Source organism: Rattus norvegicus, chromosome 3 (genome assembly GCF_036323735.1).
Source record: "Rattus norvegicus strain BN/NHsdMcwi chromosome 3, GRCr8, whole genome shotgun sequence".
NCBI lineage: Eukaryota > Metazoa > Chordata > Mammalia > Rodentia > Muridae > Rattus > Rattus norvegicus.
Genome location: NC_086021.1, coordinates 110,862,663 through 111,407,699, shown reverse-complemented (window position 1 = coordinate 111,407,699; position 545,037 = coordinate 110,862,663). Strand labels below are relative to the sequence as shown.

General features: G+C 44.3%; 5 protein-coding genes, 1 long non-coding RNA gene and 1 other non-coding gene across 27 annotated transcripts; 3 read left to right on the top strand and 4 right to left on the bottom strand.

The window, feature by feature from the left end:
- The first annotated feature begins 84,884 nt into the window (after positions 1-84,884).
- Positions 84,885-155,837, top strand: Hipk3 (homeodomain interacting protein kinase 3). 8 transcript variants are annotated; one of them, XM_008762072.4, is made up of 17 exons: positions 84,887-85,148; positions 107,580-108,678; positions 136,181-136,304; positions 141,501-141,620; positions 142,543-142,629; positions 143,295-143,479; positions 144,605-144,761; positions 145,276-145,399; positions 147,441-147,562; positions 147,784-147,908; positions 148,001-148,162; positions 148,311-148,373; positions 148,656-148,946; positions 149,207-149,347; positions 150,910-151,145; positions 151,433-151,560; positions 151,973-155,837. In XM_008762072.4, exons 1-17 carry the CDS (start codon positions 85,127-85,129, stop codon positions 152,447-152,449), a joined length of 3,663 nt encoding a protein of 1,220 aa, XP_008760294.2. In that variant the 5' UTR covers positions 84,887-85,126; the 3' UTR covers positions 152,450-155,837. The 8 variants fall into 8 exon arrangements, with proteins under 8 accessions (XP_063140718.1, XP_008760294.2, XP_063140717.1 ...); XM_063284647.1 differs by lacking the exon at positions 148,311-148,373 and having other exon boundaries at positions 84,889-85,148; XM_063284646.1 differs by lacking the exon at positions 148,311-148,373 and having other exon boundaries at positions 84,889-85,148; positions 147,781-147,908.
- A 14,554-nt stretch (positions 155,838-170,391) lies between these two features.
- On the top strand, positions 170,392-446,222 carry D430041D05Rikl (RIKEN cDNA D430041D05 gene like). 5 transcript variants are annotated; one of them, XM_008762075.3, is made up of 21 exons: positions 170,392-171,159; positions 323,795-326,338; positions 326,737-327,348; positions 329,644-329,759; positions 333,735-333,954; positions 334,738-334,871; positions 342,111-342,273; positions 344,325-344,384; positions 349,595-349,746; positions 353,028-353,199; positions 362,649-362,812; positions 369,982-370,166; positions 376,850-376,974; positions 380,891-381,072; positions 384,467-384,684; positions 391,834-391,963; positions 422,420-422,770; positions 432,381-432,478; positions 434,121-434,269; positions 436,293-436,444; positions 440,252-446,222. In XM_008762075.3, the coding sequence occupies exons 1-21, from the start codon at positions 170,925-170,927 to the stop codon at positions 440,531-440,533; spliced, it is 6,444 nt and encodes a 2,147-aa protein (XP_008760297.2). In that variant the 5' UTR covers positions 170,392-170,924; the 3' UTR covers positions 440,534-446,222. The 5 variants fall into 5 exon arrangements, with proteins under 5 accessions (XP_008760297.2, XP_017447671.1, XP_038962384.1 ...); XM_017592182.3 differs by having other exon boundaries at positions 170,402-171,159; positions 323,795-324,139; XM_039106456.2 differs by having other exon boundaries at positions 170,404-171,159; positions 323,795-324,139; positions 376,847-376,974.
- A 19,966-nt stretch (positions 446,223-466,188) lies between these two features.
- On the bottom strand, positions 466,189-473,212 carry C3h11orf91 (similar to human chromosome 11 open reading frame 91). Of its 6 annotated transcripts, none has more exons than XM_039105443.2 (4): positions 470,386-472,968; positions 469,944-470,056; positions 467,613-468,925; positions 466,189-466,444 (listed from the first exon to the last, which is right to left on the bottom strand). In XM_039105443.2, exons 3-4 carry the CDS (start codon positions 468,109-468,111, stop codon positions 466,359-466,361), a joined length of 585 nt encoding a protein of 194 aa, XP_038961371.1. In that variant the 5' UTR covers positions 468,112-468,925; positions 469,944-470,056; positions 470,386-472,968; the 3' UTR covers positions 466,189-466,358. The 6 variants fall into 6 exon arrangements, with proteins under 6 accessions (XP_038961371.1, XP_038961373.1, XP_038961369.1 ...); XM_039105445.2 differs by having other exon boundaries at positions 467,613-468,755; XM_039105441.2 differs by adding an exon at positions 472,977-473,212 and having other exon boundaries at positions 467,613-472,844.
- A 1,998-nt stretch (positions 473,213-475,210) lies between these two features.
- Cd59b (CD59b molecule) lies at positions 475,211-493,692 on the bottom strand. Of its 3 annotated transcripts, XM_039104371.2 has the most exons (5): positions 493,537-493,692; positions 485,467-485,542; positions 478,704-478,805; positions 476,969-477,084; positions 475,211-476,690 (listed from the first exon to the last, which is right to left on the bottom strand). In XM_039104371.2, the coding sequence occupies exons 2-5, from the start codon at positions 485,522-485,524 to the stop codon at positions 476,631-476,633; spliced, it is 336 nt and encodes a 111-aa protein (XP_038960299.1). In that variant the 5' UTR covers positions 485,525-485,542; positions 493,537-493,692; the 3' UTR covers positions 475,211-476,630. The 3 variants fall into 3 exon arrangements, with proteins under 3 accessions (XP_038960299.1, XP_038960298.1, NP_037057.1); XM_039104370.2 differs by lacking the exons at positions 476,969-477,084; positions 493,537-493,692 and adding an exon at positions 492,287-492,475; NM_012925.2 differs by lacking the exon at positions 476,969-477,084 and having other exon boundaries at positions 475,419-476,690; positions 493,537-493,603.
- A 9,528-nt stretch (positions 493,693-503,220) lies between these two features.
- Positions 503,221-535,515, bottom strand: Fbxo3 (F-box protein 3). 3 transcript variants are annotated; one of them, NM_001109606.1, is made up of 11 exons: positions 535,355-535,480; positions 532,876-532,965; positions 529,994-530,157; positions 521,983-522,097; positions 518,790-518,994; positions 517,691-517,736; positions 515,440-515,524; positions 514,552-514,674; positions 512,327-512,442; positions 510,420-510,610; positions 503,221-505,583 (listed from the first exon to the last, which is right to left on the bottom strand). In NM_001109606.1, the coding sequence occupies exons 1-11, from the start codon at positions 535,456-535,458 to the stop codon at positions 505,380-505,382; spliced, it is 1,443 nt and encodes a 480-aa protein (NP_001103076.1). In that variant the 5' UTR covers positions 535,459-535,480; the 3' UTR covers positions 503,221-505,379. The 3 variants fall into 3 exon arrangements, with proteins under 3 accessions (NP_001103076.1, XP_006234719.1, XP_006234718.1); XM_006234657.5 differs by lacking the exon at positions 503,221-505,583 and adding an exon at positions 507,915-509,386 and having other exon boundaries at positions 535,355-535,515; XM_006234656.5 differs by lacking the exon at positions 503,221-505,583 and adding an exon at positions 507,915-508,982 and having other exon boundaries at positions 535,355-535,515.
- Positions 524,273-524,411, bottom strand: LOC120102093 (small Cajal body-specific RNA 21). Its single transcript, XR_005503115.1, has one exon. It is a non-coding gene; the product is annotated as a small Cajal body-specific RNA 21 (non-coding RNA).
- Positions 535,023-538,198, top strand: LOC108350426 (uncharacterized). Its single transcript, XR_001837188.3, has 3 exons — positions 535,023-535,536; positions 536,346-536,470; positions 537,848-538,198. It is a non-coding gene; the product is annotated as an uncharacterized LOC108350426 (long non-coding RNA).
- Positions 538,199-545,037: the final 6,839 nt, after the last annotated feature.

Here is a 545,037-nt window from a genome sequence, read left to right as displayed (position 1 = left end):
GGTGTAGCCTTATTGGAGTGGGTGTGGCTTCGTTGGAGTGGGTGTGGCTTCGTTGGAGGAAGTGTGTCATTGGGAGTAAGCTTTGAGCTCTCAGACTCCCAAGCCTGGCAGTGTATCAGTCTTTCTGCTGCCTGCTGATCCAGATGCAGAACCCTCAGCTCCCTCTCCAGCACCATGTCTGCCCACACTGTTATGCTTCCTGCCATGATGATAATGGACTGAATCTCTGAAACTGTAGACCAGCCCCAACGAAGTGTTTTCCATTACAAGTGTTATGGTGGTCATGGTGTCTCTTCACAGGAGCAGAAACCCTAGCTAAGACCCAAGTGAATTTGTCCTTTGTTCCCTCTGAGGGCTGGAGCATGTTTATCTCCTGCCCAGGACACCAGAAATCCAGTCCCTTGTGCCTTTAGATTCCGAGATCTAAACCAGTGATAATAATGTCCAGAGATCTCAGGTTCTGACATGCAGCTGTGCACTGTAGCATCGATTTCTTCTGTTTGAAGTTCTCAGAGTTGAGCTTAGTAACATCATCAGCATTGCAGGGCCTCTCCTCTATAGCGGAACTCCTCAGTCACCAGAGTTTAGGGAGCCAAATCTGCAATAAATCCTCTAATATATTCATATTAATACCTGTTGGTGGCCAGTGAGGTGGATCAGCAGGTTGAGGTGCCTGCCACCAAGCCTGATGACCTATCTTTGACCCCGTTGTTTTGATAAAATACCTCAAAAACAAAACAAAACAAACAAACAGGGTTTAGTTTGGCTATCGGTTCAGGGGTGCAGAGCATCCCGGTGCAGAAGCAGGAACTTGGGACAGCCAGTAACATCGCATGCACGTTCAGGAAACAGAGTGAGAAGTGCTTGGGCTCAGCTATTAGCTTTCTATGTTTTATCAAGTCTATGTTCTGAGCCCAGGGAATGATGACTCTCACTTTCAGGTTGAGTGTCACCACCACCTCAATTAACCTAATCAAGACAATTCTTCACTGACATAGCCAGACACCAACATAGTCTAGATAGTCCCTCACTGACATTCCCAGAGGCCTGCCTCCTGAGCGGTTGTAGATCCTGTCCAGTTGATAGTATTAACTATCTCCATCAGGAGCATGAGAAGAGTGAAGCTTTGATGGCACCGGATGTGGAACAAATGCCTACAATCCATGTGCTTGGGAGGCTGAGGCAGAGGAAACATAACATAGAACTTTGATGGGGATATAGGATCTATCTTGACGAGGCTCCCATTGGTCAAACGTTGCCCAATTCGAGCATCAAAAATAAGCAGTGATCAGAACATATCATAAAGAAAAATCTACAAGGGCTGGAGAGATGGTTCAGAGCTTGAGAGCACTGACTGCTCTTCCAGAGGTAAGAGTTCAATTCCTAGTAACCACACGGTGGCTCACAACCATCTGTAATGGGATCTGATGCCCTCTTCTGGTGTGTCTGAAGACAGCTACAGTGTAGTCATATAAATAAAATATCTTCAAAAAAAAAAAAAAAGAATCTACAAATCCATGCTACAGCATACAAAAAAAAAAAAGTAAAAGAAATAATTTTTATAGCCACTAGAGTAGTAATTGAAGCCAGTTAGTGGTGGTACATACTTTTGATCCCAGCACTGGGGAGGCAGAGACCAGCTAAACAGTGAATTTGAGGACAGCCTAGTTTACAAAGGGAGTTCCAGGCCAGCCAGGGTTACACAGGGAAACACTGTTTTCAAAAAACCAAAACAAACAAAATGAAACGAAGAAGAAACAACAACAACAGAGAGGAAAACTTTAACTGAGTACAGCATTCATCAACCTCTGCTTGACTGTGGACGTAAAATACTCAGCTGCCTCCAGCTCCTGCTGCTATGACTTCCAGGATATACTTTAACCTCGAATTGTAAATCAACAGAGCCCCTCTACTCACTGCCTGACCCTACCTGCCCTTGGGGGTTGGTGAAGTGGGTCAAAGTTAATGACAGAGGTTCCAGGAGCAGGTGAGCAACACTGCAGCAAGCACAACTGAACACTGCTGCAAGCTCCTTTAATACCCTCCAGCCCCATTGGTCCCAAGAAAAGGTCACTCCTAAACAGCAGTTCCTGATTGGCTGGCTTTGTCTACGTCACCAATCCTGGACTCTCAGTCAGACCTGAATTAGGTCCTCCTGCATGAGATGCTTTTGCAGCTGCAGGGCCCCGGGCATTTTCATAGAGGTTGCCCCACCACTTCTGCTACAATCTAGCTCTTTTTTTTTTTTTCTTTTTTCTTTTTTTCGGAGCTGGGGACCGAACCCAGGGCCTTGCGCTTGCTAGACAAGTGCTCTACCACTGAGCTAAATCCCCAACCCCTACAATCTAGCTCTTAAGTTGCTATCCGCCAATCCTCTTGCCTCTGCTTTGCCAGTGCGGATCTAAAGGCTCATACCATCTTGCCTACTTCATGACTGATTTATTAAAAGGTTCTCAAGGTTCATCCATGTTCAACATGTGCCAAAATTCTTAGTAGTCTCCTTAACTGAGAACCGTGCCTCACATTTTTGTATGTTTCATATAAACTCAAGTGGACCTTCACAGGAGGGGATTCTGCTGTGTGTGTGTGTGTGTGTGTGTGTGTGTGTGTGTGTGTGTGTGTGTGTGTGTGTGTGTGCATGGGTCAGTTTTTTCTTTTTTCTTTTAATGTCCAGTCTCACTATGTAGCCCAGACTGTCCTCGCAGACTGGAAATCCCCCTGTATCAACCTCCTGTGTGCTGGAGTACCAGCTTGTGCCACCGCTCTGACTGACCTCTGTCCCATTTCTTCGTCCATTCTTCTGTTTATTAACATTTGGTTCTCTCTTGTAGCTACTGGAAATCATTTAAGGTGAACATACGTGTACACATGGTTCTCTAGTCCCTGTCGTCAGTGGTTTGGAATCTATACCCAGGAGAGGACATGGGGAGTCACGTGATAAACTCTCCTTTTATTTTCGTGAAGAATTTCCATGCTGTTTCTCATAAAGGCTGCACAATCTTCAGCTTCCAACAACGGTAAAAAAAAAAAAGGACTTAAAAGTGTTCATATCTTTTTTTTTTCTTTTTTTCGGAGCTAGGGACCGAACCCAGGGCCTTGCGCTTGCTAGGCAAGTGCTCTACCGCTGAGCTAAATCCCCAACCCCGAGTGTTCATATCCTTAACAGTACTTGTGTGTGTGTGTGTGTGTGTGTGTGTGTGTCTATGAAGGAGGCAGGGGTTGCAGGGATGATTGCATCTAGATCCGTGGACAAGCTGGGAAAGTTTATTATTTTGTTTAAGTAATTATTTTTTGGCTTGTTTTATTTTATTTTATTTTTTTAAATCTTATTTTGTTTATTTTATTTACTTATATGCCAAATGTGGTCCCCCTTCCCGGTACTCCCACCAAGAGTTCTTTACCCCATCACCCCTTCCCTTTGCCTCTGAGAGGGTGCTCCCTCACCTACCCACCCCCTTCACCCCTACCTGACCCCCTGCACCCCCCTTCCCTGTGGCGTCTCTACAGGGTTAGGCACTTCCTCTCCTACTAAGGTCAGACAGGGCAGTCCTCTGCTACATATGTGCCAGAGCCATGGACCAGCCCATGGATGCTATTTGCTTGGTGCCTTAGTCTCTTAGAGCTCCCGAGAGTCTGGTTAGTTGATTCTGTTGGTCTTCTTATGGGGTTGACGTCCTCTTTAGTTCCTTCAATACGTCCCCCAACTTCTCCATAACGGTCTCTGATTTCAGGCCAGTGATTGGCTGTAAGTATTTGCATCTGTCTCATACAGCTGCTGATAGAGCCTCTCAGTTGACAACCCTGTGAGGTTCCTGTATGCAAGTACAACATGGCATCAACAATAGTGTCAGGGTTTGGAGCCCATCCATGGAATGGACCCCAAATTAGGCTGGTCACAGGATGCCCTTTCCTTCAATCTCTTCTCAAATATACAAGTCTGAAGTTTGTAAAAAAAAAATCATATGTAATTTTTTCATAACAAAATCTTAAGTTATGGAGATAAACTAAGCAAACAATAAAATTATAAACTCTAATTTTAAAATAGGCATAATTTTAACATAAACCAAAATTGCTTAAAGACATCAGCAGAAAAATACAAGGTTCCAATTATGTGTAATATGTTGGTTATAAAATTTTGAGGTAATTTTTAGTTGCTTCATTTTAAAAGAAAACCCCTGAAGTTTATATTTATAGCAAAAACACTGATAATTTCATAACTTGGACTTTAATATATATGCTTACTTTTTTATTTAAAACATTTAAAGTATATCATAGTCTTTCATATAAAAACTATGAAAATAACTCTTTTTTATGCCTCTATACATTTATTAAAATAAGTGTGATGACATAACTATAACCCTGTGCTGCATAAGTATCAATATGTAAATTCTGTCTTCCTGTAATCATCTACCAATAACGCTTTTTTCCCCCATCTTTATTAAATTGGGTATTTCTTATTTACATTTCAAATATTATTCCCTTTCCAGGTTTCCAGGCCACCATCCCCCTAACCCCTCCCCCTTCCCTTCTATATGGGTGTTCCTCTCCCCATCCTCCCCCCATTGCCACCCTCCCCCCAACAATCATGTTCACTGGGGGTTCAGTCTTGGCAGGACCCAGGGCTTCCCCTTCCACTGGTGCTCTTACTAGGATATTCATTACTACCTATGAGGTCAGAGTCCAGGGTCAGTCCATGTATAGTCTTTGGGTAGTGACTTAGTCCCTGGTTGTTTTATTTTATTTTTTGTTTTTTTGAGACAGGGTTTCTTTGTGTTTCCCTCTAGCCCTAGTCTCTCCCAGAACTCAATTTGTAGACAAGGCTGGCCTTGAACTCACAGAGATCGACCTGGCTCTACCTTCCAAGTATTGGGATTAAACATGTGCGCCACCATGCCCAAAAAGAAACTGTGTTTTATTAAACTGTGTGTGGTAAAACAGGCCTATAATTCCAGCACTTGGGAGGCAGAGGTAGGTAGATCTTTGTGAGTTCAAGTTCAGCCTGTCTACATTGTGAGTTCTGGGACAGTCAGGGCTATGTAGAAAGACCCTGTCTGAAAAAAAAAACATAATAAAAAGTAGTAACAAAATAAGTAATAAAAAGTGGGTTGGGGGGGGGTTGCTGTTTTTTGTTTTGTTTTTTCTTTTTTTTCGGAGCTGGGGACCGAACTCAGGGCCTTGCACTTGCTAGGCAAGCGCTCTACCACTGAGCTAAATCCCCAACCATTGTTTTGTTTTTTTGATAGAGAGTTTTACTCAGCCTGGCTTGTCCTGAGTTTGCTGTTAGGAATGGCCTTGAACTCCTGATCCTTCTGCCTCAATACAGAGGTACATGTGTGCAGCCTGTGTGTGGTTATGTGTGAGTGTATTTATGCATGTAAAAGCATGAGGTTGACTTCAGTTGCTTCCCACCATATATATTAAGGCAGGGTCTCTTCATGAATCTGGACACCCCCACTCCTGATTAGGCTGGCTAGCCAGTTTTCCCCAAGGGTTCCCTGTCACTGTCTCTCAAATGCTGAAATTGGGGGTTGGGGATTTAGCTCAGTGGTAGAGCGCTTGCCTAGGAAGCGCAAGGCCCTGGGTTCAGTCCCCAGCTCCGGAAAAAAAAGAACCAAAAAAAAAAAAAAAATGCTGAAATTGTAGGCTGTCTTCCACACCCACCCATCTTTAACCTGGCTGCTCAGAGTCTAAAACCCATTCCTCATACCTCCCAGTCCCTTAGTATTTTATTTTTCAGACGGGGTCTTTATTTGCTCAGGCTGGCTTTGAACTTTTTGTCGTCCAGTAAGGCCTCAATTTTCAATCGACATTTCAGCCTTCCAAGTAGTGGGGATTATAGACCTGTGTCACGAAGCTGAATTCTTTTTCATTTTCAAACAGGGACTCACCAAAAGCTCAGGGTGGCCTGGAACTTACTATGTATCCCAGGGTTCCTCAGAATCCCGAGTGCTAGGATTCCATGTGTGAGCCATTATTTTTATTTTAAATTTATGTGCACTTCCTATGTTTGGACATATAAGTGTAGTACACAAAGTGGCCAGAAGAGGGCAGTATATCTCCTGGAACTGAAATGACAGGCATTTGTGAAGTCACCTGGTGTGAGTGCTGGGAACCAAAACATGAGCTTTCTTCAAGAGCAGTGTGTGTGTGTGTGTGTGTGTGTAAAATATATATGTGTATACACACATATAATTTGATACAATCTCATTTGTCTATGTTTACTTTTGTTACTCATGATTTTGGTATCATATCCCAAAATTACCAAATTCAAAATCCTGAAGAGTCCCCTCCCTCCCTCCCTCCCTTCTTCCCTCCCTCCCTCCCTCCTTCCCTCCCTCTCTCCCTTCCCTTTTGAGACAGGGTCTCTCTGTGTAGCTGTCATGCAACTCACTATGTAGGCTGGCCTCAAACATACAAAGATCTGCCTGCCTGTGCCTTCTGAGAGCAGGGATTAAATGTTTGCACCATTGGGCTTGGTCATAGTCTTTTCTTGTTTGGGTTTCTGATTTAACTTTATAGAGAATGTTATCTTGCTTGATAATATAAAGGCTAAGTATTTGTCTATTTTCTCTGTAAATATAACTGAAGAAATATGTGACAAGTATGTTCTTACACATCTGATAAATGTGGAAAAAGCAAAAAAAGAATTAGCTTTCAAGGTTGTCAGTAAGCACTGATATGTAAAAGTCAGCTGGATTAAAAAAAACCTAGCACTATTAACAGGGAGAAAGTAATTCCTTAGGGCCAGCAAGAGGGCTGAACGGATGAAGGTGCCTTACGAGCCTGATTCTTCAAGTTCAATCCCTAGTAGGTCGTCCTCTAACTTCCACATAAGCATGTGGCACACTCAACACCCCCTGATAAGGATTACAATAATAATTAGTAAATAAACAGAAAATCTTTAATAAGCTATTAAATAAAAAACATAAATTCCCAAACTGAAGTTGTGATAGAAGGACTCTTTGATGACCGTCCCAGATGCTCTCATTTTGCCAAGTCCCTCCAGAAGAGAACAAAACCACACAAAAGAAAGTCTCACGTAACAGGAGCGTTCAAAAGCAGACGGTAGAATGAAGTGCGAGGTCCTCGGGTGGACTGAACTAACGCCCCGTGGAGCTGGAGCGGACTGAGCGCTCAGCACACATCAGTGCTGTCTGAGGGATCGTGTTTACCGGCTGCACCTGTCAGCGCCCAGCATGCGCGTAGTCCTTGTTTAAGGCTTCCAGTTGGAGCTGGCAGTTGTTGTAGGGATTAAATTATTTAAAGCTTTCAGCTGGCTAGTGTAGGCAAGCTGTAGCTTAGAAAACACTTAATCTATTTTCTAAAATCTGTTCCTAAGTTTTCTTTGCTTCGGCTGGAAGGCCTCATGCGCCGCCCACCTGCCACATTCTGGAATCTTTTAAATTTATCCAAGAGAAAAAAGAGACCTTTAAGGAATGTCTATATTTTTAAATTCGAGGCACTTATTTTTCTTTTGAGCAAAATCTATTTCTAATACATAAATCACAATTTGCTAAGCATCTATAAAAAGGGGGTGCTGCTTAAATTCATTTCGTAAGAAAATTACATTTTTTTTTGTCTTATTTCCACAGGGGACCCTCTCTTAAGTTTTGGCTTTTGATTAGAGTTAGAAGGCCTTTTGGCAAGCAGTGTGGATCCTTTCAAAGAAGAGCATCTTCGAAAAGGCACTTCTACTTTATCAAGTAATCTGGAAGCACATTAATATATTCCACTTCACCTTAGAAAGCAAGAACTGCTTAATAAACCTTGCTGTGCCTTCCAGTGACCTCACAGCGAATTGGATGAGGCTCCTGGAGAAGCCTGATCCAGAGGACTTATTAGGCAAATCTTCTTACATGTAATTAACCATTACCCAGAGGCCCAGTGCGCTGTTTTCACTGATGGAAACTACACGCAGGGTGGCTCTCTTGCTGCTAGAAGCAATTCCTCTCGCATCCCACCCCTCATCTCTTTGCATGTGTTAGATATAAGGCCGGTTAAGCTATCTACAGGGTAGCTGCTTCTGACCTCACTCACCGACTGACCCCTCCGTGTATGTGTCTCTCCAAAGACAAGACGAAAGCAGTTTACCAAGTTTTTGGATATGAAGTAGAATATTGTGTCCCTGTATTCTCATTTTCCTAGAACTCGTGTATAGAGTTTTAGAGAGAAACATAATGCCATAACATACATCAGAAATATTGAGGTTAGATCCTAGCCCTTTTCTATTGAAAGGAACAAGAGCTGATATTTGAGAAGCTAACAAAATTAGCCATCTTCTTCCTTTTTCTCAAGACATTTTACTTATTGTTAATTAACTAGTGAGCTTTCTGAGACAAGCTCCTCACTATACAGTCCTGTAGTTCTGGAACTTGATATTCAAACCAAGCTGGCCTTGAACTCAGAAAGACATTCTTGCCTTTGCCACCCAGGTGCTGGGATTAAAGGCTCATGCCACCATGCCCAGCAGTGATTGTCAGCTTTTTTGTTGTTTTGTTTTGAAGACAGTGTTTCTCTGTATTGCCTTGGTTGGCCTGGAACTCACTCTGCAAACAGGCTAGCCTGAAACTCACAGAGATGCCCCTGCCTCTGCCTCCCGAGTGCTGCGGTTAAAGGCTTATGTACCACCTGATTGTGATTTTTATTTAACTCTATCCCAACCTGGCACAAGGCCATCATTTCTCCAGTTTGATTGCTAGGGAGATGGTTCAGAATTTTTGGGCACTCACTGGATGCTCTTCCAGAGGTCCTGGGTTTGTCTAATAGCACAAGGTGGGTCACACTGTCTTTAACTCCTTTAACTCCCAATGTCCTCTTCTGGTCTCTGTGGGCACTGCGTACAGACATATGTGGAGGCAAAATACCCATACACACAAAATAATTTAAGTCATTAAAAAATTGTTAAACTCTGTGTAGGCTTAGATTTTTTTCTAACCCTACTTTATTTAGGGTTCTTAAATGCTTCAACCTCCCTTCTAGCCCACTGACCAGAGGGAGGGGAAGAAGAAAGTTTATAGGAAACAGGAGTTGTAGACCTGTTTAGAAGTAGTTCTTTGGGGGCAATTCACCATTGTTAGGATACCAGCAGTCCAATTCAATAACAAACATCAAACATAAATCAGTAGTGGTGGCTTGATCCAGTAGAAACCACAAGGCTCTGCCCAATCGACAGGAGTCCATGGAAGCAGCCAGAATCCGCTAGAATACAAAAAGAAGTTCTTTAGTGCATTTCTCTCTACAAAGTGAAGAGCAGCGAAGACCATCAAAGCATCGTCACAATGCAAGAGCATCCTTTCACTGTTCATAGAGTTCTGTTTATATTCTTTCCAAATATCACAAACCCTCTCAAGCTTCTGCTCCAGCAAAACATCGCATGCCCCCACAGGCTTCAGTAAAACATCCTCTCCCCAGACAGTTTCCAGAAAAACATCATGTGACACCATTGAGTTTCCAAAGATACCAGACATTTCCAGTTCACTCTTAGGGTGATAGAGAAGCATCAGTAGATTGGGAGCATCACTGCTGTTCAAGAGGACCTAGATTCAATCTCCAGCACCCACAGGGCATCTCAAAACCATCCATAATTTCAATTTCAGGGGATCTGACACCCTCTTCTGACCTCTGATGGCACCAGATAGGCATGTGGTGCCCAGACATAATAAATGAAATCAAAACACTCATGCACAAAACATGAAATTAAGTTAAACTTTAAAATGTTTAGCTCTACATGTTGATTGGTTGTGGTTTTCTGTCATGGCCTCTGCTTGTTACTTGATGAAAGTTAAGAAGTTTCATCTCCTTATATGTGAGTAGTTAGGGGTTGTTCTGGTTGAGTAAGATGGTAATTGTGTGTTTCCCTTCCAAGACGTCACTATACCTGGGTAGTTGTCTAGTTTTCTGGTCTCTTGTTCAGCAGGTCTTAAGTCCAATTAGAGTCCTGTTTGATTACAGCCAAAACATGAATGCCACCCACTTCTGCATCTTTAGGATTATCATGCTGTGCTGGTCATTATTGTGCTCATAGGTGTCATAGTGGGTTAGGATGTTCATGGCTTCTCTCCCTTGCAAGCCTACAAGGCCCTTCCTGGTGCCATGAAAGCTGGCCCTCGGGGACAAGGCATTCAGGTCAGTTCCAGCTCAGGGCCTCTGGGCCCTGTGTCTGAGGCACACCGTGTTCTCAGCAGTGGGACTTACCTTCTACCTTTGGAGGGCAACCAAAAAAAAAAAAAAAATCCCAGGAGGCCTCAACCTTACACAAAGAAGGGTAGGTGATTCAGGAGAGCAGGGGAAATGGTCTTCCCCAGGGGAGAGCTCACCAACTGGTTACTCAATATCAAATGGAAACACACACACACAAGGAATGCTATACAGACCGAGCAGCTTGTACTTCCATATTTAGGAATACATACATCTCCAGATATGCATTTAACAGTAATTAATGAAAAAGAGTGTGGTGGTTTTGAAAAGAGCAATATATGGATATATGATACGGTTTGGAGGGAGAAAGGAAAAGGGGAAATGTTCTAATTATGCTATAATCTCCAAGAATAAAATAGATGACTTAACAGACTGGTTATCAATGATCCCAGAACTATCCCAGCAAAGCTGGGATACCCAGCTCCATTCTCACTTTGGGGCCCCTCCCTCAGAGTCACTTTCTAGCACTGAGCTGGCTCCTGAGGGATCAACACACACTTTTCTGTCCCTCACAGCTGTCACCCGCCTGCTCTATTTCCTGAGGCTCCTCCTCCACCTCATCCTACCCAAGTCTGGTTATGGTCTGGTTCAGTCTGCCTAAATGACCCCCCACCCTTCCTTTCTGTCACTGAAAATAAACAAGAAGGCTATTTCCATACCAAGGAAGCAGAGTGCCAGGAGGAATCTACAGTCCAGACATCTCCACTCTCACAAAGACATCCTTTGTCTGGGGTCAGTTTACCTTCATGTGCCTGGCTTCTCCTTAGAATCTATGAGGAATCAAACCAGTATGGGCAGATGTGGTGGCACAAGCCTGTAATATCAGTACTAGGGAGTCGAGAGTTCAAGGCCATCCTTTGGCTACATAGTGAGTCTCAAAAATGACATCAGCACAGCAAAACTCAAATGGAAACTTCTGGTTTCTTTAGAAGATCAGTTTTGTGGAATGGTGTTTTGCTGGAGCAAACTCGTGAAAGAGAATTTTCCTGAAGCCGAGACAAGTGAAAAGATGTTTCCATAAGGCAGACATGGGAAGGAACGTTTCGACAAAGCACACACAACTGAGAGAATGTTTTGCTAAAGCAAGCACGTGATCAGATGTGTGATGAAGGTTTACTCGCTAACGACACACATGTATTGGTTCACCTTACCCTGCGTAGTTGAGCTCCATTTGTTGGGACTCCATAGAGAGAAATGTACCAAAAAAAACCTTTTGGCGATGTGCTGGTGGCTTCTTGCCTCTTCTGCCAACTTGGCAGATTGGCAGAGTGATGTCAGCTGAGACAGATTCACGTGCTGATGTAAGACCCATGGTGGGGCAAGACCCGTGGAGGACACGTGATGTTTGGAGAGAGTATGAATAGGACTCAACAGACTGTGAGAGAGGCTTGCTCATAGAGCCAGCTGTGCAACAAACACTTCTTGCTCTCCTGTCTTCACTAATCATCGATTCGTCCAGAGGCACAGCTGAGAACTTCTCCTGGCGTTCCTGGTCTTCCTCATTCCTCCGGCTGATTAGTGCTGATTCGGCTGAGGTCTGGCCGTTCCTGCTGGGTCGTGCCGCCGCCGCTGCTATCCCGACTCTACCAAACTGGACTGCTGATGTATTCGTGAAGTGTTTGCAAGTGAACCTAGCTGCCACTGCTGACCTGTGAACTGAACTTTTGGCTTCCTGACAATGCAGATGGGATTTGCTCCAAAGAACCATTTCTAAACAGGCCCATTTCCCCAATATCATAATAACCCTTGTTTTTCAGTACCTCTGGTGGGTGGTGGGCTAGAAGGGAGGTTAAAGTGTTTAAGAGCCATCATTAAAAGTAGGCTTTGCGGGGTTGTGGATTTAGCTCAGTGGTAGAGCGCTTACCTAGGAATCGCAAGGCCCTGGGTTCGGTCTCCAGCTCCGAAAAAAAGAACCAAAAAAAAAAAAAAAAAAAAAAAAAAGAAGTAGGCTTTGAAAAATTAGAGCTTACATAACGGTTATCTACCTTTTCTTCAAGTGTGTGTCCTCTTTAGCAAGTGCTTCTGTCCCTTAGATGGGTGTCACCTGCACACACACAGTTGAAGTGTGAAACTGTGAAAGGACGGAACAACCACCAGGGTGTTGAACGGTGTCCAAAGGAGTTACGGAAGATGGTGAGATGGCTCGGTAAAGGCTCTTGCAAGACTGATGATTGAAAAAGTTCTGAGTTTGAGCCCCAGAACTCCCATAAAGATAGAATAGACTCCACATAATTGTCCTCTGATGGCTGAAAGCATGCTGTAGCACCGGTGCCCACGAACACATTAATAATAAAATAACGTGAAAAAATAAAGTATGCAGCCAATAATCCTGGTACTTGGGAGGCTGAGACAGGAGGACTGAGGCCATCTTGAACTCCTTGTTGTGAGGCTCTGTCTCAAAAGCAAAAAGTAAAGTGCTAGCCTACTATGCAGGGGGTCCAGTGTTGGATCACAGCACTGATAAACTTGACTGATGCACACAGGCCTGTAATCACAGTGTGCCAGAGCTGGGGATCAGGACTTCAGGGTTATTCTTGGCTTCAACTTAGTTCCTGGCCAATCTGGGCCACTAAGATCCTGACTCAAAACCACAAAACATTAGATATTTGGCGAAGATGTGGTGTGATCCAATACTTGGGAGGTGAAGGTAGGAAGTCCAGTGTTCAAGGTTACCTTCAGCTATGTTGAGAATTCTGGGCTAGCCTGGGCTACCCAAGACCCTATATCAAAACAAAACAAAATAACAGCAAACAAAGATATACAGCCTTCACTTAGCTACTACCTGCCACACTCATTTAGAGTGACCAGGCCAACTGAGTTTTTTCTTTTCTGACTTGGAGCTTCTCTTGGAAGTTTATCAAGATCCGTCAGACAAGCATACTGGTACACATCTGCTAATCCCAGCAGTTGGGAGGCAAAAGCAAGAGAATTGTAAGTTCAAAGTCAGCCTGGTCAACATAGTGAGTGAGGTACAAAAAAAAAAAAAAAAAAATTAACCAGTCGTCTATAAATTTCATGTCTGCTTTTAAAAGTATTAGCTACAGTCAGCTGGGCAGTGATGGCACACACATTTGATCCCAGACTCAGGAGGCAAAGGCAGGTGATTCTCTGAGTTTGAGTCCAGCCTGGCCTATAGAGTAAATTCCAGGAGAGATCCTGTCTCAAAGTATGTTGGGAAAAAGGTAGAATTCATGTGCAAGGTCCCACAACTGACCTACTAAACCATAGAAATCAAAAGCTCAAATGGAGTCCTTTTGACGATAGGTTGTGTGTGTGTGTGTGTGTGTGTGTGTGTGTGTGTGTGTGTGTGAGAGAGAGAGAGAGAGAGAGAGAGAGAGAGAGAGAGAGAGAGAGATCAAATTTTCTGTGTAGCCCTTGCTGTCCTGGAACTCTCTCTGTAGACCAGGTTGGTCCTGAGCTCACAGAGATCCTGCTTGCCTCTGCCACCCAAATGTTGGGATTAAAGATGTGGGCCACTACCACCTGACCCAAACTTATATACTATGGCCAACATCTAAACTCTGACCCAGGCAAGGGTGGGAGATCTCTTTCCTGTAGACTGTTTTGAACCATCTGACATACTAACTCCAAGCTGTTGGATTTTGTGTCTTGGATTTCTTTTATTTTTCCACATCTGTATTTCATTAACAAGGCTCTTATTTTATTTAATTTTTTTTCTTACAACAAACACAGTGAATCCTTAGAATGCTGTCTCTGGTAATTTCTTTGGATCCAACAGAGAAATTAGACCAAGCCTCTTACTTCCTAGGGCTGTAACAGAGATTAAATCAGTTAGGATTAGTAATGGCATTTAGCACGGTATCTGACACATAAAAACACAAAAATATTAAACAGACGAAAAGTTATTTTGTTGTTGCTTTTTAAGACAGAGTCTCACTGTGTAGTCCTGGCTTTCTTGGAAATCATTCTATAGACCAGGCTGGCCTGGAATTCAGAGATCTGACTGCCTCTGCCTCTGCCTCTGCCTCTGCCTCTGCCTCTGCCTCTGCCTCTGCCTCTGCCTCTGCCTCTGCCTCTGCCTCTGCCTCTGCCTCTGCCTCTGCCTCTCTGCCTCTGCCTCTCTGCCTCTCTGCCTCTGCCTCTCTGCCTCTGCCTCTCTGCCTCTGCCTCTCTGCCTCTGCCTCTCTGCCTCTGCCTCTCTGCCTCTGCCTCTCTGCCTCTGCCTCTGCCTCTGCCTCTGCCTCTGCCTCTGCCTCTGCCTCTGCCTCTGCCTCTGCCTCTGCCTCCTCTGCCTCTGCCTCCTCTGCCAGAATTAAAGGCATCCACCACCACCTTCAGGAGAAAAGTTAATTTTAAAACAGGTAACTGATCCACATATATCTTCCTAGTTAGTATTGAAAGATTATTATTAGGGGCTGGTGAGATGGGTTAGTGGGTAAGGACTCTTGCTTGCCAAGCTTGAGCACTTGAGTTCAATCCCAGGAACCCACATGATAAAAAGAGAAAACTTACTCCTTTAAACTGTCCTCTGACCTCAGTGTGGGTCCAATGACATACACACACACAGACACACAGACACATAGACACACATACACACAGACCCCCTCCCACATAGACACACATACACATACACAAACATACACACACATACACAGACAGACACACATACACAGACATACATAGACAGATACATATACACATAGACGCCCCCCAGACACACACACAGAGACACATATGCATAAACCCACATACATATACACACATAGATACGGACACACAGACACACATAGACATACACGCACAGACACATACACACATACACATACACATACACACATTCGGGGTTGGGGATTTGGCTCAGTGGTAGAGCACTTGCCTAGGAAGCGCAAGGTCCTGGGTTCGGTCCCCAGCTCCGGAAAAAAAAAAAAAAGATAGCACATACACACATTCAAACATACAGAGACACACACTAAATAAATAAATTGAAATAAACAAAAAATTTTAATTGAGACTTGACCTAGTGGCATATGCCTATAACCTAATCCCAGTATTTTGAAGGTAGGGGCAGGAGAATTGGGAACTCTAGAGCAGTTTTAATTAAATATCAAATTCAGAAGGCCAACCTGGACTGAATGGGTCTCTGTCTCAAAAACAACAAACAATGAAATAATCATAAAATAAAAATAATAAACTAGGGCTGGAGAGAAGACTCAGTGGTTAAGAGCACTGACTGCTCTTCCAAAGGTCCTGAGTTCAAATCCCAGCAACCACATGGTGGTTTACAACCATCTGTAATGAGATCTGATGCCCTTTTCTGGTGTGTCTGAAGACAGAGACAGTGTACTCACATATATAAAATAAATAAATCTTATAATAATAATAATAATAATAATAATAATAATAATAATAAACTAAACCAACAACCACCTCCAAAACATGATAATTTGGAGCAGTGAAAACTATTTTCATGAGGGCTAGCAAGAATTTCAGGATGAAATGTATTGATTTATAGCTATTTTGCTTAATATTTAAGGTTTCAGTTTCAAATTTCAATCAATAAAGACATTATTTCTCCTTTGGATATATAATTACAATACTGAATATTTTGAAATTTAGAGAGGAAGGTCTTATTTATACAAGATGGAAATATCTTTCACATAGAATAAAAATGTAATCATTTTAGTTGAGCTGAACTTATGTGTGGTGCAGGCCTGTAACAAACTGCATAGAAGACTGAACCGTGACCATCCCAATTCAAGGTCTGCCTGAGCTACAGAGTGAGTTCAAGGACAGTCTGGGCAAGTTGGCAAGACCCTGTCTCAGGCTAAAAAGTAAGAAGAGGGTTGGAGACCTACTTCTGTGTAGGCCCAGGTTTTGAGAAGGAGAAAACAGGGTGGGTTTAAGAGAGTGTGAAACATTAAAGTAATTTAAAAAGAAACAAACCCAGAAATCCATGCTGCTTAGCTTCTGTCGAATTGACCCAGGCTAAAGTCTTCTGGGAAGAGGGAACCTCAGCTGAGAAAATCTCTCCGTTGAATTGGTCTGTAGGCAAGCCTGCAAGGACTGATGGGGGAGGGCCTGGCGCTTTGTGGCCTCCCCCTTGGCAGGCGGTCCTGGGTGGTATTAAAATGCAAACTGAGTGAGCGATTAGGGGCAAGCTAGTAGGCAGCATTGTCCTAGCCTCTGCTCGCCCCTGCCTTCAGATTCCAGCCTTGAGGTCTTGCCCTGACTTCCCTCTTCCCTTCCTGAGGGACTATAAACTATAATAATAATAATAATAATAATAATAATAATAATAATAATAACAACAACAACAACAACAACAATAATAATAATAGCCCTTTCTTTCCCAAGTTGCTTTGGTCATGGTGTCTACCATAGCATTAGAAAGTAAACTAGATCCTGAGAGACACAGCCAGAATACGGCAAATACATAGGTGAATGCCAGCAGCAAACCACTGAACTGAGAACGGGACCCCCGTTGAAGGAATCAGAGAAAGGACTGGAAGAGCTTGAAGGGGCTCAAGACCCCATATGTACAACAATGCCAAGCAACCAGAGCTTCCAGGGACTAAGCCACTACCTAAAGACTATACATGGACTGACCCTGGACTCTGACCTCATAGGTAGCAATGAATAGCCTAGTAAGAGCACCAGTGGAAGGGGAAGCCCTTGGTCCTGCTAAGACTGAACCCCCAGTGAACGTGATCATTGTGGGGAGGGCAGTAATGGGGGGAGGATGAGGAGGGGAACACCCATAGAGAAAGGGAGGGGTTAGGGGGATGTTGACCTGGAAACCGGGAAAGGGAATAACAATTGAAATGTAAATAAGAAATACCCGTTAACGGGGCTGGGGATTTAGCTCAAGTGGTAGAGCGCTTACCTAGGAAGCGCAAGGCCCTGGGTTCGGTCCCCAGCTCCGAAAAAAAAAGAACCAAAAAAAAAAAAAAAAAAAAAAAAAAAAGAAATACCTGTTAATAAAGATGGAGGGAAAAAAAGAAAAGAAAGTAAAGTAGAACAATACGTTTAGTTGTTTTTCAAGACAGAATTTTGTTATGTAACCCAGACTGGCTCAAACTCATGGTTTTCTTGAAATGGTGCCTTGAGAGCTGGAATTATAGGTATGTACCAACATATACCTGGTTATTTTATACTTCTTTTTTTTTTGGTTCTTTTTTTAGGAGCTGGGGACCAAACCCAGGGCCTTGTGCTTCCTAGGTAAGCGCTCTACCACTGAGCTAAATCCCCAGCCCCCTATTTTATACTTCTTAATACACTTGTTTTAAACTAATAAGACTTAATATTCTAAAAAGTATTTAGTTTCAGACATACCAAAGCAGACCTCACCTCTAAGTTCTTCCAGCCTCCCTCAGTCCCTACCTGGCATACCCTGCCCCCAACCCTGTGGGCTGGGCTGCCTTCCCCTAGAGGCTCTTCTCTATATAATCCAGACATTTTGGTTTCCCTGAGCTTTCCTCTCTCTTTTTCTCCCTTCTCTCCCTCTCCCTGTGCTTATGCGCCCCTCCCCCCCATCCCTTTCCTTTCTTCCTTCCCATGTTGATCATGTTGATCTCCCTGATCTCCTTCCTTGGGGCCAGGGAACTTGCCCACTCCAGAGCAGCTTCCCCAATAAACTTGTGTGTGTGTGTGTGTGTGTGTATACACACACATATATCTGACTTGAATTGGCTTATTCACCATAGAGAGCTAACTCACCAAAAGGAAATGGTTTTAAAAATTGTAGGGATGGGGTTGGGGATTTAGTTCAGTGGTAGAGTGCTTGCCTAGCAAGCACAAGGCCCTGGGTTCGGTCCCCAGCTCCGAAAAAAGGAAAAGAAAAAAAAATTGTAGGGATGGAGAGATGGCTCAGTGGTTAAGAGCACTGACCGTTCTTCCAGAGGTCCTGAGTTCAATTCAGGACTACATGGTGGCTCATAGCCATCTGCAATGGGAGCTGATGCCCTCTTCTAGTGTGTCTGACAGCCACAGTGTACTCGTATAAATAAAATTGAAAGAGTGTATCCCTAAACGGGGAGCCGCGTCTCTCGCTCCGATCGTAGGGTGGGGTGCCCCCAGGAATCATGAGGAGCCATTCTTTTTTTTTTTTTTTTATTAACTTGAGTATTTCTTATATACATTTCGAGTGTTATTCCCTTTCCCGGTATCCGGGCAAACATCCCCCTCCCCCCTCCCCTTCCTTATGGGTGTTCCCCTCCCCATCCTCCCCCCATTGCCGCCCTCCCCCCACCAGTCTAGTTCTCTGGGGGTTCAGTCTTAGCAGGACCCAGGGCTTCCCCTTCCACTGGTGCTCTTACTAGGATATTCATTGCTACCTATGAGGTCAGAGTCCAGGGTCAGTCCATGTATAGTCTTTAGGTAGTGGCTTAGTCCCTGGAAGCTCTGGTTGCTTGACATTGTTGTACTTTTGGGGTCTCGAGCCCCTTCGAGCTCTTCCAGTTCTTTCTCTGATTCCATCAACGGGGGTCCTATTCTCAGTTCAGTGGTTTGCTGCTGGTATTCGCCTCTGTATTTGCTGTATTCTGGCTGTGTCTCTCAGGAGCGATCTACATCCGGCTCCTGTCGGCCTGCACTTCTTTGCTTCATCCATCTTGTCTAATTGGGTGGCTGTATATGTATGGGCCACATGTGGGGCAGGCTCTGAATGGGTGTTCCTTCAGTCTCTGTTTTAATCTTTGCCTCTCTCTTCCCTGCCAAGGGTATTCTTGTTCCCCTTTTAAAGAAGGAGTGAAGCATTCACGTTTTGATCATCCGTCTTGAGTTTCATTTGTTCTAGGCATCTAGGGTAATTCAAGCATTTGGGCTAATAGCCACTTATCAATGAGTGCATACCATGTATGTCTTTCTGTGATTGGGTTACCTCACTCAGGATGATGTTTTCCAGTTCCAACCATTTGCCTACGAATTTCACAAAGTCATTGTTTTTGATAGCTGAGTAATATTCCATTGTGTAGATGTACTACATTTTCTGTATCCATTCCTCTGTTGAAGGGCATCTGGGTTCTTTCCAGCTTCTGGCTATTATAAATAAGGCTGCTATGAACATAGTGGAGCACGTGTCTTTTTTATATGTTGGGGCATCTTTTGGGTATATGCCCAAGAGAGGTATAGCTGGGTCCTCAGGTAGTACAATGTCCAATTTTCTGAGGAACCTCCAGACTGATTTCCAGAATGGTTTTACCAGTCTGCAATCCCACCAACAGTGGAGGAGTGGTCCTCTTTACGAGGAGCCATTCTTGATGTAACAGCAAGAGGTAGCTTTATTAACGAGATCCCGGGTCTTAGCGGGATCCCGGGTCGACACGTATCTCACACAGGAGACAGAGGAATCGACCCCGAGCTTCCAAACTCGGGGGTTTATATAGGGGAGGTAAGGGGCATTCGAGAGGTTACACATGATTGGTCAGTTCAAATGGTGCACAGTTACTTTCGGTGCGAAATTACATCAGCAAGGAGTACGTGCTCTCCAGCAGCTCGGCAGGCAGGTAGGGTGGCTCATCTCACTCAGGAAGGGGAGGGGGTAGCTACGGATGGTCAGTGTCCTTGGGGCTGATAGCTGGTTTGGCAAGTCCTATCTCTGGCTCTCCCTCAGGCATGTCCCGCCCTGCACATCTGGACTCTGACAATGAGCAACCTTTATGAAACTCTAGTTCTGCACATTCGGGCTCTGACAATGAGTAACCTTTATGAAACTCTAGTTCTACAAAATAGATTTAATAAAATTGTAGATTTACTTTATATGCACGAGTGTGTTTTGCCTATATGTATGTATGTGTGCCTGGTGCCTACAGAGGCCAGAAGAGAACATTAGACCCCCTGGAACTAGAGTTACAGACAGTTGTGAGGCACCCTGTGGGAACTGGGAATTTAACCTAGATCCTCTATGCCAGCAGCCAGTGCTTGCTGACTGATGGCTAACTCTCCAGCCCCATAAATAATATAATATAATATAATATAATATAATATAATATAATATAATATATATTTATATATGTGTGTGCATGTGTGTATGTGTGTGTGTGTGTAAGAGCTGAGCAGCTATAGCTATAATATGGTGAAAGAAAGAAAGAAAATGTATGCATATATATGCCTTTTGGACAATTCTATTAAATGAGTCACACTTAAAATATAGTACAAGAAATGCTGGTTCAGGAGTGAGAGCTGAGACAGGCAAATCCTTGGAGCCCTGGGCAATACAATACCCTGACTCAAAAACAAACAAACAGCAACAAGAAAAATTACAGTATATATATAGTCTAAGCAGCTGTATTTCCCTCTCCATGACTCATCAAGCCCCAGAGGAAATTTTCTGTAGGTGCCTTGTAACTTTTTTGGCCATCATTTGGGTAGCAGAAAGTCCCCAGAACACGTGTTTCCAATAATAGTCTCATTTCTGTAGTCACATTGTTCAGTTCAGCGAATAAGCCCACATATGAATTGGCACTTGCCTCTAGCTTAGCTCTGCCTAGACCCTGCCGAAGCTCAGGCCTTTCTCTTCTGCTGCCTACCATCTGATGCCGAAGCAATTCTGACTCCTCGGGAGAAGCAGAGGGAGGGAAAAGGTCTTATTTGATTGACAATCAGGCAGCCCGAAGAGCCTCAGGCTCTTACTCTCTATCCCTTCTTTTTTATTTTTTAAAAAAATATATATCATGTTTACAGATCTTTTGCCTGCGTGTGTGCACCCCAGAACCCAGAAGACAGCTTTAGAGCTCCTGGAACTGAGTTAACATGCATGTACTGGAAGTCAAACTTGGATCCTCTGGAGAAGCAGCTAGTGCTCTTAACAAAGGAGCCATCTCCCAGGGACCTCCTCCTCCTCCCGTGGCTTCTCAGAGATAGCCCAGCTAGGAGCTTCCGGGTGCTATGGCTGATGTGCTCATCCCCAGCAGGCTACTCATATTCCTAGCCTTCATCAGGTGTCCTGTGACGAATTAGTTACTCTTCTTACTGTGGCCGAATTCCTGCCAAGAAGCATCGTTAGAGGGGAAAGGTTTGCTTCGGCTCACAGCCCTGGGGACAGAGTTCATCGCCCTGGGAAGGCAAGGCAGCAGGAGCCTGATGTAACTGTCTGCATGTGCAGTCAGGCCACGGAAATGAGTGCTGATGCTTTCTGCCACTGATTCAGCCTATTGGACGGTGCTGCCCATGTTCAGGATGTATCTCCTATCCTTGGTTGAACCGCTTTGGAAACGTTGTCATAGTCACAGTAAGTATGTGTGGTACATGTATACTGGAGTGTATTCTCCACATTTCTCCTTGTTTCTCCTCCTTCCTTCCTCTCCTTTGTTGCCGGAGACAGTTTTACGTCTGCTTTAATGTCATATATACATGCGTTATTCTAGGTATCCACATAAAATCTAGAAACCAGACCATTGAAATGGCTTAGTGATAAAGATATTTGTTCCAAACCTAATGACCTGAGTCCAGTCATCAGGACCACGTGGTAGAGAGAACTGACTCTTGCTCTCTTGCTAGTGGTCCTCTGACCTGTACATGTTCACTGTGGTACTTGAACCATGGTAGGCACACCCAAATACACACACACACACACACACACACACACACACACACAGAGAGAGAGAGAGAGAGAGAGAGAGAGAGAGAGAGAGAGAGAGAGAGAGAGAGAGTTTAAAAACAAAGAATGATATGATATTTGTCTTTCTGGGACTGGTTTAATTCACTTAATAGAATTGTCTCCAGTTGCATCCATTCCCATACAATGACAAAAGGTCGTCAATAAGGCTGAAAACAATCCTGTTGTGTAAGTAGACCATTGTGTATGTATCTAGTCCTCTGCTGCTAAAGCAACTGAGGAGTGTTATACAGGCAGAGGCCCTGTCTTCACAGCCTCTTAAGTATCAGTTGGTACAGATGTGGGTTGTTGATTCTGCTCTAATGAATGGTGGACAGATGGTGCTGGAGGATGATCTTCCTGCTGAGCTCAGATTCAGATCCTCAAACTCCAGGCCGTTCTCAGTTGGTGGACTCGGTATGTTCTTGGGCATGGAGTACCCAGCGTTCTTTTCCTAAGCAATTCACTGAGCCCAGCGTTCCACTGCTTGCACTTTCTGACTGGTTAACATCTGGCCCTCTTGCTCTCCACAACTGCCTTCCAGGGTTCTCTCTCTTTGGAGAACAGATTAAATCAGGTTCCTGGTTTGTGGTTATTCTTCAAGCCCCCATGCAATGTATCTCGATTTTACACAATAATTTTTGTCTCAGGGTAGTATATAACCATTGCTCTCCAAGTCACATAGACTGACAACAAAATAGGATTCCTTTCCTATGCCAACTCACCTGCAGGAGAAACAAACAGACAAAACAAACCCACACCTGGACTGGAGGCTTGTCCTGTAGGGAAGCTCACCCATCTTTCCAACTAAGGCTGGCTTACCTTTCAGATGATGTTCTCCCTACACCAGGTGTGTGTGTGTGTGTGTGTGTGTGTGTGTGTGTGTGTGTGAATCTCTGGAGATGTGATCAGCAGACTTACTTTTTTTTTCAGTCTCTTCAAGTCTGTCCTTTTCTCCAGATTTTCGGGTGTCCTGACAGCACCTTTGTGAAATTCTAAATCTCCTCCTGCTGCTCATCTTTGGAAGAGAGTATGTTTCCCTGTATTCTGACTCTTCTCCGTCCCTTAGTCACACAGAAGTGGTTTGTAGTCTGAACCCTGAAAGGCAGGGAGAGGAATTGGGAGGAGTAGAGGAAGGGGAAACTAATGAGGATATATTATGTGAGAAAAGAAATCTATTTCAATACAAGGAAAAATAATAAATAAGTAAACCCTTTCTTTTGTAAGTTGCCGAGGTCGTGATTTTTTTTTTGTTTGTTTTGTTTTGTTTTTGTTTTTTTAAAGACTTTTTTTGGTTTAAGCTGAGGGAAAAACACCGCAGCAGTACAAAGAAAACCCTCAAGTATGACTGAGTCTTCTCTGCAGACAAATCCCCTCTTCAGCCCACTTTAGTGTCCAGTCTTTTATAACCACAAAATCCATTAAGACGTCTGCATTAGTGATTATTTAATTGCTGCTATAAAACACCACAACCAAGGCTACTTACAGAAGAGAGAGTTTGTTTTTATTTATTTTCTTTTACTGAAGTAGATTTTGTTTTCCTCACATAATATATCATCATTACTGAAGGCTGGAGCGATGACTCGGCAGTAAAACGTGCTGGCTGTTCTTCCAAAGGTCCCGAGTTCAGTTCCTAGCACCCACATGGCAGGTCACAACCATCTATAACTGAGGTCCCGTGAGATCCAATGCCCTCTTCCAGCGTGCGGATACACATAGAGACAAAGCATAACTAAACACATAACTAAATAAACCTTGGAAAAGTATAGTTTCCCTCCCCCCTATTCCTCCCTTCTACTTCCCCTTGCATCTGGATCCTACCCCTTTCTGTCTCTCATTAGAGAAAAACAGGCTTCTAAGGAATAATATAATAATATAATATACAAAAAAAAAAACCTAACACACAAGAACTGGACCAGAAAGAAAAGAGCACAAGAGGGGCGAAAGAGACAGAGCCTTACTGGTCCTCACACTCAGGAAGCCCTAAATACTAATCTGAAAGCTGTAAATAAAATAAAGTAAAAGTAAATATTAAGAAGAAAAAATTAAAAAAGAAAAAGAAAAGCCCTGACAGGATATTATGAGACAAGGAGCCTCCACAGATGCCATTTATTCCGATTTTATGTTTGTTTGTTTGGCCATCTACTGCTAGGCATGCAGCTTGCCTTTAAGAGTAGTTTGTTTCCCCAGTGAGATGCCCTTGGAGAAAACGAAGACTTCATTTGCAAGAGGTTGTCAGTTGGAGATTACTTCTCAGTTGGGAATGGGCGTGTGTCCACTTCTGCTTTCGGCTACAGGACTCTGTCTGGTGCTCACCAGTGCAGGACCTGTGCATGACACCTCAGTCTCTCTGAGTGGACGTGCGTAGGAACGGGAGGGATAAATTATTTCACTGCCCATGAGTGAGCCAGTTCAACCCAGAATAGATTAAATGCTGGTTTATTGGGAAACTGATCTCTGGTGAGTTCACTGTCCCCAAGGACTGAGGCAGAGAGAAGAGGAGGAGGAGAAGGAAGAAGAAGAGAAAGAGGAAGAAGGAGGAGGAGGAAGGGGAAGAGAGGAAGAGAAGAGAGGAAAAGAGAGGGAGGAAAGAAGGGAGGGATGGAGGAAGAGAGAGAGAGAGAGAGAGAGAGAGAGAGAGAGAGAGAGAGAGAGAGAGAGAATGAATCTGGATTATATAGGGAAGAGCCCTCCGGGGGAAGGGCAGCCCAGTCCCTAGGCTGGAAAATTCAGGGTTGAGGGCAGGGACTGAGGGATGCTGGGAGAACCTGGATGCTAGGTCTGCTTTGGTATGTATGATGTGCACCTCAATCCTTTGTCCCTGGGTCTGAAGCCAAACAAGGATCATGAAGTACATGATCACACGGACGTAGAGGGCTCTGGCTCTTATACTCTTTCTGCTGCTGCTTCTGCAGGATTCCCTGAGCCTTGAGGTGCGACATCAGTTCAGGGCTGAGTGTTCTAAGGTCTCTCATTCTCTGAATAATGTCTGGCTGTGAGTCTCTGCATTTGTTCCCATCTGCTACAGGAGGAAGCTTCTCTGATGTCCACTGAGCAGGGCACTCACCTATGAGTGTAGGAGAATGTCATTAGGAATCATTTATTGTCCTTTTTTGTAGAACAGTAGTATTTGCTTTTACCCTAGCTCCCTGGGTTATCTACTCTCAGGTTCTTGGTCACCCAAAGTGCCAGGTACGGGTTCCATCTCAAGGACTGGGCCCTAGGTCAAACCAGATGTTAGTTGGTTGGTTGCTCCCTCGAGCTTTGTGCCACTAGTGCACTAGCAGACCTTGCAGCCAGAATTCCACTGAAGAGATCAAGGGTTTGTGGCTGGCTGAGCATTTACACTTCTCCTTTGGTAGCATTCCTGTGCCAAAGATGTAAGCATGTAGGGCGAAGGCTCTATCTGGATTCCAGTTCAACTTCTCCATGTTCTGTGAGTTGGGTAAATGTTTGGCAATGGGCCTTGCCACCGGTTTGCAGAGAATAACCTATCGTCTTAGCAACAGCTTGAATTTTTGGGGGGTTTCCATAGGACCTCTTTGGCCAACAACTCAATTAGCTGTAACCCATTCTCCATGATGAACATGGTGACAGATGTCTAGTTGGGTCTCTGTCTCCACCTTGTTCAGCAATTTCATTTAGATTGCTTTATTAGGTTTCCATGCCACCCCTTAAATAACCCTTAATTTAGCTGTCTCTTCCCACATTGTTCCCCCATCACCCTCTTCCCTCCCCCTCTCCGATTGGTTCTTCCAGTCCAGCTCCCTCCCATCAATCTATAACTAGCTATTCTATCCTCCCTTTTTTCTTTCTGATTAGAAGAATTTTTTTTTCTTTTTTCTTTTTTCAGAGCTGGGGACCGAACCCAGGGCCTTACGCTTGCTAGGCAAGCGCTCTACCACTGAGCTAAATCCCCAACCCTGATTAGAAGAATTTTTAAATTTACATTTCAAATGTTATCCCCTTTCCCGGTTTCCCATCCATAAACCACTATCCCACTCCCCTTCCCCTTCTATTCCCCTTTCTAAGGGAGATCTATTCCTCCCACCACACACTCCTTCCACCCATCCCTTTGCTTTATGTCTAACTTCTGTGGTTCTATGGATTGTAGCTTGGTTGTCATTGACTTAACAGCTAAAGTTTATATATAAGTAAGTACTATATTTGTCTTTCGGAGTCTGGGTTTCCTCTCTCAGAATGATTTTTTTTTCTAGTTCCGTACATCTGCCTGTGAATTTCATGATGTCATTTTTTAAACAGCTGAGCCATACTCCATTGTGTAAATATACCATACTTTCTGTATCCGTTCTTCTGTTGAGAGACATCTAGTGTGTTTCCAATTTCTGTCTATTATGAATAGAGCAGCACAAAATGGTTGAGAAAGTGTCTCTGGGGTAGAATGAAGCATCCTTTGGGTAGATGCCCAAGAGTGGTCTAGCTGCATCTTGAGGTAGATCGATTCCCATCTTCCTAAGAAGCTGCCATACTGATTTTCATAGTGACTACACGTTTACTCTCCCAACAGCAATGGATGAGTGTTCCCCCTTACTGCACATCCTGGCCAGCAAGAGCTGTCACTTGTTTTATTGATCTTGGCCATTCAGATGGGAGTAAGATGAGATCTCTAAGTATTTCCCTGATGGCTAAAGATACTGAACACTTCTTTGAGTGTTTCTTAGCCACTTGAGGCTCTTTTTTTGAGAATTCTCTGTTTAGATCTGTACATTTTTTTCTTTTTGAGACAGGGTTTTTTTGTGTAACAGTGGTCTAGCAGTCCTGAATTTCATTTTGTAGGCCAGGCTGGCCTTGCCTGCCTCTCTCTCCTGAATTCTGGAATTAAAGGTATGTGCCAACATAACCTGGCCATTTTACTTCATTTTTTAATTGGATTATTTGCTTTTGTTTGTTTGTGTGTTTGTTTGTTTGTTTATTTATTTTTACACTCCAGAGTTTATTCCCCTCTTGGTCCAACCCCCAACTGTTCCACATACCATACCTCCTCCCTACCCCTATTTGTTTTCTTGATACCTAGAGTTTTTGAATTCTTTATATATTTTGGATATTTGCTCTCTGATGTGCACTTGGTAGAAATCTTTTCCCATTCTGTAGGCTACCACTTTGTATGAAAGGCAGTGTCGGGGTTGGGGATTTAGCTTAGGGGTTGGGGATTTAGCTCAGTGGTAGAGCGCTAAGCGCAAGGCCCTGGGTTCGGTCCCCAGCTCCGAAAAAAAAAAGAACCCCCCCCCAAAAAAAAAGAAAAAGAAAAAAAAAAAGAAAGGCAGTGTCTTTTGTCATGTAGAAGCTTTTCAGTTTCATGAGGTCTCATTTATTTATTTATTTTTTATTATGTTTATTTTTTATTTTTTATTGGTTATTTATTTACCTTTCTTTTTAAAAAATTTTATTAGATATATTTCTTTATATATTAGATATATTTATTTATTTACATTTATATTTATTTATTAGATATATTTCTACTTACATTTCAAACGTTATTCCCCTTCCCGGTTTCCTGTCCATAAGCCCCCATCCCCTCCTCTCCCCCTCCCCCATACGGGTATTCCCCCTATACATCCCTCTTATTGCCTCTCCCCCATATTCTCCTGCACTGGGGGTCCAACCCTGGCAGGACCAAGGGTTTCCCCTTCCACTGGTGCCCTTACTAGGCTATTCTCTGTTACATATGTAGTTGGAGCCCAGGGTCAGTCCATGTATAGACTTTTGGTAGTGGTTTAGTCCCTGGGAGCTCTGGTTGGTTGGCACTGTTGTTTTTATGGGGTTGCAAGCTCCTTCACCTCTTTCAATACTTCCTCTAATTCCTCTCAATAAGGTCCTATTCTCAGTTTGATGGTTTGCTGCTAGCATTGGAGGTCTCATTTACTAATTGTTGATCTTGGTACCTAGGGTAATGTGGCAGTTCTACTCAGAAAGTCTTTTCCTGTGCCAATGAATACGAGGTTATTTCCAAATTTTTCTTTTATAGGAATCAGTGTATCTGGTTTTATTTTGAGGTCTTTGATCCATTTGGAATTCAGTTTTGTGCAGGGTGATACATATGGATCTATCTATTTGAATTCTTCTACATGCAACTCTCCAGTTTGACCAGCACAAATTGTTAAAGATGCTATCTTTTTCCCCAGTGTGCATTTCTGGCTTCTTTATAAAAAATCAGGTGTCCCCAAGTATGTGGATTTAAGTCTGGGCCTTCAATTTGATTCCATTGACCAACCTGTCTGTTTTGTGCCAATACCACACTGTTTTATTAGCTCTGTAGTAACAGCTTGATTCATCCTGCAGTTCTTTTTTTTTTTTTTTCAAAGTTGTTTTAGCTACCCTGGTGTGTGGTGTGTGTGTGTGTGTGTGTGTGTGTGTGTGTGTGTGTGTGTGTGTCCCAATATGAAACTGAAAATTGTCCTTTCAAGATCTGTGAAGAAGGGGTTGGGGATTTAGCTCAGTGGTAGAGCACTTGCCTAGCAAGTGCAAGGCCCTGGGTTCGGGCCTCAGCTCCGAAAAAAAGAGAAAAAAGAAAAAAAAAAAAGATCTGTGAAGAATTGTGTTGGACTTTTTATGGGGATTGCATTTAATTTATAGATTGCATTCTTAAGGCTGGTCATTTTTACTATATTAATTATACCGATCCGTGAGCATGGAAGATCTTCTCATATCATCACCTTCAATTTCTTTTTTTTTTTTTCGGAGCTGGGGACCGAACCCAGGGCCTTGCGCTTGCTAGGCAAGCGCTCTACCGCTGAGCTAAATCCCCAACCCCTTCAATTTCTTTTTTTAGTGTCTTTTTATTATGTAAGTTTTTTTTTTTTTTTACTGATAGCTTATATTATTTGAGACTGCGATGATAAGTGTCGTCTACTGGGTTTTTTTTTTCCCTTAGTTTGCCATTTGTATCATTTGTATATAGGAGGGCTACTGATTTTCGTGAGTTAATTTTATATCCAGCTGCTTTGCTGAAAGTGTGTATCAGCTGTGAGAGTTACCTGGTAAAATTTTTAGGGCTACTTATGTATTCTATCATATTATCTATAAATAATGATGCTATGACTCCTCCTTTTAAATTGTTGCTGCTTGATTTCCTTTTCTGTTGTCTTTTTGTTCTAGCTAAGACTTCAAGTACTGTAGTGAATAGCTATGGAAAATGTGGACAGCCTTGTCTTGTTCTTGATTTTCATGGAGTTGCTTTGAATTTTTCTTCATTTAAGTTGATGTTGGCTATGAACTTGCTGTAAGCTGTTCATTATGTTGAGGTGTGCCCCTTGTACTTCCCACACCTCTAGGACATCTGAAGGGGTGTTGGATGTTGTCCAAGATCTTTTCTGCATATAATGAGATGATCATGTGATTTTTGATATAGGGTGGAATACATTTTTCTATTTATGTATGTTTAACCATCCTTGCATCTCTGAGGAGAAGCCTTACTTGATCATGGTTGATGATCTTTTTGATGTGATCTTGGATTCAGTTTGCAAGTATTTTATTGAGAATTTCTTTCTCTTTCCTCCTTTCTTTCTTTCTTTCTTTCTTTCTTTCTTTCTTTCTTTCTTTCTTTCTTTCTTTCTTTCTTTCTTTTGTATATGAGTACACTGTAGCTGTCTTCAGACACACCAGAAGAGGGCATTGGATTCCATTACAGATGGTTGTGAGCCACCATGTGGTTGCTGGGATTTGAACTCAGGACCTCTGGAAGAGCAGTCGGTGCTCTTAACCACTGAGCCATCTCTCTTCATCATGCTCATAAGGGAAATTGGTCTGTAATTCTCACTGGGCAGTGACGGCACACACCTTTAGTTCTCTTTCTTTGTTGGGTCTTTATGTGGTTTGGCTATCAGGGTAACTGTGGCCTCATAGAATCAATTCAGCGATGCCCTATCTGTTTCTATTTTGTGGAATAATTTTGGAGTATTGGCATTAGCTCTTCTTTGAAAGTCTGGTATTCTGTGCCAAAGTCACCTTGGTTAGAGGTCAGAAGAGGGAATTGAATACCCTGTAGCCAGAGTGGTGCTGAGAACCAAACTTGGATTCTCTGAAAGAAGATCCAGTACCCTTAACCTCTCTCTCTCTCTCTTTTTTAAAGATTTATTTATTTTATTTATGTGAGTACACTGTCTCTGTCTTCAGACACACCAGATCAGGGCATCAGATCCCATTACAGATGGTTGTGAGCCACCATGTGGTTGCTGGGAATTGAACTCATGACCTCTGGAAGAGCAGTCAGTGCTCTTAACCACTGAGCCATCTCTCCAGCCCACCCTTAACCTCTCTTAACCTGGAGCTATCTCTCCAGGTCTTTTGATTGATTGATTGATTGATTGATTGATTGAGATAAGGTCTCTTGTAGCCCAGGCTGGACTTGAGCTCTGTATGTAGTCAAAGGAGACTTTAAACTTCTGATTTTCTGCATCTACTCCCTAAGTTCTGGGATAATATACATGCATCATCTTACCCTATTTCCACCATGCTGAGATGTACTTTATGGATGTGCTTTACGACCTGAGCTACATCCTCAGCCTCACATGATTATTTTAAAAGCAAAATTATAAATCAGGAAGAAGAGTTAATAAAATTATGTAAGTTTCCTTTTTTCTTTTTAAAAATTTATTTATTTAGTGTGTATGTGTGAGTCTCTCTCTCTCTCTGTATGTATGTGTTTGTGTGTGTGTGTGTGTGTGTGTGTATTCATACAAGCCACAGTGTGAGTGTGAAGATCAGTAGATAAGTTTTACGGCCTTGGTTCTCTCCTATTTTGTTTTTGTTTTGTTTTGTTTTTTTGTTGATGTTTTAATTTCTAAAACTCTTTTTTTCTTCTTCTTTTTTTTCAGAGCTGGGGACCAAACCCAGGGCCTTGTGCTTGCTAGGCAAGCGCTCTACCACTGAGCTAAATCCCCAACCCAATTTCTAAAACTCTTACCGGCGTATGTGTATGCATGCATGTGCACAAATGATGGTAGAGGCATAGTGCCATGGTGTGCATGTAGAGGTCAGAAGGCGGCTTGAGGCTGAGTTTCTCCTACTGTTTCTACTCCTGTGCTATGTGTTCAAGCTTTCTCACATCTTACTGTAGTGCTGGGATCACAGATGTGTACTCCACATTTGGACTTATATGCAGATTCAGGGTTTGAACTTTGGTCATCAGAACTACATGGCAATAGTTTTTACCAGTCAAGAATAAAGTATGTTTTCTACTTGAAAAAGGTCTTTTCCTTTAAATCATCGTATGGCTTGGTTCTTGAGTTTTTTATGTGTTTGCTATATACAGTATATTATCTCAATTTTCTACTGCTTATTTCAACTTTGTGGTCTCTACTAAGCCAATCTCTATGTTTGATTCAGTTTATTTAAAGCCCATTTAGTATGACTTTAATCCTGAAAGTCCAAAAATGAAAGGAGAGTTAAAAAAAGACAAGAAAAAAAGAAAGAGGGGTTGGGGATTTAGCTCAGTGGTAGAGTGCTTGCCTAGCAAGCGCAAGGCCCTGGGTTCGGTCCTTAGCTCTGGAAAGGAAGGAAGGAAGGAAGGAAGGAAGAAAGAAAGAAAGAAAGAAAGAAAGAAAGGAAGGAAGGAAGGAAGGAAGGGGGAAGGAAGGAAAGGAAAGAAGGAAGGGAGGAAGGAAGGGGGAAGGAAGGAAAGGAAAGAAGGAAGGGAGGAAGGAAAGGAAAGAAGGAAGGGAGGAAGGAAGGAAGGAAGGAAGGAAGGAAGGAAGGAAGGAAGGAAGAAACCTGTTGTGTGTTGATGCCCAGGTCATAGCCGGTGATCACGGCCTTGTGGTTGTGGCTGACACATGGTCCAGGAAGCATAAAATCCATCCCCTTCCCCTGGTCAGGTGTAGGTTTTGTTTTCTTCTTTTTTCCTCTGAAGCCAAGGAGATAAGGGGGAGCATCTATAGTGTTACATAGCCCAGTGACAGTCTTATCCTGACCTTAGGGTAAACTCAATGCTCCTCTTTATTCAGTCCAAGAAGGAAAATCCACTTGAAGAGACACTGGACTCTAGAGGAAAGCGTTGCGGGGAAAGGAGGCTGATGGGTTCCATCATACATCACATAATAAAATTTAATAAAGCCCCCGCTCAGCAGTTCTGATGTCCCCTTGAGTTCATCCTGGGACACCAGCTACCCTAAAGCTTGTCTTCTGAGCTCCCTCTGGGAGCTGCCCGCTCACAAGCAGCTTTACAGAGCCTAGGAGCTTCTTTCCAATTCCTAAATCTATTTTCCTCTTACAAAACATTTCTGTTTTCTCTTGGATTCTTCAATTTGGCATCTTAACCCCTGTAATAGAAAGTAAAAAATGAAATGCAAAAAGTATCTTCCTGGGCTAGAGTTCTGCTCAGCAATGAAGTACACACACTCTTAACACTCACGAGGCCCTGGCTCCAATCCCCAGCACCCGACAAGCAAACAAACAAATGGGAATTTCCTTTGGTTGAAAAGATTCTTTTTCAGTCACTTGAGCCATCCTAAAGTGAAGGTTCTGGTGTATGTAGCTGAGAGCCTTAGGGATTACAAACCCCAGGATATTAGCTATAGGGATGGGTACATAGCTCAGCTGCAAAGTGCTGACCTGTCTGTCTGACGTTCTGTGATTGATTAGCTTCCTAACTCTGGGGTGTGGGCAGGGAAGCTTAACGTAGTGGTGCACACTGGAGGCCAACCTTGTGACACAGTAATACACTGTCTTAAAAAACAAAACCATGGGGGGTTGGGGATTTAGCTCAGCGGTAGAGCGCTTGCCTAGCGAGCGAGGGAGCGCAAGGCCCTGGGTTCGGTCCCCAGCTCTGAAAAAAAAAAAAAAAAACAAAAACAAAAACAAAAAAAACAACAACAACAACAAAAAAAAACCAAAACCATGGGCTGGAGAGATGGCTCAGGGGTTAAGAATGCTGGCTGCTCTTCCAGAGGTCCTGAGTTCAATTCCCAGTAAGTACATGGTGGCTCACAACCATCTATAATGGAATCTGATGCCCTTTCCTGTGTCTTTCTGAAGACAGTGACAATGTATTCATATATACTGGGTTAAAAAAAAAACCAAAAAACAAACCCAAAACCCAAACTATTGCATGTGTGTATGTTTGTAGAGGGGTGGAAAGGGGCTGGAGAGATGTCGGCAGGTGAGAGCACTGGCTGTTCCTCCAGTGGAGGGGATCAGTTCCAGCACCCATTCAGCAGCTCACTATGTCTGTAGCTCCAGTTCTTTCTAGGGGGTCTGATGCCCTCCAAGGATGCTGCACACACAGGGTGCACTTATAAACATATAGGCACATGCTCATACACATAAAAATAAATAAATCTTAAAGGAAACAAGCTTGGCTGGGGTTATTTGAGCCTATAACCCTATCACTTGGGAGGCAGAAGGAAGTGTTGTACCAGGAAGCATTCAAGAACCCCAAAAGACCCCCAAGGAGTTGACTCAGACATAATCACATTAGAGTCTCTTTATTACAAGTTCGAGCTTAGACTCTCTGTCAACCATGACATAGCAGGAGGGGAAGGTGGAGCAGCCCCAGGCACTCATCAGGATGAGGTTTTATAGGGAATGGCAAGCAAGCAAGGGGGGGTTAAGGATGGATGCTTTGAAGTAAAACCATGAACAATCGCAAACAGAAACAATCAGACTAATCTTTGATTGGCTGTTGTTAGGAAGTAGATAGGGTTTAACTCTGGGGTATGGGCCAAGGACAAGCCATGGGGTCCTTCCTAGTACTTGAGTTCAGTTGCAGGTCAAATTCTTAGGCTCTTTTTCTTTTAGGATGAAGACCAATCCTATGATGGAGTAGGTTTGGCCTCTCAGAAGCAGAATGATTGATGCAAGTTCAGGGCCAGCCTGGTCTACACAACAACTTCTAGACCAGCCAGAGCTACATAGTAAAAACCTGTTTCAAAACAGTTGAAGCAGGGCAGCCATCTTCCAGTTAACTTGCCAAAATGACCAATACAAAGAGAAAGAGGAGAGACTCTCTAGGTCTTCTAGGAAACATGGAGTTGTTCCTTTGTCCACACACATGTGAATCTACAAGAAGGGTGATGTTGTAGACATCAAGGAAATGGGCACTGTTCAGAAAGGAATGCCCCATAAGTGTTATCACGCAAAACCAGAAGAGTCTACAGTGTCACCCGGCATGCCGCGGGCATCATTGTAAAGTTAAGGGCAAGATTCTGGCCAAGAGGATCAATGTGCGGATTGAGCACATCAAGCACTCGAAGAGCAGAGACAGCTTCCTGAAGCGGGTGAAGGAGAACGATCAGAAGAAAAAGGAAGCCAAAGAGAAGGGCACCTGGGTTCAGCTGAAGTGCCAGCCTGTGCCTCCCAGAGAAGCCCACTTTGTGAGGACTAACGGAAAGGAGCCTGAGCTGCTGGAGCCCATTCCATACGGACTCATGGCCTTATGGACAAAAAGGAAATAAAGGACCTGACTGGGAAAAAAAAAGTCAAAGCAAAGCAAAACCAAAGACCTAGAATAAAACCCAATGAGGACTCATTAATCATTCTTTCAAATCTATTTCCCTTCTTCCTTTTAATAATTTGTTTTCTTTTATGTGCATTGGTGTTTTGCCTGCATGTATGTCTGTGTGGGAGTGTTGAATTCCTTGAAACTGGAATTGCAGACAGTCATAACCTGCCATCTAGGTCTTCTGGAAGAGCAGCCAGTTTTCTTAACCACTGAGCCATTTTTCCAGCCCCCCATTTCCCTTCTTAAGGTAGATAGATTTGTAACACATAGGGTGTGTCCATATGACTAAATTATGGCCAATACAGTGGGAGCAGGGGTGGTTAGCACAACTTTAAAGTTACTTGCTTAGAGCCAGACCTGGTGGTTCACACCTATAGTCCCAGCACTTGGGAGATTGAGACAGGGACCCTCCTGCAAGCTTGAGGCCAGCCTGAGCTACACAGTGAATCAGGCCAACTTGGTCTAGAATGAGAGTCTGTTTCAAAACAGGAACAAAACAAAGTCATTTGATTAAAAGGAAGGAAGCAGCAAGTTGATTTCTTCCTTTTCCTACTCCACTGGAGCAGAAAATTAGACCCAAGAGCAATACAACTTGGATTAGTCGGCAAGAGCAACACCCTCATAGCACCTTGCTATTCCTAGTGTGAGCCATGCCTCAGTTTCACCAGTGTCACCTACCCGTCTGTAAGGCAGAATCCTAAGCCCCTTTCTAGACATGCTAAATCCAAGTCTGCAGTCTAGTTAGATGTCCATGTGATTTGCGTTGATACTAACATTTAAGAACCTCAGAGCCTTTGGTGGGCGGAATCCTGAATGTGAACAGCTGAACTACCTATACCTGCCTACCTTTGATTCCTTCCAATTGGCTTTTAATTTTGGTAAAATACACATAACAATAAAACTCCTGATGAGCTGGGGCGGAGCTCAGGAGCAAAGCATGTATGAGACCCTAGGTTCAATCTCTGGAAACACACACACACGCACACACACACACACACACACACACACACACTACACCATACACACACATACGCACACACCACATACACACACATACACATACACACACCACACACACACACACATACACACACACACCACACACACACACCACACCACACACATATACACACACACCACACACCACACATACACACACACCACACACACACACCACACCACACACACACACACCACATATACACACACATACACACACACCATACACACATACACACACACCACACATACATACATACCACACACACACACCACCACACACACATAACACACACACCATACACATACACCACACACACATACCATACACACACACACCACACATGTACACACACACACCACACCACACACACACCCCACACACATACACACACATACCACACACACACACCCCACACACCACACACACACCACACACATGCACATACACATAGACACACACATGCACACACACACACCACACAAATACAGATACACACACTCATTCTTAACTGTTGCGGGTTGTATTTGTGTGTGTGTCTGTGTCTTACTGGAGTTCAGTAAGCCTTGCATATGCTAAGTGCACACTCTCTCAGTCCAACGGCAACCACATGTAACAATAGTTCAGCAGTATTAAGGTCACATGCATTGTTGTGAAACCCTCACCACCAACTGTCTCCAGGGTTCTTTTCATTTTATAAAAGTGACTCTTGAAACTCTAGACCCATCAAACAGCAACTGCCATGCTTGTTACCCACCCGTCCCCAGACCCTGGCAGCCTCCATTCTACTTTGGGGCAGTTAGGAAAAAGAAAGAAATCTCTAAATTACCCGCTGCTGCTCAGATCTGCAAAAGAGTTATTTCCTCAGCTGCTGGATGCTGACAGCTGACAGTCTTAGTCCAGGCCTCTAGAACAAGCAGCGTTCAATCAGGGTCTTTCTAGGGTCAACAAGTTCACATTCAAAAGATGTGTGTGTGTGGTGTGTGTGAGTGTGTGTGTGTGTATGTGTGTGTAGTATGTGTGGTGTGTGTGTGTGGTGTGTGGTGTGTGTGTAGTATGTGTGGTGTGTGTGGAGTGTGTGCGTAGTATGTGTGGTGTGTGTGGTGTGTGTGAGTGTGTGTGTGTGGTGTGTGGTGTGTGGTGTATGTGTATGTGTGGTGTGTGTGGTGTGTGTGTGCAATCCCATGTCCCTAAGTTGGGGTAACTCTAGAGCAGTGCTTCTCAACCTCCTAACACTGCAACTCTTTAATACAGTTCCTCATGTTGTGGTGACCCCAACCATAAATACTTTCATTGTAATTTTGCTACTGTTATGAATTGTAATGCAAATATCTGATATGTAGGATGGTATCAGGTGACCCCTGTGAAAGGGTTGTTTGACCTCCAAAAAGGTCATGACCCACAGATTGAGAACTGGTACCTTAAAGCCTCACTTCTTAAACTATGTGATTCTGAGGGGGTTGCAAAAAATATTGGTCAGTAAGATGTTTCTGAATGCACACATAGCCATCAAAAATTAACTCAATACCAAGTGTGGGATTCCCACAGTGTTCTTGTCAGCCTCTTCTGTGTTACATGGATGCTTTCATGCCAGCCTTCATGTAAAAGTTCAGCCAGTAAGCCAGTGATGGGCACCCAAAACACTCCTACTTGGATTCGACACTATTGTGTGTTATGCATTGCAATGCTTTTTACTGTACCCACAAATTCTTCTGCTTGTTTAGAAATGCATGGCTTAACTTTGGAAACCAAGCATTTTAAATACTTTCTTATCATGGTTCCTCAGCATGTTTGTATCAGTTGAATATATATATACATATATATATTCATATATAATATATATGTGTGTGTGTTTTGTTGTATTAGAATATTTGATTTAATAAATAGCTGACAAGTTTCATTTAAAAAAATTAAATGAGCCAGGGGGTGGTGGGGAACATCTTTAATTCCAGCACTCTGGAGGAAGAGGCAGATAGATCTCTCAGTTTCAGGCCAGCCTGGTCTATGGAGTGAGTTACAGGACAGCTAAAGCTACACAGAGAAACCCTATCTCAAACAAAACAAAACAAAACAAAACAAAACAAAACAAAACAAAACAAAAAACCAAAACAAAACTATGATGTGATAACACCAAGCTTATCTTTCTCTTCTTCTTCTTCTTCTTCTTCTTCTTCTTCTTCTTCTTCTTCTTCTTCTTCTTCTTCTTCTTCTTCTTCTTCTTCTTCTTCTATTATTATTATTATTATCATCATCATTATAGATTCATTTTGTATTCTATGTGTCTGATTCTTTTGCCTGACTGGCACACACGTGTGCTATATGTGTGCCTGGTGTCTGTAGAGGTCAGAAGAGGGCATAGGCTCCCTTGGAATTGGAGTTATAGGTGTTTTTGAGCTGCCATGTGGGTGTAGGGAACTGAACCTGAGTCTACTGCAGGAGCAAGTGTCCTTACCTACTGTGCCAGCTCTCCATCCTGTCTCTTTCACTCTTTAACAGTCTCCAATGGGACTTAGTCGTAGTGCTGCTTAGCAAGCACAAGCCCTGAGTTCTATCCTCAGGACCACTACAACCAAAACCAGTGTCCAAGAGAGATGTGGTAGCTCATGTCTGTTATTTCAGCATTTGGGAAGTTAAGGCAGAAGGGTTACTACCGGTTGGAGGCTATCCTGGGATACATAATGAATTCTAGGTCACTCTAGTCTAAAGAAAAAGATCCTGTCTACAAAACAAATGAAAGCTTCCCTAATCTCTCCCTCCCTCTCTCTCTCTTTCTCTCTACACATACAGACACACAGACACACAGACACATACACACATTTAGACATACAAACATCTCAGTGTCCATTGTAAAGCAGAAATCTTATTAAAATTTATTTGAACAAAGCCTAGTGTAATGGTACTCAGAGGATTGAGGCAAAAGGATCACAGGTTAGAGACCAGCCTAGGCTAAATAATGAGATCTTTTCTCTGTCTCTGTCTCTGAATCTCTGTCTTTCTCCCTGTTCCTATCTATCTATCTATCTATCTATCTATCTATCTATCTATCTATCATCCATCTGTATATCTATCTTACACTTTTTTTCTTCCATAGGTTATACTTTCGTTTTGGTGCCTAAAAACTCATCAGCAGCCAGACATGGTAGCCCATGCCTTTAATCCCAGCACTTGGGAGGTAGAGGCAGAGGCAGGTGAAATCTCTGTGAGTTTGAGGCTACCCCAATCTTTGTAGTGAGTTCAGGCCAGTTTGGGAAAAACGAGAGAGCCTGTCTCAAAACCAAGCAAGCAAAATCCCCCAAATAGAGAAAAACCCCTGGGAGCTGGAGCTATGAATGTATAGCTCAATTGGTAGAATGCTTGTCTACCACAAACGAAGCCCTGGGTTGGCTCCCCAGCACCACATAAACTGGGTATGGTTCATACTTGTAATCCCAATACTTGGGAGACAGAGGCAGAAGGTTCAAGGTTATCTTCAATTACACAACAAACTCAAGACCAGCCTGGGCTACATGAAATCCTGTCTCAAAAACAAAACAGATTCCCAGCACCCACATGATAGATCCCAATAGTCTGTAACTTCAGTTCTAAGAGATCTAATATCCTCTTCTGACCTTTTCGGGCACCAAGCACACATGTAGTGCACATACATGCATGCAGGTAAAACACTCACGAACATAACATAAATAAATAAATTGAGTAAATTTTAAAAGGGAGGGAGTGGAGAGAAAGTTCATCAGGTAAATGTGCTTGCCACACAAACCTGGTGACACATGTTTAATCTCTAGAAAACACACAAAGATGAAAGACAAACGGCCTCTACAGTTTCCGGTCGCCTCCCACTGTGCTTGTGAGTGTGTGTGTGTGTGTGTGTGTGTGTGTGTGGGTGTAGGTGTGTGTAGGTGTATGTGAGTGTGTATGGGTGTGTGTGTGGGTGTGTGCGTATGGGTGGGTATGGGTGTGGGGTGTGGGTGTACATGTAGCCCCTACTGTGCTTCTCTCTTCCCTCAAGCAAGCTGCTGTTCCGGGAATTTAAAGTACGCTGTTATTCCCCAGTTCTTTGGGGTGGAGGGTGGAGAAGAGAATCTCAGTCCTGGTAGTCTGTTAGCTTCATGTTTCTGAGCCTGGAGTTGGCTGACCTCTTAGCCACCATACTCCTCAAAACAGGTAGTGGAGAGTGAAGTGAGAGGGGAAACAAGGCATGGCTTCTGGAAACCTTGCTTTTTATAAATAGCAAACGATTAAAACATCTTAATTTCACAACAGATGCAGGGGCATCATGGAATACAGTGTGGACTATTCAGAAACATCTACAATAAAGCCTTGGTTTAGATCCCTAGCTCTTGAATGACCAATGGAAATATGCATATTTTCCTTTGACTTGAATTGAAAGCTGAAGTAGCATTTAGTAGCATTTAGCATTTCTCCAGGGCAGTGGTTCTCAACCTAACACTGATATTAAATGATATTAAAGGGTTCTCAACCCTTTAATACAGCTCCTCATGTGGTGGTGGTCTCCAACCATAAAATTATTTTTATTGCTACTTCATAATTAATTTTGCTCCTGTTATGAATTGTAATGTAAATGTCTGTGATTTCCAATGATCTTGGGCTGCCCCTGCGAAAGAGTCATTCAGCACCAAGGGGGTCGAGTCGAGAACCACTGCCATAGGCTATGACTTAAGATCATAACTAAAATATTACTGAAGAGACTTTAAAAGTCACTAACAAATAGAAAGGCATCGCTGTTCACAGATTGGGAAATTATATATTACTCATATGTCAATACCACTCAAAGCAGCACACTGATTCAACACAGCCACTGGGAAATCCCACTAGCATTTTTTTTTTAAAAAAACCAGAAATAGAATTTGGAGCTGGAGAGATGGCTCAGCAGTTAAGAGCATTTGCTACTCTTCTGGAGAATCCAGCCTTGGTTCCCACCACATGACAACACCTGCAAGTCCAGCAATAGGGAATCGAATACCCTTGACTGGCTTCCATAGGCAGGCAAACAAGTGGCATTCATTCACAGTCATATACATAACATATATAAACATAACTCTTTTTCCTTCTTTCCTTCTCTCTTTCTTTCTCTCTCTCTTTCTTTCTTTCTTTCTTTCTCTCTCTCTCTCTTTCTTTCTTTCTTTCTTCCGTTCTTTCATTCTTTCGTTCTTTCTTTCTCTGTGTGTGTTTAGGTTCATCTGTGTAGCTTTGGCTGTCCTTGAACTCACTCTGTAGACCAGGCTGGTCTTAAACTCAAAATCCATGTGCCCCTGCCCCTGCCTTCCCAGTGCTGAGATTAAAAACATGTGCCACCGTTGTCTGGCACAATAAATATTTTAAATTAAAAAACTTCAGGGTTAGTGTCAGGTGGAAGTGATGACACATTTAATTCCAACACTGGGAAGACAGAGGCAGGTGGATGTCTGTGAGTTTGAAGCCAGCTTGGTCTATAGAGAGTTCCAGGATAATAGTCAGAGCGACAAAAAAACCCAAAACCAAGGGGGTTGGGGATTTAGCTCAGTGGTAGAGCGCTTGCCTAGCAAGTGCAAGGCCCTGGGTTCGATCCCCAGCTCCGAAAAAAAAAAAAAAAAAGAAAGGAAAAAAAAAAGAAAAGAAAAAAAACCCCAAAACCAAATAGGTGTGTGTGTGTATTTATGTATTTATGTATGCATGCATGTATGCATGTATGTATATAGTATTTTTCATGCAATGTGCATCCTTCATTAAGACCTATGTAATGCATGGGCCAGCAAGATGGCAGAGGGCAAGGAGATTACCATCAAGCCCAATGACTTGAGCTCAGTTTGTCTGACACACATGGTAGAAGAAAAAAAACTGACTCCTGAAAGTTGTCCTCTGTTAAAATATAAGCTCTGTGAAGGCAGAGGAGTTTTTGTTTGTTTGTTTTCTGTTTTTTTAAACTCCATGGTTAGCATTTGCTGGAACTAGGAATATTCCAGAAGGTGTATTCCAGAGCCATTTCGCTATACTAGTTAAATCTAGCTCAGACCCCTGGGAGGACAAGCAAAGCTAGGGCAAACGCAATAAGCATGGGCTGCCTACGCTAATTCTTCTTGGTCTCCAGGGGCCTAGTCATTCTGTTCCTGTGCTGGTGGCCTCCTGAAATTCTTGTTGAATTCAGCTGATCTTCCTGGGAAAGGGGGGGGGGCATGGGATAAAGTGAATAGGCAGCATTAAGTCATAAATACTTTAATTTTTCCTACTGCAAAGATGTTCTGGCACCACAGTTCCATAAAGAGATCTGAAGATGCTGGAAATGAAGCGTTATTGTCTCTCCCTCTCCCAGAAATCAGGCCACGGCTCCCCTATTGCAGGTCTCTCTCTGGGACAGTGAATTGATAAGAAAGTATGCTGAACTATATGTAACCTTGTAGCACACACACACACACACACACACACACACACCCCACATATACCACACACCATACACCACACACACACCACACAAACACACACCACACACACATACACACACCACACATACCACACAAACACACACCACACACACACCACACAAACACACACCACACACACACACACACACACACACACACACACACTACACACACCACACACACACGCACTTTGAGATAAGGTCTAGCTTTGCTCTACCTGGAACTCAGTATGTAGACTAGGCTGACCTCAGACCTGTGACCCTATTGCCACCCAACTAGTGTATATGGGTGTATGCCACCGTGACAGGCTGAAAAGCTATTTTAAAATCAACTCTCAGTTCAGATATCAAAAAGTTCATATGAAAATATTCACCATGCCTAGCAAAAAGTAAGTTCTAGGTTAGGCTAAAATGTAAGTGCAGCATCAAGTCCAAGTAGGATAGAAAAATGAACTACGTAGCTTTGCATAAAACCTCTATGGGCAGAGTTTCATTAAAACTGTATTAAGGGGCGGTTGGGGATTTAGCTCAGTGGTAGAGCGTTTGCCTAGAAAGCACAAGGCCCCGGGTTTGGTCCTCAGCTCCAAAAAAAAGAAAGAAAGAAAAAAAAACTGTATTAAGGGTCCTATTTGTGTAATATGATACCTTTGATTTATCTCTGCTTTTTCAGTGGGTGGTGGGTTGTTATGACTGAAACAGGGTCTCCTGACCTGAAGTTGCTGTGTAGTCAAGGATGATCCTGACCTGGTGACTCTCCTGCGTCCAGCTCCAGAGTGCTGGGATTAAAGAAGGCATGGGTCACCATGTGATGGCTACATTTGGATGTCAACTTTGTCTGGAATGAACTACAACCCAGAAATGGAGGACACACCTTCAAGAGATTTGTTTGTTTGTTTGAAGTGTGTGAATCTACTTCTAATTCTGACCTTTGGGGTAGGAAGACACACACCTTTGATCCGGATCTTAAGGCTGGAAGAAACATATCTTTGATCCAGATCTTGAAGTAGAAAGATATACCCTTACTCTGGGCCATACATTCTGCTGAAAGTTTATGTAAGACATAAAAGGAGGATGCTTTTGCTCTTTGCCTGATTGCCCTCACCTTGCTAGCAGATCCATTCCTTCACTGGCATTAGAGCCTACTTCTTTGGGATTCTAGCATCTACTGAAGACGAGCCAAGACATCCAGCCTTGTGGACTGAGCAACTACTGGATTCTTAGACTTTCTGTCCACAGCCAGCCATTGTTGGATTAGCTGAACTTAACCTCTAAGTCATTCTAATAAATCCCCAGATATAGACATAGACGTAGACAGATAGATTCATTCTATAAATTCTGTGAACCCTGACTAATACACAGCATTCCAGGCCTACTCTTCCTTTTCCTGTGAAAAGATCCAACCTTTAACACTATAAACTCTTGCAAACCTTTCTGCAATTTGGCATTAGATATTAAGAGTTATAAAATGTTCATAGCTTTTGACCCAGCAATCCCGGCTCTTGGCAACACATTCTAAGAGGAACATTGTGAACACACAAGCCTGCAGCCTTAGTTTTAACAGCGCCGTGTTAAAAACAGCCTAGATAAACAGCAAGAATAGCAAGAGGGACAAGTAAATACAGATTATTTTGCAACTGCTAAAATTTATAATTAGGCAAACTATGTGGTAACTTGGAAAATAACTCCCAAGATAATGTTACTTGAGGTGACTGGGAGACACATGTATACATGCCTCAGGATTCAACTATTTTTAATTTGCACTTTCAAAATGAGGAGACAAAAGGGAGACACAAGGGAAAATAGAAACTGTGTTTGGACAGTGAGATTGTGGAGGTTTGGGGATTTTTTGTTTTTTTGTTTTTTAATTTGCTGTTTTACTATTACTGTTTGTGGTTTTTTTTTTAATTTTTTTTTAAATGTGGGGTTCTGGAAATTCAACTCTGTTTTTGAGAGTTTAGAGGGTTTGGAAGAATAATTCCCTCCTAGGTTAAAACGAGAGTTGAGGTGCTTAGAGGTAAACGGCTAAAATCATCGTGGTCACTGTGATTTACATGAGCACTTGCTGTTTCTAAGCGTTAAGTTAAAGAGTATTTTGTTTCTATTAGAAAGCCTTATCTTTCTCATCTATCTCTTTGGCCCACTTCTTGGGCTATCTCAGGAGCTCTTTTTTGTCACCTTTGATGCCCAACATGACATTTTCCGCAGACCCTGATCCCAAGCCTTGTTCTTTTCTTATGTTGAGATCGTCCTGCTGTGATGCCCACACAAGCCTTGTCATTGACATCTTTCTGCTTCCACTTCCCTGGTGTTAGGTTGCAGACTGTGCCTCCATCCAACTCCGGCCAGATTTATGCCTAGATGGGCTTGAGGGACTATAGAATGGGCTCTGGGAAGGTGGTTCTAGAGCCTACTTAGTGTTCACTAAGTAGGGAGTCAGACACCTCACAGAACAGGACGACCAGATAAAAACATCCAGTGGAAATGGACATGACAGTCAAGCTCTTTGTCAAGACAGCTGATGGGATCTAAATGAACCAATAATAACCTCCTTGTTCGTTTGTTTTTTAATAATATTTTTACTACATTTGATCTATCTGTTTGCTTATGTGTCTGTCTGTTGTGTATGGAAGCATGTGGAGGCCAGAGGACAACTTGTGGAAGTCTGTACTCTCTCTCTCATGGGCCCCAGGGATTATTGAACTCAGATCTCAGACTTGCTGGCAAGCGTCTTTGCCTGCCAAGCTATCCTGTGGGCCTTCATTGGATGGTTTTAGGGCTATGCTGAATGTCCTTGTTTGTAGAAATATATACGTAAGCATTGGAGTGCCTGGTAATAGGACATTATGCTAGCATCTTACTGCTGAGTACGTGTGTGTGTGTGTGTGTGTGTGTGTGTGTGTGTGATATGCACATGTGTGATGTGTGCTTGAATGTGAGAAGGCCAGAGACCCTCATGTGTCCTGCTCTATTACTGTTTTATTTTCTGGGAACAAGATCTCTCATGGGCCTGGAACTGGTCTGACAGCAGCTCGGTGATCCTCCGTCTCCAACCTCACATCACTAGGGTGACAGTGTGCTGGGGATTCCAGTGTAGGTCCTTTGTTTGTACAACAAACTCCCACCCTCCCTAAGCCATCTCTGTAGCCCCAACATCTTACTCTTTAATGATTTTTGGAGGAGAAACTGTACTATATTTACACATTTCCCAGAAGTTTTTAGTTGTTTTTTTTTTAAAGGGAAAGCAAATTATATTTATGTACGTGTGTATATGTATATATACATATATACATTAGACAGAATGAACTGTGAAGACACACACTAGGCTTCTCACAGTGTGCATTTCTGGAAAGACAATGACAACGCAGTTATAGGGCAAGGAGACCGCTTGAAATGTTATTTTACAAAGTTTGCACTGTCACAGGAAAGATGCGCCTCTAAAGAGAAAGGCTCTAACTTGATACAACTGAGTATCTTTGGTCTTTGTCTATGGTGCTGGGGATTGGACTGGCATTGCTCAGCATGGTTTGGTGGCTTCACGTGACTAGCGTTGTTAAGAGAATGAAAACAGAACAGAAAATCTGGGGTTGGGTGATCAGTGCAGGCCCATCTGGAGCCACAGCCACTGATGCAACAACCCCAGCTTGTTTGCTTTGTGGACAGCACAGGGCTGACCTATCTCAGTAGGCAGTCTCTAAAGCTCTCCAGTTTCCAGCTGTAAACGGCCAGGAGGAGGAAGGTGCAGTTGGTAGTGTTTGCACACACTAGTCAACTGTTCGTAAACATTTGTATTTGCACACACTGTGAATATTGCAACTCTGACCAGAGGAAGACTTTGCCATCTCTCTGAACCTTACTGACTCAGGCTTTGCCATGCCCATAGTCTGAGGCACTGGGTTCTTGGAACGGCCATGCCCATGTCCGGATTCCATCTGTCCCTCTACACAGTCTCCCAAGGCTTCCTTAGCTCCCCACACCAACTTGGAATCTTACGCGTGCTAAACATTTATTTATCACCGAGTTACACCCCCACTAAATGACAGTGCCTCAAGGAACTGTTAGTCATAAACTGTACTCCTAAACTATACTTCTGATGGTCTGGGGCAATCAGACTAATGTCTTGTTTGTTTGTTTTATAGTTCTGGTTTTAGGGTTCAAACGTATGCCCTTAACAATGATCTACACTTTAGCCTTAGATTTACAGTTCAGAAAAATTAATTAATGAATTATTTTGGAGACAAGGTCTCCCTATGTATCCCTGTCTAGCCTGGAATTCTCTGTGCAGATCTGGCTGACCTTGAACTCATAGAGATCTCTTGCTTCTGCCTCCCATGGGTTGGCATTAATTATATGGAACACGAACTACAACTAACTAAAACCTTTTTTTTAAATTTTGAGAATCACAATTTGTGTGTGTGTGTGTGTGTGTGTGTGTGTGTGTGTGTGTGTGTGTGTGTGTGTAAGTCAGTAGATTATTTAGGGGAATCAGTTCCCTTCCTATGGGTCCTGGGGAATGAACTGGGCTCTTTAGATCTGTGGCAAGCACTCTTTCTGGCGAGTCAAGATTTAACTTTAAAGATCATTTATATATTGGCTCCTACCGTGAATGGCTTCTGTCTCTTTAGCCTGTTTTGAAGAAGTCAGCCAAAATTCTCACAGCTAAATTTAGTTTTGAATTTGTTTTGTATTTGTGTATATTGTCCAACATTTCCTTCCCTGGTGTTTGGGAAATGTTATGTTATTGAGTCACCAGACCTGTATCCCTATAAACAGAGAGAAGAAACACCATGATCAAATATTTACAGAAGAAACAATGAGTACACAGATGGGGAGGGTTTCTGTTGCAAATACTGAGTTCAAGTGTTAGAATAAAAGCCTGAACTTTCTGTATGGTGTTGGGAATTGAACCTAGAGCCTTTTGTGTGCTAGGTAAATGCTCTGCCACTGGAGTGTGGACACTTTGTCCAAAAGTTTGAGATTTTCTTGGAACTCTGAGTGAATGTTCAAGAATTTATTAATTCAGTCAATTTTACACTTATTCTAGGCTGTAATTAATTGCTTTGATTATCCTCAACAGGTACAAATGTAGAGAAGAAACAGGGCTGGGATAGTTCAGTGAATAAAGTGCTCACTTCAAACACTTGAAGACCTGAGTTTAATCCCCAGCCTCCAAGAAAAAATAAGGCTCAGTGGCAGCTTCAGTAATCCTAGCGATAGGGAAGGACAGACAGGCTGACCTGCTGGTATAGCTCAAATGGTGAGTTCCAGGCTCAGTGAGAGATCCTATCTCAAAGTGAGAGAGAGGGGATGGATTGGGAGTTTGGAGTGGTGGTACACACTTTTTTTTTAATTTAATTTTTTTTTTTTACAGTCCAGTCTTTACCCCCTCCCAGTCTCCCTCCCATAGTTCCTCATTCCATTCTTCCTCCTCTCTATCTCCATGAGGATGTCCCCACCCCCAACCCTTGCCAGGCCTCCCTACTCCCTGGGGCCTCAAGTCTCTCCAGGGTTAGGTGCATCTCTCACTGAGGCAAGACCCGGCAGTCCTCTGCTGGTGTATGTGTCAGGGGCCTCTTACCAGCTAGTGTATGCTGCCTGGTTGTACACACTTTTAATCCCAGCAGTTGGGAGGCAGAGGCAAGTGACCAATGTTGGTTTGAGGCCAGTTGCAGTACAGCCTTGACAAAGCCACATAATGAGCCCTGTCTTAGATAGATAGATGGTAGATACATAGATAGATACATACATACATACATACATACATACATGATACTACTAATATACATACATGCATACAAAGATGATAGATACATAGATAGAGCATACACACATAGATGATAGATGGGTAATAGATAGATGATAAATAATTATGTATATAAATGCACATATACATAGATGATAGTTAATAGACATATGTACGCATAGATGATTGATTGATACATACATATATACATACATACATACATGGTAGATTATGGCAATAGATAGATAGATAGATAGATAGATAGATAGATAGATAGCTAATACATATATAAAATAAAGCAAAGTGAATAAAGTTGAAGAAGATACCCCAACATCAACCTCTGGCCTCAAGCATGTGGTAAACACACACACACACACACACACACACACACACACACACACACACACACACACGAGAAAGGAAAAATAGGAAGAAATAATTTAAAAACTAATCAGAATTATATAATTACCTTTTTTAAAATGTAAGTTTTAAGACTTGAGAACAGTATGTAGGCAGGGCCACTTAAGGCTTCTGAGTGACATTTACTGGCATTTGTTATGCAGTGTCTTAAAGTCACACTGTAACTACATTTTAGGTATGCTCCATGCTAGTGAGAATGCTGTCATACACAGCCGTCTCAGGAACTGATTTCTGGCCTCCCTTCCCCTCTCTCTGCCACCTGAGACCACATACCACTCAACATTAATAAATACAGTAATATAGCAGGGCATTATGGTACAGTGCCATACACCCAGTGCTCAGGAGGCTGAGTGAGAACACCACAGGTTTGAGGCTAATCTAGGCTAAAGTCCAAAGCCTTATTAAAGAAAAGGTGAAACAAAACAAAACAAAAAACCAAATATAGTCATGCATTTATACATTTATGAATAAGCTACCGCCTTCAACATGCTTAATTTAAAAAAAGAACTCACATTTGGAAGATAGTTTTCTTTTTCTTTATTTTTTTAAGCAACCTGTGTAATTAGGTTTTTGGGCTTCCTTTGCATGCCCAAAGTACCTAATATACTCACAAAAAAATCGAGGGACTTGTTGACTCAAAAAAAAAAAAAAAGGCCTTACTCTAATATGTGTCCTTAGAGACCCATTCCCCACTTCTAATTCCCTATGGTTTGTATAAAAATAGACCAAGACTAAACTGTGTTACAGAAACAAACTCAAACTTCTGGAAATACTGGATCGTGCCTTTTTTTACCCTTTTACTGATAACTATTGAAAAACTGTGTGTGTATGTGTGTACACGCGCGCGCGTGTACACACACACACACACACACACACACACACGGAAGGTAGTTCACCTTAAGTTCTTGTTAAAATTATAATTAAAGAATCAGGTTAGGCATGTGCTGTTATAGTGTTATACACTTCCTACTTCATGCCCTCCCAGATTTCTCTGAGACAGAGTTCAGGTAGGTCAGGTTGGCCTAAAACTCAGTGTAGCCAAGATGACCTTGGGTTTCTGATCTTCTTTCCTCTGAGTGCTGTTATCACTAGAATGTGTCCATGCTCCATGTTTATGTAGTGCTAGGAATCTAATCCAGGTGGGAAGACCTGACCTAAGTGTGGGTGGCATCATTTCCCAGGCTGGAGAAATGCAAGCTGAGAACTGGCTGTCACCCTCCCTGCTGCCTGTCAGACCTACACAAGCTCATGCTGCCTGACTTCCCTACATGACTGTGCTCTTTAATTGTGACCCAGATTAAACTCTTCCTCCTCTTCCTTTTCTTCCTCTTCCTCCTCCTCCTCCTCCTTTTTTTTTTTTTTCCAGACAGGGCTTCTCTGTGTAGCCCTGGCCATCCTGGAACTCATTCTGTAGACCAGGCTAGCCTTGAACTCACAGAGACCCACCTGCCTCTATCTCCCTGGCACTGGAATTAAAGGCATGTGCCACCATCTCCCTGCTAAAAATCTTCCTTCTTTTAAATTGCTTTTTGTCAGATACTTTTGTCCCAACAATGAGGAAAATAACCAATATAATTTATTACTGAAAAAAAAAAACTGTTCAGTGCTCTGAATACTCAAAACCAGAAACATGGGGCTTGGTAAAGTCCTTGCCAAACCAGCATGCGTTAGAACTCTAGCACTCCCACAGAAAGACAGGTATGGCCACATATGCTTATAGTCCTACCCTGGGGAGGTAAACTAGGGAGATCCTGGGACTTACCAGCTAGCCATCCTAGCCTAATCAGCCACGGGTTCTAGTCAGAGACCCTGCCAGAAAACAAAATGAAACAGAAAAAAAAAAAACAAACCCTCACAAGGTAGACAGCTCCTAGTCTCTAGCCTCATGTACACAAGCACATACATATACTTGCACTCATACACACATGCACACATTCACACACAAAACCAAGAATGTTACATTGTTCTTAGGAAATTCTTATCTGAATCATAGCTCTGGTAAATTATTTTACTTCCAGTGGATCATGGGAGTAGCAATGACTTCTATCCGGTCCCTAGGAATGAGATGGGAAAAAGAAAAACGAAGGCAAAAATTAGATCTGTTAAGATGTGCTTATGGCCTAGAAGTGTATCGTTAATTTTGTACAACATGTTCTGAAGGGAAAGGAACAGCTTCCTAAATTTGAACTTGAAGTTGACATAGAGAGAAGCAACCTGACACCTCTGTTGCAACCATCCTATTTGCAACAGCCAGAAAACAAACTCAAATAAAACTTATCTTGGAGGTTTTGTTAAGGTGCGGCTGAGTGGATGATGTCACTTTTCCTTTCTGGAGCTTTGAAAGCTCTGTGAGGCCAGGTTCCAGATATGGACTTTACTCACAGCGCACGTGACCAGCATCTCTCACAGGATGCCGCCCGTCTCTGAACACTTAGTTTCTGATAAGCCTGAAAGTTTCTATTTTAAGTGGCCGCTTGACAAATGTTTACTCAGTGTGTTTAAATATCACTGATTTTTTTGTATTCTGCATATATATAAACGATATATCAAACATTTGACTGACTGTTGAATTCAAAGCCAACAACACATGCTAAAGTGATTTTGGCAAGCGTCTTCAACATTTTTAAAGACAGTAGTGAACATTTTACAGTAAGTGCTGCTTCTGGCATACCAGGCCACCGGGAAAAGGGCTGTGCTAATCAGATGGCTTGGCCTTATTGCTTTTTTGATAAAAAAAAAAAAAAAAAAAAAAAAAAAACCAAACCGTGGAGTGCTTTAGATAATATTTTTGTCAAGAGAGATGCTAGCGTAGTGGCAGGTTGGAAAGAACCGTTTGATAAATGAGCGTTCGGAGTTGCTTACAAGCAATATCCTTTAAATGAGGTGACAAAAAGAAATTAATGTGGGATTCTCACTGTGTAAGTTGCAGAGCTTGCAAAGATCTCAACAAGAAGACAGTAGAAACAGTGGGATAAATAAATATCCTAGTTAGGATATTGATGATGGCAACATTTTTTACTGATTTATTTATTTTTGTTTTACATAGATTAGTGCTTTGCCTGCATGTCTGTCTGTGAGAAGGCATCAGATCCCCTGGAACTAAAGTTACAGACAGTTATGAGTTGCCATGTGAGTGCTGGGAATTGATCCCAGGTTCTTTGGAAGAGCAGTCACTTCTCTTAACCACTGAGCCATCTCTTCAACCCCATATGGCAACTCTTATAAAAAAGAGAACATTTAACTGGGGCTGGCTTACAGTTTCAGAGGTTTAGTCCATTATTGTCACAATAGGAATCATGGTGGTGTTTAGAAAGCATGGTGCTAGAGACAGAGCTGAGAGTTCTACATCTTGATCTGAGAAGGTAGCAAGGACAGACTATGTGTCACCCTGGCCATAGTTTGAGCATAGGAGACCTGAAAGTCTGCCCCCACAGTGACACACTTCCTCCAATAAGACCACACCTACTCCAAAAAGGCCACACCTCCTAGTAGTACCACTCCCCATTGGCCAAATACATGAGTCTGTGGGGTCCTTACCTATTTAAACTACAATTAATTAAAATTTAAAAAAGTACATTACTGAATTTATATGTTTGAGATCAGTGTATTATAAAGATGATTATTTATGTGTGTGTTTGCAGTACGTGTGAAGCATAGTGGGATGTGTAAATGGGGGTGCAGACCCATCTTAAAGGCCAGAGGAGGATGTTGAGTGTCCTACTCCATCACCTTTCACCATATCCTACTGAGTCAAGACCTTTTACTGGATCTCGAGTTAGACTGACATCTAGCAAGCCCTTGAGATAATCTTTTCTCAGTTCTACACAGTTACAGGGGTTGTGTTCACGTTCACCTTTTCCGTGTGTACCTAGACTTTGAATTCAGAATGAAATGAGGACATGAACACTCCTAAATTATGGCTTGGAAAGTTTTATTGTAGAAATGAGGGAGTCAACAACCAGAGGCATCTGGAAGGGTCCTGCATGAATCGAGCTATGGGAGGGAAGTGGGTGGGATGGGAGGAGGGAGAGAGACAGAAGAGAGGGAGAAGGGTAAGGGAGGGCAAGAGAGAAGCTATGGAGCAAGAGGTCAAGAGCAATACAGGAGACCAAGAGAGATTCAGGAGCAGAGCAAGTTAGGAGCCAAGTGGGCACAGTAGCCAAAATGGCTGAGTTATATGGGAAGAGAAATTGAAAGCCCACCCCTTGTTGGAGAAGTTTAGGGTAGAAGGCTGGATGAGAAGTGCTGGGAGGAGCCACAGGTACCGAGTGAGTTTGACCTGGGTTTCTTTAGGACATTCAGGTCCTCGTGCTCATGCCGAAAGCACACTTACTCACAGAACCATCTTCCCAGCACTAATCAGCAATTACAGTGTTGATGTGCATATGGGAATTCCTCCGTGTAGCCCTTAAACTCTCTGGCCATCCTTAAACTTACTTTGTAGACCAGGCTGGCCTCGAACTCGAGAAAACCTGCCCTTGCCTCTCTGGAATTAAAAGCATGAGCTCCCATGCCTGGCTCATACATGTGTTCTTGCCCTTTGGCAAGCAACACTCCTATAGAAGTACAACGATTTAGCAGGCGTAAAAATCTACGAATGATGAAGGGCAGAGTCAGAGAAGTCAGGAACAGGGTTAGGCGGGGAGTAGCTCAGTTGGTAGAGTGCCTACTTGACATGGCAGAGGCCCTGAGTTCAATCCCCATGCATAGAACCAGGGGTAATGGTCTACGGTTTTAATCTTGGCACTGAAGAAGGTGAAGCAGGAGAATCAAAAATTCAAGGCCGGGCTGGACAGGTGGCTCAGTGGTTAACAGCACTGACTGCCCTTCCAGAGGTCGTGAGTTCAATTCCCAGCAACCACATGATGGCTCACAACCATCTGGAGTCCGATGTACTCTTCTGCTGTGTCTGAAGACAGCTACAGTGTACTCATAAAAAAATAAATAAATATTTAAAAAAATTCAAGGCCATCCTTGGCTATATAGGAAAGCCTGTTTGTGCTTTGGAGACATAAGATCCTGTCTCCAAAACACAACAAATCTTTGAATTTCTAAGTTTAAACTATACCTTCAAGTGTCTGAAAAGACGGTTACTCTTCCAGAGGACCCTTATGGCTGCTCACAACCATCTGTGATTCCAGTTCTAGGAGACCTTGTATTCTCTTCTGTCCTCCTTGGGCATTTTCATATACAGGGTATACTAACATATACCTAAACATATACTGGCAAAAAATTAAATCTTTAAAAAAAAACCTCAAATAAGAAGCCTATACCTTATAATTCTAATGTATATTGTTTGAAAATTTTTGTGTGATGGATATAGTAACAGCATACAACCGAGCCAAAGGATAACAGTCAATTGCAACCAGAAGAAGATACAAGACAAATGTTGGATCCTATTTCCTGGTTACACTATTCTATACTCATCCAAACAACTTCCCGGCTCCTGGATTGACTGGATAATGCTATAAATGTAGCTTTCTGCATTGCTTGCATAAAGCAGGACTTGATGCAAGGACTTGACAAACTATTCCTCCTGCATTTATATTTAGGGAGTATCTCAGTTGACTTAGGCACACTCCCAATCCCGCTCCCAAGGACCGATGGCAAGAAAGGATACCTAGGGTCCAAAAGGAAGGGAAAAAATAAAAACAGCAACAAAAGTGACAAAATCTCCCTCACATCTCAGTTTCCCGGAGGAGGATGAATGTGGGTTGGTGACTCAGGTTCTGACAGGGGTCCAGGGTTTTTCCAACTTCTAGCTTTGATCAGAGCATCGGCGCTGCGGAGATCGTCTCTCTGCTGCCCTGCAGCCCAAGCCGACCTTGAACTTCAGGTTCTCCTGTCTTCATCTCCTAAGGGCTGGGATTGCAGGGATAACACACCATACCTGGCTTCAAATTATTTACTTATTTTTTTTAACACCCATAATGTTTTCCCCCAGAATTAATGATCAGCATGTATCCCAGGTTGGCTTCAAACTCATACTCCTCTAGCCTCAGCCTCTAAGATACCAGGATTCTGGGGGCATGCGGCTCACCACTCCCTTTTATATCCTTTCAATACATATATTAAAGGTTTTCAGGAAGTTTCCCGGGCAGCCCTTCTGTAACAACTTCTGCTCTTCCTCCTCCTCTTCCTCTTTTTTTTTTTTCTCTTTTTTCCGAGACTACTCTAAAGTAACCTGGAATTGACTATGTAGATAGATCTCAAGCTGGCTTCAAAATTAGAGATCTGCTTGCTGTATTAAAGATGGCATGGCCTCCATTCCTGAGTCTCTTCCCTTGTGTGTGTGTGTGTGTGTGTGTGTGTGTGTGTGTGTGTGTGTGTGTGTGTGTATTCGCAGACCTAAGAGACCAGAAGAAGGCATTGGATCCCCCTGGAACTGTAGTTATAGGCTATTTTGAGCAGCTTGATATGGATGCTGGAAACCAAATTTCAGTTCTCTGGAACTGCAGCAAACAGTCTTCACCATAGAGCGTTGTGTTTGTTTATTTGTTTCCTATTTTGCCAAGAAAAAGCCAAACATAGCCATTGTCCTGTAACAAGAGTTTTAAAAACCTGTTTGTTTGTTTTGAAACAGGGGCTCACTCTGAAGCTCAGGCTGTCCTGGATCTTATTATGTAGCCCAAGGGAGGCCTTGGACTTGCAGCAGCCCTTGGCTATCTTTATAAAGTAGTGGCTGGGAAGGAACACAACCCCCAGGAGCTTTTCTGGATTGTGCCCTAACCTGCCCTGCCTACGCCTGTGCACACAGTTTCAGTAGTCACAACCTTCTTTACAAAAGGCTCGTTTTCAAAAGCAGGACAACTGTGATGTCTTTGGAATTTATAAACATCTAACCTAGGATTTCCTCTGGTAGATCATCTGTTTCCTCGTTTTAGAAGATGAAACGGCATCAGGGTATGTTTTTAAATGTTAGATTTGCTTTGCAAATACAGGAAAAGCAACATGTTCTCATTTGCTTAGATTGGTATTCACATAATTTGAGATACCAGCTCCAGATGGGCACTGGGGGAACAATGCAAAAGAGCAGACTGTGTGTGTGCCCTCTCTTGTAGATGCCCATGAATACAGAAACACAGCCATTCATTGTATGTGTGCACTGAAATGTTATATCCTATAAATGTGAAATTATTAATATGTATCAATTGAAAATTAAAAGAATACTCATGTTTTTAAAAAGAACAAGTGGGGGGTTGGGGATTTAGCTCAGTGGTAGAGCGCTTGCCTAGGAAGCGCAAGGCCCTGGGTTCGGTCCCCAGCTCCGAAAAAAAAGAACAACAACAACAACAAAAAAAAAAAAAAAAAAAAAAAAGAACAAGTGGGTTTCATGGTACACACTTGTAATTCTAACATTCAGGATATCAGGAAGACTCTCTTGAACACTAGGCCACCTTGGTCTACATAATGAGTGGAAGGCCAGACTGAGCTACAAAGTGAGACCTGGTCTTAATAAAGCAAACAAATAAAAAGAAAGAGAGAGAGAGAGAGAGAGAGAGAGAGAGATTTTAAAAAAAGGAAAATTCAGAGATGAGGTAATAATAAAAAAACAAACAAAAAACCACAATGGTTCTGGTATAGTGATACAAGCCTATAATGCCTGCGCTAGGGAGGCAGAGCGAAGAGGACTGAGAGTTCGAGACTAGCCTAGGATAGAAAGCAAGGTTTTGTCTCCAAAACAAAAGCAGGATGGCGGAGGGGCTCACGAGGCCCTGCCTCTAGCTGAGGAGCTGCTGGCAGCTGATGGCCCCTCAGGGAGGGAGAGTTATTTTTGTTTGTGGGCCTGGCCCCATGGTTCAGTGGATTGCCTTACACTCCTGTGGGGACAGGCGGCACTCATAGGAAAGGCTTGTAAAAAGAGGACATAAGGTGGGGAGAGGGATGTACTGGGGGAGCTGGGGCAGTTGGAGGGTTGGTAGGGGTGGATACGATCAAAATTGTGTACACTATGAAATTCTCAAATAACAAATAAGAAGCATTACATAATATATGCATATATTTAAATTAAAGACAATAGAAATGCAAATGAGCAGGTTATATATGTATACACGCTCATGGATACCTATGTATATACATATGTGAATAATATGATGAAGAGTTTAGTAGGTTATATGTAAGTCTTTGGTGGGGAGGGACATACTCTTGCTAAATAGTTCAGGCTGTCCGGGAACACATTGTTTAGCCAAGGCTATCCTCAAACTCACAATCCTCCTCCCTCAGCTTTCTAAATGTTGGGATCGACAGGAATGTGCCATCATACTGGGCTCAATCGTTCTTTAAATATTTGTTACAACAGAGAGACACTGAACCATAGTGGGCATGTCTAATGCTGCTTAGCTTAACACCTACTTGATCAATTATTTCCTTAACTCATTAAGGACAGTCAGTTTGGTAGCTCTGTAACACCACCACTGATAGACTGAGGCAAGAGAAGCTTAACAGCTTAAGGCCAGTCTGGGCTACAGTGTGAGATACTGTTTCAAAATGAAACAAAGCAAAAGGAAAGAAAAAGAAAGAAGGAAAAGAAAGAGGGTAGCTTTTTATTATTTAAATCATAGTTAGAATTCATTAATTAGTACATTCTTATTACAACAAGGTCTTTCAGCCTAGTGGTGGTGACACAACCTTTAATCCCAGCACTTGGGAGGCAGACACAGGAGGATCTCTGTGAGTTCAAGGTCAATATGGTCTACAAAGAGAGTTCCAGGACAGCCAGGACTACACAGAGAAACTCTGTCTTGAAAAACCAAAGCCAACCAACTAAACACTACCCACCCCCCAAAATAAACTCAACAAACAAAAATCCCCAGTCTTTCCTAGAATAATGTTTGTTTTAAATTTTGTTTTGCGCTCCCCCCGCCCCTCTCTGATTTTTGGCTTTTGTTTTTCTTTTTTTTTCTTTTTTTTTTTTTTTTTATTAACTCGAGTATTTCTTATATACATTTCGAGTGTTATTCCCTTTCCTGGTTTCCGGGCAAACATCCCCCTCCCCCCTCCCCTTCCTTATGGGTGTTCCCCTCCCAACCCTCCCCCCATTGCCGCCCTCCCCCCATAGACTAGTTCACTGGGGGTTCAGTCTTAGCAGGACCCAGGGCTTCCCCTTCCACTGGTGCTCTTACTAGGATATTCATTGCTACCTATGGGGTCAGAGTCCAGGGTCAGTCCATGTATAGTCTTTAGGTAGTGGCTTAGTCCCTGGAAGCTCTGGTTGCTTGGCATTGTTGTACTTTTGGGGTCTCGAGCCCCTTCAAGCTCTTCCAGTTCTTTCTCTGATTCCTTCAATAGGGGACCTATTCTCAGTTCAGTGGTTTGCTGCTGGCATTCGCCTCTGTATTTGCTGTATTCTGGCTGTGTCTCTCAGGAGAGATCTACATCCGGCTCCTGTCGGTCTGCACTTCTTTGCTTCATCCATCTTGTCTAATTGGGTGGCTGTATATGTATGGGCCACATGTGGGGCAGGCTCTGAATGGGTGTTCCTTCAGTCTCTGTTTTAATCTTTGCCTCTCCCTTCCCTGCCAAGGGTATTCTTTTTCCTCATTTAAAGAAGGAGTGAAGCATTCACATTTTGATCATCCGTCTTGAGTTTCGTTTGTTCTAGGGATCTAGGGTAATTCAAGCATTTGGGCTAATAGCCACTTATCAATGAGTGCATACCATGTATGTCTTTCTGTGATTGGGTTAGCTCACTCAGGATGATATTTTCCAGTTCCAACCATTTGCCTACGAATTTCATAAACTCGTTGTTTTTGATAGCTGAGTAATATTCCATTGTGTAGATGTACCACATTTTCTGTATCCATTCCTCTGTTGAAGGGCATCTGGGTTCTTTCCAGTTTCTGGCTATTATAAATAAGGCTGCGATGAACATAGTGGAGCACGTGTCTCTTTTATATGTTGAGGCATCTTTTGGGTATATGCCCAAGAGAGGTATAGCTGGATCCTCAGGCAGTTCAATGTCCAATTTTCTGAGGAACCTCCAGACTGATTTCCAGAATGGTTTTACCAGTCTGCAATCCCACCAACAATGGAGGAGTGTTCCTCTTTCTCCACATCCTCGCCAGCATCTGCTGTCACCTGAGTTTTTGATCTTAGCCATTCTCACTGGTGTGAGGTGAAATCTCAGGGTTGTTTTGATTTGCATTTCCCTTATGACTAAAGATGTTGAACATTTCTTTAGGTGTTTCTCAGCCATTCGGCATTCCTCAGCTGTGAATTCTTTGTTTAGCTCTGAACCCCATTTTTTAATAGGGTTATTTGTTTCCCTGCGGTCTAACTTCTTGAGTTCTTTGTATATTTTGGATATAAGGCTTCTATCTGTTGTAGGATTGGTAAAGATCTTTTCCCAATCTGTTGGTTGCCATTTTGTCCTAACCACAGTGTCCTTTGCCTTACAGAAGCTTTGCAGTTTTATGAGATCCCATTTGTCGATTCTTGATCTTAGAGCATAAGCCATTGGTGTTTTGTTCAGGAAATTTTTTCCAGTGCCCATGTGTTCCAGATGCTTCCCTAGTTTTTCTTCTATTAGTTTGAGTGTGTCTGGTTTGATGTGGAGGTCCTTGATCCACTTGGACTTAAGCTTTGTACAGGGTGATAAGCATGGATCGATCTGCATTCTTCTACATGTTGCCCTCCAGTTGAACCAGCACCATTTGCTGAAAATGCTATCTTTTTTCCATTGGATGGTTTTGGCTCCTTTGTCAAAAATCAAGTGACCATAGGTGTGTGGGTTCATTTCTGGGTCTTCAATTCTATTCCATTGGTCTATCTGTCTGTCTCTGTACCAATACCATGCAGTTTTTATCACTATTGCTCTGTAATACTGCTTGAGTTCAGGGATAGTGATTCCCCCTGAAGTCCTTTTATTGTTGAGGATAGCTTTAGCTATCCTGGGTTTTTTGTTATTCCAGATGAATTTGCAAATTGTTCTGTCTAACTCTTTGAAGAATTGGATTGGTATTTTGATGGGGATTGCATTGAATCTGTAGATTGCTTTTGGTAAAATGGCCATTTTTACTATATTGATCCTGCCAATCCATGAGCATGGGAGATCTTTCCATCTTCTGAGGTCTTCTTCAATTTCTTTCCTCAGTGTCTTGAAGTTCTTATTGTACAGATCTTTTACTTGCTTGGTTAAAGTCACACCGAGGTACTTTATATTATTTGGGTCTATTATGAAGGGTGTCGTTTCCCTAATTTCTTTCTCGGCTTGTTTCTCTTTTGTATAGAGGAAGGCAACTGATTTATTTGAGTTAATTTTATACCCAGCCACTTTGCTGAAGTTGTTTATCAGCTTTAGTAGTCCTCTGGTGGAACTTTTGGGATCACTTAAATATACTATCATGTCATCTGCAAATAGTGATATTTTGACTTCTTCTTTTCTGATCTGTATCCCCTTGATCTCCTTTTGTTGTCTGATTGCTCTGGCTAGAACTTCAAGAACTATATTGAATAAGTAGGGAGAGAGTAGGCAGCCTTGTCTAGTCCCTGATTTTAGTGGGATTGCTTCAAGTTTCTCTCCATTTAGTTTAATGTTAGCAACTGGTTTGCTGTATATGGCTTTTACTATGTTTAGGTATGGGCCTTGAATTCCTATTCTTTCCAGGACTTTTATCATGAAGGGGTGTTGAATTTTGTCAAATGCTTTCTCAGCATCTAATGAAATGATCATGTGGTTCTGTTCTTTCAGTTTGTTTATATAATGGATCACGTTGATGGTTTTCCGTATATTAAACCATCCCTGCAAGCCTGGGATGAAGCCTACTTGATCATGGTGGATGATTGTTTTGATGTGCTCTTGAATTCGGTTTGCCAGAATTTTATTGAGTATTTTTGCGTCGATATTCATAAGGGAAATTGGTCTGAAGTTCTCTTTCTTTGTTGTGTCTTTGTGTGGTTTAGGTATAAGAGTAATTGTGGCTTCGTAGAAGGAATTCGGTAGGGCTCCATTTGTTTCAATTTTGTGGAATAGTTTGGATAATATTGGTATGAGGTCTTCTATGAAGGTTTGATAGAATTCTGCACTAAACCCGTCTGGACCTGGGCTCTTTTTGGTTGGGAGACCTTTAATGACTGCTTCTATTTCCTTAGGATTATGGGGTTGTTTAACTGGTTTATCTGTTCCTGATTTAACTTCGATACCTGGTATCTGTCTAGGAAATTGTCCATTTCCTGAAGATTTTCAAATTTTGTTGAATATAGGTTTTTATAGTAAGATCTGATGATTTTTTGAATTTCCTCTGAATCTGTAGTTATGTCTCCCTTTTCATTTCTGATTTTGTTAATTTGGACACACTCTCTGTGTCCTCTCGTTAGTCTGGCTAAGGGTTTATCTATCTTGTTGATTTTCTCAAAGAACCAACTTTTGGTTCTGTTGATTCTTTCTATGGTCCTTTTTGTTTCTACTTGGTTGATTTCAGCTCTGAGTTTGATTATTTCCTGCCTTCTACTCCTCCTGGGTGTATTTGCTTCTTTTTGTTCTAGAGCTTTTAGGTGTGCTGTCAAGCTGCTGACATATGCTCTTTCCTGTTTCTTTCTGCAGGCACTCAGCGCTATGAGTTTTCCTCTTAGCACAGCTTTCATTGTGTCCCATAAGTTTGAGTATGTTGTATCTTCATTTTCATTAAATTCTAAAAAGTTTTTAATTTCTTTCTTTATTTCTTCCTTGACCAGGTTATCATTGAGTAGAGCATTGTTCAATTTCCACGTATATGTGGGCATTCTTCCCTTATTGTTATTGAAGACCAGTTTTAGGCCGTGGTGGTCTGATAGCACGCATGGGATTATTTCTATCTTTCTGTACCTGTTGAGGCCCGTTTTTTGACCAATTATATGGTCAATTTTGGAGAAAGTACCATGAGGAGCTGAGAAGAAGGTATATCCTTTTGCTTTAGGATAGAATGTTCTATAAATATCCGTTAAGTCCATTTGGCTCATGACTTCTCTTAGTCTGTCGACATCACTGTTTAATTTCTGTTTCCATGATCTGTCCATTGATGAAAGTGGGGTGTTGAAATCTCCCACTATTATTGTGTGAGGTGCAATGTGTGTTTTGAGCTTTAGTAAGGTTTCTTTTACGTATGTAGGTGTCCTTGTATTTGGGGCATAGATATTTAGGATTGAGAGTTCATCTTGGTGGATTTTTCCTTTGATGACTATGAAGTGTCCTTCCTTATCTTTTTTGATGACTTTTAGTTGGAAATTGATTTTATTTGATATTAGAATGGCTACTCCAGCTTGCTTCTTCTGACCATTTGCTTGGAAAGTTGTTTTCCAGCCTTTCACTCTGAGGTAATGTCTGTCTTTGTCTCTGAGGTGTGTTTCCTGTAGGCAGCAGAATGCAGGGTCCTCATTGCGTATCCATTTGTTAATCTATGTCATTTTATTGGGGAGTTGAGGCCATTGATATTGAGAGATATTAAGGAATAGTGATTATTGTTTCCCTTTATATTCATATTTGGATGTGAGGTTATGTTTGTGTGCTTTCATTCTCTTTGTTTTGTTGCCAAGACGATTAGTTTCTTGCTTCTTCTAGGGTATAGCTTGCCTCCTTATGTTGGGCTTTACCATTTATTATCCTTTGTAGTGCTGGATTTGTGGAAAGATATTGTGTAAATTTGGTTTTGTCATGGAATATCTTGGTTTCTCCATCAATGTTAATTGAGAGTTTTGCTGGATACAGTAACCTGGGCTGGCATTTGTGTTCTCTTAGGGTCTGTATGACATCAGTCCAGGATCTTCTGGCCTTCATAGTTTCTGGCGAGAAGTCTGGTGTGATTCTGATAGGTCTCCCTTTATATGTTACTTGACCTTTTTCCCTTACTGCTTTTAATATTCTTTCTTTATTTTGTGCGTTTGGTGTTTTGACAATTATGTGACGGGAGGTGTTTCTTTTCTGGTCCAATCTATTTGGAGTTCTGTAGGCTTCTTGTATGTCTATGGGTATCTCTTTTTTTAGGTTAGGGAAGTTTTCTTCTATGATTTTGTTGAAGATATTTACTGGTCCTTTGAGCTGGGAGTCTTCACTCTCTTCTATACCTATTATCCTTAGGTTTGATCTTCTCATTGAGTCCTGGATTTCCTGTATGTTTTGGACCAGTAGCTTTTTCTGCTTTACATTATCTTTGACAGTTGAGTCAATGATTTCTATGGAATCTTCTGCTCCTGAGATTCTCTCTTCCATCTCTTGTATTCTGTTGGTGAAGCTTGTATCTACAGCTCCTTGTCTCTTCTTTTGGTTTTCTATATCCAGGGTTGTTTCCATGTGTTCTTTCTTGATTGCTTCTATTTCCATTTTTAATTCCTTCAACTGTTTGATTGTGTTTTCCTGGAATTCTTTCAGGGATTTTTGTGTCTCCTCTCTATGGGCTTCTACTTGTTTATTTATGTTTTCCTGGAATTCTTTCAGGGATTTTTGCGATTCTTTCAGGCATTTTTGCGATTCCTCTCTGTAGGCTTCTACTTGTTCTCTAAGGGAGTTCTTCATGTCTTTCTTGAAGTCCTCCAGCATCATGATCAAATATGATTTTGAAACTAGATCTTGCTTTTCTGGTGTGTTTGGATATTCCGTGTTTGCTTTGGTGGGAGAATTGGGCTCCGATGATGCCATGTAGTCTTGGTTTCTGTTGCTTGTGTTCCTGCGCTTGCCTCTTGCCATCAGATTATCTCTAGTGTTACTTTGTTCTGCTATTTCTGACAGTGGCTAGACTGTCCTATAAGCCTGTGTGTCAGGAGTGCTGTAGACCTGTTTTCCTCTCTTTCAGTCAGTTATGGGGACAGAGTGTTCTGCTTTCGGGCGTGTAGTTTTTCCTCTCTACAGGTCTTCAGCTGTTCCTGTGGGCCTGTGTCTTGAGTTCACCAGGCAGCTTTCTTGCAGCAGAAAGGCTTTTGTTTTTCAAGAAAGGGCTTCTTTGTGTAGCCCTGACTGTCCTGATACTCCTCGGTAAACCGGGATGGCCCAGCCTGCTTTTGCCTCCTCAGTACTGCTATGGCTAGAATTTTTGTTTAAGATGAATTACACATGAATTTAGTCTTTTTAGATCTTTATTACTTTTGTCATTGTTTCTGAAAAATTTTAAACAATTTGTTTTTAAATTTTTTAATTGAAAAAATTTAAGGGGTTGGGGATTTAGCTCAGTGGTAGAGCGCTTGCCTAGCAAGCGCAAGGCCCTGGGTTCGGTCCCCAGCTCTGAAAAAAAAAAAAAAAAAAGAAAACATTTAAATCTCTTAAGTTTATCATTTTTAACATCAAAGCAAAGAGACTAGGCTAGAGATCTAGCTCAAAAATCCTATCCTTCGTAGGAGTTTCCATTAGAATCTCTACAGTAATTACCAATTAACCAATTAATTGATTAGTTAGTTTTTCTGTTGTCTTCCTTCTTACTTTATTTATTTATTTATTTATTTATTTATTTATTTATTTATTTATTGAGAGAGAGAGTTAGTTTACCAGTTGTGGATACAGGGTACGCTAGTTAGCGTTTGTCAATTTTGGTCACCTGGGAAGAGGAAGCTTCACTTGATAAATCACCTCCAATGACTGGCCTGTGGGCATGTCTGTGGGGCATTTTATTGATTAATATTGGTGGGCCCAACTTACTGTAGACGGCATCTGCCCTGGGCAGGTGGTCCTGGGGTGTTGAAGTAAGCTGAGCCAGCCATGGAAAGCAGGCCAGGAAGCAACACCGTCCATGGCTCTACTTCAGTTCCTGCCTCCAGGTTCTTACCTTTAGTTCCTGCCCTGACTTGCCCTCAGTGATGTACTGTTACCTGGAAACGTATGGTGAAATAAACCCCTTCCTCCCCCAAGTTGCTTTGTTGTCGTGATTGTCACAGCAACAGAAAACACACCGCAACACTGGGTTGTGACTATCTTAAAACTTTATTCAAAGTCAAAGCGACAGAAAAGATCAGGAAGAAATAAATACGCTACGGAGAGTGATGATAGGCCACTGTGCTGAGGGTTCTCTTGGGGTCTAAAGGAAGGAGAGGCTTTGACCATATTGTTCAGGTAATGCTGAGCTACATCCTATGCCCTCTTTCCGTGCAGGCTGGTCTTGGCCACAGTCTGTAGCACAGGGAGACTTTGAACTTGCAATTCTACTGTCTCAGGCTCTGGAGTAGCTGGGATTACAGACCCGTTCCACCATGCTTGGCTGAGGCTAACATCTTTTATTGCATTTTGTCCATTTATTTTGTGTGTGTGTGTGCTGGGGGAAGGTAGTCAGAGAGCATGTGTGCGGATGTCAGAGGACAATTTAAGGAACTGGTTCTCTCCTTCTACTGCTGCATCCCCAGGATCTAACTCAGGCTCTCAGGGTTGGTGGAGGCAGCTTCACTTGCTAAGGCCTTGTGGTTCCAGGAAGCATTTGTGAACCCCAAAAGGAGGGGGCAGCCCTGAGTCTAGTTTCAGGCAAGCATTTATAGAGCAAGAAGGGGGTGTCTAGCCTGGCACACATCTGACTGGGGGCCATTATGGCCTTTAATATAATTGGCTGGTGTTGGCAGCCAAACCATAAATTTAACTTCTGTTTTCCTCGGGATAGGTGGTTGTTAGGAAGTGAAGTGTCAGGGGCAGGCTTGTAACTTGGAGGTGTTGATTTGTTGGGGGAATCACCTGGAAACTGGGGCTAGGTGCCAGTTTGTCAGTTAACTCAAGTTCAACCTTAGGTCATCAGGTTCTCTAAGTCGGAGTCTGAACCCAAAAGATCTGGGTCTCTCTGCCTGGCCTATGGCAAACGTTTTGTAAAAAATTATTTTATTTATTTGTAGTATGTATGTAAGCATGTTTGCCCGTATGTAATTATGTTCTAATGTTCATGCAGTGTCTGTAGAGGCCAGAGGGGTGTCTGCCCTCCTATAACTGGAGATGCAGACTATTGTGAGCCTCTATGTTGGTGCTTAGAACTGAACCCAGGTCCTCTACAAAAACAGAAAGTGCTCTTAATTGCTGAGCCATCACTCTATACTCAATATTTTGTTTATTTAGTAAAAAAAAAATTGTGTATGAGTGTTTTGCCTACATGTATGTATGTATGTATGTATGTATGTATGTATGTATGTATACTACGTACATGCCTGGTACCTGTGGAGGCAAGTAAAGGGCATTGGATTCCCCTTGAAAGGGAGTTACGGATGGCTGTGAGCTGCCATGTGGGTGCTGGAGATTGAACCCAGCAATAAGTGCTCTTAACCCCTGAGCCATTTTTCCAACACCCAACATTTTTAAACAGTATGTTTTTACACAGCTTAAGCTGCCCTTGAATTACTGCTACCTAGTTGAATATGGCCTTGAACTACTGATCTTTCTGCCTTTACCTCTTAAGTGCTAAAACAATAGGTGTGTACCATCATATCTGCTAAAACCTATTACTTTGTATGTTACTTAAAAAAAACAAAAATAGAGCTGGGCATGGTGGTGCACACATTTAAACCCCGACACTCTGGAGGTAGAGGCAGGCCAATCTCTGTGAGTTCCAGGACAGTCTGGTTTACAAAGTGACTCCAGGACAGCCAAGGCTGGTTACACTGAGGAACTCTGTCTCACTCCCCCCACCCACAAAAAAAATGAAAGAAAAGAAAAAAAATGTATTTCAAACAATAGTCTGTCGTGAAAGGAGAAACCTTTTGCTTTGTTTTGTTGTTAGTGTTGAGATGACAGTCTTACTCTGTAGCCCTGGCTGAAGTTGCCTTTTATCTCCCATGATTCTTTTCTCAGTCTGTCCTTGCTGGAATTATAGGTGTAAGTCACCAAGCCTGACAAATACTTTATTCTATTAAGTGTGAGCTGTACAAAGTGACTTCACTCAAAACATATAGTCTCAAAAGGGAAATGAGGCAAAAGCTAACTTTATGATGCAAAAATCTAATGAACTCTGCTTGTGGTGGTTTGAATGGGAATGGTTTCCACAGACTCAATACTTGGTACCCAATTGGTTGAACTATTTGGGAAAGATAAGGAGGTGTGGTCTTGGGAGGATGTACATTCCTGGGGGTGGGCTTTGAGGTTTCAAAAGCTCACATCCTCCAAGTGTCTGCTTTCTCTGTGTTTCAGATGTGGAAGAGCAACAAGCATGGTATCCAGGGACTGCTCCAGCACCATGCCTGCCTGCTGCCTCGGTCCCCATCTTGATGATCATGGACTTGTCCTCTGAAACTGTAAGCTCAATAAATTCCTCTGTAAGTTGTCCTGGTCATGTGTCTTAGCACAGCAATGTAGCTAAGACAGTAGCTGGGACTGGGTTAGCATACTTACTGCTGTGACAGCCCTAATTATGCTTGTTTTTGGAGGAATATGGAAGACTTTGGACCTTAGGGCTAGGAAAGAGGTCGAATAATGTAAGCTGAGACTTAATGGGCCATTCAAGTAGACGCTTGGAAGATGTAGACTGTGGAGGCCCAGCTCAAGAGGTTTCAGAAGAGAGTAACAATAACTGGTTTAGCGACCATTCTTATGGTATTTTAGCAAAAAAAAATGTAGTTGCTTTTTGCCTTTAGAGTTTTTGTCTTCTGGGCCACCAACCAGGCAGCACGCACCAGCTAACAAGAGTCCCCCAACACATATACAGCAGAGGGCTGCTGGGTTTGGACTCAAGAGACTGGAGGCCTCAGGGAGTGGGGAGGTCTAGTGGGGTAGGGGTGAGGGATAAAATCTGGACTATAAAAAAAATTAAATAAAAACATGTCTTAAGAATCTGTGTAAAGCTAAATTTAAGAATTTTACAAATTTCACTGGCAGAGATTTCAAAAACTGCCTAATATTGACTATGTCACACGGTTATTGGTGATCAGTTAAACAGAGAGAGCTACAGTGAAAATGAGCAAGCAGGGCAAAATGGAATCTAGAGTTTATAGTTTGAGGAGAAAAACAGCACCAGGAAATTTAATGTTGGAGTCATAGCTTATGCTTAAGGAGACAAAAATAAATGGAACAAAGAGAGCGGTGTTCTCGGGGAGATACTTCCTGGAAAACCCTACCCGGCAGTTCGTGAAAAGGCCTAAGACATTATCTGTTTCTAAAGGGAACAACAAAAGTTGGTTGGTGGCCCATGCCTTTAATCTTAGCCCTGGGGAAGCAGATGCAGTTGGATCTCTGAGTTTGAGGCCAGCCTGGTCTACATAGTAGGCCAGAGCTGACAATAGCATGGGATGGTGCATCTTTTACTGATATTTACTGCTACACTCACCCTCTAAAACTGTAAGTTCAATAAACTCTTCTATGAGTTGCCTTGGTCATGGTATCTTACCATCGAAATAGAAAAGTAACTGAGACATGACCCTACCCAGGAGATCAAGGTTGGCTGAAAGTGATAAGTCAGCTGAGTATACTCAGGAGACAGAGGCAGGCAGATCTCTGTGAAATGAAGCCAGGCTGCTCTACACAGTGAATTCTAGGCCAGCCAGAGTTACATCATACTGAGACCCTATCTCAAAAAGTGTGTGTGTGTGTGTGTGTGTGTGTGTGTGTGTGTGTGTGTGTGTGTGAATAGTTAGACAAATACAAATAATTTTAGAAAGATTCTATATCAGGGGAAACTATGTCAGAGTAGTGTGTGAGGACTTTCTGTACTTCATTCTCAATTTTTCCGAAAGTTTAAAGCTGTTCTAAAATCAAGTCTAATCTTAAAAATGCAAACAGAAAACAAAATTTGTGCTGCCGTACCTAAAATGCTTCTTCTACCCCCATTATTACCACCATGTCTCTCCCTAGTCCCCAGATGTGCCACTGGCTGCGTGTTCCCTGGAGCAGTTGTCAGTATTGGACTTCATTTCTTTATGTGTTTATGCTGCATCAGCCCCACTGGAACTGAAAGCACAGATGGGGTCTGCTCTGCTCATATGTCATTGAGAACATGAAGAATGGGTTCATTTATCTGTTGCTATGGAATGCATTACCCCCTAAACCTTCAGGATTAAAATAGCAAGCATTTCCTACTTCACCATTTCTCTGGATCAGGAATTCTGGAAGGCTGAGCTGCATGGGATGTGACTCAGAGTTGTATTGTGTGGGGGTGTGAGGTGCTGTGCGCATGTCCACCGAGGCCTGAAATCCGACATTGGATGGCTTCCTTAGCTGCTCTCCATCTTATTTACTGAGGCAGAGTCTCTCACTGAACCAAGCTCACTAATTTGGCTCTCTCTCTGTATCTACATTCTGTGTACTGGGGCTATCCATAGTTTCCAGACCTGCCTAGCTTTTATATGGGTGCTGGGGATTTGAACCCAGGCTTGCACAGTACTGTTCTCCCTCTCCTGTGACTCAGGGTTTTAGAGATTGTACTCAGTGTTGGTCAGAGCTTGCTCATCTGAAGGCTCAGCCTACATCAACTGCAGATCTCTGTCTCTCCTAAAGCTATGACCAGAGGCCTGGGTTCCTTGCTACTGAGTTTCTCCATAGGGCTGCTGCCCATATATTGGTTGGAAAGTGGTGAGACAGCAGTGGGAGAAGTGATAGATATTAATGTGACAACCATAGGAGTCCCACCCTCTCAATTTGCACACCATCTTCCCACTGACATTTTCTTATCAAAATACAAGTCATGAGCCAGACTGCAGTGACACACGCCTGTAATTCAAGCACCCAAAGCCTGAGGCAGCTAGAACCAGTCTGGACAAATAAATATACTCAAAATAAAGTAATAAAAGACACTGCAGATGCCCCGCTCAGATTAGTGGGCTGTTTTGTTTGCTTTATACAGAATCTCTCTATGTAGATACTTAGTTTGAGAGCATTTGAAATAAATAAAATGATCAATGATATTTGAGTTAGACTATGTAATGGCTATTCCTGTCAACTTGACTGTATCTGGAATGAACTACAATCCAGAAGTGGAGGGCAGACATGTGATCCAGATCTTGAGGCTGGAAGACACAAGTTTTTGACCTGGATCTTGGCATGGAGATCTTGAGGCACAGTGGCCATAAAAAGCTTAGGCCAAGGCAAGGTAACATAGGCCTTTAATCCCAGGACACTGAGGCAAGGAGATCTCCAAGTTCAAAGTCAGCCTGGGACAAAACAAGTCTCAGATCCAGGGGTGGTGGACTTAATCTGGGACTCACCTTCTGCTGGAGGCCTACTTAAGGATACTGGAAGGAGTAAGATTCGCTCTTCTTTGCCTGCTTGCACTTCCTTGCCAGCACATCTGTTGGAATCTACTTCTACAGAAGAGCAGCTGAAACAACTAGCCTTGTGGGACTGAGCAACTACTAGGTCCTTGGACTTCCCATCCACAGCTGACCAGTGTTGGGAGTTGGACTACAGACTGTCAGTCATATTAACAAATTCCCGGGATTGGGGATTTGGCTCAGTGGTAGAGCGCTTGCCTAGCAAGCGCAAGGCCCTGGGTTCGGTCCCCAGCTCAAAAAAAAAACAAACAAACAAACAAACAAACAAAAAAAAACAAAAAAAACAAAAAAACAAATTCCCTTACTACATAGAGACTACCCGTAAGTTCTGTGACTCCAGAGAACCCTGACTAATACAGACTATGTATTTTTGTATCTGTTTGTTTTTAGTTTGATGAGCTAGGAGCTCACTCTGTAGCTAAATTTAAGGAAACCGTCCTGACTTAGCTTCCCAAGTGCTAGCATTACGGGTGCAAATCACTAGTAGTCGCATGATAGTGATGTTAATGGCAGCCGACCCTACTCCTTTTTGTGCCAAGCACTTCACAGCCATTAACTCTTTTAATCATTAGAGCAACCCGTAGAGCAGGTATCGTTTAATAGATAAGGGGACTGAGCTGCCTAGACACTCAGATGTGGCAAGCAGTGAAGTGGATCTGCGGTACTGTGGTTGACACCAATTCTGAGTGGGAGGTTCCAAAAATCTATTCAGATCCTGCACTCCCATATAAAATCTAGGAGCACCTTGATCCAAGGCTGGGGTGGACGGAGACAGCAGATCCAGAGTCTATACCATCCCTGCAGGGGAATAAGACTCACATCAGTACTCACACCAGGACTCACATCAGGCGGCTCCTGTAACTCCAGCTCTAAAGGATCTGTTGTCGCCAGCCTCTGTGGGCTCAATCAGTTGTGTGTGTACACGCACACATACACAAGATAAGTAAAAAAAAAAAATTAAACTATGTAAAGCAGGGAGCAATTGAAAAACATCTATCTACCTCTGTCACCCACATGCACATGCATGGGTAAGCACCCCTGCACACACAGGATACACATCGCCCTCTCAAAACAAAAATGAATCAAAAGAAAACAAAATATAGTTGGCTGAGGAAAATATCTCAGATATAAAAATACTCATAAATATATGTGGTAGATTTTAAGTTGCTTCCAGTATTAGCTTACCTTTTTTCTTAGTTTTTGATAATAGGAGTATATTGTTGTGATGAAGATTGGCTAAGTGTTTCTGGGGCAAGAGAAAAGAATTTGTTACAGTATTGATCTTTTTACTGATTTTGTGTGTGTGTGTGTGTGTGTGTGTGTGTGTGTATGTGTGTGTGTGAGTGAAACAGACAGACAGATACACACACACAGAGGGAGAGAGGGGGGGTGGGAGGGGGGAGGGGAGCAGGAGGGGAGGGGGAGAGGGGGAGAGAGAGAGAGAGAGAGAAAGAGAGAGAGAGAGAGAGAGAGAATATGAATGTCAAATGTCACATGTGGCCCTTGAAGGCAAGAAGAGGACATTGATTCCCCTGGCCCCGAAGTTACACCCTAAGTGGGTTCTGGGTACTAAACCCAGGCCTTACTAATTATATATTCCAGACTGTAAACTGACTTGTTTCTTTTTACAACACTTATTTTTATGATATTTCATTGTACATGATGTATATGCATGTGCATGGTTGTATACACAGGTGCCGTGTGTGTGTGTGTGTGTGTGTGTGCGCGCGCGCGTGTGTATATGTGTGAGTGCGTGCGTGCGAGTGCGTGCACGAGTGCACACTTGCTGGAAGTGTCAGATCCGTCTGGAGGCGGAGTTACCAGGCTGTTGTTAGCAGCCTGTTATGTGGATAATGGGAATCAGAATCAGGTCCTTTGGAAGAGCAGAGCAGGTTCTTACTTACTGAGTCATTTCTCCAGCTATGACTTTGTTCAAAATCTGTATGATTTAAATTAGTTTTTTTTTCTCTTTTTTCTTTTTTTCGGAGCTGGGGACCGAACCCAGGGCCTTGCGCTTGCTAGGCAAGTGCTCTACCACTGAGCTAAATCCCCAACCCTTTAAATTAGTTTTTTTTAACAACTTTTTTTCTTTTAAAGACATGGTTTCTCTGTGTTGTCCGCTCTGCAGACTAGGTTGGCCTTGAACTCAGAGATCAGCCGGCCTCTCAAGTGCTGGGATTAAAGGCATGTGCCACCACCACTGACTGCCCAGCACAACTTTGATATTTTATGGACTGTGCTAGTTTTCTGTCAACTTGACACAAGCTACAGTCATTAGAGAGGAGGGAACTGTAGGAATGATCAGGCTGTAGGCAAGCTTGTAGGGCATTTTCTTCAACTAAGAAAATGTGATTGATGGGCACTGTGGGTGGTACCATCCCTGGGCAAGTGGTCCTGGGTTCTGTAAGAAAGCAGGCTGAGCAAACCATGAGGAGCAAGCCAGCAAGCAGCACCCCTCCATGACCTCTGCATCAGCTCCTGCTTCCAGGTTCCTGCCCTGTCTGAGAAACTGTCCTGACTTCCTTCAGTGATGAACAGTGATGTGGAAATGTAAGCCAAATAACTTCTTTTGTTCCAACTTGCTTTTGGTCTTAGTGTTTCATCACAGCAATAAGAACCCCAAGTAGGACACTGAATTTATGAGAAAATGAGTTTGTTGTGGTTCTCATTCTGAATGGAATTCCTTTATCTGAGAACAGACCAAAGCTGCCCTTCCCACTATAATTTTCAGTATGCCAATTAGAATGCAAGTCTCAGTGGTTGCTCCGGCCTGTACAGTATTCTCAGTAGGAAAACACATCATTTAACTTCTTGCTCCTGTGCTTGATTGCTTCCCCCATAATCACATGGGTTTTTCATTTTCCTTCCTTGTTTTTTTTTAATATTTGCAAATGTATACTTTTCCTATTAGGAAAGAATAATGTTTTGCTGCATTAATCCCCATAGCTGCTTTATGATTAATTAATGGTCCTTCTGCTTCCTTGAAGCTGTGAGCAGGTTGTCTGTGCCACACAGAACAAACTATGAAGACTGAAAATACCGAACAACATTTCCTATCTTAAACACATCGAGGATGAAGATGTAGTTAGGGCAATTGATAGAGTGCTTCTCTAGCGTGCAAGAAGTCCTGGGTTCGATTCCCCAGCATTACCTAAAACACAGCATGGTGATACATATCTATAATTCCAGAACTCAAGAGGTTGGGACAGGAGGTGAGAAGTTCAAAATCATCCTTGGCTATTTGTCGAGTGGATACCAGTCTGAGATACATAAGACCCTGCCTCTAACAAACAGCCCAGGGGCAGGAGTATGACTCACAGTAAAGACTTGCTTACTTTGTGAGGCCCTGTGTCAGCAGCAAAACAACAAAACAAAACAAGACAAACAAAACAAGACAAAACACCCAACCTCATTAATAACACTCACAGTGCTACATATAATTTAAACTCACAGGTGGTAAGCACTTGACATGAACAATTACACTTAGATTTACTGAAGGCAAACCAGGCATATTGGGGTCACTGTGGGTAGGGAAGACCAGTACTTGGTCCGAAGACATTACATATTGAATTGGACTATGAATTCAGAAGAACCAGTCAGGACTCTAAATGTTATGACTGGGGCATAACTCCAGGATAGATGTTAGGATTTTGTATTTATGGCATGGTAGTTCTCTTCTCAACAAAAGTTGAGACAAAAGCTACAGCCCTGTTACAGAATGGAATGCAGTAAATGTCAGAGGCAAGGACCATACTCATGAATGACTAATTCTTTCTGGGGAAGAGGAGCCAAGTGTTGTGGTTTTATCCCTATTATCCCAGCACATGTGGAGCAGAAGGATTGCTGGAGGTTCAAAGCCAGCCTGGACAATACACTGGGTTCCAGGTCAACCTGAGCTATGGGACTGTAGGGTGCCATGTCATGCTGCTTCAAAAAGAGCTGAGAGGGGGAAAGGGGGGGGGGGGGACGTGTGGCTGGGAATGTCAGAGAAAGGCATTTCTTTCTGTATCTCAGGCCTTTCTCTTTCTTCCCTCACCGTAGCTGTGAGTTTTTAGCTATACAACTTTGTGCTCCCGGCGAGGCGCGTGCTTCCAGCCACCGGCCCAGGAGTTCTTTTGGATCCAGCGAAAGAAAGACAGAAACACATTAGCTTATTTTTGAAATGCCTTGGCTACTCGAGGACTTGGCAGTTCTAAACCAACCACGTCGAGCATGCTTTTCTCTCCAGTACTCCTGGTTCAACACCTATGTCTACTTTAACTCTTCTGCCGTTACCTTCTGTGAGGCCCATTAGTCTTTGCTGCCCCAAACACTTCTGAGTAGCCCTTTCGGGTCCACTTTCACTTTACAACTACATTTCAGATGATCTTCCCTCTGCAGCTCTAAATCTGATCTGTCTCCACCATACCTCCCCCAGCACCCCTGGTGAGTCCCTATCTCCTCTCCCCTTCGTCCAAGCTGCACAACTCTAAGGGTACTGTCCAATCTCCATTTGCCCAGTCATTAGCCGCTGCTATCTTTACTGAGCAATCAAAAACCAATTGGGAACAAGGACCTTTATTGTTTGGACACAGATTCTCTGCTGAATCAAAGCATTAGAACCAGTTTCCAAAACCCCACCTCTGGAGCTGATCTCAAACAGGGCCGAGATTATGAATACTAAGAACCTGGACAGATTATCTTCCGTTACCTTTTTAAATAGTTATTTGTCCATTTTATGTGTTTATATGTGTGTTCACAGAGCTGGAAGAGTGTGTCAGGTGGGTCACGTGGAACTGGAGTTACAGATGGTTGTCAGCTACCATGGGGTGCTGGAATAGAACCTGGGTCCTGTGAAAGAGCCATCTCTCTGGCCTCTCCAATTGTCTTGAAGTGACACACTCCGGAACATTTAGTTTCAGTGAAATTCTACCTTGCTTCTATCATAGATCAAGTTTGCAAATGCTTAGCTCTATCAGAAGTAAGAAGTTGTTAAATTCAAAGGGAAATGGAGCTGTAGCTCAGCTGTAGTGAACCAGCCTAGCAGGCATGAGGCCCAGCAACACAGAAAAATTAGGAAGTGGCCAGATACAGTATCACACACCTTTAAGCCTACCACCTGGAAGGCAGGCCCAGGTGGATATCTTCAGCTGAAGGCCAGTCTTATCCACAGAGTGAGTTTCAGGACAGCCAGGGCTACACAAAGAAGTCCTGGGGGGAAAAAAAAGAAGCCTTTAGCTCAATCTCCAGCACTGCGTTAAACAACATAAAATCAGGCATGGCAACAGTATCTGTGATTCCAGTACTAGGGATGTGGAGCCAGGAGGATTAGAAGTTCAAGGTTGTCATCAGCTAGAGGCCAAGTCAGAGACCAGCCTGGACTATATGAGACTATCTCAAAAACAAAACAAACAAAAAGAAAGGGGTGGGGTAGAAAGGAAAATCTAACAGGGGAGATACTCAGGAGAGCTATCATTCCCTAAAGATGTGTAAGCACTTCCCGAAAGAGGAAAAGGTATTTTCTTCAACGATGCAGACACTGGTAAGATACCCCTGCTCCTCTGAACGACCCCTTATTCAATCTTTTTTAAGCAACCCTTCTGATGCTCACTGGGTCCCTCACGCCAGCAAAAAAAAGAACAACTGCATTGAATTAGAAAAGGGACCAGTTGGCAAGAAGGAGGGGGTGCGTGGGAAGGGATGAGAATGAGAAAGGGAGGCATAAACGAAACGCATTATATACATATATTAAAGTGCCATAATGAAACCCATTATTCTGTATAACTAATATATGCTAATAAGAACACATTTTAGAAAGAAGAATCCTGCTTTGGGGGCTATGACATGTGCCTCAAGACCTAGGGCTAGCTGAGCACGCTCCTGAGGGTGGATCTGCTCTCTTATTCCGCCATTTTCTTGGGAGGGTCAAGGATAAGAAAGGAAGTCTGTTTCAGCCCAGCTGCTGCTTAGGGGCGGGAACAGTTCATGCTGCAGCCATGTAGATTTGTATGTTAATTAAGACATTTTTTGACAGCTGGAAGGAGAGCAAAGTCTCTTGCAATGTGTCTTTTGTTTAGGTTATTCTGGCTATTTTAAAACACAAAACAAAACAATGTTTTAAGTAGTATACTTTTTATGCCAGGCACGATGGTGGATGGCTTGTAATCTCAGCTTTTGGGAGGTAGCAGCCAGAGGGTCAAGAATTTAAAGACATTCTCAGCTATGTAATGAGTGCAAGGCTAGCCTGGGCTACAAAAGCCTCTGGCCCAAAATAAGCAGATAGTATACCTTTTTCTTTTCTTTTTTTTTTTTTTTTCTCTTTTTTCTTTTTTTCAGAGCTGGGGACCGAACCCAGGGCCTTCCGCTTGCTAGGCAAGCGCTCTACCACTGAGCTAAATCCCCAACCCCAGTATACCTTTTTCTAAGACTAAACTTGGGTTTACTTAAAGATTGAGTATTTGACCAACGATCAAATTTCACTGCTAAAGACCTCTATAGCCGGGCGTAAATCGGAATGTTCCAGGGACACTTTGGTATTTACAGCAGATAATTTGGAGAGGTGATTTTAACCCCGAAGTAGGGATGAGATGAGATGTGCAAAGAATCTAAATAAATGGTGTTGCTACAAGAAAAAGAACAAGCTGTGGGTGCTGATGCACACCTCTAATCCTTTAGAGGCAGGAGGAACTTGGTGAATTTGAGGCCAGCCTGGTCTATATAGGGAGTTTCAGGACAGCGAGGACTACATAGTGAGGAAGGAAGGAGAGAGGGAAGGAAGGAGGGAGGGAGGAAGAAAGGAAACACAAGGGAAAAAAACAATCCAACCCTCATAAAATGTGTGTGTGTGTGTGTGTGTGTGTGTGTGTGTGTGTGTGTGTGTGATACAAACATGTGGAAGTCAGAAGACAGCCTTGTGGGAGTTGTTCCTTTCCATCCACCATGTGGATCCAGGTATCAAGGTTGTCAGGCTTGCAGAAGGCACTTTCACCCACTAAGGTCCTGTCCCTAAGGACACAGCTTTATGCAGCTCATTTACTGCAATTTCAGCTGCACTAGCACTGTGGACCTGCTCCCTGTCTCCTGTCCCGGAGAAGATCATGAATACAAGGATAGATTTGAACCTAAGGACTCTTCTAAGTGCCTGGCATTTTGCCATCCCCCAAAGAATCCATTAGCAGGCAGGATTTTGTTGCAGTTGTGACTCGTTGTCATTGTTACAAGGGCGTGCATGACTGAACTTGCCACTTCTCTTAGTGAGCACAGCTTGTCTTGGATGGCCCCAGTATACTTCCTCATATGTTACACTGTGGCACCTGAACTCCAAAGGAAAGGATGGGGCATTTGCTGCCTGGAGATGGGCTGTCAGTGTTGAATAGAGAGAGACTCTGGCTGCTTCCTTGGTCTAGATGTAAAGAGACAGAAGAAACTTGGGGATAAAGCAAGGAGTTCCTAATTTTGGAATACAGAAAATCATGATATATCGGCAGGATGTCTGAGGTAAGAGGGTGGGGCCTGTGTGGTCTTGGGTTGGTGATGAAGCTGATATGAGCACCTACTCTCATTCAACTGAATCTCTGTTCTCTCTTCCATGAACAAAGGCAGAGTAGCAGGCGTGGACCATGCATGATTTCATCGATTTTCACTCTTTGCGACAGGTTCTAGCTACGTAGTCCAGGATGGTCTCAGACTCAATCCTTCCATGTCAGTTTCTAGAATTATAGGCCTGTACTACCATAACCGGGGATAGTTTTGTGCACTGTTTTCAATGGCTGATTTCTGTGCCCAGAGATCTAGTTATATACTAGCACTTTTGTGATTATTGAACCATTTCCTGTATCTAGGTTGTGTAAAGGATGCTCCCCAATTATCTCTGATTGGATAATAAAGAGCCTATCAGACTATGACTGGGCAGAGGGGGCAGGACTTCCAATCCCATGGTAGGGTACCAGAGAGGGAGAGGGAGGAAGAGAAGTGGTGCTCAGGAGGAGCAGGTCAGAAGTGTCCTGAGGAGGGTCATCAAGGGATTTGCCACAAGGACAGACATGGAGCAGAGCAAGCCATTGCAAGACTCACACTGCAAGTGGCACAGGGCTTGTGGCTGGGAAGTACATAGCTTAGAGAGTTAGAATAGATGATTATCTGCCCAGTCATAATGCTTAAAGTTTGCTAATAAACTTAAGCCTTTGTGCAAATTATGTGGGAGGTAGAGCAAGAACAGATAAGGCTTTCATTCTTGAATGATTGCCTACATCTATCTATCTTATCATCTATCTGTCTATCTATCATCTATCTATTATCTATCTATCTATCTATCTGTCTGTCTGTCTGTCTGTCTATCTATCTATCTATCTATCTATCTATCTATCTATCTATCTATCTATCTATCCTATCCAGTGTCTTATGTAGTCCAAGCTGGCCTGTAACTCAGTTTCTGGGGATCTGAACTCAGGTCCTCATGCTTAGGAGGCAAACATTTTATCCATTAAGCCTACTTCCCAGCCCTAAACTTCACAGATACAGATCCTTCTTGTCTGTTTTAGAAGTTTTTTAAAACGTGTGTGTGTGTGTGTGTGTGTGTGTGTGTGTGTGTGTACACAAGTGCCACTGAGTACATGTAGAAGTTGGAGGACAGCTGCCCAGTGCTGGGGACTGTAGACTTGTGTCACCATCTGTTCTTTCTACTACTATTTGAGAGGACTCTAAGCTCTATTGTCCTTTTCCAGGGTCTTGTCTTACTCTTGGTTTTATTTTAAGGCTTCTCAGGGACATAGTCCTTTCTGAATTAGTCCTTCCAAAGGGAGATTATAATGTTCTTTATGAATATATATGTATTTGTCTATGTGTCTGGTGTATGTATGTGTGCACAGTTGTGTGGGTGCACTCACCTGTGTGGGTACCCATGAAGGATCAAAGTTAATATAAATATTAGATATATCTTCCTCAATTGCTCTCTACCTTATTACTTTAAAACCATCATTTATCTATTTGCATGTGTGTGTGGATATGCCATAGCACTCCTGTGGAGTCAGAGGACAACTGTCAGGAGTAGGTTCTCTCCTTTCTCCATGTGGGACTCAGGATCATATTCAGGTCTATCATCAGGTTTAGCAGCAAGCCCCTTTACTTACTAAACCATCTCACTGGCCCCACCTTGCTTTATGAGATAAAGTCTCTCCCTGAAATGAGTTGTTTTGAGTAGAGTTTTAGCAGACCACTAGCTCCCACCATCACAACATTAACAATGTCATGAAACCATCTGACACCTATAGCAGTGGTGGCACACACCACACCTATAATCCTAACACTCAGAGGCAAAGTCACAAGCATCAGTGCAAGTTCAAGATCAACCTGGTCCACTAGGCCAGCCAGGGCTACACTGAGAGACCCTGTCTCAAGGAGAGAAAGAAACCTGAATCTGTATAGCAGAGTTTTTCTGCTTGGTTTTGATACACTCACTTGCTGTCCCATAATACATTTGCAAATTCATTAATCTATGAATGCCTTTTTGTTTTGTGATTATAAAACTTCATGTATTTAAGTTCTGAGGTAGAGCATGTCATCTTTCAGGACAATCCAAGTCTATGTTTCTAGACCCTGGTCACTCTTAGCTCAGAACCACCCAACTAACCAACCAACCAACTAAACCACCAACCAACCCACCAACCAACCAAACAACCAACCAACCAATCAACTAACCACCTGGAAATACCCTTTGAAGTGATCTGTGCTTTGCTGCTTAATTAAGTTCTTTTGACTTTTGAGAGTTATAGAGCAGGATGAGGCTGGGGATGTGACTCAGTGATGGAGCTCTTGCCTAGTATGTACCAGCTCATGGAAACACAAGAAAAGCTAGGATGAGGCAGAGGCAGGAGAATCTCTGGTCTGGTTTGAGGCTATCCTGGTCTACATAGAGCTCTAGGACTAACCAGAGAGCCTGGCCTCAAAAACAGAGCAAAAAAACAACCAAAGGGAATGGAAAAGAAAGACTACAGAATGTCTGGACAGAGAACAATGGAGAAGCTACAGGCACTGGCAGGCTTTTCATCCAGTCAGCCAGTGATACAGGTGGCCAATGGATTCAATCAAAAGGAAAGGGAAGACATTGAGCAAAGCCTATGGGAAGAGCACGCTGAGGACTCTGAGGGTCCATTGCCCATGGAGATCTTTCCCACATGAAACTGCTAGTGTTTTCATTATTTTAGAGGAAGAAGTGTGTGTGTGTGTATGTGTGTGTGTGTGTGTGTATGTGTGTGTGTGTGTGTGTGTGTGTGTGTGTGTGTGTGTGTTAATTAGGGCTTTAGGAAACTTTTGGCAGAGAGTGATTATTAGGGTACATCTTTAAAAAAAATGATAACAGGCCAGCAAGATGGTTCATCTGGTGAAGGTGCTTGCTGCTAAGCCTGAGACCTGAGCTCATTCCCTGTATCTCATGTGTGGAAGTAGTGAACTGATCCCCACAAGTATCCTCTGATCTACACACACACACACACACACACACACACACACATGTGCACACACACGTGCACACACGCATACACACACGCACACACACGCACACACGCACACACACGCACACACACGTGCACACATGCACACACGTGCACACACGTGCACACACGCATACACACACGCACACACACGTGCACACACACGTGCACACACGCGTGCACACACGCGTGCACACACACGCATACACGCACACACACGTACACACGCACACACACGTACACACACACACGCACACACACACACACACGCACACACACACATGCATACACACGTGCACACACACTCACTTAAACCCAGAGCTCTCTGATTCTGATCATATTGTTAGCCACCCTGCCTTGAGGGATGCTAGCCTCACCTTCTTCATGCTGGGATTACAAGCAGGCATCCTGGCCTCCCCAGCATGTTTGTGGGTGATGAGATCCCAACTCTAGGCTCTCTGGGAGAGAGAGCTCCTACTTGATGAGTCATATAACCAGCTTCCTAATATCATACCACTTTCACCTTCATTAATGAATGAAACCGAGTTTTGTTTGTTTTGAGACAGTCTCACTACATAGCCCTGGATGGCCAGGGACTCCAGGTCCACCAACCTGTCTTCCAAATTCTGGAATTAAAGATGTGTGTCATTACCCCTGGATACTTGTTCTTCCTTCCTTCCTTCCTTCCTTCCTTCCTTCCTTCCTTCCTTCCTTCCTCTCTTCCTTTCTTTTTCTCTTTCTCTCTTTCTTTGTTTTGTCTGTTTTTCCAGATAGGGTTTCTCTGTGTAGCCCTGGCTGTCCTCTGTAGCATTCTCTTTGTTGAGCAAGCTGGCCTTGAACTCAGGGATTCTCCTGCTTCCTTCTGAGTGCTGAGATTAAAGGTGTGAACTATTACTGTACAGTCTGTTCCCCACCCCACCCCCTACCCTGTCCCCAGGCATGATTTCTTTGTGGAGCCCTGGTTGTCCTGGAACTTGTTGTGTAGACCAGGGTGGCCTTGAACTCGGAGATGATTTGCTTGTTTCTGCCTCCCAAGCACTGGGATTAAAGGTGAGTCACCACGCTCTGGCTTATTCTTGTTTTGATATGGCTTTCTATTAAGTTGCCCGTGATAGATAGTTTTGAACTTCGAACCTTTCTGTTTTAGTACCTGGGACTGTAAGCCTGTGCCATCATACCCAGCTTAACAAAATAAAACCAAACACATTTTTTTTATTTGTGTGTGTGTGTGTGTGTGTGTGTGTGTATATATATATATATATATATATATATATATATGTATGTATATATATATTTTTTTTTGGATGGGGTCACACTGGAGGTCAGAGGGCAACTGGTTCTCTCCTCCCCTCAAAGTGAATCCCAGTGCAGAACTCAGATGAACAGACCTATCAGCAATCTCTTTACCCTTTGAGCCGTTTTGCCTGCCGTGTTTGCTTTTTTAGTCTTTTTAATTATTATTATTATTATTATTTTTGGAAGAGAAGCAGAACTTTGGGCTGGGCTTTTGAGTTATTCAAATATGGGCTGGAACAGCTAGCTTCTAGATGGGTTTTTCTATCCCAGCCGCTCCTCCCTGAGGCCCAGATATACAAAGTTGATCTCCAGGAAGAAGGTAGATTATTTGCATTGGGAAGTCAGGACCTCCTCCCCGGAGAAATAAAGCCCCCAGATAAACTTTTCCTTCTTGGTGTATAGTTAGGGAGCTCATTGGTTTTTCTTGACCCTGTTCCCCCCCCCGCCCCCGTTCCCCCTACCTCTTCCTCCTACCTCCTTCCCTTGCCTCTCCCCCTCCTCCGCCTCTCCCCTTCTCCCCAGCCTCTCCCCCTTTCCCCCCACCCCCTTCTTTTCCCTCCCCTCACTTTCCCCTTTCTTACCCACCCCCCCAACATGGAAAAAAAAAGGACCGGAAAGAATACCTAGGATCTGAAGGGGAGAAAACAACAACCAGAAAACTCCTCAAAGCCCAACTTCCTTGAGGAAGATAGCTGTGCGTGGGTTGGTGACTCAGGCTGTGACAGAGTTCCAAGGTTTTTCTGGAAACTGCAGTGCTTTGAATAGAAGCATTAGCATGGTGAGCTAAGGCTGTTCGAGGCCATTTCTTGAAGCTGACACCTGTGTGCAGTTCAGTAGAGGTGGATACAAGGTCAGTGCAGGGAGGACTGGCCCCATCTGGACAGAGTCCCACCGGAGGTGGAGGCAGACCTAAGAGAAAGAAAGACCCAGGTCTGTGATTGCTTGCAGGCTAAGTTTGTGGACAGCTTGTTTCTGCTTACATAGAAAAATCTATTCTTTCATTTTATAAATATTTATTGCGTTCCTATTCTAGACTGTGGGGGATCAAACAACTGACACATGACAAAAAAAAGTTCCTTTTGGAAGAAGACAGAAAATGTACATGAGCCTATCTAAGATGGCTGGCCCTTGGGAGAGACAGAAAGATATTAAGATATGCTGGGCCTGCTGCAGGTCTGTGAATTGCAGCTACTGTAAGCATGGTAGTTACAGGCTGCTGAGAAAGGAAGCTCACAAGTTCAAGGCCTGTGTAAGTTACAGAGTGAGTTCAAGGTCGGCCTGGGCAGGTTAGCAAGACCTTGTCACAAACTAAAACATAAATAAAGGGGCTGGGGTATTGCTCAGTGGTGGAGCGGTGCTTTGCGATAGTTTCAGTGTCTGGGACTGGGGGGTGAGGGGTTGGGGGGGATTAAGAGTGGCTTGAAAAGGTGAGGGAGGACTTGGAATAGAGGAAGAAATGACCAGGAGGACGGGACAGGACTCAGGAGATAGCGAGTGTCTGGTTCTCCAGTCCTGTGGAGGGTCCTATGTTTAGGCCAGTGTGGCTTTGACTTTTTACTGTGATAGAGACTGGCTGCTGTTGGAATTAAAATATGAATAAGTAGAAAGAAAGACAAATGGATTCCACTGAGTATTCTTTCACCCAAAGATTGTCATGGCTTCTTTGAGCACACTTTCCCTTCCTAAATAAACCCTTCACTGGCTTCCTTTACCCGAGCCCACTGGACTCCGTGACCACACATCCACTCCATCTCTGCTTTCCCCTGCCTTGGTTTATCTTACTTTCATTCCAGACTTAGTTCCCCAAGGCTTTTCTTCTGTTTTCTTCCTTTCTTCCTTTTGCATATTTATTTTCTTCTGCCTTAAGTTTTTTCCTTTGTCCCTCTTTCCTCCTCCCTCCATTTCCCCCTTTCAACCTTTCCCTCTTTTCTTAAAAATAATTTTTTTTTTTTTTGGAAACAAGGTCTCCTGTAAGTCAGGCGATGGTGGCTCACACCTTTAATGTCAACACTCTGGAGGCAGAGGTGTGTGGATTTCTGTGAATTTGGGGCCAGCCTGGTCTACAGAGTGAGTTCTAGGACAGCCAGGGATACACAGAGAAACTTTGTCCTGAAAAAAACAAAAACAAAGGGCAAGATCTCATCCTGCCCAGGCCTAATTGTGTAGCTAAGAATCCACAGAAGACCATAAACTTCTGGTTCTCCTGCTTCTCCCTCCCCAGCACTGGAACTACAAGTGTCATCTTTGTGTCCTATTTTCTGCAGAGCTGGGATTGACCTCAGTGCTTTGGGCTGGATAAGTATCTGTCAACTGAGCTGTCCCCAGTCTCTGTCTCTCTCTGTCTGTGTTTGTTTCTGTCTCTGCCTCTCTCTCTCTCCCTTTTTGTGTCAGGTGTCCTTCTATACCACTCTCAGCCTTGCTTCTTTGAGGCAGGTCTCTTGACTCATCTGGAACTTGAATTTTTTGGGTAGGCTGGCATCCAGCAATCCTCTTGTCTCTGTGTCTCATTCCCCATGGCCCAGGTTGGGCTAATTCTGCCTGGCTTTTATGTGGGTAGTTGGATCTGAACCTCAGGTATTATTCTTGGACAGCAAGCCATCTCTCTAGCTTTCCACCCCTCTTAACATTTTAGTTTTGTTGTAAGGTTACCTTAATGCTTTTTTCCTTTTATGTGTGCCCCTGTGTGTGTACGTACTCCTGTATGCACTGAAGGCCCAAGGTTGAAGTTAGATGTTTTCCTTACTGGATTTGATTTTAGGACTCCCTGGACCTGGAAAACTTTTTGAGACAAGGGCTACATGAAATTGCTCAGGTGGACTCACTGTGTAGCCCAGACTTTTTTTTTTCTTTTAAAGATTTTATGTATATGAGTACACTGTCCCTATCTTCAGACACACCAGAAGAGGGCATCAGATTCTATTACAGATGGTTGTGAGCCACCATGTGGTTGCTGGGAATTGAACTCAGGACCTCTGGAAGAGCAGTCAATGCTCTTAACCGCTGACCCATCTCTCCAGCTTGCCTAGACTAAGTAGTTGAGATCACAGGCCTGTGCCTCTATCTCAGAAATAGCCTGTATTTAAAAATATTCGGAACTATGAGAGGATAATTAGTCTTTCCTCACTCAGTAGGAAGTCAGTCCTTTAAAAAAAGAGCAACAACAACAACAACAACAACAACAACAACAACAACACTTCATGGTTTTAATAGATTATCTGCATGTTCCAGTTCAGAATGGATTTGAGGGGGAAGAGATGAAGTGGATTAGGTTAGGACACAATAGGCTTACTGAGGAGGGGGGACTTATTTATTTAGCAAGCTTTACTTGGTAGTTTTAAGTTAGGTACTATATTTAGTCACTGGCAAGGCAAGGGTTAAAAGGTGACAGAAATCCTTCCTGGAATTCATAGGAAGGGGGGTGGGGTGAACTACTCAGCAGAAAGGGGAGGAACTCTCACCTCCAGTCTCTTCATAAATGTAGCAACCCACAAAACCTGAGGAAAGTCTTCCTTAGGAGGCTAGAGATATGTTTGCAAAAGCTGTGAAAAGTTAGTTGTAGTGGAAAGAGTTCTCTGAGAGAGTTCTCTATTAGTGTAGATTTTTTTAGCAGTAATTTTTGTTTTGTTTTTAGATTGCCTTAAAAGAAATCTAATATAAATGCTAAAGAAAAAAAAAAAGAATGGCTCAGACATTGGCCTCTTTCTGTAGGTAGACGCTATCTTGAGCCTCCCTCCTGTTCCCTCCATCTTCTCACTACTGGTATTGTAGGCATGCAACACCACGCCCCTCTCATGCATATGCCTCTCCTAAAAATCAGTCATTGGTTTTTCTACTTTAGTCTTCACGGAGTATCCTGTCTTGAAGAAAACACGCATCACTAGAAAAAGGCTTATCAGTGGCCTCGAGGGATACCCCTTTCTCTTTTAAAGACATTCTACACAGTCTTCTTCTAGTTTGAAAGGCAATAGGTAAAGGACTATGCAGCAAGTTGACCCCCCCCCCCCCTTTCGTCCCAGCTGTTGCAATAGAAACATATGTGTGGAGAAATATATCAGCAAACTCAGTCCTACTAGTAAAGATACAAAGAAAGCAAAGAACATTTCCATTGTAGAGACAAAGGTGCTTGCGTTGCTGAAATGTTAAACATTAGTTTAGAACAACAGGACCCAGACGAAACAGGTGGCACAATAGGTTTACTGAATGATGGGTTGCTTCAAAGATAGTTGCTTTCTGGAGCGATAGAGGGGTGGAGACTAAGGCTTTGCTCTATAACCTTGCTCACGTCATCAAAAACTTGTCTAAACCCTTGTCCTAGCATAAGAGTTTGGACTATGCATCAGTAAGATTCTTTCATCTCAAATTCCATGGTTCTATGGTTACGTGGGTGGAAATGGACCATTCTGTCGATTTCCTAGTTTCCAGGAGCGAAGAAACTAGCTTGGGTGTGGAACTAACTCGATGGAGAATTATCAACGTAGAGGTGGGCAGCTTCCCGGTGACTGTGGTGGTGCACTTGGAAAACTTCCAAGAGAGTCCTTCCCTCATTCTTTGACATGGTGTGACAAGTCTGCCGTTTTGGAATGAGGGAACGAGAAGGACCTATTTTAGGCTGAGACTATTCATTTGGCTATTTCTTTGTTTTTAGACTCCTAAGATGCCAAGACACAGATTTTAAAGGGGTGGGAAGGGGAATTAGGATGGGGTAACCTGGAAAGGCCTGTGGAATCCTGCTTCCGCATCTGAACCCCTTTTGGGTATTAGGATCATCCCTTAAATGTGTATTTTTGGCAGAGTGGGCCCGGAATCAGGCTCAGAACTGCAGAGGAGGGCTGACGGAAGCTGTTCCTGCTGGAGGGATGGCGTGAGAGCTCAGGGTTGGATCCGCGCGGGCCGCCTGGCGGGCTGTGAGCGTCAAGGGCGCGGCTGCGGGCGGACCCCGGGGAGGGGCTTCGCGGAGGCGCCGCGGCCCTACCCGAGCGGGGCCGCCGGGGCTCGGCGCGCAGAGCGGCCGAGCGGGCGGTGGCGCTGCGGAGGCGGCGGCCAAGGCCGGCGGGCGCGGAGGAGGGGCCCGAGATCGGAGCTGCCCGCCGCAGCTGCCCGGGTGACGACTGCCGGCAGCGCGGCGCCCTGAGGAGTCCCAGCCGCAGGCCCCTGGCATCGGGGCCTCGCAAGCAGCCATCGTCCTTGTCTCAACCCTGGGGCTGGGGAAATGGGCCCTCACCGCCGCGGGCCCTGCATCCCGCGCTGCCCGTAGGCCCCGGTGACCCTCCGGCTTGTCACTGCCCCTCTCCCCAGTCGAGCCGTCCCCACCTCAGGTCCCCGGGAAGGAAGATGAGGGAGACGGGCCCTGCGATCGGCAGCCAGAGAAGCAGCAGCAGCAGCGGTCGGGGGAGGGTGTTTCGCCGTTTCCTCTCAGCCGCCAGGACAAGATGGCAGCGGCCGCCGAGAGGGGCTGAGCCCCGGCTGGGTGGCGCCGCCTGCTGAAGCGCTTGGCTCCGGGTCCCCGCACGGCCCCCGCGACCCACCCTGGACATGCTCAGGGCTGCAGCCGCCCGAAGCGGGGAGAGCGCGGGCCTCTAGGAAGGTAAGGAAGCGGGGCAAGGGCGGGGAGCTCGGCGTCGTCGCAGGATCTCGGGGCCGGGGGAACCCTTGGAGCGCTCCCACTCCGTTTCCGCCCGGTTGTCCAGTGCGGCCGGCCCGGGCGGTTCCCGAAGGCCGGCGCCACACCAGGCCCGAGGCGGCCGGACGCGAGGACTGCGCGTGCTTTCCGCGCGCGCTTGGCGCAGCCTCCGGGAAGCCGCCCTGGCCGCGCTGGGCAGTCCGGGCCTTCCCACAAGCCAAGGTTGCGCAACGGCTCTTCCCAGCAACCGAAGTTTTGTTTGGTCCCACGGGGGGCCCCCTCTTTCAGCTCGGTGGCTCTAGGCCGTCACTACGGAGACCTCGTTCCTTTCATTGATGGGAGCGAACACCAACGTGCACACACGCCGCCGGAGCGCCCAGCCCCGTGGCTGTGCCGCGGAGGCTTGGTGGCCCTGTCACCGGCGTCGCGGGGCGGCGGGTTTGGAGGGTGTCAACTCTGGGGACGTGCGTGCGTGTGATTGTTGGGGAGGAGAAATGTGATCCGCGGCTTCGCGTCCCCAGCGGCGGCGGGAGGAAGGCGTGGCGGCCGCGCGGCGGGGCTGTTGCCGGCTTCTCTCGTTACGGCGGCGGCGGCCCTCTTCCCTTCGCGCTGGGGGAGATCAGCGGAAAGGACTCGGGACCAGAATGTCTGTTTTCCTGTCTGAGGGGAGACGGCTGTTGTAAAATGGTATGTGGATCTCGGGGGAAGCCTGTTGTTTCCCAGTTTTATCTGTGCTTGAGGGATTGCGCTGAAGGGTGTGTGCGTAAATTACCTTGGACCTGTTACAGAGTAGTCACAACATGTTCGGTCCTTGAACCGTGTTTTCACAACCTCTGGCTGGCCTGCTAGCGAATTTATTTTTCCACCTGTCAGTTCCCTGCTTATAAGGAGCTTCTATTAGCAGCAGCAGCAGCAGCCGCCGCCGCCCCCCCCCCCCCCAAGGTTTCAGATTATGGCCCAGTTTACAGGGAAAACTCATGGTTTTATGGTCAACTTTGTTTTGGTTGTCTCTGGTACAGGACTGGAAAAGTTAACTGGATCACCAGTCTTCGTTCTCTGTACCTCCGAGTTGTTTGGAGAGCTGCAGTTTTTTATTTTTCAGTTTTCTATTTTAGGTTTTTTTCTGTAAGCTATAGCCTCTCAAGTGGGGTACTTCAAACAATTTTACTTAATTTCTAGATTTTAATTGCTTGGTGCTTGAAAAATTTAAAGAAAATTTTTTTCCTTTCTGATCAGATTATGAAAACATTTCCAGGTTCTTCTTCTTCTTCTTTTTTTTTTTTTTTTGTTCTTGTTTACTAAGAAAAATAATCTTATGTTTATCCACATTTACTATTTCAGAAACTGGGCAAATCTCACCATATGTTTGATAAGTCTAGATTCTGCTTAGGTTTGCAAGTGCAGTGCTAATTTTATACAATGAGCAACGATAAGGTTTAAACAGGTCATGATTAAGCTTAGTATTTTAAGTAAACAAAATATGACTGACCTTTTAAAAATTGCTTTGTTGTATTAATTCCTCTGTCTTCATGACACTTAACAGTAATTGAAGTTTAACCAAACAACCCAAATTCTTAATTTTTAAATTAACAAGATATTTCCTGGTATATTTATGACTGCATTCATATAAAGGGCAGGGAGCTCTCATTTGTGAAATTTAGCGTTTAACCTGTGTCAGTTTATTTTTCTTAAATTATTTTGATTTTTAAAAATTTGTTATAGTATATATAGCATAGAGATATATCAGAAATGTCTGCTTTTCCAGCGTTTGGATATTTTATCGTACTTTAGGGAGAATTTATTTCTTAGGTCCTCCTTTCCACCCTCGGAAATATATTTGCAAAAAGAAAAAATATTTTTGAGGATGGATAAAAATATAGCATCCATGTTTTAAACAGGTAAGATGAGCTTGAAGTCTAGAACAGAACTGGCCATTAAATGTTTTAAATTTATATTTGGACATTGCTGACTACAGTAGTTAAACATACATATTAGGCAAGCAGATCATAACATGGTGAGACAGTCTTAGCATTTTGTCATAATGCCTTTTCCATTGAACTAGTCATTATCTTGTTTATAAACCAGCCGTTGGCTTCTGGGCATGGGGTTTTTAGAGTCTCATTAAAGTAGATGGTTTCTATGAGATAATTCTTGTAAATGTGCTTGAGAAGAAGCTGAAGATTATACTCTGTTAATTTTTTTGGATGATCTGTCATAGGATACCATAAAGTAGGGTTGCAAATTACAGAGGTCGATTGCTGTAGCAAGTATACCATTTGACACATAGATATTTGTTTAATGCCAGTGCTGAATGCTTGCTTTCCTGCAAGTTCAAAAAGCAGTAGCTGTTGAGTGACTTTCCTGATTGAATTTTTGTTTTTAAATATTTGCTGCTTGAATACTGAAGGCATATGGAAAAGAGGAAGAAGAAAATGTCAACCTCACAATGTGGAATTGTTAATCAAATGTAATTCATGCACATCCACTGAAATGGAATAATTGTTTGCATCTATGTTGCAGTGACTTATTCCATTAACTTTTGCAGTTAACTTTGTTTTTTTGAGGTGGAGGAGTTGGCTTCCTAGTACAGTTCTCATTGCAATGGTTCATCCAGTATGATAAGGTGGATGAGAATTGTCCTACTGGTGGTTGATTCAGAGGCATGGAAACATTGTTTCTCAATGCCTTAGGGATGTTCCCAAACTGGAATCGCTCTACTTTCCACAAGTGGTTACTTGTGTCTTATATTTATTAGAGCACACAGGCTAGTTTTGATATACCGTTATCATTGCCACCAAAGGAGGAATTCTCTTTGTAAAATTTGTGTGTTGCAGCTGTCCTGATTTCTTAATATCCAGAGTTCAGGTTTAGTGTTGCATGTTTAAATTGGAAGCCACTTCTGAAGAGGGACTTTTCTTGGTGTTTGTTTAGAGGTACTGCCCCTCCTCCACTTTAACTAGGGTATAGTATTTCTCTGGGAAAAGAGAACTTTCTTAGAACACTTCTCGAGGAAGGAATGTTTGCATGTGATGTAAATATATGATGAAAGGAATTATCTTAAATGTCCTTACTAGCTCTGGAGCCACCTGCCTAGAAGTTATAACCTTCCCTGGTACCTTTAAAGGGTTATAACTTGAAGAAGAATATGTATTTGGAGCAGAAGTTTTGAATCATGGTACGGTTTTTTTGCTTTTGTTTTAAAAAAAATTTTTTTTCTAGATGAGGTTTCTCTTTGTAGTCCTGGCTGTACTGGAACTTGTTCTGTAGATCAGACTAACTTTGAACTGAAGAGATCCTTCTGCCTCTGTCTCCTGTGTGTTGGGATTAAAGGCATATGCTACCACTTCGGCTTATTTTATTTAAAAAATTTAAAAAGATTTATTTATTTATTATATATAAGTACACTGTAGCTGTCTTCAGACACATCAGAAGAGGGCATCAGATTTCATTACAAATGGTTGTGAGCTACCATGTGGTTGCTGAGATTTGAACTCGGAACCTCTGGAAGAGCAGTCAGTGTTCTTAACCGCTGAACCATCTCTCCAGCCCATTTATTTAATTTTTACCGGAGTATTTTGTAGTCAACTTAAGGAAGCAGTTAATTTCTTTTGGTTGTCTTAGTCTACTTAAGAGTAGTTTGGGCGGGGTTGGGGATTTAGCTCAGTGGTAGAGCCCTTGCCTAGGAAGCGCAAGGCCCTGGGTTCGGTCCCCAGCTCCAAAAAAAGAACCAAAAAAAAAAAAAAAAAAAAAAAAAAGAGTAGTTTGGGCAAAAGCAACATTAGAGTGCTTTTTCTACAGCTCTATTGTAGTTCTTCTGGATGTTGTTAGTCATTCTGTAAGAGCTTGGAAGACTAGACACAGTAAGGAGGTGTATGTTTACATACACACACACACACACACACACACACACGTATATATACACATTATATATTATGTATAAGTGTTTGCCAAAGTAGGTGTTGAGTTCCTTAGTCTGGGGCCACCTCAGTTAATTCTTGATGTCATTAAACAAAGGCCACACAGTCGTCTGTATTCTGAGACACCAGGGTAGTTGCCGGAGACCTAAAAGCTACTCATGTGAAAGTGAAAAGAACCAGAAACATGCTGATAGTGTGCATAATGATATGATTAGGGTGTTGTTTGTCTTAGCAGATTTACTTTAGGTCTTCTGTAGTAGCTCAGGGTGGCTCATTTTCCTGCCTCTACTGCCCAAGTAATACCACCAGGTCTGACTGATTTAAAACAACAAAACCAAGAAAACCCAAAACAACAGTAACAAAACAACACAAATACAAAACAGTATAAAAGTTTATTACTTCTGGCATTACAGGTGTGTAGGCCCTTTAAAAAGTCTCAGATTACAGGTTTCTCTGAAATCAGAAGGGCAAAGGGCAATGAGTCCAACCTACAGGATTCTATTTTGTTTTAAAAGATCCTTAAATACTAAAGCCAAAGTACATATCACATTTTATAGACGTTGTGTTTTCCGACTGAATTAAAGCCTAGTTTTCTCATACCTGTCACACAATCCACTTCCCAAGGCAGACAGGCATGCATTTATTTATATCTGTCTGTTCTGGAGTGAAGCCCAAGATTGCACACATTCAGCGTGTTCTCTATAGCTTAGTTAGATCCCTAGTTTCATATAGAGGTATTTTGTTTTATTTATGTAGATTCTATTGTTTTATGTGCATAGATACATTGTCTGCATAGTTATCTGTACCACTTGTATGCCTGGTGTCACAGAGACTGGGAGAGGGCACTGAATCCTCTAGAACTGGAGTTGCAGATGGTTGGGAGCCACCATGTGGTTGCTAGGAACTGTATCTGGGACCTCTGGAAGAGCATCCACTGCTTTAGTTGCCGAGCCATCTCCAGCCTACCTTCTGTTTTTGTATTGGACTGGGTCTTACTGTAATAGCTCTGGCGTGCCTTGAACTCTAATCCTCTGGCTTCTGTCTCAGTGCCAGAATTACCAGTGTTAGCATACATTACCTCTTTTCAGAGTCAATCTAATCTAATTAATCAGTTCCCCTACCACCTAGCTCCTAGGTCTTTGAGACAGACTACTGTAGATCTCAAACTCTATTCTTCTCCCTCTATTTCCATCTCAACTCTATGCTCAGCCTAAGCATTTCAGTATTTCTCGACAAGGTCTCACTATGTAGCACTGGCTAGCCTGGAGCTCACTAATGATCAGGCTAGACTCTGCCTCCACCTGCCTCTGCCTCTACTGGACTAAGCATATCCTCTTTTAAATGGGTTGATTTCCATATTCATTTTTGCTTTGCATTTTCTTTACTCCTATCCGTAAATGGTTTGTCTGTACGTGTGTGTGCACGCACGCGTGTGTGCATGTGTGTGTGCATGTGTGCTTGTTCACATATACATGTATGGCCATGTGTTTGTCACAGAACATGCGGCAGTCAGAGGACAATTTTAAGAGGTTTGTTCTTTAACCACAAGATGCTGTGATCAAGTTCAGGTTCCTTTCCCTCATCCTTTAATAAACTAAAAGGAGATTTAGTATAGGGAAGAATAAGAAAGTATATTACTCAGTTGAGTTAAAACTTTTTTATTTGGACAAAGATTTAAGTTGTCAAAGATGAATTCTGTGGTTTTTTTTTTTTTTTTAATTAAAAGATTAATTTATGCGGGGCTGGGGATTTAGCTCAGTGGTAGAGCGCTTACCTAGGAAGCGCAAGACCCTGGGTTCGGTCCCCAGCTCTGAAAAAAAGAACAAAAAAAAAAAAAAAGATTCATTTATTTTTGGCCATTTGTAGTGGTGCACACATTTAATCCCAAATGCAAATCTGTGAGTTCAAGGTCAACCTGGTCTACATAGTGAGTTTAAGGACAGCCAGAGAGCTACATAGTGAGACCTTGTCTTGAAAAAAAATTAATTTTGTTTTATGTATATGAATCATTTGCTTGCATTTATGTAAGTGCACCACATGTGTACCTGGTGCCTGTGGAGGCTAAAAGATGGTGTTGGGTCCTCCTGAACTGTTTGTGGTGGTGGTAACCAAACAGTCTTCTGCAAGAATGACAGGCACTTTTAACCGCTGAGCCATCTCTCCAGCCCTGAAAACTGATTCTCTAGTGTAACTCTTGGTCACACTGAAAATAAAGGATTGCTGTGTTAAGTCACATGTATGTATTTTCTCCTCTACTTTATGTGGAGAACATTTTCTAGTTGAAATATTTGTTTATATTATGATGAGCATTACATTAAGATTAAGCTTAGGGATATAGCTCAGTTCATGAAGCCCTGGCTTGATCCCCAATAGCACATAAAATCCAAATATATTGGTCCAGGCTGATAATTCCAGCAGCATTCAAGGGGTATAGGCCAGAGGATCAGAAGTTCCATAGCATCCTCAGATACGTGTTGAGTTCAAAACTAGCCTGGGGTATGAAAAGAATACTTGTAGAGTATATGTCATTCAACCTTTCCTCTTTCTTTCTTTCTTTCTTTCTTTCTTTCTTTCTTTCTTTCTTTCTTTCTTCCCTCCCTCCCTCCCTCCCTCCCTCCCTCCCTCCCTCCCTCCCTCCTTTCTTTCTTTCTTTCTTTCTTTCTTTCTTTCTTTCTTTCTTTCTTTCTTTCTTTCTTTCACTAATTAATTGTTTTTCAAGGCAGAATTTCTCTGTGTAGCCCTAGCTGCCCTGGAACTAACTCACTCTGTAGACCAGGATGGTCTTGAACTTACAGAAATCCGCCTGCTTTCACCTCCTTAGTGCTGGGATTAGAGGCATGTACCACCACCGCCCAACTACTCTTATTATTTTAATGTAGTTTATTTTTATGTTACAGTTGATTACATTTGGATTACCAAGAAAATTATCTGAAGGTTTGATAGGAAATTTAAAACTTACCTATATTAAAAATGCTTATAACTTTTTTCTCTTTCTCCTCTCTTTCTTTCTTTTGGACAGTACATAGCTAAAGTTCAGACTAAGCTAAAATTCACTGTATAAACTAAGGCTATCTTTGAACTTAGGATAGTTTTCTTGCCTTGGCTCATTAGTACTGATATTTCAGGTATGGGCTACTACACCTGGATAACTTCAAATTCTTTAATACTTTCATACATAGTTGGATTTGTTTATAAATTTTTACAAAAAATAAGTTTTAAAATAAACAATAGCAAACTTTGAAACATATGCAGTAAATTACTTAATTACAAAATATTTTCCACTTTAGAGAACAACTCCATGAAGGCTGTAGAATATTTTTGTAGGCTTCTCTCATATACTGATTAATAGGACAGAGTCGTGTAAGGTTTGGTAAACTATACGGGTTTAGATACAGTTTAAGTAGTTAATAAGTTAGAGTGATAACATTGAAGGTTGGATATGGTTTTTAAGAGATTATTTCCAAAGTATAATTTAAAATAAGTCTGAGGGCTTTAAATGTGTAATTGATTGAGATTAAGTGGGGCATAATTACAAAATTGCAATGGAAATGACAGGTTATGCTGCTGTGGAGCCAGAAGCCACGCTGCTGTCTTCATCACTGCTTCCTTCCTGTCGGAGCCTGGCCTGACCTTCAGGTTCCTTTTCTCTTTCCGCTTGCTTGCTTGCTTGCTCGCTTCCTTTCTTCCTTTCTTTCCTTTCTTCTCCCCTCTGCCACCCTTTTGGAACAGAGTTTCTCTTTGTAGTCCTGACTGTTCTGGAACTTCTTATGTAGATCAGACTGGTCTAGAACTCACAATGATCCAGTTTGCTTATGCCTCCCGAGTGCTGAGATGATAGGTTTGTGACCCTGTGCTTGGCTTCAATACTTTATCTTTTTGTTTCTGAGACAGGAGTTTGTCTGTCTGTGTAGCCCTGCCTGTCCTGGAACTCACTCTGACTGGCCTCCAATTCAGAGACCCACCTGTCTGTCTTCAGAGTGTTGGGATTAAAAGTGTGCTCCACTATGCCCAGCTTTGTTAGTAGTCTTCTTTGAGAAATTGATACTTTCATTGAGACAGTGCCTCATCATTTGATTCTGGCTGATTTGGAGGAACTTACTGTTGAAGACTGGCTTAGAACTCTTGTCCCTCACTCCTACTCCCCATCCCCCACCCAAGTGCTGGCATTAGAGGTGTGTAGCAGTTCTGGCCATACCATGTGTTTTGATGATGTTTGTCACTGAACTTCCTTTATGTCCTCCCAGACCCATCTCCACTTTCCTGCTCCTGCCAGCTTCATGTCTTTTTTAAAAAAGTAGCCATCTGGGATTGGGGATTTAGCTCAGTGGTAGAGTGCTTGCCTAGCAAGTTCAAGGCCCTGGGTTCTGTCCCCAGCTCTGGAAAAAAAGAAACAAACAAAAAAAAGTAACCATCAAGTCTAATTTGTGCTGCCCATACACTCCTAAGTATAGGGCAGTATATTCTTTTTTTTTTTTTTTTTTTTTTTTCGGAGCTGGGGACCGAACCCAGGGCCTTGCGCTTGCTAGGCAAGCGCTCTACCACTGAGCTAAATCCCCAACCCCAGGGCAGTATATTCTTAAAACAGAATGAAATAATACATATTTTTGTGCCAATTCTAGTCAGTTTTGGAAGAGTTAGTGTAAGTATTTTTGTATTAAACTAGTTGTAAATATAAAATTAGATAATAATTGTTCTAAGTCCTACAGTAATTGGGTTAGTAATCTATCTAGTGTGCTTTAATTGATTTTTTTTTTTTTTTTTTGCAACTGGCTCATAGACTTAGGCTATAAGAAATGAAATGTTATTATAGCTGTCAAAACATTTTGCATGTTTGATTGTCTACAAAGATACTGTTCCCCATCTGGTATCATCCTTCTGCTTTAAAATAATTATAGCTAGGAAGAGTGCCCTGAATCTTTAAAACCAGTACTTGGGAGGCAGAGGGAGGAGAATCTCTGTGAGTTCAAGGCCAGCTAGGACTACATGGTGAGACCCTGACTTCAAAAATCAAAACTAAAAAGCAAACCATATTTTCTTATTTTGTGTGGCGTTTGGAGGAGAGTGTACCTAGTGGACCAGGGCCCGTGTGTGAAGAAGAGGACAGCTTGGTGGACTCCTCTCTTTACCTTTGTGTGCGTACTGAGGATTGAACTCAGGTTGTTTAAACCCGAAGAAACTTGTTTTTGGCCATTGTATTAGTAAAATTTGTGCAGTTGTACTTTTCAAAACATCATCACGATCATTACAGTTTTAACAAATGGGAAAAGCAGTCTAATAAGTTACACACATATACAGTAGATTGTTATCCTATTTAAAACAATAGGATGAAGGTTCAGGGAACATTGAGAAAAGAATGGAGAGAATCCCAGAGGCTGTTGTGGACACTACTTTTTGACATGCCATGATTTTCTGTCTGTCTTTCTTTCTTTATTGTTTCCTCCTCTTCTGGAACCCTGAGATAGGGTTTCCCTGTGTGGCTCTGGCCGTTGACTAGGCTGGCCTCAAATTCAGAGATCTGCTTGTCTTCGCCTCCTGAGTGCTGGGATTAAATTTTGTTCCTGTGTATGTGTGTGTGTCTACTACAAGTGTGTGGGGACCTGAAGGGCATCAGATGCTCTGAAGCCAGAGTTTCAAGCAATTGAGAGCTGTCTGAAGCAGGCCCTGGGAACTGTACTTAAACTGCCGAGCCATGCATCTCTCCAGCCCCATAGCTGTTGAATTCTTGAACTCACAGCCACTGTGATTACTTTCACATGGTTTGTACAGGATTGGGCCTGTCAATATCCTGTCATGGGAAGGAAAGGGACTCATGGGGCTTTACTGCTCCCTGAAGACTTATATGTGGTGAATGGTTGATTAGGAGAGACATGCTAATTAGTTGTGTGGTCACTGGTAAGATGCCTATGCTTGGGACAAGGTCTCACGCGCTCATATAAACAAGCCTAATGAAACCCAGTGGGTCACATACACACAGAAGGTAGGGGGAGAACTGCAGCAAGTTTGGGAAGAAGGTGATTGAGTGAGAATGAGGTGAATAAGAGAGGGTAAAGTTGTATGAATATGATTACAATGTGATATGTACATGTGTGAGAATGTCATGATGAGGACCAGGTATATAATCTAATAAGCTGAATGAAAGGTGCCCTGTGAAAGGACTAAATAGGTTTGTCAGGTTTTACATGTATTTTGATTAAATAAATTCACATTAAAACAACTAAGAAAATAGATTTTTGATTATTTCATAATTTTATAGTAATTGAATAACTTTTTTGCTACACTGATATTTAACCTCTTTCAAATATAAATGTTATATAGCTTTAATGGTTTCATAGTAAAATATTTGTGTGCATGTGCACACAAGCAGAGGCCAGAGGTTGATGTGAGGTGTTTTTCTGTTCTCTCTTAGTTTTGAGGTAGGGTTTTGTATTGAACATGGAACTCACTGATTGGCTAGGTTTTCTGGCTAGCCACACCGTTGCATCTTCTTACCTGCCTCCCAGAGTGAGAACATACACACAGACACACTCATGCACTCGCACACGCACACAGTCCTAAGCCTGGCCTTTTATGTGGATGTTGGGATCTAAACTGAAGTTTGGACTGCAGGCACTTAACCCACTGTCCTGAGCCATCTTCACAACTCTGGTTTGTTTGTTGTTTAATGAGTTGAACTTACAGCTCTTTGCATGCATGCATGCATCCATCCAGAGACAGGGTCCCTGTAGCCCCAAATTATTAAACTCACAGAGATCCACATGCCTCTGCCATCAGAGCTGAGGGTGGTGGAGGCAGAGGTAGAGGCAGAGGCATGGGCAGGGGCAGGGGCATGGGCAGGGGCATGGGCAGGGGCAGGGGCAGGGGCAGGGGCAGGGGCAGGGGCAGGGGCAGGGGCAGGGGCAGGGGCAGGGGCAGGGGCAGGGGCAGGGGCAGGGGCAGGGGGTTCTCTGCAAGTTTAAAACCAGTCCCAGTGGGGTTGGGGATTTTAGCTCAGTGGTAGAGCGCTTGCAAGACCCTGGGTTCGGTCCCCAGCTCCAAAAAATAGAAGAACAGTCCCAGTAAACTTGGCATTAATATACCAATTGTAGACGTCTGATTCTAGGTCATAATACTGTCTTAGTAGTGGTTTTAACCTAGTTTTTAAGGTTTGTGTCTGTGAATAAACTTTTCTTTCAAATTTATTTTTTAAATGTTTACTCTATTTTAATTTTAAAGGCAGGACTGCACTCCACCCCTGGTTGGCTTGTCAATACTGTAGTCCAGGTTGACCTCAATCATTTGACCAGTTCTTTTGTATCCGCTTCTTCAGTGCTGTTGTTGTATTATCTTGAAATCTTTTCCCCCTTATAAATTTGAGTACATTTTAATTTTAATATATTTTAAATATATGAACTATAGTAGATCATTTTGGTAGATATTAACAAAAGTAATCTGAAACTTCGAACTGAAGCTTTATGAACTGATTTTTTTGTTTTTCTTGAGACTGGGTCCCTCCATGTAGCCTTTTCTGTTCTGGGTCTGTCTTTGTAGACCAGGCTGGCCTCAAATTGCCGCCGCCTCTTGAGTGCTGGGTTTGAAGTGTGTGTCACTGTGTCCAGCTTTATGAGCTAAATTTTGAGTTTTTAATTTTAAAATTTAAATTTTTAAATTTTAAAAATTTAAATTTTTAAATTTAAAGAAAGTACTAGGTAAACCTTTCCTTCAGCCAACCAGTATTTCTACTTTTGATGTTTATCAGAAGCTTAAGAGAAATGTAGGAAATTACCTGTCTAGTGGGGTGACCCCCGTTTTAGACTGAGTTGGACTGGTAGGGTGAGTTCTAGCACCTTTGGAATGTCCAGCAGGTCATTTTCTGTTCCAAAAGTTGGAGTGTTTTGCTAAGTCAGGTCAGGCTTGTTATTTAACACTGAGATTGTGGATAGTCAACACATTCTCTAGATGCCTTCTTCACAATACTGCTGGAAAATACCCAAGACTTCAGTGTTTTCAGATACACTGTTTTGTAGGCACTTCAGATAATAGGCTTTGTTTGTGAAGCTTTACATGTGTGCTTCAGTTCTGTGCAAATGTCTGTGTAAAGTGGGTCAGTGTAACTTACTGGTTAAAGTAGTAGTCAAAAGAGCACAGGGAATGGTGCAGGTATTTTAAATTGGGGCAATTAATGATTGAAAGGTGAAAATGTCCTGCTGACACGAATGGCTCATTCTCTTATGTGTCTTGCCTTGTATTTCAGAGAAGACAGAGCAATGGAGCAGTGGCAAGCTGACCCAGCACTGCTTTGTCAGAGTGCTCCAGGCTCTCAGTCCCACTCCCAACTCTACTTCAGTGCCTTGTCCAGACTTGCTAAGAAAGACATGTCAGGCCTCATGTTATAGTCATGTAATCCTGGCTGCTTGGGAGGCAGAGGCAGGAGGATCACAAATTTAAGGCCTTGCTTTTGCTACAGAGCAGCAGATTCAAGGCTTGCTTGGATGATGCTGTTTCAAAGTAAAAAATAACATCCCAAGAATGTAACTTATTGTCTTGCCTAGCAGGTTTGAAACTTCAAATTCATTGTGAAAGAGAAGAAAGAAAAACAGGTCTTTTATATTGTAAAACATTTATTGGCTCAGATAATAACAACCTGCTTGTAGTCTACTGACTAGTCAAATAACACACTAGTCAAAAGCTCTAAAAACCTAAAATACTGTTCTTTCCTTTTTTTTTTTTTAAGATTTATTTATTATAAGTACACTGTAGCTGTCTTCAGACACACCAGAAGAGGGCATTAGATCTCATTACAGATGGTTGTGAGCCACCATGTGTAGCTGGAAATTGAATTCAGGACCTTTGGAAGAGCAGTCAGTGCTCTTAACCGCTGAGCCATCTCTCCAGCTCTTTTTATGTTCTTTACTTTTAAATAAAGAGATTATACCTACTACTTATGAATACTTTTTAAATTTAAAATAGGCCAGTAAGGCGGGCATGGTAGCACTTAGTGCAGCACCTAGTAGGCTGTCAGGTAGATTAGGAATTTGAGTCCAGCCTGGGCTGCATATTAGAGACTGATTCAGAAAGCAGAAATAGAACAGAGGCTGGCTAATGATCCCAGGGACTGGACCTGTAGTTTGGGGTTTTATGTGCTTTACAGTTCAGTCACAGTGAATGACCTGGACAGAAGGAATGCTTAGTTACAAGAATATTACAGAATTCCTGCCTCTTGAATCCTTAGATACTAACAACATTCATTCTTCCCCTTTAAGAGGGATGTAAAATATTTATGTTTTATTTTATGCATTTGTGTGTGTCTGAGTGTGTGTATGTGCACAGCATGTGTGCAGTGCCCATGGAGTCCTGAAGAGGTCATCAGATCTTCTGGAACTGGAGGTATTATGGTTGTGAGCGTCCATGTGGGTTCTAGGCACTGAACTGGGGTCTTCGGCAAGAGCAGTAGGTGCTCTTACTTGTCGAGCCATCTCTCCAGCTCCAGAACCATGTCATTTTGTATTAGGGATTCAGACATCTACTGGGATTGTCTCCTTGGTGTTCTGTACCCAGAGGATGAGGATGTTACGAGCTTTTTGTCTCTCGGTATATGTTACAGTAAATGATGCATGATCTGTAACATTGTCATTGATTTTAGTTCATTCTATTCATAATATGAACATTCCCCATTTTTACTTAACACTTGAAATTGGCATGCATTTTAAAACCAATTATATCTTAACTTTTAGGGATTTGTGTGTGTATGTGGTACACAAAAATGTGGTAATTTTCTCTCTAGAGTCGGGTATCATATGTAGGGCCTTGTATTTCCTAGGCAAGCACCCTAAGCACTGAGCTAAAGCTCTCCACTCTAAGAGCCATATTTGTATTGTATGCTTAGTACTTTATGATACTGTGATACTGTGATAAACTGATACTCAGTCACATGCCAGATTATTTCAGAATTCATTACTGTGTGCAGTAGTGGAGAGAACACTATTTTATCACTATTTTATCTGTTTTGGTAAATTTGCTGGTGAGCATCTGTCTAGGTAGGGGATGGACTGGAGAACTTCTGCACTGTGGACTGTGCTTGTCTTTGGTTTTGCTGTCTAAAGCGATTGTAGCCAGCATTTACAGATATACTTGCTCGCTTTAGATACCGTTCTGCTGGTTTTTGGCAACCTTGATGGCTACAGAATGGCATCTGACTATAGGGTTTTTGTTTTCCTGTTAGTGAGGTTGGAATTTTTTGTTTAATGCCTTTGGCTTGCATTTCCTTTTTGTGACTTACCTATTGTATATCATTGTCCATTTTTCTATTGAGTTTTGCCAACTACAGGATTTCATATAATCTAGCCTAGCCTGGATGGAACTAGATAGGTAGCCAAGGATGACCTTAACTCTATTTTTCTTTTACCTGGAAAGTTCCAGGGCTTATAAGCATGGACCACCACACTCCGATGAATAGTCTGCTTAGACAGTATATTCTTTCTCTCTTCAAATATGTATTTTTTGTATCTTTGGTTTCTCTTTTAAAGGTTGATGATTAATTTGTTAAAAATGTAGCATACACTTTAAACTGAAAGGGATAAAAATGTAAGTCTGTGTGGGCAATTATGTACACTCAAAGCATTTAGACATTTAGAAACTCAGATTTCTTTTGATTTTAGTCTTTGGAGTAGATAGGTGGGAATATGTAAAATTTGTATTAGACCTCTTAAAGGAAAGTCTGTGCTTTATTTGGAGAATAAGTTGAGTGAAATGTTATGAAAGACATATAACATTATAAAAGTCTCATGCTAAACCACAGACAGGTGTTCATTCTTGGAGTACAGTTTGGGGAATCATTAACCAGAGACAGCTCGACTGCCTTTCCTCCCCTTGTGAAGAATCTCATCTTATGTCTTAGAGGCCACCCCAAGCTACATGATGAGATTCTGTCTCAAACAGGGAAGACAGTGTTCCCTGTGTCCCTCAAAACCAAAAATCAAAATAGGACATGTTCTTTCTATCTCCTTAACTTCCTTTGGTTTTTAATTTTGTTTTCGTTTCCTTTTGATGGTGTGGGGTGAAGTGGATAACTACACTGAACTGAAATAGTTGGCCAGTTTTGTCTGTAGGAAACACAAGGTAGTTACAGTACAGCGGAGCAAGTAATATTTTATTTTAAATGTGAAAGTGTCTCCTATCAACCTTGCTGGGTATTATAGATGACCATGCACTCCTGATTGTTCCCTCCACTGCCCTAAATGCTGAGAGTGTGGGAATGTGCTATCCTACCAGGGTTGTTTTGTTTTGTTTTTGTACACAAAATTTTAAATTTAGAAATGAAAGCCAAATTAACAAGTCTTCAATTTCTTCTACAAATTATCTATTTTTTTAAAGATTTATTTATTTTATGTATATGAGTACACTGTTGCTATCTTCAGACACACCAGAAGAGGGCATCAGGTCTCATTACAGATGATCAGGAGCCACCATGTGATTGCTGGGATATGAACTCAGGACCTCTGGAAGAGCAGTCAGTGCTCTTAACCTCTAAGCCATCTCTCCAGCCCACAAATTATCTATTGATATCAGAAGTAACAGCAGTTTTTTTAGGTTTTATAGTCTCAATTCAAAGTTTAGGAACTTAAAACTCTTTGAAATGCTAGAACTTTTGTTTTTAAGATGTCTTGGCTAGCCAGGATTTTGCCCTGTAGGCCTTGCTTGCCTCCAATAATAGATCTGCTTGCTTCTTCTTCCTAAGTGCTGACACTAAAGGTGTTTGCCATGTGCCCAGCATTTAGTATTTTTGTAGAATTCATTGTGTGAGTGTGTGTGTGTGTGTGTGTGTGTGTGTGTGTGTGTGTGTGTGTGTGTGTGTGTGGTGGAAGTATGCTTGAAGTATGCTTGTGTGACGTGGGGGTCAGAAGATATCTGCTCTTTCCTTCCACGTGAGTCCTAGGGATTGAACCTAGGTCAACAGGTTTGGTGGGTATTGCCTTCACCCACTGAGCCATCTTGCTGGCTCTCAAATGATAAAACTGTTAAACTTATTTAACTCAGATAACTAGGCCAAACTTTCTTGCTTCATATTAGTGCGATGGTAGTAGAATTAGACTAATAAAACATTTGCTAGCCACTATGGTTGTAGATAAGACATTGATAGTCTCTAAAACTGACTAGATTCACTCACTAGGCTCCTGCCTGCCAGAGTAATCAATGAAAGCTGAGTCTCTCTGACAAGGGCAGTTGAGCTGTAAAGAAGGAAGTAAGACACAGGGTCTGGCTGAGTTGTTTGAACAGGCTGGAACAGATACTTTCCGACCCGACCCGTTGAGCTGCCTGCAGGCTGTGCAGTGTGCTCCAGGTTTCCAGTCTTGTGAGCTGTCTCTCATTGTGGGGTGGGCTTTGGTGATGCAGCTGTCTTTGATTCATTTCTATAAGTCAGGTTTCCAGTCTTGTGAGCTGTCTCTCATTGTGGGGTGGGCTTTGGTGATGCAGCTGTCTTTGATTCATTTCTATAAGTAACCCCTCACCTATACTCCTGTAAATAACCAAATAAAACTCATTGGTTGACCAAGTTGAACTTTGTTCGTATTTGTTCTTTGTTCTGTTGTGGGCACCCTGTTGTGGGGTGGGAGGGGGGGAGGGAGGGGAGTAGATGTGTGGATAGGGTCTCCTTGGGGATAAGTTTTGCCTCACAACATATATTTGCCTCATAAGGCAACTTTAATTGCATGTTTAAATGCTCTGTTCCAGCCTCTCTTCCTTTAAAGAGATAAGTTCATTTACCAGTGAACCCATAGCTACTTATTTTAATATTGGAAGAGTTGGTAGGTGACTTTTTTTGTTTTATTTTTGAGACAGGGTCTCTATTTTGCTCTGGTTGTCCTGGAATTTGCTATGTAGGCCAGGCTGGCCTTAAACTCACAGAGATCTGCCTGCTTCTGCTCCTGAGTGGAGTTGATAGGTTATTAAGATTAGAGATGCGGTCCTTTAATTCCAGCACCATGGAGGGCAGGGGTAGGTGGTTCTCTACCATTTCAAGCCACTATCACCACCGCCAACCACAAGAACAACTCCCCAATAGAAGCAACTCTGGTGTCCATCCATGGATAGAGGAATAAAATGTCATATATACATGCATGAGATACAAAGGAAGAAAGTCTGGTAACATGTTAAACATGGATAAATCAACATTATTCTAAGTCATAAAATGGCAAATGTGAGTCCGCCTAGAAGGTTTATTTTGAAGTCAGATTCAAAGTACAGAAAAATTATGGTGGTAGCCAGAGTCATGAGATGAGAGGATAGGGAATTATTGTTTTAATGGTCACAGTTTCAATGGCAAAAGAGGGCTAGTGTTAGGATGGAGGTGTAACAAAATATAACATTATGTATATATCTATATCTATCTATCTATATATCTAACATAATATAAATTTTATATATACATATAAAACTGTAGTTTTCAAGAAGGAAGACATTTTAAAAAGGATGATTTGGACAAGTGGAAAGAAACTGAATAAGGAGACTTTAAGAAACCATTGACTCATATTTGTCTTGTTACTTATTTTATCCCTTTAACCATAAGGCATAGATAAGTTTGACAGAAAATGTTCCAGAAATTTCATATAGCTAAGAAATTGAGTATATTAGCAGAGCATTTCTGCCTTGGTTCCTGCTTTGCTCAGTAGACCTCGTATTGTGTGTAAGAAGAAACCAGGAGAACATGTCTTACTAATGGTTCACAATGGCCAAATTCGTATCTAAGTTCATGTTGCTTATATTACTGGTTGCTTGTTACACAAGGTAAGGTTCAGGTAGGATTTCAGGTTAACTATAGGATTAGGGTAAAACCCGTAGTCTGCTACCACAAGTTTGTAAAGAACATAAATTAATTGCTCATTCTGTAGGTTGGAAAGTCCCAAGGTACAGCCAGATGCAGAATTTGCTGAAGGCTTGCTCTCCTCCAAAGACAGCACCTAGATGTAACTTCGTATGGTAGAGGGCACTCAAGTTACTTGGGTCCCCATTTATGAAAGGGAGCACTCACAGTCTAATAAACCCAAAGTCCCTTTTGTATTTTTGAGATAGGATCTCACTCTGTAGCACAGGCTGGTTTTGAACTCATACCAATCTCTGCCTCAGCCTTCCAGCTTCTAGGATTACACTTAGCAGGGAGGGAAGGTTTCAATGTACATTTTTGATAGGGTTTCTCTGTGTATCCAGGGTTGTCCAGGAACTAGTCTCTGCCCTCTCTGTCCCCCTCAATGCTGGGATTAAAGGCATGTGCCACTACATCTGGTTCAGTGTAAACATTTTGAGAGTCTGTAAACATAAATATTCAGAACAAAGTACCTGAGATGACAGCTGGATATGGTTGTGCACACTTGGGATTCTTCACTTGGTCCTAAGACAGGAGGATTGCTGTGAGTTTTAGGCTAGCCACAGATACCAACAAAAATAATTCTGAAGTGAGTAAGCCTGAGAAATAAAAGCTCAATGGCAGCTCCATCAGGAGCCTTTACTTTGCTCCTACATAACAGTTGAAGGCAGCCATCACTGTCAAAGAGGTAGTATTTCAAAACCTCATTCCTAAGTCTACTGATAAGAACAAATGGCAAAGACATGAAAAATATAGCTTCAGAGTACAGCCTAGTTTATATTACAATAAAAAATGAGGCATAGTATTGTTCAAAACCAATGTTTTGGATTCCATGGTATTTAGTAACTGTTGGGTATACAGCGACTTGTATTAAGCGATTTCATATTTGTCATTTCAGATCTATGGGTATGGATTATATAGGTGTTCTAAAAATTAGCAGTATCAGACTGGAGAGAGGGCTCAGTGGTTAAGAGCACTGACTCCTCTTCCAGAGGTCTTGAGTTCAATTCCCAGCAACCACATGGTGACTCACAACCATCTGTAATGGAATCTGATGCCCTCTTCTGGTGTGTCTGAGGACAGCTACTGTGAATTCACATAAATTAAATAAATAAATAAATAAATAAATAAAATCTTAAAAAAAATTAGGAGTATGATAGGAGAGAGTTAACATTGAGTTGGATTGGACAGCCTTACAAAAATGTATAATATCTGAGTTTGATATGTCTAGAAAGAGTTCTTGGTATTTAATCCTAGTACTAGGGAGGAGAGTCCCTTTGAGCTTTTGTTTTCTTGTTTTGATTTTTGAGTGTGTGTGCGTGCGTCTTTGTGTGTGTCTTTGTGTCTTTGGACAATTTTGTTGAGTTGGTTCTCTTCATATAGCTCCTGTAGGTTCTGGATACGGAATTCAGGTTGCTAGTTTTGAGCAGCAAATGCCATTATTCATTGGACTTGAATGATCATAAGAGCAAATTGGAAAGAGATCAGTATCATTAAGCCAGATATTATAAAGCATTCAGTAATCAGTTGTATTGGTTATAGCTCTCTCCAATATTTTTTCCAGCTTTGTTATTTTTAATATTATATATATTGTATACTGTAGAAATTATTTCTGAGATAAAAGCAGTTGATAGTTGTGATATGTTAAAATATGAGACAACACAATATACACAATACAGAGTTTAAAACTGTTGACTAAAGGTAATTTGTGTGTCTGTGATATGTGTGTGGTATATGTGCATGTATCTGCATGAGTATATGCTCATGTGAGTGTGTGCATATGTAAGTCAGAGGAGGATGTAAATGTTCTGAGGTATCACTCCTCTCCTTAACCCTTGTGGTTTTAGTTCAGTCGGCTGGCCAGCACGTCCTAGCCATTCTCTGAAGGCCCAGCTTTTTACAGGAGTGTTTGGATTGAACTCGGGTTCTCATGCTTGCATACAAGTGCTTTACTCAGTAAGCCATCTCTTTGGCCTACTAAAAATATTTTGAAGTTAATAGAACCATCCAAAATTTATTGAACATCAACTTTACATGCTAGACACTTTAATTCAGATCTCATCTGACAGACATGCGTATACTGACAGTTACAGTACAGTGATTGATTAAAGGAGATGGCTGGGGAGTTACTCTGAAATCTCAATGCCTAGCTCTTTTTGGAGGTCTGTGGTGAGAACATGAGCAAGAAGGTACTGCATTATTGGTCAGCTCTTAGAGTCTGCAGTATGCTCAAGGGTAGATGCAGAGAAGAGTATAAAAAGAACCTGTGGGACTTTTTGTGCAAGGAAAGAGCATGGACTAGTAAAGTAATGAATGTTTTGTCAAGTGACAATTTTGACTCGTGTTGTATGTTGTAATATGATAGACTGAGTTGGAGGTAGATTAAATAACTATGTAATTAATGTGTTTTGCACCGTGGTACTAAGGGTGTGTGTGTGTGTGTGTGTGTGTGTGTGTGTGTGTGTTAAGTTTGTGTATATGGATTAGCAGTTGTTGGATTTTATATTACATGAACTCTTAAGTTCATAAAAAATAAGGTGCTAGGGAGGAAGGCCTGCTGTGCAGTAACATGTTAATCCCCCTTATATCTGTGTTTCAGTGGCGTCAGATGCTATTTATAAAGCCATCGGACGCTTGATGGCTGTGGAGATGGAGTAAGAATAAAGTCCATAAAAATGTCATTTAATGTTTGGGAACTTAGGCAGGATGAAGGGAACTGGATGGAAAGACATCAGGTTGTCTTTGTAGTGTAATGAATGCCCTTTAAGATCAAAGGGCATTTGGCCAAGTAGAACATAGAATCAGAGCTGTTCATGAGAAAGGATGGTCCTTTTAAATTAATCCCTGTATGTAAATATGTACTTACCATGCATAGTTGTTTCTTCCCGGTTATAAACTGTGTTGGCTGGTTCATATGTGCATGAGGTGTATGTATGTTATCAGAGTGCATACGTAGAGTCCAGAGCAAGATGTCAGGTTTCTCCTACTAGTCTCTGCTTTGTTCCTTTGAGGCTAAATGTGGAGCTTCCATTTTTTAGTGGGAGTGGAAGCCAGCAGGCCCCAGCAATGCTGTGTCAGTTCTCAGTACTGGAGTTAGAGGGATGCTTCCAGGTTGCTGGGCGCTGAGCACTGGTCCTCATGCTTGGGCAGCAAGCGCGCCTCCTGCTGAACTGCCTCCCAGTTGCTGGTCATAAATTATATTCTGATGAGAGAATATTTTTGCTACATGTGTGCCACTTGTTTAGGGAGCTGTACTTTTCCTTCCACAGGGAAAATGGTTAGTACAGTTTCTGCTGCATGTCCTGGCCATTTAGATGTTCACTAAGTATTTCTCCAAATTACTGAAATACTGAAGAACTAACATGGAGTTACTGAAGATCTTAGCTCATCCCAGGGGAAAGAATCCTAATGGAATTTTAAAATTAACATTATTATTTTAACATATTATGAATTTGACCCTAAAAGTTTTCTTCCTACAGTTTAAGGTTGAGGGAAAAATTTGTTTTTTTGGTTAACATTTCCTTTCTTCTTTTGCAGGTATGGCCTCACAAGTCTTGGTCTACCCACCATATGTTTATCAAACTCAGTCAAGTGCCTTTTGTAGTGTGAAGAAACTGAAAGTAGAGCCCAGCGGTTGTGTTTTCCAGGAAAGAGCCTGCCCTCAGATCCATGTGAATGGTAGACACTTTGGAAATCCTCTTCCTTCCACGAAGGGTAGTGCTTTCCAGACAAAGATACCATTCTCTAAACCTCGAGGACACAGCTTTTCACTGCAGGCAGGGGCCATTGTTGTCAAAGACACTGCCGGTGCTACAAAGGTCATAGCAGCTCAGGCGCAGCAGGCTGGAGTGGAGGCACCTCGGGCCGTGGTGTGGAGAAACAGGCTACATTTCCTAGGAGGTCCCCAGCGATGCGGGTTAAAGCGCAAGAGTGAGGAGTTGGATAATCACAGCGGCGCGATGCAGATTGTCGATGAACTGTCCATACTTCCTGCAATGTTGCAAACCAACATGGGAAACCCAGTGACAGTTGTGACAGCGACCACAGGATCGAAACAGAACTGTACCAGTGGGGAAGGTGACTATCAGTTAGTGCAGCACGAAGTCTTGTGCTCTGTGAAAAACACATATGAAGTCCTGGATTTTCTTGGTCGTGGCACTTTCGGCCAGGTTGTTAAATGCTGGAAGAGAGGGACAAATGAAATTGTAGCCATTAAAATTTTGAAGAATCACCCTTCGTATGCACGTCAAGGGCAGATAGAAGTGAGCATCTTAGCAAGGCTCAGTACTGAGAACGCTGATGAGTATAACTTTGTGCGAGCCTATGAGTGCTTCCAGCACCGCAACCATACCTGCCTGGTCTTTGAGATGCTGGAGCAGAACCTGTATGACTTCCTGAAACAGAATAAATTCAGTCCCTTGCCCCTAAAGGTGATCCGGCCCGTTCTTCAGCAAGTGGCCACTGCACTGAAGAAATTAAAAAGTCTTGGTTTAATTCATGCTGACCTTAAACCAGAGAATATTATGTTGGTGGATCCTGTTCGACAGCCATACAGGGTTAAAGTGATAGACTTTGGATCGGCCAGTCATGTATCAAAGACTGTTTGCTCAACGTATCTACAATCTCGGTACTATAGGTAGGCAGCAAGTACTTATTTTGGCTACCTAACAAACGCTGAGTTTCTGCGAAGTGATATTTGATGTGTATGTGATGAGAGAGACTGCTTCTTCGGTTAAATAAGGAAATCAATAAGATCTATTTAGGTTTGAGGCTGTAAGAAGATGTGAAAAATCCAGGCATAAAGTTACTTTAAGGACAATAGAAATCTCACAGTTCCATGATCAAGATAGCTGGTTTTTGGTTTTTTGAGACAAGGTTGTGTATCTCTGGCTGTCCTGGAGCTCACTCTGTAGATCAGGCTGGCCTCAAACTTAAATCTGCCTGCTTCTGTCTCTCAGAGGGCCACCAGCACCTGGAGATACCTGGTTATTTTTATTATTAATGGAAGATAGGAAAGAATGATACACAAATTATATGAAACACAAGTCTTTTAAATGTTGGAAAGTGTTTTTGAAAGTAGTTTCTGTATATTTCTTGGAGCATTTCAGTGCTTCGGAGAAGTAATTTTTAAAGTTTTGTTTTTTACATTCATATATTTGTTTTTTTATATTTATTTATTTTACACTCATTTATTGTTCGTGTGTGTGTGTGTGTGTGTGTGTGTGTGTGTGTGTGTGTGTGTGTGTGTGTATACATGCCATGGTGGACATGTGCAAGTGTGAGGATAACTTGTGGGAGTCTGGTTTCTTCCCATGTGGGTCCCTGGGATTGAACCCAGGTCATCAGGCTTTGTGGCAAATGCCTTTACCTACTGAGGCATCTCTAGTCCTGGAGAAGTAATTTAATAAAGAAATAATCTTATATAACAACATTTAGAAACATTTGGAGTTCTGACCATTATTCTGATTAATGAAGTTAAGATTTACATGTATATACATAGTTGCAATGAATTTTTCAATGTATATGCTATGAGTAATGACATCTCAATGTTGGTGCTGTGTGTGGAAAAAATTGAAGACAGGAACAGTTTCTGTACAGCCACTAACAGAGGTTCCATTGTCAAGATTTAGTTTAATGCTAGTCTTAGTACTGTGTCTCAGTCGCTAGCTAATGCTTAGTAAAGTTCCTCTGAGAGCATGACAATGTCTTTGAGCTCATAGTTTGAATCTCCAATTCCTAAGCTGGGGAATATGTTGTTTGTATCTCAATGTGAATGCTGAGATGTTGTTGGTGTGGTCTAGAGTGCCGTGTTCTCCAGCACACTTGGGGAGGATACCAGAGCAGTACTAGCAGGAGAGTGTGTGTTCACAAGTCAGTAAATAGATGGGAATGAAGGTTGCTACAATAGGAGGGTTATAAACTTTGACCTAACAAGGTGGTACTGTTTTGGGGTATCACATCTGCCTTTGTATTATTTTTGATTTTCCTGATTAGTCTTCTGTATATATGCTGTAATACCTTGCACAGATAAGGAGAAGTAAGTCAGTTAGCTTCTACATAGAAACCAACTTTGTATGCCTAGCTCTTATTAGTAGGATATCAAAAGGAATCCATGCTCATGTAACTTAGTCATAATTAGGTTTATTGACATAAGCATTAGGAATTAGAAATGTAATCTGATTTATTGTTAGTATATTTTAGATTGTATTACGCCTAGTATTACAGTTGCTGAATACCATTTTAAAAACTGTTTAGATGTGGGATTTGGAGGTACACATCTTTAATCCATACTGGGGAGGCAGTAGCAGATGGGTCTCTGAGTTACAGGTCAGCCAAGGCTACACAATGAGACCCTGTTTCAAAACGCGCGTGCGTGGGCACGTGTGCGCGCGCGCGCGCACACACACACACACACACACACACACACACACACACAATGGCACAAGGATGAAGAATGACTTGCTGCTGCAGCAGGGTAGTAGCAGATCTTACCTATTTTCATATTTTTTTTTTCTTTTTTTCGGAGCTGGGGACTGAACCCAGGACCTTGCAGTTCCTATTTTCATATTTTTAGATTTACTTGGTTCTCTGACTTCTTTCTTTTTCTAGTTCATTGAAATGTAACTTTTTCCCTGTGGAAAAAAGACCTTGAAATGTTATTCGGTGCATAGAAAGACTAGTGCGTTCCCTACCCCGTCCTTTCTGTCACAGACTGTGGCCTCAGAGCGTTCAGTAGGCGGCCAGCACATTACATAAAGCCCAGCTCCAGCTGCTTGCGCGCGCCCTATATTTAGTTCACTGTTAGCTCGTTAGTAAGTGACTTCATTATATCTGGGTCCTGCACTATTTCCATGTCAGATTCTGTGCCATGTGATATCTAGCCTCCTTTTTATGACTGAAGTGCTTGTGAGGAGAGTATACAGAAACATTTAATACTTGAGAATGAATTTCTGTTGGTGTATTATATTTCAGAAGAGAATTATTTAAAAAGCAACCTAAAATGCTAATTGTTTTATGATCCTGTTTTCTAGCATTAGGCCTTGGCAAAAACATTGGCCCTTGTGTTGAGAATGGAAGAAAATTCTGAATAATTGCTAAGTATAGCTTCTATTCTGTTTGTTTATGAGTTCGGGTTAATAGTTACCTGGCTTTCAGAAGCTGTACAGAGCTAAGATTAGTCACAGGCTCTGTGTGTTTCGAGTTTTGTTTTTTCAAACAAAATGAAAGTTTGTATTCAATAAATAAAAGCTCCTGTTTATGTTCTGTGTGATTTTGCATTCATAAAGCACCGAGAATGGACAGTTGTATTTAATGGCAGTTATATTTAAGAGGTAGAATAGTTATTAAATTTTAAGATAGATTAGCAAAACTGCAGTGTAGTTCTTAATTAGGTGTTATCCTGAGTCTCGTATATTTTTTACATGAAAATGGTAGCTAGCTATTACTTCTTTATTTCAAAATTTGCACATCATTTTTGGAACACTGCTGCTTCTATCTTAGTTTATGACAGGGTTACTTAGAAAGTGGATTATACTTGACTTTTCTGTTTAAAAGATTCTATGTGATTAAATGGTAGTATAATAAATGTTTTAAGATGTGGATAATATAGGTATGTCCTAGTTTTTAAGGTAAAGGATTGATTTAGACGCAGACTCGTGTTACCCGTTTAAACTCTGCAACACAAATGTAGTAGGGATATCTTAAAATAGACGGGGTAGTGGCCAGAGATTGTGGACTACTATAGATGGTGAGGCTGTCTAGCTCCTGCAGTGATAGAAGCCAGAGTACATGCTAAGGGCATTGATTTGCTCAAGGTCAGCATGTTCTAAATTCAGCTGCCTGAGTGTGGTTTCTGTCAGGAACACGTAGGCTTTTGGATGTAGAGAGCTTTAGCAGAAGAAGGTGCTGTATTCATGAGGTGTGGTGGCTGTATTCAGGTCATGGCGCTCTTTTTTTTTTTTTTTTTAAATATAGAATTTTAGCCTGTGGGTTTCAGCTATTTCGGAGGCAGGAAAGTGGGCTATAAAGTAACCTGCTTAGCAGGAAATATATGGCTATACTACGACTTGGAGATTGCCATTGAAGTAATGCACGCTCCGTAAGAGTGAGGGTAGAACACAGTGAGACCACTCACCCAGCTGTGGTTCCAGCCTCAACCTGGGGTGGGGCAGGAGGCTCCTGGCTATTCCTGTGATAGTACAGAAAGGAGGAGTGATGGATGAATATGAGACAGCAGTTCTTCTTTAGCACACTCACATTCTGTTTCTCTTTGGACCCAGGAGTATCAAAGCTGTGACACTCCTGTAACAAAATTGTAACATAAAGGACCCCGCTGTGATTGATAGTTTGTGATTGATACTTTATATAGCCTGCCTGCCCGCCGGCCTGAGACAGAGTCTTACCGTGTAGGCTTAGGTACATTCTTTATAGACTAGTCTGGTGTTACAAACGTGTGACTGTCATGCCTCTGACTCACGAATGCTAGGTGTGTGCTGCCAAACCCAAGTTACTTCAGAATAGACTATTGTGCTTCTGCACCATTTCTTTTTTCTTTTCTTTTCTTTTTTTCGGAGCTGGGGACTGAACCCAGGGCCTTGCCTAGCAAGCGCTCTACCACTGAGCTAAATCTCCAACCCCTCATTTTTGTTTTCAAAGCATTTTTATCTATTCTAATTTGTTCTCACCTCTTTAGAGGTGTTTTCTCTTTAGAGGGTTAGGGAGTGGGGGGTTAAAGTCTTACTCTAAGTCTAAGACTTACTCTGTAGCCCTGGGCTGGTCTTGAGCTTAATTCATTTAAAGCATACAATTTTACGGCGTTGATTATAGTCATAGTTCTAAATTGATAAACCAATTTTAGAATGCTTATGTACCCTTCAAAGAACACACCTCTACCATTGTTCTCCAGCTTTCTCATCTTCCTGTCCATCCAGCCTCCTTCCAGGGTTCATCCATGTTACAGCATGTCTCAGTAGTAGCAAGTATCTGAGGTTACCAGTGAGAAGAAGAGAAGTTGTCAGAGATTAGAGCCTTTTCCTAAAATACTTAGTGCCTCTAACGTGGGGTGGACTGTGTTGGGTACATGGACTGGCACAAGACAGCCCAGCCTCATGTGCGGTATGGGGAAGGGAGAGCCTAACAGAAAGCATGTTTTCAATCTTTGATACTTTCTTCAATTGTAATTTTTTAAGTTTTAAATAAGTTTTAGATATATAAAATACTAACATTTTACATTCTTAGTTTTCCTACACTTTCTCTGTATACACACACACACACACACACACACACACACACACACACACACACACACACATTAATTTCAGATACAGAGCCCCTTTACCCCTAAATAATTCCGTGTAGATTTCTTAGATTCCAAGGATGTTTTTGGGCCATCAAGATGACTCAGTAGGTAGGTACTTGTCAGCTTTAGTTCAAAACCCTGAACTCAGGAAAAGCTGAAGAGACCAGACTCCTGAAAGATGTCATTCTGCCATCATATGCATGCCCACTAACAGATCATTTGCACACTGATAATAATAATAATAATAATAATAATAATAATAATAATAATAATAATAATGATAATAATAATTTACAGACATTCCTTATATAATGTTATAATTTTCAAAATGAGTTCACTTGAATATAGATTTCAATGAGCTTATTTTACTTATTTAAAAATTTAAGGGGTTGGGGATTTAGCTTGCTAGGCAAGCGCAAGGCCCTGGGTTTGGTCCCCAGCTTCGAAAAAAAGAAAAGAAAAAAAATTTAAATTTGTTCTCATGTCTGGGCATGCATATGTGGGATAGAGAGGATATACAGTCAGAGGACAACCTTCAGGAGCTAGTCATGCCTTCTGCTTAGGTGAGACAGGGCTTTTTTTAACGCTCTTGCTGCACTACCTACTCCAGGCCTGCTGGCCCCAGGGCTTCCCAGCCATTCTCTCAGCTCAGCCTCTCATCTTGTGCAAATCACTTCAGATTGCTCAGTAGAAGAAAACCCCTTTAAACTTGTGCCCAGCTTCTGTGTTATGAACTCAGCCTTCTTTAAATGCTTGCTTTCTGGAACAAGATGTTCTGGCTTGTCTTGTACTCAAGCCCCAAGGATTGTCTTTCTCTGTAGGCTCCCCACCGCCACGCCCCCAAGATGGTTTCTCTGTGTAGTCCTGGCTTACCTGGAATTAGCTCTGTAGACCAGGCTGGCCTCAAACTCACAGAAATCTGCCTCCTTCTGCCTCCCAATTGCTGGATTAAAGGCATACCTCCCCCCTTCTCTTTTTCTTCTATTTGAGAATGGTTATTTAGCAACTAAGATCCATATGCTGATGTAAGTGTATGTATTGTTGGTGAGAGTGTTGATGCTTTCTCAGAGCCTTCTCATGGTAAAACTAGAAGAGACATGGCATGTGGTGCCTACTATGCTCCACATTTCTAAAGGTTTGCACAGTAAAACTACGAATACATAACTGGTGTATCCGGTTCTGATGCCCCAAGTTTCATTCTGTTTTGTTTGCTTGTTTTGCGAGTCTCTCTATGTAACTCTGGCTCTCCTGGATGTCACTATGAATGCATAGAGATTCACTTGCCCCTGCCTCTGGAATGCTGGGATTAAAGGCATAAATTACTGTACCCATTGTCTTAGTCAGGGTTTCTAGTCCTGCACAAAACATGATGACCAAGAAGCAAGCTGGGGAGGAAAGGGTTTATTCAGCTTACACTTCCACATTGCTGTTCATCACCAAAAGAAGTCAGGACTGGAACTCAAGCAGGCCAGGAAGCAGGAGCTGATGCAGAGGCCATGGAGGGGTGTGACTGTCTAGCTCAGCTTGCTTTCGTTTTTTTAAAAAGTGGATATTCTATTTACATTTCAAATATCATTCCCTATCCCAGTTTCCTGTCCATAACCCTCCTACCCCATCCCTCTCCCCTTCTTCTCTGAGGATGGTCCCTCACCCATCACCCCCTCCACATTCCCCTACACTGGGGGGTCCAGCCTTGGCAGGACCAAGGACTTCTCCTCTCATTGGTGCCCAACAAGGCCATCGTTTGCTACAATTGCAGCTGGAGTCATGGGTCAGTCCATGTGTACTTTTTGGGTGGTTGTTTAGTCCCTGGGATCTCTGGTTGTTTGGTATTATTCTTATGGGGTTGCAAACCCCTTCAGCTCCTTCAATCCTTTCTCTAACTCCTCCATTGGGGACACCAGTCTCCGTTCACTGGTTGGCTGCTAGCATTTGTCATGCTCTGGCAGAGCCTCTAGGAGACAGCAGTATCAGGCTCCTGTCAGCATGCACTCCTTGGCATCAGCAATATTGTCTGGGTTTGGTGGCTGTATGGATATGGGCTGGATCCCTAGGTGGGGCAGGCTCTGAATGGCCATTCCTTCAGTCTGTGCTCCAAATTTTGTCTCCATATCCCCTCCTATGAATATTTTTTGTTCCCCTTTTAGGAAGGACTAAAGCATCCGTACTTTGGTCATCCTTCTTGAGCTTCGTATGGTCTATGGATCTTGGGTAATTCAAGCTTTTGGGCTGAAATACACTTATCAGAGAGTGCATACCATGTGTGTTTTTTGTGATTGGGTTACCTCACTCAGGATGATATTTTCTAGTTCTATCCATTTGCCTATGAATTTCATAAAATCATTGTTTTTAATAGCTGAGTAGTACTCCATTGTGTAGATGTACCACATTTTCTGTATCCATCCCTCTGTTGAAGACATCTGGGTTCTTTCCAGTTTCTGGCTATTATAAATAAGGCTGCTATGAACATAGTGGAGCCTTATTATATGTTGGAGCACATGTCCTTGTTGTATGTTGGAGCATCTTTTGGGTATATGCCCAGGAGTGATATAGCTGTACTAAGACTCCCAGCCCAGGGATGGTACCATTCACAAGGGGCCCTCCCCGCTTGATCACTAATTGAGAAAATGCCTTACAGCTGGATCTCATGGAGCCTCCCTTTCTCTGTGATAACTCCAGCTTGTGTCAAGTTGACACACAAAACCAGCCAGTACAACCCATCTTTGTTACTATTTAAAGCTTTAGAATTATAAGCAGACATATTTTTAAAAAAGTTTATATTAGGGATTTTCTACCCAGCTAATGGGGTAGCTATTTTGATAGCTTTACATCTTTATTTTTTAAACAGAGCTACTGGGGATTTCTTATTTAGATTTTTATTTATTTAACTTAATATGTACGAATGGTTTGCTTGCATGCATGTATATGTACTGGGTTACAGATGATTGTGTGTAACCATTTGGGTGATGGGAATTGAATCCGCTGTTTGCAAGAGCGAATGCTCTTAGCTACAGAGCCATCTCTCCAGCGCCTTTATGCTAATATTTTTTTTTTTTTTGGTTCTTTTTTTCGGAGCTGGGAACCGAACCCAGGGCCTTGGGCTTCCTAGGCAAGCGCTCTACCACTGAGCTAAATCCCCAACCCCTATGCTAATATTTTAATAACACTATTCACTTTTAAAATTTAGTTTTTTGAGACTTGTTTTTGCTATGTAGCTGAGGCTGGCCTTGAACTCTCAGTGATCCTCCTGCATTAGCACCCTAGTGCTATGATTACAAACTGTGCAACCATGTCCAGTACAGAAATTATGATTAATTTCTATTATTACTCATTACATACATTTGTTTATTGGGTCCATGCTGTGCCACAGTGTGAGTGTGGCGATCAGAGGACAACTAGTAGGAGCTTCTTCCGCCTTGTGCGTCTTGGGGATTGCCAGCCTTGGTACCAGGTGCTGTCCACTTTACCATCTCATGAGCCTCCCCAAAAGTATTTTATTTTGGGGACTATTCCTCATTTTCTTACCTGCTGTAAAAATAGATAGGCTTCATCCAACCTGCATAGAATTAAATCAGCCACATTGTTGTAACAGGCCTTTAGGGTATTTTCATCTTTCACGTCTCAAATGTGTTCTGTGGATAGCACCCCATTATCTCAATTCCTAGTAACCGCTGTGCCATGTCTCGTCCTGTCACTTGGACCCCCCTGAAAGCTCATCTGAGTAGCTGCTGTGAACATGGTGGTACAGCTGTCTCCTCAAGACTCATCCTTTAGTTACTGGGCTCATGTTATGATTCTAGTTTCAATTTTTTTCAACTATGTTTCTGTAACATTTCACAGTTTTTAATCAGTATATATCAACTTTTCCACAGCCCTGCTGGTTCTTTTTTCTTTTTAAATCTTTAACAACATTTTAAATATTATTTTAGTTTTGGGTGTTTAGCATGCACGCATGTCATGTGCCTGGTTTGTACTTGGTGCCAAGGAGGCCAGAAGAATGTTGAATTGCTCGGAGCTGGAGTTAGAGGTGGCTGTGAGCCAGTGTGTGGCTTCAGGGAATGGAACCTGGGCTCTCTGGGAGAGCAGGTCGTGCTCTTGTCTGCTGAGCCATTTCTCCAGCCCCCTTTCTTTTATTCTGATAGCTGTGAAGTGCTCTCTTACTATTTGATTGGGGTTGGACTCACTTCTCTAGGAGAGCATGTTTGTAAGCTTGTGGTCTCTTCGCTTCTAGGGGTCGTTCAGTGTTAAAATTTTCTCCTCTAATAAGCAGAAACTGAACATATTCTGAGTTCATTCATATAACACAAGTGTGTTTGCTCACCATAAGAATACTGGGGAGTGAGCAGATTCAGTATATATATTTTATTTTTTTCTAAGAATACTGAAGTGTTAGAATTTAGTACATTATTTGTATCTTGCTTACTTAAAGCCATCGAAAATATTTCAGACAGTATCCCTTTTAGTATTGTACCTAAGGGACTAAAAGCCATAGAAAGAAGGAGAATGAATTGGCCATGTCCTAAATAATGATCGGTTTGAATTAATACACATATTGAGTATTAGATTCTTTCCTTAGATGAAACAAAAAATAATATCCTCCCTATGTAGTCTTTCCCCTTACTGTATGTTCATGCTTCATTATTCACACTTAACTCTTGTCTGATGATTCTTGAATTATTTTATCTGATGGTTTTTTATATATGATTAAAAAAAGGGGGGGGGGTTTGGGGATTTAGCTCAGTGGTAGAGCAGGCCCTGGGTTCGGTCCCCAGCTCTGAAAAAAAGAAAAAAGAAAAAAGAAAAAAAAAAAGGTATTAGTAGCCAGAAGAAGGAGGAAGAGAAGGAAGAGGAATAAATAATAGAATTGGTGCAGAACCAGGACACTAGAAACTCTGAATTCTGGTTTCTGTCATTGACTTTTTAAATGAGGAGACTACTTAACCATACACTTCTATATGCATAGGTAAAGGGAACTATACCGCCCTTGCGTCTGTAGGTGTGGATTAGTGTATACAGCTTTAATGTCACAATGCTCAATGGCACTATTTAGGCATATGTCAAAAGCATTTTGTAAAGCTTTATCACAGTTGTTTAATTCTGCACATGGTAGCTATAAAATACAAAATAAATGTAATACCCTGTAAACTAGATTGATTAGTCAAGTTCTCTCAGGCTTGAAAGGCTGTATGCTAAAATTACGGGTACCTATTACAGTCACTCATAGGCTAAAAGACGACTTTTATGATGGCCTTTAATTCAAGTTAATACAAGCTTTGGATTTCAGAAGCTGTCAGTGTCTCCCATAGGCTGTCTTCAGCACTGTTGGAAAGCACATCTAGCTCACGGATGTGTGGTGGCAATGGACTGTCATGAGGACAAGGGTTAGGTGCCTGTCTCTCACACCTGAAAGCATATAATATGCCAATTTTTTTCTCTGTCTTCAGCATCTTTCCATGGCTGGAATTTAGTTCCCCAAATGTTATTAACAAGTGTGTTACCATGGAAGAGTGCCAGTTCTGTGCTGGTGAATAATTTAGGTGTCAGCTGGTGAGGTGCGATTGTATTACTGAGACAGACTCCAATATGTGCTAAACTTTGACATTAAATGGGGGGGGGGGAGTCTTTTGTGAAAGCCCTGACTTACAAAATTGTATATTTCTCTACAATTAAAAAGTTATTTCACTTAATATTTTTAAATTACAAAATGTCTTTTTAAAAGATTTTACTTAAAAAATTCTGTATTTCTGTCTGAGTATGTGCATATGAATGCAGGTGCTTACACAGAGCAAAGACATGAGATCAAGGAGCTAGCATTTATAGGTTGTGAGCTAGGAGTTGGGGACTGAACTCAGTCAGGTCTTCTGCAAGAGCAAGAGGCACTCTGAACTGCTAAAGAGTGCAGTATAATTTTTAAAAACTAGTAAGAATAGTAAATTAGGAACATTTTCTCCCTTTATATTGTAGTTTTATTTTATAATTTCATAGAACATGTTTATTCTTCATTTAAAACAATTCTATTATGGATAAAATTTTCAGATAATGTTAGGGAGCCTGCTTGTGTAAACCTGTGTCTCACAGGTATACTTTCTTATTTTTATGAGAGATTTTTAAGGTAGTGAGTATATGCATTTTGCTGAAAGATATACCCCCTCCTAAATATTATACTGTTTCAGTGTTTATAATCATAACATGAAAGTAGTATTTTGGGACTGGGGTTTAGTTCTCTTAGTTTGTAGAATGCAGGAAGCCTTGTTGTATGTGTTCCGTGCTATAATCTCAGCATCCAGGAAGGGGATGCAAGTGCATACTGAGCTCTGGGATGCACCAGACCCTTTGGTCTCCTCCCCTTCTCTTCCCTTCCTTGCCTACAAGTCTCTTTTGGAGCTGGAGTTGCAGATGATTGTGAACCACCCTGTGTGAACTCAGGTCCTCTGGAAGAGCAAGAAGTTCTTAACCCCTGAGCCATCTCTCCAGTCCCTCTCCAGCCACCTTTGATAGTGTACAAAATTATTTGTTTTAACAAAGTGTAGTTTTCTATTTTTTCTTTTGTTGTCCATGCTTGGGGCTTAAAATGTAAGACACTGTTGTCAAGTTTAGGGTTATAAAGGAATGTAACTATATTTTAGTAACGTATTAATACTGTGTTTTAATAATTTACTGTCTTAGTTCATGAGGAATTAAATATCCTGTTTTTAGACAAGGGTGGAATTTAAGTCATGAAACAGAAGCGTAGGATTGGTGTGGCTAAGTAAGCGCAGGAAATTGTGTTACTATATTAATCCACAAGCTTATGATTCTGGTTCTTTATTTACTGTGTCACCTGTAGCAAGTTACTTCCTTTCTAAGCCTCAGTTTACTCATCTTGAAAATGTTAATAGCGACTTCAAAGGTTGCTGTGAAGATGAATATAATGCAGGCCAGGCACTAATGTGTTGGGAACTGCGTGCATTTTATACATAGCTGCCACACACAGGGGGAGCTGGAGTTCGCAAGAATGGCAGTGATGTGACAGGGAGTCTCCCATGCTTATTTCTTGGTGGCTTACTTGTGACACATGTACTGCTGCAGTTCTTCAGAGCCAAGGCATTGGTGTGATGTAGTTGAAGCGTGTGACTATGACATTTACCTATCTCTCTCTTTGAGGCAGGGCCTTGTTAGCCTTGTCTGGCCTGGGAATCTTCATACGGCACAGACCGGGCTTGAGCTCAGTACATTTCCTCCAGAGCCGTGATCTCCTAAGTACTGGAATGCAGGTGTGCAGGGTCTCTCTATCCTGGATCAATGCATCCAAGGTTCTTTCCCCTTTTTATGTTTGTTTTTATGTGACTTGGTGTTTTGCCTGCATGTGTGTTTGTGCATCATGAGAAGATGTCAGATCCTCTGAAACTGGAGTTATAGACAGTTGTTTGCTGCAGTGTAGGTGCTGGCAATGAAACCTAGGTCCTTTTCAAGAAAAACAAGTGCTCTTAGCTACAGAGTCCTCCCCCTCTGCCCTTTCATCCTTTCTCTTTAACTGAAGCAGATTAATGTATAGTGCACTAACAGTAATGTGTATGTAGCCTGGTGAGTTTTATAATGTGAATGTGCCCATAGACTACACAGGTCATGCTTATTAATACAAGCTTCATATTCTTTCTGCTGTATGAAGCAACTTTTATCTGTGGGTTTTTTGTTTGTTTTTGTTGTTGTTGTTTGTTTGTTTTGTTTTTGAGACAGGATTTTCCTGTGTAGCACTGTAGACCAGGCTGGTCTTGAACTCAGAGATTTGCGTGCCTCTGCCTCTTGAATGCTGGGATTACAGATGTGTGCCACTATGTCCTGTATACTTGAACATTTTGTTTTGTTTTGTTTTTTGTTTTTCAAGATAGGGTTTCTCTGTGTAGGTCTGGCTATCTTGGACTGGCCTTAAACTCACAGAGATCCACCTGCCTCTGCCTCCCAAGTACTGGGATTAAAGGCATATGCCACCACCTCCTGACACTCTTGATTTTCTTCAAAACAATGTTTTTTTAAGTTTATTTTGATTGCCGATTTTATGTGTATTGTGTTTGACCTGCATGTGTGTACATGTGTCATGTGGAGGTCAGAGGAGGACGTTAGATCTCCTGGATCATAACTAGAGTTATGATAGATGTTTATGAGCCAGCAAATGAGTACTGAGAACTGAATCTGGGTCATATGCAGGAGCAACGAATGTTCTTAACCATTGACCCATCTCTCCAGCCCCTTGAATTTGTGCGTTTTTTTAAAAAATAGGTTGGAATTTCCTGGTGAAAGTCTATTGTTTTATCTGTTTTCTTAAATGCTTTAAAGTGCCTGTTTTATAATCTCAGTAGCTCGGTGACAGTAGGAAGCTTCTGTTGTTTTCTTCCCTCAGGATTCTGGCATTGAATTGTGTTTTCTACCTGGCTGAAAGTGTTGTGTGTTGGTGTTGGACTGTGGGCATGAAAAGTTCCTGAGTTGTGTTGTTTGTTTGGTGTGGTAGCCAGCAGTGTGTGATGCTGTGCAGTAGGTATGAGCTAGTTTAAATTCTCTGAAATGACAGGAACTGATAGTTGCCTCAGCCACCTTACTCACATTCAGGTGCATGGCAGAGATGCTGTTTCCGTCATTTTGGACATCTGTTGGACAGGGCTATCTGTTGGATTTAGCGGGATAGTGTTTCCCTGAGTGACTTTTGTTTTAGTATAGAAGGTGGGTAGTGGTGTGATTTCAAGGTCTGCTGGTCTTTTTGTTTATTTACTTTTTTTTTTTAAACCTCTTTGTGTTTTTGAAAAGCCTAGGCTTTTCCCTTCCCTAACAGTCTGAAGGGTAGTTTTTGTGTTTCCAGGTTAGTGAGAGAGAGTCGCAGGCTCTAGGCTACTGCTCTCTGTTGATCCTTTATGCCTTGCTATTAGTTAGCGACTGTTAGAACATGAGATGGGTTACTGCTCGAGTTAGATCAGTCTCCATCTTTAAGGTTGATTGTGGGATCCCAGCTGCTACAGTGAGGCAGGCCTGTAAACAGACTCCAAGGTGCCTGGATTCCAGGAACGTGACAGGTGCTGTTCTCACTTTACCAGAGCTTCCAGACCAGGTTGCCAGAGTCGGAGACATTAGAAAGATCCCAGTGGCAACACATCCTCTCCCGTTCCCTTATAGTGGACCTTAATTAGGTGTGCTTCTCCTCTTTCCTCGCCCCATGCCAGGCCTCAGAGGTGCACTGCCTTCCCTGGAATTCCCTCTTCTTCTTGACATCTAAGAATCAGGGACTGTCTGTCTGTTTATAGGTTTTTGCTGTGAAACTTTACCCCTTGCTCCCAGATCTCTAAAGAAGGGATCCCCAACTCTGCCTCATTGGCCTGAGCTCCTTAGAGCTCCTCTACCAAGTAGCTTGCTATATGTCTGCTCTCTGTTAGCATTCCTATTTCTTTAAATGTCTACAATGTTTCTATTGGTTTGTTTTTGACAGTCCTGCTATGTCATCCTCATTTTCCTGGGGTTCACTATGCTGATCAGGCTAACCTTGAACCCAGATCCTCTTGCCTTTGTTTCTTGAATGTTGCTGGGATTAAAGGTGAAACACCACCATGCCCACCAATAACTTTTCTAATTAAATTTCTTACCCAAAAGGATAGTTTACCATAGAGGGTCTTTTGAAGTCAAAACGCAACAATTATCTAAAGAAAATGTAGTTTCAATCCAATGATATTTTCTTTTTATACTGGGATTTGTTCTTCAAGTCTGTGTCTTGCCTGTTTTAAGTTACTTTCTGCAGACTTTTAAAATAGATTTTGTTTTTTAGAGTAGTTAGTTTCCTAACAAGCTATGTACGAGGCCGAGTTCCTATGTACTTGTGTCTTCACACATAGTTGACTTCAACACCCTGCCCTCATGCACTCTCCCACCTTCTCACATATACACCTCCTTTTCCTGGGACTTTATGTGCCACCAGTACAGATGATCCCGTGTACATATTACCACTCCAGTGTATACCCACCAGACTGTTTGTAGATTATCTAGCTGTATAATTGGGTCCTCTGATTTCCTTTATGCAGAGCATAATTTATAGTGGTGACAATTTTTTTTAGAGCAGTTATCTCAGGGAAGTAGTGATTTTAGTAGGAAATCATGTATGGTCAGTCATGTTTTAGAGGTTTGCTTTCATGTTTCCTTAAAACCCAGTAGTTTGGTTTAGGAGTTGCTTAATGTAGTTACCTATTTTGTAGGTTACTGAGTATCTGATTTAAAACATTGAAGTAGAATGTATTTTGGGGTGCATTGTATGAAATTGGCTATTTTACATTCACTGAGTGCTTCTTACATTTTATTTATTATCACTGTGTGTGCATGTGTTCTATGTGGGGTGTGCACATGTACCATGGTCAGGTGTGGTCAGAAGGCAGCCTTCAGAGCAGGTATTCCCCTCACTGCCTACTGGGCTTGCAAGTGCTTTTAGCAGCTGAGCCATGTGCTGGCCCAGTGAATATTTCTCAAAGGGAGCCTTAAGGACCTTCTAGTCTTTCTTCTTTAGAGACAAAACACACAGTTATGTTGTTTTAATTGTTTGTAGCGAGTTCACTTTATTCCTTGCCAGGTTTACACTTTATCCTAAGTTTCTGTTGTGCTACTGTTTTTCATAAATATGGAGCAGTAGTCACTCTAGTGCTCTTAGTTTTAGACATGGTTTTGGCTGAGGAAATTAATAACATGCCACTGGTACTTGCTTTGTTGCTATGGTCTGTGAAGGCAACTGTGTCCCTGCCATGCGTATGTGGTAAAGAGGACGGCCTTACCAACAGTTACCTATCTCTTCAATTCTGGGAGCTGATGCTATCTACAGGGATGCAGAGTTGTGGAGAGGGCTTGTATGACTGTGGTATACCATGGTAAAGTGGAAAGGAACCAGCCTCATGCAGAAAGGGGCACAGATGCCAGCAAGATGCTAGGAAGCGCCGCCTTGACCCTTTCATAACAAATAGTCTTCTGCAGGAACAGATCTGTCCTATGACACTAGTGAGCCCATGACCAGCACTAGTCTTTTCATAGGTGGTGGCTGGCTACCTTCCAGCTGGCCTTTTTACATTGGGAATTCTGTTTTCAGTGCAGGAACCTTAGGGTACAAGGTATATGTAACGCACGGCACCCCTCATTTGTAAATAAACTGAGGATAGTGGAATGTCTAACTTGCATAAGAGATAGTAAATAAAGACCCTATGTATATTTGTCTATTCATTTTTAGCGTGGTGTTTGAATCCAGGGCCTCACACATACCAACAAAGCCCATATACATACCACTGAGATACAGTCCTTTTTGTATCTTTTAGTTTTGAAACAGGATCTCTAAATTGTCTGCATTGTGCCTTAGAACTCACTTTGTTCAGACAGACCTTGAACTTGGGTTCCTCCTGCTTTAGCCACCCGAGTAGCTAATATTATTATTCTATGACATTGGGGCTGATTTTATCTATATGAATCATATATCTATGTATCTTTTTTTTTTCTTTTTTCTTTTTTTCAGAGCTGGGGACCGAACCCAGGGCCTTGCGCTCGCTAGGCAAGCGCTCTACCGCTGAGCTAAATCCCCAACCCCATATCTATGTATCTTATATGAGTCATGTATCTATATATCTATTTATCTGCCTGCCTGCCTGCCTGCCTGCCTGCCTGTCTGTCTGTCTGTCTGTCTATCTATCATCTATTATCTATCTTTTTGAGACAGGGTTTCTGTATAGTCTTAGCTGTTCTGGAACTCACTATGCCCCAATGCTTCTGTCTCTGCTGGGATAAAAGGAGTGAGTGTTCATGTATGCAGATTAGAGTATAACCCTTGCTTCTGCCATGTGGGTTCAGGGGATTGAACTCAGACTGTCAAGCTTGAGTGCAAGTATTTTTACCTGCTAAGCCTTCTTGCTGGCCCTAGGCATGGTTCCCTCTCTCCCCTTCCCTCCCTCCCTCTCCCCCCTCCTCTCTCTTTCCCCCAAAACAGTTTCACTACAAAGCTCTGACTGTATATTCAGTCTGGTCTTGGACTCACAGAGATCCACTTGCCTCTGCCTCCTAAGTGCTAGGATCAAAGTCATGTGCCACCACACTAGGCCCCCACTTTTTTTCTTGAGACAGAGTCTCATTGTGTAGCCCTGGCTTTGAATAACATTATTGTGCTATTGTTAATTTCTTGAAACACACACACACACACACACACACACACACACACACACACGACTTTGTTTTTACAAAGTATATACTAAACGATGCATTTGGAGTTAAAGGGCATATTACCTACAAGATGAATCTCAAGTTTCTCAAAAACAATATTTGTATGTATGTAAAAGTAACAGATGTATAGTACAAATAGGATAATGTGTTTGAGGAATTTGGTTCAGGGTAGTATCTGAATACTGTGTTGCCTTCTTATAGTATTTTTGTAAATTTAAACGCTTTTAAGATATTGTCTAATTATGTGTATGTGTCAGAGAAGGCCAGAGGAGTGCTGGATCCCCTAGTCTTGGATTTAGAGGTTCTCATGAGCTTCTGATGTGGGTGCTGGGAATGGAAGTCTATCCTCTGCAGGACCAGCGCATGCTCTGAACTACTGACCAAATGGAAAGTCTTTTGAGCCAGGCATTGTGGCTCATGCCTGCAGTTCCAGCACTTAGGCGTCTGAACGGGAGGAGTGCAATGAGTTCTCAAACTGGAGAAGAGAGGCAGAGTGGGGGGAAGGAAGAAAATGCTTCAAAATAGATTTAGACACAAGTGGTAAGTGGGGAGAGAGGGGCCCACTTTAAAAGAGGAAAGTTCAAAACTGGTCACACATACAATACATACACACACAACACGCACACACAACACGTACATACACACAACACATACACACACACACATACACACACAACACTTACACACACAACACATACACACATACACATACACACACACATACACACACATACACACACAACACACACACACACACACACACACACACACACACACACACAGAGGGTTGGCTGTTAGCAATGTTCCTGGTCTTTCTTGTGAGCTTGTGAGACTTCAAAAGTTACATACATATAGCTTTACAAATTTTAATACCTTTTTTGTTTGTTTGTTGAGACAAAGTCTCAATGTATAGCCCTTACTGTCCTAGAACTGACTGTATAGACCAGACTAGTCTAGAACTCAGAGATCCACATGCTTCTGCCCTCCAAGTGCTGGGGTTAAAGGGATTTGCCAATGTACCTGGCCTCATTTTAGCATTGTTAGTTGAAATTTATCTGTAAGAAAAGGAGTAAAAACAAAAAAGGACCATTGTCTCTGTATGTATGTTGTGTTTTGTTTGTCTCTGTATGGCATGTTTTGTGTTGAAATTCTCTCAGTCTTTAAGAGACTTAATTTAGACTGAGTTGAGAGGCTTCTTCCCCTACATGTTTCTTTCCTGTTTCTTTTTACTCTGCTGCAGTGAATGTAGGATCAAAGAGGTGCAACTTCTTGTAAAAGTCTCATAGTCTTCGTAATGGTGGGAATTATTTATCTTAATGTGCAGTGGCTAAAAGAATGGAACTCCACATCTGAGCTCCACTTGTACTTTAATGCTGCATGCACGGTCCTGCCAAGGAGTGGACTCTAGTGCCTGCTTCTTCATTTGTGTGACTACCAAGTAGCCAATACTTTCTAAATACTTAGCAGGGCTATAGGACACTTATAGCCTCACTCATAGTATTATATTAAGAGCATACTTTTGTTTGTTAGTGTGTGTGTGTCTCTCTGTCTCTCTGTCTCTGTCTGTCTGTCTGTCTGTGTGTGTGTGTGTGTGTGTGTGTGTGTGTGTGTGTGTGTGTGTATTTCCCAATTTGGCCTTGGTCCCCAGGTATGGAAGATAACCTTGACCTTCTGATTCTGTCTTCATCTCCTGAATGCTGGGATTACAGAGAGTACTACTATGCCTGCTTCTACAGTTTTGAGAATTAACCTAGGGCTTTGTTATGAAAGTATTAAATAGATTCTTAGCTCTAGTTATATGTTCTTTAAATAACGTATACAGAGTGAAAAGGAGGAAGGTGAAATGTTAAGAAAGGATTTGCTTGGAGGTGGGGCAGGTTAAAGAGGAAAATGGGATGAGCACGATCCAAGTAGAGTTTCTGTGTGTGTGTGTGTGTGTGTGTGTGTGTGTGTGTGTGTGTGTGTGTGTATGCATGTATGCACACACATGAAATTATAAAAAAATTAAAGAATTGATGATTGGCTTAGAAAGATAGAAATATTCTGTCAAATTCATAAAAGTGCTCTCACAAGTTTATTGAGTTACTTATAGGAAGGTGGGATGACTCCTGCGTCATTCTTAGTAAACTTATAGGGTGGGTGTGAGGCAGCTCTCAGGAGGCAGAGGCGGGTGTGTCTCTGTGAATTCCAGTCCCGCCTGCTCTACAGATTGACCCAGAGTTACGGTACCAGATACACAAAGAAATCTTGTCTCAAAAAAAACCCAAACCCAAACTAAACTAAACAAACTAACCTAAAAACAAAACAAAACAAAATAAAAACCCTAAAATAACCGCAACAAAAAAAGACAAAGAAAAACTTCTTTTACACATTAATATTTCTAAGGTTGCTATTACTATATTATGAAAAACTGGTTGAAATCTGAGGGAAGAGTGTGTTAGATATGCTGCCAGCCTTGGCCTAGAGGGAATGTTAAAAGGTACAACTAAAAACCTGATGTCAGCTGTGTCACTCAGTCCACGAGTACAGGGCAAGCTGCAGTCTCTCGTTAGTTACTGTAGCTACTCTTGTCTACATGATGTGAACAGACATGTCAGACCAGAGGAGACTATATCAAGATTCTCCTCATCCCCTTTTCTCTTTCTATATTCTTTTTCGTTTGCTTGTTGTAGAAAGTTACAGACTAATCATAAAAGACTGTAGTAGATAGTTCCTTAAATTATGGATCTATTGCTGCCTGCCTGCCTGCCTGCCTGCCTGCCTGCCTGCCTGCCTGCCTGCCTGCCTGCCTGCCTTTTCCACCCTGGAACTGAGGACCAAACCCAGAGCCTTGTGCTTGCTAAGCAAGCACTCTACCACTGAGCTAAATCCCCAACCATTATGGACCTATTTTCAGAAAAATATTTTTTTATTTCAGTTAATATTTTCATTTTCTAAAATGCAGTGAAAGTATATAAGAAGAGCCATTAAAAATGACTTCTGGGCCAATGCCTAGGGTTTTGTTAGTTGGCTTTTCTATTTTCCTGAGTCAGTTTCATAATTTGAGGTTGGTATGATGAGACAGAAGGTTAGCAACCAGTTTTTAGAATCTGAGCACTAGACTGGAGGGATTATTCTCTGCTGAGCAGCTTGCAACAGCCTGTGCCTCCAGCTCCAGGGGAGTGAGACCAACATCCCTAGCCTTCTCAGACACCTGCACACACATACACATCCCCACACATAGACATACACTTAATTAAAAACAAATACATCTTTAAAAAAATCTCAGCTCCACTCTTATTCTTGATAATTCTGGGCCCTGCATTTCTTATCTTCTGTTCTTAGCACACCACTTTAAAACTTGCCTCTGTTACTTTACTCCACCTTTACTGCTACACTCCCTGATCTGGACAGACATCTTGTTTGAATTGCATCAACAGCTTCTGTGTCAGCTTCTGTCCTCGTTTTCTGCCACATATGTCAAGATAGCAAGAGGGATGACACAAATCTGGGTTGGCTACAGTCAGTCCATCAGTTCTTTTATGTGAAGCATTTTGCTTACCTGAGTTACTGCAGTTTGTAGAACATTTTCTTTAAATGATTAATGCATTAACAGTTATTTCTGTGACCCATTGTTAACTAAATGGTTATTTGTTTTAAGTCCTAAGATGCTCAGCTGTCTTAAATGCAAGCTGGCTAAATGTCGGAGTTCCTTGCCTGCTACCTGTTGGGCTCATATATTTGATTCTTCCAAAAAAGTCCCTTAGTTTCATGAGCTATAAAAGCTTTGTTAAAATTCATTGCTTGGATACTGAGCGCCTGCTGTGTGCCAGGCGGTGTTCTTTAGGTGTTAACATCACAGCACTGGGACAAAACGTCCAAGTCTTGTGCCTTCATAGAATGCTGGTCTGTTGGAGCAAGCAGAAAAGAGACAATGAGCCAACATATAAATCAGTTGCTGGAAAGTGTTATAAAAGAACAACCGAGCAAGATTTAGACAGAAAGCCAAGTGCCACAGGGTGGTGGTACTTCCTCTTGGGAAGACTGTGAAAGGGTCTTTGTAGGAAAATGATCATTGAGCAGAAAGACAAATAAGAGAAGGGAATCAAGTCTTGCTTCTTGGAACAGTCTCCTAGGTATCCTTAAGTGTAATGGTTTGAGAATGTTTGAAGAGGTTTTTAGGACAATGTAATTGGCTCAGCATATGAGATTATGGCAGGAAATACTGGTGTAGCTGAGGTCTGGGGCTACTATAGGAATCATTCACTAAGATAGGACTCTCCTGGGGATTCTGGGTTAAGGAATGTTGTGGTCTGGCTGTGTCACCCCTCTTGCTGCTATCTTGACATATGTGGGAGAAAATGAGGACAGAAGCTGACACAGAAGCTGTTGATGCAATCCAAACAAGATGTCTGTCCGGATCAGGGAGTGTAGCAGTAAAGGTGGAGTAATGCGGTCAGTTCTGGATCTATTTTGATGCTAGGTAGTGAGATTTGCTAATAGATGTAGAAAGTGAAAGTGAAGGAGTATATTTGACTTTCTTGGCTTGGGGACTGAGAAACCAAAGATGGGGAAAGCTGGAGGGTGGGAATGGTTGGAGGAGATAAGAATCTTCAGTTTGTTCACTCTGAGGTGCCTAATGGATGTGAAATCAGGCTTCTGCCAGCATGCACTTCTTGGCATCTGCCATAGCGTTTGGGTTTAGTGGGTGTATATGGGATGGATCCCCAGGTGGGGTAGTCTCTGGATAACCTTTCCTTCAGACCTGCTCCATACTTTGTCTCCATATTTCCTCCTGTGAGTATTTTTGTTCCCCCTTCTAAGAAGGACTAAAGCATCCATACTTTGATCTTCCTTCTTCTTGAGCTTCATGTGGTCTGTGAATTGTATCTTGGGTATTCCAAGCTTTTATCCACTTATCAGTGAGTGCATACCATGTGTGTTCTTTTGTGATCGGGTTACCTCATTCAGGATGATATTTTCTAGTTCTATCCATGGTGTCTGTCTTTGTCACTAAGGTGTGTTTCCTGTATGCAGCAAAATGCTGGGTCCTGTTTACGTATCTAATCTATTAGTCTATGTCTTTTTATTGGGGAATTGAGTCCATTGCTGTTAAGAGATATTAGGGACCAGTGATTGTTGCTTCCTGTTATTTTTGTTGTTAGAAGTGGAATTATATTTGTATGGTTTTCTTCTTTTGGGTAAGTTGAAAGGAGATTACTTTCTTGCTTTTTCTAGGGTGTAGTTTCCCTCTTTGTGTTGGAGTTTTCATCTATTATCCTTTATATGGCTGGATTTGTGGAAAGGTATTGTGTAAATTTGACTTTGGTATAGAATATCTTGGTTTCTCCATCTATGGTAATTGAGAGTTTTGTTGGATACAGTAATCTGGGCTGGCATTTGTGTTCTCTTAGGGTCTGTATGACATCTCTCCAGGATCTTCTAGCTTTCATAGTCTCTGGTGAAATGTCTGGTGTAATTCTGATAGGTCTGCCTTTATATGTCACTTGACCTTTTTCCCTTACTGCTTTTAATATTCTTCTTTGTTTTGTGCGTTTGGTGTTTTAACTATTATGTGATGGGAGAATTTCTCTTCTGGTCCAATCTGTTTGGAGTTCTGTAGGGTTCTTGTGTGTTCATAGGCATCTCTTTCTTTAGGTTAGGGAAGTTTTCTTCTATACTTTTGTTAAAGATATTTACTGGCCCTTTAAGTCGGGAATCTTCACTCTCTTCTCTACCTATTATCCTTAGGTTTGATCTTTTCATCGTGTCCTGGATTTCCTGGATGTTTTGGGTAGAATCTTTTTGCATTTTGCATTTTCTTTGACTGTGTGTCAATGTTTTCTACGATATCTTCTGCCCCTGAGATTCTCTCTTCAATCTCTTGTATTCTGTTGGTGATGCTTGCGTCTATGACTCCTGATCTATTTTCTATGTTTTCTATCTCTAGAGTTGTCTCCCTTTGTGATTTCTTTATTGTTTCTATTTCCATTTTTTGATTCTGGATGGTTTTGTTCAATTTCTTCGCCTGTTTGGTTGTGTTTTCTTGTAATTCTTTAAGGGATTTTTGTGTTTCCTCTTTACTTGTGTTGTTCTGTATTTCTTTAAGGGAGTTATTTATGTTCTTCTTAAAGTCCTCTAACATCATGGAAATGTGATCTTAAATCAGAATCTTGCTTTCCTGGTATGTGGGGTTTTACAGTACTTGGTATGGTGGGAGAACTGGGTTCTGCTGATGCCAAGTGACCTTGGTTTCTGTTGCTTAGGTTCTTGCCTTTGCCTCTCACCATCTGGTTGTCTCTGGTGTTAGCTGGTCTTCCTGTCTCTAACAGTGGCTTGACCCTCCTGTAAACCTGTGTGTTAGCTCTCCTGGGAGACCAACTCTCTTCTGGCAGGATATAGGTATGGAGAGCTGTGGCACAGGTCAGCTTCCTGGCGCAGACGGAAATGGCAGGATCCTGTCCCAGATTGCTCCTCGGCTCCTGTGTCTTGCAGGCTCTGAGCTGGTCCCTTTAAGCAGAAGTGGTGGTCTTACCTGTGCTCTCAGGTGTGTCAGCACTCCTGGGAGACCAGCTCTCTCCCTGTGGGATCTGGGTACAGAGTTGTGGCCTTAATTTTTTTTTTTTTTCTAATCTTGTATAAGATGGTGTTGTATATCTTAGTTGTCTTTATCCCATCAAAACAGTCCTCACTTTTATGTTGAAGAAATCATTGCCTTGAGCTTGACCAGACCTCGGATTAATCTGAGGCCTAACACATCAGCATTACACTTACTTCATTAACACGAAGAAATGAAGATCAGATGTTTATAATAATCTGCTTGTAAAATCACCCTAGTGGGAGACATCTTGTAACCAGTTTTCCTCCTTGCTCTATTCCTCCCTTGCCCCCCAGGATCTCATGCTTGCTAGGAAAACCTTGTAGGGTTGATGAATAATATACCACAAATACAAATTCACAGCTTAATGGTCTTTCTACTGGTAACCCATGGCACCTGCCTATTGTAGGTATAATTGTTTCCAGAACTGAACGTTCTGAGTTCCTAAACCAAGACAGCCCTTTCCTTAACAGGGATGGGATTCTTATGCTTGTAATTTAACATTTTGACTTGAACAAGTAGGTAAAAATGGAACAAAAAACCCTGAGATGTTCCATTAATAGCCATCTTTTCTGAGTGACTCTTACTTCACTGCATTCTTATCCGAAGAATTCCGAGCACTCCCTTCCAGTACTCTATCAAGAGTCTGCCTGTCCATTCAGAGTTCTGTTCTCACTGAGGAAAATTTTCTTTCAATTTGCCAATTTTCAGTGTTAAGCTGTGTTTTATATCAGTGTTTCAAGTCTTTAGAAAGACAGAAAGTATTTGTAATGAACATCAGTAGACCTGACTAAAAGCACTAAAAACACACTGCAGAAAAAGAACCACCATTTTATAGAGATAGAATTTGTTACCATGTGACCTCAACTTTGTAGCTGTGGGGTTCAGATTGACTCCTAACTGTATGTAATTACTTTAAAGTGAGCCTTCAGGCACAGTTGGACTGTTCATAGAATACACTTATTTAATTTGTGCCTTGTCTATGTATAATGCACAAATGATATCTGTGTACACAGAAGGCTGTTGACACAAAAGTATATTTTCCAAGCTGTTGAAGGAATTGGAAACAATTTTAATCACTACAGTGACTGGTGTTCTTTTTAATGCATAAGCTTTAAAGTTTGAGTTTTTGAGACCGGGTCTCTGTAACTCAAAGTGACCTGGGACTCCCTATGTAGTCCATGCTGGGATTCAACTCATTACAGTCCTCTTGCTTAAGCCTCCCAAAAATGGATTACAGGTGGGAGCCACCTTGGTTGGCTTAGAGTTTATTTTTTATTAAAAGAGCAGCTAGTAGAAACCTTGTTTTTCTGTCAGGTTTGTCTAGACTGTAGGTGCTTTACCATGTTGCTTCCCCACTTTACATGTGATGATGATGTACATGGAAAATGTATGCTGTGGTGAATGATATCAAGGAAACAGAGCTTTCCAGACACCATAGGGCTGGTCCTCCAATGAGCTCACAGAGACAAGCATATGACCGGCAGAGTTCAGGCCAGACCAATTCCTTAGTTAGAGAAAGGAAAATGGACCTTGCAGAAGGTCCCATCCTCAGTCAAGAAGCTGTTTTGTTAACTGTCGTGGATGGAGGAGGAGAAATCTGCTTCTTCACTGGAGTGACACTGAGCATGCTGTCCACATTCCAGGGCAGGCCCTGGGTCCAGGAGGAGCAGACTCCATGCTTTGCTTTGCTTTCCCCTCTCTCCCTTCTGCCTTCTTTCCCTCCCTTCTTTCTAAGTTATTTATATAGATGTGATCTGGGAGGAGTTGGAGGTGGGAAAAGAATATGATCTAAATATATCATATCATCTAAATATATTGTATGAAAACTTTGAAAAACATTATTAATGGCTAAATAGAAATAATTTGGTCACATTAGTGTTGGACTTGGTGATTAAATTTACCATGTTTTGGGGCTGGGGATTTAGCTTAGTGGTAGAGCACTTACCTAGGAAGCACAAGGCCCTGGGTTCGGTCTCCAGCTCCGAAAAAAAGAACCAAAAAAAAAAAAATTTACCATGTTTTTATTATCATATTATTATACATTTCGTTGTGCTGCTCTTCATCAAAAGGAACACCATGTATTCTCGGGCTGTGGGAAGAAAAGGACAACCTGAGTCTGGAATGCTTTGTTATTCCAGAGCTCTGTGAAAGCAGGAGGCCATGGGGAATGAATGCCCTCCGAGGCAGAGCCAAGTGGCCAATTACAGCAGTGAGTTATAGCCTACTGAAAAAATAGGAATTTATGAATTTATATTCATAGAGGGAAATACATGACTTGGTTTAAAGGTTATTTATTCTTTTCAACAGAGTCTTTCCTACATAGCTCAGTCTAACCTCATTGTGTGGTCCTACCTCAGTTTTAAAAGAGAGTGTACTCTAATGTATAATAAGGAATAGGATACACTTTACAGAATAACTTAATTACAGTGGGAAAGGAAGAAGGTGACACCACTTTAGTCAGGAGATGAACATTAGTAATGAAATGTAGTGAAGCTGTTTGCCATCCATAAGCCCAATGAGAGAACAAATTCTCCTATCAGATGTATAAGACAAACTGGCTGTTGTGAGCCATCAGACAGATCCACACTAAGGGACATGTCTGCAAGTATCTGATTGGGTCCCTTTTACCAGAAAGGACATTATTAGTGCATATAATTTACATTGAGAGAAAGGGGGGGATTATGTGCATGTGTGGTGTACAGTGTACGATATATGCATGTATGCACTTAAGTACACATGTGCACTTGTGCCACAGAGCATGTGTGGAGCTTAGAGGGTGTTCCCCGGAGTTTCCTTCTCTTCCCACGTGGAGTCCAGGGACTAAAATCACTTGGCCTGTTTTCCTGCTGAGCTGTTTGATTCACCCAACATTGTTACCACAATTGGCCAATGTGCAATAGGTTCTGAGGCTTAGATGCTAGACATGTTCGTTGCTCAATTCCTGATGTTTGTGAATACTTTGTGCCTGCAGAGGGAAATATCTGTGTAGGGGAAAAAGAATATGGTAACATGACCAGTTATTCTTAAATCTTTTAGGGTAAAATATCCATTGTTCTGCCCCTGAAAGTTAAACACCCATACGCCCATAGACCTAGGATAACTTCGTGCATGATTCCTTTGCAGCTATACATCTGTGCATGGAGGCTCTCTTACAGTGTGCTGGTTCGCTTCAGAAAGTGGATGGAGGCTCTGCCACATTTACTCCTCTTAAGAGAGCTCCATGACATAGTAGCATAATTGATCTGAGAATGACCTTTTTCCAAATAACTGAAGTGTTATAAGTGCTAAGATAGATTTTAATTGTTCTATCTTACATCGTGCTTTTAAAAAAATTAACTTAAAAAACTTTATTTTTAAATGTATTGGTGTTTTGCCTGCATGTAAGTTTGTGTATCATGTGTGTGCCTGGTGCTTCTTGAGTCCAGAAGGAGGCATGAGGTCCCCTGGAACTAGAATTACAGACAGTTGTGACTGCCATGTGGGTGGGTGCCAGGAATTGAGCTATGGAAGAGCAGGCAGTATTCTTAACTACTGAGCCATCTATCCAGCCCATACTATACTTTTACCTTTCAAAACTGAATACCCTGCACCAGTCTCGACTAAGAACCCAGTTACGTGGCTGTTCATCACTGTCGTGTTCTAAAGGCCCACGGAGGTTCTAGACCTAGCTTCGGGAATTGTGTTTTCATTTGGTCTTAACTTTCACTGCCTGCTTTTTCAGTTCTTCTGATATCACAAATGTTTAGTTAGTGTTTTTTGTTTTGCTTTTGTCAGCTTTCTGTGGATTATTTCTAGTCTGCTATAGCTTGAAAAGCAAGGTGTATGTTGCTTTTTTTCAGGCTTGAGCAGAGATGTTGTCAAGGGAAAGGCTCGTGGGGAAGAGACCTCATTATGGAGCTATGTCCCTTCCCATTACCTAGGATTAGGATTGGGGTTTGACAAGTTCTCAGAGATCTAACTATAAGCATGATTTTTCTGTCATTTAGAACTTTCCTTAGAATTTCAAACAAAATTAGGTAATTTAATGTGAAAAGGAAACTGACTTTCTTCCTTTTCCCCCAGAGCTCCAGAGATTATATTGGGGTTGCCGTTTTGTGAAGCCATAGACATGTGGTCACTGGGATGCGTGATTGCAGAGTTATTCCTTGGATGGCCACTCTACCCGGGAGCCTTGGAGTATGACCAGGTAATAAAGTCACAGTGATTCTTCATACACAAAATGGGAAAAGCTCCATGAAGTGTCAAATCTTAGTATCTTCAGAAATTTAAATTCACTTAACATTAGATCTTAACCTAAAAGTTCTTTTCTAACACTCTAATAACTCACTTTCCTAGTGGTATGCTAAAACATGACCAAGGCAATTTGTAGGAAGAGGAGTTTATTTCAGGCTTACAGTTCCAGAAAGAGTCCATGATGGCAGGGCAGGGGAGGGCAGAGCAGAGCAGCAGGCAGCAAGTGGCTGGAGCTGCAGCCAGGATCTCACGTCTCAACCCACAAGCAGGAAGCAGAGAGCTAGTGCAAAACAGCAAGAGTCTTCTGACCTCCAAGTCCACCCCCGTTGACGCACTTCCTCCAGCCAAGGCACATACCTGCTTATTCTCCCCAAACATTCACCTACTGAAGATCAGGTGTTCCATGCCAGAAACTTTTAGGGGACATCTTATTCAAACTACCACAGATAAATTTTTATAAGCTAAGTTACAATCTACAGACTTGAAACCAGTTTTGGGAAGGAATCGTTACCCTACACATTGTATAATATTTGGATAATGTAGTATTTAATTTGTGTTTGTTTGAGGCAGGTTGTCAGCATGTGGTAGTTCAGTCTCACGTCAACCTTGTGATCCCTTTGTCTTAGGACATGTGTCACTTTGCCCAGGCCTGTTTATCATCTTTCCTTTTTTTTTGAGACAGGGTCTCTCTCTAGCCCTGACTGTCCTGGAATTCACTACACAGACCAGGTGGGATTAATCCACAGAGATCCGCCTGCTTACTCTCCTCCTAAGTGTTGGGGTTAAAGGCATACACTGCTATGCCTGGCCCGAATTCTGGTTTTTATTGTTGATTTTCTACATTGAAATAGATATGAGGAGGAGGGGAATAAAAAGAAAGAAACATTGAAAAGGAAAGAAAAGAAATGGATGTGAGGGGCTGAAATGATGGCTCAGTGTTTGAGACATGTTCTGCTCTTCTAGAGGACCTGAGGTTTGTTCTGACTCTCACATCAGGTGGTTCACATCTGCCTGTTATTCCAGCTACAGAGGATCCAACACCTACTTCTGCCCTCCATTGGCACCTGTACACACATGCATATTACACATAATTACACCTAATTCAAAATAAACCTTGAAGGCAGGATCTGAAGGCAGCTGATTCCTTTGGGTGACTTAGGTGTTTGAGGTGATTCAGTATATCATTATCAGGAGATGGTGTCATTGACATTAGTCTCGTCTTACAGTGGCTGTCTGCTAGTGAACCTGCTCTTCTAGGTCAGGTTTCTAAATCCTCTTTTCACCTCTTTTCTGTTCTGAAGTCCTCTATGTAACAATTTCTGTACATCTTCTCTTCAGGTATGTTTTTAGTCATCTTTGGACTTTGGTGCAGCTGCTAGACTATGCCTAGCTCTGAAGGACTGGGCAGTCTAACCAAAGTCCCATCATTCCAGGCTGCTGAGGCCCCTACCTGGACAGTCTCTAGAAACTTAGCTACACCTGTGGGTTGCTCTAAGGCACGTGTGATCCTGTGGAGCAGGACGCCATCTAGTGGCAATTTCAAGTTGATGTGCTGGTGCACTCTGGATTTGGACATTGTCTTGGGCAGCTCATGTTAGTCTTATCCCTCCTTTATGTGAAAAGAGAAAGATGAGATTCCCCACATCCAAATGGACAGAATTGTTAGGGCACAACGGTAACTTTAAAGACAAAAGCCTGACCCAAGCTTGTTTTTTCTAAATCCTGTAATTTTTTTTTTTTAAGACAGAGATGTAGGAGGAACCAAACCAAACTTGAAACAGGTATTACCTGGTTTAGATGAACAATATTTTCAGATACACATATCCGTATATGTGTATATGTGTGTTCTTCCAAAGGAACAGAAGAAAGTCTTTATCACAGGCATCAGTTATAGTTTTAATTCAGTTTTGAAGTTATTTTTAAAAATACACATATACAAATAAATTTACAAATAAATTCTGTGCATCTTTACTTTGTTCTTAATCTTAGAAAAAATTTTGCCCCTTTGAGATAGGATTTCACACTGTAGCACAGGATGGCCTGGAATTCACTAGGCGGCTCATGCTGTCCTCAAACTTTAGTACTCTTACAAACATTATCATCATCATCATCAACAACAACACTTGAACACTCTTACCCCAGCCTCCTGAGTGCTGGGTGGGACTATTTGGCAAAAGTGAACTGTTTTATAAATGCTGTGATTAATCTTCACAGATTGCATCCTTCTCCTTAGATTATGGTCACCTAACTCAGGATGTAGTCGGTCTCTAGTAAATGTACTTCCCCCTCCCATCTGTTCCCTCTTTCCAGGAATCAGTTGCCTCTGTATACTTTGCTACTCCAAATAAGGCTTTGCTTCTTTGAAACAGGGTCTCCCTCAGGTAGCTTAGAATGGCTTCAAGCTCTCTCTGAAACTGACGATGACCTTGAACTTCTGATTCTCCTGGTTCCATCTCAAAAGTGCTAAGATTATAGTTGTGTGCCATCATATCCAACTAAGAACTTTTTTATCTCCCTCACCCCCAGTGCCCAAGATTGAATGAAGTGTTCCATTCACTGCTGAGTTACAGCCTTACTTAGCCTTAGTGTATTGTCTTCATAATACATTATTACTATTTTTTACCTTAAACTGGCAGTGGGCAATAGTAGTATTTCTAATTAATACTCAGAGTCCCTAGCCTAGAAACTACTATTATAACACTTTATATTTCTTTCCTAACATCTCCGGGATAGTTACTGTGTCTGTTTTCAGATGAGTCTAGATTATAGAGAAGTGGCTGGGGAGATGGCTCAGTGGGGCTTGCAGCTCTTGTGCATGTGAGGTCTAGAGTTTGGATCCCCCAGATTCTTTGAAGTTGGGTAGGCATAATTCCAAATTCAGAAGCCAGGGACAAGAGCAGTATCTGCAGACTCTTGGTTCACTTGAGAGACCTTGCCTCGTGAATTAAGTGGAGAGTAATTGCTGAAAACATACAATTCTTTTTTTTTTTTTTTTTTTGGTTCTTTTTTTCGGAGCTGGGGACCGAACCCAGGGCCTTGCGCTTCCTAGGTAAGCACTCTACCACTGAGCTAAATCCCCAGCCCCTGAAAACCTACAATCCTTATCCATGGCTCATGACACATCTGGAAACATACATGAATGTGACTGTCTCCATACCACACGGGCTCCCATACACATTTAAACAAGTATGCTTGCAACACACCACACAGACACACACCTTAAAACATAAAACAAAAAACTAAACTAACCCAGGCAGTCCATATATCACTTTCACATGCTTAATGGGTAATGATACTCCCAAAGCAACCTGGAGAAAGGCTTAAAAGTTAAAGGGTACAAGCAGTCCTGCTTTGTATTGTTGCCCTTTTTGTAATGGCTACCTTCTGGGCTCCATTCTCCTGTTGGTGGTGTCAGTCTAGCGCCTGGAGAGGAGGGCTTTTCTCAGTCTGCATTAGCTTCTCCGGTACCCCAGCCAGCCCTGCTGTCCTGACCTAAGATTTGGGAAGATCCTCTCCAGGGAAGGAGCAACCCATGAAATGGTAGCATTTTATCTTTCAGGATTTTTATTGCGTAACTCCCACCCCACCCAGAGGCAGCTGAGGCTACTTCAGCCTTCCAAGTGCTGGGTGTAAACTACTGTGACTAGCAAAATAGTCCTTATTTTTTGTTCTGTTTTTGTTATTTATAAAGGCTTTAATAACAGAAGTTGTCTTTTTGTTTTTTTCTTTTGTTTGTTTGGGTTTTTTTGTTTTTGTTTGTTTGTTTGTTTGTTTGATTAAGGGTTTCTATATAGTCTTGGCTATCATGGGACTCACTCTATAGACCAGACTAGACTTGAACTCACAAAAATCTACCTGCCACTGCCTCCCAAGTGCTGGGATCAAAGGCGCGTACCACCATGGCCGGTTGAATGAACACAATTTAAGTAACAGGACAGGAGCCATTCGTATGAAAGTCAAATGAAGCCAGGTGTGGTGGCATATGTTTATAGCTCCAGTGCTCCAGGGGACCAAGGCAGGATGACCTCTGCATCTGAGGCCAGTCTGAGCTACCTAGCAACACTCTGAACACCTGCCTCCAACTGTACGCAGAAACAAAGTAAGATAGAAGGCTAGAAGATAATGGGAGTTTTCTTAGTCTGAGAGGAAGGGGTTAATAGAGAAAAGAAAGAGAAGATGAAGGAGAAGATGGGCTGCTTAGTAAAGCAGTATCTAAGATTAAACTAGAGAGAAGGAAGATGGAGGACTTTTTTGGATCCAAGTCACAGTTCCCCCTTTAAAGCCCATGCTTTTTTTTTTTTTTTTTTTTTTTTTCAATATTGACTAGTCATGGAGTGTGAGAACCACTATCTGATAATGTGTACCAGGCACTGTCATGGATGTTGGAAATTGCAGAGTCGAGTAAGAAGATGGAAAGAAAAAGTCTAGTATACCAGATGGTGAAAAGCATGATGGGAAAGATCTAGCTGGGAGAACGGGGTTTGCTGGGAAAGACAGAGTTAACTGTTGCTTACTGGCTTGGGAGGCATAATGACTGAGGTGATACTAGAGCCTAGATCTGAAGGAAGAGTGCTGTGTGACGCCTAGGACAGGCATTCCAGACGAATGCTGAGGTCCTGCAGCTAAGGGTTTGCGGTGTCCCTTGGGAGGATGCATCTGTATCGTGTCAGTTTCTCACATAGGTCCCCAAGGTACTGTCTGCACTTGCCCAGAATAACTCATCTAGTCTATTAATTCAAATCCCTCTCTCTCCTTCCTACTAAGTTGTCTGGGAACAGCTCAGTGGTAGAGCACTTAACCTGGCATGTATGAAGCCATAGGCTCAAACCTCCAGTATTGTCTTCCCTTACCCCCAAAGGTCATTTGATCTCTTATTTCTCCCTTAGTGAGTCTGTACTTCCAGGCTTTGAACATGTGGTTTCCTCTCTTGATTTACATAGAACCTTAATATTTTCATTAATAATTTACGTATAGTATGCATCAAGTGTTTCTCAGTGAACTCTGACTACATTTATTTTAGACTTAAAACACTGCAGATTCCTTATGTGAATTTATCGAGGGCATAGATGGTATCATGTAGTTTCTGATAAAATGTTTAATTAATGCCTGCAATACAAAATAATAAATTTGTTTTTAAATTATTTTTCAGATTCGATACATTTCTCAGACTCAAGGTTTACCAGGAGAACAATTGTTGAATGTGGGTACAAAATCCACAAGATTTTTTTGCAGAGAAACAGATATGTCTCATTCTGGTTGGAGGTTAAAGGTAATTGACTAAAAATATATTTATTAAATAGTTTTCTAAGATGCCTCTTAAGGATAATGCCTTCCATATCTTAAATGTTTATGGGCTGGAGAGATGGCTCAGTAGTTAAGAGCACTGGCTGCTTTTCCAGAGGTCCTGAGTTCAATTCCCAGCAACCCCATGGTGGTTCACAACCATCTGTAATTGGGTCTGATGCCTTCTTATGGTGTGCATGATGAACTCATATACATTAAATTAAAAAAAAAAACCTTTTAAAAGCAAATAACATTTTAGGTTATTTTACTTTTTGTGTGTGTTTTGCTTTCATGTGTGTATGTGTACCACATGTGTGCTTGGTTCCCTCAGAGGCCAAAAGAAGGTATCAGATATACTGGAGTTTATAGGTGCTCTTAGCTACCATGCAGATTCTGGGAAGCAGAACTTTATCCTCTGTAACAGCAAGTGTTCTTGACCACTGAGCTGTCTCTCCAGCCCCTCCACTTGCTTTCTTATACCACCTAGGACTGCATGCCCAGGTGTGGTACTGCCCCAGTGATCTGGGACCTCCCACAGTGGGGTGGGACCTCCTACATCAATCATTTGGCTTACAGACTTACTTATAGACCATCCAATAGAGATATTTTCTCAGCTGAAGCTCCCTCTTCAGATGCTAGCATGTATGAAGTTGACAAACTAACCAGCATAACAGGGATTCACTTGTAGCACAGGCTGGCCTCTAACTTGATCCTCCTATCTCAGCCTCCCGAGTACTGGGCTTACATGAGTGCACACTATTCCTGGCTTCATATTTATTTATTAATTTATTTGCATTATAAAATACATTTTTGCTTGTTACTCTTTTGAAACTACTAAATGTAGTGAGGCATAATGGACTGGAAATAGTGAGTAATAATGTTATTTTCTCTTTGATGTATATAATAAGACACTGGAAGAGCATGAAGCAGAGACAGGAATGAAGTCTAAAGAGGCCAGAAAGTACATATTCAACAGTCTGGACGATATAGTGCATGTGAGTACTGAAGTCACATGAAGTGTTTCAAACAGAATTAACTCAGCTTTTCAGACTTCCACAGACCAAGCTATATTCGGGCTAATTTATATCTTTGTCAAGTTTTTAATTTGCCTATGCTGTCATTTTCTTTTTCTTTTTTGGGTCTTTTCTTGTCTTGGTAGGAATAGGTCTGTGTTTAGTAAACATTTGGACTGGTGAGATGGTGTCATGGGAAAGAAGCATTGGCCGTGTAAGTCCTGGAACACAGAGGTGGAAGGAAAGCACCTATTCCATAAAGATGTCCACACGCACTCATGCACACAAATGTGCTCACTCAAAGGCAACACAACACACACTGACACAGATCCACACACATAGCAGTAGGTATATACACAGTCATTTACAGAATAGAGACACACACACACTCACACACTCACACACGCACTCACAGATACATATACAGACATGCACGCTCATTCACTTATGCAATAATTATTTTCTTTTAATTTCCCACTTTGAATCTTGTTTGTTACTTCAGAAGATTTGAAGATTTGTGAATTTCAGTTCTTTTTGTTTCAAATGACTGGTAGTTCACTGGTTTGTTTTTCAAAGATATGAAATTTTAAGAGGCCCTTCTTTCTATGGCTTATTTTACTTGATGGCTTCAAACTTTGCTGTTGTAGGTGAACACAGTGATGGACTTGGAAGGAAGTGATCTCTTGGCTGAGAAAGCTGATAGAAGAGAATTTGTTAGTCTGTTGAAGAAAATGTTGCTGATTGATGCAGATTTAAGAATTACTCCGATCGAGACTCTGAACCACCCATTCGTTAGTATGAAGCACCTACTAGATTTTCCTCACAGCAGCCAGTACGTCACTCTATAATCGTTCACAGTATCTACACTATATATTAACCAACTAATCTAACGAGACTGAGGTAGCAGGGTAGGATTAGAACACACATGGGAAGGCCAGCTCACCTCCCGACTCCCAAGTGCCACACTGAGAGCGAGCGACCGAGCAGGCAAGCGAGGAGTTCCTCTTGTCCTAGGTGTTCCTCCTAGAACAGTGAGTGCATGAGAGAGAACGGGAGACCCACCCTAAGTTCCATCTCCATTTCACTGTCCTGTCCCCGCTCCCCACCAAGTTCTGTCCTCTGTTGTCTGATTTCCTAAGGTATCTTTTGATTTCTTGTCTCCTTCCTTTGCTCCTTGGAATTCTAGAAGGAAAGGATGTAATGGGTTAGCAAGGAAGCAGGTCTGTTCACATTCTGTAGGCTCTGTCAGCTACCCTAAGCAAGACTTGTGATGTTTTGTCTCCCAGACCTGATCTTTCTGGGTTGGCAAAGATAATAGAATCATGCGACACCAGAGCAGAAGAAAAGGCTTGTTCTGGGGGACGAGTGACCAGCAAGAGGGGAGGGAAAGGGATGGGAATGGAGTGCAGTGAGTCGTTCATATATCTGAATGTCACAGCAAAGCCCACCACTTTAAACTTGATAAACGCTCCCTCACAACTTATAGCAACTTACTTACTATCTTAAAGTAGTAAAGAAAAATTATTATGTGAATGAATCAGTGTTCATTATTGTGAAATGTCCTTGTGTTAATACTTTTTATACAACCCAGGTGTGTCTCTCTTAAAAACTGCAGATGTTATATGGATTTCCATAAACAACAACATAATGGCATTCTTGGTGCCATTAATTTAGTGATTTGTGTACTAAAATTTAGGAAAAAACTATATAGGGAGGAGATTATTACATTATTGTATGCTAATCAAAAAGTATCTAATACTGCTTTGGCCTCTTAAATTTTTACCACCATAATATATTATATATTTGCTTTGATATTTTTCTTATAAAAATTGCTGTTAGAAAAGTATACAAAATGAAGTACAAATTGTAGAATTTATTCTTTTCCATACAATTTTAATCTAGTATACATTAATCATAAATATTTTAAATAATGTTACAATATTTTCTGATTTTCCAGTGTAAAGTCCTGTTTTCATATCATGGATATTTGTAAGTCTCCGAGTTCATGTGAAACAAACAACCACAGTAAAATGTCACTCTTACGACCAGTTGCATCCAATGGCACTGCTGCTCTAGCGGCAAACTTTACTAAAGTCGGAACATTAAGAAGTCAGGTGAGACTGCAGCTAATACTCATTGGTCCTTTGCTTTGCTTCACATTGGTCACATCAAGGGTGCTATGGCTGTTCTGTCGGATCTAAACCAAGCAGAATGAACCTTCTTATCCATTGTCTCAACCCTCTGCTCTGCTGTTAGGGCTACAACGCTTACAAAAATAGAGTTCAGTAAACCCAATTTAAGTTGATTAATCTGCTTTTTGTTTTATTTTCTGGGTTAATTTTTACTGCAGAATTGTGGTTTTTAGGAGTTATGTATGGGGTTAGAGAGATGGCTCAGGGGTTAAGAGCACTGGCTACTTTTCCAGAGGACTCAGGATCAATTTCTAGCACCCACACAGCGGCTCACACCCATCTATAACTCCAGTTCCAGAGGATCTCACTCCCTCACATAGACATACTGATAGGGAAGACACAATGTGCATGAAAAAGTGTGTGTGTGTGTGCATCTGTGGCATTCATAGCTGTCAGGAGGCTGCCCTGGATAATGTGAACCGCATCGTTGTTTCAGGCGTTGACCACATCTGCTCACTCGGTCGTGCACCATGGTATACCTCTGCAGGCGGGGACCGCACAGTTCGGTTGTGGTGATGCTTTTCATCAGACCCTGATTATCTGTCCCCCAGCTATTCAAGGTATGTTTTCCTTTAGGAGGTCATGCAGGCATTGTTTCATCATAAGTTCTCACTTTCAGCTCAGGCTGATGCTCCTCACCGTCCAGCTGCCTCTGCATCCAGAGTGCTGGGGTTAAAGTCACGCTCCACCACAGCCTGCTACAGGGTAGTTGTGGGTAAGGCCCCAAATGCCTGTGTCCAGTTCCGCCAGTGCTGTACACTTTTAGTGAAGTACTTGATGTTGATTTGGGTAACCTGGAAATGCACTTCTGATCTTGCTATTCACGATTCCACTTGAGGCTTAAACTTCCTTAGCATTTACAAAGGAAGATAGCCTGGGTAGGCGATGTCATGGCCATTCCTAGCTCGGATTTGTTGATTCAGATGGTTGAGAATTTTAGTTTTTAAAGTTTATTTTAACATCTCCCACACAAAGCCCCAAGAATTATATTGACTAATAGAAGCAGGTGGGTGTGAGACAGTTCTAGCAAGTTATTCTTTCGTGCCGCTTTCCTCTCAGAAAAGGTAGGTAGAGTCATGGCTACTTAAAGGTAGATAAATCCTGAGAAATGATGTTGCTAGGTGATAGGTTGATTGTGAAATCAGAGTGTACTCACTAAGATGTCATCATGTCACTAAGCAGTATGTTACACTCCAGTCCTGCACCCGTTGGATTGAACTCAGGGCATTGTGCATCAATGCTAGGCAAGTACTCGATCGCAGGGCTTCATCCATAGCTCCGGTAATACAGTAAGAGCACTGTGTTACTTACGCCTTAAGTAACAACTTTCTGGTAATAAGAATGCTTTCAGCACAAGTTGCTAGCATGCTTAGAAATACTGTTGTATTTGTTTTTGAGATGAGGTTTCTCTGTGTACCTGGCTGTCCTGGAACTCTCTCTGTAGAACCCCTGCCTCCTCTCCTGTGTGCTGGGACTGTAGGTGTGTGCCCCCACTGCTCTGCCCATGTTTTTAACCATAGGAATTTCAAGCAGACTCTGCTTAAGAAATAAAAACAAAAATAAAATTTCAAACATGAAAGTTAAAAGAATACTATGTCTTTCATCTTAGACTCAGTGCCTGCTAATATTTTACCATATTATGCTATCTGTACATGTATTATGAAAGTAAGTGGAATATTTATGACTTACTGCTTACGTATGCTTATAGTCTATGTTCTTAAGTCAGCTCTCTGGTTCTGACAGACGCTTGTTGTGTCAAGGCAGTGGCAGGCTCCCACCTGCACTGCAGTATATTTTATGCAGATGTGGAGCAGCAGTGCTTTTCAGAGTAAGAGACAGGAGGTAAATTTCAGTATGACAGGACAAAGTCTTTTTTTTTTTAAATTTGGTCTATAATTGTTAATGAATAACTTTGTGCATTTGTTAGTAAATATATTAACGGCTTAAACGTCTTTCCTAGACATGGTCTTAGCATCTCTAGAAACTCTTAAGTAGTGGTTCTTTTGTCTGTCTTTTGACTTGCTTTTGAATTTGGAGTCATTGCCTGGCTTTCCACAGCCACGTCCTACTGCCTCCACTGCACAGCGTTGTCATTTCACAGGGGTCCCACCACACGTAGCCAGCCCTTCCACAGCCTTTGTACCTAGCTTTTCAAATAAAGTAATTCTATCAATTATTTTTCTTAACTGCACTATAAAAATTTTGATCTTAACCAACTGTTGAATTTGATCAAAAAGGTGAAGGGAATAGAGAGGATACAGAGAAATGCTTGACACAGTTTTCTGGAAAGATGGGATATTTTGACATCAGTATTTGAAACAATATCACAAGATAGGAAATACTTATCTTTACTAATAGTTATTTTGTTAGTTATTCTTATGTAGAAACGGACATATTTATTTAAACCATTTATATATTTAAAATAATTTTATAAGTTATGCAAGATAATTTTTTTCTCCTATCGGATGTTCTTTTTTTTTTTTTTTTTTTTTTTCTTTTTTTCGGAGCTGGGGACCGAACCCAGGGCCTTGCGCTTCCTAGGTAAGCGCTCTACCACTGAGCTAAATCCCCAGCCCCCTATCGAATGTTCTTATTTCCTAGGTATTCCCGCAGCACATGGTAAGCCCACCAGTTATTCCATAAGGGTGGACAACACAGTTCCGCTTGTGACTCAGGCCCCAGCTGTACAGCCTCTGCAGATCCGACCAGGAGTCCTTTCACAGGTTGGTCACAATTGGTCTGTTTACATTTGTCCCCTCCTCCTTTAGCAAATACAGGTCACATGTCAGCTGGTACTTCTGGGAAGTAATGGAAGGATCTGGCAGAGAGTTGAGTTTTTCTTATAGGCCTTTAGTTTTTGTAGTTAAGTGTTAGTAACTGCTTTGAGTTTGGGATGTATAATTTGTAACTTGGCTTGGGCTATCTTTATCTTTTGATGCAGCAGACATGGTCTGGTCGAACACAGCAGATGCTAATACCTGCCTGGCAGCAGGTAACACCCATGGCTCCTGCTGCTGCAACACTAACTTCTGAAGGCATGGCTGGTTCACAGAGGCTTGGAGACTGGGGGTAAGTCCAAAACAGAAGGCCTTCTCTATTAAATATATGCAAAACAGAGCGCAGTAAAAAAGGAGATTCAACTTTCTAAACTTGCTCCATAGGAAAATGATTCCACACAGCAATCATTATAACTCCGTGATGCCGCCACCTCTTCTGACCAACCAGATAACATTGTCGGCCCCTCAGCCTATCAGCGTAGGCATCGCACATGTTGTCTGGCCTCAGCCTGCCACTACCAAGAAAAATAAGCTGTGCCAGAACAGGTTGGTATTCACTTTCTTCTGCATTTTGAAATTAGGTTTTAAATAAAACTTTGCATGTACACCAAAGGGTCACTCTGTTGTGTTCAAAAATGGCCTCTTTTGTAGCTCTGACTCAAACACTAAGCTGGCTCCCTTCTCAATTTCTCAGAGGTATTTTGGTAAAACTAATGGAGTGGGAGCCAGGAAGAGAGGAAATAAATGCTTTTCGTTGGTAAGACTGTCTTTATTGACCTTTTGAGTTATGATTTATTATCTTCCTGTAATATAGCAACTGTAGACATTCGGATATCGATGTACAACAGAAGTATGTAAATGCAAACTACAGCGACATTTTGGAGATAATATTTTATAATTCACAAACTCTTGATATATCAGTGTGTTAAATCCATGAACCAAGTAAAAGTTTGCATTGTTTGGTTTGACAAAATATTTTCAAGAAATATGATTTCTCTATTTTGACTATAGACATTACAAATTATTTCTTTGGTTGCAGGAGTAATTCATTGCAGAACACCAATGTCCCACATTCAGCATTTATTTCTCCAAAGATAATCAGTGGGAAAGAAGTTGAGGAAGTAAGTTGTGTAGAAACACAGGACAATCATACCTCAGAAGGAGAGGCAAGAACTTGCCATGAAGCGTCTGTCAGACAGGATTCTTCAGTTTCAGACAAACAGCGGCAAACCATCATCATTGCCGACTCCCCAAGTCCTGCCGTGAGTGTGATCACCATTAGCAGTGACACTGATGACGAAGAGACCTCACCCAGACCTTCACTCCGAGAGTAAGTGCCACATACACAGTTCTTACAGACAATGGTAGCATCTTCCCAAGTGCAGAAAGCCAACTTGTTGTGGCCTACTCTTTGTCTGTGTCCCCTGGAGTAGATCTAACTGTAGCCTTGTATCTGAATTGAGAAGCTGTGAGCTTGGGCTGTGAGGAGCTGACTTGAACTGTTAACTGCCTGTAAGCCCTGTAGGACTTGGCTGGCTTGAGAATGTCCTCTCACCAGACCCATGTTTCTTTCCGCTCCCTCATCACTAGGTGTAAAGGTAGTCTGGATTGTGAAGCTTGCCAAAGCACTTTGAATATTGATCGGATGTGTTCACTCAGCAGTCCCGACAGCACTCTGAGTACCAGCTCCTCAGGGCAGTCCAGCCCATCCCCTTGCAAAAGACCGAACAGGTAAAGGAATTTAATAGACGCTTGTCCTAAATGTCATGCCTGCTAAGAGCTGATCCCTTTGTCCTGTGTGAAGTAGGGTCTGCCATTTCCTGCAGCGATTGCTCGTTTGTACTCAGGTCTTGAACATCATCAGTGTGGTAAGCTTGGGCTTTAGCTATCGCCTTTTCCCGTTAAATAGCTCTGATGTGTGGTGGCACAGGCCTTTAATCACAGGATACGGGAGGCAGAGGCAGATGGTCTCTGAGATCAAAGCCTACCAGGGATACATAGTAAGACCCTATCTCACACAGACAAATTAAACTTTTATTTATAAAGTTAAAGTTCTAATACATTTTTCCGTGATGAAGTACTCAGTGGTCCACTACCTAGAGAGGCCACTCTGACTTGTATCTCTACCGCTGGTAACTGAACTGTCTGCCTCCTTTGGTCTTGCCTTGTGGGAACAATGCAGTGCCTGACGTGGTGTTTCCTAACCATCACGATGTGCTAACACGTTGAGAGATAAGCCACAACAATTTTTATGACATACATTTGATTTTATATTATAAAAACAGGTGACAATATTTAAAAAGGATTTTAAAGTCAGTTTTATACTGTCTTTTAGTCAGGACCTGTGCTTGGAGTATTTACTCTGCAGAGACATAAATTCTACTGCATCTTCCTATATATCACTTAGAAGTTGATACATGCACAAATTACACAGAACAGTCACATAAAAACACATACATAAAATGGTCCTAACCATGAATATATGCATGTTGGTGTAAAAGTAAAAAGAAAAGTATACCTATAAAGAGAGATGCCTCACATAGTTAAGCCTAGAATGAATGATTAAAACAGACAATAATATAGAAATCCCAGGGAGTAAGGGAGTCTCCTGAGGGCTGAGATGGTGGGAAGAGTGGGGTTCAGGACTTGGGGGTGACTGCAGGTTGGTCAGAAAGCCCTTTCAGGAGGGTACAGATCCTACCCTTCAGTCAGGTGTTTGTACATATCGTCTGAACATCTCGATTAGTGCTTTTGTTTGTCTGCTTTGTTTATGCATGTGCACTTGTCTGTGCACTTGTCTGTGCTTTTGCTCTGGAGGCTCAAGGCCATGGTCGTCTTCAGTTACTCTCCACCATACGTTTGCATCTCTCTCTGGACCTAGGATTCACTAACTGGCTAGGCTGTGGCCAGCAAAGCGCCAGGGCGCCTTCCGCCTCTGCCTCCCTAATGTTTGGGTTGCAGGTACACATTGCTGCTGGGCGCAGGGCCAGACTCCGGTTTTCATATTTGTACAGCAAGCATTTTCCCAGTTGAGATGACTTCCTAGCCCCTAGAACAGTACTCGCTGTTTTGAAGAATTAATAAAGAAGGACTTTGTGAACTATTATGATGGAGCAAATATGAAGGAAAGAAGAAATAGTTTATCAGTCTAAATAGAGTCTGGAAATTCTGTGGGAAAAAAATTGTCCAAGAACAAAATATATATAAAATGACTAGGCATCTCATTAGTGTGCTGAGACGACTAATTGACATTAGAATTAATTGTAGAAAAATATAAAAATGTTTTCTTATAGTATGTCAGATGATGAACAGGAAAGTGGGTGTGAGACTGTGGACGGCTCTCCAACGTCAGACTCCTCGGGGCATGACAGTCCATTTGCAGAGAGCAGTTTTGTGGAAGACACTCCTCAAAACCCAGAGCTGGGGACTTGTGCTGGCACAGAGGCCAAGCCAGCTCTTAGCACTGCTGTGGAGCCACCAGTGGGGACAGAGCGTGGCCTGAACGTCGATGCGCACATGGCCAACACAGGTAAACTGGTTTCTCTGGTCAGCCTTTAAAGGTCTGAATTTGGGGACACCAGAGACCAGGATTGTCCGAAGTCTTTGAACCTCCGTCTTGACCACATCTACTATACAGGGAAAGAACCTCTTCAAATATTATCTAATATTTAGAAGCCATGACCTTCTCTTTAAATTAACAATTACGGCTCTTCGATCATTATTGTGTAAAAATGTAAGCACATGTCTAATTTTCATTAGAGAAACAGAAACCACAACTCTGTAATTTTGTGTGTGTGTGGTGCTTATTGTTGCCAGATTCTACATGCCAGCCATTGACAAAAGGCCAGCCCGCCCCTGGAAAGCTGAACCAGCCCTCTGCCTCGGCTGCTCGTCAGCAAAAGCCCACATCAGCATTCCAGCAGCAGCATTTGAACCTGAGCCAGGTGTGTTCCTGCACGCGCTTGTGGCATTTGGGAGTTACACTTAGCGGTTTATTTTCTTTTACTTTAATATTTTAGTTTTTAATTTTGTGTATGTGTGTGGTATGTGTCAATTTTGAGCAGAGATAATGGGGAAAATTATATTATGGGATTGTTTTGGAATTTAACTAAATTATGTGTGAATGTTAGCTTTGCATAAATGCTATATAAATTGTAGGGATTAATAACTGGGATAATAGTGCTAGTTGGCAGTGACTATGGTAACAATTTGTAAGAAATAGGAAGATGTTAGTGTGCCTTCTTCTCCATAGTTAACGAGACTGAGAACCAGTGTGAGCCGCCAGTCACAGTCCCTCTGGTCTTTACTTTGATCTTACAAAATGTGCGGTTCAGTCATGTTTTTCTTTGTGATTAGGTTCAGCATTTCGGAACTGGGCATCAAGAATGGAATGGAAACTTGGGGCATCGAAGACAGCAAGCATATATTCCTACTAGTGTTACCAGTAATCCATTCACTCTTTCTCACGGAAGTCCCAACCACACAGCAGTGCATGCCCATCTGGCTGGAAGTGCGCACCTCGGAGGACAGCCCACTCTGCTTCCGTACCCGCCATCAACTGCCCTCAGTAGTGCTGCACCCGTGGCCCACCTCCTAGCCTCTCCGTGTACCTCAAGACCTATGTTACAGCATCCAACTTATAATATCTCCCATCCCAGTGGCATAGTTCACCAAGTCCCCGTGGGCATAAATCCCCGCCTGTTACCATCCCCGACCATTCATCAGACTCAGTACAAACCAATCTTCCCTCCACATTCTTACATTGCAGCATCGCCTGCATATACTGGATTTCCATTGAGTCCAACAAAACTCAGCCAGTATCCATATATGTGAAAACTCGAAAGCAGTTTATTGAGGAAGCTCAATGATACAAACGTTTGATTAAAAATAAAAACATGGTATTTAATAAATATTAGCCATGGCACAAGAAAATTATTTTTGAATCATGTAGACTTGGGTGCAATTTAAACAACTTTGAGCTTTAAAAAACTCACTTTTAATGTGTTTTGCACATTTGGTATAACTTGTCTTTGGTCATGTATCTTCTTATGTAGTAACTCTATAGACAGGTGACTTATGGGAGCAAAATTCCAGTTTTGCTCCTGCTATTTTTTATAAAATTGCCTTCTAACTAGTGCAAGACACGTCCACCTTTGGGAAGCCATTCTGTGTCTAGACTTAGAGCAACAGATGCACATGTGTCAGAATTCCAGCCTATGAGTGAAGTGTATCGTCTGTGTCTTCGTGTGTACATGTTGGGGCACTTAACCTAAGCAATTGAGCTATTGTTCTTTACATTGCATGTGTCTTTTGCATGGGCAAAATGTTGCCTAGACTTGGCTCTTAATGTTGTTGTAATAATCTCAGCTGCATTGTAAACCGTTCCCACACATAGTGCCTTAAATATTTGAGGTTGTTGAAGTTATTACCTATCTGTAAATGTTGGACTGCAGCACTTAAAATTCAGACCTACTCCTGAGTTCTCTTTCAGTAGAGTAATGTTCCTTTTGGTTTTGTGTGGTATGATTTCAGATAGTAGCTGCTTTTTCCTTATTAAGAGGGCAGCATGTTTGCTATAGCTGAATTCTGCTGCCTGATTTTTTTCAGAATGATCTAGCTTCAAGAAAAGCAAGCCGTTCGTAGTGCTTAAGAAAACTTGATTCAGTAACTAATGGATAGTTGATACCTGTCACACACAGCACAGCATTTTATATACTTTTAAGGGAAACTGCAATACAACCTAAGTTTATTTTGGGAGTGTTTGCTGTATAATTGGACTTGATAAAATGGTTAGAGGTGCAGTAGGCATGACTTGAGTAGATAATGAAAGAAAATGCAAATGCTCATCGACCCATGATGTGCTCTTTCTTGCTTGGGCAGACCATGCAGTATTTAACACATTAGTAGCAGAATATTTACTATTGAAGCTTGAAAAGATGTGAGTTCTTTGTGTGCAATTTTTCATTTATGCATGTGAGGAGGTTTTGGTTTTGGTTATTCTTAAGTATTTTTACATTGTAGTACTCGTTTTTGCTTGTTGGTGGTGTTTGCTTATTTAATACATTCCGTCAGGGACAGAAATTACATGCTTTTTCTCTTAGGAAGTGTGTATTGGGTTTTTCCCTCCCCCTCTCCCCTTGGTGGTGATGGTGGTGATGTTTAAATGAAGTTGCTTTTACAGCACCAAAGACTTAATCATCCATTTCTTATATAAAAGGTAGCTACATTTTGCATAGACCTCAAGTATATTGTAGTGTAGAGGTGGAATTTAAGGAAAGGTATTAAACCAAGGCTGTGTTTTAGCTTACAGGCAAGTAATAAATTGTATCATTTATCTTGAATGTATCATAGATAAGCTGCTATATAACGATTGCCACTTCAGATAGCTGTGAAATTAGGTGATTAACTAGTTGTTATTTAGCTTTCTAATTTCTGTATAAGTCTAATTACACAAGATAGAAGCTGGGGTTTTGATTTTTTTTTTTACTTTGCTTTTCTGTTTGGAGTGTCATTGTAACTACTGTATTGTAAATGATGGAAACAATTGCCTATGTTATTTTGGGGTGTGTTATTTGCATCAGTATTTTATCTATTAATGTTTGTGTTCATTACGGCATATACAAACTTGGATGTATCAATGTAACTTAATTTTTTTATTTTCATACTGGCATTGTAGACACATGAGAAAGCTGTATCTTGCAGGCTTGACTTAACTTTTTTTTTTTCCTTAAAAGTCTGGAATATAATCTTACAGCATTTACTGGAATAAACAGTACAAAACATTTGAGTGTAGAACTCCAAATGTTTTGGACTGACAGCATTTCCTTCCTAAGCACGTTGCATACCACAAGTACAGTTCTAGTATGCGCTGATGGTAAGCTAAGAGTGATAACATTTTTCTTTACTCCATGACACAAGCAGTGTTTTATTTAACAATCATCCATGACATAAACGTGCCTGAAGTTGATTTTAAAAATTACAGTATTAGATCATAAGATAAAAACCAGCAGCACATTTTTAGTCACTGAAAATGAAGGACTTGATTCCCCCACAGGTCTCAGTGTTTTTAGTAATTGATTCTATGCATTTTATATAAATAGAAATATATATAACACACGTTACAAAAAGGAGTGGACTGAGATTAACTTAAAGACGATTTACAGGCGACACGTCTGTGGAGTCAGTAAGTAACTGCTGCCCGCCACGGCCTCCTCATGCGAGCTAATGGCCTCACTTCTTGGAAAAGATTCAGTGCTGGCGATGGATGGATGTTTCAGAATCACCAAGTCCACAGATTGATTATGTCACAACAGGGAGAAAAGTGGCCTGTAAGCTGTGCTTACTGCCTAAGAAGATGCTCTTTCTTTCTGCTTTTAAGTTCATGAGTGGAGCAGCCTTGTTAAGTTGACTGTAGAGGGTGACAGTCAGCATTTTCATACCGCAGTAATGCTTTCTAAAGGCATGTCACTGTCGAGTGCACTGCTCTTAATTCACTGCAATCATGGGCTTTTTAATGTATTTCAAAACTTAAGACTTCAAGATCCCCCTGAAGTCTAATTTTAGCAAATTGGCAGAAGGATCTGGATTTTACCCCCTCTAAAACTATTTTAATAGTTTTATTTTAATGTTTTCTTAAATAAAACACTGCATGATTTCCAAGTTGCATATTTGTGTGCTAATTTTGCAAGTGAATTTTTAATCAGTTATTTTGATATTTAGGTTTTTTCCTTCAGGGTATTTAATATATTACTCTATTAGCAAATCTTTTCATTTTAATATCTCTACTGCTGATTTTAAACTTGGCTTGTGTTCTGTAAAAGTTAAATCATACACTGCAAGGTGTAGGAAGATTCATTTTAATGATCCCAATGACAGATTCGATGACTTAGTTTGAACTATTAACTGTTGAACAGTTTTACTCGCGTGGCTTCTGTCTTGGTTTGATTTGCTTTGACTTCTGTGCTACACTAGTTTGCCATGTAGCAGTTGCACTGTGCAATATTACAATAAGGACTGGGAAAACTTTTATGGATGTAATGTCTATTACAGTTTGCGATAGTATTTCTCTCTAGTTCTCAGTGATTTAAATGTGACCAAGCCTTCTGTACTTTGTCACAAAAAGCGGGTTTTCCAGGTGACTATTTTGGTGAGTGTCAAAATAAGAATTTATGGTGTATTACTGTTGATTCACTTTGAATTAAAATATATATATTGCAGCAAACAGCTTGCTGACTGTTTTTCCACTCCAGTATTTCTTGAGGGTAGAGGTGGGAAAGATTGGCATTACCCAGTTACGTCATCACTGGCACTTATTTGATGCACAGAGTTGGGATAAGAATTTTGTTAGGTGAGGAGGACACAGTACAACTTGTTTGTGCCCAAAGTCTGGCTGCCAGCCAGTATGCGTCCGAGATAGAGCCAGGCCACCCACAAGTCAGCTCCCCACCTTTCTTTTCAAACTGTCATCTGCCACACCTGAAACCACAGGATAGCCATGGCCCATTTTTCTTTAAAACATGATTTTTCTCAAATATTTTTGAGGGAAGTATTATGTGTGCTGTCCATGGGTGGAGAACAGGGAGGTCATGGGTGGTTTTTGAAAAGTACAGCATGAAATTCTGAAAGAATGTGGTTGCCCCAGGTCAGTTCGAGTTAACTTCTCAAATGGCATCTTATTCTCCAGTCCTTAACTCCAGACCCAGGTCTGCAGTTACGTGTGGGAAAGCACTCCTTAGAGCAGAACAGTGACTCGGGACCGTTGGTGCTGAGCCAAGACACACCGGTGAATACATATTTCTTTCTCTATAAGCCTTTAACTGAAGTATAAAGTAGATCAGTTGTTTCAGTCTTTGCTTCTTTCAATGTTTTGTTGGTGAGAGTCTCCCAGATTATACATAATTACATTTATACCCACAGCTCTGTAGAGTTTTTTTGTTTGCATATGCTGGTTTTGTTGATGGTCATTTGAATAAGTTTGCTCTTTTTAGGTATTTGGAGTATGGTGGATGGTATTGTCCATCTTTTGGAAAGCACACGCAGTATACACGGTGTATATATATATGCAGGTATAGAATTAGTAGATTGTAGGGGACATCCATACTTCACTTCTTTAGACACTACCACATGGTATTCCAAAATCCCGGAATTAATCTACACTTGAAGTATGTGAAGATTCTAGTTGTCTTCTAACCTTACACTTTTGCTTTAGTCATTGTGAGGTTGGGATCTTAACAAACAAACAGCAGCAATGACAAAAAAGCTGTCACTAAGACTCAAACCTGCCCTGAGATTTACATGAAATCTCGAGTTTGTAATTGCCTGAGAGGATCCTCAACTTCAGGGAATACCGAGGAGTACTGCACTATTTCAGTGGATCTAGGACTATAGAAATTGTTTCTGAAGGGGTAAAGGGTAACAACATGCAAATGTCTTGGAGTGAACACTTAAACCAGTATCCGCACACCATAAGTCCGCCATGAGCCGTTCAAAATAGTTAGGAAATTTCTATGTTCCTAGTGCTGAGTGTTTATCACTGACCAGAGCAGAAGGTCCATTGCCTTACTCCACCGTGGTAGGGAGACCAAGCAAGTCAGTGCCAACACCATGGCATAGGAGGTGCATAGAATGCTAGCCACACAAGGGAGAAAACAGCATAAATCCTTAGCTCCCACATGAGCTTTAATGTGAACAAAAAAGGGGAGGCGACCACTCTGATAGAGCTCAGTGTATGGGGGGGCATGCTAGAGACGGAATGCCACTGCGGGGGTGGACATGAGCCTTCCCAAAGAAAGGGGGTGCAGACTTAAGTCCAGACACTGAGAGGCTATGAAAGGACTTTAGGAGCTCAAATGCAACCCAATCTGTGTTTTTAAATTTAACTCTAGTTGACCCATGGAGAGTAGGCCTGGCTACAGACACAAAGACACTTGACAATGGTGTGAAGTCCACACAAGATTGGGAGGCGAGTAGCTGTCTTTGATTAAGAAGTTCGTATTAGGAATATAATGTATCCTTTCCCTTTCTGGATACATGGTCTCACTATGTAGCCAGTTTGACCTTGAACTCTGTAGCCCAGGCTGGCCTGGAACTCTAGGTCCTACTGCGGTGTACCATCACACCCAGCTGCCTTTTAGTTTAACACAGTATTTGGAAGAGAGAAAGTTTTAAATTTGGATAAAGCCCAAATTTATCACCATTCTTCCCCCCCCCCCCCCGTTTGCATTTTTACTTTGTGATCGTGAAGTTTTAAAAGTTTTCTTCTGTTTTCCCCCCATAATCTTAGCTTTTATTAAATCTCTGGTCCAGGTCACGGGTTTTTGTGCTGCTTATGATGACGGCATTGTTGTATCTAACTAAACCTATGGATTATATATGATAAGCATAGTTATATGAAATAAAAAAGTAATATATTTTCTATCATAGAAAATAGTACATGTTGTAACATGCCTGGAAAATTCAGAGAAACATTTTTTAAAAAAAGACAGTTTTAATAGTTACTATACATGCAGACAAAAAAATCTTTGTGTGTGTGTGTGTGTGTGTGTGTGTGTGTGTACATGTTGTTTGTATGCATGTGCACATGAGAACATAGGCCACAGTGCACATGTGGAAGTCAGAACAGTGTTGTGCAGTTGGTAGTCTCCTGTGTTTACACTGGCTCCGGGGACCAGACTTGGGTCATGCCAAGCGCCTTTTACCCAGTGAGCTATTTTGTTGGCCCAGTTTCTACTGTTTTCTACTTCAGACTTATAACAAGGTTTTTTTTTTTTTTTTGTACAATTTACAAACCTCCAATGTTTTAGTGCCCATACTCTCAATGTAAAGTGATCAGTTTTGTTCTAACCATTAGAGATGGAGAATACAAAGAGCTTGCTTCCTTTTTTTCCTTCAAAAAAAAGGATTTATTTTTACTTTTTGCATGTGTCCCACTGTTTTTGCATGCATGTATGTATGTGCACCATGTGCATGCTTGGTATCTGTAAAGGGTAGAAGAAGGTGCTGTGTCCCTTGGAACTACAGTTGCTGATGGCTGTGAGCTGCTATGTTGATACTGGGAAGAGCCCGGGTCCTTCACAAGACTCTTAACTGATGAGACATTTCTCCAGCCTTTCTTCTGTAAATACAATATTTTATTAAATTCTGAGCATTTGGAGGGTTTTAGAGACAGCTCTTCCAGAGGTTCTGAGTTCTATTCCCAGCACCATATAGTGGCTCACAACCATCTGTAGTGGGATCCGATGCCCTCTTCCATCATTCAGGCATAGGACAGACAGAGCACACGTGTACATAGATGAATACATCTTAGCTTTCTGAGCATTTCATATCATGCTTACCACTTACACGCTTTTTCTTATTTAGAATGTCGGTACCATTTAACCTGCAGATAGGAGACATTACCATGGCTCTCATCCCTTCTTTCATCCAGTCTTGTCTCACTGCCTGGAAACTCTGATTTGCCCCATTTTTATCTTGAAGATGTTATATCTTTGACATTTGCTTTGTGTCTGACTGTAGTAGGTGCTAAAATATTTGCTAACTAAAAAGTTTGGGGCTGCGGGATGGTTCAGTGGTTAAGGACATTGACTGCTCTTGCAGAGAGCCTGGGTTAGTTCCCAGCACCCACACAGCAGTAGTTCACAACTGTCTGCAACTCCAGCAACAGGGAAAACGAACGGACTTCCTTTTTCTTGCTTCTGAAGGCACCGCATTGCAGGAGGTACACAGGCACACATGCAAGCAAAACACTCATACACAGAGATTTTCTTAGGGGATTAAATTTAACAGTCATCTGTTGAATGAAATTTGGAGGCTTACACTAGATATAACTTATATTTTTAAATTATAATTTTGGTTTGGACTTCAGTTTATTTTGTTAAGTGAAAGAGTTAGGGGTCGGGGGGATGGCAGTGAGGGGTTGCAAACCCAGCAACAATGACTGAGCAGATGGGGATGATGGCTGGAGAAAGATGAAATCAGCAGATAGCATGGAGGCTCCACTCCAGGCCTGGCAGACCCAGTGAACAACGACTAATACTTTCCTCGTAAGGCAAATGTTGGCAACGAATTCAATAAAAATGTATACTATACACCAAGTTACATCAGGTCAGTTTAATAGTTGGTCATTATGAGCAATTTAATAGTTGGTCACTCTTTTCAATATAATGCAATGTTACAAACTGGCCAGCAGGGGGAGAAAGTGTTTGTTGAACGTATGTTCTGTAATCTCTAAAATAACGAAGCAGAACTATGGGCAGTATATTCATGTCCCAGGGACAATATGGTACAATGTGAGGGGGCTTTTACTTTTACAAATAGTTTTTAAAGTGACAGTGCTCCAAGTCTATTGAAGGAAGACGTCTATGTGCTCATCTACCCTTCTACTGCCATATGGGCTCGCAAGAGTCAGAAGTATATATAGATTGTTTTGTCTCCAAAAGGAAATAAAACCTAGGACTTGGCAGCTTTGGAAGGAGAAGTGAATCGTTTATTGAAGCCTAGATTATCTCTTTTTACCTCCCTAAGAAGAATGAAAAGGCTCAGAGACACTGTGTAGTTGATGACACAGAAAAAAGCAGTGTTATAGTTTTGTCCTTTAGACACGTCCTGACTATGTCTTCTATGTCCAGTAAATGTTTACTGGCCCACAGGGAAAGGGGGACAGTTTGCTAGAGGTGAATATAGAGAATACAGTAGCATACAGCAAGTACTTATATTTTCTAATTCCACCTTGGTTTTCATAGGATGGAATCAAAGGATGTTGGTTACATTTTGCCAAACTCTTGTATATGTGGCATAAGTCTAAATCTATCCATGATTTGACAAAAAAAAAAAAAAAAATCAGACCATGACTATTTCATTACTGGCTGGTTTAACCTAGCTGATTTATTAGATGTTTTTGATGAACAAGTATGGTTGGTGCATGAGTGTTTGTGCCCTGCCCCCCATGCACTGTAACGTGTTTTCCTGTCCAGCTATTAGTGAGACAAATTTGCATTAATGGTCTCCCCAACACCATTTTTCCCTCTCTCTCTCTCTCTCTCTCTCTCTCTCTCTCTCTCTCTCTCATCTTCAGTCTTCTGAGGACTGGAATTAGAGGCAGATGCCAGGTTCGTTTTTATTTAATTCTAGACAGTCAAGAAGGCAGCCTGTCAAGTGTTTGCCAACCCATCGGGCAAATGCTTCCGTAAGCCACTTGCCTGATATCATTGCACATGAAGAGAGGAGACACTTTACTTTATAGAAATCTAACAGAAGTAACCTCGAGCATGGAGATAATAGGATATGTGCCAGTTAGTGCAAAGTGGTGAGTGCAAGCCGTCCCTGCAAAGTTGTTATCAATAGAAGACAATTAAAGTTGTTTCCTGACCTGTATGAAGGTATTACAAAGGCCCCTATCATGGTTGAAATATTTACAGAAATGAGCTGAGGAAGGTGAAGCTTCTGTGGGGTAATGTAAAATATTGCCCTTTTGAAGAGTGGTTTGCCTTACCCCGCCTCGGTTGTGCAATACCTTGTCTATTCCTTGGCCAGTCGTTACGTTCTTGACTAAGGTGGGTGGGTCTCTTGGATTTCATACTTGAGTGTGTTGCTTATCTCCAGGATCATTTCCTCCGTAGGAAATCTGTCTTCGTGTTTCTCGACAGAATTCACTTGTTTATGTGGATGAATTCGTCCTTCCCAAGTCCCCCAGATTTATCTAATAATCCACACAGCGCATGTGGCAGCCTTCCCACCATCAGCTACTGGTTCTCTGAGTTCAGTTTCCTTTAGTCTAGTGTCTGCCTCTGCCTCTGTTGTCACTGCCCTTTGCAAGACAAGCCTCTCTCTCTCTCTCTCTCTCTCTCTCTCTGTGTGTGTGTGTGTGTGTGTGTGTGTGTGTGTGTGTGTGTGTGTAGAGTTATGTGTACATGTGGGCAGGTGTGTACAGGCCCTTGTAAAAACACAGACCAGAAGAGGATACAGGTGTTTGTCTGTCTGTCCGTCTCCACCTCAGCTTTTAGGTCAGGTTCCTTCTCATTGATCCTGAAACTCTTCTCCGTCTCCCACCCTACTCCCAGTGTTGGGATTGTAGGTGCACACAGCTTTTCCCAGCTGCCACATGGCTTCTGCGGAATTTCAATCCAGGTCCTCTGACTTTCACAGCAAGTGCTCTCCCCACTGAGACACCTCCCAAGCTCCTGAGTATCCAGATTGGTAGAATTTTCTGTAGCTTATTACTCTGGAACACTGAAAGGTTACCCAACCACACCCCCTTTGTCTGCTGGGACTGAATGACAGATGAGCAATGGCTACTCATGAGAGTCTTTGAAGAACATAGTGTGACTGTCCACTGTGTGGGAGGCATGAGTATTAGTGATTTGTAGACTGAAGGGTTAACAAAGGTTGTTTATGTAGCCATTGACACTATACTGTGACAACAAAAAATGAGTCCATATTACAGGCAAATTAGTGTTACTTAACTAAATGGTGCTAAATGAAATTCATGCACATGGTAACCACAGAATGTGAACACTGCCTGTGTCAACAATTGATTTTTAATGGTGTTTAATTGTGACTTTTGTAATTCAATTTAAGAAGAATGACTGTTTAACAAGTCGCTCACAAAATTCCTGGGAGTTTAGTAATCAGCTCTCACAGGCTGATACAAACCGCGTCCGGCCCACCTCTGCCTTCAGACTTTCCCGCTGATGTCCCTAAGTCAAGTTAAGAGGCTGGGGCCTGTGACGACCATTCCCAGAAAGGGTGCTGGAGCCAGACCCCTGGAGCCAAGGCTGATACTCTTTAAGCTCTCCTCATAACGTGCATTCAAATCACCGAAACAATTACAACAACCCCACGCCTTATTGTATAGCTCCTTGGTTTGACAGTTCAATAACTTTTCACTAAAATAAAATCATTTTTTGACTACACTGTGCCTGTTTCTCACTATTAGTTGGCTTTAAAAGTTGTGCTCTGGCAACAGATAACCCCCAGTGCTTCAGGAGCTGAGGATAAGTCTCATCTAGCAGTGCTGACTACAGCTATGTGCTGCAGTCTTGTTCATTTTTAGGGCCCTGGCTGAAGGACTTAGGAATATTGAACATGCTTCCCTCATGGAAAAGGGAAAAGGTACAGGGTTGGACCTTGACATGCTTAGTCCTTCCTTCATTCCTTTCCTCCCCCACCCTCCCTTTCTTCCTTCCCTCCCTCCCTGCACCTAACCCTCTCTTAGACCAGGTCCTACTGTGTAGTTCTGGCTCGCCTAGATCTCCCTGTATAGGACAAGTTGGTCTTGGAGATCTGCCTGCCTCTGCCAACAGAGTGCTGGGATTAAAGGCCTGCGCCTGGCTTTAACATTGTTCCTGGGAGTGGAAGTGTACACACTGGCTTCTGTGATGCACCATTAGCTAAAAACTAGGGACTTAAGTGGGGGAAGATGAGCATTGCATTTCAGGGCACAGTGATTTGGGGAACTCTATTGTCCTACATGGGGAGAGAAGAAACCACCCCGGTTTTGTCCTCACGAGGAGGCTGGAATAGCTTCTTAAAAGCTGGTGACGTCCAGGATCTTTATTGTAAAGGAGTTCTTTGGCTAAGCTAAATAAAGCGTGTGTCTTGTGTAACCCAAATGTGTGGTCCATCAAACAGCACGGGCATCGCGTAGTAGAGTTTGTTAGAAACAGATTCTGGGTGACCTCCCTATGACATTCCCATGCTCTACTGCTTAGACCCACCCAGCACACATCCCTACAAGGTGCCCTCTTCAGGGAAAGAACAGTTCTTTCTTCCTTGCTCTACTTTTCCTCTATTCTCAGATATATGGCTCCTTGACTCTCTCCTCTCTTCCTTTCCCCTCCACTTGGCATTAGTAAGTTGCCACTATTGCCAACACAGTTCCTCCCCTCCCCACCTTAACTTGGCTCAGACCTGAGGCTTTGTGTTATGTGACTGCTGTCCTGTCCCCTAATCTGCCTGTGTCTTCCTACCTCATTTTCTGCCTAAGTGATCTTTCTAGAATCTACTTTTCATCCATTTGGTGGCAGTGGAGATGGCAAGACATTTGGAGCAGGGGAAGGAGGTGATATACACATATGGTGTAGACCAAAGAGACCTCTGCCTATCAACATCAGCCTCAAGAAGAGTCCTGGCCAGGCTCTCCAAAGCTCAAAAATGTTGACATTCAGCCTTTGAGTTACTGTCCAACTCCGAGGAGGTCATTGGTTTCCTCAGTCAAACTTGTGGTTCCTTGTACAGAAGAGCTACATTAGCAGTTGTAGACTCAGACTTCTGCATCTTTGCATGGCGGAAATGCCCCCTCTCTTGCCCACATCTTGTCTGCTTGTCAAGCCTCAGCTCTGGTATCCTTTGTGAGCCTTGCCTAACACTGGAAGAAACCAAACTTCATGTCAGTTTACCTACAGCTCAGGTAATGCTTTATAATTTTATTCTGTATTCTGAGACCCCCAAGGGTACGGATTTTGTCTGACTTATCTTCATAACCTCATAGACTATCACATTAGACATATTAGGGACAATCGAGATTTGCTTCATCCATAGGGTAAAGACCAAAATGATGACTCGAGTGGCCATTTGAAGAAATGACAAACGTGATTGGGTTGCCGTACAAAAATCATCTATCGTTAGACAAGTGTCACTCTACAATGAAAAACGGTATTTAAGGTTTCTCCTGTGGCTTCTAAATGGATGTTGGATTCCTCTAGTTCCAGATGCTTGAACCTGATTTCCTTGTAAAGCAGACGTTTTGGCAAGTGAAAGGGAGAACTGGTTGTTTCCGGGGATGACAGTTATTGCTGATGTGCTAATATCCTTGTTAGGATGTGTCTGTATTCTATAATATACTTCTTAATGACCTTTCAAAAAAAGATAGTACTTTAAAATAAAAATTTAAGTACAAATTCTGTTCCCCTTTTATGTGCTCAAGGAAGAATAATGTGACAACATCTAAGATTTATTGAGCCTCTTGTGTCAGGTGTCCAGCTTTTCTAGAACAGCTTCATTAAGACATGATTTATGAGGCTGGGGGTGCAGCTCAAGGTAAAGCCCTCAGACGGAGTCTGTCGAGCCCCTGGGCTCAATCTCCACTGTATCTCTAGTGGGGTTAATATGACATATATTTTAATATACTTACAGAATGATGTAACCTGCACCACAATCTAGTTTCAGAATATTTCTATCACCCTAGAAAGAAACTTTGTGCTGTATTGCTACTTAGCATTTTTAATCTTAGATTTAAAAAAATCCAAGAATTTTTAATTCTTGCAAGGAATTTGCTTTTGGTATCTTTGCGCTTGTCTATTCATAGAAATGGAATCATGGACTACGTAGCCTCCGTAATTGGCTTCTTTCATTTGGCGCCATATCCCCGGGGTTCCTCGGTGTGGTAGCACATAACAGTATTCCCTGTTCTTCCTTACTGGGGAAGAATATTCTGCGGTACCAAACTTATTTATCTTTTCACCAATGATATATTCGAAGGCTGGTTTCACTTTGGATATAATGGAGTTATAAATATCTAAATGGAAACACTTGTTAGGGCATGGGTAGAAACCTTGACATCTTTGGTAGACCCTTGGCCATTTTGGGTGACTCTTGAGGCCTTAAAGGAGTACGGAAGTTATGGGATGGGATTATAGGATAAGAGTTAGGGGTCGATGGAGTCAAAGCTTGATGCTAGTTGTAAATCACTAACGTTTCCCACCAACAGTCCCTACCCCACAGACCTTGACAAAAAATAATAAAATTAAAAAGAATCAGGGAGCTAGAGATTAGCAAGCCTGACAGTGTCAATGGGGAGAAGGAGCTGACCATGTCCTTACTCTGACTAGAGAATCCCAGGGGCATCAGAAATACCAAGACAAGATGGGCCTTGATGGCTTAAAGGAAAGAATATGCTGCCTGCTCCCACTATAGGACTTAGAGGATAATTAGCTAGAATCTGGGGGAGCGAAAACGTTGTCAACCAGAAGTTTAATTCAAGTCAGCAAACATTAATTTGCTAAGCTTGGGGGAGGGGAGATCAGTGAGAATTTATTTAACCAAGATGGCCTCCTCTGGCCTCACCCTCCGTCAGTTCACTCTACGCAGTAGGCGGGGCGGGGCGGGGCGGGGCATGGCATGATCCTCTTTGCTTGGCTTTCTTTCATAGCTACCCACTGCCCTCCAGCATTGCTAACTCAACTGTTTCTTTCACCCTCCCAGGCAGTTCTTTCTACAAGGTGCCCACAATGCTACATCAGGCACTTTTCTCAGGGTTAGGACAGTGAGGTGTAGGAAGGGCTCCGGAAGGCACTTTCCCAGTTATATCTAGTTATATCAGGGGCATTAGAAGCCAGAGAAACCACATTTAAATTTTATTTAAAGTTTCTCCCATTAATGGAGGAAGCAGACAACCTAGGCCTCATAGCTTTGTGGTGGCTGGGTCTTAGGTCTCATGGTCTCTGTAGAAACTGTCATATTAAAAAGACATCCTTTCCATTTTAAACAAAGTCTTTATATTTTACTTCTATTTTATGCATGTGGATACTTTCCTGCATGAATGTGTGGGTACAATGTGTATGCTGCATTTCTCTGGGGACCAGAGGACAGCATCAGATCCCCTGGAACTGGAGTTACAGATGGTTGTAAACTGCTAGTGTGGGCGCTGGGACCCAAACCCAGGTCCTCTGCAAGAGCAGCAAGTGCTCTTAACTACTGGTTCATCTCTCCAGCCCTCCTTTCATTTCTTAAAAACGAGGACTCTCTGAGTTATTCGAAATATATCCTAAAGGGTACCACAGTTTTTAGGAGAGATTTTAGTTCACCATTACAGGGCAAATCCCTTGCCCACCTCTCCACCCTTCTCTCTGGCACTCTGCTCCTCATCACCTCCCAGCATCCTCTACCCACTAAGAGGAGCGCTGCGGTGAGGTGGGGTGGGGTTACAGTCTGCCCCCCTCAGGGTTGAGTTCAGTGAGGGAGGAGGGAAGGCCTAGCTCACTGCAGACACTAGAATTTAGAACTCAGTTGGCTGCAGAAAGAGAGAAAGAAAGAAAGAAAGAAAGAAAGAAAGAAAGAAAGAAAGAAGGAAGGAGGAGGAAGGAAGGAGGAAGGAGGAAGGAGGAAAGGAGGAGTAGCGTCTAGAATGGGAAGGCATGCTGGTGTGAAATAATTTGGGAGCATCAGCTGCATGTTGCAAAAAGAGGCCAGGGAGACGTGTGCCCCAGAATAATGGCAGAATATTCAGCCCAGGGATTGAAATCACTCCTGAGAGATGGGCTCCTCTGCCCACTTAATGAAAAGATTCTTGAAATGACACCTGCCCCTCTAAACAATAAACAACCCGAAGGAAGTCCCAAAGCCTCAAGTTAGAATATTAAAATAAATACAAGAGTTTATGGTTTAAGAGGGCTGCGATTATCATATAATATATAATAAGATTGATTGAGCACTTACTGTGTGTCAAGTGTACATCTAAATGATTGACATGTATCAACTCAGTCCTTAAAACAATCCCATGTGGGAGTTACTTGGATCACTTCGGCTTTATAAGTGGGGTTTACAGAAACATGATTTCCCTTAGTCACTAGCTAGTAGAGGGCAGATGTTAAATGTTAAATACACAAGAGTTGGTTTGTCTATTAGCCAAACAATGACTCGTCCGTCAGAAATGCCATGCTAACTCATATCTATACATCTTGCACCCTGGAACGGAGGCAGGAGAATTGCTACCAGTTGAGGCCACCCTAGGTTGTATGACACAGTGTATTCCAAGTCAGCCTGGGCTATGCTAAGACCTTATCTCATCGAACCCAGTCCCCTGTAAGTGTCATGACATTTTTGCTTCTCCAGAATCAGGCCTCTCCCTTACTGACTAAGGTCTGGAGCCCAGCGCCTCAGGCTCTTGGCATCTGCTCCACTGTGGTTGCCCTGCCCTGAAGCAGGGTATCCCCTTCCCTGAGACCCCACTGTGTTGTCCTCACTAGATACCTTCCCTTTCCCACCATGATGCTACAACCTTTTTGACTTTCTATCTGGTCCATTTGCTGCGCCTGAAAAACTTCTACTTTAGGTGTTCTTGCGTCTTTTTCCTATTGCAGGCAGACATAGCCCTGTTTCCATGGGGGCATGGGTGATCTGCTCATATCTCTGTTCCCATGGGATGGGTGATACTCACAGATCTTTATCACACCGTGTTCTAAAGTGGTCACTGTGCACCTTCTTTGCTTAGTGGACTTCGAGCTTCTTGAGGGATATGATAGTATCTGGTCTCAGGTCTGACCTGTTGGAGGACAGAGCCTTTCAACCTAACAGCCAGAGACTGAAAAGCAATCTGTGTCATGTCTAAGTCTGGCAAGAAAGAGCAAAGGGAGAGTCCCATTTACGAGGCAGAGTGAGTGTCTCCACCCGCTGGCAGGAGCTCTGCTTCCTCCTTGAACTGTCATGGAGAATGTGGTGTTGGCCGAGTCTGTGTCTCTTGTTTTATATGCTGCCCTCTCTCTATTCGGATCTTTTATTTCTTCTGCCTCTTTTGTCTTCATCCAACCTGTCTCACAGCTGGCTGCAGCTGTGCCTAGAAAGTTTGGAGCTCTCCCTTGTCATACCTTTCTCTGTGTCCTTAGCTCCTCTGAGAGCCATGTAGATTGGTGAGCCACCTTCCCTTTCTTCCCTTCTTTAAGGAAAAGCCCAGATGTATCCAGAACCTTCCACGAATAGGCCCGAATGCCCCTTCCTTCTTCTGTCCTATTTCTCCGTGTGTTGTTGTTGAATGAAACATGTTGTGTATGCCCAAGCCCTGCTCTCCTGCCTCCTCCTCATCCCTGCTGGGCACACTTGATCTCTGTATCTGTCTGCCAGACCTTGCCTAGATGTTGGGCCACCATCCCTGTCCCCACTTCCTCCCCAGGAATCAACACTTGCCATTCCTCCCCCGCCCCAACCTCCTCAAGACAAGGTTTCTCTGTGTAGCCTTGGCTGTCCTGGAACTCATTCTGTAGACCAGGCTGGCCTCAAATTCAGGGATCTGCCTGTCTCTGCTTCCTGAGTGCTGGGATTAAAGGTGTGCGCAACCACTGCCCGGACTTGTAGGTTCCTTAAAACAATCCCAAACAGTACAGTACATTTAACCAGAGAGCAAGGGTGATCACAAGCCCAGCAGGAAAGGATGAGTACCCCCATTCAAATGCTTTGGGGCCAGAAGTGCTGCACATTTCAGAGTTGTCTGGATCTGGGGTATTTGTGTATACTTCATTGGTTGAGTATGTCTGATCTGAAAATTTGAAGTCATTTAGTGCTCATGTCCCCAAGTCGTAATTATTACCTCATTCATTCAGTATGTGGAGATAAAGATCAAGGGACAACTCTCAGGAGTTGTTTTTCTCTTACATGTAGGTGGGTCCCAGGGATCAAACTTAGGTTATCAGTCAGGCTTGGTGGCAGGTGGCTTTGCTCCATGGACCATCCTACCAGCCCTGGGACTTTTTTTTTTTTTTTTTTTTTTTGGTGCTGATATGCAGAAAAGTTTTTCATATTTTTGAGCATTTCTGATTTTAAGAACCCGCACTACTGCATTTCAACAAATCCAAAATGCATGATAGGACATACCTGCTCTCTGAAGTTAGTGTGTAAAATGTATTTTCTGCAAAACGTGGTCTTACTGCTATCCTGGGGACACAGGTGAGGGAGAGTAAACTCTTCTCCAGAACCAAGGTCTGTCTCTCCGTCTCTGTCTGTCTGTCTGTCTGTCTGTCTGTCTGTCTGTCTCTCTCTCTCTCTCTCTCTGTGTGTGTGTGTGTGTGTGTGAGAGAGAGAGAGAGAGAGAGAGAGAGAGAGAGAGAGAGAGAGAGAGAAGAGAGAGAAGAGAGTGGGAGGGCTATATTCCATTTCTCAACATCCTCCAGTTTGCTGGGCCTGGAACACACCAGTCAGTCCAGCCCAGCCCCAGGGTTTCACCCTTATGGATCTCTTTAGATTGTTCCTCCAGCCTGCCTTGTCCCTTGACCTCCTTTTGGTCCTCTCCCGAATGTCACCTTCTCAGCGAAGCCTCTTTTCATCCTGTTTACTGCTGCTGCAATACCTCCATCCCCACTTTCCAGCATTTTACCTTACGGTTTCTCTGAGACTTTCTTTTTGCATTGTCTGGTAGTCAGTTTATTTACCTCACTGCGTATATGCCTACTGCCTGACATGGTAGCTGGCAAGCCATGGATGCTGGATGCTGGGCAAATAACTTACTGACTGAAGGGAGTTCGAAGCACCTACGAACTAGGTAGCGTGCTCAAGGGTACAGATGCAGAACAAGGGTAAGAGCAGAAGGGCAATTTAGCTGACTCTGTCCTTTCATTCCACTACGGATGGACTGAAGAGTCGGCTCTCCTATTTGGGCAAGACTTTTTGGAAATACCTGTAGTTGTCCCAAAGCTCAGTGCACTGCCTTTCTCATAGTACGGCTGTAACAACTGTTTACAATGTGTTTTATTTACTCCAGCGTTTCATTGCAAGCAGGCCACGCAGCATGCATTCTTTGGGGGTAGATCTGGCCGGCAGGAGTCTGCCAGTCCCTGAGTAGTAGTGAACAATCTGCACAAGGCTCTGCGCTCATCCTCAGAGGGCCTTTCCAAGATGCAGACCTAGCTTCCTCAGCACATTGACCCTGATATTGTCTAGTCCCTTCTGTGGTCAGAAGACTATTTCCCCGACCTTTCCTTTCCGAGATCTGGGGACCCTGGGCGGAGGGAAGTTTCCCTCAACGAGGACCTCGCTGGCGCAGGGCAGGGTTCAGGCCTGCGCGCGGGAGTGTGGGGCGCGCGGTGGTTTCGCGCGGGGATGCGCGCGCGCGCGCCTGCCTCGCCTCCCTAGCCCGCTCCGGTGCTACGTGCTTTCTTTGTCAATGAGGCGCCGCTCTGAGCTGCAGTAGCATTCGCGGCTGGAGCCGGAGTCCAGCGATCCAGTGAACCGACAGGGACAGAGACCCGGGCGCAGGGGCGGCGGCGGGCGGCACGCTGCACGAGCCAGGTCCGCGGGTCCCCACGTCTCGTAGCCTCGCGCTCGAGGTGCAGCATCCGGCCCCGGGGAGGGGACCAGGGCGCCGCCCGTCCCACCCTCGCCATACCGTGGGAACCCCCATGCAACCCCGGTACCCGCGCGCCTGAAACCCCGGCTCCGTTGAGCCCGCCTCCGACCGAGGCAGGACGAGCGAGCAGCTCGCACCTCCTGCCTCCCTCCGACTCCCGGGCCATGGCCCGAGATGCCCGGTGAGGAACGGTGCGCGGAGGGCTGGGCTCCCGGGCGCGGCGTGGAAAGAGGCAGCGGCCTGGATGTATGAACAGTCCCTATGGCTCTGCAGGAGGCGAAGCCCCAGGGCCCGAGCAAAGCTGGGCCGGCGGCGCGGGAGCCCAGGGATCGGCCCCGGGAGCCAGGGCTCTGCGGGGCGGGCGGGATCGCCGCGCGCTGCCAGGGCGTGAAGAGCTCCGGGGCCCGCGGCTCCGAGGATGTGCTGCCGCTGCGGCCGCTGCTGCTGGGACTCTTGCTGCTGGCTGCCCTCTCCGGGAACTGCCGGGCCGACTCGGGTAAGCGCTTGGCAGCGGTTCTGCGCCCGCGGCGGGGTCTGGAGCAGCTTAACCGTGTGGTGGTGGGTGGTGGGTGGTGGGCTCTACAGCACCGCTGGGCTTTTCTCTGCCCTTAGTAGTTGCAACAGCCGGCGAACTGTCAGAAATCTGTCTCTGGGAAGGCATCGTGGGCGGTGAAGAAAGAGGCATGTTCTTATCCTTTTTTTTTCCCCTGGACAAGTTGTAAATGCTTCCTGGTGGTCCCACGACCACGCTTCATTTAGCTAGACACGGCGTAGTTAGGATAGCATAAAAGGGACCTAGTGGGACGTGTTGGGATCTTTTGGGCTTCCCGTTGCTTGTACTCACTTTGTCTTAACTGCAAGGAATGACCTGAGAGTTTGAAGCAATTTCCGTGTCGAAATAGCGTTTCCCCCTTTGCTCACAACAGCCCCCCTCTTTCCTTTTGGGAATGAGGTACTTAAAATAACTGATTGCATTTTGCAAAAGGTTCAGGTATTGATCAAGTGTTCACCTATTCTTTGCAAGAGGCTTGTTGAAGAACAGTCGCACTTGGTGCTCAGATTACCAACGACCCTTCAGAAACAGAGTCCTGTAATTCCGCGGACAATTTAGTGGATCTGCTGTAACTATTTGGGCGGAATTATTTTACCGAAGTGCTTTGAAACCTACACTGCGCGGTCAGCCATGGTCTTTGAAATAAGAATCATTGCTATGACTCCCGTAAAGGGCAAGCTTCTGTGTTTGTGGTGGAATTCTAGGCTTTAGATACATTCAGCTTATCAAACACATTTTAGGTAACCGCTTTCTGTAGTGTTGCAGCTTTGAGTGAGAACCAAGGAGAACCGCCCCTCACCCGCACCCCTACGTGCCCAGGTGTGCCCTCTCTCCCTATCAGATTGAAGGTCCCAGTGTTGAAGGAGCTCATACCAGTTTTGAGTTGAGTGTTCTGGTTGGCTATATCTGTATAACTGTTTAATTTTCCTTTGATTCACTTAACAGTCGCTGACAAGAGTGGTCTGGGTGTTATGGAATTTCTGTTGTGATTCTTCCTAGTAGTTCCAAAGTTCAGTAAATGACCTCCTAGGGACTCCAATCCCCTGCTTTATGTATGTGGCACAATGCTGAGAGGGAAGTCATAAGGAAGTCCCTTGGTAACCACTGGCTCAGAATCACAGAGGTTTTGGTTAATATGCGTCCAATTCTTGATAGTTCTGTAAACCATTTGAGAGCTCTCCCCTCTTGGATGCTGCTCCTTTGAGTGCAGAGTCTGAAAACTGTTCAGCCATCTGTGACGTGTGAAATTTAGCCTCCCTGTATTGCCCCATTCAGCCCCCCGTCAGCCCATTTTCTTTGACGGGGTTGGGGATTTCTGATCTCCCTTCCAGCCTCTGTATTTGGCTCCTTCTCAGTCTCGGATTCTTTGCTTGGCTCATCGTCCAGTCAGCTAGAACCTTCCCTAGGGGACTTGTCACCTTCATCTTTTGGTCTTAGTCTGGGACACCCCTCCAACCTAAGCCTGGATAGACAATCAGAATGAAAGTGAATGCCATTGAGGTAGTTGTTCTCTGAGGCCCTTTATTTCTTCCCTTCTCGTTAGAGTTGGTTTCACTGTGCTTTTGGGGTACCTTCTCTACTGTTACCCTTGATGCTCAATTTTCCATGGGCAAGACCACCTGTGGCTCCACTGTCTGCCTCTGAGCTTTGCAGCATCCTGTGGCTTTACAGCAGATTCCATTCTCATGACTGGCTTATTGATGGCAGAGTGAACACTGGGCATCCAGTCTGACCTTACCACTTCTTTCATATGTTCTGGGTCTCATACAGGACATCTGGAGAAGTTGGTGGGAGAAAGCACTGTCAGGAGGGAAATGGGAGGGCGGGGGCACTCTTTCTGGGGACATTAGACTTTCCACCAGCCACCTTGTCTGGAGCTTGCTCTGATGAGCAGCTGCAGCTCTGTGCTGTTGTCTGCAGCGTGTGTCTGATGCAGAGTTATCTGAGAGGCAGAACCAGTGACCTGGCACATTCTGCTTGAAGTCCTGGCGGCCTCTAAGCCTGTCATTTGCATGAATATGCTCCTCGCTTTTAACAAGGCTAAATCAAACATCTGCCCTCGCTGGGAAAATGGACAGAAATGGGTTTGTTTCTAGAAAATACTGCACGAATTCCTAGCACCTTGGTTGCAGGGCCCTTGCAGTGTGTTCTAAGCTGGTTCCGCCACCACACTCCTTGTCCCTTTGCCTGAATCCCATATAGAGGGAAGTCTGCGGTCACCCTTAGTGCTCTCTTGAAGGCACGCTCTCCTGATTCTGTCCCTTGGAAGCCCTGCTCACAGGCTTCTGTCACTTCTGCTCTAGGAAAGAAGTTTCTGAAGGGCAATTCATTCTCTTCTGCCATCTGGGTTCCAGGCAACAATGTAGAGTGCAAATCTATCATCCTACCTCTCCTAACTACCTCCCAATCAGTTCACGTCTGCAAACGTTTAATGTGTCGGCCGTGTGCAGGCACAGCGTTCATCCCATTGCGGGCCTCTGCTCAATGTGACCTTGGCCTCAGTGACCCTCGTTTCTCTCTCCCATGTGAAACCGGTAATAAAAGCTCTACCGTTACTGGGTGGGTGCACTCATTAGGTGACTGCGGCAAAGTATAAAACAGGGCTTGACACGGTGCTGTTCACAGACTGCCACTGCTCTCACAAAAATGGCAGGAATTGCCTGCATATTTGTTTTGCCAGTCTGGGTGCTGTGGTGGGAGGATATGGAATCGAATATGGAGCCACCATTTTGCAGAAGTCTCTCCTGAGGAGGGACTTGAACTCTGCTACTATGTGAGCAGAGCTAGTAAAGTCAGACTGCAGTTCATTTTAAGGAGGGTTGGGGGTGGGACTCTGAGGGTGGGATGGTTGTCAGGGTTGATGGTGGCGTTCCAATCAAGGAAAAGTAAAGGATTCTTTGTACCTAGAACACAGGGTAGAGGAGGACCCAGCACCTGCTTTGCTCTGAGGTTCTCCTGCACTCTCCTCCCAGGGTGGCTTCTGCAGCCACTGTACTCATTCTCCACCAGCCGTGTTCCTGCAGTGATGCCCAGGATGGACTATGAACCTAGTAACAACTCAGCTTCTTCCCTTCTTTCCCTTCAACTTGGTGGATTCTGTTAGATTATTTCATCTAAGTAACTCACAGTAATTTGCGAGTGGCTGCTTTATGTGAAGAAGGGTCTGCTGATGTCAGGACTTCTCCAGTGTAGTCTACCACAAACGGAGATAACTTTACCCCGCATGTCAGAGCCCCACTGCACAGATCCTGCATTCTGTTCAATGCATTCATCTTCCCATTCACTTCATTCAGTCATTCAGTCTGTGTTTTGAAACCTCAGTACCCTGGGGCTATAGTAACAAATCCAAACAAGGTCCCATTTTTATGCTATTTGAAAGTAGTCCAGTGCATTCTGAAGTTTACAGAGGACAGGAATCACCTTAAAATTCTGTTAAAATTCAGGCTGTGATTCAGTTGGTCTGGGACAGCCCGAGATCATGTTGATGACTGTGGTCTACAGACCGCTGTTGAGTAGCAAGTCATAATAAATATGGTGAGTTCTGTGGAGGGAATAAGGCAGGGTGAGGGGGGGGGTGGCAGCTTTATACCCACGCTTATTGTACTGGACGGTGAGGGAAGGGGGGATGAGATGACAGGGGGCAGAGACTGCACAGAGCTATGGGGGGGCCCAAGTCGGGGGGGCATACATGGGAGGCTTGAGGGAGCTGGCAGGGAGGACAGTGCAGAACTGAGGGACCCGAGGAAACAGTGAGAAGTGAGGCTGAGGGAGCCATGCTGAGGATGAAGACGATGTGACAGTGGAAACAGGAAAGGGCTGCAGAGTGGAAGGGAGAGTGTGAACATGTTGTGAAGACAGAGCTGGCAGGATTATGTGGTGAAGTATCCGGGTGGGGGAGGAAGAGAAGGGGCAGCATGGCGTTGTCAGCTGCTGAGATGTTCGGGTTAGCCACGACCACTGGCTAACGCTTGGTTTGCAGATGTTTGGTGGTCTTGAGAGTAGTAGGGACAGACACCTTCAGTGGGTTCAAAATCTCTGGTGGGCTTAAGGGACACGGAGACAATTAAGATAGCGCCCTCACGCATCTACTCTCTCCTGTATCTGATACGTGGGTTTTCCATTATCCTCAGACTCCTGAGCTCTGGAATTACAGGTGTGTACACCACCACATGGGACTCATGAAACCTTTTTCCTATAAAGTTTAGTAGCAGAGCTAGGTTCATGTAGGGTTAAGATGGGAATTTAAGGCCAGGTATACAGGTCCATAACCTGTAATCCCAGTATGGGAGAGGCTAACACTGGAAGATCACCAGTCTGAGGCCAGCCTGTGATGCACAGTGAGATTCTATATAGCTAACTAAGCAGGACCCCCCCACCCCCATGCAAATGAAAACAAAAATGTGGATATAGTTACACACAATCACACTTGCTCATTCCTTTTAGCATTAAAGATAAGGAGAGTGTAACATTGGTGCCCACCCCACCTCAAATAGAAGTGGCCCAAACAAACCCAGTTCGTGTTTCGACTGCGCGTACCAGTTATTAGCACTCAAAGTCACTTGCAGGACAGCTCGGGTCTTCCCATTCTCCCACCCTAGCCCTTCAACAGGTAAAGGAGATCTTGGAAACTGGAGAACTATGCTTTAATATGGGTGAGGAACAGCAGTTCGCTCTCCACTCCTGCTCCACATCTCTTTGTAAAAACCACCATAGACACTCGATTCTCAAGTGCAGATGACAACTGGAGAAGCTCATAGCAGCTGACCTGGCCCAAGTCTTACGTCACTGGACAACGTCCTGGAAACATGCCCAGTGCGTGTACACACCCTGTTCATCTTCACCAACCTTCTCTCAATGAACAACAGCTCTACTCTTCTTTAAACAAAAGTGAATGGTTGGATTGACCCTAAAACATTCTCGTTGCTTGACAACATATGAGAGATGATCTCCAAACACACAGAGGGACACATTATTCAAGGTTATGGGATGGCTGCCATGGATGGTGACTCTTTGGGGATTTCAGGACCAAAGGAGCAGTCAGCACCTGGGTGTTGAGAGTTAGCATTACTGCAGCTGCAGGGAGGTGGTGTCCAGTTGCACTGTTGGACCGCATTTAGCAGGCACGTGGGGGGCATACCAGGCTCTCCCTGTGGGGGTTCAGGAGAGATCACACCAGCTTGGCCCTTGTCCTTTAAGCAGCTGGTGGGTGGAGTGGTGGGCCAGTGAAATGCCTTCATGAGTCAGGTCAGGAGGCAAGACAGACTGTCTCCCTCCTGTGAGACCTCAGAGACACCCGCGAGGGATTGGGACTGCAAAGGCCATCGTTCTGACTTCTCAATATCCTTGTTCTGCAAAGGTCACCGACTACTTCAGACTTTTGAAATGCTGCTCTGTACCAAGGGTGCGCACTGAGCAGCCACAAAGTTTTGTTTTCAGAGAGGGTAGCTTAGGTTGGCCCAAACTCTCCCTGTAGCTCAAGACTGAACTCTAAATACTCTGAATACCCTGAACCTCCTTAGTGCTGGGATTGCAGGCGCGCATCACCATGCCTTGTTTATGCGATGCTGGGAGCCAACCCAACCCCTTCTCCAAAACCTTTCCCCTGTTCCTCCAATCAAGTTTATGAAGACAGACTTTATGTCTGGTAACGTGACCCCTTTCAGATGCATTGCATGAGATGCTTTGACAGAAGTATACATCGGATCCACACCACAGTCCAGATAGAGAACATTTCTATTATCCCCCAAGAGTTTCCTCCTGCCCAACAAGGGTAAAAACACCAGTCTATCCTTCATACCTTGGTTTTTCTAGATGGCCACATGGATGGAATCACTAACATGTGTGTCCTACCGTGTGAAGCTTCTGTCACACTCTCAAGCATCATGCATGTCATTGCCTGCATCCCCCTCCTTTTTAAAGGCGGAATAGTATCCTAGCAACACAGTTTGCTCTCCATGTTGATAGGTATTTGGGTTGTTTCCAGGTTTTGACCAAGGAGGCTTTGTTTGGACAATTTTCTTCCCCTTGAGTGAATTAGGGTGGAATCCTGAGTCCAGTGTTGGGTATGTGTTTAACCTTGTAAAAAGCTGTCAGTCTTTTCCAAAGAGGCTGCACAATTTTGCATTCCAGCAGCAATGTGTGAGAGTCTTAGTCCCCTCATCACCCAAGGGGTACTTGGGACTGCCTGCTTCTTCCCCTTTAATAGTTGGTTAGTGTTGCCTCTTGTGGGCGTAGTTTACACTTCTCTGAGTATGAGTAATGCTATTGTTGTGTCTTTTTTCATGCTCCTCCTTCCCTGTCTGTTAAAATATTTTGTGAATTCAAACAATTGGACTGTTTGTTTTACTTATTGTTTGAATTTTCCTAGCCAGGCCTTTATCAGATATGTGCTTTGCAAATGAACTTTTTTCTTGTTTGTGGGATCCCATTTTTATCTTATTAATACTATTTTTCAAGAACAGACGTTTTAAATTGAATTAGCTTTATCAACCTTTAAATTTAAGGACTGTGACTTTGCACATGCATGCGTGTGTGTGTGTGTGTGTGTGTGTGTGTGTGTGTGTGTGTGTGTATTTCATGTTTTCAAGACTTTGGTAAACAGTACTTAAATGTTTATTAGCATATAGAAATGTGATTCAAGATTATTAGCTTTATTGGTCTGGAAAGCATGCTCAGTGGTTAACAGCACTGGCTGCTCTTGCAGAGAAACTAAGTTTAATTCTCGGCGTCCACATGGAGGCTCAGAACCACCTGTAACTCAAGTTCCAGGGTATCTGGCACCCTCTTTTGGTCTCTGTGAGAACCGTACACACATGGTGTGCAGATACATGTGCAAGCAAACATTCATACACATAAATAAATAAACTTCATTATAGAATTATTCCAAATTCACTCTAGTTTTAGTAGCATTTTGTAAAACTTTGAGGGGTTTTCTAAATGGAAAATCACTTTATCTGTGATTGAAGGCAATTTTGTTTCTTTTAAATCTGTGTGTTTTGAAATTTTTTCTTGCCTGATTACACAGACTAGAACTTCCAGCACATTGTTCAACAGGAACTGGGAGTGTGGATGTCCTTGTGTTGACCCATCTGGAGGACCACACTCAGTCTCTCCCTGTGACCTAGGATGCTGTGTATAGTTTCATTTTTGTCTTGCAGAGTTCCTTTATTTGGGTGAAGAAACTCTCCTCTTAGTTCAGTTTGCTGTGAAGTTTTACAAGGGCTTTTTACTTTCTCTGTCTATATTAACACGAAGACAAAACTTTTATTTGTTTGCTGTTAATCAGACAATGTAACTGAGTGTAGAAATTTGGGAGCTAAGATTTGCTTCTGGTATAAACTCCAGCTTAGTCACAATGTGAGTTCCTTCCAGGTCTAATTTTCTAGAAATACACACACACACACACACACACACACATACACACACACACACACACACACACACACACACACATTTATTTCTGGGACGTCTGCAAGAGAAGTGGGTGCCTAATCACCTCTCTATCCCTTCCAGTAGTTATAAAAGGAGTGCTAGGCTCTTGAGGGATATTAATCTGGTTTTTTTTGAAACAGAATCATATTCTGTAATTAAGGCTGTCCTCAAACTCACCATGTAGCCGAGGCTGGCCTTGAACTTACGGCAATCTTTTCTAGGCTTTAGAGTACTGGAAGTCAGGCATAAACTACCATACCCAGTTGTGTTTTATTCAATAAAGATTTTGGTGTGGTTTTAGTGTAAAGGTAATGCCAGTCTCTAAAATAGGGAAGTATTTTCCTCTCTGAATTATGGAAAGGTTTGAATAGTATTGATATTATTTTTCCCTCAAGATCTGTAGTCTTAGTCAGGCATGGTGACATATACCTTTATCCTAACACTTGGGGGGCAGACACAGGTTGATTTCTGTTAGAGGCCAGCCTGGTCTACATAGTGAGTTCCAGGCTAGCCAGAGTTACATAGTAAGACCTTACTTTAAACAAATAAAACAAACAAATGAACAAACAAACCAAAACCAAATAATAACTACAACAAAAATACAACACAACCTCCACCCCCCCCAAAGAAAAAAACAACCCCCCCAAAAAACCAAAAAAACAAAAACTAACCCCAAAACATCAGTGGCTTTTCAAAGGTGAAACTGATGATCACTGAAGTCTGAGTTAAGAAATATTGGGCACCTCTAGTGCCTGTCTCATCCTCTGGGCACATATCGAGTCTGCCCTCATCCTCAGGCACACCCATGGGTACTATAAACATCCAGGTTCCGGGAGAAACAACTGGAGTGCTGGAAATCAAGTTGGATGAGTTCAGGAGGCCGAAGCTACAGCATGACTGCTATTCACCAACTCAGCTTTTTTCCCTTTCAACCCCCTAACAGTAGAAAGGAGAGGAAAAAGCATAGAGAGGAAAGGAAAGAGATCCATGGATAAAGTCAGGGGTTGGAAAGGGGGCAACGTTTCCAATGTGAGACTGTTTCCTGCTGGTTAGGGGCATAGAGTTCCTTGGGGGCAAGTTTGATCTTCACCACCAGGATATCTAATTTCTCCTTTCTTCTTTGAGTACAGCTACTTAACAAACTGCAACCAACGACCCACCTCCCACCTCTCAGGGCATTAGCATTTATATACCCTCTGAAAAGTTCCCAGAATTCCAAACATAACACAGTTGTAGAGATTATATGTAGCTGGCGAAATCACACCTCTGCTAGAGCATGAGGCAAATCACAGTCAGCTGCTGTGGACAGTCTGAAGCAGCTCATATACCCCATGCCTGGAATTAAAATGAAAACATATTCTTATAGTAGTTCTGTTTGTTTTTTTTTTTAAGAACCCAAAATTCCAGAATTCTCACTGCATAATTCATCTTCAGGTCTTAATTTTCTTCTCTGTGAATAAAAGCCTTACACCCATCTTTTCTCGAAGGTCCCCTGGCTGTATGTTGACAAGTACCAAGCTCAGTCATGGGAATCCCAGTCAAATATTCTCATTGTGAAAAGGGAAGAATTTTCTATATTTCTGTCTTGGTTTCAACCTGAAGTCCATATAAACTCTGGCTTAGCCTCCTCATTTTCCTCCTCCTCCTCATTATATTTTTGTTATTATTATTATTATTATTATTATTATTATTATTATTATTATTATTATTATTTGAGATGGGGCTGGAGAGATGGTTCAGCAGCTAAGAGCACTTGTGGCTCATGTAAACACCAGTGCCCAAGTAGGTCAGCTCAGTTTCCTTTAACTCCAGGGGATCTGATGCCTTCTTCTGGATTCTGTAGGCACCTACACTCATATGCACATAACCACAGATACACATAGTTCCAAGACAAAAAAAGAAATCCTTTAAAATTATAATAGTAACATTTAGTTTATTAATTTCACACCAGTCTCAAGTTTATTCAGTTGAATGTGCCTCCTGAGTACTGGGATTGAAGGTCTGTGCCATCACTTCTTGCTAAACACTATGTTTAAACCAACTAATGCAGATATGTAAATGAACCCGGGTAGCTGGGCTGGCGAAGGCCAAGGTTACTGCAGTGCCAACCTTCTGTCCACTCAGGCAAGGAAGGCTTTGACCTCTGCGTCCTAAGCTTAAGGGGAATTTGATTGAGATTTATATATGCTCAATCTATTCTTAGCTGGAAAAACAAACACATAGCTTCTGATGTTACAAACACAAAATGGCTTTGGTGTTTAAGCACGCCATGTCCGAGGGCATATCTAACCTTACTCCTGGGAGTAGGGCCCACACGCCTGGAGCGGTGCACACCCCCAAGCTGCCCCTCCTCCACCCTGGGACTGAATACTGCTCCTGTCATTTGCCTCTTTATTTACCAAATGTCAACAGCAGACTCAGCAAGGCTGAAGAAAAATGGGGAGTCTGAAAGAAAATGTCGAAATGAATGGTTCGGATCATAAGCCCTTGTCAAAATGAGCAGAGCAAAAATATCTTGAAACCTACACACTTCATTATCAAATAAAGTCTTTGTTTTGAAAAGAATAGGAGGATCTGGATTAAGAGAGCTATTCTGAATTAAATGGATAAAAGTATATAAAAATCAGGACCATGGAGCCCGTCTTGGGCAGTTTCCTGAGACTGACTTATTATGGTGAATTTCATGTACACCCAACCTTCAATGGGATGGGGAATATTTCTTGCCTTTAGTCCAGCAATACCAATATCCCAAGTACTTTTCTATTCTGTCTTTTAAATTTTAAAGTGTGTGTGTGTGTGTGTGTGTGTGTGTGTGTGTGTGTGTGTATGTGTGTGTATGTGTGTGCAAGATACCTATGGAGGTGAGAAGAGGAGCTGGAGTTACAAGGGCTGGGAATTGAACCCAGGTCCTCTGCAAGAGCAGCAGGTGCTCTGAACCACCGAGCCATGCCTTTAGCCTCTCGTGATTTCCCTTTCATTTGGATCACATGACTCTACTTTTTCCTACAAGGGTAACATTCCACACAATTAGGCAGCAGACACCCAGCTGTTCAAGTTTTCAGTATCTTTTCTGTTTGAATCTCATATTGTATTTAGGAAGTACAATCCTTAGGAAATACTCATAATGTATTTAGGAAATCATTTGCTAAAGGTTTAGGATGGTCTGGGCTCCGCCTCCTACCCATCTCTGACTGGGGAACAGATTTTCTATCTAGCTCTAGAAATTAGCTCATGTGTGGGTTCCAGGCCCCAAGACAACTGCCTGGGACATGCTCAGAACAGGAGTGAGTTAAGACTGACGAGGGGGACTCTAATTAACTGACAGAGAGAATAGCTGACAGCTGTGAAGGTTTAGTTCACAGTCCTCACAGCCCTATAAAGTAAGTTCTGTTATTAACCCCCTGGCTTCAGATGCAGAAATCAAGGCCCAGAACAACTTAGTAGTGACTCTTCATTTCACACGGTCAAATGGCAGAGGCAGGATTTGAACCAGGGAAGTTTATTCCATTTCCTCACTGCTTTATTGCATGGTAGCCTGCAAAGTTCAGAGGCTGGGGGTATTGACTTCCTATGTTATGGATCTAGTCCATCCTCTCATAGTTTGCTCCAACTGCCTCTGCAAACTGGCTTTGCCTGAATTCTCGCATAACTTCTTGGTTCTATTGTAGGCCACCTGTGCTCAGGACTTCACCTGCTAGAGGTGCTGTCCATATCAAGAGGTGACAGTACATCCTTTTGAGTACCTACCTAGCCTGTGTCCTAGCTCCACACTCCTGACAGGGCGAATCTGTGGCTGCAGAATTAGGGGCATACACGTCATATGATCAGCAGAGGTGCACGGAACAAAGGCAGATTATTAGCATGACCCCTCCTTCAGCCAGGCAGGATTCATCTGAAAATGAGGTGTGTGGGGTAGGACAAATGCCCCCAGATTTACGTCTTCCCAAATAACAATAACAATCAAACTATTTATAATAACAGACTTATTGTGATAGGTCTATTGACAGTAATAGAAAGGTGTTATGATGGCAAATGCCTTTTCTCTCAGCACTTGGGAGGCAGAGTAGACAGAGCTCTAAGTATGAGTCCAGCCTGGTCTATATATCAAATTCCAGACCTGCCAGGGATTCAAAGTGAGACTCTGTTTTAAACAACAACACAAAACAAAAAATCACAGCCACACATCAACAAAAACAAACAAACAAATAAGCAGTACTAACCAGCTGGGTATAAATATTAGTATCATGCTGCTTTTGGGCCACTGCTGCCACAGTGAGCCAGGAAGTCATGTGTCCCATTGGTCCTACAGTGATGTAATGGTTCCAGCCCAGCAACATTTCTATCACAAATGGGTGACGTGTGCCCAGTTTATACAGGCGGTGTGTGAGGTCTCCAAGGATCTCAGAGTCTAGGCTTACTAATGGACCAATCATGTAGGTAGGCATATAATTATGCCAAAGAGAAAGAGATTTCCAGGTAGAGAGGGTGCCATGGTCTAAAATAGCTTGGAGTCTGTCATCTTAAATGTGTGATCATAGGCACACAGAGACACTTGACAAAATTGCATCTCCACTGATTGTGGTATCTCATTTGGGGCATACGATGAACCCTTTCACGGGTTTTCACACGATGGACCCCCCACCCCCCAATATTCTCAAATGAGCATTGGCTTTGTCTTATAGCATGGGAATGTGTGATTTCTCCTGAGTCCTGATGTTGTCTTGGGTGTTGTCACTAACAGGCTCCTTTTTCCTACCTTTCGGATCCAAGATGTGAAATGCATGTGGTGGCCCATTAGATATCTTTCAGCTGAACCTATTCGATTAGCCTCAATTGGAAGCTTTTATTTATGATCCTGAGGCCATCTCTCAGTTCATGTAATTATGCTAAAAGCCCAGACAGCCTCGTGACTACACTGTATGGAAGTGTGCCCCCCACTGTCGCAGACCTTGGGGCTCTTGTCTCTTGCACTCTGGGAGTTTGACAGGCAGCCCTGGCTTCCATGTGCTGTGTGCAATTCTTCCTAAACTCCTCACCGTCCGTGACTGTGTTACTACTCATCCTGGCCAGCTCCTGAGTGTACAGGCCACGGGGAGAGGAGGCGAGGAGTGCGTCTACAGTATGCGTGTACCACTTTCTTCACACATGCAACTCCAAGCGCCCTACTACTGGAAGGTCATTATCTGTATCTATAAAAATAGCATAATTAATTTATTCCCTTAATTTCCCTTGAGATACAGCAAGAGGAAGAAAAATCACAAGATTCTTCTTTTTATGATTTATTGAAGATTTGTCCTAGTTTGTGGACTTGTTGACTTTGGAGCAGGAGGACCAATGCCTGTGAAACACCTAGCACTGCCTTAGACTCCAGATCAAGAGTTTTGTGTCATTTAATCCCCACAACAATACCACCGGATGGCTCCTGGTTCACTGTGTTTGGAAGAAGCTGGAGTTGAGAGGACTTTAAAGAACATGGCTGGCCTAAGGGGTACATGACAGGACTGGAATCTGAAAGTAGATCTGTCTATCCAGAGGCAGAATAGGACAGGGTATTAATATAGTTTCTCCTACACCACACAGCCCCATTCAACATTGTATTGAGCTTTTAAACATAAAAAGGAGTTGAAAGAACTATACAGTGAACACCCATGTAGATGGTATGATTGACACCTAAAAACATTTGCCCTGGCATACCATCCAGCTATTAATTCTTTTCTTTTTCTGGAGTTTTAGGGACCAAATACAGGGTTCTGTGCACACCAGCTAAGAAATCTGTTACCCCAGTCACACTCTTCTGTTTCCATGTCTCTCTCTCTCTCTGTCTGTCTGTCTGTCTCTGTTTATCCACCTTTCTCAGCACATCATCTAAAGTAGCCCACATCAGGCACCTTTAGATCTTCCTGTTCCGCGTTCTGAGTGCTGGGATAGCAGATGTGCTCATTTGTGCCCACTTTACGTACTTAATTCACCAACCTAGCCACAGCTCACCTCTCATATCATGTTTATATATTCACAGTAAGTTTCACACATCAGTGTATTTTACTCCTAAACATTTCATTATGCATTCCATTGGCTGGGGATTAATATTTCCATGTATATCCTGTATGAGGTCTATCTCTATGTCTGTCTGTCTGTCTTTTGTGTGTGTGTGTGTGTGTGTGTACGTATGTAATTAATTTTTTAAAGAAAGCTTCACTATGTACCCAAGGCTGGTTCCAGTTCCTGATCCTCCTGCCTCAGCCTCCTGAGTACTGAGACTATAGATGTGTGCCCCCACCCAGACCTCCTCCTACAATCTTAAATAATGAAGGGTGTTGTTTTCATGGTGACTTTCCTTTTTTTTTTTTTTTTTTTTTTTAATTTTTATTTATTTGAGTACACACTAGCTGTCTTCAGATACACCAGAAGAGGGCAGACCATTACAGATGGTTGTGAGCCACCATGTGGTTGCTGGGAATTGAACTCAGGTCCTCTGGAAGAGCAGTCAGTGCTCTTAACCACTGAGCCATGTCTCCAGCCCGTGACTTTCCTTTTATGTGCCGACCAAGGCATTGTTTGTGGAGTCCCAGGCACATGCAGGTACTGGTCTCCTAGTCCCAGCACACACTGTGGATAAATCTACTCATGATCTACTCATGATCCCAGTCGGCTTCTCAGAGTTATGATTGCCAGTGGATGTGGGTACTCTGAAGGGGAAGACCATGGTGCTGAGGGAGCCTGGAGAAGGGGACGGCCCTCTGAGTGAGGATGATGGCTAGGGAAGGCTATCCCGAAGAAGTGACATTTGAACCAACATTGGAAGGGTGACAGTCAGAGAAGCAGCCAGGCACCTGACCAAAGGGAGAAAGGGGCACTGCTCTCAGTGGTCAGAAGAAGCATGCTTCATTCCTAAGAAGAGGAAAAGTTTGTGAGTTCAGACTCATCCTCCAGCAGGTGGGTTTGTGAACCAAACCTTTTCGTACCTCTTCCACCTGATCACATAGATGGATTCCACCCAGCTCCTTCAAGAGCGAACACCCTCTAACTCAAACTTCTCTCTACAGACAAGCTTACCATTGCTGCAAAGCCCTTGCATGCTCCTAACACCCTTTTCCATCTGCTCAAGAAGCCCTTTCCAGCCCTGTCTGCCGGGTTAGCATTTGCGTTTCCTCAAGGCCCCGAGTACAGTAGCCTTCTCTGCCACTTGCTCTGCTCCACGAGCTATTGGATGCCATGTGGTTTGCTAACCCACTGTGCCACCCTTTATGGCCCCTGGCTTGTCTCCTCAAACAGATTGAACTTCAACAAGCAGTAGTTCTCAAAAGACGACAGTCCTCTAAGTACATGGGCGGCCGGCAGCCCTCCCACAGCTGTGAGCCATCTGAATAGCTCTTGTCGTCAGAACTGAGGAGGGCACGCACGGCTGTAGCCGTGCCCATTCGTAATGGGGAGCCAAGTGAAGGAGACAACTTGCTCAGAGAAAGATGGGAGGAAACACAGTGAAATCAATCCAGCACTAAGGAAAACTGAGACACTTGACCTTCTGTACATCCCAGACCGTTCAGGAAAGGTGGTCAGGAAGTTGGGCTACCGTAACTGTTTGCAGATGGGAGAACTGTGGAGTCAGCTTAAGTTCTGGGCTGTGAGAGTGAGCAGAGGACTCCAGAGATGAGAGCTACAGTCAGGGCTGAGGCATCATAGCACGAGATCTTGCATGTACATAACGTACACGTGATAATGGGCGTGGTGGAGAAGGAAGAAGTGAATTTCCTGGTTTGTTCCCACCACACACATAAAAACCTGTTATATCTTTCCTATGCTTATGCTGCCAACACACACAGACACACACACACACACACACACCCCACATATATATTTATATATATATATTATAGTTCTGATGGTAGGATGGAGTGTATATGTGTTGGTAGCATAAACATAGGAGAGATATAACAGGTGATATATAATATGTCATATGATATATATGGGTGATATATATATATATGTATGTATATCTGCTTGGAAGAGTTTAATTTTTTTTGAGGAGACAGGACTTATATGGAACACACACGCACACACACACACACACACACACACAGTATAACTCTGATGATAGGATGAAGTGTAGGAGACTGACTGCAGTTCCCATTTATGTTTTCAAAAACTGAACACTTGTACCAACAAAATTGTGTGTGTGTGTGTGTGTGTGTGTGTGTGTGTGTGTGTGTGTAGTACTAGGGATTGAACCCAGTACCTATGCATGCAAGGCAAACGCTGGTCCAAAATGAGAAATCATTTAAAAAGTAAAAGTTCCCCACAATAGAACGTCAGCAACTCCAGAGTGTCTTGATCTAACTCCAAATTTGACCACAAGAGTTCAACATTGCTGCATGGAGACTGTTGGCTGAAGCTAAGTGGGAGAGTCTGCTAGGGCATCTGTCACAGCTCATTTGTCTTCCTGGCTAGCTGAGGGCTAGCCAGAGTATAGTAACACGCCTACTGTCCAAACCACAGCATAGAATTCAGCGTTTTCACTCACCAAGACAGAGTTCCTATCCCGGAAGTCTCACTTGCAAGCAATGATTCAGGAACCCAAGGTGGTTCTTTCACTTTATAGTTTTACCAGAGCGGGTGGTCCCAGGGATGCTGGCCTTGTCTGCACCCAGCAGATAGAAGAGAGAAGACGTGTGTGTGAGTGTGTGTGTGTGTGTGTGTGTGTGTGTAGGAGAGCGCACCATCTGCTCCCATTCTACATGTATCAGTCTTTTGCACCTTAGCCACTCACCTGTAAAGATGGAGAATGTAATTTGAGAGTTCTCCCAGAAATAACAGGGGCAGCCTGGTGATCTTCCAGTTAGCTATAGACACAACTCGGTTATTTCCTGTGCTGGGTGTCTTTAGGTATTTAGGGTGTGGCCTCCTGCAGCAGGTCTTGGAGTTACTGAAAGTGAGGTTCAGGTCACTCTAATGACAGCTCCTGCAGGCCAGGGACACAATTAGCTCTGTTTACTGCTCAACATGTACTGCCTACGGCTGTGTCTGGCACATAGTAGGTGTTCAATAAGTCTGTGTTGATTGAATAAGTGACCTTATACTTTCAGAGTGCTTAACTCTATGGAAGGTTGGGTCCTGTCTCACAGGATAGGTGCTTAGATTTGGACAGTGGTACAATTGTAATGGTTCGAAAGAAGGGGAAAGAAAGTGGATGTGGAAATCTTTTCCATTTCTTCTTCATGCCTACATTCAGTATTTTTCTAGTACTTCCACAGATAAATTGGTGAGAAAAAGTAACACATTTTCTTCTTGGCTGAATGTTAGAATGGAAAAAATTGTATTCAATCTTTTGTAGTTTCCCTAGACAAGTGGTTGCTATTTCAAGGCAAAATTTTTCTACCTGTATGCAGCAACCTTTGATTACATTGAACCCAGTTGCACTTCAACTGGGTCGATGATTGGCTGTGTTCAGGTTATCAGAAAAGTTACTGTTACTTCTCCAAGTCACCTCCAGGTCATTTAGCAGTGTTGCAGACACAGGGCAGGATCTTGAAGTCCGACCATTTCCTGGAGTTTGAATTGCTGCTTGCAGAACATTTTAAAGCTACGTTTTGTTCCTATTGTGATTCTCATTTATTTTAAGGGCAAATCTGAGACAAAGACTGGCTGTTTTGTAGTGGAATTTCCGCCTAATTGATTAAATAATAAAGACGACAAGAAGCCAATCATTGGGCGAGAAGAGGCGGGCCTTCTGGTCTGAGAGAGGAAGAGGGAAGGCAGGAGGAGGACACTTTTGGATGGCAGGACGAAGTTGGGCAAGCTGTAGGCTCAGGACTGATAGTTCTGGTGGCAGAATCCGCCCGTCCGTGACTGGAAGATTTCTAACATAGAATAGTTGGTGAATTTAGGATGATAGATTCTGCGCCCAGCGATTGTGTTATCTGTTGATTCTAAACTAAAGTTGTCTGGTGTTTTCCATTCCGCGGCGACTCGCTTTGGACGTGAAGATTGGGCAAGGACTGAGCTCCAGGGGAAAGGTAACACGCAGAGCGTGGGCTGGCAAGAGCACACCCACAGCTGCCTGTAGAGAGCTAACTTGGAGCTCTGGAGAGACCTTGGCAAGGGAAAGCATGCGGTCTCAGGCTAGGCAGCTGGCGATAGCGTGGCTTGGATTTTTAATTACACGTTGCAGTGTTGCCCTCCTTCCTTGTAGGAATACAAGTAACCCCTACCTTTTGCCTTGTTCTTCATGCTCCTGCGTCTTTGCCTGTTAGGATCAAACCGTTTGAAGTCCTCAACCAGAGCTGTTTACGGTGATCACATGGACTCTGCAAGTGGTACTTCTGACGAGGTTGGCTGATTTGGGGGAGGGCTTTGAATAATGGAGAAGTTTGACTCGAGTGGAATATTCTAGTTATATTAACTCAATGTAAGACTACAGCAGGCTGGAGAGATGGCTCAGCGGTTAAGAGCACTGACTGCTCTTCCAGAGGTTCCGAGTTCAAATCTCAGCAACCATATGGTGGCTCATAACCATCTGTAATGGGATCTGATGCCCTCTTCTGGTGTGTCTGAAGACAGCTACAGTGTACTTATATACATAAAATCAATAAATAATTAAAAAAAAGACTACAGCAGACCAGTCGGAAGGCAAGAGGGGTTGTGTTAAACTCCTCCCCTTCTCTCTTTAACTTACTTCCCACACCCTTATTTAGAGCACTGCTCTTTTGTTCTTTTAAAAGCTGCCAATGGGGACTGGAGAGATGACTCCCTGGTTAAAACCACTTGTTGCTTTACTAGAGAATCCAGGTTCAATTCCCAGCACCCACAAGACAGCTCATAAGCTGTCTGTTACTCAAACTCCAGGGATCCAGTGCTGCCTTCTGGACTCTGAGGGTGCCTGGCACGCACATGGTACACAGATATACACGCAGGCAAACCTGTACACATAAAGATTGAACAGATAAAAGTATCCAGTAATGAATTAATGTTTGCTCTAGGTGTCTCCCTCCACATTTTATCATCTTTCAAAATGAAACAAATATTCTAGCTTTGAAATAACAAGATAAACTTAATTGCTAATAATTGATTAAAAATTTGTCCTTGAACTCACAAAGATCTGCCATTCTCTGCTGGGATTAAATATGTGCACCCCCTTCCCTAACTCTTATTAATTAAAAAAGTGTTTCTATTATTGTAACCATTGCATGTATGTTTGAGTGCTGGTGTGGACATATGTGGTGTTTGTGTGGAGGTCAAGAGAGAACATTGCAGACTCAGTTTTCTCTCTAACTGGGTTTTGGGAATTGAACTCTAGTTCTCAGGTTTGCTCAGCAAATGTTTTACCCATTTAATCATCTTGACAGCCCAAGACAACCTTTTAGTCATAATAAAGGTGTGAGGGAAGGGTATGACGGCTCATGTCTATAATCCCCACCCTTGGGAGTTCATGGCTAAGATTGGCTGTACAGCGAGACACTGTTTTTAAAACATAAAACATAAAAAGTGTGAAAGGAGACGAATCACTCACGGACTGTATTACTATCTTGACCATACAGAATTCTTTTGGTTTGAGTACTAAAACGTCCAATTTGGAGGATGGATAATTGGTAGTAGTATCAGGGTCTGGAGGTGTGGGTAGCAGTGGTAAAGCATATTCTGAGTGTGAATGACAGTCTGGGCCTGATTCTAACTGAGGGAGAAAGAGCAGAAGGGTACACCAGATCCACAGTCTCTGTACATGAGCGTTATAGGTTATTATCAGTGTGGCAAGCTCTGTATAGGACACGGAAACTTAGGAATGTTTATAACAGTCTCTGTGGACATGCTCGGGGCAGCTGGGTGTATGATTGGTGGGCTTGTCCCTTAGAGCAGTTTGGATGAGGCTGAACTGACATGGTGATTGGCAGATGGCAAGAGTTGTCAAGGCACAAATTGGTAGGTGATGGATTGGAAGGCAAATGCAATAAACAAGAACAAATCCAAAGGAACCAAGTCTTTCCTGGTGTGTGAGCTCTACACTGTTTACTGTGTCGTGACCACTCATTCTCCATCCATAGCTGAATCGGAAAGAAAACCCATCCAGTGATTCCAACAACCTAATAACCACAAAAATGTAATCGTACATAGATGGAGATGCCACACTTTAAAAAAGTCACTTCTGTGTGTGACAAGCCACTAATAAAGGTTTAGTGGTCAGTTATGTTTCCTAATGGTGTTAAACCCATTCATCTACAGTTAATGCTTGTAAGTCTCTCTCTCTCTCTCTCTCTCTCTCTCTCTCTCTCTCTCTCTCTCTCTCTCTCTCTCTCAGTTTTACAAGTGTGGTCAAGTCATGGAAGAACTGTTAGAAAACTCAAACATCTTTACTTTTCCTGGATTCTATTCTCATTAACCTCTAGGGTTGCATTCCGTGAGTTTTTGATTTTCTGTTGGCTTTCTCTGTTCAGGTAAGATAAAATTCTTACATGCCATCAAGCGTCCCTGGTGGTGAGACCCTGGGAGGTGAGAGGGCCATCTGGTGAAATGGACATTATCTCCTACAAACAGCCATCTCCCACGGTGGAGCGTCATCCTGAGGACCTAGGCTTTCAATCCCCCTGGCTTTGCCCACCGCCCACCGGCCATCTGTTCTCTGCATCTTCCAGGCCTCCTTTTTGGCTTTGAGTCTTGCCTGATGAGATCTCTTCTGAGTCACCTGATCTCACCTTTGGTCTTTTAAGAAAAAATCTCTCCCCACACCTCGGAAAGGGCGCTAGGGTGTTTTGAATCAGAATGTCAGAGCTGAGGGAGGAAGGGTGTGGCCATATTGCGGGACATTTCTGCAGTATCCAGTTTGTACACTGTGGCTCATTCAGCCGCAGGCTCAGCCTTGCGACCAGCAGCGACAGAAAGCCAGTCATTGCAGGAAAGGAGATTAATCCATACATGGTAAAGGAAAACTGATTTTCCATTCCTCTCCAGTTAAGAATACCAGGCATGTTTGAGGAGGAACTTTAATCATCTCTTCTGAACTTCGTCTTTAGTAGAAGCACAGTGTTGAGGACAGTCTGCTAACCTGTGACCTTTTGGATGTGGCTTGTCTTTAAGGGTCATGAGTGAAGAAGCCAACCAATCAAATGTTTTCATGATGTGTTCAGTAAGACTGGTGCTAGATGAAGCTTCCAAAATAACACCGATAATGCCCTTAGAGCACACACAAAGACACGAGTTCGTGAAATTGCTGATTGGGTGTGGAAATGAGTGCTACAGAGACTGAGCCTTAAAGCACTTCATCTCCTGTGTGTGTGTGGAGGGGGGGTCATGTGTTCATATGTGTGTGTGTATATGTGTATGTGGTATGTGTGTGCATGTATGTTTTGTGTGTGTGGGTGTGTGTATATATATGTGGGGTATATTTGTGTGTATGTGTTGTGTGTGTATATGTGTATGGGGTATGTGTATGCATGTTGTGTGTTTGGGAGTATGTGTGTGCATGTGTGTATGTGTGTGTGGGATGTGTTCGAGTGTGTATGTGTGTATATGCATGTGAATGTGACCTTGCGTGTGTATATATGTGGTATGTGTGGTGTATGTGTGTGTGTGTGTTTTGAGACAGTATCTTACCATAAAGCCTTGGCTGGCCTGTAACCCACTATGTAGACCAACTCTTCTAACTCACAGAGATCCTCCTGCCTTTGCCTCTTGAATGCCGGTCTTAAAGCATGTGCTACTAGGCCTGGGCTCTTGATCTCTATTCCCTGTCAATTGGCATCTCTTTTGCTGTGTGTTACGATGGGAATGGACTGTTTGAATTCCTCATGCTAAGAACATGATTGAAGGAGCAACAGGTACACAGTGTCAATGATCTGGGACTCGGGCTTCCAATGGTGGCTGATCTCTCCCAGAACCAGAGTTGCTGGTCAGAGGAAGTGTGAGAGGACTGCATCAGCAACTGGATCTCTGAAGGAGAAGTGACATTTCCCCTCGGAAATATTGTCTTACAACACACAGTGGACATTGCGGGGTGAAATGATTAGGAGGCCATCCTTACTTAGATGGCTTTGGAACTAGAGACTCTCTCTACGAAACAGCTCTGGAGTATAAGTTAAAGGCTGAGGCAGTGTAGTTCTGTCTGATAGGCACACGCTGTCTCCTTTCGAACCTGCCATTCTGCACCACCAGAGTATGTGAGCATACTGGGGCCTCGGGGATCTCCTTGTTTCTGTCCCCTCTCCTTGTATCCTCAAAGATATAAATCATGTTTCTTTTCTTTTCTCTTTTCTTTTGAGACAGAGTCTTAACATGTTTTCCAGATTGTCCCCAAGGTTGGGAATTCCGTCTCTGCCTCTGGAGTGCTGGTATTACAGGCCTCTGCCTCTATGCCTGGCAATATTTTCATCTAATCTGCAATTACCAAGGATATGAGTTAACTCCATTTTGCTTTTGTCTCTTTCCCCATTGTGTTAAGACTCAAATGCATACACTGAAGAATTTGAAGAATTTTTATGGACTTCTTCTAAACGTACACTTTGAGAGAGTCAGTTGTACTTTGTTTTTGTTACACAGGCCCGAGTCACATGGTAAACACATCTAAATAAAATTTAGAGGCTGTTGGACATGGTCATGAACTTGCCCTTTGATGAATTATGAGTTTGTCCAGGGGACCAATCATTTTCCCTGCCCTTTGTGGCTGCTATATTTTTTCATGCCAGCAATATTGAAAATAATGTTATGTTTTCCAGTTACCTTTTATAGAATTCACATGAATTTGTGCCAGAAAACGAGATCTGAGATGGATGTTAGCAATTCCTTCACCTATGTACTCAATTTAAAAATTTCAATAAATTTCATATACCATTTGTCTCTTCCGCTGCCGTGTTTGAATGCGTCTGCTCTGGGCCAGGACCGTGCTCCCTTGATCTGAAATGTACTGCTGCCTTTGTTCAGCCTACTTCCTGGGGTAGACACTACCCACACCCAAGAGGCTCAAAGTCCTCATCTGCTCTGCAAGCATTTACTAATGCCAGTTGCCTGGTGTGGTTGTTAGGGTGTGGGTATGAATATCTGCGGTATGCTAGGTCAGGGGAATCTTAGTCAAAGAACGCTACCAGGCACTAAAGCCCAGATTGAATCCCTTAGAAGCAAACCTGCTAACCAGCCAACTAGCTAACCAACTAACTAGGAAGGTTGATATACAGCCAGCCAACCAAACAACTAACCAACTAACCCAGCAAACAACCAACTATCCAAACAACTAACCAATTAATTAGGCAAACAGCTAATCAACCAACTAACCAGACAAACAACAAACCAACCACATGACTAACCAACTAATGAGACAGCCAACTAACTTACCAACCAGCTAGCCAGGCAGATGTGCAAGTAGGTAACCAGCCAGTTAGCCAAGCACCTAACTAACTAAGCAAGCAGGCAGACAACCAACTAACCAACTAATCAAGTAAATACTGCTTAGGCAGAAAACAGTAGTTTAATACAGCTCCCCATTTTTCAGATAAGATATCGAGGCTCAGGGAAGAAGTAGTCAAATTAAAGAACCATTTGAATTTTATTTTTTCCCATTTCAGCCAAAGCCTCTTAGTTTCAAGTATGATTGATAAGATTTAAATTGCCCCATAAGTCATTGTCCTGTTTTGATTTTCATAATTTTCTAAGTACCCCAAACTAGGGCAGGGACAGAGAACACCATTAGCCCCGTTTTCTCGGAGGATAGCTTGAGACCCAGGGATTGGATGATGTGCCCACGGTCACTCATGCTGAGTGTCCCAGTGTCCTGTCTCCCAGGCATCACAGGGAGTCCCAAGGCCTGAGCAGAGAAGGAAAAGGAGAGAACAGATTATAATGGAAGGGGGAGGGGCACTGTGGTAATTTAAGACCTGACTCCTGCATTGTGAGTTTTCCAATGAGGTGACTTATTCTCCAGCACTAATTGGAGTGTGCAGGTAGGAAGTTGTTTTGAATATTGAGTATCTGGTTCTGTCTTCTTGCTCCCTCCCTTCCTCCCTCCCTCTTTCCTTCCCTCCCTGCTCCCTCCCTCCCCCTCCTTTCCTTTCTTTCTAGACAAGCTCTCTCTGTGCAGCTCTGGTTAGCCTAGAGCTCTGTGTAGACCAGGTGGCCTTAAACTCATAGAGGTTGATCTTCTGCCTTCCTCTGCCTCTTGAGCGCTGGGACCAAAGGCGTGCACAACCATACCCAGTTGCCTTTATTCTTTTACCTTCATTCAAAGCCTTTTCCCCCTGAGCATCTTTCCTTCTCTCTCCTTAATGCTGTCAGCATCTGATGCCATAGGCACCTGCCTTCATCTGCAGAGGATTGACACCGCTCTGTCTTCTCTCCATGATATGCCATTGTCTAACCAGTACTGGGTTTCATGAATGCTAATCTACACTTGCTCCTCCTCGTTTTTAGAAAGTTCTTGGCTTCTTTCTTTAATTTTTGCTCTCTTCTGAATCTTTCCACATCATATTTTCTATGATTATTTAGTAGTAGCTATATGATTATTTCTTTTACTGACTGTGTGTCCTTTGTGGATGTGCCTGTGTGTAGGCCAGAGGACAACTTTGGTTGTCTCCTTGAGTAAGGCTGCCCACCGCCTTTGGGGCTGGGTCTCTCATTGACCCACAGATCATCAGTGAAGACAGACCGGCCAGCAAGCCCCAGATCCTCCTGTCTTTGATTCCCAGTGCTGGGCTAACAAGCATGCTCCATGCCCAACATTTTGATGTGGGTTCTGGATCAAACTCAGGTTTTCACGCTTGTGAGGTAAGCAGTTACTGATTAGTTATCTCCATAGCCCCTTCCACATGTTTTTTTCAATGATATTTTTATACATCTTATAAGCTATTTAAATCCATATGTACTTAAATCAGGCTTCACATATGGTAGAACATACACTGTTTGTCTTTTCTTCTCCCTCCTTCTCATCCTCTTCCCTCCAAGAGTTTTCTTTCTACTTTTATGAAACATATTTTTAAATGCTGTATAAATATATATTTATAGAATATACATTTGCATCATAATATGTCAAATATCATATATAAAAGCCTGCAGTTGAGAGAATACACATGATATTTGTCTTTCTGAGTCTGGATTATTTTACTAAACATGATCTTCTGTTCCATCCATTGTTCTGCAAGTGATGCAGTTTCACTCTTTATGGGGAAATAAAAGTGCACTGTGTAGATGTAACACATTTCCGTCTCCACTCATCTGATGATGGACATCTAAGCTGATTCCGGATCTTGGCTGGGAACAGTGTAGCAGTGAACATGGATGAGTGACTTTCTCTGTGCTGCACTGACTTAGTGTCATTTGGGAATGCCCCTAGGAGATTTCTCTTAAGGACACTTCCAGCTAAATAATCTGCACTTACGTCACATCCAGCTGTTCCTCAGTCCCGAGGCCCGTTGTCTCTGCTAGGTAGTGCCACTGATGCTGATTCCTGTCTGCTAACCCAACTCTACCGAACTGGACTGCTGGTGTACTGTGAAGTGTTTTCCAGTGGATTGAGCTGCTGCCGCCTGCCAACCTGTGAACTGAACTGCCTATTTCCAGACAACACAGACAGGAGTTGTTCCAAAGAGCCTTTCTAAACAGGCCCACTTCCCCTGCCCCCATATCCTTTCTTTTCCACTACCTCTGATGGGTGGTGGGCTACAAGGGAGGTTAAAATGCATAAGAACTTCATTAAAAGTAGAATTTGGAAAAATTAAAGTTACAGTAGGTAAAAGTGCAAATTCGTGCAAGTGGAGGCCAAGGTTGATATTGCGACTCTTCCTTGATTGCCAATATCCTTTGAGGTGGAGACTCAGTTCAGACCAGAGATCGCCCACATAGCTAGTGTTTCTAGCCAGTTTGCTCTGAACATCCAGTCTCTGCCTTCTCAGGCTGGATTACAGGCGGATTACCATGCTCCCCTGGTGTTCATTTGGGCTCTGGGGATCTGAACTCAGTTCCTACTGCTTGCATAGCAAGTGCTCTAACTGCTGAGCCATCTTCTCAGCTCTCTCTGTTTCTTTTCCTACTCCCATCCCCTCCCCCAAGTAAATCACAAAGCAAATCACATCTTCCTCAGGGGGAAAGATGTTCTATTTGACTTAAGTGTAGCTCTTGCCATTTTTAGAGACAGTTTTCATTGGGCTTAACTTGCCTCTATTAAAAAACATGGTTTGCATCAAGGTTCAATCAGTGGTTTATCTTTGGAAACAGGAAGTCCTGGTCTTTGTCTCTTGTGTTCTCCAGTGGGAACAGGTCCTTCAGAGAGGCGGCCTCCTTCCAGGTAAGCACTGTAGAGTTCCACCTTCCCCCAGCGCCTCCCCACTGCGCCAGTCACCAGGTTCCCTCGGCATTGGCCTTGTTGGCTTTTCACTTGTGGCATGAAGTGAGTTTGCTCCGGATGCTGGGGTTCACTCCAGTCAATACCCCCACAACCATCATAACTGCTTTCTCAGAGGGCATCACATTGGCACTCTATTCACAACTTCTATCTTGGCACAAAGTCTTCTGGGTAGAACTTACATGAGAGGTGGTACTCATTTCTGGGACGCTGGGCAGCAAAGTAGGATGCCAGCCTCCTCCTTAAGCACGTGGATCAGGAGTATTTATCTCTCCTCATGTGCTGTGAGCCTGTAGGGTTTGGTCCTTTTGAAATCATCTTGATGGCAGTGTACTAGAAGAGGAACATTTTATACTTTGGTCAACACGCATGTTCCTGTGTGCATAACCCAGCACCCCCTTCTTTCTTACTCTTTACCTTTTCTTTTCTTTCCTTTCAAACTATTCACAACTAAATCAGTTTTATGACCTACTAATGGGTCACGATCCAAGCTTAGTGGAAAGCCCGTGTGTCTATAAATCTTTGGCGTTCTATGTTTAAATTCAGTTGTGCTGCACCTGCACTTCTCTGTGTATGAGGAGCTTCCTCTGCTTTCCAAGGGGCCCACGATGAGAACAGATTTCATAACCACTGATTTAGGAATGATATTTTAATGGGATTTTAATCTCCAAGTCCCTGCTCTCCAGGCATGGGACTGGTGGTAATGAGTGTGAATATGGGACTTTGTGTCAGGTCTCTGATGGATCCTGTATCATTTGTTGTCAAGTGAAGTTGATATTTGTAGATTCTTAGGGAGAGTGAAATGGATCTTTTAAATCTCTTGTACTCTCAAGGAGGTGAGAACCTTGGGATACCCATAAAAAGAAATTTCTGGGTGAAAGGCTTTTAATCAAAACGTTCGCTAAAGTCAGTTAAGTCTGGACAATTCTCAGAAAACACACACACACACACACACACACACACACACACACACACACACACACAAAATGTAAAGAAGAGAAAATGGTGGTCATGAACAAGAAATACCAAGACTGCAACGGAATGTTTATAATTATAATAAAAATAAAAATGGAAGTTATTCTAAAAGGTACAGCCATAGTGATGGCCCTGGAAACCATTTCATCTTTTCTCCCTCCCTCCCTCCCTCCCTCCCTCCCTCCCTCCCTCCCTCCCTCCTTCCTTCTTTCCTTTTTTTGGACACACACACACACACACACACACACACACACACACACACACACAAATCTGTATCTGTATCTATCCTTGGCAATGGAATCAGGGAAACAGTGCTAAGCAAAATATGTATGTCCCCCATGGTTCTTTAACACTGAAAAGTAGACAGAGGAAAACAAATAAAACCCCCCAACCTCAGCATCATTACAAAGAGAGTAACCTGGAGGATTCCCACAGCACAGACACAGAGACCAATGTCATAACATCCTAGTGCCAACATATATAACAGAAAACATTAAAGTTTGCAGAACCGAGGGCCACAGGATGGCTCAGTCCATAGAGCACTTAGCACAATGCCTGAAGACCTGGGTTTAGTCCCCAGGACCCCCATGGTGGAAGAGACAGACTCCCCACAAATTGTTCCCTAACTCCACATGCATGGAGCTCCTTCAAAATAAATGAATAACTATAAATATAAATTGTTGTTTTTCTTTTCAGAAGTGTGTGGGTAGGGGGTCCACAGAAAGAGTTCACAGAGGAACATTATGTTGAGCTACAAAACTGTTAAGCAGTTTCAAGGAAAAGGGAGCTCAAGTGAAACGTATGTAGTCAAGTAACAAAATATTTTAAGATGAGACATACCCTGGAACGTGTTCCTGTGTGTCTCTCTACAGGTGTGTGCGTAACAGTGGGGAGCCATTATCCCTATTTCAGATAAGGCATATGGTGTCAGCATGCTCACCAACTTAGCCTGCTGCAGGGAAGGTGATGGTTTCTAGCCGGGCGTTTGTTACCAGCTAAGTGTGTCCCTCCTTTGAATGATTCCAGCAGCTGGAGCAAAGAGAACTCAGTACTCCAACAGACAAATAATGAGAAATGGCCACTGAGGCGAGCCCTCCCTTCTCACTCCCGTAATGCGCAAACATTTCATTATTTATTTATTTATTTATTGTGGGCAGTGAATAGAATAAAGCCATGTTGGTCTTCCAAAACAGTCTTTCAGAGAAGGGGGTGGGGATGGGGTATTCCTGGATCCCAAGGCCTTGATGCACCTGCCCTTCTCCATTCTGCTGGGAACGGAGTGCTGCTCTCACTGCCTGGCTGGCTTTTGGGCTGGCTGGGAGGATAGGGGCTCCTGCCGCCTGCAATGTGTTCTTCCCACTTGCACTGGCCATATGGCGACAAAGTGTGCATATGCACAGGACAGTAGATGGCTTGACCCCTGGGCTTTCCATTTGGTGCTTCTTCTCCTGGGGTCTTTGGCCTAAATCGCATGACCTCATCCTCTTAACAGCTGAATCTAAGTGGGAAAGCTGGGCACACAGGTAGCCCCTTCCCGGATGCTGGCCATAATCTGGGCAGAGGAATAAAGTTCCCCAGGACAGGAGCCCCTGCAACTCAGGGCAGGTATTACATTTACTTTTGCCCCACACTCCTCTTTTGCATTCTCCTGCTCCATGCTGCCCCAAAGGGATTAGTTCCTATGGAGATTTTTCTCTAGATGGAATTAAAAAGGATGCGGCTCCTCCAAGAAAGCAGCTACTTTGTGGCTGTTTCTCTGCAATCTTTATTTTTGGATAACTCTTTTGTTAACCTCTGCTTTCAAAGCCCCAGGGGTCTGGTAAGAACTTGCCCTACAAGCCTTACTTAGATGGCTGGGCCCCCTGCTGCCTGCTGCTGGTGGAGGAATAATGCCTCCAGGGGCCAGCCTTAGACTCCTCAGGGACTAGACTTGTAGTTAGGTCCATTTCTGCCTTTGAGCTGCTGCTTCCACTGAATTGGTTCATCTTGAAGTTTGCTATCCTTTCCTTTGTATATCCGTCTAGAAAGATGTGGAGTTTACCCCCTCTTTAGAAAATGCCATTTCCTTAGGCTTCTCATCTTAATGCTACCTTTACAAACACATGGGGAATTCCAAGGAGGTTTAGGGAGGCCAAATGATTTGCACTGCACAAATGACCATGCAAAGTTAGTGCTGAATTGCTCTTCCAAAAAGTTCTGGAAAATTCAAACCGCAGAAAAGCCTCAAAGACATCTACAACCCACAGCCATATATGACTGAAGATACCTATGAGTGCAGTCCAACACGGAACTGTAAACTTACCTGAAATATTCTGACGTTATTTTTCAAGTGTGTTTTTGTGTATGATGTGTGTGCAGGTGCACGTATATTCTCGTGCATGTGGAGGCCAGAGGATACCTTTGGGTATTGTATCAAAGGTGCTGTCCACTTTGCTTTCTGGAAACAGAATCTCTCACTGTCCTGAAAAACTCCAAGTAGGCTAGACTGTCTGGTCAGCCAGGCTCAAGTCTCTGTCTCCCCGTGCTGGGGACTGCAGGTGTGCACTGCCACACCTGGCCAGTGCTGGGGACTTCAGGTGTGCACTGCCACACCTGGCCAGTGCTGAGGACTGCAGGTGTGCACTGCCACACCTGGCCAGTGCTGGGGACTGCAGTTGTGCTCTGCCACACCTGGCCAGTGCTGGGGACTTCAGGTGTGCACTGCCACACTTGGCCAGTGCTGGGGACTGCAGTTGTGCACTGCCACACCTGGCCAGTGCTGAGGACTGCAGGTGTGCACTGCCACACCTGGCCAGTGCTGGGGACTGCAGGTGTGCACTGCCACACCTGGCCAGTGCTGAGGACTGCAGGTGTGCACTGCCACACCTGGCCAGTGCTGGGGACTGCAGGTGTGCACTGCCACACCTGGCCAGTGTTGGGGCGGCAGGTTTGTGCCACCGCACACTGACTTTCTTTTTATGTGGGTTCTGGGGATTGAATTCAGGTTATCATGATTGCCAAGCCAGTCCCTTACCAATTCTGCTCTCCCCAACCAATCCCACCCCAATTGGATGGATTGCATGATTCTCCTGTGAACTTCTCGAACAATTGGTTGCAATGTCTAAAGGCTGGACATGCCTGCTCCAGCATTTTGCCCTGGTTCCCCATCTCCTTTCTGCCTTCCCTCTTCCTTTCACCTCCACCCCTAAATTCCTCTTGAGTTTGTACTCAGAGCTTTCAAGTTTTCTTTGGTCATTTTCCTATTCTGAATGACAGTGTCCTGAGGGTCATTTTCCAGCCTGAAATCATCAAGCCTGCCCCTTCAGTGTAATACCATGATCTCTTTAAGAGTTGTGGAAATAATAGCATTTCCAAGCTGAGTGTAGGGGCATAGACCCGTAATCCCAGCTTCTCGGGAGGCCTACATAGGAGAATTGAAAGTTTAAGGTCACTCTGAGTTGCAGAATCTGTAAGTTCAAGGTTAGCTTGGTCAACCTAGCAAGATGCTATCTCAAAATAAAGTGCAAAAGAGGCCTAGAGTCTGTGGTAGTCCTCTTGCATAGCAAGTATTAGGTTCTGGTTCAATTTTAGTACCATGAGAGGGGGAAAAAAAGCCATTTTTACTGTGTTATTTAATTATATAAAAACCATCAGCTTCTGCTTTTCTAAAAGAACAAGGCTGGGAATGTAGCTCAGTGGTAGAGGACTAGCCTAGAATGCACAAAATCTTGGGTTTGATTTCTAAAAAATAATAATTTATGTAGCTGAGAGGTTGGAAAGTGTATTTTATAATACCGTCTTTTCTAAAACACACAACAGCTGAGCTACCAAATCTGGAACTAGATGAGAAGTAATTTGATGTTATTTGTTGGAAGGGAAATAGTTTTACAGCACTTGGTGACACACACCTGTAATCCTAACCCTTGGGAGGTGGGGCAGAAGAGTCAGGAGTTCGAAGTAAGCTTCTGCTGCAATAGAGTTCAGGCTAGTCTGGGCTTCAGGAGCCCCTGCCTAATAAAAGGAAGAAGGGGAGTAAAGTTAATACCTTGGGGGTCCTATGAGCCCAAATGCTAGGATGGGGGTGTGGTTCAGGGGACATTGCCACCTGATAGTTTTAAGAACTTGGTACTAGGCCAAGCACTTGCCAGTGGTCACCCCCCATTGGCAAAACGGGATCCAGTGATTTCTAATGCTCCCAGATCTATATTTTATATGTATTTAAACTTTAGAGGTTCCCAAATGTCTAGGAGAGCTGTGTGCACACAGATGTCTGCGTGCACAAGTTTTTGCCAGCTCTGCACTGCAGCTCTCTTGCCCAAGGCAGTTCACCATTCTCTCGGAGAGGGCGCTGGCTGCCTCACTTCTGACACCATCTTTAATTTCTTTCAATTACAGTTTCACTTTGCTTATTGTGTATGTGTGTTAGTTGGGGATCACACACACTATGGTGTGTGTGGAGGCGAGAGGACAACTTTTCAGAAATGGAATCTACCTTGTGAGTCCCTAGGATTGAACTCAGGTTGTCTCGATTGACAGCTGCGGCCCATATCCACTGAGCCGCCTGGCCAGCCCCTCTGGCACCATCTTGAGATTAGACATCCCCCCCTTTAGCTGGTATAGAAAACGTCCTGGAGGGGAGAAGGAGGTGGCAGAGCATTTAGCTTGTGTTTTCCTTTGCTGCGAGGGTGTGTGAACATCGGAAAGAGCCTCAAAGCACTGTCTCCATCTTTGAGATAGCATTGTGTGGGTGGTGCTAGACTTTCTTAAGGTCCCAGGGTGCAAAGGGATGGGTTTGAAGTCTTTGTCGTCCTCAGATGTCAGAGAGTTGATGGATCATAATTGTTCTCTAAAGGGCCTTTTGGAGAAAGGGGAGTGGCTGACATTTACCAACCTGAAAGGCTTCATGAGTTCTCACTTTCCTTCTTGGTTTTCCTAAGGCAGCATTTCTTTTTGAAATATTTGTACTTCATGGCATATATATCAATGCGTTATATTTAATAAAAATATATATTTGAAGGGGTTGGGGATTTAGCTCAGTGGTAGAGCGCTTGCCTAGCAAGCACAAGGCCCTGGGTTCGGTCCCCAGCTCCGAAAAAAAGAAAAAAGAAAAAAAAATATATATATTTGAGATGGAATTTCACTATCTAGCTCTGACTGGCCTGGAACTCACTATGTAGACCAGGATGGCCTCAAACTCTCAGGCATCTACTTGCCTGAATGCTGGAATGTAAGGTACATGCCTGGTACAACAATATCTATTTTTTCATTGATTTTATTTATATGAACACACTGTAGTTATCTTTAGAAGCACCAGAAGAGGGCATCAGATCCCATTACAGATGGTTGTGAGCCACCATGTGGTTGCTGGGAATTGAACTCAGGACCTCTGGAGAGGCTAGTGCTCTTAAATGCTGAGCCACGTCTCCAGCCCCAATATGTATTCTGTTAATTCACTGACTTCATTGAGAGCAGATGATTCTGGACCTGGGAGGGGAGGGATTGTTCTGTGAGTGGAACGTTTATCTCACAAGCAAGATGGTCTGATTTGGTCCCCAGAACCCGTGTGTAAAAGCTGAGTTTGGTGGTGTGTGCTTGTAATCTCAGGGCTGGAGGGGCAGAGGCAGGATCCTTAGGACTCCCTGGCCAGCCTGCCCAGCCTATTTGGTGAAATTCAGGTCAGTGAGACAGCATGAATTCAGGTCAAAGAACGAAGTGGACAACTCCTCCAGAGGAGTTGTAACCCACCAGAGGTTCATGTCTCCACACACTCATGCTCACAGGCGAAACTCATCAGATGCAAGCATACAAACACAGGAGAGGGAGAGGGAGAGGGAGAGGGAGAGGGAGAGGGAGAGGGAGAGGGAGAGGGAGAGGGAGAGGGAGAGGGAGAGGGAGAGAGAGAGATTACAGTCACACACCCTCGATGGGCTATTTCCCAGACCCCAGCGAGAAGGTGAAAGAAAATCAATGAAGATCATTTGCTGAATCAAGGTCACTCTGCTTGCTGCTTCTTTCCTGTCCCCTCCCTGCTTTATCTTCTTCTTTGGGAAACTCCTTTTGGGTGACTTCATGTGATCAGTATCGTCTAACCTCCCCCCTTTCCCATTTAAAACAAAAAGTCCAAAGCTTGATTACCCGGTGTGTTCTCACACACACTCCGACCCCGCCCCATACTTTTATTTCCACGGTGGTTTTCTCTGAGTCCTCGGGGCATTTTGAGATGAGATTTGGGAGGAAAACTCAATGCAATATAAAGTTACCTTACCCCCATCAGTGGAAAGAATGCTTCAGACAGCCAGGAGGAAAACCCAAGGGAGTCTGGGCTGGTGGGGAGGAGCCTTACAAAGAGCATTTTTGTCTTCTCTGATGTGTCTCTGTGGCTAATGCTATCCCCTTCTTGCCTGCTTTGTTTTTCTTTAGTTCTGACCCTCTGCTGTGCTTTCCCTTCTGCCTCTCTTTCTATTTTGGTAGAACAGGGGAATGTTAGATTTGGAGTGTGGGGCATGAGAACCAGAAAGCAAACCCTCGTTGTTTTTGGAGAGAGAAGCTAGGCAGGTTAAATTGCTAGAAGAGACAGTGGCTTGACACCAAGAGGTTTCTCACAGCCTCGGAATTGCAAAGGGTGCAATTGTATCCTTGCTCAACCACGCAGGAGATGGGTATTCTTGGGCCACTCTGTATGGCTGCTCAATATTGCATTGATAACTAGGGACGCTCACAATCTTCTCATGGTACGAGGGCTAAATGAGATATCAATGTCATAATACTCCAAGGCAAATACCAAGGAAGTATCGAATTCAGATCCCTAGATACTATCACATCTCATTAGAGGCCATTCCTGGTTAGCTCTTATAACAAAGTTCTTGTCCAGGGCATGGCCAAGCGTCTTGGTTCTGACTCCCTCCCCCAACCCACCTCATGCTCTGCTTTCTAGTATTTTCCGTCTTCATGGCATCTGACTTTGAGGTTGGATTCTCAGTTATGACTACATCTCTCTCCTTGAAATGGAAACTGCACTGTAAATCAGACTTAAGTTCCCTGTGGGCCTGTGTGTGGCACACAGGTGTAGTTAATGGCTATGACTTGGTTCTGTCCTGGAAGCAGAGGTAGGAAGTGGGACTGTGGACAGGGCACAAGGGGCTTACTTGGAAGAGGGGACAGCAGGAGCGGGGGAATCTTTGGACGGGATCAAAGCCATCTAGAGGCCAGAAGGCAGATCTAGCGTCTTCCGGAAAACATCGCAAAGGAGAAGGTGAGAAATGAGGGAAAGTGACTGTATTTGGCTACAACAGGACGCTTTGTGAACTTCGAAAGGGACACTTTAGTGGAGGGGGCACAGGGCAGGGTGTAAGGGAGAGAGTGATAGGGACGTGGTGATGTCCTTAAATCCCGGCCCACAGGCTCTTTACTAAGGTGAATAGATATGATATAAGAAACACAAAGTTAATGCAGTGGATTGTTTTTAAAAAGAAAACAGATTTATTTATTTTATGTATATGAATATACTATCTTCATGCACACCAGAAGAGGGCACTAGATCCCATTACAGATGGTTGTGAGCCACCATGTGGTTGCTGGGAATTGAACTCAGGACCTCTGGGAGAGCAACCAGTGCTCTCAACTGCTGAGCCATCTCTTCAGCTCCTAATATAGTATTAGTATATAAGTAGCACCTTATAGTCTGAGATTATAATTGCACTTTATTGGTTTTAAAAGGCCGTTTCTTTTAGGAAATGATGGTGGTTCTCAGTCCTGGCCACTCATTAGGCTACTTTGGGAGCTTTTAGAAATAATGAGGTTCTTACTAGACAACTGAATCAGAATCTTAAGGTAGGCTTGCTACTGGCAGATGCCCACAGCTTTCTAGATGCCTTTCTTGTCTGGCTACATTGTGTACTTACCAGCTAATGTATGGAAGGATGTTTAAGACAGTGGAGCTGGGTCAGAGAAATGGCAGATGTAGGCCCAGAGGCCCAGAGTTTGATTTCCAGTACCACCTGTAACTCCAGCTTTAAGGGGAATCTCACACCTCTGACACCTGAGGGCACCTGCGTATACGTGCACATACTTCTCCCAAACACATAATTAAAAGTGATAAAAAGAGTTAAAAAGACAGTGCTGCTGAATTTGATTTACTGTTTTAAATGAGCATCCTTGTCAAAAATCACAAATTGGAAACACGATTAATCGCTCAACTTTGCTCCTTTGTTTTGTTCCCGGTCATTTTTCAGGTTTGATTTTCATCTTCTGACTTTATGAAATTCAAGTGGCAGGGATTGTTAGATGACAAAGGAGAGGCCCTTGCAACATTGTATTAGTTACTTTTCTGCTTGTTGAGACAAAGTAACGACATAAACAACTTAGAGGAGGAACCATTTATGTAGCTCATGGTTTTGGAGGATCCGGCCCCTGTTTGAGGGTGTGGTAGCAGGAACTTGTGGGAGAGAGAGAGCTGCTCACATCGCGGTGGTTAGGAAGGAGTCCGGTAAGGTACAGTTCCCAAGGACATGCTCCCATAGATCCAGTTCCTCTAACTAGCTCTACCTTTCCCTATCTCCCAAGGATACCATCACAGTGTGAATCCATCAAGAAGTTAGCTCAAAAAGCCTTTAATCTGGCCATCTCTGGACACACCCTTGAGGACACACCCAGAGTTGTCCCTTACTGTTCTCCTGGGCATTTCTTAATCCTTTTAGTTGACAATTAAGGTTAATTATCATTATGGCTTTTGAAAGTGTCAGTTCTCAGGGGTCATCTCAGCATTACTCAGGAGTGTTTACAAATTAAGGAGCACTATAAGGCTCCCCTGGGTTCTCAGGCCAAGTGTCATTGAGCACCAAGCTGGAGACTTGTATTCTGGATAGCCTCTATTTCCCAGAGCCTCTTTTTTTTTTTTTTTTTTTGTGGTCAGCTGTCTTCCAGTTCAGCTGACCACAGGATGTCTACTGCTTTCTGTTAGTGTTTGGTGCTTCTAGTTATTTTAATGTTTGAAGGTCACAGTAGGGAACTTTTGAAATGCAAAACACTTAATTTCAATTAGAGTTAAAGGTTTTTAAGCTTGTGTTACTGACAATAAAGGCCAATAAAATGGTGCCATTAAATGGGTTAATGTTGGCTTTTCTTACATGAATATCTTATATGAAGTATATAGGTAGAAAAACTATATGTTTAACCAATGCTATGTCCATTGGCTATTGGAAACATGTTTTCTTGAGTCATTGAATGAATAGCTTCTATGTATACAAATTGTAAGAAGAATTACACTCACTCTTCCTGAGACTTGTTTTGCAAACTAGTGTCCTGGCAAAATCTTGCTAATACAGGCATTGTCCGAATTATCAGAACTTTTTACAGACTTACTATAAGTAATGGCAGTGTGGGCTAGACTCTGTGTTCACCATTGGGAGGCAAGAAATGGTGAGTCTGTGCAGCTGTAGAGTTAGCACAGGAAGGCATGATGGGAGCATTGCTGAGCCTGATGTATTTGTGCTTATCCGGCTGTGTGCTTGAAGGAGTGCTGCTATTTCCAGGGCTGGTGGCATGGTATGCTGGTCATCCATGGTTAGTTAGAAGGGTGATAACTTCTCCATCTTCCAAGTGAGAGCAGCTGCCTCTCCAACTTGTAACTGTGACTTCTTAATTGGTTGAAATATAACACAAAGACTGACTGATTAAGGGTTAGTCCAACCTTGAACACCTAGTGACTCGTTACAAGGTCAACAGGGTGCTCAGTCTCTCTTTAAAACAAACAAACAAATAAACACAAAACAAAACAAAACAAAACACCCAAAAAACAAGGAAGCCGAGGTGCAGAGGAGCTGAATTAACTTGCCCAAGCTGGTGCATAGCAGTGCTGGGAAATTTGATTCTGGCTATAGCTCTCAGCAGTGTATCGATTCTACTACTAGGGGGATACACGAGCCTGGTGTGTTTGAAGGCTTTCCAAGAGGCAGGATGTGTTGATGCTTGCTTATAAGCCCAGTACTCGGGGCTGGAGAGATGGCTCTGAGAGTACTACTAGCTGCTCTTCCAGAGGACCTGGGTTCAATTCCCAGCACCCTTGTGGCGGCTCATAGCCATCTGTAACTCCAGTTCCATGGGATTTGGTGCCCTCTCTAGCCTGGCCTCCATGGTCACTGAGTGCACATGTCATGGCCAGACACACATGCAAGGAAAACTGTTTATGAAATCCCAGCACCTTGGGAGTCCATGGAAGAAGAATGATGAGTTCAGAGTCAGCCTGGGCTATTCAGTGAGACCTGGTCTTAATAACAGAAACACAAGAGGGAGTATGATAAAGTTAAGATTTCCCAGAGTCGATCTTCCTGGTTGCTGCCGCCGCGGAGAGCTAGTGGGCAGCACACCCCGAGTGAACTTGAGCCTCGGGACCACAGGTAAGACCAACTTTTCTGCTGCAAGAGACCTGCCTGGTGATCTCGGGACACACAGAGGCAGAATTCCTCTAGGACCGGGCACCTCCTGTGTTTACCGGGAGTCCCACACCCGCGGATCCCGGCCCACAGCAGCTCTCTGCTCCCAAACCCCGTGGGACAGAGACCTCACCACCTGGTCAGGTGGGCACTCCTGAGGCTGCAGAGCGGAAGAGACCACCAACACTGCCCACCCCTGCCCACATCCCTGGCCCAAGAGGAAACTGTATAAGGCCTCTGGGTTCCCATGGGGGAGGGCCCAGGAGCGGCAGGACCGCTGCGTCTGAGACACCTCCGGAACCTGAAGGAAACAGACCGGATAAACAGTTCTCTGCACCCAAATCCTGTGGGAGGGAGAGCTAAATCTTCAGAGAGGCAGACACGCCTGGGAAACCAGAAGAGACTGCACTCTGCACACACATCTTGGACGCCAGAGGAAAACACCAAACGCCATCTGGAACCCTGGTGCACTGAAGCTCCCGGAAATGACGGCGCAGATCTTCCTTGTTGCTGCCGCCACAGAGAGCTAGTGGGCAGCACACCCCGAGCGAACTTGAGCCTCGGGACCACAGGTAAGACCAACTTTTCTGCTGCAAGAGACCTGCCTGGTGAACTCAAGACACAGGCCCACAGGAACAGCTGAAGACCTGTAGAGAGGAAAAACTACACGCCCGAAAGCAGAACACTCTGTCCCCATAACAGGCTGAAAGAAAACAGGAAAACAGGTCTACAGCACTCCTGACACACAGGCTTATAGGACAGTCTAGCCACTGTCAGAAATAGCAGAACAAAGTAACACTAGAGATAATCTGATGGCGAGAGGCAAGCGCAGGAACCCAAGCAACAGAAACCAAGACTACATGGCACCATCGGAGCCCAATTCTCCCATCAAAACAAACATGGAATATCCAAACACACCAGAAAAGCAAGATCTAGTTTCAAAATCATATTTGATCATGATGCTGGAGGACTTCAAGAAAGACGTGAAGAACTCCCTTAGGGAAACACAGGAAAACATCAATAAACAAGTAGAAGCCTACAGAGAGGAATCGCAAAGATCCCTGAAAGAATTCCAGGAAAACATAAATAAACAAGTAGAAGCCCATAGAGAGGAGACACAAAAATCCCTGAAAGAATTCCAGGAAAACACAATCAAACAGTTGAAGGAATTAAAAATGGAAATAGAAGCAATCAAGAAAGAACACATGGAAACAACCCTGGATATAGAAAACCAAAAGAAGAGACAAGGAGCTGTAGATACAAGCTTCACCAACAGAATACAAGAGATGGAATAGAGAATCTCAGGAGCAGAAGATTCCATAGAAATCATCGACTCAACTGTCAAAGATAATGTAAAGCAGAAAAAGCTACTGGTCCAAAACATACAGGAAATCCAGGACTCAATGAGAAGATCAAACCTAAGGATAATATGTATAGAAGAGAGTGAAGACTCCCAGCTCAAAAGACCAGTAAATATCTTCAACAAAATCATAGAAGAAAACTTCCCTAACCTAAAAAAAGAGATACCCATAGGCATATAAGAAGCCTACAGAACTCCAAATAGATTGGACCAGAAAAGAAACACCTCCCGTCACATAATAGTCAAAACACCAAATGCACAAAATAAAGAAAGAATATTAAAAGCAGTAAGGGAAAAAGGTAAGTAACATATAAAGGCAGACCTATCAGAATCACACCAGACTTTTCGCCAGAAACTATGAAGGCCAGAAGATCCTGGACTGATGTCATACAGACACTAAGAGAACACAAATGCCAGCCCAGATTACTGTATCCTGCAAAACTCTCAATTAACATAGATGGAGAAACCAAGATATTCCATGACAAAACCAAATTTACACAATATCTTTCTACAAATCCAGCACTACAAAGGATAATAAATGGTAAAGCCCAACATAAGGAGGCAAGCTATACCCTAGAAGAAGCAAGAAACTAATCGTCTTGGCAACAAAACAAAGAGAAGAAAAGCACACAAACATAACCTCACATCCAAATATGAATATAACAGGAAGCAATAATCACTATTCCTTAATATCTCTCAACATCAATGGCCTCAACTCCCCAATAAAAAGACATAGATTAAGAAACTGGATACGCAACGAGGACCCTGCATTCTGCTGCCTACAGGAAACACACCTCAGAGACAAAGACAGACACTACCTCAGAGTGAAAGGCTGGAAAACAACTTTCCAAGCAAATGGTCGGAAGAAGCAAGCTGGAGTAGCCATTCTAATATCAGATAAAATCAATTTTCAACTAAAAGTCATCAAAAAAGATAAGGAAGGACACTTCATATTCATCAAAGGAAAAATCCACCAAGATGAACTCTCAATCCTAAATATCTATGCCCCAAATACAAGGGCACCTACATACGTAAAAGAAACCTTACTAAAGCTCAAAACACACATTGCACCTCACACAATAATAGTAGGAGATTTCAACACCCCACTCTCATCAATGGACAGATCATGGAAACAGAAATTAAACAGAGACGTAGACAGACTAAGAGAAGTCATGAGCCAAATGGACTTAACGGATATTTATAGAACATTCTATCCTAAAACAAAAGGATATACCTTCTTCTCAGCTCCTCATGGTACTTTCTCCAAAATTGACCATATAATTGGTCAAAAAACGGGCCTCAACAGGTACAGAAAGATAGAAATAATCCCATGCGTGCTATCGGACCACCACGGCCCAAAACTGGTCTTCAATAACAATAAGGGAAGAATGCCCACATATACGTGGATATTGAACAATGCTCTACTCAATGATAACCTGGTCAAGGAAGAAATAAAGAAAGAAATTAAAGACTTTTTAGAATTTAATGAAAATGAAGGTACAACATACCCAAACTTATGGGACACAATGAAAGCTGTGCTAAGAGGAAAACTCATAGCGCTGAGTGCCTGCAGAAAGAAACAGGAAAGAGCATATGTCAGCAGCTTGACAGCACATCTAAAAGCTCTAGAACATAAAGAAGCAAATACACCCAGGAGGAGTAGAAGGCAGGAAATAATCAAACTCAGAGCTGAAATCAACCAAGTAGAAACAAAAAGGACCATAGAAAGAATCAACAGAACCAAAAGTTGGTTCTTTGAGAAAATCAACAAGATAGATAAACCCTTAGCCAGACTAACGAGAGGACACAGAGAGTGTGTCCAAATTAACAAAATCAGAAATGAAAAGGGAGACATAACTACAGATTCAGAGGAAATTCAAAAAATCATCAGATCTTACTATAAAAACCTATATTCAACAAAACTTGAAAATCTGCAGGAAATGGACAATTTCCTAGACAGATACCAGGTATCGAAGTTAAATCAGGAACAGATAAACCAGTTAAACAACCCCATAACTCCTAAGGAAATAGAAGCAGTCATTAACGGTCTCCCAACCAAAAAGAGCCCAGGTCCAGACGGGTTTAGTGCAGAATTCTATCAGACCTTCATAGAAGACCTCATACCAATATTATCCAAACTATTCCACAAAATTGAAACAGATGGATCACTCCCGAATTCCTTCTGTGAAGCCACAATTACTCTTATACCTAAACCACACAAAGACCCAACAAAGAAAGAGAACTTCAGACCAATTTCCCTTATGAATATCGATGCAAAAATACTCAATAAAATTCTGGCAAACCGAATCCAAGAGCACATCAAAACAATCATCCACCATGATCAAGTAGGCTTCATCCCAGGCATGCAGGGATGGTTTAATATGCGGAAAACCATCAACGTGATCCATTATATAAACAAACTGAAAGAACAAAACCACATGATCATTTCATTAGATGCTGAGAAAGCATTTGACAAAATTCAACACCCCTTCATGATAAAAGTCCTGGAAAGAATAGGAATTCAAGGTCCATACCTAAACATAGTAAAAGCCATATACAGCAAACCAGTTGCTAACATTAAACTAAATGGAGAGAAACTTGAAGCAATCCCACTAAAATCAGGGACTAGAAAAGGCTGCCCACTCTCTCCCTACTTATTCAATATAGTTCTTGAAGTTCTAGCCAGAGCAATCAGACAACAAAAGGAGGTCAAGGGGATATAGATCGGAAAAGAAGAAGTCAAAATATCACTATTTGCAGATGATATGATAGTATATTTAAGTGATCCCAAAAGTTCCACCAGAGAACTACTAAAGCTGATAAACAACTTCAGCAAAGTGGCTGGGTATAAAATTAACTCAAATCAGTAGCCTTCCTCTACACAAAAGAGAAACAAGCCGAGAAAGAAATTAGGGAAGCGACACCCTTCATAATAGACCCAAATAATATAAAGTACCTCGGTGTGACTTTAACCAAGCAAGTAAAAGATCTGTACAATAAGAACTTCAAGACACTGAAGAAAGAAATTGAAGAAGACCTCAGAAAATGGAAAGATCTCCCATGCTCATGGATTGGCAGGATTAATATAGTAAAAATGGCCATTTTACCAAAAGCGATCTACAGATTCAATGCAATCCCCATCAAAATACCAATCCAATTCTTCAAAGAGTTAGACAGAACAATTTGCAAATTCATCTGGAATAACAAAAAACTCAGGATAGCTAAAACTATCCTCAACAATAAAAGGACTTCAGGGGGAATCACTATCCCTGAACTCAAGCAGTATTACAGAGCAATAGTGATAAAAACTGCCTGGTATTGGTACAGAGACAGACAGATAGACCAATGGAATAGAATTGAAGACCCAGAAATGAACCCACACACCTATGGGCACTTGATTTTTGACAAAGGAGCCAAAACCATCCAATGGAAAAAAGATAGCATTTTCAGCAAATGGTGCTGGTTCAACTGGAGGTCAGCATGTAGAAGAATGCAGATCGATCCATGCTTATCACCCTGTACAAAGCTTAAGTCCAAGTGGATCAAGGACCTCCACATCAAACCAGTTACACTCAAACTAATAGAAGAAAAAACTAGGGCAGCATCTCGAACACATGGGCACTGGAAAAAATTTCCTGAACAAAACACCAATGGCTTATGCTCTAAGATCAAGAATCGACAAATGGGATCTCATAAAACTGCAAAGCTTCTGTAAGGCAAAGGACACTGTGGTTAGGACAAAACGGCAACCAACAGATTGGGAAAAGATCTTTACCAATCCTACAACAGATAGAGGCCTTATATCCAAAATATACAAAGAACTCAAGAAGTTAGACCGCAGGGAGACAAATAACCCTATTAAAAATGGGGTTCAGAGTTAAACAAACAATTCACAGCTGAGGAATGCCGAATGGCTGAGAAACACCTAAAGAAATGTTCAACATCTTTAGTCATAAGGGAAATGCAAATCAAAACAATCCTGAGATTTCACCTCACACCAGTGAGAATGGCTAAGATCAAAAACTCAGGTGACAGCAGATGCTGGCGAGGATGCGGAGAAAGAGGAACACTCCTCCATTGTTGGTGGAATTGCAGACTGGTACAACCATTCTGGAAATCATTCTGGAGGTTCCTCAGAAAATTGGACATTGAACTGCCTGAGGATCCAGCTATATCTCTCTTGGGCATATACCCAAAAGAGGCCCCAACATATAAAAAAGACACGTGCTCCACTATGTTCATCGCAGCCTTATTTATAATAGCCAGAAGCTGGAAAGAACCCAGATGCCCTTCAACAGAGGAATGGATACAAAAAATGTGGTACATCTACACAATGGAATATTACTCAGCTATCAAAAACAACGAGTTTATGAAATTCGTAGGCAAATGGATAGAACTGGAAAATATCATCCTGAGTGAGCTAACCCAATCACAGAAAGACATACATGGTATGCACTCATTGATAAGTGGCTATTAGCCCAAATGCTTGAATTACCCTAGATGCCTAGAACAAATGAAACTCAAGACGGATGATCAAAATGTGAATGTTTCACGCCTTCTTTAAAAGGGGAACAAGAATACCCTTGGCAGGGAAGAGAGAGGCAAAGATTAAAACAGAGACTGAAGGAACACCCATTCAGAGCCTGCCCCACATGTGGCCCATACATATACAGCCACCCAATTAGACAAGATGGATGAAGCAAAGAAGTGCAGGCCGACAGGAGCCGGATGTAGATCGCTCCTGAGAGACACAGCCAGAATACAGCAAACACAGAGGCGAATGCTAGCAGCAAACCACTGAACTGAGAATAGAACCCCCGTTGAAGGAATCAGAGAAAGAACTGGAAGAGCTTGAAGGGGCTCAAGACCCCATATGTACAACAATGCCAAGCAACCAGAGCTTCCAGGGACTAAGCCACTACCCAAAGACTATACATGGACTGACCCTGGACTCTGACCTCATAGGTAGCAATGAATATCCTAGTAAGAGCACCAGTGGAAGGGGAAGCCCTGGGTCCTGCTAAGACTGAACCCCCAGTGAACTAGATTGTTGGGGGGAGGGCGGCAATGGGGGAGGATGGGGAGGGGAACACCCACAAGGAAGGGGAGGGGGGAGGGGATGTTTGCCTGGAAACCGGGAAAGGGAATAACACTCGAAATGTATATAAGAAATACTCAAGTTAATAAAAAAAAAAAAAAAAGATTTCCCAGAATCAACTCTGGGAATAGAAGCCTCTTAAGCATCCCATTAGAAAACATTTTCTTTTGAGATGGTTAAAAGAAATGTGAAGCAGCAGTTACCCACTTGCTGAAGAGAAACGCCCCGCCCCTGAATCCCACACAGCTTGGCAAGGAAGACACCATAATCTCTTAGCCCGTCCCAGAGCTTCCAAAGCTTATTGCAGCTCATAAGCCGTTTATCCATCTTTTAGGAGTGGTGAGATGGCTCGGCAGGTAAAGTGCTTGCTGCATAATTGTGAGGCCTGGAGTTCGAATCCCCTAGAGCCCACATAAGTGCTGAGTGGGAATGGTAGCTCAGTTACGTGTAACCACAGTGTGCAGAGATCCCCACGCTAGCTGGCAAACTGGCTTTCTAGCTCTGGGTTCAAGGGAGATCGAGGAAGATACCTGTTGTGAGCTCTGGCCTTCTTTCTCACACTTACACATTCAAACACACACACACACACACACACACACACACACACACACATACACACACACACCTCTTCTTTCTGTAGTTGTCTCTAAAACACGACTTTTGCTAGGTTTATAGTAAGAAGTGTGTCATGCATTCATGTAGAAAACATGCAAATTTAAACATTTCTGATTTTAAGTAAAAGATATGATATAATTTATGAATTTATCTTTACTTGTTTATCACTTAAATGATTATATCAACAGGCTGGGTCCTGTTTTAGGTCCTCGATATACATACTATGAAAACCTTAGTGTCTTTGGGGGTCCCTGCGGGCACGAACCCTGTGCCACCGAGGCTCCAATGCTGTGTTTCTCTGCCTGCCTTCTGTCTGTGCTGCTGCAGAGGGCGAGTGCTGTGCGCCGTGTTTCTGGTAGGGTCTTCCTATTCACAAACACAAATCTCCAGATCTGGATGCACATGGAAACAGAGACACTTTTAGATTTCCCGAAAGTGTCCTAGAAAACCGAGCCCTTGGCAAAGCCTCTGTGACGCCATCACTTCTTAATTCAGCAAATCGACCACTGAGTATTTTTATTAATTGCCACTTTGAATTAGCCACCAGTCTAGGAGTCTATTAAAATTGTAATTCCCAGCCATGCGGGCCATCACGGTGGGCTCTTCCTGAGGAGTTCTTAAGGGCCTTCGGAGTAAAAGATTAAACTACGTGCCATGTGGATCTAACACAGAATCACATTATTCTATGATATGGTGATTTAGGAAATGAATATTCTATGGATGATCAATAATCTTGTAAAAGAAGCTTGAGAACAATGACACACAGTATATCTCCCAGGCAGGGTGGCTCGTTTACCCTTCCTCTTATTGATGGATTTTATAGAGGACTTCTCTTTACCCTTACTATAAATATATGAGATAGAAGCCTTTCATATAAATTGCTGGTCTTATTTCTGGTTATTCCTGGAAGAGAGTTATTGGGTTGGGGGTGGGGTGGGGCACATTTTGAAGGCTTCAGATGCACCTATGAAGTCATCACCTGTGTTATACGAGCGACGCAGAGGACAGCCTATTTCTCCACACCTTGGTTGTGCTGGCTGTTGGTAAAATGCAAGCAGGGAGAAGCTCATAAGGCCCGCCTTTCCCTGAGGAGCTACAGGCAGGCAGTGTTTGCTGGAAGAGGCAGAGATCTTTCCTTCAGAGATGGAGCTGGCTCAAGTGTCTGTGGGCAGCATTGGTGAAATTCACCCAGTTACCAAAACACCAAACAAAACCAAACTAAAGCAGATGTTCAGAAAGAAAGGGGGCGGTTGGAAGGAGAAAGGGGTCAGGATGGGGAAGAGGTCAAAAGAAGGCAGTGTTATATATGTGAATGAGAGTGTCATAACAAAGCCCATTATTATGTGTAATTAATATATACTAAAAAAAGGACTGACCCCTTCCACCCAGAAAACAAAAGGCCTTTGTGGGTTTGACCACTGACATAATATTGTAATTTTGTTTTCACGTTCATTTCTTTGATTGCAAGCAGAGAAAATGAAGTTTTACTTTGTGTTTATTTATTAGGGCTGTGTGTGTGTGTGTGTGTGTGTGTGTGTGTGTGTGTGTGTGTGTGTGTGGGTGGTTTCTTTGCCTCCCCCGACCTGCATGCAGAAAGCAAGCGTTACCCAAGCCTGTAGCTAGAAAGGGAGCTCGTGTCCTGCTGAAGTGGAGGTAAGAATTGAATGTGAGCGTTCCCTTCAGATTTTGACCAACAATTTCTATGTGGGATACTGCAGAGGAAAGCCACATCCCCATCTGTCTTCTCTTCCTGGCTCACAACGTGTATGCTGGCATGGTCCTTTTGTCCCTCGAAGCTACAGGACAAGTCAAAGCCTGAGACAGGACCCTCATGCCCATGAATTTCTTTCTTTATACTGTTGCCATGGAAATGCGCCAAAGAGAAGCTGGCAAACACTGTGTCTGTCTTTAAAGACCCTTTTCAAGCTGCAGCCAGCCTCAGATCCCAGAGGCTGAGTGGCCACCCCTGAGTAGGTGCCTGGGAAGCCCTCCACTCGATGGTTCACTGCCTTCTCCTGCTGCAGGATGTCTTCTGGAATGCTGGCTGGTTATCAGTGGAGTCCCACGTGTCATACCTTCCTTGGGTTTGATTTCAGCTCTGGAGGACGGTCTGGAAATGAGATTTTAGATATCACGCTGTTAGACAGCTGCTCCCAATCTTCAAGTGCTCTTCTTTGGGATCCCAGAATTTCTGTAGCCCCACCCTGCCTTGATAAATCCTTTCCATGCAAGATAAATACTGGGTGGTGATTTGCTAATAGTCACTTTATGAAGAAGGAAATTGAAGGAGAGCAGCCGTTCCCAGCCACGAGTGGCCAGTAGATGTGGAGTGATTCTGGCTGTGTCTGCAGCTGGACGCCAGCTGGGTTATGAGACAACACAAATCCAGAGTGCTCTATTCAGGAAACCCGTTCATCTGCTCATTGTGGACACACTTGTGACTCTGTCAGGGACACCAGCGGTCACACACTCAGAGAGAGAATGCTGTGTGACGCCACTTCCGGAGAACTTCCTGCAATCTGCTGGAAGTGGTTCATGTCTGTTCTTCCCGGTGTGATAGAGATGACAACTTTAAAATGTGGCTGATATAGCTGAATAACACTTAAATCTGTTTAAATGACATTTTAATGTGCGTGTGTGTGTGTGTGTGTGTGTGTGTGTGTGTCTCACCCGTGAGACTATGGATGCGCGTGTGTCACAGGGCATGCCTGGGGATTAGAGGACAACTTTCTCTGGTGACTTCTCTCCTTCCACCGTCATGTGGGCTCCAGGGATCAAACTCAGGTAGTCAGGTCTATGCAGCCTTTACCCGCTGAACCATCTCACTCGCATTTTACGTTGTTTGCTTCAACTTAGTCACAAGTGGCTAGACGCTGTGTTGAACAGCTCCGGCAGGCTTTAAGACTACCTTGGTTGTTTTCATGTAATGGAGATGAAACCCGGATCCTCTTGCGTTCTAGACACGTCCTGTAGCACTGAGCTCCATCTCCAGCCTCCAGAGTTTGAAGAACGCTGTACTCACTACGTGATCTGCCCTCACCTCCAGCCACGCCCTCTGTCTGGACTACTGTTTTCACATCTAGCCTTCACACCGTCTGTTCCCCTGTGACTGTGTCTCACTTCAGGATTCCGTGCAGCAGCTCACTGGAGGGTTCCTCCTCTGACCAGCTGTGGAGAACTCCCTATTTTTTCTTTTCCTTTTGATTTTCCCTGTTGCAGTTTTACCCTCTGACTTAACCGTGGCTCTTACCATCTACAGGTTCTGTGTTGGCTGGGTTGAAAATATTTGGGAAAAAATATGTCTGTACTGAACATGTGTAGACTTTTTTTTGTCTTGACATAATATAGATATATTCCTATATAAAACAGGAAAAAAACTATGTGTTGGTTAGTTTTGCCAACTTGTCACAGTCTAGAATCACCCAAGAAGGGAGCCTCAGTTGAAGAACTGGCTAGATCAAATGTGCTCATGGGCATGTTTGTGGGGCACTGTCTTGACTGTTAATTGATATGGGAAAATCCAACCCATTGTGGGTGGCACCATTCCCTAGGTGGAGGGCTCCAAATTCCATAAGACAGGACGGGTCTAGGTGAGAGCAAGCAAGCATGGGTGCATTTGTTTTCTTTGCTTTTACTGTGGGGATGTTATGATTATTTGCTTTGAGTTTCTACTTGAGTTTTCTGTCGATGGAATCATAAGCTGAATTAAACCCTTTTTTCCCCCTTAGACATGCTTTTAAGTCAAGGTGTTTGGTTACAGCAACAGAAATGAAATGAGGACAAGCTATGTATTTTGCATTATCATTACATTGAATAAAAATATATAGTCTAGATCCAATTCAAAGTACATGGGATTACTAATTACCTAGATTATGTGCTAGTAGTATATTTTATATAAAAGGCTTTGGTATCTGTGTGAGGGAATCTGAAGCCAACCTCCCATAAATACCAGTGGACGACTGGACATTATTCGCTTGTGTTATCTGCTTGTGCCATAGATACATTAATGGCTATCACATCCGTTTTGGAGCCACGGAGTGTTTCTATTCTTGGTCTATTGTTTCTGGTATGCCTCCTCAACTTTATCAGCCTCATGAGGGTGGGGACTGCTTTGTTATGTCTCAGCTTCCCTAATAGGCATTCAGTATTATTTGTTGAATAATTGAGCAGACACAGCCTAATTGTGGCTTCATGCTCTGAGAGTCTTGTGAACTCTTCCTTTGTTCCCCTGGAGACACTATTCCGTTTCCCTCTGGGCTCTGTGGGTGGATGTGCTAGAGTGGAAGATAGACACGTCCTTGTTGTCTTGGGACGTGTAAGCAGCTTTGTGAACTCTGCCCCATCTGGGTCCAGGAGTGCTGTGCTGTGCTGTGCTGTGCTGTAACAGCTTTACTGGTTACCAATGTGTCCAAGTCCAGGGGCCACCCCACAGGACACTTTATGTGAATTGACTCATTTACAGATAGATGGCAAGGGACAACAAAAGTCTGAGACAGACTGCAGAGCAGTCCAAGGATCGGCAAGGGTGGGCGGAGCTTCCTCTGTGCACGCTCTATTTGCACTGCAGCTGAGGGATCCTAACACACACCTTGCTCATGAGTTTTTGTTTGAGGCTATGTAACTGAAAGGACTTAAGCAGTGAAGGCCATCCTATTTCTACAGATTACCAAGGGGGAAAAAACAGCCCAGGCTGGGATGGCCAGCTCCTTCCTACTTTCAGATGTGCCAACCCCAGCACACTCTGCACTCATTCTTGAGAATGGTATATGAGAAAGTAGGGGGAGTGGGTTGAACTGAGATCACGGGGAGATGTTCCTACACAGTCTATACACTATGCAGTGGCTGGAGGAGCCTATGGGGAGTTTGTATCTTTCAAAGTCACAAGCAGCTGGTGTAGGAGAAGCAGCCATTTGCAAATCCCAGGAAATAACTTCAAAGAGAATTTTCCACGGAAAATTCTACCACACTGGTGTGGTAGGGATGCCCTCTATCTTGGCTCACAGGAGTAAGAATGGCCAACCTAGAAAGCTGTGCGACTTCTATGTGGAGCGGCAAGCCTTATGAGAATCAACTCATGGGTTGGTGGACAGCAATCTAATTATAATTATACCTTGCAATTTTTACCAGCTTATGTCTGCACCTAGTACTCTGTGGTTTCTGCTTACGCTACAGAAATGTCAGTGGTCTTCAGAACACTCAAAGGGTGTTTATTCTCAGCCTCTGTTCTCTTATCTTTTCCTTAGCGTCAAGGTTATTATTTCTTGGATTTTCCTTCATTAGAGGATTGTCATGATGGTGCTACCTTTCCCCATCCTTTGTTAAGTATACAAATTAAAAATAACATGGTGAATGGCTGTAATTTTTCCAAAAGGAAGATTTCAAAGGGAACATAAGCTTCCATGTGATAGACAGTGGCACTGGGCTAATATGTGCAAGACATCAGATCTATTTCTTTATATAGGATGCTCGAGCATCTCAGCTGAATACATTTTACAGTTCCTCATCTGACACTATTTGTGAATAAATATTCCCCAGTGATTGTCATTGTTTTATGATTTCTCCAACAGGAAGAACATTCGCAAAGCTGCTTTTTGCATGTCAAACTGAAATGTTAAGAATCTGGACTTCTATCTCTGAAATCCCTTATTAATTTTAGTTGTGGAGGTGTTCTAAACAGATTTATGTAATAGCTACCTGGCTAGGGAGGTAGGGTGGAAGAGGGAGGAAAGGGGGAGGGGAATGGGGAAGGGAGAGGGGAAGAGGAAGAGAGGGGAGGGAGAGGGGGAGGGAGAGGGGGAGGGAGAGGGAGAGGGAGAGGGAGAGGGAGGGGGGAGGGGGAGGGAGAGGGAGAGGGAGAGGGAGAGGGAGAGGGAGGGGGAGGGGGAGGGAGAGGGAGAGGGAGAGGGAGAGGGAGAAGAAGATATCACTCTATAGGGAAAGCCCAAAAATGGACCCTGAAGTCAAGAGAAAGACTTGAGTCTTGATGGCTGGGTTTAGTAAATATTTCCAACTGAGTCTCTGGCTGCAACCCTGCAGGTGTGTTCCCGTAAACATTTGATAACTGTGCAATATTTCCTGAGTGTGTGGGGCAGGAGACAGTGTGACACATAGCTCTCCAAGCCCACATATTTCTCACTATTCCACAATAGTTAATGTGGAGATCCCATCTGGGATTTTTGACTAACCTTTGTTGGATGGAGCTCCGGGGAGACTGACAGAGGTCCCTGTGGCACTGCAGATCGCCTATTGATTTGCAGTCTCAGATGGAGCTAAAGCTAATAGATTATGTTTTAAATAATGGATAGTTAGCTCTTCAAGCAAATGAGGTGGATCTTCCCTCCTAGCAAAGTCCCTCTGGAGGCACGAGGAGAACATTTGGGGACGTCCATTAATCTCTGTGCTGATGTTATGAGCATAGCAACTCTGCCAACCTCTCCTCTCACACACTGGATGGATGAAGAGAGTGCTCGAACAGAAATATTGACTCAGTGGCTTAGAGAAAGTGCGATGCGAATTGACCTTGTGAGTGTGGCAACCACGGGGTGAGAGAACCAGGCCTGAGAGGAACATCTTACAGCGAGGGAGATGGTGTCCCATCACTGGGACTTGTAGACTTAATTCTATGTCTTGCTGCTTGCAGTGTGGGCCACAGACCAGCAGCCTAATCTCATCACCCTAGAGCATGACAGACAGGCGTAATCCTAGCCCCTAGACTTGAGGCTACAGAAATGCATCTTAAGAGATCTGCGCATGCTTTGTGTGCATGCTCGAGTTGAGAAGTACTCACTTGGTGGCTTCATTTCAAAGCATTTGCAGCACTTTGGTCAAGCATTCGTGCGTTATAGAGTAGGCGTGCAAGGCATTAACATACGTGCTGGTTCACAGTCACTCTGTGCTAGCTAGGGGCACATGTGACAAACAGCCATTGCCATGCGTATCCCTTCTGCGTGTCCTGCATTCCACAGCTTACTTGTGGGGACTGTTCTCTCCTTCCAAGTCATCTTCTCCTGGAGACTCTGCTAAGAAATTGCCTCACTTCCTTAGCTGGGTGTCATCTAGACATCTTTCTTCCTTCATGTAGATCACGTTTTTCTTTTTAAATTAGCTTTTCAATATGAGATGCCAATCTTGAGTTTTTGGTTAAGGTGGCCTTTCACCCTCCTCTGGGCCCTGGTCCTTTGGCCTGAATCTGCAAATGCATGTGGCTTGTCTTGAGGTGGTGGACTTTGCCAGGAAAAGCAAGAATAGCAAGAAATGTGTCTGAACATTTTATGTTAAATGTTATTTAAATATTATCACCTCACTTCCCCCTGCTTTTTCTTTCCTCCGTCCCTCCCAAGGTCACTCCCTTCAACTATTCTTCTCTGATTATTTTATTGTTACACACACTTACACACACACACGCACACACACGCACACACACACACACACATGCACACACACTCACCTCAAATGTGCTAACGTTATATAAATACTTTGGTAAGTTCATGTTTGTTGTTCGTGTGTTTATGGTTTCAGTGCTGCCCAGTCTGTAATGACCAAATGACCAACCAGTTAAAGATGATGACTCCTGGGAGAAGCTGTCCTTCTGCTCTACAGTCTACTACCCCAAATCCCAGATCCTGTCCAACTGCAGCCTTCTGGACTGCTTAGATTATCTGTGTCCATTACTTTGCGTCCTATATACCTGTATACAAAGTATTCATTATCTGTTCTCTGTGGCTAAAGTTAGTACCATTTCTCTCTCTCTCTCTCTCTCTCTCTCTCTCTCTCTCTCTCTCTCTCTCGTAAGCATACAAAGGAATGGATTTCATTGTGATATTTTCATACATATATCATTATAGTGTGTTCTTTTGTAAAGGTTAATTTGTGTCCGGGGACACATGCCTCATGCTGTACTAGTAGAGCCTTGGGGGTCAGTTCAGACCTTCTACTGTGTGAGTCCTGAGGATCAAACCCAGGGAGTCAGGTTTAGTGGCAAGCACCTCTCCCACTGAGCCGTCTCACCAGCCTTATACTGTGGGCATATTTTTTCTATCCTTCCCTCTGCTTTCCCCACTTGTCGGTCCTCTTCTTTCTCCTAAATAATTTCTCCAGCTTTCCTTTGATACCGTGTCTGGCTTGGTGTTTATTCCACTTAGAAATTCAGCTCTGCTCTGAGTACTAACAAGAGGGGCAAAGAGAACATCATCCTCCAAGAGGATGGTGACCCTTACTCAAGCTTTTCACAGTGAGGCTCCCCTCCCACCACAGAGTCACCGCTACAGAACAAACTGTTCTATGGAAGCCTGATGTCTTTGTGCTTCGAGTCAGGGATGGGCCTGCTAGACTCCTGTGAAAAGGTCTGGGGAAGCCTGAAGCCTTCCAGTGCAGAGGCCATGCATGGTCTCTAGTATGACTGTGTCTCAGGCACGGGGGCTGCGATTGGTAGGTGAATGAATGAGCGATCGAAACCTTCACTTTGAACTTCGACCCCATCCCTTACCTTAACCTCTTTATGTGCACCATGCAGGGCAGGATGTTAACTCGTGATGAAACCAGCTCAGGAAGGTTGAGTGTCAGGGGTGTGTGACCCCTATGCACACATGTGCATGTGTTTATTCCCAGCATGACTGAGCTCCACCTGTCTTTCCTATAGCTAGCCTCCTTGGTTCTTGGGAACTATGTAAACATTTTTAGCGGTTGAAGGTTTCCTGGTTTTGTAGGCCCATGCTTGTTGATTTGTTACCTGTGTTTGCACTAAGTTGAGTGCAGGCATTGAAGGTGTCTCACATCATGTTGGGGGAGCTTCCTGTCAGCATCAGTTAGCATCAGGGAGAACCACTTTGCTCCTCTGTTTTACCTTGCGCTACCTTCATAGAGGAACCTCTGAGCTGATGAGAGTTGAGGGAAAGGGGGAGGGGAAGGGAAAGGGGAAGGTGAGGGTTAGGAGAGGGTGAGGGGAAGATTGGGGGAGCGGGAAGGCCATGGGGGGGAGGGAGGGTCATGGGGGGAGGGGGAGGGGATCTGGAAAAGCATCTGTGGGATGAGCTAGTTTATGGAAGCCATCCAGGAACAGTTGCTTGAATGTGAAAAAGCAAGCATTGAACATGGAACACTTGAGTTTAGTTCTTATTTTACACCTCTTTGGCCAAACATAGAAGATAACACCTTCCCATTTCCATAATTCACAAGAAAGGCAGGGATTCTGTGTGATTTCACATCAGACATGGTGGACCTGTCGAGGGCTGTCACCATCACCGACATGCATCGATATGAGCTTCCTATTTTGGTGCACTGAGAAGTCCAAACGTCATTTCTGGGGGATTTTTACCCAAAACATAACAAGTTCAGTTCAATGATGAGAAAATATACAACAAATCTAAATCAAAATGCCTGGCTGGACAGTCACCTTCACAGATGGGAAGGGCACAAAAGACAAACTCAGAGAAACGGCCTTGGACCAGTAGAGAGTTGAGACATGTTTGACACGGGGCTCTGGACTGGATTCCTAATCAGGTACACTTAAGGCAGGCTGGCCACATTGGAGCAAGGCCCATGGAGGAGAAATTTAAACAGTGAACAATAATTTGTCAATGCTGTTTTCTTGGTTCGGGCAACTGTATCGTGGCCATGGGAGGCTGGAGGGAGCAAGAACAGAAGCTGAGCGAAGGCTATTGAGTTCCTTCTGTAGTGCTGCTTTTGTGACTTTCTGTAAGACGAAGATTATGTCAATAGAGAAAACTATGATACACGCGTGCTTTTATGAAGTTTTGTCTCACAGGAAGTAGAGGAGCTCCATTTGTTACAGATGAACTTCGTCATTGGAAAGGCCGATTTATTCTTGAGTCAGAGTAGTCAAGCTGTGTGTTGACTGATCAAGTTCCTGGCTGTGCACGGAGAGCAAGGAGTGTGGATCCTGGATTCGGAGGTGGCTGGGGCACAGCGGTTGGATCCCTGGAGGAGAAGCCTTAGGGTTAGGGTTCACTAGTATGGTTTGCAGAGCTGAGAGGGCTGTAAGTGTGGTTATCTCCTCAGGGAGCCTTTCTATGCTAGGAGTAGAGCGAGGAAGCTCATGGCACTATCCCTCATAGCATCCTTGAGGGGTGGGAGATATTTCCCCCTGTTCAGCATATATCTCAGAGAGACTCATTTGTCCAGGGGTCACCCAGGGGAAGTACAGCTCTGACCCTGGCAATGTTCAACTGGGTTAATGTGTCTTCCTTTCCCCAACATGGCAAAAACTTACCTTCCACTATGGAGGCCTCCAACACCAGCCCCTGAGTTATCATTTGACTAGAAACGAGAAATCAAGATTTCTAGTATTTTCTTAGCCCCTGTGATCTGTTAGTATAGAGTAGCATTTTATGCAAGCTCTTTGGAACTGTTAGTAGTTTCTATGATCAATTAGGTTCAGAAACAGAGTGTGGATGGAGGGTACTCCATGCCCAGGCTTAACATTTGATCACCACGGACAACACTGGACCCTATTTTGCCCAGGATTGCTGCTGTGTTTCCCTGGCTTAGCCATCCACCTGCACTCTGGAGTTCCTGCTTCCTCCCTTCTCCTCCTCCATAACCTCTCCCCATCTCCCAAGAAAAGCAAGTCACCCAGAGAGTGTTTCTGCAACCTCCCCCCTTTGTCTGCTCACTTGCCTGGCCCACTGCCTGTAGTTTTATTTCTTTTCCCCTTAACATGTATTACTGATTTAAAAAAAAACACATTAGAATGTCAATGCCACAAAAGTGAAGACTCTGGGTTTTGTCTGTTGTTATTTACTGTTCTAGCCCCGGATCCTCACAGATATGCCTGACACAAAACACTGATCCCCAAGTTTCTCCTAGTTTGCAGTGGGCTAGGGTTCACTATGAATCTCTGAGGAGTGGATGTTTTTGCAGCCTTCCGCCCACCCTCCCTCCTTTTCTTCCTTCCTCTTTTCCTTCCTTCCACCCATACAGCTATTTTTCATGAAATATTTCTGGGAGATGCTGACTAGAGTGTTATTTGCAGTAAGTTCCATTTGGGGCGAGGTAGGTGGAGCCAGCATTATATAATCCAAGTCTTTTCCCTTGACTAATAAAACATTCCAGCATAAAGGGAAAGTGTGCATCCAGCAGGCCAGAGCTCAGCCCGAGGCTGCTCTTTGATAACTTGTTAGGTAAGAGCTGGCCAGTTATTTCATTTTTTGAACTTAAAAAGTTCCCAAGCATAGAGTGAACTTTTTGAGGCCCCTTTGCCTAGAGCTATTGACACACACATACATATATATATGAATGATAAGTATCATATATATTATATATAATGTATATGTATATGAATATATAGAATATATCTATTAAATCATTTCTTGGTTGCCCTTTCCATTGGGGTATCAGCATAGTGCAAAATTCCTTATGGACCCTTATCATGTCATAGGACAAGACTTTCCTTGACTCTGTTGGAATCAGCTCTGAGAGGCAGGGTTTAGTTTTGTTTCTTTGGCCGTTATAAACCCAAATCCCTAGCACTGTGCTGCTTAACCGCTGGGTGGCCAATTGTCTGTCAAGTGAACTTTTGAAGCCATACAGGGAGCTCTTATTTGACTTGACCCTGTTCACTCTGCCTTGTAATCAGCATCAGTGTATTGTCCTTTAGGTCATTCCCCCAACAGGGGTTATCCGTGAGAAATATTATATTTACCCCATCCGGGTACAATGATAATTTCATAAAACTGCTGAGATTTTTTATGGAACTTAAGGGATCTTCTCCTTCTGTTTCTACTATTTAAAGCCCCAGACAATATGGACATTCCTGGAAAGGTGCTTCAGGGAGAGTGGCTAGATTACAAGACCCCACCGGGTATCTAAGTCCACAGCTGCTGCAGCTCATGGAAGGAACATGTGCCGTGCGCGTTCCCAGAAGAAAGTTTGCTGTGATGAACCGTCTGTCTGTGTGTTCTGTTGAATTTGGGAAGATGGAAGGAATGATGTCAGCCTACAGTTGGAATTGGGGTTTGATATCTCATTTTCTAGAAATGGTCCAAAGGAAAGCTATGCTATTTCTGGAAAAATTAAAGGTCACTTGGGAAAGACCGAGATTTTGATATTTCAGTCCGGGATAGCATGTCCTTACCCTTTAGATTTTCTAAGGGCTCCTCTTAGGTTTGCACAGTAAGAAGAATTGTATTGCACGTGGCTAATTAACTTCAAGTGCTAGTGTCTGGTTATTAGTGCCTTCATTTGCTCCAATTAAGTTCATCCAATTCAGAGGCCATCTGACTAGGGACAAGATGGACAGCTGCTCTAGAGAGAGAGGCAGAAACCCAAGAGTGGACGAGCAAATGGGGCTGTCACCAGACTCTGGCATCAGTTCCTTTTTTGATAGTTTTTCTTAGATGTCGCCATAGTTACAGTCTCTGTAGTGCCCACAGATACAGTGGAGGAAAAAAAAAAGTCAAACTTACAGTTGCAAATGCAGCCACCTGAATTATCCTAATTTTTGATGTTGCGTGTGTGGTATGTCATATTTACGTGTTCACGTGTGTGCAGGTGCATGTGCCCACCTGTGTGCCTGTGGAGGCCAGAGGTCAGCATGGGGGCTTTTCCTGAATCACAGGATCGTTGTTTTTGAGATACGGTTTCTTCATTGAACCTGGGGCTTGTAGGTTCAGTGAGGCTGCCTGAGACTCACAGGATCTCACTCCCGGGGATCCCAACTCAGGTTCTCACGCATGCACTGTAAGACTTCGCCCAGTGGACCGTCATTTCAGCCCTGACTTCACGGCTGAAACAGATGTTTCACTTCTGCCCATGGGATGGCTCTCAATTTTATTTTTAACTTTTTTTTTTGCTTTATAACGTTAAAAAAATCATGTGTATATTTACATGTGTTTCATGAGTGCAGGGCACATATATGTGTGTAGATTCACATGCATGTGTGTGTACATGCATGTGGAGGCCAGAAGACAGCCTTGCCTGTTGTCCCAGTGATGTGCACTTTGCTCGTTGGTCTGGTACTCACCACATGGTCAGGCTAACAGGACGGTTGCTGAATTCCAAGAATGCCTGTCTCTACCTCGGGTGCTGGAATTATGAGTGTGACCCCATATAAACTGTACGTCCAGGTTCGAAAAGATGGGTTCTGGGGATGGAGCTTGGGTCCTCATGCCTGTAAGGCAAGCACTTTACCATCTGACTTGTTACCCCAGTCTCTCTCTCCCCTTCTTTGAAGGCTGGTCTCATGTAGCCCAGGCTGACTTTCAGAGTTGCTGTACAACCAAAGACAGCTCCCACCGTGACAGAAAAAAAATCCTTCCTCTTACCTCACCTTCTGCTTGGTCTTCTGTGGATTAGACGGGCCCACCAGAGTCAGGCTTAGTCACATGTTAATCTCACCCAGGAACAACCTCACAGATGTAGCCAAAAGTAAATGTTTAAACATATCTGGGTACCCAGTGCCTTAATCAATTTGACACATAAAATTAACCATTAAAGTACTTTTGTTCTTTTGCTAATGGGAGGAAATACTGGCACAGAATGTTTAGGTATCTTGGACAAGGTATGTGTCAGTGATAGCAGAGACAAAAAACAAAACAAACAAATAAACAAAAACAAAGCCCAGATAGCCTGCTGCCCTGAACCTTCACTCTCAGCAGGAGTAGCAGCAAATAAGCTTTCAGGGGAGGATAGGCTGTGAGGAGAAGGAGGGAAGTGAAGGAGTCCTGCAGAGTATCAACACTTGTTAGAAGAAGATCTGGGGTTTGAACCTAGGTCTCCTGTTACCTGGCCCAGGCCCCAGGATCCTTCAATCCTCACATGAGGAGGTGTCCCCTGTAGTGGAGCTTTTGTCTATGAGGAGACAAATGGAGCTGGGGTGTGCACCTGAGCCCGAACAGCTTTCCTGTTACCTCACCTTCTCTACTTTAGAATTGTCTCTATAACACAGCCTACGCTCAAAATGCTCTTAGCCATGTGAGCCTGCTGGACAAGTATGCTAATTACTTTAATACCTTACCTTCGGACTTTTAGAGCACTCCTCCTATATATGCATTATCTTAAAACGGATTAGTTCAACAAAGTGGTTTTGCTCCGGGGTTTGTGGCCTTTCGTGGCCATGAATGGGATAAAAGGCTTTTACCTCCTCTTAGCTAAGATTAGAAAAGAAAAAAAAAAGAGTTATTCGAAGATGCCAGAAGAGGGAAGAGTGGTTATTCAAGCAGAGTGGTTGCTGGGAGGCAGTTCTGATGGAGACCAGAGGGTCCTGGTCCAGCAGGTGTTGCCATAGAAACTAGACATTGAAGTTGGACTGGGCTGTCGTTCCATCTCAGCTCTGCCACGTACCAAAGAGACACAGATCATTTTCCTGCAGCTTTCCTTATCTGCAGACTGGGAGTTGTACTTTGTACCTCCAGGATGGCTGGGAGAACGAGAAAGAGTGGTCCAGTTCATGGTCCAAATCATAGCTGTTATGAGTTCTTGACCCTCTGGTGAGGTTTCCAGGTACTAGCCCTGAGGTGAATGCTCTGAAAATTTTTTAGCTGCTCAGTCTTTCCCACCCATCTGTCTTTTGCACTCATAATGACCAGGCATGACTATGTATTAAGCTTCTTGTCCCTCCCACGAGGCCATCTGAGAAGTCATTTTGGGGCTCTGAGCCAGGTGTGGATGGAGAAGTGTGTATCCCTCACCCCGGCATGTGTGCTGCAGTCAGACAAAAGGCCCTCCTCCTTAGTTCTTGTTCGAAGTTTGAAGGAGTAGGAAGGGATTAGAGAGGGTAATATTTACATTTTATATAGATATGAAATCAGCAAATACATAAACACAAAAGGGGGGGGGCTAAGAAAAAAATCTAATAAAATCTGTCATAAGGAGTTTGGTGATGTGACCATTTCCTTGAAAAATTCATTTTAGTATTTACTTATCTGAAGAATTTCATCTGATTTGCATACAACATTAGATATTACACGAATCTCTTAATAATCACAGCTGCTTTCTCACCATCAACCTGAGATTTCCTTGGCCACACAAATTAGCCCATCACCTTGGAACTCTGTGTTCTCTCAAGTTCTCAGGACATAGTCAGAATGAAGGCAAATCCCTGACCAGAATAACACATGATAGTTCCTAGCCAAGTTCCTGACGGTCATTGTTTCCCTCTGAATGTAGAGGGAGGAACTGAAGCAAAGACCATGGAGAAAGCTGACTGGCTTACTCTCCAAGGCTTGCCCAGCTTGCCTTCTTAGACATTGTAGAACAACATACCCAGAATGGTACAGTGAGCTACAGTGAATACAGTGGTCTGGGTCCTCCCATATCAATTATTAATCAAGAAAATGCCCCATAGACATCCTATAGTGGGAGGGACAATTAGTCCAGAAGCTAATCAGATGCAGGCAATTCCTCAGCCAAGGTTCCTTCTTTCCAGGTGACCTGCACACCATCCATTCGTACAGCCTGTGCTATTTCTGGAGAGACTCTGAGAATGGGTAGTAGTCATTACCTCTGCAAAGAGGACTTGAGATAGGAAGGACCAGGAGAGGTCGACTACTCACTGTACATATCTTTGTATTTTTGGAGTGTTTTGCCATGTGTGTGCATTAATGTTCTAATTAATTCATTAAAAATGAGCTGTCCTTAATTTCAGCAGCTATTGATACTGCAATGAAGTGAGAGCATATACAGAATATGGACTAATTAAGCCTGACAAATAACACATTTCAACACACTGTATGCCACGCAGAAATTCCCAGTAACTTGGTGTGCCCCAGATAAGGCCATCTGGTACTTGAGTTTAAGGGGAAAGAGCTCCCCGTGCCCTGAATGCTCTCTGAGACCTGTGCTCCTGCTTATGCATGACTGTAGAGCTGTTTGGGCACTGTCTGCTCCCTCCTTGGCCTGTGAAATTCTGGAGATAAGTGTGAAGTCAATAGTTAAAACACAGGCACTCTTGATCCTGTAGGAGTAAGGCCTAGAGATGCAACCTGGTTCTTCCTCCAGTTGAGCAGGTGGCACAGCCAGGCCCCATGTCCAGGGACTTTTCAATTGGCAAGGGTCTGAAGGAAAAGGTTAGGGTAAGAAGAGACAATGGAGAGGAGCTGAGTCTGACGAGGAAAGCATACCTTGACAGCCTAATTTTATTCCCAAACCTCGGCTGTGGAGGTGGTCGCTTGAGCAGCAGAGCAGAGAGAGCAGCAGGTGGCAGTGAAGCAGAGACCTGGTTGAATCACAGCAGTTGTTTGGTGAAATTTCACAGTGCCTTTCAAGAATGAAATCCAATTTATATTTAGCATTTGATTTGAATCCAGAAGGAGCAGACAAGCTGGTGAGTACCAAGACAGTAAGAAAGACATTTTGTCATTTATTGAGCAAGTGAAGGGGAAGTCTGATTAGCTCATTCCTTTGTTTGTTCATTCATTTACTCCTCATTTATTGCCAAGGCCATGGGGGCCCATGAGAGAGGCAAAAATAATTAAGCAGAATGATTAGGAATACCTCAGGCTCAGAATCCTGGTTCTCTCCTCATTGTTGACGTGGGGGTGGTAGTACATTCTTATAGGATTAGTTGGTGAACCAGACGAAAAGTGCTTGGGAGAGTGCCTGACCCAGTCAAAACTCTAATATCAGCCTTCCAACTTAGACTAGCGCTTCTAGTTTGCCTTTTGGTTGCTGTGACAAACCCCGTGACCAAAAGAACAACCTGGGGAGAAAAGGGTTTTCGGCTTACAGGTTATACATACAGTTCATCGTCAAGGGAAGCCAAAGCAAAAATTCGAAGGCAGGAACCTAGAGGCAGGAACTGAAGTAGAGACCCTAGAGGGATGCTGCTTACACTTGTTCTACACAGTTTGGTCAGCTTGCTTTCTTCTATATCCCAGGGCCATCTGCCCTGGGCGATGCCTCCCACAGTGGGTAGGGCCCTCTTCTATCAATGATTCATTAAAAGTGCCCCCAAATCAGGCCAATCTGATAGAGGCAATTCCTCAGTCGAGGTCCCCTCTTCCTGGGTGATTTGTGTTACATTGACAAGAACTAACCAGCACATTCACTGACTATTTTTGGAACTCCTGCTTTATTCCAGGATTGTCAAAGATCCTGGGAACTGAAAAGATGGTGGGCATAGTTTCTTCATAAAGAAGCCATCCAGATCTGGGGAGATGACTCAGTCAGTAAAGTGCTTGTGATCCAAACAAGAAGACCTGAGTTCAGATCTCCAGAACCCACATAAACAGCAGGCTGTGAGGTTATACATCTGGAGGCTCCATTGCTTGAGAAGTGGAGGTTGAGACAGGTGGAGCTCTAGAGCTTGCTGTCTAGACAATCTAGCCAGTTTAGCAAGTTCCAGGTTCAATGAGAGACCTTGTCTCAAAAAACAAGGTAGGGAGTAATAGAGAAAGGCACCTAACATCAGACCTCTGGTTTCCACATATATGATTACGTATGCGCACACATAGCCACACACTTGTACAAACATGTACACTGACACACAGAAACATACTCACACACACGAACATCATCTGGTGATGGATACACTAAATCTTCATTTGTAACAGATTCCTCAATGCCTGGTGCCTTGAAGACATGACAGACATGACTTGTGACCGACAGCTTCTGGGGGTCAGGAACTCAGGATTCTCACAGACAAGCAGTCCTGTCATGACCTCTCATGAGTTTACAACAGAATGTTGGTGAGGACTGTAGGTGTCTGTGGGCTCTGCTGGAGCCAGAGGAAGCATTTACAAGCCAGCTCACTCACATGAGTGAGGAGTTGCTTCTCCACAGTGGTGTCCTCCTTGGTACTACTTGAGTGTCTTAACAATATGGTGACCAGATTATTCTCAGAATAAGTGCTCCAAGCAGCCTAAACAGAAACTACTGTCTTTTATGGCCTAACCTTGGAAGACACATACTTTTGGTAGTTTGAATACGCTTGACTCAGGGACTGGCACTATTAGGAGGTGTGGCCTTGTTGGAGGAAGTGTGTCACTGTGGGGTTGGGTTTTGGTGCCCTCCTCCTAGCTGTCTAGAAAACAGTCTTCTTCTGGCTGCCTTTATATCAAGATGTAGAACTCTCAGCTCCTCCTCCATCACCATGTCTGCCTGCTGCTATGCTTCTTGCCACGATGATAATGGACTGAACCTCTGAAACCAATCCCAATTAAACATTTTTCTTTATAAAAGTTGCTTTGGTTACGGTATCTCCTCATAGCAATGGAAACCCTAATTAAGACACCTTCATTTGGCTTTATTTGATTGGTCTCAAAGCTTAACTGATTAAATATGGAGAAGAAATGTTTAAGAACACTGGATCCTTGTGGGTGGAGAAATGGGTGAGTCAGGTTTCTCATCACCATGACAAACACCCCAGAGAGGCAACTTAAGATGAAAGATTTATTTTGACTCATGTTTTCACTATGTGGCTAATGGGCTCCAGTTCTTTTAGGCCCATGAAAAGGCAGAAACAGGAGGAAGGGCATGGCACAGGGAAGTTGTTCACCTCATGACAGCCAGGAAAAAAGAAATGTAACAGAAAGGACCCAGAGCTAATTATACACTTCAAGGTCTGCCCTGGAGATGCACTTCCTCCATCTGAACCCTACCATCTTTCATAGTTCCACTGCCTCCCAGAAGTCTGTTCAGACTTTGAATCTGTCACTGGATTAAACCAGAACAGAGCCCATATGGTTTAATTGCCTCTGAATGAACCCTCATAGACACAGAGTGTATGTACTCTTCTCCAGTAGGTTCTCAATCCAAACTAGTGGACAAGCAAGATAAACTATCACAATTATCTTGGCTCTGGCAACCAGGTCTAGGGAGGAAGATGTAAATGAAAAGCAGGTGCTTCCTGTGGAAGCTCAGTCCCAACAGGAGGTGGGGGGGGGAAACTCAGTTGATTATAAAGATGTTTGGCCTAATGTGTGAGGAAAGAAAGTATTTTAGGTAGCACTGCAGAGGGCAGGCAGCTTGGAGTCCATCTGTTGATGTGTACTACAAGGTCTGAAGGCAGGAGATGCTGACGAGATGCTGACTTTGGTGCTGACCTGCACATGTCAGAAGGAGGAGATGACGTTTTCACAGGCCGGGGAGCCACACTCTGCTCATAAATGAATGAAATGACTTCACAGTCTTTCAGGATTCACTCTCTGTAGTATTTGTGGTACTTGGGATACCTGGTATGGCTTGGATCCTCAATATCCTCCAGAGACCAGATATTAAAGGCTTGATCAATAGCTTGTGGTACAATGGAGACGAGACAGAAAATTTAGAGGGTGGGGCCTTGTGGAAGGAAGTTAGGTACTATAGACATGCCTTTGGAGGGAATGTTGGGATCCTGGCCACTTTCCCATCCCTGCCCTCTCTGCTTCCTGGCTACCATTAGGTAAACAGCACTTCTCCTTCTATATACTCCACAATGAGGTACCATGCCACCACAGGCCCAAAGTGAAAGGGTCAAGAGTCCATAGACTAAAACTTCATCAACAGCGAGCCAAAATGAATACAGTGATCATCTCAGGCATTTGTCACAGCTGATGCAGATGCCCATGCCTCAGTCCTTTCAATTTATGCATCACACATCTGTCCATTCAGCTGATCAATGTTCATCTGCATGCATGTGTGCACGTGTGCACGTGTGTGCATGTATACACATGCACACACATGCACACGCACACACATGCACACGCACACACATGCTTGCACAAACACAGGCACACGTGCATGCATGCACACGCACATTTTAGCATCTATTGCTTTACTTTTCCATCATAGCACTAATCATTATAATGTACTTTATCACTTGTGGTTTTCTCTAGATATGAACTCCAGGATGATAGGGGCTCTGCCTCTTTGACACATATTTAGGAGCTCAATAAACTTGAATAAGAGTGAAATAGATGGTAGAGCTGTACAGAAGATGCTGTGGGACCTATGGAGAAGAAGTGCCAAGTCTTCCTGGGGCAAAGCCTTTCTTCCTTGGAGAAAGCCTTTCAGAGTGCTTGCTGTATTAACTGAGCATGGTGGGCTGGTAAATTGGCGTTCAAGACAGCTATGTGGGCAAGGATGTAGACATGAGAGTCTGCCCACCGTTCTAGATGCCCCTGTCTGTCTGTCTGTCTGTCTGTCTGTCTGTGTCTCTCTTTGCTATAGCTGAAGCCAAGAGTTTAATCACAAGATAAAAAGAGCATCGTTGAACAGCTGCTTTTCTTTAATAATTTATATTTAAAGAACTGCATCTGAGGAAGCTTTCTTGGGAGGTATTTCTGAACATAGAAACTTTGCTGGCTGGTAGACGTTCCGTGTGCTGCAGCTGCTATAGCACGCTCAGAAACGCGACTCTTAGTGTCACAGGTTTTTTCCTTCCCACTATTGTGCTTCCCAGCAATGTGTTTATCTTTTGTTATATAGTTCTTTGCTACAAGGCTCTTCTCTGTGGGGTTGACATGAGATGTGGGTTTTGACACCTCTCTCTCGTGTGTTACAAGAATGTTCATGTGCATGCATGTGCATGTGTGTGGTGAGCATGATGCATATATGTACACAAGTATTTGGAGGTGAGAGTGTCCCACTCAGAGCTGCTATCCATCTCCTTTTAAGATAGGTTTCTCTTTGGCTCACCTGGTCTAGGCTACCCAGAAAGCCCTGGGAATCCTCTTGCCTCCCAGGTGCTAAGGTTCCAAGTGCATACCACCACCCTCAGCCTTTGTGGCATCTCTCTTCCCTTGCAGATGTAATTTTGATGTGGGGTTGTTACTAATGAGATCCTCAGCTTGGATATTTTTTTCACTGAGGATGTGCAGCAGGTCCGTGGTGAGGATGGCTTGAATCAGATGTTGTTTATCTTCTTGGACTCCAGGGCAGCCTGAGATCTTTCCAGCTTTTCCTGTGTTCTTCCTCTGTGCAGGAATGTTGGAACACACAAAAAGAAGTGCTTGCTTGACCCCTACTTGCACTTTTTCTGTGAATGTCAGGGGCCAGCTGCTCAGAGGAAAGATAAAACCTTCATAGATATCCAAGTCTTGAATGTATAAGATTTCTCCTCCACAGCGGCCATGGCTAGGTAATCTGAAATTATTAACATAACCTTTGAAACCATTTCAAAGGAAGGAACTTGCCCCAGCCGTTTTCTTCAATCGATGCTTTTCTTAGTAACCCAGTGGAGTTTTCTCTTTATGAGCCATCTTTGCTAATACTTAGCAATGTGTTGGCAAGGCCAAAAAAACAAACCGTTAGATTTTTACAGAGGCAGTTAAGTTTCAGTTCTGCTGAAAAAGAAAGATAGAAACTCAAACTTGACTTTAAATTTTAATAAAAAGTTAACCATTGGTACGATGTTGTTCACCTTTAATCCCATGGGATTTAACCCTTTAATACATGGGAGGTAATTTTTGAGCCCTAGGCCAACTAGGGCTACGTAATGAGACCCTGTTTTTGCTTTTTTGCTTTTGTTTTTGTTTTAAGTGTGGTTGTCCTTTGGTGGTGAGACTATGGGTATTTTTCTATTTAAAAAATTTTCCCTTAAAATAATAGTAATAGAGAAGATATATTGTTCTCTAGTGCAACATTTGAAGTAAGAGACTTTTAGGAAGGTTTGCTTTTCAGCTGGGTTGTTTGTGGCAGGAGACCGGCTGCTTGTTTGTTGAACGGATGCCGCATCTTCATTCCCCTTCTCTTTGGAGCACACCTTTGGTGTCGGTAGTGGTGGGCTGTGTGGTGATCTCAGGAAGCAGAGGGTGATGCCCCTTTACTACCTGAACCATGACTGGAGGAAACCAGAATGGCAAACATGGAGGCACAAAAGCGAGGCCACGTAGGTCAGGTTCGGCCTCCCACGGAGAGGTGTTTCCTTCCCCACACCTCTCAATGCTAGCGAGGAATCCTGAGTCCACCTCCCACCTGTCTCCCGAATGCTCTGCCGTGAGCAATCGTGTGGCTATCAAGCCCTCTTACAGCCTGCTTGCTGTCTGTCTGGTCATATGTTTCTAAGCTGATACTTTTAAAATAGAATCTTCTGGCTACCACAGCACAAAGGTCAAGTGCTTTGTAATGATGCTGTCTGTGCCTGGCCCGGGACAATCAGATGACTCCAAGCCATGTCAGATAAAATATTAGATTTGGGAGAAAGAGAAGGCATCCACTATTGGCAAAACGAGACAGGGCTGGGGGACTTGGGGGAGGACTAGGGGACTGGATGTTTGGTGAGGCTAAGGGGGATGGACTTAGGGGGTCAGCCTCCCACGTTTGAGCAGCCTACCTATTCTCTACTCCAGGTTCCAATGCCTGCAAAAAGCATATATTGGTAAAAAAAAGTGTGAAATAAGCTCTCTAACCAACCCACTAGCTAGACACCTGGATTTGTCTCCAACAAAGCTACCTGAGAAAGTTGCTTCTGCAGCTTAATTGTGTGAAGTGGCTTAATGGTGTGCCAGTAGCTTTTCCTCAGATGAAGGCTTTACAGATTCCTCAGTGAGCCTGGCAATACTCACACCTCACCGAACCCTTTATTAGGTTAGACCCACGATTACCTTAAAAATAAAGGACGACAAATCTAATAAAATTCTCCCCTTTTCCCCACTGGAGCTGGAGAGGTGACTCAGTGGTTTAGAGCACTGGCTGCCCTTCCAGAGGACATGGGTTTGATTCCCAGTACCCACATAGCAACTCAGAACTGTCTGTAACTGTGAGCCAGGCGATCCTGTGTCCTCTTCTGGATTCTTGGGTATCAGAAATATGCCTGCTGCAGTTATATACATGAAATACATAAAATACTATGCAGAAAATAATAAAAAATTAATTTAAAAATGAAGGGGGAAAACCCCTGTGATAGTGACTACTTGGCACGAATGAGCCAGAGCAAGCATTCCATACAGGTGCCACCAAGCTCTCCACTGAAGAACACTCAGGAGCACGCGCTCCACTATTCTGAAAGCAGAGAGCATGGCTCTTTGCTCTACCCCAATTCTGGAAAACGCTCCGGCTCTGTGTAGACCGAGCCACCCATCAGGCTCCTGCAGGCAGCTCTCCAGAGGTGCTGGGCAGATTGTAGCAACTACAGATTCTCAGAGGAAGTGCTTCTGCATCAGGAATGCAGAGCCACTGCCTTCTGGAGGAAGCAGAAATACCGCAGTGCCCCGGACCGTACAGTGAACAAGATTCTTTTTTTTTTTTTTTTATTAACTTGAGTATTTCTTATATACATTTCAAGTGTTATTCCCTTTCCCAGTTTCCGGACAAACATCCCCCTCCCCCCTCCCCTTCCTTATGGGTGTTCCCCTCCCAACCCTCCCCCCATTGCCGCCCTCCCCCCATAGTCTAGTTCACTGGGGATTCAGTCTTAGCAGGACCCAGGGCTTCCCCTTCCACTGGTGCTCTTACTAGGATATTCATTGCTACCTATGGGGTCAGAGTCCAGGGTCAGTCCATGTATAGTCTTTAGGTAGTGGCTTAGTCCCTGGAAGCTCTGGTTGCTTGACATTGTTGTACTTTTGGGGTCTCGAGCACCTTCAAGCTCTTCCAGTTCTTTCTCTGATTCCTTCAACGGGGGACCTATTCTCAGTTCAGTGGTTTGCTGCTGGCATTCGCCTCTGTGTTTGCTGTATTCTGGCTGTGTCTCTCAGGAGCGATCTACATCCGGCTCCTGTCGGTCTGCACTTCTTTGCTTCATCCATCTTGTCTAATTGGGTGGCTGTATATGTATGGGCCACATGTGGGGCAGGCTCTGAATGGGTGTTCCTTCAGTCTCTGTTTTAATCTTTGCCTCTCCCTTCCCTGCCAAGGGTATTCTTTTTCCTCATTTAAAGAAGGAGTGAAGCATTCACATTTTGATCATCCGTCTTGAGTTTCGTTTGTTCTAGGGATCTAGGGTAATTCAAGCATTTGGGCTAATAGCCACTTATCAATGAGTGCATACCATGTATGTCTTTCTGTGATTGGGTTAGCTCACTCAGGATGATATTTTCCAGTTCCAACCATTTGCCTACGAATTTCATAAACTCGTTGTTTTTGATAGCTGAGTAATATTCCATTGTGTAGATGTACCACATTTTCTGTATCCATTCCTCTGTTGAAGGGGATCTGGGTGAACAAGATTCTTAGTGAGTTCCTTAATGAGATTGGTGACATGGCTGTGGCTGCCATCTTACCTGGCCACTCCGACAATCAAATCCAGGGAATGCTTGATCTGGCTTCCAAACACTTCCTGTTTATCTCAAACGTCCATTACTCCTCACAGCCCACCCATACTATGCTCTTAAGCACTGAGCCATCTTTCTAGCTTGCCCATCTGCTACCTTGTGCAAGCCACTTCTGGTGGTAAACAGATGATGTGAGCTTAAAGCAGTTGTATGTGCACACGCACAAACATGTGTCTGTAGATAATTCTCCAGGTTCCCTTCCCTCCACACCTTTAAAACCCTCTCTATAAAAGCCTGCACCTTTTGGAGGATTCAGAGGACCCCATGGAGATCCATAGCCTTGAAGCACAGATGAGACTCACACACCAGTAGATTTTACAGGGTAGGAAATGGATATTGTCTCCAGGAAAGCATAAAAATGTTATGGCCTTGAGTCCCAACTATTTACAGGATGAAATATAAACAGCCAACCTGAACATATTTATAAGCACCTATACATCTATAAGTTACATTTTTATCTTCCTGAAGTTTCTCTAACATATGGCTATTTCCCCTGCACTATTTCTAGTTCTAGTACACATCATGTCAAATTTATCACCATAGAACGTGTCATTAAATTTTGCTCATTCTCCTGTTTGAGTTAATTTGTTTGTTTTGTAGCTGAGGGATTGTTCCGATCTTTTCTGGAAGACAGGAAGCAGAAGTGTCTCGTGGCCATTATTTCCTCCCACCCCATCCCATTTGTCAGCCATGTTCTAGCCAAAGTGGACCAAGCTTAGAATAAGTTCAGGACTTATTCCAACGTAGGGAACTGAAGCAAAAGTCCTGAAAAGACCCTCAGGAGCAAGGGTCTTCTTCCTCTTGGATGATAACCCTCCCAAACAGCCAGCTTCTACTTCCCTCCCATTCTTTCTAGCTCACTGGGGCTCTTCTGGAGTTCAGGAGCAAAATAGCTCTCATTTGATGACCATCTCCCATGACCCTGGTTCATGTTTGCTTGCTTTAAGTCTCTCAAGATCCCAGATGCAGGACTGACACCAAGAAGTCAGATTATCTGCTTTAGATCACATAGCTTCCATTTGGATCCTAGTCTGAATAATTTCAAAGATGTAAATTTTTTTCTATGCACTAAACTGTGCTCCAAGTCAAATGCCCTAAAAAAAAAAAATCCTCCGTTATAGAGTAAGCAACAACAACGAAGCCAAGTGCAAGGATCTCCTTATGTCACAGTTTTTTTTAAGACTTATTTATTTTAATTTTTTCCCTCCATTCGTGTCTGTGCACCACTTGTGTGCAGTGCCTGTCGAGGCCAGAAGAGGACATTGGATCTCCTGAGACTGGTGTTACAGATGGTTGTAAGCACCATGTGGGTACTGGGAATCAAACCCAGACCCTCTGGAAGAGCAGTCATTGCTCTTAACCCCTGAACCATCTCTTCAGCTCCCAGCATTACAGGATATAAAAATCAACTCACCAGTTTCTCAGTTCCCCTACACTGATGATCCCTTCTTTCTCCCTTTCTTCTCTACTCAGGAGGCAGGTGAAAGCTGAGGAAGAGGTAGGTTACATGTCTGCTTACCTCTGCTCGATCATACTCTTTTACAGTCCAAGATAGCCTAGGGAATGGTGCCATCCACAGTGGGTGGGGGAGCCTTCCAACCTGCATTAACATAAGAGTTTCTCGGGGACATGCCCATGGACAAATCTGATGTAGACAATTCCTCTTTGAGACTCTCTTTGAGCTGATTCTAAAGTGTGTTAAGTTGACACTAAAACTAATCATCACAGGTGGTTCTAATTTTTAATTCCTCTAAAAACCCTTGCTATTAGTGAGCTGGTTTTGCCTCTCTTTCTCTCCCTCCACAGTTCAGCCTATCAACCATTTCTTTAATGCAACACAATCTTTGCGTCTTGCCTATGCTACCACTACCCTGTGGATCCTTTGCTTTACCAGGACAGAAAGACTGGAGTAAACAGATGTAGATTGTGGGCCAATTGCTTCAACCAATCTCTTTAGTAAGTCAAGGTTTTCTTCTCATGCTTACGCTTCTTAGAGCCCATTATGATGACTGACCCATGACTAGAATGTACTCGCACCAAAGATTAGAAAGTAGTCTTTCCATGGGTCCCCATGTGACATATACGTATATTGTTTTTAAAAATGAGTCTGGTCATTTCCTGGGCGTGCATGCTATGAGTACCTCACACAGGATAGTATTGCTATTTCAAGGTAAAGTGGGGTCCTTGCAAATGTGCAGAATGGACAGAGCAACCGAGAAACTTAGGGCACCAGTGACTTACAGACAGCTGGGACAATGACGATCTCACGGAGTCAGGTTCCCTCTGGAAAGAACTCTGAAAAGATGGGAGTGGGAGAGGATTCCAAGTAGTTTTGGACAGTGTTTTAGTTTCTGCTTTTTTCACATCTTTGGATGTGCACTAAGGTCAGGGGATAGAGGATAATGCTTACTAAAGCAAGACCGGGGATTGAGTTATTACAAGTTTAAATATGAGAGAGCAGCATGGTGCAGCTCCCTAAATAAGCTCCCTAAATTGTACTAATTGGCACACAGCGCCTAAGCTCAGAGCTCTGTCTGCTCCCTCGTGCTTCAGGTTCTGCAAAAGTGCTGAGCTGATTCCTAGAATGCCACTAGCCTGGCTCTGTTTTGCTTAGTGAATCCTAGAGTCTGTGTGAATCATGTTTCTGGGTTCAAAGGCACAAATTGTCAGTGGGTGAGTGAAATCTGATTATATTATAAATATAATTGAAGATAGCCAAGGGAATTAAGTGCCAATTTGTATTCCTATCAAATCAGATAAAAATAGCTAAGAAATATCAATGCTTAGTCATTGTTGAGTGTCTGCAGTTTCTGTTTAGAGTAATGTTTCACTTTGGAAACTATTTTATTATGCAAAAGCTATTCAAGAATAAAACCAAAAAGTGAAACACATTACTAATTCACACAACATTCAGCTGATCTTTCCTAGCTGGCTAGTACCAGACCAAGTGCTGGAGGCAGTAGAAGTAAGAATAGTACATTCTTTATTCCTCTGTTGTCCTAGGTTTTCACCCCTCTGACACCAAACTGTTTACATTCTATTTGGGAAAACAAGTAATATCTAATAATAAAAGTTACATAATAATTCACAGCAAGAATAACTTCCCTTCCAGCAGAAACCCAAGGCCTACACACGAGCAGCCATTGTGCACATTCTCTGCCTGAGGAATAAAGAAGACAGGAGGTGACAAGCTCACGAAATGGATGGCAAATGACCCCGGTGTTTAAACTGAAGTTTATTGGGCCTGAGGAGTAGCTCAATGGCACAGAATCTGCCTAGCTATGCAAGGCCCTGAGTTTGATCCTTGGCACTGCAAAACAAAGCAGCAGGCAAGCAAACAAGCACCTTTTGCAATCTGCTGATAACTCTCTTTGTTTATACCCTACTTTCAATTTACAAGCACTTCTAAGGAACCCCACACCCAGCATTTCACGAGTAGCAAATCAAAAGGAAGCCATGAGATGGGGGAGAGGTCGCTATCAATACAAGCAGCCGCCTTTGTGAGACAAGGTAGACAATAAATAAATACAGACAGACATCCAGATCGTAATAGAGCTTGGCATTAATGGCTAGGTGACAGATGTGACAGAAAGCTGTAAAACTCCTGTGCCTGGGGTAGATCTAAACAGGCCCACCCAGCTCAGTGACCCTGAAGGATTCATTGCATTAGGGTGCATTATAGTAATTGATGTATTTCGTGTGAGTCTGATAGCCTTTGTTCATAGCGGTGACCCTGAGGCCTACAGAAAAGATTAAATTATGCTCAGTGAATGCTATTTAAGGGAGTACACGGATGTATTGTATTTTAAAAAGACATCCATGCTAATGTCTACTGCAGTGACATTGCCATAGAAGAAATGTGCTTTGAAAAGACAGAGAAATGAGGTGAAAAGGAATGGGTACCTTATAAAAGCCTGAGAACCACTGCGAAGCACGAGTGTAAGGCTCTTGGTTTATCAGAACACTGGTGCACCCACAGGACTCATTCACCAAGACAGTCCTCTTGCTTTCCCACCATAACAATGACTTCAAATGGTTCTGTCTAAAACAGAGCACATGACGATGATTTGAACTTAAATGAAGGGCTCAGTGCTTTCACTGAACTTCCTAGGCATTGGATAGTGAAATTATAAAAACTCTCCATCACTGCAGAAAATTCTTTTGAACATAATATTTAGAAAGTCAGGAGGGGAAAGGTACCTGTAGATTAGAGTATATCAGCAAGACTTCATGCAAGAATAAATAAAGTATAGGGATGAATATATACACATGTCTTTTGGCGTTTTTTGGGGTCTAGCTTATGGTGTGGTTTGGTTACAATTACAGAGAAATACCACCCTGTCGAGGTGAACTTTTTTGAATGTGTCTTCATAGTTTAGGAGCAGCTAAAAAAGCTAGTTGAAGTGTGATGCTTTAGAATTCACAGAAGTTTCTGGAAGAATCAGAGGTCACAAGGCTCCATGTTAGTGCCATGCTAAGCAACTGGCTTACTTCTCTACAGGGTTCTGTTTTTACTGAGGCTTCATTTTACTAGATATATGTTAGGAGTTTAGGGGGAATTTTAAACTAGGTCTTTCCAAGAAACATGATCAGAGGAAATTTATGTTTGAAATTACCCGAGTGGGAATTACCAGTTCAGCAGTGGATAGATCTGTGAGTGATGGTCAGGATAAAGGAGTCATTTCTCAGGAAAGGTGTGAGCTCAGTGAATTATGGGGCAAGTAAAGGTATTCAATTCCTGGCCAAGGGTCCCCTCTTTAGTTGGCTGTTAGGTTTCATGATGGATGTGAATTGAAAATGAAGAGAGGAGAAACTGAACTCAGTTTAATAGGTGACTTATAATTTGAGCAGGGAACAAAATGACTTCTTCAGTTTTACAAAACTCATATTGATGGCCTAATTTACGTTTGCCCAAGTGGGGCTGAGCTGTGCTGGAGGTGGGGGTTGTGAGACTATCATGGTGATCTGCGTGCACCTTTGGCTGCCTAGGTATTTCATGCATGCACATTACTGAGCGTGTAATTGCCATACTGAATGTACTGAACGTGGTAGAGCTCATGTAAGGAGGCTACTTTGCCACTCTTTTGTCCCCTCTTCTATTTGTTTGTGGTGTGCGTGAGTGTATGCGTGATTGCATATGTGTGGGCACACATGTGTATGCATACATGTGGAGACCTGGGGTTGATGTCAGGAATCATTCTTGGTTTCTCTTCCACAATCTCAAAATCCAGAGCTCCCTGACACCATTAATCCTGCTAGCCAGTTTGCTGTAGGGATGCCCTTTCTCTGCCTTTTGAGTCTGGGATTATAGGTGGTCTGCCACACCCACTTGACATTTGCTTGGGACCTGGGGATCTGAACTTAGGTCCTCATACTTGCACAGCAAGTACTTTAGCCACGGAGCCGTCTTTCCAGACCTCTTTGCTCTGTTTATGCTCTTCCTTTCAGCCCTTTAGGTTTTTTAGTAGTTTCAGGTAATAAACAAGTACATCTCTTTCCCAGGTTTGACATGGCAATTTAAGGAAATGTCAAAATCAGTTTAATTTATGCATCTGATCTAAAACCTCCTCTCTATCAGCTCCCTGTTGACCTGGAAACAGATCCAGGGAAAGAAATGTGTGTGGCAAACTCCACCACCACTTCTATTCTTAGCTGCTGTGGTGTGGGTGTTGGGAAGACGTAGGAGAGGAAGGTCATAGGTCAAGGATAAAGAATGGTCTTATCAGTCCTGAGAAGATGGGGTAAAATGGAAAGGTTCTGGCACCTGTTGAGTGGTTTTGTCTCATGGCTCTTACTATCTCTGAGGTCACAAAACAAGTGACTGTTAACATTTAATTACCCAAAACATCTGGGACTCTCCATGAAGGGAATACCTACCTAATTTAACAGGCATCTCAGCTATGAGCTACACTTCACACACACACACGGAGTCTGTGGCATTTTAGCCATCATGGCCATTGTCACAGGATCTACTGTTTCGAAAACAAAGAGATGCATCTAAGTTCTTTCTGTGCGTGAGCCATCCATGTTCATCAGGATATTTCTATAGCATTCATTCAATAAGCACGTCTGAGCTTACTGTGTTGATAGGAAAGAATATGGCCAGTGATGGCCAGTGAAAACTTCCTGGAGTCGATGGTGGCTTCAACCTTTGTTTGGAGAAAAGACCAGATGTGCCCACTCTCCCTGGACCTGGACAAAAGCTCCTGATGCCCTTTGGTTTGTATGTCTCAGGGGACAGGGGATTTTTTTCAGGGCTAATGGAGAAATCCAAACTCATGCCTTCATTTCTAGAGTGTAGGACTTGTGTCATTTTCTGGGTACCTGGAATCCTAGAATTGTCTCACCATGTCTGGCTTCAAGGCTTGTGTGGGCCTCATTTTCTCCTCCTTACAGAAGACTAAAGCATTAGTTTGTGTACTCAGCCCAGAGGGTGAGGAAAAAGTGGCTGGCTGAGAAGGGTGTTACCAAAAGGTTCTATATGAACAGACCCTTCCCATAATTCCTTGTGGCATATGACGGAGTTGGGAGTGAGAAGAGAAGGTAGGGTCAGCGGAGAGACAGAGCCAAGAGCCAGAGTGTCATTGCTGTATTAACACCTGACTCTCAGACTGTTATCAACATCAACCTAGAATAGAGCATACTTTAATCATTTGCATCGATCATAACTTTCATTTGTGGTATGTAGGCTGCTGTTTTCCCCCAGGTTCTGCAAGTCTTTGGAGTGGCACTAAGAACAAACACATTTATTCAAATGACTACATGGCTTCAGGTCATAGGGTATAGAAGCCAGCTCTAGATTAACTAGGAAGGAATCCAAGAATCATGCAGTTAGGAGTTCGGTGGAGAGCCATGTCAAGTTGCGCTATCCTGGAGGCTTACAGGGAGCCTGAGAATAACTTCTGGCTGGATGTTTGCTGCTTTGTTTTCATTGTCGGATGGTCGTGATAAGAGACTGAGCAACTGAAGAAAGACATCCAAGTAGATGGAAAGAATGCGTGGCTTCCGTCTACCCTTGTGAGCTTTCCACTGATGACAGCTTTAATCAAGGGACAGTGTCACCATACATGGAATGCCTCATGTCAGCGTGGGGTCTAGGCAATCACTGGGATGGTGTACCTCTGCCTCCCAGAAGAAGCCCTTTGTAGACTGAAGGGAGGCATAGCATACCAAGATATGAGGTTCGTCACGGCACCTTCATACACTTGTGTTGTAATTCGTTCTCATTTTTTCTCTTCCCCCTCAGCCCATCCCCCATCATTCTCCTCCCTCCAGCTGATTTTCTTTCTTTCTCCAGTCAGTCTCCTAGCTTTTTTGTTTGTCTGTTTTCCCCTAAGAGGGTCTCATGCAACCCAGGATGGCTTTGAACTTACCATGTATCCAGGATAACCTTGAACGTCTGATTCTCCTCTCTCTACCTCCAAAGTACTGGGGTCACAGATGTGTGCCCCCAAGCCTGTTTTTTTATAATTATTTCATATATTACATTCCATCACAGTTTCCCCTCTCTCTCTGCCTCCCATCTCCTTCCTCCCCATCCATGCCTTCTCCATTTCCCTTCAGAAAAGGGCAGACCTATCAGAGGCATCAACTAAAATTAGGCACCTTCCCAGGTATTAAGGTTGGACCAGGCAACCCCTTAGAAGGACCAGGGTCCCAAGGGCAGGCAAAGGAGTCAGGGACAGTTCTTGGTCTCTCTGCTAGGAGTCCCACAAAAGCACAAAGCTGCACAACTATAACATATATACCGAGGGCCTAGGTTAGATACATTCAGGCTCTCCGGCTGTCAGTTCAGTCTCAGTGAGCCCCTAAGAGCCCAGGTTAGTTGATTGTGTAGGTTTTCTTGTGGTGTCCTTGACCTCACTGGTTTCTATGATCCTCCCTCCCCCTCTTCAGTGAGTTTCCCTGAACTCCACCTAACGTTTGGCTGTGGGTCTCTGCATCTGTTTCTCTCAGTTGCTGGATGAAGCCTCTCTGATGACAACTGAGCTGGGCACCAATCTGTGAGGTTAGCAGAGTAGCAGTAGGAATCATTTCACTGACTCTTTTTTTTTTTGCCAGTCATGTTTGGTTCTATCTTAGTTCTCTGGGCCATCTGGCCTCTGGTTTCTGGTCCTCCAGGCAGTGTCAGGGGTGGGTTCCTTCTCATGCCATGGGTCTCAAGCTGGACCAATCATTGGGTGGCCACTCCCACAATTTCTGTGCCACTTTTGCCCCAGCACAACATGCTGGCAGGACAAACAGTAGGCCGAGGGTTTTGTGGCTGGGTTGGTCTTGTGCTGTCGAACCCACGTATGCCAGGGAAGCACTCAACCAATCGAGCTACATCCTAGCCTAGTCCCCTCTTCTCTCTTTATGTTATTTTTTCCCCTCTGTGATGTTAAGGCTCAAACACAGGACCTCTTGCATGTGAAGCAGGCACTCTCCCCATTGAGTTATGTCTTCAAAATTATAGAATTAAGCATTAAGACTGAGTCTAAGACAGAGACCTGGAGAAACAGTGGCCCTTAAAGTACCACTTTAAGGGAGGAACACAAGATAAGGATTTTAATAGCATATCTTTTTTTAAAAAAATAATTCTGGATCCCAGTTTTGATTGCAGTTGCCAGCTGATACGAGATGGGCTTTTTTAATGCATAAATGTGGGCATCTGGATGTTAGTGCAGGGGTGTCTCAACATTCCAGCAACTGAAATCATGAAGAAGGATGTCAGGCTTCACTGGTCCATTCACATACCACTCTTTTGCCTCTGTCGGGGCGGCGCTGTGACAGTATCACATTCATATGCATTTGGGTCTATTTACTTCACACGCACACGCACACACACTCACACTCACACACACACTCACTCACACACACACACTGACACACACTCTCACACACACTCACACACTCACACACATGCACACACTCACTCACACACACTCATGCACACACACACTCACGTGCACACACTCACACACACACACTCACGCACACACGTCACTTCCCCTTCAGGCAGTCCTTTATCATGGGTTTGTTTTGAGATGACGTGACAGGTCTTTCTGAAGTGAGCTGTGTGACAGCTACTCTGGGAATGATCACACATCTGACGCTCTTACTTGACAGATCTGCCCCCTAATGTCACGTCGCCTTTGGCTACTTCTTTGTGTGCTGTCTCACACAAGGCTTGTGTGTGATCCTCAGCGTAGGAGGGTTAGCCTAAACAACATCCTATTAGTAGCTCGACATAGTACTTCTTATTTGTCACGATCGTGCAAGGAGTTGAGGACCTGAAGCAGCAGTGTCCTGGAGGACATGAGAAACCGATTGTGATTCACGGCGTACCCCGCTTCACACGATCCATCGAACCTTTCCCTACTTTGGTTTGTAGAAAAGCCTCCATCCCACCCACTCCTTGTATCTTTTATCTCTCCCTCAGCAGCCCATAGCACATCCCTTATGCTCCTCACCTCACTCTCCACTCACCAGAGCAGTTCTTTTCAAAGAAAGTGATTAAAACATCTGACTCTCGCAGTCATGGCTGCCTTGGGTGGGGCATACACATGTTCTGAGCAGCAGGTACCCGACAGTCTCTGGTACTTGGAGAGGGGCCTCCACTCCGGCTTTTCATTGGTGACTTTTGGTGGGAGTCTGAGGCTGAGGTGAGGTGGGGAAGGGAAGCAGGTGAGCATGTGGTGTGCACCTGATTTTGAGGAGCTGGGTTGCTGCACAGCAATGCAGCCCAAGCTTGATGTCCCGATGATGGGTTGTGGATAGGAAACAGTTCTGTTTGACAGATATGATATGGGTATGTTCCTATAGATGGGGGGTGGGGTTAGTGGGTTCCTGGTATATCAGAGCCATCTGCTGGTTAAAAATGTCCGTGTGCTGGCACACCAACTGCTTGCTTGATTATGGGTATGTCCACTGGTTTGATAGACTTGACATATGAGTGTGAATATGTGTGTAAATTTGGCACCTGTTACACAACGCTGGTTACAGGAAGATTTATACATACAGAAGGGGCTGTCAGCTTTGGGAAAGGATAGCTAATTAACATGACTTCCCTTACCTCTTGTGCTTCTGCTGTATAAGAACACAAGCAAAAATCTCCTATAAGCATTTACATTTAGTGCTTTGCAAGGATGGGTCGAGGTGTGAGGAAAATGGGGTCCATGGTTCTTGCTGTGTGTGATAGTTAAAAATGAGTATTTACACGCAGAGAAAAATACTCTAGGAGGAGTAGACGCCAGGATGTCACATATAGTTGTCTTGGCACAGAAGCGTTATTGGACACTGATTTCTTCATTTTTTTATCTCTATTATTAATTTTTCTGCAGTGAAATTTCATACTTAAATATAAGAAGGAAAGCATTAAGCTCATGTGGAGGATCGGTTTATATACACAATTCTCTATTTCTAGAGGATAATCAGTTCTACCTCATGTTTCCATTAGAAATGCAGGCTTTTCATGCAAAAGTATAGGTCACCTTTTCAATAAAAGGAAAGTCGGTATTCAAAGAAATGGTTAGGCCAGCATAACAATGTCTATTATGTAACAAGGATCTATGGTAGGCCCAGCTCTTTCCACACATGCTCAGCACAGCACACTTATACACACCGCCACTTATACATGACTACAAAGAGCTTCACCCAAACGTTCGAAGCACTGAGGCAGGTGAGTGATAATCTGGAACTTGAGCAATTAAATTATTTGGCTCTGAAGCTTGGCCCCTCCCTCCGCACCAGCCTGCCCACTGTGGCACGCAGGCATCTGGGAGCACTGAATTTGTAGGTATGCTCTGGACGTTTAATCCTACCTCATGCCTGAACAGCCAAATGGCTTACACCTGTGCAGCCTCTGTTCCCAAAGGGCCTGAGTGTCACTGCTGTTAAATGAATTACATGGTAAGGATAATCTACCCAAATAGTAAAATCCACCAACATTTATTTATAGGGCATGCACCGTATGCCAGATGTGCTGTCTTTTGTGTGAACTCTGTAATTCATAACAGCCCTTGGAGGTAGATATCACTAAACCTCTCATTTTGCAGACATGTTTCTACTGAAGCATGTAGAAAATTCACTTGTCTAGGGTCACCCAGCTAGAGAGTCCTCCAGCTGGCTTTAGAGCCTAGGCCGAGCTAAGACTTTACTTAGCTGTCAGTCTAAAAGGCTGAAGAAAACCGGATTCCCTCTTACTGGTTCATGATGACTTAGCCTCTACCAAGCTGGATCCAAAACCATGGAGATTTTTCTAAAGACTGAATGGTGTGTGCTTAATTCCAGAGAATGCCTGGATCATTTAGCATGCTGCCAGTTCCTAGTTAAAAATCAGAAGGCTGTGTAGACAGTTTACCAATCAGCAGGGTATTTGGATAGCCGTCAGTAATATGTAGGAAAGGCGGTTTATGTCATATTACATACTTCTTTGGACACTTGCTTTCCTCCATGGGTTAGATTGGACTGTAAGGTGACTTTCCTGGCTACATGATCTTTGTCAGGGAAAGTGGTCTTCGCCAGTGTATGTTCATACATTGGCCTCCTAACTGCTCCTTGGAAGTCTCAGTAAAATCTTCTGTATATATCCCTGTGCAACATCAGTTTTGTACTGGGGCGAGCTTTCAATTTCCTGAGAAAAGAGTTGTTTTTTTTCTCAAATAATTATTATGACCAACCTATGTCTGTCTTTATCATCATGCTGTGCATATTTTCACTCTATTCGCCAGGAGACAGCGCTGGGCAGACAGTGCCTTCGGTGGTTAGAGAATTGAGCTCTCCGAGTATTAGACCAGTGTACTTGTGGCGTTCCTCATCCCTGTAACAAAATACTTGGAGGAAGCCACTCAAGGAAGGAAGTTGGCTCATGGCTTGAGTGGAAGGAAGGCATGGGGATGAACGCAGCTCTGGGTGCCACAGAGCGTGAGGCATCTAAGCACACTGCATCCGCAGTCAGGAAGCAGAGAGAGATGCGAGCAGGCACCCTGCTCTCTTGCTCTCTCTTTTCCTCTCTTGTCAGTCTGAGACCCCAGCCCATGGGATGATGCTGACAGTGTGGATCTAGCTGCTGGCCTTCCTCAGTTCAACCTCTCTGGACATAGCTAGAGGTGTGATTCTACGTACAGTCAAGTTGACCCTGAAGCTCAAACACCATTCCCAGTCCCTTCCTGTACTGACCTCCGGCAAGGTCCTTCTTCGTTTTGCAGTTTTCTTTCACATATAATGAAAGTCAATGTTACATTTGCTTGATTCTCAGACCCACGTTCTTTAAGCATTTTTTTAACATCTCCGAAAGCCAAATGTTCATCATGGTCTAATTAACACATCTTTTTCTTTTGAATGATGCCTTACGTTTATCTAAATGCAGTACCTCCCTCTTCGGGCTATTCTAAGGACTATGTGAGGTACCATATATAAAAACCACTTGGCACATGAGCGTCATGAAATGCCATTGCCTTCCCTTTTCACACCCAGTCCCCGGAACCACACTCACCCTTGCCGTTGACTCATGGTTTCGCTCTTAGCCATTCTCCCCTTTATAGTTAAACTTCATTTGTTTTGTTTTAGCCAGGGCAAGAAATTTGCAGAAAAAGAAGTGGATGGTATGCTCAAAAATATTAGTGATGGCTACCACCAAACCACCCAGAATCATACATAATAAAAATGCCAGCACTACTGAAAAGGAACAACCAAGTCCACACCATGTGTCTAAGTTGACCAGGAAGAGAAGTGACAAGCATCTGTCTTTAGGCTAAGCTAAGGGCTACCACAGAGGATTGACTTAGTTTAAATCAAGGATTATTTTTCTGGTTGATAATCATAGACCACAGAGAACTTGACCCTTTTTCTGGCTGGGTAAGTATGGCAAAGAAGATTGTCTCATGTTAGCTTATATTACTGTCTCTCGAATCTGGCCCAAACAGTGTCTTTTCTCTTTAAACAATTACTTTATTCTTCTTATTTAGTAGCTCAGTAGCTGCTGATAGGATCATGTCAACTCTACCAGTTGTTGTTTTGAAACAGGGTAGTGTGTTGCAGAGGACTTTGAACTTCTCCTGAGTGGGATTGCAGTCAAACCCACTAGGCTTGGTTTATTTGGTGCTGGGGATTGAACCCAAGGCCTCTGCATGTTAGGGAAGCCACCTCCCTAGTCCCTGCCCATTGTGATAAGTAGGAATTTTTGAAAAGTCTCCAGTTTGCTCCAGGGAAATGTTAGAACCATTTTCTCTCCATGGGCTGTATTTCTGGAGCTTTGTGCTAGTGCTATGTGGGAAGGGGCTGAATCAATAGAAAGGACAGAGACATCTAGACTCCATGGACTGTACTCTTCACTACTCTGACTCACAGCCATTCCTTCATTCATTCAACCAACCAACAAGCATTTATTGTCCACTGTGTGTCAGGTATCACGATGCGCCTCAAATATACAAAAAACAAGTTAGATTCTGTCTCCCTTCACATCCTTGTTAGTGATAAATCATAGCATGAATGCCGGCCGAGCGCTCTCTTTCTCTGTTTGTCCCTGTGTGTGCCTTTCTCTCCTTCTCCCTCTTCCCACACATCCCCCCTCTGTGTGCACCTGCACCATTTCTCTGAGTGCCATTCACCTCATGACATATGTTAGCATCCCCAGTCCCTGTCCCTGTTGTTTTTCTTTAACATTGTTTTCTACACTGCACTGCGTTCTTTTTCCAGATACACATCTGAGTAGATCATCTTCCTGCCTCAACTTTCTGATGACTTCTGACAGCTTTATGGCAAAGCCTGAACTTCTCACCAAGGCTTTTGAGTTTCTTTGGGTCCTCATAATTCCCCCTAATGTGGCGAGCTCAATGAATTCTGCTACATGGGATTTCTATGATGCTGTCAAGTTTCAGCCCAGCCTTCTTAATCCAGACTTTGCTCTGCGCTCTGCTCCCACAGCTTTGATTGAGCTCTATGAAACTTCTCGCAAATCTCAAACAGCCAATGTGGCTCTATGTGCTTCTGGGCCATGGACCTCTATCCCACATGGTCTCGTTTGAGACAGCTTTCTCCTCCTCCCCTTCAGCTCTCACCTGTCTTCTTCCCTCGGTCACTTCACATGGGAAGAGTTCTCTGGCAGCAAAACCTAGTGAGGAAGTCCTGCTGTTTGCTTCTATCCCTCATGAATGACTCAGGTATCACATTTCTTACAGAGTTTTCCAATCGCTCAGAGTCTCATCTCCTATAGAGATCTCCTAATGGGCAGGCGCTTGGCCTGATCCCGCATGGACTCTTCAGCAGCTGGCTCCTTGATGTCACACATAATGGGAGCTTGGCAGACGTCAATGCATGGATAGATCACAACTTCATAATCAATATGAGGCAACTAGGAACTCAGTATACTACTGTACACATATTCATTGAAAAATGATTAGCTATTTCTTCTTCTTCTATTGTTTTTTTTATCGATAACTTGATTGGCTGACTCCTGACAATCAATTCATACAAGAGTACTAGGTGATAAATCCAGGAAGTCTAGGCCATTAGAGGAAGAAGTAAGGGGTGGGCAGCCTCAAATTTATCGAGATGCCAGTGTCTTTTGTTTTATAATCAAGTGTGTTGTGACTCTTACTAATGAGACAGCTCAAATGTTTCTGTGGACAAGCACAAGAGAGTGACTGAGCATCAGAGGCAAAGCTTCAGTGTCAAAGAAGGAATAGGAGTGGTGTGTGCCCTGCTAGGCCAACCTCAGTTACAACAGGTTAGTGGATTAGTTTGGCATTTGTAGAGGCAGTACCTGGAGAAGAGGGGAGGGCAGCAGTGAGGAGCCCTGCCTGACGCTCCAGTAGTGTTTCCTGGATACACAACAGAGTCTCCAACATTGGATCTACCAAGTGGTGTAGCCCACACGTTTTGTCTTCATTGCTTTCGCTGTCTGGGCAGTGACAGAACCGGCTCTGGTTTCTAGATCATCTCGAATGAGATTAGCGTATAGATGTGTAACGTATAGATGTGTATGCAAACGCACACAGGCCACAGCAGTCCTGTGCTTACTCTCACCTTCCATTTACGTGAGGCAGGCTTTCTGTCATGTACTGCTGCATGCTCCAGGCAAGCTGGCTGTGGGCTTCCCACTGCCTGCCTTCTTGCTGGAGGAGTGCTGGGGTTACAGGAGCAGACAGCCTTACCCGGCTTTTACAAAGGTCCTCTGCCTCTCATGGAAGTGTTTTAACCACTGAGCCATCTTGCTAGCCGGAATGGAGGGAAAGTGTAATGGTGGCTTCTGCAGAGACGAGAGGCAGCCTGGAAGTCCGGTTGGCTTGTCTCATCCCATCCTGGGGTGCCGGTGAACTGGAGGATGGGAAACCTTGTAGTAAAACACAGAACACAACAAACAACGCCTTGAAACTCACGGGTTGGGCTCTCCAGTGTTGGGCATCGCTTGCAGCACTGCCATTCATTCCCTGTGTGTGTCTGCAGTCTTTCCCAGACAGCCACGTTTCCACACTGACAAAACATTTGATTCTCAGCGACATTGCTCCATCATTATAAATAGCAGGGGGCTTTAAATCACTTTTCTTAACTGCCAAAGCCTCCCCCTTCCCGACCCAGTGGAGCTATACAAGTTTGAGCAAAGCCATTTGGATCCTAAAACAGATCGATTGGCTCAGGTTACACTCTAGTACTCCAGGAACTGCTGATTGTAGCACACTGGGAACTTTCATGAAGGTGTGCGTTTTCTCATCTCCCTGCCTGGAGTTTCCATGGCACCAAGAGTTTATGTTTCAGGGATGATCCACAGTGGCTCCAGTCATCTTTAAGGGTGCCTCAAGGTTGTGAAAAGAAAAATCACCACAAGGGAATTAGCCTCCCTCGCTGTAGGTAATGATGGTAAAATGCTAAGCCCCAGTGAGGAACATTACAGAGTCGGTAGGCTTGCAGCCCTGTGGAGTGGGCCAGGGCAGACCTGTCTTGTCCATGCCTGGAACATGCTTTAAGACTGCCGCGGTCACAGGATCTGGAGTGATGCTGTGTCAGCATGAGTGCTCTCTAGCGTTCCGATCCCACATCGCTCTCTGTCTAATCATCCCCTTTCATGCTCTCCTTGGTGAGCGACGTTAGTTATTTATAAAATGTGGGTAGAAAACATCATGTATGCAGCGAGAAGATTAAATTTTGTGAGTGTTGATTAGCATTCTCAGCACTGCTTTAAAAATATATATTGTAATGAACCCTCCTCTGCTGAAATATGGCTTTCCATAATCAGAAGTCTGGCTTCGGTGCCACTGTAATTTCTGTAAGTGTTCTTTATTGTTCTCTGGTCCTGAGCAGAGTGAAGATAGTGAGCATGTTGTTTTTTAAAAAATGTAGAAACATCAACAAATAGTTTTTTCATTGTTAAGGTTTCTATTGTAAACGTGTGTGTGTGTGTGTGTGTGTGTGTGTGTGTGTGTGTGTGTGTTGGTGAGGGAGGGAAGGAGAGAGAGCAGCGGGAGGGAGAAAGGGAGAGGGAGAGGGGAAGGAGAGGGAGGGAGGGAGAGGGAGAGGGAGAGGGAGAGGGAGAGGGAGAGGGAGAGAGAGAGAGAGAGAGAGAGAGAGAGAGAGAGAGAGAGAGACCGAGATGGAGCGCCAGTGGCATCTGGAAGAGTCTAGGGCGGAAAGGGAAAGAAGTGAACGTGGCCAGCTGACTGGACATGGCCAGGGTTAGGGAATCACAGCAGGAGAGAATAGTGGAGATATAGAGACAGCAAGAGTTGGAGACTAGAGCGTAGTGAGAGTAAATAGCAAGATATAGAGTCAGTGATAGGAAACGAATAAGTGCTAAGAGAGAATAGTGAGAAAGGCCAGGTAGAATAAAGACGGTGACAGTGGGTTGGAGGGAGTGCAGGGTAGGGGTGGAGTGAGAAGGGCTAGGGTGCTAGCATAGACTCAGAAAGGTGTGGCAGGTACTTGTGATGCTAAGGGGGCCTGGAGGCCAGCATGAGGTTTGACACGATGATACCTGTCACAGGTAGCCATAGGGCCCTTTGCCAGAGAATAGGAAACACATAGTTTTTAAAATGTCTTCACAATGGTAGAAGTAGCAAGCACTGGAAGACGGTACCAGAGGGCTGTACTGGGTGTGGACAGGAGGGGGCTCTAAGGGGATAGATTTTGTTTTGTTTATAGAATCCTTATGAGATATGACTAGCGTATCATTAAATTTACCTGCTTAGAAGCTACAACTTAGTGTTCTTAAGTATACGCATAATCGTGCAACCATCGCCACTATATGATTTTAAAATATTATTGCCAGTCCCCAGATAAATCCCACTAATCTAACTTTTTCCCTGTGGTTTGCCTGTCCTGGACACACACACACACACACACACACACACACACACACACACACACGGAATCGCATTCACACAACATGTGGCCTTTCATCCGTGCACATTTTAGCAAGCACTCATGCTTCAGTTCACTGTTCCTGAGGCCCAGTCCATCACGGAGGGGTGTGACACATCTAGTCATCAAGTGGTTTGTGCTTGGAGTTTCCCTCACGTTTATGGGCTACAATAATTACACCAATTCTGTGAGTGTTCATGTTCAAATTGTCACATGCCTTCAGTTCTCTTACACACATCTCTAGGAGTGGAATCTCTCCTAGATATAGGGTGCTATCTCTGCATTTAGCCATTTTGGGGACAACCAGCCTAGGGTCAATGGCTGTACCTTGAGCAATGCATGAGGTGTGTCTTCTCTGCATCATCTTCAACGTTCATTGCTTCCTATCTATCCACCTTAGTAGGTGTGAAGCAATGCCTGGTTCTGGTGTTGATTTATCAAATGACTGATGATTCAGAACGCCGTTTCCTGTGCTTGTTACTTCTCTTTTCTTTGGAGAAATGTCTCTTCTGCGCCATGGACCATTCTCCTTTCTACTGCTGGGGACCGAACGCAGGCCGTGCCCATACTGAGGTCATGCTGCACTGCTGAACTGTACCTCCAGCTCCCTCTGCCCATCTTAAAATTAAGATTAGTTGGGACAGTATGGTGCAAGTTAATTCTGACTGTCCACTTGGTCGGTTGTGTCTATGAGGGCATTTCTGGAGATGACTGGATCATGGCGGCTCTGAGGTATGTGGCAGCCATTGGTGGTTCAGGATTTGGATAAGTTATCAAGCAGAGCTGGGACTTGGAAGGTGGTGCGAAGCCTAAGAAGTGGCTCAACGTGTGCTCTTGCTGTCCCAGGGCTCGACCAGGTCCACAGCAATGAATCCAGCAGACGCTGATTGAAGCCCTGCGGCAAAACACATCCTCCTCTCTTTCAAGTTATTCCCTCAGATATTTTGCCAAGGCCCTGGATGTCTGACCCAAGCTCTTTTTATATATGCCACTTCAGACACCAGCTCTTTGTCACATATACAGTTGGACCACATTTCCTCTTACTCTGTCCTTTGAAGAAAATCCTTAAATTTTTAATGAAGCTCAGTTTCCTATTTTTATTTTTGTTTGTGATTTTGGTGACTTGCCTGGGAAGCCACTGCCTACCCATCCTCCTGTAAGAAACCCTAATAAAACTCACTGGGTCATCAAACTCATTTTCAAAAAGCGATGAAGTTAGAAGAGGAAGAACAGGATTCAGGGAGGTAGCGGAGATGAGAGAGAGCAAGAGAGAGAGCAAGAGAGAGAGCAAGAGAGAGAGCAGTGAGGTGAATGGAATCAGATGTACTGAATGTATTAAAAATGTTATAATAAAACTCATTGCAATATGTAACATATACTAATAAAGAAAGAAGTGACAAGAACACATTTCTGGGGCTGGAGGGATGCTTCAAAGTTAAGAGGATCCCTGGGTAACAGCTCCCATGAGAGAGGGCTCCCAACCACTGGTAACTGTAGTTCCCAGAGATCTGGCACTCTCAACCATAGGCACAGACCCATCCACTCCCACACAAGTATACATAAAAACAACAAACAAGCAAGAGAGCAAACCAAAGCATTGCCTAATTCAGTCGCAAAAATTTAATTATACATTTACTCCTAAGATTTTTGTTGGTTTTAACTCTTACATTCAGATATAAGATACGCTTTGAGTTACCTTTCACATATGGTATGAAGTACGGCCCCAAGTTCCTTGTTGGAGCATGTGGGTGACATCCTTTGTGGAAGAGGTGATTATTTTCGTCATTGACTAGTCTTGGTGACCTTGCTGGTAATTAACTGGCCATAAACATAAGGCACTGGAGGTGGAGTTAAATCACTAAACAGTTGGGAACTAGGTAGAAAGATTTTGAAGATTTGGGAGAAATCAAGGATAACCCTTCAATGATCATCCTCGGGCTAGAAGGAGTCAGAGGCAAACAGGAAGTGCAAGATAAGCTACCAAGTCCTGTGGAGCCAGCCTGGAAGCTGAGGAAGTCCTCTGCAGGAGCACCTAACTTAATCTTGGAGGAGGCAATGACCAAGACGAGTCAGTTAAAAGGTGGCTCAGACATCAGGTGAGGGTTCACTGCTGGACCAACACTGCCAATGTACACTTCTACACGGACTGAGTGTAGCTGTCTTCTCAAAGCCCTTGCTACCTTATTCCTTAGTAAAGATGTGGTTCCTGTCCCTCAATGTGGCATTCAGAAGCTGTCTACCCATCGGACTTACCCCTTCCCTTTCCAGTCACGATGGACTCTTCTCCTTCCTTGTGTACACTCTATATCCGTCACCTCGGCTGCTTGCCTAACCCACCGATAGTGATCAGTCCTACTTTCTCAAATCCTCTTGTGAGGTCCTAACTAATATATGCACAGACACCCATATTATCCTGAATTGTACTTGCTTGCCAGCCTCTGTGATTCCCTGTCTCTCATTATGAGGCGTCCATCACAGCCAATCACAGATTTTAGTCATACACCTGTTTTTCTGAATTTCTCTTTGGTGAGAAACTGGAGGATGTGGATGCAAGGCTCACTCATCACTCAGCTCTGCAGCCCACACACTGTCTGTCACATATAACATTCGAAGAGCTCGCCTTGAAAAGGCAAGATTAGATAGAGCCCGACTTGACTCTTTGCCATGCTATTAACACTATGCTTGAGAAGGCCTTTCCTCTCATAGGCCCTCCAAATTCCTCACTTATAAAGGAGATAATGATAATACCCACTTTGAGATGAGTTGGACAATAACTGAAATCGCTCCAGTAAAACACTGTATAGAAACTGGCATACAGCAGGCGCTCCATAAACACCAGCCGGACCAAGTGTCTGCAACTTACTGACTGCTTCTCAGGTTATCCGGAGCCTCCTTCCTCCAGGTAACAACCTGTCATCCCTGCTGGAGAGAGAGAGAGGATGTAGACCCTCTAATCATTTGGTGCTGTGGACAGTTTTTGTTGTTAATTAAGCAAGGCTGAAGTATCTGGAAGATCCTGGAGACTATCTCAGGGCCCAGGAGCCTAGCAGAATACGCATGTTTGGACAGCATGATGCTGAACCTCTTGGCTGTGTGGTTTGCTGACGGTCCTAAGGAGCTGCGAACATTCAAAGGAACAGGCACTGAAAGGGCATATCCCTGTCTCCTGCAAAGATTTGTTGAGTAGGTCTAGTCAGAGTTATGTCTACCTGTTATCTGACACAACTTGCTGGGTGGCCCAGATGCACAGAAAGGGGCAAGTGTTTAACCCTTCTGGTTCTGTGACTCCTTGTATATAAAAACGTATTTATGTTTTTAGTTAGCATCGAGGAGCCTGTGTATGTATGGTCCACCTCTTAGCACTTACATAAACCTTAAATGGAAGTGCATAGCAGAGTAGGCTGAGGTAATTTTTTTTCTTTTTTGTTTTAAATATAGTTTGAAGAGAGGGAGATAGAGAGCTCTGTCAGTAAAGTGCTTGTTATGAAAACACAAGGGCCCGGGGTGGATCCCAGACCCATGTAAAATGCTGGCCAAAGATGTGTGCATGCATGATCTCTGCACTGGGGGTGGAGACAGGTGGATAGCTGAGGCGCCCTAGTCAGTCAGCCTGGCCTAGGTGAGCTCCAGGCTAGTGAAAGACACTGTCTCACAAAACAAGGCTCCTGAGTAAAGGAATCTGTGTTTATCATCTGATCTACACACTAAACACAGAAACACACACACACACACACACACACACACACGCACGCACACACACACACCACACTCATACACACACACATCCACACCACACCACATCACACATGCACACAACATACACACATCCAACCCCCCCATACATACTACTCACCACATACACACATACCACATACACACACCACATACCACATATATCCCCCCACACACATACCACTCACCACACAGATATCACACACACTCATCACACAAACACACACACACACATACAACTCAACACACCCACACTCACACACCACACATAACCACCTCACACACATACCACTCACCATACACAGGAACCACACACATACCATAGACTCATATACCACCCCCCCAATACCATATACCACATACAACTCACTACACACACAGCACATACTACTCACCACACAGATAACACACATGTACACACTACACCCCAAAACATATACAACTCAACCCACACATACACACTCACACACACACTCACACACCACACATACCCCCCCACATACCACTTACCACACACAGACACCACACATATACCTCCCACACCACACACACATATACCTCACACACACACACACACACACACACACACACACACCACATACAACCCCACACACATACTACTCACCACCCACACATAGATACCACACATCACATATACACCACACACAAATACATACCACTCACCACACACAGATATCATATACCACACATACACACCACTCACCACATACAGATACCAAACATTCACATACCACACACACATACACACTACACACACACACACACACACACACACACACACACACTTCTGAGTTTCCTCTCTCCACCCTCACTGTGACTTGTGCAGTCTGGGATGGGCCCCAGGCACATCTGACTTTTGAAAGCTGTCCAGGTGTGCTCAGGTATACCAGGAGCTTGCCTCTAGACTGTCCCCACAGGATAGACTAGAACCCCCACACAGCTGGTCCTGGTGGGCAGCCTGTGGGGGAGTGCCCTGTGACAGACACCCTGTGGGGAATGCCCTGTGACAGACACTTGGTGTCTGTGCTGGAATGGGAAACGTGCCACACTAGTCACTTTGAAGGGAAGGAGAATCTGCACTTCCTTGGAGGCTTAACTCTGCAACCATGGCCACGGCTAGTGAGCTCAGACGCTGGGCTGGTTATGGAATTGGGCATATAGATGAAGAGGGAGGGTCATCGCCATCAAGGTTCTTCTCTGTGTCTCATTGGGAGCTGCTGGAAAGTGGGGGAGGGATATCGAACTGAGAAGAACCTCAATTCTCTTAGTGAAGGGTAAAGTCCAGAGTGGCTATCTGAGAGGAGGAGTGGCTAGAATGCAGAACACTTAGAGACAGTCTCCTTCAAGCCCACCGGCCGATCATGTTACCTTTAACTCAAAACTCGTAGTGGCTTCTCATTGCACTGGGGTTGCCACCCAGACTCCGCTCGGTGACTTCCTGGCACCTACATGTTTTAGCTGGCTTCCCTCCAGTTGCCCTCGGGAGCTCACTGTCAGCTTAGGACTGCCCTCTTTAGACTCATTCTCCTCACTCTGTGTCTCACAGCTCCTGCTTATTAGTCAGATCTCAGCTCAGATGTCATTTTAATGGTTTCTTGCTAATACTTCCTGTAAAAAAGAGCTTCTCCCGGTGGCACAAGGAAACACATACTCTGGCTATCTTTGCTTTTTCTATAGAAGTGATGGCTCCATTAGCACCTCCCACTTGTTTACATAGATAGTCACTTGCTTATTCCTTGCCCAGCAAACTTCTCTTCTATGGGAATGCAGGCTGCATGAGAGCAGAGCTGTGAGTCTTATTTGGTTCTGTGTCTCTGGTGCCTAAAAAAGTGCTGGGTGTAGTGTTAAGGGCTCGATGAATGATGGACTGAATGAACGAACATGGACTCCAAACCTCAAGCCAGCTAACTAGGCTAGGGTTTAGAGAGCTAGGATGCTAGACAGCGTGCTTTTTATTTACTAGTTTGCTACCTTATTTATTTATTTTTAGGTTTTGCTTTTGAGACAGGGTCTCACTTTTGACAAGAATTCACTATGTAGACTATGCTAGCCTTGAACTCACGATGATTCTCCTGCCTCAGCCTTCCAAGTGTTGGGACTACAGATGTTAGATGACATATTAGGAACTATGCTAGCTGAGGATGACACGGGACCACCGACCAGGCCAATGACAGGAATCCCACAAGGCACAGGCAAGAAGCTTGTTGCTAAGTAGTAGTTAGACTGTAGCATGTAAGACAGCTAAGCCACCTCCTTCTCTGGAGGAGTCTCCTGACAGCCTCTGAGGCAGGACCTGAGCCCAAGGGGTGGACATGTGTCCACCGGAGAAGAATGCCACCCACCTACTTTTGGCACTCTGGGAAGTGAAGCCAGGCAGTCTGTTTCTGAAACATCAGAAAGAGCGACCGACCGTACCGTTAACAAGATGTAGAAATCCACTGAGGTATGACTCACAGAAATGTTCTCTCTGACCTTCTGCCCACTGGGATGGAACACAATAAATTTAAAGGTGTAGACATTTAATGGGAAGTTTTCAGAAAGGCACAGTGATGAATGACCAGCGGTGAGGTTTGGCTGTGTGGAATGATGGACAGCCAGACACACCCTCGTGTGCATGCACGTGCACCCCCTTCATTTGCATGTGGACTTTCTCCTCACTTTTTGAGTGCCTTAAAAGCATCATCTGCTGTTGAGAACCACCCAGGGGTCTGGATAATGGGTTTATCTAGTGTGGCTTCGGGTGGTTCTGCCAAAATTCATCCTACTTTCCTAGGATTATCATTTATGAGCTCCCTCTCTTTCTCCTGCAGAGCCCAGCACAATACCCAAACACAGTAGTGCTTACCAAATGGATACACACACAGTACACACTGCTGCAGGAAAATATTTAGGATTTCTCTAAAGTCATAGAACCAAGAGACAGCCCCAGGGCATAGGATACCTGCTCTCCTATATTGGGAGCTGGAGAGAGGGCTCAGTCAGTAAAACGAATGGCACACAAGCGAGAGGATCTGAAGTCAAGTTCCAGAGTCCATACTAAAAAGCTGGGTGTGGGGGTGCAAGCTCATATGCCAGTGTGAGGCACGGAGATGGTGATCTCTGGGCGATGGACCAGGCCAATAGGAGATTCTGTCTTAAAAAGCAGGATGGATATGGACTAAGGAACAATACCCGAGGAAGACCTTGGACCTCCAAACACACACACACACACACACACACACACACACACACACACACACACACACACACACGGGGAGCTGTGAGCTATAGGTAAGATGGGTGGGCTGTATTTATACAGAAGGTGGTAGTCCAATCTGGGGTGATGGTAGCTTATCATAAGAGGGGACAAGGTAGAAGTGTTCTCTAAGATTTAATCACCCATAGTAAAAATAGCCTGGGTCAGGGTTTCCCCCAGGGATGTGAAAATCATTGCTTAACCTGCAGATCCCATGACCTTGAACTCACTGGTGACAGTATTGATTGTCCCACCACCTTCAATTCTGCAGCAGCTGCCAGCAGCTTCCCTGCTAGCAGCTTTGGGGGTGAGGCTGGTTTCAGTCTCCCAGGCATAGCTGGCTGACTTTGCAGCCATGAGAATGGGCAAAGGTTTGTGCAGAGCCATGTCATGCAGTGGTGTTTGGTTTGGGGAAAAACCAGGCGAGGGGAAGAACGCAGCAACAGAAGGGTTCTCAGGCTCTGCAGGCTGCTAGAACCATGTGGAGCAGACCTGAGCTCAGCGCTCTTGCCTACAGAAGGCTGCATAGCAACAAGGGAGGAGTCCTCCAATCCTATCCTCTTAAAGAGCCGGCCACAGACAGCAGTGGCATTTCCTCATCTGATTTCTATGGCGTCCTTCTTCCAAAGGACAATGTATGGTTTTGTTTTATATGGACTTGAACTATTTCAGTTAATTCTATTTCAGTTAATGTTTAGTGCTTATAAGTCATACTTTCACAAACGTCGGAGACTTAGGCACATTGTTTCCTGAAGTCATTTGGCTAGTTAGTGACAGTACGGGGATTTGACCCCAAGGCTGGTGAAGACCTATGTGGACATTTATAAAACTGCATAGCCCCAGGTTTTTACCTTTTTACTAGCCATTGTGCCCGTGCCTGTCTTTTTTGCCTTTGTTTGGACAAAGAGGCAGGGCCAGGGGAATGGGAACAGATTTGCCAACTGGAGCTTGGCTAGCGGAGGTATAAACCTTCAGCTGCATGCACAGCGACCAGGAAGAAGGCTCTGAGGAGAGGCCAGAGGGTATTCAAGTGGCACACAGACCACCTGGAAGCCACCACCTGGCCTTTCCTCATCAGCAATTGGCCAGGGTTAGAAAGGAAAGCCCAGAATGTGGAATTTACAAAGAGCTTGTAGAAGAAGACGCTTGGGGGACATCCAGGCAGAGAGAAGCTGCGAAGGGTGGTCTGACTCTTCAATCAGAAAGCTGGGCAGCAATGGACAGGGGGTCTGGATTGCACAGATGACAAGCTGGCCCTTGATGTGGCTGAGCCAAAGAGAAAGGGTTAGAAGTGCCAGGAATGGAATATCGGCGAGAAATTTAAAAGTTGAATTTGAAAATCCAAAATGAAAGCAGCACTGGCAGAAAGAGAGTCTCAGTTGTGCTGGCATCGAGGGGAGTGAGCATGTGGTTTCCCCACCTTCCTCCCATGGTGAGAGCCATAGCCTTGGGTCTAGAGAGTGACTCAAGGTGTGTGTTCTTAGCAGGAGAGAAAATAGGGGCCAATGCTGACCACATTTTGATAAAAAACTGATTTCCAAAGAGGAGGAAAAGAATGGGGGTGGGGGATGGGGGGGTGGATGCAATTTTCAGGATCTAGCAGAGGGAGAAGAGAGGCTCAGAATGCATCCGTTAAAAGAGTCTCCGTTAGATTTCACCTCACACCAGTGAGAATGGCTAAGATCAAAAACTCAGGTGACAGCAGATGCTGGCGAGGATGTGGAGAAAGAGGAACACTCCTCCATTGTTGGTGGGATTGCAGACTGGTAAAACCATTCTGGAAATCAGTCTGGAGGTTCCTCAGAAAATTGGACATTGAACTGCCTGAGGATCCAGCCATACCTCTCTTGGGCATATACCCAAAAGATGCCTCAACATATAAAAGAGACACATGCTCCACTATGTTCATCGCAGCCTTATTTATAATAGCCAGAAACTGGAAAGAACCCAGATGCCCTTCAACAGAGGAATGGATACAGAAAATGTGGTACATCTACACAATGGAATATTACTCAGCTATCAAAAACAACGAGTTTATGAAATTCGTAGGCAAATGGTTGGAACTGGAAAATATCATCCTGAGTGAGCTAACCCACTCACAGAAAGACATACATGGTATGCACTCATTGATAAGTGGCTATTAGCCCAAATGCTTGAATTACCCTAGATCCCTAGAACAAAGGAAACTCAAGACGGATGATCAAAATGTGAATGCTTCACTCCTTCTTTAAATGAGGAAAAAGAATACCCTTGGCAGGGAAGGGAGAGGCAAAGATTAAAACAGAGACTGAAGTAACTCCCATTCAGAGCCTGCCCCACAGGTGGCCCATACATATACAGCCACCCTATTAGACAAGATGGATGAAGCAAAGAAGTGCAGACCGACAGGAGCCGGATGTAGATCGCTCCTGAGAGACACAGCCAGAATACAGCAAATACAGAGGCGAATGCCAGCAGCAAACCACTGAACTGAGAATAGGTCCCCCGTTGAAGGAATCAGAGAAAGAACTGGAAGAGCTTGAAGGTGCTCGAGACCCCAAAAGTACAACAATGTCAAGCAACCAGAGCTTCCAGGGACTAAGCCACTACCTAAAGACTATACATGGACTGACCCTGGACTCGGTCCCCATAGGTAGCAATGAATATCCTAGTAAGAGCACCAGTGGAAGGGGAAGCCCTGGGTCCTGCTAAGACTGAACCCCCAGTGAACTAGACTATGCGGGGAGGGTGGCAATGGGGGGAGGTTTGGGAGGGGAACACCCATAAGGAAGGGGAGGGGGGAGGGTGATGTTTGTCCGGAAACCGGGAAAGGGAATAACACTTGAAATGTATATAAGAAATACTCAAGTTAATAAAAAAAAAATTAGAAGCAAAAAAAATAAAATAATAAAAAAAAAAAAGAGTCTCCGTTAAAAGTGGCACGTGTTTAATAGGCAGGAGATTGTTCCAAAAAGCTGGGCTGCAAGAAACAGACTGTTGGCTTATTTTCCTAAATCAAGTTAAGCTTGGCTCCAGGCTACTTAACAGGGCTGGAGAGAGGTTTGTGTGAATGGCGTGTATGCATCTAGAATAGCTTTATTGATTTATACTTCACACAGAATACAACTCACCCATTTAAAGTGTGAGATCCATTGCCTTTTAGTGTATCTGCAGGGTGGGGAAGCCAGTCTCTGTCGCCCCTAACAGAGACGATACCCTTTATCAGCCTCTGTATCCCCTTCCTCTCTGTTCCCTGCCAGTCTCCTTCCCGTCTGTGTAGAGCTGCTTCTTCAGTTAGCCACTTTTACTCCACACACAGCTGCTTGCAGGGTTCATCATGTTGAACCATATTGTACATACAGCCTCACTCCTTGTTTCGTTTCCAGACAAGGCATCCCTGCATAGGCCTGATACAACTTAGACTTCTTAGAAGCCTCCTAATTCAACCTCCAGAGTGCTGGGATCACAGGCATACAACACCATGTCTGGCTTTCCCCCCATGCCTTCTTATGTTTGAGTAGTATTCCATTAAGGATGTGTGTCAGGGTTTTCTAGAGTTACAGAGCTTATGGAATGTCTTTATATATTAAGGGAATTTATTGTGATGACTGACAGTCTGCAGTTCAACCAACCCAACACTGGGCAGCTATGAATGGGAAGTCCAAGAATCCAGTAGTTGCCCAGTCCCACGAGGCTGGTTGTTTCAGCTACTCTTCTGTAGAAGTAGATTCCAACAGATGTGCTGGCAAGGAAGTGCAAGCAGGTGAAGAAGAGTGAGTCTTCCTTCTTCCAATGTCCTTATGTAGGCCTCCAGTAGAAGGTGTGGCCCAGATTAAAGGTGTGTACCACTGTGCCTGGATCTGGGACCTGCTTTGTCTCAGTCTGACCTTAAACCCAGAGATCTGCTTGCCTCATTCTCCTTGCCTGGGCCTAAGTTTTTCTTGGCCACTATGCCTCAAGATCTCCACGTCAAGATCCAGGTTAGAATCCTGTGTTTTCCAGTCTCAGGATTTGGATCACAGGTGTGCCTTCCGTTTCTGGATCGTAGTTCATTCCAGACGTAGTCAAGTTGACAACCAGGAATAGCCATCGCAATATGGCTTCCTGAGTTTAATCCATGCTATCAGTCATCTCTTTGGTGAGTCTATGAAAGCATCATTCCTGGGTAATGTGCTAACTCTGTGTTTGTGATGTCGTTTATTATCTCGGGTGTGTGGCAGAATGACAAGAGCGTTAGACATTTAGGGGAAGGGTCTCTTGTCCTCAGTCCACATGGACGGCCCATAATGCTCAGTGTCCAGGTATGTTCTGTTAGTCCCATGTCCTAGCAGCCTGGCCAGTCTCTGTGCTGAAACCGCCACTGTTTGTCGAGGCTGAGCTCCTTGTGTATTGCTTCATGGCAACAGTGTGCCCTGTCAGATGTCCGTCTCCCTCCTGGGTTGTCAAGGAAACAGAGATGACCCTTTGCTGCAGCGTAGGTCATCTGGTGCTGTGTCCACTTAATCTGCCATCCAGCACTCACTCTTCTGTCCATAGATCCACAACAGCTTATTTTTTGGTGTTTATTTGTATTTTTCTTTTAAAGTTTTACTTCACTGCTCTTCCAGAGGTCCTGAGTTCAAAGCCCAGCAACAACATGGTGGCTCACAAAGTGGATCTGTAATGGGATCCAATGTCCTCTTCTAGTTTGTCTGAAAGTTTTACTTCATTTTCACTAGCATACCTTAGTTCTACTTGATAGTGAACTGATATTCACACATATGCATAATTTATTCTAATTGTATCCATCCCCTTTACTACCCTGCCTTGTTCCCCTCCCTCTGTTCTCTTCATCTTTCCAACAGGTTCTCCTGTTTGCAAGAGGTTTTAATTTCTTTCTGACCTGATGGGCTGCTTACAGGATTATGGGCAACTCACCACTGGTGATCCTGGCCTCTCCCTCCCCCAGCAATTATTAACTGCCTATGGTCTATCAGGGAGTAAGGCCTTGTATTTTCCTTTCATTCTTCACATGTATGGTTCATGTGTGTATGCACATGTGAGAGTGGGCACATCAGGCACACGGAGACATGGGAAGGCCAGTGGTTGCCCTTGGGATGTCTTTCCTCCTCTTCCTCCTCTTCCTCCTCTTCCTCTTCCTCCTCTTCTTCTTCCTCTTCCTCCTCCTCTTCCTCCTTCTCCTCCTCACCACCACCATCATCACCATCACCATCAATCATCATCACCACCACCACCACCACCATCATCATCATCATCATCACCATCACCATCAATCATCATCATCATCACCACCACCACCATCATCATCATTATCATCATCATCAAGACAGAGTGTCTCAATCTGAAGCTTTGCCATTTCAGTTAGACTGACTGGTCAGCAAGCCTGCATGGCTGGCTCTAGTAGGTGATGTGCATAGGCAGAGTCTTCGGGAGATGAGGTAACAGCCAGAGTGGAATGGCGACCATGAGAGATGTAATAAGAGACATGTGGAGGCAGAGCGTGTCCACTGTAATGGGGTGTTCACTGCAGCAGGAGCAAGAGAGGTAGATGTGCCATGCGCTGGGCGCCTCCATCTCCTCTTGTCTTCCTGTCTGAGAGATTTGCTTAGCAATTTAGTGTTGGTCTTTTAAACTTAGAAGTGATATTTTTTGGTCAGATACTATCCATACGTTGAAGGTTACATCTGACTTCATTTTTGGTAGCTCTTAGCAAAGGTGAATTTCTATTTGTGTTTCTATAATTGTTTTATTATTATTATTATTATGTTTTATTTCTATTGTTTTTAACTTTGATCATTTAAGGGTAGTTGGTGCATTTCTTCTGTGAATTAGGATTAAGGAGCCTGGTAGGGGGATTGGAGTTTCTGTCACTATTACCCAACTTCCTACTCAGCACACTCAATACACTTTCTTTCCTTCTATACAGAAAACAAAGAACCTGGTAAGTATCAGCCTTTCTGGACTCCTCCCTCCTTTTTCCACCTTGATTCTGAACCTAATGCTGTAGCCTAACACTATTTGTTGGTATCTTCTGAGCCCTGATCATCTTTCAGATGAGTGTTGTCCTTGGCCACTGCCTTGCTATATTCTCAGTACTGGTACGTTTCTTTCCCTCCTTCCCCTTCCTTTAGCCACACAGGGTAGACTTCGTGCCTTCTCTTCAAAGGCAGTGTAGTGTGGTTATGAATAAGGACTCTGCGGATTCTAGAACCAGCCCTATCACTTAGTCAGAGCGACCCTGGACAGACACTTACACCTTTGCAGTGTAACCTGGCTTCTCCAATGCCAAGATGATGATGATGATGATGATGATGATGATGATGATGATGATGATGATGATGATGATGATGATGTCGTCTCTCCTGGAAGAGCTGTGGTGAAGTTGAGATGAGGGCTTTGTAGAGTGCTTGTCAGAGGCGAGCATCCCATAAACCACTGTAGTAGTAAGTGAACAAATGGACAAAGAAAACATAGTGTGTATATGCACAACCGGCTTCCTCTGTAAGGAGTGAGCATGTGCCATTGACAGGAGGATCAATGGAACTGGAGCTCATGTTAAACTAAGCCAGATTTAGAAAGGATCACGGGCTTTCTCACACATGCAGAATGTAGACAAAAGCCTTGCAAGTGGAAAGGGAGCGATCAGGGAAAAAGAAAAGGACCAGGAGGTGGAAGGAGGAGGGAGGGGGAGCAGAGGGTGCATTTGATCAAACTGTCATTATTCTTATATATAAAACAGTCACAATGAAACCCATCTTTCTGAACAACTAACATATACTAATAACATATTTAAAAAGGCCAGCTGCAGGTGTGCTTGTTGCTGGAGTCTTTTTTTGTGGTAAAGTTATGAATGGGGCTTTGGCGGCTCTGCCTTCCGGCTTTCAGACGTACTCCAGGGTTTATAACTGTATCATTCACTCTTTGCTTTGTAGCCTCACCTCACACTGATAATGGATTTCTCCCTGCAGCTTTAAAATAAGTAGATATGCATCACACCCCTCTGGCTGTAAAGAAGCCTCAGCCTCACACCCCAGTCACAGCCAATGTTTCACCCTCCTTTTGCTGCTTTGATTCTATGATAGGGTCTTGTCCCGTCTCACAGGTGGTTTGTTTTAACCCCTTTACTTGGATGTGACCCCTTTACTTTACTGGGGGAGATATGGCTTCTGTTTTGGTGCTACTCACAGCCTAGTGCCATAAATCACAGGACCCATGCTTTCCCGGGTGAGGAATTCTTGTCTTCAGACAAGCTATTGGACCAAGCAAGGGGCAAGTGAATGCTGTCATTTTGTCACCCTGCCCTGTGGGATCATGAAGTTCTCTGGCATCTGTGTCTTCTAAGCTTGGCTTTGGAGCCATACTTAGATTTGCTGTATTATTGTTTCAAGTTTTTTGGGTTTTATTTGGAGTGGGGAACTAGGGGGCTTTGGTTTAGCAAATTAGACTCAGAAGAGATTCCCTGTGGATGCGGATCGGTGATATAAACACTAATTACACAAATAAGTTCCATCTTAAACCGTACAGGCATTGGAAAGCCTGTTAAGCAGTCTTTGATGGGAGTCACCAAGAAAGCCTCTGGTTTGTCGTCTCAGGAAGGGCAAAGGATCATATGAGTCGGGTCCTATGTCTAGCAAGTCTTCTACATAATTTGAAGTCAAGGTCTTTCCAGATTTTTTTTTTTTAAAATGTCTGTGACTAGCAAAGTTAAGGAGCTGCCTACTAAACTCAGTTTCTGATGGCATTTGGATCTGTTGATTAGGAAAGGCAGAGCAGCTATGTCAACCTTCTCTGAGCCAAGACTTCCTTTAGTCCATCAGTTCTTAACAGTCTCATTTATGCGAACCACTACATTACCATCAAATGCTTTATGGACCCATGAAAGCAAGTGGCTTTGGCATTTTCAACGGGGCCTGTCCATGATGGATATCAAGCAGCGTTATGCGGATCTCCATAGTGATTGGTTCTTCACTCAGCCGTGGTAAATTTCACTTTGCCACTCTGCCTTGGTCTTTAGGAGGTCTGCTGCTGGAGAAAAGATAATATCTAATAACGAGAAGGTTACTCGTTCTGCTAGGTCTCAACCTTTAGAGCTCAGCTTTCAGAAACGGTGGTTGTGATTGAGAAGCTCAGTAAATCTCATTCCACTTCTCGGCTCCACTGTGGATCATCCAAAGAGCTTGTGGCTTATGTTGGACACTTTGAGGGAGTCAGGGCCTCCTGGGAAGGGGCAATGTACTGAACAAGAGGTCTGGTCCAATAGATGGAAGGCACTGGTAAGGAAATGAGCCCTGGAGGTAGGAGCCATAGTACAGCACTTTTACACACTTAGCACCTAGTACCCAGAGGCTTGAACATTTATTTACTGGATGAAAACTTGGAGAGCGGGCTGTTTAAGTAACACTGTAGAATTTCTGTTTTGGCAGCTATTTCTTTTCTCCAACTCTGCTCTCAGAAATGAGCTGAGCTTTGGTTTAAAAGCTTTATGGAGTCACTTGGGGATGCTCAAGAGAATAAGTGTTGAGTCTCATCCTCCTCATTTTGGGTTAAGTAGCCTGATGCAAACATCACTAACTCATGAGTTTCCCTGTTTACTGTCAGAATTGTGAACTCCCAAAAGGAATATGGCTTGGTGGGTGACAGACCAAGGCACGGTATGATGGTCCACATATACGTTAGGATCGAATGGGGAAATCTGATGACAAGCAGTTTGTCTTACATGCCGAGAAGACTTGAAATTGAGCCTTCTAAATAATCCTCCAAAATCTTTCTTTTCTTTTCCTCTCACTTCCTTTTCTTTCTTTCCCTTTTCCTTGGTTTCCCTTTGTCTCCTGACTTTCTTCGGCCATCCCTTGGAGAAAGAATGCCAGTCCAGTCCTTCAACTGGGTACTGAGGAGCTTAGATAACATCTTTCTATGAATGGGATCTTATGGGCTGTGTTCTTGACCAAGCCACGTAGTGTCTCAGGACCTTGACTTTCTCATTGGTGAAACAAAGACTTTGGCTTTTAGGAAATTTCTGGTTCTCATGTGGCTTGGTAAATGTGGACTTCCGTTCTGATCCCCTTGCACAGTTGTGAGTTTTTAATGTTTGTAACACACAAACTTGAACATGGTGCTAAGAAAATGAAGTAGACATATTACTATTATGTACCGTCTTCTGGCTTACTCCATGGAAAATTCTAGAATATAACACAACCCATTAAGGGTACACTTCCTAGAATTTTCTTGAAGAAAAGACAGTTTAGGATAGCAAAAAGATTGAACCTGATATTTTAGTTGTTAACAACTAACTTATCAAATACTGCATGTTTAATGGGAAAGAAGGACAAGATAGATGAAGCAGAAAATAATTTATAAATATTCTCTTCTTGATATGAATAGTTAGCATTTGAATACCCAGAGACTGGTTTAGGAGCCTGCGTTTATCTAGTCATCCCTTATAACATCAAAGCAAGGGAGATTCTGTCATTCTCCCAGTGGGATGTGTATGGACGTTGAGGAATGGAAAGGCAAATTGACTTGTCTAAGGTTTCTAGTCAGGACAGAGCAGATCTGGATTTCCAGCTCACCAAGTCACATGTGTGCTTCTAGAATAATCACTTTTACTTTTAAAAAGAACCTGCCTTGCGGTCTTACTATGCCATTCTCAGATTTATTTTTCTACACATGATCACAGTGGATCACGGCTCATGCCACACTGTTTGGATTTGAGTTGGGCCCTGAAGCCAATGGTCGGTCCTTCCTTCCTTCTTCCTTCCTTGCTTGGTTGCTTGCTTCCTCTCTTTTCTTCTCTAAATACTCATGCAACACCTCATAGTTTACATTTTCATATTAACGATGCTGTTAAATCCCCACAAGAACCCTGTTAGGTGAACTGTAAGTAATTTGAACGTGTACTGGCCAGCTGTGGTTAACTGATACTGGACATTATTACAGGTGGACTCTGAAATCTCTGACTTCATGGCTTACTTTGAGCTGCTGTAGCAAAGTGTCATAGCCTGGGTGGCTCCAACAGCAGGCACTTAGTTTGCACAATTCTGCAAGCTGTCAGGGAGTTGGCATGGTTGCTTTCTGGTAAGAGCTCTGTGTTGCTTTTCTCATTGCTGTAGTGAAATACCTGATAAAAACAACTAAAGGGGGAGGTGCATTTTGCGTCACAGTTTCATCAGAGTGACACGGGGTGGGGCTGGTGGTGGTGGTGGTGGTGGTGGTGGTGGTGGTGGTGGTGGTGGTGGTTTAAGTGGCCTAGCTGTGACAGTGGGATCACTGAGAGAAAGCAGAAAGACTTAGCCAGAACTAGAGTTAGGCATAAGCTTAACCAGCCACAAATGGTCCTTCCACCAGTGACCCACTTCAAGAGCCATGCCTTCTGTCTCAAGAGTTCTATAGCTTCTCAAGATGGCACCGCCACCACCCTTCCCCAGCTGGGACAAAGTGTTCAAGACCATGATCACACTGGGGTGGGGAAGCACATTTCATACTCAAAAGATTCTGGTCCTGACAATGGTCTGTGGAGTTATGTGAGTTTTCCCCAGTACATGGCAGGCAATGGCTTAGGGAAGGGGTACATCTCTTTCTTGCTTCTTCTAAAGTTGCTAATCCTATCATGAGGGCCCTACCCTGGGCACTATCTCACTCTAATTGTTTCCCGTGAGCTTTCTCCTAACACCATCACATTGTGAGGAGCACGACATAGGAGCTTTGAGGGATACCAACATGTTCCCTAACAACACACAAGGAGCATTATAGTAATGACATTTCATAGGCAGTAATGACAGTGATTATAATGAAGGTGACATCGTTTTGTTGTGTATAGTCATTCAGGACCCAGGCTAATGGAACTGCTGTCACTTTATCCTATAGTGCTCAGAGTGGCCCTTGATACCTGATGGCAAATGGGGGAAGGGAAGAGAGGCCGTGGGAGATTTTGTTAGGTGGGACCTGGAAATGGCGACTCTGTATTCTATGTTTCTGTGGAAATGGCAACTCTGTGTTCTAACTATGTTTCTGTGGAAATGGCAACTCTGTGTTCTAACTATGTTTCCACGGCCAGATTTTCCACAGCTGCTCCAAATAGAATGGAGCTCGTATGTTGTGCTCCTCCCCGTGTCTTAGGGGATAGAGCCAATGGGTAACAATTGAGCTCCTGGAAAATGTAGTCCATTTGGGTGTTCGGGGAGGGAGGAAAATGGATCTGGTGGTCACTGGTCAGATTCTGTTACAGTAGTTAAAAGTAACAAAACATCCAACATTATTGGTCATTGTTAGGTCAGTGACCTAGACAGTCGTCCACTATTACCTTCCCAGGAAGAGAAACTGCCCTGGAAATATGACTTGCCCTGGGTCTCAGCGACAGATGGAATCCGAAGCCGTTACTCTGGAGGCAGTCTTTCTAAGGGAGAGCAGGGTTCTTACATTTATCCATTAACATTTTTGTCACGAATGGTATAATACAGGACTTGGGAGGTTAGTCAGCTAAGAGTGTGGCACAGGGTGGGGAGGGAGAGGGCAGGTATAGTGAAGCGTGTCTGTAACCCCGGCCACTTAAGGGTCTGAGGTGAAAAAATCCCGTGAGTTGGATACCAACCTGAACAACACAGTGAGACTCTGACTTATTTAATTATTTTTACTATGGCTTCCCCCATTTATTCCTGGAGTACGTTAGTGGCAGCTGCCATTAGGAATGCTACCTGGGGACTCAGGTTCACCTTATCCTTGCCATTTAATGGCATGATTTTTCAAACTCTAACATGCCCATGAATCACCAGCATTTAATTTCATTAAAATGTGGACTGCATTTCCAGAATGGAGCCTGGGGTTCTGCATTTCTAAGGGGCCTGCACACTGTGCCCACAGTTGATGCCATGCTTTAAGTGGCAAGAACCTGGCACTGTGTGTCAAACAGAACCCACCAGCTCCTTCTCCGAGGGTTGGGCTTTTCATTTTACTCCTGCCATACCTCTTATTGTATTTCAGAGTAGCTAATGGAGTAAGTGCCTGTCCCCTCAGTTGGAATCTGAGATTGTGGGGGGCTGACACCATTTATTCTTAAAGCCTTGATGTCCGGCTCACCTTCTGACTCATCATTGTCACCAGATCTATGTGATCTGAATAGATGAGCAAGAACCAGAAGGGCCACCATCTTGAGACACTTGCTGTCCAGGGCAGGGCACATACAGGGTGTTATGTTTTCTGGCCGTCAACAGTGACAGTGTGCTTTCGATTCTTTGGGTCCTATGACAGCACAATATGTTATAAGACCAAACAGTAGTTTATAGGAAGGTGTAGGGATTATCTTAACTTGGCAGGGAGGGTGGGAGAAGGTATTTGACCTACACAACCCATAACATTCCAACTTGGAAAGGGGAGTAGCTGCACTTCCTGTTTGGTTGTTTCCATGTGTTACCAAGTTTAAAATCCGGAGGTAAACCTGCATCCCAAATAAAGCAAGCCATATCTGAGGTACACACTCTCACCAACAAATCCATTTATGTTCTCAACATAAAAAGTTCTGCTTTTCTTTTTCTTTTTTTATGTGGTGTGTGTGTGTGTGTGTGTGTGTGTGTGTGTGTGTGTGTTCATATATGTGGGTGCATGTGTGCCTTCCATTTTGTTTCAGGTAGGGACTCTTCTTGTTCTCCACTGTGTATAGCAGGCTAGTTTGCCCCGAGCTTCTCTAGGGTTCTCCTGTCTGGTCTCTCGTCTTGCAGAAGGATGGTGATGTGTGTTATCATGTCTGGCTTTACACTAGAACTCGGGTCCTCTTATTTGCACAACAAGCACTTTATCCACTGAGCCATCTCGCTAGCCCGTGTTCTTCTATAATAATCCAGTGTCTCTGGGGGCTATGGTTGTCTAAAAGGAGAACGACACTGCTCTGCCTTGTAAAAACATCTTTTACTTCAAGCAACTGACCCTTAGCTTGTCTTGATTCTGACCAGTGGCAAACCACCGTCAGAAATAAAACAACACAGCTGTCAAGCACTGAAGCAGAGGGATGATTCTTGTTGGAGTTTCCAGCACCTTAGAGGCAAGACCTATCAGACAGGGAAGTCCAGGGAAGGAGCCAGCACAGGCAAGGAGAAGGGAATATTCAGTGAGCCGTAGGACATTTTGTTAGGCCTCAGACTGTCTCAACAATCCCTGGAGGGATGGTGCAGCATGTGGACCTGACTTCTCAAATCCTTAGCCTATGTGAAAAGCTGAGCATGCTTGTGTGGACCTGTAGCTCCAGTTCTGTGGTAGACGGAGACAGGAGGATAACTTGCTGGCCATGAGCCTACCACTAAGTTCACAGAGATATCAACCTTGTCTCAAGGGAATAAAAAGATCAATTGACCAGGACATTCAATGTCCTCTTCTAGCCTGATCACATATGTAGGTGTACGTATAGGTGTGTGCGTGTGCGCACACACACACATGCACACACACACACACAATCTCTTGGAACTTGCTTCTGATGAGGGAGATGCACACCAACTTTTGTATGGTTTTAACAAGTTTAAGGTGTCTTTGATCCTTAGACTAAGGACTCTTAGAGTGAAGAATGGGGTGTAGGTAAGATGGCACTCGACTTAGCGAGCTTTCCTGTGTCTCTCTGCCTCTCCCTTCCCTGTCAAATCCATGTGATCATCACAGACTTAACCTGTTGCCAAGATGTCTGCTCAGAGGAAACCTCTTCACTTCTTTTCAAACACTGAGAGAAGCTCAGGGACAGTCAGTGATGTCAATAGGTCACCCACCTAGGCCACCGTGTTAGTTTTGCTTCCTTAGCAAAATAAGATTATTATCCCCAGGCTTGGGTGCCTGTCCCTGTCAAAGCCATTCTCCACACTCTGTTCACTATCCCACCAGCCTGCAGCACTGTGACCAGGTAAATACCACATTGTGTCAGTGGATAGTTCCCAGCACCAGTCAGAGTAGGTTTTCTGTTTTATTAACAGGAGTGTTAGGTGTAATGGGAGAGGGGAAGTCTGGCATCCTCCAGAGGACAGTTTTCTTCCGGGGTGATGTCATGCCTTGATCATGATTTCTAATGGAAAGGTAGCAAAGGCAGGGTCTTGCATGGCATGATTTGCATTTCTAGTTCCTGAAAATGAGGATAGAGACCTTAGAGACAGCCCCCTCCTCCAGGCCTTAGCTTGGCTCAGCACAGCCAGCCATAAACTCTTCATCTGAGCTCATCGGGGTCAATGGAAAACTTAACTGTGCACATTAATCCTAGGTTGAGACATTTCACACCTATTGACAGAGTCCATGGTCAGTTGCAAAGTATAGAACTGGTAAAACAGAGTTCAAGGATCATGACTGCTGCCTCCTGTGAAGGGTGCCTCCTGTGAAGCCTGCCTCCTGTGAAGGGTGCCTCCTGTGAAATCGAAAGAACACCATTTTGCCCATGAGTTAAATTATTACTGTTACATGGGATGGAGGGAAATTGGCCCTTTGCCTATTGAACACCTGCTTTCCCTCCTGAGAGCACTGTTTGTCTCCTTTTAGGGGAATTAGCTTTTCCCTCATGCTGCAGCCTGGTGGGCAGAGTGAAGCACCCTGACCTCTACCCATAGAAAAAGTTTGTAAAGCAAATGAAGCCAACACGACCCCACTTCCACGAAACATACATTCTGAACAGACGAGGGGACTGAAGAAGAGTGGAGAGACCACAAGAGCATCAGCATCTAGGGCCGGTGACACCAGATGTGGTGTGAATAAGAGAGGTCCCCACAGGCTCATAGATTTACATGCTTGGCCACCAGTGAACGGCTTTATTTGAGATGAGTAGGAGATGTGTCCTTGCTGTAGGAAGTTTGTCACTGAGGGTGGGCTTTGGATCTCAAGGGTAAACCTAAGCCGGGCCCGGAAGCTCTCTGTTCCTGCTGCCTGAGGATTGGGATAGAACTCTCAGCTACTCCACCATGCTCCCTGCTATGAAGAATGAGCTAAGCAAAGCTGATGCTGGCGATGCCTTTAATCCCAGCACTCAGGAGGCAGAGGCAGGTGGAGCTCTGAGTCTGAGGCCAGCCTGCTCTACAGAACAAGTATCAGGACAGCCAGGGCTATACATAGAAACCCCGTATGAGGCCAGGAGTGGGGGAAGAAGGAAGAAGAGGAGGAGGAGAAGGGGGTTCTAAATCTCTGAACCTGTAAGCAAGCCCTAATTAAATGCAGTTCTCAGAGGTGTCTCTGCTATAGTCCCGGTGCCTCTTCACAGCGACAGAACACAGCTAAGACACAGGGTCTCCGACGAGGGGGTCGACATATCGACATTTCCCAGGAACTTTAAGCTCTCCTCTGATGTTCCCAGCATGCTTTCAGTGTAGAGCCGTTGCTGAAGAGGCTGCTTCCAGTTAGTCTAGGGCACTCTTGGTTTCCATACCTAATTCTCCTCCTCCTGTTGGGTTTGGACTCCCTAAAATTCTTCCTTGAAGTGTTTGGATTGTTTTAACTAGTTAAAGGAGCCGGTTTTATACCTTGTAGCAAATGACCTGGCATCAAAAAGAAAATGTGTGGACCTGTTCTGCTCTGAACCCAGTGAGTAAGCTGCTTTCCCAGGGAAACCCAAACGAATGGATTTGGAGGCTTAAAGCCAACAGATATGTTTCCTTCCCTCATAGAAAAGCCAAGCCCACTCATGGAAGATAAGCCCATTATTCTACTGACACAAAGAGTGGGGACTTACATGATATTAGGAATTTGGGGCATAAGAATTCTTGGAGGGCTTAACATCCCCTTCTCTACCTCTGCCAGGGCTAAGTTGATCTGCAGTCAAATAGCTACTTCCAGGCAGCAGACACACGCAAGTCAGCCTTCCTCAGAGAAAGCTGCCAGCTGGAGGGCTTGCTTGGTGTTCCTGGAGTTTCCTCGTGGCACAGATTTCTTCTGTCAGCATCACAGGAGGGGAAATGGTATTTTAGAGAGAGAGCACGTGGTGAGTGGGTCAGTGAAAAAATTGGATTGTGTTGCAAATGTGGGGAGGGAGCTTTCACACTGGACTCTCCTCTCCTGGGTGCTGGTTTGAATTTCAGGCTCTAGGCAGAGGTGCAGGAGAGTTTCCTGCAGCTTCCTGTGTGCAGAGAGAGTGTAATCTGGTAGGCCATGCTGTGAATAATTTATCTGCATTTACAGTCACATCACTTTTCATCATGGTCAAATGTGAAACGGAGTGATGTCGATAGGGAAGAAGCACATTTCCTTGTTGAGTTGTTAAGTACTAAGACAGTAACGCTATACATTGCTGAAAAAAAATTCACACACACCAGGCCTTGGGAATTCTTGTTAAGTGTGTTAACCTTCTTCATAAGCTGCTCTCAGAGAACAGAAGTTAGGGTGGCAGTTGTCACCCAAAACTGTTGGTTGTCTCCACCTAAGCTACATAGGCCCTGAAGGCATTGACCTTCCTCCTGAGATCTGTGAGGCAGGGGGTGGGGGGTGGGAGTGGGGGTAGGGTGGGATCCCAGAGTCTCTCAGTTGAAATTAGCCAGAAGGGACATCTGAGCAGCTGAATGGGCAGGGCCAATACCATCTGCAAACATGCTTTCTAATACACTCCTCAGATTAACACCCACAGCACGACTCAGGACATTATGCCCAGGCATGCTCTTCCTCTCTCAGTGTGAATAGCTTCCAAATTGACCCCACTGCCAGCATCCCCAGAGTCAGCATCCCCACTGCCAGAATCTCTACTGTCAGGATCCCCACTGCCAGCATCTCCACTGTTAACATCCCCACTGCCAGCATCTCCACTGTTAGCATCTCCACTGTTAGCATCCCCACTGCTAGCATCTCCACAGTTAGCATCCCCACTGTCTGCATCCTCACTGTCAGCATCTCCACTGTCAACATCTCCACTGCTAGCATCTTCACTGCCAACATTCTCACTGTCAGCATTACCCCCCCCCATCAGCATCCCCACAGCCAGCATCTCTACTATCAGGATCCCCACTGTCAGCATCCCCACTGTCAGCATCCCCACTGTCAGCATCCTCACTGCCAGCATCCCCACTGACAGAATCCCCACTCTGTCAGTATTTCCATTGCCAGCATCCCCACAGCCAGCATTTCCACTGTCAACATTCTCACTGTCAACATTCCCCCCCCCCGACCCCATCAGCATCCCCACAACATGCATCTCCACTTTCATCATTCCCATTGCCAGCATCTTCACTCTCAGTATCCTAACTGTCAGCATCCTCACTGCCAGCATCCTCACTGTCAGCATCCTCACTCTCAGCATCCCCAGTGTTAATATCTTTCCTCACTGCCAGCATCCCCACTGGCAGGATTCCTACTGCCAGGGTCCTCACTATCAGTCAGTATCTCCACTGTCAGCATCCTCACTGCCAGCATCTCCACTGCCAGCATCTCCACTGCCAGCATCTCCACTGTCAACACCCTCACTGTCAGTATCCCTACTCTCATCATCTTCACTGCTAGTATCTCCAAAGTCAGTATCTCCCCTGCCAGCATCCTCACTGTCAGCATCCCCAATGTCAGCATCCCCACTTTCAGTATCCCCACTGCCAGCCTCTCTTCACTGCCAGCATCTCCAAAGTCAGTATCTCCCCTGCCAGCATCCCCACTGTCACCATCCCCACTGCCCATATCCTCAGTGTCAGCCTCTCCATTGTCAGTATCCCCACTACCGGCATTCCCACTGCCACTTATTTTGTCTTTTCAGGCCATGGTTATGATTTTCTGACAGTTCATCTAGTGGTACTGGTGAGCTCTGGTTTCAACTGAGAGACCCTGCCTCAACAAATACTGAGAAGATCAACCAAGGGAGATTTTCAATGTCAGCCTGGGACCTTCACGTGCATGAGCACACACACGCACTTGCACATTTGTGACCACACATGAAAGCATTCATAGACACAGCATGTATACCGCACATATGCAAGCAACCTATTCCAGTGGTTTTATGATAAATCTCAGAATATAATTGGGTGTCAGCAGGATAAGGGCCAATACACAGACCCAACCCTCTAAAAGTGACTTGGATGCCATATCCAAAACAAAACTTTGTTAATTAACAGGTGGAATGCCTCTGAATAAAACTAAAGTACTTCTAGGCTTCCTGTCACTTTCAAAGAAACTTATTTGGTTGGGTGCAGTGGTGCACACCTTTAATTCCAGCCTTCAAGAGGTAGAGGCAGGGGTCTCTGAGTGTGGGGCCAGCCTGGTGTGCATAGAGAGTTTTAGGCCAGACAGAGCTATATAATGAGATCTCGTAAAAAATTTTAAATAAAATAAATGAACTAGAATCATCTGCAGATTTAAGTAAAAAAAAAGACCCATAAAATTTCTTAAATAATCTCTATTTTGTTCTTTCTTAGTATTTGTAAGGGTAGATTATAATTAAAACTTATTAACATATTTCTTCCCTCCATATACTACAAAAACATAACATACACCACTGCACCCAGCCAAGTAAGTTTATTTGAAAATGACAGGAAAGTTATAAAGAAGAATGCAACATAAAAACTGTATTCCACCAGCATAAATACAGTTTATCTATTTAACCTTCCTTCAAAATTACCCATGAGGTGTGTGTTCAATAAATGTGTGCATACAAAATAAACACCTATTAGAAATTATGTCATTAAGGTAGCATCTGTTGTCCGACAGTGCCAAACCCTGATGTTCATTTGAGCAGAGAGCCAGACTGTCCTGGATTCAAATCCAGCTCTGCTATTTGCTGTGATCGTGATCGTGACAAGTCACATATGTCTGTGGGCCTCGTGCCCTCACTGTGCAACGCATGCCATCAGAGGCAACCTTCTGACACCCTTTGTGAAGATTAAATCCATACAAAGCGGGTTTAATGCAGTTCTTGGCTTCTGGAAAGTCCTCAGCCAGGATTGATTTTAACACAAATTCCCTATTAATGGGATTAGGAATGATGTCAAGGCATATTTGTAACATCTGGAGACCTCCCAGGGAGCTTCCCTGCACCCCTGGTCTCCACAGTCAGCCGCAGAGCTCAGACTCACTCTGACTCCCTTCTTTCTAGCTTTTCCTCTTTGTCTCACTGACAGAATGGTCAGTGACCCCCTTCTCTTATTAGATTATGATGTGTGATTTAGCTTACTTACATGCAGCCGGCTGGGCTCTTTTACACCCTTCTGAGGTACAGTAGAAGGGCCAGCTTAGATGGCTCAAGTAAAGAAGTGAGGTCCTTGGGCTGGAGACATGGCTTGCCGTTAAGGCTAGGCTCACAACCAAAAGTATAAGAAGTGAGGTCATATAACTGAGGTTCTTAATTCTTGTTCACCTGTCTGTCATCACTGCTGGCCTAGAGCATCCCTTTCACGTGTGGGATGCTTACATAGAAGCTTGCTTTCTTCCAAAGAGAAGGCTGAAGCTACCAGACCTTGACAGCCTGGCCTCAGGAGTCCTGAAACATCTCATCCAACATATTTCACAAGTCTGAGCTACACCAAGCCTGGCCCAAATTAAAAAGAAGGGAAAGAGAATATGTGTATACAAGGAGCAGAGAAACAGAGGCCAGCCATCTCTGGGAGTGCTCTAATGGTGAGAAAGTGCCCATTCTATTTTTTTCGAAGGAGTGAGGATTCTTTACACATGGTTATACTTCCCACCATTCCATACCTGAATCTCTTAGTGTGTGTGTGTGTGTGTGTGTGTGTGTGTGTGAGAGAGAGAGAGAGAGAGAGAGAGAGAGAGAGAGAGAGAGATGGAGGGAGAGAGAGGGGAGGGAGAGAGGAGGAGGGGGAGGAGAGGCCATCAGTTGATGGTGAATATCTTCACCAGTTGCTTCTCCACCTTTTATTTTTAGACAGTTTCTTATTGAACCTGGACCTCTCTGATTGGCTAGACTGCCTGGCAAGTCAAACCCAGGGATCTTCTTCTGTCTTGTCTTCTCCCCCTCCCCCGTGCTGGAATTTTTTGCATGTGTCACTGTGTGCAGCTTTCATGTGGATTCTGGGGATCTGAACCCAGGTCCTCATGCTTGCATAGCAAGCACTTTACCCACTGATCCTCTCTTAACTAATCAGAAAAGGTGGCAGTTGGGGAAAGTGTTCACCCTCACGACTCCCAAAAAGCCTGGTCAGGAGCTCAACAGGGGGTTGGCCTCGAAGGGGTAGCTTCAAGAGCTTCAGCATGTGCAGCCTTCTTGGAGCCACAGTCTTCTCAGATGCAAGTCAAAACTCCGCTGCACAGAGGCGGCTGCCCTCTCCAGCTAGCCTCTCGGTTGTTTTCTGCAGCTTATTTTAGCAAGGAAGCCTCTCTCTCCTCTAACTCAGGGGCTGAGCAGATTCAGCTCCTATCTGAGCATCTCCCTGCTTCTGAATCCCACTTTTCGGGTGAACTTGGATGAATCTCAAATAGCAGCTATTGTCCTGAGTAGCCTTTTTTCTATACATACTCACACCCGGACTCCTACATGTTTAGACTGATAAGTTATCTATTTGAGTGCTTCAGGGGAGGAATGTGTATCCCTGCATTAGAATGTAAAGTGGCTTGAAGACAGAGGCTGTGTCTGTCTCAGTCCTGTGGCTTAGCATAAGGCTGGTACACAGTAGGTGCTCAATGGGAAGTTGGTGAATGATTCAGAACGACGTAACACACAGATGAACTGTCCCAGGGACCAGGGTAAGCATTCCAAATCTCCATCTTGGGTTACACCATAAATTTTCTGTTTGTTTTTTGTTTTTTTGAGACAGGATTTCTCTGTGTAGCCCTGGCTGTCCTGGAACTTACTTTGTAGTCCAGGCTGGCCTCGAACTAAGAACTAAAAGATCCACCTGCCTCTGCCTCCCGAGTGCTGGAATTAAAGGAATGCATCAACACACCTGCTTTCACCATAAGATTTTGAACTAGGACATGGGATCCTGTTATCTCATCTTTGTGTCTGTTCAGTAGCTATGGCCCATCATTAAACCACATAAGCTTTATGGGTGGTGCTCGGATCTTGAGCTTTAAAATCATCCACTGATATGTGTGCACTTAGTAGACACTTACTGTGTGCTAGTTCTATAAAAGTTTACGTTTATGTGTGAGTGGGGAGAGGGCTTGGAGTCATCCTGTGAGGCTGGAGAGGTGGCTTAGTTGGTAAAAGGCTTGCTGCTCAAGCATGAGGACCTGAGTTCAAATTCCCAGCCTCTCCTCCCCCACCCCACCTTCTACCCCCAACTTCTGTCTCTCTCCTTTCACTGGAACCAGTATTATCTGCCTACTCATCCTTCCTGGGGTGCTGGGTTACGTCCTACCTCCCACTCAGCCCACAGGAAGCAGAAGTTAAGTGAATCTTACACACAAAGCCTTGGAATTTCTCACGAGGAGAGGTTTTAGTCTGGGTTTCTCAGGCTGAGAGGAAATAATATCATGCAGAGCCAAAGGAGATTTCCCAAGGGGAGTCTGGAATGTGCTTCTAGGGTGTTATGACTTTAAATCCAATGGCATTGCAATATCAACGTTGAGACTAAGCGAGGTAAAATATACACGCAGATACAGATGAAGGATGGATGGGTGGGTGGTTCGTATGTAAAAGGTGGAATGAGGGAACTGTAGTCAGGGGGAAGGATTTCAGACTGTTGGGAGAGCAAGGGCTTACAGAGAAGCTCAACTCTGACCTTGCATCTTGCATTTTGAGGGCTAGGTGTCTGGTTTTCATGACTTAATATGCACCTTGTTTTCCTTCTTGTTACATCAAGGTTTTGGAGTATGGGTGTGAGATTTATAGTATAAAATATGTGCTACAATCACACACACACACACACACACACACACACACACACACACACACACACACGACACACGACACAATGTCTGGCACATAGAGCTACTTAAAGCTATTCATCTCCTTATAAAGAAATAAAATTCTTTACCCTGTAATAAGGCAAGAAGACAAAACACACTTTTGAATTATTCTCCTTTTAAATTCAGCATAGTCTTTAGCCAAGTGTAGAAATTTATACAGAGATACTTCTGAGAACTGCATCCTCCACATTCTAAAAAAGACCCCAATCACACCCAGCCTGCTTACCGCTGTCCGTGGTGCTGAAACACGAACACTCCAGCTTCCCTGGTGCACAGAAAGGACCGGGGTCAGGGATGTCAGGGCAGAGTGAGCAGAAACTACTGGAAGAAATGATTTTCTTACAGAAATTTCTAGAGAGAAAAAAATAGAGCCTTTGCTTGTCATGCTTTTAAAATAGAGTCATTCTTTGCCCTTCGAAACCAGAAATCAAACAACTAGAAGTTCATTTTCAGATCTTCTGTTTTCCCAACTGGCTACTGATGTTTTCACAGAATGGAAGATTATATGTATCTCGATAATACAGCGTCTCTCCCTACCGCGTCTTTCCGTTCAGACATAGGCATCGAATAACCCGGTTGTAGTGTGGTTTTAACAGCAGTTAGCCTGCTTATGTTTTGGATCGTCTATCTTCCAAGGATGTGAGGAAGAATGTGAAGGTCCGTGTTGTCATGGAGATACGTTGTAGGAGAAAAGTGAAGATAAATAAATGTAAATACTTGGAGATACTAATAAACATTATGAAGAAAATAACCAGCAATTATCAGGAAAGAATATTACTTTTTTTCCCTTGGAAACTATATGCACATAAAATGTCATATATAATTAATAGCAACAACTGGCAACATCCGGCTAGTGCCATGTGCCAGGCACTGTTGTGGGTGTCTACCTACATTAACTTGTGCAACAATGCAGCTCTGAGGTGACTTTGTTACTACGGTCCCCATTTTGTAGGTGAGGCAGCTGAGGGGAAAACTGAATGCTGCTTAAGATCATGCTGTATTTCAGTGGTAGAGCACAGACTGGCTTCACCGGCCACTCCAGAACCCGAGGCAGCCAGAAGTGAGTGGAGGGAGAGGAAGGTGCATAGGAAGAAATAATAAAGGCTGCAGTCCCCAACCCCTGATGCAGACAGGGGATTGAGGAGCCTGGGGAAACTTTCAGGGTTCTTTGGTAACTTGGAATCTGCTTTTGCAGAGCTTAGACTTCTGGTCTTTTGAATCAATCTTCATTATTCCTCTTGCTGCACCAGCCGTACCATGGCTGGGCCTGATTCCTAATGAGATTCAGAACACCAGCCTCTGGACAGAGCCATATCCATCACTCAGAAGTCAGTTTTAATTGGAGATTTTTCTACCCCTCCCTCCAGCCTTCGAGAGGAATTTGAGGGATGGGAAAGAGGCTGTCGGTTGGTTTGTGGAGCATTTTGCACTGAAAGCTTTCTATGCTACTCTGGCTTATGTTTCTTTCATGTTTTCCAACTCGACCAATTGAGTATATTTGTTGAGGATGTTTGTCATGGAGCTTTAGTATTTTAATATTGATATTTTATTTTATTCAAAATATCAAACACAGAATAATAACAATGAGGATAGTGACATCTCTGATTCTATATAATAAAAAAACAAATGTTATTTACAGATATAACAAAGAGGGACTTAGCATTTATAATTTGGTCCTCCCCCTTGGTGTATAATGTAGCCCATTGTATCAGCTCGTCATTGCACTCTGCTAACAGTCAGATGGTTTCCTTTGAGGCTATTGTTAGTGTTGTTATTTATACCTCTTTGGTGACTGTGACAGTCACTTCTATTGGCATATGTAACTTTTCTAAGAATATTTTTAGAAGTGCATTGCTAGGGTCATTAAATGTGTGTGGTTGGCTTCAGTAGACGCTGTCAAATAGGTTTTGCCACGTGATCTATTTCTTCCTTTTATCCCCACAAAGGAATTTAACTCAGGATTCTGTTCAAAAAAGTAATTCAGAATCTGTTTACCAAAATATTGTTATAGTCTATAGCCTTGGCAGTGTTCCCACTATACAAAGTGAAGTCTGTGGGCTAGAGAGACCGATTTGCAAGAACACCTGCTACTCTTGCAGGGTACTGGGATTTGATCCCCAACACACATGGAGGGTCACATCTGCCTGTAATTATAGTTACTGGGGATCTGATGCTTTCTTCTGGCCTCCAATGATCCATGTACACACACAGGCACACAACCAAACCAACAAATAAACGTTAAAATGATGTGTGTGTTTGTAATTTTATCTTTTCTGGGAGTCCTTTCCCTAAGAACGCCTCTTGTCCAGCAAAAAGTTGTTTCACAACTTTAAATGTGGTGGTGGTTTGAAGCCTTCACTCCAGTAATGGCTTCCGTGCTGGTTTTGAGCTTTCCCAGACACTGCATTCTGTGCATGTAACCCTTCAATTATTCACTTGTTCTCACCGATCAGATATGCGAGAGGCAGAGTCTTGTAGGAACCACAGTTATTTAGCTCTAACCACGGCCTCTTCATTTCCCTTCAAAACTGCATGAGGAATTGTTATTTCAGAATCACCTTAGTCTCTTTACCCTCCTGATTTAACTTAGTATCTTCCACCTCTCCAGTCCCTTCCCGGTGGCCTCCTGAGGGCAGGGCAGTGTGAGCCATTGCCATCTCATTACTTCACATGTATGATTTCCCTTGATTGTCATAGCAAGCTCTCTGCAAAGTTGTCACCTAACTTGTAAATCCAGGATGAAAAGGAGTTATGTAACTTTCTGCAACTCCCATATCCTGTAGGTGGAGGGACTGAAAGAGTCATCCAGTGCCCTGAAGTCAGAGCTTCTTCCTTCCATCACAAATCACGAACTGTCACAGCAGTGCAACTTCCCCGCAGATACATCAAAGAGCAACACAGCTCGTGCTCCAAACCCTGCAACGGGCATCTTAACACAGGGATACTCAGTTCTCCTTAGCTCATTAGTTGGTTGTCAGGAAATCCTTCTGGGAAACCCTCTTCTCTGTGCTTTTAATTGGGTGTGGCTGAACCTCTGTATCTGCTGAATGGTCTTTCTTCCCTTCTCGTTACGTAGCTTGATAATTCTGTTGCCAGCAGACATGTTACATGATGTACCCTATGCTGATTTACAGTTGATTCTAAATCAGGGTGTGTGTGTGTGTGTGTGTGTGTGTGTGTGTGTGTGTGTGTGTGTGAGAGAGAGAGAGAGAGAGAGAGAGAGAGAGAGAGAGAGAGAGAGAGAGAGGAACTCCAGGCTATTTCCTGGTCCTGTTCTACTAATTTTTCTCCAATTATCACCCACGTCCCCCTGTCATTAAGTTGAAGCTTCACTTACTGTACCTGCTGCTTTTCATGTTAACATTTCAGGTCTGAGTAAAGAAGATAGAGAGGGTCCCATTCTCTGGACATCTGTGCTCTCTGGGAGGCTAATACAGCAACATTCCTAACAATTAGCGAGAAGGCACATTTTCCTTGCTTCTTCCCCCATGGGTACAGTTCTCCAATTGTTTCTTATGGACAGATTTTTGGCATCTGGGAAAATGATCTGAGGGGTACAAATTATTCCCCTGGAATAAGAATGGCTCATATTTATTGAGTACTTACCATGTGCTAAGAATTGTTCAGAGAGAATTACATGTCATAATTTCCACTTACCTTATTTATAATAATAGTAATAATAACTTATTGTTATATTTATTATTATTATTATTATTATTATTATTATTATTATTGTTGTTGTTGTTGTATGTGAATACAGGTCCCCAAGTAATGGTCATCTGTGGAGGTCAGAAGACAACTTTTGGAAGTCCATTCTCTCCTACCACTGTGGGCTCTGCCATGAACTTGGGTTTTCAGGCTTGTACAAATGCTCCTACCTGCTGAGACATCCTCCCAGCCCCACGTGACACGTTTTATGAACATAGCGTTCTTGTGAATTCTAAAACATTTCCATTTTACCAATGAAGAAATTGAGGTGTTGTAAAAATATAAAAAATAAAAAAAGTATGTTTGTCTTTTATCCACACTAGGTCCAGCACCGTGGTGCCCCAAGATATCTGCTAGATATCTTAAGTCTCAGTCAGCAAAGCCTCTCACCCGCTCTGCTCCATCCCACATAACACTGCCAAAGGCCTGTCTCTGAGCCTGGCAGCAATCTCTCTACCTACCTAGTTCACAAGGCAGGTTTCCATGCCAGAAACACACATCCCAACTCCATGGCAGCTCAGACCAGCCACTGCACACTTTCTTACACTTAAATCGCTACATGAAAGAACACACAACACAATAACCTTTGGCCCAATTGATAAGATATAATTGCCCACCTAAACATACAAAACCCAATACACATCCATCCCTTAAAAACATTCATAACAACCTGCAAATGTACATCATGGAATCTTAATGTCACCTGCCATATTGTCCTGCCATGGCTTCTCTCCCTCTCCCTCCTGTCTCTTCCTCATTTTCATTCAAGTCTCCTCCTCTTTCTTCAAACTTCTCTTCTGCCCATCCTTCCTTCTCATCCAATGACAGGCCTCCTTCTATCTTGTACCTGCCTTACCTGTGACATCATCCCACATTGAGGCAAGAATTTTAATAAAGTTTCTCTTGGCTATCAGCTTAGATGTGACACTCAGGCTATCTAGCCCAGCTTTCCCACTGTGATGCCCCGCCTAGTAGTGGGCACAGTGGTTGCTGACAGTTCCAGGAAGAGCTCTGTAGCTGCAGTTAGGGGAGTTTGGATGGACCCTGCTTTCCTCTTCATCATCTGGCCATGTAATTAATAGCAAGCAGTTCTTATTTCATTGCAAAATGGGGGCACGCTGAGTGCCTGTGGTGTTGAATGAGAGTGCTGGGTTGAAATGCTTTGTGGGCTGTGAGGCTGGCTGTGTCTAACGTTATGGGTGCTGTCTCTTGCATGGCTCGCCTTGAGACAGTCTCGGGCTAGATCTGGTTTGATGGATGAAGGGGCTTCCTATCGTTAGGAAGGTGTGGCACTCTGTACAGTGCATGGATCTCTGTTGCCATCGCTGCTACTTCCAGGCTCTAGGGACATTTAGATGAAAGCACATGGAAACTGGCATAAAATATATGCAGGGTCTCAGAGAGTAGGCTCGAGGCTCGGATCGTGATAGGAGCCCCCCGCTCCCATCCCATAAATCTGTTTTTAGACAACTGTGGTCAGAGTTTAGCTTGTCACAGCAGTTCCCACACCTTGAACCAGGGCCCATCAATGGTGCAGGTGAATATGGAGGTCACCAAACCTGGGGGTCTTCCAAGGTTTGGGAGGCCCTTGAAGGGAATGGGGGCCAATCCTGCCTAGTTTTCTCTATCAAACTCCTAAGCTGCTCGCTCCAGGGCTGTATCAAATTGTTGGTAGTCTAAGTGTGAAATAACAAGGTGGAGGGAAGAACACCGGAGTCAGATAGCAGCAGGTCACCAGCTGCTAGAGCAAGGCAGGGCCTCATGTTTGGAGCACTCATGGGGAGCACCACTGTGAGGGAATCGGAGCATCTCCAAGAGTGGAGAATGAGTTCCAGCTGCTTGAGAGTTTGAGAGGGTATTAATTAGGGTTGGGTGAGGACTATGATGTAATAGTTAAGATGAATTGATACAAGATGGGAAATTTGAAGGCCTTGGTTTGGTACTTTATGTTGAAAAACTGAACAATTAGAAGAAAGTATCTTCAATGAATGGTGCAGATCTAACTGGATGTCTGCATGTAGAAGAATACAAATAGATCCATATCTATCACCCTGCATAAATCTCAAATCCAAGTGAACCCAAGGCATCAACACAGAACTAAATACACTGAATCTGATAGAAGGAAAAGTGTGGAGTAGCCTTGAGTGCATTGGCACAGGAGAAGACTTCCTGAACAGAACACCAACAGCCCTGGCACTAAGATCAACAATTAATAAATGGGACCTCGTGAACCAAAAAGCTTCTTTAAGGCAAAGGACTCTGTCATTAGAACAACACGACAGCATATAGAACGGGGAAAGATATTCACCAACCTTACATCCAAAAGAAACTGATAGCCAACATATATAAAGAACTCAAGAAATTAGACCCAAACAAGCCAAAGAACTCAATTAAAAAATAGGGTACAGAACTAGAAAGAGAATTCTCCGCAGAGAAATCTTGAGTGCTGAGAAGCACATAAAGAAATGTTCCACCTCCTCAGTCATCAGGGAAATGCAAATCAAAACAACTCTGAGATTCCACCTCACACCAGTCAGGATGGCTAAGATCAAAAACTCAGGTGACAGTAGAGATGCTGGTGAGAATGTGAAGCAAAGGGAACATTCCTCCATCGATGGTGGGATTGCAAACTGGTACAAGCACTCTGGAAATCAATCTGGCAGTTTCTCAGGAAATTGGGACTAATTCCACCTCAAGACCCAGCTATACCACTCCTGGACAGCACTCAGTATACAGCACTCCTGGACATATACTCAAAAGATGCCTCACCACAAGGACACTTCTGGCTCAGCTGTGTTCACAGCAGCTTTATTTGTAATTCCAGAACCTGGAAACAACCTAGACGTCCCTCAACTGAAGAATGGATAAAGAAAATATAGTACATTTACACAATTGAATATTACTCAGCTGTTAAAAACAATGACATCATGACATTTGCAGGATGGAACTAGAAAAGATCATTCTGAACGAGGTAACCCAAACCCAGAAAGCAGACAAGCTATGTACTCGCTTGTAAGTGGACATCAGCCATACACTACAGGATAACCATGCTACAATCCACTGGAGCAAAGACGTTAAGGAACAAGTAGGGCCCAAGGGAGGATGCTTGAATCTCACTGAGAAAGGAAATAAAATAGACTTCTGGGGTGGAAGGAGGGAGGGAACAGGGTGGAAAAGGGGTGTTGAGGGGAAGCAGGGAGGATCAAGTATGGGGAAGATGGTTGGAGGAAAAGAAATAAACCAAAACGGGCTGCTGGAAACTTCCTGAAACGAGTAATAGAGCTACAGTTACATGGCCCTTTAAGAGAGGGATGCTGTCTGAGAAGAGGAAGGTCGCTATAGTGTGAGCACCAATAACTTAGACTAAGATGATTACAGAAGTCCCAGGCAGGATAATTCTCTGAGCCACTGTTATACACAGTCCACTACACACGAGTGTATTAGAACTTTTCTCCTCTTAGCCAATGGTTGTCTGGGAGTAGCAAAGTATTGTCCTTAAAGTCAGCTCAGTGATTATGTTGGTGAAGGCAGGTGTGTGTGTGTGTGTGTGTGTGTGTGTGTGTGTGTGTGTGTACAGTTTCTGGGGTACCTTGACAGTAGTTTGCCATCTGTATAACACAAATATTTATCTGTGAACTAGACAATACTCAGGTCTGTCTTCCCAGGTAGTTTTCAGTCTTTAGTCATGTGATACCGCAAACAGAGTGAGAATTCAGACTCTTAGTTTCTTTTCTTCACAAGCTAGAGCCTACTACAAATGGAATTGATTTTCCATTGTCAAAGAGTTTAGAGTTTAGCTGTAGGAATTTGGTCACTAAACTGTTGTGAGAATTGAAGAGCAGATTTGATGCTGGAGTTTCAGAAATAACTTTCAAAACCATCTTGCAAAGATAGTGTTAGCCCAGGTGCAGCTACGAAGCCGCTCTCATAGCAGGGGCTGTCAGGGTGTGCAGTTGTGACTCACAGAGTAAGGTGAATATGTTAAATCCTGCTTCTCTGTACTCCATTAGCACTGGAACAAAATCTTGCCTATATATCTATTGATAGAATTCAGTTTGTACACAAAACCTCTGTTTCTAGGCATCTTAGTAGCACTGGGTAGCTCTGGTTTGGTTTTCCAGTTTCTGCTAGAGGGAAATCCCACTGGGTAGTGAGTAAGCCCATTCCCATAATTCACTACAAGATACTACTGAGACTTTCCCATCAAGCACAGCGGCTGCATGGGTGGGGAGCCACCAGTGCTGGCTGCTGCACTTTCCCCTTAACGTTTAACTGCCCATTAGACTCCTAACCTCAGAGGGAGCGGAGGCAGGAAGAGGAGCAGAAGTAAATTGCTATACTTTGCTCTTTATAGATCAAAGAGGAAGGGTGAATATTAATGACTGCTGGTATAACACACTAAGCTTCAGGCTTGAGAGATTACACTCGAATGTCTACTCGGGGACATGATCCTTTCCACCTATGCCAGGCTTTGTGGAAAATGCCTTTCCTCGCAGCCCAGGTACAGCTGCCATCCCTCCCTTTGCTCCTTTACCACATCTACATTCAGCCTACTCCTCACCACCAATCAACCGTGTCGTGCCACAGAGCTACAGAAAAATCAGATGTATCCGTAGAGCACCCAGGACATCTCTTACGACTTCTTTAAACCTCTTTGGGGACTTCTTGCTGTCTAACTAAAAAGAGGAAGCATGACGTTGGGGACCTGGGGTCCCCCGTAGGCTAGCCTGTTTTCACCTGGGGTCCCCCGTAGGCTAGCCCGTTTTCACCTGGGGTCCTCCCATAGGCTAGCCCGTTTTCACCTGGGGTCCTCCCATAGGCTAGCCCGTTTTCACCTGGGGTCCTCCCGTAGGCTAGCCCGTTTTCTTGCTAGTGATCTTGGGCAAGTCATTTAACTGTGACTTCAACTTATTCTGTATAAAATGGGAGGACCGGGACACGTGGTCCCTATGTCTTCCTTCCAGTTCTTTGGTTTTGATGGCAAGTCCAAAATGCCACCCAAAAGAGGACGACTCGTGCTTTGAAGTAAGACCAATGGGTTCCTTGCTCTGCCACCTTACCACTCCACGATAGTTTCTACCTATTTGGTTTCTACGATGTTCTGGAACTCTCTGCACCCACTGCGTTGTATCTGTAAGACCTGTTGGCAGTTCAATCTTCCTCACAGGCTTTATGGACAGGTCTTACCCTTACCATTCTGGTTTTTGGAAGAAAGACAAACTTCGTATGATTGGCAAGTAGAAAAATCCTAAACCAATCATTGCTCTGCTTCAGTTTCTCCCACCCAAGGACTAACTAGACCCAACCCTGCTTAGCTTCTGAGATCAGGTGAGGCAATACTCATTTAGAATGCAGGTATCAACCCCGCCGTGGTTTCTATATATGCGTTTCACATCCAGAGAACTCCCTCATCTTCTCATTCCTTACTCTGTTCTATTTCGAGTGCTAATTGGACCACATTGAGTACCACTGGAGATGCTAAAGGAGTGCCAAGTCCACCCAGCTCCACGTTATCACAGAGATGAGCCATTGCCTTTGTTAGGCAGCAGAGAGGGCCATAGCTGGAGTAAAGGTTAATGTTGAGTTTCACAGAGAGGTGTAAAAAGGTCTGAAGGAGCAGTAAATGGCTTGTGGTGTTTATGCTGCCTCTCCTTGCTTGGCCTGCTCTCTCTATTCCCTCTGAGGCAGGATGTTTATGATTTAGAACCTTAGCTGATCTGCATAATCCATTAAAATGTCAGTTTTTTAATTGCAGAAACTATTCCTCCGAAGCACACACCTGCTGTTGGAGGAATTTATATCCAGGACACGGTGTGTTTTGTGTTTGGTGTGACTGTAGCCACCCCTGCCACCCTGTGCTACCTTCAGGAGTGTCTCTCTATTGACCTTGGAAACTGGGGTTCAGCAGAGCTGAATCCCCGGCAGGCTCTTTTGTACGTCCACCTAGCACCTTTAGAGACTCATTTCCATGCTTCAGCAATTGCCCTAGTGGGGCCATGTTTACGATGGGGAAGGAAGATTCTGCATGCAGCATCTGATGAGAGTGGATTGGAGAGAGTGAGCGACTGCTTACAGTAGCACAGTGTGATCACAGGCCCTGAGTCACAGATGCCATGAGAACTGGCAGGGTGCCACAAGGCAGGGCAGGCTTTCAGTTCTAGGTTCCTAGAACACTTTACCTTTGACACAGTCTGTCTTGGGGGTACTGAGATAGCCCCCAGGATTCTGGGAGGCTGAACCAGAAGGCGGAGGCTCCTGGAGCTATGGAGGCATCCCTAATGACAAAGGTTTAGAGAAGCTGGCTAAAAGTGGGTGCAGCGAGAGAAGAGGCAGGCTGGGGTGCTTAGGAGAGTATCCCGAGTGTAGAGACAGACAGGGAGGGAAGAAACTGGGAACACCATAGTGCTGTGGGAAAAGCACAGGCAGGGAGGAGTCATGTCGATGGCAAGCCAGCGAAGCAAACCACCAATGGAGGCTTTGCCTCTACTTACTCAGTGTTTCCTCTTTGGCCTCAGAAGCTAGCACGTCAATGGTCTGTTTATGTGGCTTCACTATAACAAGGTGTAGGATTTGAGTGAGGGTGGGCCAGTGAGATGCATCTCCATGACAACAGGCCACAGAGGCCTGCCGTCCACATCTGTACTCTCTCCAGCAAGCTATGAGCCTGGCTGTGTGGAGGCTCCTCCATCTGCCTTCTCCTCCTCTTCCTCTGCTTCCTCCTCTTCTTTTCCTCCTCCTTCCCCTCTCTCTTTGTTTTTAACACAGAGTCTCACTATGTACCCCCAAACTGGCCTTGAACCTACTTCAGCCTTTCAAGTGATGGGATTGCAGATTGTACCACTGTTCCGCTCCTGTGCGTTTGCTGTGATGCTTGCTGTGGCGTCTTTGATGTGATGTTAGGTGTGTTCCTGAAACGTGGTCTCTGTGGGGTATTTTTCAGCCTCCCGACAAAGCCCTTAAGCCAGGTGCTATCCCAGGTAAACTCTGTCCCAGTCATCCCTGCTCTGGCTTGTCAGCAGTGAGGCTCCGACTGATACACAGGTGTTCCTGGGGAATTAACAAGGGAACATACATCATAACTGTAGGCACTTGGTGCTCTAACACTGATTCGTTTCCAGAACGTAACCAGCTTTTCTATTAGAGACCACCAAGAAAGACCATGGGAATATTCCCTGTTGATCAGAGAATCGGCCACGTGATGCTATATCAAATGCTTGTGTGCAGATCTTAAGTGCAGAAACCCATGGTTGCCCAGATGAATCCAACTATGTTGTCATGTGTGCCACAAAAAATGCAAAACCTCAACTCTCAGGGTGGTGAAGTCTGTCCTCACATTGGCATTTGGGAAGCTCTAGGGTCCGTGGGTAGAAAGCTTTTTCACAGTTGACAAATGTCTTGTACCTGGCTTTCCAACCTGACCATAACAGGCACAAATGTCTCCCTCTTGAGCCTAGGTTGCTAACTGCTTGTCCCATAGCTTCAGTCTTAAAATAGGACCTTAAGAGTCTACTCTTTATAATGTCGCCATGAGGTTTGAATGCAGTTATAAATCTGTAAGGCTTAGGCTACCCTGCCAAACCATGGAGCTATTATTAACCCGAGATGATCTTTTATTTAAAGCTTGTTTTGTGTGAGTAACTTGCCTCAGGCTACTTCATAGCTACTTTCTCATTTCCTCCCGGGTGATTCTGAGGCGTAGGACAGGGGAGGAGAGACAGCTCGGTGGGTAAAGGCATTTGCTGGAACTGGATTGCTGGGAGCCACACAGTGGAAGGAGAGAACTGACTTTCGCAAATTGTTCTTTGACCTATGCATGTACATGAGGCACAGACAGGTAAACCGACTTGCCCGACATCACGCGTTACCTATGTAGGGAGCTGGGGTTCCAACCCGTGTTCTGTCCATTTCACAGGCTCTATTTCATAAACACTGATGTCAGGAGGGAAAAGAGCTCAGGGAAAATTGCACAAAGTGGAGAAATCTGAGCCTGTGAACTTCCATAAATGTCACATCCACGCCAGGCCTCTTCCTCTGGGGCCCTTTGGTTATGTGGTGTCATTGTCCTCAGGATACAGCACGTAGAGCAGATGATGCCCCTCGCGCAGCAGCTGCTCCACAGTGGTCAGGACCAACAGCTGAAGGCCGCCGGTCCACTTGAAACAAACCACGTCCATCATTTCCAGGAGAAAGCATCTTTTCTTATGTTATGGACCATTTGGGACTCTCCTGAACAAGTCCACTACAGTGTGGGAAATACTAAAAGTAGAACATGAATTTCAGTCGAATAGACAATTTTGTGGTAGAGAAGAGAGCCCTGTTGCAGAGGGACGGGAGGCATGGTTTGTAAATGTCTCAGCTTCCAATGGATGGTGTTCTCTGGAAGGAGTCTTGTAGCTAGCAACGGTCAGGCTAGCTCAGGGAGAGGCTCTCCTCGAAGGCTGAAGTATACAGTATGTATGTGCATGCGTGTACCACGGTGAGAGTGGCGATCAGAGGGCAACTTCCGGAAGTAAGCTTTCTCCTTCCACCTTGGCTTTGAGGCAGGGTCTGTTATCATGTCTGCCCTTCTGCTTTCAGTCCATAGGAAGCTCTGCTTCTGCTTCCTATGCTGCCACACCAGAGCTGGGATCACAGATCCACACCACCACATCCAGTTGGTTTTTTAAATTGGGTTCCAGGTATTGAGTTCAGTCGTCGGGCTTGCATAGCAAGTGCTTTGATCCTCGAGCCGCCTCATCAGCTCCATGCATCTCTTTTGAGACATCTGGACTGCTTAAAAACTGACAACCTTGAAAAACCCCAGAGGATGTCTTTTTGGAGATCAAGCATTAGATGGCCTTGGAGCAAACTAGAGGAAGAATAGACAAAGCTACAGGGAAGGTTTGCTCAGAAACCACTGGGAAAACCTGTCAGCGAAAGGAAGGACAGGTCACTCCCTAGCCGCAGACCCTGACCCCTGCCAGCCACAACTGCCCACATTGCTTTCTACTGAGTGGTATTAAGCGTATTTCAACAGTGTTTCTCCTTACTGTTCCCTGCCTCCACCGTTTCTGTCGAGACAGTTTTCTATAGCCCTGGCTAGTCTGGAAATTACTGTATACACTAGGCTGCCTTTGCACTCAGAGTTCTTTTTGCCAGTGCATCTGGTTGCCTCCACCCCTGTCCCTGTGTCCCCTGTTTCCTTTCTTCTTTCTTTTGTGGTACTGGGATTAAATCCAGAGCCTTGCACATGCCCAGCAAGTATAGCACTGCTTAACTCTTCCTTAGCCCTTTAAGATGGAGTCTACTTAAGTTGCCCAGGCTAGCCTTGGAGTCACCCTGTAGTCCAGGAAGGTCTTGAATTTTCAATCCTTTTGCCTTAGCCCCAGTGTTCTCATTTTCCATGCCAGATTTAGAGAGCTTCGGTGAAAATCCAAGCCCTATAAAATTCCTTTGTCATTTCAAAGCATTATCTCTCCTGACTTGCATATCCCTTTGCCTTCCTTGGAGGAGGCTCAGAGCAGTGTCTTCCCCTGAGCACTTCCCGGTGCCTTCATTTAATCGTGGTTTTATGAACTCTTCATATGCCATCCACACAATTTTGCAGCCTTAGAGCCATGCCCAGGAGACAGACACTGGCGATTTTTATCCCTGCAGACACTTTTGAAGGCTTTCCCATCTGAGATTTTTAGTGATTCGTGAAAAGCAGATGGGAGGTACGTTTGGGGGTTTGGCGGCCAGGGCGGCCATGCACGAGCTGCGTGGCTGGGATGTGGGACCTTTCTTGCTTGTTTATGCAGCCATCACTAAGATAGACTTTAAGGGACCAACCTTATTTTATTTGCTTTATTTCCATAATGCTTATGTAGTTCAAAGAAGGAAATATTTTATGAAAGGGTTTGCATAGATAGACTTTCTGGAAACATTAAATCCCTAATGAGCCACCGCTTCCCCCCCCCCCCCCCCAGCAGTATCCCCTGAGGAAACAGTTCACTTGACTCAGTCAGGATCGTCTCTATTGCAAGGCACAGAACCAGTCTGAAATTATTGAGACATAAAGGCAAGTGCATGTGTGCATGCACACACACATTTTCTTTCACTATTTTTTAAAAATTCATTTATTTATTGGCGTGTGTGTGCATGTGTGTGCATGTGTGTGTGCGTGTGTGTGTGTGTGTGTGTACAATGGGGTGGGGGGCACATACGTGCTATGGCTTATGTGTGGAGTCAGAGGAGTTGGTTTTCTCCTCCTGCCTGTATGTGAGTCTTGGGAGTCAAACCCAGGCTGTCAGGCTTGCCTGGCTAACCCTTTATCCGCTAAGCCACCTCATCAGTCCCTAATGGCTAATGTCATGGGTAACACAGAAGGAAGGGTTATCAAAAGATGTGGACTATGGATAGACCTTCAAATATGGAAGATACTAGATGCTGGAAGAAACCTTGGAGATCTCGTGGTGTAGGAACGACAGATATCTGTACATTCTTGCTGCTGCTCTGCACCTATCCTTGCAGACATTGCTAATCAATGCCAGCTCCCTTCCCTGCAGATTTGGAATCCTTAGTAACAGCTCAGGCAGCCAGCTCCAGGCAGTGGGAAGTGGCCTTTGAGGTGTGATCTCTGCGCAAGAAATAAAGGCTCGTGTGTGTGACAACCTTTCTTCCTGTACTTTCCTTACAGGGATGGGATATGCGAAACCATTGTACCCCAAACTTCTCGAAACGATGAGGGAAAGCTAACGTTGTCTGCCATTTTCTTCCTGATTACTCACAATCTTTCTGAAAATAGTCATTAATTTTAAAAAGCCCCATTTATGGAATTGGAGAGATGACTTAACAGTTAAGAGCACTGACTGATCATCTCAGGACTCAGGTTGATTCTTAGTACCTGCATGGTGCCTAACAACTGTCTGTGACTCCCTTATGGGACCTGATGCTCTCATCTGGTCCTATCAGGCACTGCATGAATGTGCACATACATATATTGACAAAACACCCATACACCTTAAACACACACACACACACACACACACACACACACACACACACACACACACACACACACATAGATGAAAGCAAATTTAAAGCATCATTTATTTTCTAGCCTCTATCTGAGCTAACCTTTAATTTCTCCTGCAGATAAAGAATCCTTTAACCCACAATATGGAACCAGCCATACTTGTCTTAAGTTCCCCAGAACTAGATGGGCTCACTTTGCAACTGTGTGCTCAAAAGCAGAGGGTGTTATTTTATTTCTTGAAAGTATGTTTTCTGCAGCTATATTTAGACTAGAGAAAGAGCCTTGAGTGCTCATCTCAAATTATATTCAAAGTGCCTAATTGCTGTTACGCTCAAATATGATACTGAGCGAGGTCGTATCTTCAATTCACATTTTCCCTTCTAGATTCGCAAATGACGCAGCTTCGAGGCACCTGCTCTGCCTGTACGGCCTGTACGGCGCTCGTGGCTGCAGCTGATGCGGCTGCAATGGCTAGTGGCAGGCTTTTTTCTCGATGACAGTGCTGGGGGCAACTCTCCATGTCACCTTTCCTGCTAGATGTGGTGTGTGTGTGTGTGTGTGTGTGTGTGTGTGTGTGTGTGTGTGTGTGTGTGTGTGTGTGTTTAATCCTGGGTATCAGGGAAGAGAAAGATCTCTTGGTTTAAGTCACAGCAGAATCAGAAGCCTTTTATAGATCATCCAATTTCCCTATTTTACGGCATAGGAGTCTTGGCAAGGCAAAAATCCTTTAAAAGGGGGACGAGGCACGACCCAGATCTCCTGGCCTCAGCGTCACATATGTTCACTATTTTTCTTAGGTTAACTTTATCTTTGAACTCACTAAGGTAGATAAGCTCGCTGCACAATTGACTTCATAGTGGAGACCACTTTGTATTACTCTGCCCTGTTAATTGCTTTTCAAGCAGGCCTGACTATGGCTTTGCCTGTGCGTTGTGGCTGGAAGCCCAGGATCTGTGACATTCTCTGACTTTTGGATTCACGGAATAAAGCCATTCTGTTGCTTTCGGCTTCCTCTGATCCATTGTTCAGCATTATTAAAGTGCTCTAGGGTTTCAATTAAAGTTATAAAATAATCTTTACCATGATTATTAAATTTCAGCCCCCCCCAACAGTTCTTTCGGAATTTAATTACTTCTTTTTGCAAGCGGAACTTTCTCTTGGGGAATCCAATCCTAAACAGACTGTGATTTAACAATGGCAACAGTGAGAGAAGTCTGTGTGAGAAAGAACCAGGTGAGCTCTCAGATTGCCAAAGAAAGACACATTCATCGCTACCATGAGAACAACTTAGCCAACAGATTCATCTTATTGAAATGAATTCAGGGTTAAATCAGTGTTTCAATCTGTTTGGTTTTTTCAAGAGAAAAAGTCTATTGTTGAGAAAGCATTGGGGTACAGGTGTTGATTTTTCTACATGACAGCAACATATGTTTGTCATTATTTTTATTTTGTGAGGAAGAGCCAGGACCTCAGGCTCAATTATATGCAGTTAAGAACCCAGCCAGTGTGTCACAAGAGGCATTCAGTTTCTCCTGGTAGTTGTAAGACGTCAACAAAGCATGCTAGCTACCATTTCACCGGTGAAACGGTTCTAACCATTATTTACTGTGAAAATAATAGTTAACAATTACTTCAGGGTAGGAGATAGAATTGTAGGTTATTTATCCCAAGGGTAATGGTTTGTTTTTAGCTTGAAGAAGCTGTGCATCTATAAAGCTACCGGTGTAAGAAATGGAAAACCAATAGCTATGTAAACCCTGTCCTCAGAAAAGCTGTCAGAGTTTTTCACTTGTGATATTTGACCTTGGTCAGTAGATGCTGCTCTTCTGGGGCCAGGCCTTCCTCACCTCTCCTAACCGCCTCTACTCCAACGATAAGAAGTGTGAGCTGTCTTTCTCAATGGTACTTTCCCATCCGATGTCAGGTCACCGTTACTACCACCCCGTGTGTGTGATATATGCACATGTGTGTGGTCAGGAGTGTAGGCATGTTAAGGGGCACATGTATAGGGTAGGGGACAACCTCAGGGTGTCATTCTCATCATTCACATTGAGACAATGTGTCTATTCTGACTGACCTTCGAGCTTCTGGGGTTTCTCCTGTCTCTGTCTCTATCTCGTTGTTGAGTGCTGGGGTTATAGATGAGCACAGCTCTATGTGGCTTCTTGGGATTAAAACTCAGGTTCTCACACTTGCACAAGTGTTACTCACTGAGCTATCTCCCTGGCCCAGTCATCTTTGGACAAAGCTACTTTATCACTAAGAGCTCGCTCAATAGGACCGACATACCCACACTGAAGATACTTAACCTATATAAACTGAATGTATTTGGAAATAAGTACTCACTTGGGACCACTAAAGTGTCATCGTTTCAGTGCCCTAAATATACGTATCCATCAACTCCAAAGATGCCTTCCCTCTCCTTTCCCTATCCTCTTATGGTGAGAGAATGTATTAGTTATCTTCCTGACGACACCATGGCCAAGGCAACTTATAGAGGGGCCATTATTCAGCTTATGGTTCCAGATACATAAGAGTCTGCCATGGTGGGAAAGGTGACAGCAAGCAGCAGGCAGGTCAGTTGAGAGTACATATCCTGAACTGCAGCAGGTAGCCGAGAGCCCAAGCTGGAAGTGGTTGAGGAGTCAAACTCCAGTAACTTACCTCCTCCAGCAGGACCCAGCTTCATAGACCTCCCCAGAAAGCAGTGTGTCAGTGGGCATATGGACATAACCATAGGTGTATGTGTTTACATGCACACGTGACAGTGGGCATATGGACATAACCATAGGTGTATGTGTTTACATGCACACATGTCAGTGGGCATATGGACATAACCATAGGTGTATGTGTTTACATGCACACATGTCAGTGGGCATATGGACATAACCATAGGTGTATGTGTTCACATGCACACATGACAGTGGGCATATGGACATAACCATAGGTGTATGTGTTCACATGCACACATGACAGTGGGCATATGGACATAACCATAGGTGTATGTGTTCACATGCACACGTGTCAGTGGGCATATGGACATAACCATAGGTGTATGTGTTTACATGCACACGCGACAGTGGGCATATGGACATAACCATAGGTGTATGTGTTCACATGCACACGCGACATTATAGATTTGTTTGTCTTAGTGGCAGGCAAGTGTGACTTTAAGGACTGGCGTTTGGGCTAGCAGTTAGAAACCTTGTGCTTCTAACAATGTGTTTTTTAAAAGCAACATTTTAAAGGAGGAGGCTTTCCAAATTCTCTAACGAATGTTAATTGTGGTGAGCTGAAGGTTTAGTTGATCTCCCCAGTGAGGCAGGACCTGGTGGAGCTTAGGAATGGGGCTCAGACTATTGGGGCTATAGCCTTTGGTAAACTCTCTCTCTCTCTCTCTCTCTCTCTCTCTCTCTCTCTCTCTCTCGTAATCCTCTTGTTGGGAGGGGGCATATATGTGTATTCATGGGTGTGTGTGTGATGGGCATGTCACAGAGGTCAGAGATCGTTGACTGGTCTCTTCCTTGATCATTCTTCACTTTATTATTGAACCCAGGGCTCTTAAGTCAGCTAGCCTGGCTAGCCAGCTGGCCTTAGAGGTCCCTGTCTCTGTCTCCTGATCACTAAGATTACAAACACACCACCACAGCCCCCTGGCACTCCTATGGGTGTTAAACATCCTAATTCGGGCACAGCAAGCACTTTATCCAGTGTGCCATCATGCTAGCCCCTAGATTTTTAATTTTTCTGTACCTGCAGATGAAAATCCAAATTAGCATCTTCCTGATAATGTTGCTAGGAAGTCTCGTGCAGTCACATCCGTGAGCCTTAGAGAGATGCTGAGCTGCAGGAAATAGCAAGTGTCAGTGTCAGCCAAGAGGTGGATGCTCTGCGGGTTTGGTGATAAATTCACATACGTGGGGATGCTCTGACGGCAGGCGCATCGTTCGAGAACACGGTGGTTAGGTAGACATCCTCTTCCAGACTCTACCAGCTGGTACACAGGCGGGGGTAGGTTTTACTATGGGAGAATAGTGTCAGTGATGGTTAAGCTGAGTCCTGAAAGGGATCCCAGTCTTCTCTCTGAGGCCAACCCCATCCCCCATTATACCAGACACTGTGAGACTCAGTTGCTTGTCATATTAGTCTGAAAGTCTGAAGAAAAGGGAAACCCCGAGGCCGATGTCGGTTGGAGTCTGTTACTTTTCACTACTATTTGTTAAGCCAAAGCACTAGGAGACAGAGGTGAACTTCCATCAATGAGTAAAGTTAATATCAGTAGATCTTATTAGTTTACCCCAAAGGAGACCTCTACTAACATGCCTACATTTCAAAAATTCAAAAGTAAACACTATAGTAATGTGCCCACATATACAACCCTTTGGAGCAAACAAACTATAAATAAAAATTATCATCTGTAAATGACATGTTTGCAGTTTTTAATTTTCCTTTTCAAAACTAGCCCATAAGCTAACAGGTACCCTTATGGCATTTTTCATACGTTCTTTGTCCTGGTTGTTCCTGTCCCATCTCTGCCCCCTCCGTTGTCTTTTGAGCTTTGATATTTTTAAGGTCTTGGGGGAGGGGTTGGGGATTTAGCTCAGTGGTACAGCACTCGGCTCTGGAGGTGGGGGTGGGAAACAAACTGTCACGCACAGAGGCGGTGATGATACACACCTTTAATCCCAGCACTCAGGAGGCTGAAGCAGGCCTGAGTTCCAGCTTCATCTACACAGTGAGTTCCAGAGCCTGGCTAAGATAGCACAGAGAAACCCTGTCTTGAAAAACTGAAAGGGGGGGGGGGGTTGGGGAGAAAACCCTTAAGGCTTTATTCACCTGAAGTAACATCTTCTTCTCCTTAGAGGTCATCAGTTCAATCACAACTCAGAGCTAATAAAGCTCGGCTGCAATTTCTTTAAAAAAAAAATGAGACTCTGAAATAACACATCTTGAAATACTGATAAGCATCTTAATAGAGTTAGATTTCTGTAGTAAAATGTAACTTAGTCATTGATGAACGTAGAAATTACGTGTGAATGCCAGAAATTTCAGCATTCAGAAAGGCATCACCTAATCATTTAGGAGGAACACAAGGTCAAAGCCTGACCTGTGTCAACGAAACGAAACCCAAGAAACCAAAAAATAAGATGAGGGTTACTGTTAATATCAGTAAAATTTTGCTTCTTTGGGCCCCAAGTAGACTATCCACCAACATCCACGTAGCATCTCCATCTGGAGAGGAAGGCACTCCAGCGTTTAGCTTGTCCTCTTCCCTCCAGGACTGTGCCCGACAGTGGCAGACCCATCAGTGTGATGGCGCCGACTCCTGGTGTTTGTTACAGCACGGTTCTCTTTGAGATGATGATGATGGGTGTGAGTTAACCCGAGGGCAGACTCTGTGAAACCCGCCCACCCGCAGTGGAATTTATCCACTGTACATGGCAAAGCACATGGTTTTCGGATCCACAATGCACCCAATCCACCCATCAGTTCAGTTTGCCTTCCTTCGTCCTCTTCCTTACCCCGGTGCCTGGTATCGCTCAAGGACAATGACTTTGACCCTGAAGTGGTCTAAGCTGGAATTCTCTCAAGGTGTTCTTCAGAGCATTGCTTCCCTGGGACACTTGCAGGCCTCAACCAAATGAAAAGAAGAGAGAGCAGAGTCGCACAGTCACGTCCTGGGGGCTTTGTTGGGTTAAGCCGTGCTTTTGTTTACCACAGACTTTCCCGAGCCTTGTGTGCTTGTGTGCTTTGTGGATCTCCCCTCGGAGATTTCCTAAAGTGTTTCGGATAGAGAAGCCTTTTTTTTCCTATCCAATGTACTCATTGTCAGTTGTAGAGGATGCCAAGTTGTCTGCATGGCTCAAATAAAGGACAGTTATTTTCTTTTCCAAACAACAAAATACTCAGAGATAGAAAATGAATGAGAAGTTCTTGCCCATCCTGTGCCAATGTAAGTGGATCGGGGTTGGAGTTCTACACAATGGCCTCTGGGAACATTAGGGGTCAGAGTGTGGTTTGGAATTATCTCTCCCTTAAGTACCCTGAAAAGCCTTGTGTTCTCTCTGTGTGTCTGTACAAGTGTGTCTGTGCATATGCCCGTGTGTATAACTGTGCTGGCTCCCAGCAACCTTACAAAAAATTTTGCTGTTCGAGAAGTTACATATTATTAACTAATTTGTTATTATTTGATACACATAATCACATGATTGGATGAGCATGCATAGACTTCAGTTTATAATTACAATCTACTATACCCCCAACTCCTCACCTTTGCTTGGGAAAGCGTGCAGTTGATGACTTTGCTAAGTAAGCTGTCTCCATATTCAGTTGCTTGCATGAGTAGATATGAGGACGTTAGGCTGAAGGACCTAATGCAGATGCATTACAGTCTCACTAGCCCTAAGAATGCAGGATAGGACTGCGGCTGGAGCCCAGAGTGCCCTGGGTTCAGTCCTCAGTATCTGTAAATGAGGTGATAGTGTAGGCCTGGAAACACTGCACTTGGGAGGTGGAGTCATAAGGGTCAGGATTGCAAGGCCTCTGCTCTGAAGAGAGTTTAAGGCCAGCCTGGGACATGCTGTGTCCAAAACAGGAAAAGAAGACTGTCAAATGAGTGACTTTCTCAGGGGCTCACTGGAAGAGAACAGGCAGAATCATGGTGAAAAAGGAGAAAGATTCTGAGTGGATCAGAAAAGTCAATGACAGGAGTCAGAGTGTAAAGTCATACCACTTTGTTCTAGGAAAGATATGTCCCCAAGCCTTTTAAGTAGACTTTTTTTGATGATAATAACTACGTTTTTGATGATAATATTTGGTGACTGTTAACCATACTCCAGGCTATGGTAATGGATTATTTAAGCCTTTTAGATAGTATGATCAGCCACACCTTGAAAAGGCGCACGCACCAGGGGGCGGGGTCTATACAGCTGGTATGAGGTAATTAGTTGGACTGGGAACTCCAAACCCCACCCCCTGAGCTGTGACACCGAACCATCTTCATCTGAGAAGCATACCTGCCTAATCGTCATGATGGAGACCTTCATGTCAGAGAACCCATTCGATACATAATAACATGTGATGATTAAAGTGGTTGGACGAGCTGAGAAGGGTGGGTGGTGCACATTTGGAATTTCGGCACTCGGGAGGCTGCAGCAGAGATTGTGAACTTAAGCAGCCTGTGCTCCCATTGATAACTTTGTCTCAAAAGCACAATGCTGTGGTTTGAATGTGATGTGTCCCCCATTGGCATGTGTGGCCGAACACTTGGTCTCTAGCTGGGGTGCTGTTGGGTGAGACTGTGAAGCCTCATTGGAGAAAGTGGATCCATGGGTCCCTGGTGCCCTGGGTACCCACTGCATCGAGACCACGGTGCTGACACCTCAGGAAAAGAGGCTTATTCACGGCACCGAGAGCTGATAACAAACTTAACATTATAACTGTTGGGATGGCTAACCCAATTGTAATCCTGTGGCTTTGGGGGAATAATCTGCAGCCCCCTTCAGCATGGAACAATGCTTTCCGTGTGTTGAAAGTGAAGCAAGCAGTGAGGAGAGTGTTGGAGTGCAGTGTGCTCACAGTCTAGAGAGTGAGCCTTTCCGAGAACAAAGTCAGAACGAAGGATCCCTCTGTCTGAGTCATGGCTGTCTCCCCATGGAATGATGAGGGCTATGGTGGGGGGAAGGGGAGGAGCAGGACCCTTTCCTTTCTTCTACCTGCCTATCTTCTAAGTTTTCTTTCATGGTCATTGACTTAGTTACCTTCCTCACCTCCATGACCAAAATACCTGGCAGAAGCCACTTCAGGAAAGGAAGATTTATTGGCCTCAAGTGTTACGTGTTCAGTAGTGCTGTGGGGTATGGGCAGCCATGGTTTAGAGCACATGATACCCCGGGGCACAGAGAACAAGTTGGAACTGAAAACAGGTATATCAAACAATCGGAACCCACTCCTGCTGGCCTCATTCTACTAACCAGGTCCCATCCCAAAGTGTCCTCAACTTCCCAAAACAGAGCCACCAGCAGGGACCAAGTGCTCAAACGCATGACCCTATGGGGCCATTCCCCATTTAAACCATGACAATCATACAAACCCATGGGATAAGTGAAATCATATTACTCTTCTAATGGGGGTGTCTGCAGGGAAGGTCCAGTTTTATTTTAAAAACGTTTCACAAATGATTTGAAAGCGATCAAGTTTTTTTTTTTTTTTTTTTTCTTTTTTCTTTTTTTCGGAGCTGGGGACTGAACCCAGGGCCTTGTGCTTGCTAGGCAAGCGCTCTACCACTGAGCTAAATCCCCAACCCCGCGATCAAGTTTTTAAAACAGGAAATAGCTGAGGAAGAGCTTTGGAAGTTAAAATGCTTCTGTTGATTCAGTAAACAGAGCCTTCCCTTTGGCTGGCGTCCCTTCAAGTGGCGGCAAGTGGCGGCAATCGGATTCTATTAACTGGTGCATCGTTCTAAAAAGGCCCAAGAGGAATCATCTTGGGCAGGGAGGTTCCAGGCAGTAAATGTTAGAACTTAGGTTCCTTGCAAGGGATTGCAGCGCGCGCCCGAGTGGGTGGCTTATATTAAAGTGTGTGCTGGATGTTCCAGAATAGTGATGGCTTCTATTCCATTTCTTCTGGCCTGCTGGGAATGAAGGCCCGACATGTCTTGGTGATTTAGAGCGCTTCTTGCTGAAGCAGCCCCATAGCAAGAAACAGCTTCAAACTTGGAAGAAAGGGGCAGCTACTGTGTGGGCTCCATCTGGTCAGGTCACTCTGGGAGGGTAGAGCATTCCCCAAACCCAGACATGCCGTTCATTCACTCTTTGTCGTGTAGTATTGAGAGCCCGGGGAGCTGGGGTCAGAGTGTGTGAGTTTCATGGGTGACAGTGTGACTCTGTGACCGCGGCCAGTCTACCACTTGGAGTCTTGGAGTCTTGGCTTGCAGTCCTGTAAGATGGCAGTGGCCATGTTTGTCAACTCCCTCAGAGGCACTGTGCTGATTTGCTTTGTCAACGCGACACAAACCTACACGTAGGCGAGTCTGTGGAGCACCATCTTGGTTAATGGTTGAGGTGGGAAGGAGCAGCTTAGTGAGGCAGTGTCATCCCTGGGCAGTGGTCCCTGGCTTTGTAAGTAGGCAGAGTGAGCATGAGCAACTGGCCAGTAAGCGACGCTCCTCCATGGCGTCTATGATGATGATGATGATGATGATGATGATGATGATGATGATGATGGTAGATAACAAAAGCAAACAAACCAGAATAGGACAAAACGAACAAATGAATAAATGGTGAAAAAAAGAGAGCCAACGAAAAAGTCCAAATAACATGTATCAACTATCAACATAGAGGTATGAACGTGTTCATACCAAGAAATCCCATAAAAACACAAAAAGCAGAAAACCATAATATAAGAAACAGATCTATAAGGTTTAAAAAGAAAAAGGGAAAGTCCAGACAAAGTATTACAAGCAAAAAAAAAAAAACCTGCAAAATACCACTGAGTTTGGTTTGTGATGGCCGTGCATTGCTGGGCATGGGTCCTGCCCCTCTGTGTGGTTTGTATTTGTACCCAGTGAGACTCCATGGGAGGAAATTAATTTTTCCTTTGTGAGTGGTTATCAACTCCAGTAGCTTCTGGGCTAGGCATGGGACTTTGTGTCCCTTCCACTCTCGGTGCAGCTGCTCCAGTGTCCTGCCCTGAGTTCCTGCTCTGGTCTCTCTCCACCAGTTGGCCAGCCAGACCCTACCTGTATCTTCACCTATAGCACACACCCAAGCCCAGCTTTATATAGGTCCTGGGGACTCCATCTTAGATGTGATGACCATTGTCACTTGTCAACTTAACTTTATCTGGAATGAACTACAGTCCAGAAATGGAGGGCACACCAATGACCAGATTTTGAGGCAGAAAGACGTGTCATTGATCCAAATCTTGAGGCTGGAAGACACAGCTTTGATCCAGATCTTGAGGTGGGATGGCTCATGCTCTTAATCTGGATCTGCACACACCTGTAATCCAGATCTTGAGGCACACCTTTAATTTTGGCTGCACCTTCTGCTGGAGGCCTACATGGAGGAAGGAAGGGTTTATACTTCACCTACTTGCACCTACTTTGCCAAATATACATATACATACACATACACATACACATACACATACACATATATATACACATACACATATACATATACATACACATACACATATACATATACATACTCATATACATATACATATATATCCATTCCTTAAGCTCCATAACTCTAGAGAGACTTGACTAATACATCAGATCTTTATGCTTGTGCAGCAAGCACTTCACTGACTAGGCTATCTCACCATTCCCAAGTCCTTGCATTTTGGTCTCTAGTTAGTAACGGGCTGTGTATCCAAACTTGGTGTTCTCTTAGCTCCTTTTTCCTAGGTTTTGCTATGTTAATAGACTGCTTCCCAAAACTTTTAGTTCAAGTCCACATTTAACTGTCATGAGGGTGGTCTTGCTTCACTGAGCACTGTTTTGAGCATGCTTATTTTAAAGTACATGTACACAAGTTGTCCATTAAGTAGGGCTTTGTGACCGCCCATTCTTGTTTCCTTGAGATAGAAAACTGACTCTGGCTTGTTTGTCAGTTGAGTGTTTTCGTCTTGCTTGCTTCCTTTCTCATGCCCAACCTCAGTCAGTCTCTCCCACCCTCCCTCATCCAGAACTCTAGGTCTTTAGCACTTGAGTTTCTCCTTTCGAACTCCCTAGAGTCTTAGTGCCTCTATAGAAAACATTGTCTAGGCAAAGGGAGTGGCTAGCCTGTCCCTGCAAGGGTGACCTCTGTTGCTGTTCAGAGAGCAGTTGAGGGTTTGTGCTAGAGACACTTGTTGGCAAATGGTAGCCCTTGTCATTCTACATTGAAAAAGGTCATGGAAGTGGTATGAGACCGAGAGGTCAGGCAGAGTGAACTAGGGAGTTGGTTCTGCAGGTAAAGTGCTTGAAGTGCAGCCATGAGGACCCGAGTTCAGATCTCCAGCACTCACATAAAACAAAAATCCAGGCACAGCAGCAAACCTCTGTACCCAGCACTGGGGAGGTGGGTGCAGACTAGCTGACTCCTGGAGCCCACTGGCCGGCCAATCAGCCAAATCAGTGAGCTCCATGTTCAATGACATATCCTACCTCAAACAATAGCTGGAGTGACCAAGGAAGACACTGAATGTTGACTTTTAGCCTCCACATGCGTGCACGAAAAAACACATACCCACAGTTCCATGTGGCATGTGAACTGTGAAAACACACACACACACACACACACACACACACACATACACATACACATATACATATATATACACATACACATACACATATACATATACATGCTATCTATAGGAGTTCACTGAGGAAAAACCACTAAGGTGGTATTTCTATACTGGCCCACTATTTTTCTTTCCCTTTAAGAATGGGATTCAGCATGAGAGGGCATCCCATCTCACTGCAGCATCTTAACTCATTTGCTGCTGCAGTACTGCTTCCTCTACTCTGCAAAACCCTCATTCTCTTCAAGTCCCAGAGGCTGATAGAGTTTTGTTTTGTTTTGTTTTGTTTTGTTTTGTTTTGTTTTGTTTTGGAGTTGAGGACTGGATCCAGGGCCTTGCGCTTGCTAGGCAAGCGCTCTACCACTGAGCTAAATCCCCAACCCCAACTGATAGACTTCTTATTTCACAGCTCCCTGTCTGTGGTATTCCAACTGGTGTGCTAACTTCTCTTTGTCCCATCTTGAAGTCAACCTGGTACCACCCTTCATGCTATCAAAGCAGTCGTGATATCCTGTTCTCTGTCTCATTTTCCTGCACTTCTGCCTTACCACACTGCCTTCCATCGCTCCTTACCTTCTACTTGGATTAGTTCCTTCCCTCATTCCTTCCCCTTCTCCCTCCCTCCTTCCCTCCTTCCATTCTTCCACTCTAAGATAGACTCTTGCTATGTCTTTCCTTAGCATTCCTAGTGAAGAGACTGCAGGCATGACTACTCCACCTGTCCCGGTATTGATTTTCTATTGCAATGTGACAAATAGCCCCAAACTTAATGGCTCAACACGAGTTGCTGTTATCTCATAGTCCCTATGGTCATGTGGCTAGAAAAGCCTCCCTGGGAAGCTCACTGGGATCTTCTGAACAGGGTTCTGGACTGTAATTATGATGCTGGCTGGCTACATGGACATCCAGAGGCATGACAGGGAAGAATCCACATGCAAACTCACTTGGGGTTATAGAGTTTTTTGTGTGACTGCCACACTGGGGGCTTGACTTCCTTAAGTCTGTCAGCAGAGGAGCCAGCCATTTGTGGTCCCTTATGACCTTCTGGAGGCCATATAGGTCTTTGCCACAAGGCCGCACACAATAAAGCTTCTCACGTCTGCTAGGGCAATGGCATCCTAGATAAGGTCATTGGATCCTCTCCTTGTCTCTTGTTTAGAAGTAAGTCACAGGTTCCTCTCAATCGCTAGGAGGGATGTCACAAAAGGAAGAACCACCAGTAGACCATGATGGCCACATCAGAGCTGGACAGACATATCACCTACAGTAGACTTTTTATCTCCCTGCCTTCCTTTGTGTGTGTCTTAAGCTTTCTACAATGTATCTCTAAATCTACCTCCCCCTTTTGTTTATTTATTTATATTTGAGGTAGTGTCTCATTTAGCTTTGACTTAGTATGTCTGTAGCCAAGCTTGGTCTCGAACCCCTGATATTTCCTCCTCCTGAGTCCTAGAATCATAGGTGTATCCCACTATACCCAGCTGTTTCCTCTTATTAATAAATCCCATTTAATTTCTCATTTTTACTATTAAAATGTTCTTCTGGGCTGGGGAAATGGTTCAGTGATTAAATGCTTGGCAAGTGTGAGTACCTGGGTTTGGATCCCTAGAACCTGTGTAAATGCCTAGTGGGGGCCTCAAGAGGTCCACAACTGTTAATTCCAGCTGCACAGGGTAGAGACAGGGTATCGCAGAGCAAGCTAGATAGCAAGACCAGCCATGTCAGTGAGCTCTGGGTTTCAGTAAGACCTGGATGATGAATAAGGTGGAAAGCCATTGAAGATAACTCCTGATATCAATGTAGGCCTTCCCATGCATGGGTGTACACTCATATAACACACACAGCACATACACATTCATGGACACACACACATACATCCACATGCATGGTTACACACAAAACACACACATATATGCAGACATACCATAAAAAGTAGAAAAAAGAACATTTCTGTTTGTATGTTTTCTAAGAAACAACTTTAATTAATACAGATTAATTTGTTAATTAGCAAAGACATTATCCTAAAAACTATAATAATCTTTTAGTGACATAAAAGGTACCCCCTTTTTTTGATTCCTTGATCCTGTCAAGAATCTAATACAGGCTATGGAGACCCACTCACCTCCTGGAAATGAAGAACACAACCCCATATGTGCTATGCCAGCGATTCTTGCTGCCCAGCTTCCCACTTCTCTTGGTGTTGGCGGTACTCACTTTAACATGCCCATGATTTGGGAATTTAGTTAGTGCTCAATGGAGACAGCTTATCTTTGCTTTATGATGCCCAGGCACTGGGTGGGAAGGCTTGCACGGCTGGAGAGATTTAAATTGCCGGGGGAAGAAGGATCTAGAGGCTGCTCATGTCAAGTGTGTATGCCCTCTGGGTGAGGTGCTTGATTTAGTCTAGAATATCGTCTGCTTGAGGCATGGGCTGTTCAGAGTGACTCTGGGTTCCAGGACAGAGGGAACTTCCCAGGGACTCAGCTGCAGCTGTGTGATCTTCTATGACGGAGCTTCCAAAGCCATGTGGCATTATTTTGCCACACTCTGGTTGGCAGAACAAACTCAGGTCCACTCAGATTCAAGGGGGAGGAGGAAACAACCTCCTACTCAGAGCCATAAAAGAAAAATTGCAGCCATTAAAAGGACTGCCACATGCACACACACAAAAGTGCTTAGGGAAAAGTGCTTTGGGAAACTGGAATCCCAAATTCTAAAGACTGGAGGGGTCACAAAGGAGTCTATTTCTGCTTCTCACCCTTGAGTCAACTTTCTTTGTGGCTGCCATCTTCTGTCCCGGCCTTTGCAGGTGTCTCCTAGCTGGCCTGCTGCCATCCACTCTTGCCAGTTTGTTCCTCAATCCAGAGACAGAATGTTTCTTCCAAAACATAATATTCCCTACTTCCCATCCCCCTCCACCAAACTGAAACCCACGCAACTCTGTGATCCAGTGAACACAGCGCCTGAAGTTCTATCTCATGCTATATCCACCCTCATTCTTCTGATAAAACGATTGGATACATTCTTGTATTATTTTTCATTTTCATTTTATTTTATGTGTATGGTGTATTGTCTGGGTGTATGTCTGTGCATTATGTGTGTCCACTGACAGAAGTCCCCCAGGACTGGGGTTAAAGATAGGTGTGAGCCACCATGTGGTTGCTGGGAGTTGAACTCAGGACCTCTGGAAGAGCAGCCAGTGCTCTTAACCACTGAGCCGTCTCTCCAGCCCCATCCCGCGTGTTCTTACTTCTGTTTTCTGTAAGGGTCCTTGGGTATACTTGTCCCTTTACATGGAACAGTTTGCATTCCCTTGTCCTTTGGGTCTTGACGCTTTCTCAGTGGTATTCTCCTCTGCTTCCTCGCTCAAACCCTCCTACTGCAGCCTCCTTAGGACTGTGCATCGACAGACTGCAGCAGCCTCATGTTTACAACTGTGAGGATGTCGACGTTACAGCCACACGGCTCAGGGACCAGTACAGTCCATGACGCCAGAGGCCATGTCTTCTTCCTCCAAGACATTGTTTACTCCAGAGTGTGGCATAAAGCAGTCATTTGCAGGGGGACAGAGAGGAGGAGGGAGAAGGGAAGAAATGGAGGAAGGAGGGAGGGATGACTCACTCTAAAGATGCACATGCGAGCACGTGGAGTAGCGATGAGCTCACTAACTTAAACTAGCGTGTTGTGCTTTCCACGGTTTTATTAATTAGAGGAGTCTCTCTTTTATTATTAAGCTATAATCTCTCTTCCCCTGGTACTGGTTCTGCTGTTAAAGTACACATCCAAAAGGTTTCCCACGGCTGGTCAGATGGCTTATTGGTAAAGGCGCTTACCGTGGAGCCTGGTGACTTGAGTTGGATCTGCAGGATACATGCACATGGAGTGGAGAACTGACTCCTGCGAGCTACCTACCCTCTGACCTCCACATGTGTGCTGTGCTGTGGACACCACACACATAAATAAATGTTTCAGAAAAGCTTTCCCATGTGTGTCAGAGCGATTCTGACCCCGTCAATGAGTCTCTTTAAATGTTTGTAACAGCCCTTACAACAGAGAAAGGCAAAAAAGAGTCTCCAAGGTCGTTGGCAGGTACAGACGCTTAGCCAACATGCCTCTTGAAGGCTGTGGTCATCCAGTCTTATATTAACTCAAGATCATATCTTCCTCCTCAGAGATAAGCTCTTGGTCCACAGCTTTTTGGCAACACTGATACTTCAGGGTGCTAGGCTTTGACACTCATAAAGCTCTGAGGGATCCCTCTTTACAAATGCTTTCCTCTATATAAGGTAAGATCTCCACCAAGATCCTAGAATGTATCCTTTATTTAAATGTGCATTTAGGGGACTTGAGAGATACCTAGGCAGTTAAAAAAAACACTTGCTGCTCTTGCAGAGAACCTGAGTTGAGTTCCCAACATGCCCATGTCAGCTCATAGCAACCTATAATTCCAGTTCTGGGGGATTTGATACCCTGTTCTTGATTCCTCGGGCACTGCATGCAGTGATGCCCATGAATACATTTAGGCAAAACATTCATATTTGTGTAAGATAAAACACTAAATCCTTTAAACTTAATTGATATATGAAAGCATAAAAGTTGTGCACGTTAACTGGATGCCACATCATGTTCTCATGCACAGATGCGTTGCATAATTTTAAAACTAGGTTGAACACATCTCTTAAATATTTATGGTGAAACAGACGAAGTTTCTAGCTTTTGTGAAATGTAGTGAATATTATCGTTAGCTCTGGCCAGTGGACTAGGCAGCAGTATACCAGAACATTCTGCTTCTATCTAACCTTAACTTAGTTCCACTGACCAACCTCTCCCCATCCCTCCCTACTCCTAATCTCCTGGCCTCTGGTAACCACTATTCTAGTCTCAACTTCTCTAGTCTGTACTTGCTTTTGTTTGCTTGTTTGTTTACTTATTGTGCTGCATGGCAGGGGATTCATGCATGGCTTAGTATGTGTGTGGAGGGCAGAGGGAAAATTTGGGGAGTTGGTTCTCTCATTCCATCACGTGGGTTCCAGGGATCAAACTAAGTTGTCAGGCTTGGTAGCAAGTATTTTAACCCACTGAGCCATTTTGGTGGTTCCCATTTGAATGAAAACGGCCTCCAGAAGTTCATATATTTGAATACTTGGTCCCTAGTTGGTGTAACTATTTGGGAAGGATTGGGAGATATGGCCTTGTTGGTAGAGGTGTGTTTGTTTGAGGCTTCACAAGTCCACACTATCCCTCCCTCCCCCCATTAGCTTTCCCTGTCCTGTGCTTGTGCATTAAGATCTAAGTTCTTATTTACTGTTCAAGCGCCATGCTGGCTTCCCTGCCTTGAAGTTCATACATTCTAATTAACCCTTTGAAACTGTAAGTCCCAAATGATCTTCTCTTCTGTAAGTTGCCGTGGTCATGGTGTCTCATCACCGCAGTAGAAAAGTACCTAAGACAGGCATCTTGCCGGCCCCATATCAGTTTCTTAATGTGATGCTCAAATGTCATCCTGGTGGAGCAGTACAAAGAGCCATGGCTGGATCCTAACTCAGCTTTAGAATTTAATTTAATGTTTTACTTTTGAATCACCATGCAAAACAATAGGCTCCCTTTGACACCTTCATACACACTAAGTTTGTCTACTCCTCTTCTCCGTGCTCCTCTCTCACCATCTCCCTGCTGTACCTCTCTGTCCCCAATATTCTCCTTCTGCCCACCATGTCACATGGTTTCTATTATCCTCCCACCTCTCTTACCTGAAGCCTTCTCTCCCCTCTCCTGGCCCCTTTCTAGTTTCATGGCCTCTATCCACCCCCATCCCACATATACAAGACATACACACATGTAGAAGATAGGGTCTGTGTAGGGGAGAGGACACATGGTATTTGTGTTACCTGTTGCCTGGGTTACATCTCTTAGATGATTTTCTAGTTCCTCGCGTTTTCCTGTACATTTCCTTTTCCTTTACAGTTAAATAATTATTATCTATTCTCTGTTAATGGACAGCTAAGCTGATCCAATGTCCTTGCTATTGTGAATAGAACAGTAACAGACATGGCTGGGCAGGTGTCTCAGTGATGAGACACAGAGGTCTTCTGTTGTATGCCCAGGAGTGCTGTGCGTGGGACGTTTGGTAGTTCCATTTTGTTTTCTTTTTGATAAGTTTCCATACTGATTTATATAGTGGCTTCCCCGATCTACACTTTCACCAACATCAGATAAGAGTTTCTACTTCCTTACAGCCTTATAGTTTTCTGAGTGACAGCTATTCCGCCTGTGGTGAGACAGACTCTCTAAGTAGTTTACACTTACCTGATGGTTGATGTTGGATGTTACAACAATTATTTGTTGGATACCTGCATTTCTTCTTCTGAGACTTTAGCTCATTGACCCATTTGTTGACCGGCCGCTTCATGCTTGTGGTGTTTAATTTTACAGTTCTTCATAGATTTGAAATGCACTATCCAATGTAACAGTCATGGATCTAGACTGAAGCCCGGCTGGCTCACGATCCTCTGTAAGCTGTCTGTCCACCTGGCTGATAATTCTCTTTGCTGTGTAGAGCTTTTCAATCTCATGTAATCATATTTACCAATTCTTGAACTATTTCCGGTGCTACTTGGAGTTCTGGGCAGGTAGTTCTTGCCTATGTCTAATTAACTTTTTGTTATTTTCCTGAGATTTACTACTACTACTACTACTACTACTACTACTACTACTACTACTTCTACTACTACTACTATTTGTTTTTTTTTTTCATGACAAGGTTTCACTTTTTTTAGCCTTGGCTATCCTGGAACTGACTCTGTAAACCAGGCTGGCCTTGAACTCACAAAGATCCACCTGCCTCTGCCTCCCAAGGGCTGGGATTAAAGGTGTGTGCCACTACCATCTGGCTATTTTCATTTTTTAAACCAATCTCTCTCTCTCTGTCTGTCTCTCTCTCTCTCTCTCTCTTGCGCACGCGCACGTGAACACACACAGACACAGACACAGACACAGACACAGACACAGACACACACACACACACACACACACACACACACACACGTATGTAACTACCCACAGAAGTCAGAAGAGAACATAAAAATATCTGTTGGAACTGGAGTTGCAGGCAGTTGTGGCCACCCAGTGTCGATGCTGAAGAACTGAACTTGGGTTCTCTGAAAGAGCATCATGTGCTCTTGATTAAGAAGCCATCCCTCCAGCCTCCTCACTCATTTCTTATGATGCAACCTATGGTGCTGTTCTCACTGAGGAGGAGGAAATGGGTAGCAGAGGGAGAATGGTTAGAAGGCTCGGAACTATGGGCTCTGTCCTTCTGTGTAATAGGCAACTGGCACATGGTCTATAACTTACAGATACATGTAATGTGTATGTGAATTTCCGTGTATGAAATACCTTTTGGGTTAAGAATGGCAAAATTTTTACTGCAGGCTGAGATTTTGTTTTGCTATCTTAAATTTCTCCAGGCTCATAATGAACTTCAGTCAGCTCCTCCTACACAGAAAGTAAATTATTTTTAAAGTGAGTTTCCCCACGATCACCTCTGCATAAGGAAGTTTTGAACACAGATAAGCCTGTATGTTTACTCCCAATGTGTCTTAATTTGCTAGTAATTTCAGCTAGGTGACATGTCTCTGAAACACTGTTCTCTGCAGTTCTTCACCCCGATCATCTTTTAAGAGGGTATCGGTATTGCTAATCGGTGAGGGCTTCTCCCTCAGCTTTATGTATGTCATTAGAGTCTTTTTGTTTAAGTTTCTACTTTCTGAAGTCAACAGTGCTTGAGAAATATCCAACACACATTGCCAGGGTTGAATACTGAAAAATCAGTTGAATTAAAATAGTCAACATTTGGAAACAGCAAGATGGCATAAAAAAAGATTGCCACCAAACCAGATGGCTCAAGTTTGATTCTCAGGACCCACATAGTAGGACAGAAATGATGCCCAAAATTTATCTTTTGATCTCTATGTGCCTGCATGCACACACTGTTGATTCAAGTCGTCAGGGTTGGTGTCACCTGCCTTCATCTGCTGAGACATGTCACTGGCCCGCAGAGTGATCTCCAGGGTATATTCCTTCAACATTAAATGTCTTAGCCAGAAGCCACACCTGTTGTTTTGTTTATAACTCATTACTGGGAACTCATCACACGGTGCCCAGCCAGTCATTGTGGTATTTTAAGAAGTGCATTCATGAAGCTTCATGATTTCATGTGCTCAGAAGGTATGGATAGTATTAATGAGTGTCACACGGGAGCCCAGCAGATGTCACCTCTTAAAACCATTCGTAGTTTATTCCCTTCCCCATTGGGAATTGTGTGGGAGAATAAAGACTCCACTGGGAAACCTGGATTCTAGTCAGAAGAAACAAATCCACTCGAGGACATCATTCTTCACTTTAGCCTGGGGTTTTCATCAGCCTCCTCTGGTTCTGGTTAGTGAACCCCATGTTTCCTCCTAGTAGCCGTTCCTCTCCGTTTGCAGCACGTCTGTGAGAGCACATCTTGCTAAAAGCAAATGCTGCCTGGCCCAAGCATCCTTCTTAGATACCAGCTATGTCTTTGAAACAAGACGAGTTTGTTTTGACTCTGGAATCTGACCAACGGCTGAATCTGTTTTAATAAGAGCACACATGGATCCTATCACCTGACAACCAAATCATTAAGAAAGACTTTAAAAACATAACTGTAAAATAACAAACCATAAAACTATCTTAGATATATGTTCTGTTCAACCATGTGCATCACAACAGGGTTAGATGCAAACACCCCACAGGCTCTGTGGGAGATAACATGGCTGGGGAGTGGGGAAGGTGAAAGCCATACCATGTGCCTTCTATGTGAGACTGCCTTCAAGAAGTCATGTGTGTTAACACTGAGGCACAATTTCCACTGAATACCATGAGGCAGGTCCCAAGAAGAGTGGGGACCGCAGTAGAGTGCTATGTAGACATAAGTGTCCTGAAGCCGTATGCCTCCCATTGTCCATCGAAGGTGGCTTTGCCTAGCTGAGGTCATAGGGAATGTGGGGTCCTGCAGGTAGAGGCCCAAGAGCTCTGATGTGGCTCTAAGGAGTCAGTCAGGCTTTTGAGGATGGCTTACTCAGAAGACATTGGGTTCCTTACAAAATGTAACAGTCCCATTGCGGATGCTGGGAAGGGTGGGTTTATACCTGGCAAACCCTTAAAATCACTTGAGGCCAATTTCTTATATCTGAATCTCAACTATGGGAAAAAGCCAAAAACAAGAACACAGGACCAGAGAGATGGCTCAGAAATTAGGAGAACTTGCTGCTCTTCCAAAGGACCAGTGTTCAATTCCTAGTACCCACATGGTGGCTAAGAACCATCTGTAACTCCAGTTCTAGGGAATCAGACACCTTCTTCTATGGGTACCAGATAGGCATGTGGTATGGACAGACACATGCAAGCAAAATACCCACATATATATAAGATAAAAATAAAATATTTTAAGATTTTTATTAATAAAAAAAGAAAACCACAAGAGCACAGAGTATCTAAAGGAAAGCTGTCCATGTGTTCTTATTTAGGGCGAAAGATGGCGTCTACCCTTCCTTTTCCAAGTTGCACAACAGGGAACTGGAAAGACCATTTCAGAAGACAATTACAGCTCAGCTTTTGTCATGGAAAGACGGTTACGCATTCGAAAAGCTTTCCTATCATAAGACTTTCTCCAGTCGTTACTTTTTTTGGTTGACAGATTACAGTCCCTGAGAAAAGCAACTGGAGATGCAGCCTAGCTCTGGGAGGGAGGACCCCTCATGCCGACTTCTTTTCACTCTTCCAGCAGAGGGCACCCCAAAGACTTCTCAACAGACGGACAAATGGAGACCTCTCAGCCTATGTTCCTCTCTGCATTTGACTCTGGCTTGTGTCCAGCTGACAGAAATATAACCACAGCTGGCTTGCTGTTACACAAAGCTAAGCCTTACCGTGTTCAGGACGTCCTCAGCAACATACTTGATCCTGTTAGATCTCTCTGAGCTCATCTTCTAAATAGGACAGGGCATTGTGAATGTTAATGAGGTAAAATCTAGAACACACACAGAAGTGTGGCTGGGAGGTAAGCAGCTGATAAAGGTTGATGTTGACAACTGATCTTGTATTTTGGTCAGCTTAGAGACAACCATCTTGGTAAATGTTGTCTTGGGTTTGGAAACTTCAAAAACTCTTTTGACCTTTCTTTGTCCCCTCTGTGGTCTGCAGCTCCTCGTACATTAAACAAGCAAGCCCGGCTGTAATCAGAGCTTTTTTGTTTCTCAATTTTCTGCACAGCCAGCCAGGCCCACCACCTCCGTGGGTTTATTTGCTCTCTGCACAGTAGCTGGGAGGCGTAGCTTGGCTGTGTCTGTTGTCCTTATGTATGCAACAGAGGCCAGAGACACAGGCCCAACTCTGGGTGGCTGAAGATGTATATCAACCAGACCTGAATTCCTAATAAATGCTTTCTATCAAAGGGCTCTAATGTTTTCACAAAGAGTGTAGAAATCAGTACAAGTATCATTCCTTTCATTTAAAACTCTTAAAGCACTAGAGTCCGAGGAGACTACTCAGTTGGTAGAGTCCTTGCCCCTGAAACAGAAGGAACTAATTGAGTTTGATCTCCAGAGGCCAGTAAAAAGCTAAGCACACTGGTCCATGCTTGTAATCCCAGCATGTGGGTACGTGGAGACAGGAGAATTGATCTCTGGGGCTCTCTAGCTAGTCAGCCCAGCTTACATGGCAAGTTCTAGGTCCTAGTGAGAGATCTTGTCTTAAAGAATTGTGGATGGCTCTTGAGAAACAAATGGCACCCAAGAGTGGTGTCTGGCCTCCACATGCACGACTATCCTTACACACCCACATGCATGGATACTCTTACACACACACACACACACACACACACAAACACACATGGACACACACATACACACAGGCATACACACACGCACACACACACGCATACACACACATACACACACATCCATCCACACACACCCATACACACACACATACATACACACACACCCATACACTCACATACATACACACACATACATACACACACATACACGCGTGCACACACACATACACACGCGCGCACCCATACACACACACACACACACACACACACACACACACACACGTGCACACATACACACCACGTGGGGGTGTGGCTGGGTAGTCAGAAGAGAAATATTAGCTAAGAACATTAGAACATTTAGCTACTTTTTGTACCATCAACCCAGAGGAGCCAGGAAGGGGTCATCATAGAGCAGGACATGTGCCATCTTCCATGCCCCCCTTTCCTGCTGTGTGTCAATCACTCAACCTGTCAATCTCTCCTCACCTCCTGGCTGTGTCAATCACTTTTACCTATCAATCCCTCCTCACCTTCCTGCTGGGCGTCAGACATTGTGCTGACAGTTCTGGTCTCAGCAGGTGCTTCTGGTGACACCAGGTCTTTTGAGAGGCGTCTCCTGTCATAGGTGGAATATGAATGATTTTTCTTTTGGAAATAACCTAATGTGAAAGAAATCCCTTCTGCTCCTTGACACAGCATGAACAAAGAACCAGGAATCCTTTTAAATCCAAGCGAAATACACTTTATCGAAGCCATTTATCCTTGAGATATTTCCTTGAATATATTTTTCTCATTCGTGAAGAACAGTCCTCCTTCGGTACTGTGCACCCTGGGTTCTTGGGTCATGTCTATTTTGGTATCATTTGCTAGCTGCAGGCAGTCACATCTTTCTGATTTTCATACTCTTAAGCCCAATAAGTAATAGAAAAACAATTTAAATACACAAATGTCTCCCATAATGTTGTTCAAAAATCCCTTCATCAACCAGGCGTGGTGGAACAGGCATTGCTCTCAGCCGTGGGAGGGAGAAGCAGGTGAATATCTGTGACTTACATAGTGAAACTCAGTGTCAAAATATTCCATCATCAAAGACTAATTTCTATAGCACGGCCCCGTGGGTTTCCTGCAACACCCTTGGACTAACTTAGTTCCTTGTTTAATCGCTTCACGGAGGTTCTGTGACGAGTGGAGAGATTGGGCCAGGCAGGGCCTGTCTTGCCTGCTCCTGGTCTCCAGGTCCTGGTCATTGCAGCTGCATCCTGATCCCCCGTCTCACGTGGATGCTTCCTTTCACAGGGGCAGACAATCTACAGACACATGTCACTCCGACCTCAGAGTCCTTTCCCCTTGGGAAATTGTTACCAATTTCACCAACATGGCCTTTCTTGGAAGTCAAGTCTTCCTCAGCAGCGGACAGAATCAAGAATGTGCTGGGACAGCCTCCTGACAACACAACCTTGACACAGCTATCCCAGACACCTCTGCCCAAGGCACACCGTAAGACCAGGGCTCATGTGGACTTCTCCTCATCCCTTTACCAAGGAAGTGGACATAGCGCCTCCCTGGATCTTGCCAAGGACCCCACTGAGACTCTGGTCCAAACAAGGCCTGAAGGGGGAAGAGAAGCAGCGGACATGTCAGGTTTGCCTCGCACCAGCATGCTCCCCCCATTACCTACAGCCCCATCAGCCACCTCGAGTGCTATCTCCCCATCACAGCCCTTGGTAGGGATGCCGTCCCTTTCGAAGCATCCGTTGAGGTCAGACAGCTTTCTATTTCTCCCTCCACCACCATCATCTTCATTGGTCCCCGATTCACTGCATTCCATCACCCCTCCTAAGCCTGTAGAACGTCCCACCAAAGTGCCTTTGTTTCCCCAAACGACACCAGCTGACTCCTCTTCAGGTCAGAGCCCAGTTCATGCCCTAAACCCATTTTTTCATAAAACAAACCTCTTCTCATCCAGAAATGCCCAGACTTTCATAGGTATCCCTCGTCTAGACTTTTCTACATCCTTAACAAAGCAGTACTCTAAGCTGTCCCCATCAGAGAATCCCCGCTTAGCAGCTTCCTCAACTCCTGGGGTTCTGAGCTCCATTGCAGAACTGGACCACCTGTCTCTCCCTTCCCTAGCCCCTGGAGGCCTTCCAGGTGGAACCTCCTCGTGGTCCATGTTGGAAGAGGCTTCGAGTCCTGTATCCACCCAGCCAGTCCACACAGCGGGGCCTGTCAGAGGGCACAGTGCAGTATCATTTCCCATTTATCTGCGCACAGCGGCAGCAAGCCATGAGGCCTGGGCCCCACGCTTCCAGACTGCAGAGTCAGTGATGACCAGCAGAGAGCTAGCCCCTGTTCCTCCTACAAATAGTTCTGCCAACTGGCCACATTTGTCAGAAGTGCCAGAGAATTCCAGAAAGCCCACACTCTCCCCAGAAAACAAACCTTCCTCTTTGGTACCTCCTCCTCCTCAGCCGCTCACTACACTCAGTCAAGGGCAAGTGGTCCATTCTGAGGCAGCTTCTGCATCACCACAGAAGGGGGCAGGTGCCCCTCCCTCCCCGCTTACTGTCCTCCAGCCCAGTAAGGATCAGGCCCATCCAGCCCCTGCACCAGAGGCACCCACGTCCCAGGAAGATGACCGTGACGAGTACCTTCCCGATGCAGCCACACACCTCCTCTCAAGCAAACTTCCTGATCTTCCCCCTACGATTTGGACATTTCCTCAGCAAAAGGAGGGCAAGACAGCAGCCATTTTCTGGACAAATGAAAAGGCAAACGGGACAGTTTCTCTGTGGGCTCTTCCAACTAAAGAGGCTCCTAGTCGTCGTGCAGTGAATGACTCCACCTCTGATTTTAACACAGGTCGTATGTCACCTCTCATCATGACAGCACTAAGAACAGACCTCTCTCCTCCAGGGTCATTTCCATCACCCATGCCCACCACACAGGCCCCTTCTCCCGGCGTTTCCAGCACCAAGCTGGGGACTCTCGCAGCTGTCACAAGCCGGTCAGAGTTGCCAGCTTCAGCTTCCAAACAGGTGACAGCACTTTCCTCCTCCACCGGTGTCCATGATTTCCCAACAATGGGAGGCACAAGAAAGCCAGCAGCCACAGATGTTTTCCAGGGCTTTCTTTCAGCAGAAACTGCACCGCTCGCCACACAGTCATCGATATCTGACTTGCAGCAGCAGACGAATCACGATGTAAACACTCATACAATTAACTCCACACACTGGGAACCTCATCCAGCTTCGGCGGCTCTTCCCAGTGGTACGACTTCAGCTGCCAATGCATTACAGCCTCAGAATTTCAAAGAGATTGCTGGACAGCTGGTGGCTGCAGACGGCTTTAACCTCCAGACTGCAGCCCTCAGTCCCCGTCCCAGTCAGCCTCCTCAACCGTCAGAAGAAGCTGCAGTCGAAAGCCACACAGACCTCCGGCTCGCAGGCAAGCATGCCGGAGACTTTGACCCAGAAATGGTTCATTACCACGCATCTACAAGCCAACATCCTATGTCACAGCTGCCCATCCGGCCAGCCCATCCTTTTTGGCCGACCTGGCCGAGTTTAGCTTCTGCAGCTAGCTTGCACCAAATGCTTTCAGACGGAACAGACACAGGACCACAAATTTCCAGTGACATCTATCTATCGCCAGGGGAAAGCGGCTCCCCACAATTCCAGAGTGTCCTGGAAGACCGCTCATCTACAGCCTCACCTTCCGTATCAACCGGTGCCTTTTCCAGGACCCCTTCCAAAGTGCTGCGAACCTCTCGGCGCCCCAAGAAATGGACAGGTGCAGCCACTAACACGGGTAGTTTGTTTCCTGGTACCCAGAAAACAGGTATGACTGCTTTTCCGGCCAGAGCATCTTCAAGCTCCACACAGATGCCCAGCTTTGCTTTGAAGCAGCCTGCCTCTCCCCTCGTTCAGTAGTGAGGTACAGCTCCAGACAGGCATGCCGCCGACCCACCCTGCCTACCTGATTTTTTTTTTTAAGTATTCGAAATGTTTGTCTTTGTTATCAGCAGTCATGGCTTTGCTGTGAGCGGCCTTCTCATTATGGCTAACTGACTTAACGGACCTAAAGCTGTTTCCCTGAGTTCTCTGCAAGCCCAGAGTGCAGAGACTTCTTACACTAGCAAGCTCATAAGTGACATTCCTTCAACATTCCTTTATCATCCAGACAGTGGCGTGTGCAGCCCGGTCCAATGACAAACTTTCCCTTTTCTCTCTTTGCAGTGGAAACCTCAGTGTCCTCCAAGGGAGAACTGTCAGCCACCGTAGCAGCAGCCGCCACCACCACACTGTTTCTGAGGAAATCAAGTCCAGCGCCACTGTCTGCAGCCCTTACTGCTAAGGGCACTGGCGGTGGCGGCAGCTTAGCCAAGAGCAGTCTGACCACTGCTCTAGCTAAAAATGTCACCAACAAGGCAGCACCAGGCCCAAAGGTGACAGCAGGGACAGTCCACACAGCCTTCCCATTCACACCAACCTACATGCTTGCCCGGACAGCACACAGCCTGAGCACTCACACAGCCATGCAAGGGGCCTCAGGCTCTGTGTCAGGCCTGTTGTCCACAACACACCTCCCCAAGAAGCCCCAAGCCATGCACACTGGCCTCCCTAATCCTACCAGGCCAGACACACCCAGAGCATCCACACCCCGCCCACTGACAATCACAGCCGCGCTGACGTCCCTTACAGCATCCGTAAAGGCCACTAGACTGCCTTCTTTGCAGACAGGAAACACAGATGCTGCTTTTCCGGCTGTGTCTACTGCAATGGTCACAACTGGCAGGATGGCATCCAACTTGGACTGTCAGATGTCCCACAAGTTCCTCGTGAAGACAGGTGAGAGGTCACTGTCTTATTGTTCTGAGGACAAAGGAGCAGTCCTGACACAGAGATGTGATAGAAAGAGTTCTCTTAGATCAGTGCGTGTCAATCAGGAGCGCTCTCGCCCTCCCTTTCCAAGAGGCATTTGGCCTTGTCTGGAGACAAGGTAGTTGTCACGCTTGGGGAGGGGAGTATTACTTGAAACTTGTAGGCACCTAGAATTATGTTTCATATTCCCCAATGCTCAGTCTGCACAGTAATGACCAGCTGCAGTTGGAGAAAACCTCAATTGCTGAAGTGCTTAACACGAGGACTGGAGTTAACCTCGTTGACTCTGTGTTTTTAAAAAGCCAAGCCTGATAGTTTATAACTCCAGAGCTGGGGAAAGGAGAAACAGGCAGATCCCTGGGATCACTGGCCAGTCAGTCTAGCCTACCTGATGAGCTGCAGAGAGACCCTGTCTGAAAAAACAAGGTGAGTAGTACCTGAGGAATAACCTGGAGTTGTCCTCTGGTCTCCACATACAAGGACATACATAGACACACAACTGAATACATACATGCATCTGCACTCAGATGAGTGTGTGTATGTGCATGCACACTCATGTGCACATATGCACACGCACACACACACACACACAAGGTGGGAAGACAGACACAGCCTAATCCATATGCCAAGGTTGAGAAACCTTGACTTTCAGGAAGTGTCAGAGAAGGGGAACATTGGATGACATGGATTCTAGCCCCAGGATTGGTTCTGACATCAGAAGTGCCCAGGAAACCTGCAAGTACTCCAGTGGGTCAGGGAATACCAGACCGCAGCGTGTTTTGTCTGTGAAGTACACCAGGGATGTCTGGCACGAATAAACAACGCAATTCACTTAACACAAAATCTTGGGACGTGCTGCACCCCTCAGAAAGGATTTCCTAATCAGCAGATGCCATGCTGACTGCTAACTCACACAGGAGGAAGCTAGGATTTCTTTTGATGTCAGGTGATTCCTTTGGGGCAGGTGACGCTGGAGCTATGAGCAAAGAGGGGTTGCTCTCTCCTTTGCCCCACTTCCCGGTTGCAGCAAGTCTAGCATTCATAGAGTGCTTCCAATAGTGTAGCAGTGTTTTCTATAAAAAGCATTAGACAAATTATTTGAAAGAGCACGCCAGTGTTGAGTGCTCATGTCCCGCCTTCCTCCTCGCCCCACAAAGAAAGGAAATTATATCTGGAGACATATCTTATTCTAAAATGGGAAATCATGAAACTAGGCACTGCAGAAAATACAGTATCTCTTTCTGTTTCTTGAAATTATGCCATCTGGGTTTTTATCTCCCACTCCCCTCTCCAGATCCTTACCTTCTCCCAGCCCCGCTCCATTCAGAAACACCCTCTCGCCTCCTCTCCCTTGCTCTGGCACTAACCACAGCTGACCATGGTGACCAGACACCAGTTCTTTCCACTCTTACTCCTGAATGTGCGTCCCCCCACTGCCACCTGCCTAGTGACTTCTGTCACCATCATTTACTTAAATTTCTGCAACCCTTTACACATCTGTCTTCATGCCTGTCTTCTTTAATCTATTTGCCAACCCGTAGTCAAAAGAATATTCTAGAATGCATGACTTTGTTTTAAATCCCTTATTTTCCCTCTCCCTTAGAACCAAACTAAACATGTACACTGACAAGATTGCCCCCCCATGCCTTTCCACTTGGCACTCCTGGATCTGGGAGTGCGTGTGGGGAGCGGTCAGCCTCCCCCCGCCCTTGCCTAGCTGACTGCTGTTGCCCTTTGGTACTCATTGGAAACATCAATGCCCATGGGAACCTTCCCTGACCCAGCCTTTTCCAAAAGCCCTGGCAGAACTCCGATGTCCTTCTAATAATATCTATTAAATTCTGTCCCTGATGCCATTTGCATCCTCACCTAAGAGGTAGACCTGTCCCTTCTGGATTCAGGGTTGATTAGAGCTGTAGAATCCAGCTCAGGGACCGTCTCTAAGTACATTGTCAATGGATGATGTTACAGAAATGCGTTTGCACGCTGACTCAGTGGGGACCAGGCATACAGAGACTGGTCCTCAAGGTCAGAGGCAGCATGGGTTAGAATGCCACCAGCATACCAACTCTTTGGCATTAGAACGCCATAAATGGCCTGGGCCTTAATTAGGGCCCACAGTCACTTTTCCCAGCCTGTCACCTGACTGGTGGACCTTTGCTCACTCAGCTGTACTCTGGATTTGATGGACATGAGGCTGAGGAGAGGGGAGTACTGCTTGTTTATTGTGCGGTTCATTCTTGCTTCTCTTTCGTCCCACAGTTTTCTTCCTAACTCAGAGGAGAATACAGAGCAGTGAGTCCTTGAAGCTTGGTGTAACCAAAGGGCTCACACAAGCATTGCGGAAGGCTTTCCACCAGAATGACGTCTCCGCTCACGTAAGCTGCTTGCATTTTAACTCCAACTCAGCTCACACAACTCTTAGGTCCAGAGTAGGAGTAGATGTTTTCCTCCTTTGTACATGCTACACCCACACGTGCCAAAAGAGGAATCTTGTCATTTTGGCTGGTAACATCTTGTGGCTGGAGGAATAGGTCATTTCAAGAGGAAAACCTGAGACTAATTACCTTCTATTACTTTTATACTTCAAAAAATTGTCCCATCGTCCCACTGTTAGAGGGAAATTTAGTATCTGTACAAGGTGCCCATCACTGTTTTGCTTTTGTTTTCTCTTTATCGTTAGCACAATTATAAATAGTATTTATTTCTGGACATGTCACAGGTATAATAAAGCCAGGTAGACATTGCATGCTTATAATCCCAGAACATGAAAGGCTGAGACGGGGGGATTGACCCAAATTTGTGGCTACCTTGGGCTACAGACTAAGATTCTGTCTCCAAAAACCTAACCCCGAAACCGTTACTACTACTACTAACAACAACAACAAAAGCCCAACTTACTCAGATCTGTAAGAAGAGTTCTGCTCGCTTGGTGTGCCAGCAGCAGACAGGGAAGTAAACATTTTTCCCTCCAAACACTTTCATGCCAAGTACTGCCTAATAACTGCTGGCTGGTTTCAATGGCACAGCCAAGTAATGGAGGCATTGTTTTTCAGTCTTTTGGGTTCATCCCAAGTAAATGCAACTGGCAGCCAGCGAGCTCCCTTTTGTACCACTTAAACATATCATCTGGCTTCCTCTTTTGATGGCCTGGGTGACAGCTGCATTCAGGCTAGGGGTCCCACCCCACCCATCACACAGAGGACCAGAGATGAAGTTCTGGCACATCCTCTATTGGTCATTGTCAGTCTCTCTTTTATGATTCTAAAAAAAGAAACTGAGCGGAAGAAGGAAGGGAGAGGAGGGAAAAGCACTCTTCACTGGGTGATCCCTCCCCCGGAGACAGCAACATTTTAAACTCAAAAGTTGAGCATGTAACGGCTCCCCTTCGTCTGCGTGGTATGGCTTCCACTGAACCGCAGCCATTTTCCAACAACCTCTGTAGCTCTGGCCTTTCCTGCACATGATCGTGGGCCACTGCAACAGCCACTACTCCTTAAAAATACCCGGTGCGCTTTGTCAACTTAGCACATTTCTTTTGATACTTTTGTAGTAGCACAATGCAGTCAACACAGTACAATTAATCGGTAAATCGAATCATTTGCCATGAATAAATGGTAATGGCTAAAGTGAGAAGAGTGGGTGCACACAGCCTCCTAAGCTCCAGTGAGCTGCCGCTGCCCGCACAAGACCAGGAGGCGGAGCTTGGCAGCCCCCCTGCTCAGTCACTGGTTGATTTTTTTGTTTGTTTTTAAAGGCTTAGAAACGTATTAAAAGCAAATGGTCCCTGCACCAAGGCTTGCACTTTGAAGTAATTAGAAGGGCTGGGCGTTCCCAGCCTGCTCTCTGGGTGGGTTGTTGTTCTTTGGGGCCACGTTCATGTTCCGACTTGAAGCTCCCTGGTTAGTCGTTTTTAGAAAAGATGGAGAACATACATTGGAAGGACCAAATTGCACCCGTTATGTAGCAAAATCAGTTTTCTTGGCTTCTTTGAAAAATTATTTGTGACCAGGGGCCTCGTGCACATTAGGGAAATGGTTTTCCCCTAGCCTGTCCCCCTAGTCCTACGGGAGATCCCTGATGCAGATGCAGGGATCGGGAAAGTATGCAGGGTTTAAAATAGCGTCACACAGAAATCCGGTTTCACACAGAAATCCACAGGAGATGGATGGCGGTGCTGTCATATCCACTGCCCGTGTATTTAAAGTGTCAGTGTAAAGCATGGTTTAGATGGTAGACTGTATGTGACCTGTGCCTTATGACAGTGAATAACAGACGGGAGACTGGAGATCCACTTAGAGGTAGAGCTCTTGTCTACCATGCACAGAGCGCCCCCTCAATTCATACACACTGTACATACAAATACACACACGAACGCCAACACATATGTGCACACACAAGTGTGACCCACTCATCCATAGAGGGAAATGAGGAGATTACCAAGCAGCACCCGCTCTGCCTCCATACATTTGTATGAATATGCATGTATATTTTTACGTGTATATAAATATATATACACAAAATATGTGCTCTTGGATAAACATGATTGAAAGAAGATATACCTTGCAGATGGTTAATACCTGAGGCAATCATCATTCTTTTTTCAAAAGTCTAATTTTATGACAAACATCACATTTAATATTTTAAAAAACAAACCCCACATTTAAAACTATAAACATACATCAACAAAGCAAAATGCAGTGAGAATAGTTTTTTTATTGGATATTTTAATTTACATTTCAAATGTTATTCCCTTTCCCGGTTTCCCGGCCATAAGCCCCCTATCCCATCCCCTTCCCCTCTCCAACCACCCCCCTATTCTAACCCCACGACATTCCCTTACACTGGGGGGGTCCAGCCTTGGCAGGACCAAGGGCTTCTCCTCTCATTGATGCCCAACAAGGCCATCCTCTGCTACATATGCAGCTGGAGCCCTGGGCCTATCCATGTGTGCTCTTTGAGTAGGGGTTTAGTCCCTGGGAGTTCTGGTTGGTTGGTATTGTTGTTCTTATGGGGTTACAAGCCCCTTCAACTCTTTTAATCCTTTCTCTAATTCCTCCAATGGGGACCCTGTTCTCAGTTCAATGGTTGGCTGCTAGCATCCGCCTCTGTATTTGTCATGCTCTGGCAGAGCCTCTCAGGAGACAGCTATATCAGGCTCCTGTCAGCATGTACTTCTTGGCTTCATGAATATTGTCTAGTTTTGGTGGCTGTATGTGTATGGACTGTATTCCCAGGTGGGGCAGGCTCTGAATGGCCAGTCCTTCGAGAATGAGCTCTAAAGCTTCAAAATCTGTCCACTTCGAGAGAGAGAGAGAGAGAGGGCTCAGACCATCGATGTCTCTTAAGATTCACCAGGGAGAGAGCCCTCTGATTCATCCCCACCTTGGCCTTGAACCAGTAGCTAAGGCAGGAATGGAGCAGAGTCTGAAGGCCTCCTCCCTGCTTCAAGGGGCAGACTCCACTTTAGTTACATTGTGGCCCATCCCCAGAAGGTGCCTTGTTTATCATCTCTGCCTTCTGCCTCCCAGGAGTGGGGAGATGTAACTTTTCCTACCAGCATTCTGTTCCTTTGTCATCCCTTCTGCCCGCTGTCCCCTCTCTGACATTTTGGTGATAGTGCTATTGGATCATATTCAAAACACTTAAGGACTCCAAAACCAGGTTCAGCTGTATCTCACCCGGGTCTGATATGATGTGGGGGTGGGGCGCTCTGCCGCTTCAACCCTAGGTAACTGCAGAGCATTTCTATGGCCACTTTGGTCCCAAATAAGTGATTCGGAGGCCTGGTGGGTTGTTTATCACTATGCTGGGCAGGTTCTGAGCTAGTCTAACCATCCCAGCCATGTGGTCCTTTACCTGTATCTGGCTTGCTCTGGTCCATGTGTCCTCAGGGCAAATCCTCCTGCTCCAACCACAGGATCTCCAGGCCTTCTCTCTTCCTTTCCTTCCTCTCTCTTCCTTCCTCCCCCTCCCTCTCCTCTTCTTCCTCTCCTTCCCCCTCCCCCTCCCCCTCTCTCCCCTGATCAGAAGTCCTGCCCTAATTTATTCTCCTGCCCAGCTATTGACTGTTCACCACATTATTAACCAATCGGAGGTGCTGGGAAACACTCTTTACATATAAATCAGTATCTGAATGCACAGTACAGAAAACCATCCCCCACCATGAGTTTTGTTCTCTCGTATTGTGATACTTTGGACCTCACATGTGCACCTTATGGGGTCGTTAGGGTAGTTGTTTGATGGGAACGTCTAGTCTCCCTAAGTAACAGCTGTGGCTCGGAGAACACAGAGAAGAACCTAAAATACTGTGGAAATAAACAATGAGTTCTGGGGGTCCATTTGTTTTGTAGGTGGACATTCTGGAATATTCTCATAATGTCACAGTTGGCTATTATGCTACCAAAGGGAGGCTGGTGTATTTGCCGGCTGTGGTGATGGACGTGCTGGGTGTGTATGGAGTCAGCAACGTCACGGCCGATCTGAAGCAGCACGCTCCCAACTTACAGTCTGTGGCAGTGCTTGCCTCCCCATGGAAGCCCCAGCCTGCAGGTGCCTTCCAGCTGAAGACAGGCAAGTCACTCAAAGGGAAGGGTCCCATCATTCCGGGACCAGACAAGCAGATCTCTGTTTAAAAGTCCCACTGCTGGCGGCTTCTCCACTTCTGCAGTCCTCACACCGTCAAACACGCCTGCTCACCAGATGTCCAAGTCTCCCGCCTAAAGGCTGCACGCCTGACTTTCTCAGATTCCTCCCCCCATAGAGGCTTTCCTTCCAGTCTACATGCTTATGCATCGCAGCACAGAATACCGTGTTTCCCCATTTCTTATCAGTGCCTACTTCTAAGAGTTTCGTGCCTGTAAAACCTACAGTCTGGAGATGACAGGTTTTGGTTGTTATTGATGTATTCCCCCAACAAAGGCTTTGACATCTTTCTCTCAATTTCCCTTGTGATTTCTGATTTGCAAAGTTTGTAAACCACAAGAGTGGAGAAGCCACTGCAGTGGGTGGGAACCAGCAGCTCAGTGATGGAGGACAATTGGCGGTCACCATCCACAGAAATAGATGACACTGTTTGTCATCTTTGAGCAGATGTCTGCATAGTCTCATGGGGTAAAGTCATGACATCCTTTGTGTTGGAGAGAGCGTTGGGTTCAGTCATGCTTTTAATTATTCTCTGCTATAAATCATCTTAAAGAGGCACGTTCAAAGTATAATTAAAGCTTGTCTGGTTTTTCTGTTTATTTGCTTAATTTCTGTAACCTAAAAATCATGTCGTTTTGTATATTGGCTGCTATTAAATCTGAGGAACTAAGACAGAGCATTGCCAAGTGCTGATCCTCGGTTCTTCTTCAGTGCTGCAGTTTGTAAGCCAGTCAGACAACATCCAGTCCTGCAGGTTTGCCCAGACAATGGAGCAGAGGCTGCAGAAGGCATTCCAGGATGCAGAGAGGAAGGTCCTCGGCACCAGGAGCAACCTGACAGTTCAGGTAGGGGGCAGGGGCATCGGGCTGCGAAGACAGACAGCCATAGTGCACATGTTGACCAGGAACGATATGGGTCCCCCCTTCTAAACTGTCATATGCATATGTAAGTTTGTACTTTGGGCAGGTGATATAGACAGTAGTGGCATTGGCGAGGGTGGCTGAAATCGGGCTGTGGCAGGTAGGATTCCATGTTACCATAATTCAGGGATTAATGTTTGCTTTTTATATGTAATGCTTCCTCCAGTCTTTCTATTGAGTTTATTATTAAAGAATTAAACCCGAGTATACTTTATAAGATGAATCAATGTGTGTGTGTGTGTGTGTGTGTGTGTGTGTGTGTGTGTGTGTGTGTGTGGCAAATGTGGAGTTCAGAGCACAGAGAATGAGACCAGAACCAAGATAAATAAGTTGCCCTTGGCCTTCAGCCTGTTTTGAACTGGTTATGGTTCAGCAGATGAAATGTAAGGAATAAAGCTTCCTTAGAAAAGACAAGAACAGGAGATTTGACCACTGCAACTAGATTTGAGATGCTCTCCAACATGTTGGAAGCCTTCAAAATGAATTGAATGAATTATGTTATCAATCCCATTTCACAATTGGCCTTCCAACACGTGGGCCTCAGGAATCAAGCTCAGACTGCCATGCCTAGAGGTAGGTAGCTCCATTTGCTGAGTCAACGTAGGGCCTGTGAATTGATTTTAAATCACCAATTCCATTGTGATTTTCTGTGATTAGCTGTTGTGTGATTTTCACTGGGCTAGTTCCAAATTTCAACACACACAAAAAAATGATCATGACATGCATACAAAAACACCCATGAAAGACTCACTCTCGGCCAGCTAATATGCTCAGTATTTTACAAATATTCTTCTGTGTAATAATCAGACATTCTCTGAGATGTCTTCTCCATTTCATTCAGGTGAGAAATGAGAGAGGGATTATGACACTCCCAGAAGTCACATACACCATGCTATACCAGCACTGACAGTGTAGAAAGGTGTCCCCGAGCCCTTGGCAAGTACACAAAACTTTCCCAGGGAAATCCAGCTCCCGGTACTCCTGGCTAACAGAGTGAACACCACCAAAAGCCTCTCTCAGACCTGTGTGTGTGTGTGTGTGTGTGTGTGTGTGTGTGAGAGAGAGAGAGAGAGAGAGAGAGAGAGAGAGAGAGAGAGAGAGAGACTAAGAACTCAGTAAGGACAGACACTACCTAATAATATTCATCCAGCGCCAAAATTCTCTAATTAATGCTACTGTTCTGTGTCTGTTTTGACTACTGAACTAAAACCTTTGCAATTAGACAAGGGGCTTTTGAATTTGACATTTAGCATAAGTGAATTATCAAGAAAGCCAATACAATGTAGAGAGCACATAATCTAATTTGCAGGAGCAGCTTTCCTTTTCTAGACTCAGGCGAAGTGGATTGGGGAGGGTATCATTAGCACTCGGTGGCTAGGATCTCGTTGTGACTCGGCTCTCATTAGTCTAAGATCTAACAATGTGCCACAGATTTAAGATTTATGCAAGCAGTGTGACTCAGCTCTTGTGGGAAATCTTTTTCTTCAGGGTTACATCTCTGGTCTTAGCAGGTATGTAAACCTAGGTGGTTCTTGGTGCAGAATGCACTTTAAGATATTTCTTGAGTGCCTGCTGTTTATTAGATACTGGGAGACCAGAACCAAGATAAATAAGTTGCCCTTGGCCTTCAGCCTGTTTTGAACAGGTTATGGTTCAGCAGATGAAATGTAAGGAACAAAGCTTCCTTAGAAAAGACTAGAACAGGTGATTTGACCATTGCAACCTGATTTGAGATGCTCCCCAACATGTTGGAAGCCTTCAAAATGAATTGAATGAATTATGTTATCAATCCCATTTCACAATTGGCCTTGGTCATTATGAGATAATGTCACTGGATTTAACACCCCTTTCTTGGTCCCTGTATCATCACAGATAACATCATATTCACCATCTTCCTGGGATCATGAAACTATGACTTCCAAATTGATGTTTTTGAAACACTTTTACATTTCATTATATTAAATAGACTTTGTATGGTACTTTGAATACTTTGTGAAATAAAAAGATGTAAATATCAGAGTCATTGGAAAAGCGACTTTAGAAAAAGCGTTAGGAGCTAGATTACAGTTGACTCCATGAGGGTTGTAACAGCATCAAGCTTATGAGACATAGGCAAACCTCCACTGAGGAGGTCACAGCTTATTGGCTGGAAGCACAACTGGATCCAGCTGCGTCAACATTGTCTTCAGGAAGTTCTCTGTTCATCTTTTGGCTTGACTTCCTCCAGCCCCCTCCTCCTTTAAGATTTATTTGTTTTTAGTCTACTGTATGTATGCTTTGCCAGCTGTATGTATGTGTACCACATGCAAACAGTGCCCATGGAGGCCAGACGACAGTCTCCAATCTTCTAGGACTTGGGTTACAGATGACTGTAAGATACCATGCAGGTGCTTGGGAAACAAACCCAGGTTACCTGGAAAACAGCAAATGCTCTCCACTACCGAGCTGTCTCTCCTACCCCTGCACACTTCTTACCTGTGCTGAGTGATCCTTGGTGCGTCCAGATTTATCTCACTCTTATGGCTTATGGTCTTATGAAACCGAAGAGCCTTTAAATTTTTATTTGCTTGTTTGTTTATTGGTGTCATTGCAGTCCAGACCCTGGGGCTGGCTCTCATTGGCCCACTGTGCCCACTTCTGGATTGATAACTGTGGCCGTGGAAATGAGATATCCTGGGCAACATGGTCTGGCACAGATGCCCGCTGTTGAAATGTGAGAAGGAAGAGCTGTACCCAAAGTACATGGACAAAGAGGAGAAGGGAGGTGACCTCCTAGGGACCGTGGTGCTACTGTCATAGAAGGAGAAAGATAGTAGCGCCAAGTGTCCTGTGGTCTAATGAGCTAATGAACCAGAATGAGTGAGCGAAGACGTGAGGCGAGAGGTTTCATAAAAAGGCATGGCTGGGTTTGCTACAGAAGATACGAAGGCATGAGAATGGAGCTGTGTTTATTGCTTGAAAATCTTACGCTTTAGAGATCCTAATATTTCTCAATGGGGATTATGGATTGAATCTGATACCTACCAAAATTCCATTCTGAGGCAGACAGGAGGATTGCTGTAAATGCAGGGCAGTGTTGCTTGCATAGCAAGCTCAAGACCAGCCAGGGTACATAGTCCTCTCTCAGAAAACGGAGAAGGGAGGGGCAGGGACTAGAGAGAATGCTTGCTGCTTTTACAGAAGACCTAAGTTCAGTTCCCTGTACTCACATCAGACAGCTCACAGTCACCTGCAACTCCAGCTCCAGGGTTCTGACACACTGTTCTGGCCTCTGTGGGCATCCTGGTACATGCATGTGTATGTACACACACACACACACACACACACACACACACACACACACACACACACACACACATCTTTTAAGAAAGATTTAAAAAAAACCAGTGATGGTTTTAAAGACAGAAACTGAGAAATCTCTCCTGAAGTTCAAATAGAGTCCCAAAAGACCTTGAACAACAAAAGCAGTCTTGACAAAGAATGAATTTTGTGTCACACTTTCTTGTTTCTAAAGTTTATTTTTAAAAAAGCCAACATAACCAAAACAGTGTGCTCTCAACTGTATGACAGACATCGAGACCAATGGCCAGAAAAGAAAAAAACCCACTTGTATAGAACGAAACGATTTTTACCAAGGGTGGACTATGAGGAGATTGGTAATCTTTTTAATAGTGGATATCCACATTACAGAGGAGGAAGTTGAAGCTATACCTAACATCAGCGACCACAATCTCTCAAAGTCTATCATCAAAGACATGCATGTAAGAACTAAAGCCAAAGGGACCAGAGTGTACAGGGAAGAACTCATAGGCCTGTGTGTGTTGGACACCCCCAGAAAAACCACAGAGCCAAGAGAAACAAACACATTGGATGCCCTCAAAAACAAGAACTTCGGGGTTGGGGATTTAGCTCAGTGGTAGAGCGCTTGCCTAGCATGCGCAAGGCCCTGGGTTCGGTCCCCAGCTCTGGAAAACAAAAACAAAAAACAACAACAACAACAACAAAACCAAGAACTTCAAAAGACACTAATAACAGAATGAGAGATACCACAGAATTGTGAGTCTTCTATCTGCTAAGTGACTAATATCTAGAACCAGAAACTTAAAGACACAGAAAGAACTGTCGTGTATCCATTAAAAAGACATGAATGGGGAAAGAGGCCTGGGATGGTGCTGTGTTTGCTTAGTGTACATAATGTCCTGGGTTTGAACTATGTCACCACAAGGAGAGAAGGGGGTGGGACAATAAAAAGGGTTTGACCCAACAATCATGACACACCATTTTAGATTTCTTAGGATGATCATTCTCTAAAACAAAGCAAAAACCCTAGAAGAGTATGAATTGTGAGGGCCTGGAGAAGTTAGGAACCTCGTGTATAGCCAGAGGGATGTGGGAGGGATAGCCACTGTGCAAAACAGGACCATGGTTCCTTAGCAACCTAAACATGCAGTTACAATGTTACCCAGCAGCTCCATGTCCATCTGCATATGAAAAGGAATTGAAAACATGAGCTAGGAACTAAAATAGGTGTCTCTATCCTGGTCACGGTGGCCAGAAGCCAAAAGCAAGCCGCCTACCTATCAATGGACGCATGAAAGCGAATGTAGTCTACACATACGGCAGAGTGCTGCTCAGCCTTCAGACAGGAAGGTCATTCGGGTGCCCACTGCAGCACAAGTGGCACTGAAGTCATCGTGCTAAGTGAAGTAAGCCAGTCACAGAAGCAAAAATATAGAATGGTTTCTTGTCTGCCAGATAACTAGAGTTGTAGAATAATCAGTAATCTAAGCTACAAGATCAACCTAGGACTAAAAGGATGGAGAAGCTGGGAGTTGTTTAATGGGTAACACTTGGGGGCAGAGAGAAAGTTCTGAAGATGGGTGTCCCTGATCATTGGCGAAAAAGGCAAATCTACTTAATGCTGATGAACTATGTTTTTAAAATGGCTAAAATATTAAACTCTGTGACATATATGCATATGAAAAACAACAAAAAGGCATGACTGACCTGATGGAATATAGGATGTATGCATGTATGTGTGTATATGACTGTAGATATATGTAGACATATATATATATGCATACATACATATTTGTATATTACCAGCTTTATGTGTTCCCTGTTGGTCTAGGGAGATTTAGTGCTATTGAAAGGTGATAAGAATTCAGAAATTTTCATAATAGAGGAAAAGATAAAGAGGTCTTATTAAGATTTGTTTTTATTATTTATTTGTGTGGTGAGTGCATGTGTGTGTGTGTGTGCATGTGGGTGCCCTAGGCAACCAGAAGAGGGCACTGGATTTCCGTTTGCTAGAGTTATAGGTGGTTGTGAGTCACCTGATCTGGGCGCTGAGGGCCAAACTCGGGTCCTCTGAATGAGCAGCGAGTTCCTTTAGCTCTTAACCACCAAGCCTTCTCTCTAGTCCCTAGTGAACTCTTTTGAATTGTCAGAAAGAGCTCTTTTCTGAGCACTTGGGGACAGAGGTCTGAAATGCATTCCAGAACTACTTTCTGGGAGGAGAGTAAGAGCTGAGCAGAAATGGTCACTGGGTTGCCCTCAATCAAGGGATTGTGGCTTTTGGTTGGAGAATTGAGAGACAGCTGCCTCATGTGGGCACAGTAGACGGCAAAAGTGGAGAAGCTATTCCGAGCAGCTTTCTCAACGTCGAGACTGGGCAGACCTTCAGAGATAATGACTCAGTAAGCCAGGAGGGAAGATGGTGCTCAGGGGGCCTTGAGAGTCCTATAGCCTCAGCTGAATGTGCAGGCAGGGGCAGTACGGTACCTGGGCCCTGGTGCCACAGAAGGGGCAGCCTGGCATCTGTGGTCTGACCTCCCTTCCTCTCTCCCATGCCCACTCAGCTCCCATTATCTAACACTATTAGACAAAAAAAAAAAAAAAAAAAAACATTGGATAGTCCTTAAGGGCTAGCCTACAGGATACCCTCAGTGACAAGAAGATCTGGAGAGAACGGGCACCCCACTGCACACAGCCCAGTTCACACCACACACGGAGCAGCACACACCGCACACACGGCCCAGCAAAAGCTCCCTGCCAGGCCCAGGGATTTTTCTCCTGCTCACGTTCTTCAAATGTTTGAGATATTTTTATCCATGCATTGACCCAGAAAACCTCATCTCCCCCCAGCAACTAAAAGATGTGGATGAGAAGAAACCCATACCGTCTTATAGAACTTTCCCCTCATAATCCACACCAATTAATGGGTCACGAAAGAAAGCAACTGCTCTACAAAGGATTTATTTTCTATTTCTGAATTCCTGTTACGCCCGTATTCAGTCTCCCTGCTCAAAACACCAGGTGCACATCCTTCTGAAGTGAAAGCTCCCAGAACATCTGACTGCTGGACTCTCGTTGGTATCTGTACTTTATCCTTCCAGAATTGTAAGTCATTTGAGACACTTTAGTGTAGAAAAGACACACTAGTAGTGAAAAGCTGGAAGTCAAGACTACTTGGGTTAAATCCTGACTGCTACTATCCTAGTTCGGGTTTTATGGTTGTGAAGAGACACTGTAACCAAGGCAACTCTTACAGAAGAAAACATTTAATCGGGGCTGGCTTACAGTTTCAGAGGTTTAGTCCATTACCACCACAGCAGGAAGCATAGCATTGTGCAGGACGACACGGTGCTGGAGGAGCCAAGAGCTCTACCTCTTGATCCAAAGGCAGCCAGAGGGAGACTGGAATTCCACACTGGGTGGACCTTAAGCATAAGGACACTTGAAGCCCACCCCCACAGTGACACACTTCCTTCAACAAGACCACACCTCCTAATAGTGCTACTCCTCATGGGCCAAACATTGAAATGTGAGTCTACAGGGGCCAAACCTATTCAAACCACTAGTTACGGATAAGCTCTATGACCTTGGGCAAGCCCCTTCCTCATTCATCAAAGGCAGTCAAAAACGGACACTCCTCCCAGGGTTAGCCCAAGATGGAGATGAGGTGTCCATAGGCCAGTGCCTGGCATGCTCCTGCAATCTGTAAACAATGACTTGCTATTCTTTTTTCCTCCTTGCTGTCTCCCCACTGCCCTTCCATCACAACCCACGACTTCTGTTGAAACATCCGTTCCTCGGCCTCCATGACACAGACCCTCACCTTATTTGGCCTGTCTCCTTCCCCTTTGCTCCTGTGTCATTCAGATCGTGAGCACGTCCAATGCCTCCCAAGCCGTCACACTGGTGTATGCTGTGGGCAATCAGAGCTCCTTCCTCAACGGCACCATGGCCAGCAGCCTCCTTAGCCAGCTCTCAGCTGAGCTGGTAGGATTCTACCTCACCTACCCTCCACTCACCATCGCTGAACGTGAGTACGTGCGCGCCACAGCCTCATGCAGAAGGGCCCTGTGGGTTCTCCTGGGGATCTTTCTCCTCAAAGTAGAAGAACCTTTGTTGGGCTACATTGTATTATCGTGAGCAACTGAGAATACAACAAGTGGGGAGTGAACTGACAAAAAGTTCACTGCAAGAAAGCCCTGATGCTTACAATAAGTCTGTCAGGCAGGTGTAAAACTAGAAGAGAAAATTGAAGCCCCCACCAATGCGAGTTTTCCCAGGACATCCACTCTCCCACAGCTAACAGGGCTGCATTGGGACCTGTGCTCTAAGCACGGCCTTTCAGGTTGCCATGGTTTTCTCTTCCAAGTGTTCCTAGACCTTCAGGTCCAGCTGGCTACAGACTTTGTAATCGAGTCGTGACTTCACTTGAAGTCCCCATAGTCTGAGACCTTGGCTCTCTCTAATGCTTGTTATGTAATCCTCATTACTGCATGGTCAACATAGACTTTGAAGATAGTGCAGCCCACATTTGTCACTAGACACTTGCTGGTACTCAAAGGAACTGCTGGTCTGTCCTCTAAAATTTAATCATTACATTTCACAAGGTCACTGGCAAAGATTTCCTTTTAAAATATACCTATTAGCCAATGCATTTCATAGTTTCTTTCTGTAGTTCTTTTGATACTATAAATAAATGAGATTCTATGTGTGCATCTGTATGTGTGTATGTGTTTGTGTATGCGTGTATCTATACATATGTGTATATGTGTGTGTATGTGTGTATACATGTATGTATGTGTGTATATCTGTGTGTGTTTGTGTATGTGTGTATCTATATATGTGTGTATATGTGTGTATACATGTGTGTATACATGTATGTATGTGTGTGTATCTGTGTGTTTATGTGTGTGTGCATGTAGAAGATGCACTTGTTGCCTAGCAGCTACTGAGTAGTTTTTGAATGTGTTTACTGGAAAGATCTTATAAATTTTTAGGCAGCAAGGATGACTCTGGACTTTATAAGATTATGTCAGCCAGGCAGTGGTGGCACACGCCTTCAATCCCAGCACTTGGGAAATAAAGACAGGCAGATCTCTGAGTTCCAGGCCAGTCTGGTCTGTAGAGTAAGTTCTAGAACAGCTAGGGACTACACAGAGAAACCCTGTCTTGGAAAACAATCAATGTCATAAAAGATAGCAGGATGTCATGGGGCAGCAGGCGCAGGAGTTCCTTTCACCAGCTTGGTATTCTGATAATAGTCACAGTTAAGTTGATCTGAGCAGTAGGGGTTGCGGAAATGGCTCAGTTGGTAAAGTGCTTGCTGTGTAAGTTTGAGACTCTATGTTTGTTTTTAAATGTCTGGTGAGGTGCTCATAGCTGTAACACAGGTGCTGGGCACAAGAGGACCCATCCCTGAGAGCTCACTGGGCAGGCATGCTAGTCAAATCAACAAACCCAAGATTCAGTGAGGATTCTTGTCTCAGATGGTAAGTTGGAGAGCAATCGAGGAAGACACTCGCTATCACCCTCTGGAGTGCACATACATGTGTACATGTACACACATGTACACACAAACACAAGGAATTTATTGAGCACTGGCTATATGTCAGGCACTGTACAATGTCCGTTACATGTGTGAATTCTCACAGTCACCATGCAGGTAAAGCAAGAGGATAAGTTCTCCCAACATGGAGTACCACGTGTAAGCCCTTAGCACTGGAAAGATCCCTTTCAGAGATAGCCATTCCTTATGACCTTCATGGTGCTAGATAATCTCCACAGAGGAAGCCCCGCTAGGACAGGCTGCAACTGTGGGTGTTGATGGCAAGGCATCTCCATTTAAAAGGTGTGGAGGGGAAGCTTCAAAGAGACAAACTCACGAATCTGCGCTCCCTGTACAAGTTATCCCTTTCCTGAGTCACTTTTCTATATGAGGTAGTTTGACCTGTGCACCTCAGAGTTCTCAGAAATGGCAGTGTAGGGCCTGGCTACTTGCCAGCTTGTCACTCCTGTTTCCCTTGATATGTCTACTCATAAAACCTATCAAAGAAGTTTGATGTGTTTTTTAATTTATTTTAGCACTGGAATATCCCAACCTTGACACATCAGAAACAACCAGAGACTACTGGGTCATCACAGGTAACCTGTTAATTTTATAATTCCCTCTTCGTAGCATCACAGCTTTGTCTAAAATGGTGCTATTTGGTGACAGGATCTGCAGCTTTGGTCCTTCTGTGGGGCCAGAAGGGAATGGGGAATCAAGGAAAGGATCCTAAAGATGATTACTGATAAATAATTCAAAACCAACTGTCCCCTCTTCAGCCTTTCACACTCAGCAGCACCAGTGTGTGACGTCTGGGACATGTCTGTGTGAGTGACTGAACAGATGACAGGCCTTTCTGAACTGCCCTGTGAAACCCAAATCAAGCCAGAGGAGGGCTATGTGTGCCCTGCTTCTTCTCGGGGTAATGGCCCAACCCCAGTGCCCTGATGATGAAGTTGAGTGGGAGTCCAAGAGTCATAGTGTTCTGGCGGCATTTTCTCTTTTTCCCTTGACATTTCTCAGCTGAACCTTATGAAACAGCAATGGCATTCTGTCTGCGTTTTTCAAAAGCCACGCAGTGGCTCTAAAATGAGGAACAACATTAGTGAGGCAAATGGAGAAGACAGATGTGCGTAGGAGCAAAGTGACCAGCCCAACCATTGGCGTGTAGACAACTGAAAGTTACACTCTCAGTGTTCTGAGAGTCTGAGACCAAGGCATCGATACCTTAGTGCCTTCCTCCCATCCCCTTGGCTTGAAGTTAGTCACCTTCCCCGTTTGTCCCCACCTGTTCTTCCCTCTGAGCCTGTCTGTGTCCTCATTTCCTTTCCTTATAAGGACACCAGACATACTGGATTAGGGCCCACACTCGTGACCTGATTTTAATTTCATTACCCCTTTAAAGACCCTCTCTCTAAATGCTGTTACCTCTAATGTACTGGAGGTCAGGTCTCACACACATGAATTTGGGAGACATAGTCCAGGCCATGGTGAGGAGACAGAATGATCCTTCAAGGCGTGGGAATGTGTCTGGGTGAGCAGCCGCCCTGAACTCTCCTCCCTCAACCCCCAGCCCCCAATGCTGTCCTTCACAAGCTGCAGGTGGACTGCTGCCTAAATTTCCATCCAAACAGTTCCCACCGTGCTAGCTAGATGATGCCTGCCTAGGTAGGCTCCCTTCTAAAGGACAGATCACCTAGGTCCCCTCCACTGCAAGGTCTTCAGTACACAGAAATCATTTTAACTGCCAAGAGAGCAAACTAATGAAGCACATGTTTTAACAGATTAGAAACCACTCTGCTAGGATGCAAGCCTGAGAGAGAAGGGTGGGGGGAGTGCTAACCAAGCAACTCATGAGCCAATGGGTTACATAAGGATACAGAATCCTGTGTCCTCCTCAAGCAATGGTGCCTTTCCCCTCACAGGTGCTCCCTTTCTCTGAACTTTACACTTTACATTCAGTGATCACAATTCATCCTTAAACACAGGCTGCCCTTGACAACCACTGATGACAACCCCTCCACATCCCCCCCACACCTTGCTGTGTCTCCATTTTAGTGGCATTACCTTAAGATAAAGCCACACACCCAGTCTTGCTTCTGGGCTCCCCAGAGACTTAACCTTCTTCCTCAGGGCTGTGGCGGGCATTGCAGCTGGTGATGGAAACAGTGTTGCCAGCGTCTCTCTGGTGGGGGCAGCAATCAGTTAGTGCTTGTAAGGAGCTGCAAGTGTTGTGGCATGACCCTTAATCTTCCATCGGAACCAGGACCTCTTTCCAAACTTCTGGCCAGCTCTGCCAATCTGCTCTATCACAAAAGGACTGACTCGTGACAGGGAGCTAGCAATGAGGGTCTTTGCTCCATCTTGGCCCCCAGACCATCACCACAAGCTCTGTCCTTTTCAGTTTGTAGGGCTTTCCTTTTCTGCAGTTTCTGATACAAACCTTGGATGCTTTTGTCTCTTGTACGCTGGACTCAGAAGGAGCATATTGTCCATTTCCCTGTCTTGCAAGGGATGGGTCCTTCTTTGGTAGAAAATTACCAACAATGGGTGATCCCAGTCTCTCTTCACAGAGAATTTGGGGGCTGTCCTGCCATCCATACATCCTGAAATTGGTTTTATAGAAATGAAGCAAGATAGAGACACCCAGATATTAGTGACTAGGGCCTGGAGAGAGAGCTCAGTGGGTTAAGTGCTGGTCATGCAGGCATGGGGGCCTGGGTTAGATTCCTCTGAACCCACATCAAAGAAGAGGCAGAGGTGGACAGATTTCTGGGGTTCACTGGCCAGCTACCCTGGGTGATTAGCAAGCCCACCAGGTACTGGTCACTAAAAGATATAAGAGGCAGTCTCAGGTTTATAATACATCTGCTTTTGTTTCACTCACTGGAGACAAAATGTCCTAGATCTGATAATGAGTGACTTTCTTCTTTTCTCACTTCTGCTTCTTACTGCGTGTCCTAGAGCCAGTCCCCTGGGCCCTCCCGGGTTTCGCACGCTCACCTGTAGAACAAGAGGACATTAGCTGAGCACAAAGGCTCTTGGAGTTTAAACGTGTGGGATTCAAACACCCGTGAAACAGTTTAGCTCAAGTGCAGGAGGCTGACTCATACCCAATGGTGGATCTTAGAGCCAGTGTGATTATAAATAAAATGAGAAGGGAAGGCTCATAGTCTGGGACATTTGGACCTAGCTTCTCTGAACACAGCCAGGGACTTGCAAAACCTCGTCTAGTCTGGATCTGTAATGATTAAGAGTGGGTGGCGAGAGGCCCCTGGCTGATAGACTGAGGGCTCTGAGCTACTGTGTCACTGTGAGCTGGGAACACACACCTCCATTGCCTTCCAGCAAGGCAGACAGGTCAAGGAGAGTGTGCTGAGGTCCTTGGGGGGAAGGTAGGGGAACCGCATACGGGGGACATTCTACCTTTGTCAAGAATGTACCTAGCAAAGTGAAGGGATTAGGGGGATGTGACAGCAGCAGCTCCCTCATTGTGGTGTTCTCGTAAGTGTCCTATAGCGCCAATGTTAAAGCATTATTTACTGAACTATTTCTTCATCACAGTCAGTGGTTCAGTAGGGAACTGAGGCTCCAAGGAACTATGTGGCTTGTCACAGGAAGGGGAGCCATGACTCACACCCCTGCTTCTGACCCCCAGCTCCACCCAGCTAACATAGAGAAGAACCCACTTTTTTGTTTGTTTGTTTGTTTGTTTGTTTGTTTCTGGAGAGTTGCAGTGACACACTCAAGCCACTTAGGCACTGACCACTGCACTCCCGGGAGTGATTCCCATACTCAAGAGAAATGTACTGAAAATACATGTAGGGTAAAATGCCCCCTGTTAAGCATCTTAAACTTACAGTTCAGTGGCATAGAGAAAGCCCACAATACAAACAACCACTGATGACTGGGGCGTACCCACCTCCTAGACGACTTTGACTATTGCCTTGACTTGGGGTCTGCTTTTGAATCATGACAGAGATTCCCATAAAGCAAACTGTGACACACACATACCCTTCCACTTAGCCACTGGTCTGAGGAGGCCAAATTAGAAACCGTATGGTTTGGCCTATAAATTTACCAAGTGAGGTGTTTTTGAGCCAGCAGGTTCACAGGCTTTCCTGAGGTAGGAAACCCTGGGAATCCTCAGGGCTCTGACAGGGAGAGCAGCATAGCAGCATTCATTTCTGTTAGGAGGGACTTGGCTAGAGGTAGAGACAAGCTAGAGTCTCTCACCAGGGCCCTAGAGTTATGCTTTATACCCTCGGGGGATCACTTGGCATTTATGGCTTCAGAAAAATGATTTCAGAGAACCAGCTGTGGGTTTTATTTCTCTCTTGATCCGAGTATGGCCGTCATTATTGATGGCTTCCGAGGATGAACGTCATCTTTGATGGCTTAGTCTGGTTCTGTGTGGATTCAATCATTGGTGCTGGCTGAATGCAGCACCCTGCCAGCGTAGCAGCTATAGACAGCATGCTCGTTAGGAGGGGCTGTTTTCCTATCTTGGTGGATGCATGGTGTTCATGTTAGTGCTCTGGACTGTGTTAGAACCAACTCTATTAAACGAAGACTCTTCTAGCCCATTCCCAAGCCCTTGTGGGTTTTGAGGAAAAAGTAGGTCCTCTGAACACTTAAAATTTAGGGTGCAGGCTGGAGAGATAGCTCAGTTGTTAAAGGCTAGGCTCACAACCAAAAATATAAGGGCACAACTATGTCTGAAAGGCACTGTTTGCATGCTTGGGGTGCAGATGCTCCGCAAGAGATGGAGAACAAGGATTGGACTCTGGAAGTAGACGGACGCAGGCACCTCTCCTTGTAGAAAGCTCTAGAGAAGCCCTAGAGCTCATTACAACTCTCATCCATGCACTGGCAATGGCTTGCAACTCCACTGTCATCGTCTCTCCTGTTGTCCCCAGATAGTCCAAGTAATGGCTGCTGAGATATAGCCAAGGAAAAGGAAGGCCAGAAATGGATCCCATGCACCTTCATGGACAGGGCCAAAACTGTCTTATGCATCCTCTGCCTTTGGACCTCTAGAGCCCATTAGCCATGTACTTCCTCTGAGGTACCCTTCCTTGCCCTTTCTACAGAGGACTGTATCTCAGTGGCTTGCTGAAGGCGCCATGATTGATAAGACGTGAGAGACAGCACACTCCTTCCCATTAGGTTGTTCTATTCTTGAATGGGAGAGGACCTGAGGGGCCCTGGGCAGCTTTAGGGGTAGCAACTGAAGGATCCTACTTAGTAGGCAGATATAAGGCTACTGAACAGCATAGTTTGCCCAAATGTGTGTGCTCTAGTTCTGAGATGACTTTGAATCATCCACAGAGCTGCTGAGGAAAAGAAATAAGCCCCAAGTCAGGGTTTGTACGTGAGAACCACCCCAAACCCGAAGCCTGCAGCTCGGCTGTGTCCCCTGTGGACTCTTTGCAGCCTGTAGCATCTTTGGAAACTTGGGTTTGATGCAGTAGGTGTTGTAGATGCCACAGCTTACAGAAGAAAGTCATGAGCTCACACGTTATTCCCGCTTGGGCTCGTACCCTGACTGCTACTTACTAGCTGCCTTGGGCAGGTCACTAACTTTTCCAACATATATAACACATGGGCAAGGATTCCTAACTCATGGTCTGCCTTGGAGAAGTGAGGTCAGATTGTGGAAGAGAAGTAGGTAAGGTTGGCCAAGAAATATGTAAGGTAAGGGCATGGTAGCCCTTCTTGGCCATGTGGCGCAAGTGGTAGTGTAGTTACTGAATTAGTGTGGAGTCTGGGCTCTGAGCAACCCCTCTGCTTTGTGCATCTTCAGTGCTCCAGGGTGTGGACAACTCGCTGGTGGGTCTGCACAACCAGAGCTTTGCCCGGGTCATGGAGCAGCGCCTGGCTCAGCTGTTCATGATGTCCCAGCAACAGGGTCGGCGGTTTAAACGTGCTACCACCTTGGGAAGCTACACTGTGCAGGTAGGTGTGTGCATTGTGGATTGTAATGACTGGGGCGGGGGTCCTAAGACTAAACAATTCCATGTGCCCAGAGGCATATCCTTGCTGCCAACTGACTTAAGACACTTGATCAACATTCCTCTGACGCTTTTGAGGCCAAGTCGGTATCTTTTTCCTTCCTCGTTAGCAACTTGATTTACCAGGAAAGGAGTCTCTCTATATACACATCCACATATTTATAAAGCAAAAAGTTCCTGAGTCACCTCAGAACCTCTTGTCAGTTCCTCTCAAAGAAACTACTAACACAAACTACTCTGGGTTGATTTTAAAGGACTTTAAATAGTCCCTGGAAGGGCTCTCTGTACTTCCCCACACCCCTTAGCCAGTTCCTCCTAGCATAGGAATGTCCATAGCACCTTTGACCAATCCAGACAGCTTGAATATGAATAATTTCCCTTTCACCATTGAGAATCCATCTCTAACATGCTATGCTAACATGTTTGGGAAAGCCCTGTTGATTTTGGTATCATACCACAGATGACCACCTGGTAGTGTGAGCTTCTGCTGGCCTACAGACTCTCACCATGTCCCTCACAGATGCCCAATGTCGTGCTGTTTATGTGGAAATTGCAGGCATTAGCACAATCTGTCTGCAGGTCACATCCCCGTGACTTCTTAAAAGTCATCCATCACATGAGTTGCACCACAACCCTTGTAGACGCTCCACATCTCCTAACGAGAAGCCAAGCATTGTGCTCCTGTCCTATTGGATGTCAATGTGTTTCTGAAAGTCTGCACCATGACAGACCATCCCTAGAGGAAAGGATGGTTCATTTCCCACGCCAGGATTGTGATTTCACACTGTAAGTCTGGTCCATGTAAGCCCTACAATTCATGTTTTTCCTAATGACCAAAAGCAAGTGACCACATGGCTGTGAAGTGAGATTTGCATCAGTCCGAGGGAGAGAAAGGGCCATCTTATAAGCATGGGGCTACTCGAAACCCTAAGAGTTCTGCATGTCTCAGAGATTGCCATCTCTGAATTTTCTCATTGCTCAGGGCACTTGACTGTAGCTCTCCAGAAAGTTAGAGTAAAGCAAGTGGGGTTTCTTTTTTCCCCTATAAATCTCTCTATATAAAAGGTTTGGGTTGGGGCTGGGGATTTAGCTCAGTGGTAGAGCGCTTACCTAGGAAGCGCAAGGCCCTGGGTTCGGTCCCCAGCTCCGAAAAAAAAGAACCAAAAAAAAAAAAAAAAAAAGGTTTGGGTTGCCTCTGACATCATACTTGGATAAATCTTGGTAAGAAGTCCTTATCAGGGTGGAAATGGGTTAAGTTAACAGAAGGATCCTGGGGTTCACGAGCCAGCTAGCCAAGCTGAATTCTTCAGTTCCAGGTTCGGTGAAAGACCCTGTCTCAAAAAAAAAAAAAAAAAGCGATGGGGGAAGACTTCTAAAGCTAGAGCACGCGCGCGCGCACACACACACCCACCCACCCACACACCCACACACACACACATACACACACACTACATGTGACATTGAACTTTTTTAAATTGCATTTCCTTTCTTCCTATCCAAGAAGAGCATGGTTCCAAATTTTGTATTAAATTAGTCCTGTATTTTCTATATAGATTTTACTCCCTCATGTGTAGATCCTTTAAAATATACCATGTTGCTTTTCCTGTTTCACATTTTACATTCTGTGATTTGTAATCCACATGCGTCTGAGCTGGAGTAGTCTGTTCACTACACTCTATTTCGTGACTTTCCATAATTCATTCTTCAGTTCTTCAGCTTACGCCTAAAGATGTTTTGATTTGTCAGGATTTCAGGGATGGTGTGGTGGCGATGGTTGTTAATGAACCTACTATAAACACTTTTGTAAAACCTTTTAAAATTCTGTGGATCTCAACATCTATAATGGACACTCCGAAAATACTGTGACATAATGCTTACCAATTGCTGATTCTAAAACGTTGAGACCCTAAATACTCCCCATTTACATACCTGCATACATATCACAGAATGCTGTGTTCATATTGAAAATCTATGCTCTGGCATTGGTAATTGTCAATTTGTGATTCCAAAAGTTAAAAGCAGCACTCAGAATGTCTAACAATAAAGAGCTCATTAGGCCATTTGATGAGGCAGACAGGTGAGTGCCATGCAGGAAGAAAGGCTTCTGCTTGTGATGTCTTGAGCCATTTAAAGGGGCAAATAAAAATGATGAGCCTCAATCCGTGGAGGTGTCTCAGCAGGTAAAGGCTGAGACCTCCTAGCAAGCCTGCGGACCTGAGTTCAAATCCAGGGACCCACATGATAGAAGAAGAGAACCTGTTCCTGCCTGTTGTCCTCTGACCACACATGCATCCTGTCACATGTGTGTACATGCATGTGCACATAAAAAGTGAAGTATGGGGCTGGAGAGAGGTTAAGAGCACCGTCTACTCTTCCAGAGGTCCTGAGTTCAATTCCTGCCAACCACATGGTAGCTCACAACCATCTATAATGAGATCTGATGCTCTCTTCCAGCCTGCAGGCATACATGCAGGCAGAAATGTATACATGATAAATATTTTGAAAAAGGGAGGTATGATGTCATGTAGAGTTGATGATGATCTTCGAAGGTAATAAAGAAAAGGTTTGTATAGAAAATCCAAAGATTAGGGATAAAAGCTCCAAGATGATAACAGTCCTTTGGTGTCAGAGGAAGGAGTATGCATTGTTTAAATTTCTTTAATTGATGCTTTTTTATCTGAATGTTAATTTTGTAGTTTTTTTTAAATTATACACACACACACACACACACACACACACACACACACACAAAATCTCTACTGAGCTGTTTTAGAAAAAACCTGTCTGTGTTTCCAAGTACTGTTTTTATCAGGGGCCGCCTCCATGGTATAGACAGATAGGCCTTTCCCCCTTTCAGGCAATTGAAGGTTTTTTAAATTAAGCACTTGTCTGGGGATAGCCTAGCATGTCCTGAATTAACATAAAGGCTGATTTTCAAATGAGGTCAGAAGTCAGTGGAGATTGGGAAATACCACTCTCCCCAGCTTCAAACTGCTTTCCAGATGTTGCTTTTTTTTCCTTTTTCAAAACCCCTTTCTCCTCCCAGTCTCCCATCCCACGGATAACAAGCCTCCTGGGACTCTGGCCTAATGTCTAACCTGTCACAGTTTGTCCCACTGCAGCACAGCAGGCCTCAGTGCCTGGATGAGGCTGCCCCATCTGATGGTTGGGGGCCTGCAGGGCTGATCCAATGTTCTGAACACGCCCTGCCTCTCTTTCTGAAAGATGGTGAAGATGCAGCGAGTGCCAGGACCGAAGGACCCGGCGGAGCTGACCTACTACACGCTGTACAATGGGAAGCCACTGCTGGGGACTGCAGCAGCCAAGATCCTGAGCACCATTGACTCCCAGAGGATGGCCCTGACCCTGCATCACGTCGTCCTGCTGCAAGCTGACCGTAAGGAGTCTCTGTATTCAGTACTCTAATGGCGTCAAACAGTTTCTGTGCATAGGGTGGTCCTCTAAGACCATGTGAATGGTCTTACAGCAGCTCACAGTCTGGCTCTGCGAGGTTTGCAAATCAATCAGCTATGTTTCCTGTTAAAGCCATAGGCTTTAGGAAAGGGATATGGTTTGCAACATCTAAATGATGGAAGATCATAATACTAATATTACTTTATCCCCAAGTGCTATCTCCTCTTCCTCTTCAATTCCAGTATAATCTAGCCACACAAAAAAGTAACTGCAGCTGAGATCATATTTATATGCTGGGGGAGTTACAGGTAATTTGATTCAGTGAACATTCAGTTCTGTTTGAACTATGCTTTGTACTGGAGGACATCAGAAGTGGGTGACACCTAGTTTCTGGCTCTGAGGGACAGAATTGTTGATACCTAGAGCCAGCTGTGAGACCTGCAGGGGGAGGGTTTGCTTTGAAGGGGGCCCCTGGAACCAGAGACAGAAGAAGGGTATTAAAACCCATACCCTGTCTGCAGCAGCCAGCCTTTGTGGCTCAGGGCATTCATTATCTTCTATTCTACTAGGGCTCTATTTATTCAGCTCCAAACTACAGGAGGGAAAACGGGCTCCTAAAAAGAGTGACCTGCTTACCCAGCACAGAACCAGCACATAGTAAAGACTTTGAATAGTTCAGACTTCAGACCTGTATTCTTGGTTGTGTCATACTTTAAGACATTAAAGGGATGGATGGATGTGTATTTAAAAACCATTGAGCAAAAATGCAGAGCAGATGTCCAGGTAGGCCTGGAATACACGTAGTTTACGTGGCCCAGGGCAAACAAACAAACAAGAACAAAGCAAGTGGAGGGCTGGATGGAAGTGGAAAGGGGTGTCGGATGGAAGGCCTGTGGGACAGGCTGTGGGGAAGCGCTCTAGAAGATTCTTAAGCAAGAGAATGGTTCAATCAGAGGTTCCCACTACCAGGGGAAGCTGATTGGACAGTTCTGTCTCAGATGGAGGGCATAGGAAACAACGGGATCTGTGAAGAGATTCTAGGGTGTCCCTTGCATTGGGGACCCAACTAAAGCTATAACCAAGGTGGGACAGCGAGAGGGCAAGGTTTGACGAGATCGGGCGCGTTCAGGGTGGTATGGCCGTAGACGAGGGCAAGGTTTGAAATGGAAGGTTGGGTGTGCAGTTTTAGTCTTTGGTAATGTACCACACATGGAGGAGTGTGGAAGGTCAGCTCCCATGGCTCCTCTTGATGGCGTTTGCTCTCTCAAGAGCATCAGGTTGGTTCATACCTACCTGTCGCCTTTCCTCTCCCCCTCCCCCTCATCCCCATCCTCCTCCTCTTCATCCTCTTCCTCCTCTTCATCCTCCTCCTCTTCCTCCTCTCTGGCAGTCATTGGGCATGACTTATGACAGGCATATCATGCTTGGCTGGTACATCCACACAGGCACAGCTGTCCTGAGGAGGGATGGCAGCCATTCTCCTCAATCTTGTTTTTGAAATGTCACTTTCAACTGTGTGTCTCTTCCTTTTCTCTCCTCTCTTTCCCTGTTCAGCTCTTGTCAGTTTCTGGTCACCACTTCCTGTGTTCTGTTGTCTTCCCTACGAAGCTTCCCCAAAGTCCTGTCCTCGGTGTTAATGTCTCTCCCTACCACTCATCCTCGGTCTGAAGAACAAATCATGAGTAAAGGAGAGAGGTGGCGGAAGCTAAGCACAGAGAACTGGATGGTTCAGAGTGTTTTGAGGAACAGAGATAATGGGTTCAAACAGTAGATTTTGTATGGCGGGATGAGGGGTAGATCTGAGGAAATCAAGGCAGACTTGCAGGTATTGGCTTAAGCCGTGATCGTGGGTTCGTATGTTGAGATGAAGAGGGTGTGGATTTCATGGCTGGGACGGGAATCAGGGAGGTGGGAGTGATACATTAAGTTTGAAATGTCTGCAAGGGGACCACATGGAAGTCAAGAGAAAGAAAGCTGGGACAGGTCAGCACACAGAGCTAAGGGAGCGGGTGGAAATGATGGGAGAGCAAACTGAGCAGGGGTGAGGATGATGAACTTCCTGGAATGGAACAAGTCAGCAAAGAAACCCCGAGGAATGGCAAGGGGTTGGCAGGAGGTGCGGGGGGCCGTAGAACCTCAAAAGCGAGTGGGCCTGTCCCAGGGGCACTGCAGGGGACAAATCAAAGCCCCCGTGTCATATGTGCTTCAGGAAGAGAGAGGCTGCGTCAGCGTTCTGACCTGTGTAGCCTAAGAGGAAGGGAGGAGGGGCTGGAGATAGCGCAGAGATTAAGAGCACTTATGCTCTTCCAGAGCACCCAAGTTCAGTTCCTAGCACCTCAGCTGGGAAACTCACACTGCCTGGCACTTCAGCTCCAGAAAGGAAGCTCACACGCACCCCTCGTGGGCAGGAGTGAGCTGCCGTGCAAGCTTAGATTCCCCAGAGGCTGCACAATGAGATAAAGATGGACAGAATTTAGTCGGTGGAGAGTCTGGTGGCCCTTCCAGTAGTGGCTCTGAAAGCTTAGTAAGAAGAGGACCCTGGTGGTCAGTAGTGACAAAAGAGAAGATGAATAGCACAGTCATGGGCACGCTGAGACACTGGGTGAGCATCTGTGGAAATGCTGTAAGAAGGAGTAGGTGGTAACAGGAGCAAAAGGAGGAAACTTGTGAGGCAGAGCCCTCGTGTGAGCGAGAAGGTTGGACCTAGTGCACATGTGGAGAGATAGCACATGGACCTTTTTGTTATAAAGAGAAAGGAAACAGCCCCAGGTGTGTTTGGTATCTGAAGCCGGAGGATGTATTCTGACTGGTTCTGTTCTCTCCAGGTATCATGAGGTGAGATTGACAGCTAAGCTTAAGGCTGGAGATTTGAGCAGGGACAAGTGATGTGAACAGCATAGCAGGTTGCCAAGGCAACCTCATCCTTGTTTCCCGTACTGTATCCAGATAATTCCTTCTCCTCTTTTGAAATCCCAGGTCCAGGTCCGGGGGAAATGGCTTAGTGGCTAAGAGAATGGTTCTGAGTTCAATTCTCTAACAACCACATAAAAACCCATGTGTGGCTGTGTGTACCAATATTTCCATGTTTGGGAAAGAAACAGGAGGATTGCTGAGGTTTTCTACTGGGAATATCTCAAGATAATAAGGCAGCACGTAGCCGTGAAGAATGTCTAACATCCCTCTCTGGTCTCCATGAGTACGCAGGCATGAACACTCACCTGAGTCCACCATCCACACATATCCTCTAGTCCTGCTGCAGTCCTCTCTGGATACCTCGGAACACACCACCATTCCCTAGGAATTCTCAGCAACCAGGCTCTGGCCCTTCCTTGCCACCGTTTTTCTGGTCCAGGCTCCTTTTGGCCTGTTTGTTCTGGGACTTCCTTTCTGCTCCAGACCTGTGGTAGATGGAAAAAGATGAGGAGAACAGTCCTCAGTGAATGCAAGAAGTGAAGGGAGGAGCTGAGGCCAGGAGGACTTTGCTGCTGGTGGGGATGACAGAAGGCACCAGAAGAAGGAATTCATGTCGAGTTAGATGTGTAGGGCCATCTGGAAGAGTCTGGTTTTGAGGAATGCAAAGAGATTGGACTAAGGATGCAAATGCTGCTGCCCACTCCTGAAGCCGTTTGTCTCCGTTCCCTGGCTCCCTCAGGTCTTTTCAATGACCCATACATCCAATGTCATTCTCCATGTCTTTGTTCTCTCCATTGTTATCGGCAGCAGGAGCCTCCCCACACGCACAGTGATCTGTCTCCCACACTGTAGTTAGAATCACTGGAATCACATTTGGGTTCTGCTCTTACATCAACTCCATAGGAACATTACTGTCTCCCTGTTATCTATAGGATAAAGCGCACAGTCTTGGAAGCAGATCTCCATGGTAACTCCTGCTCAACGCACACTCAGGTCTCTTTGCAGCCTGGCCTCCAGGTATCCTGGTTTGCTCTCTGTTGCTGTGATAAAGCAACGTGGAGAGGATTAGGTTTATTGCATTTTGCACTCCCATGGCATAGCCCATCACTGAGGGAAATCAGGGCAGGAACTGACGAGACCATGGAGGAACTTACTCTCCATGGCTTGCTCACTTGGGTTTCTTTCTTATACCACCTAAGACCACCTAGCCAGAGGTGGCACCTCCCACATCAATCATTAGTCAAGAAAATGCCCCGCGGACATTTCTACAGGCCAATCTGTTGGGGACATTTTTTTCTCAATTGAGGTTCCTTCTTCCCCGAAAGCTGTAGCTTGTGTCAAGTTGACAAAAGCCTAACCAGCACATCAGGCTATTCCTGCTCTGTAGCCCGTTTGCCCTTCCCATCCAATGCTTCAGCCTTGAGAGTATCCTCACCACTCACCATCCTTGTTCTGAGTAGGCAAATAAATATTATGTTAGATGTTGGCAGGTGCCACGGAGAAAACATAGGCAGGAAGGGCTGCAGATACTGAGAGATGAGGGTGTGATTTAAGTTGCTGGGGATCATGAAGAGGATCAGTGAATGGTCAGTCTGTAGGAGGTGGGAGGGGACAGAAAGATTCCTGAAGTCATCTAAGACCTAGGTCCAGACAGAAGAGTGTGTGAGGCTGAGTAAGGGGGTCCACAGGAAGGAAGAGTTGCAAGTGGTGAGGTTGAAGCACAGGAGAGGAGCCCACCAAACTCATGGGCTGAGTTCATGGAGGAGAAGCCTTGGCAGGAAGGCTCAGAATGAACACTCATTGCTCAGTAGAGCTCTGGGTAGATTCACCCGGCTACAGACTCCAGTGTCTGAGAAACAAGCTTGAACCATGGTTGAGTGGATTCTCTCTCTTTCAGCGTCTGTCCGGGAGGGAATCACACAGTCTGTGTTTACACTGTTTGGATCCTCCGGGCTAATGCTTATGTTACGTGTGAGTTGGAGCACACATACAGCTGTAGGCTCACACTTCCATTCATGACAGCTCAGAAGGGACATACAGCTGTAGGCTCACACTTCCATTCATGACAGCTCAGAAGGGACCTGTTTTAGAGAGATGACCCCTTTAGAGAGATGATTGGAACCTGTCCAATCACCATGGCTCTCAGATTGCTCACCTGTGGGACAGCATGAGAGCACATGCAGGCAAAGGCCGTGTCATTGTGTCTGATGCAAGGCGGCATCCGAGCTTACATATCATCTTTTCCCCTCTGTCCTCTACTGACCCTCTTGCAGTTTAAATGACCACTCATGCCTTTGCACCCTGTCCATGGCCTCATACTTTTAGATCACAGGCCAATGAGTACATTACGTTTGGATGACTTCAATTGACCTAACTTTAATATCATTTTGACCGCTAAAGGAATATATTAATGTGCATAAAATAAATCTTTTTTTTTTGGTTCTTTTTTTCGGAGCTGGGGACCGAACCCAGGGCCTTGCGCTTCCTAGGCAAGCGCTCTACCACTGAGCTAAATCCCCAACCCTATAAAATAAATCTTTTCTCTCCCCCCATTTAAGTAGAAGTGAAGGAATTTCATATACCGCACCAAAAAGAAAGTCATCCACCTAAACAATAAAACCAAATGAAAATCAGAGTCTATAATTATTCTTTTCCTACTAATTATATGCATATGTATAATTTGATATGTATGTATGTATGTATATATTGATATGCATTTATAGTATACTCTGATATATTGCACGTGTATCTCTATCAGGTAATGAATCTAATATCCTGATCTCTATTGGGATAAAATAGCCTAACCTAAAAGGGGCATTAGTGATACTTTGATGCTCTGAGCTTTAGAAAATGTTAATGGCACAGAACTCACATATAAATACAAGCTGCTAAGAGCAGGGGCAATTAGATGCAATGTCAACAGAGGCACATTATCTAATGAGCTGTTTTCAGAAGTTAATAATGTGATTAATCACTGATTGATACGAACCGTAGAAAGAGAAATCCTTCTATACTAATAAGACTCGGAGCCCTAGGGCAGCCAGATAACAGGCAGAACTTGGCTAACAAGGGACCAGCTGAAGGTGAGGTGACTGAAGTGAGAAAAGGGCCAGCCAGCTCCTCAGACAGATGATCCCCATGTGGTGCATGACAGCGGGGCTTTTGTACTGCAGGGTCTAAGTCCTGGGCTGTGAGGGCCGAGCAGTAACTCAAGTTCAGCAGTTAGGAAGACTCATGCTAACCAAACGTATAAGAGACCAAACATAAAGTAGATTGTAAGTAAACTAATTTAAAGCATGGGCTGGAATAATTATGGAGATGAGATTTTCCCTTCTAGCTTGATCTCATTGCAACAGGTACAATAGCAGCTTACATTCTTAAACCTTGAGCTTCTGGTTGAACACTCATTATGGGAAAGGCCCTGAGGATGCCCCATTGACCAACACACACACACACATACACACACACACACACACACACACACACACACATACACGCACGCACGCACACAACACACATACCACACACCACACACCCAGGCACACAGACACACACCCAGACACATACATATGCACATACATACACATGCACATATCATTCACACACACAGACACACACACATGCACACACCACACATACTACACACCACACACACAGACACAGACACATACATGCGCACACACACATGCACACACACATGTACACATCACACACAGACACACATACACACAGACACACACACATGCACACATCACACACACGCACATACACACACACCACACATACCATACACCCAGACACCCAGACACATACCCAGACACATACATATGCATGCACACACACACATGCACATATCACACACACAGACACACACACATGCACACACCACACATACCACACACCACACACACAGACATAGACACATACATGCACACACACACACACGCACAAACACACATGCACACACCACACATACCACATACCACACACACAGACATACACATGCACATACACATGTACACATCACACACAGACACACATAGAGACACACACATGCATACACCACACATACCACACACCACACACATGCACACACCACACACACACACACACACACACACACACACACACACACACATGCACACACACATCAGTGACAGGAGATGAACGAATGCACATGGTGACGTGTTTTAGAACCTTGCTGCTGTGACCAGGGCTGCGGTACAGAGACATTACCCGTAGCCTGCAGGACAGGCAGACCCTGGGAGAGTCTGATGACAGAGACAGGATTCATGTGCAGGATGCTAGATAAGCAGAAGAGAGCCAGCACAGCTAGGGAGTTGATGGTGGCTTGCTGTGCTGCAGAGGAAGAATGGGAGTGAAAACGCCTTAGGAAAAGCAGATCAGGGAGAGAGAGAATAGAGAGTTGTGTTCTGGGGACCACTGAGATGATTTGGTAGGTAGTGGAGCTTGCTTTCAAGCCTGGGACCTGAGTGCGAGTCCCAGAATCCACCTGGTGGAAAGAGAGTCAACGATTAGAAGTTGTCCTCTGTCCCCAGCCTTAGTGATGGTGTCACCAAGCCAGAGCAGCTAGCTGAAACCCGACAGCTCAAACACCTGCATTCAGGGCAGTCTCCTGCCATGGGCAAGTCCTTCTTGAGCTTTGGTTCCTCTCTACATCACTGCAGACTTCACCTCCTTCCTGTGAGTCTTCCTGCAGGCATTTGTTGGGACTCCTGGTTTTCTTACTCCACATCTGAAATATTTCCCAAAATCCCTGTGTGTGATCCTGGGAGGGGCTCACTCAGTCCACACCAAGCGATTCTCCCTTTTCCCACATTCTCCTAGCATAGCTTAACCAAACATTGAAACATGCAGTAGCTGCCCTTGTATCCACCCTTCTAGAACCGGCAGTTAGCACCTACTGTCTCTTTCTGCCCTGCTTTGGTTTACCTACCTCCCCTGCAACCCTTCCACATGTAATTCAAAGTGAGTCACCAACTCAGTCCTAAACATGCGGCAGGCGCATCACTGACCCGCATTTACTCTATGCTTTTGACACTGCAGTAAAATGTATACCCAGTGGGGATGTACAAATCTTAAATGTGTCACCTGATGAGTTTTGACAAATGCATACAGCTGCACGAACCAAACTATCATGGTACAGAGCATGGCCAGCTCCCTGCCATTCCTTCTGGGTTATATTCCTGCCCTACTCCCTAAAGACACCTGCAGTTCTCATCACTTATCGTTACTCTGGTTTTGAGAACAGGCTGATCCTAGCGCTTAGTCTGAGGCCTTTCTAAGCCTCCCAGACACCGGTCTGAGGGTGAACCATCTGCTCATGCTGCATTTTCTACTTCTCACTCACAGCGCGATGTTACTACTATAGCTTGAGTCATCTCTTGGTGGCTCTTGTGCCTGACTCCAACATAGGGGTGTGTGTGTGTGTGTGTGTGTGTGTGTGTGTGTGTGTGTGTGTGGTGTGGTGTGTGTGGTATGTGTGTGATGTATGGTGTGTGTGTGGTGTGTGTATATGTGTGTGATGTGTATGGTGTGTGTGGTGTGGTGTGTGTGTGGTATGGGGGTGTGTGTATGTGTGGTGTGTGTGTGTGGTGTGTGGTGTGTGTGTGGTATGCATGTGTGATGTGTATGTGTGTGTGTGATGTGTGTGTATGTGTGTAGTGTGTATATATGTGTGTGGTGTGTGTGTATGTATGTGGTATGTGTGGTGTGTGTGTATGTGTGTAGTGTGTATGTATGTATGATGTGTGTATGTGTGTGTAGTGTGTGTGGTGTGTGTGTGTGTGTGTGTGGTCTGTATGTGTGTGGTGTGTGTGTGGTATGTGTGGTGTGTGTGTATGTGTGTAGTGTGTATGTATGTATGATGTGTGTATGTGTGTGTGTGTGTGTGTGTGTGTGTGTGTGTGTGGTGTGGTGTGGTATGTGGTGTGTGTGACTAGAAACTTGCCATGTCAGCTAGTCAGGCTAGCCAATGAGCTCCTGAGATTTGCTTGTTTATGACCCTCCTTTGCTCAGTGCAGACAAACACAGCCATGCCTAGATTTCTGTGTGGGTGCTAGAGACTTGAATTAAGGTCGTCACACTTACAAGAAAAAGCTCCTATCCATTGAGCCCTCTCTCCAGCCACTCCAACATCCATTTCTAATCCTCACATTTTTTTCCTCTTTTGATTATCACCAGCGAGAAAAACGGACAGTGATTGGTCTTGCTCTTTGTGCTCTTGGTAACAGTAGAGACGCGTGCCAAGGTGAGCAGAGTGAGTGTCTGCTGAGAACTGCACTACAGCTCCACAGAGTGGTGCTCTCACTTTACGGACAAGGAAATTGAGGCTGGGGGAGCTCGAGCAACTTGCCCAAGGCCACACAGCTGCCAGGGCAGAGGCTTTGGAGCTCTGCCTCTTCCTGCCTCCTGCCTTGGGGTTGGGAGTTACATCTGGGTGGCTTTCACCTACCTGGAGCTCTTGGTCATGTGCTTCTCACTGGCTCTTTCCCATAGCCGTGGTAAAGAACCCACCCAACAACCTGTGGATCATCGCTGCAGTGCTGGCTCCCATCGCCGTGGTCACCATCATCATCATCATCATCACTGCCGTGCTCTGTAGGAAGAACAAGAACGACTTCAAGCCAGACACCATGATAAACCTGCCTCAGAGAGCAAAGGTACGTACGGGCATGGAGAGGCCAGGAGGTCTGCCTGGGGCTCTGCCTGCCTTTCTCCCAGGCTTCAAAACAAGTACCTTCAGAATCATGGTCGAATCCTCATTTTGAAGGAGAACCTTTTTGTCATCATCAGTCATAGCACATGCTTCTCCCTTCTGCCAACTCTCTCCCACAAACACGTTCAAGTGGTTGGTACAGGAAATCTCTAGCCATCATCGTATCTTCTGAAGGAAGAACCATTATTTTTACAGATAGAGAAACTGAGACACAGACAATCAGCAGCAAGAAAGATATGAAAGACCTTAGATATCACTTAATAATTGAATCCACCTCCTTGTACTAGTGAAAGAAATCCCTTCAACTCCTTCCTGGTTGCATGGCTAGTTGGCAGCAGGACTAATGGTAAGACTAAGCCTGTAACTGTCTGAGCCTCCTAGACACAGATGTGAAGGTGTTACGAGGTTGTTTTGGGGAGATAACTGGGCCACAAAGGTGTGTCCCAGGAGTGAGATTAGTAAGCCCTGGGGAGACCTCTAGCCTCTTCCACCACAAGAACACACAGGAAGTAGACATTCTCCAGCCCAGCAGTGAGCGCTCACCAAAGCCCAGATGTGCTGAACCTCAGCCTTCCAGCCCCCAGAAACTATCTGCCTTTTTAAAACCTCTTCATTAATGGTTGTTTGTTGCAGTGGCCCAGGCAGACAGGTCTCTTGGCCCCACACAAAACCTCTTTGGAAACACGGACTCCCAGAAGTTTCTTTGTTCCACTAATGACTCTGCTTCAGCCATGGTCATGATGAACAAGCTATAGGGTTAGGCTGGCAACTACCAAGTATCAATTCAGTAGCTCGAAGAGAGCCTGGCATAGAGCCCCATCCTTCCTCTGTCATCTACATGTCTGTTCCCCAATCCCCTCTGGTGACAGGGGAGGGTGGACTGAAGACATTCGGAAGGCTAATTTTCCAGTCACACAGCTGCCTTTGTGATAGTCCCTGCGGGAAATGTCCAATCTGTAATACCCGGTGTTTAAATAACGCCTTACAATCTGCTGGCTCTTCTGGGTCTGTCACCTCATTTGTTCATCACAGCTGCCCTGGGAGGTAGGTCACAGTCAGGGCAGGTTTCATTATTCTCACTTAACTGCCAAGAAATCTAGGGGAGAGAGACATTGGGACTTGTCCAGGCATACCACAGACAATGAAGGGGTGACTAAGGCCTGCACCCCCCCCCTCTCTCTCTCTCTCTCTCTCTCTTTCTCTCTCTCTCTCTTGTACATGTGTCATGTTCATGTGTGTGCCTGTGCCTGTGTGTGCGTGTGCTGTGTGTACTCGTTAATGTGAGTATGTGCATGTGTGTGTATGTGTATATGTGTATATGTTGTGTGTACTTGTTAATGTGTATGTGCATGTGCATGCACGTTCATGTATGTGCATGTTCCTGTGCCTGTGTGTGTGCATTCTGTGTGTGTGTATATGTTGTATGTACTTGTCAGTGTGTGTGCATACATAGTATGTGCATATGGGACCAGAGTTTCTGTCAGGCAAAGCGTCTTCCTCTATCACATGCCACCTTTGTTTTTTCGCAATCTCTGACTGAACCAACAGCTTACTAAATGCCTGGTCAGTGAGCCTCGGTACCTACCAGCTCCAGGGTTACACATACATGCCACCACACCAGCTTTTACATGGGCTCTGGAGACCCAAATCACTCCTGTATAGCAGGCAGTTTAGCGACGAGCTGTTTCCCAGCCTTCTTGGAGCTTACTCTATGTTATGTACCTACACACACTCTACGACCTGGCAGAGTTTCTGCTCCCAGCTCTGAACCTCTAACCTTCATTTGACCGGGTAGACATGGGACAGCAAGTTCCCACTCCCTCTGACTTCCTGTACATTGAGATTTGTGTCGGCCACGCAGCTTGGAGGGTCACGCTGGCCTCTGCTCTGTTTACATGAGCACAGCTCACTTGAGTATAAGAAATCAAAGGTACTTTTATTACACAGTAAGCGGTTACATCTGTGGGGAGGCTGGAGCCTGATTAGACAGTCTTGTCTCCTGAGGCACCAACCCCCAAAGAATGTTGTTCTGTGCCTGTTGACATAAGGCACCTGCTTCCCAGACACAGTGGGGTGTTGGAGAGAAGGGTACACTGGGAATTGCCGAGCTGTGAAAAATGAGACTGCTCCAAGACAGAATATTTCATTCCCATCTGAGCTTGCTTACGACGTGAGTCTTTTAGACATAACAAGCAATTACCAGAATCACAGCCAAGTGCAGGAATGCAAAACAGGCCATCCCGGAGTTAGAAAGGGGAGTTTCAGTTAAACCAAAATCTTCATTCATCTCCTGGTATGAGCAGCACCCCTGCTGTCGTGAAAGCTCTCTGGAGCTGGAACAGACGAGACGTTGGTAGCTATGCACAGCTCCTTCCGTGTGCCTATCCCAGGCACTGAGCTCCTTGAGCTCCTTACCTGCTGCTGAAAATCAAGCTGACCCACGTCCCAGGAGCTGACTGCTTATGGTCCTGTGGTTCAGCTGGCTGTCTCTCCCACAGTGAGGCTGGGTGAGACACTTTAATTCCCAAAGCCCCTTTGTCGCAGGAAGCCAGCCGAGTGGAACTGCCTGGTGCTGCAGTCCTGCTGGGGAGAGTCAGGGACACTGCAGTGTTTGAGAGACAGAGCTGCTGCATTAAAAGTGTGAGCAGAATTCAATGAGGGGCAAGGCCCAGTAAGGAAGTCAGCCATGGCCACCAACCGGTAGGCAAAGCAGATGGCCCAGGGGCTTCACTGCATCCTCAGAATGCAGGCTGCAGAGCCAGAGGAGATCCTGGAGACCCTTCCTGAGACTCGGTAATATACGTAGCACGCTAAGCAGAGAAGGTAGGCGAGGCTTCTCTGGGAGCTGAGGCCGAAGTGAGGATCACACACCCTCTTCAGAGACAAGCTCCACACACACACCCTGTTGTCATTGTCATCAGCTGGACACTGCAGGGGGAGCATCGAGAGCTTAGCATGGCTCTTCTTACCTCCTTTCTTTGCAGTCGCCCCTCTTTGTGGTGAATTTGCAGCCTTTCCTCTCAGTCTTTCTCCATATAAAGAAAACATCAGGAACAGGTGTCTTTAAGAAGAAAGTTGTCAGAGCCCACCCAGACACAGGGTGGACCTTGTAGGGCCTGCAGTGGCTGGCACAAACTGCCTGGGAGAAGCCGTTCATCCCCTTAGAACAGCCACTGTTTTCCTCTTTCTTACATACGACCTCGACATAGTTATATTATCTCATTGTGCCTCAAGCCTCCCATCGGCCAAATAGGGATAGTAGCACCATTTATGGATAAGCAGTTGTAAAGATCAAGTGAATGCAGGCCTGTAAATTGCTTTAAGCTATGCCTGGTCTACAATAAATTTCACATACAAATCGACTTTTATTGCTTCGTGTACTTTGTCTTAAAAAGTAATATAGCGGTTGGGGATTTAGCTCAGCGGTAGAGCGCTTGCCTAGCGAGCGCAAGGCCCTGGGTTCGGTCCCCAGCTCCGAAAAAAAAGAAAAAAAAAGTAATATAGCAGTCTGCCTTTAAAGTGATTGGCGATAACCACTGCTCTACTGGTAACGGTCCCAGGGATTGAACCTAGTGCCTCGCATGCCAGGCCAGTGCTCTGCCACTAAACTCTGCGTCCCCAGTGTGGAAACTGTTCTTTGATTTGGCTAGTGTGTGGAACCGATATGAGAGTGATATTGATTACTGAGGTTGAAAGTAACCAATGTGTGTCAGGTAAGCAATTGAATGACCTTGGGTAATTTTCAAGTGAAAGGTTGAGCGCATTGTCCGGAGAGTCGGAAGCGAGGAGATAGGCTCCAGTTTTACCACTTGGCTGTGTTTCCCTGGGTATCCATTGACCTTCTCTGAGCTTTTGTATTTTTCCTATACTGATGGAAGACTTGCTTCCAACACCGGTCTGTTGCAAAAACAAAAAGAGAAATTAATTTTTTTTGTTTTTTTTTTATTAACTTGAGTATTTCTTATATACATTTCGAGTGTTATTCCCTTTCCCGGTTTCTGGGCAAACATCCCTCTCCCCCTCCTCCTCTCCTTCTTTATGGGTGTTCCCCTCCCCGCCCTCCCCCCATTGCCGCCCTCCCCCCAACAATCTAGTTCACTGGGGGTTCAGTCTTAGCAGGACCCAGGGCTTCCCCTTCTACTGGTGCTCTTACTAGGATATTCATTGCTACCTATGAGGTCAGAGTCCAGGGTCAGTCCATGTTTTATGTGCTGAACTGTTTTAAAAATGACTAAGTTGCTAACCATGGTCCCTTGGGAAACTGTTGTTTATTAATACCTCCCTTTTCGTCCACTCATAAGTGACCCAGACTTCAAATATATCCAGTGGATAAACAGGGTGAAGGCTGTGGGGTCAAATCAAGAGAGAGCGGCAGAGAGTGAAGATGGGGACTGAGCCTTCTTGTCCCATCCCTGGGTTAGTTAGTCTTGGCTGCTGGAGACTTCTCATACCCCATAGTGTCAGTCAGGGCAGCAACCAGGCCAGGCACAGCAAATGACACAGATAAGATGGTGAGGACAAAGGGGAAGGAGGGATGTGGGGTGAATCCATGAATCGTAGTTAGATGTTTTGACACTCTCTTGTGTTCAAATGCTGGCTCCATCTCAGACCAGCAAGGTGATCTGAAGTGAAATTCCTAACCCCTCCAAATTCCAACCTCTCCTTATAAACAGAGGCTCAAGGCACCCACCTTTGTGACCGCAGTGAGGATGCAGTTGTGATGTGTGCTCTCTGCTGTGCCAATAGCATTGCAGGGGAATGAAAACCTGAGCTCCTCAGGGGTCACCACCAGTTATTACTCAGTCTGTGACTCCAGCACACATAGCAGGACCCAACAAACACTAGTGTTGGTAGAACTGAGGGAATAGAATAGGACGAGGAGGTGTGTGGCTGAAAAGGAGTGCACAGGAAATAAGGCTCAGCCAAGCATGCAAGGCCTTGAACGCCTTTGCAAAGAGTATGAATGCTACAAAATGCTTCTCAAGAGGGAGTGGCACCAGCAGTCAGGGGTTAAAGGAAGATAACCTTGGAGGTCCATCTCGGATGGGCCTTGCACAGTAGACCTGGAGAGAAAGGCACAGCTTCAAGGAATAGTCTGAAGGTCAAGCCCAGTGTGGCCCAACTAACTAAGGAGCAAGGGATTTGTGTTCTAGGGACTTCTGCAGGCTCCATTCTGCTTCTTGTGGAACTGAGGGAGAAGAGGGGAAAGAGAGGTGTCTTTCCTTAGCAGCCACTAGTTCAGAATCCCAGTCACCAGGTCCTGGCCTCAGAATGCTACTGGTCATACTCAGAAGACTGCGTCAGGTAAACTTACTCCTCGGGCTGAGCTTGGCAGGGAACTGGAGAACTGTCCACAGTGGAGCTCTAAGTAACTCTGGTAAAGATGCTTTGCTAGACTAGCAGTAAAGCCCCGACCCTGTCTGGAACACAGCAGGGAGGTTTGTCATCCAATCCAGAGCATGGCATTTTAAATCTGGTTAGAGCAAGGCCAGGGATATAGCTCACTGACAGAGCACCTGCCTAGCCTGTACAAGGCTGAAGGCTAAATTCCCCAGTATCACAAAAGCCAAAACCTCAAACCAGGCAGGAACACTCCTACTGCACCCCTAGCCTCATTAGCTGCCAGGGTGGGGTGGGGGTGCTGATGCCAACAAATTCTGATAGATCCTATCAGGTATGTCCAACCTATAACCTGTAGTTCCCATGTCCCAGGACAGCGATCAATATGACTCAACACAAAATCATAATAGGATTACTTATTTAAAATATTATCAAGTTTTGTTGATTTGTTTGATTGATTGATTGCTTTTTTTTGAGACTTATTCTTGTAACTTGATTGCATAGTTCTTGAGTGTGAACTTTCTAGATGACGAGGTGATGTCATCTTAATGGCTGGACCTGCATAGTAGCAAGCCAGTTTTGTCTCCATGTTTTCTTGATGATAATCAGATGGGCCGTCACCTAACAAGGAAGCAAATAGCAATATCCTAACACAGTCTGAGCACTTGGTATATGTCAGGCATTTGACCCTAACTTGCATTGCTGATCTATCCCTGTGGCACAGGGACACACCCAGGGATGGCTACACATGCCTCTTGGTTTTTACCACCCCACTAAGAGATGGTTGTTGGATTCTGCTCATGGCTGCCTCATCCACTCAGATACTGTTTCAGATACTGGCAAAGCCTTGCTGATTTCCCAAGATGACTGGCATCAGAGGCGCCATGCTTCCAAGAGAAGTTTGGATTAAAAACTGACTCCCTACTTTCCACATGCTGTTCAATGACTGTAGCTTCATGCTCGGTGACATACCTCCTACTCCTCAGATCTGCGCTCTGCCTTACTGTGCACAGGGTGGGTGTAAAGCAAGACAGACAGCCTTCATGTCTTGGATGAGAAGGTTAAGGTTTGTAGTCCTGCTGTCTTGGTAAAACTGAGTACATAGTGTTAGACAAAGCGATAACTAGGTATTTCCAGATAGGGGACAGCATGGAACCTATGATATCTTAATTAACATACACATGATGAATTCCAGCAGCAGCATCTATTGAATTAAAATGAGTGGTGTACAGTCCTTGGAAAAGGTTCCCTATCCAACACCAGATCACCTCTTTTATCCACTCTTCATTTTTCTGAACAAATTTTACCTGTGGAGATTCCATATTATTTTATTTTTACTTATTTATATTACATCCCATTCACCTCCCCCTTTCAGTCAACCCCTCCCATAGTCCTTCACCCGTCACCCTCCCCTTCTCCTCTGAGCAGGTGGGGCTACTCTGGGTATGGTACCCTCTCACCCTGGTAACTTCAAGTTTCTGCAGGACTGGGTGCTCCTCTCCCACTGAGGCCAGACAAGGCAGCCCAGCTAGAACATATCCCACAGACAGGCAACAGCTTTTGGGATAGCCTGTTCTGTTGAAATTCTTAATCCAGTAGAATTAATGTGGATTCTGACTTTGTAAGAGAAATAATATACAGATTTGAATTAACTTTCATACAGCAGAAAGATGGGTTCAGCCCCACCACATATATTTTGCCGTCTATCTCTTCTCAAAGTTGTTAGAGAAAGTTCTCTAGAAGTATGACTTCATACTTTCTTCCTCTTCACAGCCTGTGCAAGGCTTTGACTACGCCAAGCAGCATCTGGGCCAGCAAGGGGCAGATGAGGAGGTCATCCCTGTGACTCAGGAAACGGTGGTCCTCCCCATACCTGTCAGAGATACTCCTCAGGAAAGAGACACGGCTCAGGATGGCAGTACCATCAAGACGGCTAAGTCCACTGAAACCAGAAAGAGGTAGGCATGGCCACATCCTGTCCTTTCGTCAGCAGGGGAAATAACTGATGGTGAGAGCTGTGGCGCTCAGGTGAAGCCCACTGGCCTGTTTAAGACTCCCTCATGCTCGCTCTGAATGTTGAAAAGGAGAGCAGAGAGAAGATGGGAGTCATTGCATCATGAAAGCTCCTCGTGAGGACTCATGGTTGGTCAGCAGTGGCGAGGAAGCCCTTCTATTTATGACAGCAAACTTGGCTCTGATGTCATACATTGTTAGCACCTCTAAAGGTGCCTTTGATTCGTGACAGTTGTGGTTCTCCCTAGAAGTGTCTCAGTGAAGCTTCTGCTCTCAGTCAGAATCCCATGCTGAGTTTCTACTATGAGCAAAAAGCTCTTGACACAGTTGGCAGTGGTGAGTGACAGTAACTTCAAACCTCCACACACAGATGCACACTCATGCCTATGTCTACACACACACGCAAACACTCGTGCACACACTTGTACACTACATACATGGGAACGTGGAAAAAGAGAATATAGAAAGGAAAAATAACCAGAGCTCTTCGAGTGGCATTAGAAGGACTGTAAAAATATGTCAGGCTGAATCTTGTGATGGGAAGACCTGGAGATTAATGACGAGAGAGCAAGCATGACAATGTGTGGTGCCCATAGTGGGGTCTGACCAAAGCACAGTGGCAGAGACCAGAGACAACAAAGACCCACAATGCCATCCAAACATCTCTCACACAGTGGTGCTATTCCACTGAACCTCCGAGGCTGGAGGGGTCTAAGTAGGTGGGAATGGGTAAATATCATCTGGGAAAGGAAACGAGGTAAGCATTGGCTTCTGCACATAGGACTTCCCTGGAGCTCAGCCTTCACAATAGTTAGGACATCATAGAATAGGAAACCAGAAGATGGATTAAAATTATGGACGGCCTTGACTTCCAGGCTCAGAGGGCTGACCTGACTCCCTAGGCCATGAGAAGCTACTGAAAACTCTACCAAGAACAGTGACCTCTTGCCTGTACTTTAAGACCATTCTCAAGGCAGTGCAGATGACAGGAGAGATTAGGCTGGAGGCTGGGAGACTCATTACAAAGTCTTAGGAATGGCCACGTAAAGAGGCAGTGAAGCCAATAGCAGACCTCATTGGTTAGCTGAAGCAACAGACCTTAACAACCCATTCTATGCACTATGCAATCCATTCTAAGCACTATGGAAGCCAGAAACACTCACTTCCCTGCCTCCCTTCCCATCCCTTCCCTTTATTTGTGCTGTCTGTTCGCTGTTTACCAGATACTGGAGCTGCCCCAGAGAACAAGACAAACTTTCTATTATTCATGTGCAACAAAATCTGGTATGGAGAGATTGGGGGGGTGTGCTGTTTTAGATAGGAAATCAGGGAAGATCTTAACAGTTAGTGGCGTTTGAAAAAGACACCACTGACATGATCTGTCCGACGTGGAGCTTGCTGAGGGAGGAATGTTCCAAGCAGATGGAGCACTGTGTGCAAAGTCCAGAGGAGGGAAATTCTTGATGTGCCTGAAGAAAAGCAACATGGTCAAGAAGGCTGGTGTGCACCAGGGAGGAAATAGCAGCCCATGAATCAGGGAAGCTGCCTGTGGCTGGTCATGCCATCTATCAGAGACCGAAGTCAGACTGGGATTGGTATTGTAAATAAGGATCAGAAGTCATCGAGGGCTGGAAAAGGGAAAGACATGCTGTGGTATAGAAAAGGTTCACTCTGGCGCTGTGTACAAAACAGACTATAGAGAGTCAGGGTAGAAGAAGGAAACCCCAGAAGGCCCAGGTAAGACACAGTGACATGGACGGAGAGTGATTGTGCATGGGCTGTTAATGCGGAGAAGGAAGCTGGTAACAGGCTCCTGTAAGATTTGGAAGTCTTTGCCATGCATTTGTGTTAGTGAAGGCTGGGAGGAGATGAGCTCATCAGGCACCCCTAGGTACACAAATGAGTGTACTAAGAATCATTACTGTATGAGTCTGGAGTTCACAGAGAGCCTCAGAGTAGACATGGCAGTTACGGGAGTTGGCGGAGTTCTGTATCCTGCGAGACGGGAAAGAGTCATCTAGGAGGGGCTAGGTATAGAAAGGAAGACAAGCTCCAAGGACCAGGCCTGGCAGCGCTGCAATGCTTAGAGGTGCAGGAGACGAGCGAGAGTCAGCACAGGAAAGTGAAAACACAAATAAGGATGGGAGGAAGACAGGAGAGGAGATGCCAAGAGACAAAGCGATTTTCAGAAGAAGGGATTGTCCATCAAATACAGAAATTCTGCACTAAAGTCAAGCAACCAGGCTCTGTTTTATTCTAGAAGCTCTTGGCACCTTACAATGAAGAGAAGAAGAGCAGAGGGGCGGATTTCCCCTTGTGCGGAGAATAAGGCAGAGAACTATAAATTAGTTCACATAGAATCTTTGTGCCCACAACAGCAGACTCCAAAGCATCGATGCTCAAAACAAACTGCCATGATCCAGCTCATGGGTGGGGGGGGGGTCATTAGCTTGAGCTCTGGGGGATGGTTCCGGTTTGAGCCAAGCTGGCTGGTGTTATCCAGAGTTACCTGCACATCACTCAAATTGATAGAAATTGAGTCAACTAAGCTCTTGCTGACAGCCATGTCTGGGGTGGCCCATAACACTCGGTCCTCTCTCTACATGGACTCACGCTCTAGCAGAATAGCTTCACCAGGCTTTTCCATAAGGTGAGTGTCCAAGGGCAGAAAGAAAAACAGCAGAATGCAAACATTTCTTGAGTCTCTGTCATGTTTCTTTCTTTCCTGTTGACCAACCAAGTCACATGATCAAGTTAGGAGACGCCGTAGAAGATCTCCCAAGTTAGGTTACATGGAGATATGAACAGAGTTGGTTCCATTACTGCAATGGTCTATCCAGCATGGATAGTAAGCCAAGAAGAAATGAAACACATGAAGGCGGACAGCTTATCTGAAGGGCAAATTCATTGCATTACCTATAGTATTATTCTCGTGATGATCCTTGCTAAGCACAATAAAGCTATGTTGACAACTTATCACCCATTTAAAAGAAACTGAAAAGGAAGAATTACTAAATTCAGATATTGATGTAGCACTTCTGGGAAGAATAAAAATTCTTTTATACCTATTCAAATTGAATAATTTAAATCCTGTAGGGATTAATTTTTGAAATTTGTTTGAAAACAAGCACTTCTCCTTGCGTTAGCAAGGAGTCACCTATTACTAATTAAGTTCAATTATTCATCCCCATTTTTATCAAGAAATGTTAGCTTATGAAATAGAGAGAAAGGGAGGAGTTGCTACACTTGCTTCATTATTTCATCATAAAAATGTAATTTTGCTAAGGGCTAATCACAGCCTTCCCTAGGCTGTCACATGAGCTATCTCTGTTTGTGTATATCAGATCCTGGACCCTGGAAGTCTAAGATCATTTGGAGAGAGAGAAAGACAGACAGACCTACAAGGGGGGAGGGGGAGGGAGATGGAGAGGGAAGGAGGAAAGTATGTATGTTTGAACATATGTGTATGCATCAGTGTGTATACATTGATGTGGAAGCTAAAAGTTAATGTTTATGTCTGCATACCAGCACTCACCAGTTGGTAGATTAACTGACCATCAAGCCCTAGGGGTGCACATGTATGTCTCTGCCCCATACTAGGGTTACAAATCTGCACCAACAAACTCAGGTCCTCTTGCTTTCACAGCAGACACTTTACCAACCAAGCCATTTAGAGGGGCATTTAAGTACCACATCTAAGAGCAAACCCATTATGGACCAGGTTTCTGATTTCCGCATCTTGCCACATCAGTTTCCTCATTCCAGCTACCTATGGGCTGACTGCAGGCCCTCCCAGAATGGGTCTGCTGATAACCCCCAAATTTTGTAACTGAAAAAAATCAATGACTTGATAATTATTGATATACTTAAATTTTTTTTCTTTTTTCTTTTTTTCGGAGCTGGGGACCGAACCCAGGGCCTTGCGCTTGCTAGGCAAGTGCTCTACCGCTGAAAACACCAACCCCGATATACTTAAATTTTTAAAAGTTTATTTTAAGCAGAAGTCTGAGCATTAGTCCCAGCTAGGCCGTCCAGTATCTGCTCAGGTCCCTTTCCTCCTGTATGTAGTCGTGGTGATGCCCTTCTCTATCTGTGACTGGGATTCATGGGTCGGGTCAAGGGACAGATAATCAAACTCATAGGAACAATAGACATTTGAAATGGTCTCTTAGTGATGAGCCCACTGTTTAGGAACTGCTTAGTTCCTACCCAAGTCCCACATCTACACAGCTGATATGTATTAGCTCTCAAAGGTAGCTTTATGACTGTCATACGCACATATACACCACACAAACACTTTCTATTTTGACCAGGAGTTCTGAGTTGAATACTCACTGTGAATAGAGGTATATAGACAGAAACAAGGAATAAAGCAGATTGGATTATTTTTTCTCTGCAGAAATGTGCTCATTGACACCTTTGCTCAGAGTGAGAGAAACATCAGAAAATTCTTTCAGGATCAAATAGGGAAAGGGTAAGAATATGTTACAAAAAATCACTAAGCAGCTTACAAATGTAAAATAGGTTATAAAATACTCCCCCACCCCAGAGTTAAATGAAAATATGTTTATCCAATAAAGACAGCTGGAGAGTAGTAGGTGCTGTAAGCTTTCAGATTTTGAAAACAATTCAAGGGCTTATGTCTCTTCTCTGTCTCTCTTTGTCTCTGTGTGAGCCTCCCACCCCCAACACACAACAGCGTACAGTGATCAAACAGCTGCTGGGTACATAATTATATGTAATTGGATGCAATAAATGTACATCCAATCAATTAATGTCTGATCTATATTTCCCACCTATAGTCTTTGTAGCACTAATGTGATAAAATGTTAAAGATTTTTCAGCCACTTAACTTGGGAGATGCTGCGTTAAGTGAAACAAAAGGAAGCCATGACAGAGTTGATCAGAGCCTCTGATACTCCACTGCAGTTAGAGGCCTCCAAAGAAGGAAGCAGCAAACATTTCCCAAGCCCTGTGTGCCTTTGCTGAGTTCTCGTGTTCTACAGAGCATACGTGGCAGGGGCTACGAGAACCTTCACTGTTGTCAACTTACTTTCAGGTGCTGTCTCTGTTAGAGTTTCTATTGCTGTGATGAAACGTCAGGACCAAAAAGCAAGTTTATTTGACTTACACTTCACCTTGCTATTCACCATCCAAGGAAGTCAGGACAGGAATACAAACCGGTTAGGAACCTGGAGGCAGGAACTGATGCAGAGGCCATGGATGGGTGCTGCTTGCCGTCTTGCTACCTGTGGCTTGCTCAGCCTGCTTTCCTATAGAACCCAGGACCACTAGCCCAGGAATGGCGCCACTCACCATGGGCTGGGTCCTCCCCCCACCAATTGCTAATTAAGAAAACACCTTACAGCTGAATCTTATGGAGGTATTTCTCAACTGAGGTTCCTTTCTTTCAGGTAACTTTAGTTTGTGTGTCAAGGTGATGTAAGACTAGCCTGTACAGGTGCCAACAGGCCCAGAACCGAGTGTTCTAACCTCACACCAGTAGTGGTAGAGGCAGAGGAGAAGGAAGAAGAGTGGAGTCCACAGCTTCCCCACAATGATCAAGGGCTAGCGTCCCTTGATAGCCCCACAATGATAGCGTCTAGTCAGTTTTCTGTCACAAGCATCAGTCCTCTGTATTTCCTAAATGTGGGCAACTGTCAGTAGAACAACAAGAGATCTATCTCTAAGTACTTGTCCCCTGATCATCGTCCACACAGGAAGGTCAGTCTTTTCACGATTTACCTCAAGGTGGGCTGTGAGGCCTAAGGGAGAGCACACTCCAAAGGCAGCGGTCGGTCAGGAGCCCATCTTCCCAGAGTCCTAGAGGTGAAAGTCCAGTCCTGAAGAAGGGATCAGGGCCCTGTGACCTGCTCCTATCTGAGGCTGCTGCTTAAGACATAGAGGACATTCTGGGGTGAGGGTGACTTGTTGCCACCTTGCTAAGCCCTGGAAACTACTCTTGGCCTCCATGACTCCACATTTCTCACTTTCTGACCAAGGCGAGCCATCTCCAAATCAGCGGCCTTTATTATGATCAGTGACGAGGTCTGAAGGCACTCAGCAGAGTCTCGGTCACATAGAGGGTGCCCCGGCTGTTAGCTCTCAGATGTCCATAGGCGCGTAGGATGCTTTGCACAGAAAAGGGCAACAAAAGGTTTCTCCTGGAGGAATGTGCAGCCCAAATCAGTATTTCAAAAATATATAAGTAGTTACTAGTCAAGAGTGTGCAGGTGCACAGCTCTCCCATGGTGGAGAGATTTAATCTCTGTGCTGTGGTGAATAGGCAAAGAGTAGTGTGTTTTTTATGCATGGCTGAAGGTGCTCCTGTGACCTAAACAGTCAGTATCCAGAGAGCTGAGTGAAACAGAGGTGAGACTGCGGGCTGGGCTCACTGAACTTGTCCAGAGAGCCCAGAACAGTAAATGATCTTGAGAACAACTCGCCGGGCACCTCACCTGGGAGTGTGTGTGTGTGCGCGCACGTGCCAGTGTAAGTGGCTTTTGTTTCTTTTGTCTCCTGTATCATTTCTTCTTTGCCACTGAAACTGCAAATAAAATAACCTTGAAAGGAGGCTGTTGTAGTCGAAACTTACTGTCTACCCTGTTGCTATGGTTACCTCCAGCAGGTCGCCCAGTGAGAATGGCTCTGTCATCAGCAACGAATCAGGGAAGCCCAGCTCAGGGAGGTGCTCACCCCAGAATGGAATGACACAGCAGAAAGTGACAAAGGAGGAGTCCAGGAAGAGAAATGGTGAGAAGCCGCCCCATCTAGTACCTTCCCTGCCTCTGTAAGCACACACACATGCTTGCACACATAGGCACCCTTACACCCAGTGGGCATCCATATCTCAGACCTCTCTGTTCTGCCCTGTGAGTCCTAGAATCTGTTGTGAACTGAAGTGGTGTCTGTATCCTTCCTTCTCTCTGAATTGGTCTCACCTCCTCAGCCCCCTATTAATAAGAAAGTGTGTACTTTCTGAGGGGAAAAAAAACCCTTGTTGGAACAAAGTGATGTTTGCTTAGAGCCTTTTCTTGGATGAAATGGCGTGATTTCCTACATCGAGTCCAACAAACTGACAGACCTCCAAAACGCTGCCTATCTTGGAGGTTTTCCCCAACCTCGTTCTCTTATCCCTTTTACAAGTTTCAAGGGTTCACTGTGTACCTGTGAGTCTCATTAACAAGTCTGTCATAAACAATAACTACAACAAAAACATACAATAATAAAAAACAAAAAACCCAAATTAACCTTGCTGGGCATGGCGTTGTATCCAGCTATAATTCAGCTGCTTAGAAGCCTGACCAATACAACTTAGTGAGACCCTACTTCAAAACTGCGCATCACAGTGGCGAAATGCTTGCATCCCTGTAGGTTCAGCCCCCACTGTGCCCTAATTAATTAGTGAATTAATCAGTGTATGACTGATTCCCCTGGGATACTCATATGTTTCCTCTCACTTAGGAAGTAAGAGTTAAATAAGAACCTTGTTAATATAATATATATATGATTGGATTGGGGATGGAACAAAGGAAGGAAGAAACCAACAGAATAGAAATGGGGAAGAAACAAAAGTGCATCTTTCATCATCTGACCAGGCTGCAAAAGGAAGTCCTTTGTATGCAAATATGGCTGCCTTGTGGTCTACTGACCCATCTAGAGCCAGGGTAACTAAGGTTAATTAATAAAAGTTAATGGACAGTCCATTCTTGTTTTCCACCAGGCTTACTGCGTCTGTGGCTTCTACTCTTGTTCTCTGGTGACCATGAATGTGTAAAGGAAGGAAACACAGTGTTTTACCAGCAGAATGGCTGGTATAGGTCTTTGTGGTTCTGTGGCCTTACTAATTAGCCTAGCTGTGAGGCGATCTTAGAGCCCATTTCATGAAATTATTTAAGAATAGTGTAAAGGTTGGGTGTGACAGGTAGGACTTTGAAAGGAAAGCAACAACAGCAAAGCCAGCTTAATATCAGGTGTGGTGTCTCATGCCTGTAGTCCCAGGACTCAGGAAACTGAGGCAGGGGGATTGCCGTGAGCTCAAGGATACCTGTCTCAATAAATAAATAAATAAATAAATAAATAAATAAATAAATAAATAATCAACAAGTAGGATGTCTTTCTTAACAAGCACAGGTACTTGGACTTCTAAGGCAAATGCAGTATTATCTCTAGGAAAGGGGGATTATTTGCATGAGTGAAGGTGAGGGGTTGCTTACAGGTACAGAAATGACTCTCAGACAACTGCATCACCAAAGCCCACCCCAGCAGAGGTGACGACTCACAAAAGCAGGAGACCTGGAGCACACTGCAGTCTACAGGTTGGAGAGTGTCCCTTCCAAGTGACTCAACCTTCCAGGCGGTTTGGCTGGTTTCTGCTTCCTCTAGGCAGCTGGTCTGGTCTCAGTCTTCTTCGCAGCCCAGCTTCTCTGAGAGTGCAGTCTATTGTTTACTCTTGGGAAAGGGTCTGGAAGGTTCCAGGAACCGCCTCCTGAAGCTATTTTGAGTTGTTTACCTTCTGTCTTAAGGAGCTTCCCTACAGCATGGGGGTGTTTGAATCTCAAAGGAAAACTGCTCTACAACACCTAACGAGTTACCCATAAACAGAAGCCTAAAATGCATTATCCTTTCACATAATGTTTGTGGTTCAGAAACTTGCTATTGGCTTGGCGAAGTTGTTCTGACCTAGGATCTGGCATAAAGTCACAGTCTTGTCGGTGAGAGGTCACCAAACCTTTCCATCCAGCTGCTTGGATATATGCAGAATGGCTTTCCTAGAATAAGTGACCCAAGAGAGAACCATAGTGGGGAAGAGACCCAAGGGGGAAACCATAATGCTATTTTATAACCAAGGCTTGGAAGCAGCACAATGTCGTTAATGTGGTTGTCATTCCTCTCACGGTTACAAAGGGCAGGGCAGGGCAGTGGGTATGAGCAGGGCAGTGGGAATGGGATCACCGTGTGTTGGGGTAGAAATCTCGGCTCTCCTCCAGACAAAACACAAGGGGCCAGCACGGTTCCACGTGGAAAGGTTTAATGAGATAAACAGAGTAGAAGAGGAGAGGAGTAAAGGCCCCCCCCATGAGCACGTGGAGGGAAGGGGGAGGGGAATGGGGAGAGAAGGAACAAAGGGGAAAAGCAAGGGAGCAAGGAGCAAGAGAAGAGAGCAAGAGGAGAGAGTGAGGAGGGGCCAAGCAGCCCCTTTTATAGTGAGTCAGGCCACTGTGTTGCCAGGTAACTGTGGGGCGGAGCATACCTGGCTGTTGCCAGGTAACTGTGGGGGAGGAGCTTAGACAGAATGCGAACACGCGGAAACCTGATGCCATGGAAACAAAGCATGGCCGGCTTTTGCTGTAATTGACCAGGAAGTAGGCGATGAAGGTGGCCAGGCATATAGCATGCAGTAAAACTACCCTCTAAAAATACATATGCATGTAGTGACACTTCTGGTAGAGATTTCCCTCTATCCCGTGGCTGCTTTGGTGACCTTGTATTTACAAACCAGTCCATGATTATATATATATACATATATATAAAAATCCATCTATGACCCACTCCTGGTCTGTAAGTTGTTTTAGCTACATTATAAAATAAGTACGTCCTTGGTTTAATTTGACAGATCTTCTGTGATTGTAAATGACAGAGTGATCTCCGTGCTATGTTTCTCAATAATTTAAATAACACCCCAAGTCTCTTGAGCAGGTAGGAGGCAAGATGAACGTACTTTGGTTACACTCATATTTTATGTAACACCCATTTTGCTTCCAAACTGCCTCCTAGTTCAGTTGCTTAAGTAGGCCTAATTTATCTTGCTGAGCCCGTTCAATAAGCTGTCATTCTTATACCTACTCCATGAGAATACGACTTAAAAAACAAGTAAATCAGCTAGATATGGCTGGACTTGAAGCACCTTCTGTCAGCTTAGTTATGGAATCACAGAGCCAACTTGTGTCTTGCAGCCGTCACAGCAGAACGCTCTGTCAGATGGGCGAATTAATTTACCAGTGCGTAGGAGGCAATGAGTCCGTGTAATTAGAGGAGTTGTCTGTAGCTGTGAGTTAGTTCTCTGGGGTTGTTTCATAGCTTTCTTTTGTTGTAGACAAGTAAAAGAATGAAAAACCTAAGTCGTTTGAGAAATAGCCTCCAAGGGAAGGGGGGAGACAGAGAGAGAGAGAGAGAGAGAGAGAGAGAGAGAGAGAGAGAGAGAGAGGAGAGACACAACCGCAGCAGTACATGTGGCTAACTGACCTCGGGAAACTTGTCACTTAGCATCGTGCAAAATGAGATAGCTTCATCAGTAGAGACTAGACTGGAAGCTGTTGTTCTGCCAGTGGGCAAACTTAATAGATGCAGGTTTGGCCAAATTCACTTCTCTCGTTTATAGAAGCATAACGAATAAGTTTACTTTTCATTATTTTCAAATGTGTCCTGTCCCTGTTTTGAAAGGAATTTTTTCTTTCTGTTTAACTACTACCTTTAAATTTCTTCCCTACTTACTGATACTGTAATAACTCGATCAATGGCACAAGCCGTAAAGTTAAAAGTAAGCCAGGGGCACAAGTGAGCCGTGGGCAGAGCCACATACTGTTGCCTCTGCATTTTGAGATCCCTCACATCTCAATCCTGTAGTTCCCTACATATTAAAAACCCACGTGTTTGTGCCTGGCCTTAGGGACAGCAAGCGATGAAGAGGAGGGAGCAGGTCTCTTTGACAGTGCTGGCAAGGCGGCAGCGGATCCCTTTGACACATCTTCTGGATCCGTGCAGCTCATAGCTATCAAACCGTCAGCTCTGCCGGTAGTGCACCCCGCCTCAGACAGGGGCCCGGAGTCTTCAGCGGCGCTCAACGGCGAGGTAAGCGCGCACAGCCTGGGTGGAGAATCCAGCTGGACCGCTAGGATTCAGCGATCCCACGGCGGGTGGAGTGCAGCGTGTGTCCAGTGGCCTCCGTTTCACACCCGACCTCGGTGATGGGAAATCCAAGTCATCCAGGGTGTGTTCACAACACTTCCCACCTGCAATGACCCCCTTTCTCCCAAACCTCTCATGAGTATAGCCTGAAGCCTTTCTATGCTGCACTCGGCACATTTCGACGTCCATTAGGATCCATAATGTTGGGGTAACAGGAGGAGGGTGAACAGAGAGCAGTGAAGAGAGCACACTGTCACTCCGGCAAGGAGGTTGCCACTAGAGACTCTGGACATTGATTTCTCTTAGCAAACTTGAAATAGGCCCCCCCACTCCCCACCCCTCCACCCCTCCCCCCACCCCCCACCCCATCCCCGCTTGCTTTCTAGGTGGTGTCAATGTTAGTCAACTTCCCCCGGGGAGTTGACTGAGTTGGTAAAGTGCTTGTCATGAAAACCTGGGATTGGCCCCGTATAAAAGTGAAGCACGCCAGTATGCATCTGTGATTTCAGCACTGGTGAGGAGAGAGAGGGGGATCTCAGGGCTCATTGGGCAGCCAGTCTAATTGACTTAAAAAACATCTGCCACATCCAGGAGAGATTTTATCAAAGAAAATTAGACAGAGATAGTAGACAATTGATCAGTAGGTGAGAGAGAAGAGTGTTATCTCAAAGAACAGGAAATTGGGTTGAAAATGTCACCCCTCCCTCTTCCTTTAGCAGTAGAGTTATCAGTGAGCTAAAAAAAAATGCTGCTAAATCTTTACAAATGTTCACATGGGGCTACTGTGTGTATTGACATCACATATTGCACATGTATGCACACACAGTGGCCCTACCATGTGTATTGACATCACATATGTATGCACACACAGTGGGGCCACTGTGTATATTGACATTGCACATGTATGCACAGACAGTGGCCCCACTGTGTGTATTGACATCACACATGTATCCACACACTGTGGGGGCCACCATGTGTATTGACATTGCACATGTATGCACAGTGGGGCCACTGTGCACACGGTTTCTCTTGTGTTAAAGCATTGGGTTAATTGTTCATTTCTGCCCTGCTAATGTTGCCTGAAGCAGGTGGGTGATTTGAAGGTCTAAAGCCTCCTTCTCATGGCACCTCAAAGGACCCACTGCAGCCTTGCACAATCAGGCCTCACAAATGCATACTAGAGGCTTCTTCTCATACGTGGGACACTTGTGACAATGTCGTGTGCACCTGTCGTGTCGCTGCAGGAAAGACCTTTTTTTTTTTTTTTTTGGTTCTTTTTTTCGGAGCTGGGGACTGAACCAAGGGCCTTGCGCTTCCTAGGCAAGCGCTCTACCACTGAGCTAAATCCCCAACCCCAGGAAAGACCTTTTTATTCTGAGCATGAACTGGCCTTAAACTGTGATAGGCTGAGGCTCAGATACATACATAGGCAACACCTTCTATTTCAACTTCCTTATTTTTAGTCAGAGAGACTAGTCTGAAGGGTGAGGTGCTGGTTCAAGGCCATGCTGATGGCTGAGTTCAGATGCTCTGACACTGCCCAGAGCTCCTTCCTCTCTTAACCCACCCTCCAGCCATCATGAGCAACAGCGTTGTGCTTAAAAACTATGGCCTCAAAAGCTGTGTCGCCAGAATTGGACTTAACTCGTCCACTCCACTCGAAGTCTCTTGTGTTTTAAGTAAGTGAGTAGAGTCCTTTGAGTGTCGGCCCCTCCACCCACAAAATGGAGGCACCCACAGCACGTGAAGCCCTTAGCACAATGCCTCGCACGTGAACACTTCGTCAGCATTGCTGCCATGTTGTTTTTGTTATTGTTGGCTCATCAGTGAGGATGAAGTAATTGGTCACCATGTGTCCTTTCTGCCTCTTAGCTCTGTAATCTTTCCTGAGTACCAGTTCTGTGTCCCCTCTCCCTAGACACACACAAGCCTCTGAAGTTGGCACTAATGCACTGTAAACTGCCTCTAATTAGGACTGTCTGCCTGGTTAAAGCTGTCTGTCATTCGGGCCACCATACCTGGGTCTCTTTGTCCTACCCTAATGCTATGAACATCGTACAAACACACTCTGAAATTAGGGCAGATCCTTTCCTCCGGGGCCAGCTTCCTGTCACTTGGGGAGAGTACATGAGCATTTCCCTCAGTCAGAGATGGGTCTTTGATACCTTTGGGCAGTTAAAGCAATGGGCCCTGCTGACACTCGGCTGGAAAAGGTCCCTGACCTGTTCTCTCTATAATCAGCTGTCTCTCCAAGCTTGACATAGACTGCCTTAAAATTCTTCTCCTTCTCGTAGGGATGGCTGATTTAAATGTAAGTGGGAAAAGCATAACCCAAGGCCAAATGCCATAAATTTCTCCATTATGAATCACAGGGAATTCTTTTTAAAGGTGATTTTTAAAGAAAACAGAACATTGAGTCACGCATAGCGATCTTGACCTCTCCCTCTCTGTCTCCTTCTCCTGAGCAAGTGGATCATATGGAAAGCAGGCCCCTGCAGTGGAACATTTGTTCTATTCCCCCCACATCCATCCCAATCCACTTTGAGCCTCATCCCTAGAGCCCCAACTAAGTGGACAGAGAAAGCCATGAGGTTATTCAGGGCTGAAGCTAGACTCAGGGCACCAAGAACTAGCCAGGCAGCTAGGCTCCCACACTGAAGAACCACAGGGTATAGGCAGAGTAGGGGTCACAATGGTATGGGCTCTTAGCTAAGGGTATACAGACAGACATAGGCCTGCAACAGTCCAGACAGATGTGGGAGACAAAGATGTAAGGTAATTCAATGGGTCTTAGGGGTTTATTGCTGTGAAGAGACACCATGACCAAGGCAATTCTTATAAAAGGAAACACTGGCTTACAGTTTCAGAGGTTCAGTCTGTTATCATCATGGCAGGAAGCATGGCAATGTGCAGGCAGACATGGTGCTGGAGAGGGAGCTAAGAATTCTGCCTCTTGTTCCACAAGCAGTCTTGAGGAAACTCCACTGGATTGAGCATATGCAATACATATGCTATATATATACTCAAAACTGGCCTACAGTAACAAACTTCCTCCAACAAGGCCATACCTCCTAATAGTGCCACTCCTCATGGGCCAATCATTCAACACATGAGCTATGGGTGCCAAACTTATTCGTAACACTATGGTGCCAGATCCACTTTATATGAGGGCTGGCGTTGGTGACAGACAAGGGGCTTTTACTAGAAGGTCACGATTCCCAGAAAAGCTCTCCCATACTTCCACCTCTGGTCTTTTTGGTCAGCTGGCCTTGCAGAAAAAGCTTCTTGTCTGAGTCGGGTGTGGACCTGACACTCTTTTCTCTCTCTCTCCTCCAAGGTGAGCAAGGCTCTAAAGCAGAAGTCAGACATCGAGCACTATCGGAACAAGCTACGCCTGAAAGCCAAGAGGAAGGGGTACTATGACTTCCCCCCAGTGGATGCAGGGAAAGGCCTAACAGAAAGAAAAAAGATGTACGAAAAGGCCCCAAAAGAAATGGAGCATGCTTTGGAACCAGACCCAGAACTGTGTGCTCCTTTCGCAGAGTCCAAGAACAGGTATATGCTCTATGGCTGTACTTTACGTCCCCGTGTAACATGGGACGAGGACAGAAGACCCCTGGGGCCTTATCCCCACGCTCCTTGATCTTACCTTGGGACTTTGATCTTTGCAGGCTTTTGATGTGGTCCCCACAAGCATGTACTCAATAATGAGTCTGAAAGAGAGTCAAATTGAAGCTGTTAAAACACACTCTGGGGCGAACAACCCCAATTGTCCTTTAGCTTAATGATATTTTCAAGCCAGTGGCTATTTCAGAGCGGGGTGAGATATAATTATCACTTACCTAGTTACGCAACCTCCAGATCAAGGGCCACGCATTGTTCAGTTACGCTAATGGTTCTCGCCCAGGACGGCAGATGGTGCACCTCGAGTTTTCAGCCTTAGTGAGTCCCGGTCACACTTTGGCTCCACGCTACCTCGTTTCAGTCATTCACAGATCTGTCCAGGTCTTCCACACTTACTGTCAGGCTGTGACTGAGAGACCAGTCAGGACGATGTATGCGTGCATGACATGTGCTTTTTCTCACTCATTCCTTCCATGTTTCCTGTTACACAAGACAGCCTAAGGGTTGCTCCTATGAAACGTAAGCCCCCGGGGAAAGAAAAAAGATGAGCTCTATGGCCCCCGAAAGAGTGACAAGAAGCCTGAAGAGTGTTTGAAATGAGAGCTGCTGTAGCTCTAACAGGGCCTTGGCCCACTGAGGTAGAGCTAGGCCAGGTGGTTTGAACGGGGTTCTCTCTCCATCTGTCCTATACTTACGTAGCAAAAAACCTGAGAACGGGGAATTTGTACTTGGCATAACTGTATTTTCTAACCATTCTGCTGGCTGGGAAGTCCAAGCTCACGGTGCCAGGATCTGGTAAAGGTGTCCTCACTGTGCTAACGCATGGTGGACGGTGAAAGGGGAAGAACAAGGGGGATAGAACTTGCCCTTTAATAATGTCATTAGTCCTAGCCGCCGTCCTCCTGCTGTGTAAAGACGCATGGCCAAGGCAGCTCTTATAAAAGAAGGCATTTAGTTGGGGTTTGCTTACAGTTTTGCAGAGCTAATCCATGGTCATCCTGGCAAGAAGCAGGGGCATGGTGCTGGAACGGTAGCTGATGCGTATGCAACAGGGAGAGAGAGACAGAGACAGAGACAGAGTCAGAGACACAGAGAGAGACACGGAGACAGGAAAAGAAGCACCTGGGTCTGCCACGGGCTTTTGAAATCTCAAACCCTGCTTCGACTGACACACTTTCTCCCAAAAGGCCACGCCCACTCCAACAAAGCCACACCTCCTAATTCTTCCCCAACAATTCCACGAACTGGGGGCCAAACAATCAAATATATGAGTATATAGGGGGCCATTCTCATTCAAACTGCCGCCTCACTGCTGTGCCCCATAAGACTTTGTAGCCCCATCGCTGGGCAAAGCTTCTACCTCCTAACAATGATAAAAACAGCCATGAAATCTAATTAAATATTTTATTTCATATTCATACATGCATGTAGTACATTTGAGTCCAAACTACCCCCCATTTCTTTTCCTCCAATTTGTTCCCATCCCCCCCATGTTCCCCTCTGAGCTTCATGTGCTCTCTTTTACTGTTTTCTTTTTCAAATTTAGTATCTTCTGAATCTGTTTGGTGAATCCTGTATGTGCATGGGTGTGGAACCACCTCCTGGAGCATGGGTAGCCTGCATCCTTGAAGAAAAGTGACTGTCCCTCTCCCATTAACTAGGGGTGGGACTTCATGATCCCCACCCTAATCCATTCTGGAACTTTGGCAGGCTTGATCTAGTATAGATCTTGTGCCTGCAGTCACAGCCACTGTGAGTTCATGTGTATAACTGTTACGTCTGGTAAACACTGTTTTGCTACAGATATCTGCCCCCTCTGGCTCTTCTAATCATTTTGCCTCCTCTTACTCAGTGAGGGAGGTTGGTGTAGTGTAGATGTCCCATTCAGACCTGAGCACTCCAGTCTCTTCTTCTCTGCATGTTGACTGGTTGCAAGTCTTTGATGAGAAGTTTCTCTGACGAGGGCTGAGTGACGAACTAACCTATGAGTTTAAAGATAAGAACTCAGGGCTCTAGGTGGAGAGGAGGCTTAATAGTCAAGAGCCCTTGCTGCTCTTTCAGAGGACCACACTCTGCTCACTGTCTTGTATAACCCCAGTTCCAGGAGTTCTAGTGCCCTCTGGCCTCTGTGGGCACCAGTCATGCATGTGTACATAGACACAGGTACAACACTCAAACAAATGAGAATGGCTTTAGAAGAACTCAGGGAGTAATTTATTACTATGCCCATTTAGCAGGATAATAGTACTAGGTTTTTCCCTAGGAGTTAGGCAGCCTCAGGCTTTTGGCACAGTTAATGATACCAGACATGGGCTCTTCCTATGGAATGGTCTTTAAATCCAATTTTATAAAGTGTTTGATTTCTCTCATACCATTTCTGCCACTTTTGTGCCAGAGTACTTATCTTAGCTGTTCAATCATCACTGTAGCTTGCAGGGTTCATAGCTGGGTATGATAAATGCTGACCCATCCCCGAATCTCCGCCCAGCTCAGGGCGGTTCCTGACTCGAGGCTGCTGCTGACTCCACCCTGATGTTTATCTCTTGTCACAGGTTGAAGTTAGCTTTTAATTGCTGTTCACAGTACAACCTTCAGAGCTGCTGCTATGAGCCGCTCAGCTAGAGCAGGGTACAGCAAAGCGATCATTTTCTAAGCAAGAACATCACTAACTTCCCTTTAGAGCAAAGAAATACCAAGAAGGGGCAAAACTGTGATTCTAATGTTAACTGATCCCTAAGTCTCTCAGAGTAGTTTCAAAGTTCTTTTTTTTTTTTTCTAAAATTAGTTAAAACACCCTAGTTCATATGAAGCACGCATGTGGAGACACAGAGCAGACAGCCTGACAGGCCAAGGCTGTCTGTGGCAAGTTTGTCTGCTCGGCTGACTTTGCACCTGCTATCTGTAACTCATTCGGGGATTTTTCTCAGAAGCTGAAGAGTTGTGTACCTAATGTGTTGTAGGGCATCCTCAGCTGATGACAGGCTAGAAGTCAGAGGTCAACACCCCTGGCAGGAGATTCTGGGTGTCAGAAACACCATTGCAATCACCATGGTTTCAAGGTTTTGTGTTAGCTGTGCATACATGAAGCAGGTGGGAAATATCATCCCCTCCCCCAGGATCACCCAAGGCCAAGTGACAAATACTCACCTGCAAGCATACTCTTCAGATGACACCAATCACAGAACCAGACTTCGACCATGTCCTTTAGACGGTCTCCTGGGGCTCTAGTTCTAGGCAATGCCCACCTGCCTGGATCACACCAGAGCCAAGCACTTGACAAACGAAGGCCATCCTAGTGCTTCTGGAACCCACCATCATCATCCAAACCAGCTCTTCCCACCGTGCTTCCCCTGCCCTGCCCTTTGAGCCTCCCAGAAGCCACAGTTTAAAGGTCTTTGCTCCTGCTTCTTCCTCTCTCCCTCTGCCTTCTGACCCAACTGGTCATTGTGTGTCCCACCCTGCTCCCCATCATGGCCTGGCTTTTCCTCTGAGCTCTGTGGGTGTAATAAACTGTCTTCTCAACGGGAGGCATCTCTTGCTATTGAACAATAACAGTTAACCCCACACACTTTTCCAGTGAGTCTGAGCCCCAGCCACCCTAAATACCCATCAGTTCCTCATTGCACCTCTGTTGATGTCCATGTAATCTTCCCATCTCCCCAGTCCCCAGCTGGTAGTTGGCAGAGCTCCCTTCAAAATAAACCATTTGCACTCAAATCCTCACAGATCATGCATCTATGAGGCCAACACAACATAGTAACCTATTCAGTAATCTATTCAGAGCTGCTCTGACAGAAACCGGGCACCCTCCTCCTTCTCAACTGCATAGGCCATCTCCACAGAACCCAGGGGTTCCATAGGATACAATATGAAAACCACTTTATCTGTTAAAAGTTCTTAACAGATCAAACCCAGCTAACAATATTGTCGGAGGGGAAGAAACACAAATCAACAAGCTATAAACTATGAAAAAATAAGGACAAGTGTGCCTAGTGACATCGGTTGATAAATAAGCATCCCTTTACATGACAGCCCTATTTATCACCAATTAATAGTCACACACTGGACACACACCCACGGTGGAAGTCTGGTTGTTGAAACATGCTAAACAAGTCTTTCAGATGTGCATCTTGAGCTAAGGAGGTAGCTTAAAAGTAGGATAGCACTCGCCTAGTGTGCACAAGGCCCTGGGTTCAATCCCCAGCACTGACAGAAATGTTAGCCATTACAATGCATTGTTTCCTCTGAAGGCAGAATAAAGCAGTAGTATAGTAGTAGTAGGCAGAATAAAGTGCTCCAGTGTGTAAGCTTCTACCATACCCATGTTCCTCACTAGTGTATGTCTAAGATTTATGAAATACCTCCTGCCGATCTGCCTGCTTATTCTGCCACCACGTATTAGAAAACCTTTTCTTAATGGGCTAATTGACGGTGGCTGGGTAGCTAGGAAATGTGATTTCTTTTTTCCAAAAAACGTAATTGTAATGAAGTCAAGGATGCAAATTCTTCGGAATCTGCTTTGAAGTATGAGTCATTCCGAAGATCAGTCCCATAAGCCTGCTGTGCCCAGCTCCTTCCCCAAAGGAAGCCCCTAGTTACAGGTAACTGGAGGGTATGGTTTAGAATGGGAGGTAGTAAACTGTCTTATTAGCCAGGAGTCTTTCGGTTGCAAACTGGAAATCCAGCACAACCTAGTTAAACTAAAGGGACTGTGTTGCCTAGCATTAGTCAAGACCAAAGCTTTAGTCTGGCTCAATCAAGGGCACCATACTGGTTTTGCCTTTGCTTTCTCTTCACTTTTTCCAAGCTTTGTTTGAAGGCTGGCTAAAACCTCATGATGGAAAACAAAACAAAAACAAAAAACAAAAAAACAAAAACAAAAACAAAAACAACCCAGCTGTCAGAAACCCCAGGTGTCAGAAACCTCAGGTGTCAGAAACCCCAGGTGACAGAAACCCCAGGTGTCAGAAACCCCAGATGTCAGAAACTTCAGGTATCAGAAAACTCAAGTGTCCGAAGCCCCAAGTGTGTGTCCCTCAAATGCAAAGTCGCACATTCCTAGTTGTCCTGGTCATAGCCTGGAGACTCAGACTCATGGACCCAACCTAAGTCATGCATGCGCCCACCCCTCTGACCAGTCACATGGATGTAGGGATATGCTCCTCTGGTGGTCCAGTCTGAGTCACTTTTCTACCCCTGAAAGAAAGGTAGCCACCAAGAGGCATCATGCTATACTTACCACCAGGTTAAGTCTCATGGGGCCAAGAAGACAAGAAGAGCAACAGATTCTCTTAAAATAGGTGTGGCTCCTCGTGATAGAGGCTATCTATGCCTGTTGTATCATGGCTAAAGGGTAGGGCAGATCCTTGAGGTTCTTGCTGGATTGTATGTGACTGAATTCTGTAACCAACTCGTTGTGTTCATAAAACAGTGTGTGTATGCCGGGCCTCTGGCCTCTCACAACTACTGGGATAAATAGCACCATGCCTTTACTCCCGGCTATGAATATCTAGAACCCTTGAACTGAAACATGCAGTAGGTTGTACATAAGAGTTCTCTGAAGATGGTGTGGAAGCGTAAGTCATGTTGCTGTTGGGTGAAGGGGAATTCTAATCCCTCTGTTACACTGCAGAATCCATCGAAGTCATCTGTCTTTAATGAGTCTCACTCCAACTGATAAACGTTGCCACTCATGGGAGGGAAACAAGCAGGACCACATTCTCTTCAGGTGGTTGCTTCTGTCCCCCTCCGTGGATAGATTCCTCCAAGCAGAAACAAGACAGTGGCAAGTGTGTGAATTTATGAGGAGTAGCTGAGTTGACACCTTGAATGAGCTGCTGTTACCCGGGTTTTGTGCTCCCTTCAGAGGCTGCATTTATTAGAACTCAGCTTCCTTAGAGGATCCTTCTCTGACCATTCTTAGCTTCTTCTTTCTGTGTGTGTGTGTGTGTGTGTGTGTGTGTGTGTGTGCACTTGCATGTGTGTACATTGTGTGCCCTGGGTATCGTCCTTCAGTGTTTGCCCGCCATTTGTTGAAACAAGGTCTCTCATTGCTCTGGAGGAGCCTCAGGTAGGGTAGGCTGGTTAGGCAGTGAACCCCAGGGATGCTCCTGTCTCCCAGTGTGGTATTACAAGTGTGCAATACCTGGAGTGGCATTATTATTATCATCATCATCATCATTATTAATCATATGATTATTATTATCATCATTACCTGTATTCTGGTACTTGAACACAAGTCCTCATATTTGCAAGACAAACACTTTACTGAGTGAACCATGTCCCCAATATTCCTTGTTTTTCTTTGTAATAATGCTAATTACTTTGAAGTTAGCATGCAAGTTGTCTCTCCCATTAGGATATAAACAGTGGGAGTACCAAGGCCATGGATGGTCAGCTTCCAGGTACTTAACACATGCTAGGCACTTGGCGATGAATGAATGAATGAATGAATGAATGAATAAATAAATAAATAAATAAATAAATAAATAAATAAATAAAATTTTTTTAATTTAAAAATTTGGACTGGTAGGGAAGCCCCAAGTTGCCTCAAGGCTTATGACCTTTGCCAAGAAGAGAGTCTACATGGTAATTGTAGAAAAGAAATCAATCAATGGTAGTAGCATTAGAAGTGGCCCATCCTCTACAGGCTTCATTTACTAACTCACTGTAGGAGTCCATGCCTGAAATCAAAAGGTGAAAAAGGAACGGGCGGCTGCCGAGTCAGCAAAGTCCGCCAAGGCAAGTTTGTTCCGCAGCGTTAGCTGTCCTCGAGGGTCAACGGAGAACCCCTGGCCTTGCCATCAGCAGAATTTTAGATGAGGTTGCACTGCTCCAATTGATTGTAGTAGCCTAATTTGATATGAAAGAAAACATAATACAGCCAGTTATAGCATCTGGGACGGCTCAGGAGGGCGGGGTGCCGTGTTCCCCGCTGCGGGCTTAGGACCGAGTACCATCAGTTCTGAGATTCTGAGGCAAATCCAAACCCTCTACTGGTTGCCTGTAGGTTTGGATCGGTGGAGAATTCCATCTGTCAGGGCATTTGCTGCATGATAACAGTTGTTGGATTCCCTTCAGGCAACAGATGAAGAACTCAGTCTACCGAAGCCGGCAGTCTCTGAACAGCCCGAGTCCCGGAGAAACTGAGATGGACCTTCTGGTCACACGGGAGCGACCCCGGCGTGGAATCCGGAACAGCGGATACGACGTAAGTGTGTGGTGGACTGGGTGGACAAAAGCTTCCCTGAAAAAAGTCAGGGGGACGCAGCATTCCATAGTATTTCGTGTTTTGGAGTTTCTAGACGCCCAGCAATGTTTTCTACGTGGTGGTGGGGAAGGGCGATAAGTGGTATGGCGGATGCTGGTTGGTTGTTTTCCTTTTTGGCAAAGTGAATTTTGCAGCTCATGAGCGTGATTGTGCTTTTTAAGTTGTGCTATTCTGCAGTGGATTGTTGACCCGACATTCCAGGGAGATTGTAAATGGTCTTAATTCCTTCTCCCCTTACCAGTAGAAACATGATAAGAACGTAGCACTGCGTTAGAGTTTGTGGAACACTAGCTGCTTTTACTCTAGAACAGTTTTGAAGGTCTGGATTCGTTCCTGATGTTGTAACTCCTTAGCAAGCCATAGGAACGATGAAATGTCAACAGAGAGAGCTGATTCCATGTGACAAAGCACAAGCCGTGAGTCCAGCTGAGTCCAGACACAAGCACTCCTCTCTGCCCCATCCCCCCGGAGCAGGAGGAGCAATCTGGGACCAGCCCTCAAGACCCAGACATCCTGAACCTGGAGTTGCATCCAGGAGCTCATGTGACTGGAGATGGAGATGCACGCTGCTCCTTCCCCCTCCTCAGAGTTTCAAAAGATTCTTGATGTAATTGCAATTTTATTAAAAACAAAACAAAATATTTCTTTCTCATTCCCTAAATATAGCTTTAATTACAAATTAATTGTTTTCTATAACAAGAGTAATAATTCAAATACTGGAGAAACATACAATTTGAGAAGTGATGATTTAAGTAGGACACTTGATATTTTTAAAAATATATATATCATGTGGATTTGAAAGCAAGAAGAGTTTTCCCCCTTTGAGAGTCATCACTGTTTGGCATAAGTGCTTAAAGTGGGCTTTTTAAACGGTCCAATTTAAAGCAGGTAATTTGAATCTCTGACGATCTTCCTTGATTGAACTCTAATGTGGTGTTGGTAGTGACGTTTATCTCTTTTCTCAAGTGCTAAGCACAGAGCGCAGGGTCTCGCACTCACTCGGCAAGCATCGATCACTGGCCCACCCATCCTTTCTCTTCTGTGACACCGATCATTTGTTTCTTTGCTCGAGGTTTCATTTTACAAAATTCTAGACATTCTGACCACATGTTATGAAGTTACATCTTTGTTTTCTGTTAAGCTCCTCTAACAGACATTTCCTCCTCATAAGAAATCATTCTGGGCTGGGGCCATAGCTCAGTGAGTGAGTGTGTCTGCTGTCTCTCACCTGAGTTTGGATCCTCAAACCCCTGCCTTGAAGTTGGTGCATGACTGCAAACACCAGCACCCTGAGCCCTAGAGGCCATTGGCTAGCAAGTATAGCCGAAAAGGTGCACCTCAAGTTCAGTGAGAGACCCTACCTCAAAAAGTAAGGCGAAGTAACCAGAGAAGTGGCTCAGCAGTTAAAGTACTGGCCACACGACTGGGAAGATGGAGTCAAAAGCCCCAGAACCCATGTATATGCCAGGTAGGCATGACAGCTTGCCTGTGACTCAGAAGGCGGAGCAAAGGACCCCCAAAGCAAGCTGGGTAGCAAGACTTGCAATGTCCGTGAGCTCTGGATTTGACTGAGAGACCCTGCCTCGATGAAGAAGGTGGAAGAGAAATAAACCTCACATCAACTTCGGACCTCCACAGGCATGCACATACATGTGCATCCCTGTATACATTGGAACACACATATACATGCACACATCTACACACACCACATAGAAATCACCCTCCCATATATACACACAAACGAGTAAACACACACATAAGTAAAATAAACTACGGCATTGGCTTTACAAAACTCAGCCTAAGCTTTACGTTTTCTGCCTTCCACCCCTGTCACGAGGCTGAGAGCATCATTCCTAGAAGCTTGCTTAGTTTGGGGGACTTTTTTCCCACTCAGACCGCTGAGATATGATAGGTGCTTCAGTCAAGATAAGCATTAGTAACTTTCTCGTAAGAGTCTAGGCAGAGACACTTTCATGGTTGTGGGGAAATAGGCCAGAGGTTTTCCGTCAGTCTGAAAAGAACACAGCATGTTTGGCCATGTCGCAAAACTTTCAACACCTACCTGTTACTTCAGAAGGTCAGGTCAGTGAGCTCCCTGGGATAATAGATTACTCACACTTCACAGATGTGTGTGAGCATGTGCGTGTAGTGACAATTTTGGAAATTTATTTTCTTTAAAGAACATAGAGATATAAATAGAGTATGTTTTGGTTTTAATCCCAGGTGTGGGGTATGGGACTGCTTCAGATTGTCCACAGCAACTGTGATTTGCCTCGTGCTCTAACAGTGGCATGGTTTTGCCAGCTGCAGATGGCTCTGAGATTGTGTGACATTTGGAATCCTGGAGACTTTACAGAGGGTATATACATGCTAGGGCCCTGAGAGGCATGGCGGGTTGCTAATTGTTGGTTGTTGGTTGTTGGTTGTGGTTTGTTAAGTAGTTGTGCACAAAGGGGAAACAAGAAGAAAAAGAAATTAGATATCCTGACAGTGAAGATCAAACTTGTCCCAAGGAACTCAACACCCTAATTGGCAGGAAGTAGTTTAATGATAACATCACCCCCTTTTCAACCCCTGACTGTATTCGGAGATCTCTTTCCTTTCCTCTCTTTCCTTTTTTTCCTCTCTTATCTAGCATTAGAGGGTTGGAAAGGTGGGAGAATGCCCCGGCCTGCAGGGGTTCAGCGAAGACCTGGGAGTGGACAGGAGGCACCAAGAAGGAGAGCAAGTCTATGGTCTGATCAAGCTCTCAAATTTTATTTCCATGCAGTGGCTTATAAAGACAAGCAAGTTGGGGATTTAGCTCAGTGGTAGAGGGCTTGCCTACCAAGCACAAGGCCCTGGGTTCGGTCCCCAGCTCCGGAAAAAAGAAAAAAAAAAAATAAAGACAAGCAAGCAGGAAGGCCATGCAGGGCCCAAGACCAGTTCACTGTCACCACCCTCCCATTGTTCTTTCGGTTCCTGTTACAGTAAACCACAAATTGCAGGTGTGCTGATAAGAACAGATAACCTTCTAGGTTTCTCAGAGGGTATAAGTGGACTTGACATTCCTGAAACATTCCTAAGACAGAGGGTGTGTAAGCAGACTTGGCTCCCAGCAGGAGAAAAAGGGTGGAGAAGGGTGGAAGAAAGAACAACCAACAATGTAGACAAAGGCTGGCTGTGTGTGTGTGTGTGTGTGTGTGTGTGTGTGTGTGTGTGTGTACTTTTCTTTGAAAAATATGTGTTATCTTAAAAATCATTGTAAGTCTATTTAGGAAAAATGCTCACATAGAAAATAATTGTAAGAATTTAGACTGTGGGCTAAGGGCTGTCTCCCTTGTCTCTTCTTGAGCCTTTAGTCATGAAAAGTAGTTAACCTTTCTTGACCAATCCTATTCTGCTCACTTTACGAGTGCTAACTAGTTGGATTTTCATGGTTTCCAGTCATTAAATCCCTTGCCAAGAAGGGGAAACCAGAGCTCCAACTAGTTCCATAGTTTGTCTGCCTTCTGGGGTCATGCTTTTAACCACCATGCAACGTGGCTTCTAAATACACTCTTCCTTGCTATTTAGCTGATCTCACATAAGACGTCCTGTATTTCGGAGCCTCTGTGGGAGACCAGATGCAGGTCTCAGAGGAATCCTTAAATTGAAAACTTTCATATGAATAAAAAGATCAGCAAATAAAGAAGAGAAAGAAGTGAGCGATAGCTTTAAACAATGCATTCATTTTCCAAAAATGTCAAAGCACTCCTGGCAAAAGAATCCATTAGCCCAGCAGTGAACCTGTCACTTGGTTGGAAATGTGCCAGTCTGCCTCCTAGGTCTGGAGTTCCCAAACTAGGCCAAAATATTCAATCCTTTCTGCCAGGTTAAGAAAACACGATGCTGTGGGAACAAAAAAAACATGAAAATTGATTTAATTTTGAATTTACCAAACGTTGACTACTTTAGAATCCCAAAGGAAAAGCTTGCATATAAAAATAAATGCAGAAATACACAAATAAGCAAGGGAAGTGTGCTACACAAGCAAATCTTAGCCATAGGATGGAAGACAGCCTAAGCTGTTCCGAAATTCCCGTAGCCTCCTTCCAGCCCACCTCCACCCTCTAGGGGCTTGGCCTCTTCGTTTGGACCCAGGGCCCCTCTGGTTCTGCCTCATTGCCCCTTTGAGCCCTTCCTCTAAGGACACTTCCATTTGTTTTTGACTCCTGCTGACCCATAGAACCACTCTCTACTAGGGACCAACAGCAGCCACAGTAGGCTGGGATGTAGATCATAGCATCCCTCAACCTACATCAGAGAAGCTTCTGCTTGAAGTAAACGATAATTAATCCAGAGGCCCACAGCTGAACAACATGCAGAGTGAGTCTTTGGGACACTCGGGCCTAAATAGAATGTCTTCATCAACTCCCTCCACTCGAGGCTTAGCATTCTCTCCAGAAGGAGAGGTAGAACCCATGTCAGAGTCAGAATTGGTAGATGATTCCTAGGAAACAAGTCTTCCAGTCACAACAGGACTGACCCACAAAGAACTCAACATGACACAACACAGACCTACACAGGTTCAAGCCAGATGGGATCTCAGTCCTGACAAGGGCAAGTAGACACAGTCCCACCCTCAACCAAGAAGTTATTTGCAATTGATACCTTCCGGGAAAGGGAAAGCATTATCAATCACACTCCAGGCAGGCCTCCTGCCCAGGAGTAGTAGCAGCCACAAAATTGACACCGTGTGTTTTTTTTTCCCATTAATGTATTTATTCACTTTACATCCCGATCACAGTCTCCCTCCTCCCAGTCCCTCCTACTCATACAACCCCCTTTCCTTCTTCTCTGAGAAGGGGGAGCCCTGCTGGGTACCAACCCATCTTGGCACATCAAGTCACTGCAAGACTAGGTGCATCCTCTCCCATTCAGGCCAGACCAGGCTGCCCCGCTGTGGCTAACACAGAATCCACAGGCAGACAAGGGTCAGGGACAGCCCCAGCTCCACTTATGGGGGGACCAAGCTGCACATCTGCTGCATCTGCTTGGATGCCGTGGTTTTTATGTTTGCTTTTTGTTTTATTTTGGTGGTTTTTGTTGTATTGGATTTTGTTTGTTTTGATCTTTGTTCTTACTGAGGGGTTTGTTTGCTGAGGGAGGAGAAGGACTGGAAGGAGGGTGGGAGGGAGAAAGAGAATGAAGTTGGGTAGATACGGAAGTAGGGAGTAGCTGGGAGGAGTTGCAGGGGGAAGAATATGAACAAAATATATTGTGTGAAAGCAATTTCATAGTAAGTATGAAAGGGAGAAATCCCCAAATAGCAAGAGCTATTGTATCTGAAGAGAGAGAGAGACCACTGCAAGAGTTTGGGACTTCCAAGCTTTGCAGCCACAATTCAAAATTTCCTGTTCAGTCAATCAGCCAGGACGCTCAGTGGTGTGACCTACTTAGTAGCCATTTCCTAGGAGAACACACTCATGACAAAAGGATGAATTGTGTTTTAAAAGATGCCCTAAACTGATCACTTTAACAGGCAAAGTAGATCGTTGAACCATTTTTTTGTTGTTTTGTTTTGAACTTAATTCCTCCTAATGCGTAGGGTAGGTAAAAGCAGAATATGAAATGTAGAAAGGGGGAAAAACTTCTAAAATTAAAATATATATATATTTATATATAATATATAATAAAATATATATATTTTTGTCTTTTGTGTATGCATGCATTTTCTGTGAATGACATGTGTATGTGTGCCTGTGTGTGTGTATGTGTGTGTGTGTGTGTGTGTGTGTGTGTGTGTGTGTGTGTGTGTGTGTGTGTACACCTGTGTGCTTAGTCCCTTAGACCCATATGTACCTGTGAGGGGGCCAGCGAAGGATCTCGGGTATCTTCCAAGAGTTCTCTCCACCCTGTACCCACCCTTCCTCCAAGGTAGAGGAGCTCACTGGTTTCCTATTAGGCTGACTTCCAGCAAGCCTTGGTCATCCACTGGCTAGCCAGCAAGACCGTCATTCCTGAGTCTCCATATCGATTCCCCTTTGCCCTGGGATTGCAGGTGTATACCTAGTCCTTTTTTTTTTTTTTTTTTTTCTTTTTTTCGGAGCTGGGGACCGAACCCAGGGCCTTGCGCTTGCTAGTCAAGCGCTCTACCACTGAGCTAAATCCCCAACCCCACCTAGTTCCTTTTTAAGATGATTTACTTTTATTGTTTATTCATTTGTATGTGTGCATGCCATACATGTGTGTGTGCACGCTTGTGCGTGCCACTGCCCATGCAAGCAAGAAGTAGACCTAGAGCCATAGGCTGTTGCGAGCCACCCCATGTGCACACTGGGAACTGGATGAACTCTGGTCCTCTGCAACAGCAGCAAGCCCTCTTCTCTCTAGACTTCTAAGTATACATTTTACTTAAGAAATTGATCTTTTTTTCTGAGCTAGAGGGATGACCCAGCAGTCTGGAGTGTGTATTGCTTTTGCAGAGGATGGGGCTGGTTCCCAACACCCACACAGGATGAGTCACCTCCACCTGTGCTTCCAATTCCAAAACATCCGACACCATCTTCTGCTCTCCAGACACCTGCATTCCCATGACAGATCTGACGCGCAGACACACATAGGCGTATAATTTTTAAACATTTTTTTAAAAATCTTTTTTAAAGCTTATCTTAAAATAATAAAATGTTATTTTATAATGAAAACCATGCAGAAAATAATGAATCCATGAAGAGAAGAAAAGAAATGTCCCACCATGATTCTTGGGCACAATAGTACTGAAATTTCTTCCCATATTCCCAAATCACTTACCCCAGCCTTTGCTTCTAGAGGTCTGGGAACATTCAGATCACCCCCAGGATTAAAACTGCGCCTTCTCAGCTGGTCAGTTTGTCCCTTTGGGGGATGCTTGCTTCTTTGCTTTGCTTTGGGTTAGGAACCTGGGGTTTCCTGCATCCTAGCTAGGCAATCATTCTACCACTGAGGTACACGACCAGTCCTGATGTCACTTTTGAGCATATTAAGCCCACATTTCCCCTAACTCCTCCGAGATCTGCACCCTATTCCCCAACCCCACCTAACTTCTTATCCAATCTGTGCCACCCATGGGTGTGGGGCCATCCACTGGAACATGGCTGACCTACCAGGGAACACCTTAAAGAACACCGTCTTTTCTTACCCCAGAAACCATCTGATGTGTTCCTGGGAGTTTGAAGAAAATATGACAGAAACAGAAACGGCTGTAAGCATTGACAGTGGGGGAGCCCCTGAAATGGTTGTTTGAACCTCTGAAAAATAATGTCATCGTTATCAACCGGGGGTCCGGATCGGGTTTGTTTCCTCTGCCAGTTAAGGAATTAAAAAGCAGGAAAAAAACTTAACCACAACAGGTAACAGCAGGGAAAATCTCTGACGCAGCAGGTGGAATGAACAGAATCAACACCTACTTCTGTTAGGGGTGGCAAGGCACACAGAGAAAGAGTCCCTGCAAAGCAGAAGGGAGGGGGACTCAGGAAATGAGTGTTCAGGCCCTCCTAGAGGCCTGGGGATCTTTTTTTTTAAGTCATCGATGGCTGGAATTGGGGTCTTCTTCTCTTAATTTGGTCAGTTTAAACAAAGGTGAGGAAGCTGATCGGTCTAAACTTCGGGCAACCCTGTCCTGCTCTGGCTTTCAATTTGTTAAAAAATCATCTTCTGGCAAGTGTGTCCTGTTGGTGGGAGGAAAGAGCCAAGCCATTGTCTCAAGCTGCCAGGTCGTTGCCCCAGATGAGGAAGGTGAGAAAGTTGGGACTTGGCCATCTTAATTCTCTGCCTGTGGCCCCTTCCCCTGTCTGTCTGTCTGCCTGTCGAGGATTCGTCTAACTCCCAGTCCCTCACTGTAAGCTATTTCCTCTGAGTTTCTCTCAAATCCTTCACCTGAGGTTCCATACATTAGAACTATAGGCGGCCTGTGACACATAAAGGCTTTACTTGGACATTTTCACTTCCGGGTGCTCATAAAGCAGTGTGCATTCAGAAGAACCTGAATTTCGGATTTTAAATGTTGGTCTTTCCCTGGGCTGGTGATATATGGTTCCCCACGGTGCTAGGCAATGGCTCTGAACCACGTTTAGACAGCACGTGATCTCAGTAGTGAACAAGCACACTCTATAATGTCCCGTCAGAGTCTTTTGGGTACATTTTGTTTTGTGGTTTTTGTGCTCAGCGTGTTTACCATCAGTAAATATCCATGGAAGAGTCAGCCTCTTTATAAGCAGCCTTCCTGTTGCGTGGTTTTGCCCATCTGTAGGCCACTGTAACTGTTCTGAGCATGTTTAAGGTCGACTGGGTTATGCTATAGTGTCTGAGAGGCCAGATTTATTAAATGCTTTTTAAAATCGGTATATTATCAACTGACTGAGACAAAAGCCACGGGCAATCTGTGTGTGACAAGCTTTCCTGGAGCAGACCAACAGATTCACAGCTTAAGAGGTGAGCAGTGGGTTTTAAAATCTTCATAAATAGCACTGATCCCCAGGCACCTCTCGGAAGGGGCCATGTCACAATCACCAGACTTCATTCCAGAGGCATGTTTCAAGAAAATGTTTTAACAGACTATCAAAGGGGGAAAAAAGAGAGAGAGAGAGAGAATAGCAGTCAATTCCTGCTGAAGTAACAAAATACCAAACAAAAGCGATGCGGGGAGGGAAGGGTTTGTTTTGACTTGTGATTTGAAGAGATACTGTCCATCAGGGAGGAGAGGATGGGTGATAGGAGAGAGAGAGAGAGAGAGAGAGAGAGAGAGAGAGAGAGAGGCTGATCTCATTACATCCACAGTGAGGAAGCAGACAGAGAGGCCGCTGATACTTAGCCCTCTGGCTCCTGTTTATCCAGTCAAGATCCACAGGACAGGACTGCCTATATGCAGGATAAGTCCTCCCTGGTCTCTCACAGACACACCAAGAGATGTGTTTCCATAGTTACTCTAAATCAAACAAGTTGACAACAACTTGACATAAACACATCACCCTTTGGCCCCTAGGAGCTCATGTTTCTCCCATGAAACCAAGGCAAAACTGAAGTCTGGCAGTTCAGTCATTACGTCTGAAGTCAGTCTCATTCAAGTTTTCAGGACATGGGAAGAATTCAGCCACTCTTTGCTAGAATGGCTATAAATGGCCTCTAGCTCGGTCCGCAGTGAAGTCCAAATTCTCCTCTGAAACTACATGAGCTATGACCTCCACTTCATGCTTCTCGGGGCACCTGATCTCCTACATTCCTACCAGGCTGGCTCATTAAGTTCTGCTTACAGCATCCTAGGGCTTTTCCTATCTAAAGTTCCAAACTCTTCCCCATTCCACAGGCAAACCAGTTCCAGAGATCTGAAGACCATGTGGTCGGGTTTATCACAACAATGACTCCCCTTTAGTTCCCAAGTTTCTGTATTACTTGTCTCATTGCTCTGACAAAAGCAACTTAAAGAAGGAAGTATTTATTTTGGCTTACGCTTTGAATATATATATATATATATATATATATATATTTTTTTTTTTTTTCATGATAGCAATGGAGGTGTGGTGGTAAGAGGGCAGAGCAGCTGGGCACATTGTGTCCACAGCAAGAGCAGGGAGAAATGAATGCTTAACTCACTTTCTCTTTTTTTATGTCTTCTGGGACCCTAAGATAGCACCACCCCTATTCAGGGTAGGTCTTCCCTGCTCTGTTAGATCGTTCTAGAGACACTCTCGCAGACACATTCAGACTCATGTTACCATGCTCATTCTAAATTTACTCAATGTGACAATGAAAATTAATTGTCATAGACATTGGGGATGACCAGTAGCTCAGAGCTCAGTCCCCAGCTGATGAAGCTTGGATACATTTTGCCTTGTGTTATCGGTGTTTACGTGAGTAGCCATGTGCTGACAGGATTGCCAGCGCCCTTTGCCACAGGTGAACAGTGGTTCCAGGAAGGAGGCCAAGAACTGGAATAGGTATTTGGAGAAGTTGCTTCCACATAGAAGGGGATAGGATATGATGGAGATAACATGTGGAGAGCTGCCCTGACTGTAGGCAGTAGGCCATGGCAACTTTGGAGGGTTTCTAGGTCATCCTGTTGTGGATGCAAAGCATTCTGGTCCCCCACTCCCTCTCTCCTAGCATCTTCTGGCTTTAATAGAGACAAAGGCAAATTGTAGGCGTACCCTGCAGTGTTGGAGAGGTTCCTATTGAGGGTCCAGTTTGACTTCACTGGGAAGTGAAGAGCTAGGTTTGGAGTTTGCCCTTTCCTCTGAATGATTGTGTCCTTCATTCTAGAAACAACCTGCATGTTGCTTCCTTAACTAGTTTCTCTCTTGTTGATCCCTATCCCACCTATAACTTTCCTACACGGTCCCCCAGAGCAGCATTTAACTTCTTTTCCCACCTCTGCCAACGAATCTACACTGTAATGGCTTCAATTTGATATACTGCCTTGAGCTCATTTGCAAAACACTTATTTTTATAGGACTTGCGGTCTGAAGGAGATATCTGATAATAGGAACTCAGACGTCCTAGGAGACCCCAAGAGGTTGAGGTACTTGATGGTAAAGGAGCTATAGACAAGGTCCTCATCTCATCAGGCTGGTGACTGTCCAGGAAGACATTGACCTTACCAAGCTGGAAGCCACTTAGCAAGGTGTGAGGATGTAAGTAGAAGATGTGATTCTTGACTGTAGGGTTGTGAGGCAGCAGGAGTAGCGGAGCAGCCTGGTGACTTCACTTATAACCATGGCTCTGCAGGCCCAGGGCTTCTCCACCATGAACACAGCTTTCCTTCTGCCAGGACCTCTCAGGTGCTCTCTACCTGCTCATCCCATAGGATTCCCTGTGCTCTAGGTCTTCCTGCTCTTATCCTGGGTTCCTGCCCAGCCACCATAGCCTCTCAGACTCTCAGACCCCACTGCCTGTTGGCCTTGGAGTAGTCCCGAAGGCAGTATGATCTTTGTATAAATACCAGTTGTCAAAGAGAAGAAAGCAGGGCTGGGGAGAGTTAGAAGCCAGACCATGACTACCATTAGATCTCAGATGACTTCCCTTGGAGCACAGATGGCTCAGCAGAGTTGTGTTGAGCTTGAGTGAAAGAGTTTGGCTTTCTAGACCTGTCATTGGGTATTTTAGGTAAAGCTCCTGTTTTAACCATGGATAAGTGTTCCTAGGAAGCTGATCTCTGAGGTGGGCAGCTGGAGGTGAGCCCAGCACCTGGCCCCTCTTCTCCTGAGAAGCAAAGCCAAATCTTCTAGTTTATTCTATGCTTATGTGCCCTTTGGCCTACTGGTGGATCCCTAAGCCTTTGGGGAACCAATGTCTGTTGGTGTTCACATGAGAACACGCCTAGGTTTCACTAGCCCTTCCATGGCTCTGGGTGAGGCTTTGGAAGGGGATGAAAAACCAATTCTGTCCAGGTTGTGATTAGTGGTTCAGAAAGGTCTAGGCTTGCTGTGACAATGAACTTGGGTCGGGGGTGGGGGAGGGTCCCGCAGGAGATCTGATCTTCCCTGGACGTCCACAGCCACTGGCCAGTACAGTTACTGTTGTTTACCACCACTGACTGAGTGACCTCTACCACACCACACAATCTGGCTCCTCCTGTAACATTGAGCCCGCACCTCACAAGCTCCCACAGCTCAAGACTTCTGTGCTGTGGCTGAAGCAGCCATATACCGATAGCTGGCGCCTCCACCCCATCACCCAACCCATCAGCTGCAACTGAACTGCCCTTCCCCAAGTTGCATCATGTGGTTTCTTTGCTTTCTGTATTCACGTGTGCTTATCACTCTGTGGGGAACATGTCTTCCTGCCAGCTTCATCTAAGGTTAAGACCTGGGACTGGATAGTTCTTATGTGCATGGGATGTTGGACAGTATCCCTGGCTCTCTCTACCTGGAACTGCCAGTATCTCCTCCCAGTCATGACAACCAAAAATATCTCAAGACATTGTCCTACATACTCCTCAAGGTAAACATCCTGGCGTGGGCAAAACCTTCAGGACTTTAAATGTCATCTTGCCCACAATCTTTTGGGCTCCCATGCCTATCTTTGGGTCTGGCTTAGATGCCCATCTTTTTTGTCCCAGTAATACCTAGTTCTCAGCCCACAGTCCTTAACTCCCACCCCTGGCTTCTGCTTGTTGACTTCTTTGTATTATTTCTCCATTCGACTCCTGAAGGGCAGAAATCATGTTTTATTCATTCCCGTAACTTCAGCCCTCAGAATAGGACTGGTATACACTAGAGTCGGTGTCTCTATTTGTTGAGCAAATGAACAAACAAGGGTGTCAGCCAAAGAGGTGACTCCTGAGCTGAGACTCGTGAAGTGGGCAGTTTATACCTCTGAATCACATACATACTATGAAAGCTGTGAACTCGTGTCCGTGTGCACTGCTGTTTCTTCTAGTCTGAGCGGTGGTTATCAGGTCAGATGCTTTGGCTAAAGCCAACTCAACAACTGTTTTAAAACAACAGGAAATGCATTGATTACAGCAAGTTCAGGGATGCTGATTAACATGTCAGCTCATCCCTCTACAATGTACAGGACTATGTTCTCTTATGCACTGGCTTGCTTCTCTCTACCAAATGGCTGCAACAGTCCCAGCTCTCATGGCTTCACCCTGCATTAACCAGCACAGCAGAAAATTTTCTTTTCCCAATTATGAAGCAAAGTTTATAAGTTTTACTCTGACTGTACCACCGTAGAGTAAATGCCCAGTTCTGTGTCAATCATGGGGATAGTGAGGCCAACACTGGTTGATTTACCCGAGTCAGATATAACCAGTGACCTGACACAGGCTTTGTCCCACCCTTGGCAGGTAGCTGGGACACAGGGTGAGCTGGTTCATTGTCAACTTGTTACAAACCAGAAGTCACCTGGGAAGAGGCAAACCTCAGTCGGGGACTTACTTCCTTTAGATTGGCCTGTAGGCAAGTCTCTGAGACATTTTCTTGATTAATGACTTGATATGGGAAGGCCCTGCCCCCTGTGGAAGGGGCCACCCCTGGGAAGGTGGGCCAGGATTATTACAAGAAAGCATGCTGAGCAAGTCAGGAAGCAGCACTCCTCTATAGTGTCTGCCTCAGCTCCTGCTCTGACTTCCCTCGGTGATGGGACTGTGGCCTGGAAGTGTAGGATGAAATGAAGTCCTCCCTCCCTAAAGTGATTTTGGTCAGTGTTCTATCACAGCCAGAGAACCAGATGAGAGCACAGGAAGGAAAGGACGGTGCCAAGACTGTCGCCGTGTGGGCTGCTTGAGAAAGGACTTCTCTGAGGAAGGAGTCCCACACACTCCTCCATTTCATTGTTCCCTTCCTCTTTGGGTGGCCACTCAGGAAACAGCCAACCTAAGGTGGTACTGTGGCTCCCGGGTGGTACTCAGGTGTGCACTGTGGCATTGGGAAGCCCTCACTAAGATGGCCGTATGTGCATCTGAGGTGGATGTGAAAGAGGTGGTGCCAAAGATACTCTGTGCAGCTGTCTGGCCTTTGCAAGGCTGAGGAGGAGGAAGCACGTATCTGAGAAGATGTGGAAACAGTCTGTCAGCTATGAAATAGTGCTGAATCACAGGTGAGGACCTCCCTGTCCATTTCTGGCCTGCAGCACCAGCTTAGCCAAGGTGACTAATCTCACTTTAAAACACAAAGCAGCTTTCCCTGATGCTTTCCGACTGACTCCTTTATTTTTGTTGGATATTTTTTATTTACATTTCAAATATTATTCCCTTTCCCCCACCCCTTATACCCAACCCTTCCCCCCTTTCCCACCCTGACATTCCCCTACACTGGGGCGTGTTGAGCCTTGGCAGGAACAAGGGCTTCTCCTCCCATTGGTGCCCAACAAGGCCATCCTCTGCGACATATGAAGCTGAAGCCGTGGGGCTGTCCATGTGTTCTCTTTGGATGATGATTTAGTCCCCGGGAGTGGTTGGTTGGTATCGTTGTTCTTACGGTGTTGCAAGCCCCTTCAGCTCCTTCAATCCTTTCTCTGACTCCTCCAATGGGGACCCCATTCTCAGTTCAATGGTTTGTTGCTAGCATTCGCCTCTGTATTTGTCAGGCTCTGGCTGAGCCTCTCAGGAGACAGCTATATCAGGGTCCTATGTGCATGCACTTCTTGGCATCAGCAATATTGTCTGGGTTTGGTGGCTGTACATGGGCTGAATCCCTAGGCAGGCTCTGAATGGCCATTCCTTCAGTCTCTGCTCCAAACTTTGTCTTCATATCTCTTCCTATGGGTATTTTTGTTCCCCCTTCTAAGAAGGACTGAAGCATCCGCACCTTGGTCGTCCTTCTTCTTGAGTTTCATGTGGTCTGTGGATTGAATCTTGGGTAATCCGAGCTTTGGGACTAATATCCATTTATCAGTGAGTACATACCATGTGTGGTTGTTTTGGTTTTTTGTTTGGTTTTTTTTTTGTTTGTTTTTTTGTGATTGGGTTACCTCACTCTGGATGATATTTTCTAGTTACATCCATTTGCCTATGAATTTCATAAAATCATTGTTTTTGATAGATGAGTAATATTCCATTGTGTAGATGTACCACATTTTCTGTATCTATTCCTCTGTTGAAGGGCATCTTGGATCTTTCCAGCTTCTGGCTATTATAAATAAGGCTGTTATGAACATAGTGGAGCATGTGTCTTTGTTGTATGTTAGAGCATCTTTTGGGTATATGCCCAAGAGAGGTATAACTGGGTCCTCAGGTAGTTCAATGTCCAATTTTCTGAGGAACCTCCAGACTGATTTCCTGAGTGGTTGCAACAGCTTACAATCCCACCAACAATGGAAGAGTGTTCCTCTTTCTCCAAATCTTCAACAGCATCTGTTGTCACCTGAGTTTTTGATCTTAGCCATTCTGACTGGTGTGAGGTGGACTCTCAGGGTTGTTTTGATTTGCATTGCTCTGATGACTAAGGATGTTGAACATTTCTTTAGATACTTCTCAGCCATTTGATATTCCTCAGCCGAGAATTCTTTGTTTAGCTCTGTACCACATTTTTTAATACGGTTATTTGATTTTCTGGAGTCTAACTTCTTGAGTCTTTGTATACATTTGATATTAGCCCTCTATCAGCTGTAGGATTGGTAAAGATCTTTTCCCAATCTGTTGGTTGCCATTTTGTCCTATTGACAGTATCCTTTGCCTTACAGAAGATTTGCAGTTTTACGAGGTCCCATTTGTCGACTCTTGATCTTAGAGCATAAGCCATTGGTGTTCTGTTCAGGAAACTTTCCCCAGTGCCCATGTGTTCGAGGCTCTTCCCCACTTTTTCTTCTATTAGTTTGAGTGTATCTGGTTTTATTGGAGGTCCTTGATCCACTTGGACTTGAGCTTTGTGCAGGGCAATAAAAATGGATCTATTTGCATTCTTCTACATGCTGATGGTCAGTTGAACCAGCACCATTTGCTGAAAATGCTCTTTTCCCACTGGTTGGTTCTAGCTCCTTTGTAAAAGATCAAGTGATCATAGCTGTGTGGGTTCATTTCTGGGTCTTCAATTCTGTTCCATTGATCTACTTGTCTGTCTCTGTACCAATACCATACAGTTTTTATCACCACTGCTCTGTAATACTGCTTGAGGTCAGGGATGGTGATTCTCACAGAAGTTCATATATTGATGAGAATAGTTTTCGCTATCCTGGGTTTTTTGTTATTACAAATGAATTTTCAAATTTGTTTTTTCTAACTCTATGAAGAATTGAGTTGGAATTTTGATGGGGATTGCATTGAATCTATAGATTGCTTTGGGCAAGATGGTCATCTTTACTATATTAATCCTTCCAATCCATGCGCTTGGGAGATCTTTCCATCTTCTGAAATCTTCCTCAATTTCTTTTTTTTTTCCTCCATCTTTATTAAATTGGGTATTTCTTATTTACATTTCAATTGTTATTCCCTTTCCCGGTTTCCAGGCCAACATTCCCCTAACCCCTCTCCTTCCTCTTCTATATGGGTGTTTCCCTCCCCCCTCCCCCCCATTACTGCCCTCCCCCCAACAATCCCATTCACTGGGGGTTCAGTCTTGGCAGGACCAAGGGCTTCCCCTTCCACTGGTGCCCTCACTGGGCTATTCATTGCTACCTATGTAGTTGGAGCCCAGGGTCAGTCCATGTATAGTCTTTGGGTGGTGGCTTAGTCCCTGAAAGCTCTGGTTGTTGGGTATTGTTGTTCATATGGGGTCTCAAGCCCCTTCCAACTCTTTCAGTTCTTTCTCTGAATTCTTCAATGGGGGTCCTGTTCTCAGTTCAGTGCTTTGCTGCTGGCATTCGCCTAGGTATTTGCCGTATTCTTGCTGTGTCTCTCAGGAGAGATCTGCATCCGATTCCTGTCAGCCTGCACTTCTTTGCTTCATCCATCTTATCTAGTTTGGTGGCTGTATATGTATGGACCACATGTGGGGCAGGCTCTGAATGGGCGTTCCTTCAGTCTCTGTTCTAAACTTTGCCTCCCTATCCCCTCCCAAGGGTATTCTAGTTCCCCTTTTAAAGAAGGAGTGAAGCATTCGCATTTTGGTCATCCTTCTTGAGTTTCATGTGTTCTGTGCATTTAGGGTAATTCCAGCATTTGGGCTAATATCCACTTATCAATGAGTGAATAACATGTGTGTTTTTCTGTGATTGAGTTACCTCACTTAGGATGATATTTTCCAGTTCCATCCATTTGCCTATGAATTTCATAAAGTCATTGTTTTTGATAGCTGAGTAATATTCAATTGTGTAGATGTACATTTTCTGTATCCATTCCTCTGTTGAAGGGCAGTTGGGTTCTTTCCAGCTTCTGGCTATTATAAATAAGGCTGCTATGAACATAGTAGAGCATGTGTCTTTGTTATATGCTGGGACATCTTTTGGGTATATGCCCAAGAGAGGTATAGCTGGGTCCTCAGGTAGTACTGTGTCCAATTTTCTGAGGAATCTCCAGACTGATTTCCAGAATGGTTGTACCAGTCTGCAATCCCACCAACAATGGAGGAGTGTTCCTCTTTCTCCACATCCTTGCCAGCATCTGCTGTCACTGGAGTTTTTGATCTTAGCCATTCTGACTGGTGTGAGGTGGAATCTCAGGGTTGTTTTGATTTGCATTTCCCTTATGACTAAAGATGTTGAACATTTCTTTAGGTGTTTCTCAGCCATTCGGCAATTCCTCAGCTGTGAATTCTTTTTTTTTTTTCTTTTCTATTTTTCAGAGCTGGAGACCGAACCCAGGGCCTTGCGCTTGCTAAGCAAGCACTCTACCACTGAGCTAAATCCCCAACCCCCTGTGAATTCTTTGTTTAGCTCTGAACCCCATTTTTAATAGGGTTATTTGTCTCCCTGCAGTCTAACTTCATGAGTTCTTTTCTTCCTTAATGTCTTTCTTCAGAGATTTGAAGTTCTTGTCATACAGATATTTCACTTGCTTGGTTAGAGTCATACCAAGCTATTTTATATTATTTGTGACTATTGTGAAGGGTGTCGTTTCCCTAATTTCTTTCGCAGCCTATTTATCCTTTGAGTAGAGGAAGGCTACTGATTTGTTTGAGTTAATTTTTTACCCCAACACTTTGCTGAAGTTGTTTATCAGGCTTAGTAGTTCTCTGGTGAAACTTTCAGGGTCACTTAAGTATGCTATCATATCATCTGCAAATTGTGATATTTTGACTTCTTCCTTTCCAATTTGTATCCCGTTGACCTCCTTTTGTTGGCTGATTGCTCTGGCTAGGACTTCGAGTACTATATTGAATAAGTAGGGAGAGAGTGTGCAGTCTTGTCTAGTCCCTGATTTTTGTGGGATTGATTCAAGTTTCTCTCCATTTAGTTTGATGTTGGCTACTGGTTTGCTGTATATTGCTTTTACTATGTTTAAATATGGGCTTTGAATTCCTGAATTTTCTAAGACTTTTAACATGAATAGATGTTGAATTTTGTCAAATGCTTTCTCACCATCTAATGAGATGATCCTGTGGGGTTTTTTTCCCTTTGAGTTTGTTTATATAGTGGATTTTGTTGATAGTTTTCCATATATTGAACCATCCCTGCATCCCTGGGATGAGGCCTACTTGATCATGATGGATGATAGTTTTGATGTATTCTTGGATTTGGTTTATGAGAATTTTATTGAGTATTTTTGCTTCAATATTCATAAGGGAAATTGGCCCAAAGTTCTCTTTCTTTGTTGAGTCTTTGTGTGGTTTAGGTATAAATGTAATTGTAGCTTCATAGAAGAAATTGGGTAGTGTTCCTTCTATTTCTATTTTGTGGAATAGTTTGGATAGTATTGGTATTAGGTCTTCTATGAAGGTCTGATAGAATTCTGCACTAAACCTATCTGGTTCTGGGCTTTTTTTTTTTTTTTTTTTTGGTTGGGAGACTTTTAATGACTGCTTCTATTTCTTTAGGAATATAGGACTGTTTAGATGGTTTATCTGTTCTTGATTTAACTTTGGTACCTGGTATCTGTCTAGAAAATTGTCCATTTCATCCAGATTTTCCAGTTTTGTTGAGTAAAGGTTTTTGTAGTAGGATCTGATGAGTTTTTTAATTTCCTCAGATTCTGTTATGTCTCCCTTTTCATTTCTGATTTTGTTTTTTTTTTTTTTTTTTTTGGTTCTTTTTTTTCGGAGCTGGGGACCGAACCCAGGGCCTTGCGCTTCCTAGGTAAGCGCTCTACCACTGAGCTAAATCCCCAGCCCCTCATTTCTGATTTTGTTAATTTGGATTCTCTCTGTGTATACTCTGGTTAGTCTGGCTAAGGGTTTATCTACCTTGTTGATTTTCTCAAAGAACCAGCTCCTGGTTTTGTTGATTCTTTGTATAGTTCTTTTTGCTTCTACTTGGTTGATTTCAGCCCTGAGTTTATTTCCTGCCATCTACTACTCTTGGGTATATTTGCTTCTTTTTGTTCTAGAGTTTTTAGGTGTCCTGTCAAGCCGCTAGTGTATGCTCTCTCCAGTTTCTCTTTGGAGGCACTCAGAGCTATGAGTTTTCCTCTTGGAACTGCTTACATTGTATCCCATACGTTTGGGTATATTGTGCCTTCATTTTTATTAAATTCTAAAAAGTCTTTCATTTCTTTGTTTATTTCTTCCTTGACCAAGTTATTATCGAGTAGAATGTTGTTCAGCTTCCATGTATATGTGGGCTTTCTGTCGTTTTTGTTGTTATTGAAGACCAGCCTTAGTCTGTGGTGATCTGATGGGATGCATGGGATTATTTCAATCTTCTTGTATCTCTTGAAGCCTGATTTGTGACCAATTATATGGTCAATTTTGGAGAAGGTGCCATTAGGTGCTGAGAAGAAAGTATATTCTTTTGTTTTAGGATTAAATGTTCTATAGATGTCTGTTAAATCCATTTAGTTCATAACTTCTCTTAGTTTCAGTGTATCTCTAGTTTCTTTTTCCACGTTCTGTCCATTGATGAAAGTGGGGTGTTGAAATCTCCCACTTTTATTGTGTGAGGTGCAATGTATGCTTTGAACTTTAGTAAGCTTTCTTTCATGAATGTAGGCGCCCTTGCATTTGGAGCACAGATATTCAGGATTGAGAGTTCATCTTGGTGGATTTTTCCTTTGATAAAAATGAAGTATCCTTCCTTATCTTTTTTGAAACTTTTGGTTGAAAGTCAATTTTATTTGATATTAGAATGGCTACTCCAACTTGTTTCTTGGCACCATTTGCTTGGAAAATCCAGTCTTTTACTCTGTCCTTGTCACTGAGATGTGTTTCCTGTATGCAGCAAAATGCTGGATCCTCTTTAAGTGTCCAGTCTGTTAGTCTATGTCTTTTTATTGAGGAATTGAGTCCATTGATGTTAAGAGATATTAAGGAATAGTGATTGTGTTGGAGTTTTTCATCTATTATCCTTTGTAGGGCTGGATTTGTGGAAAGATATTGTATAAGTTTGGTTTTGTCATGGAATATCTTGGTTTCTCCATCTATGTTAATTGAGAGTTTGGAAATAGTAGCCTGGGCTGACTACTTTTTGAAACAGTTAAAACTAGTTTAGTCAGGCAACTGTGGCTTATAGAGTCCCTTCAAAGTTCACAAGCAACACAGGGACTGTGCTGTGGTTTCTGGAACCTGGCTGTGTGAATTATGAATAGTTGCTTCTCCAGTCTGTTCTTTAGGGTGCTTGTGTATAAAATGGGCATGCATGTGGTCCTATCTCGTGGGATTACTGTGAGAACAAATGGGCTGATGCTGGCAACACTGTATGGGGGAGGGAAGCAGGAAACAGTGGTACCCATGGCTTTCAGACTCTACCATCAGTGAGTGATGCTCTGTCTTCTGCCTCCTTTCCATCCCAGTCCTGTAGGCATCTTCCATCTGCTGTGAAACGTGTCCTGCACCAAGGAAGGGACTAACACTACCTGAAGGGAACCTTCATGGTATGATGTAACTGAAGATGGGTTTGGTGATGGGGACCTGAAACCTTACCTGTTATTCCAGCACACACTTTCCCAAACAGCATGGGCCAGTGGGATATTCTAACCTACTCAGTATTAAACCCCACTGTACATGATAAACAGCAGGCTATGGGACAGAAATGCTGGAGTCTGCCCGCTCAGGCCCCTACCGCATGCTAGAGATGTCTGCATAGCAGCAGGAATGACATTGAAGACTTGGATAGTTCTGTCTCTCCCTGCCCTGTCTGTGTGGTCTCAGTTTTCACTGTTTGGAAGATTAAAAGCCAATGAGGAAACCGCATCCTGTCTCTTTAGCTTGCCCAAAATGCAGAAACCACACTGTCTTCTCAGCCTATGGCCTCACTGTGATTGCAGTGGGCCAGTGGAATGAAACGTGAATTTTTGCAGGAGAGAGGTCACCAAACTCTTCTTTAGACCCCAACCTGTGCCAATAAGGGCCAGTCTCATTTTATTGGTGGAGACTCATTTGAGATGAAGGCTCAGACAGAAATGGCTGCAAAGGCTTCTCCACTGCTCTGCCAGCCTTCACAAAGGCAGAGCCCCTGGAGTTTGTTTTCCAGAAGTAGCTTTCTAAATATATCCCTGCTTCCGGCAAGGCAGGCAGCATGTGGGCCCGTGAGATCCAGAGCAGGCATTAAAGAGGGGGAAGCTGTCCTGTTTAGTGTGGGCCCCAGGACCATGATTGGTGGAGAGAAAAAGCAGGAAAGGAACCAGTTACATTTATCATGCCTGGGGTTTATCTTACTAGCTACCACCCTTGGCCTGCTCTTGGGCCCTTGCCAGGCACATGTAGAATTTGTGGAGACTGTTCTCCTGGCCGGGTGGGGCTGCTGATTAGTACCAAGCAGAAAAACAGAGCCTTGTGGCAAATTGTGGGGTAGCAGGGGGGATTTTTCAATGTCTCATCCTCTAAAATGCAGTGTTTGGGTGAGGCAAGTGTGGAAAGTAGAGACCTTTAGAACATTCCTCTACTTTGAGGCCCGTGCCTGGGATTCTGGATTGCATGTTCTTAAAGACCCGCAGCTCCACTTGCAGTGTGTCTGTCTTGTTTGTCCTAGAATTGTGAAAATGCCTTTCCTGCTGACAACCTTTAGACAGATGTTTTTAGGATTTCAAAACTATTTTTTGCGCCATTTCAGTCAATGAGTATTTATTGTGGTCTCACTGTGTGCCATCTGGGGACTCAACAGGGAGCAAATCCCTGCCCTCCAGGACCTTGCAGTCCAGTAGAACAGAATTAAAGGTACAAAGATGGACACGGGAGTGCCAGAGGGACACACTGGAGGGCCAAGAAGCAGCTGAGGCAGTAGAGAACAATAGGGGCTGATCTTACTGTCTTAGCCAACATAAAGGTCTCTGGGAAGGCTGCTTCTGAGCAAGGACTTCAAAGTAGAGCCACACACATTAGCCCCCCAGGAGAGGAGTTTCCAGTAATGAAAAGATTCAGACAAGGACACCGACTCCAGGAGCTCAGAGATCATCAAATGTATGTATAGCAAGAGTCCTCTGAGGAAAGGGATCAGCCTGATTCCATCCTCTCTTCTTCAGTTCCCCCACTTCCAATCCATCAATGAGCCCTGTTGGTCCTGTGCCAAAATGTCTGGAACTCACTGGCATTGTCTTTGCCCATGACCACTCTCATCAAACTCCTGCCCTCTCTTCTTGCCTGGAATATTGCAAGAGCCTCCTAAGTAACTTCCCATAAATTCCAGCCACTCTTCCCTCCTGCTTAGAAGTCTCTAGGTGTTTGCAGTTGCCCTTTGAAAACAGTCCAACCTTCTTACTGTGGCTTTTGGGATCTTGTGGGATCAGTCCCAATTCTGACAATTTGGGCTTCAGCCACAAGGTCATGTCTTGGTTTGCTAGGACACAAAATGGTGTCAACAGTGGAAGTTTGCTTCCTCAGAGCTTTAGGGACTCAAAGTCTTAGGTCACCATGTGAGCAGGATTAGTTTGCTCTAGAGAATGGTAGGGAGGATCTCCTCTCTCCTTGGTATGTAGATGGGAGTCCTGCTGAGTGCTCTGTTGTCCTCCACCGTAGATGTCTGTGTCCACCCTTAGAAGGATGTCTGTACTATTGATTTAGGGCACACTCAAATAACTTCATTTTAACTTAATCAACCTCTAAGACTCTTGCTTTCCAAACAGGATCACATTCTGGGGTCCTAGGGAATACCAATGCAGGGTATGACTTTGGGGGTCACAATTTCATTCCATAATGTTTTTTTCTTTGTTGCACATTCTAAGCTTTTTCCTATTTTAAGATGCCTAGCTTAAGATCTGCTGCCCTGTGGTAAGCACATAGCCAACCCCTTTGCCTTCAGGTCTTCAGAAATAGCATCTCCTTAGGTAGGTCTTCCTTGACCAGCCCCATCAAACCAACTATACTGTTTCAACCCATTTTATTTATTTTATCATGGTGAAACTGATATATTAAACTGTTCAGGTCAGGGGTTGGGGATTTAGCTCAGTGGTAGAGCACTTACCTAGGAAGCGCAAGGCCCTGGGTTCGGTCCCCAGCTCCGAAAAAAAGAACCAAAAAAAAAAAAAAAAACTGTTCAGGTCGACACCTCTGTCTCCTGCGCAGGATACGTGTCGACCCAGAGATCCCCGTAATAGATCTCCATAATAAACCTTGCCTTTGCTTATTAAAAAAAAAACTGTTCATATCTGCAGTAAATGGGAATACCCTTATGACCACCAACCCAATCAAAATACAGAACTACCTCTCTCTCTCTCTCTCTCTCTCTCTCTCTCTCTCTCTCTCTCTCTCTCTCTGTCTCTTTCTCTCTCATACATTCCATATAGTTTCCTCACATCCAGAGCGACCACTATCTGATATCCACCATCACATCCCTGTTTTTCCTGGACTTGTATAAATGAATTGTTTGGTACATCCTATGTGTCTGACTTCTCCGACTCAAGATTCGCCTACCCTGTTGTGTTACCAGTGTCTTGTTCTTTTCTATTACTGTTCTCATATAAATTCAATGCCATTTGCTTATCTGTCATCCTACTGTGGGATATTTGGGTTGTTTTCACTTTAGTGCTAGTATGAAAAATACTCTGAGAACTTAGCTATATTGTAAACACATGTTCTCATCTGTTTCAGAAAACCCAGAAAAACAATTTCTGGCTTGTAAAATAGGTACATAGGTCTGACTTTTTTCTAAACTGCAGACTTAGAAATCATCGAATCAACACCCATAAGGAAGGGGAGGGGGGAGGGGGATGTTTGCCCGGAAACCGGGAAAGGGAATAACACTCGAAATGTATATAAGAAATACTCAAGTTAATAAAAAAAAAAATTCATAGTAGTAAAAAAAAAAAAAAAAAGAAATCATCGAATCTTTTCCCTCTTACCAGTGATGACTATTCAAACCTACTTCTCTGCCTCACCAGCACTTATTGTTATTAGACTTTTACATAACTCATTCTACTGAATCTGAAGTGATACAGTTTTCCCAGTTACTGGTGATACCTGTGTATTGGACATTTTGATAAATGTCCTTTGTTGAGGTATCTTTTTTTTTTTTTTGGTTCTTTTTTTCAGAGCTGGGGACCGAACCCAGGGCCTTGCGCTTCCTAGGTAAGCGCTCTACCACTGAGCTAAATCCCCAGCCCCATTTGTTGAGATATCTTTCCAGGCGTATTGTACCATCTTTAAGTTGGATATCATTTATTCATTTATAGATGTTATTTGCATATCCTGAATATAGACTCTAATATTTTCTGCTGGTCAATAGTTTATCTTTCCATTAGTGTACTCTTTTTCAAAACTAGTCATTAATTTCGTTGAAGACTTCAAGCTACAAAATGTTCCCCAAGGCTAAATGGTAGGACTAAGTTTGTGAAATAGTTTCCATAAGTCCTGTGAGTCCCTAGCAGAGCTATAATGTCCCTCAAATTTGTTCCCATGGGGTTTCAGAAAGAAACTGAGGTCACATGAGTTTTTACCCACTGCATAGGCAGCCTTGGTGTATGAGACTGGTTTACTCTTTGGAAAATGACATGTGGAGCCCAAGAATTGACTCTGGGATACATTCTGCTCTTCCAGGGGACCCAGGTCCAATTCCCAGAACCGACATGGCAATCACAACTGTCTGTAACTCAGGTTCCAGGGGACCCAACTCCTTCTTCTAACCTCTGCAGGCATGAACACAGCACACACATGCGTATATGTAGGCAAAACACTGCAACACATAAAATAATAAAGTAAGCAAGTATAAAAAGTTCTTTTAAAGAAAGAAAACAATGTGATTAGAAATGTAGGTGTTCGTCCTATGGGAGGTCACCACAAAAATCCAAAATCAGGGCCCCCTGTGTTCAGGGAATAAATAATGGTTTTAATTTCTCAATGGGATGTGATCCACCATAAGAAATTTCATAATGAACCCAAACCTAAAATATATACATATTCTCTATACCAACAATTCCACTTGTGTAAATTTAATATAGAGGTAAATTCACAGCTTATGCAAGTTTAATCACAAGAATATCCTTTACAGTTTGCTATATGTAGTGAGATATCAGATCACAGAGTAGAGTATATTAACTATAAACTTAAAACTCCATATAATATAGTTATGAATTCTTTAAAATGATTTCTTATGACTGCATATCTATTGACAGATAATATTACATCTAGTGCTTATATATGATAATATATAGACACATAAATGTGTATTTTTTGAGCCTTACATGGTGCCTGGAGAGATGGCTCTGCAGTTAAGAGCACTTGCTTTTCTGCCAGCACCCACATCAAACTGGCGTACAACCACCTGAACTCCATTTCCAGAGCTTCCAACACCTTCTTCTGGCCTCTGAGGGCACCTGCATGCATGTGCCACATCCTCACACAGATGCATACACATGCACATAAATAAAAGTTAAACTTTTTTAAACTTTATATATTATATGCATTTACATACATATATATGCTTATTTTCTGTTTTAAAAAATCAATAGTCAGTATATTCTGAAAGAGTGTCTAAACCAAAGAACTATGCAAACAGCAATAATTTGTAAACATCTCTAATCCTCTATTCATATTTTTCATATATGTGACATCATACTCAGTGGTCATGCTGGTTAGTTTTATGTCAAATTAGCACAAGCTAGTAAGGGACTCTCAACTGAGACAGTAACTCCAGAAGACTGAGCTAGAGACGAGTCTACTTAGCATTTTATGAATTAGTGCTTGGTGTGGGCAAGCCCAGCTCACTGTGTGTGGTGACAGCTCTGGTCAGATGCTCCTGAGTTACAACAAAAGCAGGCTGAGCAGTCCATGAAGAGCAACCAATAAGTGTCTGTTATTCCTTCTCTGCTTTCGGTCCTCTCTCCAGGTTCCTATCTCGAGGGCCTGACCTGACTTCCTTTGATGGTGGACTATAATGTGAAGTGTAAGCCAAACCAATCTTTTCCACCACAATTTGCTTTTGGTCATGATGTTTATCATAGCAAGAGAACTCCTGACTAAGATGTGGGCCCTTTTAAGTTCTCCTCACTTTCTCTCCTTCCCACTTGGCAGCTACTTCTGTTCCTCTCTAGAAAAAGACTACTTAAAAACCCTATCATCCACAGCCTTCCTCTCTCAACTGTGCTGCCCACACTTCCTGTTCTCTATCACAGAAGCCAGAGGATTTGGTGTCAGAGTATGGCCCACTTAGAAGGGAAGGCTGGGGGCTGGGGATTTAGCTCAGTGGTAGAGCGCTTACCTAGGAAGCGCAAGGCCCTGGGTTCGGTCCCCAGCTCCGAAAAAAAGAACCAAAAAAAAAAAAAAAAAAAGAAGGGAAGGCTGTTGTGTGCAATATGTCATTATCTATCTGATCTGTCTGGGTTGGCAGGTAGAGGTGCTGGGCAGGGGCAGTATGTTGGAAGTGCTCCAGCATTTATGACCTGTAACCTCTTCCATATACACAGAAACATCTGGAAGGACATACACGAAGGTCACAGTGTTCGCTACAGTCACCCTGGCAGATTGCAATGGGTTTCATTTTCTTTGTTTGGATCATCACTGTGTTCTATTTTTTATTATTATTAGCAGTCATTCCTTCATTGCTTTTTGCTCCTTTCATTATTTCTATTGAAGCATATTTTGATTAACACACACACACACACACACACACACACACCAGGATTTTTCACTAGGAAGTTGAGAAGTGAATATGCTAACTTACTGGTTAGTCTTAAAAATGCGTTCTCATTCCCAAATATGGCCCCAGACAGACTTGGCACCCAAGCCTACCATCAGTCAGTGGAGGGAGGCTTTAATTTTGTTTATCTAAGCATAAGACATCATCAGTGAACCTAAGGTAAGAGAAGGGGCAAGGGCCAGGTAAGCCAATGGTCATGGTACCCCTCATCTGAAAATGGACACATCTGTTATATGACCTGAGAGGCTAAGCAGGGCCACACATAGGATAGACTCCTCACATCACAGGTCCTTGAGCAAATGTGAATACCCACTATATAGATTTCTCTCACTAACAGCTGATCAATGGCTTCAGACATATAGCTCTGGATTGAGCTATGATGACAAATGCAGATGGAACCCAGAGGAGTTCAGAACCCCTGAGGAGCAGTTGGGAACAGTTGATTGCTTATTGCCACATTGCTGTGAAGCACTTGTGCTTCTATGGTGATGCTTATATCTGCGATAATCCTAGTAATTTTTCCCTCTCTGTCCTTGCCTCAGAAGTCTATTCCTGCTTTGGCCAGAGCACACACCTATGAGATGGTAAAAGATCTGTTTGTGTGTACAGTGGGCAAGGGCTTTGTTTGAGTTTTCAGTGCCTTAGCTTTCTCATCTGTACAATAAAAATAATTATATGAGTTAATATTACACTAGGTTACCGTAAGAGTAAAAAGAGTCAATGTATACCAAGTTCTGGGAACAGTGTGCCTGGCACAGAAGCTTCCCATCACTGTCAGTTTATACTCTTACTCTTGTTATGCATCTCTCCTATAGGACAATCCTTCAGGGTCAGGTCACAATTTTATTAACTGTTCTATTAACACAGCTTAAAAAGCAACTAAGGCTGAAAGCAGCCGTCCCGTTCAAACAAGAAGAAACACAGCCCCAGTCTGCAGGCAGAGCGCTTGGAAGGTGCTTCCCTTCCTAAGAGGACCTCAGATGACTCAAAGGACTGCTGTGTTAGGAGGGATGTGGCCCTTCCCAGGACCTAGTTGGGGTTTCGGTGCTGTGATGGAGCACCATGAGCAGGCGTCTCGGGAGAAAGGGGTTCCTTTGCCTTACACTTCGCAGCATTGTTCATCACTGAGGGAAGTCGGGGCAGGGACTGTGTCTACTTCCTGTAGCGAAGGTAGTGCTACCCCTCACTAACACGGTTCAGGGAGGTACCCTGCCCGCCCCCACCCCTACATTTCACAGCCCCACCCCAAGGATCGTAAGGAGGGGAGGGAGATCACGGAACACTACTAAGACATGCACTCTTGCCCTTCTAACACACAGCTATAGATTCACACTATATATTTACTTTTCTGACTACAGATGCATAACAGCTCTGAACAGTGGTAAAATCGGAGCTCAGCTCACCTCGGTGACGTTAACCTCCCACCTGGAAGTGATTTGGCACCAAATATCCATTCTGTGTTAGGGAAAAATTGAAGATGGAGGGAGGGAGGCCGTGTGTGGGTAGCAACCAGCACTGATGATCCTGAGGCACAGTGGGATATGCCCATGACAACGCGCCCACCTCCAGGCAACTTTGAGAAAATCATTTACCTGCTTCACAATGGAGCTTGAACCAAAGACCCTTAGGCTTTGAACTTCAATTCCAGATGTCCTCTGCATTATACAGAAATGTTCTTCTAGAAGTCGGATTCATTATCTAGAGGATCTCTCCAAGCAAAATCTTTGCTGGCTTTTAGAAAATCACTTCCCAGGCAATGATCAAAAGCCCTCAGTAACACGACATGTCCTCACACGAAAGAATAATTTTATGTTCTATCCCATGATCTGCCTTTGGATGTTAAAATAAAACAATAATACTCGAAATTGCATACTATAGTTGTTTGCTAATAAACTTAGTCTTAAGCTACATGGAGAGCCTAATTTTGATCTAGAACTACATACTGACAAGTTCTAACTTGGTGACAAGATTAGAAGAGATGACTAACTTCTTTTTCATGCTGCCTGTGTTTTCAATTTATTCACTAATGTATGTGTACTAAGTTAATACTAACAAAAAGTAAAAATGCTTTTACAACACCATTCGTTAGGATTACTATTGCTATGATATGTAGCACTATCATAGTGCTACTATGACCCAAAGCATTGGTGAAGAAACACTTAAACTTCCATATTTTAAGTCCATCACTGAAGGAAGTCAGGAACCTGAAGGCAGGAACTGAGGCAGAGGCCATGGGGGAGTGTGGCTTATTGACTTGATCACCATGGCTTATTCAGACTGTTCTCTTATAGAACCCATGACCACAAGCCCAGGGATGGCACCACATATAATGGGCTTGGCCTTCTCACATCAATCACTAGTTAAGAAAATGCCCTATAGGCTTGTGCATAGCTTGATCTTATAGAAGCCTTTTCTTTTTTTTTTAAGATTTATTTACTTATTTATATGAGTACACTGTTGCCATCTTCACACACACCAGAAGAGGGTACCAGATCCCTGTTGCAGATGGTTGTGAGCCACCATGTGGTTGCTGGGATTTGAACTCAGGATCTCTGTTAGAGCAGTCAGTGCTTTTAACCACTGAGCCATCTCTCCAGCCCATAGAAGCCTTTTCTTAATTGAGGTTCCCTCCCCTCCGATGACTTTAGCTTATGTCAAGTTGACATAGAACTATCCAGCACAAACATGAATATATCTGTGATCTTTGAGAGCATGACTTGCCTGTGTGAATGAATTCCCCACGGATTCCTTCCTACAGTGTTTATTTTATGCAGCCAAGTGCCTCATATACACAGTGATTCAAGTTCACGAGCATCACGGGCTAACAGCAGTGGCGGTGATGAGAGTGTTGATGATGGAGACTACCTTTGTTGTGTCTGTTCCTGTCCTACTGTTCTGAATCCTCCCAGGGACATTCACCAATTCCTTGTTCAACCCTCTGACAAGCAGTATGCCATCCTTTTACATATGACAAAGTGGAAAGGGAGCAGCTTTCCAAGGCTGGGACATCTTCAATGCCCTTCTCGGTGCACCTTTGATCTCTTGCCATAACAACTCCTTAATCACCTGAGCCACCCCTTGTCTCCTGCTTTTCGCATTCTGAGATTTGTGTGTGGCCAGCGTGACAGTGTGGCTTAGAAGTGGGAAAGAATAAACACTCACAGGCATCCCACACAGCATAAGACACGGTTTACTAATCACACCTTCCTCAATAGGCAACCTAAGCTGACAGTCCATGTAGACTTCCCTGGGAGCTAATGGGATTCAGTTATCCACCCCGCTCAGTTCTGTAGCTACTCCCTGGATAACAGGGGCAGGTGAAAGAGAACGTTCTAGATCAGTAGATCTCAAACTTGAGCCAGCATCTGAATCTCCTGGCGTAGTCATGAAAACAGGACACCGGGCCCCATTCAGAACTGTTCGTTCACGCCACATTATACTTGTAGATCATCTGTATGTGAAAGGAAGGTCGTGGAATCAGGAAATCAGCAATTCCCTGACCAATGGCTGGTCCCAGGCTCAGTTAGAACGATTTGCCAGCCTTTGGGGTATAGGCTACACGGTGCTCCAGATTCATATACCCAAAGGCATCAGAGATTTTGAGAATGCCATTAATTTAATCAGTGAAAGCCATTTCTCATTATTATGCTCATTAGCAAGTCTGCCGCACTGGCGTAGCTGTAGAGACCTGAAGACTACAGCGGTTCCAGTAAAACCTAGCCGACAGCTCCTGTCGTGGGATCCTAGATAGAACACATTGGATCTGACTTAAGTTAGCACAGGCTGCTTGACGCGTCAGGCCCAGCGAATATTTTAGGGTACAGGAAAGCACCTCATTAACAAATCATTCTGTTTGTCCCACAGACTGAGCCCGAGATCATAGAAGAGACCAACGTGGACAGAGTCCATGAGCCCCGGGGCTACGGCAGAGCACGGCAGATGAAGGGCCACTCGGAGACCTCCACACTGAGCTCGCAGCCTTCCATCGACGAAGTCCGGCAACAGATGCACATGCTTCTGGAGGAAGCCTTCAGCCTGGCGTCTGCTGGCCACGCGGGCCAAAGCCGGCACCAGGAGGCCTACGGCTCCACTCAGCACCTGCCATACTCAGAGGTGGTGACCAGTGCTCCAGGGACCATGACACGGCCCAGGGCTGGAGTGCAGTGGGTGCCCACCTACCGACCAGAAATGTACCAATACAGCCTGCCCCGGCCGGTAAGTCTGTCCTACCATCTTTGGATTAGTGCTCCCCACTAGATTCCAAAGGGGACCCAGAGCAAGGATTCGTGAATTTAGAAACAAGCAGTGCTGGAGTCTTTTCTCACCCTTCACTCACGATCCACAGACAAACCTTGCTGTTAAGGGACAGGTTCCTGTGAAACCTCATGTGACACCCCAGCGCATTTCCATTTCTGCATTCACCCCTGAAAGGGTTAACCCATTCTCCACTCACTAGTGGTTTCCCCCGTTTTCAAACATGAACCCCAACTTAAATGTCCAAGAGCCCTGTGTGAAGGGCCTGTGTGTCGGGGTAACTTGACCAGGATTCCCACCTCGACCACTTTTCTGGCTTTGAAACTTCAGAAAGTTGCTCTAAGTTTCTGCAGGTAAATAAACAGACAAATAAATAAGAACAACAAGCTACTTCCTGGTATAATGGAAGGTCCTCCTAAGTACACAGAGTCAATACTGTTATGCAGTGAACTGAACTGAGCATTGCTTGTATGCCACGCAGTCTGTGTACTGGGCCTCTGAGACAAATCCAGTGCTAATCCTCTCTCACAGAAGAGGGTGTCCAGTCCCCCAGAAGCTTAAGTTACAGACATTAGTGAGTTGCCATGTTGGTACTGAGAAGGGAACCTTCATCTTCCAAAAGAGCTTGCTCTTAACCACGGAGCCGTCTCTCCAGTCCAGAGCACTCAGCATGTTACTCATTTTAAATACACAGTTGGGTGACGTATAGACCTTTACATTCTTGTGCAGCTCTTTCCAGGACTTTCCAGCTTGCCAACGTGATCCTCTATGTTCATTAAAAGACAGTTCTCTTGTCTCCCCTCGTAGTCCTGGAAACCAACACTCTACCTGTCTAGAAAGTAACCTTTGTCTTTATGTTTGGCTTATTTCACTTAGCGTAAACTTCAAGTTTTGTCCATGCAGCGGGCATCAGAAGACCCTTTCTAAACTTTAAGGCGGAATAATACTCAAATGTACACACACACTGTATCATCTTGTCTGCCGATGCGTAAGGACTTGAGTTGTCTTCACCTTTGGGCCACATTAAGTTGTGGCAATACTCACACAGATCTAAAAATGTCCCTCCCAGTTCTTGCTTTCATTATTTTGGGGATCTACCCATGAGAGGGAGGACTGAGTCAAGCAGAATTCTGTTTTCTACTGACGTATTGTGTTCTGTAGTGGTGTACCATTTTTCATTCTCTTCAACAAAGAATTTATTTCTTCACATCTCACTGATGCTTGTGGTCTCTGCACAGTAGGTATCCTAATGAGTTTGAGGTAGGTCTCATTATGGCTTTTTTTTTTTTTTGCATTCCTATAATGATACAATGTTAAGCACCTTTCCATGGTTTCGTTTGCCACTCACATGTCTTCTTAACATAATTTAAAATATATACTTTTGAGCAATGCTCAGTCCTCAGGAATATAAATTTGTCATTGCCCTCAGAGAACTTTGATGAACATTGAGGAAGCCCTGCATTCCTGGAAAATGTCAGCAACTCTAAGACCACGCAAGTCACGTTCCCAAAAGTCTGGATCTAAAGGAATGGGAAAAATCTCACGTGGACTTTATATATGCCATTATAAATGCTTCCCCATGTCAGCATTCGTATTACAGCTCCCAAGTTCACAGCATTCTGATAATGCACATGAGGTTGGCACCTGCCCCATTGGAGAAGAAAATTTCCTTCTGGAGATCTATTAACACCCCAATCTTAGCAATTTCTATACTCCTCCTAGGAGGTTGACCTCTAGAAAAGGCCACTCATATCCATTCTGTTTTGATTGTCACCAACTTCAGTCTCATTGACTCATCTCCAGTCTCATTGTGAGGCTACCTGAACTTGACCCCCAAAAGTGGAATGGCTCCCACCATCCAAATGGTCCTAGGAAGCAGTTCAGAGACCCAGAGTCTGCATATCGTGATGGTGATAAGGTTAGTTCCTGAAAAATTATTAACACAGGTCTTGCACCTAGCAAACACCCTATACTTGTTAGCTGATGATCAGTAGACTGCTTGGTATGGTGCCAGCACATTAAATTACTTGACAATTTTCATTATTATCCAAATAGTTCTTCTGTGGTTTGGGGCCTATAGCCTATGTCTCTTTTCAGCTTTCTGAGCTCTTGCTCTGTTAAGGCAGTTTAAGACACACCCTTGGTGCCCAATCTCAGACAAGGATCAGGAGCCACTGGGCTCCCCTAGCTGGCTGGAGGCTGATTCTAAGAACCCATGATAGCTCTGGGCCTCAGAGAGAAAGCTTTAGACGATCGGGACAAATCCAATTGGTAACAAGTGAGAAGTTGCCATAGCCCTTATACCTCAGCTCAGTGAAGCCATTTACAAACATTGTGAGACACGTGATCCCTCAGGCAGCTCTTCACTGTACTTACGCTGAGCAGGGCAAACCCATCAGAAAATGGGTGCGCTTCACAGGAATAAGGACTGGCACATAAACCAAACCAACCTGAGGGCAAACCATCTAACCAGAACGCACTAAAAAGCATCTCTTCACTGTCAAGGTTTCCTCCTCTGCCCAGTGCATAGAAGACTCCTGTCTTCACAGAAGGAGAAAATAGTCAACAGATGCAGTGGAGGTGATGATGCCTAACTCAAGACCTTGCAGAGGCCCCTGTGCTGTGATAATGTGAAAATCAATGGGGAAAACAGTGACTTAGCAAGATAACCATGATTACCTTTTGTCTTGTGTGTGTGTGTGTGTGTGTGTGTGTGTGTGTGTGTGTGAGAGAGAGAGAGAGAGAGAGAGAGAGAGAGAGAGAGAGAGAGAGAGAGAGAGAGAAAGCGCTCCAGACTCTGCCGGAGGATAATTGGGAGCTGGTGTTCTTAATGTGCCAGGGCCAGCCTCGTGGCATTTACATCATGGGAAAGGTTACTGCTGGCATCTTTGGATTTCTGCAGTGCAGTTTGAAAAGCTTTGATCATATTTTTACCTCTTGAATCTATAAAGAAATTGGACTCGACACCAAATGACCAATCCAATTTTGCTAGTAGCCATAATGGGTCTATGTCAAATGGAATGAAAATACCCTACAACTTTCCTGCTGCTGAGAGATTAAGTATTCTTAAAAAGGCATCAGAGCTGAAGCACTTTCCCCACTAGATGCTTCCCAGAAGAATTAATAGCAATAATAACAATAACACTTGCCATCTACTGAGCTCCCATTGTTGAATGACACTGATGTAAGTGCTGTGTGGACATGCACTAGTACATCCACCCTCCTGTGACACTGCTATCCTTCGCCCCAACTACTCAGTTAGGAAACAGGCTTGGAAAACTAAAGAAACTTGTCCAGTTTCTAGCAGTTACCCCTTGATGTCCATAGGGCATAGGTTCAAGGACTCTCAGGAGGCAGCAAAACCCCTCAATACTCAATTCTCAAGTTCCTCATGGGCCTCATTTGCATATGTGCCCTACACATGTGCTCTGATGGCATCTCTAGGTTACTTAGAAAGACATAACCCAGATACTATGTGGATAGCTGTCATCTCCTTTGTTTGGGGAATAAGTATAAGAAACGTCTGTGTGTGCTCAGTACAGACTCAGTTTTCTTTTTGAGGCCATCCCATCTGCAGACATTTGAATCCCCAGTTGTGGAATCCATGGACCCAGATGCCAAATGAGCAGTTCTTAATGGCAGAAATGTTAAACCCCAGTGATGTCTAACACTCACGCCCACGTGCTTTCCGTATTCTGATTAGATGTGAACTGTAGGGATGTCTGACCTTCCAGCTCTAATGAAAATGCAAATGTCTACATGCTTGGTGTATGTTCTCCTCATAAGGAAGCTGACTTGGTTCGGAGGAGCTTTTTCTATTCCTGTCACTGGCCTAGTAATGGAGACAAGTAAGTGGATTTGACAAGCTTGTGTTCCTCCTCCCCCCTTAGAAACAGAAAAGCCCTCTCCCAAACCTTTAATAATAAACCATGCCAACATTTCAGGCATGTTTATAGCCGCCACAGCACCTGGATTCCCAACCTATCACATTGCTCCTATTTCTCCAAATAAATTTCGAATCTGTCCTGAGCTTCCATGGCCAGGTGGGTAAGGAACCGGGGAGATGGTCCCGACCAGTCACTGCTGATCGTGCACTGTGACGCTCTCGGGATCCTTGAAGGCAGGATCACTGTGCCATACTGACCCGAGCCTCTCTGCCCTTGCTTGTCCCTGAGCCCTGCCCCTGAAAGCTATCAGAGCCCTTGATGTTTGACTAAAGTGTGCTCCACTAGACTTAGGAACACCACTAGTCGCTGGATCCACAGGAGGGCACTGCATGGGAAGAGAAGAGAAAACGCTGAAGGACGCCTCTCCCTGCCCACTGTATTAGTTACCCTCATGTCGCTGTGTCACTGACCAGCTGCCTGAGTGAGCAGCCTGAAGGAGGAAAACTGAGTCTAGCTCATGACTTCAGAGTCTGGCCCACGTTTTGAGGAAAGAGGAGACGGAGATAAGATACCCCAAGGATCCGCCCTCAGCAACCTGCTTCCTTCAGCTAAGCCCTACCTCCTAAAGGTTCCATAACCTCTCCCCTTTACATACTGAGTACCTATTATTTCAAAGCAAGCTAGAAAGCTTTAGAACAGCTTTGAGGAGCTGGAGAGAGAACTCGTGGTTAAGAGAGACTGATGTCGTTCCAGAGGACCCGGGTTCAATTCCGAGCACCCACGTCAGGTAGCTCACAACCACCTCAAACCCCAGCTCCAGAGGAACCGATGTCCTCTTCTTGATTCATTGGGCATGTGCTTACCTGGGGCATATAACACACAATACATATGCACACATACATGTGAATTTTAAAAATTTTGAAACAGCTTTGAAATCAGGGTGCGATTCTATTCTTTTCTATGCCTAATGAGACAGAAGGCAGGAGATGGTAATGTGCCTCAGGCCAAGCAGCTGTGAAGGGTCAGTTAAGAACCAATCTCGGGTTTAAAGCCATGTCCTCTGTACTGCCCTCCCCCAGCTCTGAATTACAGACAGTGTGCTTCGTCAGCTCTGTGGTTTTTGACCAGTCAGTTGACCTATCTGGGCTTCAGTATTCTCACATACCGAAATAAGGACCGTGGTCTCGGCGTCTCTTTCTCTCTTTGTGGCAGTGCGAGCTATGGACAATGCTCATCCATCCATAGCTCTCGGGCAGTGTTCCAGCCATTCCTCTCGGTTGTCTGATAAAGCAAGATGAACAATGTGCTCTGTCCCTCCTTGGAGTTAGATTTTAATCATCAAGTCCCTATCTTCAAATAATCCAGAACTATCTTTCTAGAAGACTCAATCTGGACAAAGTTGCCTGTAGCTGTGTATTAAGAGAGTGGATGCTTTTCTCGATTACTGAGCTTGGGCAATGCTTTCTGCTGTAGTTTAGATCAGAGCTGTCCCCCAGGCCATGGTACTGTTGAGAAGTGACAGAGTCTTTAAGAGGTGAGGCCTAGTTGGGGAGGGGTTATATTCTGATCACTGGAGCTGTGCCCTTAAAAGTGTTGCTTGGAACCCCCACCAAGACTCTTGGGGTGGGAGTAGGAAGGAGCAAAGTCAATGACACAGATTCCAGGAGTTGGGCAAGTGGCAAAGGCAGACCAGTTTATTACAGGAACTGTGCCTTCCAGTTTATACCCCACCTCCCAGCATCTCATTGGCGCTCAAGTACCCAGCTATGGTGCTGTCTTTTTCTCACTGTCTCCCTCCGTTGCCTGGTCCAGCATCTGCAGTCTCTAGCTGTGCTGGCAGATTCTACATTGGCACAGGGAGGAAACATCAGCAGCACATAGGCCAGCATTGCTCCTGGGCCTGCTTGGCTAAGCTTCTCCTACATAAAAGGAGTGATGGAACCCCAGTCTCTTTCTCTCTTCCATTCCCAGGCCATGAGGACACCTCCTGTGACTCAGTACCACAAGACCAATGCGACTGGGCCAACCAATCATATTCCGAGGCATCTAAATCTCCAAGTCAAAACATAAAAAGGAAAAAACTTTTCTTGGATGATAGATCTCTGGGGTTGTTATGGTAACGCAAGGCTGACCGGTGCAGCTTCTAATGGAGGCAGCTTAGCTTTGGCCTATGGCTCTACCTTCCCTGCTAATACGAAACCCAAGATCCCCAGCCTGCTCCTCTTAGGAAGCTCTCATCCACCCTTTATTGCTACAGTGCTACCCTTGAGGTTTGCACTTCCGGCTGTCTCCTCTTTGGTAGGTACATGCTCACAGAAGGCCCCTGCTTCTCTGTGTTCACCCCACAGAGATTGCTAGGGAAGGTGGCTCCCTCTGATCCTTCACCTCTAACCCAGGTGGGCCTGAAACATCACCTTCATTCTTTCCACATTATAATCAAATTTCTGAGTCTAAAGATTCCCCTATTTAGTTACACGCAGCCATGGAGATCTGAGACCCATTTATAAAGGCTGCCTTCAGTTCTGAGTCTCCAGCCTTTCCTGTCTAGAGAAAAGGGACCCCTCCAAGCCCCTAAACACAAAAGATGTATTCTTGGATGTCAAACTGAATGCAACAAGCTTGATTATGGACTTAGGAACTTGGAGGCCATCAATAGTTTTGAATAACAGCTTCTAGTAGCGAAGGAGGAAGTGGATCCCCATCACATAAGACCTAATACATATTGTACCCAGAAATAATAAATGCATGGAGCCAGGAAGGAAACCGTGATGGGAGATAGGACATACAGAACCTCTGTACTTACATAGAGGGAAGTGTAGGAAGATTTTCTTATCCCATGCACACATGACAATGGCCGCCTCTGCTGTTTATGTGACTACCAAAGTCCTAAGGACATAGAGCCCAAGAGTGTGGGGTCTGTTCTCCTGTGTAGTTGTGTGCTTCAATCCTGAAGATGCCTGCAATAAAGGGACTCCTTCAATGCTCAGCAGAGGTGCAGGACTTTTATCAAATCTTTTAGTGATTTACTATGAGACAGACAGCAGAGGAAGCGTTTTCCTGCCTGGCAAACTGTGTTGGGCGCAGAATAAGCCTCCCAAGAGCCAGACATAAAAACAGAGGTCTGCCCTCTTTTCTGAATAGCATCAGAGACCAGGAGAGGCAGGGGTTGCTCACCCTTTTATTTGGGGAAAGGAGCACTTCACTTGTAGAATTGTTGAGAATCGTGGAAGGTTCGGCTGGGAAGACATCCAGGACAATGGCTTTCAATCCGGATAAAACCGGGAGTTGTAAAATAAGGGAATGATCAAATCAGATAAGCTGCTTTTGTGTACATCTTAAGGTCTCTCAAAATGGCTTCACAGCTATTGAAGGTGGCCCAGTGGATAGAGTGCTTGCTGTGTTCAGTGGGAGACTCTGCCCAAGAAGATAAAGTGGGAGCAATGTAGGAAGTCACCCAAAACCATTTTCCCACTGCCCTTCAGCACCTAGACTTACATGTCAGGCCTGTTCACCCCAACTCCGCACATCTTCTTATAGTTTCGATTTTCTCTCTTCCTTCCTTCCTTTCTTCTTTCTCACAATTTATTCTTACTAAGTTCCTCAGTTCTAGCTCCAAGTTTCTTAATTCTCCTCGTATTGATGCACACTTTAATTCCCTGACAACTGAGTGCTTTATCTCAAGAACCCTGTTTTACATCTGAAAATTGTTGGGGGTTTTTTTATTTTTGAGTATGTTCTACCATTCCTAGTGACAACCCAATTTTGTCAGTTAATACTTTTTTTTTAAAGGTATCCTTACTTTAAATTATGTGATATGGGTTATGTGAGAACCTGGATTTGTTAAAATTGTGAGTGGGATTCCCATAGGGCCAGAAAAGGGTATTAGGGCTGAAGTACAGGCAGTTGGGAGCTGCCCAATATGGGTGCTGGGAACTGAACTTGGAGCCTATGGATAGTTTGTGTCCTTAACCACTGAGCTATCAGCCCAGGTCAATTAATGCTTTAAGAGCATTTGTTACAATGTTATTTTTTGGTTTATATTTGAAGAGCTGAAACTTGAAAGTGTTTAAAGATCTGTGTCTGCTTCTTTGGTACTGACTTTCATTCTACCCTTCTGGTCTACTTCATAAGCTCCTGTTTGTAGTACGAGCTCCTATTTAATTTTTAATTGTGCTACTCCTGTGAACCTACTTTGGGGAAACTCCACTCCAAAGAGAATTTCCAGGTGTTTCCATCTCAGCCTTGGAACCTCACCAGTTCTGCCCCCAAGAAGATGTCAAGGCTTGCCAGGCACTGGACATCTCAGGCACAGCTGCCTCTGCCTGCCCCGTGCAGAGGTCTGATCTCATAATCGGACTTCGGCTGCCCGCTTTGTCTCCTTGTCAGTCACATCTTTTGCATTTGCTTCCTGCTCACTTTTTCCGAATCTGGTGTCAGCTCACAGTTTCGTTTTAGTTTGCTGAGATGAGGGGCGGGAGGACGCCAGGGTTGTCCTTAGAGATTTCCCTTACAGCTCATAATTTTCACGGTGCATTTAAAAAGTGTGTTTTCTCTATGGCCTCACTGCTGTTACGTGGGTAAGCCCTGACAGGTAGGCTGTTTGCTTGTAGTGCTAGAGAAAGGCGGGGACCTCTTTCAGCTCAAAGAATCCTATTTATTGGGTCCCCTTGCTGCAGCATTTTATCCTGAAGCTTGGGGGTTTAAAGGCCTGGTATCATGTTCCGTGAGAGTCTGGCTGGAAAGCACACTGCCCTAAAAAGACAATTTGGGCTTTGTCTAGCCCAAGAGCATCTCTAGATTTTTCTCTCTTTACAGTAGACCTCGGCCTGAGCCTCTCTGATCATGTCTTTCTTTTAGCCCCTCACATGCTGATTAAAGTCTTTGCTTTGCTGATGGTGCCCATCCCTTATCTGTGAAAGGTGCTTTTGTATGTTACAAACTCTGTGCCCACACACACCCTTGCCAAGCTTCTCAGTAGCCTTTTAAGTGCAGCATCAATGTCTCCGCTTCAAAAGAGGACATTGAAGTCCACAGAAGTCACCAGACATACCTAGGAGTTTAAAGTGCGTTCATCAGATCCTCCTGCCCCCAAATCCATTCCTTTCCCACATTAAGCCTGCGTTCCATGAGAGAGGAAGCCACCGCCAATGAGTCATTCATTCCTCTTCCACTCTATCATTTATTGATCTTCTCCTATGTATCGGTCAATATTCCAGGCATGATATTACTGACAACAGAACCTTGCCCTTAAAACCTCAGATTACAGTCTAGCTGGCAGCAGATAATAAACAAGCAAGCAGCCATATAATTTAGCCAGAGAGTAGTCATTTCCTTAGGCTTCTAGGGGATTATGGGACAGGATGGACAGTGTGAAGGAAGGAGCTATGGGCAGAACCAGGAGAAACTCCTGCAGTACGGAGAAGCAGCCTGTGACAACACTGCGTTTTGTGTTGTGTTCTAAGGTTCTGAGGGGCTCTGAGACTGCAGGGGTCCATGCAAATGAGTCATGATTGATGAGATTGCGTGTGATGAGATGGGGGACTGCCTGAAGGAAGATCTAGGGAACTCTTGTGAGGAAGAAAGCAGAGTTTGGCCTTTGGAAGTGTACTTCCTCCTTAAAGAAGAAGCTATGTGCTCAGTGAATTAGGTTTTAACAACTCTCTTATTTGCTTGTCTCTTCACAGGCTTACAGGTTCTCCCAGCTTCCTGAAATGGTCATGGGCAGTCCCCCCCCTCCTGTTCCTCCCCGGACAGGCCCTGTGGCAGTGGCTTCCCTCAGGCGGTAACATAGTCCACTCTTGGCTTTGTTTGGGATATTTGTAAAATATTTGAATCCCCCTCCCCTGGGCTGTTGACTCCTGTGCACGTTGCAACTGGTAACCTCAAGCAAGTTTATTGGTTCCTGCCCCTCTTCAAGATGGTCCTGTGTGGCTGGAACACAGAGGAATCATGGAGGAAGTAGAGACCACTGCACACTGAGCAATTTGCATGCCTTTCTAAATAAAAGGTTCCTGAGACCTCACAGTCAAAATCACCCTGGACCTTGATTGTGCATACCCTAACCATGAAGATATGAAAATAACAGGCGGGGCTGCTTCCTGCTGTGTTTGCATACCCACAATTCCCTTTGTTACTCACAGGGCAGTGTCTTGGGGGCCAGGGAGTAGGTCTGGGCACCCGCTCCCAGCCTCGACTTTATGAAGAGAAAGGTTGAAGTCATGCATCTCAATATGAGGCATTTGCTGGCTCTGCTGTTTGATACGGATGCAGCCAGCACACGTCATTAATGAAGTGGTACAAGAAATAGACAAACCAGGAGCTCTGGGGAAGGAAGGACTAATTCTGATGGCCAGGGAGTAGATGACCCTGCCATGGGGAATGCATAGGTCACTGTCCTGGCGCTGACCCATAACATACAAGTCAGCCCATGTATGGGACACAAGCATGTACTTTGTGAGGTTCTTTGTTTTGTTTTGTTTTTTAATAAGTTAGCTTCCCTAGAAAAAGATGGTGTTTTCGGCTCTGATGGTTCAGTGTCCAGCTGGCTTGTCATCGCCCCTGGAGGCCAATGGCAGCCTGGGTGTGTGGAAAGAAGCTGACCTGCCGAAGGTCTGCCATGTGGCTCCGTGCAGAGTGCCTGGCCTCTTGAGGTCCTGGTTAGCCCTGATCTGTAAACTCTGTGGGATTTCTCAGGAAGGGCCCACAGCAGAGTGTATGGGGCAGGATCCGGAAGCTTCCCTGAGAAGGTCTGGAGCAGGATTGTGGGAGCAAACAGGCAGGGAAGAAGTAAAAACACCCACACTGGCTCTCCCACCCAGCAGTGTTGCCAGGTCTCCCTAGCCTCCCTAAGGAAGCACAGGGCTGGGATGGCAGTGGAGGGGGCTGAGCTATTCCCATTAGTTCCAGATCAGAGGTGCTTTGTGGCGAGTTTGCTAATAGCCATCATCTATCTGTCTATCCATTGCTTCTGCCAATCCCCCATCCCCACCTCCTGCACCATCCACCATCCTCACCAACATGAGGATGTCACTTCCCTTCCCAGAGCATTAGACCAGGAATACACTTTAGAGGCAAAGCTGTCCATCTCATTGGCTACTGCTGATGTCATCACCTCCTAGGTCTACTGTCCCCAGCTAATACCCAGAACTAATTGCCTTTCTGCTTTTACATGGAAATTAAATATTCTACTACCCAGAACCATCCTTAGAGAACTAACCTCAAACAGGGAAAAAAAATCACCAAGCCCTACTGCAGGTCGGGGAGCCTCCAGCCATGCTGACACCACCAGCAGTCCTTTTGCTAATTGGGGCAAATCAGTCCCACACCTCATGAGGATGGGGCTGGAAGGCAGTAGGCTACTTCTAAGGGCAATGTGACCATTTGATGCCCCAGGCATGCTCACACAGCCCCTCCACCCTGCCCAGGTCCACCTCAGACATCGGCAGCAAGACCCGGATGGCGGAGTCCACAGGACCTGAGGCCACACAGTTGCATGACAGTGCCTCCTTTGCCCAGGTGTCCAGAGGTCCTGTGTCCGTGACGCAGCTGGATCAGTCGGCGTTAAATTATTCAGGTGAGTCAGAAGAGAAAACCTCCTTCCCTGTGCTGAATCCTCCCAGTCCACACAAACCGCCACCATCAGGAACCAGAGTCCTCTGACCTCACTGGCATCAACCAAAGGAGATACTAGTTTTTACTTCTCAAAGGAAGGAAGGAAGGAAGGGAGGAAGGAAGGAAGGGCTGAAACTAGGCAAAATACCCAATTATGCAAAAGTCCAGGTAGTGTTACTATGTCATTGTATTTCAAATTGCCTTAGTTAGGGTTTTGCTGCTGTGAACAGAGGCCATGACCAAGGCAACTCTCATAAGAACAACATGTAATTGAGGCTGGCTTACAGGTTCAGAGGTTCAGTCCATTATCATTAAGGCGGGAACATGGCAGCATCCAGGCAGGCATGGTACAGGCAGAACTGAGAGTTCTACACCTTCATCTGAAGGCTGCTAGCAGAATACTGGCTTCCAGGCAGCTAGGATGAGGGTCTTAAAGCCCACACCCACAGTGACACACCTACTCCAACAGGGCCGTGCCTTCTAATAGTGCCACTCCCTGGGTCGAGCATATACAAACCATCACAAAGGTTTCTGTTTATTTTACCTTCACAGCTGACACACACATAGCCATCCTTCCCCAAGGTGACCATCACCCTCCCGCTGTAAGTTTTAGATCTATACAATGTTATGTACATTTTCACAAATCACATGCTACACGTTTCTTTCTGCACCATTGTCTTAACTCAGTAGCTTTGTAGGGCTTCTCCAGAGGCTGTATAAGCAGAAGTTAGCCACTCATTTCCACTTCTATGCTGGGGTCCTGTGACACGATCTGCAGCAGTTCATCCTTTTGATGGACAGAAGGGTCATTTCCAGGTTATTGGGGTTTTTTTGTCGTTGTTTTGGGTCGTTTTTTTTTTTTTTTTTTTGGTTTTTGAGGTTTTGTTGTTGTTGTTTGTTTTGGGGGGAGTTGCTTTTGTTTTTGTTCTCTTTTTTGGGTTTTGGTTTTGGTTTGGTTTTGTTTGTCACTGACAGACAATGCCAAAATGGAACTGGAGGTTTGCACATGCCCTAGTTTGTATGTGACCTGGTTGGATTTTTATTGTATTCATGCCATACCCTCATGGCTAAACCTGCCAGCACCAGTTGCCAACACTGGTTTCCAGGAATTCCTCTGGTCAAATCCATTCCTTCTGATTGCCTTTGCTGAATCTTTAAAACCATATGTCCTCCCAGGAAGAAAGCACCTGCACCTAAGGTGTGATTTCCTCTAGACAAGGTCAAGGCTACTGGAATAAGATGAGGAAGTGGATGGGTGCTCTCTAGAGGGAGTCAGACCTTCAAAGCCTAGAAAGCCAGGACCTCAGCCACAGCAGATGATGCCATGTTGAGTAGGCAGGCGATGGGGGCCGACTGAGGCCCCCCACTTCCTCCACAATGGCCTGTGCATCCCCTAGCCTGGACCAGTGTCAGAGTCCTACCTACATTTCCCACTTCCCAAGGCAGGCTTCGTGGGAAGGGTGCCAGCTGGACTCTCTACTTCCTCTGAGGGGATGGCAGGGTGAGCAAAAGGAGGCACTGCTAGCCCATGAAGCATCTCATGAAGTAGAGAAACAGTAGATGCAGCCCCACCCGGTACAAAGAGAACACAGCCTGGACCTCAGCCCCTCTTGGCCTGTACCAAATACCCTGAGTAGGGAGCCACCTGCTCCCCTTGGCAGTCACGGTACCCTTGGGAGAGCTCCAGTAAGGAAAGCCAGGTACCCTCCACGGTAGTCACCCTCTCCGCTGAGGCACTGTGTAGAATCTCAGCCCCTGTGGCCAGGGCTCTGCTCCGCATTAGGTGGAGTCCCTGTGGCCCGAGTCTTCTCTGCCTTATTCGGAGCCGCTTGGAAATAATAGCCCAGAACATGAATCTCGCGTCAGGCCTGATTCACTGAGGCAGCCAGGTGTCTGTGAAACGGCGTCTACTTGGTTCTTGTTGGGTCGGGGTCTGGATCCAGAGTCCAGCTTCTCCTGACCTTCCAGCCACTTCCTCTGTGCAGGTAACACGGTGCCAGCGGTGTTTGCCATCCCAGCTGCCAACAGACCCGGCTTCACCGGCTACTTCATCCCAACTCCACCGCCGTCCTACAGGAGCCAGGCCTGGATGTCCTATGCAGGAGACAGTGAGCTCCCTAGCCAGTGGGCTGATTCGGTGAGACCCTCGTGATGCTCCCATAAAACGCCCCTTGTTAGACACAGCTTGGGGAGAAAATGAGATGAAAGGCAAAGATCAGCGTCTGGTTCCCTCGGGGGCCCCTCTCACCACGCTGCTGGATGAAGTGAGGATTTTAAAAGAGGTTGTGTGGTAAGGCATGTGACCTCTGATGGAGGAGTCTGAACTTGTCTTCTGGTATGCATTCAACCTCTTCCTAACAGGGTGGCTTCAACCAAGTAAGTTTTACAGTAGTAACTACCATGTGTTTAGTGTTCTTCTGTCAGACCCCATGTTAGATGTTTCATTATACTGTCCTGTTTAATCTTCACGACAGTTTGATCAAGTGAGTTTTGTGATCCCCATGACTACTCCCATTTTGCAGGTAAGGAAACTGAGGCTTTAGTCGTGTGATATATAGCATGTAAGGCCACGCATCTAGAAAAGAGCGAAGACCAGGGTCGTAATTCACTTTGAAGTGTTTATTAACTTGTTTCTCTCAGTTGTCACATTCTATAAAAGTTTAGATCAAATGTCAGCAAATGAAGCCTCAGGAACCCTGAAACCACTGTATGGTAGATCCCAAGACTTCCTGCTTGACTTCTACCTAAGGCTTTGTTTGTCCTGGTCATTTGATATCTCCCTTCAATCCACACAGGAATGTGACACAAGAATTCCCTTCAATCTATATAGGAATGTGAGAACTGCCTTTGGAGTTACCAGACGTGGCCATGCAAAAAAATAAAAAGATACAAAAGCAGAGCCACCTATGCTGTCCTTGGTTCCTAAGCTCACCTGGTATAGACTGGGAAGGCTACTCCCCCAGCTGAACTCCACAGTCCCTGCATGCTTTGGTCACTCTCAGCATTGGCCTCTGCATGCTTTGGAATACATTCCTAGCATTGGGAAACACCTTGACACTGAACTCTGGCAATATCTTTGTCCAAAGCCCTGGGATCATCATACCCTGCAGCAGGTAGTTACATCAAGTTTCAACTGTTGTTGATCCTATGTGTATAAACCTTCCTATTGACCAAAGCTTACATCTTTGGTTTCTAAAATATAAAACTACTTGCCACATTGCATAGAGAGTATTTCTGAAATGAATGTTCTCTATTCCTTCTCCCACCTCTAAAAGATTTTAGAACCTTCTGAAAAATCACCACTAGCTGAAGATCAAGTTCGAATACACAAGCCTGTGAAGTACAGTTTACATTCAGAATCACAACATAGGCTTAACAGGAGCTTGTGCTGTGATCGATTGATGACGTCTGTCAAGGAGTAGTATTTGCTGTCCTGGATTTCGGACAGCAAAGCGTAATAATGCTAGCCTACAAAAAGCTTAGTTTCTCATCTTCTCCATTCCTGAGACCACTCCAGTTGGGCTGTCCCTTGCTGATTCTAACCACTAGCATGAAGGCTTGATGTCACAGAAGGGGTTGTGTATTGACTCTCTGTACTCTGGTTCATGCAGTTAGCTAAATGTGAAATGTTAGCAGCTTCCTCCCCACACATTTGGCACCTACTGGCCACCCTTCGGTGATTTCTTAACTGTGCCTAGAACCCCAGGCTCTGGGAGAATTATACTAGGCTTAATTGTGAGCATGGGACAAGCAGAGAGAAAGTTGGGGGGGTGGAAGGAGCCTGCCTTCACAAAACTGATGGACTGAGACAGGTGGTGATGGCCCCAGGAGGAATGTCCACCACACCAGAGAACTACATGGAAACACTTGGCTGGTGTCAGGCTGGGAAAAGTCCCAGAAAGAATGGAAACTTGAGCTGTGACCTTAAAGACTTCCTGTATTCTGACCTTGGTACTTGGTCAGTTCCAGTCACCCATATATTCTTAGCTCTTGTGGCTGGATAAGTGGGACAGTCCAAACCTGGACTCCCTCCATAGTGTGGGGACAACCTTCCAGTCCATGTGTGCAGAGACTCCCTTTTTATTTATTTACAAAGTCCCTGTGGTGAAATTTAAATCCCAAACTCAAACTTAAGGCATCAGTGCAATTATTTCCTTTGAGTGGGTCCTCTTGGCCTCACCTGGGCCACTGAAGCAGCCTCAGAGCCCATTTCTGCCAGATCCACCCAGACCTTGGCTTCTCTTCTGCTGACACCCATGAAGGCTTCCCAGCCCATGGTCTCAGAAACCTACCCTCTAAAGAGGGACCGTCAGAGTAGCCAGCCTCCTGCCGTGTACTCCCCTATCCAAAATGTCTGAATGTTTGCGTCCTCTTCGTGATTCTTGTTCTAAATTCCACAATGCCATGATGATGTCTTTAGTAGGTAGGTCTTGGGGAGGTGGTTGGTTTGTGAGGAGAGACACTTGAGAACAGGATAAATGTTCTTATAGAGGAAGTCTCCATATAGCTGCCTGCTGCTTCTGTCATGTGGGTGACAGGAAAAGGCAGTAGTTAAGAAAGAAGCCTCTCACCAGACACTGGAGTCCCCAGCCTTCCTGAGTATATGAAGTAACTGTTCTTTACAAGTTCCCTAGCCGGTGATGTTTCGTTAGAGTAGGCTGAAGAGATTAAGACAGCTATCATGTTCCGTCCTCTTCAGTGACCCCAGATGAGCATGTTTGTTAATGGGGAAGGAGGCCAGCTATGGTGGTGCATGTCTGTAATCCCGGAAGTCAGGAGACATCTGTGGAGACCACTAAGGCCAGCATGCTGCACCGTGAGTGGGACAGCACGTGGTGCACATGATGCCTGAGTGGTCATCAGGCCCACGACAGAGATCCAGCCTTTACTTCTCACAAGTGTGTCCAAGGCAGTGGGTAGATGCTTTAAAGAAGCTCTGTGGACTAGCATTCACTTGCTTTTAGATAGGACACCTTAGGGACATAATTCCCACTCAGCCCACCCCTCACCTCTGTACCCCTTTTGCTCTTGTTTTCCCATCTGTCTGGCCTTCCTACCCAGCCTCTTGAACCCAGAAACATTTTCCTTGCACGTTTTCTGTGCCTGCCCCATGGCACTGTGCACAGCATGCCCCGCTGTGTCCTCTGTACTCATTTATCCAGTGTTCCAGCCAGCATCCGGGGATGTGAAGGTCTTTGTAGACCATTCCACATAAGGTACTATTTCTGTGGGCAAGACATTCCAGGATTCGACATCTTTTGTTTGCCTCACTCAGAGATTTCCATACGGTTAGGTAAAGAATGATGTGTCTCCACTTGCAATGAAAGGAGTTTTGTTTATTTTTTTCAACAGTGTGATAGTGAACCCATATCAAAAACACTGTAGTGCACGAATTAATTCTCTGTGCTTGGGGCCAGGTACACCTGTGTACAGCATGTCTTTGTGGCATAGTGGCCGCTTCCTTAGATGGCCATGTCCTTTGCTTCATTGTTGTCACCTATGAAACGAGGATAACGACGCCTACTAGCAGATTGCTGCTTGCAGAACTAAATGAGATACTGTGTGAAAACCATTAGGGCTCAATGGATATTAGCCATTGTTATTAGTAAAAACTACAGCACTTCTGTTTACTCAGTTGTGCTTATACTAAAAAGAAAGCTGTGATCATTCAACTGTGAGCTCTGGTATATTCTTAATGTTTTTGGCAAGGTTGAAAGACATCTATTTAATTTATCCAGATATCATATTTAGTGGATCCAAGGCTACTAGCTGTTTGCTAAAGAAACTGACTGCAGGTTTGGATGGCTATAGCCCATGATTACAGTTCTACTCTAAGTCTCTTTTCTTGACCTCAGTTACTTCCTGCTTCTGATATTGAGTGTATCTTTTGCCTTGTGCTTCCTCCTAACCTAAGTCTTCTCTTCTCTCCCAACCTCTTGTTCAGGTCCCTCTTCCTGGGTACATTGAGGCCTACCCCCGGTCACGTTATCAACAGAGCTCCCCCTCCAGGCTCCCTCGCCAGTATAGCCAGCCAACCAACCTTCACCCCAGCCTAGAGCAGGCTCCTGTGCCCTCTGCAGCGGCCTCACAGCAAAGCCTGACAGAAAATGAGCCTCCAGACACTCCGTTGACTAACATCTCCACTGCGGCCCTTGTGAAGGCTATCCGAGAGGAGGTAGCCAAGTTGGCCAAGAAGCAGACAGATATGTTTGAGTTCCAGGTCTAATGCCTCAACTCTGAGGGGATCTTCCCTTAAAGACTGTGAGGCAGCCAACAGGCTTTGGGTTTCTCTCCCCTAATGTGTGGAGGCGCCAGATGATTAAAAAAACAGTAGACAAGCTCTTTCTCACCCTCGGATTCTGAGAGTCAACAGTGGGGCTTCTGGAAATCAGGAAACTTGTAAACAACTGGATTCTGACTTCTGCAGCCAATTGTGGGTCAACAAGTCCCTAACTGGGACCCTGTGCTTGATATTCTGTTGGGCTGAATGTTTGGACTGTGGGTGGAATGTCCCTGAGGAGCCCTAGTTCTGAGAGGCACTAGCTAGCCTGCAGGTTCCTGTCCAACGTCCCATTTTCATAAATCACCAGAAGGGAGAGAATGCTGCTCTGTCTTCAGTGACCTCTGCATGTTCTCTTTCTGTGTTAAAGGCAACACAGGAGTGTGATTAACCACCAGACTGTACTCTCTCATTGAGCCATGACCGTGATCGCTTTAAAAAAAAAATCACCTCTAGTCTGTAAGGGAGATACTGACTCTCCAACCAAGAAACTTGATTCTCTTTGCTTTTAAAGGTTCATGTTCAAAGTCAAATGAATTGGATGGAAATCAGTTCCAATGACTGTGCCTATAAATAGTCCCGACTCCTCTCCCCCCCACCTGTTAATTAAAGGCCAAGAAAGAGAGCCACTGAGCCGGAATGGCAGACTTGTGTTGACAGCCTGTTTAAAAGGTGTTGTCAGTTTGGAAGTAGAGTCTCCTGCCAATCGGTATCCAAATGGAAGAGAATCGGTGCTAAGAGGCTTGGGAGCCTACAAAAGAGAAGCAGTTGTTTGTGGAGGTTTTGCTTCATCTGTATTGAAGATGGCCTGAGAACCTGGCCTTCCGGAGGGAGTAATAGATACATCGACTTTAACAAGATCTATCTCCTACTCAGAGACGTTCTGCACGCATTGCTGAGTGGCACGAAGCAGACCGTTACGGGTCCCATTAGAAATGGGAAAGGTGGATCCATATCATTCCAAGCTGCAGCCTCTGTTCCTAGAAACTTCTGAATGTAGAAAATCTTATCTGAAATTAAATTAAAGCATCTTTTTAAACGTTTGTGGAGTCTACCAGTTCTCCATAGTGGATGGACGCAGGAGGACGTTTGCTGAGATGTCAGGGATGCTACCTGTGGGAGTGACGTCCCTTGTCACTCTCCCTGGCATAAAGCATCAACCCACAGCGTCCTGGGTAGAAACACTGCCTTGTAGCTCTGGGGTACCACCAGAGCAAATAAACCCCTCTGTGCAAATAAAACTGATTTGAGGTTCCAGAAATAAAGGAAACTCTAAGTTTCCACCCTAGCTTGGGAGCCATGTATGGTGTCAGTGGGCCAATTTGGTGTGTATTAGGGAACATGGTCCTACCCGCCTTCACCCATGACCCATCTCGCTTCCGCTGTACCCGTGTCCCTCTGAACCCATCTATGCACTGTCTTCATGAGTTTCTTTGGTCTTTACTGAGGGAAGAGAGAGGAGAGTAGGATTGGAACTGATTAGAATGGGAGATTCAAACTGTCAAAGCACAGAACTTTCCCAAGAAGCTGTTTTTATTTCCGTATGGCAAACTGTCCTTTCTGGAATGTTCAGAGACGGTAATGTCGTGGAATCCCCAGACAAGTCTCTTGTGGGGATGATGTTAGGTAGCGCCTTTTAGTATGCTGGTTGATCTTTCATAGTGTTAGTCTTTTGTTACTTAATAAGAAATCAGCTATAAATAAAATGTATTTTTGTAATTTCCATGTATATATATGGTATATTTCTACCAATGGCCAGTTATAGTCCAAATCTGAAATCAGCTTGCAGAACACTGTGGCTGGTGCAAGATATTATTGACAGACTAACGGGATGCCTAAACCCATCCACACAGGCATTCGATGCACCTGAATGAACAAAGAGCCAAAGAAACTCAGCCTTCTCGTGCAAATGGTGGAAGTCTGGTAACGCCAGCTACAATGCTCCACTTAATCAATAATATCAGCATCCCATCAATGCAGCGTATCAACCCAGTACTTTGTGGACTTAGTAAATGCTTGGGGTGTGAGAAAGAAGTTTTTGGACCATAGTACATGATTGCTTCAAAAAGACAGTGTCCAAGCTTTGGGCTCCAATAACTTCCAGATAGATCAGGAATCTAGAGTTAACAATGGTGTGGCTCCAGATTGCTAGGAAAATGGAGCTGCCACTCAGTGGAGAGCCCCATGTAATGTTTAGTTGATTCGGACAAGTAAAATACAGCATTATAAATCAGATTCCCTTTAAACTAGACACCGTGTGTTCAAGAAGCCTATGCAAAGAAAACCTTAAATTAATGAAAAAATTCATAGTCATATTTTCCCACCATGATTAAAGCCTCCTGGGACTGAGATGTTGTTCCTTCCCTAAAGAGTCTCCTAATCTTAGCATAGAAGACTCTGAGAAGTTCAGATGGTTAAAATCATGAGATATAAAAGTGAGCTGAAGTTCCACAGGCACCCAGAGGAGGCTGCAGTGAGCTCAGGTCATCATGACCTTCGACAGTCCCCGAAGCCATAGAGGATCTCAGTGGTTTGGAAGGAGGAAGCCAAACTCCAGACAAGTGGAGGGTTGAGCCCCAGCCTGCTGATTCATGCCCCAGCCTGCTCTCCATTTCACCAAGCTGCCTGTTCACTTGGGGACACATTTCTCTAACTGTGCCCAGGGGAAAAAAAAAAAAAGGCAGGGTTTATGTGAGAGATTCCATATTGCTCTTGCCAAAAGAAAAGTAAAAGAAAGAAAGAAAAAAAAAACCAATTTGGCTGTTTCCAGAGAGTTCCACTGGAGACTATGTCCTTCGTTGCCATGGGGGTAATTTACTCACTCAGCACCGTGGATCAAAAAGGCAAGCAGGGATGCTCTGGCACTGTCACTGCATCAGGTGACCCAGTAGGGTGGGAACAGGAAGGCCTGCTGTGTGGTCTGGTACCTGAGATCTGAGATTGTACAGGAACAGGATGGTAATTGTGAGCTGCGGAATGGGGGGATGCTGCCTCTGGAAGGGTTCACGACAGCTCGCTCTCCCTGGAGACATGATGCTGTGCACTCATTATTTTAAGAGCCCAGGGGGGGAAAAACAACAATCAGATAGACAAACAAAAAAGATGTGCAACTTCTGAATAATCTTAATTCAAAAAAAAAAAGAAAAAGGTAAGATCTGTGATTCAGAAGAAAGCCTTCTGTGGGGATGGGTAGAATGGCAATTCTTACATCCAAGTAAAAGCCATGTTTCCCTGCCAGGCAAAACTTGAAATTGATCAAAAAATATTGATTTCATATAAATGAGTCCCAGGTTTTCCCCACATAGCACACAAGTACTCAAAAGTTCAGTGAATAATGGATGTAACAGACGTTTTCAAGTTCTAGAGAAAGGTTTGAACTTAAACCCAACCTCAGAGTTTGGACTTCCCTTACCAGGGACAGTCCTAGCCCCCAAAGGTGTTAAGTGTAATTTAGCTTGTGACCCAGGGTCCAAGCATTGGAAGTTACCGTTCTGTCATCTAGTCCACCCTCACAGGTGTTTTAGACTCGAGGACCAGAAACCTGTCTAGTCTTGTTCCCCCTCAGGGAAGAGACTGGGGCAAAGGAGAGAAGCCAAATGCAGATGTGGCAAAGGGCAAGGAAGGCATCAGCAGTCTACCTGCTTGCTGGGTCTCTCTCTCTGTCTCTGTCTCTGTCTCTCCTCTCTCTCTCTCTCTCTCTCTCTCTCTCTCTCTCTCTCTCTCTCTCTGGCACTCTCTCCTCAGCAGCTCCCATCTGTCTCTCTCAGCACATCTGCTTCACCCTGTCGCTTGCCTAGGCACATCCAGCTTCCTCACCAATGCACATGAAACCAGATACCAACCTCAGGACTCACGCCACACCTTTCCTGCCCGGGCACACTACTCTTGGACTAGCATCTTTGAGACTCCTTACACAAATGCTTGAGAATCTGATTGATCAAGTTCCTATTTGCCTGAGGTGGATAAGCCACCCTCAGGGCAGGTGCCCAGCCAGCCAGCTGTAAGCAAAGAGGCAGGGAGCCATTCGGCAGGGGCTCTCGTCGAGGGTTGGTACCCCAAGGAAGGACCATGATCAGCAGGACTCCTTAAAGGAACCTGCCACAGACTGTAACTGACGGTATCCCTAAGATACCACCCAGCAGCCAGCACTCGGAGGGCAGTCCTCTGGATACCACCCCCACCCTGAGGAAAAGGCATCTCCCACTCGTACATGAGGTGAGAGTGCACACACTTGATCAATTGATGGACTGGCCAGACTGCCCCCAGACCTCCCCACCCCTACCCACCCTAGTTACCACTGCTGGGCTCCAGAAAAGATCTCTGACCAAGGCCCAGTGAACCCAATGTCTTGCTCAGCTCAGCAGACAATAAATACTTGTAAACTGAATTGCATGATCTTAGCTCGGGTGCTATTAATGTGGCTCCCAGCCACACATTTGCATGGATGAGAAAACTGACGAGCCTCTCCATAGAGTCTCTCTGAGACAAGATTGGTTTCGAGTGAAAATGATAACCACGATGGCTCTGAGCTTCTGGCTAGAAGTTACGTGTTCTGAGAACAGAAAGGGCTCCCGATTGCTTAGGTGAACTGTTACAGAATCTAGGTGGTCATAAATATTGAAATGTAGGTGTTTCTGAGAGGGGGTATGTAAGAAATATAACTGTATCTGAAGCAGATTCTCTTAGAAGATACCGAGTTGCTTTGATTAGGTTTCAAGAAGAGGGAGATTTCGAGAAGGTAGACTTTGTCCTCAGAGGTCAAGCCCGTACTTGATGTAGAGCCATCCTGTTGTAACTGTAGAACATCCTATGATAAATCTAGAAACTAATCGTTTCGTCCGCTGGCTTGTGCGGACTCTTGTAAATTATGGAAGGAGGCCATCCAATGTACTTTACATAAATTAACCGTGGCCTCACCTTGCGCTCCTTCATTTCTTCTTTGGGTCTAAACTCACCTCCACCCTCACATAAATTAAGGAGAGAAAAGAAAAAAAAATGTACCAAACAAAATGGGAGGAGTGTTGCTGGAGTGGAGATTCTGAGAGGGTGTGAATATTCTAGGACTTGAGTGACTCACTCTGGCCGGTCTGTGACTCCTCTCGGGTCAAATGGAAATACTAACATCTGTACTTCCTACCTCCATGAGGAGCATGTGTACAATGTGTCTGAACCTGGTTTGGGAAGTGTACTGGAAAGATTGGCTATTAAAGCCATTTGTTTTACAACTCAGTTGGGTCCAGCTCCTGCTACCCACTGAATTAATTTGTGTTGTCATGTGTTCAATGACACAACTTCTTATCAAGGAAGAATAAAGGAATTCTGCAGTTTGTAATTGCCCACAAAGGTCAGCCCACATGGAGTTGCTGTTATCGCCTGTGGTTTGGAGGGTATGTGAGTGTTTCTACGTGTGCTTTGACTCTGGGTGGAAAAAACCCAGACTGTGAGTCTCTCAAACCACTTTAGATGCACTGGGCAAAGTCGTGAATGGGAGCTTTGAATGTAGCGGTTGTTACTTCGATGCTTTGCTTCCTAATTAACTTTGTACGTCCTCTGCCTCTGCCGGGAACAGAGTGTTCATATGCTGTTAGAATTTTTTATTGTAAAATAAAATGACAAAGGCTTTCATACCCCAAAACCTGCCTGCTTCTCATTCCATCGCCTCCATATGGTGTAATGGAATCTCTTTACTACCCATCCACACAACAGTGTCTACTGGAGGTTCACTACAGAACGGTGACCAACCTCGAAGTGCGATCTCAGAAGTCACACTTGCTTGGGCACTGGATCACAGGCAAGAAATAAATACTCCCTTTTGTGTGGTCCCCACATCCTCAGAAGCAATTGGGGCTTTAGACAGAAGCCAGTGTCTGTTAGGGTGTGCCCTCCAGAACAGAAAGAAGTCCCATTAAGGTCAAGGGCCCCAGATGAATCTAAAGACAGCAACAGTCTTGGGAGAGTGGCTTCCCATAATCATGTTAGCCTACTCTGTGCTACATACACACAGCAGCCATAAAGCCTGCCTTGTGTGAGCCCTACACAGAGATTGGGGTGTGGGGTCTCCCGCCTGCTCTGTTCTCTGCCTTTTAGTTGACTAGAGACTCAATCCAGGGCCTACAGACACGTAAGTGGACCAGCTCCAAGAATGTGACTCAGTCCATGAACAAGGCCAACCATATCTTCCCACTAGAAAACACAAAACACAGTCTGTTAGCAGCACATGTCCAAACTGAATGGTCAAGACCCAGACGAACCACCATGGGCCCGTTCCAAGTGAAGATCTAAGAAAGCAGAATATGAGTAGGGAGAAATCTTGAGACATGGGGAGTGGAGAGAGCAGAGGTAAGGAAGCTTGGCTCCTGTAGCACCACAGGCAAGCACAGGGGTGTCCTCCTGCCTAGTGGTACGGTGCAAACTTTTGTCATTCAAACTCAGGCAGCATCTCCCAGCTGCTTTTCACTGCCCCGCCCACAACTGGCTGAATCCTTACAGGTCCTTGCTCAGAGACTCAAGGAGCAAGTTTTATCTCCTCCTGCTACTCTGTAAAGCAGACCAGGATGTGCTCTCCTAACTGAGCCCAAGGGCACTGTCACACGGCACTGCTGAGGGATAAATGTAGAGACCTTACCGTGTGCTTTTCAGTGAGGTGCGCCAATGGATAGAAGCTACGGTAGAGATAGGGCTTTCCTGCCTCCATATTCTCGTTCTCCTTCTTCCTGGATACCGGTGACTCCTGACTCTGCAGGACAAGTGAAAGGAACAAATGACGGTGCCTACGTCTGCCCAAGGATTGGGAGACAGTCCCAGAGCTGGAGAAGGCACACTTACACCCAAATTTCCTGGTAGAGCAAGGACAGCAAACTCATTCCAAGATATAGTGTATTGGTTTCATTTCTCTTGCTGTGGTAAAAGAATATCCCCGACAAAGGTAACATGTGGGGAGAAAGGATTTCTTTCTCACAGTTTCAGAGGGAGACAGTCTGTCATGGTGGGGTAGGGATGGCAACAGGAGCATGAGGCTAGCCCATCACATTATGTCTGCAGATTTAGAAGAAGAAGTAGAACCAGCCTATAACATCTCAATGCTCACCCACAACATCCCTCCTCCAGCCAGGCTCCCTATCCTGGAGATTTTGCTACCCGCCAGGGACAGAGTGGTCAAACACATGGTCTTACGGAGCACACCTCTCATTCGGGCTGTAAGAGACACCTAGACTCGCCTGAGCATGCACTATATCTCCAGTTCATACGCTTGTGGGCCCCGCTGCGCCTAGGAAGCAGCCTGGGGCTGAGAGTGAAGTGCTAGTGTGGAACAACTATCTGCAAAATGCTCACAGATGTCAGTAGATGCTAGACACCAAAAGTGTTCGCGTTTCCATGCCCATGTTCCTCTTAGCCCCTGATCTGGTGCAGGGGGATTTGGAGGTTGTGATTCTATCCAGAGACCCTCCTAGATGAAGGGACCCCAGGGAACTCCCTCGGCCCTTTCACTATCGGTCAGGAAGCAGGCTTTAGGCAGAGGCTTTGATCTCGAACTTCTTAGATCAGTTGCAAGAAGTAAATTCCTGCCGACTCTGAGCCACCCAGCTTACAGTTCGGGGTTACAGCAGCTCAAACAGACCAAGGCAGCAGGAAGCAAGGCTCTGCATGGCTGCATGACCATGTGAAGGAGAGGTTGTGGTCAAAACCGGTTTGCACCGCTGGGCAATTTGTTCTGTCAGCATATGTTAACATATACATGGGCACAGAGCCGAACTTAGAGACCATGTGACTGACTGGAACTGAAATAAAGTTTGGTTAGCATGACAATTTTATTGCCACCCTGTCCTCCAAGCCTCTGGACTCTGAAGGGTCTTTGATGAACATGTAGGAAGAGCTTGCTTATACCCCTTCCTCCCTCCACAACCTAGTCCATCAGCTCTGGGACTGAGGCCTTCAGAGGACACATGGGTCTGTAGAAACTGTTTCCCTTGAGGCTGTGTGATGCCTGCCTGTGATGGTAGCCAGGTGCTTTGCTAACAGAACATTTAGAAACAGCTGGATCTGTTTTTTTTTTCTTTCTTTTTCTTTTTTTCGGAGCTGGGGACCGAACCCAGGGCCTTGCGCTTCCTAGGCAAGCACTCTACCACTGAGCTAAATCCCCAACCCCGTGAAACAGCTGGATCTGAATCCCAGGGTGTTCCAACAGCTGGATGCTGAGCTGTACTTCCTAGACTCTGTCCCAACCTGCAGGGATTCAGGGAGAGGAAGAAAGAGGCTGGTTTTAAGCTCTTGGGGATGTCCATCATGTAGGTCAAGTTTGTGGCTTCCAGAGGAAGGGCTTAGTTTCAAGACTTGTCTTGAGTCTGAACTCTGTCAGAGTGCCCATGTCACCTTGTATGTTGATATCTAGGGGACTTGGGAACTAAAGTTTCTGTCTCTTTAAGGTTTTGTCTCTCACACTGCTAGGTTCCAAATGGATCTTCTCCATGACTCTTTTAGAATGGTTTTTGGTAAAGCAGAACCAGTGGCTAACAGCAGAAACCAACTGAGCAGGCATTAACCCAAGAGAAGGACTACAGGGCCATTCATGTTGTTTTACACACACACACACACACACACACACACACACACACACACACAATTAATATTTTACTTAAACTAAAACTTTCCAGGAGGTAACTTCCATGTGGCCAGACCTCTAGTTCTCCCTCAGTTGAGCAAACATTTCCTGAGTACCATGTCAGACATTGATGCCTAGGTGACAAGGCTACATGGTGGGGGCAGGGGGTTACAGCATCACAGAGTTCATGGTCCAGGAAGGTTGCCCCTGGAGACACAAAGCCCAACATGAAAGGGGCTTGCTACTTTTCTACTCCATGAAAGAAAGTCAAATGAAAACCAAAATCCACTTCTTTCTGCAGACACTTAAATTTGGAACAGGACTTTTAGCTACAAGTTCTCCCTCTAAATTATCTTTGACCAATTAGGGGAAGGCAGCAGGACACACCTTCTCCATGGAGAGAGAACAAATTGCCAACCGCCAAGAATATACAAAACCAAATTTCAGAGTGATCACCACATGAGAAAATGAAGAAAGTTCTTGAGAACTGTCTACACAATCTACATCAAGACTTCAGGAATCACAGAAGCCACAACACACAGCTACGACTTTAACCATAGTAATGATGTGCCAATCAGAGTTCATTAGCTATTGCTGTATGGTGTGGGGATTGGCATGAGAATGACCCCCATAGGTTCATGTATTTGAACACTTGGTCTTCAGCTAGTGGAACTGTTTGGAAAGGATTAGGAGGTGTGGCCTTGTTGGAGGAGGTGTGACATTGGAGTGAGCTTTGAGGTTTCAAAAGCTCACACCAGGTCCAATGTCTCCCTCTTCTGCCTACAAGTTGCAAATCAGATGTAAGCTCTTAGCTACTGCTCCAGCATCATTCCTGCCTACCTGCCCGCCTGCCTGCCTGCTTGCCTGCCTGCCTGCCTGCCACCATTCTCTCTTTCATGATGGTCATGGACTAACCCTCTGAAACTGTAAGCAAGCCCCCAACTGAGTGCTTCTTTATACAAGTAGCCTTGGTCATGGTGTCTCTTCACAGCAATAGAAGAGGCACTGTGACACATGGGCTTGGGTTTTTAATCAGCCTCTGGAACGTACTCTGTGCAGCAAATCTAAGCAGGTGAGCCCCTGATCTTGTGGTGATATCATTCCTTATTGCATTAGTCTGTTTAGATTTCTGGAAATTTTGTTTGTTTTCTTCTTGGTGAATTTACATATGAAATAAAGCACATCCTCTCAATGGTAATTTTCCTTCCGAAGTGTGGGCAGAGATTTGTGCTTACAGCTTTTGTTCTCTCGAATTTCTCCAGTCTCCACAGGAAAATATTTTAACAAGCATTTACAAAATCCTCAGAGTAATAGGCATGGCTATTGGATGAACTGATGTTGCTTGTCGTTTTAGAAATGATAGGATCCGGGGTTGGGGATTTAGCTCAGTGGTAGAGCACTTGCCTAGGAAGCGCAAGGCCCTGGGTTCGGTCCCCATCTCTGAAAAAAAGAAAAGAAAAAAAAAAAGAAGAAGAAATGATAGGATCCAGTCAGGCAGTGGTGGCACATGCCTTTAATCCCAGCACACAGGAGGCAGAAGTAGGCAGTGTCTGTGAGTTCCAGGCCAGCCTGGTCTACAAAGTAACAGCTAGGATAGCCAGGGCTACACAATGAAACTCCGTCTTGAATGGATAAAAAGGAAGGGAGGGAGGGAGGGAGGGAGGGAGGGAGGGAGGGAGGGAGGGAAGGAAGGGAGGAAGGAAGACTCAGTGGCTAAAACTCTGGTCCCTTTTCCAAAGACCCTGAGTTTGGTTCCCAGTATCCACATGGTAGCTCACAGCTGTCTGTAACTCCAGTCCTAGCAATCCAACACCCTCTTCTGACCTCTGGATACCAGGCATGGTCATGGTTCTCAGGCAAACACTCACAAAATCAAAAAGAAAACTTAAAAAGAAAGAGAAAAGATAGAATTCTCAGGCTCTGAATTGGAAGGGAAGCAGGTGAAATATTACTCAGAATAGGACTTTTGTTTGCATGAAATTGCTTACCTGGCCAGAGGTTAAGTAGAGAGAGGGCTTCAGAAAGTCTAGTACATCAAATGAGAGGGGGCTGGGCTGGACAGATAGTACTTCAGTTAATCACAATGGCTGCCCTTGAAGAGGACTCAAGTGAAAGTTCCCAGCCTCCATATAAGGTGGCTCATGACTGCCTCTAACTCTGGCTCCAGGGGATCCAACGCCCTCTTCTGGCCTTGGTATGTACCTGCACATATGTGGCACACACACACATGCACATACACATAAATATAAAGAAATAATAAATAAAACGAAAGGACATGAAATGAGTGAAGAGGTTGGGAAGGATGGAGAGGCCGTTAATATATTTCAATATTTAGATGGAAATTGATGTCAGTACTCTGGGATGTTGAGGGAAGGCTGCACCATTACTGATATTCTTTCTACTTATTTTTTTAGAGCTTAGTATTATTATTATCTTGATTTAAAATTACACATGAGCCGGTTGTGGTGGCGTGTGCCAGTGGATTTGCTGAAGGAGGCAGAGGCAGGAGGATCACGAGTTCGAGGCCAGCCTGGGCTACACATTGGGGTTGGGGATTTAGCTCAGTGGTAGAGCGCTTGCCTAGCAAGGTCAAGGCCCTGGGTTCGGTCCCCAGCTCCGAAAAAAAAAAAAAAAGAATAAAGTTACACATGAGGTGATAAGCCACAGAAAATGTGTTCAGTTTGGAGCCTAAAAACCATTTTATTCTAGCTCTGAATCTATTTCATGGCCAACATGATCATACTTGAAGTGGACCCCTACTGTGCGTTTCTGATACTGTATTGAAATACCTGATGCAATCAATTTAAAAAGAGGAAAATCTTATTCTGAATTCTGACTTCAGAGTTCCTATGTTATTAATCAGTTGGTCCTACTGCTTTGTCATGTGATGAGGCAGAGCCCCACGGTGGAACCAAGCTGGTCAGCTTGTGGCTAGAAGCGAAATAAACAGGAGAGACAGGACCCCCTTTCTGAAATGTCCCTAGTGACCTAAAACCACTAACCCACCTCTTTGGTTTTTTTTTTTTCAATTGATAAGATATAATTGCCCACCTAAACATACAGAGCCCGGTACCATCCATCCCTTAAGAACATTGATAACCTGTAAGTACACAGAGCGAGTTCTTTATGTCAGCCTCCATTGTTCTGCCACGGCTTCATGGCCTCTCCTCCTCCTCTTCTCCCTCTCTCTCTTCATTCCAGTCTCCTCCTCTCTAAAACTTTTCTCCCGCCCATCCTTCCTTCTCGTCCAATGACAGGCCTCCTTCTATCTTGTACCTGCCTCACCTGTGACATCATCCCACATTTCACCCTTTTTGTCTAATTAAAAAAAAAAAAAAACAACTTTTCTCTCAAATATAAGCTGAGCACAACTATTATTATTTTGTAATTAAAAGCATAAAATATATATAACACCCAGTCCAACACTATATCAGTTAAACAGAACATTTAGTTATCCATTCCAGCTTAAGAAAAGCTTAAAATCTATAGTATATCTTAGCTAGCTTGTATACTATCTGATAACTATCTAATAAAATATGTATATTCAGAGTTAAACAGCCTGATAGGTTATGAGACTATAATCAGTCTTCAACCCCATCAGAAATCTTTGAGTGAACAAATATCTATACACACAGGAAGCCTAACACGGCTTCCAGAACTGAGAGGTTGTAGAGACAAATCTCCACTAGCACAGGCCCCTGTTAGCAACATGTGAGTGCAAGTCTTCAGTCTTCTGGCCCAAAATCAACTGACAGACTCTTGAAATGCAGATTTTGAAGGGCTGATCACCCTGTCTTGGCAGAGTTTATCAGTCAACTATTCTGCATTAATTTGTCCTTTTCTGGACAGTATTAGTCTGCAGATGAAACAGGCAGTTTTGTGCAGTGGCTGCCTAGCCATAAAGTATTGCCTCATCTGGAGGTAGAGATGTTCAAATTCTTCATTAAATCCACCAAAGGGGAACAGCTAGGAGCAGATATACTAAGCCACCTCTTAAAGTCTCCTCAGCTGTTAACCACTGTTGTCTGTGGAGAACATTCCAGACCTGAGCCGTAGCACCGGTGTTGGAATCTGGGACCTTCCTGATATAGGTTTGAACTTTGCCTTTACCACACTGTAGTTGTGTGACTTTGGGCAGCTTATGTCCTGTCTCTGAGTCGTCACTTCATTGAGAAGCTTTCTATACAGGAGAGGATACTGTAGAAGGGGTAAGGCTCACAGCTAACTGCCTGGTACTCTGAAAACGTGGTGGCCACTGTTATTCACAAAGTTCTCACAATACTTCCAATAGTGTGGATCTCTTTATTTTGCCAGAGCTGGTATGCCACCCATCGGTCACCTAGCAAACACTCCTCTACTCAGCTTCACTGAGCCTTCCATCCTCTATGCAAATATCTTTTGTCCAAGAATCCAGATGACCCATAAGCCAGCCAAGCAGAGAGGAAACTTAGGTCCCTGTGCTGAGAAAGGAATGCCTTCTACCACTCACCAGAATGGAAAGAGAGGATCGGATGCAGGTCTTCCCAGAGCCCCTATATTCTGCTTGTGGTGATGCCTCCCATCACCTCTGGTAGTCATGCTGTGCACTCAACTCCCCAGGGCAGGCATTCCAGCAACCTCATGAAACAGCTGGCTCTGGTGTATCAACAGGTCTGGCACAGCATCAGGCGTGGTCTGCTTTGTTCAAACAGCGCGGGTCCCAGTCCCGATGTCACGTGTCTCTTGAGAGCATGCCTGGACCTTCCTACATTACCCGCTCAGGGGCAACATATAAGGTTTTGTTTTGCTTCTATGACAAATCTCTGACATCATCGCTTACAGGAGAAAAGATTTCTTTTTGGTTCTGGGTTCCAGGGGCTTCAGCTCATGGTCAGCTGGTTCTATCACCATGAACCTCAGGAAAGGTTGAAGAGCTTGCCTCATGGTAGACAGAAAGAGTGGGCTGGGCAGAAAATGGTCAGAGCAAACTATCCCTCAAAGGCACACACACACACACACACACACACACACACACACACACCACACACACACATACATACACACACACCACACACACATACACACCACACACACACACATACACACATACCACACACACACATACACACCACACACACACACCACACACACATACACACACACCACACACACACCACACACACACATACACACACACACCACACACACACACACACACACAACACACACACACACACACACACACACACACACACAGCCTTATCTCCTCTAGCCGATCCTCACCTCACACAGGTCTGCCCCTCCATTCAGAATTCAAGCCTATTGATGGCTAACTCACTGATGAAGACAGGACCTCACAACCCTGTCACTTCCCCCAAACTTTCTTTTCAGCATCACTGGTACTGAGGACCCAGTGAATGAGCAGTCTGAGAGGATGCTTCCTCTCCAAACCATAATACTCCGTGTGGGTTACAGTAGAGTTCGCTTGTCCTGGAATTGAGAGATTCCTCCCTGTCTTCGCTTTGGAGTCCAGACCTGGTAGTGTGTTATTTATTCATGAAAACACACTCAGTCTTTGTTGGTAGGCGCGGGCTGAAGGGAACAAGGAGAATGTGACAGCTTGAATCACCTTATCAACAAGTTAACTGCAAGGCTTTGGCGTGGCTTGGGTTCATCACAGATGTTTGCTTCTTGCTGTGTGTATAACCGAGGGTTTGAACATATCTTACTGGTAGGTAGGGGTGGTAAATATGGTGCGATGACTCTCTTCACTTGTTTGAGGTTTGGAGGGACAGAGTCTCACTATAGAGCCCTAGCTGACCTGGAACTCTCTGTGTGTACCAGACTGACCTTAAAACGATAGCAACCCCTGCCTCTGCCTCTCCAGTGTGCTAGGAATGTCTGGTGTATGCTAACACACCTGACTTCTTTTTCCTTTTTGCAATAGGCTCTTATTAAGTTGTCCGGGGCGGGCTTGAACTAACTCCATAACCCAGACTGACCTGGAAAATGTAATCCTCCTGCTTCAGTTTCTCACACTGCTGGGATTCTAGGTGTGCACCCCCACCCCCCCACCCCCAGGTCTGGCTCTGTGGTACTCTCCAGCAGCAGCCTCAGCAGCCAGATAGACCCACACAAGTAACATCAGTCAGTGAGTCTGGTCTAGTTACTTTCATTCTTTGCTAACTGGACATTCACCTCGAACCCAAATCTTAGAAGGGCATATTTTCCAGGAGCAGGTAGAAAAAAACATCGTCACTCAGCAGGCAGCCACCACTGGGAGGGGCCAGGTGCTACACCTGTGTTTGTTTTGGCACTGCTTCAACAGCTGCCTCTGCGTCCCAGTGTCCCCCAAAGGCTTCTGGATCTTCTAGCTAAAAACTGACAGGCAGGGCAATGTCAGGCTTGTGGTGGTGGTGGCCATGGGGGTGGGGGGAGGGGGGGTGGGGGGAGTGTGGAGTGAGGCCACACTTCTGAATCTATGCTGCCATCTAGTGGCTCCCAGTATGAGAAACATGTGATGAGACCTTCATGCAAATTGTCTAAGAAACTGAGATGACAGTGAAGACCTCAGGCAGCAGAGCCAAGCAGTTTGTAGGCACTACCTCAGTTCACTGGTGACAGCCTGTTATTGTGCATGCTTTCTACACGAGAAAAGAACAGAAAAAAAAACAACACATGAATGAACATGTTGAGGAAGGATGAGCGCTTACTTTACGTGTGCGGCTTTCGGAGTTGCAGGAGGTCTGCACTGTGTTCAAACTCTGAGATGACAGTCACTACCCTGGATGAATCTGGGAGAAGAGACACGGGCAAGCTCTTGCCTTGAGCTGGATGATAGTCTGAGCAATTGAGTTACCACCACCACCACCCCCAAAACATGGCTCACAGTGTCTCATATATGCTTATGATTTTGTACTGGGCTACATACATAGTTATCCTCAGCCATCTGTGGCCCCTCAGACAAACCAACTTTTCCTCTGGTTTTATACAAGTTAATGTTTCAGTAGGCTGGACCAGACATCAGACCCTAAGACTGGGAATGGCGAATTTCCCTCTCAAGCTAGTAGCCATCAGTGTGAAAACATCTGAGGTATGTGTGGTATGAGCAGAACCTCGGAACGTGCTGATGGCAACACAGCCCTCGTCCCTGAGATCACAACGGAGCTGGGAGAAGGACAGGCAGGTGACCCTGCCATCTATTCATACCAGAGTCAGGAGTCCCCTCTCCTGGTGGTAAAGTGCCAGGAGAGGGGATGCTCGGGTGCTCAGGGAACTCAGAGCAGGGACTCCTAAGCTAGATTAGTGAGAAGCATCCAGAGACACTTCCTGAAGGAAATGACATGCGGGGGGTGGGGGGGGGGGTTGTGCACGGCTTACATTAGCACAGCTATCATGGCTTCTCTGCCTCTTTCCTTGCTCATGCCCTGAGATGAAGCGGGACTTGTGTGATTCGTAATTACAGGATCAATAAATGGGGCATACATGACTTTATGCTGACCTTCATCTGCTTTAAGGAACCAGGCACTCATAACCCACGCACTTGGACCCCAGGTTACCCTTCTAGCTCTCTAGCAGCTAAGCTGTAGAGAAGCTCGCTGCAAAGGGCAAAGGAGCTCAGCAGCGAGATGAGGGGCGAGCTCCCTGAGTCCTTGCTGGGTTCTGAGTGAGATCCAGAAAGGAGCATGGAGCATTTTGTCTCCAAGGACTCCTTATTTTAGGAACCAGGAACTCCTCTGTTTCAAGCAGCTGCAGCCAAAGACCCCTGATCATCCTCTTCCCAACATGGACAGAGCCAGGGAAGGGGATGTTGACCCAACCCATGAACCTCGCAAAAAAAGGCTGAGGAGCTGGGCTTTTCCGTGGCAGGTACTTCTTCCTTTCCCTGTGTCCTGAGGACTTCTCTATAAGGTTTCTCTAGACTACTTTCTATGGCTTGTCCCCCAAGACCTGTACTGTCACCCACGATGCCGAAGGAAGCTGTGTCCTAACTGTACCCAGAACAGGTGAGCAGGCAGCTTCATGCCATGGACTTCCCAGACAGCTGGTGTGGATGGATAACAGACTGGCCAAACATCAATGGCTCTTTCTTTGAGATGCCACCTACAGAGAGAGCCCTGGGCACTGTCTGTTGGAAAAGAGTTACTTCCCCAACTGCCTCCCAGCTGCACTTATCTCCTTGTCCCCATTTGTGAGGCTGAGCCCTAGCGTTACATAATGTCCATGTTTCTGCTTCCCTGTGCCTCAGCATCCCACCCACTCAGAGCTCTTAGCTACCATCGCTCCCTGCACAGCAACTCAAACACTGAGGCCCATGTCCTACAAGGACTAGAAATCACCAAGGTAGATGACTCCCAACATGGAGCCTTTTCACAGCTGCCCCATGCTGCCCCATCTCTGCCCTGCCAGCAATCATCCTGTGACAGATAAGGAAGCAGGCTCAGAAAGACCAACATGGCCACGGTTACATATCTACTCTGTGATAACACTGAAGGAAAAAGGCCAAAGTATACCAAGACACAACAGCATGCTTGCCTGCAGCTGAACTGAAAACTTAGAGCAGTTTTTAAAGGCTCTCTCACCCCACTGTCCCCAGAAGCCAAGTCCTACAGGCGTCAAATCCTGTCTGGCTCCACCAGGGGAGCACACAATGATTAAAATAGTAAGGCAATGAGAGATACCCCTTACACCAGAGGACTCTGTTGCCATGACCAAAATGGTCACCCTATGACAGCTGGTTGCAATTTCTAGTGGGTTTCATGTTCTGTCTTGCTCAAAACAGTCACCAGTGGTAGGCAAAGGCCTTTGGTCTCTGTGCGCAGGCTCCTGTCTCTGCCTTGCCCTTTACCTTGCTTTACCTAGAGCAGAATTTGTTAATCTGCTCAGGTTGCAGGACATCCCTCCCCCTGTCTTATGAGGTCTGGAGTCAGTAGCAGTGTGCAATCCTTTATCCCCTGCATCTACAGCCAGGCAGCCCCGGGCCAGCCTGCCTTCCCTGTGGACAGGGCCAGCTGCTCTTTTCAGGCCTTCTCCTCCTCCATAACGGAGGGGACAAATCAAGCTGGAGGAAGCAACTGGCTTTATATATGAATACATAGACTTAGCTTGACCTTGATTGCCCCGAGCACCTGCCCCTGTAGCTCAGTGACAAATGAGGCTGTGCTTTTGCTCCCCCTTTGGCTGGCCGTGTGCTAGTAAGTGTTTAACAGCATTCTCTCGGGGGAAGGGGAAGACAACCCCGCATTGGTCCGTGTGCCTGTTTCCACAGTGTAAATGTTCTACACTGCAATAACGTGCTATTTCCACCCTACAGACACAACGTGGGTAAATTATCTTGAGCATAGATAAGAACCAAATAATTAGGAAGTTCAGAATTGTCAACATGTGTTTTTGTCATTTTTTTTTTTTAGTTTTACTTATTTTTATGTGTATTTGTGAGTATCCGCATTGATGTGTGTGCACCATGTGCATGCTGTCCCTGAGAAGGCCAGAAGAGGGCATCAGACTCACTGCCTGACTCTCCTGTCTTCACCTTCCTGGGGCTGGGATTACAGAGTGGTGGCACCGCTCTGTTGTAAATTGATGTACTTTAACTTTATTTTTTGGGGACATGTTCTTGCTGTGTGGTTCATGTTGGACTTTTATTTATTTTTTACTTATTTTGTTTATTTATTGAATAAGCACTCTGCTGTATGTGCACTTGCACGCCAGAAGAGGGCATCAGATCCATTTATTGTGAGCCACCATGTGGTTGCTGGGAATTGAACTCAGGACCTCTAGAAGAGCAGCCAGTGCTCTTAACCGCTGAGCCATCTCTGCAGCCCCAGACTTGGGATTTATTATAAAGCTCAGACAGGCCTCAGACTCCTAGCTCCCTGTCTCTGACTCCCAAAAAAATTTGTTAATGGGGACTGCATTTGACAAACCACTCACAGAACTCCTGAAAAACGGACAGTTGGCTCCCCTACACCAGAAGCTGATTCTTCTACTCCTTTTCAAGCTTCCCTTGTGTTGGGATCAATGCCCTTGAAGCCCTCCATTGTTGATGTTATTATTATGGTTAGAATTAAGTATGACTAGGTTCATAGAAAATCCCCAGCCAGCTGCAGAAGACTAATACAAATATGGTGGTCAAGATAAATAATAATATGATAACGTTCTCCTGCTGACTAATATGACAAACCTGTGACCTTTCTAACATCCTGTCAACATCAGCCGATTCCCTGACCACACGAATACTGTGTCCTTGGCCTGCTAAATGTTTCATACTTCCCCTCTCCCTCTGTTACCCATGTTATGGTATAAATTCAGCCTTGGGAAAAATAAAATTGTCGCCTTGATCAGACTCTTGTCTTGGCGTCCTTCTTCACGTCCCTTGTTCCCCATTCTCTTCCGGGTTCTCTGCACCCTTCGCTTACACCATTGCAGTCTCCTTCATTTGCCAGGCGTCCTTTTTTTTTTGAAGAAACAGCGTTTCCCATTCTGTCTTGTCACCGGAAAAGCAATCACATGATCAGCAATCACGTGATCCCCAGTACTGGGGTGAGCAAGAGGGTAATACCAGAACAAGGGCCACACCTTTTGCCATGGGCCCTGTCTACACAGTCCTCTCTGCTCCCGTTCCTTCCCTTCATACTTGAGGCCTTGAGCTGCTAGGATTTTCTTTCCCAAGTGCACCCCACGGCTCCCAAAGTCTGTACTTGTTCACTTGGGTTATAACAAAACACTGCATTTGGAGTAACGCCTAAACAACACATGTTTACTTCTTACACTTTTGGAGACAGGAAAGTCCAAGATCAAGGTGGTAACGTCAAAAGACAACTTTTGGAAATCAGTCCTCTTCCTTAACCATGTGTTCCAAGGATCAAACTTGGGTCATCAGACTGTGTGGAAAAAGCTCATTTTGCCGGTCCTGGGATCTCATAAACAGTCACTCAGATTCAAAGAGCCACCTTTAACACCATTAGATCAAGGTTTAGATTTCAACAAAGAAATCCAGAAAGTGAGCATGGCTTTGGCTGAAGTCACTATGTGTGCAAAAACTCTTCAGATTTCGCACCCTGTCTGACGTACACTGACTGTACGTGCTGTGGATTCTTCCTTGGGCTTGTCCAGACATTCCCTGTGCAGCAAAGCCTGAGTTGGGAAGACCTGTGCCATGGGGATAACACAATGGGTCCCCTTCCATGATGGCTTTGGTTCCCAGTCAGCCACCGGAAGCCTCTGACATTCCACAAAGAGCTCCAGGTACAAACAAGTTGGTACTTGAGGTGTTTGCAGGAAATGGGGTCACTTTGGTAAGTGTGAATGAAGTCTGTGTCTTACTGCTGCAGCTGTCTGAGGAGGGCAGGTCCAGGCTATCTCAGGGATGCAGGGCAGGCGGTTACACCTAGAGTGAGCGGACAGTGTGTGGGCACTGACGGGACAGGGCCAAGCAAATGCCAGGCTTACTATCCTCCGCAGCCTGCGGTGTCGCCTATCAGATCAAGAGCAAACACCAGGAGAACATCTGGGAGGGATCAGAATTCTACCTTTCCACTGTTGTGTTACACTCAACTTTTATAGCTCCTAGTTTGTTTGGGAGTTTTGTTTTGTTGGGTTTTTAGAGAATAGGGTGTGTGTGTGTATGTGTGTGTGTTGTGTGTGTATGTGTGTGTGTGTTGTGTGTGTGTGTATGTGTGTGTGTGTTGTGTGTGTGTGTATGTGTGTGTGTGTTGTGTGTGTGTGTGTGTATGTGTGTGTGTGTTGTGTGTGTGTGTGTGTGTGTTGTGTGTGTATGTGTGTGTGTGTTGTGTGTGTGTGTGTGTGTGTGTTGTGTGTGTGTGTGCCCTAGTGTGCTAATATGTACTGAGTCTGGAGGAAGACATCAGGCATCCTGCACTGCAACTGTCTTATTCCTTTGAGACAGGGTCTCTCGCTGAACCTAAAGTTAGACTTGCTGGCCTTACCCCCAGCACTGCAGTTACAGGCACTGTGGCTGTTCCTAGCTTTTGTGTGGGTGCTCAGAATCCTAACTCAGGCTCTCACGTGTACACAGAAGAACTCGTACCCACCCCTCCCCACCCGCTGTTCTGGTTGGTGTGTTTTGTTTTTGGGACAGTGTCTTGGTACATAGTCCTGGGTGGCCTGGTAGTACATGGAGCAAAATGGCCCTAACCTTGCTGTGGTGCCTGTGCCTTGACCTTCCCAGCTGGGTGATTGTGACCACTATCCCCTGCTCTGGTGGGGCTTCTGCAGCTGTGCTCACTGAGGAAGAAGCATACAAGGCAGCCTTGGCAGACCTGAGTTCTGAGCTAGCTCTGCCGCCCCTTGTCCTATGCCTGCAGGGAAGTAAACCGGCTTGGGAGCACCAGCCTCCAGTTTAGAAAATGTACTGAGAGCGACCTCTCCCACCAGGTCGTGGAGGGGATTAAATGGGATGTTTGTCAACACCTGAGCGCTCAGCAGGAGCCACTTATCTGAGTAAAGCACGTGAGGGACTCTGGACTCTCTGGAGATAATGATAATGGGCCATGCCCCTCCTCCCCACCGCCCACCCCACCCCTGTGGAGACAGCAGGTTTTCCTGGCTGATTCTCACTTGTTCTCATTAAGATTGTCTAGCCCCCAGCAGTCACTGCTCTGGAAGTCCAAAGTTTTCAAGGAAAACAAGAACTTCTCTAGTAGCACCCAACATACCCGGACTCGTCTGTCATCTTCCAGGCACTGGGGGAAGGATCCCGAGTCACTGTCAGGGTGCAAGGGTCCTACAAGTAGAATAAAGTTTGTCAACTCAAGGAATTTCACGTCTCATCCTTTTGGCCTGCATAGTGTTTTGGAACCACTGGAAGGAGATTGAGAAACCCTGACCTTGTGCTCACACTCCGGCTTTGGCAATGGCTGCACTGGGGAGCTATTCCTTTAACTTCCCTGCACCATGTTCAGTCCCACCTAGCCCGCAGCTCCAGGATTTCCAGCCTGGAATGCTGGAAATACTCAGAAATATGAGGCATGCTTGTAGCCATGTGAATCTGTATGCTCAAACTGGGATTGCTGCACAAATCTTTGTACACGTGTCTACGTGTCCAACTTCCAGGGTCCCCAGCACCCCATTTATACCCACGTAACACACAGATCCTCCCTACTACCTGAGGTGAGTCTTCAATGCCTCCCTTCAAGCCAGTCTCTCTCTACTGGGTGCTACATAACCTGTGCTGCCCTGTGAATATTTCTGTCCTGCTTAACTTTCGTCATAACTGTGTATGGTAGAAAGCAGGGCCTTACAAGGGTGTTCAGGTCATGGACCCACCCCTCTTTCATCAAATTATAAAACCAGTTTGCAGGTGTAAGTTCCCTCTCCTGTTAGGCCTCTTTGCCATATGAGGGAGGATATGGTGTTCTTCCCCTCCAGATGGTTCAACATTCAATGTGTCACCATAAAGGCAGAGACCAGGCTCCTAACCTGCCAGTGGGTTTCTTTGGGTTTCCTGTGAGAAACAACTGCCTTTCATAATTCACCCAGTCTGTGGAAATCTGTTTGAGGAACCAATGAAAATGCCATCTTTTTGCAGACTCATGCACACTGTTAGAGCAATGTCCTCTCTCTACCTCCGTGACTTTCTGCTAGATCACCATCCTCAGACCAGAAACAGGCGGCTGTTTCTCCATCTTAATGAGCCTTCCCTTACCACTTCCTGCTCTCCTTGCTTTGGCTCTAGCTGGTTTCCTTCTCAGTCACCCCCAAGGAGAGACCAAGCGTCATCAGCTCCAGTTGGCCTGCTCCCAGCCTCTCTTAGAATTACCCTATTCAGGCATTGGTCCTACTGCTCAACCAAATAGCTCTTAAAGATATCCCTAGTGCAAACCGCGAGTGTTAAATCTACGAGTGGATCTGTTGCTTTACCTTATTGCCGGGTCAGTACTACATTTGTTTAATTCAAAAAATGTTTTAATTTCTTAAAAATTATAAAATGTTTACTGATAAGCTATTTCTCCATCGGTGGAATGAGCCAATTCAAACCAGATTAAAGTAAACTGGACATAGGGAGTCCAGGCCAATTTGAATAAAACTTTGTTTTGTTGACGGCAATCCCAACAAAATGGAATTGGCATCCCAACTGATAGTCTGGGAGCTAACAATTGATACGATACGGAAGCGGTAACCTCAGATAAGATGGGTCTGTGTCAAAGGCTCCGCCAAAAACAAAGACCTGGTCTTAGTTCAAACGGGGCTAACTCTGACACAGTCACAGCTCAGCAGAGAGAGCACAGAGGGCCCTAGACCCTGATAGGCTAGCTGAGGGCGGGCACCATTGATAGGTTATTGTTCTGTCAGTGAAATGAACCAATCCAACACAGAGTAGAGTACATTAAAGGAAGGTTTATTGGGAAGCTGCTCTTGGTTGGGTTCACTGGCCCCAAGGATTGACACCAGGGGAGTCGCCATAGGGAACGGGGTGGGGAGAAGAGAGAGAGAAAGAGAGAGGAGGGGGAGGGAGGGAGGAGGAGGAGGAGAAAAAGAGGAAGAAGAGAGAGTGCAAAACATCTAGATTATATAGGGAGGAGCCTCTTGGAGGAAGAGCAACCCAGCCTCTGGGCTGGAAAGTTCAGGATTGGGGGCAGGGAATGCCTGGTAGGACTGAGGGATGCTGGGAAAACATGGAGATTAAGTCTGCTTTGATATGTAAAATAGGCACTTCAGTCCCTTGTACTGGAGTGGGAAACCAAACCTATGTGTACTTGTGTGAGTAGACTTGTGTCCTATCACATGTGTGGAAGTCAGATGACAATTTTCAGGGGTGGGTTCTCTCCTTCCATCATGTGGGTCATAGGAATCCAATTCAGTTGGTCAGGCTTGCACCTTTACCCACTGAGCCACCTTCCCACTACCATGACAGCGCTGTCAATGCAGTCGCTCAGCTCCTAGATGCTTCCCTCAGGTGTTGTCTCACAACTGACTCAGGGCTAATTGCTTTTTATTCTTTCGAGGTTCTTGTCTTTTCCTCAACCCAAGCACCTTTGGCCTCAGAGCTAACCTATAGGAAAAATGCTGGGGACCAGAAGTATCATGGATTTGTTTGAGATTCTTCTTCCCCCTTCCTCCTCCTCTCTCTCTCCCTCTCTCCCCTCCTCCGCTCCTCCTCCTCTTCCTCCTTCTTCAGATTTTGAAAATGTGCAGTTCATATTTAGATATCTCGGGGACAAGGCCCAAGTTTGAGTATGAAATTCATTCATGTTTTGTTCATACCTTTTACACATAACCTGGGAGTAATTCTAGATAATATTTTAAATACTTTTGTGCATGGGACAGAAGTTTCATGATGAGAACTTAGTTGAGTTGATCGTCAAAGTTTTACATTTTGGGGCATTTTGGACTTAAGATTGCTGAGTCGGGGATGCTCTGGAACGTGCTCTATTTTTCCCTTCATGCACTCCTGTGGGGGTTTCGTGCAGTCTCTACATCGGTAACTCCCTAGCCCAACTTCAGCACAGGCCTAGTCTGGATCTCCGGGCTCGTATCTACCATAGCTAGACAATACTCCATTTCACGAACATCAGACTAAATTACTCGTCTCCCCCAGAACCCGGACCATGCAGCTGCAGCTCAGCCCACAGCGAGTCCTGATTGTTTCTCCATACACACACCCTGGGGACAGCACTGTCTCTTCAGCTGGGTTACTGATTGCTAACTGCTCTCCCTGCTTCTTTGACTGTACCCCTGATGTACTGACAGCTAGAACAGGTCAGGTAGAACCTGTAGCCCCACAAGTCAGATCCTGTTACACCTGGGCTGAAAACCTCTAAGGACTCTCAGAGACCCTGAGACCTGGCCATGCGCTAAGACCCTACATGAACAAGTGCCTCTTCCCTCACCCCTTCTGCTCTGCCATTCATCTCACCTGTTGGTTAGCATTCACCAATGCTGGAAAGCTCCACTGTAAGCCTTTGCATTGGCCCTTCTGCCTGGAACGTTCCCACATAGGGCTACGATCTTCAATCACTTCCCCACATTGTTTAAGTGCTACCTCTTGAGCAAGCACGGTAGTATGGGGCTGTAATCCCAATACTTGGGAGGCAAGTGCAGGAAGACTTGGAATTCAAGGTCAGCCTGGGATTCATAGTTTCAATCTCAAAACAGTAACAAAATATCTCATATCTTCAAAGAGACCCTATGTGAAAGCCCACTCTGTCTTCCTTAGGATACAGTCTGGCTGTCCTTACTGCTCTCTCCTTTCCTCGTTTGACATGGCATTCTCTGTGATTGGCATGCCATTCTCCAGGATGCCATCTTGTAGTTCATTCATGTTTTCCCCCATCCCCATTTCCAAGTGCTTAGGTGGGGATCAAAGTATCTAAGAAGCACTTGATAAGTACCTCTTAAATGTTGCATGTGAATTTCTTACGAAGACCATGTCTTTAAAAAGATTATCAGATTTTGCAGTTTAAAAAATAGTCTTTTTTGGGCTGGAGAGATGGCTTAGTGGTTAAGAGCACTGACTGCTCTTCCAGAGGTTCTGAGTTCAATTCCCAGCAACCACATGGTGGCTCACAACCATCTGTAATGAGATCAGATGCCCTCTTCTGGTGTGTCTGAAGACAGCTACAGTGTACTTATATATAATAAATAAATCTTTTTTTTTAAAAAAGGGGGGGTTGGGGATTTAGCTCAGTGGTAGAGCGCTTGCCTAGGAAGCACAAGGCCCTGGGTTCGGTCCCCAGCTCTGAAAAAAAGAACCAAAAAAAAAAAAAAATAGTATTTTTTGAAGAGCAAATACTTCTAAAAATGAAAGGTACTGGGATGAAGGGCAACTTAGGTTCTAATTTTAGTTCTAACCTTCCAACAGTCTTTCTGGCTGAGAACCAGCATCAGGACCAGAAATGGGCACATGGTTGAGTCTCTCAGACATACTGGCCAGCCTGGTATGCCTGACAGTAGTAGTGACACTCCTTGAGTCACAGAGACTCCGAATAGCAGGCCAGACAGCAATTCTACATCCCATGAGGGAGATCCCCCAGCACCAGCACAGAGGAAAGAGGCCATGAGATTTATCATGCAAGCGGGCACTGTATGTGAAGCATGTGCTGAGAGCAACAATAACAGTAGTAAATACAGAACAGAAAATAACCATCTTTGAAATGACAACAACTAGGACACATTATCTAAGCACTAACACCTAAGGAGGCGGCTGCCCAGCTCCGGGGCGGGGGCAGCTCCTCAGGAGAAGGAGGCCGACTTTCCAGGTTGCCTGGTCGTCTTCAGTCCTTGTAATTTTTCATCTTTCAGCGCCTTCAGGAATTTATCTGTAGGAGAGCAAAACAGAGTCAGCTGGAGCTGGAAAGGTCGCTTGGTTTTTCAGGGTCTTCCTAGGGAGCTCCAGGCTGCTCTGGAACTCCTGATCCCTCTGCCTCAGCCTCCTAAGCACTGGGATTCCGGGTGTGTGCCACCTGCGCTCTGAGAAGGAATCTTCTTTCAGAGCAAGCTTCTGAGAAGTCATTGTGCACGACCCTAAATTCTCCTCTTATCTAACTCACACAACTGAAAAGGCCAGTTCTAGGGACCTTTTCCTCCTGTAGCTATGTATGTCTCCTATGGATGAATTAGAGAACTTTCTTATGGCAATGCATAAGTGTATAGTTCTTTTCCTACTTCACCCTGCTGTGTGGCAGAGGGGACCAATTTAACCTGTTGAACAGAATCGGTGAAATTATCTTTCCAGACCCAGCTGCCTTCCTCTAATAGTCAAATTCAAGCCTTAGAACAGAGGATTCGAAAGGATGGCCGGAGGCTGCTAATTCCTGAGCAATTAGTCTTTCTGGTAACACAGCAGGATCTAACTGCCTTACTGTCTAATAAAGAGGCATCAGTTCAGATACCAGAGGAGTCCTGCTTACATCAGCACACTTGGTCTGCTCTGGTGTGGATACCCAAAACCTCAGACTTAAGATCAGATGTCAACGTCCAAGATCTTGTCCAAGAGCTTGGGGCCCAGGGAAGGGCAGGGGCCAAGGCTCCTCAGTGAATGACTGTGGGCCTTCAAGGTTTGGGCAACTCCTACAATCTCCTTCCACCCACAAACCCCAGCTTAAGATTTGAATATTGAAGGTTAATGTCTGTAGAGATGGGGAACCCGTGGTGGGTGGAGCTCCAGATTACAGAAATGTGGGATTACTATGTAGGAAGGCAAAATTTAAGGAGAGTGTGCTTCAGGTGTGAAGAGCCACTGTCAACATTGTTTCAAGGGCTAACCCTTAAGGGGTGGGGTTTAAAATTAAATGGCTTGATTAGCTCAGGTGTGTGGTGTGGCAGAGGTCGGTTGAAGTTCAGCACGTGAGGGTCTGAACCTCTGGAGGACAGATTTTAGGGAGTGGGACTCCTGGGGCCGGGGACCTTCTGGAGTCTCATTCTGGTGCCTGACTCTAGGGGGGCAATTAGGGCAGCTAGGATTGGGCTCGTTTGGCAGTCACGCACAGCGCTGGGAGTCAAAGCCATCCCCAGTGATTGTGAGCAGCTCCAGCTCCTTAATCCGGATCTCTAGCTCACACAGCTCCTCCGGGTGGGAGGCGGAGGCGAGCCAGGGGGTCGTGGAGCCCGGGACCAGGGCCGAAGTTGCCATCTCGGGGCCTGGAGGCGGCGAGTAGAAGAAGCGCAGAGGCTCGTAGGGAATAGAGGCCAGACCGGATGGCCAGGGCGGAGGACAGGGGCGCTCGCTGGGGGGACCCAGGCCAGGCGGCGGCGGAGGCACCGTGGCTGGAGGTGCCAGAGGCAGGGGTCGGACCCCCGCTACCCCTGCCACCCCGGCCGACGGCGTCCCGCCCGCCTTCAGCGGCACAAAGAGCTTCTTCCAGATGTTAAAGTCGCTCAGCGGAGACGACGAGATGCCCCGGTCGTAGAGCGACGGAAAGTAAAGGGGCGGGGCCGGCCGCTGGCTCATCTTGGGGTTCTGGCTGCCGCGCCGCCCCTTCGGCATCTTTTGAATGGGAGGCTGCGTGAGAGGAACCCCGCGCCGGGAGACGCGCGCCAAGGCCCCGTGTCTAGGAGTTCGGAGATTCCACAGGCCCCGCCCCGACGGAGCGCGGCCCCACCCTTCGCTCTGGTCCCGCCCCCTAGAAGGCGGTGCTCTGGAGAACAGAGATCCCGCCCCACGAGTCAGCTGTGGGCAAAGCTGCAAATCTATGTCCTTGACCTCTTTTGGTCTAGCTGCTGCTCTGCTCTACCCGCCCCGAAATAGCTCAGGCACTCATTCGTCTCGGCCCTAGACTCCTCCCAGCAGCCTTCAATTTTATTTCTACTGCTCTCACATAATAATACTGCACATGGAGAAATTCAGCCTTCTCCTTTTATCAGGGAGTGGAAAACATGTCCTAACAACCAGGTCCTTTGTCCTAGAAAACCTGCCTCATTATTTAGAAACTGGGGGAAAAAATGAGTGGCTGACTTCATCCTCTAAAGAGGAAGAAGAGGAAATCTTTCTGGTAATGGGATATGCTGGAAACGGGAAAGCAGTCTGGATTTGTAATGACCCTGAAGCAAACAACTGGTTTTTGTTTTTGTTTTTTAATGAAATGCAGTTTAATTCTCTTCAGACCACATAAGTTATCAGGAGCTGACAGGCTGTAAAACATCAAAAGGAAATCATCACAGAGTCCGCCTCAAACACCACACCCATTCCTGAGAACTGGATGTTCTGTCCAAGTGACATGTACAGCTCATTTTTATGAAATATTAGCCAATAACTAAGGAGGTCAATTTCCTTTCCGGCGACTTACTCTTGTAATGATCACCTGCAGGAATGAACAGGGAGGGGTGGGGGTCAGGAAAGTTCAGGCTCAGCTCCTTGAGGGAATGCCGTGTGCATACTTGTATGTGCTAAATACATGGGGTGGGGCAGCAAAGGATAGAGTCTGATATCCAAACTGCTGGTCTTGGGAAAGTAGTTTGACTTGAGGGAGAGGCCGGTTGTTTGCTTTTGTTTCTTTGAGATAAGGTAGCCCAAACTGGACTAGAACTTCTTATGTGGAGTACGTTGGCCACAAAATTACAGCAATCCTCTTGTCTCTCTTACCTGGTGGCATTGGAGACAAGCACCACCACACCTAGCATGTTGCTTGACTTGTAAACCGGTTTTCTTTCTTTCCTTTTTATATTTTATTTTACGTGTATGCATGAGTGCATGTATGTGCTTTGTGTGCACTCAGAAGCCCACAGAGGTCAGAGGAAGATTTGGGTGCCCGGAAACAGTGAATGCTCTGGATGTATGAACCATTTCAATAGCACTGTAAAGTGTGTTGTTTGTAAAATAGGTAAGAGCCCCTCCCTCATCTCCTGAATCAAAGAGCAAAGGCTATTTTGTTACTCGACCAAGAGGAAATTAAGCTAAATGGTGAGAGATAAATTAGGATGCCCAAGAGCAGCTCTCCCATTAGTGAAATATTTATATCCTCCAGCTGCCCCACACCGACTTGCTTGCAGATGGTCACTGGTGAAGATGGGTGCATTCTGGCTTGTGACTTGGGGATACCTTTCCCTCCCCACTCCTCGTCTTCCTCCCCCAACAGCTGCATGACCCATTGTTTTTTCTTTCTAACTCCAATAAATTGCCATCAAGTTCCCCTCTGTATCTTGTTTTTAAAATTCTTTCATCTGTGACATCAAGAACCTTTTTATTTTTTTTTTTTCTATTCTTTTTTTTTCGGAGCTGGGGATCGAACCCAGGGCCTTGCGCTTGCTAGGCAAGCGCTCTACCACTGAGCTAAATCCCCAGCCCAAGAACCTTTTTAAAAAAGGGATTCTGTGTCCTACCATGGCAAGGCCATTGCTGCCTTCCTGGCCTCTGATCTTCAAGTCCCTCTTCCTGGCAGCAGGCTGGCTCTCTCTGGAGGTTGTTTGTGCCATAATCTAGGGACCACGCTATTCTAAGAAACACAAAACAGCCCTTTATTACTAATCTGAATTAACCATTGTGCTGGTGTGGGTGTGAGGGCTTGGGTGTTCCCCACCCCCTCATTCTCAGTTCCCATTATTTCAGAAAAATGTCCTCAAAAAATACAGTCCAGATTTTATGTTTGTTTTTTATGTAGATGTACTCCCATGTATCTGTGGAGGTAGCAAAAGTAAAATAAAATAAAAATTAACAAGTTAATGAACTCGAAGTCTGAGAGCTAGGCCAGTAGATTATAAAGAGGCCTGGAAGGGCAGACGCCCGAGTGAACCTTGTCAACCAGAACCAACAAGCTGTGCTAACCTTGGTCGGCTTCCTCCAGCGCGGCTCCACGTCCCACGGTTCCCAGAAACTCCAAAAATAGTACCAGCTGAAGACCAAATAGCCTGAAGCCAAGCCTGTGTGGAAACCTTAACAGAGCTGAAAGCTTGAGAGTTACATCTGGAAGGCGCGGAGCCCTGGACTGGGATCTAATTGTCCCCTCTGGTGCAGCTGGTGGAGAGCCAAAGCTGCTTCCTGGTGTCCCCGTAAGTGCAATCACAGTCTGCTTCCTTCACCAGGAACTGCAGAAAGTAAATTCTGGCCTTCCTGTTCCCCTTGCAGCTCACAGGGTCACGAGATGCAGACCCAACTAGAATATACAAGGACGAAGACAGTTGGGAGTTTTAAAAGAGATTTTAATGTCCTAGTAAGGAAAACTGAAACTCATCTCTCTCTGCCTTGACCTTGGGTGCAGTGCAGGAAGGTCTGTAGGGACTCTGTGTTTGTGAGGGGAAGACCAAGAATATCACCCATACAGCAGTCCAAACAGTGTTGAGCAACTGAACCAAAGCTCGCAGCTGCTTATTTCTGGATTATGCGCTGCCACGAAACTACCAGAGTTGACTACCCTATCTGAAGTGGGGTTGACTGTAGCTTGCAGCTGAATACCAGAGAGAGGCACAGTTTCGACAACATATTTAGTCTCACTAGCCCTCGCCTAACTTCGTTTGCGTGATACTCCAGAGGAAACCATGCCTGTTCTTTATGTTTTGGTTGTGGGAGCTTTTGTGAATAGTTTCCAAAGACTGAAAATGATAGATGTAATTTCCCAAAGGGTAACTGAAGTTTCAGTTACGAGAAGGAAGGAACCAGAGACCAAGTGACAAATCTCCCGTAGCAGTAGGTCCCTTCAGTATAACTGACGATGATGCCCAGACCCATTCTATTCAGAGTGTCCTACAGCACAGGGCATCGTTCCCCTCAGTAAATCCTCCTCACAGCAACTGTCTCAGCCAAGTCACTATGGTTGCAACAGATAGAAACTTGGTCAAATAAGTTAAAAACTCAGAATGTCATAGAAGGGATTAGTAAGGGGAGGACTTACTGAACCCCATGGCAGAGCTGCTTAAACCCCAATAGCCTAGCCGGAGAAATGAGTGCCATCTGTGATCTCTAGCTGTAATCTGCAAATGCCTGATGGATTTGGGTATAGGCAATACTATTCGTATTGAAAACTGAGAAGAGGGGCTGGGGATTTAGCTCAGTGGTAGAGCGCTTACCTAGGAAGCGCAAGGCCCTGGGTTCGATCCCCAGCTCCGAAAAAAAGAACCAAAAAAAAAAAAAAAAAAAAAGAAAACTGAGAAGAATTACAAGGGCTAGTATACTGATCATGCTTATAGTAATGGCTGGGCACAAAAGAAGCCCGTGGGTTGTAGCTCAGACTTGTGGCATAGGCCTGAAACTCAAGCTTACTCCAGCGGCCAAGACGGGAAGAGCAAAGTTTCAAGGTCTGCCTAGGCAGATGACAAAAACCTATCGCAAAATAAAAAGGTCTGGAGTTGTAGCTGATCGTGGAGCCCTTGGCAGTGCACAAGTGCATAAGGCCCTAGGTTCAATCCCTCATTGTTTTTTGAGTAGAAAAGGTCTCACACAGCCACTGCACTCCCTGTTGAAAGACCATTCATTAATCAAGAACTGGTGATTAATGGGTAGAGTACTAGTAGAGTTTATAAATTACAGCTCAAAACTCCAGGTGTGGCCCAACATGAGTCACAACCAGCCACCACACCCACACGTAGGTTTCCTGACAGCCAGATAAGCTGGAATTTAAGGAGTCAAGAATAGCAAGGCTGAGAACAGCAGTGACCTCACCCACCTCCAAGGACACTATTTGGTGGCTACAATCAAAATGCCTGAAACAACTAAAAAGAAGAAAGTTTTTATTTCTATATATGGCCTTGTGGCTTCTGCCAAGGTCCCACACTGTTGGGACCTTTCGAGTGTCAAAAGACACTTAGGTTTTTCTTTGTAAACAAAAAGTGGAAACTGATTTCTTCAAAGCATGGAAGTGTCAGTCCTATCCCAGGTTTCCTTCCAACGCTACCTTGAAGACTGTGCATGCAAGGAGGGTAGAGGGTGGGAGACCACAGAGCTCAGTGTGAATGTGTCACCTTACTGCCTTTAGTGGCCTTGAGCAATTCAGACTTTTCTGAGTCATTATTTTATTATTTTATGAAGTATGTGCCTGGTATCTATGGAGAGTGCATCCAATCCCCTAGAACTGGAGTTACAAACAGTTGTGAGCTGCCAGGTGGGGTGCTGGGAATTGAACTTGCGTCTTATGGAAAAGCAGCCAATGCTCTTAACCACGGAGCCATCTCTTTCCCCCTGTAGTTCCAACTCTTATGCAAGGTGAGATGGTAGTGCTGATGAAGACAGAACCAGAGCTGGCAAGACGCCCACCTGCAGTTGCTCTCATCACAACGTCAGATGAGTACCACCTGTAGACAACACGACCTTCTTAGCACAAGCAGCTCTTAGCTCAGAGAGTTGTCTGGCATTGGTTAGATGTGTTTGCAAGCAACAGAAACTAGTACGTGCTTAAAGGCTTTGAATACCGATGAACGACTTACCTAGAGCAAGATAAATCACCTGGCCCTGTGAAGAAGGAAGATGTATACATCTAGTCAGTTGGTTCATTGGAAGTCTCAAACCCAAAACAGAGAACACAGGCAGACAGGTGCCACATTAAATAGTGGGACGGCCTGCCAGGATACAAGAGGCATCTCTCTCCACACTTTAACCCTTAGGCTTTCTAAGATTAGGTTAGATATTGGTCAGCATTCTCCAGGACACATAATGTGAATTCTGTTTACAAACGCACAGAATGTACCTCCGAGCCTGTCTCCTAAAGACAGCCCAGCACTGAACAGTCTGACAGTTGCTATGAAACCCTGCTATCTTATGTGGCAGTGCTGCCATGGGTCCAGACACCCACTTCTCGAATACAACTTTGTACAGAAAGAACCAGTAGTTCTCCATATCTAGGAGGATCCAAGTTCTGTTTTCAGATTGGATCTCACACAATAATTGAGAATTGACTCTACCAAGTCCTCCTCTGACCCCGCCATATGAAACACACACACACACACACACACACACACACACACACACACACACACACACACACAGGGGGAGGAGGGAGAAAAACACAAATGTAACTTTTTTTTTTTTTTTTTTTTAAAGACAAGGTTCTCTGTGTAGCCTTGGCTGTCCTGGAACTCACTCTAGAGATCAGGCTGACCTCAAATTCAGGGATTTACCTGTCTCTGCTCCCTGAGTGCTGGGATTGGCACATGCCACCACACCCGGCGTACAAATGTAACTTTTTAAAAATAAATAAAAAACAAACAGCTCTATCCTTTCCCCCAATGAGCTTTTGCCATTAGGTGGAGCTCAGTGACTCAAGACGCAGCTAGACAGTTTTATATTAGAATCTGGATCTGGAGATAGACTTCTGGAGCAACACAGTTCCTAGCTTTTTGGACTCTTGGATGCAACTTGCCCACAAAACATATACCCACAACATTTTAGATATTCATTTTCTGTTTAAATGAGTTAAATTCAGTTATAGTTTCTTGGAACTCATGTGGAATATCCTACTTTCCTCAGCCAGTTGCTGGGGGAAGGTACGGGAGGGCGGGAAATCCTTTTGAGGAAACAATTGTAGCTGATAAGACTTTGGCGGGGAGAAAGGAGATAAAAAACCACTGACCCAGCAGAGGATACTAACAACCAAAGCAGCAGGAGGTGAAAGTGTCCAAGGTTGTTTTCTTTTTGTTGCTACATTGAACACATTATAGGAGCTGTTTGTTACATTCTGCCACTCACCAAGCTCCTCACTGGCTGAGATTTTTACTTTCAGAAAGGCATCATTATTACATATCTAATACATGATACATATGATTTGGCTAACAGATAATAATAATAATAATAATAATAATAATAATAATAATAATAATAATAATAGTCGTAGTAGTAGTAGTTTTCGTGGCCTGGAGAGATGACTCATTGGTTAAGGGCAATGACTGTTCACCACCTCCAAAACTGTAGTACCACAGGGTGTTCTCTCTGGTGTGTAGATATACACACAGACAAAATACCCATATACATAAAATAAATGAATCTTTTTTTAAAAGGCAGAAGATGGGGGCTAGAGAGGCAGATCCATAATTAAGAGCACTAGTTGCTTTCCCAAAGGACCTCGGTTCAATTCCCAGCACCCACATGGCAGCTCATAACTGTCTGTGACTCCAGTTCCAGGGGATCAGAAACTCACACACTAACATACATGTAGGCAAAACACCAATGCACATAAAATAAAATAAAAATAAATCATTAAAATAAAAGAAATATTTTTAACAAGCTTTCTTGTTTAAGTTTTTAAAATTTAACATCATTTAAAAAAACCAGTATCTGATGTTAATAAAGAAACCCCCCCTTCTGCTAGGGTACTAAAATACAGCCAGAGTCCCAAGATCACATGTGGTTAAGTCTATGCGTCTCTCTAGCATGCACAGGAAAATGACTTTCTCCTTTTTCAGGAGAAAGGCTTCCAAAGCTTAAGTGTTCCTCACTGTACTGACAGCCCAGTGAACGTATTATGTGTGGTCTGTGCTGAAACACCAAGAAGCCAGAGAGCTGGATACGAGCAGGTAGAGCACAGTGGTAGACCTCTGCTATTCATGAAAATATTTGGACATCTCCAATGGCAATAGTCTGGTCTCACTAGTTCTTCCTATGCTCATGCACACCTGAAGGGTCTTCCTCTTCTGTGACATTTAAAATAAGCACACTTAAACATCTGTCCTATAGCATAGTGTTTATTATTCCATTATGTGGAAGACAGTCAAGATAAACTGCTTTTTCAAGATCGAAAAAATGTTGGCCATTACAGTTTTCTAGTAAAAGCTAGCAAAGCCCAGGCAATATTCAGAGATGTGGGATAATTCAGGTTGGAGCCGCCCGTCCACACTTCTACAAGAACAGACGTTTTGTGTGTTTCCTTTCTTTTTTGTTTTGTTGTTATTGTTGTTTTGAGGTTTTTCTTTTCTATGTATGTATGTATGTATGTATGTATGTATGTATGTATGTATGTATAGACAGGCTTTCTCTGTATAGCCTTGGCTGTCCGGGAACTGGCTGGCTTTGACCTCACGGAGATGCACCTGCTTCTACTCCCAAGTGCTGGTATTAAAGGCATGCACCACCACTCGCCATTTTGTTTTTCATTTGAGGCAAGGTCTTACTATATAGTTTTAGGTGACTTGGAGACCACTGTGAAGGTCAGGCTGGCCTTCAACTTATGGCCCTCCTCCTGTCTCTGCCTCCAGAGCACTGAGATGCTAAACATACTAAGCAAGCATCATCACATCTGGTTCAGAGGTCTTGTTGAAATGTAGGTCAAATCCCTATGTTTTCTAGCTGAAAATGCAGCTGCTTCATTCGCTGCTGGAGCTGGAGCTGGGGCTTATGGGTAAAGCACTTGCCTACATGCTCAATGCACTGGGTTTCATTCCCAGAACTGTTTTGTTGTTGTTTTTGTTTTTGTTGTTTTAAAGCAAATGAACAATCAGCGCCCCTGACTGACAGCTCACATATGGAACATTTGCACACCAGCTCAGGACCTGTAAAAGTTATGAAAGCGTTTTGAGTGTGTCAGAGTAATGAAGAGAATCCTCCTGGTCCACTCACTTAAAGGTACTTTCTGACCTCACTCCTCAGCTACATTCCGGGAACCAAAGAGATATCCCTGAGGGTTGCCGGAAACCCACTTAAGCTGAAACTGAAAGCCAGCCCTCCGAAGTGACAAAGGAAGATTACATAACCTGTTAGTGTTTTACCCACGCACTTCACTCTGTACCTGCAGGTGGGCCTTCCCTATGTGCACGGTGCTCTTCGGTGCTCTTCCGTGCTGCTTACAACCCTCCCTCTTATCCAAGATTTCAAGTGAACTATATTGTTTCCTAAACGAATATAAGTTGGAAAATAATAAAGGCTTTAGAGTGCTGAAGAAGAAGAAAAAGAAGGAAAAAAGAAAGGAGGCATCGGGAGCTTAGAGATGATTTAGAAACAAGGCTTCAAAATGGCCGCCAGAACCGAGGTCACCAGCAACGCTGTCTTCCCCAATAGGGAGATTGCCCCATTGTTTGGCTTGTCTTCGAAGCTTTTGTTACACAAGTCCGCCTGGCAGCATCTGTATTGTACGTTTGCGATTTCTAGTCGGCTCAAAATGAACTTGGCATTACAATCCGAAAATCTCCAACACTGTTGATAGACTTGCTTTCCTGTGGAGAGACACACACATATGCTAAGAAGCCACACAGTGGTCAAGGAAGCGACAAGCTCCTCCCTACTTCATCCCTCCCCATCTGTGGCAGGCAGGAGAGCTGGCCTGGGGTCTTGAGAGTGAGAGAAGTGGCCCTATCCCTCACCAGTTGCAACACTTGGGAAAGCAGGCCCTGCACCACGCCTGGACAACAGGATAGAGCTGGCCCTGACTGCAGGGGGTTGCTGGTGAGCCTGCCTGAGGGCATGCCAGTAGGAGAGTCTTGGACTGGCTTACCAGCTCAGATAGGCACAGGTCCAGGGCTTTGAACTGACCCACCCCAACATCCAATCCATTGATGGAATGCTGGAGTGCATGAAGGCGCTGGTCCTTCAGATCCAAAACTGCAGGACCTCCATGACACAGGCCAACAACAGGACATCCAAGAAGAGTCCAAGAGAGATTCCAGTATTACAGAGTAGCAAAAGCCAGAGGCCTTGTACCAGACCAAGTCATTTCAAGCAAAGAAGTGTAGACAAAAGGATATAACTCTGGGACACACTATGACACACTACAGCTTTTTTTAAAATATTTTATTTATTTATTATATATGAGTACACTGTAGCTGCCTTCAGACACACCAGAAGAGGGCATCAGATCTCATTATAGATGGTTGTGAGCCACCATGTGGTTGCTGAGATTTGAACTCAGGACCTCTGGGAGAACAGTCAGTGCTCTTAACCACTGAGCCATCACTCCAGCCCCCATGCTACAGCTTTTACAGGGAGATATTTTTTTCCTCTTTTGGGGGGAGGTTGCAAAGGCAGAGGGTGAATATGAGAGGAGGGAAAGATGAGTGCAATTGGGGGACATGATGTGAAATTTACAAAGAGCTGTAAACAAAAAGAAGAGGAGGAAGAGGAGAAGGAGGAAAAGGAAGAAGAGGAAGAAAGTAGAGGAGAAAAAGGAAGAAGAGGAGGAAGAAGAGGAAGAGGAGGAGGAGGAGGAAGAAGCAGAAGCAGCTGTCATGCAGATATAGTTCTGAACCCACCATTCAGTGTTTTGGGGCTTAGCCTATGGCAATAGAGAGGCTTGGGCAGAAAGAGGCAACTCAACCTGGGTATGAAGAGAAGCAGGCAAGTAATGGCATACCTCCAAATGGAGACTTTTCCATAAATCTAAAGTCTTGTTAGAGCGGTAGAGTAGTGTGTGTGTGTGTGTGTGTGTGTGTGTGTGTGTGTGTGTGTGTATGCATGAGTATGTGTATGTGTGTGTGCATGAGTGTGTGTATGTATGTGTGTGTATGTGTGTATGAGTGTGTATGTGTGTATGTGTGTGTGTGTGAGTGTGTATGAGTGTGTATGTGTGTATGTGTGTGTGCATGAGTGTGTGTATGTATGTGTGTGTATGTGTGTATGAGTGTGTATGTGTGTATGTGTGTGTGTGAGTGTGTATGAGTGTGTATGTGTGTATGTGTGTGTGAGTGTGTATGTGTGTGTGAGTGTGTATGTGTGTATGTGTGTGAGTGTGTATGAGTGTGTATGTGTGTGTGAGTGTGTATGTGTGTGTATGTGTATGCATGACTGTGTGTGTATGCATGAGTGTGTGTATGTGTGTGTGAGTGTGTATGTGTGTGTGAGTGTGTATGTGTGTATGTGTGTGCGTGAGTGTGTGTGTGTGTGTGACTGGAGGGAGAGTTATAGGCAGCTATACTTCTATTCCAGAGGGAAGTGTGTGTGTGTATGTGTGTGACTGGAGGGAGAGTTATAGGCAGGTATACTTCTATTCCAGAGGGAAGTGTGGCAATGCCTACTAAGATTTTTAAACACACATTGTCTCTGATCAATCAATTCTACTTTCACAGTGGCGTAGAAGATGCAATACTATTTGTAAAGCAAGAAGATATGACACAACAGCAGCCATTACTGCTGAGTAATTTGGTGAGTACAAATTGAGAGAGGTTTGGAGAGTTCCAGGCTTCCCGGGTTCTCACCCCTGACCACACTTACACCAGAAACCCAGAGGCTCTTACCGGATACAGCAACAAGACAAGCATCCAGGTTAGGAGAGCAAGTGCTGTTTGTTTTGCATGAAGAAACCGGGTCTAAACAGTTGTAGCATCTGAGGCTAACACCTAGAATCAGAAAGAGACTGTTGGGTTCTGTAAACCAGAAATGTCTTCGACCCTGGCAGACCTTGCCACCACCAGTGAGCACAGGTCCGGGTCAGCTTTCTTATTTTTATCTTTTAATTGAAACATTGACAATTTCATACCTGTATACAATATATTGTGAGCGCATTCACACTCTCCCTTTGCCTCCCTTATTCCCGGCCCCCTCCTGCTGAATCCTTTCTTTTCCCCAAATAGCTCCCTTCCTGCTTTGAGATGTGACTGAGTTAATTAAGGCAGGAGAAGCTCAGTTCTTTCCCACAGGGCTGCCTGGGGCTCAGCTACCATTATGATTCACACAGGAAGTTCATGGGTGCTGGGGAAAAGGAAGGCAAAAGTAAGTCAGTGAGTTGATTTCTTCTTTCTTTTTTTTTTCAAAATGGGTGTAACAAACACCCTCACCCAAATCACCTCTGTCTTAGCCCAGTGGAGGTAGCGTCTGCTTTTCATACCATTGTTGGGAACTCAGCTTCACAATGTGACTGAACTGGTTAATCCAGCACAAGGGGGAAAGAGTCAGGTCCCTTGTCAGCTGATCAGAAAATAATAAAGACATTCCTCATACCAACAAACCAAGTACATCAGAGGAAATGGGGGTGGGGGAGTCATTTATCCTTCACCTTGGGAAGGAAATATCTGTTGGGTTTGAACTAGGGACCAATCAGAACGTGCTTCCCTCCTGTCTTAACAGATACAGGGGTTCCCTACCCCCTGTGATTCAGAGGCTACTCAGGCATGCTCCCCACCCCCAGACTTCAGGGGAGGAAACACTAAACCCAGGAGAAACAGATACTGCCTTTCTATCTCCAGTGGCCTTCTGTCCTAGGTTCTCAGTGTTGACTCTGGGACCCCAGCTGCTCTGGGAGTGGTAGAAAGCTTGTCTGAGTTCATGAGGCAAATGCCTTAGAGTGTGGGGATTCCAGGAGAATAACGGTTGTCAAGAACCTCAGAGGTCAAAGGGCACACTTCCCACTCATCTAATGAATGCACCTGAGGTGCAATTTCTTCCACACTTCCTATTCACCTTCTAGATTTCTCCCTCACTCCCTGACTCATTTCCTTCCTCAAATTAAAATGAATTTCCTTGCTTTCCATGCTTTCTCAAGTCCCCTCTTTTCCCTTCAGACCCTGCCATACTCTCTGATGCTAAGTTAATCACATTCGAGACCTTTCAGTACCATGAACCAAAGCTCCTAGGAAAAAGCCAAAGCCTTAACTGAGCTTCTTTGAAGCTGACGAATAAGCAGGGCTTCAAGGACTGTCGGGTTGGGAACGTGAAGTCCAGAACCAAATTCCTTTGAACTGTCTTTAGCCCTCTTAGCCTTTTTATGGCCTGCCTCTGTACTTGATCAAATAGTTTGGAATGTACAGACTGAACACTGGTTTCTAACCAACCAGAAGGCTATGAATATAGCCAGAGAACCTTCTCTTTAACCTCCAACCTAAAGTTTACACCAATGTATTCCAATAGTGTCTTGGTTTATGACTTTCTTGGTTCTCCTACTCTTTTCTATTTTTCTCATCAAACTCCTTCTGTGTTGGAACATAGAATTAGGGTATCTGTGTTCCTGGGCTCCAGAAGAAACTATCTCTTTTCCCCTTTGGGATAAGAGTTCTGTTTTTGCTTTTGGTAGTAGTACCTAAAACAGAAATTCCAGGAAACGTTAACTTAAGTGGCCGAAACAACGATGGGCTATCATCTTTGCATTCAGATTGAAATCCATCTTGGTGGCAGGAAGACTACTGACTTTGCCATGATATATTGAGTTGCTTGAATTAGCTACATAAAAATGAGCTCAAATACAGCACTGTAAGACATAGCCTGTATGATTAATAAAACAACAACAAAAAACCCACTTCATTAAAAGTCAAAACAAGGAAGAGACTGAAGGAAGTCAGACACTACAGAGGCCTGTGTTGGCACTTGGCGAGCATGTGCATTTTGTTTTTGTTTGTTTTTTGAAACAGGGTCTTTCTACATAGCTCTGACTGTCCTGGTATTCCCTATGTAGACCAGGCTGTGCTTGATCTCACAGAGCTCTCCACCTGCCTCTGCCTCCCTAGTGTTGGAATTAAAGGTATGTGTGGCCATACCTAGCCAGCAGGTAGATTTTTTAATGAGAGGAATCACAAGCTGTAAAGCAGTTTTAAAGACAGAATGGAGCCAGGTGTAAGTGTAAAGAGAATCCCCTCACTTTTAAACCCATGCAGCTGAGCTGGGTATGATGATGTGCACATGTAATCCAAGGGTTTGGGAGACGGTGGAACAGAGTTGGAGGTTAAGACCAGCACTGGTTATATAGTGATTTCAAGGGCTGCCTGGACTCCATGGTACCTCCTCCAAAAGCTCAAAGGCTCCATTAACTGTGTGAATAGGAAGTTTCCTCCTAACCTTCAACTCAAAGGTGCTACTCTGCAATGGAATGATGTCGAATGAAATAGACAGAGAATGAACCAACAATCCCATAAGGGTTTTACAAGTGCAAATACACTCAACTGTGCATATGTCAAGGACCCCTTGGTGTGAAAAGACATTTTCAAAGGTTAAAAAAAAATCTCTTCACAGATTTGTACTTCTAGATAAACATTTACAGATGACTGGTTCCGTGCTGGGGAACACTAACCATGAAACGCTAGGCAACATGTTACCCCCTAACACATATCATTCCACCCATCGGCAGATAGACGTTATACACTGACAGACGGTTATTACATTGTGGATTTCCGTAATCAAACTGTTGTAGAAATGTGTTCCCTCTATTGTTATTTATATGACCCTGTAGAGTGTGTTTGATTTTTCCTGGCATGTAAGGCCTAGAGTATTGGCTATCTTGCCCTTAAGAGGGAAAGTTTAAATGACCTTTGGAATAGGATATTTTCATTGATCTGCTTCCTGATAGAACTGACCAAGGGCCAGAAGTATAGACAGACAACACAAGACAACAGGTATACACTAAACTCGTGTGGATTGGGCAACCCAGTCATGGCAGGAACATTAAGCCCTAGTCCCTAGTTCAAAAAAAACAAAAACAAAAACAAAAAAAACCAAAAAAGAAACAAAAAACTAATCATGATTTACTGTTGAGAACTAGGAGTCAGGTTTTACTTATTTTTTCCTTCTTTAATTTTATAACTGAAGATGAGGTGAAAATGAATTATAGTCAGGATATGTGAGGAAGTGAGGCAAGAGTCAGTTCATGTGGATGTATCCCCAGGCCAGGGATAATGCTCTTCCTGTCACAGGGCTTCCACTAGGTAGCATCCACCCTCAGAAAGATATTTTCAAAGATAAAATATGTACAGCCTCATAGAAGGATGCCCTAGGTATGTTATGACTAAGCCCAGTGTGGTTTTTGAAACCCAAGCAATGACCTTTAGTTCTAAGGCCGATGACTCTATTTGTCATCAGGAGACAAAGGAAGATGTTTCTAGAAGTTGAGATCATCCCTTCTGCGTATGGCCAGGAAGCAAGCTCTCTGTAGTCTATCAACACCTAAGTGTTCACAGGTGTGACGTCTCATTTACAGGGGCCATTTTGATTTGGAAAGATTCTAACACAATATCAGAAACATCAGAAACAACAAAATAACCTCCCTGCCAATTTTGTTTGCAGATGACTAGACCAATACCTGGAGAGGTTCAGTGAACCACAGAAGGATACCCAACAATAAAGTGACAGAGTCCAAGTGGGGCCCCACGCCTATAGGCAGGACTCCATCAGACATTTCTGCTTTATCTCCTCCAGCATCAACATGAGAAACCTAAGGATGCCATTTCTCTAGTAGACACATACATACGAGAAGCAAAGAATGGGGGGAGGAAGGGTATTGTGTTACCCTGGTTGTTTGAGGGCCTGTTTATAAGATCACCCACAGAAGTGAACTTGGTCTACTACCTACAGCCAGAGTTCATGTGGCTAAGTGACAAGACTTAGGATGGAAAGGTCAAGGTCAGTGCCAAGGCTGGGAACTTCTGTAGGGCAGACACACCCCTAGCTAGCACATCCAATCAGTGTTCCAATGTCTGTGTGCCTATATGCTAGGCCCTTCACACAACTGTTACAAATAGCAGGCTCAAGAAATGTCATCCCCATTTCAGAAGAAAAACACTAAGGGTAAGACATTAACAAACGTAACAAGTACTCCAGGACAAAGGTCTCAGTGACCAAACTGAGGCTGAACCCAGACTATCAGTTCTAAAGCTCAAGACTGGTTTAGCCAAGATATTTTCTAACTTTATTGAGTTGGGGAAAGTAAACAATGCAGAGAAGTCAGGGCAGCGGGGCCAGTGATGACGCACACCTTTAATCCCAGCACTCGGGAGGCAGAGGCAGATAGATCTCTGAGTTTGAAGCCAGCCTAGTCTACAAAGCAAGTTCCAGTACAACCAAGACTGTTACTTAGAGAAACCCTGTCTCAAGAAACCAAAGGGGGCAGGGGGCAGGTCTTAAGTCAACGGATGGTTGCAACTGGGCCAGGACATCGGGGAGGGCTTGTCTCTCTGGGCCATTCTTTTTTTTTTTTTTTTTTTTTTTAAATTTATTATACATAAGTACACTGTAGCTGTCTTAGACACACCAGAAGAGGGCATCAGATCCCATTACAGATGGTTGTGAGCCACCATGTGGTTGCTGGGATTTGAACTCAGGACCTCTGGAAGAGCAGTCAGTGCTCTTAACCACTGAGCCATCTCTCCAGCCCCCTCTCTGGGCCATTCTTACCCTAGTTCCTGGAGAGAGTTATCCTACTCTAACTGCTGTAACAATTGGAAAGCCTGTACCACTTGATTTCCTTTATTACAAAGGATCAAATGTTATTTCTTTGGTCAAAAGCCTTTGACACTGTGGCTTGTGAGCAGGAAAATCCTCCTGAGGGCTTCCTAGGGTCTTAGACAATAGCAATTAAAAAAAAAAATTCAGTCTATCCTCTTTCTTTCCTTTAGCTTCACACTCAAATTCTCTGAGGAAGAGGACTATATGTATCCCAGACCTGTCTCAGGGCAGATGATGGTCTCAAACCCATCAGTTCCCCCAGATTACTATGATGGGCTATTATAATGACAGGAAATGCAGCAGGAAGAAAACTTAAGGATGAAATGTGATGTGACAGAGGTGGACTCCCTCACGGCCCATCACGAGGGTCACCAAAAGCAGACAAGAGAAGTGAGCAAGGAAGGAAGCCATGAGACGGAGCACAGAGTATGTCCCCTTGGACAAGTGACCCTGCTCCCCACTGTCAGCGGGCAGTCTCCCTGACCTCTTATAGAATGGCTAGCTAGGAACAGAGGTGACCTGGCATGGTCCCTGCTATATAAGCAGTCAGAGTATGTCAGCCACTAACTCTCCAACATGGCAGGAACCTTCTACTTCCTACTTCTTGTATTTCGATTTCTTTCTCACCTCCACCCTTCCCACCCACCTCCAAAAGCTAATAATGGCCGGGACATTGTAAGACTATGACATGGGCTGAAGAATAACCCTTGATCTTTATAATAGCGCAAAGTGGGTGTTCCCATTGTTACAAAAGAGTCAGAACCGCTTTCTTCAGAAGCCAGGGGAAGGGTACCCCAAAAATGGTCTTAGGAGAAGTAGCTAAGGAAACAGTAGTGTGGGAGTGACCTACAGTGAGTGAGTACCAGGAACTCCGGTGGCAGACTGGGGTCATATTGTGACATGCTACTTCTGGGTATTAGTGCATGCATTTAAATACCTTGCGTTATTCATAAGTTTGTAAAATGAAATGAGACAGGCACACAATCTGCTAAACGTGCATGAGGGTTAAATAAGTAAATACACGTAAAATGCTTAGGCTAAAGACCAACACGCATGAGGGCAGCTTAAATTTATTTAGACATTGCTGCCACCATGGTGAGCATGATCTTAGCAGCCCAGGAAAATGAGTGGGCTGGAAGGACAGAGCTCAGGGGGCTGACCTCATAGTGGGCCCAAAGGTGTTAGAATCTAGCCCAGACTACTGCCACTGCAGCTTTCCTCTGTAAAGGAAATAACCATGTTCCTCACTGGGAGCCTCTATATAAATTCCTAGACCCAGGAGCCTCAATTTTAACAGGATGGCAGGCTCCATATCACTTCCTCAAGGAAGTTCGGAAATCTCAGGTAGTGGAAAAAGCCATGTCCTCCACATTAGACACAGCCCAGCTGCAGACTGTGAAAGCTGCAGAACCTTAGCCCTTTGAGACCCATAAAGAAGGTGCCTCCGCTTTACCCTCCTCGTCATAGTCCTTTCTACTTGCTGTATGTACATCCATGGCATTAGTAACTTGAATAAACTCTTACCCAAAAGGACAACCCACCCAGGGTGTCCCTTATATCCCATACCTGAGATCTTTTAGAAAGGACTCGTACAGCATTCTAAGGATGAATGGCATCTGCTGGAATCCCAAAGTATATGGAGGGACAAGAGAGAAACAATCTCTCCACCCCTATTAAACACTTTTGTTAGCCCTTGATTTAGCTCAGGCGGGCACCCCAGAACTGACAGGCAAGCAGGAACTGGAACCTAGGAAGGGGAGAGACTGGAAGCCAGTAGGACAGCTCAGACTACCAGAGGCCCGAGAGAAAGTAGCATCATGGCCAGGGGCAATTTAGAGGGTCCGAGTCACTCACCTGTGGAACAGAGGACAGCCAGAAGCAGGAGTAAGATGAATCCCCTCCGAGCTCTCATTGTGCTGGTCCACCAAATCTGGAAAGAATAAGAATTGTCACTGACCAAAGATACCTTCCAGGTATTTCTAAAACCACCAGCTAGAATCCAAGGAGGTCGTGGGAAGTGCACAGGGGTAGGGTGCATAAACTAAGGGCAGTTCTTAGTAGGGCTGTAATAGTTCTTTTGCTTCAAGGCCTCAGGTAGTGAAGAAATGTTCATTCTTTCAACATGGAGGAACTTCTTTTTTTTTTTTTGGTTCTTTTTTCGGAGCTGGGGACCGAACCCAGGGCCTTGTGCTTCCTAGGTAAGGGCTCTACCACTGAGCTAAATCCCCAGCCCCCAAAAGCCCACATCACAACCTTTTGACACATGTGTATAACCTTTAGGTTTCTTTTTTTTTTTTTTTTTTTTTGGTTCTTTTTTTCAGAGCTGGGGACCGAACCCAGGGCCTTGCGGTTCCTAGGTAAGCGCTCTACCCCTGAGCTAAATCCCCAGCCCCTACATGGAGGAACTTCTAACCCACTGCTGACCCTTAAGAAACTTAGTCGGTAGAAGCCAGTGTTCACGGTCACACGGGGAATAAATCTATCTTCCCCTGGGCCAGGGATGTTTATTTTGCATGCATAAGGCCCTGGGCTTGATACTCAGTACTGTAAAAAGAGAACCTACTATCTCCCCATAGTGTGGTTTGGTCGATGAAAATGTGAGATAACCGATTCACACTGTAGTTTCAGCTTCAGTTCCCACAGTCCTGCCTAAGCCACTGGTTGAGCAGCCATGCCCTTTCCCTCGGTCAGGCCTAGTAAAGAGTCTAAGCAGACCTCTGGAAGGCACCAGAAGGTGGGGGGCGTATGTGTGCACAGAAGGGCTGTGTGTATAGAGATGGAGGCTTTGCTGTCTTGTTTCAGTGCCTCTCCACCTTAGGGAACAAAGCGGCTATTAGGTAACCTTGGTCCTCACTATACAAATGAAAAGGTGACTGGCAACGAGCAACAGGCAAGAAGCCAAGTATGGACATGCCTGAGACTTCCCTATCACTCAAACAGAACAAAACAACAAAACAAAAACAAAACCCAAGGCACAGGAGGTTTCAAACCTTCCTACGTGCCAACTCTTGGGAGTAGACTTAAGAAGTGTATACCTTGGGACGAACTCTGAAACAGGGAGGCGGCAAGTCATTTAAACCATGGGGCTCTACACATTCTTCTCCTTAGACCACAGGCCAAGGCTCAGGCCCAGCAGACACACGGAGTCAGTGGTGGGGAAAGCTAAGGCCCCTACGCCTTCGGTGTTAAGAGATTTGAAGTTCTGGGTGTGCTGTCAGCCTTGTGCCTCTGAGGAAAGTCTGCTGGTCACGGTCAGAAGAGAGAGCAACTAAAGAAGGTAATGTCTGCATTGTCCACTGAGTCATGCTGAGCCACCATGGGTGTGCGTCCTTCAAGGACAAACAGGGCCTGGCCCTTTCCTTACAAGTGGTGTCACACCTATGCCCCCAGTGTGCTGTCAGCTTCCTGCTTGGTTACTCATGCTGCGAGGATTCGGAGTACAATAAACGATTTACAGACGCAAGTTAGGCAGGGCTCGGGTGTAAAAACTGCTGCAGGGAGCGGAGAGAGGGGGATTTGACCAGAAGTCCTCAAGTAGACAGGAGGGCCTCAAAAAGTATGAACCAGCTTGGTCAGGCATTGGCATTAGGGGAAGAGGGAAGGTAGTTCTGCATTCCAAAGAGGCTGGGAAGGTATCAGATGAGCAGGAGCTTTTAGCACCAGTGAACTTCCCATGGGAAGGTACCCAACATAAATAACACTGTGAGATACACGCAACCCCTTCCCCAGATTGCACTGTGACGAGGTACAGTGGAAAGAACTGGAAAGACTGAAACAGAGATCTAGTCAAGTATGGGGCTTCTAAGTCTAGTTCTCTACACACAGTCTTGAATAGTTCTCAGGTTGTTCTGGTCCCTTATTTGCTGTGTGCTCTGACCTCCACTCTTGATCCAGTAAATATGGGACTTGTTATATGTACTACAAGGGACATTGTGTAGCTAAAGAAAGCTAAAGAAAAAGAAAAAGAGGAAGAGCTGGCATTACCTCTGAAACTAAGTCACACAGTACCCAAGAATAAGAGAGCAGGCAGAGGTGGTGTTAGTGAGAAGTGTGAGGTTAGCCACTCTCAGCCTTAGGGAGCAGATGAGCAGAAAAGATCTGAGCCTAACCTAAGGTAGGCCTCAGAGTCTTACTTTGCTTCCTATACCTGTCTGTCTGTCTACCAGTAGTATCTTTTTATAATAATAAAATGGTGGTGGTGGTGGTGGTGGTGGTGGTGGTGGTGGCAGCGGCGGCGGCAGTAGTAGTCAAGGCATGTTTAGAAAAGGGAGTTGCTGAGCTTCTGGACAAGTCTTGGTTTAGATGGATTGGCAGTGCTTCCTTGATCTTCCCAACTGTTAAACTGTACAAAGATTTTTATTGAGTGTTTTACTTGGGGAATTCTGAAATGTAGTTCCTAAAATATAGATGATGATCTATGGCTAGTAAAAAGGAAATGTGTAATGTGACATGTTCCCCGTGGTTTCTAATTATAAAAACAATGCTTGGCTCATTGTAGAATGCACTTGGGGAGGGAGATGGCAAAAAGTAAAGGACTGGGAAGAATGGAGGATTGTCATCTTGCTTAACTGTTACTCTCCACATTTTAAGGTGTCTCCAATGCAGCTTCAAGCCGACGGCCACTCCACCTCTAACTCACCGAACACAAGCATTCTCCTCTTGGAAACCTAGTCATGGTTTTGTTTTGACATCAATGCGCAAGGCCGTCCTTCCCCTAACCCCTTTGCTCTTCTGTAGTCTTGTAGTAGGAGTGTTCCTACCACATAGGGCCTGTCCCTGTGAACTACTCTAACAGTTCTGCTCCAGTTCCAGCATTTAGTTCCTCAAAGAACACACCACTGATCAGTCTTCAAAGACAACAGTGAGTGGCAAGTCTCTCTCCTTTGAGCACAGCCTTAATTATTAGAAACAGCTCTTGGCAGGCATGGTGGTGCACGCCTTTAGTTCAGCACTTGGGAGGCAGATGCAAATGATCTCTGAGTTTGATGAAGTCATCCTGGTCTACAGTGTTTTAGGACAACCCAGGGCTCATATCATGAGACCCTGCTTTGAAAGACTAAAAAAGGAAGAAAATACAGAAGCAGGCCAAATACATTCCAAATAAAATCCACAGAACAAGGTTGGGGAATCTATTGGGAAGCAGCATTTGAGGTTGTAGAAAATACACTTTCTTTTTATTTTTCTCTTACCCTACCTGATTGGATATAAAAAATATACTACCTCTCTGAACTGGTTACTTGAGGTAAAGAATGTTTCATGTTTATATCTAATGTGTGTGTGTGTGTGTGTGTGTGTGATATGAATAGACTCCTATGTCTGTTCTGAAAAGAGTTATTTAATCATTCTCCCATATTTGGGAAAGATGAGGCCTGGATGAGTTTCTCGTAATCCTAAAAAGTGACACTATATTTTAATATCAATTTGTCTCCAATTTATATAATCTTAGAACAGCCAAATTGTTTATTTCAGTTCTTAATTTGTAAAGTGGTTAATAATCATTTTCTATGGGACTAGAACACATAAATAAGACTTCAGCAGGGCCTGCTGCTACAGGCCTGTGATCTCAGCTGCTTGGGACACTTAGACAAGAAGATCATCACTACTTTAAAGCCTGCTTAGACTAGAGTGAGTTCAAGGACAATGTGAGCACCTTAGCAAGACTGTAGCTCCATTTTTTTAAACAGTGGCCACCAAAACCAAACAAAAAGTAAAAAAAAAAATAAAAATTGAAGGGCCGAGGATATATCTGTCAGTGGCAGAGTGCTTGCCAGGCATATCATACATGAAACCTGAGACCAGAGACCCTGGGTTCAATTAAATAAACACACTAAACACGCATGCACACACAATTTAAAATTTCAATCAAGACTAGGATATGTCAAGTGGCACTTTAAGAAGCAAACATGAAGATTAATACACAATTCTGTATTCGCAGACCCGACCTGGAAATTATACTTTCAGTCAGGGCACTACATCTCTGAATTTCTTTCCATGTAAATAAACTAATAAGAGCTGTTGAAACCAGAGGAAAGGCCGGAGGAACCAGGGCTGTTCTACGGACCATTTTAAAACCATGGGAAGGGGCTACAGAGGAAGGGAGAGAAGGGCAGTCTCCGTATTTCCTAGGCAGGGTTCTAGGGTCAATGCGGGGTGCACGTTGCATCTTCCAGGTAAGTATTCTACCAACTGAGCTGCACCCCTGCATCCTAGACTTTCTAAGCACGGCCCCTCACCTGCCTTGCCCTGTGAAGGAACTCTGCAGAATGCGCTCATGAGAAAGCAATTCCTCTAATTGTTCTCCATGACAGTGGAAGTCATAGAGTAAAGATGCTACAAGATTTCTTTAAGAGACAGTAAGAGTTAAAAACTAAACAAGCAGGGCCTGCTTGGCGGATTAAAGGTGCTTGCTGCCCAGTCTCACTATCTGTGTTCAATCAGCGTCCATATGGTGGGAAAAGAAACCCAACTTCTCAAGTTGTCCTCTGATCTCCACAAAGTTTCCATGGTACATTAATACCAACAAATAATGAAGTAAATGTAACTTTAAAACTTAGAGAAAGTCGAAAGACTGGTATAAAAAAAATCGTTCTATAATAAATCCAACCTGAACGTTATTTAGTCATTGCCAGCCAAGGGAAAGCCAAAGGGGACAACAAGCTTGACTACGGTGCTGTAATGTTGTGGGCAGCAAATACTTTTGTCATATTGGTAGATAGGAAATGCAACGTGACTGTAATATGGTTGTCCATTAAGAAAAGCAAGAAGAATCCAGCTTCCCGAATACCAAGTTTTTAAAAAATACATTAACTTGTTTACTTACGTGGACCTGTAGAAACATTCCAAAGAATGAGATGGAAACACCTAACATATTACACAGTGATTTACGATGGAATTCTCTGAGGGCATACTTACTATTGTGAGGTAGATTTAGTCTCAGCCACTACCCCTTCCCAGTCATCCCTAAGATAGGACCTTAGGAGCCCACTGTTAGCAGATGTGTGGTGTGCTGGACTATATAAAAGAGGGATTGAACACTGGTTCTCAGTTTCATTGACCATGATGAGGAGGATCACTGGACTCCACCCTAGAGTCTGGGAAGGCCTAAACCATAGCACAGTGGTTTGCATCGTCCACAGTTCCCTACCCTAGTGCTGCAGCTGTTGCTCAGGCCACACTGAGAACCAGTGGGTTGCAGTGAGCTAGCCAAGGGTTGAAAGTGACTCTCCCAGCTGGGCTGTAAAGTGAGCTGTTAGTGTTAATTAAATAATTAAAAGTGTCTTTCTTCGGGGCCCAGGTGATTATACCACTTGATGCACCTTGTTACCAAACAAAGCTTGATGGCTAGGTAACTTCTGTTTAGGGGGCAAATACTACAGCCCAACGCTAGTGTTAGCATTCCTGACATTCCAATGTGATCCTTACAACAATAAAATAAGCTAACTGTAATCTCTTCTGTTACTTAAGCAACCGAGAGCCCAGGAGAGCTAGTTCCGAGGCAGACGCTGCAGGCATGCAAAGTAACATCTCTTTTCCACAAACCCAGACCCTAAGTCTAAAACCTGTGACCACAGGCCAGCTCTAGTGGTGGCTTGAAATGATGCTAAGGTTATATACATTATTGTGGATGACTCCACTGTCCCAGTGTGATCACAGAGTGCTCCGAAGGGAGAAGAAGGGAGTAGAACCGTTCTGTGTTGTGTTGTCAGACACCAGGAAACAGAAGCAGAGATAGGAGACAGGAACAATATTGCTAACTTTGAGAGCAGGAAGAGCTCTATCGGCCACTCATAGCCTCTAGGAGTGCTCAGTGACAGGCACTTCTCGAGGAGATCAGATATGGGGTCTCCCCTCACAAAGGCTTCATTCTGCCAACACTGGAACCAGTAAGGACAGGCACGCTCAAGGCCTCCGGGAAGGGACTGATATCTCACTTTTAGCTCAGTTCTGCAGACCATGGTCAGACTCTGGTGAGATGAAAGAACTGTAACACAACGTGTGTTGTAAGCCCATTTGATTGCTTATCACTTGGCAGCAATAAAAACTTACATAAAGCCAAGCATGTTGGCATATACCTATTGTCCTCAATATGTGGGTGGCTGAGGTGGGAAGGTCCTGTAAACCCGAGAATTTTAGATCCATTTGATTAATAAAGTTAAACCCTAATCCAACCAAAAACAGCAGAACAAAACCCCCCACGCTTGCTGTAACCAGCAACCTCGGTACTGAAAAATGGTTGGACAGTATCCAAGCATAGATTTCATTGAGCTCAGAACTGTGAACGTAAGTGGAGATTGTAATTCCAAATAATTGCAAAATAAATGCAGCTAAAAACCCCCCCACAAAACACACACACACACACAAAAAAAAAAACAAAAACAAAAACAAAAAACTGCATGTCATTCTCCCTCCCTCCCCGCCCCCTCTTTCTCTTACTCGTATGTATGAAGCATGGATGTCAGAGAGCCATGCCCACTACCACTGAGCCACACCCCGGCCAGATGGAAGACTTTAACACGAGCAGTTTCCATGGGATTCGTCCACACTTTTGACCCTGGGTTGCTACTTCAGGGAGCTTGGGGCTGATGTACTTTAAGGCTGAGGATGTCATAAGAAATAAAGCTGCCACATTATCATCCTACAGGAGGTTTGGAGAGGGCCAGAAAGGTGGAATTACCTGTCCCAAGACAACAGGGTAGTCACAAAATCACTTTGGATGTATCTTGCTTTTACTTATCAAGGTCTGGGTACAAAGTACCTTAATATACCCCGGTGTTAGCAGTCTGGGGGTCTGCTTGTATGCCCCTACGAGCTTGAACATGCTGTAACTAACATATAAGACACCCAAAATCCATTTCCTTAGTTCAAAGCAGTAATTACTTCAGCAGCTAGGGACAAAGCAAAATACCATCACAATGGAAAGGCCCCTCCCAGTCACCTGGTGGCTTGGATAAGCACTTCAGAGCTCTTGAAATCTCTCACAGATCTGCTGCTTCACCTACAATGGCCTCCCTCTCCTAACTTATTCCAAGACCCCAAGTCCCTGGCTCATCTTGGAATTCCCACCCTAAAGTTCATTTGATTTTTGGTTGGCTGGTTGGTTGGTTTTTTTGTTGTTGTTGTTGTTGTTTTGTTTTGTTTTGTTTTTTCTCCTTCTTTCACCCTGCCCAATGAAACGGACGGTTTTATAGCGAAGTACATGTCAAACATTTTCAGCATGTTTAGGGCATAATGAGGTAACTCCTCCTTAGTCTCCCCAGAATGTTAACAGCAAATGTTGTGAGCTCCCACGATTGTCGTTCTGACGCAGTCACTCGGTGTGTCCCCTCTGGAGAAAAGGTGCCCTGAGGAGGGTCTCCGGAACATCAGCTGTTTTCCACATTCCGGGAGACTAACGGCGAGCTACCTTAGTGCTCACCGCCACCCTGCGAAATAAGGTCTTTCCCTTTACTGATGAGAAAACAAGATTTAATAGCTTGCTTTCGACTACCTACGAACGAAAACAAAAGGCCCTAGCTGCCTACGATTCTTTTCAAAGTCCGCCCTCTGACAAAAGGAAGGCCAGGCCCATGCACCAAAATATTCTCTAGAGCAGTTACAGATTTGGACCTCCGCAAGAAGAACCGCAGTGAGTGAGTGAACTTCGGTCCCCGGGAGACCTCATTCTCGGAGAGGCCGGAGCTTCCCCGGAGACAGGCGCCCAGGGAATGCCGAGCTCCAGGATCGCTGAGAAGAAAGAGTGTGGGCTGCGGCACGATATCACTATAATAAAAAAGGCTGGCGGGGGTACAAGCCGGGTAGAGGCCTCACGAGGAAAAAGGAGCAAGGACACCTTACCGCACCCCCAGCCCTGGACGCATGCGCTCCCGAAGCACCCCCACCTCACACTGCAGGCTCCGCTGCAGCCAACTCCACGCCCTGGCTTACCTGCAACCTCGCAGTCAGCTAGATCTGTGCTAGAGGTTCTTCTTGCCTGCGCCAGCTTTCGGGCTCCGACTGCTGTCTGCACCTCTACCAAACTCCATTGGCCACTCCCAAGAACTGATGACCACGCCCTCCCTCCGCCTATTCTGGGTCACTGCCATTCCCTCTGTCAGAGAGCGCTTGGTCGCCAGGACCAGACTCTGGAAACCTAGGGAACAGAAAAGGCTTGCGTTTCCCTCTGATTCCTTACCCCTAACTAGGGCACCCTAAAAGGCTCCCGATTCTCCCTTTCTTAAAATAAAAATTAAAAAAAAAACAAAACACTTTCCAAAATGTTTTTGTGCCCCGTATTTGCTTAGTGCCCAGAGCTATCTCTTGATAGACAGACACATCGTGGATATCTTTCCAGGGCCATATAGCAGTGACTTGCTCCTGTTCTCAGGTTCTGACAACCTCTAAATTCTTCAGGCACAGATGCCATGTATTTTGTTTGGAATCAGGACAAAATTCTGTTGTGCATTTGGGACCTTTTGTGGGCTGGTCAGGGACCAGAACTGCCGCTTAGACCTTCAAGTGAAGATGTGATAGGAGGTTGCCTTTATCATTCAGAAAGACTCTCATCCAGGAAGGAAGCAACAGGGGAATAATAATTAAAAACAAACAAACAAAAAACTGAGAGGCTGGTCTCCTAGAGGAACAAGAAATACTCTTAGCATCGGCCCTGAAAGACCTGTTCTGTGCCGAGTTGGAAAAGGAAGCATGAAGGAGAAAGGAAGCAATGACCCAGGAAGAGAGGAAGCAGTGATCCAGGTTGATTTTGGTTTTGTTTTGTTTTGTTTTAAAGTCTTTCTGTCCTCAGAAGCATTTCCTGGTAGGTTTATTGTTTTGTTTGTTTTTGTTTTCCCCATAGTAGACTCCCTACATAGCCCGTTTCCCCTTCCAGGTAGTGCGTCTGTATCTGCCCTATCCTAAATGATAAAGGTGGTTGGGACATCCACTCTGTCCCTAACCTATCAACAATTACAGAGTCTGAGCCATAGAAGCACGCCTGTAGACCAGAACCAATGGGAAGAATGGGGGATCACCAGGTAGGATGCCCTAAACATATTTGTGCTTTTGTGCTTCTTGTCTCATACAAATTTTTCTTTGATTTCTAGGATGGGACAGACACGGAGCACCCCACTGGGCTTGGTCCTGGAACACTTTAAGGACTTTTGCCTAGTCTAGAAGACTCTGTCTGACTGTTAGTTCCCACAAACTAACCATCTTTTGCAGGAACAAATGGCCCACCTATAAAGTAGGATGGCCCGAGGAGGGAACTTTCCACCTCCCCATCGCTTACAGGGTGAAGGCTATAGTTTTTGAGCCCAGGGACCACCCAAACCAAGTTCTATATATCACCATGTGGTGATACCTGGTCGAGAAGCCCCCTGTTTGGATGAGGCATTTTTTGTCCCCAGCCTCGATGCTCCCTGCCCTTCTTCCTCTAAAAGAGGTTCAGCCTCAGCCCCCTGCCTTGCTTCCCCCCTTCTGCTCCTGAGGAGTATCTCTGTCCCCCTCCTTATGTTCCTGCTCCTGACGCCCTGCCCCTGCCTCTGCCCCTGCCCAGCCTACACAGGCAGAGGGAGGAGCATCCCCTGAGTTCCTTGACTCTCCTGACTCCACTTGGAGTCCACCTCATAGTCAGCCTACACTGCTCAGAGGGTCCACTCTATTACAGCCTTACCCATCTGGGCTTTGGTTCCCCCTAAATGCTCAGGGGAGAGAGTTCATGACATATGTGTCATTTGCCATCAATGATCTTTATAATTGAAGTTGCAGACCCCTCCCCCCATTTCCAGAAAGATCATCAGCTCTCACAGGTCTTCTAGACTCAATCATGCTGACTCATTTGCCCAGTAGGGATGACTGTCAGCAGCTGCTCCAGGTCCTCTTCATGACAGAGGGAAGAGAGAGGATCATGGGAGCTGCCTGGAAATTGGTGCCGGGAGCAAATGGGCTCAAGTCCAGGCTGATATTGACTCAGCCTTTTCTTTGCCCTGACCAGACTGGGATTTTAACACTGCCGAAGGTAGGGAGAGGCTCCAGGTCTACAGCCAGATTCTGATGGAGGCCTCTGAGAGGCTGCCAGGTGGCCCACAAACTTATCTAAGGTGAGCCAGATGATTCAGGGAAAGAATGAGAGCCACAGGGAACATCTAGAAAGACTTTTTGAAGCCTACAGGACCTACACTCCTTTTGACCCAGAAGCCAGAGAGCACCAGTCAGCTATAAACATGGCATTTGCTAACCAACCTGCCCTTGACATCTGTTGGAAGCTTCAGTACCTGGACATTTTAGTTCAATACCTGAGGGAGTGAGTAGCCATAGCCGAGAAGGTTTTCAACCACCAAGAAACCCCCAAAGACTGACAGACCAGAGGACTGGCGAAAAGTGCTACTCGCTGCCAGGAGCTGTGGTTGTCTTGATAAGAGAGAGCTGAAAAAACCTAGCTAGCAGAAGGGGCAAAGGTAAGCCAGTCCCCACTGAAGGAAAAACCTGTCCTCCATTAGAGAGGGGCCGATGTGCCTATTGCAAGGGAAAAGTCCATTGGAAGCATGAGTGCCCTAAGAAGCATCAGAGAGGGCCCAAAGGTTCTGGAATTAGAAGAATTAGATGACTGAGGGTGTCAGGCTCAACCCCCCTCCATGAGCTCTGGGTGACCCTGAGGGTGGAGGAGAAGCCCATAGACTTTGTGCTGGACACAGAAGCACTGTTTTGAGACAACCACTCAGGCCATTGTCAAATTGAAAAACAAGGGGCAACTGCCACTAAGCCCTATCCATGGATAGGTGGACCTGAAGAAGGTGGGCTTGGAAGTGTGATGGGTAAAACTCATTTATGGTCATCCCTGGATGCCTAGACCCCTCCTGGGAAGAGACCTCCTCACCAAATGGGAGCGCAAATCCATGTGGGTCCAGAGGGAGTGGAAGCCATGTTCTGACCTTGGCCCTACAAGAGGAATACAAATTGTTCCCTCAACCAGCCCCATCTCCTAGCCTGTTACTCCAGGAGTTTCTGGAAGAAGTTCCCAAGGTCTGGACAGAAAAATTTCCAATGGGGCTCAGCTACCCAGCCCAAATCAGGCAATATCCAATGCCCAGAGAAGCCAGAACAGGGACCAGCCCTCACATTAACCGGCTCTGGGAAGCAGGGCTTCTGATTTCAATCAGCATGGAATGCTCCCCTCTTTTTGGTCAAGAAGCCCCATTCAAATGACTATTGGCCTGTGCAGGACTTAACAGAGGTAAGTAAGAGGGAGGAAGACGTCCATCCCACATCCCAAACCTGTACACCCTGCTGAGCAGCCTCCCTCCCGAGCAGCTGAGCAGCCTCCCTCCGGAGCAGGGGCACACACTGTACGCTGAGCGGGACCTGAAGGATGCCTTCTTCAGTTTGGCTCCAGTGCCCAAAAGCCAGTCTCTCTTTGCCTTTGAATGGCAAAACTTGAAGAGGCTTCAATGGACAACTGACTTGGGCATGCCCACCTCGAGGATTCAAGAACTCACTCATCATCTTTGACGAGGCACTGCATGAGGACTTGGGTGAGTGCTGGCCTGCCCACCCCAGATAACTGTGCCCCAGTATATAGATGGCATCCTGATTTGGGGGGAGGGGCTGACCTGGAGCCATGCCAGCCACACAAGACCTGCTATAGGAGCTGAACCAACTTGGCTACCCACTGTCTGTTAAGAAAGCCCAGCTTTTTGTCAACTTGCGGTCACCCATCTGGGGCACATAATGGGGGGCCAATGCATGCTATCAGATGTCTAGCATCCTTAGCATCCTAGTTCCATCAACCCAAAGGCAAGCATGGACATTTCTGGGATCTACCTTTGATCCAGAGTGAACTCTGTAATCCAAGTTGGCCAAACCACTATAAGAAGCCATCAGAGGCCAAGAAGATAAAACAGAACGGACTTCTGAGAGGGACCTGGCTTTTAAGACTCTAAGAAGAGCCTCATGGGAGGCATTGGCCTTGGCCCTCCCAGACAATCACACAGCTTTCCCCCTGTATGTGGATGAGAGAAAGGGAATAGTAAAGGGAGTGTTCACCCAAGCTTTGGGACCATGGAAAAGACCTGTGGCTTATTTATCCAAGAGGCTGGATCCTGTGGCCTGCCTCTGGATCATAGCTGCCACTGCCCTGCTAGTTAAGGATGCTAACAAAATAGCCATGGGGTAAGAACTTATCACCACCTCCCATACTATTGAGGGGACCCTCAAGAACCCAACACTGGCACACCTTCAGGCTCTACATTTGAACTGTCTTTGCATAAGACATAACCCATCATCTGCCCTAAACCAGCCACCTTGCTACCTAACCCATCTGTAGTTCTGACTTGACTGACATGCCCTGTCCAGGTGCTGAACGTATCTCCTTCACGGATGGGAGCAGCGTTATCCAGAGTGGAACCAGGTCTGCAGGGCAGCGGTAATGTTCTTGGACTCTGTTATTCGGGCAGCTGTTTTGGCACTGGGAACTTCAGCCCAGAAAGCTGAACTGAAGGATCTAACCTAGGCCTTAAAACTGGCAAGAGGGGCCGTAGCTAACATCTACACTGACCTCATATGCCTTTGTTACGGCTCAGGTCCATGGATCCGTATACCAAGAGAAGGGATTATTGACTACTGAAGGAAAAAACATCAAAAATAAGGAAGAAATACTTGCTTTATTGGAGACATTATGGTTTCCCCTCAAAATGGCCATGACTCATTGCCCCAGGCATCAGAAAGGAACATCAGAAATAGCCCAAGGGAACAGGCTAGCTGATAGTCACCGGGAGGCCACCCAAGCCCCAAGCTTCCACTGCCAACATCCTGGTAGCTTTGCCTCCCTCTGCACTCCCAGCCATCCCTGAATATACTCCTGAAGACAAAACAAGATCAGGCAAAATGCCAAGGAGTTTACAGAAGAGATATATGGTTGCTGACCTCTGAAGGCTGCACCATCCTACCTAAGGAGTTTGCTAAGCCACTCACCCATCAGATTCATCAAGCTTCACACCCGGTCACTGAAGGCTGAAGGAATTGCTTTGAGGAGCAAGGTACAAAATATTTGACTTAGGACACTTGATTAGGTGATCTCACTGTCCCACCTCTCAGGCCCCAATCAAGGAGAATCCGGTCAATGACCAGGGTCTAATTGGGAAATAGATTATACAGAAATAAAACCAGGAACACATGCTAGTTTTTATAGATAACTTTTCAGGATGGGAAGAAGCCTACCCTACAAAGGAGATGGCCAACATAGCGGTAAAGAAGCTTCTGGAAGACATCATATCTGGGTCTGGTTTGCCTACCCTGCTTGGGTGTGACAATGGACCAGCATTCATCTCAGGTAACTAAACCTCTGAAAACTCAGGTTCTCAGAACCAATTGGAAATTACATTGTGCATACAGACCCCAGAGTTCAGGGCAAGTAGAGAGGATGGATGATCCCACCCTGAAGGAGGCCTTGACCAAATTAACCCTTGAAACTGACTCCTACCTTATGCCCTATAAAAGGCTAGGAACATCTGCTATACTTTAGGTCTCGCCCCTTTTGAGATCCTATATGGGAGGGCTTCTCCCATGCTGACTAACCTCCAGTCTGGTATCTTAGCTTAATAGGGACAACATAAGTTTTTAAGATCCTTGGATGCCCTCCATAGGGTCCAGAAGCAACTCTGGCTTGCCATCCACCAGGTTTATGAATCTGCTTCTCACCCTAGCCCCCAGTGCTTTGAACCAGGTGATGGAGTCTGGATTAAGACATGAAACCACAAGACTCTGGAACTTCGCTGGAAAGGACCTCACACCATGATCCTGACCACACCTACAGACGAGATCAGGACACTGATACACCACTTCCACATTAAGCCTGCCAGGAGGGAAGACGACCCAGCAGTTGAGGTTCCATTGGAGACTCCCAGGTCACCCCACACCCTGTCTAGCCACCCAAACTGCAACCCCAGCACTCCTGATCCTGCTGGCTTGCTGCTTATGCTTTGCTACATAGCCACCAGCCCCCTCTAGCCCCTGAATCTAACCTGGCAGTTAGTTAATGCTGCAACCGATAAGATTGCCAACTCTACCTCCTACTTGGCTACTCCAGGCACCTAGATCCGTGACCTTCATGTAGACCTTTGTGACCCAGTGGGTGAGAGATGGGACCTCTCAGATCAAATGTCCTTTCCTGGTTACGATTGCAACTCACCCCGGCCCCAAAAGAACACACAGTCTCAGGCCTTGTATGTCTGCCCAGGGCATCCTTGAGATCGGAGCCAGTGAACCAAACGCAGAGGTCCACAGTTTCTGTACCACATGGGCATGGAAATCTACTGGGAGGAAGAGCTGGAAGCCCCCCATCAAAGATGACCTCATCACTGTAACCTGGTTTGAGGATACACAGTCACTTGGGGACCATTCCTGCATAAGAAAGGATACCCAGCCTCCTAGGAGAGAGACTTGCAGACCTTGTTTTGAGCCCCCCCTTACTGTCTGGGTACCCACAAGCAACAACCTTTTCATAAAATTTACGGCAGCTGGCAAGAAGGCCAATCAGACTGTTACTTACAGTTCAACTGCTCCAACGTAGCTTTGTGAGACCCATGATCCCATCAAGTTATTAGCAAGTCCAAACCACCCCCCCACACACACACACATACACAAACCTCTGCCTCTGCCCATCATCATTCAGGACCCACCACCCTTCCACCCCATCGAGGTCTCATTTCATCTAACCAACCGCTCCCTAAATCCATTCCACCTCCTGCATTGCCCACTTCATCACCAGAGTCAGAGTTACCCTTGCAACTATTAGAAGCCATTTTCCAGGTTCTTAACTCCTCTCACCTGGACTTAACACAGGATTGTTGGTTATGCTTAAATGCTCAGTCCCACTGCTAAGAAGGAATAGCTGTCCCCGGAGACTATTCACAGACTACAGATGTAGATGGCAGCAACCAGATAGAGGGAAACTGACCCTAAAATCAATAATGGGACAGGGACTCTGCACTGGAAATAAGGTTCCCTCAGCCTATTATCACCTCTGCAATTGCACTGTAACCCCTACCGTTGTTGCCCCAGAGAGTGCTGCCCCATGCATTTATGACCTGGTTATAAATACTACTGATGGTTTACTGGCCCTTTATCATTTTGTACACATTGACTTGTGTATCTCCTATGATCTATTCTCTTTTTAGAACTCGATGTGCGTAAGTTCTAAAGCCCCAGGTATTTTGCTACCAGTCTCTTGACTTTTTGAGAGTCTTCCCCTTACCTCCCTAAACTGAGTGTTTGCTGGTATGCTGGCTAATTTTATGTTAACTTGACACAGGCTAGAGTCATCTGAGAGGAGGGAAGCCCGATTGGGAAAATGCTTCCATGAGATTGGGCTGCAGGCAAACTTGTAGAGAATTTTCTTCATCAGTGACTGATGAGGGAAGGCCCAGCCCATGTTGGGCGGTCCTGAGCTCTATAAGATAGCAGTCGGAACAAGCTGGGTGGGAGTGGGAGAGCAAGCCAGGAGGCAGCACCTCTTCATGGCCTCTCTATCAGGTCCTGTTCTGAGTTTCTGTCCTGACTTCTTTCAATGATATGGATGTGTAAGCCAAATGAAAATAAACCCTTTCCTTCCCAGCTCTGTTTTGGTCATGGTGTTTCATCACAGCATGGTATCCCTAACTAAGACACCTGGGTTAGACTAAGTGGTTGTCCTTTACATGTACTCCCTTGCACATCCAACCATACCTTCATAGTCACATGTAGGCCTACTTCTGGGCATCTCTTGTCCCTGAACTCAGGAGTGTACAAATCTCATCTCCAATGACAGCTCTCCTGCCATTTAAGTTTTCATACAGGCAAAAGTCTGGAAATAACTTTTTCTTCTACTTCCTCATATTTACTAACAAACCAGGCCTACTTACCATTTAGGCATTGCAACTCCACCCACAGTTCATTCTGCTCCCATTGCTACTGCCCTAGATTTGCATGCCAGGCCCCTTCTCCGTGTTATTGTTAGAGACCGAGTTTATTTACTTCCTTAACACCTTTTGCTTAGCTTTCATCATTCTTCTCTGAATACATATGGCGGGTTGCCAATTTGAGACTATAAAGGGACCTTTAGGAGTAAAGTTTAGCCAGTCATGTACCATACAGCTGTAATCTCGGATGTGTGAGATAGAGGTAAGATCAGAACTTTAGGGCCAGTCTGGGATGTGTGTGTGTGTGTGTGTGTGTGTGTGTGTGTGTGTGTGTGTGTGTGTGTATTCATTCTTGTGTTTAAAATGAAAAATTTGGAACACATCTGGATCTAGAACATTGATGACATCATGCCACATCAGTCCTGAACTAGTCACCTCTGAGTTTTTACTAAGAACCAAACCATTTACGCAGTTAATTTAGGAATGCCTCATCCTGAGGTTCAAATATGTGAAAGGATGCATTCTCAAGAGGCCTGTGAGCCGGAAGTGGACTTTGTTCCACTAGAGTCTGGTTGGGGCAACATTGATGTCCATGGTTAAATTCCATTTATTGTGGGGCTAGAGGGATGGCTCAGCAGTTAACAGCACTGATTGCAGTTCCAGATGATTCCATTTCAATTCTCAGAACCCAGGGCATCCAATAAACTTTTGTGACCTCCAGGGGCATTAGGCACACAAGTGGTGCACAGATTTACAGAGGGCAAAACTCCCATACGCACTAAAAACGTTTATGAGTAAGAATTTTTGCAATGTAGTTTACAAAGGCTTATTCACTAACCACACCTTAGTGTGATGTGGAGGTTTACTGTACAGCTAATTCCTATTCGTAGAAGCAGTCTCCTGAAGGGAGTAGGGAGGCTCATGAAACTCCTCAGAAGATTCAAGACTCTGGTTTATGACTGAACATCTCTTCCAGTGGTTATATGAGCAGTACAAACTTGCTAGAGGAGACTCTTCAAACATGCAGCTACCTTGAGTTTCCCAGGAACCCCAGATGCTTTGAGCCCTCCCCTGGGCTGCTATGTTGTTCCTCATTTGCAGCTGTCCATCCTTCATGTTCCCATTAGTAATCCTGATAAATTTGTTGGGCCATCAAGCTGGGCTTAGATGGATTTTCTTTGGCCTATTATTGTTCTCTCTCCCAGAAAATAAAACAAAGTCTGTTGAATATACCAAAAGGCAAACTTTGAAGGGAGGCTAAGCAACCTTGAAGCACTGTGACAGACAGACAGGCAGGCACAGTTGGGCCATCATCAGTACACTAGAAAAAGGGATACAAGGAAAGGCAAGGAAGTGTGGGGCCAGCTTTGTCATAGTTTCTTAACTACTGATGTATTGGGAAAGTCCTTTTAAAGTGGGTTGACAGTAGGGTCTGAATGTTTGTCTTCTACATCCCGTCCCTTCCTGTGCATTATACTGATTAATCCACAAAGCATCTTTATGAAAACGTGGGGCATTAGGTTGATTGTTGTTAATGACATCTCCACTTGTACAGCTACATTTCTTTTTTTAAAGACAGAATTTTACTCGGTAGGCTAGGCTGGTCTCAAACTCACTGTAATCCTTCTGCCTCAATCTGCCTTTCAAATGGGATTGGAGGTGTGTACCACCAAGGCCTGGCTGTACTTTCTACTGTATATTTTAATCAAAGGTATTTTGTTATAGCAGCCTAAATTAAGACAGTTGACTATTTTTAAGAAGGGTAGCCTGGGGGTTGGGGATTTAGCTCAGTGGTAGAGGGCTTGCCTAGCAAGCGGAAGGCCCTGAGTTCAGTCCCCAGCTCCGAAAAAAAGAAAAAAGAAAAAAAAAAAAAAAAAAAAGGAAGGGTAGCCTGATAGTATTTGGCAGTCTGATAATAGTCATGTTCTCACTTAACAATGGGATTAGATTTTAAGAAATGAGTCATTAGGTGATTGTAGTGACAAGCTATTTTATCACCTTGCAAACCACACAGAATGTATTTTATACAAACCTAGATGGAATAGAGGAGGGTTTGCGTTGGCAAGTAACCACTCCACACACCCAGTTTCTACCTTTTAAAGTTAGCATTCTTCACCCACAAGTTTGCAGGCTTACCACTTACTTTCAAATTTCCTAACGATTATTCACTTTAGACCACCCAGAGCTCTCAGTAACCCCGACATCCTAGTCAGGTCTAGTCTTCTCTTTCACTCTTGTAGGCAAACCCTGCTTTGGCAGTGGACATCATGATGTAGAAGGCACATTTGTGTCAAGTCAGGTGATTATAAGGGCCTCCAGATCTGATATTGACCTTTCTTGAAATATTCATATTGCCGTCAATGAAGCAGATGTTCCAACAATTTATGTCCCATCTGCTCTTGTTCTTTGAGGGTCTAGCTATGGTAGAGCAGCTGACTTAATAAGCAGTAGCCATCAGTGATCCCCACCCCCCTTGTTTCTAAGTCCTTCATTTAAATTTCATTTCTGGGTGGATCACTTGATGACAACTTACTCTCAACCTTAGCAGTGATTCCGTATGCTGTGGGGCCATAACAAACAAACAACATGAGGTTTAATCAAGCACAGGAGAAAAAACGATACATTCAACAGATGTGGTATACAGAAGATGAGGCTGCTGCTGGCTTGTTGTTGAAACACCATGTGAGTATACTCTCCTATGAAAGGTAAGTAGGAAAATGACTTGGAATATTCTGATCTGTCTTCATAAAAGGGCAAGTTTGCTCATAGTCCCTGAGAGCAGGCACTTAGTCTTGAACATGACGCTCTCTTCCTAAATTTTCTCCACGACTGAACTGTTTTACAGGAATATTGATGGAGAGCAAAAGAGCATAATCAAAGGCAGCAGTCAACTCTGAATGGACCTGCTGTCCTCTGGCTGTAGGCCAGCAAGTAGCACTGCCATCTTCTAGCTTAAGAACAAAGCTCAGCAGTCTACGGGAAATAGGCACTTACACAAAAGTTTTTAAAACAGGAGTTTTTGACACTTGAAGGATTTCATTCCAAACTCTCAATTATATAATTACAAAAAAATCCATGTTTCACGAAAATATCCTAACCCTAACATAAAATTCAGATCACTTACCACAAAGTTAGACAAATGTATAAGGAAACAGAACAGAAAGCATATTTACAAATTTAGACTACATGAGACATTGTGAAGAATCTTTAACAACACTCTACGTACTTTTACAAACCACATTTAAAATGAGGAATCTGTAAATGATGTGAGAAAGGTCATAGCGTGAGAACTCTAACTTTTAAAGTCCAAAGTTATGTTGAAGATTTTAAAAGTAATGATGAAAACTGCAACTCAAGGTCTGTGTGACAAAGACTAATTCGAGGACAGATTGTCTAAGAAAGGGCAAACTATTCCTATTCAAGTTAGTCATTTAGTTCCCCATGAGTATAAACTATTAACAACCATGAAATGGATGAAGCTAATTACAAATTTTGTTAGTTTCTAAACAACAGAAGGGGTCTTTTCACAGTCAGTCATAGTCTCTTCTACCCTGGTGTGGGTATTTCTGCTACATATAAAATCCTCACCCAAAACAATTTTCTCTTCACCTCTGTGTTTTGTTTTTAAGTAGAAAATATTTTTAAACAAAGGAACATCTGTTCTTCAACTATAGAATTGCTCTCCCATGGACTCTGGAAGAGAAAACAATTTCCTTTTCTTCTGCTACCTACAACCACAAAACAAAGCAAAGCGATCCAACTCCTAATGTAGTGTCGTGTAGAGCCTAGGTCTGGAACATTCCGTGCTAGTTTCCTGCTATATGCTGAGCACAATTATTTACATTATTGACAAATCTATTTAACAGAATAGTGTCATTCCAGAGCTTCCTTCAGCAGCAGCTAAAAAAGACGAGAGCAGCGGCGTCTGCGGATGGGAACATCAAAGACCCTCCTCCTTCTCTCCTCCCCTTCACCCTCATCTGATTCATTCTCATCCTCATCTGATTCATCGGATTCATCCATGTCTGCTGAGTCATCGTTTTCCTCTTCCTCTTCCTCCTCAGCTTCCTCCTCCATCTCTTCATATTCATCAGGACCCATTTCCTTAAAAGAGAAGATCTTCTGATGAGAAAAATGTCCATCAGTTCTTATAATAATTTCTATGGCCTAGAACACAAGTAACTAGACATGCTAGGCACAAGTTTTCACAGAGCTAACAGCACAATCTCATGGTGCACGATGCATCGTGCTAAGAAATGCTCAACATGGTTTTAAAAGTAAACACATTTCACTAAGACAGTGATGGTTCTTCACATAGCAGTTGGTAATTCATATACAGAGGCAGGCATACTAGTAACCCACAATAAAGTTTTAATGAACTTATAGTAATGTGGTTTATTAATTCTTTATAAGTCTATCTGCTTATGGACACAGAGATGTGAAAATATTAATCAGATATGATCTCTAATGGTAATTTTTATGCACAGTTCCTGAAAGGTTTTTTATTGAGCTCCAAAGACACATTATTTTAATTTAAACATCAGTAGCCTGTACTTTTGAAAAAGAAATATTTTATTTTTCCAGTTGCTCGTAACAACAACAGTCAATTGTCTTCTCTTGGCTTCCGTGGTTGGATATCTGGGAAGCACTCAATGGAATACTTCTGGCTTCAAGTCTCTCATGGTGATACAGCTGAATGATGACTGGAACCAAGCTTCACCTCAAGGGCTTCTTCACTCACATGTCTGGTACCTGGACTGGGATGATCCAAATATCTGGAGCCTGGAGTGGGCACTTCCTTCCACCTTGAGGTTAAATCTCTACAGGCTTTCTATGGCTGCTTCATGGGAACTGGACTTCTCACACTAGGTCCCAGGACACCAAAGGCAAATGTTCCAGGCCTAAAGGCAGACTGCCTTTTCTAACTCAGCCTCAGCCGAGTGTTACTTTGCCGAGTCCCTAGAGAGATGCATTCCTAAGACCACTCAAGACTGTAGGAAAAGGGAGCTGTGAAGGCTCTAAGACAGGAGAGGCGAGGAGCATGCAGTGTCAGACCATCTCTTGGAATGCCATTCTGCTTAAGCAGGCATCCCCAATCGAGTTGTGGCTATAATTTGGCTGCTAATCTTCTCTAACACACAGCTGAAGACTCAATGAAGAGTCAGGGCTCAGCTGGCCATCTCAGTACTGAGAAATTTAGTACATGGTGTCAACAAAAGTCCCCCCACAATGGCTTTTACTGCATTAATATCATTAGCACTACTCTGGCCCCTCTTTTTTATAACAGGCTCTCATGTACTGAGAGTGGCTATTCTGACCTCATTTATAACTGTTCTCTGTACTCAAGCCTACTGCGATCACACTAAGCTCACAGTTGCCTAAGAACCCTCATACCAAGTACTTCTTGGCTGAATATTATTCCACAAATCCACATGGCTTCATGGCTTCCTTCCTTCCTTCCTTCCTTCCCTCCTTCCTTCCCTCCCTCCTTCCTTCCTTCCTTCCTTCCTTCCATATTTCTACTTAGATATTACCAAGACCTTTCCTGATACATCTTTAGAACAGAGCCCGACAGGATACTCCCTTTAGCACCTAATTTTTTCTACCACATTTGATACTTGACCCAAGAGCACATATTAGTTCTTTCCTTCCAAATAGAGTATGAAATCCAAGGCTTTTGATTATATTGTTTGCTACAGTACTCACTTGTTGAGAGAGCAAATGAAAATGTAGGAGAAAAGAATTGTGTCATTTAGGATTTATTATAACACACAATAACAATCAGAAAATATACACAAATGTGACTTATGTTATTTCATTATTTTTAACTTCAGATTTTTTTTTTAAATCTAAGGACTGAAGACTTCAAAATTTTGCAGGAGGTACAAAAGGAGGGATGGGGAAGCCTTTGGAAATCCTAAAACATGATTATCAGGTAGTATGATTATTATATTAAGAAAACAAGAACTGTTAAAGGAATCAACTGTGATTAGAAAGAGAAATATTCAGATGATAGTGTACTATAGGAATAGCAGACAAGAGAGGAGAAGGGACATAAAGAAGCATCCAGAATGTTCCTAGTGCCTCAGTCAAGCACAGTAAATAACTACACAGGGACATCATTAAACTAAGCAGAGAAGCCATTTACAGTGTCAAGTATAAAAAAAAAATTATGAAGCCTAGCAATTAATCAGACTGGTGGGGGACAAAAATGCAAAACAAAATTCAACTTCCATATCAAGGAAGATAACAGAAATAAGAAAGGTCAATAAATACAGCCCTACTGTCTTTTTTATGTTGATTAAGTCACAATTCTCATTTTTTTCTAATGACTCTCCATCTTTGAAAAAACACTTTCTGTAAAACAAGTCAAATACTTTTTCTTGTAGTTGAGCAGAAACAAAAGCTTTAAATAAATAAATACAGTTGAGAGGGTTGAACATGTAAAGGGTTTATTTATTTTAATTTTAAAAGGAACTGATACTATTATAACTGTCCTGTTTTCATTTCCAATATGGTAAATACTGACAATGACTGTGTAAACAGGTTCTTAGGCATCAATGGTGTTTATACATCTAAGGAGGTGGTGAGGCCCAAAGGCTTGAGAACCACTGTCTTTAAACCCATACTTTACATCCACTGAAACAAATATTAAAGACAAGCAACAAAAGGATCAACTGACCCAACTCGACTGCCTGCCCACGCATGCCTCAATGCTCTTAAGCTAGGACAAGGAATGTTATTAGAGACGAATAAGAGTCAAAGAACCACTGTCGTAAACAGACAACAATCTAAGCACTGGCACACAAGTACATAACTTCAAAATGCATGAGGCAAATGTGACAAGAATAAAGTAAGCAGTGGGCAAAGCCATTAAAGATTTCAACAATAATCTCTTCAATGGTTGAAATAACAAAAGTTTAAAGAAAGAGCAATAAAAATACAGATGACTTGACACACACTGGCAAACAACCAGCCAGTGTGGCCTGTCATTTATAGAATAAATTCTCACATGGTAGAGTATACATTCTTTTCAAAGACACAAAGATCATTGACCAAGATATAGAAATTCTTCACATAATTTGGGGTCATAAAACATTAAAAAATATTAGCAATACAAAATAAGTTCTCTAACCACAATATTAGAAATCAATAAGCAAAAGATAACTAAAATCTTCCAAACACTTGAAAATTAACATATTTCTATGCAGTCTTAAATCAGTTACAAGGAAAATCTGAGAGTATTTTGAACTAAATATTAACCAAAATATAACATCAGAATTTGTACAATAACAGCTAAAACAGGGCTTAGAAACAGGAAAGGTCTACAGTCGATAATTAAACTTCTACCTTTAAAAGCTACAGGAAAAGCGAATGAAACCCAAGGTAAGCAGAAGAGAAATAAAAACAAGTGCACCAAGCGTGAAATAGAAAAGAGAAACTACAGAAAATCCATCAAAACGAAGTGTTGTTCCTTTTCAATGATCAATAGAAATGTTGTGGCTAAAAAAAGATATAAATCACCAATATTAGGAATAAAAGAAGGTTATGTGACTACAGCTTTTGTAGTCATAAAAAGGAGATCAACGGATATTGTAAATAACTTTATGCTAATAAATTCAACATTTAGATGAAATAAACAAATTTTATGAAAGGCACAAAACTGAAACAAGAAAGAATAGAAAATATACGTATTAAAGAAATTAAGTCCGTATTTTAAAATTTCCCCATAAAGCAAACTCCAGTTCCAGACAGCTTCACTGATGAATATCACCACTTAAGGATAGGATGGTACCACGCTCAGATAGGTTCTGGGCTAACCAAGAATGGAAGTCTGGTCTGATGTAGGCCAAGAATGCAAGTCTGGTCTGGTGTAGGCATGGTGCACACATCTAGCACTTGGGAGGCTGAGGCAAGAAAACAGTGAGTTTGAGGCCAGCCTGGGCTACATAATGGTACCCTATCTCAAGCTTTCCTCTCATCCCCTTCACCCAAGAAAGAAAAAGGAAGTCTATTCCAGGGAGTAGCAAGTTCTCCATGCTGGAAACAACTTTATCACAAACGTGGGCCAGTACAGGTCCTTTTCACTACACTGCATACAGTGCACAATGGCTCTTCATGCTAATCTTTCAAACCAGAGTTGAGAATGGGTCCTCTTTCAGGAAGGTTAGTCCACTTTTCTAGAATTATCTCAAACCTACCCATTCCAGCAGCTGGGAGGGCATTTTCTAAGCGTACCATGTCTACAACTGAGGTGCATTCTGAATATATAATCCTCAAATGTAACATAGTACTCCACACACTGCAATCACTCTATAGCCCATAAAGTAGGGTTACTGTTGTACCTATCACCAAGTAACCTTAAGAATGAGATTTGTAAAAGATGCCTGGTTGACTTGAAAAACAATCAGAGACGTATATTCCTACCCAATAAATCCTCTATGAAATTTCTCTGTAGGATACTAGTTTATTTTATTAAGTTGGGAGTCTTAGCAAAAACACTGTAGGAAACTATTTTCCAACTCTTAATGACACGAGTGGATTTTTTTTTTTTTTTGGTTCTTTTTTTTTTTTTCGGAGCTGGGGACCGAACCCAGGGCCTTGCGCTTCCTAGGCAAGCGCTCTACCACTGAGCTAAATCCCCAGCCCCACGAGTGGATTTTAAGTGGTCTCATTGGCCCTTCACGTCTTCTAATACGTTCAGGCCACATAGCTACTATTGGGAACCGTGAAAAAGAAGATTAATCTGCAAAATGGGTAACAGTAGGAAGGATGAAAATGAACACATTGTTCATCTCCCTTCAGGTACTAATACCTAAGATACTTCCTCAAAACGTCTACATTTTTGGAGGGGGACATCATTATCTACCTAAACAAAGATGGTCTTTAGAATAATTCTACAAAGTCATAAATCTAGCACTAGAAAAAAATTTAACTTACCAATCGGGCTATAGACACCCTGAATGTTGGGCATGCCATATGGAATCGTGGGATGGCAACATTAAAGACCTTGTCCTTAAAGTACAGAAAATGGAAGGTATAATACCCTTCCATATAGCCTGATGTTGTAGAAAATGTGGTGCAGCTGGTGTATTCATATATCCGACCTGGGCTAATAATTGGAAATTCACCTGCAGAGGAAACAGTAACAATAAACCAAAATATAAAATTCACTTTTTTTTTCTTTTTTCTTTTTTTCGGAGCTGGGGACCGAACCCAGGGCCTTGCACTTGCTAGGCAAGCGCTCTACCACTGAGCTAAATCCCCAACCCCTAAAATTCACTTCTTCCTTTTAGTAAAGAATTCTCCAGATGCTATGTAAGTAGTTTGAAAGTAAATTGTACAGTTGGGAGAAAACAAAGCTCTAAGAGGATTACAGCAAAGTGCTGATGTGGTGGCATCATGAGGGTGCTGTCCATCTTGACAGTTACTTTTGAGTCAGATGTTGGGGGCTGGGACTTTCTGCACATGTAAGGAGGGCACTGTCTCCCTTCAATCACGTGGGTCCCAGGGAAGGGAACTCAGCTTCGGTGGCACCTGCCTTTGTCTGCTGAGACCTCACCAGCTCTCAATATTTTTTTTTCTTTTCTTTTTTTGGAGCTGGGGACCGAACCCAGGGACTTCTCTACCACTGAGCTAAATCCCCACCCCTCAACATTTTTTATTCCCCAAATTCTCTACAAGGTAGCAAGTGGGGAATATCTAATAAACAAAATTTAAGAGGGACACTTTTTTCCCGAAATTGACATAATCTTTAAAACACAAATAAAAGTGTCACAGACACTTTGAGACAGTACTCAAAGGTAAAGGTAGTATTAATTCCTATAGCAGCAAGAGACTAAAACATAAGGTTCTGAAATGCATCCCTCATGTTCAATCTGGATAAATATCAGTTACAGAGGAGGGTCCTCACATCAGTAATCAAATAACAAAACTTACAACATTTTAAATACAATTCCTTAGCACTAGATCCTCTCTTTTTTGAGATATATTTTATATTTCAGCCAGAGGTGGTGATCCGTACCTTTAATCCCAGCACTCAGAGATGCAGATAGATCTCTGTGAGTTCAAGTCCAGCCTGGTCTACATAAACATTTCCAGGTAAGCAAAGCTACAGTTAAACCCTGAGTTCAAAAATAAATACATAGCTAGAGAGATGGCTCAGTGGTTAAGAGCACTGAATGCCCTTCCAGAGGTCCTGAGTTCAAATCCCAGCAACCACATAGTGGCTTACAACCATCTATAAGGAGATCCGAAGCCCTCTTCTGGTGTCTGAAGACAGCTACAGTGTATTTGTGTAGAATAAATAAATCTTTACAAAAAAAATAAATACATAAATAAAAGTAATAAAAATGTATGTTTTTATTATGTGTGTGTGTTTGTGTGTTTGTGTGTATGTACATGAATACAGGTGGTTTTGAGTCAGCTAATATGGGTGCTAGACTTAACTTGTGTCTTCTGGAAAAGCAGCATCAATAATAACAAAGGAAAATTAAATCTGTGCTATTATTTCAATATTCTATAATTGATAAAGACTACCAATATAAAATTTATATTCTTACTATCTTGTGCCTCCTAATTCACAGAACATAATAATTACAATTAAAAAATTAAGAATGGGGTGGGGTGAAAAAATTAAGAACACAAGAATAACAATCAGGGAACAATGGTCCACAAAAAGGGAAATTAATCCCTAAATAACTGTTTGCTATAGTTTCAGAAAAAATGACATTTCAGGGACTAAAATAATAGGCTAATGACATCCACAAATTACATTTATAACTTATAAACAGCCTAAACTTTCTTTGAAACAATTGACCAAGAAATGTAAATCTTGGATGACATACCAACTACTCCAGGTCCCTGGACTTCCTCCACATCCCCTTTAGCATTTGTTATCCTCCAGTAGCGACTGTCCAACTGACAGGCCTTCTCAGGAAGAGCATCCCTTGACATTTCAATCCTGGAGAAAGAGCAGGGCAGACTTGTTTTGATTGTCTGTTTAAGTAACTACAGCATCTGAGTTAGCACTATGAAAGGCTTCCAGGGAAAATTAATAAATCTAACCCAAAGTCCATGTTAGCCATAAGTTCTCACCAACGCTGCTTTAATTAGGCTAATTCCACCCCCTCCCATGAAGATGCTTTAACTTAATTTATGCATCCATTATTCAGTCTTCAATTTGTTTCTCGAGGCTAACATTTTCTCTTTCTCTAGGATCTGTCTCTATTTTCATGCTAAGGACCCTGTAAGGACAGGATGGTATTTCTATTTTAAACAAGTCTTAATTTTAAGCAAGATTGAAATAAAACAAACATCTAAACTATGCTTGGAGCAATAGGTTATCTTTCTGCCTAAGCACAGAATATTTCTAACTACAATGAATTGAAGCATTTGTTTTTATATTTAATCAAATTGAACATTCAATACTATGTATGACATATATGAAACACTCCATAAGTATTTATTACACTTCAAAATTGAATATAAATAGGACACATGAAATTTTAAATGCATGGTTTTCTGTTTGGCAATGGAATAACTTCTAGATTACATTACAATTCTAAAATAGAGCTTTGATAATTCCAACCTAGTAGTTTAAGGGTTGGGAATTTAGCTCAGTGGTAGAGCGCTTGCCTAGCAAGGGCAAGGCTCTGGGTTCGGTCTTCAGATCCGGGGGGGGGGGGGGGGGGGGAAGACAAAATCAAAATCCAACCTAGTAGTTTAGTTCCTGCAGTATCTGAAACAATAATTTATACTCGGACACATGCAAAAAAACAAAACAAAACAAAAATCCCATAACCTGTCAAACTCCTTGTGAATACTGTATTGTTGAAATTTTATTAACTTTTCTGTAAGGTTCAGCAAGAAACTATTTTTCAAAGTGTGCCTTAGCAGGATGGTAAGGCGGCTCAGTGGATAAAGGCCTTTCTTGCCAAACCTAACAAGCTGAGTACCGTCCCCAGGATCCACATGACAGGAGAGAACCAACTCCTGAAGGGTACTACCTACACATGCATACACAATAAATTAAAAATGCAACTGAAAACATTTAAGTGTACTTAAGAGCTAGGGAGGTGGTTCAGTGGGCACAAACACATAAGGACTGATGTCTGGGACTGAGCCCCAGAACCTACTAAATATTGGGTGGGCATGGCTGCCTGCCTATAAACCCCATACTCAAGAAGACAGGCTCCCCAAAACAAGGTAGATAGCTGATCTAGATCTATTGGCAAGCTCTAGATTAACTGCAAGACCTGCTTCAAAAACTAAGGTAGATGGTGACAGAGGAAGACGGATGTCAATCTCAGGCCTCTGCATACCTATGTACCCACACATATGCAATCACACGCTAAAAAATATAATTTGTGTTTATTTGTTTTGTTTTTTCAGACAGGGTTTCTCTATACAGTTTGGCTGTCTTAGAAACTCATTCTCTAGACCAGACCAGGCTGGCCTCAAACTCCCAGAGATCCACTTGCCTCTCTCTGCCTCCTCAATTCTGGGATTAAAGGAGTATGTCACCACTGCCTGGCTTTTTGTTGTTGTTGTTGTTGTTTTGTTTTATTTTATTTATTTTAGTTAAATAAATACAATTTAAAAAAATAAATAAAAATAACCCTTAAATGCATTTCATAGCTGGGCTTGTAGCTCAGTGATAAGAATACTTGCCAAACATGGACAAGGCTCTTAGTTTGATTCACAGGACCATAAAACAAAATAAAAACAAAACCTATAAAGTTCATTTCACAGATCATGTCCAAATGGAAAAGAGCCATCAGCCATAGGATACTGGCACTTTAACTGGAAGTGGGGTCTTATGATTCAGATATAAAATGGTCCCCAAATGCTCACCTGTTGAAGATTTGTTTGGTTCTTCTTTCTCTGCTTCCTGGCCACCTTAAAGTGAACAGCTTTGCTCTGTGACATTAGTCTACACTTCTAGGGTATGCTGCCTAATCACACCTGGGCCCAGAAATGAGAGAGCCAAGTGGCCATGGGCTAAAGGCTTCCTCAGGAGTTCTGTCATGGAAACACACTGAGGAGACACAGTCCCACTTAGAGCTCTCACCTGATTCGGTATGTGAAGAAATAGTGTGGTGGGTGCACAGAACTGAGTTCTGGCAGAAACGATGTGGACACTGAGACTGTAATATCTCCAGTTGTTGCTACACACTCTGGGTCATGAATATATCTAGGAAAGAAGAAAATTAACCAAGTTTAAATCAACTAGCTTCAATTCTTACAAGGTTTAAAGACATAAATACAATACCTTACCTATATTTATAACTTTCAGTCCTGTTTGATACAATCCTATGGATCTTGAACTTTATAGTGGGAAACCTTGGGGTCTCTGGTTCAGTATAGACAGTAATCAAAGATCCATGGTCAGTGACGCAAACCATGGATCAGTAATCAATTTAGAAACCAACTAGGGTGTCTCTGGATTTTCAGTGCTATAAAAACTTGAGGAGATTTTTGAAACTGACTATACTATTAAAGGGTGGCCATGGACTATAAAAATAAGTAAGAATGCAAACACTGAGTCTTTTATGACTTATACTTAGCCTATTGTTTCTGCCATGAAGGCTACTATGAACTAGTGTTGCCTATAATCACGTCTAATACAACATCCAGTTACAGATAATGTTTGCCAGGAGTTATTTACTTGCTATTCATAATAAACCTATTAACTTTATTGCTTTGCAAAGAGAAATTATGTAGCTACTATCAAGCTACTAAATTACGTTTAGCTCTTTTAATTTTTCAAGACAAGAAATACTAGTTGATTAAATGCTTGCATGTTATGTCTCTGATTTGAGAATAAGACAGAGATACAGGACAGTGAAGTTCATTGCTTCACCTTCCATGGTGAACCTCATCTCACAATAGAAACTTGCAATAGTTAGCCTTTTCTGACTTACAGTTGTTTCAATTGCAAAAGCCCCAACTGAAATACCTGAAAATCTGGTCTCTGATGATGGGGAAGCCACCTGATACAACATTGTTGACATAGGATGTAAACCAGTCAGTAAAAGTAGCACCTATAAACAAAGAAGTGGAAGAATGAGTACAGGGGAAAAATCAACAGAGGAAGCAAACAATTATAATTCACTGTGTTTAAGGTATGATACCAAAACTACAATTATTTATAGGTATAATTCTGCTAGTATTCTATTAGACAAGTTTCTTTTCCCAATTCTAATTCTAATTTATTACAACTGTGGCGTATGCTCAATCATGTGCATCTGTGTGCACTTGTTCATACGCTCATGCAGAGGCTGAGACATCCCATTACTGCTCCGTCACTCTCCACCTATCCCTTGAGACAGGACCTTCCTTTGTATGTGGAGCTAAGCTGGCATCAAGCAAGCCCCAGCAAGCCTCCTGTATCTGCCCCATAAAATGCTGAGATTATAGGCATAGGCACGAGCCCATGGTGGGCAAAAGCTACACCAAGTTTTTACATGGGTACCGGGACTTGAACTCAGATCCTCATGCTTGCCCAAATGAGCCATCTCTCCAGTCTTCCTGTTCTCAATTCAGTCTACATTGTTTCCTTTGTGTTCCCTACCAGCACCATCCCCAGTCCCTATCTAACTCTTGTTAGGGAATTCTACAGCTATTTCCACCTATGTTGTTTTTTGTTTGATTTATACTCAAATTAATTGGTTTTGGTACAGTGATAAAAATATTTATCTATTAGTTTCATATAGAACAAAGGAAATAGTTACATCTAGGAAAAAAGCATTAAGACAAATTATCAGGCTCCTATTTGCAATGATCAGGATTCATCTTAAACACATCCTGATATATACTCAAAATACTGCCACAAGCCAGGCTCAGCCTAGAGGTCCTCCAGAGACGACACTGTAAAATTCTCAGCGTCAGGTTAATACCAAGTGGTCAAACACTCATCTCTACAGTCTCAGCTGCACAGTGGCCCTCCATGCTCAGCGACCAACTCAAAGCAGAAAACAATTACTTATTTCTATCTGTCCATGGTATACTGAAATAATCCTGACGAGTATTTAGATGAACCAAGCTAAAAATTCTAAGTAATACAACATAACTATTAAACCACATCATTTTTTGATTGTATAGCTAAATACCTAGCACATATATAGTATTGAATTAATTTGTTCAAGGAATTTCTTTGTAACCTGGATTCAATCAATCCAGGTCTTTACTGAGTATCAGATATTCAATTTACCACTAATTATGTTTTTAATTATCAGACTTTAGTATTTGTTGCAATGATGTTTTGTCTCAAAGCAGAAAAAAAAAAATGAAAATGAGAGAAAGAAACTCAGAGCCCAAGAGCAATTTCCTTATTGACCAGAAATCCCTTAATTAAACTTAGTTGATTAATTAATTAATCAACACTGCTGGGCTAAGGCTGTGATGGCCGCTCTGAAAATAAGCTCTACCAAGATGCCCTGAAGGCAGCCAGCACAAGCATGGCGTCCTGACGGTGCCTAACTTAGAGACATCACTGAGGTGCATGAGCAGAGTTCAAACCCAGGCCTGAATGTAAAGCTTCCTCAACATGCGAACATGAAACCTTTTCAGATACTGTGAGATCTGTCACAAACCCGACCACGTCACAGTATGAAAAACCGGACACTCACTCTCTGCTCAAGGTTCCAATCAGAAGATAAAGAGCTACTTCTCTACTTAGTGCTGAGGATTTAAACTGGGGCCCTGCACACACCAGGCACATCTCAGCAGGATGAGACCGGATCAAGAACAAAAGGTGAGCTGCACTTCCATACAAACTCAAGGGTTCCCCCAAGTGACAGTCACAGTTTCCACTTCAACCTCCCGTGTGAGCTCTGTCTTGACTTCCCTCAGGGACAGACTGTGACTGGCAAGCTGAAATAAATGCCTTCCCTCCCAAGTTGCTCTCTCTCAGGGTGCCCTGTTGCCTGAAAGTGCAACTATGACACCTAACAATTCTGCACCTTACTTCCCTAAAGAAAATTAAAAACTTAAGTCTGTACAGAATATGGATTTTTTTCTAAACAAAATACAAAGAAAGCACAAGGGCTGCCCCAACGAGAGAGCAGACACTGAACGTCATAAACCAGGAATATTAAAACACAAGCATAAGATGGCCAGCTGTTAAAAGTAGTCACAGTTGTCCCAATTCATATTCTTTTCTAAGCCAATAGGAAGAAGGGAAAGTGACTTTTCTATATTTCTCTTACCTATGATAAACATGTCAATAGCAGCAGGATTCCGAGCCATTTGATCCTATGTGGAGAAAAACGATATAAATACATTTATTCTTATTCCTTACTAGATCTCAGGGAACAAAGCAAAACAGACAAAATTGAGTGTTCTAATCAATACTCAGATATTGCTGTTATGAGTAACTGTCTTCTCAGCCAAGCAACCACCATCTAGGAGAGTTCAGCTGCAGCCCCCCACTCAACAGGTCATCCCAGCTTTCCTGGTGGACAGTTTACATCCCGTCTCCACCAGGAGCCCAGAAGGGCACACGGTTCTTACCTGCTCCCTACCACCTGGCATTTACAGAGGAGGAAGACCAGGGCAGGGTCTCCACCTACACAGCTATGGGGAAGTCCTCAAGGCTGCTGGGTAAAGCTTTTGAGATGCAGCCAATTGGTGGAGGGGACCTGCATGCCTCTGAGTAGCCCTCACCTATGGCAGATTGGTGAACTTTGGTGGGCGCATGACTCGGTTTGTCACTGTGCCCTGCGGGGACAGGTAGAGTACTTTTGTCTCTTCTTGAGAAGAAATGTTAGCAATGCTTGTCAGTTCCTACTATTGTAATTTTTATCCTAAGGCTTACTATATAAAATGTTTGAAGGCACCTCTCCATGAGATGAAGACATAGTCTATTTCTAATAAGACAAGTCATAAAACTATTCTTTGAGAACACATTGAGCAAGGAGAAGTGAGAAGATGAACAGCCTGTCATCCTACAAGAAAGGGCTTTGAGTTCAGAGTTGAGAGACCTGAGCAACTTCAGGATGTTCAAAAACTAATTTTACATATTACAGTCAAGGACTTCGACAATAAGTTCCTCAGTTTTTTCTTATACTTAAAATGCCTTAAATGAATAACCACCTTCCATCTAAGCATGCCATGGCTTGTACCATTTGTCTACTGGCAAACCTTCCTTTCGGTATTCCATATCGCCATGTGAAGATATTAGTTCTCTGGTTAATAAAATATATGATGCTCTAGCCTATTTTATATCCCTGAAAGTAGCCAATGCATACATTTATATTATCATCAGAATACATACTAAAGCCATAGTCAAATACACTTCCTACTCACTGGGCACTGGTAGAACACTTCGTTTTTATTTCGGCCCTCTGCAGCTTCCACAGCTATGTACTGACTCAAGCCAGTATGTATGCAAAAGGTTAAAGGGAGACAGTATTTCAGTCCCTGTCTCTGCTGAAATCCTCCGGCAGCAGTGTCAACGTCTAATAAATCTTCAGAGCGGTAGTGATTTGACAGTGCCATGCTTCCCAGCAATCTGAGGATACAGACGCAAAACCATGAGAAGCAGAGCTACAGAAACAACAGTGCCACAGAGCTATGTTTCATCTTTCTGACAAATAATTTCATACTGACAAACTTATTTTTCTTTTTGTTTAAAACAGATGAACATACACACAAAATCAGGGTCTTGCTATGGAGTCTTGGTCAGCTTGGTACTTGCTATATGTTGGCCTTAAATTTGAGGTAATCCTCCCGCCTCAGCCTCCAGAGAACTGAGATTATCATTATCAGCATTAGAATTGTGTGTTACCATGCCCAGTCACACACCGGTAACTTTTTAAGCACTGGTTAGCATACAAATTCTAAACCAAGAATATCAAAACCACTAACATTTCTATATATCAAATTCACTCGGTTAATAAGAAAAATTCTGATTTAGATTTTAAAATTAAATGTCTAAAAGTATAAATACCAGGCTTCTTAGAAGATATATAATTTCACTGTTTGTAAGGAACTTAGTGTGGTGGGATTACACTTAGAAAGATTAAGGTAGAAAGATGAGTGCAAATAGGGCTATAGTGGATCTTGGTCAGCTAGGGCTATACTAACCCTGTTTTACAACACACACACACACACACACACACACACACACACAACCACACACACCACACACACACACCACACATACACTTACACACACACACACACACCACACACCACAGACACACACAGACACACACACCACACACACCCCAAATGGCAAATACCTAAAATCCCAGCTGTTCAGAAGACTGAGAAAGGAGAATAATGAGGTCAAGGCCAATGTAAACTGCACAGTAAGACTATGTCTACTAACTATATACTGAACTGCCAGTACTTCTGTGATTTGCTATTTATGTATACTCATAATACATATACATATATAAATAGCTAATTTAATGAAAAAAGAGATACATTTTCTGACATTTTATCTTGAATCAACTTTCAGCTTATCTTATGAAAACAGAAATACTGGTCACTGGTAAAGAGTCCTCTCCAAGTCTGATGTCTTGGGATGTATGGATAGGTAAGATAGATAAGTAACTTTTTATTTTGATTATTTTAAGTTCTCTCTCTCTCTCTCTCTCTCTCTCTCTCTCTCTCTCTCTCCCTCTGTGTGTGTGTGTGTGTGTGTGTGTGTGTGTGTGTGGTGTGTGTGTGTGTGTGTGTGTGTGTGAGAGAGAGAGAGAGAGAGAGAATAAGAACAGGTGCCAGAGGCATTGGTAGTCCCTGGAGTTGTAATTTCAGGCCATTGTGAGGGTTTTGGGAACCTGGAACCTCTGCAAGAGCAGCATTCACTCTTAACCACTGAGCCGTCTCTTCAGCCCCCTTAACTTGCCTGTTTATGAACCATCCCTGATACTTAGTATTCTGAGTACTATACTTTGTATTTTCTATAGGATCTCATCGGAGAATCCCAGGACACACTCAACCCAGATTTGAAATCATTAACAACTTCCCCTAAGTCTTCACTATAGTGTTATTTCTCTTGTGCGCCTGGCCCTTTAAAGGATCCCCAGTTGCTAGTCAACTGGCCCTTTAAAAATTCTTGGCTGTTAGAACTGCTTGATCCTATGACCTTCAATGTTAGTTGCCTCTTGGATTTCTGGAAACAGGGTAGGATATAAAAAAACCAGGGAGCGGGGGTGGTGGGTGGGGGGGTGGTAGAGTGAGAAAAGAGTTGGTGCTGAAAACATTAAGAGTCAGTTGAGCCAGGAGAAGAAGCTGAGCAGACAGGCTAGAACAGTTGTTACGGTTTTGGAGCTGCTCATGTTGGGAAATCTGGGAGAAGAGACTGTTGGGAGAAACAGCTGAAAGGGGCTGGGCTGGAAACTGGGACCAACGATTGGGAAAGAAATTAAGATTCTTAAATCAATCTCAATCTCAATCTCTCTCTCTCTCTCTCTCTCTCTCTCTCTCTCTCTCTTTCTCTCTCTCCCCCTCCCTCCGTCCCTCCCTCTGTCCTTTATCCTTCTTTCTCTCCTATCCAGTGTTAGTGGGGAGAAACCAGGGGGATAAAGGACAGGAAAAAGAAGAACCCACAAAGTAGCATGGGCCAGCTCCACTACACACACAGTGCAACAGCAGTTCCAGCACCAGCAATGTGGTGCTCTCTTTGCATTCTTGGTATTTTATAAACACGGTATCTTTGAAATAGTTTAATTCCATAAAAGTACAAAAGGAACAGACACATTCAAAGTTTATAGCTTTAAAAACTGTATAAATTTGATGGTTACTATACAATCTTTTACGAAAAAACAAAAAACAACAAAGAACCCCAAACAAAAAGACTATAATGAATACAACTTACAAAGTTTATAAAAGGCCATTCAGTTACAGGATGTTCTTGATTATGACAAAACTCTACCTTCCTTAGTTTGGTGTACACAGCTCTGAACAAATCATGCTTTTTGCTTGTACAGTAGACAGAACTTGCATCAAGTTCCTAAAACATTTTACCTAGTTTCTAATAGGGTAAACACATCACATCGAGCAGTTTAGTCAAATATACTCACACACACACACACACACACACACACACACACACACACACACACACATCCCTCCTGTGTCCCACAGCTGTCTTCTCCAATCAGATCTAATCATAAAAATGCACTGGCAGAAAAAAATGCTTTTATAAGACACATTTATTTAGGTAAACTTGAACCTAATTTATAGATAATATAATATCTAATGAACTGCTATAAGGAAAAAGAAGAAATTTCCTCCTCTATATACTTGTGTGTGTGTTTGTGTGTAGCACATAAACATACATTCCTTATACATGTTTAGTAAAGATAGCTAAGACAAACTATGAATAAAATATATTTATGGGGGTTGGGGATTTGGTTCAGTGGTAGAGCACTTGCCTAGCAAGCGCAAGGTCCTGGGTTCGGTCCCCAGCTCCAAAATATATATATATATTTACATTCTAGAAAGTAATACCCACTTCTGAAAATTTCTAAACCATCAAACGCCTTACCCTGGAACCACTAACTTCTGCCCATTGTGGATCCGGTATGAGCAGCGATAGTCATCGGGGAGCTTGCAACCGATCTGAGCTTCTACTGCATCCAGGTCTTCCTCACGCGCACCCTCTGCAAATACACAGCAAAGGAGGGGTGTGCACGCACAACCAGACTGCAATATAGTAGGTTAGTTCTCAGCAAGAAACAATCTTATGGCAAGTGAATTCTCTTTAAAATACACTGTCAAAATACCAGGCCATGAATTGGAAATTAATTTTAAACACTAAACAAGTTGGTTAGTTCCCTCTCAACATGGAAAATACTGGCACAAAGAACTGGAAAGAGGCACCAATGAGATGAACAATTAATTTATTACATTATAACAAAAATCTCCTGTCTCGCTTTTCCAAATCTAATACATGCGTACTTTGTTTGAAAACAGCTCTGAAAGTTCTCTCAGTGATGTCACTCTAGAGTTTCTTTTTTATTTTTTTGGTTCTTTTTTTCAGAGCTGGGGACCGAACCCAGGGCCTTGCGCTTCCTAGGTAAGTGCTCTACCACTGAGCTAAATCCCCAGCCCCCACTCTAGAGTTTCAATGTGATCCTTTAAGGGAAATGGAGGTATCAGATAGATATAGGTCCATGCTGTGAGAAGCCACTAAGCTGTCTCGATTGCACACTTGAAACACGGCCTGCATTCTAGCTGTCACAAACAGAAAAACCTACAAATATCAAGAGAAGTGATGCTCTTCCAAACAACTGCTCCTCAGGTCCTTGGGCCAAACCTCTCACTACTCAATGATTATGGCAGAAAGACTAATGAAGACATAAAGAAAAAATGTAAAACAACCAGCCACCACCACCACCACTAACACACCCCACAAACTAGCCAGACGTGGTGGCACACTGCTAGGAGTGAACTCGAAAAAGGAAAAACAAAAACAAAACAATCAAACAAAACACAAGAGCTAATGTAGGCATTTGGAATCACCTTGTTTTTAGGCAACTGCCAATTCTAAAGCAAGAAGTTGAGTTTAGCTTTAGGTAATAATAGATAGGGCGGATGAATCAAAAAAGTAGGATTCAGAGTCCTCAAAGAGAAAAGCACTTGTTCAAACAAACACACACATGGTTTTGGCCAGGTTACAGAAAGCCTATGGGGAAAGTGAACTGGAAACAGCCAGTCCTCACAAACTAGAAGTCCAGGCTTTCCAAGGTCACCAACCCTAAGCAAGATTAAGGGGAACAACCCATTGAGGACTTGAAGGGGAAGCAAGGAAACCTCTAGAAGAAAAAACTATTACCCTGAGACCTAAGCAGTGCTTTGCAGTCACTCAAAAGATCTAAGCCTCAATAATAAAAAAAGGAGCTGACTAAGAGCAGGCAAGGCGCAGGCATGGTGACGAGCGCCTGTGATCCTAGCCACGGGTTTCCGGGGCAGGATATATGCTAAAAATTAAAGTCACAAAAACTTAACACTAGGAGGTCTGATGGGCTCAGTGATGGGCTAACCTGCATAGAGACCTGAGCTGGAGCCCAAATACCCTTCCATAAAATGGGGAGGGACGTGATCAGAACTAAAGCTTCTTCACTGTCTAGAAAGTGGTAACATACTAAATTCCATTAGACTTCAATAAGTCAAAAAGATGCATATTTTTAAATCTACATTATGAACACTAAAAGAGAAATATGAAGGGAAAGAAAAGGAATTAAACATAGATTAAAAACATAAAAATAGAGAGTGACCATATTTAAATGGCACGGCCAAGTTCAATATATTAGGGAATAAGTTAAATATCAATAAGCCAAGTTATCCAGTGAGAGACAGGCCAGGTAAAGAACAAGGCCTAAAGGATGTGGTGCAGAGGGAGAGCTCAGAATGTGTTAGGCCTTAGTTTCAATTTTAGCACCAAAGACGTAAAAAAGAATTCTACCCAAGATATCCATCTTAATGTAGACACAGAGAGAAAAACTAGGACAGCTCCACTTGGATCCCATGAGATAGAGTTTAAGTCAAACAGCTTTATTAAAACTAATAGAGAACTCTCATAAAGACAATAGTGAAAGGTTTAAATAGTGAAAGGCTTAATTATCACAGCACACACAGACATCTTTCCCTCATAAAATTACACTGAAGAGAGACAGCAGGCTAAACAGTGAAGTACCAACTACATACAGTCCCAAACATATATATTCTTTAATGTCAGAGATAAGACAGCAAAAGAACGGATTTACAAGCAGTGCGTTATTTTCCACTGCTGCATGCAGCTTAAAACATACTGATTTTTTGCCCATTTTGCAAGTAATTGTGAGGCTAGGACAGCCCAGGCAAGGCTCCTGCTGAAGCACCTCTCCCACAACAGTGCATACCTGGCCCCTATACTCTAGGCTTAGCTGAGAAGGGGTGGAGTACACTGAGCCCACTCCCCAGGAAACCAAGCCAGCAACTTACTTGTTACTTGTTTCTACAGGTCGGAAGTTCTAGTACAACTGGACCCTCTCTGTGTTTAGATGACGATGTTGGAACCATGGTGTCAACTAGGCTGATAGCTCATCTTACCTATCTGTTGCTTCAGAGCCTCTTACAAGCTCACTTGAGTATTTGCAAAATTCAGCAACTGCAGTTTTTTCAGTGAGGCCCTGAGTGCCTAGAAGCCCTTGACACTCCCTACTCTGTAGCCTTCTCCTCAACACATCAGCCTGTTTGCTTATTCAGTCAGTGAAAAAGCACACGATGGGGCTGGAGAGATGGCTCAGCGGTTGAGAGCACTGACTGCTCTTCCAGAGGTCCTGAGTTCAATTCCCAGCAACCACGTGGTGGCTCACAACCATCTGTAATGGGATCAGATGCCCTCTTCTGGTGTGTCTGAAGACAGCTACAGTGTGTTCATATATATAAAACAAACAAATAAATTTTTAAAAAAAAAAAAAGAAAAAGCACACGATGGATCTCTCCACCTTCTGAAAGGTCCAGGGCCTTTTAAGAATTTACTTGGTTAAGTTAGGGCCATTCAAGATACTTTTCTTTTTAATTAACAAGTTCAGGTTCAATTCATTTGGGAACTTAACTATAATTTTTATTTCAAGTAATTATAATACATTAAATAACAGAAATCAAAATGATTTGTTATATCTCTGCCAACATTTAAGGAGAAATAATTGTACGTGAATGCATACCAAAGGCTGAGAATCTTGGTGAGCGACTTAAGAACCCTGCCCAGTAGGAAATTTCACCAAGTTTCTCGGTAACTAATAGAGACACAAAAAAAAGGCTAGAGAGATGGCTCAGTGGTCACTAGCATTGGCTCCTCTCGCAGAGGACCTGGGTTCAATTCCCAGAGTCCACATAGCCATCTCTAACTTCTTTTCCAAGGAATCCGATGCCCTTTTGTGGTCTCCAAGGACAACAGGCACAGAATATGTTGCACAGATGCACATGTAGATAAAATGCCCACACACATAAAATATATTTTTAGACCTTTTTTTCTTAAGATTTATTTTATTTATATGAGTACACTGTCACTGTCTTCAGACACACCAGAAGAGGACATCCTATCCCATTGAAGATAGTTGTAAGTCACCATGTGGGTGCTGGGAATTGAACTCAGAGCCTCTAGAAGAGCAGCCCTTGATCTTAACTGCTGAACCATCTACCCAGCCCTTAAGTCTTTTTAAAAAATAAACAAATAATGGGAAGCGAGTGGTGGCAGCAGTGCACACCTTTAGTCCCAGCACTTGGGACACAGAGGCAGGTAGATCTCTGTGAGTTCAAGGTCAGACTGGTCTAGAGCCAGTTCCAGGATAGCCAGGGCTATATAGAGAAACCCTGTGTCAAAAACCAAAACAAAGAAGCAAGCAAGCAAACAAACAAAATAAAACAACAAAAATCAGGTGAGGTGGCCCAGAGGATAACAGTGCTTACTACCAACCCTGGGACCCACAGGTGGAAGGAGAGAACTGATTCCTGAAAGCTGGCCTCTGAACAAGTGTCATGGAACATACGATGGATCTCTAAATCTAAATACACACTCTAAATAAAATGTAATTTTAAAATATATCATCTGAAGAGACGGCTCAGTTGGTAAAGGGCTTCCTGCATAAGCATGAGACCCTAAGAACCCTAGTGCGCAGGTAAAAAGTGGGATGTGCTGATAACACCTATAATCTAATACTCGGGAGGCAGACAGGGAAAGGCTTGAGGTTTGCCAGCCACCAGTCTAGCCCAATCTGTGGGCTTCAGGTCCACTGAAAGACCCAATCTCCAAAAATATTGGAACAGTTGGGTCATTTCCAGTTCTGGCTGAGAAGAAATAACATAACTTTTAAAGAAAAAAATATTCTGGGGTTGGGGATTTAGCTCAGTGGTAGAGTGCTTGCCTAGCAAGCGCAAGGCCCTGGGTTCGGTCCCCAGCTCCGAAAAAAAAAAAAAAAAAAAAAAAAGGAAAAAAATATTTTTATTGCTATGAGTCTAAGTGTCTTGCCTGCATATATGTGTAGTGCCTGGGAAGCCAGAAGAGATGGAAAGCAGTTAAGGAAGACACCCAACATTGCCTCTGGCTTCTACATGTATGCATACATGAAATGTATATGATATATACATAAAATTAATTTTAAAAGCATTTAAGACAAACTAATCTGATTAGAAAGAAATTTATACCCCTAAAGTCTAATTTAAAAAAAAAAAGGTAGAAAAAAAAATCTATGGCCTAAGTCAGCAGGAATCATAGTAAATTAAAAATCAAGAAATTAATAAAATTAAAAACAAACATACAGTAAAAAAGACTGACCAAAAGCCAGTTCTCTACTGAAAAGATGTGATCGGACCCCACCCCGCAAGAGTGGAGGTAACACATAATGAACTCAGAAATGGAAAAGGTTGTACCACTGTATATTTCCTAAGCATGAAAAGATGTGAAACACAGATTTGAAAACATAGACGTAGTAGGCAATTTCCTGGACAAACAATTTACCAAACCAGAAAGCCTCAAGCCTTGAAGAGGCTTTGGGAGCTGGAGCTGGGATCTGTTCTCCCTGACTCTCATTAGAGCCTGTCTTTCTGAAATAGTGTTCCCTTTCCCTTCAGCTTCCCATTGTAATGTCTCATGAAAATGTCACTTTCAGACAAACCACGATGCATCTATTAGAAGGCAGAATACATGGTTTTAGTGGATGGAATAGGATGGAACCCCGGGAGTCCCCCGTTAATACCCCCATAGCTTATCCTCCAAGAGGAAATGAGTGATGACAGTCACCTAGCACAGGGCAGCTGCTTCAAGAGGACAGACATCATCTGAAGACAAGCCTGCAGTGGTGATAAGTAAAATAGCTAACAGTTTATAATAACTGCTACTAAGTACAAAGGTAGACATGAAACCAAGTGTTTCATACCACTGATTTAGTTTCCAAAAATCCTGTAAGGAAGATAATAACTGTCTTTTTTGTAGGGATAGTACTACCCGTAGGGCATTCAAGACCAAGTGCACCATCAAAAAGTAAACGGTGAAGTCAGGAATTGACTAGAGGGCCTCACTTTGGCAGAATAATCTTTTCTTCAGTTGTGATTGCAGGGAGAGGGCTGAGCCCATTATGTTTTGAATATCTGCGGTCTCTTTAAACTGTCACTCCATATTAGGGCATTTGGAGTGTGAGAGTGCGGTATGGTTGTTCTTTTGGACAGACTTGTAGCTCCTTTTTCTTTTGTCCTTTGGTATTCCTAGCTCCTGTGTCTGTTCTGTATCTAGCTGTCAGATTCCTCGGCCACTTCGCTCCACTCCTAGGTGCCAGTTCTCAGGGCTTGCCAGGAGTTTTGGATTAAGGTTAACTGGGAATATTTACAGTGCTGGGGATACTAGGAATTTCAGGCTTATGAATTCCACACTAAGTTAAGCACGTGGCTGCTGACCTCAGGAGCCACCGTCCTCACTCAGCTTTAAGGTTATATAGGTGTCAGGTTAAAAAGGAAACTTAGCAGCAGATAGGCGAAGACGGGATGGTGTTTGTGAAACATCCTGAGGCTGTTAGTTGTATGTTTTCAAATCATATTTCCTTGTATATTGGTTTAGAAGTGAGGTGGGAGTTCTTTAAAGGAAAAAACAGTAAATATTTTAAGATCGTAGGACTGACCTATGGTTTCTGTGACAGAGACTTGTGTTTAACCCTGCTGTTAGGCTGTTATTTCTGGAAAACAGCCTCAGACAATACAGAAACAAATGGGGGTGGCTGAGTTCCAATGAAAAGGATTTACCCTCTTAGCAATTAATTTACCAAACCCTGACTAATTACTAGTACCTTCACTTCACATTGAAGAAAAGATACAAAGAGAATTTAGGTGGCCTGTTTGAGGACTAGTAAGCAACAGAACTAAACTCTAGTCTTGGCTTCTGATAAATTGTCATAGCTTCCTTTCTGAGTAGGTGAAAGGAGAAGAGAGTAGGTGAGTATTTATTGAAAGCAGTAAGGCACTTTATAAATAAATATACACATGACATTTCCCTCCTTCTGCACTTCTCTCAGGTGGGTGGCATTAGCTCATTGTTTTGGAGAACAAGGTCAAACAGATGCAAACACACTCTCTGTCTCTGTCTCTGTCTCTGTCTCTGTCTCTCTCACACACACACACACACACACACACACACACACTTATCACCACTGCAGGCTTGTCTTCAGATGATGTCTGTCCTCTTGAAGCAGCTGCCCTGTGCTAGGTGACTGTCATCACTCATTTCCTCTTGGAGGATAAGCTATGGGGGTATTAACGGGGGACTCCCGGGGTTCCATCCTATTCCATCCACTAAAACCATGTATTCTGCCTTCTAATAGATGCATCGTGGTTTGTCTGAAAGTGACATTTTCATGAGACATTACAGTAGGAAGCTGAAGGGAAAGGGAACACTATTTCAGAAAGACAGGCTCTAATGAGAGTCAGGGAGAACAGATCCCAGGCTCCAGCTCCCAAAGCCAGCATGTGCACGGCTCCACCTAGTGAGCAAATCTGGAAAACTTCAGGTGGAAAGCACATGAGCAGTAATAAGTGTATCTTTGTGGGTATTATCAAACCACATGGAAATAACTTGTTAATATTTCCAGCCATAATTAGATAATATACCAGAGCATGGATCCTGGGGTCAAATCGACCTCAGTTCAAATCTGTTTTACTACTTTGTAAATACCAAACAAAAAGGTTTTCTCATGCTGCTGCTATTCTTACATGCTTAAAGAGCCAGTGCTTTCCTAACATTTGATAGACACCAGCAAGAAAAGGTGTTGATACCGGTTTTCAATTAAAGAATAATCTTGGGCTGGAGAGATGACTCAGTGGATAAAGCACTTGTCACATAAGCATGATGACTGGAGTTTGGCTCCCCAGAAACCACATAAGAGCTGAGCATGTGAAGCGACCTACCTGTAATCCAGCTTGTGTGAAGTAGAGACAGGGAGGGATACCTGGGGGAAACTGGCAACTGAAACAGCTCAACCAGCCAACTCAGGAAAAAGCCCAACCTCATTAATAAAGTGGAGGAAAATCCAGAAAGACATGTGATATCCTCTAACTTCCACACAGGGATGTGAATACATTCATGTGAATATATATACACACATGAATACCACAAAAATACACACATAACAACAACAATATTAATAACAACAATAATCATTTTTAGGACTGGGGGTATAGTTCCATTGTTGAATACTTGCCTAAAATGCATGAGGCCCTGGGCTCAATCCTCATCATTGCAAAGAATAAAAATAAATCATAGTGGTTATTCTCAAGCAATCAGCATTGTTTTTATATAAAATAAATATGATAAAGTAGTTCAGTTTTTTATTCTAATAACCACATGGGTTCTTGGACCAATCAAAGGAGAGCAAGATCTTAACAGTACCAGCATTGTACTTCGTTGGCTAGTGAAGTGTAATGGTGACCTAGATGTTGAATTAGTCAGGTACACAGAGGATCCGAAGTTATTTGAACTTCTCTTTCTTTACTAACTAAAATGTAGATAGGGGACCCTGTGTTCCCAGTACCTTTCAGAGATAAAACCATCCGAGGACACCTAGGCTCCAAGTACTTCTTGAGGTCATCCCAGGCCTTTTTAATAGCAGCATAATGGTTGATGTATCTTCCTACATCTGAGTAAGTAGCTATGAAGAGAGATTTCCAGCACTGATTCTTCCGGGCTTTCTCTTCCCTAAATTAAAAAAAAAAAAAAAAAAATTAAAAAATCTTTTGAGGTTCGCTCCCTGTACGGGCCACCAAAAAAAAAAAAATCTTTTGAAATGATATTAACATATCTTTTTTCTTTTCCTTTGTCTTTTGAGTTAGGGTCGTATGGAGCACAAGTTGGCCTTAACTACGATGTAGGAAAGGATGGCCTTGAACTTCTGATCCTCGTGCTTCTAGCTGTCAAGCGGTAGAATTAAAAATGTGTACCACAGACCTGGCTTAGCATGTATTTTTGATATTTACCAACATACTTTTACTGGGAGTTTGTGGTAACTCTGCCCTTCTATTTTAACTTACTTTTTTGCTACAAAGAGAACGAGATAGCAAGAAGTGATACGTCAACAAGATTTAATAGTTACTACTGTCATGGTAGGGTGATTGGTCATTTATTTTCTTACTTTCTGCTTAATTTTTTCAAGTTTTCCAGTTCTTAACAAAATATATGATATACTTATCAGTACAAATTTTAACTTACTCCTAAATATGTATCAGCTGAAAACAAACTTAGGTAGCTCTGGCTGGCATGAACTATATTTCCCCCTCCCTTTACCTCCTAAGTGCTGAGGTCACAGGTGTGAGCTACTGAATGGCTTCAATTATAACTACACAAAAGGCAGGCACATGAAGTGTCCCAGTTTTGAGGATATTTAGAACCTAATGGCATAATATTGCTCTAGCACATCTCCACTGATCAGCCCAAGAGAAATAACCAAACAAATACATGATCTAACGTCTTCCATTGCCTGAATTATACAAACATTTCTTGAGTGTTCACTTGGACACTGAGGACATTAAAAAATGCACACTATTTTCCCATTCAAAAAGTAGTCTAATCATGAGCCTTTAGAAAATAAAATGTAAACTTAATGGAGGACAAGCAACCTTAGAAGGTACTTGAAAGTTCTGTCAAGTGGGCTTAGAGAACTGAAGGGCTTAAGAGGAAACTGAACGGGGAGAGTTGAGAAGGCTGTGTTTGGGGGTTGGAGGGGCAGATTTAAGGGGGAACACTAGGAACATTACAGAAGACATAGGAAAGCTCTGAAGCAGCCCTCATGAGGGGCAATAACCTGAAGCGAGCTTCGGTGACCAGGTGAAGGCTGTGGAGACTAGCCGGGAGGGAAGGCTAGTGATCATGTGAACGCAGGGAAAGCCTGAGCCGCAGGAGGACTCCTAATGCTGGCTGGGCTTCAGGATGGGCGCTACCATGTAGAACCAAAGGTTTAGATACGATACAAAGGAAAGGATAAATCAATGCAGAGTATTTTGCTTCTTTTCAAACAGTGTACATAACTCAGGTTAGCTCAAACTCAGGATCTAGGACCACTGTCCTCCAGTGTAGACTAGGTGTGTATCACCACACCGGATTCCAGGTATACATTGTGTTTGTTTTCGAGGAGGGGGCTTAAGGAGGAATAAAGCACTGTTTCACTAATATATAGTCTTACTATAAATACATGCAGCTTTATCAACAAGGCGGGGTGTAGGTCAACTGGGGAGTGCTTGCCTAGCATGTGAGGTCCTGAGTACAGTCCCCAGCACTGTAAAAACAGGGCTGTGATTTTACAGGTTACTCATGGAAACTGTTTCTATATTTCTATACTCTTATACCTCTGGTCCTTGATTTACAAATTTTATATACAGCAGGTGATGCCCCAAAGCGAAAGATTGAGTACTTATCAACACCTCAAACTCCCTTTCTTCCTTTTTCCGCCTCCCAATTCTTGACAGCTGTTATTAAGTTTTCCCTTGGGAAAACTAGGACCTTCCGCTTTAAAAAATTGCCCCTGGCTTCCCATAACTGAAGAAGCACATTAGGTACTCTTGCCTTTCTTTCTACATCTCCTAAATCTTGCTGTCATCTATGTTTTTATTCTGGCAATGTGGTAACTTAGACTGGATTCAGAAACAGAAACTAGGGTTGGAAAGGAAAACTAGTACATATTAGCATTATAGTAGGCCAAGGTCAGGATTCAAGACTACATATTCTGCATTAGAAGCTGGAAAGGGGGAAGGACAAGGGGCTCAGAGCGTCACTGGAAACAGAGTTAACGAAGGGGAAGCATCAGTATGCAATGGCTACACTTCACTAACATTTACTGTATGTTTTATAGCATGTCATAAGGAACTAAAAGCAAGGTTTCAAAAAGCTCCAAATACAATGAAATGCAAAAAGGAGATAAAAATGCAAATTAGCCTTCTTATTATAAACTGTATATGTCCACTGAATTATACTTTATTCCATAAACATGAGCAAGTATTGTATATCAATTAAAAATTGCTGTAGGCAGCAGTTCTCAATCTATGGGTCATGAACCCTCTGAGGGTTGAATGACCCTTTCACAGGGGTTACCTAAGACCATCCTGCATATCAGAAATTTACCTTATGATTCATAACAGTAGCAAAATTACAGTTATGACGTAACAATAAAAATAACTTTATGGTTGGGGTTCACAACATGAGGAACTGCATTAAAGGGTGGATGTATGAGGAAAGTTGAGAATCACTGCTCTAGTTCCAAGTGTAGTAGTTCACACTTGCAATCCCAGCAAGAAGAGGCTGAAACAGAAGGACTGCCCCAGGGTCAAGGCCAGCCTGCACTGTTCCGGTCTCCAACAATGAAAAATTTACTCTTAAAAAACTACACCCTGTCCACAAAGGAAGGAATGTTCACAGAATACTTACTCAGTTATCAGCCAGTATTTTTTGCAATGTCTTCTCCACAGTGGATCATGAGTTGATAGCTGGCTAAGTCTTCGACTAACATAGCAACAACTGGCAGTAACCAGATTCAGTTAGTATAAAAGGGGGAAAAATAAAAATCAAAGATTAAAATAGTAATTGTTAAATGTTAAATTTAAATTCCTTTTGTCCCTCTTATTTCTACTTACTACCCATAAAACTGCAATGCAGTATCTTTTAAAATCTACCTAATGTGTAGGTTAGTATAATTACCCTGTGGGTAATAAGGAGAAAGCAATATACTATCTCAGAGTCAAATTAAACTCCCAATAGACTGATACAGTTCAACCCAACACAGTTGAGCAAATATGCACTAAACCCGTTAGAGCTTGGCGACAGGCTGGATACTTGGCGAAGTTGGACAGACTATAATGGGCAAGAAAGAAACTGCAGTATGCTGGATGAGTCTGTAGACAAAATAGGATTCAACTCCACTCACTTCCACAGACATTGACTGAGGGGTCATGTCACCTCAGCTTAAAATTCTCATTATTACCTAAAGCTTTGAACTCCAAGTCTGTTCTTACAAGAGGCTACATGATCTCACCAGCCACACTCCATGCAGCTGCCTATTAGTCATTACCACCTTAAGCAAAACCAGCTTTCTAGTTTTTCTAGTTGAACAGGCCACACTATTGTTAACAGACCCATCAGCCTCTCAACAGTGTTCCCTTCACCAGGACAGAACTGCACTCTGCCACACGTCATGTCTTCAACAGTGAGTTGGTCACCTTGCTTTCCACATTCCTTCCTAGCGAAATATACATACACCTTCCCAATATTTGGCCCCTCTTGTAATTACACACTTGTTTGACTTTCCATCTTGTCTATAGTAGTCAAGCTACATAAAAAAGACCATGACTCTCTAATTCACTATTGTAATCCCACATTTAACTGGCACATGGCAGGCACTCAAAAAAAAAAAAATAAAACAAACCTGAACAAATGAATAAAAAAATAAACAATCCTTACACTCTAGCAGCACACAGTTACTACAAACTCTGTAGTTGAAGAAGATAGTGGGAGAGCGAAGTATTCTGGGCAAGGATCAGAGCCTACACAGCCATGTGCAAGCGTGTGGTGTGCCATCTGATGAACTGTGTAAATGTGATAGTGGAGGAGACAGCCTGACAGGCCTTAGATAATAAGCTAACGGATAAGAGCCTTAAATACTGCAGAAGTTCAAGGTCCAGTGTGTAAACACAGCTATCACAGGCTTTTAAGAAGAATGACAGCTAAATTGGTCTTTAGAAGATAACTCTGGCAGCAAGCAATCAAAGAAAGAAGGCTGTCTAAATAAGAAGTTATAGCAATAAAATATTTCAGATGAAATACATTTGAGCTGGCCAGCCTTTCCCACAGAAAAACTTTCTCTGTGTTAGTACAGGCTGAATGGGGGCGAGGGGGAGTGTGTTTTAACAGGTATGAGTAGAGGCCACAACAGAAAACCCAGAAAATACCTCTGCGACCACTTAGCTAGCCCAACCAACAGCTACCTGTAACTCCAAGAAATCTGCACCTCTTAAAGGCCCCTAAAACAGAGGACACAATCATCAAATTCCCAAGATCCAGTAATCAATCAAAAAACAAAAATATGTCTTCCCCACATGAGAGGGCCATTTTGCATCCTCTACAAATATACAGCGGAGAACAAGAAACCCAGGCCATGCTGTCAAGAATGTAAACAATTCTGACACAGGGTGAGGGTGACAAGAGAGGGGAGCACAGCAGGGACATTTGTCCCTCCATCTTAAAACAGTCCTGACTACTGGAAGAATTCTCGAATTCCTAGTGTTTATTTTTGGAGTAAACGTTTGTCATCTGGGAAACCCTGAGGTGACTGCAGTCACCTGTAAAGGCCTCACCGGAAGTCGGTGACAAAACACAAAATCCAACCACCCACCATAAAAAAAGGAAAGCTGACAGCCAAAAAAGTCGCAGACACAAATCAAAGTGCACGCTGCCCGCGATCACGATGGCATCAGAGAGTCAGAAGGTTGAAGGCCTCCTCGCGCGCGTTCTACCTGTCCATGAGGGCTCTGGTCATCCTGGACCTAGGCCCGACAGGGATGCGCGTGGGCCGAGACAGTGGCCTTTCCACAGCGCTAGACCAGGCCCCAAAGGGCCAGCGAGGGTCCGCGGGGTGCAGCACCAGAAAGCCACCTCTCTTCCGCAATCGGCCTAGCTGAGGCTTGAGGAAGAGGGCGTTAAGTTCCCGGGGGTCTAGACCTGGGCAGGAGTAAGGCCTGGATGCCCAGATCCCACCTCCGAGTCTCCTTCAGCCCTCCGGGGTGTTCTGCGGGATAACGGCCGCCCTGCAGTCACCCTGCTGCGGAGGGAGCCCTGGTCCAGTCAGCGACCCCGGCCTCTCTCTCTGCCTCCTTCCACGTTCCCACCCCTGCCGAGAGCACCGCCCCATTACTTGATTAGGTCCCTGTAGTCCACGAAGGATAAGATGAGGAGCAGAGGGTCGGTGGGTAGCGACTCCAGGGTCAGCAACCCTGTCTCGGCCTCTACGGCAGCCATCTTGCCCAGCCCGCTGCAGCCTGGCACCACCCCGGCCCCGCCCCCGCCGCCCGAACCGCTCCGCGGCTGCTTGCACAGGTTAGTTATGTAACTGTCACCCGGCCCCGCCCCCGGGATGCCCCGCCCACCCCGAGGCCTGCCCTGCGGGAGCGCTGCTGTCTTGCGCTGTCTCTGGTCATCAGCTGATCCGCATTTCCCTTCAAATCTCTTCTCCTAAGCTTAGCCAGACCCCTGCCAGTCTGTTTCCGAATCTTCTAACTCTTCTTCCACATATTTTATATCTCGCATCCTCAAAGCCTCTCCCTAAATTTCACACTAACCAACCCTACCTGGCCTTTGGGTCCCAAACCCATTGCTTCATGTCCAATCCACGATCTCTATTGTCAGCCTCAGACTCCCCTCACCATTCTCACTCCCACCTGCACTTTAGATTGCTGCTCTGAGCCTTGTCCACTTAGTAAGGAAGGAATGATGGGAAAGAGACACAGGGGAAGGCACTCCAACTTTGAAATGATAGGGAGGTTATAATTCTTCCACAGCCCACAAAGCAAAACCATCCTAAAACAACAACAACAAAAAAAATGACCTCTGGGTAAATTCCTTGTCTAAGATACCCAACAAATATTAATTGCCCAAGCCCTTGTCACCAGGCTTCTAAACCTACTCATCCCCGAGAAAGTTTCTTCCAACTTCTTAGTGCAAGAAATAATCAAATGTGATTATTTTCCATTAAGTACTATAACACTTGTGTTTAGGACAAGAAATTTGATTCATTTTTAACCTTCTGAGCACACCCCTCTTGATAAGCATAAGTTTGTATTATCTAGACACAATAGTTGGCGTGGTGGTCTTTTCCTTTTCAACCTCAAATTTATTTCTAACATCAGGACAGAGGAGGACAGGATATAGCCTGCCCCTCTGATTTAGTGCCACAGGCATGGGGACTGAACGGAGTAAGACCCCTGTAGGACGGGAAGGTGCAATTCATCAGCTTCGTAAAGACGCTATTAAGGTGAGTGTAGAGCAGGTATGATGGGCAGTGACCAAGGAGTAACTTCTCTTCTGTTGGTTCCACAGGGGCCGTGTCCTGAGAGGTGTGGGAATCCAAAAGACTCCACAAGCCAGTCACTTATTCACTTGACTGATCCAATAAGCCCCTCAGGCATGAATTCACAGCTCCTATCTTACCATGGACATGCATCTTGGCCCTGAAGCCTGGGTAGTACTGACAGGAACACAGTACTGGCTCAGCTCTTTGAAATGTGGAAGGGTCACCCCATAACATCTGGTTGGGGAAGAGACAAACCCAGGTAGTCCTAGAGAGCATTCTAGGCTATGTCAAGTTGACAGGTAAAGCTAGCTAGAACTCCGAACAAAATGCTAAAGTTTTAAATGAACACAAGATCACACAGTTCCACACTGACGCTTGAGGCCAAAGGGGGGAGGGAATGTACCTCTAAATGCATGCTTTTGTTTATTTTTAAATGATTAATTTCCCCTCTGTTAAAAGGCCTACAAGGTCTTGGAGGTGGAGCAGGCAATGACTGAGGGCAAGCTCTAGAGGGTTTAGAAGCTTCTAAAATGATAACCTACAGGTGTCCTCTCTCTGTGTACAAAACACCGTCTTTTAGGAGCCACGAACACTTTCTGGTATTTATTGTTTCTTCCTTTCCCCACCCTAGGGGCCCTTCTTAGTGGAAGAAGAAAGCTGGGAGCTAGGGTTGATGTGGGAGAGAGTATGAAGTAGGGCAGTGGCGTCAGGTGTGCCATACTCTGTTTATTGTCCCTAGCCCCCAGTTTGGATTTCCACCAAACAGTGCCATTAGCTGGGTGCCACTGGGCTATGAACTGAAGGTTGTGTACCACCTGCAGCCTTGTCTCGGTGCTGAGGGGTTTGGACACTTCCTGATTGTAATGAGGTAGCACATGTACTTGGGGAGGGGGCAGGAAATGAAGAGTAGGGAGGATCACAATTAGGATGCCATCACCAGAACAACCTGGGCTGAAAGGCTGCCTGATGAATAGGACAGAAGAGGTCCTCCTCAGCAGAGCCCAGGAAAACCTTGGACTGTGTTTATGCTTTACGGTGGAAAGCAAGGAGGAGGAGGAAAGTACAGGGGTGGATGGAGATTGCAGAGCTGACAATGATGCTCAAAAAGCAGCCAGCTGGGTGGGTCGTGCAAACTGTGGCATCGATTCAGCCGCTGCTGTGGAACACAGACACTCCACGGCTGAGAAACATGGAAAGGACATGGAGGATTATAGGCAGGGTCGGAGCAGCTACTCAAACTGAGTCCTGGAAGTTGGTTGTCCCGTCCTCCCTTAGGCAGAGGCGTAAGTATTTCTGAATTCGCTGAACAAATGGCTTGTTTGGTTTTTTTGTCTGCAGCCACCCTCTTGTTTTCTTGGAATCCAAGGCTATAACCTTCTTGGCCAGGTACCTGGCTTGGGTGATGAGTAGCCTTGCCAGCTGAATACATTTTAAGGATCCTGTATTGACTGTTTCCAATATGGTGGATCAAGAATATGTCCAGGAAAGACTTGTAATCCCAAAGCCTGCCAACACTGAATCGCTCCTGTGTCTGGAATCTTACTGTGCTCTACTGAGACCTAAACAGCTAGATGGCCTGTGTCACAAGAGTGGTTAAGCTACAGCTGTGTCATCAGTAACACTTGTGTAAACTCAGACGGGCTAGGTTTTACTTTATTGTCAATACTCTCCATTAAAATGTAAAAAGTAGTCTCTGCCTTTCTCAGCAGCTCAGAAGGCTGATCTCTGAGCTCCTTCATTGGTCTCCCCTCTTATTTGGCCTGCGTGAATTCAGCCAATAGGATGTGCTGGGGTGGGGGACATTTATTCTCCATCTGCGAGGGTTTGGCTGTGTTTTCTGTTGAAAATATCTCCTGTTGGTGCCTTTCCCAGGTCTTTAGTTCCCAGCCTCTGACTCAGATAGATCAGAGGGCCTATGTTTCCTTGTTAAAGCACCTGTTAAATTTCCTCACCGACATCCAGGCTAATTCTTTACTAGGTTTTCGGGCATTTGTTCCACCTGACACAGTGCAACTGCCTAGCATTCCTCTTACAGAGTGGTTTATTTTAATGGGAATTACACTTTGGAAGCTTTGGCTCTCGGGATTTCAGCTTTCAGAATTTTAATCTTTAGAAAATGTAATTTTGAGAATTCTAGACTTTGTGGATTCGTATCTTTCCAAATTTCATCCCTGAGGATTACAATGTTGTGTTTGTGTGTTTGGGGATTACAACCGGGCACCACAGAAACAGCTACTACCCTGCAGTACTGAAAACAGATGGGAAAAGGGAACTTGTGGAACCCGAACGCTGTGAAGAGGGGCCACCAGTAGCTGGTGGAGAGAACACAGGGCTTCATCTTCTGATTGCAGACCCTAAACTTGCTGCTGTGATCTCTGGGCTTGGATATCACAGCAGGTGACTCACAACAGATGCTCAGAAGCCTGCAATGGAGGATTGCCAGATTTAAGATGCACATGCAAGTCCCCATACATACCAAAAAATAAAAACTACACTGAACTAGGAAGAAAAAAAAAACAGCCAGGGAGTGCAGTTAAAAATGAATTATTTCTAATCCCCCACATGTATTTGTACATTGGGATAAAAATATTACACAAAACAGATATTAAGGAAGAATTCATTCTTTGTCTAAACTTCTAGGCATACGAATTATCTGCCTCCTTCCCTAATTCTGTTTCCCGGATGACTTGGTTCTCCTTTGTGATTCCTCGTTTGCTGACTTTGCCTACTCATTGGCTGTAGAGAAAGTGCATGTTTCACAGACATTGTAAGGGTTTACAATAATATAGTGGCAGCATCCAACTCATTTTATTCTTTTGTCTACTGGATTGTAATTCACAAGAAAACATGTCAATGACAGCATTAGGAGTTGCTGTGCTAAATGCTGCCTGTCAGTGGCGGGCTGGACTTGAAGGTCTCAAAGCTGTCAGTGATGGCTGTGGCAGTGAGGTGCATAGACTGCTTGATTTCAGAGCATGTGATCCCTAATTAGTGGTCATTCCTCTTCTAACTTGAATCTTTGGTCCAAAGATCCCTTCCTTCAATACGAAAAACTAGAACAATTAATTGTCAGTTCTCCCTTGGGAGTTTTCCTCAGCCAAACCTGCAGGTGAGACCACGTGAGATTGCCCATAACTTTGTCTGTAGAGATAATTTAAGTAGCCTAAGTTGTGGTTATTATTGTAGAAAAATAGTTCTAGCTGCCAATATTTTAAAAGAGCTGAACACAGGGCATTGAAGTTGTCTGAACAGAGTTCATAAACGATATACATAGTTATCCTAGACCGTCCTAAACCGTGAAGACCTCTGTCACTGAATTATTATCAAGCCCCAGACAGCTTATGGTAGGGGCCCCTCCAGGTGAGTAGCTGAATCTTTGACTTAGGAATTCACAGCTGGTCCTTTTGATCCTGGAATTCACACTGGGTCTAGGATTAGTAAAGTCTAACACCTTGGAAAGGCAGCCAGAGGGTGCACACCTACAATCCCAGCACTCACAGGGCAGAAGCAGGAGGATTGCTGCAAGTTCCAGACCAGCCAGGGATTCAGAAGACCCTGTTTAAATTTTTTTTCTAAAAAAAAAACCCCTCAAAACCTGATAAACAGCTGTTCTGTGAGTATGTTGACAATAATGTAAGAGAAACTCTGCTTACAAAAATATCATGGGAATACAGTTTTCAACACTCTGGGCCCCCACTACTGAGTGGATTATAAAAGTTGAATCAGGTCAAGAGTCAAGGTAATTATTTTGCTCTTTGCTTTGACATCACCAGAAGAAAAGAGAGTTCTCATGCCCAGGGCACCCCAGTAACTGTGGACACTGAATGTTTTGGATGGTTCCCACAGTGTCCTGTGGCTCATTCGGTCCCTACCAGAGGTTTGGGGGAAAGTAGAAGTCATCATTCCATGCTCAGCATGTCCTGCAGGAACATCATGGCTTCCTTTTTACCTCACTGTCAGAACACAGTCCAAGAATGTGAGAATTCTGAGCGCTTGTGAGAAAACTCCAAGAAAACAACAACAGTCTTGCGACCCCAGTTTCTTGCACACGTGGATTGGTCTGGAATGTGCTTTCGTGTTCCTCCCAGGGTTAGAGGATAGGAGTGAGTTTACTCAGCTGTAATTCATGTCCCCCTATGGAAACATGTGTGGCCACGTGTGTCCTCCGGATTATACAAAGTACTCAAGTCAGTCTTCTTAACCCTCAGAGTATAAATTGTCCGATGCTCTGAATAAAGTTTCCCATTGCATGAGATTTTAGTTGGCCTCATTTTTAGAGCCCACTCTTGCTGTTTCATACCGCCAACGACAGCGGTAAACACTGCACCTTGAATCTTTCCGCTTCTCTCCATTTATATTCATTCACACCAGAAAAGCTTTCATTACTCTCTCAATTATAGGCTTATATTTTATTTTAAAAACTATGTATATGCCTAGCATATAATTCTTTCTAATACAATGTTTTAAATTATGTTCTTTGCTTTAAAAAAAAATCTGTTACCTTAGTGAGTTAGCCAGAGTTACATAGAGAGACTCTATTTCAAAATAAATCATTTTTTAAAAATCTGTTAGAATGTTTTGTTAATCATACACTATCAGTCTTTTAACTTGGCAATTTAGGTCTTCTAGAAACTTTGATATATTTTAAAAACGTGTTTAGTTCACTAGTAATCCATGGGCTCATCTAAAGACATGGGCTCGTCTAAAACAGCTGTCAAGATGGCTCAGCAGGTAGAACACCTGCTGAATAAGCATGGATGCCCCGGACCCACGTAAATGTGGAAGGAGAGACCAGCACACGGACTTGTCCTCTGTCTTCCTAACTCTTGCCATGGCCTATGGACACCCAATCCACATCCACATAGCACAAACACAAACCAAATTATCATCACCACGGTCACCACCGTCCTCCTCCTCATCATCTTCATCATCATTATTGAGGCTGGGTCCCAATAATGATATCATAGGCCTCCCATCTCTGCCTCCCATCTCTGCCTCCCAAATGTTGCAGTGTCTCCTTCAAATCCCATCATACCTTAGTTGAGCATTTTCTTCATATAAACAGATTTAGGAAATTTAAAATGTCTTCTTTTTAAAGAGTGGTACACTTATGTTGTGAGCATTTTTTCTTAACAAAAAAAAATTGAGGACACTTCCTTAGGAAATATCTGCATCTTAAGAGTGATTCCATGGTTATTCCTTAATATTTAAATTTATCATATTTTATTTAATCAATTGCTTGTGATAGTTTGAAATTTTCAAAGTTTTATGATAAGCAACACTGCAATAAATATTTGTATACATTTGCTTTCTGAATTGTTTGAATTATGTTCAATTCGTACCATTTAGATTTTGAGTTACTGGGTGAAAACCTGCAATCCTACTAGGCTCGGGCTGTCAAGAAAGGAAGACTCTAAGATGCAGAAATTGAGATCAGGAACGAAGCTGTGTTCTCTGGACCTGGCAGGATTGCCGCACTCTCAAAGCCCGCAGCTGTGCTTGCCTGCACAAAACCTGTGCAAGACCAAGCCAGTCGGCTTCCCACACAAAGGAAGAGGGGTTCACAAGCTCCCACCCTGGCTACAGAAGACAGTTGATGTTTTCTGGGGAGAGGAAATTCACTTCTCTTTAAGGATATGGCCTTGGATGACTATACTTCACTGCCTGACCCCACACTCATGAGTATACGGTCAGCACAAGATGGATATGGGCAATTGTCTGTCTGTCTGTCTGTCTGTCTGTCTGTCTGTCTATATCTATTTATTTGAGACAGGGTCTCTCTATGTAGCTGGCTGTCCTAGAACTCACTATGTAAGCCAGGCTGGCCTCAAAGTCAGAGACCTATCAGCCTACCTCTACATCCTGAGTACTGAGATTTAAGGCCTGTGCCACTACGCCCAAGTGGTGGATGATTGTTTAGAAATGCAAGGTTTAGTATGGTGGTACAGGGCTTTAATCTTGGCACTCAGGAGATAGAGGCACATGGAACTCTGTGAACTTGAAGCCAGCCTGGTCTACTTTCCAAGACCAGCAGAGCTACCTATCGACGACAAGCAAACAAACAAGTCGGGAGTCAACGGATATGGGGTGATGGGATACATCTTCGAGGAGTTAGCGGGAGAAGTGAAGGGTGAATAGGTCCAATATACTGTATGCACTTATGAAATAAAAATTAAGTTTTTTGTTTTTAATAAAAAAATAAAGTCTTGGGTTCAGTCACAAATTAAAAGCAAAACCCTCCATGAAAAGCTACACTGTAGTGTTTGCTTAGTGTGATTGTTAATATAAACTCTGAATTTGACAGGGTAGAAAATCACCTAAGGAGCTAGCCTCTGGGCACACCTGTGGGGGATTATCATGATGCAGTTAACTGATGTGGAAAGATCCATCCTGACTGTACGAAAAATTATTTTCTGGAGATAGGATCCTGGACCATATAAGAAACCTAGTTCTGCAGAAGCTTCCTGATTGCAGATGTGATGTGTATGACGAGATGATGATGATGATGATGATGATGATGATGAGGAGGAGGAGGAGGAGGAGGAGGGGGGAGGAGGGGGGGAGGAGGAGGAAGGGGGAGGAGGAGGAGGAAACACCAGAGTGCATGGCACATTCCTGCAGGTCCCTGGGGCTTGCTGACCACCCTGCCTCAGCTAATTGTGCAGCTCCAGGTCCCAGTGTCTCAAAACACAAGCTTCTGAGGAAAGATGAGGCTTTAGTCAAAGATAGATTGCATAAGCACTGGGGGTCCTGCAGGGTAATGGAATTGAAAAATTCCATTGACCCAGTGACATCACACCAGTTGCAATACTGTATTGTGACACAGTCTTCATGTGTTTGCACTGATGCTGTGTAAACAAACCTATGGGCTGTGGATCATATAGAAACACACATCAGTGTATAGAGTACCTAATACTTAGCAATGTGGCTTTGTAATGGGACTGTATAGGCACTGTACTTCCTATCACTGGATTAGAATGTACTCCTACTTATAAAACAAACTCAGCTAAGCTGTAATGCCAGCACTCAAAAGGCTGAGGCAGGAGGATATCAAATCCAGCTGAGCTAGATTGCAAGAAACTCCATTCCAATTAAACGGGGCAGGGTGCTGGGGAAAGAACTGGTGGTAAAGTTCTTACTGAGCACCCATGGAATCATCGTTTGATCTTCAGTACTGAGACAAAACTATTTTTTTAAAAACTTCTAAAATAGCCCTCAGGTTCATCCTCCATCAAAGATCTTAGAAGAACATGTTGTCCTGCTAGGACAAGACACCTCTGTAAATGTTGCTGCCCCTGATCCAGGGATATCTTCCAGTAGGTTGAGGTGCAGAGGTGGTAGACAAGGAACCTGATAATCCTGACCCTGTACAGGCCTAGGCCTCTGTGTGTGCATGTGCTTGAGTGTTTGTGTGTATGTATTGAGTTTTTAAGTTTAAGGAGGACATAAAAGATTATAGAATAAAGATGTAAGCAATTTTGTACAAATGTACAATGTGTTTGAGTCTTAAGGTATCACTCCACGTTTCTTAAGGGCTGGAGCAGTGGCTCTGTAGGTAAGAGCCCTTGCTGCTCTTCCAGAGGACCTGGGTTCAGTTTTCAGCACACACATAATGACTCACAACTGTCTGTAACTCTAGTCCCCAAGGGTAAGATGGCCTCTCCTGGCCTCCTTGGGCAGCACTAACACGGTACACAGAAGTACATGCAGGCAAAACATTAATATACACAACAATAAGTAAACAAACTTTTTTTTTTATTAACTTGAGTATTTCTTATATACATTTCGAGTGTTATTCCCTTTCCCGGTTTCCGGGCAAACATCCCCCTCCCACCTCCCCTTCCTTTTGGGTGTTCCCCTCCCCATCCTCGCCCCCTTGCCACCCTCCCCCCAACAATCTAGTTCACTGGGGGTTCAGTCTTAGCAGGACCCAGGGCTTCCCCTTCCACTGGTGCTCTTACTAGGATATTCATTGCTACCTATGGGGTCAGAGTCCAGGGTCAGTCCATGTATAGTCTTTAGGTAGTGGCTTAGTCCCTGGAAGCTCTGGTTGCTTGGCATTGTTGTACATATGGGGTCTCGAGCCCCTTCAAGCTCTTCCAGTTCTTTCTCTGATTCCTTCAGCGGGGGTCCTATTCTCAGTTCAGTGGTTTGCTGCTGGCATACGCCTCTGTGTTTGCTGTATTCTGGCTGTGTCTCTCGGGAGAGATCTACATCCAGCTCCTGTCGGCCTGCACTTCTTTGCTTCATCCATCTTGTCTAATTGGATGGCTGTATATGTATGGGCCACATGTGGGGCAGGCTCTGAATGGGTGTTCCTTCTGTGTCTGTTTTAATCTTTGCCTCTCTCTTCCCTGCCAAGGGTATTCTTGTCCCCCTTTTAAAGAAGGAGTGAAGCATTCACATTTTGATCATCCGTCTTGAGTTTCATTTGTTCTAGGCATCTAGGGTAAATCAAGCATTTGGGTTAATAGCCACTAATCAATGAGTGCATACCATGTGTGTTTTTCTGTGATTGGGTTACCTCA

What these genes read in the sequence shown, in the direction of transcription:
- Hipk3 (XM_008762072.4), top strand. Translation starts at nt 85,127, where the DNA reads ATGGAGAATTATCAACGTAGAG. An exon ending in CTGTCCCCCAGCTATTCAAG is followed by an intron (nt 145,400 to 147,440) that starts GTATGTTTTCCT and finishes CTTATTTCCTAG; the next exon opens with GTATTCCCGCAGCACATGGT. An exon ending in TGCGCACATGGCCAACACAG is followed by an intron (nt 151,146 to 151,432) that starts GTAAACTGGTTT and finishes TATTGTTGCCAG; the next exon opens with ATTCTACATGCCAGCCATTG.
- D430041D05Rikl (NM_001419547.1), top strand. Translation starts at nt 170,925, where the DNA reads ATGGCTCTGCAGGAGGCGAAGCCCCAGGGCCCGAGCAAAGCTGGGCCG. An exon ending in ACCTGCCTCAGAGAGCAAAG is followed by an intron (nt 362,813 to 369,981) that starts GTACGTACGGGC and finishes TCCTCTTCACAG; the next exon opens with CCTGTGCAAGGCTTTGACTA. An exon ending in CAGCGGCGCTCAACGGCGAG is followed by an intron (nt 381,073 to 384,466) that starts GTAAGCGCGCAC and finishes CTCTCCTCCAAG; the next exon opens with GTGAGCAAGGCTCTAAAGCA.
- C3h11orf91 (XM_039105441.2), bottom strand. Translation starts at nt 468,111, where the DNA reads ATGCCGAAGGGGCGGCGCGGCAGCCAGAACCCCAAGATGAGCCAGCGG. An exon ending in TGGCTTTGACTCCCAGCGCT is followed by an intron (nt 466,445 to 467,612) that starts GTGCGTGACTGC and finishes GCTCTCCTACAG; the next exon opens with ATAAATTCCTGAAGGCGCTG.
- Cd59b (NM_012925.2), bottom strand. Translation starts at nt 485,524, where the DNA reads ATGAGAGCTCGGAGGGGATTCATCTTACTCCTGCTTCTGGCTGTCCTC. An exon ending in GGCTGTCCTCTGTTCCACAG is followed by an intron (nt 478,806 to 485,466) that starts GTGAGTGACTCG and finishes TTCTGATTCTAG; the next exon opens with GTGTTAGCCTCAGATGCTAC. An exon ending in TTGTCTTGTTGCTGTATCCG is followed by an intron (nt 476,691 to 478,703) that starts GTAAGAGCCTCT and finishes GTCTCTCCACAG; the next exon opens with GAAAGCAAGTCTATCAACAG.
- Fbxo3 (NM_001109606.1), bottom strand. Translation starts at nt 535,458, where the DNA reads ATGGCTGCCGTAGAGGCCGAGACAGGGTTGCTGACCCTGGAGTCGCTA. An exon ending in AAATACTGGCTGATAACTGA is followed by an intron (nt 530,158 to 532,875) that starts GTAAGTATTCTG and finishes TTTTTAATTTAG; the next exon opens with GGAAGAGAAAGCCCGGAAGA. An exon ending in AAGTGTTCTACCAGTGCCCA is followed by an intron (nt 517,737 to 518,789) that starts GTGAGTAGGAAG and finishes TTCTCCACATAG; the next exon opens with GATCAAATGGCTCGGAATCC.